Here is a 521409-nt window from a genome sequence, read left to right as displayed (position 1 = left end):
AATGGTCCTGTTGTTCCTTTATTTATTTCTGTAAAATACAATGTGAATAATGAAGAAATAATTTTGTATCTCTGCATTTTATATGTCTTTTTTAAACTGATAAATCTTGATCTGCAACAAAATGCAGCCTCTGATAACTTTAGGATATTAAATTGATTTGTACATGAGTAAGCAGCCTCTCAATTTGCTAAACCAATTGCTTAAAATTACTCAAGTGACTCAAAAATTGTAAACCATTTTATCACTGAGCAATTTCTTCTTTTTTAAAAAGATGACTTTTGACACAATGACATGTAACAAACTTTAATAAATTATTAGGCATTCTTGATATTTTGGGATATAAACTTCAGCCATTAGAATGAACCCAAAGCACCAACATTTGAAAAATAGGAGTAGGGAATTAGACATTACCAAACTTTAATTCATCCTCACAGGGGTTACACTTAAGAAAAGATGGGATACAAATGCAGTGATAAACAAACTTCCATTATTTTCAGACAATACAATAGAAGGATACTGGGAACTGTAGTCCAACAATACCAAGAAAGCTGCCATTTTGTCATTGATTAGAAAGAAGCTCCATTACATAATATTCCTTTGTACTGGGACTGAAATGAGTGGAAACTCTACTTTAAATCCAGTGGGGAAAACAAAGAAATTGTAGAAAAAGAAAAAAAGAAAAAAAAGAAAATGTAGATTGCAGAATATCACAGGATGATTTCACAAAATGAGGACAACATTTGTAAATGGCAGAAGATCTTGTACAATTTTCCATTATAAGGCAGTTTCTCTCTGAGAAAGTTACTTTATCTTGGTTCATAATACTATAGTTTCTAATTCCAGTATAAGGCAGTAAAACACCTTCTGACACTAACATTATGACACAGCAGCTCTAGTATCATAAAACTGATTTCTTTCCCAAAGTACATTTTTTATTTATAAATGATACATGTTGGTGTTTGTGACCAACGGCCATTTGGACAAGTCACTCTTACAGATCCTTCCATTATGTAGAGATTTTGGCACTGATAAGTTACATTTTCAGACTGCACATAGGTTGCCTTGGGGGTGTCCACAATTTCCCCATTGTCCACAGCAGGTGTGTTGCAGCTAACTTTCTTGCTGCAGGAGGTAGAGCAAACCCTTAGGGGTGACTCTAACACATAAGGGCGTGAAAATACCCTTTAGAGTAGTTATTGAGCCAGTGGAGTGAGGAAAACCTACTCCCTTGGATTAAAAGTTTAAGTAAGAACAGAATGATAAATTTGTGCATTGAAAAATGGCAAAATACATAATTGAGGAACCACAATACAGGTAGGATCATCTGGGGGAAACAAGCAAATGTAGGTTGGGTCCTGAGCCCCCAGCAGATAGTAAAATACTATGTGAAACTCCTTAAGGACTCAGAAATAGGTAAGGTTAGTGTTATATTTGGAAACAGGCATAGGAGTTTCTATCTGGAACTGGTAAGATCAGGGCCGTGTTCTCCATGGAGCCCATAGGGACATGTTAAACAGTAAAAGTTGCCTTTAAAAAGAAAAGTGGAGTTCAAACTTGCTCATGAGAGCCCTGGCCAGGTGCAAACGAGGTGTGAAAGGAGGTCTCTATAGATCTTGATCTTTAAAAATACGCCAGCGTCGTCTGGGAGATCCAAACTAGAAAGATAAGGGGCAGAACACCCAGGGCAGAGACAGGTAGTAAAAATCTAGTGCTTCACAATGAGTGTAACGTCAAGTAAAAGTGAGAAGTTCACTAAAACAATAAGAAAGAAAGCCCAATTAGTGAAACCTCAAGTTCAATACCTATGTAATTGGTTAGGGGTATTTGGTATACCCAGGGGTATTCGGAGGCCCCTCTGAAAATGCCCTCCTCTTCCACCTGGTCCCTTTTCCTTATTCCTTTCAGGACATTCACCCTTCCAATGTCCTTCCTTTTTATAAAGGGCGCACTGGTTGCGTCCTAACCCTGGTCTGCCGCCCCTCAGCAGACTAATTCCCCTACCCTTAGGGGTCCACATCATAGCTGCCGCCATTAGCTCAGCTTTTCGTTGCATTTTTTGATCCTTTTTTCTTTCCTCCTCATTTACCTAAGAGAGGATGATCAGTCCTCTCCTCCATCCCTGCTTACAGGGAGGGATTATTACCCAAGTCCAATACTTGCCTGCAGGCGTCTTCCTTCTCCACCGGCCGGCCCGAATATGTCCTGGTCTCCTCACCTTTCACCTGTGGTTCTTGGGGGTGTCAACTGCCGTCGCCAGAACAGGGTAGTCTCGGGAAGTCCCTCGGATTCAAAGGACCGATGGCGCCTGGGATGTTCCCTTCAATTCACCCAGTCGCTGGCACCCGGGGTGGACCCTCCAGCGGGCCTCAGGGCCCCTTGTGTCCCGGCGGAGTCGCCATAAATGTTGCAGCAGAACCTGTTTCCAAATCAGGACACAAGATCACGAAAGGTTGGAGAATACAGGTTTTTATTTGTGCACAAAGGTTCAGAGCATTAGCATTGCAAATTCTGAACCCCTGGCTCTTCCTGAGGCGTCACTTTTATACATTTCATAACCTCAGCCTAGCCCGGGGCGTTTCTTATGTTAAACTATACCAAAAAGGAGAAGTACATTTCTGTTATTTTCCAGACCCATCCTTATTCACTGAAACATGCTTACTTCCAGTTCCTTAGTTCAGCAATTTCGTGGTTTTGCACAATATTTCTATAAGAATATTTTGCACAATATTTCTATATGAAGCAAGGTAAGGGGTCAGAGGATTTCTGGTAAATGCATATTTTGTTTTTGACTTTCCAGGCTGCTTCAGGTGGACATCCACATCCTCCCTCAATATCAATATTAGATAAATAATCCATCAACAATTCTGATGATTGCAAACACACATTCACAAGTTTTAAGCATATTCATAAGGAACTACATTGCAAAATGCTAAAACTAATTATTTTTTAAAAGCAACAATGTCATACTTCTTGTTTAACTGATAGGCAGAGAATGATTACTACATTGCCTTGTTACTGTCTTTCAACTTTAGAAGGTACACCGTCTAGTAGCTTAGCCAGATCTATGATAAAATGGATAGCAATTCCTTGGGTTGTTAATTTTATTACCCACTATCTATTAATAATTGCTCTAATCTTGCACAAATAGAACGTGTAGTCACTTAGGATGCTGTATAGTGCTAATACCTGAACATGTTCTGATTTCTAAAAAAACTTTGTCCATTTTGACCCTGATGTCTAGAACTTTTAACTGTTCCTGTAATTAGACTATTTTTCATGAAGGCTTTGGGTGACTTCTGGGGGAGACATCTACAAGGAGGGAGGGGGCACATGAGAAAACCAGTATACTTTGAATATATTTTCATTTACAGTGAAAACAGATTGTTGATTGAGAATGTAAATGATTTGAATGAATCTTAAATACATGAATGATACAACGAGGAGTAATATAATGTGAAACAAATCTTATTTCATTCTTTGACAAAGTGACACAGTGAAATGCCATGGATGTAGTATCTGAGGATTTCAGTAAGGTATTTGACAAAGTAAATCACAATCTACTTCTTGGTAAACTAGAAAAATGTGAGATAGACAGCATCACCACTATTTGCAAATGGCTGATGTTAGGAATGTAAATCACCTAACAGTTGGGTTGGAAAATATATAAACCAGGATAGACATTTTAATTCTGTCTCTTTAAGGGAATGCTAAAATTGTAATTGGGTGTGGTTCCTCAAACGGCCATAAGATGGAGCTAGAAACCTGGGTTGTTCTGTTCTGTTGTTGCTGAGAGTGTTGCCATTCCTGCATTTCCCTATTGGCTGTTGCTGATCATAGTTTTTCTTGGATTTGATTTAAGCCTGTTATTGAACTGTTTTTGATACTGGACTTTGTTATTGGATTATCCCTGGACTGAAAACTGACTGCTTTAACCATGAATGACTTGGACTGTTTGTTGGACTTTGCTTAATTGTTTACTGGAAGTGTGTGCTGGTTGTGTGTTATTCTTCACCACTCTCACTATGACTCCCTGTGTGCGCTCATTCTCCTGACGGGGAATTACCTCAACATTGGTTATGGGCCAAGGCCATACCTGGGTCAGATAACTGAGAGTTGGTGTGAATACACAGTAACATATACAGACAGCTGTTTACTGTTTAATTGTGGTTTACTGTCCTGGTAAAGATGGCACAAGACCTGTCAACAAGTCTATCACTGATAACCCATTTGGATGGAACAAACTATGTTTCCTGGTCTATGAAGTGCAGTCTAGTTCTGCGTAGAAAAGGGTTATGGACTGTAGTTCAGGATCCACCGGATGTAAATGCTTGGGATCCAGATGATGAGGACGCTGCCAAGAAATTAGCTGACTTTAAAAAGAACAATGAACGAGCTCTTTGTATAATTGGACTAACACTGAGTGACCAGCAGCTAGTCCATATTTGTGGAGAAGAGTCTGCTGCTAGGTGTTGGGAGAATTTGAAGAGGATTTATGTTCATGACAGTTGGTCCATGTATGACAAACTGTTACTTATAGAAAGGATCTTATTCACATGCAAAAAGAGAGGCAAATTCAGCTTACATGAAGGAGATTCTTATAAGGTTTGCAAAAAATAAGAAAATGTGGGAATAAATTGTTGTATGAGAGAACAGAAATCACACAACTTGCAAAAATCTGTAAAAAATTATATTCAAGCATAATATTGTCAAAGAAGTCTTGAACATAAAGCGGAGACTTAAATTTAAAAAAATTACTGAACAAAATGGATCAATTTTAAGAAAATCCATAACAAATCAAGAGACCAAAACATCAATGAAAAAAAAAAACCCTAAAAACAGGAAGGCAGCAGTAATATTCCTAGATGCAGAATAACCTTTTGATAACTTTGGAATGTCCTTACAAATATTTTAAACAACAGGAGTTTGCCAGCATTTAAAATTTGGTTGGAAAATACATATTGATGACAAAGAGATTGTAGCAAATAGAACACTCTCCTTGAATTTTCCAACAAATAAAGCTATGAGATAAAAATGCCAACTTTCTCCATTATTATTTGTTTTAGAAGTTTGCTTTACAAGACAGGATTCGAAAAGACAAGCAAATATTCTGGGAGAAGAATATAAGTTGAAATGTTACACAGATAATGTAGTTGTCAACTCATAAAACATTTTGTATACACGTTTTATAGTTGTCAACAGAAAGAAGTGGGGGAGTTTCAAGGAGCAGGTGGCAGTGTGGAATCGAAAGTACATTCCATTCATATTTTCTTCAAACACTGATTAGATAACTGAAGCTTCTGCCACGCAAAAATCTAATTGGAGAGCATGATTGATGACTCTTGGCTATGGACGTTTTTTGTTGGATGATACACTCAGAGGGGTGGGGGGTGGGGGAAAGCAGGATCAAGGGTGACAGTGAATTACATATCTCAGAGTTGGCTATGCCCAGGTAAATGACAGACATAGAATGTTACCTTCAAATAAATCTTTTTGGAAGTGTGGCTGAGGCTCATGATTTAATAGGAGTTACTGCCGGAATCCTGACAAATAGCCAACTCTCATAATTAATCTCCGGGGTGCCTGCCTCTTCCATCGCTCCCGAACATCTGGGGTGCATGGGGAGAAACTCAGGTAACCGTGGCAGAGGCTATCAGAAGAAAGCTTGGCCTCCAGCCAGAAGCAAACAGAAACTGATAGCATAATTACAGAAGGAGAAACCTGCTCCTTTGGAAGGGATAAAACCAGATAAGTACCTGATGGAATCCCTGGGGAGATCCATAGAGCAGCTGAGGGAGGGATCTGAACAGGCCACCATTCGAGATGATAAACTGTCCTGCCACCCGAAACAGAGGGGAACTTTTACAGGGCCTTTGAAGTGGGGAGAAGCAGGCAAGACCCACAGCCCTCCCTCTCTACATACCAGAAGAAAAAAGAGCACCCAGTGGCAGCCAGTGCTTCCCCTCGGCAGCAGGCAGTCCCTCCCTCCTGTGCAAACTAGGGCTGGGGAGGAAGGTCAGCCACTTCAAGTGCAGGCTTACAGAGGTTGACAGGGAGAGGAAGGAGTAGAGCCCAATGAACTGCCCCGGTTCAAGGGGAAATTTGAGGGAGACCCAGACCAGCTGGCTTTATTCCTTGACTCAGCTGAGATCTACCTGGAACGCTAAGGACACCTCTACCCATCCCTTAGAGCCATGATGAATGCCATTTCTCAGGGGCTAGAAGGAGAAGCAAGAGGATGACTAGCAACCCTCTATAAGAGGAGAGGCTCCCAACTACATGACGTAGATGACTTCCTACAATTGCTAGAGGTCAGATTTGAAGAGGCAGAGGAGGACCCGTAAGCAAAAGATGAGCTCAGCAACTAACACAGGGAGAGTGGCCCATCAAGGAACACATCCGTGAATTCAGGAGAATCAGCGGGGTTCATTTTTTCAGTCTGGACAAGCAAATTAGCAAAGTAACTGCCTATCAGGACATCCCAAACCAACTCTCTGAGTGATTCCGATTGGCCATAAAAGTTGATGGGACATTATGTGCTAATGATATGAGAAAGCCATTAGGAGCCAAAGAGAGAGGGCAACCAGACCAGAGACCAGCCAGCCAGCGGGACATCACAGCACCATGTCCAGCCCCAAAACCAGCCCTCTCACGAAGTCCATTTAAATATTACCAATGTGGGGGAGTAGGGCATATGGCAAGGGCATGCACAACCCCAGACCTGAAACCAAGTCAGGAACCAACCCCCAGAGCACAACCAGAACAAGGCCCCAGACGTGCTCCAAGGCATCCCAGATGTCCCTTCAGGAAGCAGAGGTCCCTCCCCACCCAGCCGAAGGGGTTGCAACCCCAGGCAACAGTGATCAGTTGCCAGATTCTTTTTTTATATATATAAAATTTTTATTTGGGTTTTCACAAAACATAATACAAGTAAAATTTCTTTTCTTTTTTTTTTTAGAATAGCATGGTCCCGGGTTATCACTTCTCCATACAGACACAAATTCAATTTCATATTCATCTTTGTGTTCTATTCCATATCTTATTACTATTTTAACATTTTCTCAATAATTTTTCCCTTCCCTTAGTTTTCTCAATCTTACTTTTAATTATCTCATTCCTTTCTAAATTCAATTATTTATATCTTTTTCTAAGTTTCAACACCTTTCTAGTCATCATATTTATACTTTTGTCTGTCCTGTTTCAATTTCATATTTTCTTTTCTCATTAAACAAAATTTTCCCCTGTAGTTACTAATTGGAGTATGACACCTTTGTATCTTTTAATTTTTATCCATTCAACTCTTATTTAAACTTCAATTTATGCCTTTACAATTATAGCATTCGATATAACACATAACTTCCAGTAGAATTCTGCTTGGTACATTCTTAAAATACACATTAAGTTCTTAAAGAGAATATATATATGTAAAACAATAATAAATAAAATACTTATTCTATTCCAATTCAGCTCTATCATTAATGTTAGTTATAATCTTTGACATCTTTAACATTCCTTTTCAATAGGATATCATACTTCTAGGAACACTTATAATGTTTCCATAATTTTTTCATGTTTCTTTCATATTCCTCTTCACTTAAATTTTTATAACACATTTATAATAATTAAAATGTTCCCCTCCTTTCCTAATTTCATTCTCTCACTCTCTTTATTTCAGTTATTTATTAAACATTCCATTACATTGCAATGAGTATTTTATCTATCATTTTAATCACACTTGTTTCATATTTTCAAAGTTCATTTCTATTTCTAATATAACAATACTATCTTATGTACCCTTGCAGAATCCCCCTTTCAATTAAGTTTTCACCCATTATCTCTGTGTCTTGTATGTTTTCCCTGTTTCTCTATGTCCTGTTTCTGTCCTTTATAATTTCTTTTCCTTTCCCTCTTCTCCCTCTTCTTCTCCCTTACCTTTTTGACCCCTTCTCTCTCTAATTCTGATTCTCTCTTCTGTAAATCTCTCTTCTGTTTCTTCCTAAAGATATAATTATTTTCAAACTATTTTGGGGGGGGTTTGTTTTTTCGGATCTTAAATTTTTCACTCTCTTTCCTCCCTTTCCTTTCTTTACCCCACATAGAAATACTTGGTCACTGAAGATGGCTTTTTCTTTGTCCTGCCCTTCTTGTTCTACAGGCATTTCTTGTTGTTTCTCATAGTTCAGGATCTCCATTTCTAAAAATTTGAAATACGAAGCCAAAAGAACCTCTTCCTTCTTGTGCATCTTCTTTCTGTTTTTTAAGTTCCATTCTCAATTCCTCCAAGAGTGATACCATTTTAAAAACTTTTAAACAGCCACCCGATTAATTTTAGTCCTTTAGATCCAATAGCCAAAAATCCAAAAATCACTAAGTAATCCAAATAATCCAAAGCTGTTTCTTCTTGCTTCTTTTTTCCACTTTCTCTTCCTGGGTTTATCTTATCCTGTTACAAAGTTTCAGTTAAAATGTATCTTTTAGGAATCTTGTTAAAGTTTCACTGTTAATTCCTCTCACTTCCACGTGGTCTCCTCCCTATTTCCAGATCCCACCCTTTTGTTTTTTTCCTTCTTTTAAAAGTTTTTGAATATCCAGAAATCTTTATTATCCCTTTGACATTTTATTTTCAGCTTAAATACCTGTTAATGTCAAAGTGGATTTTTGCCGATTTCTTGCTTAAATCTCCTAGTTGTCAATATAGGAAAGAAAAGAAAAAAAATCAAATCCTTTCCCTTCCCTCCCTCATTCGCAGTTTCAAAGTCTTCTTTGGGAACAATGTTGTTCTTTATAATTCAAATTCCAGTTTACCTTGTATTGTTGTTTTTCCAGTTCAACCCGGTCAGCTGAAAACTTTTTCTTCTTATCTTTCTCCTGCACATTCTTTTCCAGTCAAATTCTTCTTTGAGGTGACCATTTCTGACCACCACTGCAACGCCTTCGGCAAAGGGAGTAATGGCCAGCTGGGGAGGCGAGATGTGGCTCTCCTCGACCCTGCTGGCAGTCTTCCCCCTCTTCACCACCTCTACAGGGTGGCTTAGCCCCAAAACCAGCTGGCTCGGGATTCTCCAGCAGCGAGCACAGATCAAAACTGCGCACAATCACTGATTTCGGTCTGTCACCGAAGAAGCTCAAACCGGATCTCCCAGTTGTCAGATTCTTATGACAGTGACAACGAGGGCAAAAACGACCTGATGGTGAGTGGACCGGTTCCCCCGTTCGTCTTCCCAATACGGCTCACAGCTCCAAAAACAGGAAGTCAGGGAACTTTCCAAGCCCTAATAGATTCAGGCTGCACTAGATGCCTGATCAACTTAACCACGTTCCTGAAACTGGGGATTAGAGCAGAAAAGCTGACCCACCCAATCCGGTTCGAACGAGTAGATGGCTCCCTGTTGGGAGGAGCCTATGCCACTCACTTAACCAAACCAGTGAGACTAGAGCTAGCAGATCACTAGGAAACCATTCAATTCGTAGTGGCTCCCAAAATGACAGATACAGTCATACTGGGGCTTTCCTGGCTAGACAAGTGGGGCCCAACCATCTGGTGGCAAGTGGGTAGCTGCAGACTGAGGCTAGCAATGGGACTCCAACCCCTTCCTCACCATCAAATAGAATCACCACTGTTGAGGTAATTCCCCATTAGGAGAATAAGCACACACAGGGAGACGTAGTGAGAGTAGTGAAGAATAACACACAACTAGCACACAGATACACTTTATAGTAAAATGTAGGTTTTTACTTCCAGTAAAACCATTAGGCAAAGTTCAACAAAACAGTCCAAGTCATTCACAGTTAAAACAGTCAGTTTTCCAGGGATAATCCAAATAACAAAGTCCAGTATCAAAAAACAGTTCAGTAACAGACTTACATCAAATCCAAGAACAACAGTCAATAGGGAAAAATGTAAAACCGGCAACTCCCTCCAGAAACAACAGAACAGGATGAAACAACCCAGGTTTCTGGCTCCATCTTATGGCCATTTGAGGAACCACACCCTATTACAGTTTTAGCATTCTCTTAAAGAGACAATATTAAAATGTCTATCCTGGTTTATATATATTCCAACTATTTATATATATACCCACACTATTAGGTGACTTAAATTCCTAACAACCACCCACACAGAGAACCCTTCCAGACAGTTCACCAAAACAACTGGCAGCCACCTCCGACAAAATCCCAGAGGTCAGACAGATTCTAAGAGATTCTGGCTGAAGTACTCACCAAGACTGAGTGTGACATCCTACCTCCCCACCATGAGACAGACTGTGCCATAGAAATCATTCCTGGGCAAAACTACCAAAACCCAAAATGTACACCATGATGTCCCGAGAAATGCAAGTCATGTGCAAATATATAGACAAAAACTTAGCAAAAGGGTTCATCGAGCCAGTCAAACCACAGGTTTCAGCTCCAGTCCTGTTCAAAGAAAAAAAAAAAGATAGAACTATGAGATTATGCATCAACTTTAGAACGATCAATGGACTGTGCGCACACAATCTATATCCCCTCCCGCTCATGAAGGACATGCTATCCCACCTGGCCAAAGAGAAGGTCTTTACCAAATTAGATCTCAGAGAAGCATACTATCCAGTTAGCAACAGAGAGGGAGATGAATGGAAAACAGCATTCAAGTGCCCCCTAGGGAGCTTCCAATTCAAGGTCAGGCCTTTCGGACTACAGGGCCCCCCGGCGGTGTTCATGCAGTTAATAAACGAGGTGCTACATGAACATCTTTATAAGGGAGTTCTTGTTTACTTAAACAATATTCTCATATACACTGAGACGATGGACAACCACATACCCCTAGTCCGCCAGGTAGTAGAAAAACTTCTAGCAACAACCCTGTATATCAAGCTGTCAAAATGCAAATTTCACTGTGCACAGTTGGACTACCTGGGCTATCGAGTCTCCAATGAGGGCATAGAGATGGACCCAGCCAAAGTATAAGCCATTCTGGGCTGGCAGCCCCCTCATACCCACAGACAGCTACAAAGCTTCTTGTGGTTCGCAAACTTTTACCAACAATTCATCCCCTCCTTCACAAGAATTGCCAAACCCATGATGGACCTCCTAAAGACAGGGAGTCCAGGAACAAATCCCACCCGGGACAACCCCTACAGTGGGACCTAACTTGCCCAAAAGCATTTGAAACACTGAAAGAACTGTTTGCAAAAGAACCAGTACTGAAGCATCCTGACCCCAAACAACCCTTCACCATTCAAGCAGATGCCAGTGACGTGGCAGTGGGAGCAGTGTTACTCCAAAGAAACAACCAAGGAAGCCTACAGCCTTTGCCTACACCTTCCGCAAGCTCATGGACAGAGAGAGACGATGGGCTGTATGGGAAAAAGAGGCTTTTGCAGTGAGATGGGCACTGCAAACCTGGTGCCACCTGCTGGAAGGGGAGCAGAGACCATTCAAAGTCTGGACCAACTATAAAAACTTGGAAGCCCTTAGGACCCCACAAAAACTTTCACCCAAACAAGTCCCATGGGCTCAATACTTCAACTGATTCGACTTCATGCTAAAACACATCTGGGGGAGGAACTTTCCAAAATTTTGCTTATACATGAGGTAGTTCTCCGTTGGTGGTTGGATTGAAATGTCACTAGATTATCTTCAAGTGAATTTTACTCCTGTGTGGTATCAAGGCTATAGTTCAGTGGTTGGAACAGTCTTTTGTATCATTTTTCTTTGGTATTGGGATAAATGTTGAACTTTTTCATTCTTTTAGCCACTGACCAGACATATACTTTGGCAAAGGGCTGTCATAGTTCAGAGCAATGGTAGGGAAATACTATACAGCTGGGTTGATGCTTAAAAACAAAGAATAATGGGGCAGGAAGGGGAAAAAATCTGTTAGCATTTCATCTCTACTGGTCTGTTGCTGAATCTTGACAGATTCCAAGATGAAGACCAGGAGATTTCTCTGTGCTGGGGCTGAAATGAGTGGAAACTCTACTTTAAACCCAGAGAGCTATTTTTACTGATTTCATTGGCCTCAGCCAACAAATTTAGTTGCCTCAAAATGAATGATTCCAACTAAACACACATACATTTTATTTTATTTATTTCATTTGCATTGATATTGAAATATTCTCCTGGACTTTGAACTTACATATTCTTACTCACTTACTCATATGTCTACATGCATATTTATATCGAGAGTCACAGGACCAGAACAAAAAATAAATTTAACTGAATTAGTAACCACTAATAATAGCAATAACACTTAGATTTATAGACCACTTCATAGTGTTTTACAGCCTTCTCTAAGTGGTCTATAGAATCAGGATATTGCCCCCAACAATCTTAGTCTTCATTTTATCATCCTTGGAAGGATGGAAAGCTAAGTCCACCTTGAGTCCGTCTGGATCAGACTCCTGGCAGTGGGAATACAGAGTTAGCCTGCAATACTGCATTCTAACCACTGTGCCGCCACAGCTATGTAATCATAAATTATACATTACATATAAAACAAGGTATCCATGAAATATTTCTAAGCTTAGAAAAAATGGAAAAATAGATTGAACAAGAAAAGGCTCTGAAATGAATTGGATAAGATTGATTGATGATACATCACTAAATGAAATTCTATTTACTTCAAGAGACTACTAGATCCAACCTAACAATTACTTGCTTAGGTTACACACTGATTGAATTTGTTGCACTGAGCACAATGAAATCAATGAAAATAGTTCATTGAAGTTAAACTAGACCTTCTACTTATTTTAGTCTCCTGGTCTTCAGTTTTGGAATCTGCCAGCATTGAGCATCAGATTAGAAGAGATGAAATGATGGGTGAAGTTTGTTTCTCCCTGTCCCATGCCTGATTGTTTCTAAGTATTACTATCATCCCCATAGAACTTCTTTTCCATTGCTCTGAATGGAAGGAATTCCATTTGGATCACAGAATTCTTATTATAAGATGATGTTTGCATTTCAAATTGCAATTAATACAAATGGTATTAGTGAAATACAAATTTGCATTGATATTTACATGTAAATATCAAATATTTCTACAGTGGATATTTTATTGGAACATCCTCTGTAGGGGCTTTCTTGGCATTGCTGTACTCCAGTTCCCAATATCTGTCTATTAGCTGTGTTGACTTAAGGATGTTATGAGCTTGTTTATTCACTGCATTTGTATTCTAACTTTCCCCAATAAAGATGAAAAGTTTGGTAACATCTAATACACCACTTCTATTTTTAATTTTTTTGTGCTTCTGATTCATTCTGACTACCAGAGTTTATATCCCAAAATATCAAGAATACCTTATAAATTATTAAAATTTATTATATGTCATTGTGTCAAAGGTCATCTTAAAAAAAGGAAACAAATTGCTCAGTAATAAATTGTTTACAGTCACTTTTTTGAGTCACTTGAGAAGTTTAGTGATTTTGCTTGAAAAATGGTGATATTGACATTTTAGAATCTTCTTGTCCATGTTGCTTGATATATTAAAAATTATTGCAGGCTGCATTCTGCTGCAGATCAGATGAATCAATTTAAAAAAGAATAACATAAAATATACAGATGCAAATTTATTTCTTTATTGTTCATATTTTATTTTACAGATCTAAGTAAATGAACAATAGAACATATACAGCACCCTTTAAACCAGAAGATGAATGTCTGCAACGATATATTAGTCTCTTTAATATGACCACATGAGGCTGGATTGTATACAGTTACAAACAGTGGATCCAAACCTAAAAGCCTACTCTGTAAAAGACAGATTTTACTAACTAAAATTACTGGGAAAATAATAACATTTAAAAACAAGTTTGTAGAACATCTTTAAGGCAGATTAAATATTATAATGTAACATTTGATTAATCTGAACCATCAATCATCAGTCCATCTTAAAGTAATGACAGTAGATAATTATAATTGATATTTTTTAGTATATAAATTCTTGAATTCTTCAAGAAATGAAAGAAATTCAAAAATGATTTTTATTAATAAACCATTTATAATATATTTTGTAAAGAAACAAAGGTATACAGTAAAGTTTCCAATTCACAATCCAATCAAAGATGCACAAACAGTTGCATCTGCTGTTGTTGCTCTGGAATTAGCATAATGGAACTTGATGTTCAGAATCAGAGGGAGGTTCAGTCAAATGGATTTCTGCCATTTCTATTAACTAACATGAGAAAATCACAAACAGATACAAGGTTTTTGTGTTTGTTTTTGTTTTTTTGTTTTTAACAGTAAGATATTGTATAAAATATATTTATTTATTAAATTTATATGCTGCCCATATAAGTGACTCCAGCAAGCCAGGCAGTTTAAAACAAGATGAAAATGACAATACAAAAGATGAATAAAATGATAAATGTTAACAAATTAGCAAAGATAGCCAAGGAACGGACTAACAGACAATGGGGTGAAGGTAGAGCCTTTTCTTAATCAACTAACCACCTCCAGTGTAAAACACCCCAATGCAATGCCCCTAGGCCAGGGGTGTGATTCTACAGGTTCTCACCTATTCGCTAAAACCGGTTGTTAACTTTCTAAGCAGTTTGGAGAACTGGCTGTTGGAAGAAATCTCCTTTTGTTTTTTTCCACCCTTCTTACATTCTTGGCAGTATGCCTAGACTATCTGTCTCCAAAGGAGGTTTTATTTTCCTTTGCCGGGACTTTCTTAAAGGGGAAGGGTTGTTTTAATCTTTTTACACTACTGTTGGGAGGAAATACTCCCATTGGAGTTAGCACTTTGAAGAAATTACTGAACAATGAAGCAGAGTTGCCAGAAAGAAGCTTTTAATGACAAGGAACCAAGATGAGTGACATTCAGCAAGGCTTCTTGGATAGCTAGAAAGATTGACATTCAAATGTGAGTTTACATACCCTTTTTGAGTTTTGGTCTAAAACTAGTGACCATTCAAAGTTACAATGGCACTGAAAAACGTGCCTTATGACCATTTTTCACACTTACGACTGCGGCAGCATCTCCACTGTCATGAGAGGCCAGGCGAGGAGAAGTGCACCTTGATGTGAGTGACGTCGAGTTGGCCACACCCATCCAGTCACATGACCAGCAAGCCATGCCCACCAACTAAGCCACGCCCACAGAACCGGTTGTTTAAAAAATTGAATCCTACCCCTGCCCTAGGACAATCAGCAGAGCCATGTTTTAATTATAATAAGTAAAACAAGATTAAGCTACATCTTAGAAGTTGCTGCAGGGTTTCCAACATTTTTCAGCAACTGATTTGTAAATAGCAAAATACTTTGTATCATTATAAATTCACTCCCATCTTGAGGAACTTTTTTTAATTAATAAAGAACTTGATACGATAATAAGCAAGTGATTATCATGTCTAAGATGAGGCTTTCTACATCAGAGTGATTGAAATTATAGAGATGCATTTCAGTTGGATTTACATCAGGATAAATACAAAGGAATTGGTGGATGTCTAAATTCATAGTGATTACATCTTTCACAAAAAGAAAAGGAGGATAATATTCACTTCATGAGACATTGAAGCCATGAGTATATTTGCAGATATTCATACTAATCAGACTTTTGAGTCAGTCATATATTTAACAATGCTTGCAAAAACCATTCATAAAGGAAAAGGAAGGAAACTGGCCACAATCAACACAGAGCATAGAAGGTATTCCTTTCCCAATAATTATAAAATTAACTGATAATTGGTACAATTAATTGATAATTGGTACAATTGGTACATTTCAGGCTCTTACTTTCAAATTTGATAGCTGAAGAGTTAGAGATAGCTATTTATTCTACAATTATTTTCTTCTCTAGTTTCTTCCCAGTATGGCTGATTTGAAATTTATATTTGGTTAATATATTTGTGGGTTTTTTGTGTGTATTATCCCACTATTGTATTCTCTTAGAACCCTACTAATATCTGTAAAAAAGAAAGAAAAGAAAGAAGAACAAGGAACTAATAAGATGAGAGATTTAAAAATGACAGAATAAATTCTCAGCTGGTAGCATTTAGACCTGATAAAAAGATCATATGTATTGAGAAATTAGTATCAAGGCCAATTCTAGTTAGCAATGATTTAATATCTCTGGGAAAAGAACTGTTGCCAGCATTGAAATTGTTTTTGTCAGATATTGCTGATGAAGTTTACAGGGAAAGAGAACAGGGTGATTAAAATTGAGAAAGGTAAAATCACATTTTCCCTATAAAGGGGAATTTTCCTGGTTAGTAAGAGGAGAACGGTAGGTCTTGTATCCTTCTGATAAGGAGGCAATGTCTTATTTTCTTGTTCTTCTGGTTTCCAAGGGTTCATACTAGTTCTGGAGTGCAACCCAATCCTAGCTCTGCAGTATCTGAGGAAAAAACAGGTACTAAAGAGTACAAGTCTCCCTGATATGATTGGCTAATATGTAACTGCATTTAGCTGAAGATTGTTAGTAATTAAAGGAAGGTATTGGATATCTGAAACTTGTGGTTTCTATAAATATTGACATAGTAAATGCAAAATAGATAAGTCAGATATCAAATGTAATTTATTTAGTTATCAAATTTCTACATTGTCCATTTCACCTGAGTAGGTGATTTACAATAAAAATACAGTATTAAGACCTGGAAGAATGAGAAAATGGTTTGTATTGAAAGTAATTTTTCATAAATCTCATGTATAATAATTTTGATATTAGCTGCTGCTGCTACTGAAGACCTTTAGAAGGATCAGACCAGAAAAGATGAAAACCTGGCAGATTCAGCATTCCAGGCTCCATTTCTCATTATTTTTAAGTATTACCTTCATCTCCATAGTGCTTCTCTCCCATTGCTCTAAAAGGAAGGAATTTTATTCATATCACAGAAATCTTAACAAAATAACAGTTATTTTGGACTTTGGAAGTCTTCTAGTTCAATCCCTTGTTCAGGCAGGAGACCTTATACCATTTCAGAAAAAAAAGCTTTTTTTGTTATTTTAACCGTAAACTTCGTCTCTACCTTTTGGGAGACAAAGTTATCTGCTCGATTTGTCAGGAATCTGTTTGATCTTCCACTAGGTTTGTCTCCCAGTTGATGTCAGAGTAGTTAAAGTCTCCATTAAGATTGTGGTCTGCTTCCTACATACCTTAGTTAACTGATCAGCAAAAAGCTCATCTATTTCTTCTGTTTGGTTGGGTGGCCTATAGTATACACCTATGTTAATGTCATTATTTTTTCCTTTTATATTGATCCAGATGCATTCAAGATGTTTTTAACCATTATTCTGTTGTATTTTTGTTGAGCTATAGTTGTTTCTTATATATAGCACAACTCCACCTCCTTTTATTAGGTCTGTTTCTTTTAAATAATTTAAATCCCTGTAGTTGTATATTCCATTCATGGGTTTCATTCCACCAAAATAGATATGTCAGATATCAAATGTAATTTATTTAGTTATCAAATTTCTACACTGTCCTTTTCACCTGAGTCATTCTGGGTGATTTACAATAAAAATACAATGTGAAGACATGGAAGAATGAGAAAATGTTTTCCATAGCCAATAATTTTTCATAAAAGTCATGTTTGATAATTTTACCATTAGCTGCTGCTACTGAAGACTCTGGGAAGATTCTCCAGATGGTCATGTATCAGGGGAGGGCCTGTGATGGCAAATCAGCCCTTAACAATCTTGTTTGCCTTGATTTCTTAATGAGGGGGAGGGACGGAAGGGGAAGAGCCCAAATGCAATTAAAAGTGTGCAATCCTTCCTAAAGGATTCACTTTTGGAGTTCCACTTGTGCTTGGAACCACTCCTCGATTTTCTTCTCGTTAGGTAAGAGTTTCATAATTTTAATGGGTGTGCATGTGTATGCGTGTCTGAATATAGCAAAATTAACCACTTCATAAATGCTTGTGGGCTTAACTGCACATTCATATAAAATCCATCTGTGCATGGTTTGAATATTTAGTTGCATGCAGTTCCTGTTTGGGGAAGAAAACTTGCGCAACTTTGCTTGGAATGACAATCCTTTTCAATCCTGATGTTGATGTTCAATCAGCAATCCCTCCAGCACACTTCCGAGCAAGTGCTGTTGAACAGAGTGAGATTTAATCTTCAGTAAACATACATAATCTTTGTGCTGCACAGGCATGATGCAGCTCAAACAAAGACGTTTTGAATTCCAATGTCAGGAACAGTTGGATAGCTGATGACTTTCTTTCAGGGGAGCCTTAAAGGCACAGAAACAAAACATGATTTCTAGAAGCGACCGTGTGAATGGGTTGCAAGTAAAACACATCAAGAACTTGCTACTCACAGAAATCTTAACAAAATAACAGTTATTTTGGACTTTGGAGGTCTTCTAGTTCAATCCCTCAGAATTTATCAACACTGGAATGTAAGTGGTGTTCTTTTTCTTTCTGAAGAATTGGAAGCACTGAAAAGCTGAACTGTTGTTTGATTTGTTTGTTATCACCATTGCAACACAAAGTTCACAAAGCTCTCATAAAGTTCTCAGGAAGTCCCCTTTTAGTTATCAAGGTCAAACTAATATTTGAGTAATATTTCCTCCTCACTAGTTCCCTAACAAAAAGCAAAGCAAAAGAGAAAGGGATAATAGTAGCTCAGAGGAATCAGGTGAAATAGCTAAACTGCTGAACTGAATTTTTGTGGTTGGGACATTGCCTGAAAAGCTATGAAAGGCTGGCTGCTTCTGGTTGTTGCTTTTCTTCTTTGGCCAGGCTGCTCTTCTCAAAATGGTAAGTTAAGAAAAGAAATTAAGGGGTTACTAAGAAAAACAGTTTCTGCTGCATTCATGAAAGGCCCAGTTACTTTTAGCAAAGAGTTCAATTTTTCATTTGTGGCTTTCTGGACATTTGTAATACCAGATTCTTTAAGAATATCATGGATTTATAATCCCAATCCCCTTTTCAAATGCAAGATTTTTCAGCAGTTGATTTGTGGATAGCAAAATACTTTGCATCAGGATTATAAATTCATGCACATTTTGAGGCTCTTTGTTTCAGTTAATAAAGAACTTGATATGATAATAACCAAGTGATTTCCATGTGTAAGATGAGGCTTCATAAGTCAGAGTGATTGAAAGTATAGAGATGTATTTCAGTTGGGTTTATATCAGGATAAATAGAAAGAAATTAGAGGATGTCTAAATTCACAATGATTATATCCTTCACGAGAAGACAAGGAGGATAATGTTGATTTCACAAGATACTGAAGCTAAGACTATATTTGCTGATATTCATATTAATAGCCATACTTTTGAGCCAATCATATATTTATCATTGTTTTTGATGGTTGCAAAAGTCATTCATGAAGGAAAAGAAAGAGGAAAACTGGCCTCAATCAACAGAGAGCATAGAAAGTATTCCTTTCCCAATAATTGTAAAATTAATTAGTAACTCATTGGCATAAGAAGTTGTGAATATTACCCAATTCCAGACTCTTGCAAAATCACTAGCTGAAGGGTTAGAGGCAATTATTCTACAATTATTATCTTCCCAATTCTGCCCAGCAAGGCTGATTTGAAATGTATATTTGCTTTCTTTATGCAGTATAATATTTGTGTGTCTATGTGTGTCTACTCTCCCACTATTGTATTCTCTTTGAGCCCTACTAAGTTCCACATCTCTAAAAAAGAAAAGAAAAAGAAAAAAAAACCAAGGGAAGAACAAGATGAGAGAGTTAAGAAATACAGAATAAATTCTCCGCTGACAGCATTTAGACCTGATAAAAACAAAAAAGCTACAGATAATGTGTACTGAGAAGCTACAGATAATGTGTACTGTAAGCAATGGTTTATTTTTTCTAGGAAAGGAACTGTTGGCAGCATTAAAAATTTTGTTCGGATATTGCTGATGAAAGAGGATAGGGTGATTACAATTGAGAAAGGTTTAATCATGGAAATCCAATACATAAAACTGTCAGAAAGATTTCTCCAGGACCACCCAGTGTAAGTCAAAGCACTGGCAAGGACGAAATTCCACAGAATTGCATTCAAAGTGATGCTTTTGGTGGGGCAATTTTAATAGCCTTTCAACCTCTCTACCTTCCTATCCCCAGATTTGTTTAGGTTAGGCAAGGGAAGTTTGCTTATTGTAGGTAGTCCTTGAGTTATGACCCATTTAGAGCCAACTCATCATGATCATAACTTGTTATGGTCTTAAAGTGACTTACCCAATTTTATGACCTTTTTGTACTGGCCATTAAGTAAATTACCATCGTTGTTAAGCAAATCCATAGTTGTTACGAGAAACAATGATTCGCTATGGGCAGGGGAATGATAAAACTTCAAGTAAATACTATTTTTTGGCAAAAGTGACATAAAACAGGGTAATGTGACTGCAGGACACTATACATGACTCTAAATGCAATAAAATTGCCCAATGTCCAAATTGTGATCGTGTCACCATTGGGGTGGGCAACTGTCAGAACTTCAAATCCAAGTTGTAAATATCCCCTTTGGAACTTTGAATGTCACTAAGCAATGAGTCATTAGTCAAGTACTACCTGTAGTTTGGATAAGTGTGCAGCAGGTATTGGTTTATTAGTTTAGACAAAAGTGGGAACTAATTATCTAGGAGGGAAATTTGTTATCTCACACCTCATAAGAGTAGATAGGAAGAGCAAGCTTGTTGAAGCAGGTGAGATAATTTAATGTAAATATAATTTCAGAATGTGAAGAACCAAATGAGATTGACTTTGGGGAAATTGTGAGCACTGAGAAAGCCAAGTACCTGGAAAATGACCGAGTACAATACAGGTGCAACCCTTCCTATGTCTTGGAAGGAACTGAATGGATTCAATGTAAGGGACAAGAATGGACACCTCATCCACCAAAATGCTTGGGTAAGCCATCATGCTTTCTTTGACTAGTGTAGACCTGGGAGAAAATGCAGAATTTGTTTGAATGTGCAAGCAAATAAGTTGATATAGTGAGTGGTTTGAACTTTAACTTTGCTGTTGCTTAACCTGTTAACAGTTCTTATTTTATTTATGTAATGCATGACAGATCAATTGGATTGCAAATAGATGTACAAGCTTATCAATTCTGGACCTGCTTTGTAAGGGTGGAATTATTATTGTTGCAATAGATTTGTCAGTGTTCAACTAGGGAGGGATAGAATATGTGCTTTTGACCTTTTTTAATTCACATTTTAAATGTTTTTATCTAGTTTAGTTTTGTCTCTGTTTATTTTTTTCTTTTGAATTTTATATTTTAACCTTTTGAATAAAATAAAATTGTAAAAAAAAAATGAAATCAGGGGAAGCAATCTTCATCATATTTCAATAGACTTTGGAATACTCCAGCTGTCTGAAATTCTGTTCCGTTACAACTCAGTCAACTCAAAATGTCTTCGCAAAAGATTCTGAGTTGGGCTGTTTGTTCTTAGCTTGAAATAACCAAGACCATCTGTTTGTACATGCTCCTACAAGCCAGTCTTCTGTGATACGTCTAAAGTCTATTGCTGAATCATAACTTGTTCATCAATAATACTGTGCTCTAACTTGGTTTATTTGATTTTAGCCTGGAACTGTCAGTTGTGATTTGCAAACCAGGACGATTTTCTTGGTAGTGAAACTGAGGGAAACCAATGGACAAATTATCTCCCTTGAGAAGATCTACCTTCTTTTCTCTTTTTCAGCACCCTGCAGTATCACAAGACAACAGTTAGCAGCAAAAAACTTGTTTGTGTTTGGGAATCAAAGAAAAGCTCGGCTTATTCAAAGTAACCAGAACCTACAATTTCAGTGTAATGAAGGATATGTGCTTGTGGTTCCATCAGTCAGAAAGTGTGTTGACGGTTACATGGATTTCCCATTATGTATCTCTGGTAAGCTTGCTGTCAATATGATGGATTCCTCTGGGATCATAACTAATTAAAACAATTATGATAACATAACAAATATGATCATTTGCTTCTAAACTCCCATTCTTTTAAAAATGATTTCATCTTCCCTGAAATAATTCACATCTTGTCTTGGAATTTTAATTGTTGTAATCTAAAACAAAACAACTGAAGCATATTTTTCCAAACATCTGAATTGTTTCTACAGTTTAGTCCAAAATCTTGAACTTTAGCTAAGAACTATGACTCCATAGTGGTTGAAAATATGCATAAAATTGGTAGGCACAAAATATGTTTCAAAAATTGCAAAGGTTGTATAAAGTATGTTGATGTCATATCATTAAAGGAGTCCCATATTGTCCCTGATGAAAAATCTCTTTTGTTTGAAATTGCTTGGATGAATTCATCATATGGTCAATGTTAATATTGAACTGATTATGATTTTATTTAATAATTCCATAGGTTCCAGAATATTTAGGTGATGAAGGATATTTTATTATTCTTTCTTTGCAGACATTTAATTTTCTGATCATTATGATCATTTTTATAGCTCTTCAAAAATTAGTTCAGAAGATATTTTTTAAAATTGTCCCTTCATCATTTATATGTAGGAGGAAGCCTAAATCTTGTGCATTTTCAACTTGATATAAATATTTCTCCTAAGAAAAATATTTATAAAATAATCAGAAACTATGTAAATTGAATATGCAGATAAATTGTTAGCATATTGTTTAAAACAAGTGAAACAACAAAATATAAAGTTTGAAATATCTATACAAGAGGGCCTGAGAATTACAGATCCTGAGTGTATTAATTTTCTTTTTTTCCAGTGGAATGAGCAAGCATATAATACTGATGTTACTATGCAGTTATTTTATCATCTCTATCTGTGTCTAATTATTATTTTAACTGAATATTATCCTTTTTGGTCTTTAATAGAGAATGATTATGTGTTGGTCTTGCGAGGTAGACCAGACAGGATGTGTGGTTAGAGTAGCTAATTCTAATTTTCTATAGAGTTAATTAATAGAATTCTGCAATCCTAAAGTAGATTCCTTCCCCCTGTGCCTTTGAATCTGGGAGGGTCTTTTCTGAACTGCTTTCCCTGTCTATTCCGAGAGTGGGTTACCTTTTATCTGATAGTTCCCTTGGCTGCATTTGTTTTTCTTTCTCCCAATGTCATTTCTACATACAATTACATCATATATTACTGTCAAGATCTGGGTCAACATAGAGCAAAAAGAATATGAATGAAGAGGGGGGAGGGGAGAGAGAGAAATAGAGAGAAATAGAGAAAAGTAGATTGTGAACAGTTGGGTACATTGTCCCAAAGGTGCTTTTTCAAAAGACTATTGGACTTTCTTTGTTTTTCCTTGAAGACGTTTCATATCCTATCCAAGAAGCTTCTTCAGTTCAGAAAGTGGGTACATTGTAGTTCTGTTGAGATGTAGCATGTGTTCTGATGCTGAAGTTTCATAAATACTTAACTTGCTTACGAAATAATTCCACTTGAATTATTACCTGATTTTATGAGGAAAAAATGAGCAGAATCTGTAATAATTTTAAGCCAATTTCTTTCTTTGTAATTATTATTTTAAGGAATGTCATCCACTTTAGTTAGCATTTCCTATTGGTTTTTTGTTCTCTGTTTAATAGAAAGAGGACAAAGCTGCGGGGATCCACCCAGGATTGAGAATGGAGACATTATTCCTTTATCTGAGCAGGGGAAGGACCCTCATGTTGAGAAAGATTGAAGGCAAAAGGACAAGGGGACAGCAGAGGATGATTTGGATAGATATTGTCATTGATGCAATAAACATGAATTTGGGCAAACTCCAGGAGACAATGGAGGATAAGGATCATAGCTTGCAATGGTCCATGGGATTGTGAAGAGTCAGACATGACTTAGCAACTGAACAACAACATCACAATTCAACAAGGGGCATTATAATATTTACTGGATAGCTAATAGAATGTTTTAAAAGTATTGTCTGTCAAACCTGTAATGCTGGAAGTAACCCTTGGGTGCAAGGACATTGACTGATAGGATACTGAATTGCCCCACTATTAATAACAATAAGCTCATTAATATGAGCAAAAAAAGCAGAACTAAAAAATCAAGAGAGCCAGGGGCCAATGTTCAATGGTTAGAAATGTTGCGTCATATTTTGACATAATATGGAACATTCAAACTGTCTTCAAATTTTGTTCCACTATAACTCAGTTCACTCAAAATATCTTTGCAGAAGATTTTGGGTTAAGCTGCTTATTCTTAACTTGAAACAAACAAAACAACATCTGCTTGTGCATGCTTCTACAAGCCAATTCTCTGTGCTAAGTCTGTAACAGAATCATAATTTTATTATCATTAATATTGTGCTTTAATTTGGCTTATTTCATTTTGACCTAGAACTATCCATTGTGATTTGCAGATAAGACTGATTTTCTTGAGGGTGGAATAGAGGGAAACTAATGGACAATTATCTCTATTGAGAAGATCTGAATTATTTTCTGTGTTTTTTAGCACCCTGCAGTATCACAAGACAAGATTTCTATCAAAATCTTGGTCAACATAGAGCACAATTGATGCTCTATGTATCAAAGTATAGCAAGAGAGAGAGAGAGAGAGAGAGGGAGGGAGGGAGAGATCATGAGCATTTGTGGTCTATTGAGTTGTAGATTCTGAGTTTCACAAATACTGAATAAGTAAGTAAATACTTATGAAAGAATTCTACTTTAAAAATAGTAATAATTTAAAACCATTTTTGTCATTGTTATTTTAAGGAATGTCAGCAACTCCAGCTAACATTTGCTGGCTTTTTGGTGTGTTTTTTTTCTATTTAATAGTAAGAGGAAAAAACTGCAGTGGTCCACCCAGGACTGAGAATGGAGACATCACTACTTTATCTGAGAAGCTGTACAGATCTGGCTCTTCAGTAGAATTCAGGTGCCAAACATATTATGCCATGGAAGGTCAGAACAGATCTTTTTGTGACAATGGGACCTGGACAAAAGTGCCCATTTGCCTGGGTAAGCAGAAAAGAAAGTCTTCATCCAACTTTCATGAGCATTTCTAATCATTAAGATTCACTGCTCTCTCTCTCTCCCCCCCTCTCTCTCATATAAAAAAGATTTAATTGATGTTGCCTGCAGCAGCTCTCCTTTATATACAATTTCAGTCCTATATCTGAGGTGAAGTAGCTACTAGATGAAAGCTAAATCTAGCTAAATCTTGCAATATGGTAATATAATGTATTTGGATCCCAACAGCCTTTTCTAATAGGATTTGCTTTCTTTTTCCACCTCAGATCCCTGTGTGATCCCCAGGACTGAATTGGAAAGCCAGAAAATAGAAGTTAAAGATGAAATAGATGTGCCTGAAAATATATTTATTCAGCGTGGTCATTCTATTGAGCTGACCTGTAAAACAGGATATGTCCTGGAAGCAAATTCTTCCCAATCAGCTTTTGTAATCCAGTGTGATGGGACACCATCCGTGATTCCTAAATGCAAAGGTGACTTGAAAAGTTTAATTTTATAATTCTGCTATCACCAATACAAAGCCAAAGCACTTCAGTTTGAGTCTATTAATGATTAGAGCTAAAATAAGCTGCAATTATTTATGTGCTTTACCGGTACTAATATTTTTATTCCTCTTGAAGCATTCCCAGCTGGGCTGCACTTTTCTATGCTGGGCGTGACTTGGTGGTCATGTGACTGGGTGGACATGGCTTGGTGGTTATGTTATTGGCTGGGTGTGGCCAACTCAATATCACTCACATCGAGGCATGCATCTCCTCGCCTGGCCCCTCACGACTGTGGGGATGTTGCAACAGTCGTAAGTGTGAAAAATGGTCATGTCACTTTTTTCAGTGCCATTGTAACTTTGAATGGTCACTCCACACAAGCAAAGTACTAGCAAAGGAGGGGAAAAAAACTCCAGGGACATTCCTGAGACAGGAAGTCCAGTCCTGCCAAGTGGCAGAGCGGCCAGCAGCCAATAGCAGGACTTGTGTGAGGACAACCAGTTCAGCGGCTTGTGCAGACCTGATACCAGGCAGGGGCCTGAGGTCAAAGGCTCAAAGGGGGAACAGACAGAAAAGCCACCCACTAGGACACCAGTAGGAGAGTGATAGTAAGAGCCATCAGTAAACAAAACAAAGTCACAATTAAGAATGGGAATGTCCAATAGATCCTGACAAGGTTTGGAAAGTATAAAGCACAGAAATTCACAATCATGGGGTTCTCCATCAAAAGTTATAGGCAAGAGGGAGGCAGGATTTAAAGGGGGACAACAATGGACAGAAATATTTGAAGAAGACGGGAGTGTGGCCTCATAGCGAGTCAAGCGAGAGGAAGACAGAAATTTAGTTTTAGTATGAGAAAGTAAGGCAGAGATGGGGTGAGGAACAGCTATTATCAAGGTGTGACCTAGAACTAGGTCAGCAGAGCGGTTGACCAATAAGGTGGCAGCAGCAATGGCTCGTAGGCATGGGGGCAAGCCTACCGCTACAGGCTCCAAAGCAGTAGAAAATTGTACAATAGGTCACTGGGCATTGCCAGAGGACTGAGTAAGAACCCCTAGAGCAAAGGCTTCTCACTCATAGCAATAGAGAGTAAAGGGTTTGGAATAGTTGGGAAGACCAAGCGCAGGGGCAGTAGAAAGGGCTTGCTTCAAGGCTTGGAATGAAGAATCAGCAGCAGAAGTCCATTGAAGAAGTTCTGGTGCATCATGCAAGGTAAGATCATACAAAGGGCAGGTCAAAGGGGCATAAGCAAGGATCCATTGTCTGCAGAAACTGGCCATCCCAAGAAAGGAATGCATGGCCTTTTAGGTAGTGGGCTTAGGGTGTTGTAAAATAGTTTGGACACAAGACGGGAGTACTGAGCAAGAGCCATGGGAAAGGCATACCCCTAGGTACACTACTTCAGGGAGGCAAAGCTGAAGCTCAGATTTAGATGCCTTATGCCCTTTGACGGCAAGACACTGTAGTAAAACAAGAGAGTCAGTAGAGCAAACCTCCAAAAAAGGAGAAGCTAGCAAAAGATCAACATACTGAACATAGGGAAGTGTATGTCAACCAAATCCTGGTATAGAATTTGGGAAAAAATAGAGGAGGATTTACAATAACCCTGTGGTAAACAATAGAGGAGGATTTACAATAACCCTGTGGTAAACAATACCAGGTGAGTTGCAAGCCATAATATTGGAAAGCAAACAGAAACTGGAAATCATGGTGTACAGGAATAGAAAAGAAGACAGAGGCCAGATCAACAACTGTGAAATAACAGGCAGAAACAGGGATAGAAGATAATTTGGTGGTGGGATTGGGAACAGTGGGATATGAGAGAATAACAATGGAATTCAACTTTCTCAGATCCTGTACAAACCTGTATTTACCTGTGGACTTCTTTTGAACAGGTAAATAGGTGTATTGCAAGAGCTGTGGGTGAGAACCAAAATGCCTTGTTCCAGAAGGGACTCTATCACTGGATGGATGCCCTCCTGGGCTTCTTTAGAAATGGGGTACTGGGAAATATGAGGAAGGGGTTTTGAAGGGTCCAGTTGGATTTGGGCAGGTTCTGCTAAGCGAATGCACCCCACATTATTAGGGTGTGCAGACCAGAGAGTTCCAGGCATTTTGGAAAGCAGAGTCTGTTGCATTTTGTTTAATGCATTAGCAGAGGGAGAGGAAAGGTGAAGTAAGAGGAGATCATCGGGGGAGTGGGGGGAAACACAGGCAAGGATAATGCACACCATAGTAGAGTGGAAATCTAGGTAGAGGCCATCAGGTTGGCAGTAAACAGTGCAGCCCAATTTGCAAAGGAGGTCACAAACTAAAAGGTTAATTGGGGAGCAAGGGCTGAGCTGAAAAGCATGATCTGTAGACAGAGGACCCAAAGAGACCACAGCAGGTTTGCTAACAGGATGAGGGACAGCAACATTAGTGACCTCAACAGCATTAATGACCTCCTGGGAGGTTGTATATGAGGGAAGTCCGTGGCTCGCAAAGTAGATTTTGCAACTCTGGTGTCAACAAGCAGTTTGGTTGGATGGCCGTCTATGGAAAGAAAAACTTTGGGGTTAGTAGGGCTGAGGGGAATCAAAGGGTAGGAGGGGGAGGGAGATAGTAATTGTGGAGGGCAGAAAGAAGGAGCAGGGAAGCAAGAAGGATAACGATGGGGTTGCAGAAGAGAAGAAGTCGGAAAAGGGCTGGGTGGGTAAGAAGCATTGGCAGGGGTCGGATGCAGAGGGAGCTGTTGGGCAGGCGGAGAAGATGTCAAGCAGACTTAAAATGGCCAGATTGGCTGCAATGAAAACAATGAAAAACTTTCTGGGGTGCAGCGGCAGTAGCAGCAAAGGTTGGGGGGATAGCGGCTTTAGATTTTGCAATTAGAGAGACTGGGTGCAGGTTCTCATAGGCATGCAGTTGCAAGGCCATTAATTCTTCTTTCTTTGCTTTCTCAGCCTTTTTTTGCTGGAAGGTTTTGCTATAGTGGTTACAATGTCTACAATTTCAAGGGAGGATTTCCCTTCCCAGCCAACAACATTATTGCTCATGGCTGTAGACAGTTTAGGGAGGAGGCCATCAATAAAGAAAGAGACCAACAATTCTGGGGCGTTTGTACGCGGCTCACGGATCCCTGAATGCTGCTTAAAAGCCCTTGTAAGGTGGTCCATGAAATCTGCAGGTCTTTCTTTATCCATTTGCTTTTAACTTTGCCCCAGTCTATTTTCAGAGGACAAACCTCAGTACTGTTTAATAACAGTCTTTGTTTCACAGATTATTTAATTCAGCTGTAGTGGGACCTTGCCCAGGCCATGTAGTCTTTGCTCTTAATATGTCCCAAACATCCTTTGGGAAGACAGCACGCATTAATTGGTTAACATCAGAACATGTAGGGTTGTAGGCATCAATAATTGTCTCTAGTTTCTCCCTAAACTTTAGAGGCTCTTCACGTGGTTTAGGGAAGGAAGCAGCCATAGATCTAATTTCTGATTGGGTCTAGGGAACATGGACCTGCACCACCTTAGGTACTGCAACACCATCAATAGTTTTGGTAGAGCCAGGCATAGTTCAAAGCAGAAATTGCCCAGATGCTGCCTCGGAAAGAGCCAGGTCTTAGCTCGGGAAGGAAAGGTAAACTGAGCGCTGTGATGGGTGAAGGAAAGAGGCACTACACTGCGTGTGCGACCTGCAATGCAGCCGCGAGAAGTGAGGTTGGAAAGTATAGAAGCCACATTGGAGGAAAGAGGAATAGTAGGGGTGCCTGGAGAGGAGGAGTCCTCACTAAAAATTTGGGATAGCAATTCAGTCCCTGATTCTAGTCCCATGATATTCTGGAGGTGAGTTACCTCAGCTTGCTGCAGACTGCAAAGGCTTACCAGGAGCCTATCTACCTGCAAAAATGACTTCTTTTTAATTTCAGACACCAGGGCCACCACATCAGAAGACATGGGAGGAGAAGACAAAGGGGGAGGACCCACATCTTCGGGGAGAAGAGGGTAAAGAAGAGGAACGAGGAGGCAGGGAAAGAGAAAGTGTAGGAGGAGCAAGGGGAGAAGGATTTTGTGAAGGGACGTGGGGGTGGGGGTGGGAAGAAGGAAGATTAGGGAAGTCAAGCAACAGATACGGTTTGGCTTCTGGAAAAAGTTCTGCGATGTTTCCCAAATTTGCCAAGGGGCAAAGTTTAACTGGAAGCTCTTGAGAATGTTTCACAGCGTCGGCCACCGTGTCTTTACGAATTACAGACATAGCTTGTTTAAGTTCAGTAACGGATTTTTTAAAATTCTTCTTGGTGTTTTTAAAAGAGCAGAGATGGTGATCATGGTGGGATTTTTCCATTTCAGCATATCATATAAAGAATGCCAACCAATTGCCGGGCTTAAGAGAATTGTTGGCGGCCTATCGCTGCAAATACAGATCGTGTAATTTGTCTCTATCAAAGGTCCCAGCCAATGGAAACTGTCTTTTTGGACCCTTTGCCATAAGGGCATGCCAGTCTGGGATGTATTGGCAGAATCTAGGTCCCTTGTGGGCATGGATGAACTAGGCCGGTGTGCCCTTATTAGGAGCTTCACTCCCCTTACACATGGAACAGACCATTGCACTGCAGATCTGTTCGTTTTTCTTTTAATTTTAAACTGTATCTTGTTTGTGCTGCAATTGTTAAGCAGCTGATAATGATGGTAGGTAGGGAATTGGTCTATGGAGTAAAATGAGCCATATGTATTGAGGAGTTTTTGTTGCACAAGCCATCTGCTGTTTATAGTCAGATTAGTGCAGACAAATGGGCATGGTTTTGCAATGCGGTGGAGAGACCAAACCTTGCTGTCTCTTTGCGGCAATATCAAGGGAACGTTCAATTATGTGGATGGCAGCCCTGATAGTTTGGTGGTTTGTGGGTGCCTCCCATTATAAAATACCAGCATCTATATGAAGCAATAAGTAATAGACAAGCGAAAAGGTTTAAAAAAGGGAAAGATTATCCTGCTTTATGATAATACCTGCTAAGGGCTGTAATAAATTAATTTTTGCAAGCGAAGTTTGGTGTAGCTATTATGTAGTCCTGTATCCAGTTCATACATTCGGCAAGTATGCAATGAGTCCCTACAGGTGCTTTGTTCATTTCTGGCCGCTCCCCTTGCGGGGAAGAATTGAAACGCAGTTGGCTATCTTTGTTTCAGACTGAAATCATCTTATGACTTCAGTATTGGTGGTTCTTAAATTTGGGCCCTAATTTCATTCTCTTTTCCCCTCGAGTATTGTAAAATCACATTAAGCTAAGCAGCAAAGTGAGAACAGAGCAGCAGTTTAGGTCAGGGTCCCCCAATGTGGTCAGTAATAATCCCCAAGATCAATGGTTGATAAATAGCTAGGTAAATAACTGGTTGATAAATGATAAAAACTCATTTTGCAATCAACTAATCTTTCTTTATCTATTAAGAACTTCCCAAGGATCCTATTAGGATGAAAAATGAAATTAAAATTACAAAAATATCTCTTTCTTCTTTAATCTTTATAGTAATACAGCATTTTTTTTTATTCAAGTGAATAAAGAGGATATTAATGGAAAAAAATTTGTTTGTATTTTATGGTAGAAATAATTTGTACGGTAGACTATATTGAAAATGGAAACGTATTATCTCAGAAGTTAATTTATAAGAAAGATCAGAGAGTACGATTCTCCTGTAATGAAGGATACACACATTTTGACAGACCAGATGCCTTATGTACTGAGAATGGATGGGATACAGTGCTTCAATGTAAAGGTTTGTATGTTTCTAATGATCATGGTTGTTTTGAAATCTTATACACATTTTATTCTTCTTGCTATGCATGCCTAGAATTGCAGCTCTAATCAATCTAATCTGGTTAAAAACCTTGTGGTAAAGTTGGGAAAGAAGTCTTTGTATGTTTTTGTTTGATTTTGTTTTTATGAGACATACAGAAAACTAGAATAGCAAGTATTGTCTTAGAAGACTCATCCTTCCTTTTCTTAACAAGTAAAAGAAAATATTGTCTCAATTTTCCTCTAAATGTATGGATTATTTACGCTGAATTGATTTCCTAAACTAGCTATAATTAGTTTTAAAGGGATAATTTAAATAGAGCCACTAAGTATATAATTTCAACATTTTAATAATCCCTGATTAATTAAAAACTCAGGGATCATGGTTTCCTGGAACTTGTGGAGCTAAATGGCATATTATACTTCCTTTAATTTCAATTGATAAGACTTAGAAATGTCTTTCTTCAAAGAAGGACCTTATTCTTCTGAAAATCATTTGAGGCAAACATTTACTTCTGTCTGCAATCTATCATAAATAATATGGCTTGGCAATAAATGTGGGGCCAAATAGGAATGAATGTTTCATGTAGGATTTCTTGGAGAGAGGAACATAATTCATCAAGACTGTTTGTGTTTAATGCACAAAATGTAGAAAAAGTAATTGTTTCTTTTAGGGAAAATTTGGGTGATAGTTTCACAAGGGGACAACTCAATCTATTTTGAAGATATGTGCAAAGGGCATATCCTTGATCCACAAATCAGTTGGCTATCTTTGTTTCAGATTGAAATCACCTTATGACTTTAGTATTGGTGGTTCTTACATTTGGGCACGAATTTCACTCTCTTTTTCCCCTGAGTATTGTAAAATCACATTAAGCTAAGCAGCAAAGTGAGAACAGAGCAGCAGTTTAGGGCAGGGTCCCCCAATGTGGTCAGTAATAATCCCAAGTTATTACTGTAATAATTACAGTAACAATCCCCAGTTATTTACCTAGCCATTTATCAATCATTGATAAATGGAGATCAATGGTTGATAAATGGCTAGGTAAATAACTGGTCGATAAATGATAAAAAGTCATTTGATGACTTTTGATGAAAAAGATGATGAAAATTAGTAGATAAAAAATCAACTAATCTTTCTTCATCTTTTAAGAACTTCCCGAGGATTTGGGATAGATAAATCTTCTTGTTCGATGATGTTAAAGATTGACCACCTATTTTTATTCATATTCCTCCATAGAAATTCAGTGTTCCCCTCCAGAAGTGAGGAATGGCCAGTTTCGACCTAGACGAGCTCAATATGCATACAATGATGTAATTGAGACAACATGTAATGAAGGCTTTGTCCTTGAAGGCCAAGGAAAGATTTCCAAATGCACTGCAAGTGATTGGAATCCTCCTCCAGTCTGTAAACGTAAGTAACTTTTTCTATAAAGTTTCTTTCTAGTGCAGAAATTGCTTCATTATTTATGAATAATATTATTATAATTATGCTAGAGGAGGTGAGATAATTATGATGGTAGGAGAATAGTTTATTATAGTTATCAGTTACAGTATGTTTCTGTAATTTTTTCATTAAAAACAATCCTAAAGTCTTTTCTAATAATCATAAAAATAAGGAAAAACAAGATACAGATAGAAAAACGCTACAGTATAGAAAACTTGCTCCATGCTATCACTAACCAGTAATTCATTAGCCATCTGAGACTGTAAGGATTGAACTGAATCTTCAGGGGTCTGATTAATTAATATCCATCCAAAAATAACCTATTTGACAAACTCTGGAAGGACGAAGGGTGATTGTTGAAGCTTCTGGCCATTTTCCTGCCTAGCAATCTACCAATGGTGCTACTTTGGAACAAAGATTTATCAGTCTTAGTTTAGAACAGGGGTGTCAAACTTGTGGCCCATGGACCAGATGCATCACATGCTAGCCCCATCCCTGCCCGGTTTAGCAAAGGGGGAAAAAGTCCCGATATGTCATGTGATGATGCTATTATGACACGTGTTTGAAAGTTTGAAAGCTTGCATTTTAAAGGAGCTGGCAGAGGTCATCTCAGAACCACTGCACCGTATCTTTCAAAAATTCTGGAGCACCGGGGAACTACCAGAGGACTGGAAAAGAGCTGATGTGGTTCCCATCTTCAAAAAAGGGGAAAAAAACAGACCCAGGAAACTACAGACTAATCAGCCTAACATCAATACCCGGGAAGATACTGGAAAAGATAATAAAAAAACAGATCTGCCAACCTCTAGAAACAAGTAAAGTAATAACTAGCAGTCAGCACAGATCTGTTAAAAACAGATCATGCCAACCAATCTTATTTCATTCTTCAACATAGTGACTAAATTAGTAGACCAGCAAAATACTGTGGACATGATATACTTAGATTTCAGCAAAACATTCGACAAAGTAGACCACAACCTACTTTTTGGTAAGCTAGAAAAAAGTGGGATAGATAGCACCACCATCAGATAGATTTGCAACTGGCTGACAAACCATACTCAACGAGTAGTCCTTAATGGGTCTAAGTCTACATGGAGGGAAGCAAGCAATGGGGTGCCACAAGGTTCCGTCTTAGGCCCAGTACTCTTCAATATCTTCATTAACAACATAGATGAGGGAATAGAAGGGAACCTACCAAATTTGCAGATGATACTAAGCTGGCAGGAATAGCTAACACCCAAGAAGATAGGCTCAAGATCCAGATGGATCTCGACACATTAGAATACTGGGCCATATTTAACAAAATGAGATTCAATGTAGAGAAAAGTGAAGTCCTACACTTGGGCAAGAAAAACCAAAATTACACATATAGACTGGGTGAAACCAGGCTCAATAGCAGTAACTGTGAGAGAGATCTTGGAGTCTTAGCGGACAACCAGCTAAATATGAGCCAGCAGTGTGAAGCAGCAGCCAAAAAAGCTAATGCAATCCTAAATTGCATTAACAGAGGGATACAATCGAGATCAAGTGAGGTACTAATACCACTCTATAAAGTCTTAGTAAGACCACACTTAGAGTACTACATTCAGTTTTGGTCACCACATTATAAAAAAGATGTTGATACTCTAGAAAAAGTGCAGAGAAGAGCAACCAGGATAATTAGGGGACTGGAGACAAAGGCATATGAAGAACAGTTACAGGAACTGGGCTTGGCTAGTCTAGTGAAGAGAAGGACCAGGGGAAACATGATGGAGGTCTTCCAATATTTGATGGGCTGCCACAGAGAGGAAGGGGTCAAGCTATTTTCTAAAGCACCTGTAGGCCAGACAAGGAATAATGGATGGGAACTGAACAAGGAGAGACTTAATCAGGAAATAAGGAGAAACTTTCTGACAGTGAGAACAATCAACCAATGGTACAGCTTGCCCTCAGAAATTGTTGGAGTGCCATCACTTGACACTTTCAAGAAGAGATTGGACTGCCATCTGTCAGAAATAGTGTAGTGTCTCCTGCTTGGGCACAGGGTTGGACTAGATGACCCCGTTCTTTCTGTGGCAGCCCCTCAAATATTCCAACTCTGATTATCTGTTATCTATTTATCTATTTATCTTCCCCTGGTCTAGAAGAAATGCTCAGGTCTCTTTCATTCCAGTTTGTAAGGGAATGCTATCACAAAGTGGCAAGTGTACTTTGAAGTATGCTGTGGAGTGTGCAAAACAACAATGCAGTAGAAAACTAGGGATATTCCTCTATAAGATGATAAGGAGGGCCAGAGAGGTAAAAGTAACTGCTACATTACCTGCTAACACACCGGTGAAATTCTTACACTTTTCAATGATAGGATGATCCTGGGAAATACAGAAGTCAATGGATCAGGTATTCATGAAACTGCCCTTTTCAGGTACATAAGCAGCCTGATGCCAGGTCTAAGCTTGACAAAACAAAGTGTAGCTTAGCTTTACAGAAAAAAAATTCTTCTAAAATTGGTTAGATGGCCCAAATTGAAATGGCTGAGGTCTGTAAGGGGCGTACATAAGTGCACCATCGTGCCTCCCGTCCCTGTCCTATTGTCCCCATTTATTTGTACCTATTTCCTGTATTCTTACTCATGTTTATACTTATACCTATTATCTTGTAAGCGATTGACAAACAAAATAAAATAAATAAAAATAAAAAGATAGCTAATAGTACCAAGGGAAAAGTGACGGTTCCTTATCTAGTGAAGCGTCACAGATAGACTGCATAGCACTTGGGGTACTAGAAGAAATTAGTAAATACCATTTTGATACAGAATGAGAAATGACAGGCAGAGCTGATTCTTGCAATGGGACAGAGGCAGATTGGGAACAATACTGTGTATTGATAGTCTCAATGAACTCTTAGGGGAGGCCTCTTTGCTCCAAGAGAAACAGAAAATGTAGATGAGCCTATAGGAACACATGCAGGGAAATTTGCTAGCACCTGAGCAGACCTACTTTTTTAAAAAAATAAATTTTATTACATGTTCACCTTTAAAAACAAATTCTAGATACATTTTTTTGCAGTTGTTTGTGCCATGTTATTCCATTCTCCTGTACATACATATATATACAATTACAATTACACTTTAACACTTCTACTTTTGCATTATATTTTCTTTCTGTTGTCTAACCAGATATACCATTTTTCCCAGGCCATATAGTATTCTTTTTCTTCCCTCTCCTGCAATTCCATTGTGAATTTATTCATTTCTGCGCAATCCATTACTTTTTTTTATAATCATGTCATCTGTGGGGGTACTATCTAATTTCCAATTTTGAGCATATAATATCCTAGCCGCTGTTAATGTATGCATCATTAAGCATTTGATATCTTTTGTATATTCACCTTTAGTTATCCCTAGTCGGAATGTTTCAGGTTTGGGTACTATCTTTAGGCATGTTATTTCCTGTAACCAGATCTTTATCTTATTCCAGAATTCCTTCACTTTTGGGCAGGTCCACCATGTGTGAAAGAATGTACCGCATTTCTTTTTACATTTCCAACATTCTGGATTTAAATTTGGATAAATTTTAGTCAATCTCGCCGGTGCCAGATGCCAACAATAAACATTTTGTACAAATTTTCTTTATATGAGGCTGCCAATGATAATTTATAATTTTTGATCCATAATCTTTCCCAATCTTCTAGTTGTATACTGTATCCAAATTTTTTCATCCAGGTAATCATTGTTGGTTTCACCGCCTCCTCTTCTCTGTCGAATTTTAAAAGATAATTATACATTTTAGTTATAAATGTTTCCTCTGGTCCTAATAATATTTTATCTAATTGTTGTGGCATTCTATCTATGAAAAAAATTTCTATATAATTTTTTGTATTTTGTTTGCAGCTGTAGATAATCTGTAGATAATCTATTGCTATCCCTTCTTCTTTTAATTTTTGGTTTGTCTTCAGGATCCCTTGATCATCTAATAATTGGTTATATCTAATCATTTTATTTATATCCAAAGTATTTGGGTAGATCATAGCTTCCATAGAATGTAATGTTTTTTCCTGATTCTATTCCAGATCTCTAATAGTGCCCTTCTTATTCAATGATTAAGGAAATGTGAACTTGTCTTATTTCTCTTCTGCCACATAACAGCATGCCAACCAATTTGTAGATCATGTCCTTCAAGAGTTAATAGCCTCTTATTTCTTAGATCCAAATTAATAGCCTCTTATTTCTTAGATCCAAATTAGTGCTGCTGCACCTCAATATCTATTCTCTTGCAATAATTTTAACCTTATGAGGGTTTTTTCCCTTCCCATATAAATGTAGTCACCACCCTATTTAATTCTGCCCCCCCCAAAATTATTTAATTTTATGGGAACCCTCTGAAATAGATGCAGCCACCTTGGTAATAGGTTCATTTTTATTGCTGCAATCTTTCCTACAAGGGATAGCTGTAATTTACCCCATATTTCTAAATCTTTTTTCATTTGACTAATTAATTTATCATAATTATCCTCTTTTAATGACAAGCATCTTGATATCAACCAAATACCTAAATATTTAATCTTATTCATAGTTTGTAGTTCTATTTCCTTTTCTAGTCCTCTCTTTTGATGGTCTGTCAAGTTTTTGACTAACATTTTAGTTATATTTTTGTTGCACTTGAGTCCTGCTACCATGCCAGATTCTTCTATTTCTTTTAATAGGATTTTCCCACTCTCATTTGGATTTTCTATGAAGAATACCATATTGTCCGCAAATGCTTGTATTTTGTATTCTTTCTTCTTTATTTTAGTTCCTATAATTTCCTCGTTCTTCCTAATTTGAGTTAACAAGATTTCTATTGCGAGTATAAAGATCAAGGGTGACATTGGACATCCATGTCTCATCCCTTTCACTATATTGAGTCTTTTGGTAAAATCACAATTAATCATTATGCTTGCTTTCTGACTAGAATAGATTTCTGCTACCATCTTTTTCAATTTTGGTCCAAATTTCATCTCTGTTATTTGCTCTGTTATCCATTACTGTCTTAATATTATTTCTAATTTGTCTTTTAGGGAGGAAGCCGTTTGATCTACATGTATTATTTTATTCAAAATTGTTTTCATTCTATCTGCCATTATTGTCATCAATATTTTATAATCAGCATCTAGCAGGGAGATTGGCCTGTAATTTTGAATTTGAGAATGGTACCTTCTTTCAGTATCAAAGTTATATACGATTCTGCCCACGATTTGGGTAATTTAGCTTCTAATAAAGCTTCGTTATATACCTCTAACATCAATGGTTCCATAGTTTCATACATGATCTTATCAAAATTCCCTGGGATCCCATCTGATCCTAGTATCTTGTTATTTTTTTGTTTATCAATGTCTCTTTTCATTTCTATCTGTGTTATTTCTTTATTTAATAATTTTCTATTCTCTTCTGACATTAATGGCAAGTTTTTCTCTTTTAGATACTCTTCCATCTTCCCCCCATCTATTTTATTCTTACTATATAATTTTTTGTACTAGTTTTGTATAATCCTTCTCCCCTCCCTCAGTTTGGCTTTGGGGATTCCCTTTATCATCTTGTAATATTTGTATTAATTTCTTTTCCCTTTCCTTCCTTAATTTGTAAACCAGCCATCTTCCTGGCTTGTTTGCTTGTTCAAAAAAATTCTGCCTAATTGATTTCATTTTTTTTGCATATTCTTCCTGATTTAGTTAATTTAGTTTGTGTTTAATCAAATCTCTTTCTTTTTTATTTTTATCATTTTGTGGTTTCTCCTGTAGGGCTTTTTCTATTCTTTTTAATTCTTCTTGTAATTCTTTTTTGTTTTTTCCTTTTTTCTTTATTTCTTTTGGCTATGTAAGCTATTTTTACTCCTCTTGTGTAGGCTTTAGCAGTGTCCCATAAATTTTGTAGGGTGGTTTCTTTGTTGTTATTTTCTCTTAAGAGGGGGTTCCATTTCTTTTTTAACAAGTTGTGTATATTGTTTTTCTTTTAAAATCTGTGTATCTAATCTCCATCTTCTGTTTTTTTTATTGTAACCTTTCCAAATTAGCTGGAGGGGATCATCCAAATCATACCTATTCTAGACAGCGATTGGTGTGGGTATGAATAAAATGTATATCTGATTTCTTCCCCATTTAATTCCCTCCAACTAACTCTTGAATTTAACTCATGGACCATATCAAAAAACGTTTTTGGTAATATTTTCCTCATATTTTTTTTTGCTACTTTTATAATCCCTATCAAGGTTCATCACTGCATTAAAATCCCCTACCAAACAAATATTTTCCTGTCCTGATTCTATTATTTTTTCATGAACTTTACCATAGAATTCTTTTTGATTTTCATTTGGGGCATAGATTGTTACTAGTAAAAATGTTTTTGTTGAATTTTAAATTCTATCATTAATAATCTTCCACTGTTGTCAGCATAAATTTGTGTTGCTTTTATTTTTTCTTTATTGTATACTGCGATCCCTTTTTTTTTCCTGGTCTGCCAATGAAACAAATAATTTCACCTATTTTTGTTTGTTCTAGATAGTTTTTGTTTTTTACTATGAGTTTCTTGGAGCTATATTATATCTGCCTTTTGTTTCTAAAGATTTGTGAAAGTTTGCCTCCTTTTTATTGGGGAATTTAGTCCATTGATGATTATGGATATTAATTTAATCTCATCTTCCATCCTATTGCCTGTAGGGTTGTTTTGGTCATCTGTTTGTTCTGTTTTCCCTCTGTATCCTTGTTCTGATTCTTTCTCCTTTGCCCTGATCTCTTCCTTCTTTATTTCTTTCTTCTTGTTCCAGTATTTTCCTCTGACTGTTGTTCCTTCTGGCTTCTGCTTTCTGACTCCTCCTTACTACCGATCTCTTCCTCTACTATCATCAATTCATCATAGAAGTCCTGTGTCTTCCCTAGACTATCTATTTTTATTTTCTTCTCTTGCCAGGTAATAAGCAAACCTTCCGGGATTAACCATCTAAATGGTATATTGTGTTTTATCAATCACGAGGTTAAGAATCGATAATCTTTCCTTTGTTCCCTTACACGCCTTAGAATTTGCTTCAACGTCTATATTTCTTTGCCATTATACACCATTGGTTCATCTCTCGTCGCGTTATAAACTTCATCCCTTATTGTCTTCTTGGTAAATCTAATATGTATTTCCCTCAGAACCTTATGTCTCCTGGCTTAGTTTGTGTGGACCTAATAAATTTCATTAATTTTCTTTTGGAGTTCTTGGGATTCCCTTTTCATAGTTACTGCTATCATTTCAGCCATAATCTTCCTCAGGTTCTCTTCTTTGTTTTCAGTGACGTTTTAGAAGTGCAGATAAAAGGCCACTCGCTCCATTTCTAAATTTATAATGGAGTCTTCCACATCTTTATTTATTGTTATTAATTTCCAATCTACCACTTCCAATTTCTTCTCTGTTTGTTCTGTTCTACTTTCTATCACCTTTATTTTTTGTTAATTTCTCTCAATTGTTTGTTGTATTTCACCTATTTTGCTGTCTAGTTTATGTATGTCACCTTTCATATCTACGTGATTTTGAGTTATAGATTCCTGCATTTTAGTCATTGTCTCCTGTATCTCCAGTGGAGTTGATTGTATCTTCTGCATATTGGATATATTTCCTGATTTTTCTGTGCTCAGCATAGACCTCTGTCCTGAAGGTGATGCTGTTGTCAAGATGGGATTCGATTGTGTCTTCTTTCCTGTCCTTAAAGTAGTTGCTGTTGTGGTAGTCATTCTTAATTTCTTATGTAAGTTTTCCTACTCTATCCTCCACTGTATATTTGGCTAATTTTTTTTACTCTCTAGCAATATTATAAACCACAAACTACTTAAACACTCTTGAAATCTGTGTTGTCCAAACACAGTCAATACTGACTTACCCAAAAGTGATAATTGGGAAATTAAACAGGGATCTGGATATTCTTTGCAATTCAGATGCCAATATAGATTTATATAAAATTGAACATTAAAAAAAAATCCTTAAAGAGGCAAGACAAAACAATCAAAGAAAAATAAATAAGCCAGAAGGTGGCCTAGTAATTAAGCTCCAGCAGAACCTTCCAAAAATGCTACACATTTCTTGCATAACTACCACTGAACACAAAATCTATAAATCAAAGGAATTTGCAAGTTTTCTCAAAACAAAGGATTCTAAATCACAATGTGATATGACCTCTCATATTATGGCAATATCATTCTCTGAATAGAATTTTCAGAGAAAGATACTCTGAAGTTTTTTGGGTGGGATATTTTTTGGTTCTGCTTAAATTTCTATCCTGCTTCAATATCTAGTTATTGAATCAAGCTTACCAAATTGTTTCGTGAAAAAAAGTAAATCTCTCTAGTACTAGCCTATAGTTATAGCCACTACGGTGTACTATGAGAGGTCCCTCAAATAACTTGAAAATTTTGGTAGGGGAAAAAAAACTCTAGAGGAAAGATCAATCTCTGGAGAAACCAGAAATTCTGCAATTCTCTCTGTTGAAAATCTCCTCAAAGATACTAGTGAGATTTTACATTCTCATCAGAGAACATAAAATACTTATTAAAATTGTATCTTGTGAAGCTGCCTGAAGTGTTCATAAAGATGGACTTAAACATTGTGTCCCCCAACTTCTACAGTGACTTTGAAACAATTCAGCATCATCCAGAAAATGGACCTCTAAATTCAAATACATTCCTGGCTAGACATTCTACCTCTTTCAGTATAAATCTGAATCAAATCATCTTCTGTTTCAAGGTTCCTGGAGGTTTTTTTTTTTGAGAGGCTACTGGGAAGTTGGAAGTTCTCCCAAACTGCACCCAAGTGCCACTTTTTGTCTTAAAACACCTAACTCTTTCCCCTGCCCAATAGGAAGTGAGTGGGCAGGGAAATGCAATATGCAACCAAAATCATATTTACTGGATTGTGAATTGTATTTCATAGGCTGCAATCTGCCATTCAATCTTTAGTAACAATGTGACATAGCACCACTTTACTTATCTAATGATATCCTTGTACCTGAAGGGAACATGTTTCAGGATCTTAAGCAGGGGTGGTATTCAAATTTCTTAACAACCGGTTCCGTGGGTGTGGCCTAATTTGTGGGTGTGGCTTGGTGGTCACATGGCTGACTGGGTGTGGCTTGCTGACTGGGCATGGCTTGATGGTCACATGACTGGCTGGGTGTGGCTTGTATGTAAATATTGTAAATATTTATATAAATATTGAATTTTTTTATTTTTTTAAAAAGAGCACCTTTTACCCAAAATCAGGCAAAGCAGGCAGGCAGATTGAATTGCTCGCAGAATCACAGATTCACTCAGAGATCTACCTTTTGGCAATCTTCTACCTGAGTCTGCACTGAAAAATAGAAGCTTCAATCCTAAGGAAGGTTCAGCTCTGCTTTTAAATTAGCTAGCTTTTAAATTAGCTAGAAAGCAAGAAATCCAACGATTTCCTGATTTCTACCTAATCTAAATCTCCCAGCACAGTTGATAGTCAGAACAGCTGATGGTCAGGAGGAAAAAAAGGAAAAATAGCAACTTACCAAAAATTAGGCAAAGGCACAACGCAGGCAAGTTGGATGGCACGCATGCCAGGTAAGGAGTGAGTGGGAGGGGAGGGGCCAGCCAGTAGCATGATTTGCCAGTTCTCCAAACTGTGCAGAATTGTAACAACTGGTTCTATAGAACCGGTCCAACCAAGTATAGTCCTACCCCTGATCTTAAGCTTAGAACTGGAAAGAGAAGAAAGGAGAAAAGGCTTAGAGAAAAAGCTCCACAAATTTTCTTGATGTCAAACTATTTTATTTTACTGGAAAGAGTCATTACTTAAAATATTATCTGAGGAAAGCATTTTCTTTTAGATCCAAAGCAATATAAGTTGTCCTCAGCTTGCTATTGATACAAACCTTGTTAAAAGTTCCTTGGTGATGAATATTATCAGAACTCTTGATCATTTAGTATTGTGGGATTCAGCAGACCAATCAAAAGGTTGCTGTATGAATGAAGTGTTTGAATATATCAAAAACCTAATCCCTCTGGAAGAGATGAAAACCACACTTGTACAAGTTTCATCAAAAGCAGTGCCTGTAGGCATCAACTGAATGTGTTCTTAGGAAGGGATTTGCTGCCTATATACCATTCTACTATAAATATTCACCACTACTAGTCACTAGTTAGCAGTGGCAAAACATTTCAAAAACAAAGAGGTACACGTTTAAACTAGAGTGCAGGAGAACATAAAACAGCTAATCACGAGAGACAGATTGGGTAGGGAGAAGCTTAGAGGTTTAATTTTAGAAATCTTAGTGATGCTAGGACCAAGATTACTGAGGAGAAGCCATTTATGCAGGAAAGCACATAAAATCCTGCACATTGGGATGAAGTATTGGAAGTATTGCAGCTCGCCTGCAAGGAAAGAATTGTTACTTTACCTGTGTCTCCAGGAAGGTTTTATTTTAGAAAAAGCTTTAAAAACTTACTTCTTTCTTATTTCTCACTTAATACTTTCATTAAATATATACTCTAGAGCCAGTTCTTTTATCATCGTGAAGGTGCCAATCTTGAAACCAGGTCACTTTGAGTTGTAGTAACATCTTAGATACAAAAGCCACCGGGCAATATGGAGCCAGTCACTCTCTCAACCCAATTCACCTCACAGGATGGTTGTGATAGAGAAAACAGAAGCTAGAAGTATAGCTATGTTTGCTGCCTTGACTCATTTATGAAAAGACAGGATGGAAATATAATAATAACAATAACAGTAAGAATCAAAATACTTGAATAAGTCACTGTGCAGTGATAAAAAGAGGATAGGAAGACGTTTAGTCTGATTTTACAGTATAAGATCGAAGATGTCAAATCAACATCTCTCCATTCTCTCACAGCTACCACAGATTGTAAGCAGAAGAAATAAAGGCCTTTTATTCCCCCTTCGCTCATTGTCACTCTCTGTTCTTTCTTTAGATCCAGGGCAGAAATCCCAACAACATTTAATAAGTTCATCTCTGATGCTAGCACAGACTAAAGCAAAGAAATTGAACTGAGAATATTCTGAATTTTGGGGGTGCCTTACTTTTTTTTATCCCTTTTTTCAGCAAAGGGCTGTGATTATGTCCGTATAGAAAATGGAAGAATGACTGACTATTTGGAATATTACAACCATTTCCAATACGGGAGGGACAAACAATTGACTTTCATTGTGATCATGGTTTTGTGCCTGCGAACCAGCAAACATGGCAAAGGGCTACATGCATCAATTCCCGCTATGTCCCAGAACCAAAGTGTTTCAGTAAGTAACTGTTTCCCTTTGCAGTAGATGTTGCCAAGTATAAACAGAACAGGCCAGGGAGATGCTATCCTGACCTTGCTTTAACCTTGAAGAAGTAGCATCCTATAGAGAGTTCAGCCTGTTCTCGGGTTGCTCTGCCTGCTAGGGTGATGCTTCCACTGATGTCTCTTCTCAAGGGACCCTAAAGGTTGTTTTGGAGCCCACAGTTTGCAAACCTTAAATGATAGAGGTAAAAGGTTAGTCTTTGATAAAATATAAACAGAAAAATAGGATTCTTCCTCATCAGCTTCTCTTCACACCTTGTCTTCTCTGTGAACTAGATATCATTTGTAGTATAAATTGCCTTCCAAGAACCATCAATGATGGAACTAAGTTGCTCTTTTTTGCTTTTAGAAATATGTGATCCATCTATACGTTTTGATCATGGTCGCATCAATTACCCTTACTACATATTAGAAGGTAACAACGTTACATTTGTTTGTGATAAGGGATATTCTCCTGCAAACCAACGATCAATAATTACTTGCACCAAAAAGGGGTGGTCACCTGCTCCAGAATGTATCCTGCCAGGTAAGCATTAGGAATGTCAGCTAAAATTGCCTGACCTGAAATTACTTATCATGCTTTGCTCTCTCTCTCTCTCTCTCTCTCTCTCTCTCTCTCTCTCTCTCTCTCTCTCTCTCTCGTGTTGAAAGTAGTATTTCACAATGGATTTATAATTGAGAGTTTGTGATAATTTAGCAGCAGAGATGATAAGAGATTCACATTTCCACAGGGAATTGTGCTGTGACTGGGGGTAAAGTTATGTATAGGTGTTTATTTATGTGCATATTGTTGTACCTATCATTTGCTTATTAAACTTAATGCCTTCTATTACTTAGGTGTATTGAATATTTGCAATACAAAGGTAACTTTTGATTTGAAGAAAAATATTGCAGATGAAGTTTGTTAACATTTAAAAATGGTTTTCATTATATTTATTATTTTTAAATTGAGAGTGATGTGTTTTGATGTGCAAAGGGGATTTAGGGTTTTCTCCAATGAAGATCTGAGGCCCAGCATCAATGGTATTGGGCAGTATACAAATATAAAAATAAATGAATAAATGGCAATTATTAAGGAACAGTAAAATAAAGAAAAGTAACATCAAAATTACATGATAATATCTTTTAATATATATTTTGCAACTAAAACAATTCACTGCATATGATCCATTTTTAAAATTTCAATAGGGTTCTGTATGATAGCATTTGCATAAAAATGATAGCATTTGCATAAAAAGAATTAGGTCTGTGCTCCAAATACTTTCACAATTGTATAATGCTTCAGAAGTTTTAAAATAGGACAATCCTCTAATTGTTGTCAGTGAAGTTGTATTGTGTCTAAAGATTGAATTGTGGCAACTGGACCAAACTTTGTTAATCTGAGACATTTAGTTGCTCATCCAAGCAACTTCATTAGTCAAAGCAAAATTAGTTAGGCAGAGAGAGGCATTGCAATGTAACAACTTCAGGGATTTCCCCCTAAAATGCATTGCAATATGTCAATGAAGACTCAATCATCCAGGCCAAAGGTGTCTAAAGGTTTGGCCTTCCTTTTCCATTAGTAGTTTAAACCTTTAGATACTTTTGGCTTGAATGACTGAGTCTTCATTGACAGTGAAGTTGTAACATAGCATTCTACTAACTTACATAACTTGTTCTGCTCTCACAAATATTGCAATGTATCATGTTATTTCTTTTATTGTACGTGTCGCTATGCATAGCTGAAATATATCCTTACAGATTTAGGGATTGAAAACCCCAATCCATATGTGATTTCCTTTGAGATGGGGCACTGTAACCCCATCTAGAATAGAATGTAGTGCTGGAGTTTTCCAAACTCTCCTTGACCATCCCCATCTTTCCAGGATTCAGCTATAATTTATTATTCTTCATTTATCCTTTCATGGCAATTTCAAGAGATCTTGCAAATTAATAAATTTGAGTGCCAACAGCACCTTAAAAGGATTAAACTGCAAATCTCTTGTTGTCGCCCATTAAACTCCAAAGGATTTGGACCAGGATAACAGGACGTTCAAAACACAAGTGAGAATCTTCAGCCCATGATCCACATGTAGCAATTCCAGTACAGACTCAGATCAGGCCACTAAAATATGGAATACATGTAGCTTATATAGCAGTATAATTCATTGTATATAATTAAAGGACAAATTAGATGCCTTTGGTTTCCATAAGAAAGACAGACATGAAACTGTCTAATCAGTTTCATTAATTTCCCCACTCAATCTGCCTATGAATTTTCCAACGTATTGTATGCAGCTTTTCTTAGCAGCCTCTTAGCCCATTTATTCATGATTTTGAAAGGAGCCAAGTTTCCTCTGGCTCCACTGGTTTCCCAGGTATTTTACAAAGAGTTCACATTTTATAAACGGAAGAAGCCACATTTTATACTTTCTTTTTCCATTAGCAGTTGAACGCACCTGTAAGACGATTTCTGTATCCCATGGATATTTTGAATCGCAGCAACAGAGTTTTCAGATCAATGCTAAAGCAAAATATAATTGTCATAATGGCTATTCAACATCAAAAGGAGAGACTCAGGCAGAGACACAGTGCCTTACAGAGGGCTGGAGCCCAGAGCCAGAATGTATCAGTAAGTAAATACAATTCCATTGGAAGATAGATTGAAACAAACTGGCATAGACAAAGTACATGGGATCTTATTCAGTGAAGAATAGCCTCATATCATAACCATTTGTAAATGTATCTCTTCAAGAAGTCTAACTATAGGCTTATAGTATAAATTATTATTTTTGTTCATTATTTGAAAAAAGTAACCTGCAACCTAAATATATATGTACACTTTTATTGTAAACATCAAATTTGCATTTTATTTCCTGTACTCCCAAGAGCTGATGCCATAAATATCTTATAGATGCAAACAGAAAACATATATTATGGAGTTTGCATTTACAGAGAGAGTCAAATGGCAAGAAAACTTGTTGAGCCATGTTCTCTACACAACATATAATAAGGACAAAATTCATTTCAGATTCAAAAGCAAAAACTGCTGAAAGACACAAAGTGATCACATAGCAACTGTTTGCAGTATAGGTAGCCACAATCTGAAAAACTATGTATATGTGTTCAGATGCTAGAATCATGAAAGGGTCAGTGAAACAGTCTGCAAGACCAAATGTGACCCAATGACCTGGTTAAAAACCAATTAACCATATTTGCCAAAATCACTAGCATGAACCAGTGAGAGCTTATTTATAGCAACTCATCATTTGCTTCATGCACATACCTATACCTAAGAGGTCATTCTTCAGTGAGAATTGTAGAGCTTACAACTTAGACTCATGAGAAAGGAACAGTGAGACACTAATAATATCCACTCTTTGATTCCACAGAGACATGCTTAAAACCACCTGGAGGTGAATTTATCTTCAACACAACTAAGTCTGTTTTCTTTCCTGGAGACAAACTTCACTATGAATGTAAAGAGGGGTTTCAAATCACAAACAATACCTTCGATGACACAGTAACGTGCACCGAGAAAGGATGGGAATTTACTCCTAGCTGTGTGTGTAAGTTAGTGAAACACCAGTATAATCATCCAATTGTCTAAATCAGTTCATCAAGAATATTTTCCTGATGATTTCTGTAATGTTGCATTTATACTTAGATATACTTAAAAGTATTGTAATCCTAAATTATTTTCCAGAAATTGGCTTTTCAAATAAAAACTAAAAAAAGTAGAATAATTAAATCATGTATTTAATTTTCTCCCATTTGTTCTTCCAGTAATTTCTAAATATTAGCTATAACTTTCTCAATAATCTATTTATCATATATTCACATAATATAAATATAAAGGATAAACATATCTCATTATAATCATCCATCCATAGTTTATGTCTGGGAGAGCTGGTTTAATGATATTGGACTAAATGCAGGGAAATCCAGTTTTAAGTCTTCCCCTCAATTCAGAAAGCAGCTGGGTGACCTTTGACAAATAAGCATCAAAAATAAAAAATAAAATTCCTTATCGCATTGTTCATTGACAGCTTTACTGTGTGACTAGGCAGGCACAGTGCAAAAACTGTGTTTTTAGTGTTGCAACAAGCAACACTAGGAAATATCCTAAGAAGGAAAACATCACCGATAATAACATGTCCTAATTTAATGATTTTAGGCATTGCCAAAACATGTCTGATTGAAACATAGTCTGATTTAATCTCTGATAATAGGTTAATTTACACATTTCTTTTCTATATAAATGCAATTGAATCCAATGTCCAAGATATCATTTTTATTGAATATTGCAAAGTTTAATATCTATTTAAATATTGTTAAAGTAGCTTTTTATTGTTTAGATAAAATGGGTATCTCAAATTCCTTATTTGACTGTATCTACTTGATGTTGATGTTTATTTTGATGGATATATATATGTACAAATCAAATTGACTTATTGAGAAATATTTTTTAAAGATTAATCACAAGATTGTTAGTTTCATAAGACTTGATAATCATAATAATTAGATGCTGTTAAAGCTGAAAATATTGAATTGTGGCAGTTTCAAAATGGTCCCACTTCTGGAATGGCAGCACACAGTCCCCCACTGTATAGGGAGGCCAAGGGGCAAAGCAGCTGGCTCTATTTCCCAAACACAAGGTTATCTGAAGCGGTGTGCAACAACTTTCACAACCATCTTTCCAAAGCAAAGTTAAATACTGGACTAAAATTGTCCAGGATTAAGCAGTGACTAAATACAACCTACTCCAAATGTAAGTCCTACCTTGATTTTTACACGTGTGCCCAATATAAGACCTACCCCAAAATAAGCCTTAAGGACTCCCCCACTCCACGGTACGCCGGTAAAAATTAAGCTAGGGTGGGGATGGTGGGGGGTGGAGCTGGCCTACTACTTAATTTTCAGACAGTTGCAGCCAGGCCTCACACACCCCAACACCTGCCTTGCCAGCCCATTTCTTCTGCAGTTGGCAAGGCCAGCGAGGTTTTCCAGAAGGCTTCTACAGCCAATAACAGAGCTCCCAATTGATCCAGAGCTCTTTTATCAACTGCAGAGGCCTTCAGGAAAGCCTTGTCAGCCACAGAAGAAGTTCCTGAAGGCTCCTGACAGCGAAAAGGAGGCTGAGGGTGACCCATGCAAGTGAGGATGACAACCCCTGAAAATAAAATCTGGTGACTTTTTTGGTGGAAAAAAATATATAAGACAGGGTCTTATTTTCAGGGAAACATGGAGTAGTAGAACTCATATTGCACTTAAGAAATATAAAATCATGTTTATTTTATATATAAACATAAGTGTCTCAAACTTTCTGGCAAGTAGTTTCATTCTGAAATAACCTTATTCTATTTTATTCAACATTTGTATAGCCGTAGTATGTAAGACTCCAGTTTTGGAAAATGGCACAATTAATCCAAGAGAGAACATATTTCAGCATAATATGGTGGTACGTTTTAACTGCAACGAAGGATTCACAAGAGTTGGCTCTGAATCTGCACAATGTTATCACTTTGGATGGTCTCCACAACCTCCAATATGTAAAGGTAAAAATAGGCAATTTAAGAATTCTTACTGTATTTGAGGCGGGAACAGGGAAATTAGGAGCAGATTTTTCTAAAAGTATGTTTTGTTTTCTAGAGGAAAGCTAATCAGTGGCCAGTAAACAGATTTCTCTTAGCAGGATGCATTGAATGGGACTCTCACATCTTCATTTATATATATGCAACATACAGCAGAACTGTATTCTTAAATTGTGAATAGAAAATGTTTATATGAATAGTAATATTGTTTTTCAGGTTTTTTATATATTTTTGAGGCAACAGGATTATTTCTTTTTGCTCTTTCCTTTCTAAATGGATTTCATCACTTGGAAACCTGACATTTATATTAATAGGACTTTTGAGTGTACTTTTAACATAACCAAGCACAAAAAGAAGTCAGATAGCAGAATTACAAATCTATTGTAATATTAAACCAACCACCTACTGTGTTTCCCCCAAAATAAGACAGGGTCTTATATTTTTTGGACTGGCAGAAAAGGCACCAGGTCTTAGTTTCTGAGAGGTCTTATATTTTTCCCTATTTTTCCCCAACTGGGAAAGTTGGGGGCAGAGAGCTTCCCCTCCTGCTTAGTGCCTCCATGGCTTCACTAAACAGCTGATCTGCACTGCTTTCAGTACCTGAACATCCTCCGCAAAACAGATGATCTGAACCTGCATGTCTTGTCTAAATAGCATTTTCCTGCCAAGCCTTCAGTGTTGCAATCCCTGGATATGCTGAAGGCTTGAGGGGGAGCCTTTTTAGTGATCGGCAGGAAAGTGGTCCTCCTTTTCTTAAGCTCAGCACAGACTGAGAAAAAGAGGCAATGGTGGGATGCTGCCAGTGTAACAACCAGTTCAGTGACCGTGCAATTCCCAGGACTGCAACGCTAAATGCTTGGCAGGAAAATGGGGAGGGAGGTTTTCCCACCTGTCCTCCTTTTCTCAGTCTGTGATGAGCTTAAGAAAAGGCTTTATGCATCTTTTTGAGAGTAAAGGAGGAAATGAGTAACAGATAACAACAGTAGACACAAAAATCTACTTATTTATGTTTTTAAAGTTATTTCTAATATATATTTTTGGACACCAGATCTATATTGACATTTTAAACAAACATTATCTACTACTGTTTCACTGCTTTGGTTCCTGAGGCTGTTGTAATAGTTGCAATAGATATAAAAATAATAATATTCAAGCATATCAGCCTGGGATTTGAGTAAACACTCAAAATAAAAGTGATATTCTCTTTTTTCTAGAAAATGTTAAACCTTGTCCGGCATTACCCATCATTTCACATGGCAGAGTTACTGGTGAATCTAAAGCAGTATTTCAGCATGGTGATCTATTGGAAGTTCATTGTGAGATCTCATTTGCACTATATGGATCAAAAATCATAGAGTGTGTGGATGGTGAATGGGCACCCTTACCCTCATGCGTAGGTAAGCAGCAGCTGCCTGAAAAATGTGTTCACAAAAAGAAATATGAGCAGACAGACTTGTAAATGTAACATGGTAGTTTCTTGCACTTATCTGGTGGAGGGGAGGGGGTTGTTGCATCGTGTGTAAACTGGAATCTTCCTTCATAACAGAGTCCAATACATTATTAGTAGAGAGTGGAAGGGGTGAGATTACTTTGCAGTGTTTAAGTAATAAAGTTATAGAGAAATCAATGTATTCTGATTTATCCTAATAATCTCATGAGTCATGAATATATTCCTGTGCTTAGTGCTAATACCTGAGTCTTTGTTGCTTGCAACAGGAAGTAAAAATTGAGAACTGTCCTTCTCTTTGTAGCATTTCCATGGCTCCATCAGAACAAATGGTAGAATAAGACATTGCTAGAGATAACATATTCGGAAAATTTGGAACAAAGTATTGGAAATAAAATTAATGTGAGCTTAACGTAGCTTCTGTAAATGGTTCACCAATTCATGTTAAAAATACCATTACAGGTTTTGAGACTTGCAAATTTTGCAATATTGCAAATTAAATAATAACTTGACAAAAAATTGCAGCAAGTAATTCAAATACTTAGCAATTAAAATATTTAAGTCATGGTAATCAAGTACAAATTGAGAGTTAGCTGGAATGTGGATGTTCCTAGGTATTTGCCTCCTTCGTTTGACCAGAACTTTCTGTCAGAGATATTAAAGGCCTTTAACAGAACTGAAAAAAAATGAAAACAGTCTCTATTTTATTTTTATTGATTGATTGATTGATAATGGAGTTACAATGGGTATAGGAAACAGAGGGGCAAATTGTTTGAAGAAGCTAAACTATTAATACCTTTATGTAATAATTCCTTTTTCGGTTGCTTTCAACAGAGGAAGTAAGAACTTGTGGATCACCTCCAACAATTAAAAATGGATTTTTTGTGAATGCTGAGTCATCCACATACAGGCATGGTGACACCATGGAATACAGATGCCAACAACAATCTATCATTATTGGGACCAACCCAGCCAAGTGCCTTCATGGGCAGTGGGAAATACCATCATGTGTTGGTAAGCTAGAGGCTGAACCTTCAGAAATGAATTTTAGGCCTGTCTTGGAATATATCAGTATTTATTATTGACATGATTGCTCCGAAATATGACTCAGTGGAATAACAATGGGAATTGCTGCTAGGAGGTATAGGTTAGATTGAATTGGTTTATGCCAGTATGGTTCATAGGCATCTTATTTTTCCTGTCTGATCCCGATTTAAAGGGGATTTTCACAGGGTCTATGAAAAAGAAAGATTTTAGTGTTTCCGAAAATGATTCAATGCCAAATATAATCCTGGTGGGATTATGTCTTTACCCTTAGACAAGAAAAATCAAATGAATAGATATAGAATAGGTGGCATGTAGCTCAACAGCAGTAACTTTAAGAGGGATCTAGGAGTCTCAGTGGACAACTACTTAAATATGAGCCAGAAGTGTGCTGCAGCTGCCAAAAAAGCCAATGAAGTTCTAGGCTATATCAACAGAGGAATATTATCAAGGTCACATGAAGTATTGCTACTGCTTTATACTGCTTTGGTAAGACCACATTTGGAATACTGCATCCAGTTTTGTTACCATGATAAAAAAAAGATGTTGAGACTCTAAAAATGATGTAGAAAAGAGTAGCAAAAATGATTAGGGGGCTGAAGGTTAAAACATATGATGAACGGATGCAGGAACTGGCCATGTCTAATCTAACAAAGAGAAGGACTAGGATTGACATGACAGGAGTGTCCCAATATTTGAGGTACTGTCATAGAAAAGAGGAGTCAACCTATATTTTTCATTTTTTTTAGTGAACAGTTTTCAAGACAGTCTACCATAGATTAAGATTCCTGTGTTCCTCACAACAGGGGAGATCTATAACTGGTAGCCTTGAAATTGAGAGTGGGAACAGAAAGGAAAGGGATACGATTATCCAGGTTTATTGATTTATTGGTTTGTTTGTTTATCAATCCAACCTGTATGCCACCCACCTCATTAAAGGCAACTCTCTGCCTTATCTATGTTTAATTTGAGGAGCACATCAAATCTAATGTCCTGTATAGCAGAGTAGAAAGAGATGTCTATCATCTGTCAATCAGAGTAGATAACAGGGTCTCCCCAAGCATGTGCATCCTCCTGGCCCCGCCACAGCTGGCCAGGAGGTTATGAGAGGAGAAGGAGGGGGAGGAGGAGGATGATTGCTCGAAGGGAAGCCTCTGCTGCAACTGGCGATCATTTCTCAGCCAGCCTGGATTTCCAAAATGAAGAAAGAAAAGGAATAGCCAACAGCCTGAAAGAGAGCTTGCTGGCTTGGCCCAGCCATGGCTTTCCCACACACACACACACACACACACACACAGAGCGGGACAGAGAGACATAGACACACACAGAGTGATACACAGAGAGAGGGGGGAGAGAGGGGAAGATAGGGATGGGAGAGAGAGAGACATACAGAGAGAAATATAGAGGGGGAGCAAGAGACACACAGAGAGATACAGAGAGGGCGGAGAGAGATAGAAAGGGGAAAATAGGGAGAGGGACAGAGAGAGAGAGAGACACAGAGATACAGTGAGGAGGGGAGAATGATACAGAGAGAGTGGGGAGAGAGAAAGGGGAAGAAAGGGAGAGAGAGGGAGAGATACAGAGAAGGAGTGGGAGAGAGACAGAGAAGGAGAGGGGCAGAGAGATACAGAGAGGGGGGAGAGATAGACATAGACAGAACTAGAGAGAATGGTTTTGTGATTGAGTAGGCTTGGCTAGGTGGTCATGTGACTGGGTGAGAATGAGTGACATCAAGTTGGTCATGCCCACCCAGATTTTGTGGCTCCCTGTGTTTTTTTTTCCCCCTGAGGGAAAGTGGTCCCAATAGCTCTTTGAGTGTTTAAGATTGCAGAGCCCTGATCTAGAAGAAGAAGAATGGAGTATATAAATAAAGAAAAGAATAATGGATGTATTATATAAATACTTACGTGACAATTTTTGAATTGTTAGTTAACCCACAAAGTTGTACACGTCCATGGTATGCAGACTTTCAACCAACTGTTCAGACTACAAAGCCGTTTAAGACCGACCAGTTTGCAAACTATCGCTGTGGTTCCAATCTGCATCAAACAAAATGTGTTAATGGATTATGGTTTCCTGTGCCACGGTGTAAAGGTATGGTTTGCATGCTATGTACAAGTTTATAGTTTCTTCAATAGGATGCCGTTAATCATCTCTAAAAAATAAAAGTGGGACACACCTGAGGACAGTCTTCCTACATAACATCTTTTGATGGCACACAGTTTCTTCTGAAAAGCTTCTTTATAATCCCATGAACTGTGCATGCTTTGTCTAATCTGATGCTGCAGTGAGACAGTGAATGTATCCATTTCAAAATAAAAGTTCATTTTGCAATGTAGAAAAAATCCTCAACAATCCAAGGATAAAAGGAAATACACATTAGTCTTAAAATCAGTTGGTTTCTTCCTTAGCAGCCATTTTGTTTCCTTTACAGCAGCCACTCCACCTCAGTTGTAGCACACAGATTCCTAGCCTGCATTGGACAGCATACTTTTGCCCATTTTTCCTCATTAGTCAAATTCAATGATAAAATTTCATTTCTCACATCACAAAAGTTCTTTGCTTTGAGTCTTTCATGTCTTAGGCAACCTAAGAGAATTTACACAGAACAAAAGCATGCAAATCTAGTACGGAATTCATCTTTGACTTTTGGTACTTGCATGGAGACATCCATACAGGTTTGTTGGCACAGTAAAAAAAAATTCACTGGAAGAAGTTTCAGAATTTCTGCTGCTTAAGAGGACCATCAGATCATTACATCGCTCCTAGTTAATTCCAACATATCTTCATTCAAGAAAAATTATTCACTTTTTTCTATTTATTTATACATATATTGTTGGAAAATAATACATACAGTATATTCTGTCCTTCCATAAATCTTTCCAAGTCAGTTAATTTACAATAAATGTAAAAAAAAACCCTATAAATTGATAAGAAATATATTGAAATAAAATGTAACTATTTTAATATTCAGGTTACAAGGCATGTTTTCATTCCTTTCCAAAATTGTGGGAATCTGGGAGGCATCCTAACTACATTTGCATTAATTAAATGTTATTTTTGTTCAGTTCGTAGATAAGCAAACATTGTGGTAAATGATAAACTTTGTCTGGATTAGATAAATGATTTCAACTGTTTACCTGTGTTTTTGCTAACTGGTGGCCTTTCCTCATACTCCAGTTCAATATCAGCTATCTAATTTATTATCAATCCTGCAACTACTTTTGCAAAGGGCAATACAGTTAAATTTTACTAGTGTATAAATGTCATTGCTGCAAAGCTTTGATGGCTCCTTCTTCTTCACCAATTGTGGCCTTAAAGTAAAACGATCTTGCAACAGTGACGTACATTGCTATTTTATATAATTACCAAGTTTCCCCAAAAATACGACCTACCCCAAAAATGAGCCCTAGCCTGATTTTCATGACTGTGCCTAATATAAGTCCTCCCCCCCCCCAAAAAAAAATAAGCCCTAGTTAAGCCCTGCCCACCAACTGGTTATACGAGGTGGGATGAGGTACATGCATAAAAATCAAGCTAGGGCAGGAATGGGGGTGGAGCTACCCCATGCACCCTGCACCCACTTACATTAGGACCGCTACAGCCAAGCCTCCCATGCCCTGACAAATGTGGCACCATTGCCCCACTTCTTCTGCACCTGCTTGTGGCTGCTCGTGTCTGGATTCCATGTGGTACATCATACTGGTGCTGCCAGTTACGGTAGAATGCCGCAAGGCTTGTCATAACAGTGTTGCTGCTCGCAGCAGGATGCCTCATGCCATGTTGCACTGGTGCTACCACTCGCAACTGCAATGGCATGATGTGCTTCGCAGCCTTCCACTGTGAGCAGTGGCACCAGCACAATGAGCCATGCAGCATCTTGCCGCAAGCAGCCAAAGAAGTCAGGCAGCAGTGCAACAGGTGTTAGGAATGGGAAGCCAAGCTGTGATGGTCCTAAGGTAAGCGAGTAAGGCATCCCTCAAAAATAAAATCTGATGTTTATTTTGGGGCCTGAAAGAAAATAAGACCGGGTCTTATTTTTGGAGAAACACAGTAGGTTGTTGTTCTAATTGTAACTGTTGGATTGGTTTTGATCTTATATGTCTTTTACTGTAATTGTTTTATGAGTACCATTGAGAGTTTCATGATTGCAGTAAAGTTCCAGTGTGATTAGCAGGGAACAAATGGCCCTTTTATGAGAGTTTTCTGGTAAAATGTTTAACAATGAATTATGAGTACTAGGTAACAGCAAAGGGTAAGAATTGGAAGAAACAGACATCTTGGTTTCAATTTGGGTCCTGAAATATTAGTTTGTGGAAAAACAGACTGGAGGACAGGAACACAAATGTGAGAGCAGATAGCAGAAAAGAATGATTGAGAGAAAGAACGATAAAAAGATTTGCTATAGTCTGGTAGGAAATTATATCTATAAGTGTTTTTGCTGTTGTTGTTTGTTCCCCAGTTGGTCAGGCCTGGCATTCTGTATCATTGTGGAAACAGAAATCTATGTAGCAACAACTGGAGACCTAATCTGAGCATACTGTTAGGTGCTAAATCTTGGAGAAGATTTTTGGAGGCTGAGGTGATTAGTCAAGGATTTGACATAAAAGCCTCCTAAGAAAATACTTAGGATTCATCTTCTTTGGATAAAGTAGAAATGAGATAATTTTCAGCTCTAATCCTAAACAAATTCTAATTATAAGCTGTTTTGTTAAAGGAACCTGCCCTCCACCACCTCAGCTTCCCAATGCCATAAATGTAGCTGAAATGAGAATCTACAAGACCGAAGAAGAAATTAGCTTCAAGTGTCAAGAAAATTTTCTTCTTCGTGGCCCACAAAAAATAAAGTGTGAAGCTGGAAAATGGCGAACACCTCCACGCTGTCTTGGTTTGTATGCTTGGTTTTGCCTTTGTTTTAAATAAACTGGATATTACAGATAAAGTGTAAGAAGCAAAAAGGTCAGGAGAACATTCAGAGCATGACTGATGGAATTCTTCACAGCCATTTGTCCACAGTGGCTTTTCTGTGTATGCATGTGCTCTATTCTAAGATACTAATCAGGTTCTTTGCACATTGTACATGTTGCCTCTGTCTTTCTCTGAAAGTCAGATCAGGGTTGGTACATGAATGCTAAAACTATTTCTCTCTGTTTCTGCTTCTCCCTGTGTCTGTATATGGTGGCAAGCCTAGGGGCTGTATATGCTGTATATCAGGGGTGTCAAACTCGTGGCCTGAGGGCTGGATGCATCATGCGCTGGCCACGCCCACCCCCATTTTAGCAAAGAGGGGGGAAAGTCACTATACGTCATGTGATGACAACATGATCACGTGAGTTTGACACCCCTGCTGTATATACTCCATTATGGATCACATGAACAAGAGAGAGAAGCTTAGGATGGATTGATTGGCAGTATCTTGAGTCTTTCACATCTACTTCTTCACTTGCGGCTTCTTTTTTTGCATAAAGATTTTTTTTCTTAACCATGTTTTATTAAAAGAGATTTGCTATACAGATGCAATAGAAATGTCTTTATGATGTTTTATTTCTTTCATTAACAAACCTTCCTGTGTTTTCTGTTTCTAGATTTACGATGTAAACCTCCTCCTGAAATTGACAATGGTATAATAGGAATTGAGAACCGCACAATGTTTCTTCCTGGTGAAATTGTGGAGTATCGTTGCTCTCCAGGTTTTGAACTTAGTCAGTTAAATCCTGTAAGATGTGAAAATTTGAAATGGTCTGAGCTACCTGTTTGCAAAGGTAAGAAATAGTACTTTTTTCTACTGAAATGCCAACACTGGGTTTGAATTCTAAAAAAGACTTATCCATGCATTTTTTTCATTCTTATGCTGATATTAGAAATGGGACAAGGAAGATGCATAAATGAGGAATTTGGGTTTTTTATATAAATATTGAGATTTCATAGGTCTTAAAATGTCACATGTATGGACTCAAGCATTAATCTCATGTATACTTTCAGAACTGTTCTTGTCAGAGCAGGGTTCTGACTTCAAAATCTCTCTTATTCACAATTTATAAAGGACTTAGAAAGTGTAATCTGGACATCATACAACTGCACCGTCCCTCTGTTGTTCAGGCTAAAAAAAAAACCTATTATTTTTCGAGGTGAACCTGCAAAATAAGTGTCACTACTTTAATAAATCAGCTCAAAAGATTACCTTTCCTAAAGGCCTCCACTCCAAAGAAGAGATGGTGAGTGTAGATAGTTTAGGCAAGTACTATGTGATAACAAAAAAGATGGAAAGCAAGTAAGCACAGCAGTGCACCCCCCCCCCTTTTTTTTTTTTTTTTGCCTGTCTGGGTCTAGTCTTCACTCTTCGAATCTACAGGAATCATTTCTCACTGGGTCTACCAGAAATACATACAATCTCTCAAAAGTTGCTCTTACAAGATAGGGTGGAGGGACAGTGGTGGGATTCAATTTTTTTTATTGCCGCTTCTGTGGGCATGGTTTGGTGGGCATGGCAGGGGAAGGATACTGTAAAATCTCCAGTCAGAGGTGGTATTTGCTGGTTCTCTGAACGACTCAAAATTTCCGCTACCAGTTCTACAGAACTGGTCAGAACCTGCTGAATACCACCTCTGGCTTGGGAGCTCTGAGGCATTCATTTTTGGTTGGCTTGAATGCAAAATTGGTAGTTAGAGAAGATTGCAGTTACGGAACTAAAGGTGACAAAGGCTGGAACATGTCATGCTAATGTGCGTGTTTATGTGCGTGTGTGCACACATACACGCTTGTATAAGATTTTACATAAAGGAAAAGACAAACCTAAAAGAAGGTAAGAATAATAGGTCCAAGAAAAGGAAGAAAACAACCCCTAAAGTTATAAAATATTATGACTTATTTTCAGGGGTGGGATTCAAATTTTTTAACAACCGGTTCTGTGGGCATGGCTTAGGTGGTGGGCGTGGCTTGGTGGTCATGTTATTGGCTGGGCATGGCCAACTCAATATCACTCACATTGAGGCACGCATCTCCTCACCTGGCCTCTCATGACTGTGGGGGTGCTGCAACAGTCGTAAGTGTGAAAAATGGTCATAAGTCACTTTTTTCAGTGCCATTGTAACTTTGAATGGTCACTCCACACAAGAAAAGTACCAGCAAAGGAAGGAAAAAAAAACTCAAGAGAAGTTCCTGAGACAGGAAGTCTAGTCCTGCCAAGAATGTAATAAGGGTTAACGGAGAGGCAGTTTCTGTAAGCAACACCAGAATGTTTCCTTCCTGCCTTCCTTACAGGATTAGGACAGTAATTTCTTCTAACAACCGGTTCTCCGAACTGCTTAGAATGTTAACAACTGGTTGTAGTGAATAGGTGTGAACTGGTAGAATCCCACCCATGCTTATTTTATTTTATAACAGCTTAGTTTTGTCATTTCTACTAGTTTTGTCTTCTAATGACCCATTCTTCCATGGTGGAAATTTCAGTGCTCTTCCAACTTTGTGCATATAATAATTATCATACACAAAAGTAATCTTTTTAAAGTCTTTTCTGATTCAGTATACATCATTCCTAATTTAAACGTATTATGGGGTTTTTCCAATATTAATCTTTAAAATTGTTTGTAATCACTGTATGTTTTTATATTCAAAATTTCTTAGCTTTTTCACAAGTCCACCACACATAATAAAATGTTTCCTCGTGTTTTTCACATTTCCAACATTGATTTGATATGTATATTTATTTATATTTTTATTATTGAATTTCTATGGTTGCCCATCTTAGTCAATGACTGGGAAATGTACCAGAGAAACTAGCAGACAGACTGATTGACTGAATTGAAAGTCTCTTTTGTCAGCCTCATGTCTGTTAAGAGTCTCTAACTGAGTTTTGGAACATGTTTTCTTCCAAAGCTCCTGGTGCTCTACTTTAGAGGTGCTGGCAACATCCCTTTCGGATTGTGCTGTTTGCATGAATGTAAACTCTGTACACTCTGCCAATTGTATCTTAAAGATGAGAGATTGTTGTGGTTAGCCAGCAGCAGGTGCGGACGGTTGAGGAAAGCGAGGACTCAGATGAGGGACCAGGACCATTAGGGAGTGGGCTGCTGCCTTCAGAGATTGTGGGGGCTGGCAGCAGCGATGAGGAGATTCCCGAGGAGCCTGTGCCAAGTGCACATGCGCTCAAGATTGCTTGGAGGAAAGAACAGTTACAACAGCATGGGCGACTCGGGAGTAAGGCTGCAAGGTAATGGCCCCTCCTTCAAGTAGATAAAAGGCAGCTGTGCAGCGAACATTCTTTGTATGAAGCAAAGACACTTTGAAACTCAGCCTTGGACATTACAGTTGGTATTTGAAAACTCTTGTGTTATAAACTATTTCTAATCTGTTGTTTTTTAGCAGATTGAAAAAGCTTGGCAAGGCTCTTTGTTGTCAGAGCTAATTAGTTGGAAGCAGCCTTCTATCTGTGAAGAAACAGAATTCATAGATGAAACATGAAAAGGTTGTGGTGCTGCTTTTGTCTTGTGTTTGCTCTCTTGGAAACAGGTTTTGGTCAGAACAGAGATATTGTCAAGAACATAGTATATTTTTAATATTAAAGCTATATTCTTTAAAAACGATAACATAATGAAATTAAAGGAACATTCCAGAAAGTTATCTCCATAGCAGCTTTTTTCTGATTTCAACTGCAAAGCTTATATCGAGTGACTGATAAGACTTTCAATTTTTTTTTTTTGTTAAAAAACTTATCCAGGTGCCTGTCCAGTTTTTCAGTTGTATAACAGGGCTTTAATAACCTTATATAGGGCCGTTCACCCTATATACTGTATTTATAGGATGAATGACCTTACGAAAAGTACAGTGCAGTGGACACCTCTTATTGTTTCTGTCTTATTAGCAACTCATGAGCAGAGATGATAATGGAATTTTAGCTACCTGCCTTGCAGTAATGCAGAGGGAAAGATATTATATCTAGATTTAAATAATGCCTTTCTCACCTTAGGGAAGTTCAGAGTGTGTAAATGTTATTTATAAATGCTTGATTTTAACCTGACAGGTATATTAGTAGTTAAGTCCATTCTTGACTGGATTAGAATTAGAATTAGAATTCTTTTATTGGCCAAGTGTGATTGGACACACAAGGAATTTGTCTTGGTGCAAATGCTCTGAGTATACATAAAAGAAAAGATACATTCATCAAGAATCATAAGGTACAACACTTAGTCATAGGGTACAATAAGCAATCAAATCATACTAGGAAACAATCAATATAAATCGGAAGGATACAATCGACCAAGTCACAAGTGGGAGGGGATGGGTGATAAGGAGTGATGAGAAGATTAATAGTAATAGTAGTGCAGACTTTGTAAATAGTTGGACAGTGTTGAGGAAATTATTTCTTTAGCAGAGTGATGGTGTTGGGAAAAAACTGTTCTTGTGTCTAGTTGTTCTGGTGTGCAGTGCTCTATAGCATCATTTTGAGGGAAGGAGTTGAAAGAGTTTATGTCCAGGATGTGAGGGGTCTGTAAATATTTTCACAGCCCTCTTTTTGACTTGTACAGTATACAGGTCCTCGTTTGAAGGCAGGTTGGTAGTAACTGATTAGTACATAAATAGAGAATAGATAAGGCTAACTTTGATGATCAAAGAATTGAGTATTTTCTAAGAGTATGATTATCACCCATGAGTATTCAGAAATATATGCATAATTATTTTGAGTTACGGCTGTAGTGACAGAGCTGAAAAGACAAAAGGCTGGAAATCTTAAACTCAAGACCTGATTCTTGTTATTGGGAAGTAAACAGAAAAATAGTAAAGGTTAAACAATGAAATAGATTCTAACACCTTCTCCTATCCCTGTCTACTGAGAATGTGACTATAGAATTCAACAGCCCATCCACCACCACCTTGGGAGATTAATCTTACAAGGCAGCAAAAACACAAATGTGCAAAAAAGTTATCTTCACCTTTAAATAATTCCAATGGCAACGTCCCCACTAAAAGAAATATAAAGTTGCTAAAATTTCAACAGTATTTGAAATGGCTCTCCTATAAACAGGGGTGGGATTCAAATTTTTTAACAACCGGTTCTGTGGGCGTGGCTAAGTTGGTGGGTGTGGCTTGGTGGTCACGTTATTGGCTGGGCTTGGCCAACTCAATATCACTCACATTGAGGCACGCATCTCCTCACCTGGCCTCTCATGACTGTGGGGATGCTGCAACAGTCGTAAGTGTGAAAAATGGTCATACGTCACTTTTTTCAGTGCCATTGGAACCTTGAATGGTCACTCCACACAAGCAAAGTACCAGCAAAGGAGGGGGAAAAAACTCCAGAGAAGTTCCTAAGACAGAAAGGCTAGTCCTGCCAAGAATGTAATAAGGGTTAATGGAGAGGCAGTTTCTGTAAGCAACACCAGAATGTTTCCTTTCTGCCTTCCTTACAGGATTAGGCCAGTTATTTCTTCTAACAACCGGTTCTCCGAACTGCTTAGAATGTTAACAACTGGTTGTAGCAAATAGGTGCAAACTGGTAGAATCCCACCCCTGCCTATAAAATGAATTAAATGAACGACAGAAAGCTCTAGATTGGATAATATCAGTCTGTCCTTAATTTAGGGGAACTAGCCTATAAAAAGGTTCCAGATTACATTGAAACATACAGTTTATTGAGCACACTTGTAGAACAGGAATAAGAGAGATAATAAATCCACAGAGTATCAATAATTAAATTTAATAGATAATTCCTAGCTGGACTTCTTAATTTTTTGTCAGTATGACCTGGTGCTTGCTGGCTTTCCTCGATTGTTTTTAAAAGCCTTTTGTACATTTGCTTCCATCAGGGCCTCAATGGGACATAACATCTATCTTCAGTTTAATGATCATTCAGAACCGGGCTCCTGGTTTCCTCTTTTGAAGATAATTAAAGAAAAACTTTTTAAAGTGATTTAATACTTATTTTAATAATTTATATAGTTGACTATCTCACAAAAGTGCCTCTAAGCAATGAACAGAGTTAAAACTAAAACACAAACACTATGAAAATCAAACATATGTGCACAGTCTAAAAAACACTCTACTTCTAATTCAAAGTATAGAACTAATTTGAAGTAAAGTATAAATCAATCAGCAGGTTTCTATTAATTTGCTTTTAGAATGTAGTTTTAATAAATCCTGAAATACTTCAAAACCCTTTGTGTGGTTTCTCTTTGAGAAAATCAGGGCAGAGAAGCAGTTATGCAAATCTAAAACCAAACTTTAATCAATTTCTTCAGCTTTTTTCCCTTGCTAAAGAAAATGCACAATAAATTATACTTAGATAATATTAATTTATGCTCTTCTGACTTAATCATATAGATTATCTCTCAAAATCTTCTGCGATATAGGTAGTCCTCAACTTACAACAGTTCATTTAGTGACTATTCAAAGTTACAACAGCACTGAAAAAAGTAACTTATGACCATTTTTCATACAACTGTTGCAGCATCCCCATGGTCCCATGATCAAAATTCAGATTCTTGGCAAATGGTTCAGATTTATGATGGTTGCAGTATCCTGGGCTCATGTGATCAGCTTTTGTGACCTCCTGACAAGCAAAGTCAATGGGGAAGCCAGATTCAATTATCAACTGTGTTACTTAGCTTACTTAGTTACTTAGCTTAACAGTAATTGTTTTCATAACAAATTCACTTAATAAGTGTGGCAAGAAAAATCGTAAAATGGGGCAAATTCACTTAACAAATGTTTCACTTAGCAACATCAATTTTCGGGTCAATTGTGATCATAACTCAAGGACTACCTATGTTTAGAATTTTATTTTTTTTAAATGCATTGGACTTCTGAAACAGACAGTCTCCTATGAATGAATTCTTTGCAAAGGTTAGGGTAAACTGAACAGGGCTCTTGCATCTTAGCTTTTTAAAACTGCTATTGATAATGATATGCTGATTTTTTACTATTTAAAGAAATAAATTGGCATAAATTGGCATAAATCGATTTGTACTGAAAGTTGTCTTTTCTTTTTCCAGAAAAGTCATGTGGTCCAGCCCCAGAAATTCCCAATGCTTCACTGGAGCAAGAAGATAGAGAACTGGAATATGATTCTGGAAAAATAATATATTATACATGCTATCATGGATTTGATACCAAAGAATCTACTAGAAAAACATGTACAAGAGGAAAATGGGTAGGATCTTTCACTTGTAAAGGTACAGTAATTTTATTTTTGATCTTCTCACAGTAATTGTTTTCAAAACAACGTTGTTGAAAAGTGATGCTTAAAGAAAGAGGCCCAACTTGCTGTCTTACTCTTTCAATCTATGCAGACTCAGACAAACAGGCATTTGTTGTTCCAGAGATTGAATGAAACTTTACATTATATGGGCAAAGAAGGCTAGATTAAATTAACCAATGGAAGCATTATTGGAACTGATCAACATCTGAACAATTTTGTAACTTTAGCTGGCCTAATGTTGATAATATATTTTGTCATAATTTATTTTTGGCCTATACTCTATCTCTCTTGAATCACTTCAGAAAATTGAAGTTTTGTATCCTCCATCTATTTAGATGCAACATGTCCCACACCCCATCCAGTTGAAAATGCTGAAATTGTTGAAAATACAATGAAGAAGTACCTGAATGGCGAGAAAATAAATTATCAGTGTAATGATGGTTTTGATATATCTGGATCAACTGCTGTAACATGTAGACAAAATAAGTGGTCACGCTTGCCAAGATGTGTAGGTAGGAATGTATGGTCTATATTTTTGCTGAGATTCGCAACATTCACATGGAAAGTACATTTTTTTAAAAATTCAAAAATGAAATATTATTAATCTGAACCATTCACTCCAACATGAGCTAATCCTGTATCATTGCTCTTAGTTTTTCTGATTGACAAATTGATACATCTATGGGCATTTTGATACACTCATTATTTTTCCACTCATCCCCAATTGCCCAACTTCCAACCCATAGGCCCCCATTCCCCCTCAGGTGGCCAGCAAAAAGGAGCAAAATATACCCTTTAACTAGTCAGGAAAAAAATTAAGTTACAACTTAATTGCAGGACTACTCTTCAGAATAATTATAAAGGATGGGGAGACTCTTGCCAATGGTAACTGGTATCTTGAGCTCTAGAGGGTGGAGACATTGAGGGTTGGGAGATAGAGTGATGCTGAACTTCTTCCAATGGGAAAGGTCTTCTTTTCTAGAAGAAAAGAAGAAATGTTTTGGTAGCATTTCCTCTGCTTCAGCATTTCCTAATCAGAGGGTGGAGGTGTCAGCCTAGATATCCAGTCTATGTGAGGTCATGAGGGATAGCTTTTAGATTAATGCAATTTTTATGTCTGAAAATAGTACTTATTGTTGCCCTGCCCACCTTGAATGATCAAGCTTGTTTGCTTATTTATTTTTCCTTCACTTCTACCCCATCACAATCTAGAGTCTGTTAGCTGATCATGTAGAATATAAAAACCAAATATCACATCCTCAGTATAATCAACTGTAAAAATAGTAAAGCAACAGAGCAGATTAAGTAACCTTTATATTAATCTGTTCTCTCACCCAAATCTGATGGTTTCTAAACATCAGCAAAGGTTATTGAGACCATCTCCCTCACAGCCTAGGGTAGAGGATTACAGTTGCATGCTCCATGATTGGATTGGATTGGAAGGGAAAAGTCCAGAATAGTTCATCATGCAGAGAGGTTTATTGGACAGCTTCTTTTCTGCATGTAGTTCATAGAAGGATTTAAATTTCTTCCAGTTTTCAATACAACATTTCAGAATTGCTCTAATACACAATTACCAACTATGTATCCACATTGTATTCTTCTTTAGCTTTTACAAACAAAATTAGAGGATACAGGTTCTTCCACCCTCCAAGTTAACAATCATCATATAAAAGAAGTTTCAGAGAAAATTATTTACACAAACACAACACTACCAATAATCTATGGCTGATGAAATATCATGACAGCATTGATTGAAAGCACATGGTTTCATTTCTTCAAGATGAGTAGAAACAAGTGCTGTAGGAGGAAGAGGAGCTTCCTCTGTCTGTAGCCTCACACTCTCCTCACCTCAAAGGGAAGCAGCCTCAAGCCTGCAGCATCACCCTTGTATTTTCTGTGTTATATGGTGTGTGTTGACAGGTTTGGTTTCAAAAGTGGGACTATGTTTTCAGACATTTGCTTTAGGAAAACCAAGTGCATTTTATTTGTATGGGACCATTTTTATTTCCATTTTAGATGTAAGATGTTCTTCTCCCCCTGAAATTCCAAATGGTCAGATTACTAGTGAAATAAAGGCAAAGTATTTGCCCCAGGAGAAGGTGTACTATCGATGCAACCCAGGTTATGCTCTTCTTGGAAGTCCTTTCATTACATGTTCGAAGAACCGTTGGACACAAACTCCACGTTGTGCAGGTATTATTACAGATCTTCACCATGTAGAACTGAAGTTAGAATTGGAAATGAATTTGCTTTTACTTCACTGGCTCTTTCGTGTTATTTTGAAAAAGTTCTGTCATATTGAAAAGGCTTTTTCAATATTTTATTGCTAGAATTGTAAAAATTAATGTCCCTGTTGAACTGTGAAAGTAGAATATATTTTCATTAACATTGCCACTCTTTTGCAAAATTTTGAATTTCTATTTATATAAATCTATTCAATTCATTTTATAACTAGAAATTTTTTCTCATTTGGAAGAGAATGTGTCTTTTGGAGCACAAACATGGATTTCTATTTCACAATTAGCCTCTCCTTCTCAATCCTATGATGCCATAGAACATAAAACTGGTTATCATTTTAAAAATCTCATATATATTACACATATTACTTATCTTAACTTCTCCATCTGTTTTCACTCTACCAAGATATGTAGATTGACCCATTTGCTTCATTTTTTCCATTTATTAATCATTTGTATTCTCTTTTCCCTTTCAGATTTAATTATTTGAGAGTTTCCTACATTGCTCCTCATTGCACCATTCACATATCTAACATTCATTCCAATCATTTACATTCTCAGCCAACATTGTGACTTCACCCATAAATGAAAGTATGTTCACATTCATGTCCCCAACCAATGCAGACCTCCCCATAAGTTTTATAAATATCATTATACTTTTATAAAGGAATATATAATTATGCAACACTGTGTGTGTATGTCACAAATCTATGTCTATCTTCCTGCTTAGTTAAGTGTTTCCTTGATTGTCATGGTTGCTTTCTCTCTAATACCTCTATTATCACATTCAGCAACCAACTTTCAACTCTACACAAAATATTCCATAGTTTTAAGCCTGTTCCTTTTATCATAAACTTTTCCTAAATCAAGAAACATATAATAGAATTTATATCTCACATCCAAACATTTCTTAATTTTAAGAAATTAAGAATGTCTTCATTGTTTTTCAGCTAAAGGACAATAATATTAATTGTATATCCCTTGCCCAACATAAAATCCTGCTGGCCTTCCCCAATTTTGCTCACTTTCACATTTTGTAAGTTTTTGGACTTCTCTCCCACGTACATTGACAGGAACAAATAATAAACTAACCTCCCTTTAGCTTTTCACTTACTCTTTTTTTAAAATAAAATTTTATTTGGGTTTTCACATATTCAAATACAAGTAAAACGTCTTTTTTGAAAATAGCATGGTCCCGGGTTGAACTTCTTTATACAGACACAAAACTCAATTTCATGATCCTTTTTGTGTTCTATTTCATATCTTATATTATTCTACATTTTCTATATAGTTTTTTCCCCTTTTAATTTTCTCAATTTTATTTTGATTATCTCATCTCAATTCAAATCATTATATTTATACTTTTGTCTGTTCTGTTTCAATTTCATATTATCTTTTCTCATTAAACAAATTTTCTCCTGTAGTTACTAATTGGAGTATGACACCTTTATATCTTTTAATTACATCCATTCAACTCTTATTTAAACTTCAATATATACCTTAAGGTTATGACCTTCAATGTAATACATAATACATAACTTCCAATCGAATTCTGCTTGGTACATTCTTATAACACACACTATATTCTTTAAAAAAAAGATTATAAATATATGTAATTATAAACCCTCATTCCATTCCAATTCAGTTCTATCATTAATAATCATTACAATCTTAACATCTTTAACACTTCTTTTCAATTAAATATCATACTTCCTTAAAGACACATATAATCTCCATAATTAATTTTGCCCTTGTTTCTCTTCACATATGTTTTGTAAATCATTAAATATTCATTTTGTTACATTTATTTATTAACAAGCATTCCACTGAATAGCTATTTTATCAAACATTTTAGTCATACGTTGTTTCATATTTTCTAAAATTATTTCTGTTTCTAATATAACAATACTATCTTATGTACCTTTGCAGAATCCCTTTTTCCATTAAATTTTCACCCATTATCTCTAAATAGGCCCTGTTTCTCTATATTTTGTTGCTGTCCTTTATATCTTCTTTTCCTTTCTTTCTTTCCTCTCATCTTCTCCCTCCCCTTTTTACCCCCTTGTCTTCCTACTTCTAATTCTCTCTTCTGCATTTCCCTCTTCTGTTGCTTTCTGATTTTATACTTATTTTTCACTCTATTTTATTTTTTTGGAGTTGTTTTTCCCAATCTTAAACTTTCCATTCTCTTTCCCCCCTTTCCTTCCCCGCCCCCACCTAAGATTACTTGTTCATTAAAGATGGCTTCTTCTTTGTCGCAATCTTCTTGTTCTGCAGGCATTTCTTGTTGTTTCTCATAATTCCAAATCTCCATTTCTAAAAACTGAAATACGAAGCCAAAAGAACCTCTCATTTCTTGTGCATCTTCTTTGTACTTTTTAAGTTCCATTTTCAGTTCTTTTAAAAGTGGAGCCATTTTAAACAGTTTTAAACAATCACCTGATTGATTTTAGTCGTTCAAATACGATAACCAAAAATCCAGAAATCATCAAGTAATTCAAATAGTCCCAAGTTATTTCTTCTTATTTCTTTTTCCACTTTCTCTTCCTGGGGTTTTTGTTGCGATATTTCAGTTAAAATGTATCTTTTGGAAGTCTTGTTATGATTTTGCTGTAACTTCTTTTTAATTCCAGGCAGTCTCCTCCCTTCCAGAACCTGCCCTTTTATTCTTTTTCTCTCCTTTCCTGTTTTCAAAAGCTTTTGATTATCCAGAAATCTTTATTATCTCTTTGACTTTTTATTTTCAGCATTAAATGCCTATTAATGTCAAAGTGGATTTTTTTCCAATTTCTTGCTTAAGTCTCTTAGCTGTCAGTATAGGAAAAGGAGAAAAAACCCCAAATCTTTTCCCTTTTCTCTCTCCTTCGCAGCTTAAAAATCTTCTTAGGGAACAATGTTATTGTTTTTTTAATAGTTTCAATTCCAGGGTAGCTTATTTGTTGCTTTTGCTGTTTGACCCGGTCAACCAAAACTTTCTCTTCTTATCTTCCTCCTGCACATTCTCTTCCGGTCAAGTTCTTCTTTGGGGTAGCCATTTCTGACCACCACTACAACCGCCTTCGGGAAAGGGAGTAATGGCAAGCTGAGGAGGAGAGATGCAGCTCTCCTCACCCCTGCAGGCAGTCTCCCCCCTCTTTACCACCTCTATGGGGTGGCTTAGCTCCGAAACCAGCTGGCACGGGGCGCTCCAGCGGCAAGCACGGATCGAAGCCTTGCAGAGCCAAGTCCCGCTTTTCACTTACTCTTACTATCTTTCCCTTTCCATGTGAGCAATAGCATCTTCTTCTAATTTAAGTTTAAAAATCCATGTGTAATAATTGCACAAATTTTCCACTCTTTCATAATTAACTTATTTTCCTCCAGGATACCAAGGTCTAGTCAAACACTGTAACCACTTATCACTGAAATTCTCCTGATGTAGCATCAAATTTGTCCACCCCTACCATTTTTCATCATTTACTGCCTTTTTATGACTTTTCCTTTGATGCTAATACCAGTAGCATTCAGTTCCATACCTTTCAATTCCATCCTTCAACCTATTATTTGCATTATAACTTAAATGATGGGAAGGAGGACATGGGTAATCATCTTCAGGGCCATGTGGGGGAATTTGTGAAACACCTGATGGGAAAAGTTGCTTGTATCTATTCTCAGTAGGAGACCAGACCAGTGGTGGTATTCAGCCAGTTCGCACATGTTCAAGTGAACTGGTAGGAAGGATTTGGCGTGGGTTGCCGAACCTGTAGTAACATATAGCTGGTCATGCCCCCGACCCGGTCATCCAGTCACTGCTCATTTGCTTGCCCCACCTTCCCGATGCTTGCTCGTCCGATGCTCGCCCCACTCGCCCCACCCAGTTACTCCTCTCCTCCTATGTGGCATGCTGGGTTCTCATGACTTGCCATTCTAGCCTTCCCATGTGATGCCTGTGACCCAACTGAGCAGCCTTGATCTGCCTATTGCTCACAGCCCCACCACCATTCCTGGATCTTGGTGGGTCCCCCACACCATTTCCAGGCTCAGCTGGTTGGCTTCCCCACCGGCATGGTCCCATCCTGGGCAGTGATGCTGGCTGGGGCCTAGTTAGCCGCCCCCGTATTGTCCCTGTCCGGCTTGCTTAGCCACCAGTGCCACGACTCCATCCCATGTGGCACTCGTGGCCTTGCAAGCTTCCCCCCACCACTGCCCCCAGCCTTCAGCTTGCCTGGCTTCCTGGTAGCAGAGCCAGGGTTGTTCCATTGTCACTCAGGTCCCCACCAGCCTGGATCTTGCCCCCTGCTTGGATTCTCCACAGCTGCTGGGCCTTGCCTGCTTGGTGCAGGTATGGAAGGGGCTGACCAGGGAGCACAACGCTATGCTGCCCACATCACCCTTTTGCCTGCTGCCCCTTCCCTCTCCTGCCCACTGACCTGTGCGCTTTGAGCGTTGGCTGCTGTGAGAATGCTGTGAGCGAGTCCTAATGCTGATGGCAGGGAAGGAAGATCCACACCAGGTTTGCTGCACTCAGCCAGAGGGCTGCTTGGGGGGGGGGGCATGGCAAGGCTTGGCTGCCTTTCGGGCCCAGCTTTGGCTTCCATGGGGCCTTCCATGTGGGAGGCCTGAGAGAGAAAATGCCTCCATCGAGGGTCGTCTGCTTGCCCATCCGCTGGCCAGGCTGGCCTAGAATTGGCATGTCTCCTTCTCGTGGGCTGATGCAGGACCCAAGGCACAGCAGAGGTAAAGCAGGTGGCAGCCAGAGCAGGCCCAAAAGGCAGTGAAGACTCTCCAGAGCAGATCTTTCTTCCCCGCCATCAGCCGTACCTTCCAGCCCATGGAGCTCTCACTGCTGTCACAGTAGTGGTCCGCACTCTGCCAAAATGCTCAGCCTGGCGAGGGAGGGGTGGCTGCCTTGGTGGATGCAGGCAGCATAGCCTCATGCTTCCTGGTTGTCCCCCCCACCCCATGCCTCCAGGCAGGCGAGCCCCAGCAACTGCTAAAGAATCCAGGCAGGGGATGAGATGTGGGTTGGCAGGGAGCTGAGTGCCAACGGCTCTGCCCTGGCTGGCTTGCCTTTTCCTCTTCCATCCTTTTAAAGGGGGAGGGGCATATTTCATGGAAGAGTAGGATTGCTCGGCTTGAAGAAGAATGGCAGGTTAAGAACGGCAGGGTGCTCGCCGGCGTAAGTGAGCACTAGGAGAAAGGGAGAGCGTGGCAACCTTTTCCCACCTTTCCGAGTATCCTCGATACTCTTCATTGCCCAAAGAGGCTGTAACTAAATACTCAAACAGATATAACACTAGAAATTGACAACTACTGCTGCTTGAGCAGTGGGCTAATAAGGGAGCTTGCTGGTGGGGTCATGTGCGGGAAGTTTGTGTGGAAAGACGATTGGGAAACCAAGGAAGCGATTAGCGGGAGTGAAGCGGTGGGATGGGGAGCGAGGCCGAGCATGCACAGCAGCTGGGGGGGTTTTGTGTAGGAGTGTGGACTTGGCTTCAGTTTCTGGCTTTGCTTCTTGCATCTTCCCTGCCACTCTTGTTTCTTGTCAGGCCGTATTAACCACCTCCTTTTTTTTGTGGTGCTTAATGGTGGGATAGGTAGAAGTTGAACAAATGAAGCTCCCCTGCCCCCCAACAACTGCCAAAACACTCGTTCGGCAAGGGAGGGGTGGCTGGCAGAGGGGCAATTCACGTGGAATAGCCTGGTGCTTCCTGTTCGCCCTTGCAGCATGCGAGCCCCAGCAGCTGCCAGAGAATCTGGGCAGGGGATGAGATGCGGGCTGGCAGGGAACCGAGTGCCGACAGCTCTGCCCTGGCTGGCTTGCCTTTCCTTCTGCCACCAGCTGCGGGAGGAAGGTAAGGTTTCAGGCAGTCGGTAACGCCAAACTGCTCCCTAGCTCAGAGCTGCCGGCGGCGGGGGGGCTGAGGCTGCAGCACATGCCTCACTTGAAATTCCCAACCCTTTCCTTTCCCCAAAAGCGGGAGGGGAGGAAGTCCCGCCCATGGCCCCTTTGTTGGACCCAGAAGCCTTGTCTGACGGCTTTTCCAGGCAACACAGGACTGGAGACTGACCAGGAAGAACCCTCGTAAGGAATGACACTGCCGGGCACTTGGAAAAGTGTGTGTGTCTGTGTGTTTGTTTCAGGTGGATCTCCTCTCCTAGCTTTAGAAGGAGAGGGAAGGAGAAAGGGAAGGGATAGAAAGAGAGAGGGAAAGAGAGAGAAAGAGAAAGAGACAGGGAAAGAGAGAGAAAGAGATGAAAGAAAAGAAAGAAAAGGGGGAAAAAAGGGAGAAAGAAAGATAAAGGAAAAAAAGGATAGACAAAGAAAGAAGGATGGAAGGAAGGGAGAGAAAGAAAGAGAAAGAGCAAGCTGGAGGGAGGGAGGGAGGGAGGAGAAAGTGAATGAGATATATGAATGAATGGATGGATAGATAGATAGATAAATGGAAGGTGAGAGGGAAGGAGAGAGAAAAAGAGAGGAAGGAAGGACACAAACCCTGGCGTCAGAAGACTCTTTGAAATAGCACAGCAATCTAGGGCTGGAAGGGATCTTGGAAGTTATCTTCTAGTCCAAGGTCTTCAAACTTTGCAAGTTTAAGACTTATGGACTTCAACTCCCAGACTTCCTGAGCTAACATGACTAGAGGAGGAATTCTGGGTGTTGAAGTCCACAAGTCTTAAAGCTGTCAACTTTGAATATCCCTGTTCTACTCCAACCCCCTGCTCCAGCAGGAGATCCTTACAGGATCATAGAATAGCAGAGTTAGAAGGGACCTTGGAGACCATCTAGTCCAACCCCCTGCTCCCACAGGAGACTTTATATTATCTGGAATCTGGATTATTTTGGTGCCTCTAACAGAGAGGAAAATTGGCAGAGGAGTTTACTAGGCAAGGCTTCCATGTAGAGGAAGGCAGATAGTCCTTCACTTATGACCACAATTGAGCCCACAGTTTGGTTGCTAAGCAAGAGCGTTGTTAAGTGAGTTTCACCACATTTTACTCAATCCATGACATCTCCTGGGTCTAACAGTCATGTGCAGGCTAGGGAAGTAAATCTGAAGGCATGTGCAATGTTCTAATGCACAGAAGTTATAGTTAAATATATGGCAGAAAGTGGACTATGGATGTATTTTTCCAAACGCAGTGAGCTTGAATATGTATAGTTTTAGAAGAGCTCTCTCTCTCTCTCTCTCTCTCTCTCTCTCTCTCTCTCTGTGTGTGTGTGTGTGTGCACATACAGTATATATAGTAGATAATGTATCTTTTTGTGTGCCTATACACACACTATACTATGTAATATGTATGTACACATATGGCATATATACATAGGTTTAAATAGTGTATTTTGGATGTTCAGTAAATAAATAGAGAGGGAAATTGTATCTCTTTGAGGCAAGGAGAAGCTAGGCAAGGCACCCCTTGACTTGAGTGATGTCAAGTTGACCACGGCCACCCAATCACATGACCAACTAGCATCCACACACAGTCACATGACCACCAAGCCATACCCACCAAATAAGCCAGTCCCACAGAATTGGTAGTAAAAAAATTTGAATCCCACCATTAAACCAGACATAGAGCAGGTCCATTAGGAAGTGTGCTTACCCAGATATCTGGGAACAGTTTGATTCTGTTAAATCCCAGGAAATGGACAGGGTTCTCAAGGCTGTCAGTGCAAGTAGCTGCATATTAAATTCTTCTTGACTGGTTGAAAACCTCATGATGTTAACCTCCAGGTGGTGATCAATGTATCACTGCAGAAGGGGGATCCCTGGGACCTTTTAAGGAGACATTAGTCTGTTTCTGTTGTGGTTAGCCGGCAGCAGGTGCAGAAGGCTGAGGAGAGTGAGGACTCAGATGAGGGGCCAGGACCATTAGGGAGTGGACAGCTGCCTTCAGAGATTGTGGGGGCTGGCAGCAGTGATGAGGAGGTTCCCGAGGAGCCTGTGCCAAGTGCACATGTGCTCAGGATTGCTTGGAGGAAAGAACAGTTACAACAGCATGGGCAACTTGGAAGTAAGGCTGCAAGGTAATGGCCCCTCCTTCAAGAAGATAAAAGCCAGCTGTTTGCCTTTGCCTTTGCAGAAGGCAAAGACGTTTTGAAACTACAGCTTTGTGGACATTCTAGTATCCTGAGTTTGTATTTGAAGATTCTTATTTTGCAAATTATTTCTTGTCTGTTACCTTTTGGCAAGTCTCGCTTAGTTTGGCAAGACTTGTGCTTATCACAGCTAATTATTTTGTAAAAGCATTACAAGGTTTCTGTTCTTTTTGAATTGTGTTTGATTTGTCGGAAAAGGGCGTGGGTGAGAACAGTTTCCTCCTTTAGATACTATGGGTGTCTGGATAGGGGACAACAGTAAGACTGTTGGTAAGACTACGTGAGACACTGGTAAGACTACGTAGCAATAGCTGCTTGGAACTTGGGATCTGGGAATTTAAAATCTTCAGTTCTGGATGAAGTTGCACTGCCCCAGACAGATCCTGTGTACAACTTTTGGGTTCTTATAGACTCATAACGCCTGCTCAATGGCACACAAAATTGTTACATGGGTTGCATTAGTTTCTGGTTTGCTTCCAGGTCCAATTTAATATGTTATTTACCATCTTTAAAGCCTTTCATGGCCCAGGGGACTGCTTCACCCCAATGGGATTGGCCCACCCTACTCCCTCTGGCAAAAGGAACATGCTGCAGATCTACTCAACTTTGCTAGTAGGAACTAGTAAATGGTCCTTCTCTGCAATGCCTTCACAATCTGGAAAATCTTGCTGCTGGAGGCCAGATATGCCCTCACCCACTAGGCCTTCTGGCTTTGCCTCAAAACCTGGCTTAGCCAATGGGCTTGGGGCCATGATGGAGCACTTTACACTGGGAGTGATCGGTGCACTAAGAAAGAAGATTCCACCACTGTACTGCTTATGTACTGGTTCCTAGTTTGAATCAATCTCTATTAATTTTAATGTTTATACTTTTAAAATGTTTTTCTATTCTTGCTTTTATTGTGTTGCAAGCCTCCCATCACTTCAATACTGACATGGATGACACAACATCCAATACAACTACACAATTTATTTGTGCTGAGTTTGAATAGTTATTAATGGAGAGTGGGAAATAAATTAAGAACGCCTTGTGGGGCGATGCTATTTATCCCAAAGCAATTGTTATTCATTTAAATACAGAACTGAGTTTAGGTATTAAGAAAGTAATAAGAACTATAAGTTCTAAAGTGGAAAGACAATACTAGGGACAACACTAGTAATCATTTTCTGCCTATCAATTAATCAAGCTGTAAGGTATTGTTGCTTTTTAAAAATAAGAATATCATTTTGAAATATAGTTTCTTATGAATATGCTTAAAATGTGTCTTTGTGTGTGAATAGACAATAATATTTGTAATCCTGAGTGGTGTTGCTCAATAGATTCTGTATTTGTTATAGATATTGGGGGGAAATGTGGAAACCCACCTCCCGTGGAGAATGGAGACATTGTGGAGATACCCAAGGCAACCTATTTCCCGTCTGAAACTGTAACTTATCAGTGCCAAAATTTCTATACAATGGAAGGTTCTCCAAGAGTGACTTGTCAAAATGGTCATTGGTCACAACCACCAACATGTAGAGGTATAAGTATTATCTATAATTCTTTATAGATTTATTATTTATAGAGAAATATTGTACTTTGGGAATGATATAAATTTCATGACACCAGAGCTGTTATGTCAGTGCCAGAAGATATTTTACTTCCTTGAAATAGAATTAGCAGTAGTATTGTGGTCCGCCGGCAGCCTGCAGAGATGGCAGCAGAGTCAGACAGTGAGGAGGAACATGGGCCAGTCCAGGAGTCTGGGGAGGACTCGGATGATGGTCCTGCATCCAATACAGAGATGGGGCCAAGGCCATCTGGGAATTATGTGCTGACTCTGAAGCCTCCAGAATCTGACAGCAGCCTGGCAGAGGAACAAGCAGAGCCTGTGCACGTGTGCGCAGAGCTTCCAGAAGGCAAGAACAGTTAAGACAAAAGGGGCGACTCGAGAGTAAGGCTTGGAGGTGATTGCCCCTCCCATAAGATATAAAGGAGGAGCAAAGGGACAGGAACCTTTGAAGGAAGCAACGTTGTTCACTCTGTTTGGATTAAACCTTGAAGTCCTTGTGGACTTTGTACTCCATTGTCTCCATTAACTGTCCTTTTACAGTTAATTTGGCACTTTAGTTGTTGGCAGCAAGAGATAAAGGTGGGTGCTTATCTCGAGAGACTGTTTGGGACTCATTACGGGCTGGGAATGAACATAATTACCAGTGTTGGAATAAAAAGAGAGTTGTTTGAACTAAGTGTGTGCTTAATTATGGTCTCAGGAAGCCTTGGTCAGAACAAGTGGTAGTATTATGAACCAAGATAAAATAACTCTCTCTGGGAGAAACTGCTTCATAATGGAGAATTGTACAAGATCTTTTACCATTTACAAATGTTGTCCTCAATTTTGTTAAACCTTCCTGGTGAAATTCTGCTTTCCCTAAACCAAAATTTGCCTTTTTTTTTGGAATGGTAGTATTAGTTGAATCTCTAGAGAACTAAAATTATTGTTTTTTTAAATAGGCAAAGTATGGAGGCAGACTCTGCTGACTTAATCACATTTAGTCCCGTTTAATCTACATTGAAAAAGAAGATATGAGATGACATTTTAAGAGAAGTTTCCTGAACTTGGTCTTCTCCTAATTCAGACATTCAGTATGAGGAAATTTGGAAGAAGGGGACTAAAATATTTTTCTTCTTCCTTTTATGCATGTAACATTGTCTTGCTTAAAACTAATTATCATGACTGACAATTAGTTCATGAAAGACAAAAAAGAGGGGGATCCATTTCCATAGATCCTTAATCATTTTAACCTATTGCAACATAGAATTTCTAACCTAAACTTTAATTACTTTATCAAATGTCAGTCTAAAACTTTCTATATGTCATCTGATCTGTGTCCTTTTGCAGTTGCTTGTACAGTAAATGACGAAGATATGAGAGAACACAATATAAGTCTGAAGTGGAGCTACAGGAATAAAATATATGTTCCAGATGGAGGAACAGTAGAATTTGTATGTTTAAGAGGCTATAAACAACATCCAAATACCAGATCATTAAGAGCTAATTGTGTGGATGGGAAATTTGATTATCCAGATTGCATTCCTGTATGTATATTTTCAGAAAATTACTTTAATTCACAAATATTAACATTTCTTTTCTTTGTCTATATCTATATACCTATACATCTATATCTATGCATTAAAAATCACTTGAAATCTTTAAAAGATCTAGGTCTGGCAGCTAAATTTGTGGATGTAATGGATTCTAAGGTAACTTGGTTTTCTGCATTTCTTCTAAATTAGAATACATCTTAACAGACTTGATTTAAACATTGAACATTAATAGAACAGACTTGAACATTGGGTGCTATCTAACAAAATGAAAATCAATGGTGAAAAAAGTAAGGTTCTACATTTTAGGCAAGAAAAACCAAATGCACCGTCATACTGTAGGTGGTATAAAGTTGATTCTAAGGCAACTCGGTCTTTGGCAATTCTTCTAAATCAGAACACTGCTTAAGATTCCTGTGACCTAAATAAAATTCTTTCTGTTCAGAGCAATGGGAGAGAAGCACTATGAGGGGAGATGTTGCTTAAAAACAATGAGGCATGGGACAGGGAGGCACAAACATCGCTCATCATTTCATCTCTTCTGGTCTGTTGCTGAATCCTGGCAGATTCCAAGATAAAGAACAGGAGATCCCTTTGTCCTAGACCTGAAATGAATGTAAACTCTAATTTAACCTCAGTGGGCTAGTTTGATTGATTTAATTCTCCTCAATGAAACAAATTCAATTTACATGCACTCTAAAATTTTCAGTAGAAAGCAAGTAATTCTTAGGTTGGATCTAGTAATCTCTTGAAGTCAGTAGAATTTCATTTAGTGATGGATAATCTATCTTGTCCAATTCATTTCAGAGGGTCTTCTTGTTCAATCTATTTTTACATTCATTCTAAGCTTGGAAATATTTTGTGGGATACCTTATTTTACATGTAATGAATGATTATCAGTGGTTACTAATTCAGTTAATTTTATTTTTTGTTCTGGTCCTGTAGCTTCTGACAGATATTTATAAATAGGTATGTAAACACACACAGGGACGCTATGGCTCAGTGGCTAAGACGCTGAGCTTGTCGATCAGAAAGGCCAGCAGTTTGGCAGTTTGAATCCCTAGCACCGCATAACAGAATGAGCTCCCGTTACTTGTCCCAGCTTCTGCCAACTAGCAGTTTGAAAGCATGTAAAAATACAAGTAGAAAAATAGGCACCACCTCAGTGGGAAGGTTAAAGGGAAAAAAAAATGCACAGGCAAAGTGTAGGTGGTACCTGGCTAAATAGTAGTAAATGTGAGAGGGATCTTGGAGTCCTAGTAGATAATTAGTTAATATGAGTGTGCTGCAGCTGTTAAAAAAGCCAATAGTCATTAGCTAGTTAGTAATGCAGTTTTAGGCTGCATTATCAGAGGGATAGATTCAAGATCATGTGAAGTGCTAATACCACTTTATAATGCTTTGGTAAGACCTGACTTGGAATACTGCATACAGTTTTGGTTGCTACATTTTAAAAAGATGATTTGGGGACTGGAGGCTAAAACATATAAAGAAGGAACACTGGAATTGGGTATGTCTAGTTTAATTAAAAGAAGGACTAGCGGTGACATGATAGCAGTGTTTCAATATCTCTGGGGTTGGCAGTTAGAAGAGGGAGTCAAGCTATTCTCCAAAGCACCTTAAGGCAGGACAAGAAGCAATGGATGGAAACTAATCAAAGAGAGAAGCAACTAAGGGGAAATTTTCTGACAGAACAATTAATAAGTGGAACAACTTGCCTCCAGAACTTGTGAATACTCCAATACTGGAAGGTTTTCTGCCTGAGCAAGGAGTGGGACTAGGAGACATTCAAGGTCCCTTCCAACTCTGTTATTTTGTTAAGATTCCTGTGATATAAATAAAATTCCTTCTGTTTAGAGCAACGAGAAAGAAGCACTAGGGGGATGGGGGTAATACTTTAAAATAATGAGGAATGGGGCCCGGAATGCTGAATCTGCCAGGATTTCATGTCTTCTGGTCTGTTGATGAAGCCTAACAGATTCCAAGATGAAGACCAGGAGATTTTCTCTGTGCTGGAGCTGAAATAAGTAGAAACTCTACTTTAAACCCAGTAAGCTTCACTGATTCCATTGGCCTCAGTCAATAAATTTAGTTGCCTCAAAATGAATGGTTCCAAATGAACACCCATGCCTTTTATTTTATTTATTTCATTTGCATTCAAACTGAAATATTCTCCTGTCATTTGTATTTCCATATGCAATTTATTCCCTTACTCATGTGTCTACATGTGTATTTATAAATACCTATCAGAAGCCACAGGGCCAGAACAAAAAATAAAATTAACTAAATTAGTAACTGTTGATAATAGCAATAGCAAAAGCACTTAGACTTATAGACCACTTTATAGTGTTTTACAGCCCTCTCTAAGCGGTTTACAGTCTCAGTATATTGCCCCAACAATCTAGGTCTTCATTTTACCAACCTTGGAAGGATGGAAGAATAAGTCAACCTTGAACTTCTCAGGATCAAACTCCTGGCAGAGGAAATGCAGAGTTAGCCTGCAATACTGCATTCTAACCACTATGCCACCATGGCTATATAATCATACATTATATGTTATATGTAAAATAAGATATCCCACGAATGAATTGGACAAGATTGATTGATTATCCATCACTAAATGAGATCCTATTGACTTCAGGAGACTACTAGATCCAACCTAAGAATTACTTGCTTTCTATTGAAAACTTTAGGGTACACACTGATTAAATTTGTTGCAGTGAGCACAATGAAATCAATGAAAATATCCCATTGAAGTTAAATTAGATTTTCAGTCATTTCATTCTCAGAACATAGGGATCTCCTGTTCTTTATTTTGAAATCTGACAGGATTCAGCATCATATTAAAACAGATGAAATGATGGGCGATCAGTGGTGGTATTCTACCAGTTCGGCCTGGTTCTGGCATACCTGTAGCGCCAAAGATCAGCTGGCAGAGAATCTCTCTGACGCTCTGCAGTTGGTCCCACCCAGCCAGCCCTGCTCCTAGGTCCTTTTTAACCTCTCAGCTGTTTGGCGTGGCAGAGCGGATTGCTTTGCTAAACAGCTGAGAGGTACAGTAGCTTAGTTTTTACTGCTTTAATGTGTGCACAAAGTGCATGTTGGATGCATGATCGAGTTGCGTGATCCCACCCCTGCAGCCATGCCCACCAAGCCACGCCCACAGAACTGGTGGTGGGAACTTTTGAATCCCACCATTGTGGGTGATGTTTGTGCCTCCTTGTCCCATATCTCACTGTTTTTCAGTATTAACCCCACTCCCCATAGAACTTCTTTTCCATTGCTCTGAATTTCATTTGGATCACAGGAATCTTATTATATGATGGGGTTTGCATTTGAAATTGCAATTAATACAAATTGTATTAGTGAAATACATTTTTTGCTGAAATGTATGTGTAAATATCAAATATATGTATAGTGGACATTTTATTGGAAATCTTAGTTAATAAACATGGGTTTTTTTCTTGGCATTGCTGTGCTACAGTTCCCAGTATTATTCTATTGGCTGTGTTGTGTGAGGATACTGTGAGTTTGTTTATTAATTGCATTTGTGTTCCATCTTCCCTCAAGTGTATCCCCTGTGATGATGAATGGTTACATGTAATTCCCCATTCCTATGTTTAAAATGTTGCTGCTTTGAGTTCATTCTGACTTCCAGAGTTTATATTACAAAATATCAAGAATGGCTATTAAATTATTATTATATATTATTGTGTCAAAAGTCATCTTAAAAAAAGATAGAAATTGCTCAGTGATAGAATGGTCTAGAGTTCTTGAGTCACTTGAGTAGTTTTAACCATTTGATTTAAAAATGTTGATACTTTCAGAATCGTCTTGCACATGTAGTTTGATATCTTAAAATTATTGCAGACTGTTTTCTGCTGTAGATCAGATGAACAAGTTTAAAAAATAATTACATAAAATGTACAGATACAAATTTGTTTCTTACTTATTGTTCACATTTTATTTTACAGATCTAACTTAATGAACAACAGGACATATACAGCACTCTTTAAACAGGAAGATGAATGTCTGAAATCATATACTATTCTCTTTAATATGACCACATTAAGCTGGATTGTATACAAGTATAAATGGTGGATCCAAACCTAAAAGCCTACTTTGACAGTTTTTACCAACTGAAATTACTGGAAAAATGATAACATTTAAAAACAAGTTTATAGAACATCTTTAAGGCAGATAACATAATGTAACATTATAAATATATTTTTAAAAATGTATCTTGAGTGAGGAACATAGAAATATATGTATATGTATATGTATGTATAGTAAAGATTAGATTAATCTGAATTATCAATCAACAGCTCATCTTAATGCAATAACAATAATTGAAATTGATGTTTTTACATATAGAAGTGTTCGTTTAAAAAAATAAAAAATCCATTAATCATTTTTACTGCCAAACAATTTGTAGTATATTTTGTAAAGATACATTTAATAGTTGAGTTCACAATCTAATCCAAGATCCAGAAAGAATCTGGTGCTCCTTATGTTGCTCTAGAAATAGCCAAATGTACTTGGATGTTCAGAATCTGATGGAGGTTCATCCAGATGGATTTCTATCCTTGCTTTTGTTTTATTTTGCTTTTGTATGTTTGTTTTTACACTTTGAAATTATATAATTATAAGTAATTAAAGATTAAGATAACTTTTAGGAATTGGCACAGGTCTTCCCAAGCTACATTCCTACTTTTAGGAATTGGCACAGGTCTTCCCAATCTACATTTCTGTTATTTAACACAGAATAGATTAGAAGTTGCCATGATATAAATTCAAACAGATTCATTGTTCTAGATAAAGTGAACCATTCAAAACAAACCTTGCAGCACCTTTTCGGATTACCAAATCCCTTCTTATTTTTGATTACCATAGATTAACAAGGCTATGCTTCCTTTAATGATCAAAGTCAAGGGAACTTCGTAAGGAATTTGATGTGTCCTTCTTGAATGTGATAGAGCTGTTTGGTGGAAACTTAAGTATAAGATATTATCTCACTGGCTTTTTCTAAACATGAATTGATTTGCTAGATTAGGTCAGCCACTGATGCAGCTAGCCAGTGGTGGGATTCGAATAATTCAACAACCTGTACTCTGCCCTAATGACCGGCTAGGTAGGCGTGGCTGGGTGGTCATGTGACTGTGTGTGTGTGTGTGGCCAACTCAATATCACTCACATCAAGGGGCACCTCATCTTGCCCGGCCTCTCCTTGCCATGCCTGGCCACACCTTGCCCCTCCCCTCCCAGCCACTCCTTGTCATGCCTGGCTGCTCACCACACTGGAATGAGCAGTTTTCAAATAAAAAGAATGCTCACCTTGTGCAAATAAATAACAAAAATCTTGACTTCAGGTTTGATGCATCTTGCAAAGTATTACTGTTCGTTCTAGTCTCCTTTCCTACCAATAGGTCCATCTCAGATTGTAATTTGCTACAACCTCTCTTGTCTTTTGCATCATTCTATGGGAAATTATTCTGAAATTTATCTGTGAGCTTTGCAAGTTTGTTTCCTGTCGCGTCGAGCGACCGGTCTGTTGTTTCGATCTTCCGGCTTGTCGCTGAATCCCTTTCAGAAAGCAATTTAATGAGACCCTCGCAAGGGTGAAGTTTAGCGGAGCCCTCGCAAGGGTGAGTGCGAAGCACAAAGAAAAAAGACACAAAACAAATGATTTCTTCAGGTGAGGCAGCACATTGCGCCTGGGGCAGATGGAATTGTCCCGGCGGCGCCTGAGACAGATGGGATTGTTCAGGCAGCCCTGATTGCTTTGCGCTGTCCCCTTTTATTGTACTGAATCAAAGAGGGGGGGTGATAGGGATTGCAGGAAGACAAAGAAGTTACAAAGTTAATTTTTGAGACCAGGCTACGTGATACAAGTAACGAACTTTGTGAATGATAAACATGTTTTTACTGAATACACATCTTTTATCTGACACAGACTTCTGTGAAGTTAATCTTATCAGCTCCTTTTTCCTGTCTTAGTGAACTTTGCTCTGAGAGGTATTCGTGTTAAGCAAGATTTGTTCTATGGAAAAATACCAAGACAGAATAGCTAAGGCAGAATAGCCACAATTCCTCCTTTTCTTTATTTTTGTGCTCAAGATTCTAGGTAGAGTCCTTTCTCCTCCCGAGTAGTCCCATAAGGTGGCAACAAACCCTTCGGTTTGTTGGTGCCTTGCAGAACCAACTCATACGAGGAAAAGTCCTCATCCCCCGAATCGTGACTTGGCAGAGTTAACAAAACTTCTTTGGGAGAAAAGGAGTTATTAGTGTCTATTTCTTCCTCTGACTCTTGGTCAGAGTACCATTCCAGCAAAGGTTTTTTGACAAGGTCTTTTGATTCAATGATAGATGTGAGAAAGCTAACTGATTTTTGAGTATTGTTAACTTCATTGTCAAGTGTATTCAAACGATCCCTCAAAAATGTAACTAAACGTCCTAATACACATGGACCAATAGTACATACAAGAAGCAATAACACAAGAGGACCTATTAGAGCAGACAATAGAGTGGTTAACCAGGGAGAAAAATTATTCCCTTCATCTCCTTGACCATCCCACTGACGTCCTCCCCAAGTAAACCCAACCATCCATTGTTTTCTTGCAAGTGTCTTTCCTTGTGCAGTAAAAGTGATTCTGAGTGGATTTATTCTCTGTCCACAACAAGGCCATGAAGAGCAGGAATGCTTTGCTTGGGCACGGGTAATATGAATATAGTCATTTTTGGTAGGTGCTTCCCACCAGATATGACCTGTGGATACACAACTCCATTTTTTACAATATCTGTCAACTACCCCACCGCAGGCAGAACGAGAAGTACCAGTACTGTGGGCAGGGCAAAAATATAATCTATAATTGTCAGCAGGTGCTGGAGAACAGGAGCCTTGCTTGTCCCATGTATCAGCTTGCAATTTTTTGTCTGCGAATTTTTCGACTCCTGTTCCCATTTCAGCAAAATCCATGAAAAGCTGAGGAAACCATGGCCATCGAGTATAGTTAGTGGTGGTATTTAAAATTTTTCCTTGAAAGTCAAGGATAGTCCAGGTATAATTTTGAGGTTGATGTTCATTTGTAGAAGATGATTGTATGCTTCGAGGAGTGCGATGATAGCCAAATCGTGGAATAGCATGAAACGCAGGCTGCTTAGAGATGGAGCTGTCACCGATGAAGGCAGGATACCGAAGATGGCGAGCTCGAATGAGAGCCGTAGTCTTGCGATGAGTGTCATCATGGATGAGGTGGCGTCTTCGCACAACAGGTGGTTTGTAGCGATCAGGAACCCAGGAAGATGAATGATGCCATATGCAGTTGGTGACATCACAAGGTGGAAAGCAGCAACGAAGATGCCATCGTAGTTTGTCTCCAGGAAAAGGTGACTCAGAATTAGCTTGAGATGGCAATGTAAGGAAAACAGAAGATAGTGGAGTAGATGCCACTGAAGGAGTGGAAAGCAATAGAACAGTGTGATTGAACTAGGTGTGATTGTGGAAAAATCCTAAGCAAGAATAGGAACCTATAGTAAGCTGAGTGACATGTATAGTTAAAAATATTAAACAAGGAGAATAGTAATAGTGAACAGTTATGTCAGAAGTAGGAGAAAGGAAACGACCGTTGTGTTGGAAAACATAATTACATGCAGGAAGAAGATTATCTTTAAAGATAAAGGTAACAGTGTCAGCAAGGAAAGCAAAAATAGCATCAGGAGATGCCCTAAATTGAGAAAAGACAGGAAGTATTGATATCAGAAGAAAGATTAGGGTTAGAGTCAGGTTTGCCATGGTAAGGTCTGACACAGCGAGCAGGAACCCAAAGCACTCGATCAGGAAGTTGAACAGCAGCATAACCTTTTCCCCAGGTGATGAGCTGTGCAGGACCTTTCCACGCAGGATCTGGAAGCTGTCTGAAATAAACAAGAGGACGGGAAGAGGGAACTACTGGCTTGGTGAAGTGGCGAGAAGCCGCCGTGGCAGGAGGAGAGCCAGTAAGATTGAGAAAGTTAAGAGTGTAAAGACAAACATTTAAAATATTTTGCAACGTTGGGAGGTTCGGGGGGCCTGAGCCTTTTTTCCCCAAGTGCCGATCAAGGGCTTGTTTCAAAGTTTGGTGCGATCTCTCCACAATCGCTTGACCTTGGCTGTTGAAGGGCAAGCCAAACTTATGGATGATGGCCCACTTATGACAAAACTCAGCAAAGGGAGAACTGACATAAGCAGGACCATTATCTGTTTTGAGAATTTTTGGACATCCCAACGTTACGAATGATCGAATACAGTGATTAATAACATTTTTGGTAGCCTCTCCTCTTTGCAATGTTGCTATAATAAACCCTGAATAAGTATCTACTGATACATGAATGTATTTCCAGGGAGCAAAGGGAGGATAATGAGTGATGTCCATTTGCCACATATCACAGGCTTGAGTACCCCTAGGATTAACGCCTTCAGGGATACCTTTGGCCTGCAAGCTACATGTTGGACATTGTTGAATTATTGCTGTGGCTTCTTGATATGTAATTCCAAATTGTCGCACTAGGCTTTCCTGTTTTGATGAAAATAATCATGACTCTCCCCAGGTGAAGGCTGTTGGAGAAGGGGAGAGGAGGCCATAATTTTACAAGCCTTGTCTGCCATATGATTGCCTTCTGCTAGGAATCCAGGCAATTGCTGATGACTTCTGATATGGGCTACAAATAAAGGTTTCCCTCGTTTTTTCAACAGTGTCTGAAGCTGTAAAAAAAGTGTCATGAGAGAGGGAGGGGTAACAGGAGAAATATATGCATCGAAAATATGAGCAACCATCTGAGTAACATACATGCTATCAGATATTACATTTAAAGGTTGTTGTGAAAAAAGAGACAATGCCAATAGGAAAGCAGCTAATTCAGCTTGTTGTGCTGATGTTTGTGAAGTAGTTAAATGTTTATGCCATTGAGCATTTTCGTACCATGTACATGCTCCAATATTTTTTGAACCATCAGTAAATACAGTTAAGCCTTCCTTCAATGGCTGTTGGACAAAAGGTGATTGTAAAACAAAAGGAACTGTCCTCAACACCTGCAGTCGTGAATCAGAGGGAAGGTGGCACGACACTTGGCCACACCAATCTTCCAACGCGTCCTGCAGTGTTGTGGAAGTCTGAAAAAGAGGTTCCCATTGAGTGATCTTAAAAGGAATATACAATGTAAAAATATCCATTCCCATCAGGGCTTTGGTTCTCTTACGCCCTTTTTCTATACGAGAAGCCATTTGCGCTGCTCTAGTAAAAATAGATGTTTTTGGAGTGTGTGGTAGGTGTAGCCATTCCAAGATATGAAGATTTTTTGCATTGGATATTTGGACAATTATTGCAGTCAGTAGTTGATGAGTAGAAAGGATAGCAAGAGAAGGTGGTGTGTCTGTGAGTGCACGGTTTACCCACCGGGTGGCTAGGGCTGTGTTTACTTGTTTTAAAGCTTCTAGATGCTGATCTGAAAGATAGACCTTATCTGCAGGATTTTTCAATCCTACTAGTGCTTGAAAGAGTGGTGATAGCATCTGTGTGGTTAGAGCAAGATATGGTCGAGCCCAGTTAATAACCCCCAAGCACTGCTGTAATTGAACCAGCGAGGTTGGCTGTGGAAGTGTGAGTGAAAGAATGTGTGGAGATGCTGTAGAAGCTAAAACCTTGTGGCCTAAATATTGCATTGGGTAGTGAGACTGGATTTTTTCAGGTGCTATATGTAACCCTGCTTTTGCTAATGTGGTCAAGAGGATCGGGAAAGTTTTTTTGAACCGTCCCCTTTGGCCCATCAGCAGCAATTAAGATATCATCCATGTAATGATATACAAGAAAACTTGGAAATTGAGATCTATAAGGCCGCAGAGCCTCATTGACAAAAAATTGACACATAGTTGGTGAATTTAGCATACCTTGTGGAAGAACTTTCCATTGGTACCTAGAGGTGGGTTTAGAGTTGTTAAGTTCTGGTACTGTAAATGCAAAGATGATCCTATCTTTTTGTGCTAGAGGTATGGAAAAGAAACAGTCCTTTAAATCTATTATTATGAGATCAAATCCAGCTGGGATCAAATTAGGATTAGGCAGGCCACACTGCAGTGGTCCCATGGGTTGAATAATTAAATTTATGGCTCTGAGATCATTAAGGAGGCGCCATTTGCCAGATTTCTTTTTAATTACAAAGACTGGGGTGTTATAAGGACTGGTGGATGGTTCAATATGTCCTTCTATTAACTGTTGATGGACAAGAAGATGTAAAGCCTCCAATTTTTCTTTGGTGAGAGGCCATTGATCCACCCAAACAGGAATAGAGGTTTTAAGAGTAAGAGATAAAGGAGAAATAGACATTTAGATAGAAAAACTATGGTAGCTGAATATAAGCCTGAAATTGAGAGAGTAAATCACGTCCTCAGAGATTGCAATGTAGAGGAAGAATATAGGGTTTAAGATAAGCAGTTAAGGTAGAATGCTCAGTAGAAGCAGAAAGCCAATGAGAGCTGACCTTAGCAGCTTGAGCCCCACCTACGCCCTGCACTGAAGAAGCTTCTGTGAGAGACCAAGAAGAGGGCCATTCAGAGGAACGAATAACAGAAACATCTGCACCGGTGTCAATCAGACCATCAAACATGCGACCATTGAGTGTAACAGAAAGAATTGGTTTTGAAGCTTGAACAGGCTGCTGTAATGCAAACAAGGAGAGAGGTTCAAAAAGAGGCAAAATTATAAGCGTAGCCACTACTGTCCCCTTTTTTAAAGAAAAGCAACGATCCCCTATTGCAGCCAAAGCAAGATTATTAAGAGCAGAAGAATCATATAAGTAAGGAGCTGCAACCACACCCTCTATTGTAAGAGAAGAATTGGGAATAAGCAAGACAGGTGTGGAAGGAGGTAGAGGTTTGAGAAGCGTTGTAGTTAAAGGAAGAGTAAAAACAGCACCAGGATCCTCATACACAAGATCCTCTAACAATACCACAGGAAATGTTGTGACAGGTAATTCAGCCTTTGTGGCGGGGCTAGCTGAAGACCCCTCAATTAGTTTCCCGAAGGCTGAGAGAGAGAAGGATTAGAACGACATTGTGAAGCCCAATGATAGCCTTTCCTGCAGCGAGGACAGATGGTTTTTGGCTTAGATGAGGAATGTGGACCTCTAGTTTGGCCACGAAGAGCAGCTCCACCCCCTGGCATACGACATTGATTTTTAAAATGTCCAGGCTTGCCACAGTTAAAACAATTGCCATTGCGTGTTACAGCAAAAGCATCAGGAGGAGAAGTAGAAGCAGAATTAGAATTTGGTAATGAAGCAGTGATTGCAGTAGCAAGCATATTCATTTTATGAGTGGTTGTTCCTACAATTCTACAGAGTTGTAAAAACTCAGCCAATGTCACTCCTGGCTTATTAGCGACTGGCTGTAGAATTTTTTGACAGTCCTGATTTGCATTAGAAAAAGCCAATTTTATAAGTAATTCTTGTTTAGCAACAGAATTATCTATCTGTCTATCTAGGGCTGTCTGAAGGCGACTGATGAATGAAGCATATGGCTCATCAGGACCTTGCATAATTTTTAAAAATGCTTGAGTGGACTGCGAATCTGAATCATCCACTCGCTTTAAAGCATTCATAGCACACATATGAATAATGGCAAAACTGCGGGGAGAATTTTGTTGTTGTGCTAGAGTGGAGGATTGACCTTTTCCCATTAAATGATCTACAGTTACTCCAGCAGGCAAACCCCTACGAATTTCAGCCTCAACACCTTTTTCATATTCAGATTGCCACACAACATATTGCGCTGGAGTCATAAGCATAGAAAAAAGCATTTTCCAATCATACAGTAACATAACTGTATTAGCTGTAACCAAAGAATCAAGTATTCCCCTAGTGAAAGGAGAATGTAATCCATAAGTTGTAACTGCATCTTTTATATTTTTCAAAACTTTAAACTCAATGTTACTATGAACATTGCCTCCTGCTGCTCCAGGGATGATAGTCATAGGATAAGCAGAAGGATCTTCTGTTTCTAAAGACAGAGGTGATGACAGAAGATTAGTTATAATTCCTCCCACAGGTTTCATAGGGGAAGAGTCAGGAAGAGAAGAAGGAGAGGAAGGAGGAGGGGAAGAAATGTCAGGATATGGAGGTGGTAAGGAAGAAATTGTATCAAGATGAGCCGCAAGAGGCTTAGAAGTTTTTGAATGAGAAGAGGGGGAATCAGAGGAAACAGGGGAAAAAGAATTTTCAGGAAGACTAGAAGAAGGATAAACAATTGTTATAGCAGCCATTATCGCTCTCCAAGAGATAAGTATATCCATGGGAGCTCTGGGAATTTCATGTAGATATTTCCCTAATTTTTTCCCATAGAGAATGGCTGAGAGTTCCAGCAGATGGATAGGCTGGACAATGTGCCTCAATGTAAATTATAAATTTATTTAAAGATTTCTTCGAAATAGGGTACACAGTGGTACCATTGATTTTCTGAAAGGAATTAGCCTTCTTCACTAAATTATAAAGTTCGTCCCTGTGCCCTGACGAAACTTTGGAAAGTGAGGAGCCCATTACTTACGTTCGTACGAAACCTATGCCAGGTGCATAGAAATGGGAGTGAAGGCGATGCACCCCTAGACAGAAGTCACACCGTGGAACCAGAAAATCGAAGAGATCCCGGACGAATCAAGGGATCCCGGACGAGCCCCCAGCTGTCGCGTCGAGCGACCGGTCTGTTGTTTCGATCTTCCGGCTTGTCGCTGAATCCCTTTCAGAAAGCAATTTAATGAGACCCTCGCAAGGGTGAAGTTTAGCGGAGCCCTCGCGAGGGTGAGTGCGAAGCACAAAGAAAAAAGACACAAAACAAATGATTTCTTCAGGTGAGGCAGCACATTGCGCCTGGGGCAGATGGAATTGTCCCTGAGACAGATGGGATTGTTCAGGCAGCCCTGATTGCTTTGCGCTGTCCCCTTTTATTGTACTGAATCAAAGAGGGGGGGTAAGAGGGATTGCAGGAAGAAGTTACAAAGTTAATCTTTGAGACCAGGCTACATGATACAAGTAACGAACTTTGTGACTGATAAACATGTTTTTACTGAATACACATCTTTTATCTGACACAGACTTCTGTGAAGTTAATCTTATCAGCTCCTTTTTCCTGTCTTCTTAGTGAACTTTGCTCTGAGAGGTATTCGTGTTAAGCAAGATTTGTTCTATGGAAAAATACCAAGACAGAATAGCTAAGGCAGAATAGCCACAGTTTCCTCCAACCCTTTTTTTGCATGCACTTCTTACAAGTTATTTTGACATTCTTTCTTCCTTTTTAAACATAGTAGTGGTTAAGGTGCTGGCCTAGAAACCAATAGACTCTGAGTTTTAGTCCCATTTTAGGCTTGAAAAAATGGCTGAGTGACCAGTCACTCTCTCCCAGCCCAAACCATTTCTTAGATTGTGGTTGTGGGGAAACTAAGAGGAGGAAGGAATATTAGATAAGTTCTCCACCTTGAGTTCCTTATAAAGTTATAAAGACAAGATAAACATCTAACAAAATAAATCATTTGTGAGAATGATGTTCTCCTAAAGGAGAAGGGGTCAGTGGTGGGCTACTGCCAGTTTGGACGGGTTCTAGTGAACCAGTAGTTCTGACCATCAACTGGCCCCGCCCACCCACCTCCGCTCTATCCTGCCCTATATTTTCTTCTTTCTGACTCAGCTGAGTCGTGAGGCACAGCTGATTTCCATGCCTCAGTTGTTCTACTTACCGGGGCTGCTCTAGAAGGTAAGCAGCTAAGCTTTAAATTGCTGTATTTTGAATGCTGCGTGAAGCTTGCGTTTACAGAATCAGTTGTTAAACTGGTTGCAACCCACCACTGGAAGGGGTGCTGACAGCCTTGTCACATGCCTTACACTACTGCATTTATATCATTTTTATCCACTTCATTTTTCTCTACTTTTGGGTTTATTCTTCAATAAAGGCATAGCCTGTGAAATTCTTACCTGTCTCACATGCCAGGTTTATGTGGGAAAATATTAGGTAAACACATCCATGTGACTGACAGGCAATGGCAGCAGAAACCACTAAGCAGCTACATTAAGACAGAAAGGTGGAGGCACCAGGATGCAAAAATCAGAGGATCTCAGGGAGAAAAGAGCTGAGACATCCATCTTTCATCAAACTGGCATAACCTAGTCAACTATAGAAAGACAGGGAAATCGTGCCTCTTTTTTGTGCTCTTTCTATTGGAAAGTTTCAAACTGACAGTGCAAAAATCGCTCCAGCTCTACAATACTGGTGATCTTTTTAATGATCTTTCACTTTTTATCTAGAGAAGTGCTTGCAAGATTTAAAAAGCAAATTCAACCATGCTCTTTTTTCCATTGAATCAATTTTGCCAAACATCTCCCCAACTCACAATAAAATAGCACTCACAAAATAACACTGTTCCAATATTTGAGGGGCTCCTACAAAAATGAGGGGGTTCCATCTATTTTCAAAAGCACTAAAATGCATGACAAGAAACAATGGATGGAAACTAACCAAAGAGAGAAGCAACCTAGGACTAAAGAGAAATTTCCTAAGGGTGAGACCAATCAACCAATGAAATAGCTTGCTTTCAGAAGTTATCAGTGCTCCATCACTAGAGAAGTTGTGGGTGCTCCATCACTAGAGGCTTTCAAAATTAGGGAAGTACACCCCAAAAGGACAGTGCCAGGAACCACTAAAACAATGCAGAAAACTTAAAACAGCCATTCCCCTTTTTTAAAAAAAGTCAAAACCCCAAAGCAAAAACACTAGCTGAGAGGCAAACTAAGAGCAGCTGCTCAAGCTAATTGAAAGCCTGGGCGTGCTGTCAAAAGCCATTAACCTTCCAACTCTGTTATTCTATGTTCTCTATGCTCTAAATTGGGTGCTTCACAGCAGAAGCAATACTGCTTGCTGGACCACACATGCATTAAATTCAGGGCCTGTATGATCAAGCTGCATCATTGTCCCCTCCTGTATCTTTTCCCCCCAGGAAGAAACAAGAAGTAGGCAACACTAGCAGCTATAAAAGGTCTTAGGGAACTCCAGGGAGTATCAACTGATCACAGAAATGTTACTTAATATCCTTTATAAATGAAAAAGTTTTGTAGCCTTTAATCCTGCTCCCCCACCCCTTTGAATGCTGGGATAATTCTCAAGAAGATAATGTTTATAGTTGCATTCATTTGAGTAGAAGGGATTACAAGAGAGTAAGCAGGCACACCAAGGGGAGCATACATTGAAAGGCATGCACTCTTTGCCTAGTTTAGTTTACTTTATTGTCATTGCATCTCGTACAATGAAATCAAACACCATCTTCAGTACACATCATGACCATGACCATGACCATGACAATAAACACAAACACACTTCCTTCACCCTTCACACATTGCACCGGAAACCCCCGACACCACACCAACACTGGACTGTACAGCAGAATTCAAAAGAGCTACTGCCCTGGGATAGAAGCTGTTTTTCAGCCTATTTGTCCTTATTTTTATTATTCTGTACCATCTGCCAGATGGTAATAGTTAAAAAAAAAGGCTTCCTAGGATGGGATGGATCTTTGAGAATGTTTTGAGCTTTCTTAAGGCAGCAGGAGGTATAAAGCTCTTCTAAAGAGGGGAGACAGCAACCAATGATCTTCTGGAGTATGACATTAACCCTCTGGAGTGCTTTCCTATCTACCACTGTGCAATTGGCAAACCATACAGAGGTGCAGTATGTTAAAATGCTCTCGATGGTGCAGCAGTAGAAGGTCACCAGCAGTTTCTCATTCATTTGTTGTTTTCTGAGAAGCCTCAGGTAGTATAATCTCTGCTGGGCCCTTTTGACCAGGACTGCAATGTGGGCACCCCAGGTCAGGTCCTCTTTTAGGGTAATACCCAGAAACTTAAACATCCTCATAGCCCCCCCCCTCCCCCCATTCTAGATGAGTCAGAGCAGTGTGAAGCGTGATGGCTATAGTGTCCTTTGTAGATCTATTTTTTCTGTATGCAACTCATGAATCACGTAAGAGGCGAAGAAAACCCTTTAGCTGAAACTTTATTATGGAATCAGTAACAGTGCCAGACAGGTTTCAACTAAGATGACAAAATTGAGCTAGTTAGCTTGCTTTTTAGGGAAGTGCTACACTGGGGAGAAAAGCAGCTCAGAAAGAACAACTTGTTAAGTCAATCTCTCTGCAAGAGGTGGAGAGGGGAAAAAATGGACCAGAGACAGAACATCTACTGACTAACAATATTGCCAAACAAATGACTGGCAGAGAGATGCTGCAAAGTTTGCAAGAGATTTCTATCCAATGAGACACACCAGATCAAGAAACCAGCTCCATGGGAAGAGTAGAATGAGACAGACCATAGTAGCAATGTCATGCAAGTCTGCTTATCTTTTATTTTCCCTCCTTAAAACCACTAAGTCAGGGGGAGTCAGTTTGATCCTTTTCCTAATAACAATCTCCTTTCCTGAGCTTTATAAAAAGTTTCCACCCTTGTAAATTTTTGTAATTGTTTCTGAATATTCTTCCTAAGGTCCTCTCCATGATTCCCTACAGCAAAGGTAAATCATTTACCTAGTTCAGGGATATCAAACTCACATTGTCAGGGTGGCGTCACGTGACATATTGTGACTTTCCCCTCCTTTGCATGATGCATCCGGCCCATGGGATGGGAGTTTGACAACCCTGACCTAGTTAGTCCAGCAATATTGTTTGGGCTCTATTGGTTCAAATATTGAACTGGAACTCTTTCACACACACACAAACAGATGAGTGTCGTAGGAGTCTATGATGGGTGAGTGAAGAAGCAGTGAAGAAAGTAGTATAGATCTTTATAACTGCAATCACTATAAACTGCTTAAAGGAAGATACAACAAAAGGAAGTGATATTTTTGCTTTTAAAGAATAGAAGGCTGAGTGAACTAGCCAAACACATGCACTGCTTTAGCTGCTCTGTTTGATAAAGCATCACAAGTATGCCAAATGCAGTCCTCAGCTTACACTGGCAGTTAGGACCAGAATTTCCAAAGGATAGGTAGTCCTCAATTTATGACGACAATTGAGCCCAAAATTTATGTTGCCAAGTGAGAAATTTCTCAAGTGAGTTTTCCCTCATTTTATGACTTTTCCTGCCACATTTGTTAAGTGAATCACTGCAGCTGTTAACTTAGTAACAGGCTTGATAAGTGAATCTGATTTCCTCATTGACTTTGCTTGTCAGAAGGTGACAAAAGGCAATCACATGACTCCAGCTGTCATAAATGTGTGTCAGTTCTCAAGCATCTGACTGTAAATCACATGACTATGGAAATGTTACAACGGTTGTAAGTGAACAAGGTCTTAAGTCACCTTTTTTAGTGATGTAACTTTCATTGATGGTCACTAAATGAACTGTTATAAGTCAAGGACTACCTGTACTTGTAAAGCACAACATGATGTAATTGTAACTTTAGTGACAGCAATTTTGGCGGTCCCGTTGCCATAGTGAAGCAGGGACTACATAGATTGTTAAGCAAAGACTTACTATAAATGTGTTTTCCAACTTCCTGCTAGCTTCCAATTGGTTTTACTTGTGGGAAGCAGGTGCAGGATATATAGGAAAACACAAACATGTGACCATTGAGATGCTGTAAAGCTGGAACTTCGTGGAGCCTTTGTTGAGTGCCATTTGAGTGATTGCTGAATGAATGGTCATAAGTCAAGGACTACCTGTAACTGCAGAAGCTTGGCTCCCATGATTGGAATCCAGAAATGTGGTATGGAAGTGTGTGGGTTCTAGCTGAGAAGAGAAATAAATAGAAGGGGAAGAAGGAAGGAAGAAGGAAGCTGCAAACAGGGATATATGTAAATATAAAACTGATGATCAAATATTGAATTCCTGCAGGAAGGCATTGGACAGTGATTCCTTCTGAGGACCTCTTTTAGCAAAGGGGGTGTGCTCAAGGTATAATGATGGCAAATGTCACCACCATGCAGATGGGTCCATGTAAGAAGACCAGGACAGCAAGAAAGACCAAAGCTTTTTGGAGCTCCTGAATGCAGGAATGTCTAGGTAGAAGAATAAATAGATTGCATTCCCACTTCAGAGATGTATAAACCACAGAAGAAGAAATGTGACAGGAAAACACTCAAAGCTATAGTTGTAAGAGGGAATATTCCCTGATATCACCTGAAGGGGCCTTACCATATTATCAGGAAGAAGCTGGATGGTAAATTCCCCTCCCTGTAAAATGGGGATAGTGGAGGCAAAGGTTAATAAAGGTAGCCATCTCAGGGAACCAATGCCCGTATATGAACTATTTAATAGGATTCACAAAATGCTCAGTTAGTAAGGTACTTGATTACAACACTAACACATCGCAACCCAAGTCAATGGAGGTGACCTATAGATCAATACATATGAAGGATGCATTATATAAACAGAACTGTATCTGTGTTCAGTCTGTATAAATGTAGTTAATCATCAACCAATCTTATCAGGAAGATTTTGTATATTTTATTTATTTTTTACAAATTCTACCAAGGTAGTATTTAGTGTTCTTCGAACAATATGAGCCATGGTGGCGCTGTGGTTAGAGTGCAGTACTGCAGGCTACTTCTGCTGCCTGCTGGCTGCCTGCAATATGGCAGTTCAAATCTCACCAGGCTCAAGGTTGACTCAGCCTTTTATCTGAGGTGGATAAAATGAGGACCCAGATTATTGGAGGCAATATACTGACTCTGTAAACTGCTTAGAGAGGGCTGTAAAGCATTATAAAGTACTATATAAGTCTAAGTGCTGTAGCTATTGCTATATTCAGAAGGTGAGTGTAGTGTCAAATCTTGCAAGGGGTGCAAGATTTCTAACATTCCATATCAGTATGATACAATTTTTTTCCACTGATTAACCAGCCGAGCAGTGTTACTAAAGAAGGCTCCTTCATTGTCAACAAGTAATTTTTTTGAGAAAAAGCATGTTACGTTTTGAATCACAAACATTCTGAACTGAGTCAGAAAGATCTCACTTTTTTTAGTGAAAGCAGTGTTTCTCTCACCAAGTTCTTCTACTATGGGCTTGTTTACATCCCTTTGTCATAGCTGGCCATTAGCTATTTGGTCAGAGTCTACTTCTGTGCCCCCCCTCGCCTCCATTTTTGGCCTTCCTGGGCCCCAGGGAAGCCTTCTGGCAGTATAAACACCCCCAGGAGGCTTCCCTGAGGCCCAGAAGGCAAAAAGTTTTTTTTTTTTTGCAAAAAAGCCACACCCACCCAGTCACATGGCCATGCCCACCTAGCCACACCCACAGCCACACCCAACTGGTTGTTAAAGAATTTGAATCCCATCCCTGAAGAGAACATTTTTCTAGAGACCCACATGAATGGAACTCAGTGTCAAGCCTCCAAGTAATGTGTCCCAAAACATAAAGTCCATGGCACCCATCTTCCTTTTCAAATTTATTTATTAGAAACACATTAAATTGGCAAGGACTTGGTCTAATTCCAACTCTGAACCAGATCAGAATTACACCCAATAAAAGCAAAAGTGTGAAACTTCCCCGCTGAGTCACAATCTCCCATTAATTCTCAGTCCAACAGTCCATCAACTCCATCTGAGTTGTTCCCACGGGAAGCAAATGCCACCTAGACATAACATTCCCCTTTTTTCTTTACAACCCTTCCTTTCAACAGTTGGAAAGTGGTGAACCTGAAATATTATTAAATTAAGTTACTACAAACCTAAAAGTTAATAGAAAAAAAATACAAGGCTAATATAAAATATGGCTACACATATGTCATCTTCAGGGTCGACATTCAGAGTCATTTGTTTATAAATAAAGATAGATGATATGCAAAATCTATCCAATTTAATTTAATTCATTAAATTTATGATACTAGTTACTCTTGAATAGTTACTCTTGAATATATTACATATATATTCAATTGGTCACTCTGGAATTGTTCCCCCGAATCCCTCCATCTAGCCTTTTCACTATGCTGAATTCAATATGATTTGATTACTTTAAATTTTGGTCCTCCGAAACTCTCTCCACCCATCCTCTTAATCCCCAATTTTTAAACCATTCCCTGCTTTGCTACTATTCAGGAAGTCACTCTGGCATTCAAAGGCCAAATGTGACTCTAAACAAAAGTTGTGCTCCTGTACTATCAAAATAAATGCAATGGAGAATAGAGGTTTTCACTACTGCATAGAGTGAGGCAATATTCTAATCTGACTCTGTTCTGTGAAAGCTTTAATTTTTATCAGAGATTTGTATCTCCAGATGAGTTGCTAACTCTAGTCCAAATGCAGTAACAATGGTGAATAATTGTTCAATAATCCTATCATTTCATCAAAGACTGGAGACTGACATTGAAACCACTTCTTAAAATCTTGCCAAAATCTGGAGGGATTAGTCTGGGCAATCCAAAAACTTCCCTAGGATCGCAATTGCTTTCATAGTCAAAAATATACTGACTTGTTTGCACAGAGTATAATACATTTAGAAAATTCATGGAATGCAGATGATAAATTCATCTATTCAAACTGGAAAGTCACTTTGGCTGTAGTAGAGAGAGCATTGTTCAGTTATCACTGTGATTGAATGGGGCTTGTTATACAGTTATATAGCAATGCACCCTTATTTTGTCTTCTTGAAAGCATCCAGAATTATTGTTTCAAATTCTGGTTCTACTTGGTATGAATATCATTGTTCAGGTAGACTCAGGGGTTGCTGCTACCATCATGTGTGTATTATAGTTGCTACAACAGCACTGAGTCTGCTTTAGACATTTTAGTAGCCATGACCATTTCTTCTAAATTTGATACTATCTTTAAAATTCTATTTGCTGCTTCTATGAATACAAGCTATCTGAAATAATTTCATGCGGTATGTATTTATATTTCTGTGTGTTGTATAGTGTATAGGGTTCTGAGTCCAAGGGCATTCCCTCTTCAATATTTCCAAGCCTATTGACCATAAAGAAGCATTGGGACTTTAGAATATTGTTTCATCAAAGGTTTGGTTCAAAAGAAAAACATGGTTGCAAAAGGAGGCATGGATGCCATGCAAATGATAAAGCCTAACATTCTACATAATACCACATCACTCTGACAGATTTTACTCTTTCTTTTCCTATCTGAGGGTTTGCCTATCTGCCTCCAATTGTTTCTGCCCACCTGATATGTTTCAATGGAGTGGGTGCCCTACATCTACCTTCATTAAATGCTGCCAACTTGCGATATTGAAAAAGTGTGCCATCTCTTTCATGGGCCCCACCTTTAAAAAAAACACCACCCATTCCTGTCTACTTCGTATATCCCTTCTCTTCCTTTGGCCTTCGGTTTGGGCTTAGGTCTATGTTTCTTGCAGTATTGGTCTTCCTACATTTGACACACTAGGGTGGTGCCATCTGCCACAATTCTGCCTTGAGCAGACATTATTAAATAAGGTTGTCACAAATAAAATGCAAATAAGGAACCTTGGAGGTCTTTTGATACAACACTTTTGCTCAAGCAGAAAACCCTATGCTATTCTGGACAAAAAAAACTGTCTCAACTCTTCTTTAAACTTCTAGCGATGGAGCACCCACAATTTTTAGGATCTCAGCATCTTTTTTTGTATTGTGGTAAACAGAAACAGATGCAGCATGGCCTCCCTAATTAGCAGTAAAATCACTTCTCATGACCTTGATGCTATCCTTCTGTTGATACATCCTCGGATTGCATTGGCAGCTGCAGACACTGTTAACTCATATTTAAGGGATAATCAACCAGGTAATCTAGGTCCCTCTCACAGTTACTACTACTACTAATATTACTACTACCATGTTTCTCACAAAATAAGGCCTGGTCTTTTTTTTTTCTGACCCCCCCAAAAATGGCTAGGCTGTTTTTTTGGGGGGTGACTTAATTTCCTCCCCCACCCAGAGTGGCCCATACGCATGTACCTCACCGCGAGGCCGCTTCTATTGGCCAACGAAAGCTGCCCGAAGGCAGATTCCGCAGCTGCTTCAGGGCATGGCGTGGCTGCCCATGTCCCCTTGCCATTAGGCAGTGTCTTTTGGGTGATGGAAGCTCCCCAAGTGCAGTCACCAGCCACTTCGATCGTCCGGTAGAAGCAACCTCAGGGAGCGCACACACATACTCCCCTCGCTGCGAGGAGCTTCTATCGGCTGACAAAAGCTCCTGAAGGCAGAGTCCCCAGCCGCTTCAGGGCATGGTGTGGCTGCCTGTGTCCCCTAGCCTTTAGGCAGTGTCTTTTGGGAGATGGAAGCTTCCCAAGTGCAGTCACCAGCCACTTCAATCGGCCGGTCGAAGCGGCCTCGCGACGAGGGGAGTGTGTGTGTGCGCTCGCCCCTTCGACTGGCTGATTGAAGTGGCTGCTTTAAAGATAGTCTATAGTCTTGTTTATAAATGTTATCATTTACCCAGTTGTTAAAATTTGGTTTTTACAAAGTAGACTTTTAGGTTCAGATCCATTGTTGACTGCAAATACAGTTTCATGTCATCAAATTGAGAAGAATGATAAATGATTTCTGATATTCATCTTCTGGTTCAAAGAATGGTCCTGTTGTTCCTTTATTTATTTCTGTAAAATACAATGTGAATAATGAAGAAATAATTTTGTATCTCTGCATTTTATATGTCTTTTTTAAACTGATAAATCTTGATCTGCAACAAATGCAGCCTCTGATAACTTTAGGATATTAAATTGATTTGTACATGAGTAAGCAGCCTCTCAATTTGCTAAACCACAATTGCTTAAAATTACTCAAGTGACTCAAAAATTGTAAACCATTTTATCACTGAGCAATTTCTTCTTTTTTAAAAAGATGACTTTTGACACAATGACATGTAACAAACTTTAATAAATTATTAGGCATTCTTGATATTTTGGGATATAAACTTCAGCAATCAGAATGAACCCAAAGCACCAAAATTTGAAAAATAGGAGTAGGGAATTAGACATTACCAAACTTTAATTCATCCTCACAGGGGGTACACTTAAGAAAAGATGGGATACAAATGCAGTGATAAACAAACTCCCATTATTCTCAGACAATAAAATAGAAGGATACTGGGAACTGTAGTCCAACAATACCAAGAAAGCTGCCATTTTGTCATTGATTAGAAAGAAGCTCCATTACATAATATTCCTTTGTACTGGGACTGAAATGAGTGGAAACTCTACTTTAAATCCAGTGGGGAAAACAAAGAAATTGTAGAAAAAGAAAAAAAGAAAAAAAAAGAAAATGTAGATTGCAGAATATCACAGGATGATTTCACAAAATGAGCACAACATTTGTAAATGGCAGAAGATCTTGTACAATTTTCCATTATAAGGCAGTTTCTCTCTGAGAAAGTTACTTTATCTTGGTTCATAATGCTATAGTTTCTAATTCCAGTATAAGGCAGTAAAACACCTTCTGACACTAACATTATGACACAGCAGCTCTAGTATCATAAAACTGATTTCTTTCCCAAAGTACATTTTTTGTTTATAAAGGATGAAATATATATATATATATATATGAATTATACCTCTACATGTTGGTGTTTGTGACCAACGGCCATTTGGACAAGTCACTCTTACAGATCCTTCCATTATGTAGAGATTTTGGCACTGATAAGTTACATTTTCAGACTGCACATAGGTTGCCTTGGGGGTGTCCACAATTTCCCCATTGTCCACAGCAGGTGTGTTGCAGCTAACTTTCTTGCTGCAGGAGGTAGAGCGAACCCTTAGGGGTGACTCTAACACGTAAGGGCGTGAAAATACCCTTTAGAGTAGTTATTGAGCCAGTGGGGTGAGGAAAACCTACTCCCTTGGATTAAAAGTTTAAGTAAGAACAGAATGATAAATTTGTGCATTGAAAAATGGCAAAATACATAATTGAGGAACCACAATACAGGTAGGATCATCTGGGGGAAACAAGCAAATGTAGGTTGGGTCCTGAGCCCCCAGCAGATAGTAAAATACTATGTGAAACTCCTTAAGGACTGAGAAATAGGTAAGGTTAGTGTTATATTTGGAAACAGGCATAGGAGTTTCTATCTGGAACTGGTAAGATTAGGGGCGTGTTCTCCATGGAGCCCATAGGGACACGTTAAACAGTAAAAGTTGTCTTTAAAAAGAAAAGTGGAGTTCAAACTTGCTCATGAGAGCCCTGGCCAGGTGCAAACGAGGTGTGAAAGGAGGTCTCTATAGATCTTGATCTTTAAAAATACACCAGAGTCGTCTGGGAGATCCAAACTAGAAAGATAAGGGGCAGAACACCCAGGGCAGAGACAGGTAGTAAAAATCTAGTGCTTCACAATGAGTGTAACGTCAAGTAAAAGTGAGAAGTTCACTAAAACAATAAGAAAGAAAGCCCAATTAGTGAAACCTCAAGTTCAATACCTATGTAACTGGTTAGGGGTATTTGGTATACCCAGGGGTATTCGGAGGCCCCTCTGAAAATGCCCTCCTCTTCCACCTGGTCCCTTTTCCTTATTCCTTTCAGGACATTCACCCTTCCAATGTCCTTCCTTTTTATAAAGGGTGCACTGGTTGCGTCCTAACCCTGGTCTGCCGCCCCTCGGCAGACTAATTCCCCTACCCTTAGGGGTCCACATCATAGCTGCCGCCATTAGCTCAGCTTTTCGTTGCATTTTTTGATCCTATTTTCTTTCCTCCTCCTTTACCTAAGAGAGGGTGATCAGTCCTCTCCTCCATCCCTGCTTACAGGGAGGGATTATTACCCTAGTCCAATACTTGCCTGCAGGCATCTTCCTTCTCCACCGGCCGGCCCGAAGATGTCCTGGTCTCCTCACCTTTCACCTGTGGTTCTTGGGGGTGTCAACCGCCGTCGCCAGAACAGGGTAGTCTCGGGAAGTCCCTCGGATTCAAAGGACCAATGGCGCCTGGGATGTTCCCTTCAACTCACCCAGTCGCTGGCACCTGGGGTGGACCCTCCAGCGGGCCTCAGGGCCCCTTGTGTCCTGGCGGAGTCGCCATAATTGTTGCAGCAGAACCTGTTTCCAAATCAGGACACAAGACCACGAAAGGTTGGAGAATAAAGGTTTTTATTTGTGCACAAAGGTTCAGAGCATTAGCATGGCAAATTCTGAACCCCTGGCTCTTCCTGAGGTGTCACTTTTATACATTTCATAACCTCAGCCTAGCCCGGGGCGTTTCTTATGTTAAACTATACCAAAAAGGAGAAGTACATTTCTGTTATTTTCCAGACCCATCCTTATTCACTGAAACATGCTTACTTCCAGTTCCTTAGTTCAGCAATTTCGTGGTTTTGCACAATATTTCTATAAGAATATTTTGCACAATATTTCTATAAGAAGCAAGGTAAGGGGTCAGAGGATTTCTGGTAAATGCATATTTTGTTTTTGACCTTCCAGGCTGCTTCAGGTGGACATCCACATCCTCCCTCAATATCAATATTAGATAAATAATCCATCAACAATTCTGATGATTGCAAACACACATTCACAAGTTTTAAGCATATTCATAAGGAACTACATTGCAAAATGCTAAAATTAATTATTTTTTAAAAGCAACAATGTCATACATCTTGTTTAACTGATAGGCAGAAAATGATTACTACATTGCCTTGTTACTGTCTTTCAACTTTAGAAGGTACACCGTCTAGTAGCTTAGCCAGATCTATGATAAAATGGATAGCAATTGCTTGGGATAAATGTGATCTCCCCACAAGGGGTTGTTAATTTTATTACCCACTATCTATTAATAATTGCTCTAATCTTGCACAAATAGAATGTGTAGTCACTTAGGATGCTGTATAGTGCTAATACCTGAACATGTTCTGATTTCTAAAAAACCTTTGTCCATTTTGACCCTGATGTCTAGAACTTTTAACTGTTCCTGTAATTAGACTATTTTTCATGAAGGCATTGGGTGACTTCTGGGGGAGACATCTACAAGGAGGGAGGGGGCACATGAGAAAACCAGTGTACCTTGAATATATTTTCATTTACAGTGAAAACAGATTGTTGATTGAGAATGTAAATGATTTGAATGAATCTTAAATACATGAATGATACAACGAGGAGTAATATAATGTGAAACAAATCTTATTTCATTCTTTGACAAAGTGACACAGTGAAATGCCATGGATGTAGTATCTGAGGATTTCAGTAAGGTATTTGACAAAGTAAATCACAATCTACTTCTTGGTAAACTAGAAAAATGTGAGATAGACAGCATCACCACTATTTGCAAATGTCTGATGTTAGGAATGTAAGTCACCTAACAGTTGGGTTGGAAAATATATAAACCAGGATAGACATTTTAATACTGTCTCTTTAAGGGAATGCTAAAATTGTAATTGGGTGTGGTTCCTCAAACGGCCATAAGATGGAGCCAGAAACCTGGGTTGTTCTGTTCTGTTGTTGCTGAGAGTGTTGCCATTCCTGCATTTCCCTATTGACTGTTGCTGATCATAGTTTTTCTTGGATTTGATTTAAGCCTGTTATTGAACTGTTTTTGATACTGGACTTTGTTATTGGATTGTCCCTGGACTGAAAACTGACTGCTTTAACCGTGAATGACTTGGACTGTTTGTTGGACTTTGCTTAATTGTTTACTGGAAGTGTGTGCTGGTTGTGTGTTATTCTTCACCACTCTCACTATGACTCCCTGTGTGTGCTCATTCTCCTGACGGGGAATTACCTCAACATTGGTTATGGGCCAAGGCCATACCTGGGTCAGATAACTGAGAGTTGGTGTGAATACACAGTAACATATACAGACAGCTGTTTACTGTTTAATTGTGGTTTACTGTCCTGGTAAAGATGGCACAAGACCTGTCAACAAGTCTATCACTGATAACCCATTTGGATGGAACAAACTATGTTTCCTGGTCTATGAAGTGCAGTCTAGTTCTGCGTAGAGAAGGGTTATGGACTGTAGTTCAGGATCCACCGGATGTAAATGCTTGGGATCCAGATGATGAGGATGCTGCCAAGAAATTAGCTGACTTTAAACAGAACAATGAACGAGCTCTTTGTATAATTGGACTAACACTGAGTGACCAGCAGCTAGTCCATATTTGTGGAGAAGAGTCTGCTGCTAGGTGTTGGGAGAATTTGAAGAGGATTTATGTTTGTGACAGTTGGTCCATGTATGACAAACTGTTACTTATAGAAAGCATCTTATTCACATGCAAAAAGAGAGGCAAATTCAGCTTACATGAAGGAGATTCTTATAAGGTTTGCAAAAAATAAGAAAATGTGGGAATAAATTGTTGTATGAGAGAACAGAAATCACACAACTTGCAAACATCTGTAAGAAATTATATTCCAAGCATAATATTGTCAAAGAAGTCTTGAACATAAAGCGGAGACTTAAATTTAAAAAAATTACTGAACAAAATGGATCAATTTTAAGAAAATCCATAACAAATCAAGAGACCAAAACATCAATGTAAAAAAAACCTAAAAACAGGAAGGCAGCAGTAATATTCCTAGATGCAGAATAACCTTTTGATAACTTTGGAATGTCCTTACAAATATTTTAAACAACAGGAGTTTGCCAGCATTTAAAATTTGGTTGGAAAATACATATTGATGACAAAGAGATTGTAGCAAATAGAACACTCTCCTTGAATTTTCCAGCAAATAAAGCTATGAGATAAAAATGCCAACTTTCTCCATTATTATTTGCTTTAGAAGTTTGCTTTAGAAGACAGGATTCGAAAAGACAAGCAAATATTCTGGGAGAAGAATATAAGTTGAAATGTTACACAGATAATGTAGTTGTCAACTCATAAAACATTTTGTATACACGTTATATAGTTGTCAACAGAAAGAAGTGGGGGAGTTTCAAGGAGCAGGTGGCAGTGTGGAATCGAAAGTACATTCCATTCATATTTTCTTCAAACACTGATTAGATAACTGAAGCTTCTGCCACGCAAAAATCTAATTGGAGAGCATGATTGATGACTCTTGGCTATGGACGTTTTTTGTTGGATGATACACTCAGAGGGGTGGGGGGTGGGGGAAAGCAGGATCAAGGGTGACAGTGAATTACATATCTCAGAGTTGGCTATGCCCAGGTAAATGACAGACATAGAATGTTACCTTCAAATAAATCTTTTTGGAAGTGTGGCTGAGGCTCATGATTTAATAGGAGTAACTGCCGGAATCCTGACAGATAGCCAACTCTCATAATTAATCACTGGGGTGCCTGCATCCCGGCCTCTTCCATTGCTCCCCAACATCTGGGGTGCATGGGGAGAAGCTCAGGTAACCATGGCAGAGACTATCAGAAGAAAGCTTGGCCTCCAGCCAGAAGCAAACAGAAACTGATAGCATAATTACAGAAGGAGAAACCTGCTCCTTTGGAAGGGATAAAACCAGATAAGTACCTGATGGAATCCCTGGGGAGATCCATAGAGCAGCTGAAGGAGGGATCTGAACAGGCCACCATTCGAGATGATAAACTGTCCTGCCACCCAAAACAGAGGGGAACTTTTACAGGGCCTTTGAAGTGGGGCGAAGCAGGCAAGACCCACAGCCCTCCCTCTCTACATACCAGAAGAAAAAAGAGCACCCAGTGGCAGCCAGTGCTTCCCCTCGGCAGCAGGCAGTCCCTTCCTCCTGTGCAAACTAGGGCTGGGGAGGAAGGTCAGCCACTTCAAGTGCAGGCTTACAGAGGTTGACAGGGAGAGGAAGGAGTAGAGCCCAATGAACTGCCCCGGTTCAGGGGGAAATTTGAGGGAGACCCAGACCAGCTAGCTTTATTCCTTGACTCAGCTGAGATCTACCTGGAATGCTATGGACACCTCTACCCATCCCTTAGAGCCATGATGAATGCCATTTCTCAGGGGCTAGAAGAAGAAGCAAGAGGATGACTAGCAACCCTCTATAAGAGGAGAGGCTCCCAACTACATGACGTAGATGACTTCCTACAATTGCTAGAGGTCAGATTTGAGGAGGCAGAGGAGGACCCGTAAGCAAAAGATGAGCTCAGCAACTAAAACTGGAAGAGTGGCCCATCAAGGAACACATCTGTGAATTCAGGAGAATCAGCGGGGTTCATTTTTTCAGAACCAGCCTGGACAAGCAAATTAGCAAAGTAATTGCCTATCAGAACATCCCAAACCGACTCTCTGAGTGATTCCAAGTGGCCATAAAAGTTGATGGGGCATTATGTGCTAATGATATGAGAAAGCCATTAGGAGCCAAAGAGAGAGGGCAACCAGACCAGAGACCACCCAGCCAGCGGGACATCGCAGCACCATGTCCAGCCCCAAAACCAGCCCTCTCACGAAGTCCATTTAAATATTACCAATGTGGGGAAGTAGGGCATATGGCAAGGGCATGCACAACCCCAGACCTGAAACCAAGTCTGGAACCAACCCCCAGAGCACAACCAGAACAAGGCCCCAGACGTGCTCCAAGGCATCCCAGATGTCCCTTCAGGAAGTAGAGGTCCCTCCCCACCCAGCCGAAGGGGTTGCAACCCCAGGCAACAGTGATCAGTTGCCAGATTCTTTTTTTATATATATATAAATTTTATTTGGGTTTTCACAAAACATAATACAAGTAAAATTTCTCTTTTTTGGAATAGCATGATCCTGGATTATCACTTCTCCATACAGACATAAATTCAATTTCATATTCATCTTTGTGTTCTATTCCATATCTTATTACTATTTTAACATTTTCTCAATAATTTTTCCCTTCCCTTAGTTTTCTCAACCTTACTTTTAATTATCTCATTCAATTCTAAATTCAATTATTTATATCTTTTTCTAAGTTTCAATACCTTTCTAGTCGTCATATTTATACTTTTGTCTGTCCTGTTTCAATTTCATATTTTCTTTTCTCATTAAACAAAATTTTCCCCTGTAGTTACTAATTGGAGTATGACACCTTTGCATCTTTTAATTGTTATCCAGTCAACTCTTATTTAAACTTCAGTTTATGCCTTTACAATTATAGCATTCAATATAACACATAACTTCCAGTAGAATTCTGCTTGGTACATTCTTAAAATACGCACTAAGTTCTTAAAGAGAAAAAATATATATAAAACAATAATAAATGAAATACTTATTCTATTCCAATTCAGCTCTATCATTAATGTTAGTTATAATCTTTGACATCTTTAACATTCCTTTGCAATAGGATATCATACTTCTAGGAACACTTATAATATTTCCATAATTTTTTCATGTTTCTTTCATATTCCTCTTCACTTAAATTTTTATAACACATTTATAATAATTAAAATGTTCCCCTCCTTTCCTAATTTCATTCTCTCATTCTCTTTATTTCATTTATTTATTAAACATTCCATGACATTGCAATGAGTATTTTATCTATCATTTTAATCACACTTGTTTCATATTTTCAAAGTTCATTTCTATTTCTAATATAACAATACTATCTTATGTACCCTTGCAGAATCCCCCTTTCAATAGGAAACCATTCAATTCGTAGTGGCTCCCAAAATGACAGATACAGTCATACTGGGGCTTTCCTGGCTAGACAAGTGGGGCCCGACCATCTGGTGGCAAAGGGGTAGCTGCAGACTGAGGCTAGCAATGGGACTCCAACCCCTTCCTCACCATCAAATAGAATCACCACTGTTCCTAACAACCACCCACAGAGAGAACCCTTCCAGACAGTTCACCAAAACAACTGGCAGCCCCTCTGACAAAATCCCAGAGGTCAGGCAGATTCTAAGAGAATATCAAGACCTGGCTGAAGTATTCACCAATACTGAGTGTGACATCCTACCTCCCCACCATGAGACAGACTGTGCCATAGAAATCATTCCTGGGCAAAACTACCAAAACCCAAAATGTACACCATGATGTCCCGAGAAATGCAAGTTATGTGCAAATATATAGACAAAAACTTAGCAAAAGGGTTCATTGGGTCAGTCAAACCACAGGTTTCAGTTCCAGTCCTGTTCAAAGAAAAAAAAAAGATAGAACTATGAGATTATGCATCAACTTTAGAGCAATCAATGGACTGTGCGCACACAATCTATATCCCCTCCTGCTCATGAAGGACATGCTATCCCAGCTGGCCAAAGAGAAGGTCTTACATATCACATACAGCTGGTCCGCCAAGTACTAGAAAAACTTCTAGCAACAAACCTGTATATCAAGCTGTCAAAATGCAAATTTCACTGTGCACAGTTGGACTACCTGGGCTATTGAGTCTCCAATGAGGGCATAGAGATGGACCCAGCCAAAGTACAAGCCATTCTGGGCTGGCAGCCCCCTCGTACCCACAGACAGCTACAAAGCTTCTTGTGGTTCGCAAACTTTTACCAACAATTCATCCACTCCTTCACAAGAATTGCCAAACCCATGATGGACCTCCTAAAGACAGGGAGTCCAGGAACAAAACCCCACCCGGGACAACCCCTACAGTGGGACCTAACTTGCCCAAAAGCATTTGAAACAACTGTTTGCAAATGAACCAGTACTGAAGCATTCTCACCCCGAACAACCCTTCACCATTCAAGCAGATGCCAGTGACGTGGCAGTGGGAGCAGTGTTACTCCAAAGAAACAACCAAGGAAGTCTACAGCCTTTGCCTACACCTCCCGCAAGCTCACGGACACAGAGAGACGGTGGGCTGTATGGGAAAAAGAGGCTTTTGCAGTGAGATGGGCACTGCAAACCTGGTGCCACCTGCTGGAAGGGGAGCAGAGACCATTCAAAGTCTGGACCAACCATAAAAACTTGGAAGCCCTTAGGACCCCACAAAAACTATCACCCAAACAAGTCCCATGGGCTCAATACTTCAACTGATTTGACTTCATGCTAAAACACATCCTGGGGGGGGGGGGAGGAACTTTCCAAAATTTTGCTTATACATGAGGTAGTTTGCCGTTGGTGGTTGGATTGAAATGTCACTAGATTATCTTTAAGATAATTTTACTCCTGTGTGGTATCAAGGCTATAGTTCAGTGGTTGGAACAGTCTTTTGTATCATTTTTCTTTGGTATTGGGATAAATGTTTAACTTTTTCATTCTTTTAACCACTGACCAGACATATACTTTGGCAAAGGGCTGTCATAGTTCAGAGCAATGGTAGGGAAATACTATACAGCTGGGTTGATGCTTAAAAACAAAGAAAAATGGGGCAGGAAGGGGAAAAAAACTGTTAGCATTTCATCTCTACTGGTCTGTTGCTGAATCTTGACAGATTCCAAGATGAAGACCAGGAGATTTCTCTGTGCTGGGGCTGAAATGAGTGGAAACTCTACTTTAAACCCAGAGAGCTATTTTTACTGATTTCATTGGCCTCAGCCAACAAATTTAGTTGCCCCAAAATGAATGATTCCAAATAAACACACATACATTCTACTTTATTTATTTCATTTGCATTGAGATTGAAATATTCTCCTGGACTTTGAACTTACATATTCTTACTCACTTACTCATATGTCTACATGCATATTTATGTTGAGAGTCACAGGACCAGAACAAAAAAATAAATTTAACTGAATTAGTAACCACTAATAATAGCAATAACACTTAGATTTATAGACCACTTCATAGTGTTTTACAGCCTTCTCTAAGTGGTCTATAGAATCAGGATATTGCCCCCAACAATCTTAGTCTTCATTTTATCAGCCTTGGAAGGATGGAAAGCTACGTTCACCTTGAGTCAGTCTGGATCAGACTCCTGGCAGTGGGAATACAGAGTTAGCCTGCAATACTGCATTTTAACCACTGTGCCGCCACAGCTATGTAATCATACATTATACATTACATATAAAACAAGGTATCCATGAAATATTTCTAAGCTTAGAATAAATGGGAAAATAGATTGAACAAGAAGAGGCTCTGAAATGAATTGGATAAGATTGATTTATGATACACCACTAAATGAAATTCTATTTACTTCAAGAGACTACTAGATCCAACCTAACAATTACTTACTTAGGTAACACACTGATTGAATTTGTTGCACTGAGCACAATGAAATCAATGAAAATAGCTCATTGAAGTTAAACTAGACCTTCTACTGGTCTTCAGTTTTGGAATCTGCCAGCATTGAGCATCAGATTAGAAGAGATGAAATGATGGGTGATGTTTGTTTCTCCCTGTCCCATGCCTGATTATTTTTAAGTATTACTATCATCCCCATAGAACTTCTTTTCCATTGCTCTGAATGGAAGGAATTCCATTTGGATCACAGAATTCTTATTATAAGATGATGTTTGCATTTGGAATTGCAATTAATACAAATGGTATTAGTGAAATACAAATTTATATTGATATTTACATGTAAATATCAAATATTTCTACAGTGGATATTTTATCGGAACATCCTCTGTAGGGGCTTTCTTGGCATTGCTGTACTCCAGTTCCCAATATCTGTCTATTAGATGTGTTGACCTAAGGATATTATGAGCTTGTTTATTCACTGCATTTGTATTCTAACTTTCCCCAATAAAGATGAAAAGTTTGGTAACATCTAACACACCACTTCTATTTTTAAATTTGTAGTGCTTCTGATTCATTCTGACTACTGGAGTTTATATCCCAAAATATCAAGAATACCTTATAAATTATTAAAATTTATTACATGTCATTGTGCCAAAAGTCATCTTAAAAAAAAGAAAAAAATTGCTCAATAATAAATTGTTTACAGTCACTTTTTTGAGTCACTTGAGAAGTTTAGTGATTTTGCTTGAAAAATGGTGATATTGACATTTTAGAATCTTCTTGTCCATGTCGCTTGATATATTAAAAATTATTGCAGGCTGCATTCTGCTGCAGATCAGATGAATCAATTTAAAATAGAATAACATAAAATATGCAAATTTATTTCTTTATTGTTCATATTTTATTTTACAGATCTAGGTAAATGAACAATAGAACATATACAGCACCCTTTAAACCAGAAGATGAATGTCTGGAATGATATATCAGTCTCTTTAATATGATCACATGAAGCTGGATTGTATGCAGTTACAAACAGTGGATCCAAACCTAAAAGCCTACTCTGTAAAAGACAGATTTTACTAACTGAAATTACTGGGAAAATAATAACATTTAAAAACAAGTTTGTAGAACATCTTTAAGGCAGATTAAATATTATAATGTAGCATTTGATTAATCTGAACGATCAATCACCAACCCATCTTAAAGTAATGACAATAGATAATTGTAATTGATATTTTTTAGTATATAGATTCTTGAATTCTTCAAGAAATAAAAGAAATTCAAAAATGATTTTTATGGATAAACCATTTATAATATAAATGGAGTAGTGGAGAAGGCGGAGTCACGTCGCCGCGTTACAGCTGTAATTTCGGGGCTCCGAAGTTACAGCTGATATCTTCGCCCCTGGTCGGTCCCAACGGACCTAAACCGTCCCGTAGAGACGGTGATAGTAAGGGGCGCGTTCTGTTGATCACAGGGACACCGCAAGTCCCTGGTGGATCCAGAAGAAGCCCCTTTACCATTGGCGGAGAGGCAGCCATTAAGCTGCTGAAGCAGGGACAGCTCCGAAAGGAAGAGAAGAAAGAAAGAGAAAGTGTATCGGCTGGTGAGATTTATTTTTTTATTTGGGATAAGGACACCCTAGAAGAAGAAGGAATCTGTAAGATTTTTGACAGAATTTGATAAGATGGACTTAGTGGCGATTTTTTAGGAGATGTCAAAATGAGGCTTGGCTTTTTACTTTTTTTTTCTAGAGAACTTCTATTGTGATTAGTAATTGTAACCAGACTGGTTTTTTTTTTTCCTATAATTACCTTCCCTTTTTGACTGTTTATATTTTTAATAGAGGCTTCCTTTAGTAATTTTTTCTTTTTTTAAATATACACATATATATATACATATTTTCTTTTTCTATTTTTTTGGGGGGAGGAAGAAGGGGGAGTGGAGTTTAGAAACTTTGTAACTCTGCAACACTGCCAACTAGAGGCTTGAAAATACTTTACTTGAAGTTGAGAGAACTGTGAGAAACTCTCTCCCAAGGACACTGAGTTGATAAGATAGAGAGAGGAACTCTGGAGAATGTTTTCACAGGTGTCTCTTTGGGATTTCTACAATCAACTGAATGTTTGAAGCTTGGCTTTGAAACTTGTGGAGAAGCCATAATAAGAGCCTTGGATGTTTAAATAAAATGCAGTGTGATTTTTGCTTTACTTGTTGTTAGCTTTTATCCCTCCTCCTTAACCCTATAGTATTTTGTAATATTTGTACACTTTTGCTTATTACTATTATTATTATTTTTCTTTTTTCTTTTCTCTAAAGGGAAAGCCTCAGAATATTGTTTCTTTTTTCCTTTTTCTTTTCTTTTTGGGGGGGACTTTTGCTTTTTTTTACCTTTGTATGTATATACTCTTTTTTTGTGGCCATGTTTTTTTTTTCTTGAGATTTCGCAATTGGATTAAGGTGTGAAGAACCTGAAGAATTTTTCTTTTCTTTTCTTTTATTATTATTGTTATTTTTTAATATTATTGGGTTTTACTCTCCTTTTGACTATTGCAACTGAGGATTAAGGTCTAGAAGAACCTGAAGAAAGAAATTTTTCTTTTTTCCTTGAAACTTTTTTCCTTTTTTAAATCTTGGGTTTTTTTTGTTTTTTTTTACTGATTTTTCTTTTTTACGTTTTTCCTTTCCCTAACTGGATTATAATTGTTACACTGCCAACTGGATTAAAAGAGTGGGAAGATTCTGAGTTATTCAAATGAGTAAGAAAGTTCTACCTTCTGGCGCATCAACTTCTGCTCCTGCCTCCCCATCAACTGGAGGACGACTTTCAACAATGGCGAAGCAAGATAAAGGACAAACGGATCTAACGACGGTTATGCAAGGAATTCAAGAACTTAAAATGAGTATTGAACAAAGGATGGGGGTATTGAACAAAAAATTGAAAACATCCAACAGATGATGGCGAAGTATGATGAGAGACTGCAAAAAATGGAAGAGAAAGACAATCAAAGAGATGAGAAATTGCAAAAACTGGAAGAGAAAGACAATCAAAAAGATGAGAAAATTGGAAATATTGATGACAGAGTGACAACGCTTGAACAAAACAAGAATGAGATGGTGAAGTGGGAGATGGATAGATCAGAATATTACCTCAGATTTCAAAATATAGAGGAAGAAAAGGACAAGATCTTGCTGCAGTAATGATAGAAATCTTGGCTGGAGCTTTGGAAATAACAGAGGAAAAAATGATGGATGGAATAGATGAGATATACCGAGTTTTTACAAGATATGCATCGAGGAATAAGTTACCAAGAGAAGTTCATGTTAGATTTACTAAAAAATCTATCAGAACACAGATATTACAAGCGGCAAGAGAGAAGACATTGAAATATGGAGATAAAGAGATTGGGGTTTTAAAACAAGTACCCAGAAAAATTAGAGAGATGAGGAGAGAATATCGTTTCCTGACTAAAGTATTATTGGAAAAGGAGGTGAATTACAGATGGTTGATTCCAGAAGGATTAATGGTTACATGGAAAGAACAGAGATACAGAATTGGCTCAATTGATGAAGCAGAATCGTTTTATAAGGAATTTTTTAAAAGAAGAGAAACAGAGATAGAAGAAGAGACTACCTTAACTGAATTTCAAGAGGACCAAATAGAGATGGGAAAAGAAGAAGGCGCAGTAGGTGGACAAGTGGAGACTAAAGAACAACGTGAAGTAAGATCAACGAGAGCCGTTAGACCTAAATATAAATCATAACTATGGAGGAAAAAAATTGATTTCTTTGAATATAAATGGACTGAATTCAGCTACTAAAAGAAGGAAAACTTTTCATAAAATAGAGAAATTAAAATTTGATATAATTTGCTTACAAGAAGTACACATTAAAAAACAACATCAACAATTATTGGTGCGACCAAAAATAGGGAAAATTTTTACTTCTTTGGCCCAGTGTAAGAAAAGAGGAGTGGTATTGTATATTAAAGAAACCATTTCAGCAAAATTGATTTATACTGATGAAGATTGAAGAGTACTAATGGTTGAAATAGTGGATAACAATAGAAAGATACTTTTGGTTGCAATCTATGCTCCGAATGATAAACAAAAAGATTCTATAAAAAATTACATATGAAAATAATTGAATTGGACTACGCTAATATATTTATAATGGGAGATTTTAATGGAATTGTAGACAATGAATTGGACTACACAGCAAAAATAACACGACAAAATAGGAAGATCCTCCCTAAATCCTTTTTTGAAATGATAGAGGAACTAAATCTAAAAGATATATGGAGAGAAAGAAATACTAAAACTCAACAATATACTTTCTACTCGAATAGACATTCATCATGGTCCAGAATAGATATGATGTGGACGTCAACAGAATTATTATCTAATATCCAAGAAATAAATATTGAAACAAGTACATGGGCAGATCATAACCCAATGACAATTAAATGGAAAGGACAAAAAGAAGATCTAGATGGACATTAAATAATACTATTTTAAAGGAAAAAGATTTTACACAGTGGATGGAAAAAGAACTGGCCTTCTTTTTTAATGAAAACAGAAAAGAAGATACTTCAATACAGAATGTTTGGGACACAATGAAGGCATATGCAAGAGGATTGATAATGGAATACACAAAGAAAAAAATATTAGAAAGAGGCAAATGATTAAAACTTTAGAAGATGATTATAAAAAATTGGAAAAAGAATTACAGAGAATGCCACAGAAAAAAGATATTAAATTTAAAATGGATATAATTAAACATAAAATGGATCAAACAGAGAAAGAAGAATTGGCAAAAAATTAGAAGTACTAAACAGAACTATTTTGAGGATGCAAACAGGCCAGGTAGATGGTTAGCATACAAACTGAGAAAAGAGAAAGAATCAAGGAGAATACTACGGTTAATGGATGAACAGGGTTTAGTCTGTCATGGTAATAAGGAGAAAAAGAGAATTATTCGAGATTTTTATGCGCAATTATATAAGCAGGAGGATTTTGATGAGAGGAAAATTAAACAGTATTTACAAAATGCCAACCTACCCAAGATATCTGATGAAACTGGGAAAATGTTGGAAAATCCTATAACAATGATGGAATTAACTGAAGCACTTAATAGACAGAATAACGGGAAAGCACCAGGACCAGATGGTTTCCGGCAGAATTTTATAAAACATTACAAGAATCATTGAGTATTTCATTGTTAGAAATTATGAATGAAGTTATGATAAATAAGAAAATACCTAAAACATGGTCAGAAGCTTATATTACGCTTATTCCAAAAGAAGGGACTGACCCATCACAAATTAAGAATTATAGACCTATTTCTTTATTGAATGCAGATTATAAAATATTTGCTTCAATTTTGGCAGAAAGGCTTAAAAAATACTTAAATAATTTTATTCATTCTGATCAGAATGGATTTCTACCAAAGAGACAAATTAAAGACAACATGAGAGTAATTTTGGACACTTTGGAATATTATGAGGCACACCCTGAAAAGCAAATGGCTTTGATATTTTTAGATGCTCAAAAGGCATTTGATAACGTGAATTGGAGATTTATGTTATTATTATTGGAACAGATGGGTTTTGCTAGAAAATTTATTCAAGCAATAGAAGCTATATATTATAAGCAAACAGCAAAAGTGATGATAGATGGAGAATTTACAGACTCTATCAATATTAAAAAGGCACAAGACAAGGATGTCCACTATCCCCTTTGTTATTTGTATTGACTTTGGAAGTATTAAATAGAAATATTAGAGAGGATACAAATATAAAAGGAATGAAAGTTAAAAAGGAGGAATTTAAATTGCAAGCCTTTGCGGACGATTTGGTCTTTATTCTGGAAGACCCTCTAGAGACAGCTTTAAAACTACTGGAAAAGATAGAGACGTATGGTGAGATGGCTGGCTTGAAAATAAATAAAGACAAAACAAAGATTCTGACAAAAATATGTTATTAAGGCAAAGAGAAGAGTTGGCAGACTTATTGAAAATTCAAGTTACGAATAAAGTTAAATACTTGGGGATAATTTTGACGTCAAGATGTACTACACTGAAAGAGAATAATTATATTAAACTTAAACAGCAGATAGCATCTGACTTGAAAAAAATGGGAAAATCTACAATTATCTTTGATAGGTAGAATCTCAACAATTAAAATGAATATTTTACCCAGAATTTTATATTTGTTTCAAACAATACCAATTAGGCCTGGTAAAGACTATTTTGATGAATTAAATAAAATGGTGTTGAAGTATATATGGCAAGGTAAGAAAGCGAGAATAAAACTAAAACTTTTACAGGATGCTAGAATTAGAGGAGGATTTGGCCTTCCTAATTGGGAGTTGTATTATCAAGCTGCAAATTTAATGTGGGTTAAAGAATGGATAACGTTAAGAAAGTCTAGATTACTGGCATTGGAAGGACATGATTTATTATTGGGTTTTATGGTATAAGGGAACTAAATCGCAGGGTTATTTCAGAAGGCACTATATACGGGAATCGTTATGGTTGAATTGGGAGAAAATTAAGAAACAATGTTATTTGAAAATTCCAGTTTGGTTATCAACTATTGAAGCTTTTTCCTATCCCATAATTTATAAGAAGGAACAAACAGTTAGATATGGGGAAATACTGGATGAAAAGGGTGAACTTAAAACGATGCAAAAGCTAGAAGAACAAGATATAAAGATGAATTGGTTTTCATATGCGCAAATACACTCAAGGTATCTTAAAGATTCTAAAACAGAAGGATTTTATGATAAATTGACTGATTTAGATGGGATTTTGACAGGTGCTGATGAAAAAGTGATTAAAAAACTATATAGTTATTTGTTGGAAATTAAATTAGAGGAAGAACAAGTCAAAGAAACAATGATTGTTTGGGGGAAGAACTTTGGATATGGGATTGATTTAGAAAAATGGCAAAAATTGTGGTCTCAAAATTATAAAATGACAATGTCAGTAGAATATAAAGAAAATTTGTAAAAGATGTTTTACAGGTGGCATTTCCCCCCGACAAGAATAGCAAGAATGTTCAAGAATAAATCCGAAAAGTGTTGGAAATGTCATCAGATCCCTGGCTCATATTACCATATGTGGTGGACTTGTGAGGAGGCCAGGAAATACTGGACTAGAATTCGCATATGGTTGGATGAAATGACAAAAAAACATATAGATTTGAAACCAGAGATTTTTCTATTGGGAATCTTACCTGATACATTTAATAAAAACTTAAAGTATTTGATTGTAAATGTGTTAACAGCGGCTAGGATTGTATTTGCTAGAAATTGGAAGAGTGAGAAAATACCATTAGAGGAAGAAATTATTAAGAAAATACTGGAATGTGCTGAAATGAGTAGATTGACATTTGAAATTAGAGAACAAGAAGATAAACAATTCTATGAAGTTTGGGATCTTTTTTATCAACGGTTAGATAAAACAATATAATAATAGAATATATATATATTTTGGTTTTGATAATATTTTTAGAATATTATATTAAGATAGATTTGGTATGATTTTACGATTTGTTATAAATTAACTAAATTATAGTTATCTCGCTTAAGCATGAATTAGTTAAATTATAGTCAAATGATTGTTTAATAAGGATATTAGGATATATAATTGTTGATTGATAATATGAGTTATTATGTAACATAATTATTATGATGACTATGAAATAGATGCACAAAAAGGAGTGATAAACCAACCGATACACTGTCTGTAAATTTATGAAGAATGATGATGTTCTTATGTTATGTTTTATGTTTTATGTGTTTTTATTTGTTGTTAAAATCAATAAAACTTTTACAAAAAAAAAAAAAAAGAAATTCAAAAATGATTTTTATGGGTAAACCATTTATAATATATTTTGTAAAGAAACAAAGATATACAGTAAACTTTCCAATTCACAATCCAATCAAAGATGCACAAACAGTTGCATCTGCTGTTGTTGCTCTGGAATTAGCATAATGGAACTTGATGTTCAGAATCAGAGGGAGGTTCAGTCAAATGGATTTTTCCCAGTTCTAATAACTAACATGAGAAAATCACAAACAGATACAAAGTTTTGGTTTTTGTTTGGCTTTTTCTTTCTTTTTAACAGTAAGATATTGTATAAAATATATTTATTTATTAAATTTATATGCTGCCCATATAAGTGACTCCAGCAAGCCAGGCAGTTTACAACAAGATGAAAATGACAATACAAAAGATGAATAAAATGATAAATGTTAACAAATTAGCAAAGATAGCCAAGGAATGGACTAATAGACAATGGGGTGAAGGTAGAGCCTTTTCTTAATCAACTAACCACCTCCAGTGTAAAACACCCCAATGCAATGCCCCTAGGCCAGGGGTGTGATTCTACAGGTTCTCACCTATTCGCTAAAAACGGTTCTTAACTTTCTAGCAGTTTGGAGAACTGGCTGTTGGAAGAAATCTCCTTTTGTTTTTTTCCACCCTTCTTACATTCTTGGCAGTATGCCTAGACTATCTGTCCCCAAAGGAGGTTTTATTTTCCTTTGCCGGGACTTTCTTAAAGGGGAAGGGTTGTTTTAAGCTTTTTACACTACTGTTGGGAGGAAATACTCCCATTGGAGTTAGCACTTTGAAGAAATTACTGAACAATGAAGCAGAGTTGCCAGAAAGAAGCTTTTAATGACAAGGAACCAAGATGAGTGACATTCAGCAAGGCTTCTTGGATAGCTAGAAAGATTGACATTCAAATGTGAGTTTACATACCCTTTTTGAGTTTTGGTCTAAAACTAGTGACCATTCAAAGTTACAATGGCACTGAAAAAAGTGCCTTATGACCATTTTTCACACTTACGACCGCTGCAGCATCTCCACTGTCATGAGAGGCCAGGCGAGGAGAAGTGCACCTTGATGTGAGTGACGTCGAGTTGGCCACACCATCCAGTCAAATGACCAGCAAGCCATGCCCACCAACTAAGCCACGCCCACAGAACCGGTTGTTAAAAAAAATGAATCCCACCCCTGCCCTAGGACAATCAGCAGAGCCATGTTTTAATTATAATAAGTAAAACAAGATTAAGCTAAGAAGATTAAGAAGTTGCTGCAGGGTTTCCAACATTTTTCAGCAAAATTTGTAAATAGCAAAATACTTTGTATCATTATAAATTCACTCCCATCTTGAGGAATTTTTTTCAATTAATAAAGAACTTGATATGATAATAAGCAAGTGATTATCATGTCTAAGATGAGGCTTTCTACGTCAGAGTGATTGAAATTATAGAGATGCATTGCAGTTGGATTTACATCTGGATAAATACAAAGAAATTGGTGGATGTCTAAATTCATAGTGATTACATCTTTCACAATAAGACAAGGAGGATAATATTCACTTCATGAGACATTGAAGCCATGAGTATATTTGCAGATATTCATACTAATCAAACTTTTGAGTCAATCATATATTTAACAATGCTTGCAAAAAACATTCATAAAGGAAAAGGAAGAAAACTGGCCACAATCAACACAGAGCATAGAAGGTATTCCTTTCCCAATAATTATAAAATTAACTGATAATTGGTACAATTAATTGATAATTGGTACATTTCAGGCTCTTACTTTCAAATTTGATAGCTGAAGAGTTAGAGATACCGTATTTGCCGGCGTATAAGACGACTGGGCGTATAAGACGACCCCCCAACATTTCCACTCAAAATATAGAGTTTGTTATATACTCGCCGTATAAGACTACCCCCTCTTCCGCACACCTTCCACACACCAAATAAAAGGTAAAAGAACCTCAGATTTGATTTCAACATGTTAATTTATATTCAAATGCTTATGACATGCAGGCTGTATGTTATCAAACATGTACAGTAAACATAAAACAGTGCAAGTTTATTAAACGTAATTCACTAAAGACAACACACTCCTCTCCTCCTCAGCGCAAGCAACACTCCAAGTGGACCCTATGGACGGGTAGATGCTTCTCAGGAACACAGGCAGGCAGCCCACAACCCAGAGGGACTCTGGCAACACACTGTAGAAGAAAAGAAGAAAAACAGCGGGCGCCACCTCCTCGTGTAAAACCTTTTTAATAGATCCATAAATCAGAGATAAAATGATACTCACAAACATAGGAGTATGACAGGCACATCAAGAGTATAAACACTGGATCAGCAAAACTACGGGATAGGTAACATGTTTCTGGGGACACGCCCCCTTCGTCAGACCTTGCTGAGCTCCCAAAGGAATGTTCATAAATAGTGTGAGGGTGGCTAAGACCCCTCCCCATCCTGTATTATACCAGCCAATAGTAAATGCCAGGGGCTAATTCACTAAAGCTGAATGGAACAATAAACCTATGGGAGCTGCCATGCTGTTTGTTTTCTAAGCTGTTAACCAAACTGGAACTGTCAATGATAGAAGGAAGATAACAAATAGAGGGAGAGAGCAAGTGCCGGGCAAGTCCCTAGCAAGTTTGCTGGCATGACAGTTTCCCTTTAAAAGCCTTCAAACTCCTGTTCGTCATCTGATATGAAAAGTTCATCAATGACATCTTGGGATACAGTTGCAAGGCAGTCATCGTATGGATCTACCGGTAATTCCGTGTCAGATGATGTGGCCTCAGCTTCAGCTTCCTCTTCATCTTGCCACAAGTAATCGTCCTCCATACCATCTAATGAATTTGATATGCCACACTTCTTGAAAGACTTGATTACTGTTTGTGCATCAATATCATTCCAGGCTTTTATGACAAATTGGCACAAAACATCCAACTGTGGAGCACGCATGTTTCCTCCTTTTGTGTATGACTTTTCGCCGCTAACCATCCATTCATTCCACTGTTCTCGAATGCGATCTTTAAACGGCTTGTTTAGGCACACATCCAGGGGCTGTACCAATGATGTCAATCCTGCAGGAATAACTGCTGCATCTGTTTTTATTCTCGCAAGCCTTTCCTTGGTGGTGGGAGTTAAATGAGCCCTGAACATATCCCACACAAGTAGACTACGTTTTTGAAGTAGACCACCTGGTCGCCTGCTCCATACATTATCCAGCCATAGTTTCACACCCTCCTCATCCATCCAGCCTTTTTCATGCACGTGCACAAAACAACCAGCAGGGAACTTGAGTTTTGGCATTGTTTTCCTTTTAAAAATAATCATAGGTTTCAGTTTGTTGCCATCAGCTGTACATGCTAGTACCACTGTAAAACTTGACTTCTCATGTCCTGTTGTTTTTATCAAAATAGTTTTTTCACCTTTTTGATGGACAGTTTTATTTCCAATCATATCAAAATTCATTGGAGTTTCATCCATATTTCCAATATTACTTAACGCATAGCCATGTTTAGTGCGCTGTTGTATTACGTATCGATGGAAACTATCCACTTTGTTATCCAGATCTGCAGGTAATTTATGGGCAATTTTTGTCTTTTGCCTTAGTACCAGATCATGCCTTGCCATGAATCTACTACACCAGGATATAGTGGCCTTAAAATTGTTGCTGTAATCTGGGTTAGATTTGGCCCACTGAAGTGCAAACAAGCGTATTGTATTTCGTGTCACCACATAACCATTTTGGCGATGCTGAGCCACCATGTCTGCTACATGTTTTTCGAGCTCTGGCCAGTGTGGGGTGCCTCTTCTTAATGCACACTTACCCCTTGGCATACTCTTTAATGCTTTTTCATTTGATTTCCAGTCCCGAACCATCTTTTCTGTTACCCCATATTGTCTTGCAGCAGCACAATTATTATGTTCCATGGCAAATTTTACAACTTTAAGTTTAAAACTTGCATCATATTTCTTTCTTTTTGCTGGTGCCATGATAGGGTTGATAGGGGTTTGACTGCTGGACATTTTCTATGCTGTACTTAAATGCTGTACAATGGTGCAGTACTGTGGTTTGCTATTGGCTGTATACAAAGCCTGATTGGATTGGTCCCTGCTCCCTGTCTGCCCTCCCTGTCTCCCTGTCTCCATGTCACTAGCAACAGTCTGGTCCGCCCTTGAATCCATATTATGGATAGTACTAGTATTATAGTACCATACCATATATTAATACCAAGTGACATACTGTATATTATGACCTGATAAGAGATTTGGATAGGGAGTATTTATCAAGGTATGCATAAAAAGGGGGGAGGGGGCGAGGAGAGAGTTGCAAAATGTATAAAAGTGTACCCCTGTGTGCTATTATTGTTACCGATATTACATGAGTGCCATTAGTATTAGTATTAGTGCCATTACAGTACCTGTCATTGACACCATTGTACGGCCGCAGCGCCTCTGGCCCGCCCCTGCATCTCCCTGTGACCGGCACTAGTGCGCAAGTGCGCATGTGCGAGCTCTGCGTAGACAAGGGGCGGGCTGGAGCGCCGCTGCTTCCCACCGAGCAAAACGGGCCAGTCACGCCGAAAAGGCTGGCACCCCTATCTCGCTGCTGATGCTCGCCGCAGCCACGCTGATGACCCGCCGCGTCCGCGCTGGATACCGCGCGATACTGGAAAAGGAGGCAGCCTTTATTTTGTACTTGCAGATCTATTCCCCCCCCCACCCCCCCAATAGACACCAAGTATCTTTCCTGGGCTCAGATGCTGAGCAGAGTCGGGCTGCTTATGACTTGGACAGGAGACCACCAAGAGCTCTAGGGGAAGTAAGCCACATCCCAGAAAGTGGCAAAGGCAAAACCATTTCCTCATTGCTCCCAAGACAACCCTATGGACGCTGAGACAATTAAAGGGGTGACTTTAGGTGGGCTCCCTTTATTGCACTTTATTTTTACCGTATACCTTCTCTTGCAATTATTTCCTGACAACACGGAGACGGGACCACGAGGTGATCCTTCCCTTCCACTCCTTATTTTTTATCATCACCATAATTTTCTGAAGTAGGCTGGGCTGGGCTGGGCTGAAAAAGCCCCGAAATAGCTACCGGATCAAGTGGGAACTCGATTCTGACCCTTCTTGGTCCTATCCCCTCGACTTCTCCGATAAAAGCCCTTGCGAGTGAGTTGGGGTTCCTTCTTGAACCGCAAAAAGAACCAGCTTTCCTTTGGAACGAGCCTTTTACAATTCAAGCAACGCCGATCTGAAGCGGATTCCCATCCCTCTTCGCGGGTAGATAAAGCAATTTAAATCAATTAAACGTCGGGGTTTCCGGGAGGGAGAACCGATCTGCTGAAAGTCGTGTCCGCCTGGCTTGGAAGCGCCGGTGAAAACGCCGCGGCGTCCAAGATGAAATGAAACCGCGCATTTCTCATTCACAGCAACCAGCGGTTCCTCGGTTGACGGGCGGAGAGATCCCGTTAGCCCTCGATCTGTCGGATCCTTGGGACTGGAGGCTGCAGCGCTTCCCAATTACTATTTGCCGGCGTATAAGACGACCCGGCGTATAAGACGACCCCCCCACTTGGAGGCATGTTTTTCCGGGCAAAAAAGTCGTCTTATACGCCGGCAAATACGGTATTTCTTCTGTTTGGTTGGGTGGCCTATAGTATACACCTATGTTAATGTCATTATTTTTTCCTTTTATATTGATCCAGATGCATTCAAGATGTTTTTAACCATTACTTTGTTGTATTTTTGTTGAGCTATAGTTGTTTCTTATATATAGCACAACTCCACCTCCTTTTATTAGTTCTGTTTCTTTTAAATAATTTAAATCCCTGTAGTTGTATATTCCATTCATGGGTTTCATTCCACCAAAATAGATATGTCAGATATCAAATGTAATTTATTTAGTTATCAAATTTCTACACTGTCCTTTTCACCTGAGTCATTCTGGGTGATTTACAATAAAAATACAATGTTAAGACATGGAAGGATGAGAAAATGTTTTCCATAGCCAATAATTTTTCATAAAAGTCATGTTTGATAATTTTACCATTAGCTGCTGCTACTGAAGACTCTGGGAAGATTCTCCAGATGGTTATGAATGGGGGAGGGCCTGTGATGGCAAATCAGCTCTTAACAATCTTGTTTGTCCTTGATTTCTTAATGAGGGGGAGGGATGGAAGGGGAAGAGCCCAAATGCAATTAAAAGTGTGCAATCCTTCCTAAAGGATTCACTTTTGGAGTTCCACTTGTGCTTGGAACCACTCCTCGATTTTCTTCTCGTTAGGTAAGAGTTTCATAATTTTAATGGGTGTGCATGTCTGAATATAGCAAAATTAACCACTTCATAAATGCTTGTGGGCTCAACTGCACATTCATATAAAATCCATCTGTGCATGGTTTGTGTTAAGTATGGAGAATAAGGGAGACCAGACATCTGACCAGTGACTTCAACTCTTTAATAAAGTGATAGACATAACAGAGCAATGCTATGGGCAGCAGTAACCCTTTTATAGGGTTAGCTGCTGCCTTATTAACCAATGAAAATGTGCAACAGGTTCCAACTACTGACCAATAAGGACAGTCCCAAAAGTGGCCAATCAGGGACTGGTTCTGGCCCAATCCCAAGTTGTTGTATAAGGACCAATCAAGTGTGCAAGTTTTCAACCCCTAATTTGCATTTAGGTTATTCACTTTTATTGATTCACAACACCCCTCCCCCTTGGGTTCCGTTTGAGGGGAGCTGTGATAAAATCCTCAAGATAGGCAGGCCGTTTGGTCTGCCTGGATGATTTCGAGGCTCCACCGGGTTTTGTCCAATGTCCGGTTCCAGTGGAGCGTTTGGATGACCATTGTTAAGTTCTATTTCGCTGCACGGCGATTCCGTGCTGCATTCACTGTGGTTGTCTCTGCTACTGCGTGTTTCTTCGGGTTTTGCAGTTCGTTTTCCCCGTATTAAAGTTCCCTGAAGACATCAACTCCCTCCCCGCTTCACGCCCGGTGCTTCGCTGGGCTGTAGGGTTCCCGTTGACCTGCTATTAGTTGTATCAAAGTCAATTCCCTCGATACTCCCTCCCCTTGAGTTGGTGAACCGGGAAGTCATGGCCGCTGGGTGGTAATCTCGATCGGAGTTGGTCTATGTGGCGTTTCCACACCCTCCCATCGTCTGTTAGCAGGCAGTAAGATCTAGGCCCGGTGAGGTGGGTAACGGTTGCAGGTATCCATAACGGGTCGCCGGAAAAGTTTTTGGCAAAGATTAAATCGCCTACCTTAAATTCCCGGCATTTGCTGCTGGAGCCGAAAGGTTTTTCTGGTGCGAAAGCGGGTGGAGCCGGTCAAGGTGCGATTTTCCGCCCATAAGAAGTTCAGCGGGTGTTTTGTTGGTCACGCCTGTGGGGCGTGATGTGCTGCAATAAGAGGATTCGATTGATTTTCTCGTCGATGTTGCCAAATTCCATTTTATGCAGGGTCTTTTTCACAAATTGTACCATGCGTTCTGCACGTCCATTCGCCGCAGGGTGCGCGGGCGAGGTCAGCGCATGGCGGATGCCCCGATCAGCAAGATATTGTTCAAAGGGCAATGCAGTGAACTGTGGGCCGTTGTCCGAGACCAACACGTCCGGAAACCCATGTGTGGCAAATAGTCTGTTTAATTTATTAATAACTGAGTCAGTTGTAGTTGTGTGCATTCGATGAATCTCGAGCCAGTTAGAATAGGCGTCGACAGTAATCAGGAAAGTGTGACCTTTGGTAGGCCCCGCAAAGTCAATATGAATATGGGACCACGGTCCCCTCGGCGTTTCCCATTCGGTTGGGCTTGCTTTCGGTGGGGCGTTGCTGACGTCCTGGCAACGTTGGCACGTAGCGACCCAGGCCTCTATTCTTTTGTCGATTCCCGGCCACCAAGCATAGCTACGTGCGAGTGATTTCATCCGCACAATGCCCGGATGTCCCTCATGCAATACCGCCAACACAGTCTGTTGCAATTTGCCAGGGATTACGACTCGATCGCCCCACAAGATACAGCCTTTTTGGGAAAACAGCTCGGTTTGGCGGGCTTTGAAGGGCGCCCATTCAGGTGCAATTTGGTCCGTCGGCCACCCCCGTTCAACCCAGCGTAGTATGTGTTGCAGAACTGGGTCACGTTTCGTTTCAAAAGCAATGTCTCTAGCCGTCAAGGGTGGTGCCTGTAGAGCTTCAATCTGTAGTGTTGAGAGGGTTGGGGCTGGATCCACAACAGCGTCTGGGAGCGGTGTTCTGTTCAATGCATCGGCGTGGAGAATCGATTTCCCCGGGCGGTGTTGCAAGGTGTAGTTGTAGGCCGCCAGGAATTCAGACCAACGGGTCATTCTGGGGGACAATATATACGGGGTTGGTTTATTACCCGCAATGATCCCCAGTAGCGGTTTATGATCAGCGATTATTGTAAACGCACGGCCATAAACATATTCGTGAAATCTTTTAACTGCAGCAACAATAGCTAAAGCTTCTTTGTCCAGCTGACTATAATTTCGTTCAGCTTTAGCTAAGGTTCGCGAAAAAAACGCGATGGGGGCCTCCGTTCTGTTTGGTAACACGTGGGCCAGAATTGCCCCAACCCCAAAAGGTGATGCATCACACGTGATAGTGAGTGGCAGAGTCTCGTTGTACTGCATAAGTACTGAATCAGAAGTTAGCAATTTCTTTACTTGTTGGAAAGCATGTTGTTCCCGTTGTCCCCAAACCCACGTTGCTTTTTTGTCTAATAGTCTATGCAATGGTTCAGCTACTGTTGCTTTGTGGGGTAAAAACACATTATAGAAATTGATAAGTCCAAGGAACGCCTGTAGGTCTACCTTGTTCCTTGGAATGGGTGCCTTTTAATTGCTCGTAATTTGTCTTCGTGGGATGAATTCCTTGGCTGTCCAGGAGATATCCCAAAAATTCCACTTTTTCGGTACATAACTGGCATTTATCTTTTTTTACTCTGAGGCCTGCATTTTGGAATCTTCGTAAAACCTCTCTGAGTCATTTTTCTAGGATGTCTTTGTTAGGTGCGGCGATGAGTACATCGTCGAAATATGGGACAATGCCTTTTATCCCTTGTAACAACCTTTCCATTAAACTCTGGAAGATTCCAGGGCGACGCTTACCCGAATTGGAGCCGGTTGCATTTAAATGCGCCCTATGTGTTACGATCATTTGCGCCTCAGCTGTGGTTGGGTCTACAGGCAATTGTTGATACGCCTGGGCTAAATCTAGTTTGGCGAAAACTTTCCCGCCGCCCAGAGAATGGAGTAAATGTTGCACTACCGGTACTGGATAAGCACTTTGCTGCAGTGCGTGGTTTAATGTGGCCCGGTAGTCTCTGCAAATTCTTAGGGACCCATCAGGCTTGATAGGCGTCACTATCGGGGTTTCCCAATGGGCGTGGTCGGTGGGTTCCAGTACGCCCTGCGCTATCAGCTTATCGAGTTGTTCGTCGATTTTAGGCTTTAAGGCGAACGGCACCCGACGCGGCTTAAGGCGGATGGGTGCTATTTCAGGGTTCAAGTTAAACGAGATTGGGGTCCCCTTATATTTGCCTAGTCCGTTGGCGAAAACGTCTTGGAATTCTTGCATGAGTGCTTCCTCCCAATCGACGCTTTCGGCCTTGTGGACTCCAGCTACAGTGATTCCGAGCGGCCTGAACCACTGCAGGCCTAGAAGACTAGGCTTGTCTCGATCCACGACAGTCAGTGGTAGTGCGACGGTGCGGTTCTTGAATGAGACCTGGAATCTGCGGGACCCGACGACGGGAATTTGGTTGCCCTGATAGTCTTTGAGTATAACCCTCTGAGGGTTAAGGTCTTGGCGGCGAATCGTTGGAAGGAGCTGTTGGAGCGTTTTCCACGATACCATCGAGAGGAAGATCCCGAGTCTACCTCCATCACGCAAGGTTTGTTTTCGATGGCGACCTTTACTCGGATTTTCCCAGCATCAAGGGATGTAGCGTGGCCTATGGTGATTGTTTGGTGGGTCTCTTCCCGCCTGGTTTCTTCACGCCTGGTGGAAGTGGTGGACGGCTTGTTTCTGTAGGAGTGGTTCAATTTTTCTCGGTGTGTGCCGAAGAATCCTGAAGACTGGAATTCGCCTGTCGGGGTTTGGAGTTCTGTTTGCTCCTGCAAACCTTTGCGATGTTACCGCGTCTCCCGCAATGGCGGCAAAGTGCGTCAAGGAATTTGCAGCCGGATCGTGGGTGATTTGCTCCACAGCTGGCACACGGTCGAAATGAGTGTTGTGAGGACTGGTCTCTCTCCGTTCGAAGTCGGTTGACCTCTTCCTCATCGCTGTCGGACGGGACTCTAGGTCTTCGTGGTGAGTTGATACCGGGTGTCTCTCTGAGCGAGGCGAGGTATCAGTGGCGAGTTTACGTAGCGGTGCGTTGGTGCGGCGCATTTGGGCTGCCGACTTCTTTGTCGCCTCTGCTGCCGAGGCTTCTTTAAGGGCATCGGTGAGGCTGATGTCCCCTTAGCCATAATTTTGCTCTGGATAGCGGCGTCTTCTAGGCCCAGAACCAGGCGGTCCCGGAGGGCTTCTTCTAAGTCGGCGAACCCGCAGAGGCCTCCTAGGTTCCGGAGGTCCGCGATGTAATTGGCAAGGCTTTCGCCCTTCCGTTGGTCCCTCTGGTAATATTCGTGTCTTCTTACTAGGGTTGGTACGGAGGGCGCGTAGTGAGCCCGTAGTAACGGCTCGAGGACGTCCCAGTCCATTTCTTTTACCTCTGCTGGCTTGGCAAGCGACTTTGCCATTTTAAACACGGTTGGTCCACAATGCGTTAGAAAGATAGCTCTTTTTTTGCCGGTTGTTGCATCTTTCAAATTGTTGGTTTCCAGAAACATCTGGAACCGATCCATGTAGGCCTCCCAGTCTTCGGTCTCTGGATTGAATGGAGCGGGTGGTACGGCACCGCTGGCCATGTTGCCGTTGATGGTGCGAGTTCGACCACGTGCTCTGTTAGTTGCTCTGTAGATTAGTCAGCTCTTCGGTCTCCGTATCCCATCCTCGTCGCCAGTGTTAAGTATGGAGAATAAGGGAGACCAGACATCTGACCAGTGACTTCAACTCTTTAATAAAGTGATAGACATAACAGAGCAATGCTATGGGCAGCAGTAACCCTTTTATAGGGTTAGCTGCTGCCTTATTAACCAATGAAAATGTGCAACAGGTTCCAACTACTGACCAATAAGGACAGTCCCAAAAGTGGCCAATCAGGGACTGGTTCTGGCCCAATCCCAAGTTGTTGTATAAGGACCAATCAAGTGTGCAAGTTTTCAACCCCTAATTTGCATTTAGGTTATTCACTTTTATTGATTCACAACAGTTTGAATATTTATTTGCATGCAGTTCCTGTTTGGGGAAGAAAACTTGCGCAACTTTGCTTGGAATGACAATCCTTTTCAATCCTGATGTTGATGTTCAATCAGCAATCCCTCCAGCACACTTCCGAGCAAGTGCTGTTGAACAGAGTGAGATTTAATCTTCAGTAAACATACATAATCTTTGTGCTGCACAGGCATGATGCAGCTCAAACAAAGACGTTTTGAATTCCAATGTCAGGAACAGTTGGATAGCTGATGACTTTCTTTCAGGGGAGCCTTAAAGGCACAGAAACAAAACATGATTTCTAGAAGCGACCGTGTGAATGGGTTGCAAGTAAAACACATCAAGAACTTGCTACTCACAGAAATCTTAACAAAATAACAGTTATTTTGGACTTTGGAGGTCTTCTAGTTTCAATCCCCTCAGAATTTATCAACACTGGAATGTAAGTGGTGTTCTTTTTCTTTCTGAAGAATTGGAAGCACTGAAAAGCTGAACTGTTGTTTGATTTGTTTGTTATCACCATTGCAACACAAAGTTCACAAAGCTCTCATAAAGTTCTCAGGAAGTCCCCTTTTAGTTATCAAGGTCAAAGTAATATAGTTGGAATTAGACCAAGTCCTTGCCAATTTAGTGTGTTTCTAATAAATAGATTTGAAAAGGAAGATGGGTGCCTTGGACTTTATGTTTTGGGACACATTACTTGGAGGCTTGACACTGAGTTCCATTCATGTGGGTCTCTAGAAAAATGTTCTCTTCAGGGATGGGATTCAAATTCTTTAACAACCAGTTGGGTGTGGCTGTGGGTATGGCTAGGTGGGCATGGCCATGTGACTGGGTGGGTGTGGCTTTTTGCAAAAAAAACTTTTTGCCTTCTGGGCCTCAGGGAAGCCTCCTGGGGTGTTTATACTGCCAGAAGGCTTCCCTTGGGCCCAGGAAGGCCAAAAATGGAGGCGAGGGGGGGCACAGAAGTAGACTCTGACCAAATAGCTAATGGCCAGCTATGACAAAGGGATGTAAACAAGCCCATAGTAGAAGAACTTGGTGAGAGAAACACTGCTTTCACTAAAAAATGAGATCTTTCTGACTCAGTTCAGAATGTTTGTGATTCAAAACGTAACATGCTTTTTCTCAAAAAAAAATTACTTGTTGACAATGAAGGAGCCTTCTTTAGTAACACTGCTCGGCTGGTTAATCAGTGGAAAAAAATTGTATCATACTGATATGGAATGTTAGAAATCTTGCACCCTTGCAAGATTTGACACTACACTCACCTTCTGAATATAGCAATAGCTACAGCACTTAGACTTATATAGTACTTTATAATGCTTTACAGCCCTCTCTAAGCAGTTTACAGAGTCAGTATATTGCCTCCAATAATCTGGGTCCTCATTTTATCCACCTCAGAAGTCTGGAAGGCTGAGTCAACCTTGAGCCTGGTGAGATTTGAACTGCCATATTGCAGGCAGCCAGCAGGCAGCAGAAGTAGCCTGCAGTACTGCACTCTAACCACAGCGCCACCATGGCTCATATTGTTCAAAGAACACTAAATGCTACCTTGGTAGAATTTGTAAAAATAAATAAAATATACAAAATCTTCCTGATAAGATTGGTTGATGATTAACTACATTTATACAGACTGAACACAGATACAGTTCTGTTTATATAATGCATCCTTCATATGTATTGATCTATAGGTCACCTCCATTGACTTGGGTTGCGATGTGTTAGTGTCGTAATCAAGTACCTTACTAACTGAGCATTTTGTGAATCCTATTAAATAGTTCATATACGGGCATTGGTTCCCTGAGATGGCTACCTTTATTAACCTTTGCCTCCACTATCCCCATTTTACAGGGAGGGGAATTTACCATCCAGCTTCTTCCTGATAATATGGTAAGGCCCCTTCAGGTGATATCAGGGAATATTCCCTCTTACAACTATAGCTTTGAGTGTTTTCCTGTCACATTTCTTCTTCTGTGGTTTATACATCTCTGAAGTGGGAATGCAATCTATTTATTCTTCTACCTAGACATTCCTGCATTCAGGAGCTCCAAAAAGCTTTGGTCTTTCTTGCTGTCCTGGTCTTCTTACATGGACCCATCTGCATGGTGGTGACATTTGCCATCATTATACCTTGAGCACACCCCCTTTGCTAAAAGAGGTCCTCAGAAGGAATCACTGTCCAATGCCTTCCTGCAGGAATTCAATATTTGATCATCGGTTTTATATTTACATATATCCCTGTTTGCACCTTCCTTCTTCCTTCCTTCTTCCCCTTCTATTTATTTCTCTTCTCAGCTAGAACCCACACACTTCCATACCACATTTCTGGATTCCAATCATGGGAGCCAAGCTTCTGCAGTTACAGGTAGTCCTTGACTTATGACCATTCATTCAGCAATCACTCAAATGGCACTCAACAAAGGCTCCACGAAGTTCCAGCTTTACAGCATCTCAATGGTCACATGTTTGTGTTTTCCTATATATCCTGCAAGCTTCTCACAAGTAAAACCAATTGGAAGCTAGCAGGAAGTTGGAAAACACATTTATAGTAAGTCTTTGCTTAACAATCCATGTAGTCCCTGCTTCACTATGGCAACAGGACCACCAAAATTGCTGTCACTAAAGTTACAATTACATCATGTCGTGCTTTACAAGTACAGGTAGTCCTTGACTTATAACAGTTCATTTACTGACCATCAATGAAAGTTACATCACTGAAAAAAGTGACTTAAGACCTTTTTCACTTACAACCGTTGTAACATTCCCATAGTCATGTGATTTATAGTCAGATGCTTGAGAACTGACACACATTTACAACGGCTGGAGTCATGTGATTGCCTTTTGTCACCTTCTGACAAGCAAAGTCAATGAGGAAATCAGATTCACTTATCAAGCTTGTTACTAAGTTAACAGCTGCAGTGATTCACTTAACAAATGTGGCAGGAAAAGTCATAAAATGAGCGAAAACTCACTTGAGAAATTTCTCACTTGGCAACATAAATTTTGGGCTCAATTGTCGTCATAAATTGAGGACTACCTATACTTTGCCATTCTGTGGTGGAAATTCTGGTCCTAATTGCCAGTGTAAGCTGAGGACTGCATTTGGCATACTTGTGATGCTTTATCAAATTTAGCAGCTAAAGCAGTGCACGTGTTTGGCTAGTTCACTCAGCCTTCTATTCTTTAAAAGCAAAAATATCACTTCCTTTTGTTGTATCTTCCTTTAAGCAGTTTATAGTGATTGCAGTTATAAAGATCTGTACTACTTTCTTCACTGCTTCTTCACTCACCCATCATAGACTCCTACGACACTCATCTGTTTGTGTGTGTGTGAAAGAGTTCCAGTTCAATATTTGAACCAATAGAGCCCAAAAAATATTGCTGGACTAACTAGGTCAGGGTTGTCAAACTCCCATCCCATGGGCCGGATGTATCATGCAAAGGAGGGGAAAGTCCCAATATGTCACGTGACGCCACTGTGAAAATGTGAGTTTGATACCCCTGAACTAGGTAAATGATTTACCTTTGCTGTAGGGAATCATGGAGAGAACCTTAGGAAGAATATTCAGAAACAATTACAAAAATTTACAAGGGTGGAAACTTTTTATAAAGCCCAGGAAAGGAGATTGTTATTAGGAAAAGGATCAAACTGACTCCCCCTGACTTAGTGGTTGTAAGGAGGGAAAATAAAAGATAAGCAGACTTGCAAGACATTGCTACTATGGTCTGTCTCATTCTACTCTTCCCATGGAGCTGGTTTCTTTATCTGGTATGTCTCATTGGGTAGAAATATCTTGCAACCGTTGCAGCATCTCTCTGCCAGTCATTTGTTTGGCAATATTGTCAGTCAGTAGATGTCCTGTCTCTGGTCCATTTTTTTTCCTCTCCACCTCTTGCAGAGAGATCGACTTAACAAGTTGTTCTTTCTGAGCTGCTTTTCTCCCCAGTGTAGCACTTCCCTAAAAAGCAAGCTAACTAGCTCAATTTTGTCATCTTAGTTGAAACCTGTCTGGCACTGTTACTGATGCCATAATCAGGTTTCAGCTAAAGGGTTTTCTTCGCCTCTTACGTGATTCATGAGTTGCATTCAGAAAAAATAGATCTACAAAGGGCACTATAGTCATCACTCTTCACACTGCTCTGACTCATCTAGAACGGGGGGGGGGGCTATGTGAGGATGTTTAAGTTTCTGGGTGTTATTCTAAAAGAGGACCTGACCTGGGGTGCCTGACATTGCAGTCCTGGTCAAAAGGGCCCAGCAGAGATTATACTACCTGAGGCTTCTCAGAAAACAACAACTGAATGAAAAACTGCTGGTGATCTTCTACTGCTGCACCATAGAGAGCATTTTAACATACTGCACCTCTGTATGGTTTGCCAATTGCACAGTGGTAGACAGGAAAGCGCTCCAGAGGGTTAATGTCATTGTCCAGAAGATCATTGGTTGCTGTCTCCCCTCTTTGGAAGAGCTTTATACCTCCTGCTGCCTTAAGAAAGCTCAAAACATTCTCAAAGATCCATCCCATCCTAGGAACCCTTTTTTTGAACTATTACCATCTGGCAGATGGTACCGAATAATAAAAACAAGGACAAATAGGCTGAAAAACAGCTTCTATCCCAGGGCAGTAGCTCTTTTGAATTCTGCTGTACAGTCCAGTGTTGGTGTGGTGTCGGGGGTTTCCGGTGCAATGTGTGAAGGGTGAAGGATGTGTGTTTGTGTTTATTGTCATGGTCATGTTCATGATGTGTACTGAATATGGTGTTTGATTTAATTGTACGAGGTGGAATGACAATAAAGTAAAATAAACTAGGCAAAGAGTGCATGCCTTTCAATGTATGCTCCCCTTGGTGTGCCTGCTTACTCTCTTGTAATCCCTTCCACTCAAATGAATGCAACTATAAACATTCTCTTCTTGAGAATTATCCCAGCATTCGAATGGGTGGGGGAACAGGATTAAAGGCTACAAAACTTTTTCATTATAAAGGATATTAAGTAACATTTCTGTGATCAGTTGATACTCCCTGGAGTTCCCTAAGACCTTTTATAGCTGCTAGTGTTGCCTACTTCTTGTTTCTTCCTGGGGGGAAAAAGATACAGGAGGGGACAATGATGCAGCTTGATCATACAGGCCCTGAATTTAATGCATGTGTGGTCCAGCAAGCGATATAGCTTCTGCTGTGAAGCACCCAATTTAGAACATAGAGAACATAGAATAATAAACTTGGAAGGTTAATGGCTTTTGACAGCATGTCCAGGCTTTCAATTAGCTTGAGCAGCTGCTCTTAGTTTGCCTCTCAGCTAGTGTTTTTGCTTTGGGGTTTTGACTTTTTAAAAAAAAGGGGAATGGCTGTTTTAAGTTTTCTGCATTGTTTTAGTGGTTCCTCGCACTGTCCTTTTGGGGTGTACTTCTCTCACTTAATTTTGAATGGTGCACCCACAACTTCTCTAGTGATGGAGCACCCATAACTTCTGAAAGCAAGCTATTTCATTGGTTGATTGGTCTCACCCTTAGGAAATTTCTCTTTAGTCCTAGGTTGCTGTTAGGGATATACACCCTAGCAGAATCTGCACGGCAGTCAGGCAGGCAGGCAAATATGTGAGACAAACGTTTTTGTAGCTTACACTCAGTAAAACAGATACACTGTGCTAGTTAAATAGTTTTATTCCAGTAATAGTTTTTAGCATAGTCAAAAACAGTCCATATATCATACACTAGTTCAGTCCGTCCGGGGATTATTCAGTTGCAAAGTCCAGTGTCGAAAAAGAGGTCAGTAAACTTACAAATATCAGTCCAGCAATATATCTCTTCGCAGTAGAGATATGAAGAAGTCAAACCTCTTTTCTTCCTTCAGCAACAGCAAAGAACACGCATTTAACAATCCATCATCGTCTGCAAGCAATCCAGTAAGCCAGCAATCAATCCAGTTCTCTTGCTCTCTCTTATGGCGCTTTACAGTCGCACCCAAAATTACATGCTTTGCAGTTAAAGTGACACACACTTAAATTCACTATCATAGTCTATATATATTATTTTACCCAAACTACGTTAGGTAACCTATGTTATTCCTAACATACTCCCCTTTTGGGTAATATTATATATATATATATATATATATATATATATATATATATATATATATATATATATATATATATATATATATATATATATATATAAAAACCTTAAATCATAGTTATCACAACTTTCTTTGTGGTTGACTGAACCTTGGGCTTTTGTAAATTGATCGGCAATATTTTCTTCAGTCATACAATATTCCAGTCTTATTAAACCATTTTTTACAGATTGTCTTACATTCAGATATCTAAGATCTGTATGCTTAGGTCTCGTTTTTACAGCAATATTAGTAGCCAACTGTATGGCTGCTTGATTTTCCTCATAAACTACAATGGAATCATTAACAGTTATTCCCATATCCAATAACAACTGTTTATACAGAATTAAATCAGTACATAATAAAGATAGACATGAAAATTCTGCTTCCATTGTGGACATACTTATGTGTTGCTGTCTAATTGACCTCCAACCAATCAGTGCTTTTCCTAATAGTATAGCTATACCTGAAGTTGATTTCCTAGTGTTTATGTCTGTTGCAAAACTTGCATCAGCATATGCACTTAAAATCAGATCATCTTTTGGCTCCAAATACAATGCATAGTGCATTGTCCTTTTAAGATACCTTAATATACGTTTTGCTGCTTGCCAGTGTTGTTCAGTGGGTTCAGCGTTGAATCTTGCCAATTGATTAACGCTATAGGCAATGTCTGGCCTTGACCAATTACTAATGTATGATAAACTACCAATTAGTGATTGATAAATAGTCTTATCGAATTTTGGACTTTGAGCATCAGTGTGGCCAAATTCCTGACTCATTGGAGTTTTAGCCGGTTTACAAAGTTCCATCTTGTATGTTTTTAGTAATTGATAAATCTTATCCTCTTGAGATATCTTATAGCCACTTTTGGTTTTATTTATTGTCAATCCTAGATACTGTTTTATCTCTCCTAATTGCTTTAATTTTATCCTCTTACCTAATAATGATATTATTTCAGTAGCTTCATTATTAGTTTTTGTAATTAAGGCAATATCATCTGTAAACAACAATAATAATGACACTGTTCCATTTTTCTCTCTCTTAAATACACATGGATCAGCTAAACCTGCTTTAAACCCTATATTGTTTAACTCCTTAACAATATATTGGTTCCATTCGTAACCAGATTGTTTTAATCCATAGAGACTCTTTTTAAGCTTCCAACAGTCATTATTATTTTTATCATCCTTAATTCCTATAGGTTTCTTTAAGTATATAGTGTGCTGCAATGGTGCATGCAGATAGGCAGTTTCTATATCTAAGTGATTTATAATATAATTCTTCTTAGCTGCCCACACTAAAGCTGCTCTCAAGGTTGTTGCTTTTAGACTCGGTGCAAATACTTCATCATAATCACATGCAGTTTGATTAAATCCTTGAGCTACCAACCTAGCCTTATGGGTAACAGTCCCATTTTTACCCGTTTTTAATTTAAATATCCATTTACAGCCAATGGACTTTTCACCTGGAGGTAATTTAACATTTTCATATACTTCCATTTGTTTCAATGAATTTAATTCTTTCTCCATTGCTTTATGCCAATTTTCTTGTTCCTTTGCTGGATACATTCTAAGTTCTTCAACATTAGTTGTAACTTTACTAATTTGGCAAACTACACTTGCTTGGTACCTGTCAGGTGGTCTGGTTTCACGTGTTGACCGTCTAGGTATTACAGGGCTTACAGGTGGACTTTCATGTACTACCTGTTCCTGGTTATCTATTTCTTCCTGTTCATTTATTTCTTCCTGTTCTGGTCCTATGTGCTCTTCCTGTACTTCCTCTTTAATTGTACTCTTCTTATTACTGATATGTGATTTTGGTCTTTTGTAGGTTTCTATGATTACATCCTTACTTGAATCTTGCTCCAGTTTTTCCCATCCTACATGTTCAAGGAATTTTGCACTAGCACTACAGTAAACTCTAGGTGTACCTTTTTCCCAGAATCTGTATGATTTGTGATTAGATTCATAACCTACAAAAAATAACTTTTTAGCCCTATGCTGCCCCTTATGCCTCAGTTGTGTAGGAATATGCACCCATGCTGGTGCTCCAAATGTGTGCATGTAGCTTAGGTCAGGTTTTCTACCATGCCACCGTGTGAATGGTAATTCACCTGTTGTTGAGTTAACAACATTATTCAATATATGATTACCACACATTATTGCTTCCCCCCACAAAGTTTCAGGTAATCCTGAATCCGACAACATAGTATGAGCCATTGCCTGTGTTGTTTGGCCTCGTCTTTCTATAAAGGAATTATGTTGTGGCCTATATGGTGCAGAATTTTTATGTTCAACACCTGCCATCTTCAGTCTATTTTGGAATTTATTATTTATAAATTCCGTACCATTATCAGTTACAAGAGTTACTAGTTTCCTTTTAGTTTTTCTTTCTGCAAACTTCAACCAATTAAAGAAATTCTGATATGTTTCCGTTTTACTCTTCATTAAATAACAGAAACCATATCTAGAATAACGATCCATTATGCTTAATATATAACGAGCACCTCCCACACTTGGTTGTTTAGGACCTATAATATCAGCAAATACGACCTCTAGAGGTTCCTTAGTTTTAAATCCATTAATTCTATTTGCTAGTATTACCTTGCTCTTTTCTTGACTGCAAGCATTGCAGTGCAAATACTTACTGCAAGGCTTCAGTTTTATACCTTCAGACAGTTCAACCGTTTGCTTGAGCATTTTAAAATTTATATGCCCTAAACGTCTGTGTAACAAATGTATGCATTCATCATGAGGTTTAACATTATTATAAACTGTGTTAGCTACCTCTAATGAATTATCATTTAACACATACAATTCACCTTTTAAAGTTGCAGTCACTTTTTTACCTTCCTTTTCTATTATGCAGTTTTCTCCTTTAAAGGTAACTACATAACCTATTTTAACCAAAACTCTAACCGAAAGCAAATTAAACTTAAGTTGTGGTACATATAACATTTTTACATTTTCTTTTATGTAAGAACAATATGCTATACCTTCACCTTTAGCTTTCAGTTTCCAGCCATTAGCTAACGATATCTGCTGTGAACTTGTGGACATCTTAACAAATCTTTTCTTATCTTTCGTTATGTAGTGTGATGCTCCACTATCTACAACCCATAAATTATTATTCACAGTTTCATTGCTATACGTGGCTAACTCAAAGCATTTTTTATCCTTTTGATGCCTTTTAGCATTCTGGCTGGCATTGTGGCGTTTTCCTTTTTTGCAGAATCTAGCCAAATGTCCTTTTCCTCCACAATTAAAACATTTTCTAATTGTATAGGCTGTCGTAGATTCTTTATCTTCTTGTGGTTCCCTTCTGAGTTGATCCCTTTCAAGCCTTCTCCTGGCTTCTTCAATTAATCTGCCAGTAACGTCAGTTAATGTGAGGTTATCTTTTGGCAGTACTTCCAGTGAAGTTACATAGTCGTCATAACTCTCATCTAACGAAGACAAAATTATATAAACCTGATGGAGTTCTGTGAAGATAAGTTCTTTTTCATGCAGTTCCTGAAAAATTCTCTTCATTGTGTTTATATGAGTCAACATGTCTCCATTCTTTTGAAGATGTGTTCTGAACAGTTTCCGTGTAAGATTTATATGTGCTCCTACACTGTCACTGTCGCGTCGAGCGACCGGTCTGTTGTTTCGATCTTCCGGCTTGTCGCTGAATCCCTTTCAGAAAGCAATTTAATGAGACCCTCGCAAGGGTGAAGTTTAGCGGAGCCCTCGCAAGGGTGAGTGCGAAGCACAAAGAAAAAAAGACACGAAACAAATGATTTTTTCAGGTGAGGCAGCACATCGCGCCTGGGGCAGATGGAATTGTCCCGGCGGCCCCGATTGCTTTGCGCTGTCCTCTTTTATTGTGCTGAATCAAAGAAGGGGGTGCAGGGGGATAGCAGGAAGACAAAGAAGTTACAAAGTTAATCATTGAAACCAGGCTACGTGATACAAGTAACAAACTTTGTGACTGATACTTTCAGGCAAACATGTCTTAATACTGAATACACATCTTTTAGCTGACACAGACTTCTGAAGTTAATCCTGTCAGCTTCTTTCCTGTCAGCTCAGTGGATTTTGACCTGAGAGGTATACGTGCTGGGCAGGATTTGTTTTATGGAAAAATACTAAGGCAGAACAGCCACAATTCCTCCTTTTCTTTATTTTTGTGCTCAAGATTCTAGGTAGAGTCCTTTCTCCTCCCGAGTAGTCCCATAAGGTGGCAACAAACCCTTCGGTTTGTTGATGCCTTGCAGAACCAACTCATACGAGGAAAAGTCCTCATCCCCCAAATCATGGCTTGGTAGAGTTAACAAAACTTCTTTGGGAGAAAAGGAGTTATTAGTGTCTATTTGCTCTTCTGACTCTAGGTCAGAGTACCATTCCAGCAAAGGTTTTTTGACAAGATCTTTTGTGAGAAAGCTAACTGATTTTTGAGTATTGTTAACTTCATTATCAAGTGTATTCAATCGATCAGTTTTAGATGAATCATTAAATGTAATTGCTAGCAATGTGTAAGAAGAATTGACCAACTGTACTAATGGATTCACCTGGATATTGTGTTTTTGTAGAAAGTTTGATTTCAAATTGAGATTGGGACCAACATCATAAGTAGACATGGATATCGAGAGACGAATTGTAAAAATATTCCCTTCATCTCCTTGACCATCCCACTGATGTCCTCCCCAAGTAAACCCAACCATCCATTGTTTTCTTGCAAGTGTCTTTCCCTGTGCAGTAAAAGTGATTCTGAGTGGATTTATTCTCTGTCCACAACAAGGCCATGAAGAGCAGGAATGCTTTGCTTGGGCACGGGTAATATGAATATAGTCATTTTTGGTAGGTGCTTCCCACCAGATATGACCTGTGGATACACAACTCCATTTTTACAATATCTGTCAACTACCCCACCGCAGGCAGAACGAGAAGTACCAGTATTGTGAGCATGGCAAAAATATAGTCTATAGTTGTCAGCAGGTGCTGGAGAACAGGAGCCTTGCTTGTCCCATGTATCAGCTTGCAATTTTTTGTCTGCAAATTTTTCTACTCCTGTTCCCATTTCAGCAAAATCCATGAAAAGCTGAGGAAACCATGGCCATCGAGTATAGTTAGTGGTGGTATTTAAAATTTTTCCTTGAAAGTCAAGGATAGTCCAGGTATAATTTTGAGGTTGATGTTCATTTGTAAAAGATGATTGTATGCTTCGAGGAGTGCGATGATAGCCAAATCGTGGAATAGCATGAGATGCAGACTGCTTAGAGATGGAGCTGTCATCAATGAAGGCAGGATACCGAAGATGGCGAGCTCGAATGAGAGCTGTAGTCTTGCGATGAGTGTCATCATGGATGAGGTGGCGTCTTCGCACGACAGGTGGTTTGTAGTGATCAGGAACCCAGGAAGATGGATGATGCCAAATGCAGTTGGTGACATCACAGGGTGGAAAGCAGCAACGAAGATGCCATCGTAGTTTGTCTCCAGGAAAGGTTGTCTCAGAATTAGCTTGAGATGGCAATGTAAGGAAAACAGAAGATAGAGGAGGAGATGCCACTGAAGGAGTGGAAAGCAATAGAACAGTGTGATTGAAATAGGTATGATTGTGGAAAAATCCTAAGCAAGAATAGGAACCTATAGTAAGCTGAGTGACATGTATAGTTAAAAATATTAAACAAGGAGAATAGTAATAGTGAACAGTTATGTCAGAAGTAGGAGAAAGGAAACGACCGTTGTGTTGGAAAACATAATTACATGCAGGAAGGAGATTATCTTTAAAAACAAAGGTAACAGTGTCAGCAAGGAAAGCAAAAATAGCATCAGGAGATGCCCTAAATTGAGAAAAGACAGGAAGTATTGATATCAGAAGAAAGATTAGAGTTAGAGTCAGGTTTGCCATGGTAAGGTCTGACACAGCGAGCAGGAACCCAAAGCACTCGATCAGGAAGTTGGACAGCAGCGTAACCCTTTCCCCAGGTAATGAGCTGTGCAGGACCTTTCCACGCAGGATCTGGAAGCTGTCTGAAATAAACAAGAGGACGGGAAGAGGGAACTACTGGCTTGGTGAAGTGGCGAGAAGCCGCCGTGGCAGGAGGAGAGCCAGTAATATTGAGAAAGTTAAGAGTGTACAGACAAACATTTAAGATATTTTGCAACGTTGGGAGGTTCGGGGGGCCTGAGCCTTTTTTCCCCAAATGCCGATCAAGGGCTTGTTTCAAAGTTTGGTGCGATCTCTCCACAATCGCTTGACCTTGGCTGTTAAAGGGCAAGCCAAACTTATGTGTGATGGCCCACTTATGACAAAACTCAGCAAAGGGAGAACTGACATAAGCAGGACCATTATCTGTTTTGAGAATTTTTGGACATCCCAACGTTACGAATGATCGAATACAGTGATTAATAACATTTTTGGTAGCCTCTCCTCTTTGCAATGTTGCTATAATAAACCCTGAATAAGTATCTACTGATACATGAATGTATTTCCAGGGAGCAAAGGGAGGATAATGAGTGACATCCATTTGCCACGTATCACAGGCTTGAGTACCCCTAGGATTAACGCCTTCAGGGATACCTTTGGCCTGCAAGCTACATGTTGGACATTGTTGAATTATTGCTGTGGCTTCTTGATATGTAATTCCAAATTGTCGCACTAGGGCTTTCCTGTTTTGATGAAAATAATCATGACTCTCCCCAGGTGAAGGCTGTTGGAGAAGGGGAGAGGAGGCCATAATTTTACAAGCCTCGTCTGCCATATGATTGCCTTCTGCTAGGAATCCAGGCAATTGCTGATGACTTCTGATATGGGCTACAAATAAAGGTTTCCCTCGTTTTTTCAACAGTGTCTGAAGCTGCAAAAAAAGTGTCATGAGAGAGGGAGGGGTAACAGGAGAAATATATGCATCGAAAATATGAGCAACCATCTGAGTAACATACATGCTATCAGATATTACATTTAAAGGTTGTTGTGAAAAAAGAGACAATGCCAATAGGAAAGCAGCTAATTCAGCTTGTTGTGCTGATGTTTGTGAAGTAGTTAAACGTTTATGCCATTGAGCATTTTCGTACCATGTACATGCTCCAATATTTTTTGAACCATCAGTAAATACAGTTAAGCCTTCCTTCAATGGCTGTTGGACAAAAGGTGATTGTAAAACAAAAGGAACTGTCCTCAACACTTGCAGTCGTGAATCAGAGGGAAGGTGGCACGACACTTGGCCACACCAATCTTCCAACGCGTCCTGCAGTGTTGTGGAAGTTTGAAAAAGAGGTTCCCATTGAGTGATCTTAAAAGGAATATACAATGTAAAAATATCCATTCCCATCAGGGCTTTGGTTCTCTTACGCCCTTTTTCTATAAGAGAAGGCATTTGCGCTGCTCTAGTAAAAATAGATGTTTTTGGAGTGTGTGGTAGGTGTAGCCATTCCAAGATATGAAGATTTTTTGCATTGGATATTTGAACAATTATTGCAGTCAGTAGTTGATGAGTAGAAAGGATAGCAAGAGAAGGTGGTGTGTCTGTGAGTGCACGGTTTACCCATCGGGTGGCTAGGGCTGTGTTTACTTGTTTTAAAGCTTCTAGATGCTGATCTGAAAGATAGACCTTATCTGCAGGATTTTTCAATCCTACTAGTGCTTGAAAGTGTGGTGATAGCATCTGTGTGGTTAGAGCAAGATATGGTCGAGCCCAGTTAATAACCCCCAAGCACTGCTGTAATTGAACCAGCGTGGTTGGCTGTGGAAGTGTGAGTGAAGGAATGTGTGGAGATGCTGTAGAAGCTAAAACCTTGTGGCCTAAATATTGCATTGGGTAGTGAGACTGGATTTTTTCAGGTGCTATATGTAACCCTGCTTTTGCTAATGTGGTCAAGAGGATCGGGAAAGTTTTTTGAACCGTCCCCTTTGGCCCATCAGCAGCAATTAAGATATCATCCATGTAATGATATACAAGAAAACTTGGAAATTGAGATCTATAAGGCCGCAGAGCCTCATTGACAAAAAATTGACACATAGTTGGTGAATTTAGCATACCTTGTGGAAGAACTTTCCATTGATACCTAGAGGTGGGTTTAGAGTTGTTAAGCTCTGGTACTGTAAATGCAAAAATGATCCTATCTTTTTGTGCTAGAGGTATGGAAAAGAAACAGTCCTTTAAATCTATTATTATGAGATCAAATCCAGCTGGGATCAAATTAGGATTAGGCAGGCCACACTGCAGTGGTCCCATGGGTTGAATAATTAAATTAATGGCTCGAAGATCATTAAGGAGGCGCCATTTGCCAGATTTCTTTTTAATTACAAAGACTGGGGTGTTATAAGGACTGGTGGATGGTTCAATATGTCCCTCTATTAACTGTTGATGGACAAGAAGATGTAAAGCCTCCAATTTTTCTTTGGTGAGAGGCCATTGATCCACCCAAACAGGAATAGAGGTTTTAAGAGTAAGAGATAAAGGAGAAATAGACATTTAGATAGAAAAACTATGGTAGCTGAATATAAGCCTGAAATTGAGAGAGTAAATCACGTCCCCAGAGGTTGCAATGTAGAGGAAGAATATAGGGTTTAAGATAAGCAGTTAAGGTAGAATGCTCAGTAGAAGCAGAAAGCCAATGAGAGCTGACCTTAGCAGCTTGTGCCCCACCTACGCCCTGCACTGAAGAAGCTTCTGTGAGAGACCAAGAAGAGGGCCATTCAGAGGAACGAATAACAGAAACATCTGCACCGGTGTCAATCAGACCATCAAAAATGCGACCATTGAGTGTAACAGAAAGAATTGGTTTTGAAGCTTGAACAGGCTGCTGTAATGCAAACAAAGAAAGAGGTTCAAAAAGAGGCAAAATTATAAGCGTAGCCACTACTGTCCCCCTTTTTAAAGAAAAGGAACGATCCCCTATTGCAGCCAAAGCAAGATTATTAAGAGCAGAAGAATCATATAAGTAAGGAGCAGCAACCACACCCTCTATGGTAAGGGAAGAATTGGGAATAAGCAAGACAGGTGTGGAAGGAGGTAGAGGTTTGAGAAGCGTTGTAGTTAAAGGAAGAGTAAAAACAGCACCAGGATCATCATACACAAGATCCTCTAACAGCACCACAGGAAATGTTGTGACAGGTAATTCAGCCTTTGTGGCGGGGCTAGCTGAAGACCCCTCAATTAGTTTCCCGAAGGCTGAGAGAGAGAAGGATTAGAACGACATTGTGAAGCCCAATGATAGCCTTTCCGGCAGCGAGGACAGATGGTTTGTGGCTTAGATGAGGAAGGGGGACCTCTGGTTTGGCCACAAAGAGCAGCTCCACCCCCTGGCATACGACATTGATTTTTAAAATGTCCAGGCTTGCCACAGTTAAAGCAATTGCCATTGCGTGTTACAGCAAAAGCATCAGGAGGAGAAGTGGAGGCAGAATTAGGATTAGGTAATGAAGCAGTGATAGCAGTGGCAAGCATATCCATTTTATGAGTGGTTGTTCCTACAATTCTACAGAGTTGTTAAAACTCAGCCAAAGTCACTCCTGGCTTATTAGCGACTGGCTGTAGAATTTTTTGACAATCCTGATTTGCATTAGAAAAAGCCAATTTTATAAGTAACTCTTGTTTAGCAACAGAATTATCTATCTGTCTATCTAGGGCTGTCTGAAGGCGACTGATGAATGAAGCATATGGCTCATCAGGACCTTGCATAATTTTTAAAAATGCTTGAGTGGACTGCGAATCTGAATCATCCACTCGCTTTAAAGCATTCATAGCACACATATGAATAATGGCAAAACTGTGACGGGGAGAATTTTATTGTTGTGCTAGAGTGGAGAATTGACCTTTGCCCATTAAATGATCTACAGTTACTCCAGCAGGCAAACCCCTACGAATTTCAGCCTCAATACCTTTTTCATATTCAGATTGCCACACAACATATTGCGCTGGAGTCATAAGCATAGAAAAAAGCATTTTCCAATCATACAGTAACATAACTGTATTAGCTGTAACCAAAGAATCAAGTATTCCCCTAGTAAAAGGAGAATGTAATCCATAAGTTGTAACTGCATCTTTTATATTTTTTAAAACTTTAAACTCAATGTTGCTATGAACATTGCCTCCTGCTGCTCCAGGGATGATAGTCATAGGATAAGCAGAAGGATCTTCTTTTTCTAAAGGCAGAGGTGATGACAGAAGATTAGTTATAATACCTCCCACAGGTTTCATCGTAGAAGGATCAGAAAGAGAAGAAGGAGCAGAAGGAGGAGGGGAAGAAATGTCAGGATATTGAGGTGGTAAGGAAGAAATTGTATCAAGATGAGCCGCAAGAGGCTTAGTAGTTTTTGAATGAGAAGAAGGGGAATCAGAGGAAACAGGGGAAAAAGATGTTTCAAGAAGACTAGAAGGAGGATAAACAATTGTTATAGCAGCCATTATCGCTCTCCAAGAAATGAGTATATCCATGGGAGCTCTAGGAATTTCATGTAAATATTTCCCTAATTTTTCCCAGAGAGAATGGCTAAGAGTTCCAGCAGATGGATAGGCTGGACAATGTGCCTCAATGTAAATTATAAATTTATTTAAAGATTTTTTCGAAATAGGGTACACAGTGGTACCATTGATTTTCTGAAAGGAATTAGCCTTCTTCACTAAATTATAAAAGATCGTCCGTTGCCCTGACGAAACTTTGGAAAGTGAGGAGCCCATTACTTACATCATACGAAACCTATGCCAGGTGCGTAGAAATGGGAGTGAAGGCGATGCACCCCTAGACAGAAGTCACACCGTGGAACCAAAAAATCGAAGAGATCCCGGACGAATCGAGGGATCCCGGACGAGCCCCCAGCTGTCGCGACCGGTCTGTTGTTTCGATCTTCCGGCTTGTCGCTGAATCCCTTTCAGAAAGCAATTTAATGAGACCCTCGCAAGGGTGAAGTTTAGCGGAGCCCTCGCAAGGGTGAGTGCGAAGCACAAAGAAAAAAAGACACGAAAGAAATGATTTTTTCAGGTGAGGCAGCACATCGCGCCTGGGGCAGATGGAATTGTCCCGGCGGCCCTGATTGCTTTGCGCTGTCCTCTTTTATTGTGCTGAATCAAAGAAGGGGGTGCAGGGGGATAGCAGGAAGACAAAGAAGTTACAAAGTTAATCATTGAAACCAGGCTACGTGATACAAGTAACGAACTTTGTGACTGATACTTTCAGGCAAACATGTCTTAATACTGAATACACATCTTTTAGCTGACACAGACTTCTGAAGTTAATCCTGTCAGCTTCTTTCCTGTCAGCTCAGTGGATTTTGACCTGAGAGGTATACGTGCTGGGCAGGATTTGTTTTATGGAAAAATACTAAGGCAGAACAGCCACATGTCTCGAACATAAATCTTCTTTAAATTCTCCCAACATTTCGCAGCTGTTTCTTCTCCACGAATATGGACAAGCTGCTGGTCACAGAGTGTCAGTCCTATTATACAGAGAGCTTGCTCATTCTTCAGTTTATATTCTTGTATTTTCTGGGCATCATCCTCATCTTCCGGATCCCATGCATCTACCTCTGGTGGGTTTTGATTATACTCCACAAACCTTCTCTGCATAGAAGTAGGCTACATTTCATAGACCATGAAACATAGTTTGTTCCATCCAGTTTGGATATTAGAGACAAACTTTGTAAATTGACTTGTGCAATCTTTTTCTGGATATTAAACTATAATTAATAAAACACCGCTGTCTGTTTACAGTATTGTGTAACTACACAAACTCTCACTTTATATAAGCCTGTTATATCCTGGTTAGTCTGACTGTGCAGCTGGGCCCATAACCAGTGTTAGGGATATACACCCTAGCAGAATCTGCACGGCAGGCAGGCAGGCAGGCAAATATGTGAGACAAACGTTTGTGTAGCTTACACTCAGTAAAACAGATACACTGTGCTAGTTAAATAGTTTTATTCCAGTAATAGTTTTTAGCATAGTCAAAAACAGTCCATATATCATACACTAGTTCAGTCCGTCCGGGGATTATTCAGTTGCAAAGTCCAGTGTCGAAAAAGAGGTCAGTAAACTTACAAATATCAGTCCAGCAATATATCTCTTCGCAGTAGAGATATGAAGAAGTCAAACCTCTTTTCCTCCTTCAACAACAGCAAAGAACACGCATTTAACAATCCATCATTGTCTGCAAGCAATCCAGTAAGCCAGCAATCAATCCAGTTCTCTTGCTCCCTCTTATGGCGCTTTACAGTCGCACCCAAAATTACATGCTTTGCAGTTAAAGTGACACACACTTAAATTCACTATCATAGTCTATATATATTATTTTACCCAAACTACGTTAGGTAACCTATGTTATTCCTAACAGTTGCTTCTCTCTTTGGTTAGTTTCCATCCATTGTTTCTTGTCATGCATTTTAGTGCTTTTGAAAATAGATGGACCCCCCTCATTTTTGTAGGAGCCCCTCAAATATTGGAACAGTGTTATTTTGTGAGTGCTATTTTATTGTGAGTTGGGGAGATGTTTGGCAAAATTGATTCAATGGAAAAAAGAGCATGGTTGAATTTGCTTTTTAAATCTTGCAAGCACTTCTCTAGATAAAAAGTGAAAGATCATTAAAAAGATCACCAGTATTGTAGAGCTGGAGCAATTTTTGCACTGTCAGTTTGAAACTTTACAATGGAAAGAGGACATAAAAGAGGCACGATTTCCCTGTCTTTCTATAGTTGACTAGGTTATGCCAGTTTGATGAAAGATGGATGTCTCAGCTCTTTTCTCCCTGAGATCCTCTGATTTTTGCACCCTGGTACCTCCACCTTTCTGTCTTAATGTAGCTGCTTAGTGGTTTCTGCAGCCATTGCCTGTCAGTCACATGGATGTGTTTACCTGATATTTTCCCACATAAACCTGGCATGTGAGACAGGTAAGAATTTCACAGGCTATGCCTTTATTGAAGAATAAACCAAAAAGTAGAGAAAAATGAAGTGGATCAAAATGAAATAAATGCAGTAGTGTAAGGCATGTGACAAGGCTGTCAGCACCCCTTCCAGTGGTGGGCTGCAACCAGTTTAACAACCGATTCTGTAAGCGCAAGCTTCACACAGCATTCAAAATACAGCAATTTAAAGCTCAGCTGCTTACCTTCTAGAGCAGCCCCGGTAAGTAGAACAACTGAGGCATGGAAATCAGCTGTGCCTCACGACTCAGCTGACCCAGAAAGAAGAAAATATAGGACAGGATAGAGCGGGGGTGAGTGGGCAGGGCCAGTTGATGGTCAGAACTACTGGTTCGCTAGAACCCATCCAAACTGGAAGTAGCCCACCACTGACCCCTTCTCCTTTAGGACAACATCATTCTCATAAATGATTTATTTTGTTAGATGTTTATCTTGTCTTTATTACTTTATAAGGAACTCAAGGTGGATAACTTATCTAATATTCCTTCCTCCTCTTAGTTTCCCCACAACCACAATCTAAGAAGTGGTTTGGGCTGGGAGAGAGTGACTGGTCACTCAGCCATTTTTTCAAGCCTAAAATGGGACTTGAACTGAGAGTCTATTGGTTTCTAGGCCAGCACCTTAACCACTACTATGTTTAAAAAGGAAGAAAGAATGTCAAAATAACTTGTAAGAATTGCATGCAAAAAAAGGGTTGGAGGAAACGAACTTGCAAAGCTCACAGATAAATTTCAGAATAATCTCCCATAGAATGATGCAAAAGACAAGAGAGGTTGTAGCAAATTACAATCTGAGATGGACCTTTGCAAGATGCATCAAACCTGAAGTCAAGATGTTTGTTATTTATTTGCACAAGGTGAGAATTCTTTTTATTTGAAAACTGCTCATTCCAGTGTGGTGAGCAGCCAGGCATGACAAGGAGTGGCTGGGAGGGGAGGGGCAAGGTGTGGCCAGGCATGGCAAGGAGAGGCCGGGCAAGATGAGGTGCCCCTTGATGTGAGTGATATTGAGTTGGCCACACACACAGTCACATGACCACCCAGCCACGCCTACCTAGCCGGTCATTAGGGCAGAGTACAGGTTGTTGAATTCTTCGAATCCCACCACTGGCTAGCTGCATCAGTGGCTGACCTAATCTAGCAAATCAATTCATGTTTAGAAAAAGCCAGTGAGATAATATCTTATACTTAAGTTTCCACCAAACAGCTCTATCACATTCAAGAAGGACACATCAAATTCCTTACGAAGTTCCCTTGACTTTGATCATTAAAGGAAGCATAGCCTTGTTAATCTATGGTAATCAAAAATAAGAAGGGATTTGGTAATCCGAAAAGGTGCTGCAAGGTTTCTTTTGAATGGATCACTTTATCTAGAACAATGAATCTGTTTGAATTTATATCATGGCAACTTCTAATCTATTCTGTGTTAAATAACAGCTTTTGTAGGAATGTAGCTTGGGAAGACCTGTGCCAATTTCTAAAAGTTATCTTAATCTTTAATTACTTATAATTATATAATTTCATAGTGTAAAAACAAACATACAAAAGCAAAATAAAACAAAAGCAAGGATAGAAATCCATCTGGATGAACCTCCATCAGATTCTGAACATCCAAGTACATTTGGCTATTTCTAGAGCAACATAAGGAGCACCAGATTCTTTCTGGATCTTGGATTAGATTGTGAACTCAAGTATTAAACGTATCTTTACAAAATATGCTACAAATTGTTTGGCGGTAAAAATGATTAATGGATTTTTTATTTTTTTAAACGAACGCTTCTATATGTAAAAACATCAATTTCAATTATCTATTGTTATTGCATTAAGATGAGCTGTTGATTGATAATTCAGATTAATCTAATCTTTACTATACATACATATACATATACATATACATATACATATACACATATTTCTACGTTCCTCACTCAAGATACATTTTAAAAAATATATTTATAATGTTACATTATAATGTGTTATCTGCCTTAAAGATGTTCTATAAACTTGTTTTTAAATGTTATCATTTTTCCAGTAATTTCAGTTGGTAAAAGCTGTCTTTTACAAAGTAGGCTTTTAGCTTTGGATCCACCATTTATACTTGTATACAATCCAGCTTAATGTGGTCATATTAAAGAGAATGGTATATGATTTCAGACATTCATCTTCTCGTTTAAAGAGTGCTGTATATGTCCTGTTGTTCATTAAGTTAGATCTGTAAAATAAAATGTGAGCAATAAGTAAGAAACAAATTTGTATCTGTACATTTTATGTAATTATTTTTTAAACTTGTTCATCTGATCTACACCAGAAAACAGTCTGCAATAATTTTAAGATATCAAACTACATGTGCAAGACGATTCTGAAAGTCAGTATCACCATTTTTAAATCAAATGGTTAAAACTACTCAAGTGACTCAAGAACTCTAGATCATTTTATCACTGAGCAATTTCTATCTTTTTTTAACATGACTTCTGACACAATGATATATAATAAACTTTAATAATTTAATAGCCATTCTTGATATTTTGTAATATAAACTCTGGAAGTCAGAATGAACTCAAAGCAGCAACATTTTAAACATAGGAATGGGGAATTACATGTAACCAAATTTAATTCATCCTCACAGGGGATACACTTGAGGGAAGATGGAACACAAATGCAGCTCGAGGGCGGAGCTGACATCGTGATGATACGGCTTGCAATCTCAGGGCTCTGAGACTGTAGCCAATATCTTTGTCCCTGGTCGGTCCAAACGGACCTAAACCATCGTATAGAGACAGTGATAGAGAAGGGCACATCCTGTGGATCCCAGGGACACCGAAAAGTCCCTGGTCGATTCAGGAGAAGCCCTTTTACCGGCGGCGGAGAGGCAGCCATTAAAGCTGCTGAAGTTGGGACAGCTCCGGAAGGAAGAGACTGAAAGAGAAAGTGTGTTGGCTCGGTGAGAACTTTTTTTTTATTAATATTTTGAGATTTGAAAGGACACTCTAAGAATAAGAAGAAATCTGTAAGAGTTTTGACAAAACTAAATAAGCGGCGGTTTTTAAAGGGAAATGTCAAAGTGAGGCTTGGCTTTTTATTTTTTTACTTTCTTTATTACTGGATTTCTATTGCGACTTAGCAATTGTTAACTGGACTGGTTTTCCTTTTATATATATTCATTTTTTTTCTCTTCTCCTTTTTGTTTTTTCAATTTTTTAGATTAGAGGCTCCCTTTAGTTATATTTCTTTACATATACATATACATATACATATACATATACATATACATATACATATACATACACATACACATATACATACACATACATATACATATACATATACATATACATATATATATATATACATATACATATACATATACATATACATATACATATACATATACATATACATATACATATATATATATATATATATATATATATATATATATATATATATATATATATATATATATTTGTTTTCTTAAGTTTTCGCGGGTACTTATATGTATGGCATTCAGCTTTGTTTGGGTATTTTCCCCCGTCACTGTAGTTGTGCTTTTAAAGTTGTAGCAACGTTTTGGCAGAATCTCATCTGCCATCATCAGGCTTCTGTATAGTGTTCATCTGTGAGTCAGACTTTTACAGTGGTTTCAGATTTAAATTTGGGGCAGCCTATTGCTGTGCCAGAATGGTTTTTTCTTTATCCTGATTGGTTGGGAGTCTTGGTCTGTGTTTATTGGTCTTGGAGTTTGCTGTGTTCTGCTTGATTGGTGTTTCTAATATCTTCTGTCTGTTTTTTGGATCTTTTTGTATCTTGATTGGCTGGCAACATTGTGTTACTTTATTGGAGGCCTTTAGTGCAGCTTGGCTCCGGGTAAATGGACGGCTATCATTAGTTAGGAAGCTAGGTTTCATCTAGGTGCCTGGTTGGGGTGTGTTTGAGCTGGAGGTATCAGGGGGGATCTGTTTGTGCCCAGGTGCTTGTCTGGCTAGTGGTGTGGAGCTTTTTTGTTTGTGAGTGCAGGCTTCCAAATGATTGACAGTCTGGTGGAATCATCTCTTCTATTCATGCTTTCTGGTCTTTTTTCAATCTCTATGGCTTCTCTGATGATTCTGTGGCTGGGGTTTTCTATAGTGGCTAGGGTTTTGGTGCCATTGAAGTTGATGCTATGACCTGTGGCTTCTATGTGTTGGACTAGTGAGGAAGTGTGTTCCAGCTTTTTGACTGCATTTTTGTGTTCATCCAGGCGGGTAGTTATTCTTCTATTGGTCTGTCCAATGTATGTGGCCAGGCATGATGCACAGGGGACTTCGTATATGCCTTGGTTTTCCAGGTCAATTTTATCTTTGGGGTTTCTAAGGATGGCTGCTATTTTTCTGTCTGTTACAGCTACAGCCCCATGCTGAAACAGCAGCTTCACATGTACAAAACTCTTACCACTTCTTGGAAATGATCAAAGATCTACATGTGGAGCAAGAAGATCTGCTTGTAAGTTTTGACGTGGTTTCACTATTCACTCAATCCCGATAAAAGAGACCCTTGAAATCATCAAAAATAAATACCAACCAGCTAAACACCTCATGGAACTAACAGAACACTGCTTAACCAACACATATTTCATATACAAAGGACAAAGATACAAACAAATTGAAGGAGCCCCTATGGGATCACCACTGTCACCCGTCATTGCAAACCTGTTCATGGAAGAATTCGAATCCAGAGGCCTGGCCAATGCCATCCACAAACCCAAACTATGGTTAAGATACATCGATGACACATTTGTGAGTTGGCCCCATGGAAAAGAAAACCTAAACAATTTCCTAACACACCTAAACAGCACACACCCCAAAATCAAGTTCACCATGGAAACGGAAACAAACAAACAACTACCATTCCTAGATGTACTAATCTACAAAAAAACAGATGGCACACTAGGACACACCATATACCAGAAGAAAACACACTCTAACCGCTACCTCAACACCCAATCCTACCACCACTCAGCACAGATAAACTCCGTGGCTAAAACACTAATTACTAGAACCAAACGCCTGGCAGAGAAGACACACATTAAGACTGAACTATGCACCCTGGCTAAAGTACTGACAGCCAACGGCTTCCACAAAAGCAAAATAACTGGCTTGATCCACAAAAACACACTGAGACATAATAGAGACCCAGAAGATGAACAGACCTATGGAACAGCTGTCCTGCCCTACATAAGAGGTACCACAGACAAAATTAGTAAGATACTACACAGACATCACATCAAGACTGCCTTCAAAACAGACAGAAAAATAGCAGCCATCCTTAGAAACCCCAAAGATAAAATTGACCTGGAAAACCAAGGCATATACAAAGTCCCCTGTGCATCATGCCCGGCCACATACATTGGACAGACCAATAGAAGAATAAGTACCCGCCTGGATGAACACAAAAATGCAGTCAAAAAGCTGGAACACACTTCCTCACTAGTCCAACACATAGAAGCCACAGGTCATAGCATCAACTTCAATGGCACCAAAACCCTAGCCACTATAGAAAACCCCAGCCACAGAATCATCAGAGAAGCCATAGAGATTGAAAAAAGACCAGAAAGCATGAATAGAAGAGATGATTCCACCAGACTGTCAATCATTTGGAAGCCTGCACTCACAAACAAAAAAAATCTCCACACCACTAGCCAGACAAGCACCTGGGCACAAACAGATCCCCCCTGATACCTCCAGCTCAAACACACCCCAACCAGGCACCCAGATGAAACCTAGCTTCCTAACTAAGGATAGCCATCCATTTACTCGGAGCCAAGCTGCACTAAAGGCCTCCAATAAAGTAACACAATGCTGCCAGCCAATCAAGATACAAAAAGAGCCAAAAAACAGACAGAAGATATTAGAAACACCAATCAAGCAGAACACAGCAAAGCCTGATGATGGCAGATGAGATTCTGCCGAAACGTTGCTACAACTTTAAAAGCACAACTACAATGACGTGGGAAAATACCCGAACAAAGCTGAATGCCATACATGTAAGTACCCGCGAAAACTTAAGAAAACAAATATATATATACACCCCCTTTTTTAAAACTTCTATTACGTTTTCCCTGGGAAAGGAGGGGGAAAGTGAGAACAAGAAACTTTGTAACACTGCCAACTAGAGGCTTGAAAATATTTTAGTTGAATTTGAGAGAATTGTGAAAGACTCCCTTTCAGGGACATTGCAACTTGATAAGATAGAGGGAAGAGCATGGGAGAGTGTTATTACAGGTATTCTTCTGGACTTCTATCAACAAATGAACATTTGAAGCTTGGCTTTGAAGCTTGTGGAGAAGAGAGTCATAATAAGAGCCTTGGATAATTAAAGTGCAGTGTGTTCTTTTTATTTTCTTTTGGTTGTGTTACCCCTCCTTACCAGCTCTACTGTAAACCTTTACTTTTGTAATATTTTTACGTTCACTTTTTATTTTAAAGGGAAAGCCTCAGAATTTTTCCTTTTTCTTTTTTTTTTATTGGGACTTTTGCTTCCTCCATCCATATTTTTGGTTTATTTTTATGGGTTTTTTTCCATTTTTATTTTTGAGATCTTTCAATTGGATTAAGGTGTGAAGAACCTGAAGAAACTTTTTTTTATTCTTTTCTTATTATTGGGCTTTTTTCTTCTTCCTATTTTTATTTTTTATTTTGGATTACAATTGACTATTTCATGATTGGATTAAGGTTCAGAAGAACCTGAAGAATTTTTCTTTTCTTTTTTCTTTACTACTATTGGGCTTTTTACTCTCGACTATTTTTATTTCCCACCTTGGATTATAATTGGCTACTTTACTAATCGGATTAAGGTCTAAAAGAATTTGAAGATTTCGAATCATTCAAAATGAGTAGGAAACTCATACCTTCTTGTGCCTCAACTTCTACTTCTGCCTCCCCACCATCTGGAGGAAATTGAATTGCTGCCAAAGAGACAAATCAAAGACAATATGAGAGTAATAAGATTTGAAACACATAGATTTGAAACCAGAGATCTTTTTATTGGGAATCTTACCTGATACATATAGTAAAGATTTGAAATATTTGATTGTAAATGTATTAACAGCGGCTAGGATTGTATTTGCTAAAAACTGGAAAAATGAGAAAATACCATTGCAGGAAGAAATCATTAAGAAAATATTGGAATGTGCTGAAATGAGTAGATTGACATTTGAAATTAGAGAACAAGAGGATAAACAATTTTATAAAATTTGGGACCTTTTCTATCAATGGTTAGATGATAAAACACAATAATAGAATATTTAGAATTTTAGAAAATAATGAATATATAAAGATATATTTCTTTTTTTCTGATATCATATCTATAAAATGTTTTTAGGATAGATTTGGTATGATTATATGATTTGTTATAAAATAAACTAAGTAAATTATAGTTATCTCGCAAAATATGAATGAATAAAATCATAGTCAAATGATTGTTAAATAGTGATAATAGGGTATATAATCTCTGATTGATAATATGAGTTATTATGTAATGTAACTGTAACTGAGACTACGAAATGGATGCACAAAAAATTGGTAAACCAACCGACACACTGCTTGTATATTTATGAAAGAAAGCTGGATGCTTTTATGTTTTGTTTGTCTTGTTTGTCTTTAAAAACCAATAAAATTGTTTTTTTAAAAAAACAAAAAACAAATGCAATTAATAAACAAACTCACAGTATCCTCACAAAACACAGCCAATAGAATTATACTGGGAACTGTAGCACAGCAATGCCAAGAAAAAAACCCATGTTTATTAACTAAGAAGATTTCTAATAAAATGTCCACTATACATATATTTGATATTTACATATACATTTCAGCAAAAAACGTATTTCACTAATCCAACGTATTTCACTAATACAATTTGTATTAATTGCAATTTCAAATGCAAACCCCATCATATACGAGGGCTATCCACAAAATAGATTACGTTTTCATCTGTAGCAAGAACGGGCGGAGCTAGTGTGGCCATCTTTGGTCTGTGCGTCCGCCGCTAAGAAAAGCAATTCAGAGCAAGCGTAGAGGAAAGTTAAGCTCAAAAATTTTGTTTTTGCATGACAATGCCCGACCACACACAGCAAATCGCACTTGAGAAGTTCTGAATGCTTTCAAGTGGGAGATTTTTCCTCATCCGCCCTACAGCCCCGATCTTGCACCAAGCGACTACCACTTGTTTCCGAGGGTGAAGACCTGGCTTGGAACAAAATTTTTGAGCTTAACTTTCCTCTACGCTTGTTCTGAATTGCTTTTCTTAGTTTTTCAATTTTTCAATTAAAATTTCAATCGGTTTATGGTTTTTTGCCAACAAAAACCTTATCACTGATCGCACCTCACAACTCACGGGATTTTCAATTGCAGCACACATTTCAAACGTTTGCTGTGAAATAACAGGCAATGATATGAACCTCCCACTAGCATGACTAGATGCAGACTGAGCGGCGGACGCACAGACCAAAGATGGCCATGCTAGCTCCGCCCCTTCTTGCTACAGATGAAAACGTAATCTATTTTGTGGATAGCCCTCGTAATAAGATTCCTGTGATCCAAATGAAATTCAGAGCAATGGGAAAGAAGTTCTATGGGGAGTGGGGTTAATTCTGAAAAACAGTGAGACATGGGACAAGGAGGCACAAACATCACCCACAATGATGGGATTCAAAAGTTCCCACCACCAGTTCTGTGGGCGTGGCTTGGTGGGCATGGCTGCAGGGGTGGGATCGCACAACTCGATCGTGCATCAAACATGCACTTTGTGCACACGTTAAAGCAGTAAAAACTAAGCTACTGTACCTCTCAGCTGTTTAGCAAAGCAATCCGCTCTGCCACGCCAAACAGCTGAGAGGTTAAAAAGGACCTAGGAGCAGGGCTGGCTGGGTGGGCCCAACTGCAGAGCGTCAGAGAGATTCTCTGCCAGCTGATCTTTGGCGCTACAGGTATGCCAGAACCAGGCCGAACTGGTAGAATACCACCACTGATCGCCCATCATTTCATCTCTTTTAATCTGATGCTGAATCCTGTCAGATTCCAAAATAAAGAACAGGAGATCCCTATGTCCTGAGAATGAAATGACTGAAAATCTAATTTAACTTCAATGGGCTATTTTCATTGATTTCATTGTGCTCAGTGCAACAAATTTAATTAGTGTGTACCCTAAAGTTTTCAATAGAAAGCAAGTAATTCTTAGGTTGGATCTAGTAGTCTCCTGAAATCAATAGAATCTCATTTAGTGATGGATAATCAATCAATCTTGTCCAATTCATTCGTGGGATATTTTATTTTACATATAATATATAATGTATGGTGGCACAGTGGTTAGAATGCAGTATTGCAGGCTAACTCTGCATTTCCTCTGCCAGGAGTTTGATCCTGAGAAGTTCAAGGTTGACTTACCCTTTCATCCTTCCAAGGTTGGTAAAATGAAGACCTAGATTGTTGGGGCAATATGCTGAGACTATAAACCGCTTAGAGAGGGCTGTAAAACACTATAAAGTGGTCTATAAGTCTAAGTGCATTTGCTACTGCTATTATCAACAGTTACTAATTTAGTTATTTTTATTTTTTGTTCTGGCCCTGTGGCTTCTGATAGGTATTTATAAATACACATGTAGACACATGAGTAAGGGAATAAATTGCATATGGAAATACAAAGGACAGGAGAATATTTCAGTTTGAATGCAAATGAAATAAATAAAATAAAAGGCATGGGTGTTCATTTGGAACCATTCATTTTGAGGCAACTAAATTTATTGACTGAGGCCAATGGAATCAGTGAAGCTTACTGGGTTTAAAGTAGAGTTTATAATTATTTCAACTCCAGTGCAGAGAAAGCTCCTGGTCTTCATCTTGGAATCTGTTAGGCTTCATCAACAGACCAGAAGACATGAAATCCTGGCAGATTCAGCATTCTGGGCCCCGTTCCTCATTATTTTAAAGTATTACCCCCATCCCCCTAGTGCTTCTTTCTCATTGCTCTAAACAGAAGGAATTTTATTTATATCACAGGAATCTTAACAAAATAACGGAGTTGGAAGGGACCTTGAACGTCTCCTAGTCCCACTCCTTGCTCAGGCAGAAAACCTTCCAGTATTGGAGTATTCACAAGTTCTGGAGGCAAGTTGTTCCACTTATTAATTGTTCTGTCAGAAAATTTCCCCTTAGTTCTAGTCGCTTCTCTCTTTGATTAGTTTCCATCCATTGCTTCTTGTCCTGCCTTAAGGTGCTTTGGAGAATAGCTTGACTCCCTCTTCTAACTGCCAACCCCAGAGATATTGAAACACTGCTATCATGTCACCGCTAGTCCTTCTTTTAATTAAACTAGACATACCCAATTCCAGCGTTCCTTCTTTATATGTTTTAGCCTCCAGTCCCCAGATCATCTTTTTAAAATGTGGCAACCAATACTGTATGCAGTATTCCTAGTCAGGTCTTACCAAAGCATTATAAAGTGGTATTAGCACTTCACATGATCTTGAATCTATCCCTCTGATAATGCAGCCTAAAACTGCATTACTAACTAGCTAATAACTATTGGCTTTTTTAACAGCTGCAGCACACTCATATTTAACTAATTATCCACTAGGACTCCAAGATCCCTCTCACATTTACTACTATTTAGCCAGGTACCACCTACACCAGTGATCCCCAACCTTTTTTACGCCGCAGCCCGGTATCCCCAACCTTTTTTATGGCGCGGCCCGGTACTGACATCAGCTGGGCGCCGCCATCTTGTTTTGATGAAAAAGTGCTTCCGGTGAGCTCACCGGAAGCACTTTTTCATCAAAACAAGATGGCGGCGTTAGCGTTCGTGACCTTTTCCGGGTAAAAATGGCTTTCTACCCGGAAAAGCTCACCGGAGCGCTGGCACGCCATCTTGTTTTGATGAAAAGTGCTTCTGGTGAGCTTTCTACCCGGAAAAGCTCACCGGAAGCACTTTTCATCAAAACAAGATGGCGGCGCCAGCAAGCCAGCGGCCCGGTAGGACTTGTTCCACGGACCGGTACCGGTCCGCAGACCGGTGGTTGGGGACCCCTGACCTACACTATGCCTGTGCATTTTGTTTTCCTTTAACCTTCCTACTGAGTTGGTGCCTATTTTTCTACTTGTATTTTTACATGCTTTCAAACTGCTAGTTGGCAGAAGCTGGAACAAGTAACGGGAGCTCATTCTCTTATGAGGTGCTAGGGATTCAAACCGCCAAACTGCTAGTCTTTCTGATGGACAAGTTCAGCGTCTTAACCACTGAGCCATAGCGTCCCTGTGTGTATTTACATACCTATTTATAAATATCTGTCAGAAGCTACAGGACCAGAACAAAAAATAAAACTAACTGAATTAGTAACCACTGATAATCATTCATTACATGTAAAATAAGGTATCCCACAAAATATTTCCAAGCTTAGAATGAATGTAAAAATAGATTGAACAAGAAGACCCTCTGAAATGAATTGGACAAGATAGATTATCCATCACTAAATGAAATTCTACTGACTTCAAGAGATTACTAGATCCAACCTAAGAATTACTTGCTTTCTACTGAAAATTTTAGAGTACACATTAATTGAATTTGTTTCATTGAGGACAATGAAATCAATCAAACTAGCCCACTGAGGTTAAATTACAGTTTACATTCATTTCAGATCTAGGACACAGGGATCTCCTGTTCTTTATCTTGGAATCTGCCAGGATTCAGCAACAGACCAGAAGAGATGAAATGATGAGCGATGTTTGTGCCTCCCTGTCCCATGCCTCATTGTTTTTAAGTAACATCTCCCCTCATAGTGCTTCTCTCCCATTGCTCTGAACAGAAAGAATTTTATTTAGGTCACAGGAATCTTAAGCAGTGTTCTGATTTAGAAGAATTGCCAAAGACCGAGTTGCCTTAGAATCAACTTTATACCACCTACAGTATGACGGTGCATTTGGTTTTTCTTGCCTAAATGTAGAACCTTACCTTTTTCACCATTGTTTTTCATTTTGTTAGATAGCACCCAATGTTTAAGTCTGTTCTATTAATGTTCAATGTTTAAATAAAGTCTATTAAGATGTATTTTAATTTAGAAGAAATGCAGAAAACCAAGTTACCTTAGAATCCATTACATCCACAAATTTAGCTGCCAGACCTAGATCTTTTAAAGATTTCAAGTGATTTTTAATGCATAGATATAGATGTATAGGTATATAGATATAGACAAAGAAAAGAAATATTTGTGAATTAAAGTAATTTTCTAAAAATATACATACAGGAATGCAATCTGGATAATCAAATTTCCCATCCACACAATTAGCTCTTAATGATCTGGTATTTGGATGTGGTTTATAGCCTCTTAAACATATAAATTCTACTGTATTTCCATCTGCAACATATATTTTGTTCCTGTAGCTCCACCTCAGCCTTATATTGTGTTCTCTCATATCTTCGTCATTTACTGTACAAGCAACTGCAAAAGGACACAGATCAGATAACATATAGAAAGTTTTAGACTGAGGAATTCATTTGATAAAGTAATTAAAGTTTAGGTTAGAAATTCTATGTTGCAATAGGTTAAAATGATTAAGGATCTATGTAAATGGATCCCCCCCTTTTTTTGTCTATCATGAACTAATTATCAGTCATGATAATTAGTTTTAAGCAAGACAATGTTACATGTATAAAAGGAAGAAGAAAAATATTTTAGTCACCTTCTTCCAAATTTCCTCATACTGAATGTCTGAATTAGGAGAAGACCAAGTTCAGGCAACTTTTCTTAAAATGTCATCTCATATCTTCTTTTTCAATGCAGATTAAATGGGACTAAATGTGATTAAGTTAGCAGAATCTGCCTCCATACTTAGCCTATTTAAAAAACAATAATTTTAGTTCTCTAGAGATTCAACTAATATTACCATTCCAAAAAAAAAAAAAAAAAAAAAGGCAAATTTTGGTTTAGGAAAAGCAGAATTTCACCAGGAAGATTTAACAAAATTGAGGACAACATTTGTAAATGGTAAAAGATCTTGTACAATTCTCCATTATGAAGCAGTTTCTCCTAGAGAGAGTTATTTTATCTTGGTTCATAATACTACCACTTGTTCTGACCAAGGCTTCCTGAGACCATAATTAAGCACACACTTAGTTCAAACAACTCTCTTTTTATTCCAACATTGGTAATTATGTTCATTCCCAGCCCATAATGAGTCCCAAACAGTCTCTCGAGATAAGCACCCACTTTATCTCTTGCTGCCAACAACTAAAGTGCCAAAGTAACTGTAAAAGGCCAAATGGAGTACAAAGTCCACACAGAGCTTCAAGGTTTAATCCAAACAGAGCGAACAACGTTGCTTCCTTCAAAGGTTCCTGTCCCTTTGCTCCTCCTTTATATCTTATGGGAGGGGCAATCACCTCCAAGCCTTACTCTCGAGTCGTCCCTTTTGTCTTAACTGTTCTTGCCTTCTGAAAGCTCTGCGCACATGTGCACTGGGAACAGGCTCCGCTTGTTCCTCTGCCAGGCTGCTGTCAGATTCTGGAGGCTTCAGAGTCAGCACATAATTCCCAGATGGCCTTGGCCCCATCTCTGTATTGGATGCAAGACCATCATCCGAGTCCTCCCCAGGGACTGGCCCATGTTCCTCCTCGCTGTCTGACTCTGCTGCCATCTCTGCAGGCTGCCGGCTGACCACAATACTACTGCTAATTCTATTTCAAGGAAGTAAAATATCTTCTGGCACTGACATAACAGCTCTGGTGTCATGAAATTTATATCATTCCCAAAGTACAATATTTCTCTATAAATAATAAATCTATAAAGAATTATAGATAATACTTATACCTCTACATGTTGGTGGTTGTGACCAATGACCATTTTGACAAGTCACTCTTGGAGAACCTTCCATTGTATAGAAATTTTGGCACTGATAAGTTACAGTTTCAGACGGGAAATAGGTTGCCTTGGGTATCTCCACAATGTCTCCATTCTCCACGGGAGGTGGGTGTCCACATTTCCCCCCAGTATCTATAACAAATACAGAATCTATTGAGCAACACCACTCAGTATTACAAATATTATTGTCTATTCACACACAAAGACATATTTTAAGCATATTCATAAGAAACTATATTTCAGAATGATATTAATTCTTATTTTTAAAAAGCTACAATACCTTACAGCTTGATTAATTGATTGGCAGAAAATGATTACTAGTGTTGTCCCTAGTAATCTTTCCACTTTAGAACTTATAGTTCTTATTACTATCTTAATACCTAAACTCAGTTCTGTATTTAAATGAATAACAATTGCTTTGGGAAAAATAGCATCTCCCCACAAGGCGTTCTTAATTTATTTCCCGCTCTCCATTAATAACTATTTAAACTCAGCACAAATAAATTGTGTAGTTGTATTGGATGTTGTGTCATCCATGTGAGTATTGAAGTGATGGGAGGCTTGCAACACAATAAAAGCAAGAATAGAAAAACATTTTAAAAGTATAAACATTAAAATTAATAGAGATTGATTCAAACTAGGAACCAGTACATAAGCAGTACATTGGTGGAATCTTCTTTCTTAGTGCACCGATCACTCCCAGTGTAAAGTGCTCCATCATGGCCCCAAGCCCATTGGCTAAGCCAGGTTTTGAGGCAAAGCCAGAAGGCCTAGTGGGTGAGGGCATATCTGGCCTCCAGCAGCAAGATTTTCCAGATTGTGAAGGCATGGCAGAGAAGGACCATTTACTAGTTCCTACTAGCAAAGTTCCTTGACTGAGTAGATCTGCAGCATGTTCCTTTTGCCAGAAGGAGTAGGGTGGGCCAATCCCATTGGGGTGAAGCAGTCCCCTGGGCCATGAAAGGCTTTAAAGATGGTAAATAACATATTAAATTGGACCTGGAAGCAAACCAGAAACTAATGCAACCCATGTAACAATTTTGTGTGCCATTGAGCAGGCGTTATGAGTCTATAAGAACCCAAAAGTTGTACACAGGATCTGTCTGGGGCAGTGCAACCCCATCCAGAACTGAAGATTTTAAATTCCCAGATCCCAAGTTCCAAGCAGCTATTGCTACGTAGTCTTACCAGTGTCTGCTACGTAGTCTTACCAACAGTTTTACTGTTGTCCCCTATCCAGACACCCATAGTATCTAAAGGAGGAAACTGTTCTCACCCACGCTCTTTTCCGACAAATCAAACACAATTCAAAAAGAACAGAAACCTTGTAATGCTTTTACAAAATAATTAGCTGTGATAAGCACAAGTCTTGCCAAACTAAGCGAGACTTGCCAAAAGGTAACAGACAAGAAATAATTTGCAAAATAAGAATCTTCAAATACAAACTCAGGATACTAGAATGTCCACAAAGCTGTAGTTTCAAAACGTCTTTGCCTTCTGCAAAGAAGGTTAGTTTCACAGCTGGCTTTTATCTTCTTGAAGGAGGGGCCATTACCTTGCAGCCTTACTCCCAAGTCGCCCATGCTGTTGTAACTGTTCTTTCCTCCAAGCAATCCTGAGCACATGTGCACTTGGCACAGGCTCCTCGGGAACCTCCTCATCACTGCTGCCAGCCCCCACAATCTCTGAAGGCAGCAGTCCACTCCCTAATGGTCCTGGCCCCTCATCTGAGTCCTCGCTCTCCTCAGCCTTCTGCACCTGCTGCCGGCTAACCACAACAGAAACAGACTAATGTCTCCTTGAAAGGTCCCAGGGATCCCCCTTCTGCAGTGATACATTGATCACCACCTGGAGGTCAACATCATGAGGTTTTCAACCAGTCAAGAAGGATTTAATATGCAGGCACTTGCACTGACAGCCTTGAGAACCCTGTCCGTTTCCTGGGATTTAACAGAATCAAACTGTTCCCAGATACCTAGGTAAGCACACTTCCTAATGGACCTGCTCTATGTCTGGTTCAATGGTGGGATTCAAAAATTTTTCCTACCAATTCTGTGGGCGTGGCTTATTTGGTGGGTATGGCTTGGTGGTCATGTGACTGGGTGGGCATGCTGGATGGTCATGTGACTGTGTGTGGATGCTAGTTGGTCATGTGATTGGGTGGGCGTGGTCAACTTGACATCACTCAAGTCAAGGGGTGCCTTGCCTAGCTTCTCCTTGCCTCAAAGAGATACAATTTCCCTCTCTATTTATTTACTACTACTGAACATCCAAAATACACTATTTAAACCTATGTATATATGCCATATTTGTACATACATATTACATAGTATAGTGTGTGTATAGGCACACAAAAAGATACATTATCTACTATATATACTGTATGTACAGAGAGAGAGAGAGAGAGAGAGAGAGAGAGAGAGAGCTCTTCTAAAACTATACATATTCAAGCTCACTGCGTTTGGAAAAATACATCCATAGTCCACTTTCTGCCATATATTTAACTATAACTTCTGTGCATTAGAACATTGCACATGCCTTCAGATTTACTTCCCTAGCCTGCACATGACTGTTAGACCCAGGAGATGTCATGGATTGAGTAAAATGTGGTGAAACTCACTTAACAACGCTCTTGCTTAGCAACCAAACTGTGGGCTCAATTGTGGTCATAAGTGAAGGACTATCTGCCTTCCTCTACATGGCAGCCTCTGCCAATTTTCCTCTCTGTTAGAGACACCAAAATAATCCAGATTCCAGATAATATAAGGTCTCCTGTGGGAGCAGGGGGTTGGACTAGATGGCCTCCAAGGTCCCTTCTAACTCTGCTATTCTATGATTCTGTAAGGAGCAGGGGGTTGGACTAGAACAGGGGCATTCAAACTTGACAGCTTTAAGACTTGTGGACTTCAACACCCAGAATTCCTCCTCTAGTCATGTAAGCTCAGGAAGTCTGGGAGTTGAAGTCCACAAGTCTTAAACTTGTAAAGTTTGAAGACCTTGGACTAGAAGATAACTTCCAAGATCCCTTCCATCCCTAGATTGCTGTGCTATTTCAAAGAGTCTTCTGACGCCAGGGTTTGTGTCCTTCCTTCCTCTCTTTTTCTCTCTCCTCCCTCTCACCTTCCATTTATCTATCTATCCATCCATTCATTCATATATCTCATTCACTTTCTCCTCCCTCCCTCCCTCCAGCTTGCTCTTTCTCTTTCTTTCTTTCTCTCCTTCCTTCCATCCTTCTTTCTTTGTCTATCCTTTTTCTTCCTTTATCTTTCTTTCTCCCTTTATCTTTCTTTCCCTTTTCTTTCTTTTCTTTCATCTCTTTCTCTCTCTTTCCCTCCCTCCCTCTCTCTCTCTCTCTCTCTTTTCCCTCTCTCTTTCTATCCCTTCCTTTTCTCCTTCCCTCTCCTTCTAAAGGTAGGAGAGGACATCCACCTGAAACAAACACACAGACACACACACAGACACACACTTTTCCAAGTACCCGGCAGTGTCATTCCTTACGAGGGTTCTTCCTGGCCAGTCTCCAGTCCTGCGTTGCCTGGAAAAGCCGTCAGACAAGGCTTCTGGGTCCAACAAAGGGGCCATGGGCGGGACTTCCTCCCCTCCCGCTTTTGGGGAAAGGAAAGGGTTGGGAACTTCAAGCGAGGCATGTGCTGCAGCCTCAGCCCCCCCCCCCCCCCGCCGCCGCCGGCAGCTCTGAGCTAGGGAGCAGTTTGGCTTTACCGACTGCCGGAAACCTTACCTTCCTCCCGCAGCTGGTGGCAGAAGGAAAGGCAAGCCAGCCAGGGCAGAGCTGTCGGCACTCGGTTCCCTGCCAGCCTGCATCTCATCCCCTGCCCAGATTCTCCAGCAACTGCTGGGGCTCGCATGCTGCAAGGGCGACCAGGAAGCACCAGGCTATTCCACGTGAATTGCCCCTCTGCCTGCCGTCCCTCCTTTGCCGAACGAGTGTTTTGGCAGTTGTTGGGGGGCAGGGGAGCTTCATTTGTTCAACTTCTACCTATCCCACCATTAAGCACCACAAAAAAAAAGGAGGTGGTTAATACGGCCTGACAAGAAACAAGAGTGGCCGGGAAGATGCAAGAAGCAAAGCCAGAAACTGAAGCCACGTCCACACTCCTACACAAAGCCCCCCAGCTGCTGTGCATGCTCGGCCCTGCTCCCCATCCCACCGCTTCACTCCCGCTAATCGTTTCCTTGGTTTCCCAATCGTCTTTCCACACAAACTTCCCGCACATGACCCCACCAGCGAGCTCCCTTATTAGCCCACTGCTCAAGCAGCAGTAGTTGTCAATTTCTAGTGTTATCTCTGTTTGAGTGTTTAGTTACAGCCTCTTTGGGCAATGAAGAGTATAGAGGATACTCGGAAAGGTGGAAAAAGGTTGCCACGCTCTCCCTTTCTCCTAGTGCTTACCTACACCGGGGAGCACCCTGCCGTTCTTAACCTGCCATTCTTCTTCAAGCCGAGCAATCCTACTCTTCCATGAAATATGCCCCTCCCCCTTTAAAAGGGTGGAAGAGGGAAAGGCAAGCCAGCCAGGGCAGAGCCGTTGGCACTCAGCTCCCTGCCAACCCACATCTCATCCCCTGCCTGGATTCTTTAGCAGTTGCTGGGGCTCGCCTGCCTGGAGGCATGGGGGGGGGGCCGCAGGAATCATGAGGCTATGCTACTTGCATCCCCCAGGGCAGCCGCCCCTCCCTCGCTGGGCTGAGCATTTTGGCAGAGTGCGGACCACTGCTGTGTGACAGCAGTGAGAGCTCCATGGGCTGGAAGGTACGGCTGATGGCGGGGAAGAAATATCTGCTCTGGAGAGGCTTCACTGCCTTTTGGGCCTGCTCTGGCTGCCACCTGCTTTACCTCTGCTGTGCCTTGGGTCCTGCATCAGCCCACGAGAAGGAGACTTGCCATTTCCAGGCCAGCCTGGCCAGCGGATGGGCAAGCAGACGACCCTCGATGGAGGCATTTTCTCTCTCAGGCCTCCCACATGGAAGGCCCCATGGAAGCCAAAGCTGGGCCCGAAAGGCAGCCAAGCCTTGCCATGCCCCCCCAAGCAGCCCTATGGCTGAGTGCAGCAAACCTGGTGTGGATCTTCCTTCCCCGCCATCAACTTTAGGGCTCGCTCACAGCATTCTCACAGCAGCCAACGCTCAAAGAGCACAGGTCAGTGGGAAGGAGAGGGAAGGGGCAGCAGGCAAAAGGGTGATGTGGGCAGCATAGCGTCGTGCTCCCTGGTCAGCCCCTTCCATACCTGCACCAAGCAGGCAAGGCCCAGCAGCTGTGGAGAATCCAAGCAGGGGGCAAGATCCAGGCTGGTGGGGACCCGAGTGGCAATGAGTCAACCCTGGCTCTGCTACCAGGCAAGTTGGAGGCTGGGGGCAGTGGGGGGGAAGCTTGCAAGGCCACGAGTGCTGCATGGGATGGAGTCGTGGCACTGGTGGCTAAGCAAGCCAGACAGCGACAATACGGTGGGGAGGCAGCTAGCTAGGCCCCAGCCAGCATCATTGCCCGGGATGGGACCGTGCCAGTGGGGAAGCCAGCCAGCTGAGCCCGGGAATGGTGTGAGAGACCTGCCAAGATCCAGGAATGGTGGGGGGGGCTGTGAGCAGCAGGCAGATCAGGGCTGCTCAATTGGGTCGCAGGCATCATGTGGGAAGGCTAGAATGGCAAGCCACGAGAACCCAGCATGCCACATAGGAGGGAAGGAGTAACTAGGTGGGGCGAGTGGGGCGAGCATTGGGCAAGCAAGCATTGGGCAGCTGGGGCAAGCAAATGAGCAGCGACCGGACGAGTGGGTTGGGGGCGTGTCCAGCCATAAGTTACTACAGGTTTGGTGACCCATGCCAAATCCTTCCTACCAGTTCACGTGAATCGGTGCAAACTGGCTGAATACCACTACTGGTCTGGTCTCCTACTGAGAATAGATACAAGCAACTTTTCCCATCAGGTGTTTCACAAATTCCCCCACATGGCCCTGAAGATGATTACCCATGTCCTCCTTCCCATCATATAAGTTATAATGCAAATAATAGGTTGAAGGATGAAGTTGAAAGGTATGGAACTGAATGCTACTGGTATTAGCATCAAAGGAAAAGTCATAAAAAGGCAGTAAATGATGAAAATGGTAGGGGTGGGCAAGTTTGATGCTACATCAGAAGAATTTCAGTGATAAGTGGTTACAGTGTTTTGACTAGACCTTGGTATCCTGGAGGAAAATACGTGAATTATGAAATAGTGGAAAATTTGTGCAATTATTACACATGGATTTTAAAACTTAAATTAGAAGAAGATGCTATTGCTCCCATGGAAAGGGAAAGATAGTAAGAGTAAGTGAAAAGCTAAAGGGAGGTTATTTTATTATTTGTTCCTGTGAATGTACCTAGGAAAGAAGTCCAAAAACAAAATGTGACAGTGAGCAAAATTGGGGAAGAGCAGCAGGATTTTATGCTGGGCAAGGGATATACAATTAATATTATTGTCCTTTAGCTGGAAAACAATGAAGACATTCTTAATTTCTTAAAATTAAGAAATGTTTGGATGTGAGATATAAATTCTATTATATGTTTCTTGATTTAGGAAAAGTTTATGATAAAACGAACAGGCTTAAAACTATGGAATATTTTGTGTAGAGTTGAAAGTTGGTTGCTGAATGTGATAATAGAGAGGTATTAGTGAGAAAGCAACCATGACAATCAAGGGAACACTCAACGAAGCAGGAAGTTAGACATGGATATGTGACACACACACCCAGTATTGCATAATTATATATTCCTTTATAAAAGTATAATGATATTTATAAAACTTATGAGGAGGTCTGCATTGGTTGGGGACATGAATGTGAACATACTTTCATTTATGGGTGAAGTCACAATGTTGGCTGAAAATGTAAATGATTGGAATGAATGTTAGATATGTGAATGGTGCAATGAGGAGCAATGTAGGAAACTCTCAAATAATTAAATCTGAAAGGGAAAAGAGAATACAAATGATTAATAAATGGAAAAAATGAAGCAAATGGGTCAATCTACATATCTTGGTAGAGTGAAAACAGATGGAGAAGTTAACATAAGTAATATGTGTAATATATATGAGATTTTTAAAATGATAACCAGTTTTATGTTCTATGGCAGGGGTGGGCAAACTACGGCCCGCGGGCCACATCCGGCCCGTTGGTCTGTCCAATGCGGCCCGCCCCTGAAAAAAAATCGCTGCCATTGTTCTGTCCAATCCGCCCGCCCCTGAAAAAAAATCGTTGGGCGTGGCGTATTGCCCTGTGCCGCATGGCCCCCAAAGCTGCAAAACAGTGCGGAACGATCTAGGGGTAGGAAAGAAAAGAAATTTGCAAAGGCCTTGGCTGGGAGTTCAAATCACCTTCGAGTGCGACCTCTCCGAAGGTGAGTCCCCGCCGATCCCCCTTTTTTTCCGGGCTTCAGGCTTAAACTTTGCAAAGGCAAAGCTTGCAAGCTGGAGCGTCTTCCTGCCGAGGAGCGGGAAGGGTTCCACCCGGCGGGCGGGGCGGGCTGCTTGGAGCCACCTAAAGCTAGGCCGCTGCTGGTGGAGCCTTGCCCTGCCTTGGTGCCCCGTTCCGGCTCGGCGGTCCTGCTTGGGCGGCACTTTAAAAGCCTGCTCCCAGCACTGAGCAACTTCCCAGCAACTTTGGCTTGCTTTAACTCTGCGGGCGCCGTGCCTGGTCCGTGAGCCGCAGCGGCAGAGGGGAAGCCCGGCAGGCAGGCGGGCAGGCGGGCTGCTTGAGGAGGCGACCGGCGGTGCTCGGGCTTCCCTCCGCCGTGCGGCTCGGGCGAGGCGCGAGCACCCGCGAGTTAAAACGAAGCCGAAAGTTGCTGGGAAGTTGCTCTGTTCCCGGGCTTCCAGGGCTTTGCAAAGGCAAAGTTTGCAGGCTGGAGCGTCTTCCCACCGAGGAGCGGGAAGGGTTCGCCCGGCGGGTGGGGCGGGCTGCTTGGAGCGGGCTGCCGTGCGGCTCGGGCGAGTCGCGAGCGCCCGTGAGTTAAAAGGAAGCCGAAAGTTGCTGGGAAGTTGCTCGGATTTCCGGGGCTTCCAGGCTTAAACTTTGCTCGGGCGGCACTTTAAAAGCCTGCTCCCAGCACCCGAGCAACTTCCCAGCAACTTTCGGCTTCCTTTAACTCGTGGCGCCGCGCCTGGCCCCGAGCCGCGCGGGCGGAAGGGAAGCCCGGCGGGTGGGCAGGCTGCTTGAGGAGGCTCCGGGCTTCCTCCACCAGGCGAGCAGCCCGCGAGTTAAAAGGAAGCCGAAAGTTGCTGGGAAGTTGCTCGGTTTCCGGGTTTCCAGGGCTTTTCAAAGGCAAAGTTTGCAGGCTGGAGCGCCTTCCCACCGAGGAGCGGGAAGGGTTCCACCCGCGGACGGGCGGGCTGCTTAAAGTTTGCTCGGCGGCACTTTAAAAGCCTGCTCCCAGCACCCGAGCAACTTCCCAGCAACTTTCGGCTTCCTTTAACTCGCGGGTGCTCGTGCCTGGCCCCGAGCCGTGTGGCAGAGGGGAAGCTCGGCGGGCGGGCGGGCTGCTTGGAGGAGGCGACCTGGCGGTGCTCCAGCAGCAGCAACAGGCAGTTTCGCCCGGCTCCGCTCAGGTGTCTGGCTGGGGCTGTCAGGAGTTGCTATCGCTGGCGCAGCTCCGCGCGGTTCCAGTCCCGCGTTGCCTTGGGAAGGAAAAGGCAAAACCAGGAGCCGCTGAGCCTGAGCCTCCGGTGCTGCTGCTCCTGCAAAGCACCGCCACGGCTCTTCCTTTTTGCCTTTCCCTTCCCAAGGCAACGCGGGACTGGAGCCGCGCGGAGCCGCGCCGCGGTAGCAACTCCTCACTCAGGGGCCTCCGAGGGGAGGGGAAGGAGGAGAAGAGGGGGGAGGGGGGCGATTCCCAAAAAATCTTGTGCTGACCCGGCCCGTCTGTCAAATTTTAAAAGTCAATGCGGCCCCCGAGCCAAAAAGTTTGCCCACCCCTGTTCTATGGCATCATAGGATTGAGAAGGAGAGGCTAATTGTGAAATAGAAATCCATGTTTGTTCTCCAAAAGACACATACTCTTCCAAATGAGAAAAAAATTCTAGCTATAAAATAAATTGAATAGATTTATATAAGTAGAAATTCAAAATTTTGCAAAAGAGTAGCAATGTTAATGAAAATATATTCTACTTTCACAGTTCAACAGGGACATTAAATTTTACAATTCTAGCAATAAAATATTGAAAAAGCAGAACTTTTGACAGAACTTTTTCAAAATAACACGAAAGAGCCAGTGAAGTAAAAGCAAATTCATTTCCAATTCTAACTTCAGTTCTACATGGTGAAGATCTGTAATAATACCTGCACAACGTGGAGTTTGTGTCCAATGGTTCTTCGAACATGTAATGGAAGGACTTCCAAGAAGAGCATAACCTGGGTTGCATCGATAGTACACCTTCTCTCGGGGCAAATACTTTGCCTTTATTTCACTAGTAATCTGACCATTTGGAATTTCAGAGGGAGAAGAACATCTTACATCTAAAATGGAAATAAAAATGGTCCCATGCAAATAAAATGCACTAAATGCAATAAAATACATATATATATGTAGACAAAATATATTGGAAATGTATTTGAGAGTACCTGTATTAAGAGAAAGTTAAAGAAAATGATGTATCAGTTTAAAGAAAAACTCTCTGTGTTGAAAAGGATATTTTTTCAGTAAGGTCAAAATATTTGAAATAATACAATGAATTTTGTAAATAAAAATGGTGACAGTTCACAAAGATTTCTAGGTGTAAACAGAAATACACATTATTTACAATGCAAGGAAGATAAAGCAGGAAAGGATTTTATTCAAAGAGGATATTACTTTTGGAATTTGTAGTTTATATTTCACACCCACTTTTCCCCGCTCCCTTCCCTTAATTTCCTTTTCTTTCTTCTGTTGTTTGTATTTTATATAATAAAATAAAACCTTAGTATGATATAAATTATGAGTCAGTTGCCAAGCATCTGAATTTTGATCAAGTGACCAGAGGTTGCTGCCATGGTTGTAAGTGTGAAACATGATCACAAGTAACTTTTTTCAGTGTTGTTGTAACTTCGAATGGTCATTAAATGATCTGAACTGTAAGTCATGGACTACCTGTATAAACAGTTAAGATTCTATAGATTGTGGTGCAGTAAAAGTATGGAAATAAATAAACAAATAAACTTGATCATTCAAGCAGGCAAGGCACTACTTCCAGACACAAAAAATGCATCGTAAAAAATCGTAAAAAGTAGCCCTCAAGCTGGATCTCCATGACCTCACATAGATTGGATATCTGGGCTGACCCAATTAGGAAATGCTGAAGCAGAAAAAACATGACCAAGAGTGTTGAGCTTCATTTCCACTTGACCAGAAAAGCAGACATTTCCCACTGTGACTGGAGGAACTTTGGCTTCACCTCACCACACAACTCAAGGCACCAATTGCCGTTGGTGGCAGTCTCCCCACACCATCTAATCAATCTGAATAATAATCTTGCAAATCCTTTGCAAAGTGGCAACTTAATTTTTTTTCTCCCCGGAGTAGCTAAAGACTATACTTTGCTCCTTCTTACTGGCCACCTGCCGGAATGCTGGCCTACTTAGGGAGTAGAGAAGGAAATCTGTGAGAGGCAATTTGGGAAACTGGGAGGGTGGGTAGAAAAATGGTGAGTTTAGTTTAGTTTAGTTTAGTTTATTGTCATTGCATTGTTTATCAATGTCCCCACAGGCTTATCTATTTACCCCACAGGAAAACTAAGAGCAATAACATAGGATCATCTCTTCATAGTTTACATGATTCAGGGTAATAATAGCTTTAATTTCATTTCTCAAAACATCTGGAGCACATCCCAGAGATCATACATTCCTACCTTTACAACTTGGAAAACGTGAGCAGTTATTTTCTGTACATATTATAGTACTTGATCCAGATATTTCAAAACCATCTTTACACTGATAATTTATTTTCTCACCATTCATGTACTTCTCCATTGTATCGTCAACAATTTCAGCATTTTCAACTGTAGTGGGTTCTGTAAAGTTTGTATCTAAATGGAGAGATGATGCAAAGGCGTGGTGATTGTTATTTACTTTGCTTAATTTGTTATTAGGAATAAAGATAACAGTGCTGGGATTTTTCAGACATGCAAAAAGATCAAAGCAAAAATGTTCAATATTTACTTAATTCAGGTTTTAAGAATATTTTACCATATCAGATTAAGAAGGTTTTTTTAGAATGGTCCTCTATGTTCAATTTATCCATAAGGTCTATTCTCATATTTAATAGAAGAGGAAAAATGAGTGAAGAAATAATCTGCTTTATGGATGTTGAAGAACTGTCTGAAACAACCGTGGCTGTTATATTTGTTGGTGGGAACAAATTGTTTCCTAGGCCATATCAATGAGAATAGATTTTAAAACATAGATTTATGTCAGGTGAGTATTCCAATGATCAGGCATGGAAGTTTTAGAAATGACTGACATTTTCTCAAATGATGACAACTGAAGCATAAAGGATAGGTTGTGTCAGGTCCCTAAAGTGATACTGCCATTCAATTAGGAGAAGGGGGAAGCCTTGTGATTTATTCTTATTGCCTCTGACAACTGCTATTTTATAACTTGCACCAGAGCACCCTGAGATTTTCTCACCTTTTGGGGAATGTATTGGGGTGGGTGGGCCATGTGGGTTGTTTCACTCTGAAAGTCAGCGGAAGATCAGTCAGCCGGGCGCGGTGGCGCGAGCCTGTAATCCAGCTACTCCGGAGGCTGTGGCTGGCGGATCGCTTGAGCTCAGGAGTTCTGGGCTGCAGTGGGCTATGCCGATCGGGTGTCCACGCTAAGTTTGGCATCAATATGGTGATCCCTGGGGAGCCGAGGGCCACCAGGTTGCCTAAGGAGGGGTGAACCGGCCCAGGTCGGAGACGGAGCAGGTCAAGATGGCTATGAGAATGCCTGCTTATCTCCTTCTCAGGATGGCTGTTACAATAACACCTTCACACCTATGGATTGGCTGAATACATATCTGACTGGAGGGAGGGAATTCTGCTGCCTTAAGTCTCACTGCATTGCCTAAGGGAATTCAGACTCTGCTTTGATTGTCCTGCTTTCACTTCTGCTCAATAAAAGGTTCCTTTTGAAATACTCAGTTTCAAGAGTCTTCACTTTCTTGAGTTAGAGGGAGAGGCAGATCCTTACAGAGAGCAGAGTCTGCAAAATGGTCGACCCAGAGAAGCAAACTTTTGCTCTACTGAGGGGAACATACAAACCATGTCCAAGCAAAGCAGCAAGCTTGAAGAAGCCAAATGCTGGGGAGAAACCTCCACCACTACCCAGCCAGATGCATGCTCACTGTACCCCATCGGAGAGGCTGAGGTGACCCTGGAAGATCCCCAAAAGCCCCGCTGGTCAATCAGCATCAGGAAGAAGGACAACTGGCACCCGTCACAATCTTTTTAAGGTGAATGGGTGGAAATGCTATTGTACCGTCTTGTCTACAGTATTCTATTGTGGTAGCACATCCTCTTATCATGTATCCTGTTGCAACTAAATAAGTATTTTAGATATGTGTAAAATCTACCAAAATGTTCTGGGTGATATAAATTCCTTAGGCAAAAATAATTGGAAAATTATATGAAATAATGTTAAAAAGTATACTTCTGCAGAGTTAAATGTCTTAGCCCTTCTATAATCATAGCAATACATGGAAGTTCTACTTACTGACACATTTTGGTGAAGGTGACCATCCATTTCTCGTGCACTCAACTACCTTTTCTCCATTATCAGGTTCAAAAGTAAATCCACTGTCACACAGAATTCGAATTAGATCTCCATCATGGTATAAAGTTCTTTGAGGTCGGAAAGAACCATTTGATATTCTTGGAGAATTGCATGTAATTTCTAAAGAAAATAAATCATATCTTATATTGAAAAAAAAAAAGCTTACATTCATATCAGATTATGGGCCTTGTTTTCTATTAGCATAGAAAACAATACCCTTATTTTTTAAACATCCATAGGACCATGAGACCATTTTCATTAGCAGTCATGCATACTGATGGGCATTAACTAATTTAAAACTGCCAATTAGTATCTAAAATATACTGTGAAATCAACCAATTTGATTTAAAATACTTTTAGTAGCGCTTGGCTACTATTTATTTGGAAGATTGCAAACAAACTTAGCAAGTTGCTATAATTATTCTTCCCTTTCAATCTAAAGCTACAATTTGATATCTCTATTCTTGCTGTTCCATCCCACGCTCAATCCCAGCAGTGTTTTCAGCCACCTGCAAAAGGATTGCAAATTAGAGGCTCCACATTGCAGTGGTTCAGCTCCTGCCTGAAGTTACAGTTTTGATTAACAATAACAGGGGAAAGAAGTCAGGCCTTCAAATGCTTTGTGATGGAGCTTGCCAGACTTGTTTCTTTTCCCATTCTGTTCAAATTCTGCTCAGAATTAGGAGCGGTCATCTATCTATGATGATAGCTCTCAGGTAGTGGATCACCAACAACAATATAGATGGACCATTGGGGTGATGATGGATGCATTGCTGGAAGTCCTGAAGGATAGATTGGGACAAATTTCCTGGAGATTATCAATGAATGAGATTTCTGAGAGTGGAGATCACCTTCTTGGCATGTACTTAAACAATTAATTAGCTCCTCCTGGGATTGCCCTGGGGGTACCGTCAAAACATCAACTGGTCTAGAATTCAATAGCCTGTATGCTCAGTATATACTCTTAGATCTGCTATGTTACATCACTGCTGCAAAAATTGCACTGGCTACCAATGTGCCTCTGAGTACAATCCATGAAGCTGGACATGACTAGTTCTTTATAGCTCAAGTACGAGGCATCTATGACATTGAGTTTTCCAACTAACAACAGTTTGTCTAACCTGGATGGCAAGAGTCCTCGGCTTTCAAATTAGTCAGGGAGTGATATTTCCTTGCAGCTCCCCTCCTTAGGAACAGCTGCCCTAAGTAGAGAATGGCAACCATTCTCCTGGTTTTCTTGAAGCCAATAGTGAGTGTAGGACCACACAGATTTATGTCTATATGTGTGCATTTTTCTTTTCTTTTTTTCTTTTTCTTGAAAATTTTCTTGATTTTAAAAAACAAACATAAACAAACAAAACATAGAACATAAAAACATAAAACATCTTTTTTGAAAGCAGCCTGATCCCGGGTTACATCTCTTCGTGCAGACACAAATTCAAGTTCATGCTCATTTTTATATTCCATTCCATATCTTATTATCATTCTACATTTTCTATATAACTTCTCCCCTCTTTCAACTTTCTTAATTTTATTTTATTTATTTCATCTCAATTCAAATCATCATACTTATATTCTTTGTCTGTCCTATTTCAGCTGTCTATTATCTTTTCTCATTAAGCAAAATTTCTCCTGTGATCACTAATTGGAGTATGACGCCTTTATATCTTTCCCCTAAAATTATAACACTTAATATAATACATAACTTCCATTCGGATTCTGCTTGGTACATTCTAAAACTACACAATGTATTTTTAGAAAGAAAAAATTATAAATATATAACATAATTAAAACAACAATCCATACCAATTCAATTCTATCATTAATATTAATATTCATTTAAATCTTGAACATTTTACACATTACTTTTCAAATAAGTATCATACTTCTATGGGAACACTTATAAACTTTCCATAATTACTTCCCTCCCACTTCACTTATATTTTATAAAACATTGAGTAGTTAAAATGTTCCCATTCCTTCCTAATTCAATTCTCTCATTTATTTCATTTCATTTATTTTGTTCACAAAAGTTTCACTAAATTTCAAAGACTATTTTATTCCACTTTTTAATCATGTTTCCAATTTTCTAACATTATTTCTATTACAAATATAACAATACAATCTTATGTACCTTTACAGAATCCCTTCTTCAGTTAAATTTTCACCCATTTTCTCTGAATAAATCCTGTTTCTTTACATCTTGCTCGAGACCTTTGTAACTTCTCTTCCCTTTCTTCTTCTTCTCTCTCCCCTTTTTACCCCCCTGTCTCTCCACCTCCATTTCCCTTTTCTGTATTCCCCTTTTCTGTTGCTTTCCAACCTTATATCCCCTTTTCACATTATTTTTCCCTTTTTTGGCTGTTTTTTAGATCTTAGATTGTCCATTCTCTTTTCCCCCTTTCCCCTTTCTTCCCCAGATAGAATTACTTGTTCATTAAAGATGGCTTCTTCTTTATCCCAATCTTCTTGTTGCGCAGTCTTTTCTTGTTGTTTTTTGTAGACACCAATCACCATTTCTAAGAATTGAAAAGTGGAGCCAAAGGAGCCCTTCCCTTCTTGTTCCTCTTCTTTATATTTTTTAAATTCGATTTTCAGTTCATCCAGTTCATTCAGTTCATCCTGAAGTGATGCCATTGTAGAGTGTGTGTTTTTAAACAACCAGCCAATTGTTTTTAGTCATTCAAATATGATTTCCAAAAATCCCAAAGTCACCAAACAATCCAAATACACACAAGCTGTTTCTTTTAACACTTTCTTCTTTTTTCACTTTCTCTTCTTGGGGTTACTATTTAGTTGCAAAGTTCCAGTTAAAATGTATCCTTTAGAAGTCTTGTTAAGATTTAACTTTAAATTCTTTTGAATTCCAAGCAGTCTCCTCCTTCCAAGTCCTGCCCTTATTCTTTTCCTCTCCCTTCCCACTTATAGCAAAAAAGGGGATTTTTTAGTGTTCAGAAATGTTTATTGTCCCTTTGGCATTTAATTATATTTCCAGTTTAATTACCTGTTAGTGCCAAAGCGGATTTCTTGGATTTCTTTATTCAGATCTTCTTGTTATCAGCGTGAGGAAGGAGAGTGAAGAAAAAAAACCCTTTCCCTTTTCACTTTGTTTCACTGTTTCCGACTCTTCTTTGGGAGCGATGTATCTTTTGTAAGATTTAAATTCCACGGTACCTTAGTTGTTGCTTTTTGTCCCGGTCAGCCAAAAACTTTCACTTCTTAACTTCCTCCTGCACTTTCTTTTCCGGCTGAGTGCTTCTTTGAGGCGGCCATTTCTGACCGCCGCTCTTACCGCCTTCGGGAAAGGGAGTTTAGCCAGCTGAGGAGGAGAGGTGCGTCTCCCCTCGACCCTGCTGGGTCTCCCCCGTCTTCACCACCTCTACGGGGTGGCTTAGCCCCGAAGCCAGCTGGCTCGGGCCGCTCCAGCGGCGAGCCCAGGCAGAAACCGCACACGATCGTGGATTCCTGCCTGCCGCCGAAGCCCTGCAAACCGGAAGTCATGTGTGCATTTTTCTTATGATTTATTCTTAGTCATGATTTTACAGAATTTTAATTTTTGATTATTTTATTGCTATTTTAATATCTGTAAACTGCCTAGAATCCATAAGGATCAACAGGGTACAGAAATAGCATGAATGCATAAACAAAGAAACATCTCCATGATGTTGCCTGTGGTGGAACAGCTGGTTCTGGGAGATGTTGAACTGCTAAAATTGTGAGATGTCCTTCACTAGACATCCCCTAATCTGTTAGTGCTAAAATTAGAAGCACAGCAATATTCTTCACCAGTAACTAAAGAATTTCCTATAGTCTTGTTAGAAACGGAGTTGGAATTTCTATTGGTATTGATATTTAGATTTTTGTATGGCAATAGTTTATAAATTCTTTAAAAATGGAAACAATAGTAGCTCAGCTATGGAGTTTATTGTCAGCAAAAGCAATTACTGTATTTTTAAAGATATAAAAATATTGCCATGCAGATATATTACCCTATGTTGATGAAACAGCAGACTATTTTTTGGTGGCGGGGCTGTAAATCTGAAGAGTGCAAAGTGCGGTTTTTGCATTAACTTGGCCATTAAACAATGGAAGGATCTTTCATTGCACCACTCCTCTCCAGCAATCTGAAGCCTTTCACGTTGCCCTATTTCAACTATATCCCAAGAATTCTATTGGGCCTTTTCAGCATAGAAAAGTGCAGCCCAGCTGGGAATGCTTCAAGAGGAATAAAAATATCAGTACCAGTAAAGCACATAAATAATTGCAGCTTATTTTAGCTCTAATCATTAATAGACTCAAACTGAAGTGCTTTGGCTTTGTATTGGTGATAGCAGAATTATAAAATTAAACTTTTCAAGTCACCTTTGCATTTAGGAATCACGGATGGTGTCCCATCACACTGGATTACAAAAGCTGATTGGGAAGAATTTGCTTCCAGGACATATCCTGTTTTACAGGTCAGCTCAATAGAATGACCACGCTGAATAAATATATTTTCAGGCACATCTATTTCATCTTTAACATCTATTTTCTGGCTTTCCAATTCAGTCCTGGGGATCACACAGGGATCTGAGGTGGAAAAAGAAAGCAAATCCTATTAGAAAAGGCTGTTGGGATCCAAATACATCATATTACCATATTGCAAGGTTTAGCTAGATTTAGCTTTCATCTAGTAGCTACTTCACCTCAGATATAGGACTGAAATTGTATATAAAGGAGAGCTGCTGCAGGCAACATCAATTAAATCTTTTTATATGAGAGGGGGGGGAGAGAGAGAGCAGTGAATCTTAATGATTAGAAATGCTCATGAAAGTTGGATGAAGACTTTCTTTTCTGCTTACCCAGGCAAATGGGCACTTTTGTCCAGGTCCCATTGTCACAAAAAGATCTGTTCTGGCCTTCCATGGCATAATATGTTTGGCATCTGAATTCTACTGAAGAGCCAGATCTGTACAGTTTCTCAGATAAACTAATAATGTCTCCGTTCTCAATTCTTGGTGGACCACTGCAATTTTGCCCTCCTAACAAATATGAAAGCATGGATGAAAAAGTAAATAAACTAAGAATTTCTTCTCTAAGAATTAACAGGTTAAATTGATCTAAATCATCTAAATGTATTATATATTATAAATGTATACACACATACACCTATCTCTCTGTGTTTGTGTGTGTGTGCGTGTGTGTGTGTGAATAAGTTCAAATTACACATAAACATATTCTGTCATTATTATGGAATCTATGACAAAAATTTTACAGTATCATTTTTTCTTTGCAGAAAAGAATAATCTTTTCAAAAATTGACGTTATACATTTTTGAATCCACTTCTTGATATTTAAAGTAATAGCAGTTTTCCAAACTTTTTTGGCTATGCATGATATAACCCAAAGTTCCTAAGAAAGTGTTAAATGCCTTCATTTTAGAATGTAATTCAAAATATCAAAAGCTTTCACATCTTTAACATAAAAACATTTGCATATATTTCTATTTATTACAAGATTCTTCCAAAAGAAAACTAAAATTGGCCATGATCAAATTAAATTAGTTGATGTGCCCTTACATTCCTTACACCAACAACAAAGAAAATCTATTTCAGCCACAGTCAGAAATCCTTCTGAAATAGTATTTCAAGAGTACTATTAAACTCAGAAGAAAATTGTTTCATAAATTCATTTCAAATTCAAGTTACGCTTAACACAAATGCTTAACATGTTTTAAAGTCTTACATAAATTGATACTCCATTATCAAATATTCCACGTCTTCACCCCATAAGTCAGAAATATCAGCATTTTCAACTTTAAAGATATTTTAAAATTTCCGATATAGTTTCAAATTCAATTTGATTAAATTGATTATATTGACACTCTTAAATTTTGGGGCAGGAAATTCTAGCTGAAGCTTTTGACATTCCTTAAAATAATAATTATAAAGAAATTGGTTTAACATTATTACAGATTCTGTTCATTTTTTCCAATAAATCAGGTACAACCTATTAGAACAATCTCCCTCTCTCTCTCTCTCTCTCTCTCTCTCTCTCTCTCTCTCTCTCTCTCCCTCTCCCTCTCTCTCTGTGTTGCTCTATGTTGACGCAGATAATTGCCAAGATCGCTACAGAAATATATGAAAAAATGGTATGTGAGAATGACCTTGGGAGAAAGGGAGAAGATATGCAGCCAAGGGAACTGTCAGATAAAAAGGTAACTCAGTCCATGCCAGGAATAGACAGGGCAAGTGGTTCAGAAGAGACCCTCCCAGTTTCATGGGCTATAAAGGGCACAGGGAGAAGGAATGTACTTTTGGATTGCAAGGTTCTGTTAAAGTAATCCTACCTTAACAGTGGAATTAGCTCATCTGATCGTACATCCTCTACAATTTACTTTGCAAGGCTGACACATAATCACTTTCTAATACAGACCATAAAGCAGGGGTGGGATTCTACCGGTTCTATCCAGTTCTATAGAATCCCTTGTTAACTTTCTAAGCAGTTTGGAGGTAGTTAGAAGCAATCTCCGATTGTTTTTTTCCACCCTGATTACATTCTTGGCAGACAGCCTAGACTTACTGTCTCCAGAGCTTTTGGGGCTTGGCTTTCTTAAAGGGGAAGGGTTGTTTTAAGATTTTTACACTGCTGTTGGGAGGAAATACTTCCCTGGACAATCAGCACTTTGAAGAAATAATTAAATAATGAAGCAAAGCTTTTAGTGACAGGGAGCTAAGATGAGTGACATTCAGCAAGGCTTCTTGGCTAGTTAGAAAGATTAACATTCAAACGTGAATTTACATATCCTTTCTGAGTTTTGGTCTAAAACTGGTTTTCGGTAAAAGTTAATTCTGTGCTTGGGGATGTTTAAACCTGTGTTTATTGATGGGATAATTTTCCCTATTTAGCTTCAACAAGCAACAGCTACTGTTATGATTTAATTATTTGTATTGTGTTTGAATTTTTTCTTGCCTCATGGTTTCTTTTTCTATCTGGGGAGGGGGTCTTCCTCACTGCTTTAGTACTATCTGGTACTGTCCTTTTGGGGTATACTTCCAAGAGGCAGGATGCAAGCTTGGCACTGATTTTTTTTATTACCTTTCTGGGGGGCATGTGACATTTCCTTAAATCTGGATGATTTCCTTAGGATATCTTGTGAGGTGAGTGAGACCAGCTAGTATTTTTAAGTGGTGCAAATGGATCTAAGGATTGCTTTTCTTGGGTGTACTTTTTCTGGAGAGCTTAAATGACCTCTCTGCTAAAGGTTTCACTTTATGAGCAAAAGTTGGTTGCTTGATAGTTATCACTGAATTTTAACTATTTTCATTCCTCAAGGTGCTCTGGCACCCTGCCTGATTTGCAACTCTGGCTTGGAGGTATTTTTAATCTAATGATTGGTATTTAGGGAAGCTTTTTGCAAGTAAAGAAGCTTTTTGTATTTTTGTACAGGTAATCCTTGACTTACAACAGTTAATTTAGTGACCATTCAAAGTTATAATGGCACTGAAAAAAGTGACTTATGACCATTTTTCACACTTATGACTGTTGCAGCATCCCCACTGTCATGAGAGGCCAGGTGAGGAGAAGTGCCCTGGACACGAGTGATGTCAAGTTGATCACGCCCATCCAGTCACATGATCACCAAGCCACACCCACCAACTAAGCCATGCCCACAGAACCAGTTGTTTAAAAAACTGAATCTCACCCCTGCCCTAAAGGTCTTTCAGTTAAATTATTACACATAGATAGATATGATTAAATAACTGAATAGTAATATCAGTGTTATATTATTGCTCTTTCTACTGAATCTGTAACTGTATCTGTTCTATTGTATATTCTATTGTATCTGTAATTCTCAGACCATTGTATGTAGATATTTTGAACTTTATATGTTACTGTCTCACTTATATTAAACAACATGCAAAGAATTTACCTGTTAATTTACCAAGCATCCAATATTTTAATTTTAAACTCTTCAATTTGATCAGCATAAAAATCATCCATCAGCTCTGTGAGAGTAGCAAAGTATACTTTCTATTTATACATTGATTTAATCATCAAATACCTTCCAAGTTAAATTCTCTTTTAATAATATGAGATTAACATATTTTTATGAAACCTTTGCAATTTGTGATACAAATTCCTATTAAGCATATTACCAATATTATTCATATTTTCAACTACAAGGAAACAGAATCCTTAACTGAAGTTCAAGATTTGGGATTGAACTTAGAGACAATTTGTACGTTTGGGGAAATGCCAGGACATCCTTCTCCAATCTGACGTGCTTCAGATTTTTTTTGTTTTGTTTTAGATTACACTAATAAAATTCTAAGCCAAGAGGTGAGAGAGTCCAGTGAATATTAAACCACTTTTAAAAGATTGAGATTTTAGAAGCAAATGTTAATATTCATTATGCTATATTACTTATTTTAATTAATTCTAATCTTGGAAGGAATCCATGATACTGACAGCATGCTTACCAGAGATACATAATGGGAAATCCATGTAACCATCAAAACACTTTCTGACAGATGGAGCCACAAGGACGTATCCTTCATTACACTGAAATTGCACATTATGATTACTCTGAATAAGCCGAGCTTTTCTTTGACTCCCAAACACAAACAATTTTTTTGTTGCTAGCTGTTGTCTTGTGATACTGCAGGGTGCTAAAAAACACAGAAAATAATTCAGATCTTCTCAATAGAGATAATTGTCCATTAGTTTCCCTCTATTCCACCCTCAAAAAAATCAGTCTTATCTGCAAATCACAATGGATAGTTCTAGGTCAAAATGAAATAAGCCAAATTAAAGCACAATATTAATGATAATAAAATTATGATTCTGTTACAGACTTAGCACAGAGAATTGGCTTGTAGAAGCATGCACAAGCAGATGTTGTTTTGTTTGTTTCAAGTTAAGAATAAACAGCTTAACCCCAAAATCTTCTGCAAAGATATTTTGAGTGAACTGAGTTATAGTGGAACAAAATTTGAAGACAGTTTGAATGTTCCATATTATGTCAAAATATGACGCAACATTTCTAAGCATTGAACATTGGCCCCTGGCTTTCTTGATTTTTTAGTTCTGCTTTTTTGCTCATATTAATGAGCTTATTGTTATTAATAGTGGGGCAATTCAGTATCCTATCAGTCAATGTCCTTCCACCCAAGGGTTACTTCCAGCATTACAGGTTTGACAGACAATACTTTTAAAGCATTCTTTTAGCTATCCAGTAAATATTATAATGCCCCTTGTTGAATTGTGATGTAAATCATGTCTGACTCTTCACAATCCCATGGACCATTGCAAGCTATGATCCCTATCCTCCATTGTCTCCTGGAGTTTGCCAAAATTCATGTTTATTGCATCAATGACAATATCTATCCATATCATCCTCTGCTGTCCCCTTGTCCTTTTGCCTTCAATCTTTCTCAACATGAGGGTCTTTCCCCTGCTTCATTTTCTACTCCACAGCCAAATTTGTTATTGCTGTTATTTTGGTTACCTCAATTTCATATTTCTTGCATTCCAATCCCCTATGATCAGGGGTGGGATTCGACCAGTGTAACAACTGATTCAGTGAGCACGCGCTTCACTGATTCCCAAAATGTTGTTGTCGATCTTCCCATTTCATCTTCAATGAGATCCAGGTTACTTTGATTCATAGATTTCACATTCCAGATTCCTATGGAATATTGTTCTTATAGCACTGGACTTTCCTTTCATCACCAGACACATCCACAGCTGAGTGTCATTTCAGCTTTGGCCCAGTTGCTCCATTCTTTCTTGTGCTACTTGTAATTGCCCTCCTCTCTTCCCCAGGCACATACTGAACACATTCCAACCTAAAGAGCTCATCTTCCAGCATCATATTGTTTAGCTTTTTGGTACTATTTGTGTGGTTTTATTGGGAAGGATTCTGGAGTGGGTTGCAATTTCCATTTCAAGTGGACCACATTTTGTCAGAACTGTCCACTATGACCTGTCCATCTTGGGTGGCCCTGGATGGCTTAGCTCATGGCTTTTGAGCTGCACAAGCCCCTTTGTCATGACATGGCAGTGATTCATGAAGGGGTTTGTTGAATTAATTACATCCTAATATCTATAACAAGCATAAGGAATAACCTTGGGGAACTGGAGGAAAAGTCACTACCAAGGCACGAGTCAGATAAAGAAATCTGAATCCTGGTCAGAAATGTTTCAGTGAAGCATTTTGTCCTCTGAATAACAATGCTGAATTGTCTGAGCTTTTGTTAACTCCTAGACCAGGGGTGTCAAACTCGTTTTTCATTTGAGGAGTCGCATCAGGGTTGTGTTTGACCATGGTGGGCAGGGCCAGAAGGTGGGAATGGCCAGCTTGATGTCACTCATGTTGGGGTACCTGTTGAGGTCCGAGCACTCCACCAGCAAAAAATTGGCTCCCTGAGCTCTGTTTTTGGTTGTGACAGCTCCCTGGAACTCTTTGCCCTTGAAGTTGGACCAGCAACAAGAGAGCTGCAGGTAGCTCTCCCAAGCTCTATTTTTGCTGGCAGAGGCAGTGCAGGCCAGTCCTTTGCTGTTTTCAGGGCAGCCCTGTGGGCCAGATCTAAGCACCCCATGGGCTGGATCCAGCCCCGGGCCTTGAGTTTGAGTGACAGTCCTACACAGTTTTTGCATAATGGATGTAGGAATGTGATGGATTACCCAACTGTACTAGCTATAAGGATGATGGGATCTAATTTTTGTATTATTAATAGAGAAGGAAAGATCATGGAGAAATCTGAGTAACTGTGCTGAATAAATTGTAATTACTAGACTCAGAAGTTTTCCTTCTACAGCTTTCTAGCTGGCTGAATTCCATAGCAAAAAAATGCAGTTTCCTACTTTATTAACCGCCGAGTCTGTAACCAAAGGTAACTAAGTTACTCAGCATTCTTGAGAAGTGAGAATAAGCTTCCAATTGAATATCATTTAAATATATCCACTGTACATCCAACAATTTGGATCCATTTAATTTTGGGGGAAGAAGATAACACCAGCACAGTTTGTGGCTTCAGAGGGAAAACCTGAATGCAAATTCAAACCAACCCCAAAAAAACATCCCCCCCCTTCCCCTGGATATAAGAACCACTTTTCTCCCAGCTCTAACACCAAATTAAAAAAAGATTATGGCTTACCCAAGCATTTTGGTGGATGAGGTGTCCATTTTTGTCCCTTACACTGAATCCATTCAGATCCTTCCAAGACATAACCTGGGTTGCAACTGTATTGCACTTGGTCATTTTCCAGATATTTGGCTTTCTCAATGCTTACAATTTCCCCAAAGTCAATGGCCTCTGGTTCTTCACATGCTGGAATTATTGTTTACATTAAATTATCTTATTTGCTTAGACAGGCTAACTTTTTCTATTTACTCTCATGAACTTCTCATGAACTGGATATAACAAACTTTCTGCTCTAACCCAAATTAGATAATTATTTCCCACTTTTGTCTTAACTAGGAAACCAATGCTCAACCCCCTGCCTCAGTCATGAGTGCACTTTGGTGCTGGGCAACTGGGTTGCATTTACAGCCAATTGCAGCATCCTATGTACACATGACCCTGTTTTATGACAGTTTTGCTGAAAACCTAAGTAAGTAAAAAGCATTTACTTCTGGTTTACTGCAAAACCACACTGGTACGCTTAATAAATACATATTCACTTAATGACTGTGATAATTCATTTAATGGCCACCACAAAAATGTTTATAAAATCTAGTCACTCTCATGACTGATTCACTTTATGATCATAACATGTTGCAACTGTGATGGAAATTCTCCATTAAGTTATAACTCAAAGACTTCCTGTAACATGCAACCTTCCCTTGCTGATGCCTAACCTAAGTATTTCTGTGGATGGTAGGTAGAGAGAGGTTGGAGGGCTATTAAACTTGCCCCTCCCAAAGCAACTTCTTTGTAAGTGATTCTGTAGAATTTCCTCCTTGCTGGTACTTATCATGGCTTACCATGGGTGGTAACAATAAATCACCCTGTGATTTTTGTAATAACCCTGTCATCTTTCCTTGTATAATTCCTCGGCAATATATGACTCAAAAATGTTAAAGTTGGCAACAGTTCTTTTCCAAGAGAAATAAATCCATTTCTGACTAGTACTGCCTTCCTATTAATTTCTCAATATCTATTATCTATTATCTATAGTTTCTTTCTTTTTATCAGGTTTAAATGGTGCCAGTTGAGAATTTATTATGTAGGCTATAATTCTCTCACCTTGTTATTCCCTTTTCTTTTCTTTTTTTAGAGATAGAGCATGATAGAAAGAATTGTGAGATATTCATACATACACACACTACACACACACACACACACACACAGAGAGAGAGAGAGAGAGAGAGAGAGAGAGATTATGCAGTGTAGAGAGCACAAATATTCATTCTAAACAGCAATGGTGGGCAGAAGCAGGGAAGAAAATAATTGTAGAATATCTCTAAATCTTCAGCTATCAAATTTGAAAGTAAGAGCTTGATATGGGGTGGCAATCATTACTTATTGTACCAATGGTTTATCAGTTAATTTTACAATTATTGGGAAAGGAACACCTTCTGTGGTCTCTGTTGACAGGGCCAATGCTTTTCTTACTTTCCCCCCCATGAATGACTTTTGAAAACTAGTTTATTTAACATAAATCAATTGATTGAAAAAGGGAAATAAGAAAGACCCGGCAACTGTCAGGCAACCATCAAAAACAGTGATAAATAAATTATTGGCTCAAAGGTTCAATCAGTGTGAATATAAGCAAGTGTAATCTTAGCTTCAGTGTCTTGAGATGTGAATATTTCCCTCTTTTTCTTCTCCTAAAGGATATTATCACTGTGAATTAAGTTATACACTAATTGCTTTTGTATTTATCCTGATATAAACATAACTGAAATACATCTCTAAAATTTCAAACTTCTGACTTATGAAGACTCAGCCCCTTGGAACAGGTTTCAGAAAACATAGATACGATTCCTAGATGATCAATGTTCTTATCTAGGTATTATGTGCTTTAGTGACAGCCCAAAGCATAATAGAGGCTCTCATAAAATCACCTCATCTAGAAGGAAAAAGAGAGAAAAATTTGGGGAAAGAATAGATTCTACAGTACTGATAGCATGCACTTGGTTAAATTATGATAGAAATATATTCAATAAATATATTCCATTTTTATATCTCTTCATTTCAACTTTTGAGGATCTTTTTTGTTTATAAGCAAAATAAACCATTAAACATAAATGCTTCAATGAAATTAAAGCTTTTGCTTCAGTTTTAAAGTATCATTATTAGACATGGTAATCATTTGGTTATCATCATATCCAATTCTTTATTAACTGAAGCAAACTTCCTTCCCAAACGGGTGTAAATTTACAATAATGATGCAAAGAATTTTGCTATATACAAATCAGTTGATCAAAAATCTTGCATTTGAGAAGGCAATTGGAATGATACTGTAAGTCTATGATATTTTTAAAGAATCTGCCATTACAAATTTCCAGAAGGCCACATATGGAAAATGGAACTCTTTGCTTTTGCTAAAAGAAATTGTTCCTTTAATGAACACAGCAGAAGCTGTTTTCCTTAGTAACCCTTTGATTTCTTTTCTTCTTAACTTACCATTTTGAGAAGAGCTGCCTGGCCAGAGAAGAACAGCAGCAACCAGGGGTAGCCAGCTCTTCATAGCTCTTCAGGCAATGTCTGAACCACTAAACCTCAGTTCAGCAGTTGGGCAATCTCAGTGGATTTCTCCCAGCTACTACCATCCCTTCCTCATTACGGGAATAAGAATATGATCTTGCCAGCTAAGAGAGGATTATAAATAAACTTTGTGTTGCAATGATGACAATAAGCAAATAAAGCAATACTTCAGCTTTTCAGGCAGTGTTTCCAATTCTTACAAACAAACAAAAAAACACCACCACTTGCATTCAAGAATCTTCCCAATGTCTTCAGCAGCAGCAGCTAACAGCAAAATTATTATACATGACATTTATGAATCTGACATATCTATTTTGCATTTATGATGTATAGGAACCACACATTGCAGATATCCAATATCTTCCTTAAAAAACTCTGTAGTTTTATTATCTTCAGTCAAAAACAGTTAATCATTAGCAATCACATGGGAGACAGTACACTTTGATACCTGTTTGCTCTCCCCACCCCAGATTCTGGAGAACTAGGGTTGGATTTAACTTTTACAAATATCTAGGAGGTCAAAATAATATCAACTCCCAGGGGATATAAGAACAGAGGGGAAAAAAGGATATTGCCTCCTTATCCAAAGGATACAAGAACTACCTTTCTCTTCTTACCTCATTTTTATAGCTGTGTATAAGAAATATTCTTCACTGTTATCTACTCTTTCTGAAGATAGCAATGTGTATATTATCTATTAAATACAGTTTGAATTGAGTCAAAATTGAGCTGAGTCATCTTGTCTTTAGTGAAAACAGTGTTTCTCCCTCCCAGCAGTTGGAGAGACAGAGAAACTGGCCTTGGAGGACAAGAAGAGCCATTACCAAGGCAGCAGTCAGATAAGAGGAGCCTGAGATCAGGCCCAGAAAATAACTTGAGAAAAGTGTCTATGGAGATTCTCAATCATCCAGGTTGTCCTGTAGATGCTTTCCCAAAGGGCAATTGGACTTTCTTGGGTTTTTTTCCCCTTGAAAATATTTTGCTTCTCAGCCAAGAAACATTTTCAGTTCTAACTGAATAGTGGGGAATGGAAAGATTTATATTTTTTGCAGTCACCTATTCCCTAGATTCTCTCCCTAGCACCTTGTAGTGCGCATCTCTACTTTCTACAGCTTTTATATCTATAGTATGTTGAATCTGCATGTTCATGGCTCAGTATGGGGAAGACGTTATTAGCTGTAGATCAGCTTGTAGACTGTTGATTGAAGAGATTCTGTGATAAGTCTGGTAGTTGTTTGTGAGGAGGACTAAGCCATAGCTTTGGTAAACATTGCAAAATTTACCAGGAACTGGTAAAAAGGGCTGTTTAAATGATATTTAAGTATGTATATGTACATACATATATTTGCCTACATATGTACATACATATATGTGCTTATTTTTATGTGTGTGTGTGTGTGTGTGTGTGTATGCATGTATATGTATATATGCATACCCATACACACACATACACATACACACTTATGACCACAATTGAGTCCAAAATTTCTATTGGTAAGTGAAACATTAAGTGAGTTTTGCCCATTTTACAACCTTCCTTGGTACTGCTATTAAGTGAATCACTGCAGTTACATAAGTAGCATGGTTGTTAAATGAATCTGGCTTCCCCATTGACTTTGCTCTGAGTCAGTTTCCAAGCATCTTAATTTTAATCACATTACCAAGGGGCTACTGCAATGGTCATAAATGTCCATTCTTCTTTCAGTGACATTGTAATTTTGAACGACCACTAAATAAACCTTTGTAAATTGAGGACTGTGTGTGTGTGTGTGTGTGTGTGTGTGTGTGTGTGTGTGTGTGTCTATATTGAGGACTATGTGTGTGTGTGTCTACGTGTGTGTTTGGTCTGTAGATAGATAGATAGATAGATAGATAGATAGATAGATAGATAGATAGATAGATAGATAGACAGACAGACAGACAGCCCAGATTCAAGACACGAGCTTTGTACAATGGGGTGAGCTGTCAGTACTTGCTCCTGCCCACGTAGCAGTTCAAAAGTCTGCAAATGTAAGTAGATTAATAGGTACCACTTCGGTGGGAAAGTAATAGTATTCCATGTATTCCTTTTGGCCTATACCCATGCTGACCATGAAAATTATCTTCAGACAGTGCTGCCTCCCTCAGCCAAGAAACGGAGATGAGCATGGTGCCTGTGAGTCAGACACGATTGACAGGAAAACCTTTATCTTTATTTAAATTTAAATCAACACACATGACAATGAATGCTCCCTGTGAATAAAAGTGCTGTGAAAGAGCTTTGTAGGCATAAGCCTTAGAATAACAGAGTTGGAAGGGACCTTGGAGGTCTTCAAGTCCAACCCTCTTGATGAACCCATTGAGCTCAATCAGCATCAGGACATCTATTCATCTGAGTTGACATCTGTGAAAATTTACATTTTTTAGAAAATAAAAAATGAAAATCATTTTTACAGATGAATTTTATTCATTTAATAAACTCAACACTTCATGCTAAAATATCATTTTCAATATTCTATTGTCACTGCTTTAAGAAGAGATTATTGGCGATTTTCATTAATCAAATGTTTTGGCTAAAATGTGTACATTATTGACTTCTGGTACGTTTTGAAAAATGTGTATCACATCTTATAATACTTAAAGACGGCCTATATATTTGTTGAAAACTGCATTATCGTTTTATCAAAATTATCAATAATACCAAGTACTAAAATGTAGCTTTTAGAAAATAGGCTTTTATCTTCAAGATCCATTATGATAGTTGGCAGACAATCCAGAGTTCGTATATTTTCCAGAAGAAACACAGTGAAGTTTTATGCAGGGTTATTAAAGAAAATTATTCGTGATTACTGACATCCGCACACTGGTAAAAAAGGGCTGCCATCATTCATTATTTGCAACCTACAAAATAAAATGTGAGTTTAAAAGTTATGTTTTAAGGAACTATTTCTTACATCTCTTCCTCTGTGGCAGAATACACCCTAGATAATTTTACAATATTAAACTGATTTCACACATAGGCAATATGGATGAAATATCAGACATTATTAGTGTATCTCTGTACATTAAATCAAATGGCCAAAATGGAGGCTCATTCTAGAGTAGATTGTAGAGCATCCTGACATTAAGCAATTCTTCTTTTCTTCCTCTATAAAATCACTGTTGATAACAATAAAAGTTTAAGCATTTTAGAAATATTGAGACTAATCATGATTTTTTTAAAAAAAAAATTAGATCTAAATTCTGGCAGGTAGAGTAGACCAGAATCATAACATTTAAGATGAGTAGGAGAACTTCGCTGAATCCAAATGTACTTTTCCACAGAGTAGATCCTATCAGAAATCTATTGGATAAGTTGGACGATTCATTACTAAATGAAATGTCTTTGCTTGCAATGGACTATTGGATTCAACCCAGAAATTTTATGTTGACAAATTCAGACTGATTCAGAACAAACTTGCTGCACTGGGGTAATTGAAATCAGTGAGAATATCCCCCTGACAATAAATTACGGTTCCTACTTACTTCATCCCCAGAAGAGAGGAATCTGCCAGGATTCAAGAAGAGATGAAATTAGGGCAGCTGTTTGAATCTGACCCAATCTTCATTGTTTTTAAGTACACCACTTACCACAATCATAGATCCTTTCCCTCTGTTGTTCTGAATGAAAGGAAAGTGATTTAAATCATGGGATCCCTAAGGATTTCCCTGGTGTAGAACAATTGCAGAAAGTAAGGTTGGTTTAGGATTTCATTTTATTCAGCGAAATCTCTGGGTTTGTTAAATATTTATAACCCATGTATACCCTTAAAATATATATAAATTGTGTGAGTTCATCTAGTCTTTCTCCCTCTCCATTATCTGAATGAGACCTTTTGGCTTAAGATGATTGAGAAGAACTCACCTTCCTTTCCTTTATGAGCCGTATTGGTGAAATAATCTTATATCAAATTTATTTTTAAAAGACTGAGTTAATTTGGGCATAACAATCCAGCTTTCTAAAAAAGTGATTCTATCCAAAATGGGATAAAGAAAGGCAACTGTGGCAGTGATGAAACTATAAGATGACTGAAAATCAGAATATTTCATCTGCATGCTGGTAATAAAAGGTGAGAAGAAAACAAGGAGAGAAGGGAAATGTATACATATATTAATGACATACAGATAGTTCATTTTTCCATTTATGCAAGTAAGTTTAAATGGTCTGGAATATGGGTGTGGCTGATAGCTTCTTTTACACAGAAATTCAACTGTATTTCCATTTTCCCAATGTATTTTATCCCATTCCTTCCACCTCAGCTATTAATAATGTTGTGCCTCAAATCTTCTTCCCTTGTTATTCAAGAAACTGCAAAAATTGCATAAGCTGAGGAATAACTTATATTGCTTTGGCCATAAAAGAAAATGCTTTCATCCACTAATATTTTAAGAAATGTATCTTTCTACTAAAAAAAATTTTGATTGTCTCATCAGCAACATTTGTGCATCCTTTGCCCTATATCTTTTTTCTTTCCATCTTTATTTCTCTTTCTAATTCTCAGCTTAAGATCTGGAAACATATGCTGTTTCAGATACAAGGCTATCATTACATAGGTAAAGAAATGCTATTTAACACCATTACTATAGATTGGATAGAAGTTTGCAACCCTGAAATATAATTCACAATCCAGTAGATATGACTTTGGTCTCATACTGAATTTCTCTTCATTTCTAGCTAGACAGGGAAAAGAAGTGTTTTAAGACAAAAAGTGGCACTTGGCTGCAGATTGGAAGAAGGGCTCCCATCTTCCCAGTAACCTCTCAAGAAAACTCCAGGAACCTTGAAAGAGAAGATGATTTGATTCAGATTTTGATTGTAAGTGGTAGAATATCTAGCCAGGAATGTATTAGGATTTATATGTCCATTTTCTGGATGCTGCTGAGTTGCTTCAAAGTCATTGTAAAAGTTAGGGAGATCCAATGAATAAATTCAGCTTTATACAGTAGATACCTCAGGCAGCTTCATAAGATATCATTTTTAAAAGTATCTCATGATGTCTAATGAGATTGTAAAACCTCACTAGTATCTTTGAGGAGATTTTCAACTTTTCAATTTCATAATTTCTAGTTTATACAGAAGTTGACCTTTCTCTAGAGTTTTGTTTATTTTTTCCTGTCAAAATTTTTCCTCTAGCCCCAACCAGACATCATCAAGCCACAAAATTGATTAATGCAATACCAAAACATAACTGACATAAACCACAACTTATGTCACATATGTCAGGAGGATATTGTACAGATGAAATAAATTGTTTGCATAAAAGTTTGCATAATGACATGCACATGATAGCACAGATTCTTTCCCTTTCTGCAGAAACCCTTCTAAAATTGCCAGCCATTTGGAGGACATCTATGGACTAGGATTAAAAAGGTTTACATTCCCCTTTTTTCTATGAAACATGTTAGGTAACCTTGATTCAATAGCTGGATATTGAAGCAGGATACAAATCTAAGCAGAACACACAAAAAATACCCTCCAACAAAATTCCAAAATATCTTTTTCTAAATGATTCTTATTCAGATAATGATATTGCCATAGTATCAGATGTCATATCTAATTGTGGTTTAGTATGACAAGGTAGCTCCTGACTTCAGAATTCTTTGTTTTTGAGAAGACCTGTGAACTCCTCATGAGTTACAGAGTTTGTGCTCAGTGATGGTTAAGCAGGAAACATGAAGCATTTTAGGAAAGTATTGCCAAAGCTCAACTACTGGGCCACCTTTTGGCTAATTTATTTGTTATTCGGTTGTTTCTCCTTGTTTCTTTAAGATTTTTTTTTCAATGCTCAATTTTTATACAAAATTATTTTGGCATCAGAATTGCTAACATACCCACACCTCCGTTTAATTTCTCAACTATCAAATCACCACTGACAGTTTCTGAGGGAAAAAAAGATTTCAATAGTATTTCAATAATAATTAAATAAAACAATTCATTTCATTCCTGAAGCCATTTGCCTTCAACCTTTTTTGGTGTTCAGGCTTATGCCCTGTATTACAATTAAATTCCTTTCATTCCTCACCTAATCAAAGTTCCTCAAGTTATGTTTCTGCTCTTATTGTTGCAATCGTTTTAAAAAGTAGATCTGATCAGGTGTTAGCAAATAACACTGCACATGTTCCTATAGGCTCATCAACATTTTCTGTTTCTCTTGAAGCAAAGAAAATAGTTCATTTAGAACATGGGTATCAAACTTGATTGCATCATGTGACATATTGTGACGTATCACAATGTTTTTGCCTTTGCAGAGCTGAGATGGGTGAGACCTATCTTCCACAGCCTTTTCACTTTGGGCTGCCCAACCAACTTTAGAAGGAAAAGTTCCCTGTAAAGCCAAACTATAGCTTGCTTTATCAAGCACATATCAGAGTTGGCATAGGGATGCTTACGTACCTGAAAAGGGCAATTTTTGGAATACCTGAGCCACCAAACTCTGCATTGCCAAGGATCAACATACCACTGAAAAGTGCAACAATTTCACCTGGTGTGAGCAGGTAATGTGTGGCAGTTACTTTTACCTCCCTGTCCCTCCTCATCATTTTTGATTTGTAGCTAAGGAAGGCACAGAAGGATCAATCACTAGATACTAAACAACAGGGTGGGTTTTGGGCAAATCCATGCAGCCTGTGTACATGGTGCAAGGACAGTTCACTGCTTCCCTAGCACATCTGTATGCTTCTGCCTGTATGTCAGGTTCAGATCCTGAGTTGGGCAAGTACGTGTCCCTGTGTGAATGTGTTATGTGTTAAGCTTTTAGTTCAGAAAACAAAACAATAAAAGTTGTAAAGTTGCTTTTGTAGCACTGGATTGCCTTCTCTGACTATGACAGGATGTGGCTTCTTTACTACTGCTAGTTATAAAAAAAAAACTAGTCTCCTGCCACCATTATTATTTCATAAATAATCATTCTTTGTCAATAAAGTGATTTATCATTCATTAACAATAAAGCAATTTCTGCTCTAGAAAGAAACAAGGAAACTTAAAAAAAAACCTCACTGCTTACCTTAACAGGAAGGAGTGGGATCCCAACCATTAGCAGTACATTTAGAAACCATTTTTTTGGTGTCTTATAAAGAAAGGCACTCTATAACAGGTTATCTCAATTTCATCGCTGTACCTGTATAGAGATTGGCTAGGTTGAATGCAGCCATTCCTCACTTCTGGAGGGAAACACTGAATTTCTACAGAGGAATATGAATAGGAATTCGTGGTCAATAAGTCACTGCCTATGAAACTAATGAATTGCAAAATGAGAAGAGATCCTCATGCTATAAACCTGGAAGTGGATAGATGAATTTATTTTGTTTTATGATTTTTTTTCAATTTCCAAGTAACACAACTTGTGGGACCTTTCTCTGTCTATTGTGTTTCACTTCTGTCAGCTTCACAAGATAGCAATAGCAAGAGCACTTCTATTTACATAACACTTCACAGTGCTTTACAGAGATCTCTAAGTAGTTTATAGAATCAGAATATTGTTCCCAACAATAGTCAATTTACTGACCTTGGAAGGATGGAAGGCTGAGTCAACCTTAAACTGGTGAAATTCAAAGAGCCGAACTGCTGGCAATCCGCAATCAGCAGAATTAGCCTGCAATACTTCATTCTTACAACCACCTCACCATGGCTCTTAAGATGGGTGGGCTAAGGAAGCTTAAGACTACCTTCACTGAAATTTGTTATAATAACAATATTTCACACATCTGATTGTCCTATATTCATCCTCCTTCATTCAGTAAATAGGAAAAAGTCCTGAGAGCCTTCAAAGTGTTATCTTGATTTTCTGAACTTAAAAATGCTTCAGACTCCACCTCTTCTGGGAACTAAAGACCTGGGGAGAGATCTCTGAAGGATTTTTCCCTGGATTGTAGGCTTAACTGAAGGGACTGGCTTTCCTTCAGGTTTTATGACCAACCCGGTCATGGTTTGTTGAAGAACTTCCCCTTGGAACCCCCCAAATACTTATTAGAAGCAGAATATAAACAGATTTGATGTCCCTGTAGAATTTACAATTTAAGAATACATGTGACTTTCAAGTATGAACAATGGTAGACTACAATGTCTCTGAAGATATATTGTGGAGATGATATTGTGGTGATTGAAGGACATGCCTTAGCCAGCAGAGCCTTCTTGGATAAAGAAAGGCCAAGAAATCTCCCACTATGCTCTGGAAGATGTTTCCTTGTGAGTAGACTGCAGGACTTTAAGATCCTTGCAGTTGACTTGTAAGTCTGAGTGGCCAGAAGATGCAAAGAAAGTCAATGAACTCTCCTGTGCTCTGGCTTATGGATTACAGTTAGTGATAGCATGGAGCAAATCTTCTATAATATAACCTCATACTATGGAATGAGTTCATTATTATTTAATCTGCTTTAGCTATGTTTTTTTCCTTTTTGTGCAACAATTTTGTAACTATTATAAAAGACCTTGGGACTATTTCTAAGAAGAAAAATTATGGAAATGTTATCATTACTACAGCTAGTTATAACAAACTAGTATCCTGCCACCATTATCTCATCTCATCCACCATAACATAGGTATATCATTCAGAAACAATAAAGGAATTTCTGCTTTAGAAAGAAACTAAAACCGAAGAAACTGCTTACCATGACAGTCAGGGGAGGGATCCCAGCCATTAGCAGTACATTTCAAAATGTACTTTCTTTGGATCACTAGAAATATAACCTGTTTACAACAGGTTATCTCAATTTCATTGTTGTACACGTATTGAGATTGCCTAGGTTCAATGTGGCCATTCCTCACTTCTGGAGTGGGACACTGAATTTCTACAGAGGAATACAAATAGAGATACACAGTCAATAAGTTACTGCCTATGAAACTAGTGTACCACAAAATGAGGCGAGATCCCCATGCTATAGATCTTAAAGTGTATCTAGAGAATTTATTTTGCTTAAAGATTTTTTTTTCCAATTTGCCTTCTAAATCAAAATTTAGCAAATATTTGTATATTTTAGATATTATTTTTTTCTTCTGGTCCTAACAATATTTTATCTAGTTGGGTTGTTTTTGTTTCAAATCTGAATTCTTCTAAATCTTTTTTATATCTCATCTGCACTTGAAGGTATGGCCACCTATCTATAAATATTCCTTGTGTTTCTAATTCTTGAGTTGTTTTGAGTCTTCCTTGATTATCCAAAAGTTGATAATATTTAAGTTTTTTACTGATATCCAAAATAGTTGGGTGGATCATTGCCTACAGCCAGCCTGGAATTTTGGTGTAGTGTTTCTTCCTGATTTCCTCCCAAGTATTTATCAGTGAATCTCGCAAGACATGTCTATAAAAGTAGGAGTGATTCTTATTCCTGGGGTCCCATAGGAAGGCATGCCACCCTATTTGCATATCATGTCCTTCTAATATTAAGCTTCTCTTGTTTTCTAATTTAATCCAATCTTTAATCCATACTAAAGATGCTGCTTTGTAGTAGGTTTCCCATGTTGGGAGTCCAAAGCCACCTCTGCTTTTACTATCTAATCTCATTTTTGATCAAAATAGAATTCATATAGGATCACACTGAATAAATGGCTTTTATCATACTCACTGGGAATGGACAATAATCAGTCTTAATGCCATCGGCAATTGTTGTAATGATGAGGCAGTCGAGGTGTTTGATCATGATCAAATGAATCATGATGAACTTTATTGGAGTCTAGTCTTGCATTTATACACATTTTTAGTAATCCTCTAACATTGGTTAACTTTGGTTATTACTTAACTTTCATTACTGTTTAGCATAGTAATTAACACAATTAATTATCTCTAGTTAAAGTCTAACATATGTTTACTTCCTCTCTCTAATCCTCCTTTACATTAATGACTTTGCCTGAGTTGTATTTGCTTTGGAACCTTCATTACCTGAGGTTTGCCATCAAGATATTAACATTCCTGCAATTACAACTCTACAGGTAATGCAGTTATTTTCATAATCAAATGAAATTCTTTCAACCATACCCAGTGTCTTCGTGTTAATATTAAACAGAAGTGGGAAAGGTATGGAGCACTGAAGCAACCTGCAATCAGGAGCTGGAGGTGGGTAGATCTCTCCTCCCATCAACACTGATTAGAACCACCCCAGAGGAACTCAAAAAACCAAAGTAATACAATGAAACCTCTAAGAACATTGGGCTCACATAAAATCTTATTTTCTTAAGCACATTTGGATCAAAATTATTTTAAAGATAAAAGGGATTTCCAAAAGAGCAAAACAGTTGATGTGTGAGCCTTCATCCTGGATTAAAGAAAACAAATAACAATTTTAAGAATTTAAAGTCACCTGCAAAAAGCTTGACAGGAATGTGATATAAGTTTTAAATGAATTAAAAGTACAGTCACATCTGAAATACTATTTTTACAAATCGTTTCTTTAAAAAGCCTAAACCAGTGCTTCTCAAACTTTAGAGCTTGAAGATGTGCAGACTTCAACTCTCAGTATTCCACTCACCTTCAAGTTGCCAAGGTTGAGAAACACTGAACTAAATAAACCATAAGTATCTTTAAAGAGATGCTTAGATTGCGTAGTGAAGACAGAATTGGTGGACTTTGCTAAATAACGACAAGGAAAATGCAGTAATGCAAAAGAGAGAAAACTTGAGAGAGAACATATGATTATAAAATTACAGAGTGTCAGAAAGTACCAAAGTGTTAAGGACCTAGAAAAATAGCCAAAGCGGGGCAGGAGGGGGAGAGACCTGAGAAAAGCCTCCCTTTACTTGAATCATTTTCCTTCTGGATAACAAATGAATGAAATAGCTATTGCTAGAAAATAAAATAAAAATGTAGAAAGAAGGAGAGGGCAGTTAAAGAAAAGAATATAAATTCATTTCATATTCAAATATGATTGCTGTAGCGATACTATTTAGCAAATTTATTTCAAGCTTGAAGTGATACACAGTGAAAAAAGATTATTAATGAACTAGAAGCTTGCCTGAAGTGTTCATATTTTAATATGAGCATGCAGAAGAATAGTCCAAATCCAATCCAGGGTTCCAAGTATCAGATTAAAGTTGTCAGCCAGTCCAATTGTCAGAGGTTCAAGATTTCTTACATGAACGAAATTCACAAGAACATCACAATAGAACCAAGGCTTAGGCATTGTTTCCAGCAAAGGGAACATGATCTCAGCTGCTCCTTAAATCAGGATGTAGCCAGTTGCCACAGATTTACTCCTTGGCTGGAGAAGAAATTCCATGGAATGATATTTGCTTGGCATAGGAATTTGGAGGCCTTACATCAATATCTGACTTCTTCAGCTGCCCAAGAAATCCCTGTTTGTTCAGCCTTATCTGAATCTTGTCTTGGTGTCTCCTGAGATCAATATTTCAAAGGGTCAGCTGAAGCAACTTCTTCAGATTTGAATCTGAAATCAGGGTCATGACATTACTAGTTATTAAGTTTAAATCTTCCTTTAAATATTGCCATCTTAGGAGACCTAGAAACCTTGCCTTTTCCATGGTAGCCCTTACCCAATGGAACACCCTTTAACTTTCCAGAAAGCATCCAGAAAGCATCTAGAAAGAGGGGAATCTTTCCAGAAGACTCACTGTTGCTATATTGTCACCAATTTCTATTTCAAGAATACTAAATACTAAATTATTTGTGAAATATTTGAATAAATAGTAAATATCTTAGTGAGAATGCAGATAGTTTAGAGTTTTAGCAAAGAGAGAGTTAGTGGAATTTGCAAAATAATGACAAGGAAAATGCAATAATGCAAAACAAAGGAAAATTGAGAAAAAGAGAGGGACGGAGGGAGGGAGGGAGGGAGGGAGGGAGAGAGAAAGTGACCATATGACTATAAAACTACAGAAAACACCAAAGACTTAAGGACATAGAGAAATAGCCAAAAAGATGGAAAACACCAGAGAAAAGCTGCTCTTTTTCTTTTGTACTTGGCTCATTTTCTGTTTCTGGATTTTTTTAAAAAAATGAATTAAATGGCTTCTACTAGAAAATCAATAAAATCAGTAAAAAGTTAGAACAAGCAGAAATCAGTAAAATCAGTAAAATTTGTAGTATGAAGGAGAGGATAGTTAGAACAAGCAGAAGAAAAGAGGATCACTCCAGAAATATTACCAAAAATGTTTGAAGAATTAGGGAAGAATGGGTTTGGATGTATTAAAAGATTTGACTGTGTTTGAAGGGAGAATAGAAGGTTCATGGAAAAGAAGAGATGAAAGATGTTATGAACTAACATAAACATATTTTAATAAAGCTTAACAACCTTGATAGAAAAGCAGGCTCGTAATCCTGCACTTTTGATTGGTCCGTAGATAGCGAGCTGGGATTGGTCCTTACGGAGCAACCTGATTGGCTATTAGCGGAACGTCTCTCATTGGGTACAATTTAAATGTTTTAACATAAGGCATTGGTTAATGGGACAGCAGCCAGCCCTATAAAAGAGCTGCTGCTGCCCAGAGTTTTGCTCTGTTCCTGATCGATAATAAAGAGTTGAAGTTCACTGTTCATAGCCTCGTCTCCGTTCCTTGCGCCCATGCCCAGAACTTAACACTGGCGACGAGGATGGGATGCGGAGACATCAGAGCTGACTGAACACTACAGAGCAACGAACAGAGCAGATGGCTGAAGAAGCACCTATAACGGCAAGATGTCCAGCGGTGCCATACCACCCGCTCCATTTGACCCGGCTAACGAAGACTAGGACTCGTATATGGATCGGTTCCAGATGTTTCTGGAGATCAACAACTTAAAGGACGCTACGACTGGCAAGAAGCGAGCAGTATTTCTAACCCATTGTGGGCCTGCCGTGTTTAAGATGGCGAAAGCACTTGCCAAACCGGCTGAGGTGAAGTAAATGGATTGGGACACCCTCGCACCCATCCTACGAGCCCACTATGCACCCGCCGTGCCAACACTGGTTCAAAGACACGAGTTTTACCAGAGGGACCAACGGAAAGGCGAGAGCATTGCAGATTTCATCGCTGACCTCCGGAACCTGGGTGGCCTCTGTGGGTTTTCAAACCTCGAGGAAGCCTTGCGAGACCGCATAGTTCTGGGATTAGATGACGACACGGTGCAGAGCAAGATCATGGAAAAAGGGGACATCGATCTTGCCAATGCCATCACAGACGCTACTGCAGCAGAAGCAACCAGGAAGTCGGCCGCTTGAATGCGCCGCACCAATGCACCGCTCCGTAAACTCGCGAATGATACCTCGCATCGTCCAGAGAGGCACTCAATGACGGCACACCATGAGGACCTCGAATCCCCATTAGATAGTGACGAGGAAGAGGTCAACCGGCTCCGGGCCGAACGCGACCAACAAGAACAACGAAACCAAAGAGTCCCACGCCAATGCGCTGGTTGCGGGGCAAACCACCCGCGATCAGATTGCAAATTCCTCGACGCGCTCTGCCGTTCCTGTGGAAAAAGAGGCCACATCGCAAAGGTCTGTAGAAGCAAGCAAGGACCCAGTCCAATCCAGAGGGAGAATAACTACCGCCAGACCACAGGAAATCTTCCTGTGAGTCGGGATCGCCTGAACCACCAATGGAACAACCACTCCTACAGAAATAAAGCACCTGCCACTTCAACGAGACGAGAAGAGGCACACCAAACCATTACCATCGGCCACGCTTCATCCTTAGATGCAAGAAAGATCCGAGTAAGGGTCACCATCGACAACCAACCTTGCGTGATGGAAGTCGACTCAGGGTCATCTCTCTCGATGGTTTCCTGGAAGACCCTCAAACAGCTAATCCCTTCCATCCACCGTCAGGATCTCAACCCCCAAAGAATCATACTCAAAGATTACCAGGGCAATAGAATTCCAGTCGTCGGCTCCAGCCAAGTCCAAGTCTCCTTCAAAAATCGTACCGCATCACTACCGCTGACCGTCGTCGATCGCGACCGGCCTAGTTTGTTAGGCCTACAATGGTTCACCCCGCTCGGGATCGAGGTAACCGGCGTTCACCGAGCCGAGAGCGACAACTGGGAGGAGTCTCTCGTCCAAGAATTCCAGGACGTTTTTTCAGAAGAGCTAGGCAAGTACAAGGGGACCCCAATATCGTTTAGCCTTAATCCCGAAATAGCTCCCATCCGCCTTAAGCCTCGTCGGGTGCCGTTTGCACTCAAACCAAAGATCGACAAGCAGCTCGATAAATTAATAGCCCAGGGTGTTTTAGACCACGCCCATTGGGAAACCCCAATAGTAACACCCATCAAACCGGATGGGTCATTGAGAATTTGTGGGGATTATCGGGCCACCCTGAACCACGCACTTCAACAGAGTGCTTACCCGGTGCCGGTGGTTCAACATCTTCTCCACTCCCTGGGTGGCGGGAAAATATTCGCAAAATTGGATTTAGCGCAGGCATACCAACAGTTACCCGTAGATGCGGAAACTGCGGAAGCACAAACTATCGTTACGCACAGAGGCGCCTTTAAGTGCAATAGACTCCAATTCAGAGTGAGTGTAGCCCCGGGAATTTTTCAAAGCCTGATGGAGAGACTTTTACAAGGCATAAAAGGAGTCGTGCCATATTTTGATGATGTGTTAATTGCCGCCCCGAATAGAGAAGTTTTAGAAAGGCGTCTCAGAATGGTTCTCCAAAAATTCAAAGATGCCGGCCTCAAGGTTAAAAAAAATAAATGTCAACTGTGTACTGAAAGGGTGGAGTTCCTTGGATACCTTCTCGATAGTCAAGGAATCCTTCCCTCTGATAACAAGCTAAAAGCAATAAAAAACGCCCCGACACCTAAGAATAGAACAGACCTCCAAGCCTTTCTGGGGCTCATTAACTTTTACAACATCTTTTTGCCCCAGAAGGCAACCGTAGCTGAGCCCCTACACAGACTTCTCGACAAAGGAGCAACCTGGGTCTGGGGACATCGAGAGGAACGCGCTTTCCGACAAGTGAAAGACTTACTAACTTCCGACGCTGTATTAATGCAGTATAACGAGACTTTACCTTTGACTATTACATGCGACGCTTCACCGTTTGGAGTAGGAGCAGTTTTAAGTCATGTGTTAACAAACAGAAATGAAGCACCTATTGCGTTTTTCTCACGTACATTATCAAGGGCCGAAAGGAACTATAGCCAACTTGATAAAGAGGCTCTCGCTGTTGTATCATCTGTAAAGCGCTTTCATGAATACGTGTATGGACGACCATTTACTATAATTACGGATCACAAGCCATTGCTTGGTATTATAGCGGGAGACAAACCAACCCCCTATATATTATCGCCAAGAATGACTCGCTGGTCAGAGTTCCTAGCTGCCTACAATTATCTACTGCAACATCGCCCGGGGAAAACCATTCCCCACACTGACACTTTAAGCCGTTCCCCACTTCCGGAAGCCGTCAACGACCCAGCTCCAACCCTCACGACACTCCAAATTGAAACGCTACACTCGCCGCCGCTAACAGCAAGAGACATCACCATCGAGACTAAACGGGATCCTGTCTTAGCATGAGTTCTCAGCTGAGTCGAACGAGGATGGCCACTCGACCAACTCCACGACAACTTCGCGCCGTTCAAAAACCGGCAGACAGAACTTTTCTCCCAGAAGGGCTGCATTCTCTGGGGAGATAGAGTCGTCGTCCCAGAGAGGCTGCAACAGGCAGTTTTAGAAGTACTGCACGATGGACATCCGGGCATTGTGCGCATGAAGGCGCTCGCACGGAGCTATGCATGGTGGCCGGGCATCGACAAACAAATCACAGCCTGGGTAACCACATGTCGGAAGTGCCAAGACGTCAGCAACGCCCCACCTAAAGTGACGCCAACCGAGTGGGAAACCCCTCGGGGTCCGTGGTCCCGCATCCACATTGATTTTGCAGGACCCACCAAAGGACACACTTTTCTACTAACAGTAGATGCCTATTCCAACTGGCTAGAAATACATAAAATGAAGACAACCACAACTGGTCGGTCATTAACAAACTGAACAAATTGTTCACAACGCATGGGTTACCAGACGTTTTAGTTTCTGATAACGGGCCCCAGTTCACTGCCCTGGTATTTGAGCAGTACCTAGCAGACCGGGGCATACGCCATGCGCTAACCTCACCGGCACACCCTGCGGCCAATGGAAGGGCAGAGCAAATGGTACAATTCGTCAAAAAAACACTACAAAAAATGGATTCTGGAGACATCGACGACAAGCTGAACCGAATCCTTCTTCTTCAACACATCACCCCACACAGTGTCACAAATAAAACGCCTGCCGAACTGTTAATGGGACGAAAACTTCGCTCCCACCTCGACCGTCTACATCCGTCTTATTCACCAGAAAAACCCTTCGGGTCTAGCGGGAAGTGCCACAAATTCAAGGTAGGCGACTTGGTGTTTGCTAAGAACTTCTCCGGCGACCCATTGTGGGTCCCTGCAACCATTACCCAACTACTGAAGAGGCTGATCTATACCATTTCTCAGATAAACTAATAATGTCTCCATTTTCAATCCTGGGTGGAGCATTGCAGTTTTTCCCTCGTTTTATTAAATATGAAAGCATGAAGTGTAAATCATTACTCCAAACTAAAGCTTTGAGATTACCCATCAATATTTCCGGATGGATTACAAAATACACCAATAAAGCTGTTTTAATGAGCATCCATTCATGTTGTATGTGTTTATAGTATTTTTAATATATACACAGAAAAAAGAAGCAATGTACATGTATTGAACCATTGATGCAAATGGTTAAGGGTAATACACAAGCAGCTGAATAAGTAAACAAATTAACAATTTAAGAATTAAGAATTAACACAATAAACTGATATAAATCAGCTAAATATATTGCAAATTATATATGTGTGCAGATTACACATTAACATAATCTGTTCTTTTTATGAATCTATGACAAAACTTATACAGCATCATTTATTTTCTTAGCAAATAAAATAGCCTTTTCTATTTTGATAATTATATGTTTCTTTAATTCAGTCCTTGATATTTAAATAGTAGTGGTTTTATAAAATCTCTTGGATATTCCACATGTATGATATAACCTTGCAGTTCCCCAAAAGTGGTTAGTAGGATTTTATAGTCCAATCTAAAGCACATTCTCAGCATAGTAAAATATATTATCTATTTGTAGGTTGATATAAACATCAAATGCCCTCCATGTTAAATTACTGTGTATAAGTTTACATCATTCTTCCCTTTTATAATTTTAATTTAAAATTTTAAAAAACACATGGAAGGAAGGAAGGAAGGAAGGAAGGAAGGAAGGAAGGAAGGAAGGAAGGAAAAAGTGCAGAAAGAAACAAAAGAAAAAATATATAATCCGTTGCAGTAAGTACATTTACAAAATTTACAAAATTCACTCTTAACCTATGATTAAAAAAGACTGCTTCATTTCATAATTTTGATTATTAAAATGTGATGTTGTTTTGAAATATTTCTATCGGAACAGAATAGAACTGAAATAGAACTGATATTGTAATTGAAAATCTGAAAAAGATTTAGGGTTCCACCAACAAATAAATGATCAAGAGACAATGACAGTTCTGAAAAATATGATTACATTCTTATGGACTATTTTTTTTTTGTTGGTTACAAAGTATTATAACAACCAGAAAATTAAACATCTTCAAGCAAAGACTAATAAAGTGTCTTTCATGACCCAAATAGGCTGGAACCAATACTTGCAGAATTATTAAATACAGTCATATTCCCAGCCACCTTAATATTACAATGGCTGTCAGGATTTCAGCAATTGCCCTAATTAAATCATGATTCCTGAGCCAAACTTCAAAAAGTTGGAATGTACTTTCACTTTCAAACTGCTGCACTGCTTTTCCAGATTTCCCTCCCCCCCCACCCTTTTTATAGCAACTACTAAAACAGGCATAGGGATGTTTTATGAGTTGACAATGGCTATATGATATTGTCCAATTTCAAACAAAAGACATTTTGCATCATGCAAAATATGGTTCTCTAATCCTAATGATGTGATATCGACAATGTTTTAAACACTCTTTATACTTTTTGAAACAAATTTCTATGCTACCAATCTTTATTTTAAAAAGCCTCCCATTTTATAGCCCACCAATCCCTTAATTTTGGGTAGATTCAGGATGACTGGATATAGCTGAGCATTTACTGGCCAGTTGCCCTTCCTGATGCCACATGGGTTTGCAGCAGATATTTTTACTTTGCAACCTAGGAGAGAAACATATGCTGCAACCTAGGATTGAACTTTCAACCATTGAGCACCTTCACCACTAGGATACCATATTGCTCATGCTATCAATATTTATTTGTATCTTTAATGACATATTAAGAAAAGTTCTTATCTAGATCCTTAGATTTTAGATTGAGTTTAAGGTCAACATAAATCTTTGGAGAAATGCCAGAATATCCTTCTCCAAGCTGCTTTAGATGGGTTTTTTTATGTATAAGTTACTGCTGCTAAAACTCTGAGCCAACTATAGCAATAGCACTTAGACTTACCTGCTACTTTACAATGCTTTACAGTCCTCTCTAAGTGGTTTACAGAGCCAGTATATTGCCCCCCGACAATCTGCATCCTCATTTTATTGACCTCAGAAGGTTGGAAGGCTGAGTCAACCTTGAGCCTGGTGAAATTTGAACTGCCAAATTGCTCGCAGCCGGTACTCAGCAGAAGTAGCCTGCAGTACTGCATTCTAACCAACTGAGCCACTACGGCTCATCAAATATGAGTGATTTCAGTGACTAGTAAATCACTCTTTTTAAAAAGGAAGTTTAGAAGCAAATGTTCATATTCATTATGATATATTAATTATTTTAATTAGTTACGATCCCAGAGGAATCCATCATATTGACAGCATGCTTACCAGAGATACATAATGGCAACGCCATGTAACCGTTAGCACAACCAACTTCAAACAAAAGATTTTTTTAATCATGCAAAATATGGGTCTCCCCTAATGATATGATAATAATATATTTTTACACAAACTTTGCCAAATTTGAAACAAATTCCTATGCCAACCAATATTATGCATATCTTCAACCACATGAAATTATAATTCTTAGGTGAACTCAAGATTTTGAATCGAACCTTAGAGACAATTAATATCTTTGGGAAAATGCCAGAGCATTCTTCTCCAAGCAGATGTGCTTAAGATTTTTTGTTTTAGATTACAGCCACTAAACTTCTAAGTCAAGATGTGATTTCAGTGAAGATTAAATCATTTTTGAAAAAATGTGATTTAGAAGCAAACGTTCATATTTACTGTTACATTGATTTCTTTAATTAGTTCTAATCTCAAAGGAATCCATCATATTTGCCACATGCTTACCAGAGATACATAAAGGCAACTCTATGTAACCGTCAACACACTTTCTGACTGATGGAGGCACAAGCACATGTCCTTCAGGACATTGAAATTGAAGGTTATGATTACTTTGAATAATCTTTGTTTTTCTTTGGCCTCCAAACACAAACAAGTTTTTTGTTGCTAGTTGTTGTCTTGTGATATGGCATGGGGCTAAAAAAGAAAATAAGTTAGATATTATCTTTTTTTTTTTTTTTATTCAAAAGATTAAAATATAAAATACAAAGGGAAAAAATTAACAAAAACAAAACAAAATTAGACAAGAATATTAAAAAGAAAAGCATATTATCCTCCCCTCCCCCGATCAATATTGTCAAATATATTGCAGCAATAATAACTCCCCCTGGTTGCAAAACAAATCCAAAATGTATAAACTTCTACATCTATTTGCAATCTAATTTGACCTGTCATACATTGTATCTTTGAAGAAAAAATAGTTCACAGGTTAAACAACTGCAAAGTTAAAGTTCAAGGACCCTTGTTAATGATTTGTTATTGTATTTTACTCATAGAAAGTCTATAACAGCGCTTCCAGTTTGAGCTTCTTCGGCGACAGACTGAAACCTCGTCTCTGCGAGGCTTCGATCCATGCTCACCTCTGGAGCACCCCAAGCTGGCTGGTTTTGGGGCTAAGCCACCCCGTAGAGGTGGTGAAGAAGGGGAGACTGCCTGCAGGGTTGAGGAGAGCCGCATCTCTCCTCCCCAGTTGGCCATTACTCCCTTTCCAAGGCGGTTGTAGCAGTGGTCAGAAATGGCCACCACAAAGAAGAACTCGACCGGAAAAGAATGTGCAGGAGGAAGATAAGAAGAGAAAATTTTGGTTGACTGGGTCAAACAGCAAAAGCAACAAATAAGGTGCCCTGGAATTTAAACTTAACAACATTGTTCCCAAAGAAGATTTTGAAGCTGCGAAGGAGAGAGAGAAGAGAAAGGATTAGGTTTTTTTTCTTCCCTTCCTTATACTGATTGCTAAGAGACTTAAGCAAGAAATTGAAAAAAATCCACTTTGACATTTATAGGTATCTAAGCTGAAAATAAAAGTCAAAGGGATAATAAAGATTTCTGGACGTTTAAATTTTTTTAAAAACAGGAAAGGAGAAAAAAAAGAATAAAAGGGCAGGATCTGGAAAAATGGAGGAGACTGCCTGGAATTAAGGAATGGAACTGTAATTAAAAGAAACTTACAGTGAAATTTTAACAAGATTCCTCAAAGATACATTTTAATTGAAACTTGGTAACAAAATAATAGAACCCCAGGAAGAGAAAGTGGAAAAAAGAAGCAAGTAGAAACAGCCTTGGATTATTTGGATTACTTGGTGATTTTTGGTTTTTGCATCTGGATGACTAAAATTAACCGGTAGTTGTTTAAAAGTCTTTAAAATGGTATCACTCTTGGAAGAACTGAAAATGGAACTTAAAAAATGGAAAGAAGGTGCACAAGAAGGGAGAGGTTCTTTTGGCTTCGTATTTTAATTCTTAGAAGTAGAGATCTGGAACTATGAGAAACAACAAGAAACGCTTGCAGAACAAGAAGATTGGGACAAAGAAGAAGCCATCTTTAATGATCAAATAATTTTAAGTGGGGGAAAAAAAGAAAAGGGGGAAAGAGAGTGAAAGGTTTAAGACTAGAAAAAACAACCAAAAAGAAGAAGAATAATTTGAAAGATAAGTATAATATTAGAAAGCAACAGAAGAGAGAGTTAGAAGTAGAGAGACGAGGGGGTAAAAGGGGAGGGAGAAGAAGAGGGGAAGAAGGCAAGGAAAGAAGTTGTAAAAGACAGAAACAGGAAATGGAGAAACAGGGAAAAGATATAAGGATTGTAACCATAAGCTTGTTTAGAGATAATGGGTGAAAATTTAATTGCAAAAGGGATTCTGCAAAGATACATAAGATAGCATTGTTATATTATAAACATAAATAATTTTAGAAAATATGATTAAAATGATGGATAAAATATTTACTGTAGTGTAGTTGAATGTTTGAAATAAATAAATGAATTAAAATGATTGAAAGAATTAAATGGGAACATTTTTAATTATTAGTAATGATTTATAAAAATATAAGTGAGAAATATGGGGAAAAAAGAATTAACTATGGAAAGTTTATAAGTGTTCCCAAGGAAGTATGATATTTAATTGAAAAGAAATGTTAAAGATGTTAAGATTTTAATGAATATTAATGATAGAATTGAATTGGAATGGAATGTGTGCTTTATTTACATATATATATATATATATATATATATATATATATATATATATATATATATATATATATATATATATATATATATATATATATATATATATATGTTTTCTTAAGTTTCGCTGGTACTTACATGTATGGTGTTGGCTTGGTTGGGTATTTTCCCGTCATTGTAGTTCTTTTAAAGTTGTAGCACGTTTCAGCAGAATCTCATCTGCCATCATCAGGCTTCTGTATAGTGTCCGTCTGTGGGTCAGACTTTTACAGTGGTTTCAGATTTAAATTTGGGGCAGCCTATTGCTGTGCCAGAATGGTTTTTCTTCATCCTGATTGGTTGGGAGTCTTGGTCTGTGTTTATTGGTAATAATAAACACAGACCAAGACTCCAACCAATCAGGATGAAGAAAAACCATTCTGGCACAGCAATAGGCTGCCCCAAATTTAAATCTGAAACCACTGTAAAAGTCTGACCACAGACGGACACTATACAGAAGCCTGATGATGGCAGATGAGATTCTGCTGAAACGCTATACAACTTAAAAGAACTACAATGACGTGGAAAACCCGAACTAAGCGAACACATACATATATATATATATATATATATATATATATATATATATATATATATATATATATATATATATATATATATATATATATATCCCAACCAGGCACCCAGATGAAACCCAGCTTCCTAACTAATGATAGCCCTCCATTTACCCGAAGCCAAGCTGCACTAAAGGCCTCCATTAAAGTAACACAATGCTGCCAGCCAATCAAGATACAAAAAGAGCCAAAAACAGACAGAAGATATCAGAGACACCCATCAAGCAGAACACAGCAAACTCCGAGACCAATAAACACAGACCAAGACTCCCAACCAATCAGGATGAAGAAAAACCATTCTGGCACAGCAATAGGCTGCCCCAAATTTAAATCTGAAACCACTGTAAAAGTCTGACCCACAGACGGACACAATACAGAAGCCTGATGATGGCAGATGAGATTCTGCTGAAACGTTGCTACAACTTTAAAAGAACTACAATGACGTGGGAAAATACCCGAACCAAAGCCGAACACCATATATATATATATATATATATATATATATATATATATATATATATATATATATATATATATATGTTTTCTGAGGTTCTCATGGGTATTTGTATGTGGATCTTTGGTTATTCGGGTTTTCTCCGCGTAAGATTCAAAGTATCTAGGCAACGTTTGGCGAGGTCCCACTCGCCATCTTCAGGCTGGTGCTTTCGGCTTAGTGCCAGTGCAAGCAGTGTGTGACCGGAGCTGCCATCTCTCTATATACAAGTGGTGGGGATGGTGTGCTGGGCTGGTTGGCTGTGCTGCAGCCTCTTGATTGGTTGATGGAGTTGATGTTGGTATAATGGGCTGTGTGATGACATCCTGGATCTTGTGCTGTCATCTCCTGGGTCGTTAGCCTCTTGTGTTTTAACGGCTTGGGTAATGGGTTGTGTGATGGGCTTGTGAGTTCTTTTGTTGTGGTATCCTGGGTCTTGCATTGTAATCTCCTGGGTCGTTTGTGTTTTGATCTCTTTTCGATTAGCCTCCTGTGTAGTAACAGCTTGGGTAATGGGTTGTGTGATGACCTTGTGAGATTTATTGCTGTGGTATCCTTGGTCTTGTGCTGTTATATCCTGGGTCATTTGCTGTGTTGTGACTTCTTGAGTTCTTGAGGTGTAATTTCTTGAGTTTTCTGATGTGATGTCCTGAGCGGTGGCTGTGATGTAGCATTTTGGGTTTTTAATATGGCTTTGAGTTTGGGGTCTGGGTCTGTGTTCGTTTGGCTTGAGTTCGTGGTCGTGCCACATCTTCATGGTGGGGGTCAGTTCGCTTCATGTATGGTTCAGAGGAGTTTGAAGTGGGTAGTGATGCAGCTGCAGTGCGGCTTCTGGTCTGTGGTCGTGTCTCATCTTCTGTGTGGGTGTGAGTCTGATTTTTACGTGGAAGTGTGGTGGTGGCATCTTGTGTGGCCCTCATGGGTGTGGGTCTGGTGTCATTTATCATGTTGGGTACTGTCTGTTCATGAGGGCGGGTTTCCAAATGGCTGGTAAGCGGGAGGTGTCATCTCTTTTATTCATGCTGTGTGGCGTTTTTCTATCTCTATGGCTTCTCTGATTATTCTGCTGCTGTGGTGTTCAGTTTTGGCGATAGTTCTGGTATTTTTAAGGTCAATCTCATGTCCTGTGGCTTTGAGGTGTTGGACCAGGAAGAGGTTGGTTCTTCTTTTTGATTGAGTTCTTATGTTCTTCAACGCGTGCACTTATTCTTCTGTTAGTTTGTCCAATGTATGTGGTGAGGCAGGCAGTGCAGGGGATTTCATATACTCCTTGGTTTTCTAACTCGATTTTGTCTTTAGGGTTTCTTAGGATGGTGGATATTTTCTGTTTGTGCAGAATGCTGTTTTAATGTTGTGTTTTTGGAGGATCTTGCTGATTTTGTCTGTAGTGCCTTTTATATATGGGAGGAGGGCTTTGCCGTTCTCTTGTTCTCTGTCTTGGATTTTGGTTGGGGTTTCTTTTTGGATTAGGTGGGTGATCTTCTTTCTTTGAAATCCATTGGCTGTTAGTACGTTGGTGAGAGTGTTTAGTTCGGTTTTAGGTGTTGTTCATCAGCTAAGCATTTTGTTCTGGAGATGAGTGTCTCAGCTACGGAATTGATCTGTGCTGGGTGGTGGTGTGAGAGTGCGTGTAGATAGCGGTTTGTATGTGTTTTCTTTTGGTAGATGGTGTGTCCTAGGGAGCCATTGGGTTTTTGTATACCAAGACATCTAGGAAGGAAGTTGATTGTTAGCTTCTGTTTCCATGGTGAATTGTATTTTGGGGTGTAGGCTGTTGAGGTGTGTGAGGAAGTTGTTCAGTTTTTCTTTCCCGTGTGGCCAGATTATGAAGGTGTCATCTACGTATCTGAGCCAGAGTTTGGGTTTGTGATCATATTTTTCTAGAGCTTGTGTTTCAAAGTGTTCCATGTAGAGGTTTGCGATGACAGGTGAGAGGGGTGATCCCATGGGTGCTCCTTCTATTTGTTTGTATTTTTGTCCATTGTAGGTGAAGTATGTATTGGATAGACAGTGGTTGGTCAGATCTAGGATGTGCTTGGGGGTTGTATAATATTGCACCTCTACGGGAGGAAACCCACCATCTGACCAGGACTTATGAAAAACTTGAAGTCCAAAGAGCTTCCATTTTATGTGACCTCGCATTCCTATGCAACTGCCGAGATCAAAATTTAATTCCCACAAGCTTCCAATTGAAATTCCACACCAACACAGCAGCCACAAACGCATCCTAAAAAGAACAGAATTGGCCCTAATTAGAAATGAACTTCACACAAAAAGATTTCTCCTAGACCAAATCAACAAAGATCTTCTTACACTTCACCTCAGACTCAGCAACAAGATTCACCCTTACTTTGGGACAAATCCAAACAACTCGCTGTCTGGAGAGCCGAAACACAGACCACCCTCAAGACAGACACACACACCAACAAACTCAGAAAACTACAACAATGCCAGAAACCAACTCCCCCTCACAGCCACACATGAAACAAACAGTGCACAACATCTCAGACAAGATCCTCACGAAGCCGAAACCAAGGTCCTTTCAAAAGGATTCAACTTTGCTGTTGCTCCCAAACACATCCCCACAGAAACCATCATATGCGGAGTTGAAACCAGCCTGACCAAAACCAACCCTGATGAGGCTAATAGAATCAGACTGAAATCACCAACATCCTCTGCACTAGCAAACCACCCAAAAGCAACTTATCCAAAGAAGAACAAACTGCACTCACGTAACCTGAAAGAAGACAGCAGCATAATAATCCTACCAGCAGACAAGGGCAACGCAACAGTGGTTATGAACACATCTGACTACCAAACCAAGTTAACCAACCTACTCCTAGACCCCACATACAAACCCCTAAAGACAGACCCCACCACCTACCTAGAAAAAAACCACCAGATCCAAAATAAAAGCCTCCCCATCAGTGAAGAAATCCAGCAAAGAATCATACCCAGAGAGAAATCATCCAGATGCCCTAAGCTTTATGGTCTCCCCAAGATACACAAAGAAGGAACTCCACTTAGACCAATAGTCAGCTCCATAGGCTCACCTCTACAAAACCTAGCCAAATTTCTCGCCAAACAACTACAGCCCTATGCAGAATCCATCAACTCACATGTAAGAAACTCATTCCAGTTCATCGAGATCATAAAGAAACAAAACTTACAACCCAGCGACCTACTAGTTAGCTTCGATGTCATATCCCTCTTCACCCAAGTGCCAATAAAAGAAGCCTTGACAGCCATCCAAAACAAATACAACCCCCAAGCACATCCTAGATCTGACCAACCACTGTCTATCCAATACATACTTCACCTACAATGGACAAAAATACAAACAAATAGAAGGAGCACCCATGGGATCACCCTCTCACCTGAAACACAAGCTCTAGAAAATATGATCACAAACCCAAACTCTGGCTCAGATACGTGATGACACCTTCATAATCTGGCCACACGGGAAAGAAAAACTGAACAACTTCCTCACACACCTCAACAGCCTACACCCCAAAATACAATTCACCATGGAAACAGAAGCTAACAATCAACTTCCCTTCCTAGATGTCTTGGTATACAAAAACCCAATGGCTCCCTAGGACACACCATCTACCAAAAGAAAACACATACAAACCGCTATCTACACGCACTCTCACCACCACCCAGCACAGATCAATTCCGTAGCTGAGACACTCATCTCCAGAACAAAATGCTTAGCTGATGAACAACACCTAAAAACCGAACTAAACACTCTCACCAACGTACTAACAGCCAATGGATTTCAAAGAAAGAAGATCACCCACCTAATCCAAAAAGAAACCCCAACCAAAATCCAAGACAGAGAACAAGAGAACGGCAAAGCCCTCCTCCCATATATAAAAGGCACTACAGACAAAATCAGCAAGATCCTCCAAAAACACAACATTAAAACAGCATTCTGCACAAACAGAAAAATATCCACCATCCTAAGAAACCCTAAAGACAAAATCGAGTTAGAAAACCAAGGAGTATATGAAACCCCTGCACTGCCTGCCTCACCACATACATTGGACAAACTAACAGAAGAATAAGTGCACGCGTTGAAGAACATAAGAACTCAATCAAAAAGAAGAACCAACCTCTTCCCTGGTCCAACACCTCAAAGCCACAGGACATGAGATTGACCTTAAAAATACCAGAACTATCGCCAAAACTGAACACCACAGCAGCAGAATAATCAGAGAAGCCATAGAGATAGAAAAACGCCCACACAGCATGAATAAAAGAGATGACACCTCCCGCTTACCAGCCATTTGGAAACCCGCCTCATGAACAGACGAGTACCCAACATGATAAATGACACCAGACCCACACCCATGAGGGCCACACAAGATGCCACCACCACACTTCCACGTAAAAATCAGACTCACACCCACACAGAAGATGAGACACGACCACAGACCAGAAGCCGCACTGCAGCTGCATCACTACCCACTTCAAACTCCTCTGAACCATACATGAAGCGAACTGACCCCACCATGAAGATGTGGCACCACCACGAACTCGAAGCCAAACGAACACAGACCCAGACCCCAAACTCAAAGCCATATTAAAAACCCAAAATGCTACATCACAGCCACCCGCTCAGGACATCACATCAGAAAACTCAAGAAATTACACCTCAAGAACTCAAGAAGTCACAACACAGCAAATGACCCAGGATATCACAGCACAAGACCAAGGATACCACAGCAATAAATCTCACAAGGTCATCACACAACCCATTACCCAAGCTGTTACTACACAGGAGGCTAATCAAAAAGAGATCAAAACACAAACAACCCAGGAGATTACAACGCAAGACCCAGGATACCACAACAAAAGAACTCACAAGCCCATCACACAACCCATTACCCAAGCCGTTAAAACACAAGAGGCTAACGACCCAGGAGATGACAGCACAAGATCCAGGATATCTCTACAACAAAAGGCCATTACACAGCCCATTATACCAACATCAACTCCATCAACCAATCAAGAGGCTGCAGCACAGCCAACCAGCCCAGCACACCATCCCCCACCACTTGTATATATAGAGATGGCAGCTCCGGTCACACACTGCTTGCACTGGCACTAAGCCGAAAGCACCAGCCTGAAGATGGCGAGTGGGACCTCGCCAAACGTTGCCTAGATACTTTGAATCTTACGCGGAGAAAACCCGAATAACCAAAGATCCATATATATATATATATATATATATATATATATATATATATATATATATATATATATATATATATATATATATATATATATATTCTTTTAAGAATATAGTGTGTATTTTAAGAATGAACCAAGCAGAATTTGATTGGAAGTTATGTATTATATTGAATGCTATAATCTTAAAGGTATACATTGAAGCTTAAATAAGAGTTTGAATGGATAAAATTAAAAGATATAAAGGTGTCATACTCCAATTGGTAACTACAGGGAAAAATTTGTTTAATAAGAAAAGATAATATGAAATTGAAACAGGACAGACGAAAGTATAAATATAATGATTTGATTGAGATGAGTTAATTAAAATAAAGTTGAGAAAATTAAAAGAGCGGAAAAACTATGTAGAAAATATAAAATGGTAATAAGATATGGAATAGAATATAAAAATGAGCATGAAATTCAGTTTTGTGTCTGTATGAAGAAGTGATAACCTGGGACCATGCTATTTTCAAAAAAGATGTTTTATTTGTATTTTGTTTTTGTGAAAACCCAAATAAAACTTAAAAAAAAGAAAGAAAGTCTATAACAGTTTTTATACACCACAAATCACCGGAATAATTATCTCTGGATCAAATACCTTTGTTTGATATTTAATAATAAAACCATTGGTGGACTTCTCCCGAGATGGCCTGCTATGTGGCTGGTGACTCTTTTTTCCCCTCCAATGAACAGCTGGTTTTACCTCCAAAGCCAGTTATTTTGTGGCTTTGCTCCCTATTTTTTTAAGAGTAAAGTAGGAGACTAGGAAGGACCCAACATTACTTCTGATGATTGTATATCTACAGAGAAGAGAGCTTGTTGAAGATTTCAATTCTCAGTAAGGAGAGTTCAGAAGGTCGGGTCTCTTACCATATTTTCCTTTCAGTTGTTTGTTTTTCCTAAGCAGGTCTGGGTTTTCATTGCACTTCTTAAGCTTTACCAACTTTTGATTTATGACTAGTTGATTGCTGACCACTTTAATAATCTTACATTAAAAATTTTACAACTTTTTTTTCCTGTTCTTTCACTGTTTACTATCAAACTCCAAACCACTTTCATTTTTAGTGTAAGGAGAAAATACATTGTCTGGCAGTGAAAGTCATCTGATTGGATTTATTGGATATAGAATTATGAATTTTGTTCTTTCTAGCTTTTTAAACAATATAAAGAGCTCTGATCTTTATTTTTTAATTATTGATAGAAAAATTCCCCCTTTTTTCAACACTTTTGATTTTGGGAACAAAACTTTATCTCATTCTTTCTCTGTGGAGGCTGGGTTATGATTTATCTGCTTCTCTTGTCCTTGGAAAGAACAGTGGGGTGTTTTTTTTTTTCAAAATATGCCCAAAAAGGAAATCAAATTTTCTGGGAAGCACTTGAAAAAAAGAATGCTGTCCAACTTATAGGTTTTACTTGAAAATATAAATTTAAAAATTGATAGGTCAATAATTGCTTTGAATCAAACCCAGGATGATATCCAAAAGCAAGAAATAACAAGTGTATTTGATTTGCAGTTTGATGAAATGGAATATAATCTGTTGCTGCCAGATCATATTCCAAAAAAGTACTTGGTCTGAAAAATATGGATCTGCCAGAATAGATTGAAAGGGAATATGAATACAAGAAATTTTGAGATAATGGAATTAATGAAGGATAAACTGGACTTTAATGGCAAGATGAATGTTGTATTTTTAAGTAGAATTTTTAAACTATGAATGCTGCAGAGGTATTTACAACAGACTTATGAACTTTGGAAATGAGATGCAATTGTTGGGAAACTTCCCTATAAAAATTCTAAGGATAAATAAGGTAGATCTTCTCAAAGGAGGTAATTTATCCATTGGTTTATTCCACCCCCAAGAAAATCAGCCTGATTTACAAAATGCAATGGATAGTTCTAGGCCAAAATCAAATAAGCCAAGTTACACCACAATATTAATGATATCCAATTTATGATTCTGCTATAGAGAGGATTGGTTTGTAGGAGCATGAACAAACAGATGGTCTTGTTTATTTCAATCTAAGAACAAACACCTCAACTCAGAATCTTCTGCAAAGACATTTTGAGTTGACTGAGTTGTAATGGAATAAAATTTGAAACAGTAGGAGTGTTCCATTTTCTGTTGAAGTATGATGAAAAACTTCTCAGCATTTTTAAGTATGGAAGATCAGCCCCTGGGTCCTTTGATATTTGTTGTTGTTGTTCTTATTGCTCATTTTAATGAGCTTTTTGTTAATTGTGAGGCAATCCTGTAACACCTATTTAACTCTTCTATCATTATAGGTTTGATCAGTAAAACCTTTGAAACATTTTCTGAGCTATCCAAAAATATTATAAAATCCTTTGTAGAATTAATTCTATCCTAATATTTGTAATGAGCAGAAAAAATAAACTTGGGGAACTAGAGGAACAGCTATTACCAAGAAAACAGTCAGATAAATGAAATCTGATTCTTGACCAGAAATCTTGATCTCAAAGCGACAGAATTCACCTTTCTACTTTACTAATCACTAAATTTCTATCCAGATGTAACCTTACCTTATCCCCAGGTACTCAGCATTCCACATAAGTGAACATAAGCTTCCGATTGAATATCATGTAATTATATTCACTGATTTGCTTGCTTATTCAACAATTTGAATTAGTTTATTTTTTTTCCAGCTTTCAAATAAAAAAATCTGACACCAGGAAAATGTGTGGCTTCAGTGTAGAGGGAAAATTTGGATCCAAATCCAAGCTAATTCTCAAAGAATTTGGTAGCTGCAATTTTTCTCCTATTGGAGGATTTTTACATTTTCTCCCAGGCCTACACTAGTTAAAGAAAACATGATGGCTTACCCAAACATTTTGGTAGATGAGGTGTCCATTCTTGTCCCTCACACTGAATCCATTCAGGTCCCCCCAAGACATAGCCAAGGTAGCACCCGTATTGTACTCGCTCATTTTCCAGATACTTGGCTTTCTCAGTGGTTACAATTTCCCCAAAATCAATGTCATCTGGTTCTTTGCATACTGAAATTTATATATATGTGTGTTTTCTTAAGTTTTCGCGGGTACTTAGCTGAATGCCATATATATAAGACCTCCAATAAAGTAACACAATGCTGCCAGCCAATCAAGATACAAAAGAGCCAAAAACAGACAGAAGATATTAGAGACACCAATCAAGCAGAACACAGCAAACTCCGAGACCAATAAACACAGACCAAGACTCCCAACCAATCAGGATGAAGAAAAAACCATTCTGGCACAGCAATAGGCTGCCCCAAATTTAAATCTGAAACCACTGTAAAAGTCTGACTCACAGACGGACACAATACAGAAGCCTGATGATGGCAGATGAGATTCTGCTGAAACGTTGCTACAACTTTAAAAGCACAACTATAATGACGTGGGAAAATACCCGAACAAAGCTGAAGGCCATACATACATACATACATACATACATACATACATACATACATACATACATATATATATATATATATATATATATATATATATATATATATATATATATATATATATGTTTTCTGAGGTTCTCATGGTATTTGTATGTGGATCTTTGGTTATTCGGGTTTTCTCCGCGTAAGATTCAAAGTATCTAGGCAAGTATCTAGGTATCTGCTTGAATTGCCTTAGATACTTTGATTTGCTGGAGAAAACTCGAACCAAAGATCCATATATATATATATATATATATATATATGGATCTTTGGTTATTCGGGTTTTCTCCCGCGTAAGATTCAAAGTATCTAGGCAACGTTTGGCGAGGTCCCACTCGCCATCTTCAGGCTGGTGCTTTCGGCTTAGTGCCAGTGCAAGCAGTGTGTGACCGGAGCTGCCATCTCTATATATACAAGTGGTGGGGATGGTGTGCTGGGCTGGTTGGCTGTGCTGCAGCCTCTTGATTGGTTGATGGAGTTGATGTTGGTATAATGGGCTGTGTAATGGCCTTTTTGTTGTAGAGATATCCTGGATCTTGTGCTGTCATCTCCTGGGTCGTTAGCCTCTTGTGTTTTAACGGCTTGGGTAATGGGTTGTGTGATGGGCTTGTGAGTTCTTTTGTTGTGGTATCCTGGGTCTTGCGTTGTAATCTCCTGGGTCGTTTGTGTTTTGATCTCTTTTCCATTAGCCTCCTGTGTAGTAACAGCTTGGGTAATGGGTTGTGTGATGACCTTGTGAGATTTATTGCTGTGGTATCCTTGGTCTTGTGCTGTGATATCCTGGGTCATTTGCTGTGTTGTGACTTCTTGAGTTCTTGAGGTGTAATTTCTTGAGTTTTCTGATGTGATGTCCTGAGCGGGTGGCTGTGATGTAGCATTTTGGGTTTTTAATATGGCTTTGAGTTTGGGGTCTGGGTCTGTGTTCGCTTGGCTTCGAGTTCGTGGTCGTGCCACATCTTCATGGTGGGGGTCAGTTCGCTTCATGTATGGTTCAGAGGAGTTTGAAGTGAAACCAGCCTGACCAAAACCAACCCTGATGAGGCTAATAGAATCAGACTCGAAATCACCAACATCCTCTGCACTAGCAAACCACCCAAAAGCAACTTATCCAAAGAAGAACAAACTGCACTCACGAACCTGAAAGAAGACACCAGCATAATAATCCTACCAGCAGACAAGGGCAACGCGACAGTGGTTATGAACACATCTGACTACCAAACCAAGTTAACCAACCTACTCCTAGACCCCACATACAAACCCCTAAAGACAGACCCCACCACCTACCTAGAAAAAACCACCAGATCCAAAATAAAAGCCTCCCCATCAGTGAAGAAATCCAGCAAAGAATCATACCCAGAGAGAAATCATCCAGATGCCCTAAGCTTTATGGTCTCCCCAAGATACACAAAGAAGGAACTCCACTTAGACCAATAGTCAGCTCCATAGGCTCACCTCTACAAAACCTAGCCAAATTTCTCGCCAAACAACTACAGCCCTATGCAGAATCCATCAACTCACATGTAAGAAACTCATTCCAGTTCATCGAGATCATAAAGAAACAAAACTTACAACCCAGCGACCTACTAGTTAGCTTCGATGTCATATCCCTCTTCACCCAAGTGCTAATAAAAGAAGCCTTGACAGCCATCCAAAACAAATACAACCCCCCAAGCACATCCTAGATCTGACCAACCACTGTCTATCCAATACATACTTCACCTACAATGGACAAAAATACAAACAAATAGAAGGAGCACCCATGGGATCACCCTCTCACCTGTCATCGCAAACCTCTACATGGAACACTTTGAAACACAAGCTCTAGAAAATATGATCACAAACCCAAACTCTGGCTCAGATACGATGACACCTTCATAATCTGGCCACACGGGAAAGAAAAAACTGAACAACTTCCTCACACACCTCAACAGCCTACACCCCAAAATACAATTCACCATGGAAACAGAAGCTAACAATCAACTTCCCTTCCTAGATGTCTTGGTATACAAAAACCCAATGGCTCCCTAGGACACACCACCTACCAAAAGAAACACATACAAACCGCTATCTACACGCACTCTCACACCACCACCCAGCACAGATCAATTCCGTAGCTGAGACACTCATCTCCAGAACAAAATGCTTAGCTGATGAACAACACCTAAAAACCGAACTAAACACTCTCACCAACGTACTAACAGCCAATGGATTTCAAAGAAAGAAGATCACCCACCTAATCCAAAAAGAAACCCCAACCAAAATCCAAGACAGAGAACAAAGAGAACGGCAAAGCCCTCCTCCCATATATAAAAGGCACTACAGACAAAATCAGCAAGATCCTCCAAAAACACAACATTAAAACAGCATTCTGCACAAACAGAAAATATCCACCATCCTAAGAAACCCTAAAGACAAAATCGAGTTAGAAAACCAAGGAGTATATGAAATCCCTGCACTGCTTGCCTCACCACATACATTGGACAAACTAACAGAAGAATAAGTGCACGCGTTGAAGAACATAAGAACTCAATCAAAAAAGAAGAACCAACCTCTTCCCTGGTCCAACACCTCAAAGCCACAGGACATGAGATTGACTTTAAAAATACCAGAACTATCGCCAAAACTGAACACCACAGCAGCAGAATAATCAGAGAAGCCATAGAGATAGAAAACGCCCACACAGCATGAATAAAAGAGATGACACCTCCCGCTTACCAGCCATTTGGAAACCCGCCTCATGAACAGACGCAGTACCCAACATGATAAATGACACCAGACCCACACCCATGAGGGCCACACAAGATGCCACCACCACACTTCCATGTAAAAATCAGACTCACACCCACACAGAAGATGAGACACGACCACAGACCAGAAGCCGCACTGCAGCTGCATCACTACCCACTTCAAACTCCTCTGAACCATACATGAAGCGAACTGACCCCACCATGAAGATGTGGCACGACCACGAACTCAAGCCAAACGAACACAGACCCAGACCCCAAACTCAAAGCCATATTAAAAACCCAAAATGCTACATCACAGCCACCCGCTCAGGACATCACATCAGAAAACTCAAGAAATTACACCTCAAGAACTCAAGAAGTCACAACACAGCAAATGACCCAGGATATCACAGCACAAGACCAAGGATACCACAGCAATAAATCTCACAAGGTCATCACACAACCCATTACCCAAGCTGTTACTACACAGGAGGCTAATGGAAAGAGATCAAAACACAAACGACCCAGGAGATTACAACGCAAGACCCAGGATACCACAACAAAAGAACTCACAATCCCATCACACAACCCATTACCCAAGCCGTTAAAACACAAGAGGCTAACGACCCAGGAGATGACAGCACAAGATCCAGGATATCTCTACAACAAAAGGCCATTACACAGCCCATTATACCAACATCAACTCCATCAACCAATCAAGAGGCTGCAGCACAGCCAACCAGCCCAGCACACCATCCCCCACCACTTGTATATATAGAGAGATGGCAGCTCGGTCACACACTGCTTGCACTGGCACTAAGCCGAAAGCACCAGCCTGAAGATGGCGAGTGGGACCGCCGCGAAACGTTGCCTAGATACTTTGAATCTTACGCGGGAGAAAACCCGAATAACCAAAGATCCACATATAAATACCGCTGAGAACCTCAGAAAACACACATATATATATATATATATATATATATATATATATATATATATATATATATATATATATATATATATATATATATATATATGCTTAAGTTTTCATGGTACTTCATGTATGGTGTTCGGCTTGGTTCGGGTATTTTCCCACGTCATTGTAGTTCTTTTAAAGTTGTAGCAACGTTTCAGCAGAATCTCATCTGCCATCATCAGGCTTCTGTATTGTGTCCGTCTGTGGGTCAGACTTTTACAGTGGTTTCAGATTTAAATTTGGGGCAGCCTATTGCTGTGCCAGAATGGTTTTTTCTTCATCCTGATTGGTTGGGAGTCTTGGTCTGTGTTTATTGGTCTCGGAGTTTGCTGTGTTCTGCTTTGATGGGTGTCTCTGATATCTTCTGTCTGTTTTTTTGGCTCTTTTTGTATCTTGATTGGCTGGCAGCATTGTGTTACTTTAATGGAGGCCTTTAGTGCAGCTTGGCTTCGGGTAAATGGATGGCTATCATTAGTTAGGAAGCTGGGTTTCATCTGGGTGCCTGGTTGGGGTGTGTTTGAGCTGGAGGTATCAGGGGGATCTGTTTGTGCCCAGGTGTTTGCCTGGCTTGTGGTGTGGGAGATTTTTTGTTTGTGAGTGCAGGCTTCCAAATGATTGACAGCCTGGTGGAATCATCTCTTCTGTTCATGCTTTCTGGTCTTTTTCAATCTCTATGGCTTCTCTGATGACTCTGTGGCTAGGGTTTTCCATAGTGGCCAGGGTTTTGGTGCCATTGAAGTTGATGCTATGACCTGTAGCTTCCATGTGTTGGACTAGTGAGGAAGTGTGTTCCAGCTTTTTGACTGCATTTTTGTGTTCATCCAGGCGGGTACTTATTCTTCTATTGGTCTGTCCAATGTATGTGGCCGGGCATGATGCACAGGGGACTTCGTATATGCCTTGGTTTTCCAGGTCAATTTTATCTTTGGGGTTGGTAAGATGGCTGCTATTTTTCTGTCTGTTTTGAAGGCAGTCCTGATGTGATGTCTGTGTAGTACCTTACTAATTTTGTCTGTAGTACCTCTTATGTAGGGCAGGACAGCTGTTCCATAGGTCTGTTCATCTTCTGGGTCTCTATTATGTTTCAGTGTGTTTTTGTGGATCAAGCTGGTGATTTTGCTTTTGTGGAAGCCGTTGGCTGTCAGTACTTTAGTCAGGGTGCATAGTTCAGCCTTAATGTGTGTCTTGTCTGCCAGGCGTTTGGTTCTGGTAATTAGTGTTTTAGCCACGGAGTTTATCTGTGCTGGGTGGTGGTGGGATTGGGCGTTGAGGTAGCGGTTGGTATGTGTTTTCTTCTGGTATATGGTGTGTCCTAGTGTGCCATCTGTTTTTTTGTAGATTACAACTACCATTCCTAGATGTCCTTAGCAACCCCAAAGATAAAATTGACCTGGAAAACCAAGGCATATACGAAGTCCCCTGTGCATCATGCCCGGCCACATACATTGGACAGACCAATAGAAGAATAAGTACCCGCCTGGATGAACACAAAAATGCAGTCAAAAAGCTGGAACACACTTCCTCACTAGTCCAACACATGGAAGCTACAGGTCATAGCATCAACTTCAATGGCACCAAAACCCTGGCCACTATGGAAAACCCTAGCCACAGAGTCATCAGAGAAGCCATAGACATTGAAAAAAGGCCAGAAAGCATGAACAGAAAAGATGATTCCACCAGGCTGTCAATCATTTGGAAGCCTGCACTCACAAACAAAAAATCTCCACACCACAAGCCAGGCAAACACCTGGGCACAAACAGATCCCCCTGATACCTCCAGCTCAAACACACCCCAACCAGGCACCCAGATGAAACCCAGCTTCCTAACTAATGATAGCCATCCATTTACCCGAAGCCAAGCTGCACTAAAGGCCTCCATTAAAGTAACACAATGCTGCCAGCCAATCAAGATACAAAAGAGCCAAAAAACAGACAGAAGATATCAGAGACACCCATCAAGCAGAACACAGCAAACTCCGAGACCAATAAACACAGACCAAGACTCCCAACCAATCAGGATGAAGAAAAAACCATTCTGGCACAGCAATAGGCTGCCCCAAATTTAAATCTGAAACCACTGTAAAGTCTGACCCACAGACGGACACAATACAGAAGCCTGATGATGGCAGATGAGATTCTGCTGAACGTTGCTACAACTTTAAAAGAACTACAATGACGTGGGAAAATACCCGAACCAAGCCGAACACCATATATATATATATATATATATATATATATATATATATATATATATATATATATATATATATATATATTCTTAAGTTTTCTCAGGTATTTATATGTATGGTATTCAGCTTTGCTCGGGTATTTTCCCACGTCATTATAGTTGTGCTTTTAAAGTTGTAGCAATGTTTCAGCAGAATCTCATCTGCCATCATCAGGCTTCTGTATAGTGTTTGTCTGTGAGTCAGACTTTCACAGCCGTTTCTGTTTTAAATTTGGTGCTAGCCTACACTGTGCCAGAATGGTTTTTTTCTTCATCCTGATTGGTTGGGAGTCTTGGTCTGTGTTTATTGGTCTTGGAGTTTGCTGTGTTCTGATTGGTGTTTCTAATATCTTCTGTCTGTTTTGTAGCTTTTTCTTTTTGTCTTGATTGGCTGGCAACAAGGTGTTTCCTGTATTGGAGGCTTTTAGTGTAGCTTAGCTCCAAGTAAACGGATGGCTATCATTTATTAGGAAGCTAGGTTTCATCTGGGTGCCTGGTTGAAGTGTGTTTGAGCTGGAGGTATCAGGGGGAGTCTGTTTGTGCCCAGGTGTTTGCCTGGCTTGTGGTGTGGAGATTTTTTGTTTGAGAGTGCAGGCTTCCAGATAATTGACAGTCTGGTGGAGTCATCTCTTCTATTCATGCTTTCAGGTCTTTTTTGCAATCTCTATGGCTTCTCTTATCAGAGAACAGACTTATCAGAGAAGCCATAGAGATTGAAAAAAGACGTGAAAGCATGAATAGAAGAGATTACTCCACCAGACTGTCAATTATCTGGAAGCCTGCACTCTCAAACAAAAAAATACACATACATATACACATACTCTTTGTGAATAAAAGTGTTATATTTCTGAAGGGGCTTTGTATGCATAAGCCATGGTGAAACCATTAACTCAACCAGCACCAGGACATCTATTCAGCTTGGCTAATGTCTTTGAGAATTTACAGTATGTATCTTTTAAAAATAAAAAATGAAAATTATTTTTGCACATTAGTTTTATTCATTTAATGTGCTTATTTGAATAGAATTAAATCCATGTCAGTGTTCTATTGCCATTGAATTAAGAAGGGCTGATGGCTCAAAATTCTCATTAATCAAATATCTTATCTAAAAATTTATATATAAAAGGTATACATTATTTATTTCTGGTACATTTTTAAAAAATTACATCACTTTACATTATAATACTTAAAGAGGGGAAAATGAAAACTACATTATTTTACAAATAATAATAATTGCTCAAATGTAGCTTTTATAAAGTAGGTTATCTTCAAGATTCATTGTGAACAGCTGCAGACAATGCAGATAAAATATGTTTTCGAGAATTCAATCAAGTTTCATGTAGCATTATTAAAGAGAATGATCCATGAATATTAATATCGATATGCTGGTTAAAATGGGCTGCCATCATTCTTTTCTTTGGAAAAGTGGTATTTAATCATTTGTGCACTAAATAGGTTCTTTAATTCATGGCAAGAAAGATGCAATCTAATATACTGCATTTAGCGGGACTTGCTTTTGAGTTGGAGTAAAGAGGAGCAAGCCTTTTCAAAAGGTCTTTATTCTGAGTAAACATGAGGAAATGGTATATGCAACTGATACCTTTTCAGGAAAGCTATTTATATTATAGTGATTAAAATAAACTAAATATAACAGAATAAGCAAACAATAGTAAAAATGGTAGCTTCACATGCAGAAGGTTTTTTCAAAGTTTTGTACTGGAAACTTTTCCAAAGGAAATGCTTTACATAGCCCTAACAGTAATGAACTAGCTATCTTAGGGCAGACCTGGACATTTTACACACACACACCCCGTTACATCTGGCCCTTTTGGCTATCCCTGTCCAGCTCACATGAGGTCAATTGGAAATTAGAAATCAAATATAAATAAGGGGGGGTGGATCCTTGGTACTCTCTGAGATGGTTTCCTGCAGACGTTTCATTACCCACACTGATGATGTTACCTAGTTTGGACAATGAACTGTCTGCAAGAAAATCACCAAGCTCAGAGAATATCAAGGACCCCTCACTTCAATCCTGAGCTACAAATATTCTTCTTTATTGGTACAAATGTAAATAAGTGTGTGTGGTTGGGAAAAGCTGGATTAGGTTTGGCTCTGTGCAGTTGCCGTGCATTGCTTCAACTGGCCTGACAGCCATGGAAAGGAAGGAGAAAAAGCACTTTTCTGAACCTGCACAGTGCTTGCCCTTCACCTAGAGCAGCCTGAAGAGGTGGCAGTGGTGGTCATCATGTGAAGGGACCCAGGCTTGGTTACCAACCACTGCCACTGGTACAAAACATGGACTTGCAGTTGAGTTGTTGGAGTGCAGCCAGTGCTATCAGCCCTCCACAAGACTCCCAGTTCGTCAAGTTCTCCAGTTCTTCTCAGGGAGTCAAAATTGTCATTTTTTAAAAAGATGATCAAGGACCATTTCTAAGCATGATATTCCCAGCATCCATATTTGATTTCAAAATGAAATTTTAGTTCATTCTCTGTTACACGTGCTTTCACTGGCATCAGGAATTTTCTTCCTGGGGACCCAAAACTGTCCATTTCCAAAAAGAGGACCCAGGATCATTTCTGTTTGTGAAATTCCACCTCAAATCTCATCCCAGTGTCTATTTTTTGCACTTGGGTCCATGTTATATGTGCTTACCACAGACAAAGGCAACTTTCTTCCCAAAGCAGAATGGTGATGAAATCCCAGGCAATTATGTATGCAAGTTGTGCCAAAATGGTGTAACAAGATCATTACATGCTGGACACCCACTAAACTCAAATGTTAGTCACTTAACCAGTTCATTGACTGGAAAGTAAGAATAATCATGCATAAGCACAGGGAAAATCTAAACCCCAAGGGAAAATATATAGAAATAAATCCTAATTTTCAAGTATAAAAAGGAAAACCAAAAGCCTTCTCTGAAGTGATTGTACTCTAGGAGACAAAATGTGATGCGGAACTCAAATTCTGTGTTCATGATCAGAAACTGGATAGTCTCCGTGTTTAACAGAATATGCCCAGAAGCAAAATTGTTGTAATACACTGAAGTTGTCAACCATTTAGCATCTATTCCTGTATTACCTACAAAGAAGCTAGAAAAAATTGCCCATGAGTAAGTATATCATCAACAAATTTCAGAAAAACCAGCTTTTCCCATAATGTTATCTGGCTAATATATGTTGTGTTTATTACTGAAGCATTTCTGTTTTCAATATTGGTTGAATGTAGCCTAAAAACAAACCTAATAATGCCCATTTTCTCCTCTTAAGATCTAAATATACTAAAACAGAGGTCCCTAACTCTTGTCCATGGGCTGGCACCAAGCTGTGGCATGCCAGAAATTGGGCCACATGAACAAGCAAAGCCCCATCCGTGGATGCAGGGAGCATGCAATACCACTCCCCCTCTGGTCTACAGAAAAACCTCTCACAGAACTGGTCCCTGGTGCCTAAAAGTTTGGGGGTTGCTACTAATATTCTGAGACCTCTGGAAACAATTCTGTCAGTTAGAAAGTTATAGGATGGAATATCTAATAAAAAGATTCAATTGACTGAAGGTGGAAAGATACTGACTTTGAACCAAATGATAGAGGGTGACTTTGAACCAAATGATAGTACTTTGTACTAAAAAATATTTTTTTAAAAAATATGTATTTACTTATTAAATTTATATCTTGCTGCCATCTCACTGTCAAGCAACTCAAGGTGGCTTTATCATCATAAAAACAGTAATATCACTGTTAAAATGTTAAAATATTGAAAACAACAGCATTAATAGTTAACAAAAACTGGGTAAAATAGGAAGCTATTCACAAATTAGATGGAAGTGAGATCTTCTCAGTCTATTAACTTAATTTTACATCTACTAGATATAACCAATGGGAAGGTTTAGTTATAACATTTATTAATAACGTTGGTTGGACCAGCAGCATTTTCAGCTTCGGAGACACCTGAGATACTAGAATAACAACAACAATAAAAGTACTATTAGTTAAGCACATTATACACTGGCAAGACAACATGTCTGCAGGCAGAGGAAGATTTCCACCATAAAACAATCAATTAGCTGGATTTTCTGCTATAAGTAGATTTCGTTATACAAAGCTTTAATTCATAAGATGTTTGAGATCCTCAAAATGGTAAATAAAGCTTGCTGTTGCTTTTAACATATTTATTTCAGAAAATATATCTGTTTCTCACAAGACAAATTAACAGTGTGTATCTGTATATACAAATACATACAATATAAAAACAGATGTGAATATGTATACCAGTATTATTTAAATGCTGGTAAAATTCACCTACTAAAAACTTCTTCATCTATATGAATCTGTAGAGTTGGAGATGGGGAAAATGACATAGGTTATACTGTTCTGTAATTCAGCTTTTGTAAAGTCATCTTTCAGATGAGAATGGAATAAAAACATTCACTACAGAGTCCTGGTTTTATTTTACAAAAAAAAATGTGCTTGGAGTTCACCATTATTTCAAATGACATATGCTTGAATAACTGGCAGAGTGTTCACACATGCTTAATAGGAAAAACAGCAAGTACCTTATATCTAGACTATGTTATCTATAATTACGGAAGAGAAATATATATATTGATATAAGACATTTAATAAAAGTTCCAGGGGATTCATTAACTAGTAAAAGGCATTATAGCGATGTGAGTCTATTGATAAACATCTAAAATCCAAAGCTGGTTATTTCTTTATGCAACCAAAATGGCACAAAATAAAGATAATTAAATGCATTTGAAAACAGGTCCACTTAATTCAGTTATTATTAAAACAAATAGAAAGCAGTAAATAAAGATACAAAGCGATGATACAAAGGATCAATGAATCTTGGACCTATTTGTTGTAAGTTGTGTCTTCTGTGCTGTACATCTCAGATTTATAAACCATGGATTGCCTTGAGTTTATTATACAGGTGTGACTAAGTTTTTAAAGTTAAATCTTTCTCCAGTAGGATTCTGCCTATGGCCTCTATATAATAAGCTATCAAAATAGATTTAGAAAGCGGAGGCTGCTACCTCTCATTCTTCTAGAGTGTTTGGAGAAGAAAGAGGAGACTGGGTGAACTGTCTTTCACCCTGTTGATGGATCAATATCTGTAAAATAAACAATGCATACACAATTATTTAGCAACAGACACTTTGGAACTTAGATTAAGTAAGAATGGTTCTAGCTACTGTTATTGCCCTTCATGTGAACTGGGAGAGAAAGAAATAACACCATGGTAAAACTTCTTTCTCTTTTGAAAACAGACATAGCAAACTAATGAACAAGCATGCTGAAAAAGCAGATGTTGCTGAATTGTAAAGTCTGGCTATAACTTAAGATCACAGTGTGCTAAAAATGAACTTAAGCAGAGGCTTTGAAGAACAAAATCAAACTTTAAGTGATCAAGCAAAGTTAGGGTAAAACCAATCTATGCATATACACAAGATAGATATGAGAGGAAGGCTACAAGCCATATGGAGAAATTAAAGTCTTCTTATACCTTTAGGATTCTTAGATGTCAAGTCATATATTTTAATTGCATTGTAAAACTCTCTAAACTTAGATTTACATCTTCCTGCAAAAGACAGATCTTTTTCTGGCAATGTTTACCTTTTGTTATCTCTTCTCCCATTTTCTTCCTAATTGATCACAATTGACCACTGGAGGAGGCTATTAACAGCACACTTCAAAGGTGGATTACTCTGAGAGGCTTGGGATATGTTACATTCCCAGAGGATGCCAGAGTGACATCTGTCAATCCAGGAAAACAGATGGATTCAGATTGATTTAGATGGAAGAATCATGTGTCTTAATAGGAGAAAGATGTAACTGATTGCAGGCATGTGTTTATAATTGTTTTACAACAAGTGAATGGTTAAGAAAATTTTTTTACAACAGCAAGATAACAAATGCGTATAGAGTGCTAAATGCTTAACATATACATATACAAAAAAACAAATGCCTATAGAGTAACTTTCTACTTAATGCTATAATATATTCTACTACATTTATTTATTATTACTATACAATGCATACACAATTATTTAGGAACAGACACTTTGGAACTTAGATTCAGTAAGAGTAGTTCAAGCTACTGTTATTGCCCTTTATGTGAACTGGGAGAGAAAGAAATAACACCACGGTAAAACTTCCTTCTCTTTTGAAAACAGAGATAGCAAAATAAGGAACAAGCTTGCTGAAAAAGCAGATATTGCTGAATGAAAATGAAACAAAAATGAAAACAATTAACATTTTTGGAATCATTTCTATATCCTACTATTATCCTATTATACTTCTATATTATTCTATACTGAGGGGCACATGATATGGACTTTGTAATTTGTTAGCAATATAGTTACTTTTACCTGTATTTTATTCAGTGTTTTAAACATGTTATAAAAAATATTCCAATAAAAGAGAAACACCCTTCTTCTGAACTCCACCAAGTAGTATGTAATCTTATTGAATGTACTTCCTTGTCCCCTCATACTGACTGTCAATTAACACCCACTTGTAGGTATATGCCAATCAGTGATGGGATTCAAAAATTTTTACCACCTGTACAGTGGGCGTGGCTTGGTGGCGTGCTTTGTGAGCATGCACACACTTTTGCATGCACGTGTGCACCAAACACGCACTTTAAGCAGACGCAGAGGCGTTTGCACAGGCGCAGAGGCATTCCAACTCACCACCTGCAAGCCTGCACTCTCCCGGCCGCTTCAGCAGCTGCCGCGCTACACTCTTCTGTGCCGCACAAAGCAGCTGTGCTTCAAAAGCAGAGGATAAAGGTGAGTATGGGAGCCCGGGCAGGCGGGTGGGCCCAACAGCAGAGCGGCAGAGAGAACCAGTTCGGTCTCCGCTGCTCATCATCGCTACTGGCTCAGCAGAACCGGGCCAAACCAGTAGCATACCACCACTGATGCCAATTCTCTTACCATCTGCTACTTTCAGTTCCTTTTTTTCTCAGTGTCCCAGACATTCTTGAAAACCCTAAAATTGATCATGAGCAATTATGTGTTTTTGCAGAAGCTACAGATAGCAAATATATTGCTGTGCTGGCAAATTTAATTCAGTAGATTGCAAATATTTTGCTATGCTTGTAAAATCAGCTCAGCCGGTGCTATGATATATTGTTAATTTGAGGCCTTTAATTAGGCAGAGGCCTACACCAGCTTTAAAGCCTAGTTGTCATTTTCTCACAATAGTTACTTTGTATTTTTATTTGACTTACTTTTGTGTCTTTTAAAATGGCATGATAAGGTGATAAAATTTATAAAACCATTAGACTGGAATGTAGGAAAATTTATTATCCTATGGCTGTATGGATTGATTGGATAGCTTCTAACATTCCTAATCTGAAAAGATAAGCTACAGAAGGATGGCTGGAGACTATCTCCTGATAAGAAAAAAATTCTTAGTGTCAACTGGCAACTGGTTGTCTAACTTCAAACAACCTTTGTAGCTGATTTACTGTGCAAAGAAGGATTACTTTTATGCTGTTCAACCAACTTTCCTCTTGCATTTTCTTTGTTGTGTTAACTATACAAAGGAATGTAAGATAGGGTTTTCCCTTTTCATAGGGAAATCTCACTTTATCAGGATTCCCTAATAAACTGCTTTTAAATGATCTTCTGACTCAGTTACTTATTGAGAAGACAAATCGAGGCAGAATTTAGGGCCAAATTTGGCTATCAATATTGTATCTCTTTTCTTTTCTAGTAACCTTTTCAGTCTCCAGAAGATACTTTTTCCCCATCTTGCTTTCCTATCAACTGTCAGGATCTTTCTTTTCCCCACCATGATTATTTTCAACTAAATAATTTTTTTATCAGAACATTGAATAAGCCCTACATTAATCCAGACCTCTATACACAGATAACCACTTTTTCATTCTGTAAATTCTATTAAAACTACAATAAATCCTTTCTCAGATTATAGTGGAAGAAGAAAAAGAAATTTTGCTTGCAAAATGGAAGGATTTCCGAATTGTTAAGACACAATGGACAAAAATCTTCCAAAGCAAAATTATTTCCTCAATTTAACTGCTGAATCATCATAAATAAAGCTTCAATGAGTAAAAGCTAAATGATTATGCAGTTAGTTTTGTTTCCATTTTTAAAAGAACTCTCTCTGGTCAGTTAAAATATTACTGCTTGGAAAAAGGATGTATTTTTTCAGGAAAGCAAAGAAAACCAAAGTTGAATTTTAGTTGTGCAACTGGAGGGGAGTAGGCCAGGTTAGGGAATGGAAGATGAATTGGATAGAACATGTACTGCTCTTCAATAGTCAGAAATACATAGAAGGGATCTACATTAGAAATGCTCTGTTCTCAATATGGGCAAAAATCAAGGAAAAACACTATTTAAAAATATCAGTCTGGCTCTCCATGATAGAGGTACCAACATACCCAAATGTGATAGATATGGGAAAAATTGTAAGATACCAAGGTATTTTAAATGAGAAGGGGAAATTGAAAAACAACAGGAATTGAATAGCCAAGGGATAAATTTAGCATGGTGGCCTCATGTACAGATACAATCTAGATATTATAAAGAAGTTAAAACATTATTTTTATAAAGAACCAACAAAATTGGATCAAATTTTAATAGGACCGGAGGAGAAACTGATTTAAAAATTCTATAATTATTTATTGACTATTAGAATGGAAGAGGAGCAAGTAAAGGAAGTAAATGGGCTAAAAAGTTTGGGTATTCAATAGAATTGGACAAATGGCAAACGTTGTGGGACAGAAACTATAAACTGACAACGTCCACTGCATATAAAGAAAACTTATACAAAATGTTTTATAGATGGCACTTTCTCCCAGCAAGATTAGCTAGAATGTTTAAGAATATATTGGCCAAGTGTTGGAAGTGCAACCAAACCCCGGGCTCATATTATCACATGTGGTGGACATGTCTGAAAGCAAAAAAATGTTGGACTAAAATACACACCTGGCTAGAAAAAATGATAAAGGAACATATAGATTTAAAACCAGAATTTTTTCTGTTGGGCATCATACCAAACTAATACAGTAAAAAGAATGGATATTTAATAATACATGTATTCATAGCGGCCAGAATAGTGTTCACCCAACGTTAGAAGAGTGAGGAGATCTCCACAGAAGAAATGATAATAACAAAAATTTTAGAATGTGCAGAAATGAACAAACTAACATTTGAAATTAAAGAAAAGGAAGACACTAGGGATCTGTTTTATCGATGGTTAAATGAGAGAAACAAGAGTTAGAACTTCAAAAACTACAAGAGAAAGATTAGGGTTGACCACTGTAACTTATTAATTTTAATTAATTTTGATTAGTACTAACAATTTATATGTATCAACATTATGAAGGAAAAGCACTGTTATTATAAGATTACTATTAGAGAATACTATTATTATTACCATGATGAATATTATTCAAAATAATTGTAACCAGACAACACACTGTCTATATGGATTTTGAATATGCTGCTCTTTCAATTTATATTAATTTTTAAAAAAGAAAGAAATACATAGAAAGGATCTAAGTGATGTTTACCTGTAGAGACACAGTTCAGAGTGGGGAACCAGTCATTATTTCTGCATGTGGCTATTGGTAAATGGTGTTCAGGATAATATCCCATATCGCAATTAAATGAAATCTCATCACCGTCTATGAAAGTATTCCCATAGTTATAAGTCACACGACCATGTGGCAAGTGTTTAGGAGGAATGCACTGTTCTAAAAAGAAAATAAATGCATATATTTTTACTAAAAAATTTAAACACAAATCAAAAACTAACAAACTAATATAAAGTAAGAAAGAAAAAAATAAAAGGAAAAGGAAAAATTGCAAACAAGGGAAAAAAACAAGAAAAATAGAAAAGAAAGAAAATACAATAAAAATAATTTGAAATTTTTGTGGAAATTGAAAAAATTCTCAGGGTTTTGGGATTTTCTGGTAATTATTCAAGTGTAGCTTCTTTGACTACTCCCAATTTCTAAAAATATATGAAATAAATGCAATATATAACACATTCTTTTTTCTTTTTCTTGTTAGATGTCAGATAATAGAAAATATATAAGAAAACTAAAATATGTAACTCTTTGCAAAATTGTATTTAAAAGTGTCCAAAACTGGTTGATAAATTAACAAAGCAAAGATGTTTGAAGAATCCCTCAATTTGTTTTAAGAAGTTGCAGAACTGTTTTGCCTTTGAATTCTCTTCAGCCCTACAAATGTGTTATGGAATGCTAGTAGTTTTTTTAATAGATTTATGCTAATTATGGCTTTAAAATAAAGCTAATATTATTGGGGCTTTCCAAACTCATAAAAGTGAAACTTAAAAATGATGCACTTACTATAACATTGTGGTTCTGGATCCCAGCCAAAATTAGTGCATTTGATTCTATCCCAATGCTTTTTATTTCTTGGCAGAAAACCATGATTACATTTGAAACCAATTGTTTGCCCCACTTTTTTGGGAAAAGAGACATCACTATAATATATGTTGGACCAGGATAGTGCTCCATTCTCTATATGAGGAAAGTCACACTGTTTTCCTTTGAAGAAAGTAAAGACAAACAATTAATCAATTCCAAAACATCAACATATTCCACCAATTTTCATCATTGTTAGAAAGCTCTCTTGTGTGTCATTTCAAAATATTAGCTTAATATACTCATCATCAAAATGGATTACCCAACTTTATACTCCATAATGAAAACTTATTCTACTGATTTCAGGTGAACTTCTAAATACATTTAGGATTTCTGTCTTAAAGCTGAAACCATTATAGGTTTGAAACAGTCTTTGTTTTCACAAATGGAAGCATTCTGCAAGGAACAATTCTACTCAGGGAATATTAATGGTATTTATCTGTTTCGCTTACTTTCACATGGAAGTCCTTTCTTGAAAATCAAAATCAAAAATCCTCCATGAATGGAAAGAGCACTTAGGACCTGAATCCTCCACTCACCAATCTACCCATATTAAGGCTTCCAAAATTGATTAATGGCAGTCTATGGTAGCCATCGTATTTAAAAATATGTTTACTAGTTCAACATATTTTTTATTTAAACAGTTGGAACCTAGGATATTTTATAAAATTCAATAACATGCAAATTAATTTCCAAACTTCAGGAAATTTCTCACAAAACTAAAAAGCTGATTTGAATAACTGCAATACAAAAGATATATATATATATATATATATATATATATATATATATATATATATATATATATATATATATATATATATATATATATATATATATATATATATATATATATGTTTTCTGAGGTTCTTGCGGGTATTTGTATGTGGATCTTTGGTTATTCGGTTTTCTCCCGCGTAAGATTGGAAGTATCTAGGCAACGTTTCGATGAAGTCTCATTCATCATCTTCAGGCTTCTGTCTTCAGCTCTGTGCTTCTCAGAGTGATGTGAGCTTGCAGCTGCTTCTTCCTTTTAACTGCTAGTGAGGGTGTGACTTGATTGGGTGGGGGCTTGGCTGTGTTCTGATTGGGTGGGGGTGTGTTCTCATTGGTAGGGGTTTGGCTGTGTTCTGATTGGTTGGGGGTTGGCCATGTTCTGATTGGCTGGAGGTGTGTTCTGTTCAGGTGGGGGCTTGGTTGTGCTCAGGTTGGTCTTAGTTACTGGGGAATTTGAGCTGGTGAGCTGTGATCTTGCTGTTTGGCTTCGAGTTCGTGGTCATGCTGCATCTTCATGGTGGGGGTCAGTTCGCTTCATGTATGGCTCAGAAGGGTTTGAAGTGGGTAGTGATGCAACTGCAGTGCGGCTTCTGGTCTGTGGTCGTGTCTCATCTTCTGTGTGGGTGTGAGTCTGCTTTTTACGTGGAAGTGTGGTGGTGGCATCTTGTGTGGCCCTCGTGGGTGTGGGTCTGGTGTCATTCATCATGTTAGGTACTCGTCTGTTCATGAGGCGGGTTTCCAAATGGCTGGTAGCGGGAGGTGTCATCTCTTTTATTCATGCTGTGTGGGCGTTTTTCTATCTCTATGGCTTCTCTGATTATTCTGTTGTTGAAGTGTTCGGTTTTGGCGATATAGAATCAGACTCGAAATCACCAACATCCTCTGCACTAGCAAACCACCCAAAAGCAACTTATCCAAAGAAGAACAAACTGCACTACGTAACCTGAAAAAGACACCAGCATAATAATCCTACCAGCAGACAAGGGCAACGCGACAGTGGTTATGAACACATCTGACTACCAAACCAAGTTAACCAACCTACTCCTAGACCTCACATACAAACCCCTAAAGACAGACCCCACCACCTACCTAGAAAAAACCACCAGATCCAAAATAAAAGCCTCCCCATCAGTGAAGAAATCCAGCAAAGAATCATACCCAGAGAGAAATCATCCAGATGCCCTAAGCTTTATGGTCTCCCCAAGATACACAAAGAAGGAACTCCACTTAGACCAATAGTCAGCTCCATAGGCTCACCTCTACAAAACCTAGCCAAATTCCTCGTCAAACAACTACAGCCCTATGCAGAATCCATCAACTCACATGTAAGAAACTCATTCCAGTTCATCCAGATCATAAAGAAACAAAACTTACAACCCAGCGACCTACTAGTGAGCTTCGATGTCATATCCCTCTTCACCCAAGTGCCAATAAAAGAAGCCTTGACAGCCATCCAAAACAAATACAACCCCCCCAGCACATCTTAGATCTGACCAACCACTGTCTATCCAATACATACTTCACCTACAATGGACAAAAATACAAACAAATAGAAGGAGTACCCATGGGATCACCCCTCTCACCTGTCATCGCAAACCTCTACATGGAACACTTTGAAACACAAGCTCTAGAAAAATATGATCACAAACCCAAACTCTGGCTCGATATTTCGCAGGAACATTGGAAATTGTGATCATGGCTCATTGCAACATCATACTTGAGAGCCAAGCACCAAACACTCTAATTGTGATCATGTGACCACAGGGATACCATAATAGTTGCAACTTCACGAATCATAAATCCCTCTTGTTCAGTGCCGTTGTAATATTGAACAGTCACTGATTGAGTGGTTGTTACTCAATAACTATCTAAATTTATAAAGAAATCTAGTCACAAATATTTTAAAATGCCAGAAAATGCCCAATGTCTTCATTCTGATGAAAACTGAACTTGAATAAGTGTTTTATTTCTGGAACTTTTCAACACTTAGGAAAGGGGAATGATGTTACAGTTATTTTACCTCTTTATATTCCTCTTTTTAATCCTGTAGTTATAATGTCTTTACCTTACTACACAGCATCATGCATTAAGCACTTTTTGATAGTTTTTTCAGCACTGCCTTTTTATTATTATTATTTTTGAAGCCTACATGATTCCTCTATGATAAAGGGTCAACTTTTAAACCAACTCAACCTTGTTCAAATTGAGCACTTTTCAAGTTAGCTAGAGAGCATGTGAGAGAAAATATGGATCTGAAAAGCAGGAAGAAATATGAAGTCAGACTAGAATCTTCACTGGTTACCATATGGCAGTGTTTCTCAACCATGGCAACTTTAAAGCATGTGGACCTTGACTCCTAGAACACGGGTGTCAAACTCACCATGTCACATTGCTGTCATGTGACATTTGTGACTTTTCCCCATTTGTGAAGCTGGGGGTGTGTGTAGCCTGTGCATGACACATCTGGCCCATGGACTGCCAGTTTGACGCCCCTGTCCTAGTATTTCCTAGCCAGCTATGAATTTCCTAGCTGGCTGATGAATTCTGGGAGTTGAAGTTCACATGCCTTAAAGATGCCATGGTTGAGAAACACTGCCATATGGAATAGCATCTCATTTCTATTTTATCCATGATTAAATGAAAACAGCAATAAAAGACCAACTTTGAGTATTGCAGAGATATAGATGTGTACAACTGAATACATTACTAGCCCTTAAGATTTGGCATTGAATTAAAAAAAATATGCAGTTTCATGAAAACTACTTACTGACACATTTTGGATTTGGCAACCAGCCACCTTTGGTGCATTTAGAGGAATTTTTATGACTTTCAAGCATATATCCTGGTTTACATGTTGTGTAGATTATGTCTTCAATGTTGTAACTCATCCACAGAGGGAAAAAGCTACCATTTTCTATTCGAGGAGCAGGGCAAATGACTTGTATGGAAAAATAGAAATATTGTTATGAAGTTATTATGTTTCTCTATTTTCTATCAACATTCTGTAGTTTTTGGTGTCCTATATAATACCTATGCTCTGACAAAATAATGAGGGCAATCTGTGGTTCCAATGCAAATACATGTAATTGGAAAACAACATCTAGAAAGGTGATTAAATTTTTGCCCTTCTACTTTCTTGGGCTCCTTCCCTGGTTTATTTTTGAACCAAGATCATAAAAGATATGGAGTTTTTTTTCCTCTCAGAGGATATGAAACAAACTGAACAACTGATTTTTCTCACAAAAACATTGTTGAAAGATAATAATGCAGTTCCTCATCTTTCCGCATAATGCAGTTCCTCATTTGCTACCCTGAATTGTTATTACAGTTATGTTGCTTAAATTGGCATATGCAAAATGGTAAAAGTCTCCTAACAATTAGTTAAAAGCAAGGAATTCAGCAAATTTAGTCAGTTAACCTGAATAAGATTTTGGTTATTCTTTTCAAATAACCACAGATATGTTCAAATATCTGTGTATGATATTTGTTTGATTAGAATTGATGCAAGGAAACCATATCTTTACTGAATACCCCTTGTATTTCTCCTTAAAAATACTCTCAAAATGTTTTATTGGCATCATACTATTTTAATACCTGGTGAAGAGGAATTCAATACTAGTGGTAGCAGTCTCCTAGAAGTGAAAGCAGCCGCAATAGAAGTCTCTGCACCATTAGAAGAACACAATACATAACACATAAATTATTATGCAGATTCTTTCCATTGATTTTTAATGAATGTTGGTATAATATGCCACCTTTCTTTCTCATACACCAAGTTCTAGTTTGGAATTGTATGGTAGTCACAGTTTAAAATTTATAATTCCCCTGATTATAATCAAGAATAATTGTGTGGAAAAATAATCTCATTTTCTCCAGTTGGTTTAAACTAAGTTTAGAAATCACAATTGCCCTTCTATGCAATAGAAAGTTAACCCTGTCATGACAGATTTTTGGAAACTGCAGATCCTAATTTTATAGAGAGTTCTTTAGGACATTCAGATATTGTGTTCTTCCATTGTGTTTCTAAAAGGTAAATGACCGAAAATTCTCCTGCTTAAAAGCAGTTATTGTGTGAACTCAGGAAAATCTAAACAACAAATCATTTTCATTATACTATTCCTTATCTATGTGGAAAATATATTATCCTTCTACTTCTGAAAATCTGGGTAACTTGGATAAGTTTTTATACCACTCTGCTCCTTTTAGAAGCAAAACATTACAGGTAGTCCTCGACTTACAACAGTTTATTTAGTAACTGAAGTTACAGCGGCATTGAAAAAGATGACGTATGACCATTTTTCACACAACCATTGCAACATCTGCATGGTCATGTAATCAAAATTCAGATGCTTGGTAACTGGTTCATATTTATAATGGTTGTGATCCCCTTTTGTGACCTTCTGACAAAGTCAGTGGGGAAGCCAGATTCACTTGACAACTGGGTTAATAACTTAACCGCAATAATTCACTTAACTGTGGCAAGAAAAATCATAAAATGGGGCAAAACTCACTTAACAAATTTCTTACTTAGCAACATTAATTTTGGGCTCAATTATGGACCTAAGTTGAGGACTACCTATATAACTCTCAAAGTAGTAAAGTCTCTGTGGCTGCTGTGAAAACACACCAAATTATTCTTGAATGCCATGCACATCTGTTAGAGCTTTGATGTGTTTGATAAATCTGGGTTTAGGTTTGGTCCTTTGATTGTAAAAAAAGAATATGTAGATCAGACCCAGTAATATAAAGTGAAATGGGGGAAGTATATAAAAAACAGGATTGGGTTTGATAACAGTGAAGAATCTGAGAAACAAATAGGCATGGCAAACGGGAAACATTTTTAAATAGGATATGAGTAAACCTAGGTCATATGTAGGTTTATGGTGGTCCAAATATATAATCTAAATGGAAAGAAAGCAGCAGGTAAATCAAAGACAGGAAAAAGAAAAATATAACAATTAATTTGTTAAGGTTAAAATAAAGCCTGTTGAAATTGATTCACAATAACAGTACATTTACCAGAAGAATTACAGGAAGGTAAAGTTAAATTCCCATCAACACACTTTCTGACAGAAGGAGATACAATGGAATATCCTTTCCTGCATGTAAATTCTATTGTATGCCCATTTCTTATCCATTCTGAATGCCGTTGTCCATCATTCAAAAGAAGATTTCTATCATCAAGCTGCTGTTTTGTGAGAATACAGGGTGCTAAAGAAAATTGAGAAAAAATATAGATTGCCTTTGTGCTGGAAGCTGATATTCCTTTATTTTAATTATATTTCTTTACCTATATATGTATGCATTTAAAATAGTTATTTAATTAAAATACTAAAATACTAAAACTAGTATTTTCAGTAAAATACTAAAATACTGTCTACTGAAAATGATAGACAGCTGTCTCCTTCCTCAAGCAAATAAACTGTTGAAGCCACACAATGTTTTCAGGAACCACTGAAGCTGTATATCAGGGATGTCAAAATCACGTCATCACAGTGGTGTCACGTGACATATTGGAACTTTTCCCCCCTTCACTAAACCAGGCAGGGGCGTGGCCAGCATCCAGCCTGTGGGCCTGGAATTTGACAGTCCTGCTATATTATACTGCTTGTTTTCAACCATTTTCAGTGGTTCTTGAAAACATTGTATAGCTTCAGCTTTTCATCAGCTCAAGGAAGGATAATGCCATCCACCATTTTTAGTAATATGAACTCTATTTGTAAGTATGACTTTTGGCTAACATACCAAAACAAATTAAAAACAGAGTTAGGAACTGAAATAATTCTTAACCCAGGACTGCCTGTACTCCTGTGCTGAGACCTATAATCATCATCAAATACAACAGAACTTTCTTCTGAATCAACCTCTATAGGATTGTTCTGGCTTCACCAAAGGATGAGGAAGACATTTCTTTTTAAAAAAGAAAAGATTCTGTCGGCTCAATAAATGCTCATGGCTCACCAGGATCTGAATCCAAAGCCAAACCAAACATCTTAAAAATTATCTTTGGACATGAGGATAACACCTTTTTAGGCAGATTTCAATCTACACAGAAAATTGCAGTTCTCTAATTTCAGTCTACATTCAAGAAGTATCTCTGTATCTACCTTATTTTTTAAGTAGACGACAAAACTGGTTTCATTTGATCAGAAATGAAACAATTTCTTCTAAAGTAATTTAAAAATAAATAAATAGAATTGTGTATACTTTAAAAGTTTTGGGGGTTTTTTTTCAGAATTTATCCAAGTCTGCAAGAACAACACCTCTCCTTCATTCACTAAAGCAAATTTATATCTGTCAGGTTTCATGTGAGCCAAAACAAAGTGAGGGTGTGTCTTTATGTCTGCTGACATAAGAATTCAATCCTCAAAGTTAATACTTCTTTTAAAGCACTTACAGTTGTCATTTCGTGCTTATGGAATAAAGAGTTGAAAGGTCCAGAGCACTTCTTTGAGATAATTTTCAAAGAATGCACAACCTTATAAATAAGTATATTTTGTATTCTTATACTGCTGTTATCTTCAATCACGTTTTTGGGAATAGTTTTTTAATGCATAGTTGTTATTACATTCTGTCTGTAATTTATTCTGTCTCATTTATTCAGAAGACCAGTTGCTATAAACCGTCAAAATTTATTTAACAACATTATATGAAAATTCAGTACCTAGGTTGTATGTTCATTCATTCATTTGTATAAGCAGCAATAAAATTATTTTTATTTGTATCTAAAAGTATCATATACTGCCCCATTCTAGAGATTCTGGGCAGATTACAGTTATAATACAACCAAAAAATAAGCATTCAAAACCAACAAAAGTAATTCAACAAAAAACATTAAATCATAACCAGAAATAGTAATATTTGGAGATATAGAACTTTGTGCTTATTTAGAAGACAATAATTTACTATGCAGGAATAGCCAGCAGTGCCTCTGTTTTCATTCATTCATTATTTATTTATGCTAATTATCTGCTTTTCTTTATGACAGGTAGTTTTCAATTCGCATGGAAAATGATTCCTACAAAGTGGTCACATTATAAAAATTTGCACCTGCACAGTGATGTTTCTATGGAGAATAAGATTCCAGCTCAATGGAAATAGGCAATTAAAATTTTTAAGCATAAATGTTACAAAGTTAGTTAGTTTACTTTATTAATTAGCCCATGGGCCATATCAAAGAGCAGGGTACCAAACAAAAATTACCAAAATCCAATAAAAACAATTTAAAATGGAATTGGAATAAATACAAAGTTATGAAATATTGTATAACCATAAAAAAAATAAACCTATTTCCAAAGTGCACCTGCAGTCTCCAGTATTTCTGCTGTAATTCTTCAAATGAACCTCTTTCCTTGAACTGTCTTTCTTTCCTTTGTTTTGTATACATGTATATACAATGGTTAGCATCTTCAGCAGCTCTCCATATGTAGCCTCAACTGCCAATGTGCTAGCCTCAACTGTATGCATGCTAGTCTTACATTAATTGAATTTTGACTTGAATTTGACTATGCAATCTAGTATCAATTTATAATTTGTATTATTTGAACACCCACCGATTGTGATCTACCTATATGTCCAGCTGGTTGTTTATTCCATCTTCTTTTTAAGGAACTGCTCAATTACACTGAACTGAAGTAATCATTTCATCACATAGCCCACTTACCGAAACACTTTGGTGGTGGTATCCATCCTTCTTTTTTACATGTTATCCAGTCAGACCCTTCCAAATCATACCCAGGATGACAGTTATATTGTATTCTGTCATTTTCCAGATATTCCTTTTGTTTATTCATTTCAATTCTTCCAAAGTCAATTTCAGGTGGGCTGCAGACTGAAGTTACAATTAGCAGCATGCAGACAATTGTTTTTATTGTCTTTGTTTTCTTGGCAGCACAACAAATGCAGCATGATTTTCTTAAGTTAGATTCCAATTATTATTCCTTCTCCTAAAATTCATTCATATTCCTGTCCTATTTTTCCTAAAAATTGCCACGTTTTTTAAATAGCATCTAAATCTTCAATTGGTCTTTATCTCAGTCCACTATTCCATCTTGTTTGAAGGCTTCCACCATTGTTCCTCTGCCAAAGAAGTACCCTATCAATAACCTCAACAATTACAGACCAGTGGCACTCACTCCTATTATCATGAAGTGCTTTGAGAAATTGGTCTGCTGGCACATCATTTCTGGTCTTCCGCAAACATTTGATAAACACCAGTTTGCATACAGAAAAAATAGATCTACACAGAACACTATATCCATCACTCTTCACACTGCTCTGACTCATCTAGAATTGTGGGAGGGCTATGTGAGGATGCTTTTTGTGGATTTTAGTTCTGCATTTAACACAATTCTTCCACATAGACTAGTGTCTAAACTTCTGGACCTTGGGCTTTCTAATTCAATCTGCCTTTGGATTATGGATTTCCTGTCTGGCCACTCACAGAGGGTCAGATTAAGTAATCATACCTCTTCAGCCCTTATTCTTAACACTGGTACGCCACAGGGTTGTGTGTTGAGTCCCTTACTCTATACTCTTTATGTGCATGACTGCATTCCCACTCACGTTAGTAATACTATTGCCTAATTTGCAGATGATACAACAGTGGTGGGACTTATCTCCGGGGGGGATGAGTCTGCCTTCTGAGATGAGGTGGACCGATTGTTTTCATGGTGTGGAGACAACAACTTAGTCCTCAACACCAATAAGACCAAGGAGCTTATAGTGGATTAAAGAAGGAACAGATCAGACATCCAGCCCTTGCTTATCAATGGAGACCGAGTGGAGCAAGTGGCCAGTTTTAAGTTTCTGGGTGTTACCCTAAAAGAGGATCTGACCTGGGGTGCCCACATTGCAGTCCTGGTCAAAAGGACCCAGCAGAGATTATCCTACCTGAGGCTTCTCAGAAAACAACAACTGAATGAGAAACTGCTGGTGACCTTCTACTGTTGCACCAAAGAGAGCATTTTAACATACTGCACCTCTGTATGGTTTGCCAATTGCACAGTGGCAGATAGAAAAGCACTCATTAATGTCATTGCCCAGATCATTGGTTGCCCTCTCCCCTCTTTGGAAGAGCTTTATAGCTCCCGCTGCCATAAGAAAGTTCAAAACATTCTCAAAGATCCCTCTCATCCTGGGCACCCTTTTTTCGAACTATTACCATCTGGCAGATGGTACAGAATAATAAAAACAAGGACAAATAGGCTGAAAAACAGCTTCTATCCCAGGGCAGTAGCTCTTTTGAATTCTGCTGTAGAGTGCAGTGTTGGTGTGGTGTCGGGGGTTTCCAGTTCAATGTGTGAAGGGTGAAGGATGTGAGTTCGTGTTTATTTCCATGGTCATGGTCATGATGTGCACTGAAGATGGTGTTTGATTTCATTGTACGAGGTGCAATGTCAATAAAGTAAAACTAAACTAAACTAAATAATGACCCTCTTAGCTCACTGCATTCCAATGTTTTTAATATTGACCACTCTGCTTTTAGTACTGATTGAACTAACGAAGGTAGGATATAAATAAACAGATAAATAAGGTTTTTTTTGTTAAAGAATACAATTGTTATTGTCGCTATTAGCATGGGATTGCCAATATGCTATATGCTTATGAAGAATACATTTCTATGTATAGTAACACCAAATGAAAATGGCATGTCACAGCATTCTAAGAAGTATAACATTTTGCTGAACAACCTCATAAACATCTGTGTATTAAACCACTGTTCTATAGTCACTGGAAAATTAATAATGTAGCTGTCAGAATTTTACCATTTTAAATTTTAAAAATGCAAAACTGATTTTTTTTTCTACCATTTTAATTCTTATAGCAATTTGTTGTACAATTGTGAAATAATTTATAGAATACTTCTTGCCACGTGTGTGTGTATGTGTGTGTGTGTGTGTGTGTGTATTCTCATATAGCTATGTCCATATTAAAATATTGAGAACTTACCATGGTCAGAAGTACATATTCCTAGAAGAAATGATACAACGCACAGCAGCCAATCCATCATTAAGCTCATAGTGGTTTAGTAATTATTTTCAGAATGTGGTCTTCTAACTTTTCCAACAAATAATATCTTAAAGATTCTTCTTCTTCTTTTACTTCACCAATTGTTTCCCTGTGTGTATGTTTTACTGTTTAGTACATAAAGTCCCTTTATTTTATATACTATAACTTACCTAGAATTTATTTCAGATGTAAAATCCACTTAGAATTATCTGCTGAATTGATTAGTTCTGATTAGTTCTGAACAACAAATGGCAGACTGCAAAATTCAACAAAGAACCTCTATCCAAATCTCAATTCTGAAATGTGCATGGGGAAAGGGATAGGGGCTACTGAAATGTTTAGGAAATATCAATGCCCTTCTCTGAAAAGCATCCTGCTAAAACTTTCACTGTAGTTACAAGTTTGAATCTTCTCAAATCCTCATTCTTTCTCAGAGTTTTTACCACCTAGGATATGTATCTATTTTTATTTTAAATAAAACAATCTATGGAAGAATTCTGATATTATTTGTCCTGCTTCAGTAGTATTTCTTGAATATTTCTAAATTAGCCTAATTCTATACTTTCAATCAACTGAACCTGAAGTCTGTACAAAGATGATAAAATGTAACTAGACTGCAATTTTCTGAAAGAAGACAAAACATTTTTGGTCATATCATTGTGATGGCACCATCCCAGAATGTTCAGAAGACTGATGGGTTCTTATATTTAACCTTACAGATACTCTATTTCTTCCAAGAGAAATATTTCTTTTGCTTTGCTAATTTGAAAATTACTGATACTTTTTCTCAACTGAGCTAGAAAAGTTTAAGCTTTCAGCACTAGGCTAATTTTAAAAATTAAATGTAAATTAGTTAAAGATAAATTTAATATATTTTTGTGTCTGCTTTGTTTGTGCATGTTTTTGGAGGAACTCATTTTCTTTTTGCTTTCTTGATTCTTCTTCCAATAAACTTTAGGAAAACCTTTGCAACCTAGAGTTAAGACTGCAAAACTAAAAGTTCCAGGTCAACACACAATATAATCTGGTACAAACATAACTCATAATTACTTTAACACTGTTTTTTCCTTCTTCCCACAGGTATTGCCAATGAATTATGAATTTGGGGCAGTGGTGTGCTAGAGTTGGATTGCCTCGGCTGGCAAGAGATAATTGTTTGGTTTTGTAACTTTGTGAGGGTTAAAAGCAGAACTGAGCCACAATGCTTAGTGCACCGATCAATTGTTAGTCATCTAGTAGTTCAGCACAGCACAGCAATAGAGCTGGTATTTATCTTTACCAGTTTGGTGTTTGTTGCTTTATTTCTGATAGTATAGCAGATTTTGTTTTCCTGGCTGTTTCATAATCAGAAAATTGCTTAGGACATGATTATCTTGTTTACTAATTAAATGATTTTTTTTTTCTTTTTGTACATATTTTACAAATCATCCACTCATGGGGAACTACCAAATGTTGGATGCTTCCACACAGAGACCTTCCAATACAATTAATCAGAAGACACTCAACATTTACTCTTTCCTTCCTGTCTAACAGATTTTCTGTGGGATTGGAAAAGAAAACTGGTGTGAAAAACAACGAAAAACCACTAAAGGAAACAGTTCCATGAATGAGACCAAGTGATTGCATAATAAAGCACCCTTCTTCAATCCACTTTTTTGCTGGTCCACTTTGTGATGTCATATAAAAGCTTTTTGCCTTTTCCCACTTCTGGTATCCTTAAAAAGTGATTCATACTGTTGGAGTCTTTTCTGGAGCTTGAAGATGAAGAGAAGATAATTCACTTTGCTTCTATCCTGGCTGTCAGAAACAGTTCCTTTTTATCCCCTCAGTGGTTTTACCTTTTACTTTATTACTGCAAGGGAATAAATGACCGGTATTCTATTCTGAATAATTCTCCCCCCACCCCCATGTTTCCATCAGGTTGCTAAGCAATTACTTGAGTAAATAACTGACAAGCTTCTCAGAAGTTGCTCATTGGCTACCACCACATGTGCAAAGTGCAACTGGTGAAAACTAGGTGAGGTATTTCCAAATTTCATAATGTGTTATGGTGACAGATTCTGGTTGCAGATATGAGTTGTAGCATTTTGTTTTAGATTAATTTTATTTAACTGTTTCCTCAATATTTAGGCACCCTGAGTTTGGCATGGAATTGTTAAGAGCTGGATCTCTGAATATGAAAGAGAGACTTTTACCTTTGCAATGTGTCTTCTTTGCCCTCCCGAAAATATGAATCACCAATTAATTCAGGCAAAGTAAACAGCCTTATTCAAGGGGAGTCTCTTTGTATAATACAGAAACAAATGATACATACATTTGGTGTATGTGATACATCAGGAAGCAAGTGATCAAAGAATAAAAGACATTGATAATATGTGTAATTTTTAACAATAACAAACATTGATTCTACCTAACTTCCTGCAAGTGGTAAATTTATGGCTTACATTATTTCATCCCAGCAGGTTTGTTTCTTCCTTATACCTTCTTTAACATTAACATATTAGAACAACTTAAGCAGTATGTAATTAGAATAACAATATGCAGGATGCTTTTAAACATATCTCCCTTTATACAAATCCCAGGCTTTCTTTGTTTAAAAAATGCAACCCAGCCCATTTCCTTGATGAATTGTAGCCTTTAATACCACCAGGCCTTAGTATATTTTCCGCCTCTGTCAGTTGCACTAAACCCTAAAAGTTTTAAAGTAGGGGTCCCCAACACGGGCCGGGACCCGTCCGGGACACTTGCCCGGGGCAAAAAAATAGCGGCCTTAAATCTCGCCTGCGGAGCTGCTGGATCAGGCAGCACAGGAGGGAGGCGCCCCCCGTCCTCTCTCAGTCGCCTCGCCCTCCACCAGCCCAGGAAGAAACCTCAAGCCGAGGGGCTTCCGTCGGCGCACCACCCACCAACACGATAAAACCAGTCATCCTTCTGCCGCCGCCCCCTGCGATATTCTATGTATTGTATATAACATGAATTAAACAGATTATGGCAAACACAGTAATCCTCACATTTCCTTGATGAATTGTAGCTTCTTTAATTACTACCAGGTAGCCTTAGAATTATTTTCAGTACAATATGACCTGCTCTGTCAGTTGCTATCCTAGTAAACTCCTAAAAGTTTTAAAGCAATTAATTTAACATTGTTTGTTTTACAAGTAAAGGGCTTATTTTTAATTAATGACTGAAAAAATAATTACACAAGTTATCTGTCACATGCACATTTTTAAAATAGAAACCACAGGCCAGAATGCTACTTTATATAGGGATCCCCCCCCCCCCCCCCCCCCCCGCCCCCCCCCCCCCCCCCCCCCCCCCCCCCCCCCCCCCCCAAACCCCCCGGGCCCCCCCCCCCCCCCCCCCCCCCCCCCCCCCCCCCCCCCGCGGCCCATTTATATACCAGTGTTAGAACACATAGCCTCATTAAACTAATCAGAGGCCACTACAGATGAAATTGATGAGCTGGCAAGACTAAACCAATCTTGGGGACAGTGTGTAGGCCCCAAACATTCTTGGTTCATGGTGCTCATAGTGTCTCAGTAGTTTTCACAGTGCCCTTCAATTCATGAACTGGCTTTGATACCTTGGAGCATCATGGCACAGTTTGGGAACGAACTGTGGGACCTCACCCCCTTCCTAAGAGGCCTCTAGGGGGCGTGCATAAGCGCACCAATTGTGCCTACCATCCCTGTCCTATTGTTTTTTATTTTTCTTATAAGTATCTATCTCATGTATTCAAAACTATATTTATTCTTATACCTGTATCTTGTAAGTGATTGACAAATCAAATAAATACTAAATACTAAAACTATGAGCTTAACAGAAACAATGAATTCACAAAGGAGTGCTGTGGGATATTTTAAATTTTCAAGGAAAAATGGTGATTCTCGATTAACAGTTTGTGCACTACAGAAGTTGAATATCACTGTGTTTCCCTTTAAAACATCCTGCAGTTTTCTATGGGAACCTGAAATGCCACAGCATATGTTCTGAGAACAGCAGTTTCTATGTACTAGGATTTTTACAATGGTCTACAGTTGAAAGATGGATTGGCAGAGTAATATACTGTAATTCCTCCCTTAGATGAGATTTCCAGATGGTACACAACATAATAAATCATTAGTTATTAAGAAGGGATGGGGAATTATGATAAAATGGGAAACCTGAATAGTACTTGTACTTATGAGCAGATAATAACACATCACTTAAGTTTCACTTCTGAGCATTCTAAAGACCAAAGAGGTCACAAATAATCACCAATAGCAAGAAATGTCAGCAAGCAGTATAAGAATCAACACAATTTGCCCCTGTATTATTTATTTCTGATTTTTAAAAGTACCTTAAACTCAGGCAATTACATGCCACCATACAAGGAGAAAGTTATGAGAATATGTGTGAATTTTGTATAGATGAATTAGGAAATATTTAACTCTATTATACACATCTGGGATACACCCATGGTCCCTTTACACATCGTTTCATAAATGGTGATGATAATGGATGCTTACGAAATCCTGGTTTACACTCAAACTCCATCCAATAATCAGATGCTCTCATAGAAGTTGACTTAGTAAGCCCCCTCAGTTGAATATTGTTACGGTCCATGCCAACTTGATTAGCTCTGCAGGTTTCTGAAGAATAAATAAATGTACTTGTATATTAGATTCATATAGCATGCTAAAAATAGTGTTGAATAATTTTTGGTTTTTTTATGTCTTATGTTAAATTATGGATGGTAGTGAACTTTTAGGTATAACACAGATAAATTGAAGGGGCTAATAATCATATCAAACATGTTGATTTCATCAGACTAATAGAATTGCTGTTCCTAACAATTAGATACTTGTGGTAGTCTTAGATTTTGGATACTGATTATAATGGTCTTAGACTCTGATCTTCTGAAGAAACTTATCCATTGAGTAAAAATTACTATATAACCTGCTGCAAATAAATATATCCATTTACACTATAGAATGGTGATTATTGTAACTATGCCCCAATTTTGAACTTTTATTTATTTGCACATTTGTATGTGTGTACATATAATGCATGCACCCAATAAGCAATCCTGCAGTTATTGCCAAATAGAACAAAAGAAATAAACAATAGATCCAGAAAATTAAAAACAAATAATAAAATATATCCCAAATTTATCTTAAAGCATTACAAGCATCAAAAGCACTCTATTCTATTATATATATAAAAGCATCTCTTGCCAGTGACATCTACCCGACCCATTAGAGGGAGGAGGCAGGGAATGCTGCGGGTCCCACCCATGAGGGAAATACACCTGGTGGGACCAAGAAGAAGGGCCTTCTCTGTGGTGGCTCCATATGTCTGGAACATCATTCCCCCAGAAATTAGAATGGCCCCCTCATTAATACTATTCCAAAAGGCACTGAAGACCTGGTTTTGCCAACAGGCCTGGGGAACCCAGAGAGGGATGGAACCCATCAAATGGCTAGTGTGACCCGCTGTTGTCGGGGTGGAGGGGTGGGAGTTGATTTTTGTTTTGTTTTGTTTTTCGTTTTCCCAAATTTTGTTCTATTGTACTTTACTAATTTATTTGATTCTTTTTGTTAGCTCTTATTGTTTTTATTTTTATTTTTTGTTTTAAATATGATTTTACATTGTGTAAGCCGTCTTGAGTTGCCATGGGTGAATAGGTGGCAATATAAATCAAATAAATAAATAAAATCTACTACTCGTAATATTATTTTAAAAAATAGAAAATGCATTAAGAATATATGGCATATTAAGGTGTGGTAGCAAAATGGGCATGACAACTATGGGAGAAATATAAAAATATGTTTTAAAACATAAAGTACACTAAGGTATAAAAAAGTGTCTTAAGGATAATAAAAATGAGGCTGGCTATATTGACTGGGGAAGAGAATTCTAAGGTATTGGTGTTGCCATAGAAAAAACCCTATCTAAAGCATGCTTCTTTGCAGGGCAGAAAGAATATAAGAGAAAATGGCAATTTTTATGCTTTTGAGTTATGTTTAGGGTTATCCTTTTTCTTCGAAGGATATTTTGTCATCACAACAGGATTTATCAGTTAACTGTATACTTACGAACACATCTTGGAACACCTCTCCAATGACCATTCTCACACATCGCAATTGGAGTGCCCTCCATTTCGTACAGCCTGTAGCACTGATATATCACAGATTCACCTGATAAAAATTCCTGTCTACCATTGCTTAGAAGCATTGCGTTACCAATAGCAGGTGGAGGACCACAAGTTGTTGGAATCTCTACAAGTAAAATATTTAATAAAAGGATATATTAGACTGACTAACAAGTCAGTCCTGGGTATAATTGTACTATACAAAAGTATGAACAGAATGATTTTTTTTTTACTCTGAAGGCCAATTTCAAAAGACTTTCTCCTATTTATCATTGGATTCTATATTATATTCTGTGACTGTTACTGCTCCTATAGTAGTATAGAGTATAGCCAAATAATATCTTAATTATCATTATTAGACAAAGATATATTTTATTTCATTATAAACAGTAATAAATACTAACAACCGTAAGAAAATTCCCGCAAAGTTATGAAACCGTACTAAAAACAATATTAAAAATATCTTGTTATTAAAAATCATCTTAATAAATTAATTCCAATCCAGCCTGATCATGAAGTAGAGTGATTTCCTCTTTCTATTGCAAGCAACATATATATCTTCTGTGCCATTATGTCTCTAAATTTTTGGTTTTAAAATACTCCAAACTTATGATACAATAATCTATCATATCTCAAAAAGTGGATTTTTCCAGAAACTCTCCATTTCTAATACTTCTGATCTCCCACTTTATCCAGCATTTATTAAGTAATAAATTATAATTTCTATTTACCACTCCCCATTTTTTGTCCATTTCTGTTATGAATTCTGTCTGGTATTAGGACATATTTTTTTGAAGAGAAACCATAGTTCAGTTACAGAATTAGTTTCTATTCCAGGAATCTCGGGTTAACAAAGTCACAGATTATAGTTATTCTTCATGAGTGTGTGTGTGTGTGTAAATATACTTCTTTCTGAATTAATATTGCCAGGTATAATATATGTTTGGCTCTGCACATTTTTCTAAAATCAAGGTTTATTTTATTGTTTTAAAGTATTTTAAAAAAATAAATTCTTAACTAATTAATAACATTGAATTAATATAATTAATCACATTTGTGAAAATTGAAACATTGAAGAGTTAGGACATTTTCATAAGATATAACAAGACTATTTTTCTTAACTGACAATATACAAAGTTGATGTCATCAAGAGTTCCTAGATAAAGAAAAAATATTGCACTTTCTAAGAAATCTACAATACTCATATAGCCCATTGCCATTTTATTAGCATGAAACAATAATATCGTAACTTATACTGTAAAGATATGCTCTTCACATACTGAAAATATATAACATATTGGACTGGATTTAAATTTAGTGGAATTCTGTCAATAATTGGGATTCCAATTGTAAAGTCCTCCAGTGAATGGAAATCCAGTTTGATATAGTAGTTACAATGATAACCTAGAAAACAGAAAACTGTGAGTTCTAGACCTGCCTTTGGCATGAATGACAGTTGGATGACTTTGTGCCAGTTATTCTTTCTTAGGCCAACACATCTGATAGGAGGCAGGAGTATCAGATATGTTTGCCACCTTGAGTTTGTATGTATACGTATATGTGTATGTGTATGTGTATGTGTATGTATATGTATATGTATATGTGTGTGTGTGTGTGTGTGTGTGTGTGTATATATATATATATATATATATATATATATATATATATATATATATATATATATATATATATTCTTAAGTTTTCGTGGGTACTTACATGTATGGTATTCAGCTTTGTTCGGGTATTTTCCCACATCATTGTAGTTGTGCTTTTAAAGTTGTAGCAACGTTTCGGCAGAATCTCATCTGCCATCATCAGGCTTCTGTATTGGGTTCATCTGTGAGTCAGACTTTCACAGTCGTTTGAGTTTTAAATTTGGGGCTAGCCTACTGCTGTGCCAGAATGGTTTTTTCTTCATCCTGATTGGTTGGGAGTCTTGGTCTGTGTTTATTGGTCTTGGAGTTTGCTGTGTTCTGCTTGATTGGTGTTTCTAATATCTTCTGTCTGTTTTGTGGTACCCAACATGATGAATGACACCAGACCCACACCCACGAGGGCCACACAAGATACCACCACCACACTTCCACGTAAAAATCAGACTCACACCCACACAGAAGATGAGACACGACCACAGACCAGAAGCCGCACTGCAGCTGCATCACTACCCACTTCAAACCCCCCCCCCGAGCCATACATGAAGCGAACTGACACCCACCATGAAGATGTGGCACGACCACGAACTCAAAGCCAAACAGCAAGATCCCAGCTCACCAGCTCAAATCCCCCAGCAGCTGGGACTAGCCTGAGCACGGCCAAGCCCCCACCTGAACAAAGCACGCCTCCAGCCAATCAGAACACGGCCAGCCCCCCAACCAATCAGAACACAGCCAAGCCTCCAACCAATGAGAACACACCCCCACCCAATCGGAATGCAGCCAAGCCCCCACCCAGTCAAGTCACACCCCCACTGGCAGTTAGAAGGAAGAAGCAGCTGAAAGCTCACATCACTCTGAGAAGCACAGAGCCGAAGAAGCAAGCCTGAAGATGATGAATGAGACTTCATCGAAACGTTGCCTAGATACTTTGAATCTTACGCGGGAGAAAATCCGAATAGCCAAAGATCCATATTATATATATATATATATATATATATATATATATATATATATATATATATATATATATATATATATATATATATATATATATATATATATATATCCATGATATACACTATGTGTATGTATATATGATAATCTAAGTTTCAGATTGCTGAGTTTGAGATATTTTATTGTTTACTTGCTCAATTTTTTTAAAAAAGCATACACAGATGATCTCTTATAAGGTTTAGTGCCCTTCTTAAAATTCATTTTTTAATATATTACAGGGTAATTGAGTTTGTATCTTACCTGGCTCAGTAAGTAGATTGACCAAGTCATCATATGCAACTTGCATCTGCTGGGATACTGAAAGAGCAATGCAGATTGCAAAAAGGAGGTTGTAAATTTCAATTATATAAAGTTTTGCAGAGAGAAGAACTTAATTTCTATTAATGGAATAAGTTAAGGATCTTTTCTGCACTGATAAGCTCTGCCATTTCAGTGGGAGTAAAAATTCTTGCCTGTCAGTAATTCATTTTCTGCAAAATGTAGATCCAATGGCCACTTTCCATTCTCATTTATAGAACTGTTTGTAAGTCCTTCTATGTATCAGAAAGAAACATCGTTTCATAGTAACGGATTCCCTCCTTTCCCCAAAAAATTTTTTTTCAGTTAGACTATTTGGCACCCACATTGAAATCAATGAATGTAATTATTATGTAAAACTTAATTTTCATTAATTTCAAGGTCTGGAACCATTTCAATATTGGTTATGCATTCTTTCTGTGAAACCACTTTCCTTTTTCCTTTATAGTGCAGATTTTCTTCCCCAATTGTTTTGGAAAGGAGAAGATTGCAAGTCAGGAATAGTAATGGAGCTTTCTCCTTTAGCATGACTCAGAGCTAATTGAATCAACAGCTGTGTTGGTGTGTGGGAAAGGCCTTGGAGGTTGGGCAAAGAGACACAGCCAAGGGAATGGTCAGATAGAAGAGAATGGAATGGAATGGAATGGAATGGAATGGAATGGAATGGAATGGAATGGAATAGAATAGAATAGAATAGAATTCTTTATTGGCCAAGTGTGATTGAACACACAAGGAATTTGTCTTGGTGCAAATGCTCTCAGTGTACATAAAAGAAAAGATACATTCATCAAGAGTCAAGAATCATAAGGTACAACACTTAATAATGGCCATAGGGTACAATAAGCAATCAAATCATACTAGGAAACAGTCAATATAGTTTGTAAGGATACAAGCAACAAAGTTACAGTCATACAATCATAAGTGGGAGGGGATGGGTGATAAGGAGTGATGAGAAAGTTAATAGTAATAGTACTGCAGACTTTGTAAATAGTTGGACAGTGTTGAGGGAGTTATTTGTTTAGAAGAGTGATGGCGTTTGGGGAAAAACTGTTCTTGCGTCTAGTTGTAGATGAGAGAAAGGGAGATTGCACGATTGATGTTGGCACTACAGGATAAATCAGTTAGAAAAAACAACCAGATCAACTGAATCTACTTTATTATAATTGGCTATATTGGCAGAAACTTGTAAGTACAGGGAATCCTCAACTTATGACCACAATTGGGACCAGAATTTCCATTGCTGAGCAAAGTCATTATTGTGAGATGCATCCAATTTTATGATCTTTTTTCCATGGTTGCTAGGTGAATCCCTGCAGGTATTAAATAGTCATGTGGTTGTTAAGTGAACCAGCCTTCCCCCACTGAGTTTGTTTATCATAACAGGGCTGCTGGGAAGGTCACAAAAGACAATCAGATGATCCTGGGATGCTACAGCCATTATAAATACATACTAGTTGCCAAGTGCCTGAATTTTGATGATGTGGCTATAGGGATGCTGCAATAGTCCTAAGTGCAAGGACCAGAAGTATGTCACTTTTTCAGTGTTGTGGTAACTTAGAACAGTCATTAAACAAATGGTTGTAAGTCAAGGACTACCTGTAGGAAAATATAATCCTTCCTGTCTCTTTTCAGCAAGAGAAACTAGGAAGGATCTTTTCTGAGCCGCTTGCCTTTTGTATTATCTAGCTATGGGCTAATCTGTCTCTTACCTGACTATTCCCTTTGCATGATCTTTTGTCTAGCCTCCCAAGGCCTTTCTCACATACCATTATAATTATACATTTGCCTGCCTACTGTTCTTAAGATATAAAGTATATTTGACCATGACCATGAAAGCTGTCTTATTACTCAGACTTTTCCCCAGCACTTTTACAATGACTTCATACTTGCACACAACAAGTGCTGTGGTAGGGATCAAACAAGGAACCCCATGAGAAATGTCAATCTGTTAGATAGCTCCAAGCTGCACACCACAGCCCAACATTATTGTTTAAAAGCAATATCTGGTTTCCTATATATTCCAAAACAATTATTCAAAAATTGAATAGGAAAAGAAAAAAACAAACCACTCTACACACACACACAAAGAAATCCTGGCCCTTGACCACGTGTGACATACCACTTCACACTGTGTATTATTGTCCCACCAACTGTGGCACTTGTCCTCAGATAAAATATTAAGTGCTGCCCTCAATCATGGATTCTAGTAATATCCTTCAGTGGATAGCTGTTATAAAAATAACAATTCCATTGTAATGTGTTCAACTGGGAAACAAAACAAAAATATTGGTGACTACTTGAAGCTTTTTAACGCTTAGCAAAAGTTATTTTGCAATAAATTTTTACAAACTTTACTGACTGCTTCAAATGTACAGGTTTGTAACTGGAGATTAGAATATAATGTGTATGCTTGCCTGGTCAAAGTACAAAATTGGTTCCAAAACCCAGCCAAATAATTTTGGCATGTGAAAAATTTTGCAACCAGTTTTCCCTGTCAGCAACTAGATGTAAGTGCAACAAATTACATACTACCTTGGTTTTCTAACTCGATTTTTTCTTTAGGGTTTCTTAGGATGGTGGATATTTTTCTGTTTGTGCAGAATGCCAAACAGCAAGATCACAGCTCACCAGCTCAAATCCCCCAGTAACTAAGACCAACCTGAGCACAACCAAGCCCCCACCTAAACAGAACACACCTCCAGCCAATCAGAACATGGCCAACCCCCAACCAATCAGAACACAGCCAAACCCCCAACCAATGAGAACACACCCCACCCAATCAGAACACAGCCAAGCCCCCAACCAATCAAGTCACACCCCCACTAGCAGTTAAAAGGAAGAAGCAGCTGCAAGCTCACATCACTCTGAGAAGCACAGAGCTGAAGACAGAAGCCTGAAGATGATGAATGAGACTTCATCGAAACGTTGCCTTAGAAACTTCCAATCTTACGTGGGAGAAAACCCGAATAACCAAAGATCCACATACAAATACCTGAGAACCTCAGAAAACAAATTATTTATATATATATATATATATATATATATATATATATATATATATATATATATATATATATATATATATATATATATATATATATATGTTTTCTGAGGTTCTTATGGGTATTTGTATGTGGATCTTTGGTTATTCGGTTTTCCCGCTAAGATTCAAGTATCTAGGCATTCGGGCGAGGTCCCACTCGCCATCTTCAGGCTGGTGCTTTCGGCTTAGTATATATACAAGTGGTGGGGATGGTGTGCTGGGCTGGTTGGCTGTGCTGCAGCCTCTTGATATATATGTTGGTATAATGGGCTGTGTAATGGCCTTTTGTTGTATATCCTGGATCTTGTGCTGTCATCTCCTGGGTCGTTAGCCTCTTGTGTTTTTTTTTTTTACTCCACTTGTATATAGAGAGAGATGGCAGCTCGGTCACACACTGCTTGCACTGGCACTAAGCCGAAGCACCAGCCTGAAGATGGCGAGTGGGACCTCGCCATTGCCTAGATACTTTGAATCTTACGCGGGAGAAAACCCGAATAACCAAAGATCCATATATATATATATATATATATATATATATATATATATATATATATATATCCATGATATACACTATGTGTATGTATATATGATAATCTAAGTTTGAGATTGCTGAGTTTGAGATATTTTATTGTTTACTTGCTCAATTTTTTTAAAAAAGCATACACAGATGATCTCTTATAAGGTTTAGTGCCCTTCTTAAAATTCATTTTTTAATATATTACAGGGTAATTGAGTTTGTATCTTACCTGGCTCAGTAAGTAGATTGACCAAGTCATCATATGCAACTTGCATCTGCTGGGATACTGAAAGAGCAATGCAGATTGCAAAAAGGAGGTTGTAAATTTCAATTATATAAAGTTTTGCAGAGAGAAGAACTTAATTTCTATTAATGGAATAAGTTAAGGATCTTTTTCTGCACTGATAAGCTCTGCCATTTCAGTGGGAGTAAAAATTCTTGCCTGTCAGTAATTCATTTTCTGCAAAATGTAGATCCAATGGCCACTTTCCATTCTCATTTATAGAACTGTTTGTAAGTCCTTCTATGTATCAGAAAGAAACATCGTTTCATAGTAACGGATTCCCTCCTTTCCCAAAAAAAAATTTTTTTCAGTTAGACTATTTGGCACCCACATTGAAATCAATGAATGTAATTATTATGTAAAACTTAATTTTCATTAATTTCAAGGTCTGGAACCATTTCAATATTGGTTATGCATTCTTTCTGTGAAACCACTTTCCTTTTTCCTTTATAGTGCAGATTTTCTTCCCCAATTGTTTTGGAAAGGAGAAGATTGCAAGTCAGGAATAGTAATGGAGCTTTCTCCTTTAGCATGACTCAGAGCTAATTGAATCAACAGCTGTGTTGGTGTGTGGGAAAGGCCTTGGAGGTTGGGCAAAGAGACACAGCCAAGGGAATGGTCAGATAGAAGAGAATGGAATGGAATGGAATGGAATGGAATAGAATAGAATAGAATAGAATAGAATAGAATAGAATAGAATAGAATAGAATAGAATAGAATTCTTTATTGGCCAAGTGTGATTGAACACACAAGGAATTTGTCTTGGTGCAAATGCTCTCAGTGTACATAAAAGAAAAGATACATTCATCAAGAGTCAAGAATCATAAGGTACAACACTTAATAATGGCCATAGGGTACAATAAGCAATCAAATCATACTAGGAAACAGTCAATATAGTTTGTAAGGATACAAGCAACAAAGTTACAGTCATACAATCATAAGTGGGAGGGGATGGGTGATAAGGAGTGATGAGAAAGTTAATAGTAATAGTACTGCAGACTTTGTAAATAGTTGGACAGTGTTGAGGGAGTTATTTGTTTAGAAGAGTGATGGCGTTTGGGGAAAAACTGTTCTTGCGTCTAGTTGTAGATGAGAGAAAGGGAGATTGCACGATTGATGTTGGCACTACAGGATAAATCAGTTAGAAAAAACAACCAGATCAACTGAATCTACTTTATTATAATTGGCTATATTGGCAGAAACTTGTAAGTACAGGGAATCCTCAACTTATGACCACAATTGGGACCAGAATTTCCATTGCTGAGCAAAGTCATTATTGTGAGATGCATCCAATTTTATGATCTTTTTTCCATGGTTGCTAGGTGAATCCCTGCAGGTATTAAATAGTCATGTGGTTGTTAAGTGAACCAGCCTTCCCCCACTGAGTTTGTTTATCATAACAGGGCTGCTGGGAAGGTCACAAAAGACAATCAGATGATCCTGGGATGCTACAGCCATTATAAATACATACTAGTTGCCAAGTGCCTGAATTTTGATGATGTGGCTATAGGGATGCTGCAATAGTCCTAAGTGCAAGGACCAGAAGTATGTCACTTTTTCAGTGTTGTGGTAACTTAGAACAGTCATTAAACAAATGGTTGTAAGTCAAGGACTACCTGTAGGAAAATATAATCCTTCCTGTCTCTTTTTCAGCAAGAGAAACTAGGAAGGATCTTTTCTGAGCCGCTTGCCTTTTGTATTATCTAGCTATGGGCTAATCTGTCTCTTACCTGACTATTCCCTTTGCATGATCTTTTTGTCTAGCCTCCCAAGGCCTTTCTCACATACCATTATAATTATACATTTGCCTGCCTACTGTTCTTAAGATATAAAGTATATTTGACCATGACCATGAAAGCTGTCTTATTACTCAGACTTTTCCCCAGCACTTTTACAATGACTTCATACTTGCACACAACAAGTGCTGTGGTAGGGATCAAACAAGGAACCCCATGAGAAATGTCAATCTGTTAGATAGCTCCAAGCTGCACACCACAGCCCAACATTATTGTTTAAAAGCAGTATCTGGTTTTCCTATATATTCCAAAACAATTATTCAAAAATTGAATAGGAAAAGAAAAAACAAACCACTCTACACACACACACACAAAGAAATCCTGGCCCTTGACCACGTGTGACATACCACTTCACACTGTGTATTATTGTCCCACCAACTGTGGCACTTGTCCTCAGATAAAATATTAAGTGCTGCCCTCAATCATGGATTCTAGTAATATCCTTCAGTGGATAGCTGTTATAAAAATAACAATTCCATTGTAATGTGTTCAACTGGGAAACAAAACAAAAATATTGGTGACTACTTGAAGCTTTTTAACGCTTAGCAAAAGTTATTTTGCAATAAATTTTTGCAAACTTTACTGACTTCTTCAAATGTACAGGTTTGTAACTGGAGATTAGAATATAATGTGTATGCTTGCCTGGTCAAAGTACAAAATTGGTTCCAAAACCCAGCCAAATAATTTTGGCATGTGAAAAATTTTGCAACCAGTTTTCCCTGTCAGCAACTAGATGTAAGTGCAACAAATTACATAATAATTTGTTGGTCTTTCAAAACCTTCTAACTAAAATAGCTTTCTCAATTTCAGCCAATAACTGAATTATTAATAATTAATAAAAATCAGTTGATGATTGTTGATGAGAACTGATGAGAATCTTCAACAAAGTCTTTCTGTTACTTACAACATAATATACCGTCTGTATTTCATTTTCATCTAACCCGATTGTTTACCAATAATTTAATGATAAACCTACACATACTTGCCATAAGCAATTATTGCATCTGTTAAAGTGGAATATAGAACTCAAAATTTTAAAATAAGATAAAGGTTATTTTAGAGGCCACAACAAATGTACACATCCATCCTTAATGGTGAGGTTCCTGTGAGTTCTGTAACTATTGCAAAATTCAGAAAGGGCTATCAAGTACCATAATGTATTGCATTTCAGCACATAAACTGAATAGACATAATTGAGCATCTAACCACAATTATTTAGCCAATGGATATGAGCTGCAATATAAAGAACTATTCTATTATCTGATTTAGATACAAATATGGTCAATCACAATTTTCTCATGACATATTCTTGTTTTACAAGACTTAATTTAAAATGATTGATATTTTTCTCTACTTTTCCTAAAAAGTACTAACAAAACCATTTGCCCTGCAAAAAATTTACAACCTTTACTTCTCCTTGAATAACTTACCTTTCTGGAGAACACAATTTGTCCATAACAGGACAAAAATTGTATAGCTAAAACAGCGCATATCAGTATTTCAGAATGTCAAGATCCACACTGTATAGTTGGGGCTCTTAATCACTGACACCAATTACTGTCCTTGGGAAGGTTTTTCAACTCTGGATCAACAAAACAGATTATTTACTTATTCATACTCCAAAGTCCACAAGACTTCTGTGTTTATTAGAAACCTGCATTATAAAGTATTAAGCAATATGCTTACCCAAGACAAATGTTCTTCAGAATTTGTCAAAGGAAAGAACTATGGGGAACAGACTTTAAATTCCTAAACTAATTCATTATACAAGAAAACCCACATGGGATTTTCTGAGACCCACACATTAATATACAAACATGTGAAATGATCTCTGCCAAGCAAGCATGAGGGGACAGGGCGGGGGTCATTTGAGCAAAAGAATATTGGGAAAGACTGATTATTCTATATTTTGGAGAACTAATTTTTCCAGTTATATTTGTGTATGTGTGTTTACTGCTGCTTACTAGATACAGTACACATACACATTCTAAATAGGAATCATCTTCTGTTTTAAAAGGGGATCTGTTTTGCCTTTAAAGCTTCTCCTCATCCTTAGTTTAGGGCTTTCCTTAGGTAAAAAAATAAAACAGTGGAACAAGCCGTAGCTGAGAGAGTAAGGCCAATTAGAGAATTAGAAATTACTCTGCACAAAGAGCAGAGTAATAAAATCATGTTGTAAGAAATAGTTTTAATACTATTTAGTACTATTCCTCCTCTTCCTGAGGAATAAGTGATAGGTCATCTAGAATTTTAGGCTTCATTTTTAGCATTTTAAAGGTGATATTTGGCATTTTTAGCATGACAGTCTAGGCCTTTTTTTTTAAAAAAAAAAAATCCAACGATTTTTTTTCTTAGTCCAGGCCATTTCTTTTGGTATGGGAGAACTTGTTTTTTCATCACTATACAATAGAGGGTGTATTCTGAAAGTCCATGAATACAATTTTAAGTTTTAAGAAAAATAACAATCCCAGCTGAGAAGCAGAAATGTAACCCATAAATATGCCACTTGTGGAATGTTATGTGGAATAATGTTTTCTATTTTTCTGACATGTAATCAATGTCTTGTGTTCTTTGATCACTTGCCTTTTGACCTATTACATAGAAAAATGTATGTATCATTTGTTTCAATAATCATAATAATCAATACAGCTGGAGGGGACCTTAGAGGTCTTCCAGCCCAATCCCCTCCTCAAGCAGAAGACCCTATATTATTTCAAACAAGTGGCTTCCCAGTCTCTTCTTAAAAACCTCCAGTGATGGAGGCACCCACAACTTCTAAGGCAAGCCATTTATCTGGTTAATTGAATCAAAGGGAGAATCCAGGCTGGGTAGTCTCTAGCCTTGTTTCTCTACAGACCGAGTTGAATTCTGAGGACATCCCCCCTCCCCTGGCAATGGTCCCCAGTTCTTCACTCGGTCTCAGCTCATTCAGACCAGCCTAAAAGAGCTCTTAATTGTTGGAATTTGTTGAAGAATTATTCTACTCCCTGGATTCTCTTCATCCTTTAGATTTGCGGGAAGGTTTGACAGCTGTCCGGCTTTTCTGGTTCAGCTGCTTTTTGTTTTTCTCTTTTTCGCACCTTTTAATTTTTCTCTTTTAAAATTTGGCTTGTTTTTGCTGAACGACTGGTTTTTTGGTGGTGTTGGTTAGATTCAGGGGTGGGATGCTACCGGTTCTGCCTGGCTCTATAGAACCGGTAGCTCTGAAGAGCAGCAGACACCGAAACGGTTCTGTGTTTGCTATGCAGCACAGCTGAGGTTGAAAAAGCAGGAAAAAAGTGGCTTTTCAAATGCTGTGCACCTGCATGCAGCACTTTTCAGCTGTCTGGGGGGGCACAGCTTAAGGTTTTTTACATGCGTGTGCAGTGCACGTCAGGCAAAACACAGTCACCGAACCGGTAGTAACACCGGTTGAATCCCATCCCTGGTTGGATTGTGGACTGAGAGTGCCCCAGAGAGGCCGTGTGGCCCGGGCTGGGGTTGAAGTAGGGGTGGGATTCCACTGGGATAACAACCAGTTCGGTGATCGCTCACTTTGCGTGCACATATGTGCTTTGTGCACTCTCTATCTGCGTTTAAAAAAGCTCTAATACTCACCTTCTACTGCAGTCCCTGTGAATAAAACACTTGAGGCACGGCAAACCTCTCTGCCGCGCGAATCAGCTGTGCTCTAAAAAAAAAAAGGAAATAAAGCACAGGAAAGAGCAGGAGTAGGTGTGCGGGCCCACATGCTTGTCGCAGTGAACTAGTTGGCTGCCAGCTGATCTTTGGAGCAAGGGGTTTGCCCGAACCAGTCCGAACCAGTAGAATCCCACCTCTGGTTCTCATTGTTAGAAAGTTTCTCCTTAATTCCAGGTTGCCTTTCTCCTTGATTAGTTTCCATCCAATGTTTCTTGCCTTGCCTTTTGGTGCTTTGGAAAATAGGTTAACCCCCTCTTCTTTATGGTAGCCCCTCAAAAGCTGCTATCATGTCACCCTAGTCCTTTTTTTCTTAATACTAGCCATACCTAATTTCTGCAAAGAATTTATCATCCTTAATAAATCCTTTTGCTTTGCATTAATTAATTGGTGATTTGCATTTTGGGTATTTCCAGTCATGTATAAAAAGGAGACAGATACCCGTTGTCATTCATCTTGATATCTGATCTTCAAATATCCCCATCCAAGATCAAGTAGTTGCTGAGGATGAAATAGCAAAGCATTCAGATCTAGTCGTCTCCTTTATTCCTGGAAGTGGAGACTCAGTGTCAAGACAATCTCTCTACCTGAACTGTTGTTCCTGCAATGAACCTCTCAAATCCAATAGCCAAAGTTCTGCTCTTGACTTTTTTCATAATAGATTTCCTAAGTTTTTCTATGCACAATCATAGCAATTTGGGTTCCCACTGGAATTGTACAGTGGATGAAGTTAGTTCATGGAAGGCCATTAAGATTTCTGTATTAGAAAAAGTGCATCCTGAAAGCCTAATATACACTTTTATTTTGTTAAGCAAATGTTTTAACAGGCTTTAGCCCAGAGAACGAACCTTCACCCTCAAAAGGCTTAATAAATAAAATGATTATGATTAATAAACCTCATATTACTGTGTCACATATGATTAATAAACCTCATATTACTGTGTCACATACCCGGAGTGTGCTGATTAATCTCAGATATGAAAAAAGTCTTTTTAGGTATATTTTAAAAAATGAAGTCAGTAAATGCAAAGCTTTTGTTGTAATAAATATGAATATTTATTTATCCGAATCCAAATCAGAATTATCCTGTTTGTAAGCATCTTCAAATGATGTTCCATGCTGAAGACAACAGCTATTCCAATAAACCTGAGTAACTAGTCTTCCAGCAGTTAAAAAAAAAAAAAAGGTACTATGATGAATGTTAATTTGCATGTTTCTTGCAAGATGAAACGAGGAAGAGAAGTCACTCAAGGATTTTTTTTTCAAATTTTCTTATCTAAAGAAAAACAAAATATGTTACTTACAAAGAGAGACAAAATATATAATTATATCCAGTACTTCTAAAGCTTGGTTTAGAATAAGGGTGTCACACAGGATTTCTTCAAGGGCGGGTCAGCATTGTAGTTCTCCTCCATGGGCCAATATGGGAGGTGACAGGGAATGAGGAGAAGATGGGACTGACGCCTCCTGCAGCACTTTACTGGGCAAAATGGGCCATGGGGGCCGCACCTCATTTTTGCCCTCCATGTCCTCCTGCAGCACTCTGCCAAGCAAAAACAGGCCTCCCAAGGCCCCTGTGTGGCCTATTTTGGGGCAGCAAAGTGCTGCTGGAGGCCATTGAGGCTGAAAACGGGCAATACAGCCCAGAGGTGGTATTCAGCAGGTTCTGACCAGTTCTGGAGAAACGGTAGTGGAAATTTTGAGTAGTTCAGAAAACCAGCAAAAACCACCTCTGACAGGAGATTTTACAGTATCCTTCCCCACGCCCACCAAGCTATGCCCACAGAACTGGTAGTAAAAAAATTTGAATCCCACCACTGGTATAGCCCATTTTTGGTTCATTTTTTGGCCCTTTTTTGATCTGTTTTTGGCCCATTTTCTGGCCTGTTTTGGCCCATTTTCAGCCCTGTCTTCAGCCCATTTTTCGGCCTATTTTTGCTAGCAGAGGCACCGCGGGCTGGTCCTTTGATATTCCCAGCTAGATTTAAGCACCCAATGGGCCAGATGCGGCCTCTGGGCCTTGAGTTGGAGACTCCTAGTTTAGAATATCAGATTAATTATTCATAAGTGAGAAAACAGGAGTACTGCTCAGCTCAAAATAGAGCTTATATAAACCAATGTAACTTCCAAGTAACCTATTCTGTATTTTCTGTCAACTGATCTCTCATCTAAAAAAAAAAGAGGACTAATTTTATAGCATGTTTTTTTGCATATTCTTGAACAGAATATCTGTTCTGTCTAATGCTTTAATCTCATTTTATGTACCCATACTAAAATACTTTCCATTTCTCTATTTTACAAGGTGCTTTATATAATTACAAGATACATTGTATAAATATCTATCAAGTCTTCTACATCAATCTAAGTCCTGTAAGAGATATTTAATTTAATAGAGTAGAACATATTTCTTTTTAATATTGCCAATAATTCAGGTTCAATGGAGCTTTGATAAATTAAAAAATAAAAATCTTCTATTCTTTTAATTATGGCAGAATGAAAGAAACCAAACAGGAAGTCCTTGGAAATTGATATTTTTGAGGTAGCAATAAATAAGTGTTTGAACATTTTGGATAAATATATTTAATATACATTGTCCCAATACCATTTTGTTAGTCAATATAACCAAATCCTTAAAATACATTTGAATAAGGAAATAATAAGGGCTACATAAGTATGAAAATATGGTGCAGATAATGTTTTCCTTACCCTTTATTCTTAACGCATTGTGGATACAATAGTTGTCCATTCTGACACTGTGCTCTAAAATCAGAGGGTGAATTTGATAGAAGTCCAGTGTGATAAGCTTTGCATACAAATTCAACAAATTCTCCATGAAGAAAATAAGGTCGATTGTCAAAACTCCATCTCAAAAGTAAATTATTTTTTGCCATCTCTTTCTGTGACAAGGTGCATGGCTCTTTAGAATATAAACACAATATTATTATTTTTACCATACCATGAAATGTAATATAACATTTCCCTTAGATATTAGGATTCTTTTTATAGTGCATCTGATAAAATATAAATATTAGTGAACTAAACTTCATAAATTAGAATTATCAAGAATTTATTTTTACTCCATTAGATTGCTAATTAGAAGATAAAGCTAGTATTCATTGTTGTGTTTCTTGTCTAGACTACTTCAAAGGACTAATACCACTGCTGTGAGCCAGGGCTTAAAATAATCTGAGTGAGATCAGATCTGTTTTGCATGGTGTCCATGAACTTCTGAGCTGCTTCCTGTTCCATATCTAGGGAAAGCAAGTTGAAGTCCCCCAATATTGTAAGTCTGGGGAACTCTAACACCAACATGCCTATTACAAGCAGCTCAAGCAGGGAATCTCAAGAAGACAATACAAAAGCAACAATTAAAGTCCATCTTTAGAAACCAATCTTATCCATGGGGCCTCACAGCTGATTAGCTGTGGGGCAGTGCCTCTGAAAGTCAACAGCATCTCTCAGATGACAATAATCATTCCATCACCAAGAGTGGCAACTGGAGCCATGCTTGAAACCCAGATAGTCTCATTTCTGAAATGGGAATATACTCCTCCATGCCCAAGCACATTTCATTAATAGATCAACCCTCTCATCCATTATCAAATCATGAATCGGGGAAACATTATTACATGTCAGCCTTTAATTCAAAACACAGGTTGCTTGAAGTTCCAATGATTTAACATTCAAGCTGCGTGCAGAATGAGAATCACATTCCTCAAGAGCAGTCTATTCTCATTGTTGATATATACAAAATCTGAGCTTTCATTCCAGTGCTACAATGCATAACTGCAACATCTAATTCATTGCCATGTAATATAATTGAGCAATTGGAAAACTTTACATTAAGGACCCTCAATTTAGGCAAGAATACACCAATAATTTTCTAAAATATATTGAAATGAATTGAAGCTGAATGTTTATTTGGTATCTATTTGCATTGTTATAATGATAACACTACTATACAATACCTATACAAACAGGTGGAGTAGTCCATTGGTTCCTTGAACAAAAGACTGTTATGGATCCTTGCAAAACATGATATTCATTGCAACTGTACTGTACTGTTGAACCATCTTCATAGTTTTCTGTTAATGAGCTCATAACAACCCCATTTTCTATGGAAGGTGGAGGACCACAGTTAGTATTTAAGCCTGCAAAACACAGTGGGGGGGGAAATAAAGGCAGCATAAGACAGTTATGTTGATGGCTAAAATCAGTTTTAAAAAAGAAAGGTGCTTTTGTACAAATTTTCTCATGCAGTTCCTATTTTATAGAAAGTAGTAAACTATAGGCAGACTTCTGGTTTGACCTTCTTCAGTGACAGACCGAAACTGCGACTCTGCGCGGTTTCGATCCGTGCTCGCCACTGGAGCGCCCCGAGCCGGCTGGTTTCGGGGCTAAGCCACCCCATAGAGGTGATGAAGAGGGGGAGACTGCCTGCAGGGTTGAGGAGAGCTGCATCTCTCCTCCTCAGCTGGCCATTACTCCCTTTCCTGAAGGCAGTTGCAGCGGTGGTCAGAAATGGCCACCCCAAAGAAGAACTCGACTGGAAAAGAATGTGCAGGAGGAAGATAAGAAGAGAAAATTTTGGTTGACCAGGTCAAACAGCAAAAGCAACAAATAAGGTACCCTGGAATTTAAACTGTAAAAAAAATAACACTGTTCCCAAAGAAGATTTTCAAGCAGCGAAGGAGAGAGAAAAGGGAAAGGATTTGGTTTTTTTCCCCTCTCCTCTTCCTTTCCCTATACTGACAGCTAAGAGACTTAAGCAAGAAATTGAAAAAAAAAAATCCACTTTGACATCAAAAGGCATTTAAGCTGAAAATAAAATGTCAAAGGGATAATAAAGATTTCTGGATAATCAAAAGCTTTTGAAAGCAGGAAAGGAGAAAAAAAAAGAATAAAAGGGCAGGATCTGGAAGGGAGGAGACTGCCTGGAATTAAAAAGAACTTACAGTAAAATCTCAACAAGACTTCTAAAAGATACATTTTAACTGAAACATGGCAACAAAATAGTAAAACCCCAGGAAGAGAAAGTGAAAAAAGAAGTAAGAAGAAACAGCTCGGGAGTATTTGGATTACTTGGTGACTTCTGGATTTTTGGTTACTGAATTTGAATGATTAAAATCAATTGGGTGGTTGTTTAAAAGTGTTTAAAATGGCACCACTTTTAGAAGAACTGAACATGGAACTTAAAAAGTACAAAGAAGATGCACAAGAAGGGAGAGGTTCTTTTGGCTTCGTATTTCAATTCTTAGAAATGGAGATTTGGAACTATGAGAAACAACAAGAAACGCCTGCAGAACAAGAAGATTGGGACAAAGAAGAAGCCATCTTTAAAGAACAAGTAATTTTATGTGGGGAGGGGGGAAAGGAAAGGGGGGAAAGAGAATGAAAAGTTTAAGATTTGGAAAAACAACCCCAAAAAAGAATAGTTTGAAAAATAAGTATAAAATTAGAAAGCAACAGAAGAGGGAAATGCAGAAGAGAGAATTAGAAGTAGAGAGACAAGGGGGTAAAAAGGGGAGGGAGAAGATGAGAGGGAAGAAAGAAAGGAAAAGAAGATATAAAGGACAGAAACAAGATATAGAGAAACAGGGTCTATTTAGAGATAATGGGTGAAAATTTAATGGAAAAAGGGATTCTGTGATTAATACATTTTAGGGACCTATTGCATTGAGAGAAAAGCAGCACAGGAAAAGGTAACTTATTTAAGCAAAATCTCTTTGCTCTGTAAAGGGGCAGGGGAATGGTTAGGCACAGGACAATGCACAGTAACTTATTGTAATGGTGAACACACGAAAGAGGGGATAGGGCTGCAAGTCATAAATATGGGCATTGCTTGCATAATTAGAATAGAATAACAGAGTTGGAAGGGACCTTAGAGGTCTTCTAGTCCAACCCTCTGCTTAGGAAGGAAACCTGAGAAAGAAAACTTCCAGTATTGAAGTATTCACAACTTCTGGAGGCTGTTCCACTGATTAATTGTTCTAACTGTCAGGAAATTTCTCTTTTGTTCTAAGTGGCTTCTCTCCTTGATTAGTTTCCACCCATTGCTTCTTGTCTGCCCTCAGGTGCTTCTTGTCCTGACCTCAGATGCTTGACTCCCTCTTCTTTGTGGCAAGACCTGTGATATACGAACATTGCAATCATGTCACCCCTAGTCCTTCTTTTCATTAAACTAGACATACCCAATTCCAGCAACCATTCTTTATATGTTTTAGCCTCCAGTCCCATATTTGTTGCTCTTCTCTGCATTCTTTCTAGAGCAGGGGTGTCAAACTCAGTTTCATTGAGGGCCACATCAGGATTGAGTTTGACCTTGGAGGGCTGGAGGGGGGGTTGGCATGGCCATTGTAGGTGTGGCCATGGTGGGCGTGACACAGGACTGCACCTCCGCAGACATGGTTTATAAACTTATAAAAATAGGAAAGCGTACATTTCTGTGACTTTGTTTTTTTAATACTTGCTTGATCTTCTTGATCACCTTATGAGAGAGAGAACAGATCAAGAAACTGACTCCATAGGAAGACTAGAACTATAAATTGTTGACATAGGCTATAGTAACGGAATCCTGCAAGCTTGAAAGGTAAAATATTTTACTTTTTTCTCCCTTTTATAACCTTCTGAGTCAAGGACAGCCTCCTGGAGCACTGCAGAGCCTGGAAGGCCTCCTGGACCATTCCGGAGGCTTCATTTTTGGCCTGGAAGGCCTCCTGGACCACTGTGGAGACCAAAAGCGGTTGCAGAGGGGGAACGGGTGCCCCACCCGCATCCCCTTTTTGCTAGCAGAGGCACCACTGGCTGGTCCTTTGATATTTCCAAATCGGCCCCATGGGCCAGATCTAGCCTTGAGTTTGACATTCCTGTTCTAGAGTCTCAACATCTTTTTTACATTGTGGCGACCAAAACTGGATGCAGTTTTCCATGTGTGGCCTTACCAAAGCATTATAAAGTGGTATTAATACTTCATGTGATCTTGATTCTATCCCTCTGTTTATGCAGGCTAGAACTGTGTTGGCTTTTTTTGGCAGCTGCATCACACTGCAGACTTGTATTGAAATGGTTGTCCACTAGGACTCCAAGATCCCTTTCAGTTACTACTATTTGTGCGAGGTATTAATATACTGAATCTGTGCATTTTGTTTTTCTTGCCTAAGTGTAGAACCTTACTTTTTTTCACCATTGAATTTCATTTTGTTAGATAGCGCCCAATGTTCAAGTCTGTCAAGATCCTTCTGTATCTTAAGCCTATCTTCTGGAGTATTGGCTATTCCTGCCAGTTTGGTGTTGTCTGCAAATTTGATGAGTTCCTCATCTATCCCCTTGTCCAAATAATTGATGAAGATGTTGAAGAGTACTGGGCCTAAAACAGCTTTTTTTTATCATACTTTTTCATCAGTGATGACTGTAAATGGTTGCTATCTGAGGATGTTGGAATTTGCCAAACCCAGATAAAACTTTTGTTAAGATCAGCATCCTTTTACCTTTGGAAATACACTGAGGGTATCTCAATTGTCCATCATTACATTGCACCAGCAATTTGGATTCTGAAACTAAGGGTGGCAAAACGTATCCTGGTTTACATACAAATTCAATAAAATCACCATGCATGAAATACCATTCTTCTTCCAACTTCCATTTCATTTCTAGGTTGTAATTGTCAGGAATTTCTTCCCTAGCTAAACATGGCTCTGTAAGACAAGAGTCAACAATAATATATTAAGTTCTGTGATTAAAAAATTATCGGTATTTAGTAAATTACCAAGGCACAAACCTAATTGATTGTTGACATTGGGAGATGGACAAGGAAAACATTCTTCATTTATCATTAACAATGATTTGCTGCCTTTTATGGTCTCCTGCCTTAGAGAGTAAAGCTTTGTGATGGTCAACAACAATATGACTATCAGAACCATGGTCCCCAGTATATATAAAAACAACAACTGATCAATCCTTTAATGTATTATTCACATTGCAGCAACTCAATCAAAAACACAAAATGTATCATGGGCAGAGCTTATCTGTTGTTAACTATTTCTTATAAAATAAAGATATATCAATTGTGATAACCAAACAATATGTTCAAACACATGTTGAATATTAACTATGCTGGTCAAATGTTGTGTTTTAACCATACTTAAAGCAATCAGTTTTCAAATTGTTTTGGAGAAGACATTTTTGGAGAGAAACAATTATTATACTTTTAAAGAATAATTATGTGGGGTGGAGCTTGCGTCACAGCAGTACAGCATGCGATATTTAAGCTCTAAGATCGCTGCTGATATCTCCATTGCAAGACGGTCCCAACGGACCTAAACGGTCCCGTAGAGATGGTGACAGAGGAGGGCACATCCTGTCGATCCCAGGGACATTGCAAAGTCCCTGGTAGATCCAGGAGAAGCCCCTTTTTCCCGCGGTGGAGAGGCAGCCATTAAAGCTGCTGAAGCTGGGACAGCTCCAGAACGGAAGAAAGCTGGAAAGAAAGTGTGTGAGATAATTTCCTATTTATTTTTTTCTGGAGAGAACACCCTAAAAGACTAAAATTAAATTTAAAAGTGAAGATAAAAGTGCTCAAGCAGCTAGATTAAGCACAAATTAAACCTGAAGGTTTTTTTTTCTATTTTTATTGGAACTTTGGATTTTGTTAAAAAATTTTAACTTTTAAACTGGATTGGTCTTTCCTTTTTAATTTTTATTTTTTCCCTTTAAAATAACTCTTTGGAAACGTTTTTTATTCTCTTGCTTTTTCTTTTTAATAATTTTAGATTCTTTATATTTTTTATTATTCCTGATTTTAATATTAGAGGGGAAGGGAAAGGAAAGGGAAATGAGTAGCGCTGCCACCTGGAGGCTCGGATACATTGTTTTCCTATCTTTCTTTCTTGTTGATACATTTGCTGTTACATTCAAGGTTTCTGTGCTTTTCATTGAAAAGATAGTGGGAAGAGGATGTAGATTGTTTGCAGGTGCTCTTCTGTGGAACTACTGATAACTGGAGTCTGGATTTGAAATTGAAGAAAGAAGATTGAAGTGACCTTGAAAAGAGAATTGGAAATTATGTTTTTTGATTTAGTAAAGAGTCTCAAACATATAGTGGCAGTGCTTTGCTTGTTGACAGAATTGCATTTTCTCTTTCCTTTTTTTTCTATCCCCCCCAGTTGGATTTTTATATTTGGACTTATGCAAGAATAAGACTACTCCCCCCCCTTGTTTTACCTCTTAGGCAAGGGGAATATACAGATTTAGGTCTTTTTAAATCTTTTCTTAATTTTTTTATTTTTTCACCCTTTTTCCATTTTATATTTTTTTTCTTTTTTTCCCTTTTTTCCTACATAATTGGAACCAATTGGATTAAGGTATTCAAGTGCCTGAAGATTTTTCCCTTCCCTCTTTTATTTTTAATTATTTTTTCTTTTCTTTTTTTTTACTGGAGTGGCAATTGGCTGCTCTGGCTTTTTTTATTCAATTTTTCTATTGTACTTCAAGATGAGCAGAAAAATGCCATCCTCAGCTTCCTCAATCCTGACTTCTTCTTCCTCACCATCTGGAGGACAACAATCAATACAGGTGATGTTACAACAAGAGAAGGAGAAAGAAGTGACACTGCAGATGATTATGCAAGGAATTCAAAAGATACAAGTAAAAACAGATAATATTGAAAAGAGAACGGAGAATATCAAGCAAAGAACAGAAAAGACAGATGAAAAAATAGAAAATATTCAACAGATGATGATACAATACGAGGACAGAATTAAGAAAATTGAAGAACAAGATGTACAAAGAGATAAGAAGATTGGAGATATGGATACCCGATTGAGTGAAGTGGAAGGAGATAAGGGCAGATCTCTGCAATCATTGGGATGGGAAATTGATAGATCAGAATTCTATCTTAGATTTCAAAATATAGAAGAATAAAAGGGTGAAAACCTTGCTGAAATGATAATAGAAATCCTGGCAGAAGCATTAGAGGTAACTAAAGAGAAGGTGATGGATGGAATGGATGAGGTTTTTCGTGTTTATACAAGATATGCGATAAGAAATAAACTCCCAAGAGAAGTTCATGTAAGATTTACTAAGAAAATAATAAAATCACAAATACTGCAGGCGGCAAGAGAAAAAACACTAAAGTACAAAGATAAAGAAATAGTGGTACTGAAACAGGTACCAAGAAGAGTGAGAGAGATAAGAAGAGAATATTTATTTTTGACCAAAGAGTTACTTAAAAGTATAAATTACAGATGGCTGATACCCGAAGGTCTCATGTTTACCTGGCAGGAACAAAGACACAGAATTGATACAGTTGAAAAAGCAGAGTTATTCTATCTGGAATGTTTTAGAGGAAGGAAGGAAGATACAAGAAAAGAAGAGTCGTTAATTGAATTTCAAGAGGAATATACAGCAGTAATTGAAAAAGTGGAAGGAGCCGTAGGTGGTGTACCCAGAGAACAATGAGAACCAAGATCTACTAGAGCAACAAATCCTTCTTACAAAGTCTAAAATGGATGAGAAAAAATTGATTACAATTAATATAAACGGGCTTAATTCAGCTATTAAAAGAAGAAAAGTATTTCATAAATTAGAGAAATTAAAAGTTGATATAATCTGCCTCCAAGAAGTACATATTAAAAAACATGATTATATATTGAAACAACAAAAATTAGGGAAATTATTTACAGTGGTAACACATTGTAAAAAGAGAGGAGTGGTGTTATACTTAGAGATACAACCCCTGCGGAACAAATATATACAGATGATGATGGAAGGATTTTGATGGTGGAGATAACGGACAATAATCTAAAGACACTTTAAATAGCAATTTATGCTCCAAATGATAATCAAGAAGATTTTTATAGGAAATTACATAAGAAAATAATTGAACTGAATTGAACAGATGCTAATATCTGTCTGATGGGAGATCTTAATGGAATAATAAATAACAAATTGGATTATAAAACACAAAAAACAGCAAAGAAAACTAGAAGGACATTGCCAAAATCCTTCTTTCGAATGGTAGATGAGATAAACTTAAAAGATGCATGGAGAGAGAGAAATGCGGAAAATAAACAATATACCTTTTATTCAAATAGACATGCATCATGGTCTAGAATAGATATGATATGGATGCAACAGAATTGCTTTCTAACATACAAGATATTGAAATAGAAGCAACTACTTGGGCAGATCACAATCCAATAACACTTGTATGGAAAGGACAAAAAAGGAGATCTAGATGGACTTTAAATAATACAATATTAAAAGAAAAAGACTTTAAACAGAAAATTGAGAAAGAATTGACTTTTTTCTTTAAAGAAAATACAAAAGAGGATACATCATTACAGAACCTCTGGGACACGATGAAGAGGTTTGATAATGGACTATACAAGGAAAAGAAATATAAAACAGAATTTTTTTAAAAAAATATTGGAAGATGACTACAAGAAGTTGGAGAAAGAACTACAGAAATTTCCACAAAAAAGGACATTAAAATTAAAATGGACATAACTAAGCATAAAATGGGGCTAATGGAAAAAGAAGAAATAGCACAAAAAATTAGAAATGCTAAGCAGAACTATTTTGAAGATGCAAATAAACCAGGCAGATGGCTAGCATATAAATTGAGAAAGGAAAGAGACTCGAGAAGAATAAATCAATTGATAAATGAACAAGGACATGTATGCTATGGAAATGCGGAGAAGAAAAAATTATTCAAGATTACTATGGAAAACTGTACGATCAAGAGAATGTTCAGGAAGAAAGAATTCAACAATACTTACAGGAAGCAAATTTGCCCCAGATACCCAAAGATATTGAAACAATGTTAGAAAGTAATACAACAATGATGGAATTAACAGAAGCTTTAAAAAAGCAAAACATTGGGAAAGCACCAGGTCCGAACGGTTTGCCAGTGGAATTTTATAAGACAGTCCAGGAAACACTGAATCTTCACTGATTAGAAATTATGAATGAAGTTATGACAAAGAAGAGAATACCCGAAACATGGTCAGAAGCATATATAACACTTGTACCAAAGAAGGACACAGACCCATAGCAAGTTAAAAATTACAGACCTATATCACTATTAAATTCAGATTATAAAATGTTTGCTTCAATTCTGGCAGAAAGACTGAAAAGATATTTAAACAATTTTATTCATCCTGATCAAAATGGATTTCTGCCGAAGAGACAGATTAAAGATAATATGAGAATAATTTTAGATACACTGGAATACTATGAGGCACATCCTGAAAAACAAATGGCTCTAATATTTATAGATGCACAAAAAGCCTTTGATAATGTGAATTGGCATTTTATGCTGTTACAATTGGACCAAATGGGCTTTGGTAAAAAATTTACTCAAGCCATTGAAATGATATATCATAAACAAACTGCAAAGGTTATGATAAATGGAGAGTTAACAGACTTTATAGATATAAGAAAAGGGACCAGACAAGGCTGTCCACTGTTGCCTCTGTTGTTTGTGTTAACACTGGAAGTGCTGAACAGGAACATCAGAGAAGAAAAAGAAATAAAAGGAATGAAAATTAAAAAAGAAGAGTATAAATTACAAGCTTTTGCAGATGACCTGGTATTTATATTAGAGGATCCATTGGAGTCTGCACCTAAACTGATAGAAAAGATAGAAGAGTATGGGAAAGTAGCAGGTTTGAAAATAAATAAAGATAAAACAAAGATTTTAGCAAAGAACATGTTAGTAAGACGAAAGAAAGAATTGGAGGAAGTTTTGGGGATCCAGGTCAAAAATAAGGTTAAATATTTAGGGATACACATAAAACCAAGATGTAGCACACTTAAGGAGGACAATTATGTCAAACTTAAACAACAGATTGCGACAGATTTGATAAAATGGGAAAATTTACAATTATCACTGATTGGGAGAATATCTACAATTAAGATGAATGTATTGCCCAGAATCTTATACTTATTTCAGACAATTCCAATCAGATTAGGGAAAGAATTTTTTGAAGATTTAAACAAAATAGTGCTAAAATACATTTGGCAGGGGAAGAAAGTGAGAATAAAACTTAAATTGTTACAAGATGCAAGAATAAGAGGAGGATTTGCTTTGCCCAATTGGGAATTATACTACCAAGCGACAAGTCTGATGTGGGTAAAGGAGTGGATAGCATTAAGGAATACTAGACTCTTGAATTTAGAAGGACATGACTTGCTGTTAGGGTGGCATGCCTTCCTCTGGTATAAGGGAACTAAAACGCAGGGGTATTTTAGAAGACATTATATTCGAGAAGCATTGTTTCTAAACTGGAAGAAGATAAAAAAGCAATATTATTTAAAAATTCCACTATGGTTATCTACTATTGAAGCTTTTTCCTATCCAATAATATATACAAAGGAACACACAGTTAGATATGGTGAGATATTGAATGAAAAGGGTGAACTTAAATCTATGCAAGCGTTGGAAGAACAAGGTGTAAAAATGAATTGGTTTTCATATTTGCAAATACAATCTAGATTTGAGAAAGATGTTAAAACAGAAGGTATCTATGATAAGTTGACTGATTTAGATAAAATTTTGACAGGTACTGATGAAAAAGTAATAAAAAAACTTTATGGACATTTGCTAGAGTTTAAACTAGAGGAAGAACAAGTAAAAGAAACAATGATTGTGTGGGGGAAAATTTTGGATAAGGGATTGACTTAGATAAATGGCAAAAATTGTGGTCTCAAAATTATAAAATGACAATGTCAACTGCATATAAAGAAAGTTTGTATAAGATGTTTTACAGGTAGCACTTACCCTACCTGTAGGATGCCAGGATGTTCAAGGATAAATCAGATAAATGTTGGAAATGTCATCAGATACCTGGTTCATATTACCACATGTGGTGGACATGCTCAGATGCAAAAAGATATTGGACTATAATCCACACATGGTTGGAAAAAATGACAAAACAACACATAAGACTTTAAACCTGAGATATTTTTATTGTGAATTATACCGGAAATATATTGTAAAGAATTGAAATATTTGATTGTAAATGTTTTAACAGCAGCTAGAATTGTATTTGCTAAGAACTGGAAAAATGAAAAAATACCTATGCAGGAGGAAATTATTAAGAAAATCATGGACTGTGCCGAAATGGGTAAATTGACATTTGAAATTAGAGAACATGAGGATAAACAATTTTATATGATATGGGATTTATTTTATCAATGGTTAGATAAAAAGATGGTAAAGAAATAGACTACTAAGCCTTACAATAAAAGTTAATAGACTGATATAGAATACAATATAAAATATATAACTATTGGATGAATGTATAAGATTAAATCATAATGAAAATTAGAATATCTCGTATAAAATGATGGAAAAATAGTCAAATGAATGTTTAATAATTGATATATAAGCACAAGCTAGATCGATAAGGTGAGAATTTATATAACTTGTGAGTAATGGTAAAAAAAGGATAGCACAAAAGATTGTAACCAACTGACCCACTGTATGTATATAATTGAAAGATGGTTTTATGTTTTTATGTTTTGTTTGTATGTTTGTTGTAAAAAATAAAAACTTTTTTTTAAAAAAAAAAAAGATTATCAGGTAGATAGAAATACAATGCTGCATGTTTCTTTCACCTACTTTGTAAATAATAATAATAAAGTAATTCCATCTGCAATATATAAATAGGATTAGGCATCCAGAGATTCACTGTGGATGCAGAATAATATAACACATCATTTTATATAAAATAAAAAGATGATATATGTAGCCATATGGGGGATGGGAACGAACTTAAAACACAAAGTTCTGAGCACATTCATCATTCTTGAAGAAAATGTCCATGATAACTGGTTCTCAATATTCCTGCTGTCTAGAAATATTTCAGAAGGTCTTTAATGAAAGCTGGCAAATATGTTAAATTTAAAAATATTAAGATCTGGCATTACATCATTTCTTTATTCAGGATTTCATAGTATTCTTCAATTTAATCATCTATATAATGTGCAGTATTTATTCTTCAAGGCTTACCTAAACAAATTGGTGGCTCAGTCCAAGATCCATGGATACAATGAACTGTACTGGATCCTTTCATTATATGTAAAGGACGACATGCATATTCCACTAAAGATCCAGGATTGTAACTTGCCAACTGAACAACATCAGTAACAATAATACTATTCTTAACTACAGGGGGGGGATTGCAGTTCCCACCAGTTTTTACAGTCCGATAATCTTCTGTGGTTAATGTCCTGCTCATATCTGAGAAATAAAAATGATGGAAACAGAAGTACAACAACAACAATCTAATGATGCTCAATTATATTTTACCAAAATTATTATCTATATACAGTAAATGACATTTCAACCCTCTTGCACTTTTAAGTAACTAATTTCCCTTTTTTCTTTCTCAGCATGTTAACTTTAAGACAGCCAAAGTCATAGCTAGGAAAATTCAAAACTCAGCAAAAGGATGTGCTTGGTACTAATCAATTTTCTACTGCTTCTCTGACTTATAAAAGGGAGACTTTTAGTTCCGGGAATAAAGATATGCTTACGTAAATAATATCATCTGAATCTCTTGGATAGAACTAGCTATCCAGAATGCCTGATATCTAAAATACTCTATTTTGGATGACTAAATATCCCTGAATGCATATCACATTTATATTTGAAGAGAAAATACACAACACAGGCATTACATTATATAGTAAAATTCCATCTTCCATTATATAATTATCTAATACTAATATTTAGAGTCAGACCTATGCATTTGGGAGGCGAAGTCCATTTCCCATTCTCACATCGGATTTCTCCAGTTCCATTAAGCTGGAATGAATGCTCACACTGATAATGTATCATGTCACCCTGACGGTACATTCTTAAATTGGTTAACAATCTGGTATTTGGGGGCTGAGGTGGGGGAGGGCATTTGTTTCTTCTTTCTGTAATCAGAATAATAAATAATAAACAATAGCAACATACCATTTTGTTTTAGTAAAAGCTTTATGGAATATTCTTTCAGAAAAGCTATGTCCAAAGAAATCTTGGACTAAAACAGATACAAAACATAATTTTTTTCTAGAAAAAAAAAATCAAGCACATCGCATTTACTACACTTTTCAAAGATAACAAGTGAAGTGAAATCAAAGGTAACCAAAATGTAAAATACACTTACTTGGAAAAAATAATTGTAAAGATAAACATACTATATATAGAAAAGGAACATTTGGTTTCTGGTCTTCAGTTAATGATTCAGTATAATTTTTCCCTCCTAACTATTTCTGCAACATATTTAAAGCAAATTACATAATCAGTTATTTTGATGAACCCTAGGAAAAGGAATATATTGTATAATGAGAATATTAATGGAGATTGTTCTACCAAAATGGAGGCTCATGTATGGCTGGTAGTCTTAATTCTATGGTAAAAGCTTAACTCTTGTCCAATGAACCAGGTTGCTCTAACAACTCTGTCTCCAGAGTTTTAGTTGTTTGTGGGCTATGCCTCTTGAGCAACAAGCCCTGATTGATAATTGCAAAATGACCTATTCTTTAAATCCTGGAGTCTGAATCCAATACTGAAGCCAAACAAGTATCTTACTGCCTGATTTGTCTCAAACTTGATTTAACATCTGCTCTGTTGGAAGGCAAATTTAATAGGACATCCTAGGAGGAGTGCGCTTGCCTATTTGAACTTTATATATGGCACAAGACTGGATTATTTGAGGTACTGCCTCTCCACAATCACATCTATCCATCCCATCAGCTCTGGCAAGAAAGACATGTTGGAGGTCCTATCCACAAAGGAAGTTAATCTGATGGGACCCAGTAGGAGAGCTTTTTCTGCTGTGGCACCCACCCCTAAGACAGGCCCTGATCTTGCTGACTTTACTGAAGGGCCTGAAAACATGGCTTTACCATCTGGCTGTGGGGATCCAGTAATGTACAGTAGGCATGGAGCCTGCCTAGTGGTTCTGTTGCTAGGGAAATTGAGTGAACTGTCTTTCAGATGGATTTCTAAATGATTTTCAGGTTGTTTTTTTTAAATAAAAGAAGTACCTTCACATATTGGAAAGTTTGGATACCAGCCAAAGTAATAACACTGAATTAACTCAGATCCTTTTAAAGTATAACCTTCCAAACAGATAATCTGAAGTACATCTCCTTCTTCATAACTGCTTTTCTTGGGATAGACTTTTCCATGTTCAACAGGATTTGGAGATGAACACTCTAATTCTTAAAAGCAAGACAAAATAAGAATGAACACGAATGATCTATTTTTTTAGTGTTGACAGATACCTACCTTGTTAGGAATGTTGGTTTTGCCTAAAGCAAAGTCCTGTAAATTTACTTACTACTACATTTGGGAACAAGAGGCCACCCTCGAATCTGACATAGCACTTCTTCTGTTGTGTTTCCTCCGGCTGTAACATATCCATCCAAGCATTCGTATTTGAGCTTGTCATTCACACTGAACACTCTCTGAACTGTATGATAGTGACCATACAACAGATCTGGAGCCAAGCAAGTCCCTGAAAACAAATGGCAGCAAAACCAAAAAGGCATTGAAAAAAGGGAAAAGGGAAAATAGATTGTGCAGAAAATAATACAACATATAGATATCATTATATTTGTTGTTGTTGATATTTTTAATTCACTGACACTTTAAGTTATCTCGAGAGAAGCCTAAATATGGAAGCAATGAGTCATAAATTAAGACAGGCATAGCATAGTCAAAATAACTCAAAATACTTTTTTTTCAGATTGACTTCAGCTGATCAATTAAAGGTCCACTTTAATTCTACTGGTCTCTTGGGTTATTTGTCAGGTTCTGTGCAAGTAGCTCCAAGCTTGGCCAGAATGCCATTCTCAATATTTGCAAGATTTTTTTTTTATCTTGGGGAAGATGGGTGTTAAAGGATGAAAAGTTCTGCAACTTTCAGAAGGTGATAAAAGTGGGAAGATAGGAAGGAAGGAAGGAAGGAAGGAAGGAAGGAAGGAAGGAAGGAAGGAAGGAAGGAAGGAAGGAAGGAAGGAAGGAAGGAAGGAAGGTTTTCCAGTGCTTACTGCCAGCTTCCCATAAGGAAACTCAATGGGGAAGACAACAGGAAGTCTCACTGATTTTTTTACCCACCTGTGGTCATTCAGATTTTTTTAAAGGACATATATTTGAAACAATGACCCAATGGGTCATGGGTTGTTTAGTATTACCTAAAGGTTCTTTAGTGGCTTCCATACACTGTGGCTGAACTGACCATCCATCTTGAAGACACTGTATACTTGCATTCTTCTTGCCTTCTGGAGTTTGGTAGCCTGAATGGCAACTATATTTTAAGCTTTCCCAGATGTCATAAGACAATTTTGTATCAGAAAAAACACCATTATCCAAAGTAGGTTGGACACATTTCTCTTTAGCGTGTTAAAGAAAAAGATGAGAAAAACGTTATATTTTTTTCTTTGTTCATAAAAGTTAAACTCTTACATGGCAAGAATATTATAGAAAGGACCCATAGTCACTTAACCAAATCCTATACATCAGGAAGCCATGTTAATAGATTGATAAATCTACAGATAATCCTTGCTTAATTACTGGATATTTAACTATTCAAAGTTACAACAAACTCTCACAAAAGGTACTTTATGACCCATCCTGCCATATCCACTCATACTGTCATTTGATTACATTTCAGGTCCTTGGCAACTAGCTCACATTTGCAATCAGTTGCAGTATCCCATGGTCACAGGACAGCAATCTGGGATTTTTTTGTCAGTTACTTAACTATCAAATTGTATATACAGATTGCTCATCCTATACTATATATAACATTCAATTTTTCTTACAATATGAAGAATACTACATTTCTTTTCTAACCAGACTAGATAGAAAAGGGTGTGGACTTACTATAACATTTGGGGACTGGTGTCCAGCCTTCATTGGTGCAGTTTACCCTTCCATTTTGACTTCCAGTTTCAGCTGAATACCCAGCCAAGCAGGTATATGAGAGCTTTTCACCTTTCTTCATTGGAAAATAATAATTTTTAAAACTATAATAATATATGGCAATTCTTCCATTTTCAATATTGGGGAAGTCACAAGCTTTGTCTAGAAGAAATGTATTAATAGTCAAGCAGGAAGAAATGGAAAATATACCCTCTTCAACCCATTTCATTTCAACCAAGGGCAGTAGGCAAATGTAAAAAAAGACTGGAACTCATGTCTTTAAAATATGTAATCAGTGACTGCTCAGAAGAATCCAGTTAAATACATCATTGTTTCTACTTCATGACTCAAATTTTGACAAAAATCTCCTATATATGTAGGTTTGCTCACTTTATAAGAACTAGACATTCTGGAAAGTGTTGTAGAACCTATTGATTAAACACCAGTTCTTTAAAAAATCTTATAAAACAATGCAATTAAAATGCATGTTTGTAATATGAGGCTTATTATGTAATGATCTGTTACATCCCGATAAACGTGATCTTCTATTTACCATGTTTCCCTCACACACATAAAATTTGGTTAAGATTAAATTGTTATCCAAAATCCTTTGAGTGCTAGCACAACTTTCAGCCTTTTGGGATGCATGCAATCATACATCTTTACATATATTCTTAAAAATAAAGACGTAATCAGAAGGGGATGATACACATGCCACTTTTGAACCTAGGATATCAGTTTCTATTTCCTTACAATTGTTGAAAGTGTGTGACATCTTAACCACAACATTTTAACATTTTAACCACAACATATTTAACGTATTTAACATAACCACATTTTAACCACAACATATTTGATTTTTACCTTCAGCAAGAAGTTTCTTTATTGCAGCAAATATTAATAGAACTGAAAACATCCACTTTTTATACCCCATGCCGAGTGCTTTCCTTCCCTGGCAAGTTTGTATTATCCCACTTTTGCTAGTTTACTCCATTTCTGAAGGCAGTTCGGTTAATAATTTATAGGAGAGCATGACAGGATGGAAGGTTTCAGAAGATAAGTTGAAAGATTTCTTAAACAGCTACTCAGTCTAGGTAGTGGCTATTTGAGGCTTCAGATTCAATCAAAAATGCCTCAGATTCAATCTTAATTAACTCACTTTAATCAATCTGGGAAATTCCTATTATACTTTCTTCTGTATTTACTCCTAGACTGGCATAAAATATTTTATTGAAATCCGTATCATTTTTAGTTCTTTGGCCTTGCCAGCTGTATGAAGTCTGACAGATAAACTGTTCTTTTCACTATGAAACTTTATTCCCCAAATAAAATTTTGTATATCTACATCTAAATTGTAGGAAGGCAGTATCTCCTTTAGGATATTTCACAATATACTATTCCAAGTTCTACAAATGTAACATTAAAAGTGTGGGAAAATATTTAATTACTAATTCATAATAATTAATTTAACATTAATTCATCAGATTGAGTCAAATGTGGAAAAAAATCTGTAATGCTTATGTGATCTGTTAAAAGGTCTTTCATGTGATTGGATAGCTCTAGGCCAGGGGTGGGCAAACTACGGCCTGCGGGCCACATCTGGCCCATTGGTCTTTTTAATCCGGCCCGCCGAAGATTGGTACAGAATTAAGGTTTGATGTGAATGATTGAATTCATTTGATTTTGACTTGTAATGACAGGCATTTTGACACCAGGTGGCGCATTAGGCGCAGTGACTTGATTTTGTGGAAATTTTGCAGTTTTTTATATGTATCGTATCTTGTGCTGACCCGGCCCGTCTGTCAAATTTTAAAAGTCAGAGGCCCCCGAGTCAAAAAGTTTGCCCACCCCTGCTCTAGGCTAATTTTTAAATAACTATACATAATAATCTGCATTTTGTTAAACAGTATTTCCCCAACACGGAAGTGATTCATACTTTAATAATCTCATACTTGGGATTATTGTAGTCCACTATATACAGGCTATCATTCAAGGTGGCATACTTTAACCAGTGAAGGATGGGGTTGCTAGACTGTTAAACTGAAAGCTAAACAGGACTAGACAGCACTATTCCTAAAAATACTATGGTACAAGTTCATTGTTAAACATTGATATTCAATTGCCCCATAAACAATTTATGAATGTAAAGTACAATAAACTGGGCTGGACCTGTTCATAATCTCAGATGGTTCAACTGTTACTGCAGTTGCAAGTAGAACATTTTCCAATTATAGAACATTTCTGAAGGCTGCCTCCTCCCCATTCACATATTTTTAAAAAAATTAAGTAAAATCATGTTTACCAAGATAATTACAAATAAACATAACTTTTGTTACCTATTACTGTTTCTGATAAAATGAAATTTGCATTATTTTTGTATCTATTATTGAGTGTTGGTTTTATTACAATAGCCTTAATATGTTTTATTTTTCTGTTGTAAACTATTCTAGGCTCCTCCAGGATGAAGAAAATAAATAATAGGTCGAATCCTTAGGCTGATGCATTTTATCGAAAGGAAGCTTTGCGATCAACTATTTTTAAAATAATAGTTTTTACTAACAGCCTTGCTAGCCATACACATTGACAGACAATAACACTACCTCCAAACAGGCCAAGGCATTTAAACATGTAGGGATTACTTTTAAATCTTTTGTGGTTTGAAGGAAAATCAAAAGCTTATTCTATATCAAATTATTTAGGATTCTACCAACTTCTATGTATCAAGCCTTACAATGAAATCTGCAAAATCCTTGTGCCTTTTTTCTCTCATCTGAGTGAAGCAATAGCCACTTCCTGTTTGGGCAATAGAACAAATTTTCATCTTCTCCCATGTTAATAATGAATACATCATGTATCAGGCTATGATCACATATATCTCACATTATATAAACAGCCTATGTGGATAGATAGATAGATAGATAGATAGATAGATAGATAGATAGATAGATAGATAGATAGATAGATAGATAGATAGATAGATAAATGTTTGTGTTAAAAACAGTAAAAATCAGAGCAACTGATACAATTAAAAAGCCTTAATAAACCAATCTTTTGAGTCCGTTACTAAATTATGGGGAATGAGGTTTCTTAAACTCCAGAGACAGTTTGTTTTACAATATGGGTCCAGCCACAGAAAAAGGAATATGTAGGCACCAAATATATCAGTGGAAGAAGATACAAAAGATGACAATAAAAGTGGCAATTGAAGAGTGTGGGATGAACTGAATATAAATTGCAACTACTGATAGTTTTTTTTTCATAATTTTGATGTTTCCATTTAGTAATCATATTTTGTGAAATCATGAAGTAACAATAGGAAACTTAGGGTTCATAGTGGTAAAGCAAAACTGTGAGAATTCTATGGATGAGAAAAGCTACTTTCCATTTGTAAACCAGAACATAATTTTATTAAGTAAAAACGAAATATAAAAAAAAATTTTTTTAATGTGTTGCAAGGGGAAACAATTCAATATTTTGGGGGGAAGTAATCATATCAAAGGTTTAATTATCTTTTTCTGGTGTTATCTTTCAATAATCCTGTTCAGTTCTTTAGAATACAATTTCCCACAATTTCCGCTTAGCCTTAAACAAATTTTACATGCTCATTTTATGTTATTAAGCTGTTAATATGTTTCAAATTTCTCTCTAAAGCAAAAGAAATACACTTTACATTAACCTCAGTTTTTCCGTTTTATTGTATAAAATAACAAATTTAGTATATATTTTTCTTATAAAAGTAATGCTTGAGATTTTATTAATTCAATAGGTAAATATCAATAAGTTTAGTTTGATTGACAGATGTGTTCAAACACAGGTAAACAACCTTTATAAAACAAATGCACAATATGTACATCGATACACAAGTCCAGTCCATTTCTTTTTGAAACTGTCAAAATTATAAACTCTTTCATGTTTTAATTGCAGGAAATTCCAAGTGTGTTCACTACCATCTCAATGGCTTGCAATGGATCAACAATCTCTCTTATATTATCTTTCCTTAAATCCCAATCTGGCCTCTGCCTATAGGATGAAAAAAAATATCCATAAAAATAAAAGTATGATTTCAAATAGAAAATTTCAAATAGAAAATTTACAATAATTTAGACTTACCTTGAAACTATTTTTGTTTTTACAGGAATGGAACTATGTCCATTTATGTATGCAACTTTTTTTTGTTTGGCAAGCATTCTTTGGACATCCATTTGATGTTTACGGGCTGTAAGTCTAAACAATCTCCGAAGGCTAGCAACTGTTTTATGATTGTTTCGAATCTCCTAAAAAATAAGCCACTGTTGTTAAAATATAGTATTTTGTTCAATGAAATCTCACAGCTGTATATCTTTGAAAATCCTTTCAAATTTTCAATTGGACCAATGTTCTTTCTATAATCTTGGTATGCCTCATTTACACCAAGTACTTCATTTTAAAGCTAGTCTCAGGCTATATTTTACAAAATTCAGGATTCACTCTACAGAAAAGGACAAATTCAAACACTTAAAATAAGACATATTTTGTTAAAACATACAGTAGAATTGTATAGAACAGGGAGAGCTAGTAGTTTCTCAAAAAAAAATATATCCCATAAAGTAGTATGGTCTACCATTTATGAATAGTTTGAACTAAGTTCTACTTTTAAAGGCTGTTAAATGTTGTGGGATCCAATCAACCTGATTTATAATCTATGTACTAAAAACGGCAAAGAACTATATTCCCCAAGGAGAGAATAGGACAACTTGCCACAGCCAACTTGCTGCAGCCAATTTACCACAGCCAACTTGCCATGGGCCAACTTGCTGCAGGACAATTTAACAATTCTATTTAATTAGTTAAAATAAATAAAAATATTTTAATTTTTGTCATTCAACATTTCACTCTGTCCCTCCTTTTGCATCATTTCTTTAATGATTTTATGCCACCATTTCTTTGATATTAGTGTAACTCTTGTCCCAGAGTTGTTCAGTGGCGAGATGGCCGTGGTGAGTTGTCTTGTAGCAAGTTGGCCATGGTGAGTTGGCTATGGCTAATTATCATAGACCCCTCCACAAAGAAATAACTTCCTGTCTCCCTTAGTACATTTAAAATGTCAGCATAGCTAAGAGAAGCAAATCCCATTGTTAGAATCTAATATTCAAGATTTGCTTTTAACTATATGATAGTCCTAATTTAGTGACTGCCTCATTTAGTGCTTGAAGACTTACAGTCAATGAAATGATAGCCCTCACATTTACAACCTTACAACCAATTCACATTACCCGCCCTCACCTTTACAAACTTCACAGGTCTGAAAGCTGAAGTAAGACCATAAGCACAGTCATGTTTTCACTTAGCAACTGCTTTGGTTAACAACCAAGTTGTCAGTCCCAATTGTGGTTGCTAAATGAAGATTAGCTGTACTTAAGATGAATCAGCTGTATCCTATATGAAACCATTATATATAAGCAAGTATTAGTTGGCCAGATATATGTGAAATAATCATAGCAGTGAACTTATGTTATTTTGCCCACTCAGAAAATACATTTTAGTTTAAAACAACCAATTTCACTGTGGGAGAGAGCAAGTAGGAATATTTGCTCACTATTCAGTTCTAAAATATCTGTTTTTAAAAAAACCTCCAGCAACTACACTGCTACCTCTTAAGTACTAGTTTCTGTATCTGAATCTGAAGGCTAGTTCTAGCTATTTTTTGGCATGTAGGCCCAAACAAAGAAAAACAACTTGCATTCCAATTTTTTAATATATTTATATTTGAATATATACTTTGGCAACTCCTACAGAATGAAGACACAAAAAGTTAAGAAAGAAAACTTACAGAAGCTCTTCTTGAGTCCTTTGAGACATGAGCAAATAAGCAGCATGTCTTGGTAAAAATGCTACCACTTTTTTCTGAAGTTTTGTCCCCAGCTCTTTCCCTGTACATCTGAAGTAAATCCAACAGTGTTTCTACTGAATTTTCCACTGAATAAACAGCATCAGTAGTCCTTTCATACTAAACAGATGAGAAAAGTTGTAAGTTAATTCTCAAAAAAATCCTAGGATTATCGTTTGTGAAATCATTATCGAAACTGTCGAATGACAAATGTCAATGATTTATAGCATCAATACATAGGCACAAATAAATTCATTCTTGTCTATTTGTTCGTAAGTGTGAACAATATAAGCAGAATCAACTAACTTTATTCTAGCAAATATCTTAATTTCAGATTAAAATATTGTACTTATTATGAATTGACTGTAACTGAACTGAGGGGGCAGATGTCTTCTTTTACTAGCAAAAATAAGACCTTGCATTCCCTCACCTCTAGAACATATAAATGTCTTACTACTGTAATGTATTGAAAATTGACCTGAAGATTTTTTTATTGCCTAATGAAATTCAATTTCTTTTCTAATGCTTAAACAGAGCTTTCTTTTCTTAACTTTCTCTCAAAATAGTTTTTCCAAACCATATTTTTACTGTATTGGGAACTGCAACAGTGCTTCTCGATAGTACTTTTTCATCAACTGCAAATATATTTTTCCAAATACAATACTGAATTCAACTAAAACTCACTAAAGGTACATTATCATAAATTATTTGATAAGCAGTTCCAGTAACTAAGCATGTTACTTAGTCCTACTTTACTAATTTTTTGTAATGAAATGTTTTGTTCAAGTACTTTTTGACTATTTGGCAGACTGACACAAGCTACAAGAACAATGAGTAATTTTTTTGCAATTGGAATCATAGCACATTACGTGAAATGCTAATCAATTTTAGACTGAAATATTTTTTTGAAAACCAGTATCACAGCATGAATTATTTGGCCCTGCAGTTTTGAGTTGTGTTAAATTAAACTTGAAATAAGCTTCAATGGTGTGAATAAGTTTAGCTCTCATTTGCAATATAACCTGAAATTTAAATTCTGGCACTTATTATAAATGAGAAAATAATACCAGTTTTAAACTTTATAATACAAACTTACAAAAAATAAAAAAAAACTTAATTTCAACAATTATGAAAATAAATTAATACCTTTGATAAATTAAGCAAGACTTGGACAGAATATTTAATAACTTCCATACTAGGGACACTTCTATTGCAGCTCCGTATCAAAGTAAAAATAGTGCAGACTGCTTTACTTTGGGCCATATTTTCACAGCAAACAGGAGACAATCTTGTAACAACCTCTGACAAGAGAAAAACAGGAAAAATATTAACATCTTTTAATATATTAACATCTTTTAATATCAAATACCGAAATATATTGTAGAAAGAAATATAAATTCGGTGAACAATCTATTCCTCATACAACTGAAACCCCAGAACTGATTGCACGTATCAACTCTTAGTCTAGTGTTATATTTATTTATTTATTGCAGCTTAGGCTCTGAACTCACAAAATTCAAATGCAACATTATTTAGAATTTAGAGTTCCTACATTCTACATTGCTAGTCATACCATTACTTAAACGTGATTTCTATGGCCTGTGAGGACTTCTCAATTGCACAGATTTCAGCCTTACATGTGGAGGATAATCAGAAAACTATCAATAAGGCAAGATAGGTTATAAAGACATCATATTCCCTCTCTCCCATACACATGAATCAAACTGCACATGTATAGCAATTGATTATGGTAGCAATCCAGTAGTAAAATATTTGTTTCAGACACATATTAATTTTGGCCTGTCTCTCTTTCTGATTTTCTTTCATTTTAGACACCAATGCTTTTAAGTCTAATGACAATAAAAACAACTAGTTTTTAGTTACTTTTGCCTGTTTTTCACTTTGTACATAGAAGAATGTTTGTATGCTGATATTTAAAAATAAAGACTGCTCTTGAATCAAATTACTAACCCAGATCCTTCAGAGCTGCCAGAATATAAGAAAAATGTTTATATTTAAGAAGATAATCAATGGCAACTGCAGTTCTATTATATAGCTTCTTCTCTTCTTTGCTTTCTTTATTGGCAATGATCAAACTGTCTCGTAGAGATCTGGTTTCTGGAGTATCAGTCTTCTTCCTCCAAGAATATCCTCTCCACAGTGCCTTATAAGGAGAGAAGCGAAAGTTACATGTTTAAGGACTAAGAGGCAGAAACTTCCTAGAATATAGCTTTTATTATTTAAAAATAAATTCCACTATTTTTTTCAGGCAATTCTCTCTCTCTCTCTCACTTGACTATTTTTTATTCTTCTAAAATATTCATATAGCTGCTCATCTTAAAACTGTATAGCTTACAAACAATAAAGCAATGTAAACAATTATAAAAACCAACAATAACAATATAAGCAAAAAAAACAAAACCTATGCCTCAGCCCCCTTTCTTTTATGCAGATATTCTCATCCCAAACTGGGCTTGTTCTATTCTATTGCCTGTGGGAAGAACTGGGTTACTTTCTGGGAGAATAGAAGGGTAGGGGTCTATTAGACCTCAGAAGGGAGGAGCTGTTATAGAAATGGTATACTTCTGAAGTCCAACAAGATGGCGACATTTAAGTTTCAGGTACCACCTGAAACTTGGGGAATTAACACTTCAGAGGGGAACTTCCTTCCAAATACCTAGCTGGGTTTGATCAAATAAAGATCACATCAGCCCTCTTATTCATTGTTAAGTTATGAACAACATAAATTTCATTACAAGCTGCTTCAATTTCTTTTATCTGGATCATTGCATGCCCAAGGAAAAAAAAATCACATAGAAAATATTTGGGTTTGAAACCAAATTTGCTTTTCTCTTATGTACATTCCTAAACAGTATCATTTTTCTGAAAATTTACTTACCTGAAATTTAGTTACTCCAGTGTTAACATTTTTGGGGTTTATATCTTTTGGAATTCCACCTGTATTTATATTTCTGTGGTTAATCCATCTTCTCACCATTCTTTGTATTATAATAATTTTCTTACGATATTGCAGGTATTTCCTCCTCTGCCAGTTTCCTCGATACCATCTCTGTTTTAAAGGGATATAAATGAAAATTGAGCTCATGGCCTTCTAATATTAAATTATGAAAGCAGCAGCCTAACAGAGGTGAGGGACAGCTATAAAATGATATTCCATATCTTAAAGGTAGTGGGCTTACATAATTTTGCTTCTAATTTGTAGTTAAATTGTATCAAAGGATATTTATAAGAGCTGCGATGGTGCAGTGGTCAGAATGCAGTACTGCAGGCTACTTCTGCTGATCATCAGCTGCCAGCAGTTTGGCAGTTTGAATCTCACCAGGCTCAAGGTTGACTTAGCCTTCCATCTTCCGAGGTCGGTAAAATGAGGACCCGGATTGTTGGGGGCAATAGGCTGACTCTGTAAACTGCTTAGAGGGCTGTAAAGCACTGTGAAGCGGTATGTAAGTGCTATTGCTATTTATTCAAGCTTATTCTACTGTCATTGGAAACAATTAATGCTGGAGAAAACTGGATTATTTAAATACCTGTATTTTTATCGTACTTCTTTTCATTCTGGAAAATCTCTGTCGTTCAATGAAACCTCTCACTGTAGCTTGCAAAAGAATTATTCTCTTACGTGTTTGCAAATAAACCGTTGAATGATGTTTCGTAGTGAGGTAAGATCGGTAATGTTCTTGTATTAAAACTGCAGCTTTCCAATATTTCTGGTATTGTTCTCTGGCTTTATTTGTATGGCAGTCACTCTTTGATTCAATAGCTTCAGTTCTATCATTCACAGCTATATGACACAACTGTCTGTTTCTTGCTGCACGCATTTTCTTTGTTTTTTTGCGTGCTACCATTCCACGAAAGGCAGACTGAATAGTTATCACAGCCCACCATATCAATTTGTAATGCTTTTGCTGTACATACATCCAATAAAGAGATTGGGTGATAGTTGCTGAAATATGCATGATGTCCAATTCTGGCTGTATTTTTGTTTCTCTGCAAGTAACCTGACTTCTTATAGATTTCTGAATAGCCTGATGCGTATTTTGATGTTTTTCCTGTAGATGTGATCGATAGTACTTCTGCATGGTAATAGTAGCATATCTCAGTTTCTGGTAAGCTAGTTTAACTTTATACATTCTAAATGTTGCCTGAATCACTGTTGCTGCTAAATGCTGGCGTTTGACTTCCTTCCGTATTTTAAAGCCTCTATAGAAAGACTGCACGCAAATAATTTTTTTACGAACAGAAGCATATTCTTTAGTTTGTCTTCTCATCACAACCAATGCTCTGTACTTTCTTTGAAAAGATATAGCAGCCGCCTTTAAGGCAAGGTAATTTGTACGTGCTCTTTGCATTTTAAAATTCCTCTGAAGCAAGACAGCAGCTTCCTGTCTTCTTTGGTTTCTTGCCTTCATCCTGCGAAAAGCTTTCTGAATGCAGATGGTAGCTTTCTTAATGGAGCAATACTGCTGGACTGCCGCTTTGCTCTCTTGGTTGGCTCTGACTCTTGCCTGTACGAGTCTGACTGCCCACTGAATATTTTTGTAGGATTTCCATTGCCTGTGTTTTCTATAGTTACTTTGTAGGACTACTGCAGCTTCATGTTTTTTCTTTAACATATGCCTAACTTTCATTCCTCTGTAAGCCGCCTGAAGAATTAAAGCAGAGTGACGCTGTTTTAAATACAAATCTCTGATTTGCTTAGCTGTTTGGTATGCTCTATAATGATGTTGTATTACAACACAAGCAGACTTCATTGTTCTGTATCGAGTATAGGTTATGTGCATTCGAAAGGTTGCCTGGATAGCTGCAGCAGCTAGATGCATTTGCTTTACATATCTCCTAACAAACAGGCCTCTGATGGTAGACTGTATTACAATCACTGCTCTATGTAAATTAAGGAACTTCTCACGTTGCCGTTTTGAGAGTACTGTTGCTCGATACCTTCTCTGAAGAGATATAGCAGCCGCCTTTAAGGCAAGGTAATTTTTACGTGCTCTTTGCATTTTAAAATTCCTCTGAAGCAAGGCAGCAGCTTCCTGTCTTCTTTGGTTTCTTGCCTTCATCCTGCGAAAAGCTTTCTGAATGCAGATGGTAGCTTTCTTAATGGAGCAATACTGCTGGACTGCCGCTTTGCTCTCTTGGTTGGCTCTGACTCTTGCCTGTACGAGTCTGACTGCCCACTGAATATTTTTGTAGGACTTCCATTGCCTGTGTTTTCTATAGTTACTTTGTAGGACTACTGCAGCTTCATGTTTTTTCTTTAACATATGCCTAACTTTCATTCCTCTGTAAGCCGCCTGAAGAATTAAAGCAGAGTGACGCTGTTTTAAATACAAATCTCTGATTTGCTTAGCTGTTTGGTATGCTCTATAATGATGTTGTATTACAACACAAGCAGATTTCATTGTTCTGTATCGAGTATAGGTTATGTGCATTCGAAAGGTTGCCTGGATAGCTGCAGCAGCTAGATGCATTTGCTTTACATATCTCCTAACAAACAGGCCTCTGATGGTAGACTGTATTACAATCACTGCTCTATGTAAATTAAGGAACTTCTCACGTTGCCGTTTTGAGAGTACTGTTGCTCGATACCTTCTCTGAAGAGATATAGCAGCCGCCTTTAAGGCAAGGTAATTTTTACGTGCTCTTTGCATTTTAAAATTCCTCTGAAGCAAGGCAGCAGCTTCCTGTCTTCTTTGGTTTCTTGCCTTCATCCTGCGAAAAGCTTTCTGAATGCAGATGGTAGCTTTCTTAATGGAGCAATACTGCTGGACTGCCGCTTTGCTCTCTTGGTTGGCTCTGACTCTTGCCTGTACGAGTCTGACTGCCCACTGAATATTTTTGTAGGACTTCCATTGCCTGTGTTTTCTATAGTTACTTTGTAGGACTACTGCAGCTTCATGTTTTTTCTTTAACATATGCCTAACTTTCATTCCTCTGTAAGCCGCCTGAAGAATTAAAGCAGACTGATGCTGTTTTAAATACAAATCTCTGATTTGCTTAGTTCTTTGGTATCTTCTATAATGTTGCTGTATTACAATCATTGCTCTACGTAAATTAAGGAATTTCTCACGTTGCTGTTTTGAAAGTACAGTTGCTCGATACCTTCTCTGAATTGTCACAGCAGCCGATTTAAGAAAAATAAATTTACGCCTCTGAACAAAAGCTTTAAAATTTCTCTGAATGATGATGGCAGCCATGTGCATCTTTTTCAACAGGACTCTAGTTTTCATACCTCGGAAAGCAGCCTGGATTTGGAGAGCAGAAATCTTCATCATTTTGTATTTATATATCTGAGCATTTGTATCTCTGGAAGCACGATACCATTGCTGAATCACTTTTGTTGCTACAACTAGCTTTAAATAAGCTTTCCGTTCTCTGTACATTCGATAATATGACTGAATAACTAGTATGCACTGGTGCCTACTTCTCAATTCCTGTCTAATTTTCATGCCTCTGTAGGCTGCTTGAAGAATGAGAGATGACTTTCTAAGTGCCAGATATTTTTTCCGATCTTTCTGTCCTCTGCAGAAAGCTCTGTATCGTGCTTGAATTATAGTAGCTGACCTTTTCAGGGCCCTATATTGAAAATTACATTGATGCTTTTTAAACATGGATTGGATACAAATAGCTGCTTGGTTCAAGCGCTGGATTTTCCGCCTTTCTCTCAAACCTCGGTAAATTGACTGCATTTTAACAGTTGCTTCCTTTAAAGCAAGGTATTTTTGTCGTGTATTACGGGCTTGAATAACAGCACGATACCATTTCTGAATTGTAACTGCAGCATCTATGAAATGTTTAAACTTAGCTTGAATCACATGCATCCTATAATAGGACTGAATAGTCACTGCAGCCTGATTCTGTCTTTCTATTTGCCTCCTCACAATAATTCCTCTCCAAGTTGCCTGGAATAATACAATGCTATTGTAAAGAATAATATATTCCTGTTGTTTTTTATTTGAGATGTGAGCCCGATAATGCTGCTGTATAGTAAGAGCAGCATGTCTCACCATCCTGAATTTTTTCATAGCTTTATGCTTTCTGTAAGCAGATTGAATAGTAATTGCAGCAGCATGCTGCCTCTGAAGCCATTTTCTCACTTGCCAACCACGCAAAACTGCCTGTAAGGAAATCACAGCTGCTTTTGTCTTCTGATATCTTTTTCTTATTTTGGATCTACTTTTAGAAGTCCTGTACCATTTCTGGATCACAATGGAAGCTTGAATCAAACTTTGATATTTCATTCTGGCAGCATAAGCCCTGTACGTAGCCTGGATTTTAGTAGCAGCCATGTGTTGGTGTCTTAGCATTCGCCGTACTTTAAAGCCCCTGTAGCTTGCTTGCAAACGCAAAGTTGCCTTTTTGATTTGCAAAAACTTCTGTCTCTGAAAGGTTTGTTCTCTATGTGCACGATAGTATGTTTGAATGACAGATGCAGCTCCGGACATTTTTAAAAACCGCTTTCTCTCTCTCTTCATTCTGTACCAAGCTTGAAGGACAATTACAGCCTCTTGCCATCTCTAAATAATAATAAGAAAACACAAGTTATACATTTCATTTGTTTGTGTGTTTTTTAAATAAAATATAAAGGCCAACAAATATTCTATTAGTGAAACTTTTATTTATTTGAAATTTAATTGCTTCAGGAACGAAAACTACATATCTTAACTATTGTAAGTAAAAAAATGGATTTTTTTGGATCAAAATGGATATTTTGCTCAAATGGTTTTATACCAAGTCAATTATACCTGGATTGCAATTCTTCCAGTTTCTTCTTGCTTTGCCTTTTTTAATTTCTGAAGTTCCAGTATAGCCAAATATCTTCTCCAGTGCTTTTGAAGTACAACTACAGCATTAAATTTTTGCTTCTTGGTCTGGAAAAAAATAATAATATAAACAATCCTCTTTCCTTCCAATAGCAGTAGTCTGAGTTGACTATAATAAAGAGCAAAATAGAAAGCAACTGAATACCTCAGTAAGTATTTTCAATCTGTATTTTCTCCAAGCAGATTGAATCAACTGAGCTGCTCGAATCTCTTTAGAAAGACTTATAAGTCTTGAACATAGAAATGACACATAAATAATGACTACCTAAAAAGAAAGAACATACAAACAGAAACTTACTTTATGTTGTGAGGAAGTAAAACAATTTTGAATTTTTATGACCTGGCTGATTACCTTCTCATCAGGTATTGTATTTGACATGTCTGAATGCTGAATCATAGCTGGAACACCTCCCAGATCAGAAACTGCAGCATTGATCAGTTGAAAATTTCTCTTTTCATTATCAAGGAGTTCTTTATAAAGCACAGAAGTACTTATAGCTTTGTAAACAGAAACATGAAAAATGAATATATGAAAGCAGAAATAGTAACTCAAAATTTCAACCTGCTTTGAAGCCAGCTCTATTTTTAATGAACTTACTTTGATCAAAAGTTCCATTTATGAGATTTAGAGAAGCATCAGACTCAGAAGAGGAATTCATCCCAAGAGTGCCACTTCTGGTACATTCTATTGTTTGAGTAGTGAGTTTACATACAGCCTCCAAAGGCACATAACATGGGTGATAATGATGAATCAGATAACATAATACTCTTCCATCTGAAAAGGACACTGTGAAATTTTCCACCTAGAATAAAGGAATATAAAAAGTCCCAATGGTGCTCTGTGATGGTTGTAAAAATCTAATTCTATAAATAAATAAATCATAATGTTAAAACAGTTCTGAAGTATTCATTATGAGTTAAATAACTTCCTTGGGACATATTCCTCTGGATATATTTTTTTACAAAGATCTTTTATTTTTTAAAAATAAGTTATAGAAAGCTACGTTTTCTTACGTACTAGCCTAAATTGGGTCTTTTTCAGGCAGTTTAGGATTGGAGACAAGCAGGCTGATAGGAAAGAAAAAAACAAGGTCTATGAATAGTAAATTGTGGCAGAAAAGTGGGGGCTAGGTCAGCTGATGGGAAGGGCAAATTCATTTTATTTCTACAAATATTGTCTGTTCAATTTTAACTATGAAAGAAAATTTGTTGTAAGTGTGTAGTCTTAAATGATGGCTAGGAAGATTTGTGCATTTTCTAAAACTAAAAAAAAAGTAATGCTAAATGGTTTGGAAATCCTTGCTTTAGATAATGCTAAACTAAACTGAAGCATCAAGTTTGTATTTAAGCTATTCTTATTTAAAGATTTCAGCACATAATTTTTCTTTAGTGTCTTTTAAACAACTTGTTGCAACTAAAACAGAAGAATATATGACCATATTAGAAGGCTATTTTAAAAATGAGATCAAGTTAAATAATTAACTTACCTTAAGAACATGCACATTAATTAGAATAAAATTTAGTGTTTAAAAAGAATCAGTGTCACACAATATCTTAACCGAAGTAATGTACAAATTTAATCTAACAATATGGAATATATTTTTGAATAACATATAGTATTATTTTATACTTTAAGCCCAATTGTACTGCCAGGCCATTATATTTATACCTTTTTTTGTGCCATAGGTTTGCACCATTATCTTCCATCCACTAGCAAGCAACTATTTACATGATGCCATTTAGCATCAACGAAGTGTACCAAGAAGAGACAAGACATTAGCAAATGCTATACAGTTACAATTAATTTATTATCATAATCAACTCTTACTTTACTATTTTAGTTTTTACAGCAGTAATAATCCATATAACAAATATATAATCAAAACATAAATACACTTCTCTCAACATTTCAATTCACTTTTATTACTTTGATTAAGTTTAATACTTATCATACTCAGAACAGTGTGCTTTGTGAAATTGTTTAAGGAAATATTTACCTTAATATTGTAAAATCCACAGACAACATTCACCCAGTCCATCAGCAGTTTTACATTTTCACCATAGCTTTCATATGAATAAGACCTACTGGTGTCATTTCCCATGCGGTTAACACATTCCACATCATGTCTTTTTAATTTTGTAACTTGCATGTTTTTTAAGAAAGCAATTTCTGCTTTTAACTGATCCATGTCAAGAGAAATGTTCACCTAAATAAGATCCAAACATGATTTTATTCATCATTCTGAGATTTAGGATCTTAAAACACACCAACTCTTAACAAGTTGCTAAGACAAATTATCAAAATTAAAATAGCAACAAGTAAAGGGTTTTGGATAGTACACATTTTCAAAAATGTTTATTTTGTTCAGGTTAAAAGAGCTTACAGAAAGTTCTAATAATTCAGAGACTGTGAAAAATAATGTATTAATCTAGGAAACCAGTATTATATGTGTAAGCCTACATTATTTGAAATAAACCAATTAGGATTCTGCAGTGCTTTGCTCTCAATTCTAAAAAGATGCTCCAAAATATGCAAAAGCACTACTGTAAACTCTACTTGTAATGCTTTAAAGCAACTGTTTTTTTTTCTTGGAATTATGCAGCTACTTTTCACAATTGCCGTATGGTCAGACATGGCTGCTGTAAAAAGTTACACAGTGCTGAAAAATCATGTTGAAACTTAATGTCTAAATAATGATAGCACTCAATTTCTTGATAATTTCTCTGTGTATTTTAAAGGTTTCAAATCTTAATATCTATAGCTGCTACTTTGTATGAAAGCTTTTCATGAAAGCCCTCCAAATGTAAATAAATGTACCCTCATCGGTGCTGCCAACTATTTTGAATTTTATGCATGAACCTGAAGTATACCATACTAAGTTTCATGCACAGACCATTGTTTGCTGAAATTCTGAAGACAGAGAATACACTTTTTTATTTTATGCTCTAAAGATCAATTAAACCAATGTTTATTCAGTACCTGAAAAGCAAACACTATTTTCCATAACAAAGCAAATGTTTTCTCTCTATGTCGATCTACAATATCCTTTGTGTCAATGGTTGAACCTATAAACAAATTAAACAGATTAATGAAAAGCAAAGTCAACAGACTTGTAGGGTACCACCTCCACATTACTTTCTAGTACTTACCATGTTCATCTTTCAACTGAATTCCATGATTGTTCAATATCTCAAAAGCAAGCTTAACATTATACATCTTCTGAAGTCTGCTGATTGCGGGCACTCTTAACTTTTTGGAAAGAGTCCAATCTGATGACAGCAATTCTAAAGTTCTCCTTAAATACATTAATATTTCATATTATAAAGTAATTAATTTCTTCATGCAACATATTTTTGTAACTTTAATGACAACATTCAGCAAAAACTTACACAAGACGAATGCCACATTGTAAGTCTGTAGCTAAATTTGTAACAGCAAAATCAAATTCATCCAATGGAGTCTGTATGTGATTAACAGGGAAACCCAAGAAGCCAAGATGACGTGAAAGATCACCTTCTCCACTTAAAAAGTCCCGGGAAAATGCTAGTAATATTTCTTTACTAGACTAGGGGAAAAAAAGGGAGGGGGGAATCAGTACACATATACAATAGAGATATTATCCGATGTAATTAATGAGTTTTTAGTAACTGAACTATAATATTACAGCTAGCTGTATACTTTGTTTTTAATATTATGGATATTAATTACAATCATTAATGAAACTGCCAGTTACATATTATGCAGATCAAAAACTTGTAATAAACTAATTGCTGATTAAATTCTGATCAGCTCTGAAAAAAATATTGAACCTGATATCTATTATTTTAAAATATATATTCTAAATAAATAAATATGACTTGTGTCTTTGAAACACACAAATACATACAGATTATAGGCAAACATGATTCAAGATAAGTTCAAGTGAGAATACCTTAAATTCTGCATTTTTGAAGAATAAGCAAGGGTCATGTTCAATAATTCGAGACACTTTGGCACGATCAAGGAAGCAAACCAGTAGTAGTAGTTTTTTCAGTGTAAATTTGGACAATGCTTCTTCATGACCTATAAATGCAATATTTTACACAGAGATGCTTCTTGTAACTATTTTTTTAACCTTTGTTCTTTTTAGTCAATCTGAATTCCTACATGGATTTTTTAAAAAACATTTTTTGGAAATGTTTGCCATTTCCTCCTTCTTAGGATAGAGAGGATGCTCAAGGACACCTGGCTCATGACTAAGGCAGCACTTAAAACTCATAATCTTCCAGTTTCTAGCCTGGTGCTATTAACCATTATACCAGGGGTCAGCAACCTTAAACACTCAAAGAGCCATTGGAACAAGTTTCCCACAGAAAAGAAAACACTGGGAGCCACAAAACCCTCCCCATGCCTGACTATCTCCTGAGCGGCCACAAAACTAGCATATGTAGTTGAATTAAACATTATGTTTTCTTCTGAAACTCTTCTTGGATTTACCCATGGTTGGCCTTCTGGGAGTCAAAAAGCCCAATAAATTGTGTGCCAATGGGTGTCACACACATTGGTGGTTGTGACACGTATTTTGAGCGGCAGGGAGCCGCAACATAGGGATGAAAGAGCCACATGTGGCTCCAGAGCCACGGGTTGCTGACCTCTGCACTATACCAAGCTTGCTCTCAATTTTGAAATACTATTACGTAATAGCAAAGAAAAACTTTACCATCTCGATAAAAGTGAGGCACAGTTGGGTGTCGATATTCAGCTGCTATATCTGGGTTCCACAACAAGCGATTTAGTATAAACACTGCCAAACCCATCACATCACTGTTACTTTCCAAAGCAATCAGTTCGCCAAAGATTGTCTGACAAAAAGAAAAGGGTGAAAATAATTCAAACTTATAAATAAAACTATTGTAGTAATAGGATGACATTCAAAACTTGGTACATGAACATATCATTAATTTCACTGAGTCTGCATTGCTATAAGATTATCCTCACAGAGTATTTTAGCAAGCAATAGAACAATGTATGGGAAAGGAAAAAAACAATATTAAATTATGTTAATGCAGCTGTTCTCATCACTGAAAATCAGCTTAATGAGCCACAAAATACTGCACTTGTTTTGGCCACTGATACCTATTCATATTAAGCATTATGTTCTCAAGCAGAAGAATTTTGTATTAAAGAATATTTTATCCTGATCTTCAACATTTCCTTGTAACACAACAATTATTAGACTTTACAAAATAGCATATTGCTTACAGAATAGTCATTAAAAAGTACAAACTCACTTCCAGACCTATGCGCAACCACAGTGGATTGTAACATAAAAGCCAGTTGAGGATTTTCTGTCGTTCTCCTGAAAGACAGGCACAAAAGTGTTATGTAGTAAAAGAATTTCTGAATAATATTACAGAAAGATATTGATCACATTAGTAGTAGAGACATGATCAATTTATTCATCAATTTTCTTAAGTTGTCAAAAAAAAAACAAAAAAACCTCTAAAACAGAAGTCCCCAACCTTTGGGACACTAGGGATCAGTTCCATGAAGATTTTTCTGTGGACCAGAGGGAGTATGGTTTTGCATGCTGCCTGTATCCCATGGATGGAGCTTCACTTGTTTAAGCAGCCTGGTTGCTGGCATGCTGCAGACAAGTGCCAGTCCATGGACCAGGGATTGGGGACCCCTGCTCTAAAACACAACCATATTCTTACCAATATCCTTCCACAGATGTCTGTCTTTTCGAACTAGCAAACGGTTTGCTTCAATTTCAATCTCCAGCCTTTTTATTGCTTTCACCATTTCATCACAGGTAAACAAGCGGCAAGCTGACCTACGAAGTCTGTTTAATTTGCATCGAGTTGTATATGCTCTTAATGATGCTTCTTCTTTTGTTGGTGCTTTAGGAACACTGGTTTTATAAGTCTCTGTTCCCAGGATGAGACATGCTGCATTAACTAATAAAGAGAAAATGGTTGTATGCGTTTAAAACTTAGACTATCTCAACTTAAAAATCATAGAATTGTCATTAAAAGGAGCCAGATGGCTGAAACTTGCTGAGCACACTGACACCAAATCCTAAGCAAGTCCAACAACCAAGAGAAAAGATCTTGTAATCCGATTGCTAGGTTGACTTCAGATAATAGTAGCAGGTCCAACACAACCATATTTCTAGCTGTTTGTAATAAATGTGATGATGCATGAAAGAATTGTAATGAAATTTTTTAATGCATATACACACAGCTAATTTCTGGAACTCGGAACAATTCTTATATTTTGCAACTACTCTTACTTAACCCTTGAAATATTACGGTGCCATTGATCAACTTTACCTTGTGAAATGTCTGTTTTCAGAGTAAAATCATCAGGAGTAAGTACAAAATTCAACCACCATGTAAAACCTCGTTGTTGTTTTTCTTTCCATTGCTCATCGTAAAACATATTCTTTGCTGCAAAAGGCATTGGATGTCTAGGAATATCTTTTAAAATAATTAAAAGTTATATTATTGTTTTTGCTGAAACACTGAAATCCTTATCAATATATCAAAGCTCCATTTCTAACTGCAAATGGAGACTAGGAAGTGATGGACAATGGATATTTCTTAAAGTGCATAACCTTTACATTGTAACTGGCTCTTCTATTTAGCGTGACTATTTTGAAGGTTGTTCCAGTTATTTGAATATGAATGTACATTCACAAAAAAAAACAGTTATAACCGCCAATAAGATGAGGCAGGTCTGCATGCAGATTGCTTCTTGGCCTTTTGGCTACAATCAAATGTAATGCACCAAAAGTTGTGGAGACAACCTTTCAAAAGAGCAGTACAAGCCTTTCAAATCACATGGCTGTTTTAACATCGATAACATATGCGTGGTATGAAAATGAAAAGAATGCAAACCATATAATTCTACTAACTTTTGCTGTTTTTACTATTTCACCCAATGTATTTTAAATACTTTGCCAAAATTATTTCAAATGGTATTTTTTAAAAAATCTCTTTCTTTCAAAGTGTAAAATGCCAGCTTATATTTACCTGTTTTTAAAGGCTTCACAAAAGTCAGTTGAGACTGTGCAACAGGAACAATATTTTTTGTCCTTTTAAAATTCTTTGATTTTTGAGATGAAGAACCTGGAAAAAAATAAAAATAAATTTCTAACATCCTAAATGTAAAATTGAAACTGTAGAAAGAAATATCCCTCTGGATTCAGTTCCAAGTGGGGAAGAAAGAGACTGGAAACACGGCGACTGTTTGGAAATATAGTTTAATGGTAGACAGGATCATATGTCTGGGAGCTCCTGGGTGAAAAGGGAAGAAATGCCGAGTCCCTTGGTTTTATGCCCTCTGTTGCAGAGGTGGTATTCAGCAGGTTCTGACCAGTTCTGGTAGCGGAAATTTTGAGTAAAGAACCAGCAAATACCACCTCTGACTGGAGATTTTATAGTATCCTTCCCCTGCTACGACCAAGCCACGCCCACAAAACTGGTAGTTAAAAAGTTTGAATCCCACCAGTACTGTTGGGATTTTAATTTGAGCTTGTATTCTGACTGGTTGTCAGACTCCCATGGGGCCATACGGGGCAACTCTGTAGGCTGTCCTGAGTCCCAGGCTTGGTTGAGCCTTGCTGGATGATGTAATGAAAGGGCTTTGGGAAATTCTTATTATGGATCTACTTGAAGGAGATAAGATCTTCGTTATGTAGACTACTCTAGCCCAGGCCTTAATGGCTCATTAACAAAGGCGAGAATGCGGTGGCCCAATGGCTAAGACTCTGAGCTTGTCGATCAGAAAGATTGGCAGTTCGAACCCCGAATACTGCGTAACGGAGTGAGCTCCCGTTACCTGCCCTAGCTTCTGCCAACCTAGCAGTTAAAAAGCATGCAAAAATGCAAGTAGAAAAATAGGGACCGCTTTGGTGGGAAGGTAACAGCATTCCGTGCGCCTTTGGCGCCAGCCACAACCACAGAAACATTTTCAGACAGCGCTGGCTCTTCGGCTTTGTAATGGAGATGAGCAGCACCCCCTAGAGCCAGAAATGACCAGCACATATGTCCTAGGGGAATCTTTACGTAACAAAGGTGTGTGGGGAGGTGAGTTTCTGCCTGAATTTCTACTTCTCTTTTAGGGGAAATATTTTGCCTTTTTAATATATCCTAAAATATTTCATTTCTTTAGGAGGGGGTGGGTTTTAACTTCCAACAAAGCAAAAGATCAAGAATGTATATAACAAACTATTCTATTATTTTGTAATCACAAGAGAATGAGAACAAAATATTGGATCATTCTGAGCTTCATAAAATATCATTTTTTCTAACAGAATACCAATTCAAAATTAAATGCTTTTTTACATTACCATATCTCTTCTTTTGCTTATCTCCATTCTGAGATTTGGAAACTGATAATTTCAAATCACTCTTGCTTCCATTTCCATTACAGGACTTCAGAGTTCTTTTTCTTCCTAAATTTTCTGCATATTCTCTTCCATTCTTAACATCTTCTAAATATTCTCCGCTTTTTCTTTTACGGTTATGAGATGATTCCAAATAAATGAACCCGGCTTTATCTTTGATACATTTAGTTTCATTTGAAACACTTTCTATAACTGGAAGTCTTGATAATGTGTCCAGGTTTGCTTTTTTAGGGATAACGTCCATACAATGCTCTATTGCAGTAGAAAGACATTTTTTAGATTTTAGTTTTAATGTCTTTGTTTCTTTTCCCTCAGGATGGGGCTTAGTTTTGGTAACAGTGCTAGAAAGCAAAGGCCTTTTTTTGTTCTGAAGGCAGCAAGCTTGATCACTTGCCTTTGATTTGACATTTTGTTCAAACTTATCATAGGAACATGTTACAGGATTTCTTTCACTTATATTGTTGGGAGGTTTGGTGGAAATCTGAGGTTCCATAAAAAAAGAAACTTGTACCTTTTCTTTCTGTTTTGAAAATTTGGCTGTTGACATACATGATTTTACATCTGAAGAATAGGATACTGTTTTACGTTCTGAGATTGGCTGTATAACTACTCGATTTTCTCTTAAAAACTGATCAGGTGAAATAGGTAGTGCTGTAGCTGCATCAAGTTCTGCCACTTCATAACTGTTATTTATAAAAGAATCAGGACTTAAAATCTTCCTATGATTCAAAGATATATTCAATTGTTGTGGTGTATTGACTGAATTTGCATTTATTTCTGCTGAGTTAATATTATGTTGGCATACTTTCTTTTTCTCCAAAACATTATCATATAGAGTTGTAACAATAGGGGTTTTTGTTACATTTAATAACTTATGACATACTGGTGTTTCTGGAACAGAATATGTAGCTGTTAGGGGAGTATAAATGACATGTTGGTTTTTCGGACTGATGGGACTAATAGAGGAAAGGGAAATGTTATGTTCTGAAATGATTAAGGAATTTCCATTAGGTGAAATTCTGTTTGAATTAACTTCCAGATTCTCACAGGACTGAAGAGGGCTTCTATTTTTCTCTGTTTTTTCAGACACCTGAAATGTTTTATTTATACTTTTAATGACTGGTACTCTTTTTCGTGATTGCTGGGCAGGAGTTCTTCTTTTAATAGTATTCCAAAGATTTTTCTGAAATGACATGAAATACACATAGACAATTTTCCTTATTTCCCTATAAAATTAAAAGCTCATACTGCCTGACATATTTATAAGTAAATAAATATAAAGGAACAGTGATTCTCATTTTTAAAATTGGCATCAGTATTGCAGCATTTTAATGCTATCATTTACATATCTCTACTGCATATTTACAATAGCTATTTTTTCATTTTGTTGAATCCAATGTTGGGGGAAATTCAAGATGCTAAAAACCAAGGGAGTTATATTAAAATTTCAGAGAAGGTACAAGAATATATAGCAGATATAAGTGTTGTGGAGATTTGAAATATTATAAAGCTCATAGACCTATGACATTTCTGCCTTTAAGATGTTTGTCCTCCTTTAGGGAAAATATTCTATTCTGTCTCTTTTTAATATTAAGAATAAAGAATATTTTATTTGGTGGAGGGGTTGTTTCCTACAGAACTTCCTACCTTTTTCTTTATAGGCTGCTCAGCATTCCCCAGCAAAACTGCTTGATGTTTTACAGCATCATTTACAATAAAAGTTATGAGCTCTCGAACTTTGCCGCCTTCTAGTGGTGTCCATGTTATTAATATATAGATCCTCTCTCCAGGCTGCAAAAGAAAAACATAAAACAAGCAGATCGCATAGTGTCTGTGACAAATACATGAAGAATATATTCAGTTTCAAGTGCAATCTTGTATAAACCTAGTTTCTTTGAATGTTAAAAGTTATATTCCAGGAGTATATTTAATTGTATCATTCTCCAGAAAAGTAAGGATCACTAGTAGGTCAAATTTTGCTTTGTGTGCAATCTCCAAATATGCTTGGAAACTTAAGAGCTTTAAATAGCAGAAATGTGGTTTCCATAGTGTAGTCCTAAATATAAAGTCAAATTATGTTTAAAATAATGTATGAGAATAAAATTATGCTTATATATTTTGCGAGTATGGCACAATGTTTCTCAATACAAAATGTCAACATCAATTGGAATAGAGCTGGAAGGGACCTTGGCCTTCTAGCCCAACCCCCTGCTCAAGCAGGAGACCCTAGAAATACCCTATGTATAGTAGTTTTCCTGGCAATATTACATGCAGAAATGATATGACATTGCCTTCTTCACATTTTTTTCCAACTTCCCAACTTTTCTCTCTTTGTAGTGAGATTTTCTGGCAAGTTTTCTATCCATGCAAAAACTGCTTAGTTTTTGAAGATTCATCATTGTAAACTATGTACTGCAACCTAGCTAGAAAAGTAGGTAGACCTACTTTTGACTCTTACTCCCAATATCTGATATTACAAGTTAAGTTGTATAATAAAAGCCAGTTTGGGTGTTCAAGCCATTTGGCTAGAGACTGGGAAACCATGAATTCTAGGCACTATGCACAAAGATAGCTCGGATCAGTCACTTTGTTCAGCCTAGGAAAAGGCAATGGTAAACTTCTGAAATCTTGCCAAGAAAATTGCACGCACTATATCAATCCAAGTAATGGGCACACCAAATTGCATAGCCATACTGAATATACACTACATAAACAGAGACAATACTTTTTATATATTATCATGTTCATGTTAAACATTAGTCTGTGGAAAGTATTTTATTTTAATAATCTCTACGGACTCAAAAGAATCTATTAAGTCACACTTCCCCATACCCACAAATAGGCTGTCCAGACACAGCAAAAGGCAAGACAACAGACACCAGGGAGGACAATTAAGACTGACATTTTGATACAGTCAAGCACCAGAATCAGCACCTATATACACGCCCCCCCCGCCAGCCCACACCAAGGACCAGTTTCCCATTTTCTCTGCAGCCTACCAAGAACAAGCTCTTTGCTTTGGGGAATAAATCTTTCCACTTGCAGCGTACCTTACATCTTATTTTTACCCTGGCTTGGAAAAGGGATCTGGAAAATTCTTTTAACAAGTCCTAATATAAGTACAGATAATTGTCGACCACAATTGAGCCAAAAATTTCTATTGTTTAAGTGAGACATTTGCTAAATGAATTTTGCCCCATTTTACGATCTTTCTTGCCACAGTTGTTCAGTGAATCATTGCAGTTGATAACTTAGTAATCCAGTTGTTAAGTCAATCTGGCTTCCCAGTTGACTTTGCTTGTCAGAAGGTCACAAAAGGTGATCACATGAGCTTGGGACACAGCAATGGTCATAAATATGAATCAGCCAAGTATCTGAATTTTGAACACATGATCACAGGGATGCTGTAATGTTTGCATATTCACCAGATGCTGCTCAATGGATTCTCCGGGTTGCGAACTGGCTCTGTATAATTGCTTTATCTATAATTATCTTTCTTGATCATTGCACAGTATTGCATGCTGACACACTCACATGCATAGTCCTTAATTTCTGCCAGAGTTCCTGTGCAGTCTTTAAATCAGCTACATTGATAAACTGTTCATCTTGTAAACTTAAGATGATATAAGTCATTGCTTTATCATGCTGTCTCTGATCTGCAGCAGGTAAGGGGGTGGGTTTTCCACAATATCCCACAGTTCCTTAGCTTTCAGGAAACATTCCATCTTTGCAGCTCAAATAATATAATTTTTCTGACCCAAATGAGGCAGAGAGGTCTCCTTAATTTTCTCAGCCATCCTGAAAAGATTTTCTCTCTGTCTTATTTCTCCTTTTAAACACACACAGTCTCTCTCAGTTTATTTACAATTTAGTCTTTAGGTGTATTCTGGTTCTGGCTGGGCCTATAACCTGTTAAGAGTTTGCAGCATAAATTCACGTCCAGAAAATACCCAGACTGATTAGTCCCCGTCCGCCTCCGGCTTCGACCCCAGCACTAGCATTTGAGCCGCCCCCTTCTAGACCACATCGCCTCCTCGCCTTCCCCTGCTTAAAAAAAAAAAAAACCGCACCTGAAGGAGGAAAGAGTCCTGCTCCACCGTGAAGCCTTTGGAGGCGGGCGGCGGGCGGTAGACCGCCCCATGGACAGGCTCCCCGTTGGGGTTCTCCACGGCCAGGCGGCGAACGCACGAAGTACCGACACGGACGGAGCCGAAACTGAGGAAAGGAGGCCGGGTGAAGTGGCCGAGTGACAGCACGGCGTCGCTTCCATCCCCGCAGCCTGGGGAAGCAACCCTGCGCTTGCTCCGCTCCGGAGGACAAGGCTCCTGAGGCCCGGCTGGTCCCACACCTTGCCTTCTTTCTTCCATACGGGGGAGGAAACGATCCTCACCAACCTCTCCCGTTGACAACCAGAAGCGCCTTCGCCCATCCGAAATTCCCTCCCCCCAAAAAGAAAAAAAAAATCGAACGCGCAACTGCCGCTTAGAGAATTTAAACTCGCAGCCTCCGCCAATCAGGGGGCTTGACAAAAAAAAAAAAAAACGCAAGCCAGTTCGCACGTAAGATTTTCCTCCAATCGCCAAGCGGCTCTGAACAAAGATACGTCCAATCGCTTGAGCCGTTTGGTTTTGATTTGTTTTGTTTTTTTCCTCCTCATTTCAAACCTTTTCCCCCAGACCAATGCTGGGGATGTCTTCACGTGACGCGCTAATTACGCACCAAGCGAGCGCTCAATTTAAAAGCGACTCTTGAGAAAATGAATTGTCTTCTTTCGGTTGTCCCAATGGAGCTTTTTTTTTTTTTCCCCCAAGAGGCAACTGGACTTTCTGGTGTTTCTTTGAAGACGTTTCGCTTCTCATCCAAGAAGCCTCTTCACCTCTCGTTCTTCAGCAACTTCTTGGATGACATCAGAAAGTCCAGTTGCCTCTTGAAAAAGCACCTTTGGGACAACCACGACCTGAATGACTGAGACTCTCCACAGACATAATTTTTTTCTGCTGTTTATTCCGCTCAAGTCCGCCTTCTGCTCCAGAGGCGAGGTTCGACGTTACGCTGCAGTAGCAGCCCGAACTAAGTTCAGAAAGGTTTTTTTCCTAGCCATTGCCAGTGAAGAGCCACCAACGCCGTCTAGAAAAAGATCCTTTTTCTTGAAAGCCTCCCGAAATTTTATTTACGTTAGTAAATAAACAAACCTTGGAAATGTTCGTGGTGATTTGGAATCAGTGCTCAGATCTGTTTGGCCCCTCACTTAAAAAAAAAAAAACTGGGTTCTCTTTGAATCAGAGAAATTTATGAGAGTAGAGAATAGAAGCCATTACTTATCTTGTCAAAAGGCCAATTTAACTGTGACTTAACACAAAAATACCATTTATTGTGAGCATAAATCAGGGGTCGCGGGGACCGCGGTCCTTTCGGAACAGGGCCGCGAAAGGTCGAGCCAGCGCGTTTGCAGCTCCATTTGCGCAAACTGAGCTGCGGGCGCCCTCGCCCGCTGTCTGCGCAGAACCCTCTCCCATCTACCCGTATCCCACCCCACCCCGCCACTGCTGGCCGTCGCCGGTCCGCAAAGTCGGAAAGGTTGGGCACCGTTGTATTTACACGTCTCTGGAGTGGCTCGCAGTTTTGCAATGAACAGCCCGCAAACGCCCATTGGGAGCCGCAAAGTGAAGAGAAACCTCTCCCCGCGTAGTCACCACCCCTCGCTTTTCCTCTTGTTCCGCCTCGTTTTTCCACCCACGTGCCATAGAGCCGGAACGACAAACCTGCCCAGCTTCCTGTCAAAAACTCGGCCTGAGTGACGTCACCTTTACACACACCCTCTCTTCCCCCTCCCCGCCCGCATGGAACCCGGAAGTGAGGGCGAAACCTGAGGGGGGATAACGGGGCGCGACGGGGGGGGGTTTCTTTTCTTTTTTCTTTTTTGTTTTTGAGGGGGAAGTGTAAATTTTATTTCTTTTGGGGGCACAACTGCCTTTCGGAACTGGGAGGCCGGCTTGGCGACGGCAAATGGGGAAGAAGCGTGTTTCCCGAGAGCGCGTGCCTGGGACCGTTATTTGCCCCTTTCCTCGGCGAGGGGAGGAAGGTAAGTAAGAGGCTCCTCCCCTCGTTGGGTGGGTTCAGGGGGTTTCCGAGGGGCGCACTTTTAGTCTCGCCATCCCGGTGGAAGGGGGTTCGGCGTGCCTGGGGCTCGCCTTTAGTTTGCTTGCCGCTTCTGAGCGAGCCTGGCCTGTTAAGATCTCAATTTAAACCTAGTTTGATCAGCCTGATCATTGTTAAAGGCTGTTGGAGGAGAGGGGTTGAAAAGAGGCACTGTCACTACCTCGTTGAGAAAGGGAAAGCAACTGGCCGCAAAGAACAATTTCTTCCGCCGCCCACCCTGCCACAGAGGCCGGGAAGCAGCGATGAAGAGGGTTGGGAGAGGGTTCCTTCCTTGTGGAAGTCCCCTGAAACTCGTTCCCCTCGCTTCCTTCCCTCTCCGTTGTGTTGCATTGGTATGCAGGCTAAACAAAATGTTTTTACGCTCCTGCCGCCTTTCTCCTTGCTCAATCTCTTACTAGCACAATAGAAGGAAGGGTTAGGCCTAGGAGGGATAAAAACTTAAAAACAGTCCCGCTTGCCTATTTTTTTTGGTGTTTCCTAGACTAGAGGACTGTGATGGAAGTGGCTTCCTCTCTGATCTGCTCCTTGCTCTAATAATGTGACAATTGGCCGGGTTGTTATGTTCATCACCCACTGAAAGAAAGCTATTTGCAGATAAGGCTGGTTCAAGGCAGGAGTCCCCAAACTTGGCAACAGTTAAGATTTGTGGACTTCAACTAGTCATGCTGGCTGGGCAATTCTGGGAGTTGAAGTTTGGAGACTCCTGGTTTAAGGCCACTTATCACATCTCTCTTGCTCATCTAAGCATAGCAGGAAGGATAGGACCAATAATATTTTGGGTGAGGATGCTGGTGAACATGTTCCAATTCCTTTTATGTGGCTCCAGAATCATGCAAACAGACAAAAGGCATTAGCAGATAAAAAACTGAAGAGGCAAAAAAGAGCAGTTCTGTGAGGGGCAGATAATAATAACAGTTGAGCAGTCATGGTGACATGTTGTCTGGGTAGTACTCACCTAGAGCAGGGGTCTTCAAAACTGACAGCTTTAAGACTTGTGGACTTCAACTCCCAGAATTCCTCCTCCAGTCATGTTAGCTCAGGAATTCTGGGAGTTGAAGTCCACAAGTCTTAAAGCTGTCAACTTCAAAGACCCTTGACCTAGACCAATAACATTTAAGCAAAAGAGGGAGGTGGCTAATATTACCTCCTGTCTCTGTGAGTGGATAGATCAAGTCACAGAAGCAGCCACATTCCCCCAACTAGTTACCTGTTTTCACCAGCTATACAACATCTAGACTGGGTTGTGAAAAGAGCAAACTTTATCATTTCACTTGCTATCTTGAGTTTTCCCTGGACAGCATCCAGTGAACCAGATCTTTCCTGCAGAGAAAGAACCTGAATGGAGAAAATAACAATTGCAGCTTAGGGAGTGGGGGAAGACAACTGTTTTTATACAGAGCCTTCCTTATAAGGAAGGACTAAGTTGGTTCACATGACACACTAAATTATAAGGTAGTTTCTTTGGTCCTGGCTTCTGGGTTGTGTGAACCCAGCGCTTGTTTGTAAATCTTAGTTATTACTTTGATATTATTTTTATGGGCCATCAAATCATTGCAACTCTTAGCAAACACACAGATTTTATCCATGATCTGTTCTTAACTAGGTATTTCAGGTTTTCCAAAGATAAACTCATTGTCACTTCAGTTGAGTTCATCCATGTTGTTGCTAGTCATCTTTTTGTCTTTTCTTCCATCTTTCCCAGCATTAGAGTCTTCTCCAGAGAGTTAGATCTTCATGTAATGTGTACAAAGTAAAATAATTTAACCCTGGTAATTTGTGTCTCAAGGGAGAAATCTGGATTGATTTGTTTGATGAGACGTAAACCCGCTAACGGGTGAATTAATAATTTAATATGTATTAAATCATAGTTTAGCAAGATATGTGATGCCGTACTATTCATAGTTATTGCTTATTAGCTCTCTTACAACTTTCTATCGGTGGAAAATCCATGCACTCTATTTCAATATGCTTGCATATTTTAATTTTTAAGTACAAGAAAAAGGATTAGAATTAAGTCATATACTCATTTGTATCTGTCTTGAGCAATTATAACTATTTAAACGGATCAGTGAGTGACTACATTAGAGATGACTGCTTTTTAAGTGATCAACTGTTTAATCTACAGTGAATAAATATAAATATCTTTGTGCATTCAAGCCCTGGTCATATCATGTCTAGACTATTTCAATGCATTCTACATGGGGCTTCCCTTGAAGAGTATTTAGAACAGGGGTGGGCAAACTTTTTGGCTCAGGGGCCTCATTGACTTTTAAAATTTGACAGACGGGCCGGGTCAGCACAAGATACGATACATATAAAAAAACTGCAAAATCTCCGCAAAATCAAGTCACTGCGCCTAATGCGTCACCTGGTGTCGAAATGCCTGTCATTACAAGTCAAAATCAAATGAATGCAATCATTCAATCATTCACATCAAACCTTAATTCTGTACCAATCTTCGGCGGGCCGGATTAAAAAGACCAACGGGCCGGATGTGGCCCGCGGGCCGTAGTTTGCCCACCCCTGATTTAGAAGGTACAATTAGTGCAGGATGAGGCATGACAGAAAGTTCTTGGGGCCCCTAAGGTGGCCCATGTTACACTGCTGTTCCAGTGACATTGGCTGCCGGCTTGCTTCCAGATGCAATTCAGCAGGTTGGTTATCACCTTTAAAGCCCTTCATGATTCGGCCCAAGTTTTCTGAAGAGCCATCCTACCCCAATTGGCTTGCCCTACCAGTACCAGTAGAGCAGACAGGCTGCGGACCCCACTAGTCAAGGATTTTTGACTGATGAGGTCTAGGAGAAGAGCCTTTTCTCCTATGACTCCTGCCTTTGGAACATCATACACTCCAAGGTTAGATCTGCATCCACTCTTTTGATCTTCCACAAGAGCCTGAAGACCTGGTTCTGCCAGTTGACCTGGGTCCCCAGCAGGGTATCCCATTTTGGAGAAAAACCCCACCTCTCCCCATGTGCTTCATGTTCCCCTCCTCCCTACCTTTTCATAGTATCTATTGTTTTTATTTATTGTCCTACTGTTTTAATATTTTTAAGCAGCCCAGAATCATCTCTGATGACATGAATGGCGCACAAATATTAAAATTTAAATATTAAATAAATAAAAATAAATATGCAGAGGTATCTGTGTTGTTTTCCCTGTACATAGTAGTAGTATGGCTGCATTATCCCCTGCTTTGCTTAAAGATGAGCAAGAGCAATTCGGTAAGAATAATTACAACTTTTTTTAATCTATGTCTCTTTGGGTAACATTACTAGTGGTAACATTCTAAAGAGATAATGCAGCTGGGGACAGATCTAAATGCTTCCTGGTACAATAGCTTTTCCTGGCTATTTTCCCGATTATTTCTGTTAATAAGTAAAGGAATAAGTACTATTTACAATTCAATAACATGCATGTGACTTGAATGTTTTGGTTCAATTCAAAATGAATTTTTGCTTTCTACAAAGAGGATGGGTGCCAATTCTTAGGACCTCACCAAATGTGGAAGTAAATTAACTGGTGTTAAAAAAAGGAATGAATCTAGTATTTTTTCATTGGTTTCAAAGAAAATTATTTGATCCATTTGCAGGTCATAACTTCAAGTATCACTGAAGCAACTATTTGTTTGGAAAAGTTTGGCTTATTTATAACAGTTCTGATTTTAACGTGGCACAATTGCAATGAAGAAGAAAAGAAGGCTTAATGTAAATGTAGATGACAAAATACATCTTGGTCACCGAAGGGAGCAAACTGATAAGATTCCTGTAACAGATTCTGAACAGGAAGCTCATGTTGATTCTGCAGAAGTAGCTACTGCAGACCAGCTCATACATTCCAAAGAACTTTCTCTGCTGCCTGATCAAAGAAAGCTTTTAACTTCTTTGCAATACAATAAAAATCTACTTAAATATTTAAATGATGATCGACGGAAGCAGCCTTCTTTTTGTGATCTTCTTATAATTGTTGATGGAAAAGAATTTAGCTCCCATAAAGTAGTAGTTGCTGTTGGGAGCAGTTACTTTCATGCTTATTTGAGCAAAAATCCAAATACAAATGTTATTACCTTGGATCATGTAACACATTCAGTTTTCCATCATCTGCTTGAGTTTCTTTACACATCACAGTTTTTCTTAAATAAAAATGAAATACCTTTAATTTTAGAAGCAGCAAAATTTTTAGATATTATTGATGCAGTTAAATTGTTAAATAGTGAAAATGTTTCCATTTCACAATCTGAAGAGAAAACAAAAAACCCATCTCAGGTCGAACAGACAACTGAACAAACATCTAAAATAGCCACCAATCATCAATGCACTTTATGCAATCGTAATTTTTGTTACAAGAAATCATTAGAAAATCATTTGTCCAAAGCACACAAATCTTCTGCACGAGAAAAAGAACATGGGCGAAAAATGGTTGAGAAGTCAGTAATTTCTACTAGACGATCAATGCGAAATCGTAAATGCCTAGCCAAGTTTGATCAGAGTGACAATGAAAGTGGTAATGCATCAGAAACCAATTTAGATACAATTGTTCCTAGTCAGGAGAGCAATGAATCTGAAGACAGTGGAAGTGAATACAACACTGATGGGCAGGAAGAGGACACTTTGGGAGATGATACAGAGTCTGAACAACATAGTGAAAAAGAATGTGGAGAGGTTCATGAGCCAGATGGTGCAGCAGGAAATATTTCTGAAGATAATCTTTCCACATGTATTCCACATATTCTTCAGAACAGCAGCAAAAAATGTTTGCAGTGTCCTAAGTGTGATAAAACATTTGATCGACCAGGTAAATCAGAATATGGTTTGTCTTTTAGCTTTGCAGGGTGGCTGTGATAGGTTTAAAAGCAATCAAAAAGTCATTTTCAATCTTGGGTTAACATCCGGGGTCAGATTCAATGTATAGAATTGTGATTGTTGTTTAGATCTTAATTATATCCATAGTGTACTTAACAATACATGCAAAACTTTAGGCATCCCTTGTAAAAAATAAATGCTTCATTATATCCTTAAATCAACAGAATGAAACACAGAAATTGGGTTATTTAATGACCACATCTGTATAGTTGTCCTGACCTAAATGAATCACTTCATTGGGCATTATTAACAAGTTTATTGTAAAATAAAAATGAACTGCAAGGTATCTACACTGCTGTACTTCTGCCTACAACTGGATTTCAAGAACACTGTGCATGCGCTCATGCATACACCCAAGTTGCAGGCAAACAGTATTCAGATTAATAAGTAATGTTAAATTAGACCTCAGAAATATAGACAAAAAGTCCCCCCCCCCCTTTAAATGTTTCATCTCTACTCAAATTCTACCTGTGTTGTTTTGGGCCTTCAACCAATGTAGGAGTGTGTCCCTATGGTTGTGAAAATATATTATTGTGATATACACTATAAGCAATACTAAATTCTACATATTGTGAAACCTAATGTTCATTCAATAAACAGCAAATTGGCTTCGCTGTTATATAAATTCCAGGCAATGAAAAATGCATATAGTTCATTTCAAACACTGCAGCAAACTTGCATATATTTGGTAGCATTTAGTTGTAGAAATTTTTGGCTGTTGTACTACTGAATTGTAGTACACCATCAGTTGTACTAACGGATTGTTGGGATCTACAATTCAACAGCATCTGGAAAGCCAACAGATTATCGGCCTGCCTGCCCTTTAAATTATTGCTCCTTGACTGGCGTGTGGTAACTTGGATAATTGGTTTAAATTGGTTTACAGTAATTTATTACTTTATCAACAGCATCATAGCCATCTCTTAGAGAAGAAAAATCAAGTCCTGATTCTAGATACCCTTTTGCCCAATATGCAATTTTAGGCTTGCAGTTCAATAGAAGGATATATCTTTAATTTAATTTTTATAACTGCCTATCTCAATAACTCTGGGCAGCTTAACAATCCAAAAATATGTTACAATTAAAAACATTTTTGAACAATAAAAAACATGAAATAATTTGAAGATGCCTTTTATGGCTGCCAAAGTTCATGTATCTGGAATATGAAGTGTAAAGACACACATGAAGACTAACCAACCTGCATTCTATGGATGATCAAACATCTGAACAATTCAAGATAAAAATAAAGTTACATTAGCTTATCATTTTGTAGTATGGGCTTAGAATCTTAGTTTATTTAAAGTTAAGTTAAATCTTAGTATAGTTCTCGACATGTTTATAGAATCATATTCAGAACTTTTTTAATCCTTAGTTGCTTTGTGTTCCAGGACTATAGGAATAGGAATTGAAAATAATGTGTAAAATTAGTGAGAAAAAGAATCCCAACCCTTTAGCAACTTGTTGTAAGACAAGGACAGTTCCGTTGCTAAAGATGAAAATAATGTGCTTTTACACAATTTACACCCTTTATATAAATTTCATTTGTATAGATTGAGAGCTAGTGTTAAATGATGCAGTAGGATGGCAGTTATATACCATCATTCCTATCACTTGTAAGTTCTGCTACATGAAAAAACATGATGTTCCACCAGTAATTAGAAAGGCTTATTTAAAAAATAACACATTACAAAATAATCTGTGTTAAAACTTTCTTACAGACTTCATACAGCACATACTATTATTGTGATAATATTAGAGGTTAATATTTATCAGCTGTTTTTCATTTTAAAATATATTTTATTTTGTAGGAAAATTTGAAAGCCATGCTCGAGTACATACGGGTGAAAAGCCTTTTGAGTGTGATATTTGCCAGCAGCGTTATTCAACCAAATCTAACTTAACAGTACACAGAAAAAAACACAGCAGTGAAATGGAATTTCATAAAAAGGAGCACAAATGTTCATATTGTAACAAACTACATGCCACCAAAAAGACCCTGATAAAGCATAAAAAAAGGCAAGTGTCATTGAGTCATACTGCATTTTGGATAATATAGCATGATCTTTTGATTTCCTTTTATTATAAAATTATAAAACTGTATGCTGCAGAAAATTAAATATAGTCCAATTAAATACATGGCGACTTATTTTAAATATGTCTTCTTTCTTATGTCATATCCATCATTGGACGTTGGCGATCATGTTGGCGATTTAAATGTGTAGGATGTTAAAAGCATGCATAACATACATGAGCCCTTCCCAATCATATCCTGCTTAGAGATGATGAAAATCTGGAGGACCTCAGGCTGGATAAAATTTTATAAAGTAGCATATCTGTAGTATAGTCATCTTGAATCAAATCTGGATATATGCTGTTCACCAAACATACACATGTGAAGTGAGATATCAGTATGTTCAGTAGCATTAAATATTCTCTTTAATGCAGGAGTCTCCAACCTCAGCAACTTTAAGACTTGTGGACTTTAGCTCCCAAAATTCCTCAGCCAGTAAAGTTGAAGAATTCTGGGAGTTGAAGTCCACAAGTCTTAAAGTTGCCGAGGTTGGAGACCTCTGCTTTAATATATGCCCTGCTATTCTGTTTGGTGAATATTGAAAGGTGGTTTAAGTAAATTGGGGCAAAAAGTGCTTAAAGAGAATGACTTAATTAATTAAAAAACAGTTAATATTTGTGCTGACCCATATAACTTTTCAAACAGTAATATAGAATAAACTTCAAATATCTTGCTTTTTTATATGCAGTACAGAATAATATTTCTTTATGTTATTAATACAACCAGGCCAGCAAGCAGTAACAAAATGCAAACTAGTGATTTGCTTGTTGTGTTATATTTATTAAATAAATAATGTCTTAGTAGATTTCCTCCTCAGATTTCATCCTGAAAATGTACAAGAGTTTCTGCCTACCAGGAAGAAAAAAAGCGAAGGATGGAAATGTGAAGTAAGTATGATTTTGGTTTAATTGAAATTATTTGATACCCCTGACTTATTTTTTAAAAATCTGTGACTTGAATCCAGATCAGAGGCTGTGCATTTATTTACTGAAGTTTTTGAATTTGCTATTTTAACTGCTACCTAGAATTATTGTAAATTGTTTTAGAATGTTTGTCAAGGAGCTGCAGTAGGAAAGGAATTTCTGAAATTCCAGAGCATGGACAAAAGCTTTTCTCCATGCTCTTGGTTATGTTGCTGTTTTTATGCTGTGAAAGTAATATGCAGATGTTGTTTGAGTACATTGACCTGATAAGTGATAAGTGCCTAAAACAATTTATGCTAAAGTTACTAAATTATAATATTAGGGATAAATGGGAAATCCTATATTTCATTGTGTGCTTTGGTGTGTAAATAGTGCATGATGCAGTTGGTTCAGGATATTAAAAATTAAAAGTACCGTAATATGGTTTTATGGCTTATTGATGCATGATCTTTTTTGGTCAATGGTTTAATAAGGTAACTTTGGTGGAGAAAATAGTATGTAGCAATGCATGCTGAGTAAATCACCATATATGCTAGTTACGATAAAACTTGAAATTACAAGATTAACAGAGAAGCAAATAGTCATAACTATGCAATTGCACAGTACAGTAATTTCCAGAAAGCTACCATATGTATTCACATATACACTTATCAGTAGATAAGCCAACACTCAATTTTTTAACCAAACTATTATGAAAAATACACTATCTATGGATAAGCCAATCCACACTTTTCATTATATTGTGGTTAAAATATTTGAGAATCAACTTATTAAAGATAGATTCATGTGAGAATGTAGAAGAATTATAAGTACTATTAAAAATATACCTGTGGATAAGCCTATCCTTGGATAAGCCAAACCCATTTTTGAGTATATTCTGATACCTAAAATTCTCAGCTCATTTGCAAATGCAAATGCTTATTTATAATTCATTCCTTTGAGCAATAAGATTCGGTTTGTGTATATATTTTCACAGATAAATTGACTTTCTTCAGGGAGCTCAAAGTTGTGTATTTTACTTAATCATTGCATATTGTTGCTATAGATTTGCAATAAGTCTTTCACACGAAGACCTCACTTAGAAGAACACAGAATTCTTCACACACAGAATAAACCTTTCAAATGTACATATTGTGAAGAGCATTTTAAATCCCGCTTTACAAGATTGAAGCATCAAGAAAAGTTCCATTTAGGTAAGAAAATATTCAGTGCACATATGTTTTTAATTCATTAGCTGAATTGAATTCTGTATACCAATTTTCCAAATCTCTATTCACAGTGTTTGAACAATTCCTTAAACTGTTTGAAGATGAGGTTCACATTTTGGACAAATTAATTAAATGAATCCTTATTTAGAGGCTGTTTGGAAAAAAAAACAACCAAGAAATTTCAGTTAATCTAGTTACAATTAGGGATTTACAGGATGGGTGTCTTCAACCTATCTATTTGATTTGATTTGATTTCACCACTTCATTCTGAAGTTAGTGGAAGGCCAATTTTCCATTGAGTTGACCAATTACTTGTTTCTAACACTAGCTTAAAATTATAAAAACTATTTTTCAGTGAATTCTGAAAAATGCAAAAAAAAAAAAAAAAGCCCACCTGTCAGCCTTGTCTCAGAGTTTATTGGTTTGGAGTTTGTTAGTTAGAACGCTGACACCAACAACAGAAGAGAGGTAGGGAAAGTTATCAGGGTCACTCCCTGTTTATTTTTTTAAAAAATGTAGCTTTGTGAGCTACTAAATCTTTGGACATATTATTTTCCCAAGTTTTCTTGGAAACAGTAAACTTTTAGACATTGTACAAAAATGATTAAAAATGTTCTCTTAAACCATTTTCTTTGTTGCTGAGAACTAAAGTAACATATGAAACATTTACCAGTTTACATTTTATTATTTGTTTAGTTGCAGGTAACAAATTTGTGCATTTACTGAATAATCAGACAGATAAAATAACATTGACAATTTTTTTGTTAATTTTGTCACTAAAATCTGTTAGGAAAAAAAATTGCTGCAGTTCTATTTATTGTATCAGCACAACTGTATTACCCTTGAAATAGAAAGATTAGATGACATTTATTTTTTGAAGTACCTCTCTAACAACAGCAAAGGACTTCGAGTTATTGGGCTTCTACAATACATGTAACATGGAAGTTATAACTACACTTCCTAACATTTTTCCCTCTCCTTGCTTTTTGAGCTGTAAAAGCTGTGGTTGTGATGTTGACATGGAAACAGCAGATTTGATTGGATTCAACAGGCTACGGAAGAGGAGATATCTATTTCCAATTTTTTCTTTATTGTAATCCATTCATAATGGTACTAGAATACCTGTTTCAAGAATGGTAATGTTCGAAAAGCAAAATATAAACCAGAGATGGGAAACTGGATTTCTTCAAGGGTCGGATCAATATTGTAGTTCCCTATGGGCTGACGGAAGGGGTGGGATGGATGCCTCATGAAGCACCCTGCCGGCCATTTTCAGGCCCATTTTTCAGGCCACTTTTGGGCTGTTTTTGGCTGGCAGAGTGCCGCAGGAGGCCATGGAAGGTGAAAACGAAGTACGGGGGCGCACAAAGCCCGTTTTAGCCCCCAGAGGCACCACCTTTGATATTTCCAGGCTGGCCCCATGGGCCGGATTTAAGCACCACGCGGGTCAGATCCAGCCTCTGATATAATCTCTGCATTCCAACAGGATTTTGATATTTTTGAGGCAAAAGGTATTGGAAAGTACCATCATGCATTCTGCAGTTTGGTAAATCTACTGGGCCTTTGAATTGAAGAATTGCAGAATTGAATAAAAGAATATGGGATTTGCATTGTGAAGCTTAAGGGCTGTTTTCCTTTTTCAGATATAGTTAAGAAAATGGCCATTTACCCAGTGCATGAATAGCTACTGTGTTTCTAATTTTGTTTAAGGGTAAATGGATTTTATAAAGATAAATCATGGCTCTGCTTTTCAAGAGCTATTTTCAATCTGACACTTCTTTTCTGCAAGTCACTATTGGTAATTTGGTACATTTTGAGGGAAATTGTTCATTTAATAAACATCTGTTAAAACAGTTGCTTTCTTCTGTCCAAGAATACTTCAAGAGGCAGCGTGGCTGTTTTTACTAATACAATGCTAAACAATTATTTGAGTCAAACAATCAAATTTTAAAACCTTATGGACAGATCACCCCACTTTAGCTATGTTAGACCTAGAGTTTTAGATATTGGCAAAAATACAGAAAACAATTACATGGCAGACAATTCATAGATAAACTGGTCCAGGGAGTCACTATTGGTAGTTATGACACCATAATTTAATGGCTTACCAACTTGTCCATAAAAATGTAATATCAATGCATTTGTGTTTAAGTTTTACAAAAAAAAGAGAATGCAAAAAATGCTGTACAAGATATCTTCCTTTTTGGTAGTTAAGTTTTGGTAAACTAATTTATTGTGACAGAATTACCATTAGCACCTTCTGGGGAAGAAATGATGGACTGCTTAAAAATGGAAGATTAATATGCTTGTAGCTAGGTTTTTCAAAATGAAGAAAGTATTTTGTTCAGTTTTGTATTTTTGTGTTCCAAAATATGTATTTATTAATTATTCAAATCACTTGCTAGTTGCTTAACTGTAAAATTGAATCTCTGTGTCTTTTTAGGACCTTTTCCATGTGATATTTGTGGTCGTCAGTTTAATGACACTGGAAATCTGAAGCGCCATATCGAATGCACTCATGGAGGAAAGAGAAAATGGACTTGCTTTATTTGTGGAAAATCAGTTAGAGAAAGGTATGCTTAGTACATGCTATGTTTTATATAAATTAAACAGAAAGCAGATCCATGAATTCACCAATATTATAAAAAAACATTGTAAAGGCAATTGAACAATGTAATTGTATAATAGAGAACTGTTGATGCTAATTAGCACCTATATGTTTCTCAGAATATTCCATTCCATTTACTTCCCAAGTCTTTACTCATCAATCAGCATTTGTATCTACTGAGCTGAGGGAAACTCCATTGAATTTTAGTGTTTCAGATGTATGTGGTTTTTTTTTTTAAGCAAGTTTTATTAATTTCAAAAAACAAACAAATCATCATCAACCATTACATATTTGAACCTTTTTCCATTATAGATTTAACAAGTCAGATAAAACCTTATCTTATACAATACATTTCTATATTATTTCATCTATTTCTTTCTGACTTGATTATCGTCACTCTCTTTCTATGTTTCTACAAGGTTTCACCAATACTCTCAAAGACATAAACAAACACAAACATACATATAAAAATATTTTAGTAAAGTAACTTGGCCCCAGGTACCTCTCTTTATATGGGCTTTAATTATATTCATGCTCATCTTACAGATCATTACTTATTTTATTTACCATTCTGTATCTTCTATATAAACTTCTCCACACATTTCACTCTTCATAATTCTATCTTATTCAATCCATCTTAGTTTAAATCATTATATTTGTATCTTTTGCCCATCCTTTATTATCCCTCTATCTCATTCCTTATAATGAGAAGAAAAAAAAAGAATTTCTCCTGAAATCACTAATCAGAGTATGATGCCTTTCTATCCTCTCCCTAAATTGATTAGACTAACATTTAAAATAACACCTAATACCCAATTTGATTCTGCTTGGTACATTCTATCTACTAATTTTTACTTTTAGTAACAATAAAAACAGAGTAAAAATCAAAAATGTTTAAATACATAATATCCTCCTAAATACGTAGTTAAATAATAAATCTAAATAATAAATCTTATAGCATTCTCATTGCCTTTCCTTCAATATTTTATTACATTTTAAAAATCAATCATTATTAAACATTTCAACATTTTAATTTCTTATTAACTCTTAAGTCATTCTAATTTTCTATTTCTAATACAAATGTTACAATACCATCTTGTGTACCTTGCAGAATCTTTTTTTAAAAAAATTTATGCTTTACCCATTATCCCTAAAAAGGATTCCTCTTTTCCCATCTAATTTTAAAACTTTGTGGCTTTTCTCCACCTTTCCCTTTCTTTCTTCCCCCACCAAATCTTCCTACCCCCTTCTTCTAACCTCTATCTTGCCGGCATCCCTTCTCTGTTGTATTCCCTTTTCTCTTGTTTGCTATCATTGTATTTATTTTGCATCATATTTTTCTCTTTCTTAAATGTTTTTTAGATCTTAAATCCTTCATTTTCCTCGCTTTCTTCCTTCCTTCTTTCTTAGATGAATTTTGGGATTCATTGAAGATGGCGTCTTCATCTTCTTCTTGTTGTTCTTCAGCTTCCATCTGTATTGTCTGTTCGTAGTTAACCAACGCCATTTCTAAAAAAAGAAAAGCTTTTTCCATACCATCTTTACAGGCTGCTTTTGTTTGCTCATATTCATCCCTCAGTTCCTCAAAAGAAAAGCCATTATAGATCTTTTCTTTTCTTTTTCCCTCTTTCTTCTCACACCAACCAAAATATTCCAAAAGAAAAATAAGACAATCCCAAAGTCCACAATCCTCAATCAGTCCAAGCCAAGCCAAAATTCCCCTTTCTCTTCCAGGGGTAGTATCAGACAAAGGAAAAAGAAAATTCAAATCTGTGTTTTGAAGCCTTATTAAGATTTTATTTCTATTTTCAAATCCTTAAGGCATCTCCTCCAACAAAATCCAACCAGATAAATATATTTTTGTCCTCTCCCTTCCGACTTATCCCAAAAGCTAGATTTACCTGAAAAAAAAAAAAACAGGTTTCTCAATATCCATTTATTAATTCCGTCGGGGAGAGTAAACTTTCCTTTCAGCACCTCAGAATTGCCGCTTATTTTCTCTTGTGGAAAGAATCCTCCAAAAAGCCATCATTTTCAGGAATTAAATTAAATATATCTTAGAGTCCTGGGTCGACCAAGAAGACTTTCACTTTTAAAAACTTTCTCCTCTTCCTCCAGCGCATACTTGCCCAGCTGCCGGCTTCTTTGTGGCGGCCATTACGGACCGCCGCTGCACGTCTTGGTAAAAGGAGGTTCTGCCGGCTAGGGAGGGGTCTGCAGCACCCCAAACCCTTTCCCGGATCCCCTACCTTCAGCTGCCCCTGCAGGGCAGCCTTGCTCCGCACCCTTTCGGATCGGAGCCCCAAAACGGCTAGCGCGGCAGGGATCGCGCAGCTTTGCGAATCCCTACACCGCAAAGCCGACAAACCGGAAACTCCTCAGGTGTATGTTTTTATTCAATGTACAAACCTCATTTATTTTGTATAACTGAAGGCAGAATTCATAATGCTCCTTTCTCCTGTGATCTTCACAACGACCTTTGAGATAGGTTGGGCTAAAAAAGAGACTGCTTGAAATCACCCAGCCAGTTTCTATGCCGAAGGGAAGACCAGAGTTATAGTCCAGCACTTACTACACCAAACTGGCTCTCCATATTTGTAACAGTGATTTTTTTTGTTTTTTTTTTTTCCTGCTGTTTAGGTTAGATAAAATGAGTATTGTACAGCACTTTGAATTAAAAAAGAAAAACTGCTTTGCAGTTCAGAAACTCATTAATAATATGTCAGCAACATCTTCTGGGATTATACAACTGCAGAATGATCCTGAAGAAAGATGCATTTTATTTTGGGAAGTGCTATCTAAATAATCATTTTCTTCTTTGTAATGAAAGTTTAACCCACTTAATAAAGATAGGCATTTGAGACTTGACTATTAGTACATACTAAGAAAGGCTAAGAAACAGAACCCAAATAAAGACTGTGCAGATCAGCAAAGGCTTGATTCTCAGTAGCTGTAGACAAGAATATGGGCAGGCATAGGCATTCTTTCTCTTGTCAGACATTTTATGTGCTATTGGCACACTTACTTAGTTTATTTTATATGCTGTGTATTTACATATTTAACTATATAGCATAGCAGAATTCTCAACTTTGTAACTCCATATGACTTAAACTGATAACTGACTTCCCCTGTACTATCAATATGAACAGTGATTTTATTAGGAATGGAATTGAACAACAGATTGATTTTTAAAATTAAAATGTAATCTATACACCAAATAAAATGACAAAATCTTATAACTTTTAAAAAAATTATAAAAATACTTATCTTCACTAAGGCATATACTTCTACAGAGATTGGATATACAGTACATGGTATCCCAAAGTATTGCACTAAAACTTTTAGAATGTCCTGGGTGCTACATGCTATGCTGGCAGAAATGCCAGAACCATACATGTATTTCCGAAAAAAGCCAAACCCAGCTGTCAGTTATCATTGGCAATGGATTAACAGCATCTGGTAACAGTTTGTCCATTATTAATAGATGTCAGTTGCACTTTGCAGAAAATTGGACTGTGGCCATTTTAAATGCATTACATTGAAATGTATAATTATATTATTGTAAAAGGATTAGGAAATAATTTTCTCATATCTGAATTTTTTCCTTACAGAACAACTTTAAAAGAGCATTTGAGAATTCACAGTGGAGAAAAACCACATCTATGTAGCATTTGTGGGCAGAGTTTTCGTCATGGAAGCTCCTATAGGTAATACATTCTATATTGTTATGCCACAATCAGTTATGCTCTGAAATGACTTTGTTATAGTATTTATAGGTAGTTTGTCATTAAAGAGTAGAATTAAAATTCAGTGTGGATTACTACAATAAGAGAAATCCCTACAGAAGTTATTTTTAGATTTTAGCAAAAAATGGACTATTCATAAGCAATCCTTACCAAAGTTTGCTCATCTGAATTGTCATATTTCCAAGTAGATTGGTACAAAATTTAAATATAATTTTTACCCATCTATTTGCAAATAAGACAACTAGACTCCAGGAGCCATTTTTTCCAAAATTCAAAACTATTTAGATCAGTGGTTCCCAAAGTGGGCAGTACCACCCCCTGGGGGGCGGTGGGATGCCTTGGGGGGGCGCTGAGAGGCAAGGGGGCCAGCAGGGGGGGTGCTGGAGGTGAGCGGCAGGGCACAATTCAGGGGTGAGAAAAAATACTGCCGCCGCCGCCGCGTTCGAGGCAAGGCCCCGCAGGATCATCCCATTGACTTGCACGCTCTGGTGCAAGGAGCTCCGCCCACGAACTCAGCGTTGGGAAAGGAGAGCAAAGCCACTCTGGCTTTGATCTCCTTTTCAAACATCCTCCCGCCGCCGTGTTCCACCCCATTGAGCCCCTTGCACCGGAGGAACCTGCCCAAGCAAGTCCGAACGGAGCTGTGCATGAAGTCAATGGGGTGAGCCTGAGAGAGGGAAAGAGAGAGGAAAGAGAGAAGGAAGAAGAGAAAGGGAAAAGGGAAAGAAAGAAAAAGGGACAAAGAAAGAGGGGGGAATGGAAGGAATGGACAGAAAGAAAAAGAAATAAAGAAGGAGGGAGGGAGGAGAAAGATAATGAGATATCTATTCTAGTCCAATCACCTGCTCCATCAAGGTTAGAAGGGAGTGTGTGCATGTGTGTTCTTGTAATTTACCAGTTCATTTTGATTTTGCCTTCTTCAGAATTGGCACTGTAATACATTGGGGAAAAGTTTTTTTTTAGGGTGGAGATCTGGTCCAATTGATCCTGTTTAAAGCCTCAACAAAATATGAGAGCTTCCTGATAGTTTTAGCCGTGTTTCATCCACAAAACCTTTAATTAATAGAAGCCAAAGATGTTTCAATGTGCTGGCAAAGATGCTGGCAAAGATGTTTCAATGTGGAAAAGGGCCTCTAAAGTAGGCCTCATTTCAATCTGATGCATCAGCGCTCTCTCTCTCTCTCTCTCTCTCTCTCTCTCCCTCCCTCCCTCCCTCTCTCCCTCCCTCCCTCCCTCCCTCTCCCTCTCTCCCTCTCCCCCCTCTCTCCCTCCATGCCCCCCCTTCTTTGTCCCTTTTTCTTTGTTTCCCTTTTCTCTTTCTTTTCTTCCTTCTCTCTTTTCTCTCTCTCTCTCTTTCCCTCTCCTGATTTGGTGCACTTCTCCGCTCGGACTTGCTTGGACAGGTCCCTCCAGTGCAGCGGGCTCAATGGGGTGGACCTGCAGGGCCGGCATCTAGAACGCAGCAGTGCTGGCATGTTTGAAAAGTAGAGCAAAGCCAGAGGTCGGTAATTTTTGCTGCAAAGAATCACAAAAGCTTCTGGGTTGTGCACAAGGAGGAACACACATGTCAATGCAATTCAGCAACATAAAATAAAGAAATACAAATAAAACAAATCAACAAGAATCGGCAAAGCATCTCCGATTAGATTTTATTCACTACTAGAATCTAATCAGAGATGCTTTGCTGATTCTAGTCCAATGACCAGCTCCAGCAGGGTTGGAAGGGAGTATGTGTACATGTGTGTGCATGGCTGTCAAAACTCCAAAAACAGGTCAAATAGTTCTGGGGAGGCCAGTCATAAATTAGAACACTTGCTAAGCAACTGGCCATTAAGTGAGGACCACTTGTATTTGGTTTGCCAGTCACCAAACCACACTCACCCAGTCACATGACCAGCAAGCCACACCACCCGTCACGTGACCAGCAAACCATGCCCACCCAGTCATGTGACCAGCAAGCCACACCCACCCAATCACGTGACCAGCAAACCACACCCTCAAATTAGGCCATGTCCACAGAAATTTGAATCCTGCCCCTGGGCGGGGGGCATTGAGGATGAGTTTGTAGCAACAAGGGGGCAGTGGACTGAAAAAGTTTGGGAACCACTGATTTAGACTTAATAAAATCAGTAGGAGCATACAGTACCTACCCAGAAATAGTATAGAAAACCTCTCAGAGTAGCTGGTGTTATCGCTGAGTTATACTAATTTAGATATTCACATTTAAGTTATAATTAATATAAGTTATGTAAACTTTAGTGTAAGTTATACTAATTTAGATTTCAAATTTGAATATCATGGCACATTAAGCATGCAGATGCTAATCTTGTATTCCTGTTAATACTGGCTTCATCTGCGAGTCCACCATGATGATAAGAGATATGAATGTGAAGAATGTGGAAAAACATTTATTCGCCATGATCACCTTACAAAGCACAAAAAGATACATTCAGGTAAGGAGTGGCATTGACATTACCTTTCTCAATCAAAGAATCCAGGAACATAGCATTCATTTATATTTCACAAAATAATGGACTGCTGAAAGAAAGGATATCTGTTTTCACCATGACTGGTTAGAGATGAAGATGTATGCCAACATATGTGGCCAGACTGTTATTTGCAGAACAGATATTCCATGAATGGAAAGGCACTGGGGTATACCAAAATGCAACAGTTTTCTCATGGAGGAACTGCACATTTTAAAGTTATTTTTTCAGGTCACAAAAGGTAGATCAGTGGTGGAACCAAGACACAGTAATCTCAATTCCATCCCTCCCCTCCCAGACCTTCAGAATAATAAATTTAATTTTAAAAGACATGTTAAGCCCATCATCAGTTTATTTATTAATATATTATTTGACAAATCCTATTTTTTGTCCCTACTCCCAGTCTTGGTGACACATATATTATAACATACTGATGAGCCATGGATATTGATCCCTAATTTATTTATTTTAATTATATCCTGCCTTTATTTTATATGCTCAAAGTGACCTATATAATATTCCCTCCTCTTGCTTTTTCCACAATAACCCTGTAGGTGGGTTAGACAGAGAGAGAGTGACTGGCCCAAAATCAGAAATAGTTAGATGCCTCTGGCATTATTTTTAATGCTTCCTGGAAATTTTATTAAATTAACTCGGAATATATTATTGCTTCATCTTAGGAGAGAAAGCCCATCAGTGTGAGGAATGTGGAAAATGCTTTGGCCGAAGAGATCACCTCACTGTTCATTATAAAAGTGTTCATCTAGGAGAAAAAGTGTGGCAAAAGTAAGTCTAATTTAATATTGAAATATATTCAATATTGATATAATGTTGAAACATATTCAACATTTGAGGATATGTTAGATTGATTTGTATACACCAAATAAAACCATGGTCAGGTTCTGGTTAAATCAGAGTTTAATTGAACTAAAAATAGTCTTATATGAACACATTCTTTTTACCCCTTGAGTACTAATGCCAGAATATAGTGTATTAAGGTATGATAAGATACAATGTTCAATTATTATAAAAAGTATGAAAATATAGTTTAGATATCACATATAAAGCAAAATATACCTACAGGTGGGGCATTTCAAGTCAGGGAAAACATCATTGGAGAAAAGGTTTCAATAATACATGACATCTGTTTCTTGATATCCAAAACAGTGAGAAGCAAACATAGAAGATACTAATTATGGATCTAAATGCCTTATCTAATTTGATATTCTATGTGGTGGGGGGGCGTTATCCTAAATAGGTGTGTATCAGACAATTGAAAGGGGACATGAACTTAAAAACAACAAGGCCAAGGAAAATAAGATATAGAAAATATGGTTCAATATTTAATTAATAATAACACATTCTTCTCCAACTGTTCTGATATGTAGCCTTCGAGTCATGAAGTCCCCAAAAGAGCATAGAATAGCTGGATTTTGCAATAATCCTTTACACTTGCACTGGAGAATATGAATGTTGACATTACAACCCTATATATGACTAACAGAATAGCAGAATTGGAAGTGACCTTGGAGGTCTTCTAGCCCACCCCCTGCTCAAGCAGGAAACCCTATATCATTTCAGAAAAATGCAAAATGCAACACATAACAAAGTGGTGTACTCCTAGCCAGTTTTATATACAGTACATAGAATCACAGCATCATTAAGGGTCTTTTTCTTTAAAATGTCCCATTTACAAGAGATAGAACCAGTGAAAGCTAGTAAATGTTTTAAGGACCAGCTTTGCCAACTCCATTGCTGCCACCATGCTGCTAGCCATTGAAATCTGGTACATGTGGCTCAGCTCTGCCTTCAAATTGACTCACAAATTTGCCCCAAAATTTAACAATTGGCTATTGTGATTCCAGCCTCATCACTGGATAGAACTGTGTTTCTTGATGGATTACACATTTGTTTGCATTAACATTTCTTGTGAAGGTATTGGAATTGTCCACCAGCAAACAATTAAATGCACATATATTCTACAGAAACAATTTAAAAACAGGGAAAAAATTAGAATAAGCCTGTAATAGTAATTTAGTTTATGTAAGCCTGAACACATTCTTTGGTAAACAGTTTATTTTCTAATATATTCTACTTACTTGCTTTTCTTTCAAGGTACAAAGCAACATTTCATCCATGTGAAGTCTGCAAGAAAGTTTTTAAGGGGAAATCAAGTTTAGAAATGCATTTTAGGACACATTCAGGTAAACAATCAGAGTAGCCTAAAAACTCAGTTGGGATCTCTTCCATTTTTAAAACTTGCTTGCAGCAGAAGATAATGCTTGCATTTCTTTGTTTTTCAGTTTCCTCTATTTTGGGTAGTAAAAATAATTAACCCAGTACATTTTGAGCATTGTTCTTAATTCTCACAGTTTAGTGATTTGCTAAAGAATCTATTGGATTTTTAATCTATCCCAATTCCCTTCCATGCTTTATGCTATATTCCATGTTGTTGGACTCTCCAAGGTCCCCCAGTTAACTAAATATTTGCCCAATCCAATACTTTCTTTAATAATGTTATCAAAATGTTTTAAAATAGTTCTTTTAGCCAACCTTTCTGCAACCTTTCTGAGTGCCTGATACTATTCAGCATGGATTTCTACCCCTTCTGTCATCATTAAAACAAAAAGCAATTTTGACTTCCCATTCTTAACCCTAATGCAAGACACAAAACAGTCAAACAGTTTCCAAAACACTAACAAAACTAATGAACTGTGATTATTGATGTGTGAATTTTAAAGAATTATTTTTGATTTGATGAACTTTTGAGGGAAAAAAATCCTCTTGAAGCAAAACTACAAAATTAAGACTTCACTTACCACCCATCCTCGCCTCCTCATGCCCTACAGTGTTTTCTGTTAATCTAAGTTACTCAGCACATTTTTGATCCAAGGCTGGCAATCCACGTGAATCAGCTCTTCTGAATGTATTGCAAAGTATCAATTAATGGTGTTGCATATCAGCTTTGCATATCCTTATGCTTTGTTCTAACCTGAAACAAAGTTTGGTGTAAATGGAAGGTTTTCTGTATTCTTAAAGTTAATTATGTATTTTTTTAATGAATGATAGTAAACATTAACATGACTTTTGTGGGGTTTTTCCTCAGGTGTGTGTCAAATGTTCTGTATTCTATAGAAATTACTTAAAAACAATGTTTTGTTATATAACAAAGATTAAACAGATAGGATACGAAAGATAGCATATTTATTTTATTAATATTGGCTTTTTAATGCAGGTGAAAAACCGTACAAATGCCAAATTTGTAACCAGTCCTTCAGGATTAAGAAGACATTAACTAAACACATGGTTATTCATTCAGATGCTCGCCCTTTCAACTGTAAATACTGCAATTCAACATTTAAACGAAAGGATAAATTAAAATACCATACTGATCACGTACATGGAGGGAAGTCTACAGAAGAACTGCAAAACTCATTGTCAGAGGAAAAAATTGTGACATTACCAGCTCAGTACCCATCAGATGACAAGGCTTTTCAAGGTGATTCTAAACCATTTGTGAATCAGAACACAACTTACCAAGTGGATACCAAGGCAATGCTACAGAATGTACCATCAGACACACGTGTGCCAGTGACACTGATATCTGTTCGAATGCGTGAAACTCAGTCTGATCTTGTACAACAACAGCCTCCTGTTATATCTTCATCTCACTCAATTCTTCCTCCACAACCTCCTCCAACGGATTATCAGCAAACAACAGAGCTTGAATTTCTTGAAAAATATACTCTTACTCCACAACCAGCAAATATAGTTCATCCAGTTAAACCTGAACAAATATTGGATTCTAGAGAACAAACTTCTCTTGGAATGTTACTTGGTATTGATTCAGCTCATTCTGTACAGAACATTTCAAATAATGAACATTAATGATCATGTCTATGAAATGTGATATTTCATTAGTCTTGAGCTGTTAGCCATTTTGAAGTCTAACAGTATTATATAAGCTGTTGTCTGCTTCATTAAATGAATGGGGTATTATGTTGAAATAGGTGTGTGTATATGTGGAGAGAGAGAGGAAGGGAGGTGAAATGAAATGTAGAGAAATAGAGATTGTGACAAGTGTCTTGTCAAGGATCCAGCATTCTTCTGTATGATAGAAGACAAAAAATTCTAGATACATGAAAGTAATTATACAAACTGTATTTAGTTAACCAATTTAGTTTTCAAAATCATTTAAATGAATTAAGTTCATTTATTGTTTAATCACTAAATGGAGACCCAAGTTCCATTATTATACACTTAAGAGAGCCACCTTTTTATTTAGATTTGGTCAAAAATGTGAGAGGGGGGAGAAGTTGCTTTTAATGAACAGTAGAAAAGTGCTGTGGTTACCTGAGATCAAAAACACTTATTCTAAATTATTTTAAAGACATGCACAGTTGTTGTAAAGAAAACTATAATTTCTTTAATGACTTTCTGACTGCAGTATTTGTTATTCTGCATATGTGTAATGTACAGAAAGTCCAAGAGAGAGTGTTAATATTCCATTCATTGCATGAAGAATGCTACAGTGCAAAAATTTATAACATAGTTGGCCTTTATGGTGTCTGTTTGTTTCAACAAACTAAAACAAGTGTTCTACTGAAAAAAACTTTTAACAATTGTAAAGTTAATGTATCTATATTTTCTTTTACTTCAGTTATTTTAAAGCTGTTGAGCATGAAAAATTATTGTTGCCATTTTAATGCAGTGGTTTAGCTTTCAAAATCATGTATTTTTCTTTTAAAATGTAATTTTTTAAAAAACAGATTCTCGAAGAGTAAAAAATATTGATTTAATCAATTATGGATTTGAAGTCCCCTTCCTATGTTTTCACGGTGCACATATCTCATTTTGTATGTTATAAAAAGCTTTACAGTTAAAACAAAATATGTCTTTCTTTTTATTGTCTCACTTTTAAAACCATTTCTATTTCAATATCGGGTAAAATAAATCAAGGTAGCAATACTGCTTCATAGACAATGTCTTTAGTATCAGAAGGAGTCATTACTATTAGAAATCTAAAATACATCCAGGAATCAACCATGTAAACCTAGCTTTTGTTTGTGGCTTCCTTAATCTTGCTTTTTTATGGAGAGGTTTTGGGGAAAATAATAATTTAAATATAATTTGTTGTAAATAAAAACCTGCACAAATGAAGTCTTGTGGAACTGAACTACTAATTTGCTTTTATTATAAAAAGGGAAAGGAACTTTGTTGAGCATGAGGAAAAAAATCCATGTAATTAAAAACTAAACAAAATAATACTGGTTAGTGCTTAAATCAGCTCTACACAGATTAAGAGTCTTTTACTTATTGCAACCTAATACTATCTGCATACAAGGATTTAATTTGAAGATTATTTCCAAACTCTTAAAATTATAATATGCAAGACATACTTTAAATATAATAAACATTCTAACTTTGGTAATAGTTCTTAGAAACTTAATAACATGCACTGCATATGTTTTTATTATATCACTAATTTAAGAATCTAAATGTAGATATATTTTTTTACACAGATTAAATAGCTAATCATGAAAGTTTACCTTTTAAACTATAGTAGCAAGGTCTATTGCATTAAGTAATGACCAGAGCCATACAGGCAAAGATCTTTCTTTTCACCTAAAGTCAAAACTCATACTTTTACTGCTACCAAGAACACCCAAAGGCAGGATAGAATTTTATTCCAGTAGAATTTTGGTTGTTGTCCCAAAGCAAATCACACAATTTTCAGTGTTGCAATATATTTTATGATATCAATTTTTTTCACCATAGGGAATGTTGATTTTTAATGTTTTACGTAGGCAGGACTTCAGAGGTGGTATTCAGCAGGTTCTGACCAGTTCTAGAGAACTGGTAACAGAAATTGTGAGTAGTTTGGAAAACCGACAAATACCACCTCTGACTGGCCCTGCCCCCATTTATTTTCTGCCTCCTGAGTCCCAGTTGATTGGCTGGGCCTTTTGTTTCCTTGCACAAGAGAACGGAGCTGGAAAGCAGGTTAGTGGAGTGGGGAGGGAATAGGGATTATGCAGTAACCTTCCCCCAGGAGTGGGGAGGGAGTAGAGATTTTATTTTATTTATTTATTTATTTATTTGATTTGCCAATTGTTACAAGATAATAAGTATAAGCGTATACATAGTTGTGAATACATGAAATGGGTACATATAAGAAAAATAAAAGAATAAGAGAAACAATAGGACAGGGACGGTAGGCACGTTGGTGCGCTTTATGCACGCCCCTACAGACCTCTTAGGAAGGGGTGAGGTCAGTAGTAGACAGTCTAAGGTTAAAGTTTTTGGGGTTTGGGGAAGAGACTACAGAGTCGGGTAGAGTATTCCAGACGTTGACCACTCTGTTGCTGAAGTCGTATTTCCTGCAATCAAGTTTGGTGCGGTTTACTTTGAGTTTGTATCTATTGTGTGCTCTTGTGTTGTTATGGTTGAAGCTGAAGTATTCATTAACAGGTAGGACATTGCAATGTATGATTTTATATACCATGCTTAAGTCAGACCGAAGACGGCGTAATTCAAGGTTTTCTAGTTCTAGAAAGGATACTTTTACAGTATCCTTCCCCCTGGAGTGGGGTGGGAATGGAGATTTTACAGTATCCTTCCCCTGCCACGCTCACCAAGCCATGCCCACAGAACCGGTGGTAAAAAAAAATGAATCTCACCACTGCAGGACTTCCTCTTAGAGGCTAAAAAATAAGAGTGAAAGAAGTTTCATGTCATCTGGGTGTGATGTAGTTCTTTTGGAGTTTTGGAAGAACCGTAGATGAAGGCCAAGTGGTTTTAGGAGAGGTTCAGTTTGTGACAATAATAGCAATACTACTTAGACTTATATACCGCTTCACAGTGCTTCACAGCTCTCTCTAAGCAGTTTACAGAGTCAACATATTGCCCCCAACAATCTAGGTCCTCATTTCACCAACCTCAACAAAGTCAAGAGGGAAGCCAGGGTCAAGAGGGACAAAATTCATTTAACAAATGTCTCAATAGAAATTTTGGACTCAATTCTGGTCATAAATCGAAGATTACCTGTTGCAAGTCACGGGTACCGAGGAGTTAACTGAAGTTTTCCTCCCCCTCCTGCCAGCTCTGAAGTAGGCAAGGTCAAGAAACAGGCATGATATGGATTCCAGAACTGTTGTAGTAGAGTGCAATAATAGAATTTTGAAAGCCTGTCCAACTTTCTGCATGCTCCATTTTATAATAAATCAACTTGGAATTATTCTGAACGTGTGTGCTTCTTGATTGTGACAAGAAAAAGTCTTGATCTGACCGTTTATTTTCTTTTCATTCAATTATTTGAGTAAATAGGTCAAGATATGATGACTTATGGCCATGGCATTCTTTCAGGACATCAGAATATCCTGTTTGCATTCAGCCTCAGCTATTCCACAGCCAACAGCAATGTAACCAGCCAGCTGTTAGTTAACTTCCAAACATAACTTGAACCTGCAAAAGAAGTTAATGTATTTTGTAGGTGTGTTTCTGATATTAATACAAATATCAGAGCATCCTTTGCAAGCCATACTATTACTGCAAACTCTGCTGTATGTTCCTACAATCCCATTGAAAATGCAAATTTTAAGATACTTGGAACTTTAGAAGCCATCATTATGAGGTGCATTATGTTATCATTAAGGTGGTTTTTAAAATGTTAACAATTCTGCCAACTAATTGCTAATATATACTGTAAACAGAACTGTATGAAATAGATTATGCGCCCACTAGGAGGTGCAATTTATCAGTTTATTGCAATATGCTCCACTATTGCTATATTCCTAAATCACAGAAAACTAAAATCAGTAGTCATGATGGAAACAACCACAATGGGGAGTTATTGTCTTATTTTTGGTTCAGTTGTGATGGGTAATTTGTTAATATTGTACACATTTTAAGATGTACTTTAAACTATCCTGAATTTTGGAGGCAACATACAAATATATGTACAAATATATAAACAAATATGACAAGTTTACAGAAAGAAAGTAAGTAAGAATTGAAACTTTTTGTACAGCTCCAGTTTAACTCACTCATCACAATAATGAGAAATTATGTATCTGCAAGTGTGTTTAAATACATATCCACATAGATTATATATATAACAGAAATCTGGAGTCTTAATTCCATCACCAGAATGAATTTTTCTGGGTAACCTCAAGTAACATACTTGGGCAGGGCTCATTCTTTCTTAAAAAATATGATTATCATAATACAAAATGAAAATGAAAATAAAGATAGTAGAGAAATAGGAAAAGAAAAAAGAGCAAGGAGAAGTGAAGGGTAAGATAGGAAAGGGGGAAAAGTATTGACTTCCAGGTTTTGTTAGTGTAGCAAAATACAAAATAGAATTGCAGACTTTTTTAAATTTACCAATTTAGCAAGCACTAGCCATTTCTATAACAGCAAACTAATCAGCAAAACCCAAAGTCAAGATTTCATTTTTTTTCTTTCTCAAGCACAAAGTTCAAAAGCAGTTTCCAGGTATAAAAAACCTGGATGTATATTTTTCTAATTAAAAATATCAGTTTTGCCATTTCTGCTAGCCCCATCACTTCTTCCATTCTATTATTTTATTGTGGGAACTGACATAGGGTGACATTCACTCTTAACATAGGTTATGGTTATACAATGCACAGAACTGGCCAGGTTTCTACAATATATGAAACCATAAGCCATGATTTATAGTGCCCAATGGCTGGTCTACACAACAGTAAGTGAAAATCACGGATACTATGCTATGACTTAGCCCCATGTGTCAGGTCTATGCTTTAGTCTCACTTGAATGATTGAAAAATAGGAACATCAATTTAATTACAAATACTTCTATACCAATGACAAAAAGCTCTCACACAAAATTTATAATCTTACAGCCCAGTCTAGAAAAGTTTCAATAATTTGTTATGTTTGACCCTATTTTTAAATGTATTTTCCCTCTAAGAACATGGCCTGCTAAAAGGGCAAAAATACTATGAAATTGTTCAGTTTTTCCCAGAAACATCTATATCCTCCCACTTATTATGAACTGTTTGGCATTTACTGAGCCACTGTATTATAGTAATTAAATATTAGATTTCTTTAACAACCAACCAATTGTAAAACCAATTTATACAGCTAAAATAAATCAAATGTAAAACCATGCATATTTAAAGGGATGTCCTATGATACTATGTAATATGCATCCATCCTTAAAAGGTTCAGACATTGAGCAGATGTCAGGCACAAGCAACTAGAAACACTTGTGGATAGACCCAAGTAGATATTTTATTGTGCATCACCTATATTACAAGAATCTCACCAGACTGTCTTGCCTCCTCTTCCTCTTTAGCCAGTGGTTCCACCGTATCAAAAGACCGCTGTCCTCATTCTAAACACAGAAGGACTTTCCATATCTCAAAAGGAACTATCTCTCTGTATGATCCAGAAGAGTTGGGAAGAGATCTATCTCTATCTTGGAAAAAGATAAGAGATTTCATTGGGTGGGTGGGTGGGGCTTTAGGTAGTATAAGAGGTCTCTGGGGACTAGAAGGAAAAACTTGGATGTCTTCATGCAGTACAATAATTTGGGTTTCCACCTCTTTGTCTTAAAATTGGGTTAGGATATTTATTTCACTTTATATTCAGTTAATTCAAATGTATGCCAGGCTAAGTAAATGTGCTTTATAAAGTACCAATTAAGCATTAAAATAATGTATATTGGAACAAATTTTAAAAATTGCACCACTGGCTTTCCCAGAGCTATTTTTTAAATTGAACCAAGATGAGCTAGGCATCTTGAGAACCAGATAAAGAGAAGAAGGTGGTGGACCTCTGCTCCCCACTTCTATCTGTGTGTGTTGTAAATATGAAACAAAACTACTGAGAGGTATATACCATTTCAAGTTAGCGAAATGTGAGTCTGGCAATGAACTGTAATCTCCTCCATTGCTCCTTTTAGGGTAAATCCAAAGTTATGGTGCTTGGCTTTGACATTTAAAAATATATATTTTTTAATTTATGATGTTTCATAAATTAAAAATAAACTTTTACAAATAATGTTCAATGCTTATTACATGGATTTATGTGAAAGCACAATGTCACTTAGCAAATTTGTTTACTGCAAAAAAAAATCTGCAGGCATTCTGGTTTGAAAGTCAGACTGATTAACAGTGTGACTCTAATTTACATTCTTCAAAACAGTATTTATTTGCAGTTTGAGCACCCCTCAAGGTTTGAGTACAAATAACGAATGTTAGAATGCTAAATGATCCATTACCATGACAGGAATTTCTATGATAATTCACCTTTGGAAACCTGATATTCTTGAACTCTTAGAATTACCTGATTTAATCAAAATATTTTTTTCATCATAGCATGTGTGCATAAATGGTGGCTGATTTCCATAAAATTGCTTCTAATCATTTTATGGCCAGATGTTGTAGGTAAACATCTCCACTCTACATCAAATTAATATGTCAGCCTGAACGTTAATAGAAATCAACTTTTTTAACATTATGCACAGCATTGATTCCCACCCCCAAGATGTAGTCCTAAACATGCTCAGTAGTGAATATATCTCCTAGAACTTGATGGAACTTATGTACATTCCACAAAGTGAAACTGTACATCTTTTTCTGAACCATCCCATTTCAAGCTGTTTGATGATCACGCTGAGATAAACCATTGCAGAATAGAAAGTTAAAATAACCAACCATGCCTGGTGGATCTCTTGGTTTAATGTATTTCAAAGGATTCTTGTGAAGATTTTAAAAAATGGGAGGGGACTTATATATGCATTTTTAAAAAAAGTCTGCAAAGGTAGGATTCTTTGTTTTTTGTCTTCATGAAAAAATATATGGGAAATCTGTATGTATGTATGTATGTATGTATGTATGTATGTATGTATGTATTTATGTATTTATGTATTTATGTATGTATGCATGCAGATAGGAAACAGGTGGATAACAGAAAATATCAGTATGGTATCTAAGGAAATTATTAACCAAATGTAAATGTGAAAAAGACTAGAGATAGGAAATACAAATTGTAAAGCATGAGAGAAAAATTAATGCAGTTACTTATAACCTGAGACTGAAACAGACATTGATGGAAGGAGTCTCAGTTCCTTTTCAGCATAGCTCTGAAAGAAATAAGAGTAATATGATCCATTACCTGTTCAGAGAAGAATCAAAATAGAAAACAAGAAACAACATATGGCTTTTATTTAGTGACCATTCAAAGTTACAACGGCACTGAAAAAAGTGACTTATGACCATTTTTCACACTTATGAACTTTGTAGCATCCCTATGATCACATGATCAAAATTCAGATGCTTGGCAACTGACTTATACTTATGATCATTGCTGGGTCCCAAGGTCATGTTCACCTTTAGATCAGTAAAGTCAACAGAGAAGCCCGATTCATTTAACAACTGTGTTACTATCTTATCAACTGCAGTGATTCACTTAACAACTGTGGCAAGAAAGGCTATAACATTTTTTTTTTTTTTTTAAAAAAAGAAAGGTCATAACATGGAGCAAAACTTAGTTAAAAACTGTCTCACTTAACAATAGAAAGTTTGGGCTCAATTGTAGTAACACACAAAAAATAATAATTTGGATTAAATAATCAGAATTCAGCCTGATTGGCTGCAACAGCTGAAGCAAATTAGGCAGAAAACGAAACCTATATATTTGCTACTCTGAAGTGTAGAGCAATGTTCTAAAACACTATAATTGCATCAGTAAGATGTCACTTACAATACTACTTACTGTAGCAGATGAAAAATCTGTGACCCTTTAAAAGTTGCTGAAGTAAAACTTGCAGTATCCTTCACCATTGGCGCTTCTGGCCTCCTGCAGTTAGAAATTAAGCAATTTATAGAGAACCGTGCATTCTCTATCTTTGTTCTGGGTACATCTAGACATCCTTATAGGCAGTGGGCCTGTGTTCCTTTTTCTTTTCTTTATACTTTTAAAAAGGTAAGTCTCAGACCTTCTGAACCCAGCACTGATTTCTATAAAAGGCTTGCATTAAAATCCAATTTGATTACCATAATATCAGTATTTGGAGCATTCAGCGGAGCTAATAGAAATGAGCTCTTAAGTAGCTGAAAATATATTCCAGAATCAGATTGCAATTTGACAAAATAGAAGAAAATAAATACCTTCTTGTTTCCATAGTTACCTGGATATGAAGCCTGTACTATGGATTTCCTCAGTGGTCAGAGGGCATTTTCAGAAAACCACATTTTTTTAACCAATTAGCTGATTATCAGAGTTACATTATTCATGAAACAGTGCAAAAATTTAGTCTGAACTGTTAATTTCTAGACATCCTGAAAGTCAATCCAGTGGGAGAATCTGCTATAGTCTAGTTTGTTGTTTTAACAACCAATTTTCCTGTGCAAAAGAGCAGATTTATTGTCTATCATCCAGTCTTTAGCATGTGGCTTTTCCAAACTTTATTCCTGTCTAGCTATACCCGGTCTGCAAAAAATCTGGATAACTATTAGTGCTGGTAGTTAAAAGTTAGCTTTTTGGTAATCATCTCAATTTTTGTAACTCCAAATTTGCTGGCATAATCTTGGCAGCTGGCAGTCCCCTCCTCAAAATAGGGACTGAATCCCATTCACTGATTAGCTTGGTAGAAGCCTGGATGCTTCATCTATCCATCACCAGAAAAAAAAAAAAAATACCATATACTACTTTTTTTTTTTTTACAAAATCGGTTAACAAAGCAGCTATGAAATATTCACTGAACCCTGCCTTCTACAACAGTGCAAGGGCAAGAGAAAACAAATAGTAGAAACAAAACAAAAATTTTTTCCATTCTTCCATTCCCAAATAGAAAGGAGTTATAAGATATTTTTTGCCTCTTAGGATACATTGTGGCTCTTCCTGGCCCCTTAAAACAGGTCAGTTTTTCTGCTTGCACTGAAATCTCTCATAATAGATATTGAAAATTACAGATTTTTTAAAAATGCCTCTTCTGAGTACTGTTGAGTACTGTTGAGTACTACTGTTGAGTACTACTGAGTACTGTTATAACTTTTCACTTTTTCACTCTTGAATTACCTTCTGTGTGTTTGTGATTCAATTCCCTCTGGAGGCAGACCTCAAGGGCTTACCTGGATATTTGGGGGCATGAACTAACTGAGGTCTTCCAGTTCAGTAATTCTAAAGCCTATTTTACATAAAAGTTCATCAGGTGAGAATTGTTCCTAAGTATATTATTTTGACTGCATTTGAATTCTTTGCATTAAAAAAGGCAGAATAACATCTTTAAAACCAGAATGCATCATCCATCTTCCTATCGTGCTTTATAACAGGAAAGGCAGGAGAGAGAAATAATGAGTAGCTACATTGCATCGCATTGGATGTTTTTGCAAAAATGTGCTGTTTACTGTTGTAACAAAGTTGTACAGGAAACAAAAGAATATCTTTTATTTAGAACATTTTCAAACCTTACTCTGTCCATTTCCTAAGTCTGGACATTTAAATTAATTTGAGAGGTTTCCTAGTTATCTTTACTCCCCCTTCCCCCATCTATGCCTATATTTGTACTGTACAATCACTGACATATTTATGGGAAATTCCAGATGGGGATACAGATTATATAAGACTATACTTTCAGGGATCATTTCTATAGTATCCAACTAGAGAAATGCACTCGAAAGTGATCGGCTGAGATCGTATCAGATATCAACTCTGCCTCTCACCCCTAGGCTATCAAATCATGACAGTGTAACGTTGTTCTATTGCACTGCATTCTAGCTGGTCCTGTTGTTGCAATCAAACATTTTGCGAGTGTGGAACTGTGATTGGCAGATAATAAATAACAGCATTTCAGCATTTTTTAAAAAAATTATTTTGCATTGGATGGATTTAGAATTTATTGGAAAGAATGCCTGATTTGTCAGGTCTCCCAGATACTGATATTCTAGCATAACATATGAATATCAATGTCAGGTTAAAAACCCTAATACCTTATCAGATTGCCACCAGAAGAGCACTCTTTAAAATTTACGTTCACAGAGGGAAAAGCTAAGGGCAGGACAGAAAGCATCAATTGACTAGACCACTTCTTGATCATTTGGTCAGGAAAGGGAAGCTATAATTAGACGTTGATTTTTTGCAAGTATTGCAGACGCACATAAACTTGAGAATATGCATACTGGAAACTACAAATGATTATTATGAAAGGTGATCATAAACTGCCTGAACAACACCCTCAAGCCCCAATTGATTGATTTCTATTATATCCTGCCATAATCAAAAGTGATTTTTTGCTTTCATTGTCATTTTCATTGCCAGATTCAAAAGCTTGATCAATAGGAAGGTGTATTATGAAAACTACCTTATATTTATAATCTAGAACTTGCAGAGAATATCAGCCATATACTGCTCACCTTTGCTGTTCTCCAAACTTGCCAACAGTACATACCGCAGCCACAGAGTTTTCACAGATTATGAATGAGCAAAAAAAGAAATCCTTTCACACACCACTTCCCAAAAGGAAAATGTTGCTCTTTTCCATGCGATTAGCAAAATTTCTCTTTGAGAGAGACTTTATAGTAGGGAGGGATTAATGCTCAGAAATGCCAGCCAATCTTCTTGTGTGCAGTCCACAATAGCAGTAGCAAAATGTGAATAGAAATGCCCTGGAATGTCTATTATAATAGTGAAGAGTAACATGTCTGCATTATAATACCTTCCTAAATGGTTGTAGTCATGGCAGACATGTTGCAAATTTAGAGTAGAGGGCAGGAGTGAAGAAAGATTGGTTCCAAAGAATGCATATGCCAGCCCGAACCACTAAAACATTAGAAGCAGATCTGCTGATATATGTCCTGCTTTTGCACAGAGATGAAATGATCAAGTTGAATGCAGGAACTTGGGTGCATGTTGTTCTGATCCAAGTCATGCTGGCAAGGCAGAAGTCAAGTAGGGTCTGTTTATTGCTCACTTACCACAAAATCAAATGATCCACCAATGGTCATTTGGTGAACCAGCCCTCAGGTTTCCCTCAGTCCAGATTCCCCGGCTCTACAAACTAGGCCCTAGCCAACCCATGAGCCAAAGAGGGAAGTAACAATACTCACAAGACCAAAGTTCCAACAACCAAAAACAGCTTGAGAGCCAAAAATCCACACGCAAAATCCAAGGTTCAGATTAAAAAAAAACAGTCCAAAGTTCAAGGAACAAGATCCAGGAAAGCCAGGAAGGTGCACCAAAAAACCAAGTAAGTGCTTTTGACAAACACACCTTCCCCCAGCATCTGGTTAGATCACCCTTCCCCAGTTGTTCCTTGTGAGAAGTGGGCGGGGCTGCTTCCTCACAAGCAGCCTTGCTGACCTCCTCTGTGCTTCCCTCCACTCTGCTCTCCTCACCTGCAGATTGAGCGGGAGGCAGCTGTTCCTCATTAGAGATGGTATAGAGCCTGTCATCTCTTCTGCAGCTGCTCCACTTCTGCAGCAGTTCTCTGTCCAGTCAGCCATCTCCCCCACCACCCCTGCTGCCAGACCACCCTGGGACTTTCTCATCCTTGGCCCCTGAACTTTCATCTCATTCAGAAGGGGCCGTGTCCTCCTCATCTGATAGTCCCAATTCCAATTCCTCCTTCTCCTCTGAACCAGGATCTGACAAAGCCATGACACATGTCCATAATCCTTCTAATAGCAAACATATATGTACACACGCTTGGGTTGCCAAAATTTTAACTGCTCAAACTAATAGGATCAGAGCTAGGGTTACCTGATGAGGAAAGAGATTTTGGAATTATGGTAAAAGGTTCAATGAAGGTGTCCACACAATGTGCATCTGCTTAAAATAAAAGGCCAACAGCATGTTAGGGAGTAAAGAAACAGTACTGGAACTAGAACCAAAAACTCTAGAACAAGAAGTCATCCAATGAAATTGTATCCTAGAAAAATCAGGATAGGCAATATTTTTGTTGTTTTGTTTTGTTTTACCCAATGTACAATTCAGCTTTGGAATTTACTATCATAAGATGTGATGCTGGTTTGGCTGCTTTCAAAAAAGGGTTGGGCCAGGTTATGAAATCTTGGAGATCAATAGCCATTAGCTTTCACGACACTGTGACTGTCTCTAAAGGCCTTCTTCTGGGAGGCTAGTGGACTTCCTTGTGCAGTTGGTCAGACTAGATGGGCCGAGCATCTGATCCAGTGGTTCAGTGCTTATGTTTTTATGTGTATGCACACAAGCATATATATGTATGTATACCAATCGGCTGAGTGTCTTATGAAAGCGCACCAACGTGCCTACCGTCCCTGTCCTATTGTTTCTCTTATTCTTCTTTTATTTTTCTTATATGTACCCATTTCATGTATTCACAACTATGTATACACTTATACTTATTATCTTGTAAACAATTGGCAAATCAAATAAATAAATAAAAATAAAAATAAATTTTTCCATCAAGTAACAATAGTGGTTTACTGCAGAGTTTTAAAGATAAGAGAGCTTCTCCTCATTAGAGAAAATAAAGTGGAAGAAGAGTTAGTCAGTCTTCCAAATCTCTCTCTCTGTCTTTGTCTCTCTCTCTCTCTTTCACCATATGAGAAATAGGACAGCTCCTGTCCTATAAACTGCCAGCATATTAAACAATAATTATAAATCATTCCTCTCTAGGACTAAGCATTGAGAGGAATGGGAGATCTGGTTCCAAATATTTTTGGCAGTAACTGGTTGAGGGCAACACTGGTTAGCATCTCTGATGACAAGAAGGAAGATTCCTTTTCCCCAAGCAGAAAAGAATGAAAGCAGATATTAGAAACATGGAAAGACAAGACAGATGACCAAGCTGAAATTTATTTTATTTTATTTTATTTTTTCTGATGGGTAATTTTGTAATTCAGACTGCAAAGCCAGAAAGAAGCTGAATTTCCATCTGAGTGAGAGGCACACAATGAACTCAATTTATTTTAAGTTTATATTGAGTATATGTCAGAGAACCATTTCTTTATGTAGAGTGTCTGTCCTGGGGTCATGCTTTAGGATGTGGAATGGCCATTGGATAGAATGGATATGAAGTTTGTCAAATAAACAGCTATATATGGTAATAGTAAGATCTAGCCACAGATATATGGGAAATACTACTCCTTGCAAAAATAGTAGTTATTTTCAAAGACAATTTTGGGATTTGGTAAATAATGCTTCCAGTAACTAAGGTTTCCTCTACCTATTTGGGGTACTGTGCTATCAGTAGCAACTACAAATGGAACTGAATAAAACTGTTGTACTGGCATATACAGTGGCAGGGATTACATATATCCATCTGGCAGTGCAATAGTGATGCAGAAGGGAATGGAACTGCCACACTACATTTTTCCAAGCAAATCATCAGTGGATTAAAAAAAATAACATTGATAGTTGCCAATCTCCAATAATAGATGACACAAAAAGAGAAGTCTCTAGTGTTTGCTTGCTAATCTGTTTGAAATGAACTAGTCTTCCAAATTTAACTCATATTTTCTCTCTCTCTCTCTCTCTCTCTCTCTCTCCCTCTCCCTCTCCCTCTCCCTCTCCCTCTCCCTCTCTCTCTCAAATTTATTTATTGTTTGTTTGTTTAACTTGTTAGCTGCTGTCCCTCTTGCTTAAATTAAGTAAAAAATGGGCTTTTTTTCCAAATAAAGTTGCTAGCCAGATACATAGAATCTATTTGAATGCAGCTCTTCATACATAGAGATAGCCACAGTGATTTCTGTGACAGTGGTGCATAGAGAATTATTTTACGTATTTTTGAACTTGCTAATAACTTATTTCATACTAATATTTCTGTTGCTTTGTCCAAGTATTGGCTATAGGTGCTTGCATTTAAGGTAAACCTCCTGATCTGGTCATGCACAATGACATGTAAGTAAATATAAATGAAAATGAGAGCTACAAAAATGCATAACATATGTATTAGGTCTGTGCACAAAATGCTCTTTAGTGATATCTTATTTGTACAAGTGTGACAAGGAAATGCAAGTATAGATACTGCTCTCAGATGTATGCTAATGAGTATGATTAATGAACACCTATGAAAACATTTGGAGGTGCCACGTTTGCAAAATATGAACAAAATAATGAAAGTCACTTTTCCTTGACTCTTCCTCTTCCTCTGTGATTTATATTGAGATAAAATCTGTGGTTTCTGCACATATGTAGTAACTCAGTCAAGATGTTCCAGGACATAAGGTTTTGTCCATTCAGTAATATGCTGCATACTCTTATGAGTTCTCTTCCAAACATAGTAGTTAATAGCAAAAGCAATAGCAACAGTACTTAGACTTATTCCCACCCTTAGTGCTTTACAGTAGGGGCCGCCAAACTTTTGGACCTCAGGGACAACCAAACTCATAATTTTAGATCCCAGGGACCACAAACTGGTTCTGTGGGCATGGCCTAATTTGATAAGATAAGATAAGATAAGATAAATTTATTGTCATTGTACTCAGAACCTGAGAACAACGAAATAAGGTGCTCTTTCACAACATACAACTAAACAACACCAAAAGACATATACAAATAACAATGTAAAACAAATTAAAACAATTAACAGTTAAAAACTATACAACCAAGATATATATATGTTAAGACCACCAGATTCATAACTCCGCATTTAACCTGATCACAGCACTTGGGTAAAAACTATGTTTAAATCTACTTGTCCTAGCTTTCAGCACTCTATATTTGTGGGTGTGGCTTGGTGGTCATGTGACTGGCTGGGCATGGCTTGTATGTAAATATTATAAATATTTATATAAATACTGAATTTTTTATAAAAAAGAGCAACTTTTACCCAAAATCAGGCAAAGCAGGCAGATTGAGTTGCTCAGAGAATCATTCAATGATCTCTCTATCTGCCATCGGCTAGCTCAGTGTCTCAAATTTGCTTGCCCTGAGTCTGCACTGAATTTGCTTGCAAGCAAACCTTCAGTCCTAAGAGAGGTTCGGCTGTGCTGAGCCAAAGATCTAAAGACTAGCTAGAAAGCAAGAAATCCAACCATTTCCTGCTTCCTAGCTAACTGTTTTGTGTATAATAATAATAACAACAACAACTATATTTACTGTATATATTTGCTTTGAGAACATCAAGCAGAATTAGTGGGAGCCTGCCTTTGTTGTATTCACATAATGAAGTGGTGAATTAATTTGCTCTGTGTTCATCTGAAGTCCCAAAGTGATCTCATTGGTCAAGTGGGGATTTGAAGTAGAATTTCTCTGATCCCAGTCTAACTTAAAGATTATGCTACTCTGACTTTCACATTTAATGATTAGTGCTTGTCTAATTCTAATATTTGATAGTATAAAGGCTAAAATATTCATATAGCAATATTGTTTATTTGCCATTCAACTTAAATTAAACCTGACTCAAGCCAAATAAAATTAATACATGACAAGGAATAATTTCATCAGTGATCAATTTTGGAATAACTCAGTGAGAAATCACATAAGTCCATGAAGAGGATTTCAAGATCAGTCCCTGTATAAAAGGATCAAGAATGAAAGACAGTTCTGTGAGAAATACTACAGAGTAAGCACAAGCCAAAAACTGAAAAAGGAGATTCCTATATAAAAATAACAGTTTAAATGACAATGGCTTACTGAGCTGAATCCATCTTGAGAGCAGCTTGGTTTCCAGGCTTTTAAGTCATTTATCTTGAATGTCATTTCAACCTAAACTGAACAACATATGTGTTCATACCAGGAGGGAATGCAGCGCAGTGATGGAGCAGACTCTTTCCATGCAGAAGGATCCAGTTATTTCAATAGAATTGAAAGACCATGGAGAGTTTCAGCCAATGAGGATAATTAATGGATTGATGATGAAAAATAATTTAAAGCAGTTTCTTCTGTGACCAAGTCCCATGTTATCTCAGGTCTAGAGATTTAAAAAAAATACATCCCTGGCCAATGGCAAGTATTGCTAATGTTTATTTCTCAGAAAAGAAAGATGCATTCCAGTATTTTTCCCTGAACTGTCAGGTGTAGAACCAGGGTTGTATAATGTTTAGGTTTAAATTGGCATCAGGGAGACCCAGGTTCATCCTCAGCCATAGAAGCTCACTCAATCATTCTCTTTCTGCCCAATTTATCTCACAGGTGGGTTGTTGTGGGGGAAAACTATAGATTGTCACAGGAGAGAAGATTATCAATACAGATTGCAATTGTGGCTAAGTAATTCATTGAAGAATATTAACTAAACCATCTAAAACAAGAGCCAACAGAATTCTCTTTTATGGCTAATGGTATTAACCCTACATTCTGAAGTTATATATCTAGATAGACTTCAGATTTGTCCCCACACATATGCTGATGCTTATGCTTCCCTTGATAATATATGATGTATTTTGTATAATTCTCTGTACATTTGTATTTATATTCAATGTGTCCATAAACATTTTGTACAGTTGTATATGTTCATATATGTGCAGTCACACTTATCTTTGTGTGCTCGTGTACATACATTTTGTTGTGTTTTCCATTGACATATTCATAGATGCCTTGCATATTTATATTTTACTGTTGTTTTGCATTTCTGGTTGGATGCTACCTGCATTTTGTTGCCTGTATCCATGGCAATGACAATAAAGTTGAATGTAATTTAATCTAATCTAAAAAATTTATGACCCCAATTGAACCCAACATTTCTGCTGCTAAGCGAGACAATTGTTAAGTGAATTTGGTCCCATTTTACATCTTTCTTGCCATAGTTGTTAAGTGAATCATTGCAATTGTTAAATTAGCAGCCTGGCTGTTAAGTGAATCTGGCTTCTTGGATTAACAGATTAACAGAGTTAGAAAGGACCTTGTAAATCATCTAGTCCAATCCCCCCCCCCCCGCCTAAGCAGGAGACCCTACACCATTTCTGACAAATGGCAGTCCAATCTCTTCTTGAAAATCTCAAGTGATGAAGTTCCCATAACTTCTGAATGCAAGCTGTTCCATTGGTTGATTGTTCTCACTGTCAGAAAGTTCCCAATTAAATCTCTTCTTGTTCAGTTTCCATTCATTATTCCTTGTCTGGCCTACAGGTGCTTTAGAACAGTGGTCCCCAACCTTTTTGTGCCAGGGACCAGTTTCATGCAGAAACACTTTTTCAAGGACCGGGAGTCGAGTTTGGTGGTTTGCTTGCAGACGTTTCATTATCTGACTAGGTAACATCTGATGTTGTTACCTAGTCGGGTAATAAAACATCTGCCAGCAAACCACCAAGTTCAGGGAGCGCCAATGCCTCCTCATTGCAACCCTGAGCGACAGATAGTCCCTGCAGGACAGCTGAGAAGGCCCGCCTCTCGGCCCTGCCTTTCTCAGCCCCATCCCTCAGGTGTCTCCCTCCCTCCCTCAGCCTCATCCCTCAGGTGTCTGCCTCGTTCCTCTCTCAGTCGCTCTCTCACTCCTCCACCAGCCCAGGAAGAAACTGCTTCAAAGAACCCTGCAGGGTGGCTTTTCCTGTCGGCGCAGCTCTTCCGAAGCGCCCGTTCACCCCCACCCCGCTGCCCACGGTTCAATCCAGTGCTCCGTTCTGCCTGCCTTCGTTTCTGGTGGTTTCAGAGCGCAGCTCCTCCGAAGCGCCCGTTCACTCTCACCCGCTGCCAGCAGTTCAATCCAGTGCTCCATTCTGCTGCCTGCCTGCCTTCGTTTGTTTCGGGAGCAGCTTCGCTGAGTAAAAGAGGCGAATAGTATTATTCTCAGCCGAAGCTGCTCCGAAACAAACGAAGGCAGGCAGGCAGGCAGGCAGAACGGAGCACTGGATTGAACCTGGATTGATTGGCGGCGGGGTGGGGGTGAACGGGCGCTTCGGGGGAGCTGCGCCGACAGGAAAAGCCACCCTGCGGGGTTCTTTGAAGCAGTTTCTTCCTGGGATGGTGGAGGAGCGAGAGAGCGACTGAGAGAGGAACGAGGCAGGAGGAAACCGAAGCCACTGAGCCAGAGAGCAGGATAGGCTTTGGTTGCTTCCTCCCTCCCCTTCTTTCATTTGTGTCCTTGATCCCTGATCCCAGCAGCATTCACCGAAGGCGAAGAAAGCCGCCATTTTTTTTTTTTTTAATTTTCTTTGCAGCCCGGTGCAAAGTGATCCACGGACCGGTACCGGTCCGCAGCCCGGTGGTTGGGGACCCCTGCTTTAGAAAATAGCTTGACCCCTTCCTCTCTGTGGCAGCCCATCAAATATTGGAAGACTGCTATCTCATGTCTCCCCTGGTCCTTCTCTTCACTAGTCATGCCCAGTTCCTGTAATGTTCTTTATATGTTTTAGTCTCCAGTCCCCTAATCATCCTGGTTGCTCTTCTCTGCACATTTTCTCGAGTCTCAACATCTTTTTTATAGTGTGGTGACCAAAACTGGATACAGTACTCTAGGTGTGGTCTTACTAAGGCTTTATATAGTGGTATTAGTACCTCACTTGATCTTGATTGTATCCCTCTGTTAATGCAATTCAGGATTGCATTAGCTTTTTTGGCTGCTGCTGAATGCTGCTAGCTCATATTTAGCTGGTTATCCACTAAGACTCCAAGATCCCTCTCACAGTTGCTGCTATTAAGCCTGGTTTCACCCAGTTTATGTGTGTACTTTTGATTTTTCTTGCCTAAGTGTAGGACTTTACTTTTTTCTATATTGAATTTCATTTTGTTAGATAGGGCTCAGTGTTCAAGTCTATCAAGATCCATCTGGATCTTGAGCATATCTCCTTGGGTGTTAGCTATTCCTGCCAGCTTAGTATCATCTGCAAATTTGGTAAGTTCCCTTTCTATTCCATCATCTCAGTCATTTATGAAGATATTGAAGAGTACTGGGTCTAAGACGGAACCTTGTGGCACTCCACTTCTTACTTCCCTCCATGTAGACTTAGATACATTAAGGACTACTCGTTGAGTACAGTTTGTCTCCATTGATTTTGCTTGTCAAAGATCACAAAAGGTGATCACATGACTGCAACCATCATAAATATGAGTCAATTGCCAAGCGTCTGAATTTTGATCATGTAACCATGGGGATGCTGCAATAGTCGTAAGTGTGAAAAACGGTCATTACTCACTTTTTTCAGTGCCATTGTGACTTTGAAGAGTCACTAAATGAATTTTTGTAAGTCAAGGACTACCTTTATGTGCAGGAACGCAACAAAGAAAAGGGTACCCAAATTGTACACTCAATTGAATTAGGGTGCTTCCCGTATATTCCTGCAGTTGGAAATTGGTTGGTTTCTTCCTGCAGTGCAAGAAACTGATCAATTGGGCTGCTGGGAGTTTGCAGGGGTTCGGGAGAGCCCCTAGCTAAGATTCTGTGCAGTTTGGAGAACCCCCAAATCCCACTCCTGGCTGGCCCCACCCACCCACCCCACCCCTCCCAGGAGTCTCCACGTGGCCCATTTTGGATGCAGGCAAGTGCAGGGCATACATGGAGCTCGGAGAGGGTGAAAAACAGGTGTCCCAGAAGTTCGGGAAGGCTGGAAATGGGCCCATTTCTGGCTTCCAGAGAGCCTCCAGAGCCTGGGGAGGCCATTTTTGCTCTCCCAAATGCTTGAGGAAAGCCTCCAAAGCCAAGGGAGGGCAAAAACACCCCCCATGCCATGGTGTAGGAAGCCAACTAGGCCATGCCTACCACAGCCACGCCCACCCAGCAACCGGGCAGAGAACCCATTGGTAAAATTTTTGAAGCCCACCTCTGATAGTATGTGGTGCATAGATTAAAATACAGGTGACTATAGGACTGTAGCCTGTCATATTTTAGACCATAAAGTTCTCCATTGTAGGGTATGTGTTCGGAGAGTAAGGAGAAGGTGACTGAGAAACAATCCAATTGCCAATAGTTAGGTAAATGTGATAAACTGAATGGCAGTGGAAGCAGCTTTATTTTCATTCAGGACATTGTATTTAATAAAAATAATTTAATGAGCCCATTTTGAAGAAAGTTCTGCCTTTGGCGTATTTCCTCTGTTGCAAGAAACAGAGTTGTGATTTAAGAGCAACCTTCCTCCAGTCAATTCTCTCTACAGTAGATGATTCTCATGCTGTGTGGATGCTCTTTATCTGCACTGAAGTTGAACCTAGAGAAATACCCACAAGGATGCTATAAATTGTTTTGTTTGTTAAACATTTGACTTGCCCATCACTCTGAAAATCTTGGCACTTCCTATTCCATTTACAGTCAGAAAAAAGGATAACAAATCTGATATTTTATTGCAATCGACATAAAGAAAAATGAATATTAGTATACAATAAGTATACAACTCAGTATGATTGTTAGAATTCTCAAAACTCAAGATCCGATAAAAATGAGATTACAGGTTCCATAATTCTGAATGAAATCTGAGCAGACACAAGGATAGAGAAAATAGGAGCAGATTGCCAGATTTTATTTGTGTATATGCTTTCAAAACTCAACTCAATTTTGACATTCAGAAGTCAGTATTATCTTTTAGCCTAACCTATTCAAAGAACTGATATGAAGTTAATACAAGAAGAGGATTATGTACCTGAAATACAATCCTTCGGCAAAGGTGTTCTTGTCATTTTTTATAACTGAATGAATATGTATAATCTGAATTATTTTGACATGCTTCCCATAATTTAGAAGCACTCCACATATGCAATGAAAATTTTAATAGTTATATCAAGAAATCAGCAGTGGAATAAAATTCACTTCTTCCTCAAGTAGTTGAGATAATCAGGCATTTTGAAGTCCAGGAATTAAATCTGGGGAGGGGGGAGGGAGAAATATATTGGATGTCTGATATTTTGGCAGCCTGATGAAAATTAAGCATAATTAGATGGATTATCAAAGCAAGAAATAGATAGGAAATTGCAATCATCATGAGAGGTGCAATCAGAGTTATAAGAGACCAGAGGACAGTAAAAAGGTCCATCTTGCTACGTGAAGACATTGAACCAAGTAAGCTGAAGTGGAACCTCCAACATGATTATTGATTCCAAAATCTATCAAGGTCAAATAGCACTGCAATTCTATATTGTCTTCATGCAAATATCATTACCAAAATATTGCCTTTTCTCCATATAGGATTTGCAAGTGGATTACTGATGAAAAATAATAAAATAGACAGAAGGATTTATACATTTTTCTAGTATAACCCCATTATAAAAATACTGTACTCAAACTTTTAAATTTTTAAGAATGCTTTTCATAAAAAAGAAAGTAAAGACAAAGATAGGCTTGCTTTGTTCTGTTTCCTTTTGGTTAGTTACTTTGAGGATAAGAGCAATGTATCTCCTTCCTGCTTTCATGCCTCTGTAGCTGATATTCAGAAGCAACATACAAAGGTCACAACTCAGTAAATTATTGATAGAACACTTCACAAATAAATTGCACTTGAAGCAGTTGATAGACTAGATCAATAATCATATTGTGACATACTGAGGTTTTAACTATAAAAACTCATCCAAAACATGAGTATATGTAGATAAGCATGAAACCAATCAATAAAATATATCCAACAATATCAACAATGTAATTTTTTTAAGCAATACATTCAGCAGCCCACATTAAAATATGAACCAGTCCACAGCTTCCAGGTCAATTCAAGATGCTGGTCATCACTTATAAGCTCTTTGTAGTATAGGGCCTGATTATCTGCGGGACAGCCTATCTCCAGTTATTTTTGTCCTCCTGGTATATAGCAGCAGTGATACAAGGTCATATGGGAGCCATATGTTGTATTTTGAACCTTCCAAGTGGCAGCTTCCAGATGGTCTTTAATGGCAGACCCATGACAATTGCGCATTGCAATTGTCCAGTTGTGATTTGACCGGGATGTGAATAACAAAATGAAGTAACCATCATCGTAAAACCAACATGTTAATGTCTATACTGAGGCCGTCCTTTTATAATTCTTCAGAAATCCCCCCCCCCCTTTTAACTATTGTGAATAATTTGATGTAGGCCACAACTTGATCATTTTGATGACATCATGACGGTAACAAAAGCAAAAACAAAAGCATTTTTTATATTCCTTCATTGTGAGAGTGATTGATCAATTATTTGTTATCAAGTCAGTGTCAACACTTAATGACCATGTAGATTTCCTTCATGATGATCTAACCTGGTTTTTCCCATGTCCCTAACCTAGTTTTTCAAGATTGGTAGACCTATAATTCTTTCTCTCTGCTTCCTGTTTGTTGAAAACTATTTGATCCCCTGACTTCTAAATTTGCTTAGATGCGTTGGATGAGAAATTTGGTTTGGAAATCTTAAACTATAAACTCTAAAGAATCATCTTTACTGATATACAGTTGTGGATGCACAATAAACGGGTGTCTAGCTCTAAGTGAGAATGATTGTTTGAATCTTTTTCACTTTGTTCAATGCCACTTAGTTAATTTCCAAAGACTTGTGGCAGAGGCTTAAAATCTGAATCTCAAACCTAATGTTATTCTGGACTAAAAGTAATATTAACAAAAACATACAGTATTTTTCTCATAAAGCTTTAGTCTTTTTTTCAGCTGAAAGAATGATCCACAATATTAGTGAAGTTGGCATGTTCATTAAAAGGTTTTTCTCTATTTTATGAGATCTAAAATAACATCAGGTAATAATTGCTAAGATTTACAAAGAAATGATAAAGCTTGTTTTGCCCTTTAATTTATAAAGGGCTAATACTCCTACAATGTGATATTGCTATATAATTTGGGAGAAAAAATGGAACTAATATATGTAAGAGCCTTTTATTATGAGAAAAAGAGAACTTGTGGATATGGTTTGAGGGCCTTTTATCTGTCCAGGAGCACAATTGTCCTTAAATCCACAGGGGACATGAGAGACTCCAGTCCACTAAGCTGAAAAATCTGCACCAGGTTTGAGTCACCACCCAGTGCTGCAAGAATAAAATGTTAGCAAGCACAAATGCTTTTTAAATGGAACTCTGCAGGTTTGCTGTTCATGCTGCAAGGGACAGAAGCAGAGATGGGATACAGTAGACCCTATCCCTTGACTGTCTTTCTGGACTCCGGGCAGGAGTAGAAAGCAATAACCATCCATCCGCTGTGTAACTGGAAACTTTGAAAGAAGATGTTCTATTGGAACGAATAATATGGCTCAGTCAAGAACTAATTTTCTTCTCTTCTACCTCAATTTCTTGCTGCTCTTCAGTTTAAAAAGTAAGCATTAACTCTCTTTCTCCTGTCATTATTTAAGGCCTGTGTATAAGACAAGAGCTAAACTATTCCAGCAAAGATATTTGAAGGCAATTTACATATTTTAAAGGAAACTCTGGGTTATATGAATCCATAGAATGGTGGCTTGGAAGCTATTAAAGTTCAAAATTTTTGATTAGACAGGACAAAGTTTTGAACAAATGGTTGTTCTGGAATACTCATGCAAACAAGTGTTTTTAGATGTACGCAACATTATAAAAACTCATTTTCAAAAATAATATTTTAAAAGGCACCTATGTTTCTGTGTTTCTGTGTGTACCTCTATTTATATCCTTCTTTTCCAATTTACTAACATCTATTTTCGATGGGTTTCATTCTTAGATTTGTCATAAATAAAGTAATAAAACATTGTAAAAAACTCTCCCTCAAAAATGACTTCTTTAAAAAAAAGTTTCAAATATCATAGGATTACTTTCAGCTTTGTAAACATAATGTCCCATTAGAAGGACAAAATGAGCATATGCACTTGATTCTTCTTTTTATTTTTGTCTTTTTAGAGAAGCCATTTGAATAAACTCCTGCTGTACAGAAGAATATCTTTTATAAAGCTTTTAAAATGGTCTTCTTTCATCATTTTGTCAGAAGGATGACAGCTATGTACAAGTTGTAAAAAATAAAAAGAGGTTAAACTGGCAAGATTGATGTGTGTTTATGAAAGAAAAGATCTGCTGAACAGGTTTGAAAACTGTGTGTGTTTGAAGAGGCTGTTGTGATTTGTGCTTGTCAAATGTGAATCTTAATCAGAGAAGCTTACAACAGCTGCTGTTAAACAAGATTTGGCATTAATGTTCAATGCCCTGTAATCTGGGTCACCTTCTGTTGCTGAAGCCATCAGATTGTTGGGCTAACATAGTTTTATAAGTTGGGTACAAAGCTCTTGGCTAAGACCAGTTCGTCATGGATAAAAAAATAAGCTAATAGAAGAAAAACTTTAAACAAAGAATATGATTCTGAATAACTTTTTGAACAACTTTCTCATATAAATGACATTGTGTGATGATAGCTAAAATAGCAAAGAGTTCTGTATTACCAAAATGTTTAACATTTTTTTTTATTTCTACCAGCAGTGATTTTCCAAACATAGTAAGGGTTGAACTAAGAAGAAGATAAGAAAAAAAGATAATAATGGTGAACTTTTTCCATTTATGTCTCTTTCATAACTTTCTGTATTCTTAATTCTCAGCTTTTAAAAGAGAGATTTTAAAAACAGTTAAAATGCTTAATTCTGATTCACACTTCTCTTATCCAAATCTCTAATTCTGTAATTTGCCATGTTTAAGTGTTTAAAAACTACAGGGAAGGGAATGTTTATTGTTTTTAGATTTAACCAGACACCTCTCAGGTTATTACTAACAAGAATAAACATTGCTGTCCCTATAATTTTTTAAACACTTAATTCAGTAACAACATCCAGAGCATTTAATTTCTGTTTCTTTCTTTTACTTTATGTTATGTTATATTCTCCAGAACTAAAGCACAGCATTTTATATATAATCAATACAACAAGACAGTCCTTGACCTTGGAATTGCAGTCAAAGAAACATGAGACTGAATGAAAAAAATATAGGAAAGGAAAAAAGCAAGTTCAAGCATGATTTCACAAAAGAAATTAATAGTTCTTATTGTTAAGTTTGAGGCATGGGTTAATGAACGGAGACCAGACTGTAAACCTTGAACTTCAGCTCTTTATTCTCAAGCATAACAGAGACAAAAAACCCCCGGCTAGCAGTCACTCTTTTATAGAGTAAGCTGCTATCCGGATAACCAATGGATAGTGTTGTAGCGTTTGAATCTTGGCGCGGCCCGCCAACAGCCAGTCAGATTGCTCGGAATGAACCAATCATAACTTGCCATTATATGGGCCAATAGGAAGTGCAGGATTACGATCCTGCTAGGCAAATGAATCTTTATTAATTACATTTCTTTCGTTCACAACACCCCTCCCCCCTGGGTTCCGTTTGACGGCCGTGGTGACGTAATCACGCAGGTATGCAGGTCGTTTTACCTGCCTATTTGATTTTCGCTGTTCCACCGGCTTTTGTTTAAAGTTCGGTTCCGGTGGAACGCAAGGCTCGTCTTCGCACGAGGTTGATTCCGCGGTGCTGTTTTCGGCACTATCAGGGTCCCTTAAGTCCATTCCTGGATCAGGCGGGCATGTTTCCACTACAGTGTTCCTCTGCGGGGAGGATGCCCCCGATCCCGGACCTTCTTCAGGTGGCGCGAGTACTCGGTTTAGCGGCCGTCTGTCCTCGATTACATCATCATCTATACGGCCTTCGTCCCCCTCGGTATTCCCTCCCCCTTGAGTTTGGAAGTTCGGGGGGTCGCGGATATTGGGTTGTAAATGAGAGCGAAGTTGATCTATGTGGCGTTTCCAGATCTTGCCGTCTGTCGTCTTAAGGCGGTAAGATCTAGGGCCAGTGAGGTAGACTACGGTGGCTGGGACCCACAGCGGTTCGCCGGAAAGGTTTTTGGCATAGACCAAGTCGCCTGCCTTGAATTGGCGATACGTTCCGCTGGATCCACAAGGTTTCTCTGGCGAATAAGACGGGTGTAATTGGTCGAGGTGGGAGCGAAGCTTCCGCCCCATTAAAAGTTCGGCTGGGGTCTTGTTGGTGACACTGTGGGGGGTAATGTGTTGTAGTAAGAGTATTTTGTTCAATCTAGCGTCGATGTCCCCCGGATCCATTTTTTGTAGTGTCTTTTTAACAAATTGGACCATCCGTTCTGCTCTACCGTTTGCCGCAGGGTGAGCCGGCGAAGTCAAGGCATGGCGGATACCCCGGTCCACCAAGTATTGTTCAAAGGTGAGAGCAGTAAACTGGGGTCCGTTGTCGGAAACTAGAACGTCCGGGAAACCGTGTGTTGCAAATAATGTATCTAGTTTTTTAATAACGGAGTCAGTAGTCGTGCTTTTCATCTTGTGGATTTCGAGCCAGTTGGAGTAAGCATCCACGGTTAGGAGAAAAGTGGGTCCTTTAGTGGGTCCCGCGAAATCAATGTGGATGCGGGACCACGGGCCTCGAGGAGTTTCCCATTCGGTGGGAATTGCTCTCGGTGGGGCATTGCTGACTTCTTGGCAGTTTCTACACGTGGTTACCCAGGCTTCAATTTGTTTATCGATGCCTGGCCACCACGCGTAGCTTCGAGCGAGAGCCTTCATGCGGACGATGCCCGGATGTCCTTCGTGCAGGGTTTGCAACACGAGTCGCTGTAGTCTCTCTGGTACGACGACTCTGTCTCCCCATAGGATGCAGCCCTTCTGGGAATATAGTTCCGTTTGCCAGTGTTTGAATGGTGCAAAAATGGCGGGGGTTTCTTCGACTGGCCACCCGCGTTCGACCCAACTGAGAACTCTTGCGAGGATAGCGTCCCGTTTTGTGTCGGCGGTGATATCCCTTGCCGTTAGTGGCGGCGAGTTGAGGGTTTCAATTTGCAGCGTAGTGAGGGTCGGAGCTGGGTCGCTGACGGTTTCCGGAAGTGGGGAATGGCTCAAAGCGTCAGCGTGGGGAATGGCTTTCCCCGGGCGATGCTGCAGTACGTAGTTGTAGGCTGCTAGGAATTCTGACCAGCGAGTCATTCTAGGCGACAATATATGCGGCGTTGGTTTATCACCTGCTAAAATGCCAAGTAAAGGCTTGTGGTCTGAAACTAGAGTAAAGGGCCACCCGTAAACATATTCGTGGAACCGCTTTACGGCCGATACAATAGCAAGAGCCTCTTTGTCAAGTTGGCTATAGTTTCGTTCAGCCTTTGATAATGTGCGGGAAAAGTACGCAATAGGAGCCTCATTCCCGTTTGGTAACACATGGCTCAAAATGGCTCCAACCCCAAACGGTGACGCGTCGGACGTAATATTTATTGGCAAAGTCTCGTTGTACTGCATTAGAACAGCATCGGATGTTAATAAGTCTTTCACTTTTTGAAAAGAGCGTTCTTCTCAATGTCCCCAGACCCAGGTGGCTTTCTTGTCGAGAAGTCTATGTAGGGGCTCAGCTACGGTCGCCTTCTGGGACAAGAATATGTTGTAAAAGTTAATAAGTCCCAGGAAAGCCTGGAGATCAGTCTTATTTTTAGGTCTTGGGGCGTTCTTGATTGCCCTGAGTTTGTTTTCAGTAGGGTGAATACCGTGTTTATCGAGGAGGTATCCGAGAAACTCTACCCTTTCAGTGCATAGTTGACATTTATTTCTTTTAATCTTGAGACCGGCGTCCATAAATCTATGTAAAACCAATCTGAGATGCCTTTCAAGCTCTTCTCTATTTGGGGCAGCAATTAATACGTCATCGAAGTACGGTACAACCCCTTTTATTCCCTGTAAAAGTCTCTCCATTAGACTCTGAAATATACCGGGGGCTACACTCACTCCGAACTGGAGTCTGTTGCATTTAAAGGCACCTCGGTGTGTAACGATAGTCTGTGCCTTTGCGGTTTCCGCATCAACGGGTAGTTGTTGATACGCTTGCGCTAAGTCTAACTTTGCGAAGATCTTCCCGCCGCCCAGGGAATGGAGGAGATGTTGAACCACCGGCACCGGATAAGCGCTCTGTTGGAGTGCGTGGTTCAGAGTGGCGCGGTAGTCTCCACAAATTCTGATTGACCCATCCGGTTTGATGGGGGTTACGATTGGGGTTTCCCAACGGGCATGGTCAATAGGCTCCAACACCCCTTGGGCTATTAACTTATCAAGTTGCTCGTCAATCTTGGGTTTAAGGGTGAACGGCACCCGACGAGGCTTAAGGCGGATAGGGGCTACTTCTGGATTGAGGCTAAATGATATAGGGGTCCCCTTGTACTTGCCTAATTTGTCCGAAAACACATCGTGGAATTCCTGGACAATGCTCTCTTCCCAATTGTCGCTTCCGGCCTGGTGAATGCCAGCCACCTCGATCCCGAGTGGGGCAAACCATTGTAGGCCTAGTAAACTGGGCCGATCACCATCGACGACAGTTAATGGGAGTGACACGGCACGATTTTTAAAAGATACTTGGACTTGACTCACTCCGACGACTGGGATCGAGTTCCCCTGATAATCTCTGAGGATGATTTTCTGTGTTTTGAGGTCTTGCCGACGGATGGTAGGGATCAGCTGTTTAAGGGTCTTCCAGGAAACCATTGAGAGGGACGATCCGGAGTCAACTTCCATCTGGCAAGGTTTGTTCTCGATGGCCACTTCCACTCGGATCTTTTATTTGTCTAATGACGAAGCGTGGCCGATAATAATAGTCTGGTGTGTCTCTTCTCGTCTTGCTGGAAGAGCAGATGTTTTGCTGCTGTAGGCATGGTTGTTCCATTGGTTATTCAAACGATCCCGATTTGCAGGGAGGTTCCCTGTGGTTTGGTGGAGGTTGTTCTCCTTTCTCTTTGTGTTGGATTCCCTCTTACTCCTGCAGACCCGTGCGATGTGGCCTCTTTTCCCACAGGAACGGCAGATTGCGTCGAGGAATTTGCAACCGGATCGCGGGTGGTTTCCCCCAAAGCCCGCACATGGGCGCTGAAATTTTAGAGTTTGTTGATCTCGTTCGGCCCAAAGTCTGTTAACCTCTTCTTCATCACTCTCGGACTGGGACTCGAGGTCCTCATGGTGCACTGTTGCTGAGTGTCTTTCTAGTTGAGGCGAGGCTTCACGGGCGAATTGACGGAGCGGTGCGTTGGTGCGGCGCATTCGAGCGGCCGACTTCTTGGTTGCCTCTGCTGCAGTAGCGTCTGCAATGGCATCTGCAAGATCTGTTAGGGATAACATTGTTTTACCCTAACTGTTTTGGGTAAAGATAATAAAATGATGAATCATGGTTTGTCAGATAAAGTGTATGTGACTTTAAGCTAAAGGAATGTCATTAAGGGTGCAGCTGTAAAAGTACTATATAAGCAGCAAGGCACTCTCTGGCTCTTACTGGCTGGCTTATTGAAGACTGCGTTCTTGCTGAAACGGGGAGTGAAGAAGTGTGTTGATATTTCTCAACGGAGAGAAGATTGGACTGATTTATTGTAAGTGTACTGACATTGGCTATTCAACACGGACTTTGCAAATAGAGTATCCCTGACAAGACTTGACTGAAATTGATATATGACTACTGGACTGTTTACATGACTATGCTATAATTCTTAAATGGAATAAATTATAATTTTGATAGCACAAGCGTATCTGTATTTTTACTGCGTGTTATCTCACACATTTACCTGTCTTCCTATCTGACTTCGCTGCACGTTCTGTTTAGTTTGTTTTCCTTAACACCTGTTGGGGAATCCAGGCTTAACAAGATCGATGTCCCCTTTTGCCATGATCTTGCTCTGTACTGTGTGGTCATCTAATCCCAGAACTATGCGGTCTCGCATAGCTTCTTCTAGGTCTGAAAAACCACAGAGGCCTCCCAGGTTTCTAAGGTCAGCGATGAAGTCTGCAATACTTTCACCCTTCCACTGATCCCGTTGATAAAATTCGTGTCTCCGGACCAACGTTGGTATGGCAGGGACATAGTGAGCCCGTAGAATAGGTTCGAGGTTGTCCCAATCCATTGATTCCACCTCAGCCGGTTTCGCGAGCGCTTTCGCCATCCTAAACACGGCTGGTCCACAATGGGTCAAGAACACCGCCCGCTTCTTTCCGGGTGTGGCGTCTTTCAAATTGTTGGTTTCTAGAAACATTTGAAACCGATCCATATACGACTCCCAGTCTTCTTTTTCCGGGTCAAAAGGAGCGGGTGGTATAGCGCCACCTGACATCCTGTCGATGTAGATGCGCTCTTAGCCACGTGCTTCGGTTGGTGCTCTGTAGGATTTAGTCAGCTCTTTTGTCTCCGCATCCCATCCTCGTCGCCAGTGTTAAGTTTGAGGCATGGGTTAATGAACGGAGACCAGACTGTAAACCTTGAACTTCAGCTCTTTATTCTCAAGCATAACAGAGACAAAAAAAAACCCGGCTAGCAGTCACTCTTTTATAGAGTAAGCTGCTATCCGGATAACCAATGGATAGTGTTGTAGCGTTTGAATCTTGGCGCGGCCCGCCAACAGCCAGTCAGATTGCTCGGAATGAACCAATCATAACTTGCCATTATATGGGCCAATAGGAAGTGCAGGATTACGATCCTGCTAGGCAAATGAATCTTTATTAATTACATTTCTTTAGTTCACAACACTTATATTTCATGCATAATAAGGAAATGGAATAGAAACTGTTCGGGAAGAAAAAGAACCCAGAGCTTCTCATGTGTCAAAGGATTTGAAAGATAGATGGAAAAGCAATGCTTTCAATCTGGATTTCTTTCTTTCTTTCTTTCTTTCTTTCTTTCTTTCTTTCTTTCTTTCTTTCTTTCTTTCTTTCTTTCTTTCTTTCTTTCTTTCTTTCTTTCTTTCTTTCTTTCTTTCTCTTTCTTTCTTTCTTTCTTTCTTTCTTTCTTTCTTTTTTCTTTCGGCAGTCTGCTGGGGTTGCTGTGGCCTAATGATAGTTCAGAGAGGAGCTCAAGTTTGTATTAGTGAAGTCTCAGCAATACAATGACACATCTTGTAGTGAAGCACTTTGATTTGTTCATGTAACACCGCTACACTGAAAAGCTAGACTAGGTGCTGGCAATTCAAAGTGTGAATTCTTACCTTTAAAGCCTTTCGGGTTTCAAGACTTGGGTATCTGAAGGACATCCAACTCTATCTGTTTCCCAATAAGACCTGAGTGAAAAGTGCAGAACTAGCACCAGGACAAGACTTTGGGATGAAAGTCAAGGACCCTGTTGGAAGAATGAGCATATAATGAAATTTTAGACATAGTTCTTTTTTGTGTTTTTAGATTACAAGGAGTCCTCAACTTATAACAGTTCATTTAATGACCATTCAAACTTACAACAACACTGAAAAAGGTGCCTTCTGACCATTTTTCACACTTACGACTTTTGCATCAGTCATCATGATCAGGTGATCTAATTCAGATGCTTGGCAACAGGTTCATATTTATGACCGTTGCTGTGTCCCAAGGTCATGTGATTACTTTTTGCAACCTTCGGACAAGCAACGTCAATGGGGAAGCCAGATTCATTTAACAACCAGGTTACTAACTTATCAATTGCAGTGATTCACTTAACAATTGAGCCAAGAAAAATCATAAAACGGGGCAAAACTCACTTAACAAATGCCTTACTTAACAATATAAATTTTGGGCTCAACTGTGGTTGTAAGTCAAGGACTACCTGTATTATCCTGCCTTTTATACAACTCAAGGTATAAAAGTATATACATTTTCATCCTCCTATGTTCCCCACAACAAGCACCCTGAGAAGTGAGTTGGGCTGAGAGGGAATGATTGGCGTAAAGTCACCCAGCTGACTTTCATGCCTAAAACAGGATTAGAATTCACAGTTTCCTGGTTTCTTGGCCAGCACCTTCACCACTACACCAAACTGGCTCTTATCTTTAGATGCAGATTCTTTTTTAAAATAATTAGTCAGCCTATAAAATTACATAAGCCCATCACTAGGAAAGAGGAAGTTCTCATGGTGGGATGAGATGTTGAACCCTAAGCCTCTGTTTTCCTTCCATTTGGACAGATATGAAAATTGTTTCTGTGGCATGGTATGTTTATATAAATCAATTTATTTCACAATATGTATGTGACATTTGTTATTTTTTTCAGGCATAGAAATAAGTTATCTATAAATATATTGTACAATATATAAATATATTACAAGCTTCAGACTGTAGGCACCTACTTTCAGTATTTAAACTCAAAACCTGAGGGCTTCCAAGTTCCCTTAGCTTTTGTCAGGGTTCAAAGGGGACGAATATGAAGTGAAAAAGTTGTTTTAGCAATCATGCCTTCAGTTGAGCTATCATTAAATTAGCCCATCTTTCTTCCAAAGATTTGAGACATTTTATGGGACAATTTGGCCTGAGGGAAACGTTTAAACTTCTTTCGACCATGTGTAGCAGACTTGGTCCCAATTGGGCTACCAGGCTATTACTCATAGAGAAAAATCATAAGGGCAACTGCAACTGCATTATTTCTTTGATTGGTTGGCTGATTCATTGGATTGATTGATTTAATTGTATATTACAATTAAAATCTTAAAACCATTTTAAAACACTAAAAACATCAAAATACTAAAAACATTAAATGTCTAATTTGAGTACATACAAAGTACATATTTGATAATTTAATCCATTAAAACAGTGGTTTCTGTATCCTTGTGGTTGAGTAAAGATTTTGACACAGCTGTTCCCAATCCAAGTCCTACCGATTTGCTGCACATTTCTTTTTTCCATCAGGGCAAAGGAAGCAGGTAAGTAATATGACAGCATCTTCAGAGAGCGTGGGCTGAAATTATTATTCTTTCAGTATTGATGAAAGTATTAAACCATAAATCTATCAGGAATTGAACCCACATCTTTATTTTTAAAATATCCCATCAAAATGAGAGGCTGGATATAGTATGACTGCTACTTGGCAGTAAGGCTTTAGATTCTGAAAAGTATTTCATATCCTATAGGGCCTGAATATGCCAACTGATTGCAATTCTTTAAAGTATACGCATCTCAGTGTCACCTAGGAAGTGTAGCCACATAATGTTTTTTTGGGGGGGAAATCAGTTGTTTTAAAGAACTGTTGACATGTTTTATAGGTTGCCATGAAAGAATGGCGTACTAATAAAAATAGAAAAAGGAGTTATACAGGGCTGCCCACTCTCACCCCTGCTCTTCATATTATCATTAGAAACATTATTAATGCGAATTAGATGGAACCCAGATATAAAAGGACTAAAGGTTAAGAAAGAAGAATATAAATTGCAAGCATTTGCAGACGATATAGTCTTCTTTATTGAGGAACCAATAGATAGAGGACAAAAATGGATGAATGAATTAGAACAATTCGGAGCAGTAGCAGGACTTAAAATTAATAGGAAGAAAACTAAATTAATGACTAAAAATTTAACAGAAAAACAGAAAATACAGTTAGAAGAAGTTATGGAAATACAAGTGACAAAGAAAGTTAAATACTTAGGAATATGGCTGACAGCACATTGCAAGACACTCAAAGAAAATAACTATGACAAATTGATGCACCAGGTAAAGAAGGACTTAGAATCATGGGGTAAGCTCCAACTTTCATTACTAGGTAGGATTGCTACCATTAAAATGAACATTCTTCCTAAATTTCTATACCTGTTTCAGACGATCCCAATTAAACTACATAAATTTTTTTTTGAAGAACTCAACAAAATAACTCTTAAATTCATTTGGCAAGGGAAAAAACCTAGAATAAATGTTAAAGCAATGCAGGATATGAAGAGCAGGGGAGGATTGGCACTTCCAAATTGGGAGTTGTATTATATTGCTGCCTCTTTAGTTTGGTTGAAGGAATGGGTGAATTTAACCAACAAGAGAATATTATTTTTAGAAGGCCATGATTTGCAAAGGGGGTGGCACACTTTCCTATGGGATGTAGGGAAAACTAGTCAAAAATATTTCCATAGACATCTAATCAGAGACTCTCTATTAACTAATTGGAAGAAAATACGGAAAAAACACTATATAAAAGTACCAATCTGGATTTCAACAATGGAGGCAATGATTCACCCAAACAATTTGGATATCTCCAAAATGATTAAATATAAGGACCTATTGGACACATAAGGAAATTTGAAATCGAGACAAGAACTTCAGGAGCAAGGACAAAAAATTGATCAGTGGGCATACCTTCAAATTCAAAGTAGATAGAAACAAGATAAGAAAGAATTTGGAATCAACAACAATCTCCAGCAATTAGATAAAATTTTATTAGAATCAGGCAAAAAAAATATAACAAAATTTTATTATTTATTAGAAGTTGAATTAGAAGAAGAAATTGTAAAAGGGAACATGATTGCCTGGAGTAGGAATGTAGGACGCAGCATCACCTTAACAGAATGGGAAAAGGTCTGGGGTAGAAACAACAAGATCACAAAATCGGTAGCATATAAGGAACATGCCTATAAAATGTTTTATAGATGGCACCTCCCTCCTTCGAGGTTAGCGAAGATGCACCCCAATATGAGTCCGAATTGCTGGAAATGCAAAAAAAAAAGAAGGAACCTTTTTCCATATGTGGTGGTCATGTACAGAAGCCCAAAGTTACTGGAAGAAAATCAAAATTTGGTTGGAAGAAATCACAAAAGAGCAGATCGGATACAAATCAGAGTCCTTCTTGTTAGGGATTTTTGACAAACAAATTTCCAAAAAAGCGAAATACATAACAATACACATCTTAACAGCGGCCAGATTAGCCTTCGCCCAACCTTGGAAACAGCCTCAGGCGCCATCAGATGAAACAATCATCAAAAAAATCTCAAAGTGTGCAGAAATGGACAAACTAACTTTGGCACTAAAAAACAAAGATACCTCAATATATTACGATAGCTGGAACTGTTGGTATAACTGGATTGGCCGAAGATAGATTTTATACTATAAGGCAAAAGAGGACAGAATAAACCTATAGCAGTGATATATAGATATATGTAAAGAATAGGTGTGTGTATATGGCATAAATTAAGGGTTATGAAAAGAAAAAAAGAGATCTTAAAACTGTGGAAAATGAGAATGTTTTTAATTGCTTTCTATTCTGTCTATCTTTTCGTTCTTTTTGCTTTTTTTTTCTTTTCTTTTTCTTTCTCCTTCTTTACTTTCATTTGTGTATGTGTTGTTGGTTTGTTTTAATTTTAAAATTAATAAAATTTATTTATTAAAGAAAAAAAAGAATGGCCTACTATCCAAAAATTTGATGACCAATATATATATTGGTCGAGAAATTATTGTTGGAGATTAGGGACTGTAGGATAAAAAGATACAGGCCTGAAGCAACAGGACAGTACCAGTTTGATTATTTCATTGTATGGCTTTTTCTACAAAAACACAATGAGAAATGTATCCAGAAAAGAATTCACTACAAGCATATAGATGTGAATCAGTATATAGGGATTCACAAGGATGGGCCCCTTTTTCATCTCCTTTGAAGGACTACTAAATTTCAGCAGGCAAATCTTGAGAAACCTCAGGACCATTCAGCTTGGCCAGTATTTATGTATTAGCAATCCTTTCACACATTTGTGTAAATACAAACTTCATTGTGAGAATAATTTGACTAATTTGAATAAGTCTATTCTTTAGAGCATAAGAAAGCCACCAGGGGTTTTTGTTTTGTTTTGTTCTTTGGACAGTAGATCAGTCTCTATATCAGCATGTACTATGAGATCCATTTTTAATATGCCTTTTCTTCTCTTACAAATTTATATGCTTTTCTTTGTTTCATTGTTTTATCTTTCTCTGAGTTAATACAGGCAACCAGTCAAATAATTCGGTGAAACTTCGTACGAATGTGTCACTTTATGGTGTTGAATGGAAGAAATGTCTTCATTAAATTTTTGATATGCAGTATTAATAGCACAGACAAAATTGGTGATGATTTTTAAGTTTGTATGCTCAGAAATATATATAAAAGTATTCCACAATGATAACTCAACCTACAATCTAAATCAATATGGCCCCAAGATCTCATGTTTTACAATATATTTGAAAACTATTCTCTTTTTCTTTCCATGACATATAAAACTTAAAAGAAAACCATCCTGGTTGTGGTGCTTTTAAATATGGCTCACTTTGGATCAGAGCAAAAGAGAAAACCATCAGTTTAAGTCTATGCATACAATTGACATCCTTTGAACTGGCCATTGTAGTGATGACTTCAATGTAACCTTGATGTACCTCCATTAGCAGATAAGACTAGCAATTTCCATGCTGTGAAAACTCTCACCAATTAAGGTTAATAGAAAAAAAAATCTGCTAAGGACACATGGGCATGTTCAATTTTTAGGGTTAGTTGGCACCCCTACCAGATTACTTACCTGGCATCTCTTTGGGCATATGTGGAAATGCTTTTGTGTTCTAGCAAATGTGAAATACAGCCAAACATTACATCTGGGGACATCTGTGTACATTTCAAAGCATGTTCTAAGTGGTTCTATTTCCTGTGAAAGGGAGCTCAGTATATAACACAGGGGTATTTTATTAGTTGTGATAGCTGACAATCCCTTAAAGCCGCAGCAGCAGAGTTTTCTTTTTTGAACAAAAGGTGTGATATGATTTCCTAACACCATATTTTCTCTAGAGGAAAATTTCTGATATTGTGCAAAACATCTAATTAATGTTTAATTATTGGGGGAAGATAAAAGATCAATTGAGAAAGGGAGACAAAGTTGTTTCTCTGGCTGGTGAACATCCTTTACTTGTGAAGAAGACAGGAAGAACCAACTGCTTTCCATCAGAGACAGAGAGGCACCATTGTTGGCTGATGCGCCCCTTGAAGTGCTGGTGCTTCATTCAACTCTCATTAGCTGAAGGAGAAAGAAGTGCCAGCAAGGCTGATGTTCTCAGGACCAGGGCTTTTCCTGTAGGGAAACTTGGCTGGCTGTCAGAAAACGATTACAAGCAATCCAAACAAATATAGCCTGAGTCCCCGGGTAGCTTCTCAGAAAAGGGAGAGAAAAAGCAATTTCTGGGATATCAAACAAATGTGCCTGGATAATACGCTAAGGTGCATTTTCCCTTCTTTGCTCTCACTTTCATTAATACATTCATCAGTACATTCAGGCTTTTCACACTGGTCCTTTTGTTTGAACCCAGCTGGGGACAGCGTTTTAGCATCCTACTAAAGTAAAAATTGATTCCTGCAAAATGGAGTCTGTTCAAACAAACGGAGCTTTTGAGCAATTACCTCAGCAGGTGGTAACACCTGGCTAATTTTGTCATGCTCAGGCCTAGTTAGTGCTTGGATGAAGATCTCCAAGGAATTGGAGGGTTGTAAACTGTCATAGAAGTCATAGAAACATCCGCAAAAGGCAGCAACAAACCAGTGCTATGTTCTTCTCAAGAAGCTATATACTGTAGCTGAGATGGGCAGCTATATAAATTGAATAAATAAATACATTGAAGAGTCTATGACATCCATGAGCTCACCAGAAATTGTGCTTGGCTGAAAGACTTTATTCATGTCACTTTTCTTTTTTATTGTTATTTTTATTTCTTCTTTTATTAATACACACAGTCCTTGACCCAGGGCCACAATTGAGCCCAAAATTTCTGTTACTAAGTGAGACATTTGTTGAGTTTTGCTCCATTTTATGACCTTTCTTGCCACAGGTGTTAAGTGAATTACTATGGTTGTTAAGTTAGTAACACGGTTGCTAAGTGAATCTGGCCTCCCCCTTGATTTTGCTTGTCAGAATGTCACAAAAGGTGATCATATGACCCCAGAACACTGCAACCGTCATAGATATGAACCAGTTGCCAAGCACCTGAATTTTGATCACATGGCCAAAATGATCGTGTGCAGTGGTGGGATTCAAAAATTTTTACTACCGGTTCTGTGGGCATGGCATGGTTTGGTGGGCGTGGCTTGGTGGGCGTGGCAGGGAAAGGATACTGAAAAATTCCCATTGCCTCCTCATCCCACTAACCTGCTTTCCAGCTCCATTCGCCTGTGCAGGCCAACAAAAGAAGACCCAGCCAATCAGCTGGGGCTCAGGAGGCAGAGAATAGATGGGGGCGGGGACAGTCAGAGGTGATATTTGCTGGTTTTCCGAATTACTCAAAATTTCTGCTACCGGTTCTCCAGAACTGGTCAGAACCTGCTGAATACCATTTCTGATCGTGTGTGAAAAACGGTCATAACAGGGTTGGGATTCTAGAGGTTTGCACCTATTCGCTAGAACCAGTTGTTAACATTCTAAGCAGTTCGGAGAATCAATTGTTAGAAGAAATTACTGGCCTAATCCTGTAAGAAAGGCAGGAAGGAAACATTCTGCTGTTGCTTACAGAAACTGCCTCTCTGTTAACCCTTATTACATTCTTGGCAGACTAGACTTCCTGTCTCTGGAATTTTTTTCCCCTTCCTTTGCTGGTAATTTGCTTGTGTGGAGTGACCATTCAAAGTTACAATGGCACTGAAAAAAGTGACTTATGACTATTTTTCACACTTACAACTGTTGCAGCATCCCCACAGTCATGAGAGGCCAGGCAAGGAGATGCGTGCCTCGATGTGAGTATTGTTGAGTTAGCCACACCCAGCCAGTCACATTACCACCAAGCCATGCTCACCAACTAAGCCACACCCACAGAACCGGTTGTTAAAAATTTGAATCCCACTCCTGGATCATAAGTCACTTTTTAATGCTGTTGTAACTTTGAATGGTCACTAAATGAATGGTTGCAAGTCAATGGTTATCTGTAACAAAAAGAAAAAGAAAAAAACAAAGCACAAAGATGATATTGAAGGCAATACATACACTGTCAAACAAGGAAAATAGAACACAATGCTATAATGACATAACATACTATATTTTTCTTTGTTGAATTTTTTTCACTTTTTTCTTAAAGGACTTTTATGTGTTCTTTTTTTCCTTCTATTCATCTCATGTATTTGAGCAACTGACTTAAAAAGGTTTGTTCCTGGAATTACAATAAGAATTTATAGAAAGAGTCACAATCACCATCTCTTCTTATCTCTAAAACAGAATTGATATTTTTGATATCCTGAGACTACAAGGCCCAACAATCCCAACCAGCATGAATAATAGTAACTTGTAGCCCAACAATAACTGCTGGTTCATACATTTTCAGCCCGTTTGAAAGAATATTGATGTCACATTGCACAGAAAAGTGTCGGAAGCAACTTTAGGAAGCATGGACTTCAATTGACTTCAATATTTTCAAACTCATTCAGACCCATGGAAGACCTCTACCCTCGTGGAGCAGTTGTCCAGAGCACAAGTGGGGGATCTCCTGTCCTCTCCTCACCCTGTTCCTTTGTCTTTGTTGCATTCCTTGGCCCCATATTTGCAGATCCATCTTTAGTTTGCCATACCTCCACCAGAAGACCCTGCATCTGTTCATCACTTTTAACTAATTGTGATTAGACTCATTGAATTTGCTAAGCTTGTAAATCACAGTAACTGCACTTTTTATTCTTTCAAACCTAACTGGTTGTTAGAAAGATATTACGTAAAGGGACTTCCATTACAGGATAAATTTCTGAGATCAGAACCAAATTTGGTACATAGGAAAGAGAGTGAGTAACAGAAAAAAAGAAAAGAAAATGGTCTGAAGCAAACCAGAGCCTATGGAGAGAGCCCTGGTGGTGCAGCAATTATAATGTAGTATTACAGACAAACTCTGCTCACAGTCTGGAGTTCGATCTCGATAGGAACAACAAATGTTTGAGTTGGGCATACCGCCTAAAATACTCAATGAAACATTAACCCATTACCTGTTTAAATCCCATCCAGGTAAAAAACAAAAAAGCAAAGAGAGCCCTGGTGGCAAAGTAGTTAGAATGCAGGCAAACTCTATCCACAGTAAAGAGTTCAATTCTGACCAGGCTCAAGGTTGACTCAGCTTTCCATCCTTCTGAGGTTGGTCAAATGAGGACCCAGATTGTTGGGGACAATATGCTGATTCTGTAAACCACTTAGAGAGGACTCTAAAGCACAATGGAGCATTATATAAATCTAAGTCCTATTGCTATGGAGAACAGATTTTTTTAAAAAAAAAATCATACATTTATAGACACTTGCTGATGCTACATGATGGGAGAACAGAAACATACATGGAGATATGAGATATTATTAAATCATTACATAGAAGAAAATATAGACACTTAAGCCACTGCTAGTACTTTGGCTGGGGGGAAAAAACATCAGAAGCCACGTGTGCTAACACAGATGTTAAATGAATCACTGATTGTTAAGTTCGTAACAGGGTTCTTCAATGAATCTGGCTTCCCCATTGACTTTGCTTGGTTGCAAAAGATGATCACATGACCCTGGGACACCGCAACCGTTATAAATATGAGTCAGTTGTATAAAAAGGATTTCCAAGCAACGAGATGAATGGTGGGAAAAGTATACCTGTAACTCAGGGGTGGGCAAACTTTTTGGCTCGGGGGCCGCATTGACTTTTAAAATTTGATGGACGGGCCGGGTCAGCACAAGATACGATACATATAAAAAACTGCATTTGTTAACAGTTCCCCTTTTCAAAGCGAGGGAGGAAAGAGTTTTGTTTTTAAGCGGGAGAGACGCCTGCCGTACTCGGGTAGGAAAAATAACTATTTTTTCTCCGAGACATCCTCCAAAACTCAAGTTTGGCGTCATAGTTAAATTTGCACAACATAGATAGATAGATAGATAGATAGATAGATAGATAGATAGACAGATTCTTCCCCTACGAATAAACGCACTGTGTGTGTGTATGTGTGTATGTGTGTATGAATGTACCCCTCAGCTTACAAAAGTTGGCCACTTATAAGATAAAAATAAATAAATGCCCACCCCCAAAACATAACTCCTCCGGTGCCCACGGATAAACTGTGAACCACCAATTAGTAGCAGGGCTGACCCTTCCTCTTGAACCAATGTCTAATTGGGGGAGCAGACCGGCCTTCAGTCTCTTGCGAGAAACTGCTGGCTAACCCTGCAAACCGCTTGCCGAGGTGTGTGTGTGGGAGGCTTTAGCTTGCCTTTCCCCCCACCCACCCAGCGCCCATTCCGCCGCTGCTTTTGCCATTAAACCACGAGTCCTCCCGGGCGCTTGGGAAGCCCGCTGGCAGGAAACATCTGCGCGCCTCTCCCAGGACCTGCCCGCTCCGCCCAGCCTCCCTCCCGGCTTACCTTGAAGGCCACGGGAGGGTCTTGTTGCATCTCCAGTGGGAAAGCAGCACCAAGCACAAGAAGTTGGAGCTGTCGGGCCTCACCAATTCCCGGATGATCGGCCAGGACGTCCACCACCGAACACACCTCGGTCTGGCTGCGAGGTCCCGGGACTGGCGCGCTGAGGGCGCCGCTGTTCTCTCCCATCTTACCGCAGGGGAAGGCCATGGAGGGAGGTGTGAGCGCCTGCTGGTGCTCGGGTCTATGGGAATACGCATCACAACAGCGGGCATTAGGGGAGGAAGGAGGCGGCGGCAGAGCTGCTGCTGCTGGCCGAGAGGCGAGGAAAGGCGCGCCTAGGGCGCAGCGAGCCAGATACCCAAGATCACACGGTGGGCCGCTCCGGCCGGGCGCAGGAGAAAACCCCCAGCCCCCTGTGCAGGTCGGGTCCTCGCCGCCACTGCCAGTCCCGGCCGCTCCGGCCACCAGTTGCTCCTTGGGCGCAGCTCTTCCCGTGGCCCCGTTGTGCTTCTCGTGCTCCTCGATGCCGGCGGTGCTCGGGGCTCAGGCGCCTCGGCGGAGGGGATTCCTGGGACCGAGAGATCTGAACCGGCTGCTGCAGCTCCAACGCGCCTCCTCCTGCCTCTCGGCTTCGCCGTCCCGTGGCTCTGGGTTCCAGAGTGCAGCCCCAAAGTCTGCCCGCCACGGTGGGAGCCCGGAGGCGCTCAGCGGTGGTTGGCCGAACCCCAGAGTGCTCCTTTGGTGCTGCCTCCCACGCCCCCTTCCAAATCAAACGCGGCTCAGGCGAAATGAAGCTGGGCTCTGTCGGTGGTGGCCGTGAGAGCAGCGCTCAGGGCTCCTTCTCCCGCAGTCACGACGGAGGGGCAGGGAGGCGAGCCGGCAGCATCCCGCGCTCCTCTCGGCTCGGCAGCTTCTCTCCCGCGAAGGGACTGCGGCGAGACCTCAACAGGTTTCAGCTCTCTTCGCTCCGCCGGGCTCCTGCCCCGTTTCCTGCTCTGCCTGAAAAGCCCGCCAGGCGCCCTACTTGCTCTCCACCACCCGCCCTCCGCCTCAACCACCTCCTCTCAACGCGTCTGAAAGCAGCCAAAAAGTGGCCGCGGTTACATACGGACCAATCTTCGGCGGGCCACATAAAAAGACCAACGGGCCGGATGTGGCCCGCGGGCCGTAGTTTGCCCACCCCTGCTGTAACTTCTTTATACTTACAGTTGTGTTGGTTTTATTGTTACAAGTAAAATGCAGTTTTGCAGCTTCGTTGAAATATTTGAAGAACGTTGGTTAAATGAAAAAAGAAAATGGTCAGATTCATCTTCTCCAGAAGTGCTGAGAACAGTAATGATCCTTCTCATTTTCTACCTTGTTATATATCCATATTATTTATCATTTCCAAGAGACAAGCAAAAGGAGAGAAATAAGGAAGCACCACTCAGCAGCCTCTGCTATAATGAAGAAGCCAGGCCTGGGTTCAAGAGTTCTCCTTGAAATTTGTCGTGCAAAATTTCTTATAGGATTTATCCTCATCAAGCCTGCCATTAAACCTTTCAACCAGCAAGGGGCTCTAAGGAACAACCCCCTTTCCCCCTATTGACCCAAGATACACTTTGAGTTATGAACAAACCACTGTTCTTTACTAGCATTCAGAACCACTGTTCTTTATTGGCATTCAGTACCATAGCAGAGGTCCCTTTTACTCCTGCATTAAAACAATAACCTTAGAAATTTCCAACCAGACTCATACAGATTCAAGACTAACTTTATACAATAATAGCCAAGGAACTCTGTGGCAATCTGTCTCTCATTCCAGTCCAGAGAGGCACACTTGGTGAATTCAGTTCCTCTCTGTCACCCTACAGCCGGACAGGATCTTTTTAAAACCCACTTTTGTATACAACTCCCTTTTCACAACCTTGCAATCCTTTAATTCGGAGTAGTAGTGTCAGGGCAACTGGATGGAGCTGAGTGTTTACTGAACGGATGCCTTTCCTGACTCCATGTGATGTTTTCAGCAGAAATGTTCTCTTTGCCCACTAAGAAATAAATATCTGCCGCTACCTAGGATTGAGCTCTCAATCTTCCAAGTGGAAGGCGAGCATCTTCACCACAAGGCTCCCACACCACTCAATTTAAACCTCACTATAACTTCACACAATTCAACCTTTGTTGTCTTGCAAAAGTCACATGGAACACTTTCTCTTTTCTTCATTATGGTTCTGCTGCACCTCCTTCTGTCTGGCCCTGATTCAAATCTAAAGGTTTTGGAGCCATATTCTTCTTCCTCAGCCTGCACACACTAAGTGCACCTCACCTCTTCACCCAAATCCTCTCCCCAGCTGACATATTGGATTGGTCTCCTTTGCAGGAGGAACTTGCCAATCCACTTCCCTTGAACCCAAACTGCAGGCAGGCTTACCAGCAGGGTACACAGCAGGAGTTCAAACTTGTGCATTCTCCCTTCATCTCTGGGTCATAAGTAATCTTTCTGTCTCTCCCAACTGTGAGGCTTTGTCTATTATCTCCCTTTTGTCTTTGTAAGCTGCCTGACTCACCAGTATTTTTTATTACACTTTAAAGCTTTGTTCTTATCTCCTTTACTGTCATGTGTGCTTCTTGTCTCATTTTAAATCTCCTACTCCTACTTATTTCCTCAGCAAACTAATCTCTTCTTTTTGCTAGCCTTTTCTTCCAAACATAAAAATTAGAGTTCCTGTATCTGTAGGATTTTATACTCCCAGCTCCACAATTTTATAATTTCCCAAACTCTGAGGCTTTACTTTGTGCACAAAGATGTCCCTTGTCTCATTTTATTTCTTAACCTCCTTATTTCTCCTCTTAACTTCCTCTTTCCAACATCCTGCTAGTTAAAAGGCCTCAGATTTGTAGCACCCAAGGAATTTTCTTGCTTCTTATATATAAGAATGCTAAATCCTGTGCTCCACCTTCAATCATTTCTCCCATTTTATTGCAACTCTCCAGTTACAAAAAGGCAGCGGGAAACTTGAGATAAAGAACTGAAGACAGGAAAGGATATTACATGATTGAGCAAAAAATCTAAACACCAAAATCAACAGATATTAAAGATATAAATGGATATTATTCATCACTGCAGAATATCCATCTACGAAGTCTAACATTTTGGAGCCAAAATTGTAGTGGAAGTTTATTGCTGTCAAACTTTTCAAGTAGTCCTTGATTTAGTCCTACAGTTGAAACCAGAATTTTGATCACTAAGCAATGACGTCATTAAGTGAATCATGGCATGACTAAACCTGATTTTACTATCATTTTACTATGATTATTAAGTGGTTTTTTTTTATATGACTCAGTATAGTCTTTGTTGAGGTAATTCCCCGTTAGGAGAATGAGCGCATACAGGGAGACGTATTGAGAGTAGCGTTTGAATAAGACACACACAGCACACAGATACACTGTACATTAAATGTAGGTTTTTACTTCCAGAAAGGTTTAAGCAAAGTTCAAAACAAGAAGTCCAAAGTCATTCATGGTTAAATCAGTCAGTTTTCAGTCCAGGGATAATCCAATAACACAGTCCAGTATCATAAACAGTTCAGTATCAGACTTACATCAAATCCAGGAATAACAGTCAATTAGGAGGAACGGCAATACTCTCCAACAGAAGGAAAACAGAGACTCACTGAGATACACTCTCTTCTGATACTAAGACTAAACAACCCAGGTTTCTGGCTCCATCTTATGGCCATTTTAGAAACCACACCCAATTACAGCTCTGCATTTTCTTAAAGAGACAGTATTAAAATGTTTATCCTGGTTTATATATTGTCCAACCCAAATAGCTGTTAGGTGACTTATATTCCTAACATTCTCCCCTTTTGGGTAGGACAATATATACACCTTACATTCTAAGTCCATAATCTTCACAGCTCGCCTTATGCTTTATAGAGCCTTGTGCCTTGTAAAATGATCTGCTATGTTGTTTTCTGACATACAGTATTCCAGCTTAATTATTTTACTTTGCACACATTGTCTCACATTTAAATATCTTAAATCTGTGTGTTTCGTTCTTGTTTTAACAGCAATATTTGAGGCCATCTGTATTGCTGATTGGTTATCTTCATAAACAACAATAGAATCTGTTACATCAATTCCCGTATCAATTAATAATTGCTTATACAAAACTAAATCTGTACATAATAAAGACAAGCATGAGAATTCAGCCTCCATTGTTGGCAAACTTAGATGTTTCTGTCTAATAGATCTCCATCCAATTAATGCTTTTCCCAATAATACTACAGTATCTGGTGTAGATTTTCGTGTATTTATGTCTATAGCAAAACTTGCATCAGCATATGCAGTTAAATTCAGTTCATCTTTTGGCTCCAAATACAATGCATAATTCATTGTTTGTTTCAGATATCTTAACACACGTTTAACAGCATGCCACTGCCTTTCAGTCAGCTCAGCGTTAAATCTCGCTAACTGATTAACACTGTATGAAATATCTGGCCTTGACCAATTACTGAGATAAGATAAACTACCAATCAAGGATTGATAAATGTTCTTTTCAAAAATAGGATTTTGAACATCACTATGGCTAAACTCCTGGCTCATTGGTGTTTTAGCCGGCTTACAAAATTCCATTTGAAAACTTTTTAGTAATTGGTTAATTTTATCTGCCTGTGAGATCTTGTATCTTCCCCTAGTTCTGTCTATCTTTAAACCAAGATATTGTTTGATTTCTCCTAATTGTTTTATTTTAAATTTCTTCTCTAACAGTGAGATTATTTTAGTAGCTTCTTGTTCAGTTTGGTGATTAATGCTATGTCATCAGTAAACAATAGCAACAATGACACTATACCATCACTTTCCTTTTTAAACAAACATGGATCAGCCATGCCAGCTACAAAACCTATCTTAGTTAATTCTTTAACTATACATTGGTTCCACTCATATCCTGATTGCTTCAAACCATAAAGACTCTTTTTCAATCTCCAGCAATCAGTTGTATTATCATTTTTAATACCTAAAGGTTTCTTTAAATATATAGTGTGTTGCAATGGTGCATGCAGACATGCCGTCTCTACATACAAATGATTTATAATGTATTTCTCCTTAGCTGCCCACACTAATGTTGCCCTTAATGTAGTAGCCTTCAGACTAGGTGCAAACACCTCATCATAGTCATTTGCTGTCTGATTGAACCCTTGTGCTACTAACCTGGCTTTATGGGTAACAGTCCCATCTACACCTGTCTTCAGTTTATATATCCATTTACATCCTATGGCATGTTTATCAGATGGTAACTTAACATTTTCATACACCTCCAGTCTTTTTAATTATTCCAGTTCCTTATCCATTGCTTTCTGCCATGCAGTCTGATCCTTAGCAGGATACAGTTTTAGTTCACTATAATTACTTGGAACTGTATTCACTTGGCATACAACACTAGCCTGATATCTATCAGGTGGTCGTGTTACTTGGGTTGAACATCTTGGTAATACAGGGCTTACTGGTGGACTTTCCTGTGCTACCTGCTCCTGTTTTTCTACCTCCTCCTGTGCCTGGTCTCCTACTTCCTCCTGTGCCCGTTCTTCCTCTTTAATGGCTATTCGTGGTTTACTGATTTTATCTTTAGGGACTATTTGGGTGTCAATAATAATATCATTTATGGATTCCTGTTCCAGTTTATCCCACCCAACATGCTCAAGAAATTTTGCATTAGCACTACAATAAATATGAGCTGTGCCTTGATCCCAGAATCTAAACAATCTATGGTTGGCCTCATAACCCACAAAAAATAACTTCTTAGCTCTATGTTGCCCTTTCAGTCTTACTTGTGAGGGAATATGCACCCATGCTGGAGCTCCAAATGTGTGTAGGCAACTTAAATTTGGCTTTCTGCCAAGCCAATGAGTGAATGGCAATTCTCCAGTTGTTGTATTAAAACATGGTTACTACACATTATGGCCTCACCCCACAGTGTTTCAGGTAAACCTGAATCAGATAACATAGTGCGAGCCATGGCTTGTAATGTTTGCCCTCTTCGTTCTACAAACGAGTTATGTTGTGGTCTGTAAGGTGCAAAACGTTTATGCTCAACACCAGCCAATTTCAACATAGTTTGGAATCTTTTGTTAACAAACTCATTATCAGTAACTAAAGTAATTACTTTACTCCTCATTTTTCTCTCAGCAAACCTTAGCCAGTTAAAGAAATGTTGGAATGTTTCTGTTTTGTTTTTCATGAGATAGCAGAAACCATACAGTGAGTCCATTATACTCAAAATATAGCAGGCACCTCCTAAATTAGGTTTCTTTGGATCAATTATGTCAGCAAACACAACCTCTAAAGGTTCTTTGGTCTTAAACCCATTAAGTCTGTTTGCTGGAATAACCTTGCTCTTCTCTTGGCTACAAGCATTACAGTTTAAATACTTGCTACAGGGTTTCACTCTTACTCCATCTGACCTTACTGATAACAAATTAAATTTCAGTTTAGGTACATATAACATAGTTAAAAGCTCATTTACACAAGAACAATAGGCAGTACCTTCACCAGATGCTTTCATCTTCCATCCATTTGCCAATGATACATGTTGTTTACTCATAGACATCTTTACAAACCTCTCTCTATCTTTAGTAATGCACTGCGATGCTCCACTATCAACAACCCACAAATCATGATTTACAGTTGAATTGCTAGACATAGCTAAACTAACATTCTTCTTGGCCTTCTGGTGATTACCAGTATTCTGTCATTTTCCCTTCTTACAGAATCTAGTTATATGTCCCCTAGCCCCACAAGAAAAAACATTTCCTAACAGTATAGGCAGTTGAACACAAATCCTCTTCTTGTGGTTGTTCCTTTCTCAGTTGGTCCCTATCTAGTCGTCTTCTTGCTTCTTCTAACAACCTTCCGGTTATGTCAGTCAATGTCAGTTTATCTCTGGGCAGGACTTCCAGTGAAGATACGTAATCATCATAACTTTCATCCAATGAGGAAAGAATGATGTAAACTTGATGCAGCTCTGAAAATATCAGTTCTTTTTCATGTAGCTCCTGAAAAGTTCTTTTCATAAAGTTTAAATGAGCTAACATATCTCCACCTTTCAGAAGATGTGCTCTAAACAGTTTACGTATAAGATGTATGCGTGCACCTACACTGTCACGAACATAAATCCTCTTCAAATTCTCCCAACACCTAGCAGCAGACTCTTCTCCACGAATATGGACTAGCTGCTGGTCACTCGGTGTTAGTCCAATTATACAAAGATCTTGTTCGTTGTTTCGTTTAAAGTCAGCTAACTTCTTGGCATCGTCTTCATTTTCTGGATCCCAAGCATTTACATCTGGTGGGTCTTGAACTACATTCCATAACCCTTCTCTACACAGAAGTAGGCTGCACTTCATAGACCAGGAAACATAGTTTGTTCCATCCAACCGGGTTATCAGTGATAGACTTGTTGAAGTGTCTTGTGCCATCTTTACCAGGATGGTAACCCACAATTAAACAGTAAACAGCTGTCTGTATATGTTACTGTGCATTCACACCAACTCTCAGTTATCTGAGCCAGGTATGGCCTGGGCCCATAACCAGTGTTGAGGTAATTCCCCGTTAGGAGAATGAGCGCACACAGGGAGACGTAGTGAGAGTAGTGAAGAATAACACACAGCACAGCACACAGCTACACTGTATAGTAAAATGTAGCTTTTTACTTCCAATAAAACAGTTAAGCAAAGTTCAACAAAACAGTCCAAGTCATTCACAGTTAAAGCAGTCAGTTTTCAGTCCAGGGATAATCCAATAACAAAGTTCAGTATCAAAAACAGTTCAGAAACAATTCAACTCCAAGACGAACTATGATCAATAACACTCAATAGGAACAGCAACACTCTCTAGAACAACAGAACAGAACAGACCAGGTTTCTAGCTCCATGTTATGGCCGTTTGAGGAACCACACCCAATTACAATTTTAGCATTTCCTTAAAGAGACAGTATTAAAATGTCTATCCTGGTTTATATATTTTCCAACCCAACTATTAGGTGACTTACATTCCTAACAGTCTTTAAGTGAATCTGACTTCCCCAATTGATTTTACTTGTTGGAAGACAGGGAAGATTGCAAATCACAAGATTGTAATTGCAAGATCTTGTTAACTTCATAAATGTGAACCAGTGGTCAAACACTCCAATTGCAATAATGTGACCCTGGGGGTGTTGCAATGATTGTAACTTTGAGGATAGATCATATGATAGCCTTTTTCTGAGGCTGTCATAATTTTGAATCATTGTTGAATGAACTGTTGTAAATCAAGGACTACCTGTACTTGAAAACCAGTTAGAGACATTTGGTTGCTCACTATTGAGTATCTAGGCTCTTTTGCCTATTTTCCTAGGGTAAAACTCCACTATGTACTAAAGAATGTGCATAGGTCAGAACTGATAAAGAACTTTGTGATAAAGAAAAAGGGGTTGTCCTTTGATATGAGCAATCTTAAGTCGGAAACCTATATTTAATTTACCCATCCTTGCACTGTATTCTTAATATGAATATTATTTATGGATTCAGAGGTAGATCTGACCAGGACTATCATGTTTTATATTTTGAGTTCCTCCTTCAGTCTCCTTTGTGATTTTATATCAGGTTCTATATCACAAGTGAAAACTATAATCCAATACATGCTCAGCATATATAGGATCTGAGGAACAGGGATAATATGTGTCTCTTTCCAAGTCCATGCTATTATTTCATGTGTGATTTACATATACAAATGCCATATCGAACCTGCAAAACTCCAGATAATTGATAGATGGCAGCAAAGAACTAGCATATTCTGAGTGCTCTTCTGGATTTTTGCAGCCCAGATGGTATGCCTATGGAATGCACTAAACCGTATGGTTTATGGTTTTTCTTAATCTCCAGTGTAGCCATTCAAACCTGAGGGTGTTGTAAGTGTGTTCATGTATTTTGCTAACAATCCAAAGATAAATCTGAATTCTCAACTCTTTATCAAAAATCAAGTAGTCTTAACAATTTCAGGGATAATACATAATCCTGTTCTCTGTTACAAAGTAGCATGGAAATGATAAAAAGCATTAGAAAAGTATTTGTCATTGTGTAATGAAACCAAATGCATTTGGAAAAGTTCCATTTAAATTTTAAAGTCACCCTACAGTTCTCCCACTCTGAAAAATTCTTGGCAGCCTGAATAAAATAGAAAGAGATAATGAAATATTAACGAGCATATAATCTTTTTTTTTTCTGCCAGAGAGTTTTAAACACATGGTTGAAAAATGATCAAGACCATTAGTAATAACAACTGCAAGAAAGGGCAAAATAAGCTCTAATTCTTTAATTAGAGAAGAAGTACAAACCAAACCCCACACTTAAAATACAGTGTGGTACTGTTACCTTTCTGTAAAGAACATTTGTCTTGGGGATTGCCCTTGAAACAACTGAATCCATTGTAGCCTCTCACTGGTGACACATTCAGGAGATAAATCAAGACTGAAGATGTGCTGAAGAAATATTATTCATTTATTCTAATTTATACACCACCTATCCATTTGAATAAGTATTCAAGGAAGCTAACAGAATTTTAAGAAACAATAAGAATGTAAAAAACATAAAGCTAACATTAAAATCAATTAACAATTTAAAACAGCTGGGCATTTACAGATTTTTCTAGATGCAAAAAATGTGGACATCCAGAACATTCTCAAAAGAGTACTTTCCATAGTTTGGGAAGGTCAAGTCTTGTAGGTAGATCAGCTCAGATTATGGGGACATAAGTGGAAGAATGTCTCCAGAAGATTTCTACTTGAGAATCCAAGGAACTTGCACTTTGCAGAAGAGATTTACTTTTTCAAAGAAGTGCAACTTCATTCTAGACAGGCTGAATCCCCATCTCATAAACCAGTTTCCCCTTCACCAACAGCATTGCTGATTTATATAGTTTAATCTCATCTTGTCAGGCCTCTTCCAGCCTACTTTTTGAGATTATTCAACATTCAAGAGTACCAGCTGACAAGGGGAATGTGCGTAGGCTCTCCTGTCAAGAGTGCCCCGCGGGCAGCCATGCCTCACCCCAAAGCGGCTGGTGACTCTGCCTTTGGGGAGCTTCTATTGGCCAATTTTCTATCGGTAGTAGATTGGGGTATTCTACCCTAGGCTACCTGCAGGGCACTCCTAAAGGCAAGTTTTCTCCTTCCCCCCCATTTCTCATCACCTTGTGCAGTTCTAATGAACGATGTGAGAAATGGCAGGGAAACACATGGTTTAAATAGGCCTAAATTTTGGAGGTGGGGCTTAATTTCACCTCATGCCTAGAAATCATGCTGGGCCTTCCTATTGGTGGAGGCCGTATTGGAGAAACATGGCAGCTCCTTGTGTGACATCATTGATCTAGGGTCATTGATCTAGGTATCAAACAATGATTCCTTAGCGGGACTTTCTGGCATGGCTTGAGATAAAGGACCAAATTTTCTTCAGAATAGATCACCAAAAAGGAAATCATAGTTTTTGACATAAATAATCCTAGCAAAGGAAAAAGAAGTTTGTGTATTGTAAGATCTCAAATTGATCCAGAAAATCAATGCCACTCAATTGCATCTGGAATTGCAGTAACACCACCTTCTCAAATAGTCTTCCCAGAAATGAAATGTAAGTATCTGAGAATATATAAAAGAATGGAGATTATAAGAATGATACACACACACACACACACACACACTCCACAAACACATGTGTTCATCCATGTAGGATTGCTATCATCCATAAAGATGAACTCACAGATGCATATCTGCAGGACTGTGACCCCATTTAAATTAATTTATGGAAAAATCATTAGATATAGGTGACCCTAAAGCTCGGTCACTCTGTCTTGTCAAGGTTGAGCCAAAGCTAATTGTTCACCATTCAGATCTGCACAATCTCCAGATACCAAGAAAACATCTCAATATCCCTTGAATAGCCCAGATGAAAGATGTACACGGATGATTGTTATGTGTGGCAGATATTAGATAGGGAAGTTGAGTTATGTGGCATACTCATAAGCAAAGGCTTAGGATTGGACCTCTCCCCACAAACTCCAACATCAACTAGAAATGACCTTGCAGAAAGAAGGACAAACAGCAAAGAAACTCACTTCCAACTTCTCAGCTGATCCAGAAAGATACAATAATGGATTGTTTTGAAAACTGCTGAGAGATCAAGGAGAGCCAGGACATTGGCTGACATTACCTCCATGCCATGTCCATCAGAGGTTTTCCACAAGTAAAATCAATGCCACATCTGCACTATACTATATGGCTTCTTGAAACCCAGCTGCAACAGCTCCAGAAAATCTACTTCTTCCAGACCTTTGTAACTGCAGCCCAATCACCCTTTCAATAACCTTCCCCCATGAAGAAATGTTGGAGATTGGATGAAAATTCTTTGGTGCTGCCAGGTCCAGGGATGACCTCTTGTGGATGGAAAATGCTGAAGGCAGATGGTCACTTACGTGACAATGGCAAAGTTGTCATCATTTCCTATTGTGCAGGAGAAAGCAATGGCAAACCACTCCTGAATTTTACTAAGAAATTATCTACAGTATGTAAACTGACTGATGATAGTCTTCATGTGAGGTAGCACTCAAAATGTTACTGAGAAAGAAATGAGTATGAATGATTTTTGTGATATGGCTAGAATAAATCCTTGAAGTTAGCTAATTCTGATGTTGCTACACAGAAAAAGAAAACCAAAAGCTCCAATCTTGTGGGATAATTTGCATCAGTGCTTATTAGTGTTAGCCCCTTCTATTGTCTGGGATCACTTATTGTGTTAAAATCAGATCTGTAATGAAAATCCAAGCATTTACCCAAGGAATGATATCCCTTTGTTACCAAAAAAAAACCCTGCTCCAATGGTGGGATTCAAAAAATTTTTAATACTGGTTCTGTGGGCGTGGCTTGGTGGGCATGGCAGAGGAAGGATACTGTAAAATCTCCAGTCAGAGGTGGTATTTGCCAGTTCTCTGAACTATTCAAAATGTCCAGTACCGGTTCTCCAGAACTGGTCAGAACCTGCTGAATACCACCTCTGCCCTGCTCTACCCTTCTCAGCCTAGGTTCTAGGCTAGTATGTTGCTGAATACAATCTTGTTCAGAAATTTGATTTAATTTCTACTCAGAAATAATCCCTGCTGAATTCAAAATAACTTGGAACCAAGAGTGTATTTAGGACTTTATATTTCATAGAAAGAAGACATGAATGTTTGGTATTTCTAAGACATTCCCCCAAAGTTAAATGATCAACATTCAGCCTGCCATTCCTCCCTTCCATTCCTCCAGCTATTGCATGCTTCATTTCTTAATCTTGTTTTAATTAGTTCTGTTTCTCAGCTAACTTCCTTTAAAAAAAAATTATCCATGATGGTTTAGAGTTCATAAACTTTGATTGATATTTTGTTTGCAACTTCCTTTTTTCACAGAGTGCTCCTGATAATAAATCTTATTTCCAATTGCCTGGTAAAATTTTCAAATGACATTTTACTAATCGCACTTAATTAAAACAGGGATCAGGGATTTTATCTTACCTTTGTTATTTTTATAAATAAGTCATTCCTTCTCCTATTCCCCACCCCCCAAAAAAACCCTCAACCCTTTGAGGTAAGTTGGGCTAATAGAGATCAGCTAGCCCCAAACTGGATTTCATGGCTAAGGCAGGACTTGAATTCATGGTCTCCTGCTTTCTATCATGGTGCCTTAATCATTAGATCAAACTTGCTCTCATATTAATATCTCTTAATATTATGAAACAACATTTGCCTATCCCAGGTCCTTGGGGAGGCACAATAAGTGGACAAAAACACCAAATCCAGTCTAAACATCTGGCGGACCATGGGACCAATCTGAACAATAGTAGTATAGAGTGATAAAATTCTTATTTTACTGATATCTAGTGAAATTTAAAGCTGCTAACAGGGTCTGTTTCAGATATATGTTCTTCCTTCATATATTAGATAATAAAATAATAAATATTTTTTATGGCAAATGCTATCTGAAAGGCTTTTGGGAGCATAGATAACAAAAAATTCTTTTCTAAAATATGCCAGCTAGAATGCATAATCTAAGTTTACCTAATATTAAGTGAAATACTAAATGAATAATGAATTTCCTTACATGGATTAAGAGATTAGAATAGTTCTTTGACTACATGATACCAGTATCAACTTCGTTCACTAACCTGTTTCACCTTTGATAGGCAAAGAAAAACCTAGGATGCCGTTTTAAAAAACATGTTTAAGTAAACTTTCTTATCTTTAAGAATCTATAAATGGTAGCCCTGGAGAGTTAATGTTCTATGAAAAATAAATAGTATTTTTAATGTCCTATGAGAAAGGAAGAATACATTACATTTGAAAGCTCCTGTGCTGAACTCATAGACTACTGTACTCTCTGCTATAAATCTGTTTAATTCAGCATTTCCTGATCAGGAGGCATACCAAGCACAGAGATTCCTGCAGCTACATTAAGGCAGAGCTTCGCTGGACAAAAATTAATTCTTGTTTTTTTAAATTCCAAAGAGAATCCCCTCTTTGAGGCATGCCATGTAATCACACCAGCATAGACTCAAAAACTGGTTAAATATCCTTATATCTGAAGATTTTTTTAAAAGGTCAGAAAGGCTTTGGCTGCTGTCCTGTTTCAGGGTAAAGTAGAATGGGAAATGAAATTATCTACTGTACTTCCTACTTTAAACCATTTTGCAATTCCTAATTACAGTATCTTCATAGTACAGGCAGCCTTTAACTTACAACAGTTGATTTAGTGATCACTTGAAGTTACAACAGCATTGAACAAAGTGACTTATGAGAATTTTTCATACTTACGACCTTTGTAACATCTCCATGATCATGTGATCAAAATTCAGATGCTTGGCAACTGTTTCATATTTATTGCTCTGTCATATGATATGATCACCTTTTGCAACTTTTTTGCCGCCAGATTCACTTACAGTAACAATCATATTACTAACCTATCAACTCTAGTGATTCACTTAACAACGGTGGCAAGAAAGGTTGTAAAATGGGGCAAAACTCACTTAACAAATGCCTCACAACAACAAAATTTTGAGCTCAATTTTAGTCAGTAAGTTAAGGACTACCTGTATCACCCAAAGGTCAGTGAATCAATATAAAATCCTTCATCATTGTTATTTTGGCACAATAATGATTGCCTGAATGGAGAAAGTTAAAACACTGCCTCTCCCTAAAGTCCTGTCCAACCAGTCAGATAGCTGGATACATTCCAAGTCCCAACACTTAAATGTTGTCTTCTAGTGGGACCTAGGAGGCATGACTTCTTCACCCTCTGTCCTCTTGAAATCCAGAGTACCGCTCTCCAGAAGGCTATGAAGTCCTGACTTTTTCTCCTAGAATTGAGCTAGGATGGGAGTTGAAACCAGAAAACATGGAACTATGTGATAAGTGCCATAATAGGAAGGTTGATGAAATATGAGATTATTGTTTAATTTGTTTATGTTGACAATGAGCTGCCCGATAGGTAGAAATATAATTATGTATTATGTTATACAAATTATGTATTATAAAGAGTTTCAGAGTAACTCTGTCTTAATGAGGCAATCTAACAAATTGATCTGAAGAATTGCTTTGGCAGTTTTTCAAGATTCTGTTGCATTACCCTACTAGCTAGAAAGATCTTCCATCCAAATGGTTAACATTTCCCGAGTTTGCCAGGTTCAAAAAGCTTGAATGTTAGATTGCAGAAGACACTTGTGTTTGTGAGGAATCCTGCTTGAACCCTTTGTATGATCTATCTGTCTGTTTGGATATCCATCCATCCATCCATCCATCCATCCATCCATCCATCCATCCATCCATCTATCCATCCTGTTAGGCTATTGATGAAGCTGCAGGTAAAGAATCTCAGATAAATGAGAGTGATGCTGAAGTCAGATCCCCATTGCCACTCTTGAAATGGTGAGTTTGTTTGTTTGTTTGTTTTGGCTCTAAGGAAACACTGACCTGCTTGGACCACACAGGCCCTTTCTTCACTTCTCTTAATGGTCCAGTATCATTAGAAGCTGCACTTTTTCCTCTTTTATGCTTCCATTGTTGTCTGCCCCTAGAATTTTTAATTCATCGTTTTTGCTTTTCTTACAGCTGACTAATCTCATGGCTTCTCACTTGCTACAGATACAGTGAAGTAAATTTAGAGGACAGGGAGGATAGTAGAATTCTCCTCTTATTAGTTGATGGGACTTTGGGAGGAGCCATAGCTGTAGGTGCTTAAGCCATCAGAACTATGGAGCTGAAATGATGTGAATCTAGTAGAGTTTAAGAGATTCCCTTAGGACCTTGATATGATCAGAATAGTAACAGGGCTGTTGCTTTTACTATGACAGGGTTATCAACCTCTTTTGTGAAAGAGAAGATAAACTTTTTGCTATGGGAAAGGAGTATCAATCGTTTGAAAATATCACAAACCCTTCCCTTTGGATGTATTTGATGTACAGAACCCAATGTAACATAGCCAAAGTGGTAGGGGAAGGTGAGTGAAAATTAGTGATGTTGGCTCTCTTAATCAGCAGTTACATCATTAGTTTATTTACTTTTGAGAACATTTATATATCCACCCAGCTTATAACCACTCTAGGGCAGTTCCTAATCAAAAGGAAAACAACATAAACACTATAATAAAATGTAATACTAAATACATTAAAAAGATTTAAAACAACAAAAACCTGATACCAAGTCATACAATCCCTTATCCCAGTTCTTGAGGGGGAAAATAGGTCTTCAGAGCTTTACAGAAAGATAGGAGAATAGAGGCCTGCCTCTAAGTTTTGGGGAGTAGAGTGTTTGATAGAGGAAGGGGTGGCCATGGAAGAAGCACACTGTTTGGTTCCCATTAAATGACAGTATTTCAGGGAAGGGACTAGGAGCATGCCTATCCTATCTTATCTGGGAGGACAGTAGATGTGATTAGGAAATGTGATCCTGCAAATAACTGACCCCATGCCCTATGCACCCAGAAAGAAGCCAGTGCCACCTGGACAACAAAGCTATTTCATGGGCAAACATGAGGCCTCCATTATTGTGTGCACTGTTGCATTCTGAATCAGTTGAAGTTTCCAGATGGTCTTCAAGGGCAACCCCATGTAGAGTACATTATGGTAATCCAAATCGTCATCAATTCCCATTGTTATCATATGAAACAATGATGATGATGACCTTATAATGATAGCTCCCAGAGAGTGTTTCAACAGTGCCAGTAATCATCATTACTAGTGGTAAACTCTTGTCTCCAGTCCCTGCTTGTTTCTTGCTTTCCAAACTGATCATTTCATTTGGAAAGATCCAAACAATAAGCCAGAAATTGACTGGTGCAACACCATGGGTCCTTGGTGTTCTCTTGGTTGTTTCACTATTATTCTACTATTATTACCATTCATTTCATTACCATTAATGACAATGAAATGTTTGCAAGAAAACAACCAAGCTCAGAGAGCACCAAGGAGCTCACAGTTCAACCCTGAATTACAAATATTCTTTTCTATTGATGCAAAATCTGCAAGCCTCTGATCCATTCAACCTTGTGTCACTCACCTACAATTCCTTGGCATGCACGCTCACCCACGTACACATTAAATTGGGCTTACTTTCTGAATAGAAGGCATATTAGAACAGATTTTTGCAGATGCATTTGGAAGAGAGCTACACAAAGCTAGGAATAATTCTTATTTGTATATATTCAACATGCCTTTGAATTTTTATTTAAAAACTTACAGCCTTGGTCTCAGTAGGATGGTTGGATTAGACTTTTGGATGGACTGCCATCTAAAAGTCCTAAAAGATCACACCAAGAGCAATGAACAGCAGTAAATAGCAATAGCACATAGTGCTTTACAGCCCTTTCTAAGCGGTTTACAGAGTCAGCATATTGCCCCCAACAATCTGAGTCCTCATTTTACCAGAAGGATGGAAGGTTGTGTCAACCTTGAGCTGGTGAAGATCGAACTGCCAAACTGCTAGTAGTCAGAAGTCAGCAGAAGTAGCTTGCAGTACTACATTCTAACTACTGCGCCACCATGGCTCTTACATTTATAAAGTACATTTATCTTTTAAACTAAGGCCCCATTCTTGATTCCTGGCTGACTGACAAAGGGGGAAAAAAAGCTTGTGATGTAATGTTGACTTAGCTGCATACAGCACTGACAAGGATGAGTGTCTCCAAGTTTCAACCATGGTTAGAGTACAGTACTGCAGGCTACTTCTGCTGACTGCTGGCTGACTGCAATTTGGCAGTTCAAATCTCACCAGGTTCAAAGTTGATTCAGCCTTCCATCCTTCCAAGGTGGGTAAAATGATGACCCAAATTGTTGGAGGCAATATGCTGACTCTGTAAACCACTTAGAGAGGGCTTAAAGCACTGTAAAACAGTATACAAGTCTAAGTGCTGTTGCTATTGCTATTGCTGTAAGAGAAAACATATTCTCTATGCATTAAAAGTTGGGGAACAGAACTTCTGGAGCTGAGCAAGAAGGCCAAACTAAAAAAAAAAAAAAAAAAAGCTTACAGCAGACCAAATTATTTTGCTACGGAACTGAAATTGACCTTTGGGATATTTTGCTGCTACTGTTACTTGCTTTTTATATCATTTCCATGCCATGAGACAAGGAAAAACTTTTCCAACTCCTTTCTATATCTTTCCATTGCATCACTGTAAGCAAAATGGAACACAGATGTGACTGTTTTGCAGAGAAAACTGTAATTTTACATATCCTGTCTCTTGCTGGTACCAATTTTACTATATTTATAAGACAGACTCAGACTAATATATAGTACTTGTTAGATAGGAACAGCAAAGACAGTACACAGATAAAATAGTAGTGTAAGAAAAGAAGCTCTACAGTTTCCACTGTCATGTCCATCTCCTCTTCTTCCTTCTCCTCCTCCTCCTCTGGTTGGTTCTTAATGATGGTGTTTTGGAGTTGTTGTTTGTTGTTCAGAATTTGGGTGGTTTGGGACAACCTATGAATAATGTTAATAAGCAAACCAACAAAACAGGCTTCAGGAGGCCATACGTGGAATGAAGCCAAATGCAGTCCATCTCAACCTTGAATCATTCTTGGATAATTCCTGGACCAGCTAAGCTTATTTTGGCTTTTTATTTTATTGCATGAGTAGACAGCCTGCAATTGGATTATATGTAGCTTCTTTCTGTAGTAAATAAGTTACAATTAAGCTAATCTAATCCTGTGTGTGTGTGTGTGTGTGTGTGTGTGTGTGTGTGTGTGTAAACCCTTTACTTAGGTTAATTTCATTGCCCCAGCTTTTAGTATTTTCAATGAATCCCTATTTTCACAAGGGTAAAAAAATAACATCAGGTTTGCAAATTAACTAAAACATAATCAAAATTCATGAATAAATAGCTTGGTCCAAACTGGAACCGTACCAATTTGAATGCCAAACATCATTTTAAAATTCGCTGCTTCTTCTTTTTCTTTATTTGTTTCTATATATAATACCACTTTCTCCTTGCTAGAGAAGGTTGATGGTACTTTGCTTTTTCACTCATACAACTATGGAGTTTCTTTTGTCTTTTCTGATTTAAATGTTTTTTTTGGGGGGGGGGTTAACGAAATAATTGGCTCTTTCTTACGGAAACAGAACCACCGCTTCTTCCTTTTGTTGCCATTGCAGTTGTTTTTATTGATTTCCATGGCAACGTTCTCCATTCAAGGCAATAAGCCATGCATAAGGTTGCCATGGCAATTTAGGAGGATGCTTCAAAAAACAGGCCTGGAGTAAATAAATTCTATATTTAGTGCCTTGGCGTTTTTACGACCATAATGTTTCTGCTTCTGCACAAGGTATGACCTAAAGGCTTGTTCATTTTTCTTCTGCGATCCAATTTGTCATTAGCTTTCTGGAAAATATAAGGAATGCCTTCCAAATTATTTATTTATTTACTGTCCTGCTGCTGCCGCTGCCATTGCTGCTCTTCATCTTTTTTTCTATCCCTCTTATAGTGCAGTCCATCCTTTTGCCCTAGCCTCACTTTCTTCACCTTTATTTGGGACAAAGAATGGAGATATTACCTCCATTAGCAGCGAGAGCAATATTTCATTCCTGAAGAACACAGAGTTCCCTCTGTTCGACTGGAATTTGATACAAAGTATTTTTTTGTTTTATTTCATTTATAATTATTTCATTATTAAATTTGTTTGCAGCCCATCTCGCTGAAAGATAATGCTGCTTTGATAGGGATGTAGGGTGCTATGAGCCTTATATGTAATGCATTTGGACAAGCCTTGCCTGGGGAAGCAGGAAATTATGAGGTCATTAGAAAAAAATATAAACATAGAGCAGGGCTGTCAAACTCCTGGCCCGTGGGCCAGATGTGTCACATGCTGGCCACGGCCACACCCAGTTTGGAGAACGGAAAAAAAAGTCCTGATACATCATGTGACACCGCTATAACGATGTGAGTTTGACACCCCTGACATACAGCAATAAGGAAATAGAGTGCTTTGCAGGATGAGTGGAGAAGTTTAGGGGGGGGAAAAGCTTGACAATGCTGCGGCTATACACTTAAATCACATGAGTGTAAGTTGTGGACTTTCTCATTCATCTATTGCAGTTGAGAAGATTATTTTGCTCGTACGCTATTGGAACAGATAGTGCATTTATATTTTGTCCACGAATGAACAGCAAGGGGCTTAAGTGAGCCTTACTCCTGGGAAAAGAAAATGATAATGGACTGATGAAATCTAGTAGTGTAAATCTTGAAGACTGGCAATGAATATGAAGGATATAGAATGCCACAATCAACAGCACCACCATTTGCTTATCAACAGTATTGCCTGTGATACACAGCAGAACAGATCAGCAGCTTTGTGGTCTAGACTCTACAGAGATCCTTGACTGGGTGAAAATGCCAAAAATAAAACTTAGTGCTTTTCTGTAGCCTCTCTGCCCGGCTTATTTTAATTCATTGCCTACTGTTCTGTATGATTCAAGTATCCCATTTCTCTTTCTTTTCATATTGTATATGACTGAGAAAAAGCATTCCATGTCTTGGGCTCTTCATAAATTATATGCTTATGTTCTTATTCTTTTTGGCATCCCCTTAAGAGTCATTATGTAGCACTAGAAAACTCAAGATAGCATACATGGTCTTCTGGGTTTGATTTGCTAGGGAGTTCTTAGTAGGTTTACAGGATGCCTCCTTCACTATCTGTCACAACCCATTGCAAATAAATTGAGACATACCTAGGTATACCAAAGCAATAAATTCCTTAAAGCCATGCTTAATACCTTAGGCAACAAATATATGTCCAACAAAATATGTTATTTCAATTCCTATTTAGGATTTGAAGATATTTTATTGGTACCATGAATTGAACATGGTTGGGTATAATCTCATTGGCAGGTTGGCCTGCTTGAAATAACCACTTGACTACTAAAAATATTTGTACAATTCTAAGATACGGAAGAAGAAGAAAACCTTTGCTGATGCATAGAAATCAGCTCTAATTGTGGCTGTTTAATTTTAGGGAATATTGCAAAAGAATTTTTTATTATTTACTGAATATGTGTCTTGTTAAACAGTTATTAAGTCCCCAAATAATGGAGGTGATAAAAAGAGGTCAGCTAATAGGCCAAGTTTAAAGAGACTGGAACTGAGAGAAAGGAAGAAGGGAGAGTTTCAAGAGTCAAAAATGGCATTTATATCAAAGTGGGGCATCAGATCTTCTCAATGCTTCTCTTTCTTGGATAATTATCAACAGGTTTTGCTCTTCTCAGGCAAAAATCAGTAAATGAGAGTCCCATGTTCTGTCCTCACAACACATTGCTCTGTGTGCAGCTTGACATGCAGCTAAACCTACCTATCCTCCAATAAAACAGACTGTGTGCATGGATCTGGATGCTTTATTGAAAGAACAGGATACAGTGAAACAGCAATGCTCTTTGTGTGGGATGTGGGTTTGTCATTGAATGAACATGTACCACAGATTTAAGATGGATTCTTCTTTGTGCTTCTGTCTCCAAATGCTAAAGGAAAATGGAGTTTGGCTTCCCAGTGGGCGCTTGTTTTGAGAGTGTGGGCTGATGGGTAAAGGGGTTGGGTCAGCTTCAAAACAATATAATTGGTATTTGTCCCTCTGACCATTAGATGGTGCTAGAGAGCAACAGTAGAGATAAAAGTTATGTGCTGGGGCATGACATCCCATCTGCCAGGAAGGAACAAAGTAAGTTTGCTGCAACTACTAACTTTGCCTTTAATAAGGGACACATTCATGGCTGTGATATTTTTAGCCAGTTACAAAGCATGGACTTATGTGAATACTACTTGCTACGCAAACCACTCTAGCCTACCATCATGCAGGTCATTTCTTATTATTCTCAATTCCTTTTTTTTTTCTCCTGCAAAGTAGATCCATATCCAAATAGAGACTAAGTAGTAGCCACCCATCATTTTTATTTTCTAAAAGAGGGTATGGATTATGGAAGCCATTTGAGGCTCAGGGCCAATCTTGAACAGAAACATTGTACTGGAAGCTGAAAATCCTTGTTTTGCAGCATTGCAGCTTAACAGTTCTTAAATTAAATTAGTTTTTAATGTAGAAAAATCACACATATCTGAAATGCAAGAGGTGACAAATGAGGTGTCCATGACTACATTGGCACTCTCAGGTGCCACATTTAGAATTCTTGCACTATTGCAGGCTGACATGCAGTGCGGGTCATTGACAGTCCAGAAGGCTATTGTGTTGTTCCGTGTTGTACTTTACTGTACTGTGGTCACTGTAATGATCTTTGTGGAAATACAATTTGCATGAAGGAAATAGCAACTATTATTGTATTCTGCTACTCTTAAGATATGTGGGTCTAGAAGCTAAAGCAAAAATGGAAGGATTGCATACAATCCTAAATTCAGCAATAAATTTAAATACTAATATAACTTGTGAATTGAGGGAGGGGGAGCAGGAACATTGGAATTTCATTTCATTTGTAAAAACCCTTAACATTTTATGTGTGTCTTTCCCTAATATCTAAACTATGATATTCTTGTCCCAACAATACACGTTTTTTTAGGCATAACATGATGGATTCTTTTTGGTTTATCACACCATTTCCCTTGAAAAGAATCCATTACAGATTATTCTGATATCCCTGCTCTGTTATTAAAAAAAATATCCCATATTGCTATGGTTTCAGTTCTCTGTAGGCCTAAATTCTCCAATAGCTAGAAAGAGTCACAGGCTGGTGTATTCTGCCAAAGGGACAGGCTATTCAATGAACTAGGAAAGAGGTGTGTATAAAACACATCCCACAGACTGTATTAGAATTCCTTCTATTGCTCCTTGAGTCCATAGAGTGAGATTTCAGAGACTCAGAATGCAAGAAGAACATTAAGACTTACAGAGATTTAAAGCATTCATTTCATGTTTAAAAGAGAAAAAAAAAACCACTAACTACCACACATCCTTTTCTGAATACCCTGAATTTACCTTAAGGATGCAGACCTCAATATAATACACATGTCTAATGCAGCCTTGAACCAACAAAGCACATTCTTGCTCTAGAAAAAAAAAATTACCAAAAACTTTAAAGTGAACCCAGTTCCTGGAGAAAAATAGATCTTATTCATTTATTTATTCAATTTTTATAACCACCCATCTCACATCTCTTACTGTAGGTGACTCGCATTATTAAGATAAGCAAATAATATAACCAGTAAAAAAAAAAAGAAACCCCAAATCAATAAGTAATGTAGTTAGTCCTCTTTAAAACCCAAAATTAAAACCAAAAAATATAAAAGATAGGCAAATGAAAGTCATCAATCAATCAATATAGCCACCGGGCAGGTCCTAAATTGTCACTTGATACCAAGGCACATTGACACAACTATTGATAGATCCTTTCAAAAGACAAGTAGGATTGGGGCCAATCTAACCTCTAGGGGAATGATATTCCAAGAGGCAGGTGCTATGCAGTGGTGAGATTCAAATATTTTTACTACGTTTCTGTGGCGTAGCTAGGTGGATGTGTCCAGGTGGTCATATGATAGGTGGGCGTGGCTAGGTGGTGTTTTTTTCCCCTTTCGCAGCACCTCCGCCCCCATTTTTTGCATACTGGGCCTCTGAAGCTTGGGAGCAAAAATGGGGCACGGGGGGGCCACACAGCATCCACCCTTGCACCCCGTTTTTTGCCTACTGGGCCTTAGAGAAGCCTCCTGGTGAGGTAAGTACAACAGTGAGGAGGGGATCATCTGTGCCGGGTGATTTAGATTAGCTGGAAAACAAAAAAATTCAATGCTTTCCTGCTTTCTAGCTAATCTAAATCACACGGCACAGCTGATTGTCGGAAACACCAGTTTGGCCAAACGGGTAGCAGGGTTTTTTTACTATCTGTTTGACCAAACCGGTAGCATGTTTTACTATCGGTTCGCTTGAACCGGGCCGAACCAGTAGAATACCACCACTGGTGCTATGGCAGAAAAAGCTCTCCTCTGGGGTCCCATCAGATGACATTCCTTAATAGATAGAGCCTGTAACTTTTCTGCTAGACCTGATAGGACATGTACATGTAACTAGGAAGAGACGGTTTCATGGAAATAACTATGCAGTCCTTCCTTCCTTCCTTCTTTCCTTCCTTCCTTCCTTCCTTCCTTTCCTTCCTTCCTTCCTTCCTTCTTTCCTTCCTTCTTTCCTTCCTTCCTTCCTTCCTTCCTTCCTTCCTTCCTTCCTTCCTTCCTTCCTTCCTTCCTTCCTTCCTTCCTTCCTTCCTTCCTTCTTTCCTTCCTTCCTTCCTTCCTCCCAGTGGGACACTCATTACCACAGTGAGTCCACTCACTTTTCTGCTAGTTGACCACTTCTGTTTCCATCCATCTTTTGCCAGTAATGTAGACTTCTCAAGGGATGTTTTTTAGGCCATGTACTATCTTTTGTGTTAGAATGGTGTGCATTGATCACATTCCCTAAAAAACATAGACAGGAGAAACATGGGATTTCATTTAATTAAAAATATGATCTTGATTCATTTCAGTTTATGTATCCCATGTATTTAATAATTTCCTCCGTTCAATCATATTAACAATTACAATTGAGCAGCAACTGTACAGACTTTTCAAAGACTCTGAAGGACAGTCACTTTTCCATAGTATCTGGCTTCCTGATTTATACTACAATTGTGTTATAATATCAGATGTCAATCCTTCTGTGGGATTATTTTTAGAAAAAGAATTTCTGCTATATCTTGATTAATACTAATACTAGCCAGTAGATGGCAATCTTTAATGTGAACAAAATCTTCCTGGGAAAACTCGTTACTTCAAATGTAATATATTCCATTTTCTAAGCGGGAAAATCCTCTTGCCAAGCTTCTCAGTTACATCAAAAGGCTTTAACAATGGGGTAAAATGTTTGGCACTAATTATTTGAATAATTAGGTTAGTGCCATAATGTCTTTTAAATAGACTCTGAGCATTACTTCATGTATCAGTCAGTCTAAATTTAGAATGATCAGCAGTTTATTTTAATATTTTTAGATCTTAAATTTTTCTAAAAATTTTTTGTCAGAGCAGGTCACTGCTAAGTGATCTTAACTGGTGGAAAACAGAAGAGAATTTGTGTGGTTCTAATTCTATATACAAAGCTACTAAGACTCAGCTCCCGTCATCACTGCGGGCTTTAACCTACACCCCATCCTTTCTCTCACACTCTTTACTCCCCCCTGAAAGTGTTAATTGGGACAATATTCTTATTTCAAGAACAGATGTTTGTAGCTCAAGCATGAGGAAGCACTTGTGCCTGTACACAGCATGATTTTACCCCCTAGCAAGGGTTACTCACAAAATAGGTCAGTATATACAGGAAAGGTAGTTCCCATGGAATCAGATACTCACTTTCCTGTGCGAAAAGGCCAAACTCCGGGAAGTTATCTATGTTCCCTTTTCAGGGAGATACGTATGCCAAGTAAGCCCTGTGAAGAAGGAAATTATGTCTACTTACAAAAGAATTTCCTACATCTTCTAAATATCCAGACGTTTAATGAACGCTCATATATTTTGGACCAGGTCACATGTGACTTTTCAGTACATTTTTAAAGACAAGAGAGCTGAGATGTAAACGTGAGCACACTTTATATTCTAAGGCAGAGGAGATTCAATACCGTCCTTCAATACCGCCAAATCTTGTTCTCAAAAATTTTAAGTATGGGAAAGTCTAAAAACAACCTAGGGAGAGATATTCACTTTTATAAGTTTATGCTGTCACCAGCATCTCCCCTTATATTTTTTTAATCTCATAATTTACTATATAATTATACTATATAATTACTATATAATTCGCCATATAAGAACTACTGCAGGGAAGATATAATCTCCTTTTTAGGCTTTATTCTTCTTTGAGATGTAACATTTGCAGCTTTCCAGCTAATCATTTGGATAGCTGATAATAAAATATTTTTCTAAGTAAAAATTGGGGGGAAAATGTGGCACAGAGAGAGGAAGAGGGAGAGGAAGGGGGAAGAGGAAGAGGAGGAGGAGGAGGGGGGAGGAGGAGGAATAGAGACTCAATTTTGCAGCTGTATAAAATACAGCATCTTTAGAAACTAGAAAAATCTACTTCTTGCTTTGTGGTAGTTGATGATTCTTCAAGCTATGATCTATCTAGATCCCTCCATAACACTCTATATTTACATTTTAAATGATTGATACAGTAGGGTTTTTTTTAAAATACACACACACATTCTCATATATTACATGTTATTTTATTTACGTTTTAAGTCACCTGAAAGAAAGTTTGTCTGATACTTCCTACCATTCAACAAATTACAATAGGTCAGGGGTGTCCAACCTTGGCAACTTTAAGACTTGTGGACTTCAACTCCCAGAATTCCTGGCTGAGGAATTCTGGGAGTTGAAGTCCACAAGTCTTAAAGTTGCCAAGGTTGGACACCCTGCAATAGGTGCATGAAATATTATTTTCATGTTTAAATAGATCAAGCATTATGCTTACTGTTCTGCAGAACAGATCCACGATCTTCGTCTACTGTCTTGAAATCCAGACTGAATACAGACAGAATATTTTACTAAGGAAAGGGAATTGGGGAGGGGGGAAGGATGGGGGAGGAAAATGGGCCTGTGTGAATCAAAATGAACCTTGTGCCAAGTATAAAAGTTCAGCTCCTTTTTTTTTGTAGTGCCTTTGAAGGTTTGTGAATTATCCATATAACAGTAGAAGTAGAAATGAGAGTTCCTACTCATTTGGAAGAAAAAACAGCTTACCCCAGAATAACTATGGCAAAATAAGTAATTGTAAAATAATTATGTATATAGAACAGTAAGATACGTTTGTCCCAATATTGATTTGTAAATACTTTGAGGACTTCCTGATTATGAGATACAGTATATAAATGCACTTTTAAGCCCTGAACAAGAGAGCTTTTTCTATTAAACTAGAAAAGGGGAGTGCAAGTTTTTCTTGCATAGCTCATTTGCTGATTTGCTAAAAGCTGTCTATTAATTTTTCTTTTGTGTTTCTGTTATTTTTAGAATCACTTTGCATGAATGATGGCCCCAAGTGCCTGTCCGGTTCTTGCCAAAAGGACTCTGAGTGCCATGCGGCTGCCACGGCCGCTAGTTGCCACTGTCTGGAGTCATCAGAGGATATTTCGGCAGAAGATTGTATTAAAGAAGCGCATGATCCTTGCTCTTCTGTCCCTTGCCTTCACAACGCTACTTGTGCAAGTGTTCCTGGAAACCTTGACTTTACTTGTGATTGTCCCATGGGGTACACTGGCACTGTTTGTGAAACTACCACTAGTTTGTGTGACTCATATTTCTGTAGGCATGGAGGCACCTGCCAGGATGAACCTGGTGGTTTCACTTGCCTCTGTGCCAAAGGATTCACAGGTACACACTGTGAAATTAACATTGATGAATGCCTTTCCAATCCTTGCCTCAATGGAGCTTTGTGCAGAGACAAGATCCAGGGATACTCCTGCTACTGTGTCCCAGGTTACCAAGGGAAATATTGTGAACGGGACGTGAATGAGTGTGCTTCTGAACCTTGCCTAAATGGTGCCACTTGTTTGGACCTCATAGGGAAGTATGAGTGCATTTGTCTTCTTGAATACACAGGTAAGAACTGACAAAATTAGTATACACAAAACCTATATTTTGCAAGGGGGGGGCAAGACACATTCCAGACAGCTGCTCAAGTCCCCTTGTTTTGGCAAACCTATGAAAATTCTATGAACAGGCAGTGGAATCCTTGCATTTGTAATTTGGAAGTGGGTATGTCAGCATGCTATAGGGGACATGGTGGCTAAGACGCTGAGCTTGTCGATCAGAAAGGTCGGCAGTTCAGCGGTTCTAATCCCTAGCACCATGTAACAGAGTGAGCTCCTGTTACTTGTCCCAGGTTCTGCCAACCTAGCAGTTTGAAAGCATGTAAAAAATGCAAGTAGAAAAATAGGGACCGCTTTGGTGGGAAGGTGTTCCATGCGTCTTCAGCATTTAGTCATGCTGGCCACATGACCACATGTCTTCGGACAGTGCTGGCTCTTCAGCTTTGTGACAGAGATGAGCCAGAAAGGACTAGCGTGTAGGAGGGGGACCTTTACCTTTATGTCAGCATGCTATGCTCTATCTATGGAATACACGGAGAAAAGATTCTCCTGTTTGATGTTAAATTGCATTAGTGATGGTGTCACCTAGGTGGGTAATGAAATGTTTGCAAGCAAACAATAAAAGAACATCAAAGTTCCCACAAAAGCATGTTTTACTTTGTGTTTGCTGTATGTGTCTGATCAACTGAGTGTACCTCATTGTCCAGGGCAAGTATTAGGATATAATGTGGGAAATAACATTCTCAGGTTTCTGTGTCCTCCTTGAGTTCCTTTTCCTTTCCACTTCCCTTTTGAGAAACTTTGTTGAACAAGATATAACTATCTAGAACTCTGTTGTCTTCTCTTTTGAAGCTGAACTTCCATAATTTCCACTTCTATCAGTCTTTACCTTCTTGGACCTCCATGCCTGCTTAGTTTCCCTATCGATCTGCTTGACCTACCGTACTTACCGTACTGTATACAGCTTTCTCTCGCATGCTAGGAACTGTCAAGTTTCATGCTGCTTTTCCACTCAGCAGTGCTACACACTGTTTCACATAACATATGCTGTGGTTTCACTTTCCCTTCATTTCACTTTACCAGCTGTGGACTGCAATCTCGTTATGGACCTAATATTCCCTTACCATTTCACCCTGGGATTGCAGCTACAGGGATTCTATAAGAACCACTCTAAATTATGCATCAGATTTTCAGATCACCTTCATCAAAGGCCACCTTGTTCTCCACCTCTTAGAAAGAGACATTTTCATATGTCCTGACAAGGTGGTTATGCATTCCTGAAGCTTTGCCTTATCTCTCATAATGCTGCATATTTTTCAGCACATAAGAATATTTCTGTGAATCTTAAATTCACTTTTGATTTTTATCTATCTATTAGATTATTGTCTTGCCTGTCAAAGAAACCATAGGGTTATCTAACCACTGTTCGGTATGAATCATTTATAGGGTAAATTCACAAATCCCAAGAAAAAAAGCACAGTTGGAGATCAATGCAATATGTTCTTGTTTAACCTCACTTCACACAATATCATGTGAAATCTCACCATGAAATTTCCAATAATATTTCTTAATATTACACATTGTTTCAATAGCCCATTGCTGTATTGCAGCAACTGCACATGAAAAGGCAGAAGATATTTACTTGCAATTCAAATTTCTTATCAAGTGTATTCCATTAAAATCGTTGGAACTGATGTATATAAGGGGCACTATCCACCATTACTGAAATCAATAGAATTAACAAATGGTGTTTTGATGGTAGGCCTGTTTTCAACAAAAACATCAGCTTTTTTTTTCTTAAATACTCTAGTAGGCTATATTTTACAGTCTGATACATTTAAAATAGTATTATAAGGGTTTAAAAAAACAGTTAAATTGAAATTGCTCGGTGTTTTCTATGAATCTGGTTCAATTTCATTTCTTGTGCTTATTTGAATAAATTTGTCCTCCAGAACCTCACTGGCACCATCTAATTGATCTAATTGGCCCTTTGTATTTATTATATTATCTCATTCACTCTGTCTGAAGGGTAGAACATCTATTTACTTTGAAAAAGAATCAGTATTGAAAGAAAGGGATGAAAGCTAAACAGGAGGTGTGCTAACTAGGCTTTGAGAGTAGGGCCTTCCACATTATTACTGTTTTCATTCCCCAAATTATGAGAATCAGTTCACTTCTGCTGACTTGGGGGCAAATCCAAATTGCTGTAGCAACAAAAATACCCTCCCTCATTTCACTCAAATGGGGATGGAATGGAGGAACCCTTGAAGTCCAGTTGACCCAATGCTTTAGGATCTCTCTAATCTCTTAAAGAGGAACCGTGAGACCTCTCAGGACCTGAATGTTGGAGTCAAGAAGAGCAGAAAAGCAAATATTCTTATCGGTGGGAAAAAGAGTTTGCAGCCATTTTAGCTGCAAGGCAGCTGAGCTGGAAATAAATCAGCTCAGCTCTCCAGCACCACTCAAGTCCTGGGGACATCACAATCTGGATCTGCTTTCATACTGGCACAAATCCTCATGCTGAAGTGCCCTGAGTGCATTCCTGGATGTATGTTGTTATTCCGGAGAATTGTGTGGTTTCATCCTGAAAATTTTAATCAGGAGCATAGCTGACATGTAAAACAAATCGGAACAAATAACCCTCCAATAAATTAAGTTTAGCAAACAATTTCTAAAAAGATAAGGAGCTTTGGTAGCCAATAACATATAGTGTACAAAAATCTCTTCTCCACCCCTGGGTAATAAATTGTCAAGGAGTATGGGGATTATGTCAAAAAGTAAAAGTAAATCTTTTCTGTTGAGTGGCAGAGACTTTATTTTGATGTCTGTCTTCAGTTAAGATCCATCACATGGACACCAAATAATATTTCAAATAAAAAAAATGTGTTGCTTTCCTGCCACCCTGCTGCTACCAGTATGTGTCTCGGTCCAGGGCAAGTGATGAGAAGAACTACAGAGCCACAGGAAAGACAGAAAGGAGAGAGATGGAAAAGCCCATTAACTGCCAGTACGGCTGCTCAGAAATGATCACATTCAACCTGGACCTCCTGTTGTATGTAGGAAGCTGCATGACATGACTCTGTTAGCTAAACCAAAGGCAATAGCTGCAACCCAGGAATAAACTCCTTGATGAAGCGGAAGACAGGCTCACCATTCAACAACAAGAAAAAAAACTAGTATTAAAAAGGGGGAAAGAGAAAATTAAATCATCCAGACAGGATTTGGGATTGCTCAGCAGGGTTGGTGGCCTATATCGGGAAGAGAAACCTGAATATCAAATGGAAGAAAGAGTAGTATTGTCCTATTTCAAAACTTTCCCCCTCTCCCCATTTTCTTTTTAACATTTGACCAATCATTTGGCTGATCATTTACTGTACCATGAAACATGCCACAGATGGAAACAGGGTTTTCTTGTGCATTTGTTGCTTCAGTCACCTTACCTAGAAAAACGTCTTCCTCCAATTGCCAAAAGCAGAAAGTTTTCTACAGTAGCATTCATACTTTTCTACTTCTCCCATGCTTTGCAGTTTTCCATCCAGTTGAAAACTGAGCCAATCCTGGATTGTTATGAAAATCCCTTTCTGGCAATTCTGCCTTTGATTCTTTCCCATTTAAGCATAATTTCAAGTTGAGATACCTGCAGGAAAAACAAGAAAAACAAGAGCATTCTCCCCAGTCACTAGTCCTATTGCATATTCTAGGAATGCTGTCTGTTTTTAAGTTTATTTTGTTTGGCTCCTTCAATTCAGTAGCTTTGTTTAGGGAAGTATAGCACAAGAATCCAAACACAGAATTGTCATAAGGGTTAAAAACAGCAAAGAAAGTGTGCCATAAAATATAAATCCAAAGAGATGTGCTGAGATACCCTCTGGAGAATAGTTTTCTAGCATCCATGCCTAAAATAATAAGAGTAATAATTCCATAAAGGGCAGTTTTGTGTTTCTGCAATAGTAAAAGAGTGGGGTTTTAAAGCCCACTTAACAGAATGATTTATCAGCAGCTCCTGCTGTTGTTCGGGTGGTTGTTTAGTTTTCTGCAGCTCACTGTGAGTGAGATGTGTTAAATGCACAAGCCAGAGGGAATCTTGCATGAAACTCCCAAGGTGTCTCTGCTGGTAATAAAAATCCTCATTTACTCAGTCAGAGGTAGCTTGCCTCTTGCTATTAGCCCAGCCTGACACCATGAATCACAGTGGGAAATCATCCACCCTCATCTCATTTCCCTGGGATGTTAAAAAAGCTTATAACTTTTGATATGTATGCTGAGAGCTCGCAATAAATCAGCCACAGTAATGCTAACCAAATGCTCTCGTTACCGGCTCAGGGTTGCAAGTTGCTCTGTGAGCTCTCCAGACAGTTTTCTGCAATTGATCTGCTGGATGATTTTTTTTTTTTGTCCCCTCCATCAAAGAGCTAAGAAATGTCTCATATAATTTTCACTAAAAGAAAGGGGCTTAGTATGCCTGAATCACAGGGAAGACTGAACATTTAGGCAGCCAGGAGAGCAGTGGGAGGAGAATCTGCATTTTTATAGTGCTCATTATATATCTCTATATATACATATACCTTGTATATAGTGCTTGTGTTGGACAGCTATGGAGCTCTGGACATATAGGAAATAAAAAACAGTTGTGTTTCATTATGTAACCATTCGTTAATATGAAGAAAATATAGAATTCCCCAGAGAGACTAGGTTCCTGTGTTCCTGATGTGGCACTATAAAGCGTAGTTAAGATCTACCTTGAAGAAAAGTATTGACCTTCAAAGTGAGCATTATACAGAAGGATACTGTGGATTTTCTTAGATAACGTGTCAGCTAAGAGATTAAACGTGGCTTGTTAAAAGATTGAAAACTGGAGTCTATTATTTTTTAAATGGCTAATAATGTTTCTTTGCTGGGTGTCATAGCAACTTTGTTGGATTACACTTAGTACTTTTGTTTGAATAACAAAGGCTATTTTATCTGCAGTAGGTCGTTAGGTGACAATTTTCTTCATCATATTCTTTTCTTATGGACAAGGTCAGGGATGTCAAACTTGCGGTGGTGTGGTGGCGTCACGTGATGTATCGTGACTTTTTCCCTCCTTCACTAAACTGGGCATGGGTGTGGCCAGCATGTGACACATCCGGCCCGTGGGCCACAATTTTGACAGTCCTGAAGTAGGTGATAGACTATTGTTCAGCTTATAGATGGAACTTGAGGCCACCACATAATTATTTGCCCAAGTTCCCATGCTGCCACTTCATTTATTATCAAAATGCAATTTCTGACTTAAAATAATCCAAGCCATATACATATACACATACACATAATTTTGTGTGTATTTTATAGGTATCTGTCTGTATCTGTTTGTATTTTCCATGGCAGTATATATAATATCATTGCAGTGGCTACATTTTTGCAGTGGAAAGAGCCTTTTTGCGCAGTAGCCTAAGGCAAGTTATTGGTTTGACACACCAATGGCCTGATCCAGCACAGTAAAATCAAGCCGTAGTTTCATGTTAATGATAATGTGGGAGATAGGGAGCGAGGAGTGTATATTTGTTTTAATATGACTGTTCTGAGATTTATATACACAGTTCGTTTATTATTGTCACTGTGTTATCAAATGTTCACAGGGAACTTCTGCTAACAAGTCCTGACAGATTTACGATCACTAGATAGTGTTTGGTGTGCGTGGGTGTATTTGTGTGTGTATAAAAACCTGTTACTTATGACAATTCTATTGAGAAACAGACCCCTCCCATCCTCGAGACGTGCCTATTGTTCCTTGGTATAATCTTTTTATTATTCTTTTCTTAAACTTCAAATTGTTTCAACAATTGCAAAACATGGGGATTCTGTACACTTTGTGACATGACAACAATTCTCAGGGTTAAATATATTGCCCATTGTCTCAGGGTAAAGAATATGATGTGTGGGTCTAGAGATCTTTTTCATTAACAACACGGTGGTCTGATTATATAGTTGCTTGCACACGTGTTTTGAGAATAAAGCATCTTCTTTGGGAGGAACAAGAGAACATGCATTGCACAAAATATTCATGCAAAACCTGTGTGAAGCAGTTTTTATGGTATTTCATGTACACCATTCATGTTTCACAATATTACGGGCAAACATCACACTCTTCAGTGCACAACCTCCATTCAAATGAAATGAATTCCATCTTCAACCTGAATCTTTGAACTGAATTCGTTGGAATCCTTTGAATTACTCTGGAGAGTTAAAAGTGATTTGGAATTTCATAGAATCATGAAGTTGGAGAGGCCATTTTAGGAAACTGAATTCATCCTGAATGCTAAGAATAAATTTTAATTAATGTTTCCATGACATTTGAGTGTCCAGGTCGTCTTGAATTTTTCAATGGAATAGAAACTCACCCCTTCCCTTGGTAATTAGTTCTACTGTCAAACTGCTCAGGGGTCTTCAAACTTGACAGCTTTAAGACTTGTGGACTTCAACTCCCAGAATTCCTGAGCTAACATGACTGGAGGAAGAATTCTGGGAGTTGAAGTCCACAAGTCTTAAAGCTGTCAAGTTTGAAAACCCCTTTCTTAGATAATAATTTAATACTCTTTCTTGGTTTTCATCAATTCAAAGATTATAATATTTTTCTATCCATAGATTGGATAGGGTATTGCGCAATATAATGTGTTGCTGATACTGACATGTGTGGCTGCCAATTAATTTCATTATCTCTGCAAACTCTCCTTGTCCAGGTGCTTGGAGAAATTCTGCTCTTCTATTTATTTCTCAGTCTTCTGTTAGAATTGTTTAGGCAGGTTCACCTGCCGAGATAGCAAGAGGTTTAAAGGAATTCTGCTACTCTTTTTAGAAATTTGGTTTCCTCTTCCTTGTATAATCCTCAGAATTTCCACAAATCTGTGTATTTCATTATTGTTCCTTAACTCAGTCTGCCAAATGATCTGCAGTATAATTCATGGTAATCTCTGTGTAAATTAATCATGTCTATAAACTCAGAAAAGCTAGTGGTGGTGAACTCTTTTGTAAGAGTTACTTCAACTTTAAACAGTTGTTAAACATTTTTATTTAAAAGTTGGACTAGGACATTTTCTGCATTTTTATAAGCTCTTTGTTGGACACTTTGGAGTTAGCAGTACTGTCCTTTCATTATTTTTATTTTATCTTCCCCAGAAGACATAATTGAAGTGGTGGTGGGACATATTTCAGAAGCTTTTTGTTAGAGAACTGTTTCATCTATCCAGATGACACTTTGTTCAGTTAAGGATCCGCCTGCTATTTTCATCCCATTCTGTTCAAAGTTGAAATAGTTGCAGTTATTTTGACATTTTATAGGCTATGGTTGAATATTTTGTTGAATCAAATCTTCATTTGGATTACATCAAATCTTTATGCCTTCAAATCTCATTTATGAATCAAATTTCAGTCGATTCGCACACCTCTGATGTTCATGCCATTATCCAACTACCCTTTGCCCAATGCTTTGATCCAAATCATTTACCAGTATGCTATATTGTGCTCATGGTATCGAAATATCTAAAGCCAGCTTATCTCAGGAAAGTAGGTGATATGTTATCAAATAAGATCTAGTTCACCTTTACAGAATTATCTTCTGGACTGGACTAGCAACTGAGCTGTATTTCATTGGCAATAGTGTCCTCCATTGCATCTGAGATACTAAGATAAATGTAGAGTCTAGAAGACAAGCCATGTAGTACATGTAGCTCAGTGGTGGTATTCAACAGATTCGGTCTGGTTCTGATGAGCTGGTAGGAGCGATGAGCAGCGGAGACCGAACCAGTTATCTCCACTGCTCTGCTGTTGGGCCCACCTACCCACCCAGCCTCCCATACTCACTTTTATCTGCTGAATTTGAAGCGCAGCTGCTTCACGCGGCACAAAATAGTGCTGTGCATGGCAGCTGCTGAAGCGACTGGAATCGCGCAGGCTTGCAGGAGGTGAGTAAGAATGCCTCTGCGCCTGCACAAACACCTCTGCGCCTGTGCAAAGTGTGCATTTGGTGCACACATGTACGCCAAGTGTGTGCATGCGTGCAAAGCGAGCCCACTGAACCGGTGGCAACAGTATTTGAATCCCATCACTGATGTAGCTGTACTCTACAGGCGGGAACTCAGAAGGATTGTCCAGAAACTACCAGGGATGTCACTTGAGACAGATGCTTCACTCTGCCTTATGGTATGGTTGGAATAGCTGACTTAATGGAATTCATTAGCTACCGTATTTGCCGGCGTATAAGACGACTGGGCGTATAAGACGACCCCCCAACATTTCCACTCAAAATATAGAGTTTGTTATATACTACCGTATAAGACTACCCCTCTTCCACACACCTTCCACTTTTGCACTTTTTTTTTTGACGCACTTTTCTGCTTTGGACAATTTTGAAATGAGCTAATCCAATTTTGAACCAAGAATATGCAAATAGCTATGGAGTTTAGAAATGAGTTTTAAAAATATTTTTCATTGCTTACCATTAAGCGTAAATATGTTGTAAATAAAATGAGAATACAGGAAACGTTCTCTTCTCAATACAGCTGATCTCTCTCTCTCTCTCTCTCTCTCTCTCTCTCTCTCTCTCACACACACACACACAAAAACCCGGACACTGAAAAGGCTGCCAAGGAACAGTATATTCAATGCCTTCTCTTTAATCAAGAAACAAGGAATTCCTTAGAATCTTTTTTTTTTCCCCAAGTGGCCCTCTTTAAAAAAAAAAATGGAGGTAACACTTTCATTCAAAAGTCTTCCAGTATCTGGAGTCGCTCAGACATATTGAAGTGAGGCAGGAGAGTAAGTGAAATTTGAAATGATCCAGCTACCGTTTTCTTCCCCTCCCGCCCGAAGGCCATTATCTCCACGTCAAAACGAACGAGGGAGGCAAAGAAGCCAAACACGCTAAAAGGATCTCTTTATTTTCCTACACAAGGTCACACCTACTTTTCCGCATTCAAAGGACAACCTCTCCTCACCACCACCACACACACACACACACCCCAATACCCAAACAATGTTCTGGGCATTAATCACCATTGCTACATTAACCTGGTAAATTTATACCCTGCCTCCCCAGTGTTGCTTTGACGGCAGGATTTCACACAGCGGGGCGCTCGCCGCTCTCTTCTCCGCTCTCCCACCGTTCGCACATGTTGGAAGCACCGTAAAACCTGATAACCCACCCGGGCTCCCCATCCTTAACCTACAGCCGCCCGCATGCAAAACCTGCGTGCAAAAAGAAAAAAAAAAAAGAAAAGTACGCCGCACGTGAGGATCTTCGAATCCTCTCCTCCCCACACCGCTAAGGAAGGAAGAGGGGGAAAGGTTGCGCAGCGCGTGGCGAGTGACACACACACACACACACACACACACACCGCCCCCCAGCCTCCTCCCGGCTGCAACTCAAGCTCAAGTGGAGTCGGAGTCCTCCCGGCGTATAAGACGACCCCCCACTTGGAGGCATGTTTTTCAGGGCAAAAAAGTCGTCTTATACGCCGGCAAATACGGTAGTTATACCAAGGAAACAGCCATGATGAAACCAGGACTGATGCAACTTTTAAAAATCATATTTGTTGAAAAATGCCAAATATTTACAAACCAGGCCTGATGCAACTTTTTGGTACAACCAGACAAATATATCCTATTAAGTATCCAAAGTTTACTATATTCAGTGATACATGTTGATAAAAGTTTACTATATTTAGTGATAAATGTTGATATTTGTAGCAAATCTAAATGTGATAGCTTGATACCAAAAGCTGGTGTCCTGTTTCTTGTTGTTTGCATTACTAGAAAAACAAACAGCACAACCAAATGCCTGAAAAAGAGCACAGCTCTTCACGAAAATAGACATAAGAAGGATTAACCCATTAGCATCTTAAATTACATGTCAAGCAATTTATATAAAGAATAATGGTCAAATCCAAGTGGCCTCTTGGGTTATTTCAGCAGTTTGAATTTAAAGATCTGGATTGTTGTTTGTTTGAAAAAAATATTCAATTGTGAGTAGATAAAACAACTTGTTATTCAAGGAGGGAAATGAAAATGCATAACACACACACACACACTACTCCCTTTTAGGTTAAGCAGCAGTGGTGGGATTCAATTTTTTTTACTACCGGTTCTGTGGGCATGGCTTGGTGGGCATGGCAGGGGAAGGATACTGTAAAATCTCCAGTCAGAGGTGGTATTGGCCGATTCTCTGAATTACTCAAAATTTCCGCTACTGGTTCTCTAGAACTGGTCAGAACCTGCTGAATATCACCTCTGGTAAGCAATATTATGCAGAATCAGAAAAGAAGTAAGAAATAGCAGAATAAATTAAGACATTAGATAAGGAAAGAAACATTGTTAAAAGTAGTTTACATCAAGTCTTTTCACAATGCTTCCTCATTATTTTTTTTCACAACAAAAATCATTGCTTCCATTTCATTCATACCACACCATGCATTGCCTGCTATTTTTTTAAACTTCTAACCTCTTTTTTTCAGGATTTCACTAACTTTGCTTTTCCTTCTCAATAAGTTCACTCTTCCTCCATGTGTTTATTTTGCAAGTCAATATTCTCTCGCTTACCAAACCATCTTAATGCATTTCTTTCACCACCACTTCTGTTCTGAGTCCACATTAATTCAGCATTGACTCAGTCCTAACCTTATCACATCTAGTTTTATCACATACACTTGTTAAGCATCCCACTCCCACCTTACTCAATTTTTCCTGGCATACTCAATTCTCATTTGCATATAACAAAGTGAGCTGAAGAACATTATTATACATAGCAATTGTTGCTTCATTTGATAAATATTCATTTCTTGCAAGAAATCACATAATACTGCTTTTCTATTAGTGTTTGCATATCTTAAAATTTCTTCCTATCTTTCATCTTAAGTAAGCATTTTACCAAGGTACAAAATTCATCTACTTGCTCTAGTTTTTCACAATGTGTGTGTAACTTGTAATTATTCACTCTATTTCTCTTGTCAAATACAACTACTTTGGTCTTTAATAAATTTTTTTAGATTCACACAGCTTATTGCATCATATAAACAATCTGACATCTGCAGCAAAATCATTGGGGATTTGTGGCTTAGACATATATCCACATCACCAACCCACACACTAATAATATTGGCACAAATATTCTTATCCATGTTCATTAAAAAAATCAATGAGACATCACCCATCTTTATCTTATCCCAGTTCAATGCTGAACCAAGCATTCAGCTTATTCTCACATGTCCTTTGCTTCTCTAATATTCCTTGCATTGCAGTCATAAAATACTGTAACTCAATATCATGTAAAATATTCCATACCTTGAGTCAATTAACTTTATCATACACTTTCTCTAAATTAATCAGCATATTTACAGCTCTCTCTAAGCAGTTTACAGTGTCAGCATACTGTATTGCCCCCAACAAACTGGGTCTTCATTTTACTGACCTGAAAAAGAAGGAAGGCAGAGTCAACCTTGAGCTGGTCAGGATTTGCCCTGGGCATGGGCAAAATTAGCCTGCAATTCTGCATTTTAACCATTGCACCACCACAGCCATTAATGTGTGTTTCAGTTGACTTACTAAAGAGCAAAAATTTTGATCTGCCTGACAGATCCATGCAGGTCTTTTTGCAACATTTCAGAAGTTGTTTGCCAGTACCTTCTTCTGGGATGTTTTTATATCTCCCATTCAATTGATTCATCCTTAAGGGAAGACTAGAACATGGGTCTAGTAGTCCTTGTCTAGCACCTTTAACTATTATACAATAGCAAGTTGTCTTTTAGTAAACTTATACATAGTGGTGACACACAGTAATACATTTAAATATTGTCTATTAAAAAACCTCCACAAAGAATTCTAAATATTAAATCTTATAATCTTATAGTCAGTAACATTTTTTGTTTGATAAAGTCAAATGAATCAACACATTGGTTAAACATGGATTGTAGAAATATGCCTTTAGTAAAAAAAAAATTAGGGTACTTCCCTAATTTTTCTCATATTTTTTGACATGCATTTTAGATCATCATTCAGAATTAAATCTAAATCCTTTACTTCGCTGTAGGCGCTCATCAGCTTTACTATATAAGATCAGACTACCTAAATTCAGATCTATTACATCCTTCTCCTTTTTTTTACAGTTTTATACATACACAATGTATAATTTCCATCATTCATTTCAAGGATACATTAAAGCTCTTTACAATATAATCCTGTTATCTTCCAAGTCACAATCCAATAAGCCATTATTATCATGAGAAGGGCTTTGCTGTTTTTGGTCAGCTGAAGCTTTCACATAATATGTAGAAAACTAGGTTACTACCCTTGTTTATATCTGTGCCACAATGAATGTTTTCTGCTAAAAATCTAAGATACATGCTAAGGATCTAATACATGCCAAGAATCAAACACATTTGATACATTTTGACCTGCATACAGGGATTTCTTTGGAGCAGATAAACGATGTGGAAAACTTGGACATAACTAACCAACCAAAGCCCACCCCTTTATACATGCATGCAACATGCATGAAAAAGTGGAGGAACTTAATTTTGTGATCAGACCCAGCATTTTGCTGTTGTTGGTCCTCCTTGTGGATCTCCCTTAAAATATTGCGTGAACCTGGTCAGTTCACAGAACTTTCAGAACCTTAGCGGAGAACGTTCTTTGGATAGAATATTGTTATATTTTAAAGCTGTCTCTGAGGAAGTAAGTTCAGTGTCTGGACTCTACAGACAACAGTGTTAGAAAATGAGAGCTCTGTTTTTTGTCCTCATTAAAATCTAGATTTCTGCTTCTTCCCTCAGATAGGAAACAAAAAATAATCATTGTAAAATTTGGGAACCAAAAGAGTTTCAAATCATTATATAAGGCTATAAATTGTCATCTATTTTCAGACCAGGCACTTTTGACATGTCTTCAAATTCAACTTTCACTGCAGGTATCAACTGTGAACTAGAAATCAATGAATGTTTGTCAGAACTTTGTCTGAATGATCGTGCCTGTCATGATATTCTAGGTGGCTATTACCGTTCCTGCCCCCTTGGCTTCCTTGGTGATCACTGTGCCATCAACAATGATGAATGTGTAAGTCAACCATGCCTCAATGGGGGGGCAGTGCGTAGATTCTATCAATGGGTATGTCTTCTTACATATTGGATGACTTGTTTACAGTAGATGACAAGTACTTTTTTTTTTTGTTCCACTCAACTTTCTGAAAACACCTGTCAGTTATGTAGATAAACATGTGGATTTTGTGACTGGAGTTTGATTGACTAATTGCAACTGGAATTTGGATGAATTAGAAAATACAGGTAGTCCTCAACTTACAACAGTTCAAAATTAAAACAGTATTGGAAAAAAGTGACATGACCAATTTTCATACTTACAACTGTTGCATCCCCATGGCTTTGTGATCAAAACTCAGACGCTTGACAACTGACTCATATTTATGATGGTTGCAGTGTCCTGTGGTCATGTGATCACCTTTTGCAATCTTCTGACCAGCAAAATCAAGGGGGAGGCCAGATTCACTTAACAACTATGTTATTAACTTAACAACCGTAGTGATTCACTTAACTATTGTCACAAGAAAGGTGGGGCAAAACTCACTTAACAAATGTCTCAGCAACAGAAACTTTGGACTCAATTCTGGACTACCTGTAAAGCCAGAAATAAAAATCTAAAATGGTATAAAATGGTATTGAGAAGGAGGCAGGACTGGAAGACTTCCAAGATCCCTTCCAGCTCATTCATTCTATTCTATTCTAAAACAAAACAAAACCCCAAACTAACCTTATTCTTATTTCAACAGTTTTAGTATTTAAGATCCATTTTATCTATTTAAGATCTACTGTATAATTTAGACCCAACAGTTTAATTCATTAGGTCTCTTTCAGTTTGAATAGGGATTATTTCATCGTATTTGCAATGTTATCAATGTTACAATGAATATTGGCTTAATATGCAATATGTATCACAGGAAACATTCTCATGAATTACTTAATAAATAAAACTCTAAAACTCTGACAAGAAGCAGTTGGGTCTAACAACAGGGGGAGGGAGATTGAGTTTAGGCTACAATCATGAAATTGGAATAATTAATAGAGGAAGGCGTAAACTGGCTTGAATTAAGCCAGCTGCAGATGGTGTAAATGCAACAGCTGGCTCAACTTCACTGAACTTGAAAACCATTGGGGACTTGACTAAGAAATGCCAGGACTGTAGTTTTAGACTTGATAGCCAACAACTGTTCTGAAAGGAGATAACAGAGAACCATTTCCATAGAGCCATCAGGAAGACAATATGGATGCGTCCATGAAATCAACAGGACTTGAGTTCAACTCAAAAGAAACTTTAGAAAGGGCACTGATCCTTACTGTGAATGGATCCAGTTTCAAAGGAGAAAAGGTGATTCTGAGCATGAGGGTACTTACCTAAATACTTCTTTTCCTGGTATTGCTTAGCAGAAGCTGCATCACTCCAGGAATAGGTACAGCTTATCCAAGGATTTGTAAGCTGCCTTGAGTTGCCATGTGAGAATAGGTGGCAATATAAATTTCTTAAATAAACAAATAAATTTGCTGAAAGGTGTGACACAACGGAACCCTCATGCTTGGAAAAAAATTCCTCCTTTTGAATTTGGAACATGGTGCTACTCTCAATTTCATCTTTGTCAACATACAGATTCCAGGTTAAAAGAACTCCAATTATACAATAATGTAATGCTGAACTGTGGAAAAATGAATTCTAGTACAGAACTTGCAGCTGGTTGTTTATAGCGGCATAAAATCTTAGGATACTCTACCTGATTTTTTTTGTTAATATGGAGAAATAATTAAATCTGTAACATGCCACCTGTAGGCAGTATTAATATAGCCCAAATTCTCAAATCCATGTTTACCCCATCTATCAATGAATATGGAGCTGCATTTTTTAAAAAGCAAATATTGCTGCTTTATAATCAAGAACACATTTTAAATTGAAATAATCAAGGCACTTTTCAAAACCTGAACCCATTGTTTACCTCCCTTCTTGCCACGTTTCCCTCGAAAATAGCATTGCACAAAGCTGAAATTTATCCTAATGATTCCTTTCCTTCTCTTCCTCTTGTGTGTGGGAGGGTGTTTGTGTGAGTGCCAATGTAATTACATAAATAAGGAGAACCTCAATGCCCAAAATAGAAATGATGGTTTTAATAAAGGTAGGGTCCCATTGGGAATTCAAGCTTCAAACTGTAAATCAGTACATTGTCCTATCAGAAGAGACCAGACATCACATTGAGATAAGGTTCCCTTTTCTGGTTATATTAAACAATAGCTTTTATTTATGCTGCTGTATGAGGGAGATAATCAAGCTGTCTACTGAAGTAATGGTTCTGGTGACAAAGTCAGGGTTTTCTGCTCTTAGCAGATAAAAAACATGCAGCTTTATCCATGGCCATATTTTGGGGGGTCTTTTAATGACCCCATGATCCCCTGCATCGGGATGGAGTCAGGGCAACTGAATGGAGCAGAGTGCTTACTGGCCGGATGCCCTTCCTGTTACCAATGCAGAGTTCGCACTTGATATTTACTCATTGTGTCCAAAGAGAGAAATATCTGCCGTTACCTAAGATCGAATTCACAGATTCCTGATTGTGAGGTGAGAGTTCCACCTCTAGACCACTACACCACTCAGATTCCATGGCCAATTCAGTATTTTGACTCTTGTGAATATTCTCCTTTATTGGTTTTGACTCATTAAACTAGTCCCAAAATCCCCTGGTGAACTCATGCAGAAAATATCAAGCATTAATTGCCAAAAAAGTTTCATGTAGGCACTACGCAAAATGCAGCAAAGCGTTCTTGAATATTTTATGGTGCTCTTTATTTGCAGGTGTTCTATATATATAACAGGGTTATATACATAGAACATATAACCGAGAACATATAATATATAACCGAGAACATATAATAGTAATATATAGTAATATATAACTATTATATTATATATAACAGACAACATATAATATACAGGATGTCTTTTACCACTGTTCCAGAGAGTAATTTCTTCAGTATAACTTTATCTATCTTTAATAGTATTGCACAAAGTACATTATATTACATATTTCAGTTCTGCTACTAGTAAGGGTGAATGTATTTTCCTCTGCAACAATTAAAAACTGCATCACAGTTTTTAATTACAACTGTGCAAATGCTTATGCATATAAAACCACAGATGCAGCAGACAGACCATAATACCACATAAATTCAATGGAATTACACACACACACACACACACACACACACACACACACACAAGACAAGACAAAACATAGCTATTCCAAGAAAGCCAAGTTAATATGATATAAATAATCATAGCATGACTTTCACTGTTGCAGAAAACTAAACAATTTTAGTTTAAATATATTTGCATAAGATATACTGTATGTATGTGTATATACACACACACACACACACACACACACACACACACACATACACATATATGTTTTCTTAAGTTTTCGCGGGTACTTACATGTATGGTATTCAGCTTTGTTCGGGTATTTTCCCACGTCATTGTAGTTGTGCTTTTAAAGTTGTAGCAATGTTTCGGCAGAATCTCATCTGCCATCATCAGGCTTCTGTATTGTGTTCGTCTTTATATACACATATATATACACACACATACACACACACACACACACACACACACACACATACATACATACATACATACATACACACATATATATAATATAACTATTTCTTAAATCCTAAAAGGCTTTGTTTAGAAAAACAGGATTGTCTGATCTGGTCCTCCATGTTTTTCAAATTTTTCAGTCCCAAAGCATTCAAATGTACAACCCTTGTATTCAAAAGGATCCATTGAATGAGCATTTTCAGTTAAATGAAGAAGTTTTCTTTCCTGTCAATCTTTTCCTGAAGTCTGACCTACATATATAATCTCCCACTCTGTCACAGAAGAATATATATCCTACCTTAATTTTACGTACTGCAGTGTATTGTTTTAATGAACATTTTTATGGAAATTGGAATAGATGAAAGCCCCAAATTGTCTCAGGAGAATTCTGCTAGTCTCAGCAGTAGCTTTGCTTTCAGCCTAGTCTTGAAGTTGGATCAATGAGGAAGGATTATGTTTGTAGATAATGAGATGCAAATTCAGGAATATGCCTAGAAATACAAATATGAAAAAAATAAAATAAATAAAACTAGAGTTCTCAGTTTCATTTCAGCTTTGAATGACTGGTAAAACAAGGAAAAAGTTTCACTTAAGCATTAAAGATGATTACAAAGAATCTACCTTCGAAGCGACCCATCACAGTTGAATGTAAAAATGAGGTAAAATGAAAAAAAGAAGAAGAAAAATGCAGGTTTCTCAGTGGTGCTGGAAAAGATTAGCTAAAGAAAACAGGATTTTAAAAAAGAGAATATCTTAGCTGGGAAATCTTCAGGGAAACGAGACTCTTGCTTTACCAATAAACAGCCATTAAAACAAAGGTCAGTAACTTGTAGCCCCAAAATTCCTTCCTAATTTTGAAATCATTTTGGCAAGACTAATCTGCCCCTCTCCTGACAACTGAGAGATGGTGGGAACAGAATGAAACAATGGGAAAAGCTATTACAGTACTTACATTCAAATAAAAATCGTATATAACAAGAAAAGCATGCCAGTGGTTCATTCCCTAACAATGTTCACTGCATTTATAATAATCACACTGTTTGTTTAGTCTTTTTTTACTGAAATCATTTGAGGAATGCTATATATTTCATCAGGATTCTTATGGGCTTGAATAATGTGCACACACACACACACAATCATCTATACAATGGAACAATGGACAATAGAGCATGCTTTACATCAACCCTATAAAGAAAGTGCTGTACTCATAATTCCTCCTTTTTCTAAACACTTCCTTATCTTCAGGCATGTCCTGCTTTCCTTCATTTTGAATGTAGGAAAAGGCTTAGGCATCTTGAACAGAATAAAACAGTGGGAAAAGACTGCCTATCTTTTAATTTTATTACTGTTTATTTGTATTGTTTTAAAGTGATGCTTCAGAACAGTGAATAAGGGTGGCTTGTAACACCTTAAATATAAACACATTGCAACGCCCCAAACCAGCCATCTAAGCAGTGTAACATAGACCTACGGAGCAAAATATGTTCCCTGCTCCTGCATTAGATCATTTCTAGAGACCCATTGCTAAGCCATGCAGGGTTTCTTCCCTCAGGATAGAGAAGACTGCACAATTGTTCAGATCCAGAAGTATGGACCGAAAAAATATGTCTGTGTTTCTTTTATTGCAATGCAGATATAGCTGCAATTGCACAGGCAATGGATACATGGGTCTACACTGTGAAATACGTGTTCCCTTCTGCTGGTCACATCCGTGTCATAATAATGGTACCTGTGAAGATACCACAGAGAGTTACATGTGTCACTGCTGGCCAGGTAAGCTCTGCATTATTTTACAATGATGCATCTCTGCTGGTTATCTTTTGCTGAATTGAGTGTTTTGTTTTGTTTTGTTTTAAAAACATCATACACACACACAGGGACACATCTATGATCAGCTCTTATATACATGAGGGGGGTGGAATTCTTCTCTTTTTCTCATTTTTATTATTTTTACAATTTTGTCTTATTTTTTTTCTGTTTTATTAAAGTGAAAAAAAAACATGCATTTCTGTAACAGTGGTATATACCTTGTGTAAAGCAAGCAGACACAATTAAACAATTCCTCAACTTAAGCAATATAGAAGCCTGAACTAGATTCCAAAAAATATTTAGAATACATGTTCCATATCCTGATTTAGCATACAGCATTCATTTTACTGCTGCTTGCAACAAATAAGGATAAAGTAGACCCTGAACTTGGATCCATCTTAGCCCATTCTGATGATTCTGCAAAATGTTGGCAATAGTATCAAGCTTAAAGCTTAGCCCTTTAGTATTAAGGGTGTTAAAGTCGCCTTTAAAAATCAAAACACACAAAAATAAAAACTTGATTTTAAACACCTTCTTCCCTTCCTTCTTTCTGGCACCTTCATAGAATTCCTGTGATTATCTCACTAATTTTAGAACTGTGGCCTCAATTGTCTTTCTGGTAAGCTCTTTGTGGATTATTAATTACTTGGATTTATTGAAAAAAGGACACTATATTGGGTTAAAAAGAGCAATGTGTTTCTTAACTAAATATAAAGGAGCGTCTGAAATTGTAAGATGATTCTAAATGTAGTAAGAAGAAAAGGTTGCCACAATAAGTAGCACCAGTCTCACTGGATCTCAGCATACCATTCCTTTGGAAGACATTTGGGGAAGTTATAAAACAAACAAGGGAGGCTGCCATGTGAGGTGTTAAGATAGGGTTGGGTCCTAACTGCACTGCATTTCTGCCTTTCATTCCTGTAATCAAAAATAGTGCACATTAAGGAAAAGAGAACAGAAATATGTGTATGGAATACTAATAGGTTTGAATATTCTGTAATCAGGCTTTTTCCCAGTGGTGAGATTCAAAATTTTTACTACCGGTTCTGTGGGCATGGCTTGGTGGGCATGGCAAGGCTTGGTGGTTGTGGCTTGGTGGACGTGACAGGGGAAGGATACTGTAAAATCTCCATTCCCTCTCCACTCCTGGGGGAAGGTTACTGCAAAATCCCACCCAATAACCTGTTTTCCAGCTACGTTCTCTTGTGCAGGACAACAAAAGAAGACCCAGCCGATCAGCTGGGACTCGGGAGGCAGAGAATAGATGAGGACGGCGGCAGTCAGAGGTGGTATTTGCTGGTTCTCTGAACTACTCAAAATTTCCGCTACTGGTTCTCCAGAACTGGGTCAAGAACCTGCTGAATACCACCTCTGGTTCTGACTATATTCAGGCCACATGCAGATATTGTCAGGCAGGAAAGACCAGGTCCACATATAAAGATTGAATAGATTTCTTGCTGAAAGCTTATGGGCAGGAATCTTCTCAACTAACTGTCCGCACCTGTTTAGTTTGTTGTGGCTACCTAGGGATTCTAGGCTGATTCCTCTTTTAACTCTACCCTTATGTTCTGCTATTGCTTCTCCTACAGATATCACTCTAACTTGTAATATGCTTGAGATTTTGTCTTGTAGTAGTGGATTAATACAATAGCACTGCAAATTGTAATTTGTAAAACATGGTGTTTAGTTTAGGGGCCGTCCAAGTACACCCCTGTTTCAATTTTGGCTCCAGACTTACCATCCACATGATATTGGCTTGTTTCAATTGCTGAATCAGTATTTTTCTGGCTCTTAAGGGACTTTTTTTTGGGGGGGGAGAATGCTTGTTCTCAATAAGGAAAGAACCCAAATTTGAGAATATAACAGTAACTTTCATCAATGTGCTGTGATAAAGGACTGTGCACCTGATTTGACTTTAGACAGCCTTGCCTCCCTCATTATTAACATTATTTTAAAAAAAGAAGCAGACCAGGCTTATAAGTATGCTGTGTAGGATGACCAAGGAACAATAAATAGGTTGGCTCTCTCCTGGATTAATTTCCATTCATTGTTCTGCCTTCTGGTGCCTTGGAGAAGAGATTGAACCCTCTTCTTGTGACAGACCCTTAGATATTAGAACACCACTTCAATAGCATCCTCATGGAGCTACTAGGAGTGGTCATCCATTAGTTGGGAAGCAATATTGACTCCCCAATAGAGGAACAATAGAGAACATCATGTTATGCATTGCTAACCCAGGCTGAGTAGGTGATGCTACTGAAGTTGTGGAACCTAAGCAAGATAGAATAGTGGTACTACTTCCTAAAGGACAAACATCCTTGAGGAGCAATTGCATGATCGGGGTGTGTGGGTCAGGGGTGGGATTCAAATTTCTTAACAACCAGTTCTGTGGGCGTGGCCTAATTTATGGGTGTGGCTTGGTGGTCATGTGACTGGGGTGGGAGTGGCTTGCTGGCTGGGCATGGCTAGGTGGTCATGTGACTGGGGTGGGTGTGGCCAGGTGGCCATGTAACTGGCAAACCAAATGTTAATGACCAGGTCCTTGCTTAATGGCCAGTTTCCTAGCAAGTGTTTTTTGCCAGTTTCCAAGGCCTGGGGAGCCCTGGAGAGGGCAGGGTGAGGCCTGGGCAGCTACAAGGAGCTACAGGGAGGGCTGCAGAGGGCTGGGCATGGCCAACTCGACATCATTCATGTCAAGGGCCGCTTCTCCTCGCCTGACCTCTCATGACAGTGGGGATACTGCAATGGTCATAAGTGTGAAAAATGGTTATAAGTCACTTTTTTCCAGTGCTATTGTAACTTTGAATGGTTACTAAATGAACTATTGTAAGTCAAGGATTACCTGTACAAAAATACAAAAAGCTTCTTTGCTTGCAAAAAGCTGCTCTAAATACCAATCATTAGATTAAAAAGACCTGCAAGCCGGAGTTACAAATCAGGCAGGGTGCCAGAGCACCTTGAGGAATGAAAATATTTAAAATGCAGTGATAACTATCAGCAGCCAACTCTTGCTCATAAAGTGAAACCCTTTAGTAGAGAGGTCATTTAAGCTCTCCAGATAAAGCAGACCCAGGAAAAGCAATCCTTAGATCCATTTGCACCACTTAAAAATACCAGCTGGTCTCACTCACCTCACAAGATATCCTTAGGAAATCATCCAGATTTAAGGAAAGGTCACATGCCCCCCAGAAAGGCAGTAAAAAAAAACAGTGTCAACCTTGCATCCTGCCTCTTAAAAGTATATCCCAAAAGGACAGTGCCAGATAGTACTAAAGCAGTGAAGGAAGACCCCCTCCCCAAATAGAAAAAGAAACCATGAGGCAAGGAAAAATTGAAACACAATACAAATAATTAAATCACAACAGTAACTGTTGCTTGTTGAAGCTGAATAGGGAAAATTATCCCCATCAATAAACACAGGATTAACCTTCACCAAAAACCAGTTTTAGACCAAAACTCAGAAAGGGTATGTAAACTCACGTTTGAATGTTAATCTTTCTAGCTAGCCAAGAAGCCTTGTTGAATGTCACTCATCTTGGTTCCCTGTCACTAAAAGCTTTGCTTCATTATTCAATTATTTCTTCCAAGTGCTGATTGTCCAGGGAAGTATTTCCTCCCAACAGCATGTAAAAATCTTAAAACAACCCTTCCCCTTTAAGAAAGCCTCAGAAGCTCTGGAGACAGCAAGTCTAGGCTGTCTGCCAAGAATATAATAAGGGTGGAAAAAAACAAACGGAGATTGCTTCCAACTACCTCTTCTCCGAACTTCTTAGAAAGTTAACAAGGGGTTCTATAGAACCGGATAGAACTGGTAGAATCCCACCCCTGGTGTGGGTGCTCTTTCTGGACTCCTGCTGAATGGGCAGGGGGAACCCAACTGGTATGCCAGTTGCAGTCTTGCCTGGAGTTGGAGGATCTTGAATGCAGTTGTTATTGTGCCCTCATGACTACCCATTTGAGCTACCGCAACACTCTCCACGTGGGACTATCTTTGAGAATCACTTGGAGATTATACTGTTGGTACAAAATTCAGCAACCTGCCTATTAGCTAATACTGGGTGCTGTAAAGATGTTATATTGTATCTTTGCTGTTAGTGCTGCATTGTATACTAGTAGGTTTTTGGGTGCAATTCAAAGTTCTGGTGCCATAAGGAAATGTCCTTTGTATGTGACATATTCCCATCCAATTATGACATACATTGTATCACAAACAAATGCATATACAACTAATTTCTTTTCTTCTTTTCTTAACTCTTCCTTGACCATCCTTTAAAGCCCTTCACATCTGCTCTAATACTTTCACATTGTTGCTTCCAAAGTTACCACTAGAACCCCCAATCAGAAATAAGGGCAATCATTTATAATTCTTTCCGTTGTTTTCAATACCACAGGGTATATAGGTTCTCACTGTGAAATAGACATCAATGAATGTAGCAGTAATCCATGTCTCTGTGGGAGTGTCTGTCATGATCAAATTGGTATGGAAAAATTCCAGAACTACCCTCAGTGTTCAGCTACCATAAAGCATCAGGTTATGTGTGCAACTGTCCTTCTGGATTCACAGGTGAGCCTCCAGCTCTTCAATTTGGTACACTACACTTGTGTTGTAATCAAAAGGTTCCCCCTGGTGGACAACTACTCTAATGACTGAGAGTTGTTTCATTACTTCAAATGATAGTCCATAGAGAAGACTGTAATACAAAGTGGTGAGCAAGAAACAAATATTTCTAAATATTTCTATGCATATGATTGATAAGAAAACAGAAATTTCCCTTATGAGTGGCTATCATGCATAGTGATGTATACTCAATTCTCTGAGAATACGATATTGGTAAAGGGTATTACCTGTATGTAGCAATGGCATATTAACTACTTCCTACAGTGGAATATTTTCCAAACTCTTGGAATTAGAAAAAAATCCCCCAAACATTTTCTGTTGTCTTAAATATGTAATTTATTAAATATATTAAATATATTTATTTATTTGACACGTGGTTCATTTGATTAGTATTAGAGATTGAACTAATTAACTGATAGGTTTCCTTGCACTCAAAACTTCAAACTAAAGGTTTTTAAAAGGATGTAAACTGAACTAAATCTGTATGTCATATAAATAACTCAAGAGTTCTTTCTACAAAAAGTATTTTGGAATTGAAATGAAAATGCAGTTAGGAAAAATATCCAATTCTAGCTTATATATCACACTGAAATACACTCAAAATTTCATCTTAGAGAATAACTCAATCTTTCAACAAAGATCAACCAAGGAAAGGGCTGTTAAATGGGGCAACAGAGGATTTTGTTGGGTAACACCCATTGCTAGGGAACAGCACCTCTCTTTCCAAAATCTTCTGTAGGCCCACAAATATTTCAGTTGAAAGTTGCTTTTATCATAATATTTGTAAAATTTTAAGACAAGTATTTTCAAGAATATGCCATTCTATTACATTGCTTACATTCAAATAAAAATCGTATATAACAAGAGAAGCATGCCAATGGTTCATTCCCTAACAATATTCACTGCATTTATAATAATGATGTTGTTTGTTTAGTCTTTTTTTATTGAAATCATTTGAGGATTGCTATATACAGTATTTCTTCAAGATTCTTATGGGCTTGAATAATATGCACACACACACACAATCATCTATACAATGGAACAATGGACAATAGAGCATGCTTTACATCAACCCTATAAAGAAAGTGCTGTACTCATAATTCCTCCTTTTACTAAACACTTTCTTATCTTCAGGAATATCCTGCTTTCCTTCATTTTGAATGTAAGAAAAGGCTTAGACATCTTGGGCAAAGCATATGCTTTGAAAGTGCGAAATTATGTTTTGATTTCCAAGTTGTGAAGGTTCCTCTGACAAACATGGAGAAATTCTGTTTGGTTACTGCTGGTATAGATGTTACTAAATTACTTCAAGCCATAGGATGTTTGAGCTAAGTCCGCTTCCTATTTTTTGCTGTGAATTATCCATAGAAAGGCATAGCATATTACTACTATTAGTATTCCTCCTTACATAAGGATTTATATTGATATTTCAACTTTCATGGAAATCTTTCCATATTAGTGAAGGAGAACTACTTACAGTATCAGCAGGAAATCTCAGGAATTTAAAATCAATTAGTGCAGGAAGTTTGCCAGGTCTGATGACTTGCTTTGTTGACTTCAGGAACCAAAGCATTCTGTGTAGCAGCCCAGGTGCTCCTGTGAATTAATGCTTCTGAAATGTATTAACACTAGCGGACAAATGTCTTTACAGCTTATCTGCTTTTACCAGTCTTTTGAATGAGAAGCTCCTGATAAATTTTCGGGCACTCTATCCTCCCAGGGAGGATTGGTTCTTGAGAAATCCCTTGGCAATGTTCTCTCTGGCAAGAAGACTTATTTTCTCTCTTAGCAAGCAGACTCAAGAGGTCTCTTGGAAATGTTTCTTTTTTTCTGATATCAATGGATCTCCAACATGCTATATTTTAAAGCTTTTCTTTCAATCTACCCAAATGGAATCTCCAATACATTGCACAAAAGTAAACTAGTGGCCCGGTCAAACCTCTCAGTCTAGAAGTCAAGAGATAGATGTCAACACCAGACATCCATAGACAAATGGGCTCTGATAATTGGCTGAAGATGTTGACACTAACACCAGACCTATTGCCCAAACAGAGTTTGAAAGCTTCTGCCTGAGAACTTCTAAGGGACGCTAGTGATGGACAAACCAAACACTATAGTGATAATAGTAGTAATTCTTTCTAATTCACAGAGCGGCAGCCTTCATACCAGAATGATCCGAAGACTAAGTGAATGCATCTATCAATAACCAGCATTTTTCTTCTCGCAATGATCACACACTAATAAGCCTTTTTTTCCTAATGATTCTTGCAGGATCGGTGATGCGTGTTGTATTTTTTGGGGGGGTGGGGGGGTTACTTTGATAATTTTTCAACAGTTTGGCACGATAATTTTGAAATCAGTTGCCTTCTTTGACAGATGAATTTTAGGATTTATTTAGAATGAATGTACCAATAGTTATGACTAGTGAGCAGATTCACGGATCAAAGCAATGATTTGCTTTGAAGCAGTGAATTGAATCAGGCACTTTTGAAATGCTTTGTAGCTTTTCAAAGAGCTTTGCAGATTTAGTGGCTTTTCTACTGCTTGTAGCCAGCCTTTAACTCTTTACTTGTGTTAATGGAATGTTTCACTGTAAACTTAAGACCACAGTGTGGTCACCACTCCTTACCCCACCAAGAAAACTAAGACCACAATTTGACTCTCAAGCATTTTAAAGCATAGCTGCCCTTACTTTGCAATTTTGTACAATCAGGACAGGTTTAAAACTTTTGACAGTGAATGAATTGGTGCCAGGTGAATACTTACATGCAGTTCCTGAACCTTTCCTGCTCTAAATATAGGAGTGAAGTATTAAGTTTAAAAATAAATTTTCTCAGCGCTGGCACTTTCTTTGTACTGATTCTTGTCAGTTTCTGTGGCATTATATTTCACTGTGCCAACTACTTTCAGTGTCTTTGCCAATTAACCTAGAATATTGCCACCAATCCACAACTCTGACACTACCAAGTCTTGCCCCTTTCTAAGAGACTCTAATTTATCAACCAACTGTGCCAGTTCTTTGGGCATCCCAGAAATCCAAACAATCAAAAACCACAAAGTTGTAACTCTCATAAGGGAAAGCCATTTGTCATTTTCCAAAGGCCTGCCCTGAAACTATCTACTTTCGCTAATTTGCCCTGCACCATTGTTGAAGCCAGTGAATAATCATAATGGACCATATTTGCCAACCATGATAAACTTTATTATCCTCCCAGAAAAAAAAATGACATGGAACAATAAGTTACAGAAGAAGTTGTTGGTCATCCTTTAGGGACATGCTTAACCTGGCCTCCAGAAAAGCAAATGGAAAAGTTTTTTTAAATAAATTCTGACAACATATTCAGAAAAACTTTCTTTCTAGGAATTTTGCTGGAGAATCTGACTGATGTGATGTAGAGTAGAATACATTCCTAATACTCTAAAATTGATCTAGAATATTATTTCAAAACTTATTCCAATAAGTCTTTGGATCAGAGGTGGTATTCAGCAGGTTCTGACCAGTTCTGGAGAACCGGTAGTAGAAATTTTGAGTAGTTCAGAGAACCAGCAAATACCACCTCTGACTGGAGATTTTACAGTATCCTTCCCCTGCCACACCCACCAAGCCACACGCACAGAACCTGTAGTAAAAATAATTGAATCCCACCACTACTTTGGATGTATCTATCTGAAATGTGGCAGGCCTAATTTCTTTAGAGAGTACAATATTTTCATCTGATTTTGTCAAAAATATAAAGCAATTAAAGGTGGTCTCAGGTCTCTAAGCCCATTAGAGTCAGCAGGAATCAAGTAGCATATAAAATCACTTGCTTGAGATGGGCGGCAACAGAAATTGAATAAATTAGAATGCAAACAAACAAGCACCTGCCACAAAACATCCCAGATTTAATGCATAAGAAAGACAGAAAAATCTGCACAGTGGAGGTGGCAGTACCTGGAGAGAGCACAATAAACAAGAAATAACTGAAGAAATTCACAAAATAGAAGGATATGTTTATTCTACTGCAAATAGAAGTAGAATGGCTGTGGCAAAAGAAAGCAAAAATAATAGATACCTTGGGTGCAATCCCAAAACATCTGAAGCACTACTTGAACAAAACCACCTTTAGTAAATTGCATTGACAAAATCATCATTAGTTAGTCCAATCTCTACGCTTGCTTTTTATTTTAAAGGGAAAGCTTTAGTATTAATGTTTCCTTTTTTTAAAGGGAATAGCCTTTTTTTCTCTTTTCCTGGTATTTTTGTTTTTTCATCTACCTTTCTGGTTTATTTTTATGCACTCTTTTCTATTTGAGACCTCTCAATTGGATTAAGGTGTTGAAGAACCTGAAGAATTTTTCCTTTTTTTAAAAAGCCTTTTTCTTCATCTAACTTCTGATTGGATTAAGGTATACAAGAACCTGAAGAAATTTTGTCCTCCCTTTTTTTTTTTATCATTACTATTTGGCTTCTTTTTTCTACTATTTTTATTTCGAACTACAATTAGTTATTTCACAATTGGATTAAGGTTTAGAAGAACCTGAAGATTTTGAATTGCTTAAAATGAGTAGGAAATTTACAGCTCCTGGTTCTTCAACTTCTACTTCTTCCTCTCCACCATCTGGAGCAGTGGCCCCCAACCTTTTTTGTGCTGCGGCCCGGTACCGGCATCACAAAATCATCTGCGGCCTGGTACCGGCATCAGCACGCATGGCAAGGCGAGCCGAGCGACCGGCCGGCCAGCCGTCCCCTGCTTGTCCCCGCCACCTTCAACTCCTCCTTTGTACCTGTGTCGATGGGCTTCGGGATGGTCGCTCGGCTCGCCTTGCCATGCATGCTGAAAGAATCCTCGCACCTTAGTTTTGTTTGAAGCCGCCCCCCCCCTCGATGAAACTAAGGCGCGAGGATTCTTTCAGCACCCAAACGCCGCTTTCTACCCGGAAAAGCTCACCAGAAGCACTTTTTCATCAAAACAAGATGGCGGCGCCCACCAAACCGGCGGCCCAGTAGAAATTGTTCCACGGACCGGTACCAGTCCGGGGACCGGTGGTTGGGGACCCCTGATCTGGAGGACATCGTTCAATACAGACAATGTTAAAGCAAGAAAAAAAACAAGAAAAAGTGACTCTGCAGATGATTATGCAAGGAATTCAAAATATTCAAGCAAGATCAGAGAATATTGAAAAGAGAATAGAGAACATTGAACAAAGAACAGAGAACATTGAACAAAGAACAGGGAAAACCGATGAAAAAGTGGAGAACATCCAACAAATGATGTTGAAGTATGATGAGAGATTCCAAAAAATTGAAGAAGATAAACAAAGAGACAAGAAGATTGGAGATACTGATAATAGATTAATGGTGGTTGAACAAGATAAAAGTGGTATGTTGAGATGGGAGATGGATAGATCAGAATTCTATCTTAGATTCCAAAATGTAGAGGAAGAAAAAGGACAAAACTTAGCTGAGATAATGATAGAAATACTGACTGAAGCTTTGGAAATAACTCAAGAGAAGATGATGGATGGAATAGATGAGGTTTATCGAGTTTTCACAAGATATGCGATGAGAAATAGCTTACCAAGAGAAGTTCACATTAGATTTACAAAGAAAGCCATTAAAACGCAAATATTGCAAGTGGCAAAAGAGAAAACATTGAAATATAAAGACAAGGAGATTGTGGTCTTGAAACAAATACCCAGTAGAATGAGAGAGATGTGAAGAGAATACCGATTCCTGACTAAAATGCTACTTAAAAAAGAGGTGAATTATAGATGGCTGCTTCCAGAAGGTTTAATATTCACATGGCAAGAACAGAGACATAGAATTGACTTAATTGAGAAAGCGGAATTATTTTATACAGAATTTTTTGGAGGGAAAGAGGAAGAGGCAGAAAAAGAAATCTCACTAATTGAATTCCAAGAGGACTGCCAAATGGCAATTGAAAAAGAAGAAGGTGCAGTAGGTGGAAAGGTGGAAGCCAAAGAACAACGTGAAGTAAGATCTACGAGAGCTGCCAAACCTAACTACAAAATATAATCATGGAAGAGAAAAAACTGATTACAATTAATATAAATGGACTTAACTCAGCCGTTAAAAGAAGGAAAACCTTTCATAAATTAGAGAAATTAAAATTTGATATAATTTGTCTACAAGAAGTACATATTAAAAAACAATATGAACAATTGTTGATACAGCCAAAACTAGGGAAAATATTTACTTCCTTGACACAATGTAAGAAAAGAGGAGTGGTTTTATATATTAAAGAGACCATCCCAGCAAAATTGATTTATACCAATGATGACGGAAGAATACTAATGGTGGAAATAATGGACAATAATACGAAAACACTCCTGATTGCAATCTATGCTCCAAATGACAAACAAGAAGAATTCTACAAAAAATTACATATGAAAATAATTGAACTGGACTATGTTAATATAGTTATGATGGGAGATTTTAATAGAATTGTAGACAATAAATTGGACTATACAGCACAGAAAACAATAAAGCAAAACAGAAAGACGCTCCCTAAATCTTTTTTTTAAATGGTAGATGAAATAAACTTAAAAGATACATGGAGAGAAAGAAATACTAAAACTAAACAATACACCTTCTATTCAAATAGACACTTATCATGGTCCAGAAAAGATATAATATGGATGTCAACAGAATTAATAACTAATATTCAAGAAATAAATATTGAAACAAGTACTTGGGCAGAGATCACAATCCAATGACAATTAAATGGAAAGGACAAAAAAGAAGATCTAGATGGACGTTAAATAATACTATTTTAAAGGAAAAAGACTTCACACAGTGGATGGAGAAAGAATTGGCTTTTTTCTTTAGAGAAAACAAAAAAGAAGATACATCAATTCAGAATGTATGGGATACAATGAAGGCATATGTTAGAGGCTGGATAATAGACTATACAAGGAAAAGAAATACTATGAAAAGATTAGCCTCTAAGGCAGGGGTGGGCAAACTACGGCCCGCGGGACACATCCGGCCCGTTGGTCATTTTAATACGGCCCGCCTCTGAAAAAAAAAATATTCCCCTCTGAAAAAAAAATTGGGGCCGGCCAAAAGAGACCCGCGCCGCGCCAAAAATTGCACACACAACACGGAGCTGGGCAGCCGCTTCCTGCTAGCGGGGCCAAGGCCACCACCCGGGAACGCCCACTGCTTTCCCTCGCCAGGGCTGGGCGGTGGCATGTTGCCCTGCGCCGCGTGGCCCCGCCTGGCAGCGTGCTTCTCAGCTGGTCTCCTCCTCCTCGGCCATACAGAACAAACAGGCAGAGAAGGAGGAGACCAGCCGGCTGGTTGGGGGAAGCTTTCTGCGCCGAAAGAGGCAGCTACTAATCTCCAGCTTTGCTCCGCTTCTCCAATGGTCCGGCACCACCCTGTTCTTCTTGTGCTGCGAAAGAGGCGGCTAATGATCTCCAGCTCCTCTCTGCTTCTCCAACATCCGGCGCCGCCCTGTTCTGTGTCAGGCCCAGCAAGTCCGAGCAGCCGGCGCACAGAACAGGGCGGCGCCGGATGTTGGAGAAGCAGAGTGGAGCCGGATATCATTAGCCGCCTCTTCGCAGCACAAGAAGCCTCCCCAACTGGCCAGGTGCTCTCCTCCTTCTCTGCCTCCTTCTCTGCCTCTCCCCTCTTGCTCCTCACAGTTGCCCTGAGCTGGTGCGGTTCTTTACTTGGGCAGCCAGACGCCCGCAGCAGCGCCCGCAGCAGCAACAGGCAGTTCTGCCCGGCTCTGCTCAGGTGTCCAGCTGGGGCTGTCAGGAGTTGCTACGCCGGCGCAGCTAGTCCCGCGTTGCCTTGGGAAGGAAAGGCAAAACCAGGAGCCGCTGAGCCTGAACCTCCGGTGCCGCTGCTGCCGTTGCAAAGCACCGCCGCGGCTCTTCCTTTTGCCTTTCCTTCCCGAGGCAATGTGGGACTGGAGCCGCGTGGAGCCGTGCCGGCAGTAGCAACTCCTGACTCAGGGGCCTCCGAGGGGAGGGAAGGAGGAGAAGAAGGGGGAAGGGGCGATTCCCAAAAATCTTGTGCTGACCCGGCCCGTCTGTCAAATTTTAAAAGTGAATGCGGCCCCCGAGCCAAAAAGTTTGCCCCCCTGCTCTAAGGCCTTAGAGGATGAGTATAAAAGACTTGAAAAAGAGCTACAGAAAATGCCACAGAAAAAGGACATCAAGCTAAAAATGGATATAGTTAAACATAAAATGGGTCAAATAGAAAAAGAAGAATTAGCACAGAAAATTAGAGGTGCTAAACAATACTATTTTGAAGACGCAAATAAACCAGGTAGATGGTTAGCATATAAATTGAGAAAGGAGAAAGAATCAAAGAAAATACTGCAATTAACAGATGACCAAGGCCAAGTTTGCTATGGTAGTAAAGAGAAGAAGGAAATCATTCGAGACTTCTATGGGAAACTATATATGCAAGAGAATATTGATGAGGAAAGAGTTAAACAGTACTTACAGAATGCTAATTTACCTCAGATACCTAAAGAGATTGAAACAATGTTAGAAAGCAATATAACGATGATGGAATTAACTGAAGCTCTCAAGAAGCAAAATAATGGAAAGGCACCAGGCCCAGATGGACTTCCGGCAGAATTTTACAAAACATTACAAGAATCATTGAATCTTCCATTGCTAGAAATTATGAATGAAGTTATGTGAAAGAGGAAGATACCTAAATCATGGCCAGAAGCCTATATTACACTTATTCCAAAAGAGGAGGCCGATCTATTACAAATTAAGAACTATAGACCTATTTCTCTACTAAATGCAGATTATAAAATCTTTGCTTCAATATTGGCAGAAAGACTTAAAAAATATCTAAATAATTTTATTCATCCTGATCAAAATGGATTTCTGCCAAAGAGACAAATTAAAGATAATATGAGACTAATCTTGGACACCTTGGAATACTACGAGGCACATCCTGAAAAACAAATGGCTCTGATATTTCTAGATGCACAGAAGGCATTTGATAATGTGAATTGGCGATTCATGTTATTACTGTTGGAACAGTTGGGTTTTGCTAGAAAATTTATTCAAGCAATAGAAGCTATATACTATAAGCAAACGGCAAAGGTAATGATAGAGAGAGAACTGACAGACTATCAATATAAGAAAAGGAACAAGACAAGGGTGCCCACTATCACCTTTGTTGTTTGTGTTAACTTTGGAAGTGCTAAACAGAAATATTAGAAATGAAAATAATATAAAAGGAATGAAAATCAAAAAGGAAGAATTTAAGCTGCAAGCATTTGCAGATGATCTGGTTTTCATCTTAGAAGACCCTCTAGAAACAGCACCAAAATTGATAGAAAAAATAGAGACATATGGAAAGGTGGCTGGTTTGAAAATAAATAAAGATAAGACAAAGATCTTGACAAAGAATATGCTATTAAGACAAAAGGAAGAACTGGCAGACCTATTGAAAATTCAGGTCATGAATAAGATCAAGTACTTGGGGATATATTTGACAGCAAGATATAGTACACTAAAAGAGAATAATTATATCAAACTTAAACAGCAGATAGCTCTAGATCTGGCAAAATGGGAAAATTTACAAATGTCACTAATAGGGAGAATTTCAACAATCAAGATGAATATATTACCCAGAATTTTATATTTGTTTCAAACAATTCCAATTAGGCTTGGAAAAGATTACTTTGAAGATTTAAATAAAATTGTGTTGAAATATGTATGGCAAGGTAAGAAAGTGAGAATAAAGTTAAAACTTTTGCAAGATACTAGAATTAGAGGAGGATTTGGTTTGCCTAATTGGGAGTTGTATTATCAAGCAACAAATCTGATGTGGGTTAAGGAATGGATAACACTAAGAAATACGAGATTGTTGACATTAGAAGGACATGATTTGTTGTTGGGGTGGCATGCTTTTTTATGGTATAAAGGAACTAAAACACAGGGGTATTTTAGAAGACATTATATATCTCTGTGGTTAAACTGGGAGAAGATTAAAAGACAATGTTATTTGAAAATTCCAGTCTGGCTATCGACTATTGAAGCATTTTCTTATCCTATAATATACAAAAAGGAACAAACAGATATGGTGAAATATTGAATGAAAAGGGTGAACTCAAATCTATACAAAAACTAGAGGAACAAGGTATAAAGATGAATTGGTTTTCATATGTGCAAATACATTCAAGGTATGATAAAGATTCTAAATTGGAAGGTTTCTATGATAAATTGACTGATTTAGATAAGATTTTGACAGGTACTGATGAAAAGGTGATTAAAAAATTGTACGGATATTTATTAGAAATTAAATTAGAAGAAGAACAAATTAAAGAAACTATGATTGCTTGGGGGAAGAATTTTGGATATGGGATTGATCTAGAGAAATGGCAAAAATTGTGGTCTCAGAATTATAAAATGACAATGTCAACAGCATATAAAGAAAATTTGTATAAGATGTTTTACAGGTGGCATTTCCCCCCGACAAGAATAGCAAGAATGTTCAAGAATAAATCGGAAAAATGTTGGAAATGTCATCAGACACCTGGCTCATATTACCATATGTGGTGGACTTGTGCGGATGCTAAAAAATACTGGACTAAAATCCACATGTGGTTGGAAAAAATGACAAAAAAACATATAGACTTGAAACCAGAGATATTTTTATTGGGAATTTTACCTGAAATATATAGTAAAGACTTGAAATATCTGATTGTAAATGTATTAACAGCGGCTAGGATTGTATTTGCCAAAAACTGGAAAAATGAGAAAACACCACCACAGGAGGAAATTATTAAGAAAATATTGGAATGTGCTGAAATGAGTAGATTGACATTTGAAATTAGAGAACAAGAGGATAAACAATTTTATAAAATTTGGGATCTATTCTATCAATGCTTAGACAATAAAATACAGTAATGAAATATGTAGACCTTTAGAAAATAATAAATATATAAAGATGTACTTCTTTCTTATTATATCTAAAAAATGATTTTAGGATAGATTTGGGATGATAATATGAACTGTTATAAAACAAACTAAATAAATTATGATTATCTTGTAAAACATGAATGAATAAAAGTATAGTCAATGATTGATTAATAATGATACTAAGGTATTTAATTTTTGATTGAAAATACGAGATTATATGCAATGTAATTGTAATTGAAGACTACGAAATGGAAGCAGAAAACAATTTGTAAACCAACCGGCACACTGTATGTATACATATGGAAGATGGCTTGATGTTTTTATGTTTTGTTTGTTTATGTTTGTTTTTAAAAACCAATAAAAACTTTTTAAAAAATCATCATTAGTTAATTGCAAAAAACAGCTTTACTTTGAATAGCTTACATCCTGCGACTGTACCTTTAACAGTGTCAAACAAGAATATCCCAAGTCCTCAGGTGGGCTCAGATGGATGGATAAAAATGGCAAATTCATTCTGAACATCTGACTGACTATGCAACCAACAATAACAATATCATCAAATCAGATTCCCCTTAAATCTCAGATTGCAGTCTTGCATTGAATCATTACCTCTTTGAGTCTCAGATTTCCAGTTTATGTTGAATTGGCACAAGTCAAATGGTCAAGAAGTTGTCATGGAGTTGTTACCTGACCCTAAACATCAGGCTTAAACTTTGATTTTCCCAGATTTTGTATACTTCAGTTGTAGATTTTTATTCAATGTGTAATTTGAATAACTGATAGCATATTTTATACTATTGTCTATTGTGGATCTCTTCAATTTTGAAGTATGCTCATTTTAATTTTTTTCAACTTTTGTTATCTTCTAATGATTAGGGAGACATCACATATGAAGGGTCTTTTGTAGCAAGTTCTATGCACTTATTAAAATTAGTAATTTTATGCCATTTTGTGAGTGTTAGCTACAAAAATATCATCAATTGTTGCTAGGTTGTTTTGTAATGCAGCCTCAAAATATGGTGTAAGACAAAGGCTTTGGACAGAGACTTCTCACAGAAAAATACTATTATGGTTACATTTAGGGGGAGGGGGTAGGGAAATCTCCTAACTATAATAAATAGATGTTTCAGAATTTGTATATTATTCCCAATCCAAAATAGCGCTTGAGGTGTATCTTCCATAAGGAAGGCTCTGCCTGCACTGTGTCTTCCCCCACCATTATTAGTCTTGGCATTTTCAGTCCCCGGAGGGGATCCTCAGAGTCTTTTGTCCTTTCCAACCATGTGGAACCAACATGAACAAATGTAACGTAATGGCACTTGAACCATATGTGCTATAATTTCTTGGCTAGAGAATGTAGTGATATTTCCTAGGGGTGACAAAGTCACCAGCAGACAAGCTTCAAGGAGAGAAGATACAGAATTACAGTTGCCCATCCAAACACTGATAAGAATTTCTTACTAGACTTCTTCACCCTGCCACTTGCAGTTGTGTTGGGATTGATATCCAGAATCTGGAAATTTTGTAGCTTGTCATCCCAGCACATCTGGGGAGTGATATAAGCAGCCTCCTTCCAGGAGAACAGATTTAACATTTAGATCCTTGTCTAATCAAATATTCCTGCAAGGTGAAATACCACGGAGGCTCCATGTTGTCATTCTTGTCTAGCTCAATGGATAGGAAGCTGGCCAAACCTAGGACTGTTATAATACTAACTGAAGAACTGGACTTGTATTCTTTATAATGAGCCCAAGACTAGTGGTCAGGATGCTCACAAATATGTTCATCTAAGACAAATCTGCTCTTGCTTCAACATACATAAGAAGCATATATCAAGAAAAATCACACATAGCAAAAAGATTTCCTTTAAATCTGGAAATGTGATGATAGTTAGTTAGCTTTTTAAGGTTTATATTTCTGAAACAAAAAAAATGCTGTAATTAAGAAAAGGTTGGCTAGAGCAGGGACTAAAAGCTCTGATTACACAGAGCTCTCCATGGTGCTGCAATTTCAGTTTGTCCTGGGTTGTCACTATTACTGCCTGTGATTCAATAGAATGATTGTATGTATGCATGACGCACTGATCAAGCACTAACCACATCTATTCAGCTTGCATTAGCATTCATTCACCACTTATGCACAAAAGTAGTAAAATAGTTAAACCAAAGGAAAGCCTGCCAGCTATGTCTTTATATAGACAACTGTTGTGTAGACAATTATTTCTTCTTGACTTTTTCTGACAAGCAAATAAATTGTGAGTATGTGAGTATGTTGGACTAAGATGAGAAGATCTAAGTTCAAGTTTACCCTCAGACAAATAAACTCACTGGGTGGCTTTGGACCAATCACTTCCTCTGTCCAACCTACTTAACCACATTTTAGTTGCAGGGGAATGGTTTGGGAGGAGAATTCATTGCTCACTCCCTTGAGCTCCTGGGTATAAATATAGCAAGCAAATAAGCAACTCATATGTATAATTGTTGGACTGTTCTGAGGACACCTCATCCTTATTTTGCATATCCTATTTGCAAAATGTGTTAGGTTTCAGTGCCTTTGTGCAATGAATGTCCATTTTCACTTTCAGCCATTGATTAAAACAAATCAAGAGGCATGATATAATTATTATTTTTGCTGAATAAGATGACTGAATATATAATGGCAAATCTTCCTTAAAAGAGGAATCAAACAGTTGATTCCATTTTAGCTATTATTTCATTATTGGGCTTTAATAGAGACAAGGCAGATAGGGAATCACTGAGGAGTATTCATTACCAGATTTTGCATAATAAAAGGAAGCAAACTCTCAAAGCTTCTTTGTATTTTTCTTTGAATTTATTGTCCTTAGTGGATGTACAGTTCTGGCTATTTTCTTTGATCTCCCCCTCCTCACAAAGTATTAATTCAGGTCATTGACATGGAACTGATGGCAATGGTATCTATGAACATTCTACTATAGGAATTACCATTCATTTCCAGTCATGAATACTGCACCAGTATTGGTTTTTTGGGTTTTCCACTAGCAGGAACTTCTACAATTATTTATTTTTGATTCTGAGAGAGATTAAATGAGATATAACAAAACCCATCCATTGATCGTGATGTCTGATTGGAAGTTGAGGGTTTGGTGAAATTTGATAGAATTCACTGGATAAATTTTGAGCAAATCATGATTTAACCTGAAAAGTTATTTTGGGAAGAAATAAGATAATCTGTAAAGTAATCTGTAAAATTAAATAATCTGTAAAATGTACTATGAATTCCAGGCAGCAGGGTGGGATAAATGAATATAACATCAAAGTGAGAACAGCTATGCTAACAGGTAGAGGGAATTATATTTATTTTTCTTTTTAAAAAGGCACAAACTAAGTCTTGTGCACAGCTCAGAAATGCAATCCATACCAGATGTTGTCCAGTTTTATTGCATTTATTGCATTATTATATTTTATGCAGAACAAGCTTTTGAGAGCTTCATATAGAATTGATGATCTACCTAGTTCAAGAATTCCCAAGCTTCTAACAAGTGAAATTTCTTTATGCTTACCCATCTCTACCAGAGAGTTCCAAAAGATTAATGAATCCTAATGATTTGAGCAACTACTTGAAAGGCAGTGGCCAATTAGTTAAAAAGCTTCATTATTTTTCATTAAGTAATGGTAGACAAATGAATGGCAGGCATGTTCCTGATAGGCTTCTCTGAGGAAAAACTCAGCAGATTATTCCATAAAATGAAAAGGCACTGTTCCATGCTTTAGCAGATCTTATTTCACACATAGCTGAAACTACAGAACTTTATTGCTTAAACAGAGAGATCAATATATATTTTATTTGGGAGAAATTGTTCTCTAAATTGTATATAAGCCCATATTATGGACACAGTGATCAGAAATATAGGATTAAGACTGTACCCCTATATACGTTTACCTATCAATAACATTAATTGAACTAAGTGAATCTTACTTTTGATTGCATTATAATATATTAGCCTCTAAAGAACATAATGGAAATTCTTGGCACTTCCCATGTATTTAAAAGAAAGAAAGAAAGAAAGAAACAATTAGCATTTTAAAGCACTTTTCCCTCTTTCCAAAACTCTTTGATCTTGAAAGAACATTTGGAGAAGTTCAAAATAGATCTTAAGATTTGTCTTTCTGCCATCGTGTTAAAGCCTTTGTTTAATCCATCACATCTTTATAACAAAAAACTGTTAACTTTGACTTAAGCTGTATATACAAGAGCCTGATTATTTTGTAATCTTTTTTTTTCTTTTTGCTGTTGATTTTCATGGGATCGTTTTTGATTTTGAATAAATTCTGACAAAGTGTGCTCTCTGAATCACTTAAACCTAATTCAAAAAATGGGAAATATTGAGAAACTTGCATGTATTTATACCAATAATTCATTTTGCTAAATCCTAGTTTTCATTCCTTAGCTCTTGTGTATTGGAGATAGTATTATACATTTACATAATTCCACAAAAACACAAAAGTAATCTTTTTCTAGCTATAGGATACAAATTTCTGAAAAATGTGAAGTGTTTGTTCCTTTTTTTAAAGAATATGTTTCTAGTAATTATCAATCTAAAAAAGTGTTTCAAAATTTGATTGATGTGTGTTAAAATCTCAAAAGCTCTATGTTCCCATTGTTGAGTGAAATTTCTAAGGGCTGGGCTGAAGCTGCAGAACCCTTTGACCATTCTCATTGCTAAGATAGAGTCTACAAATAAAACCCTTTTTTATAAGAAAGAAAAGGAGAAGGGACAGACATGGTAGTATTTATATATTAATCACTACATAAATGGGATTGAATTAAATTGATTGAATTGAATACTTTGGCTAAGTGTGATAGGACATAGAAGGAAATTTCTCTGGTACAGAAGCTCTGAGTGTACATACAAAGCAACAGAAAAATAATCATAACAATACTAGCAATTAAAAGGAGGTAGTAAAGAAAATAATGTCAAATAATACTATAGCAATCCTATAGAGATAAATACACATAGACATTATATGATAGAATTTGTTCAAGACCATTGCTTCCTAATAAACATGAACAGGGAGACATAGGTTGGTAGTCTCTAAGTTCACAAAGAAAGCAAAAATCAAATAATAATTTTGTGTGCACCTGTCTGTGTGGAAATAGCGGATGTTTGAACAATTGTGCGATTGAGGTGAGAATAAAATAACTTTGAAAGCCTGTCAAATTCTTTATGGCCATCTTATAACACAGAAAAGCTAGGCGGTGTTACTTAGAGTTTATTTCTCACAATTTCCTCCTCCTCAGGACCAAGAACAGTGGTGGGATTCAATTTTTTTTACTACCAGTTCTGTGGGCATGGCTTGGTGGGCATGGCAGGGGAAGGATACCGTAAAATCTCCAGTCAGAGGTGGTATTGGCCGATTCTCTGAACTACTCAAAATTTCCACTACTGGTTCTCCAGAACTGGTCAGAACCTGCTGAATACCACCTCTGACCAAGAAATCTTTTTCTGAACACACACACACACACACACACGCCTTAACAATTTACTTTTTTCTTTCTCATTCCTAAAGCCTGGACTAGATGTTCCCACACAGTGGCATAATAAGTCTGCATAATATTGAGCTTGACTAAGCAGGCCTGACCTGCTTAGCTTCTGAGGTTGGATAAAATGAACCACTTACTCATGTTGATTACAAGATAACAGCCAAAAGTTAGTTTTCTGCACCTCTTAGTTGCCATCTAGTGATAATTTAGCCCAGGTATTTTAAGCCTAAATTCTTAGGGCCCAACACATCATCGATTGTTGCCCATGATTGCATTATTCTCTCCAAGATATACATCATGTAATACCTACCTTTATTACACTTCTATGCAATCAGAAAAAGGAGATTTATATATTACAGCCAACCAAATTAACACAAACAGATGTGCAAGTGTTCAGGTTTGCATGAATTTTTCTTCAGACACAGTGTCATATAAAACAATAACAAAAAGGAAATAAAGCAGGAGAAATTCTAAAACTTGAGCTAGTTATTGAAAATTGTGAAGTTTGACATTCATAACTGTTATGGAACAAAGAAAATAGTGGTTCCTTTGACCCGGAAATACAAAGGCATTTATACTGAGGCATTTATACTGAGTTGATAGAGTTAAGTTTACAATCTGCAAAGTGTTCAATTTCATCATGCTGCAGTAATGTGAAGAGAACATATCTGGCAAACCATTTAATTACAATATATTGGAGATGCATATGTCAGAGGAATGTGAAAACCTAATTAACAGAAAGATCCATATATGATAGGTATAAATACATATACGGAATCAATTTAAGCTTATCAGTAAATCTAGACCATATGTACTGTCTTCTCACTTTTACAACACAAATACTTTTTCAAAAACAGACAATAAACTTGGATCTATTCCTTAAAACCGGAAAGTGTAAAACTATCCTTTCTACTGTATCTCAAGCCTAAACTATGATAACAAATTCCATGTTTTAAAAATAGAGCTATGTTTCACACTGAGATCATCACATTTAATAGTTCTTCCTAAAATTCTATTACCATGTATCTGAAAACAAAAGAAATATTACAGTACAATAGGGCAAGTCTATCTTATGAGGTTTTTTTTAAAAATCTTCAAATTTCTTACATTACCACCATAAAAAAAATGAATGACCCTCCTTTTTAAATATACTTTGAGGGACCCAGTATATCTGAAATAATATTTTCTGATGAATGGCTTTCATTTTTAGTCTTTGGAAGAATGTTTCATGTTTTTTTAAGAAAAATCTGGAGGGCACTCCAATTCTTCCTTCCACTGGTGAAATATAAAACTGATGTTTGCATTTCACCTTTTAATATCTTATAAAAGTGAGTTGTTCATTTCTATTCAAGCACAGCATTTCTTAAAGATGCCAGAATTATAGGTAACTCAGAAATTGCTGAACCATCAGCTATACTGTTGGTACATATTTTGATCGTATTAAATTGCCAAGCATATATTTGGGATAAACTGCACGCACTCAAAGTCTTTAAAGGAGCCATTAAATCAATTGACTTCAAGTATGATATTAATTCTTTGTTTAGCCAAAGCATTCCAACAGAACATCTTCCTCACTATTTTTAAATCTGGCTTATATTTGTCAGCTTCTTGTGTGATTTGGGTTCAACATATAATCATTTATTACCAAATATACCTATTCGCTCTCAAAACAGGTCTAGTATATCTAGATTAAAACTTCAGAACTTAAAACACATTTACTCTTCAACTGGGCCCAAAGTAATAATAAGTGCCATTCCCCATCCCTCTGAAAGATGATATAGTAAAAGCCCAAATGCTTCAAGTGAACACCAGATAGTTTAAAACTTCCTATCCTCATAAGAGATATTCTAGGAGCACAAGAAATGGATTATCTGAAAGTTCTTCAAGTCTGGGCATTAAACGAAGATGGTACTGATTGCACTAATAAATTATTTCTGTCATACTTTGGATGGAGGAAGGTCTACCCATTCTGATTCTTTTAGACTTCAGCACCTTTTGGTACAATTGGGTTGGATTGCCTTCTGGGGTTAAGAATTGGAATCACTGTGTTTCATTTCAGTCCTTCAGTAAGCAGCTCCAGTGGGTGGTAGACGAAAGAAAGATTAGCCTGGTAGCTACTCTTTCCTGTTTAACATCAATATGAAGGCTCCAGATTTGAGGTTCAGTATCATCAATATGCTGAGGATACATTGCTGCCCTAGGCCAAACGGTGATGCCATTAAATGCCTCAATGCTTGGGAGATGTGAAGGTATGGAAGGAAGAGAACCCATTTAATCTAAATCCTAGAAAGATGGACTTATTCTTTATCCAATGGGATTTTCTGTCTGGCCAGTGGTATCTCTCGACTACTTCTAAAGGAGCAAGTCCATAACTTGGATTCTCAACTCCTGCTACAGCAGCAGGTACAGGCAATGGACTAGGAGTTATTTCCCAGCTTTGGCTGAGGGACCAGAAGAGACTCGTGCCTTCATTACTACCTACTTAACTCAAAATAATTTGGACGCTGTAGCTCACCGGTGTCAAACTCACCATGTCACATTGCTGTCATGTGACATATCATGACTTTTTTCCTTCACAGAGCTGGGGTGGGCGTGGCCTGCATGTGATGCATCCAGCCTGCAGGCCACCAGTTTGGCACCCCTGTTGTAACTCATACAGAGTGCCATGGTCTGTCTGCTGAGTGGCATTTTCAAACCCTACCCTAGTTACCACTAGACTCTAATTTAAGCTGCTGTTATTAACCTATAAAATCCTATATACCTTATGCTTAGTTATCTGCAGAATTGCATTCTCATAATGGGATTGACCCAATCACTTCTATCTACTCGGGAGAAATTGCTAGTGTCTCATTATAGAATGCAGGTTTCTTGTTCCATCTACCATTTAAAGTAGCATTATGGAATTTTATCTCTAAATATAACTGGCCCTATGTGTTAAAAGTCCCACTAGTTCATCATTTTTCTCCTTCCTTTTCTGTCTCCTCTTTGACCACTTTGAATTCAAATTCAAATATAGCAGGAGAATGGATGATAACAGAGTTCAGAAGAGGTGAGGGCGTAACAGTGAAGGTGAGAGGTGTTAAGAAAAGCAAGGAAGCTGGTCATTATGTCTAGTTTTGTTCATGCACAGGTTCTCAATTAGCAATACATAAACCTGTCCTGATACAAGTACAGTCACTAAGATTAAGGTATGTTAAGATGTATGAAAAAATATGTGCATTTTTTCACTCATGCTATCTTTTCACTCAACCGATTGTCTGCACCAAATCTCTGGATACTAATGAGTACCAGCTGATAGTATAAATTGTTCCCATTGGAAATATCTGAGCTTCCATTTCAGCTGCTTCAACATACTACTTTTCTGGGCATGTTTTTTGGAGAGAATATCTAAATGAAAAAAAAATACCATTAATAGGGACGGAAATGGAAATTTCAGCAAGTATCAAGAAAAATAGGAAATGGCTCTAAGAAGGTTTAAGATGAAATATGAAATGCTTCTCGTTTCTATTGGGCAGAATTTGCAGAAGCCCTAGTATATATTAATCATAATATTTAATAACAATGAGAAATTACCCTTTTTCTGTTCCTGAAAGCAACCAGAAAGTTATCTATAAATTAAAAACAGATTAAATATCCTGATAGTTAGATGCATATTTGCATCAGGGTTAGAGTTGATGAGTCAAGTATAAATATGCATTACCATTCACATTTTTATTTATCTTTGAATACTCTGCAATTAGGAGCAGACATGTCAAAGGAGATCGCCTAGGTAAAAAGATAATTGAGATGACATTGCCAGTTCAAATATACATTCTCCAGTATCTGTTTACACACCTCAATCTGGATGTCTTAAAAGACTCTTGTATTGCTGTTGTGAGCTTATTCATGAAGCTCAATTATAGCAATTAGACACAAATTCCAAGAGCTCCCACAGTGTATGGAAAAACCCTAATTCTTTTTTCTTGACTTTGTTGAAGGAAAGATTCCACCTGGTTCATCATCCGATAACTGCAATAATTGATCCATTCCATATCATTCAATAGGGAAAAAAAATCCACAATACCCAATAATGCAGTTGGTTCCAACCCAATGATGCAGTTCAATTAAAGATTTCTGAATAATAAAATATTAGTTTTAAAATGACTATATTTTCAGAAAAGCTACAATTGGTTTGACATCACCAACTATTATGTGAATAACATTTGTCCCAAATTTGAGACATCCTAAATTTGAGATACAGCAAATTTAGATTGCAAAGTTTTGCAGATGAAGTGTCTAAGGCAGGGTTCACATAATTTAGTTAAAACGTATCTATTGCATCTCTAATCATATTGAGGTTTACATTTCATGGAGTTGTTTAGATAGGGCACAATCCTTCAGACCTTCTTACCTCATTCCAAAATATATTATATACACATATCTGAACTAAAATAGTGGTTCATTCCAGATGAATGACATTCAGACCATCTTCTTCAATGCTACTCCAAATGCTGTTCTCTTTTTTCAACTAGTCCGTCCCTATTAAAACTATCATTTTCTACCTTGCTAGCTCTTAGACTTTATTATAACATGATTTGACAATGAAATTATGTAAACCTAGCCAGTTTTACATATTATATATAGGCATTGCACTTCTGCAATACACAATTCTCACAAACCACTGAACTGTTTTCTCCAGCTGCTGTATCCCTGGGCAAGATTTAAAGGTAGGAGCAGTTTCACACTAGACAGCACAATGGATGTACATGCCTATCTCAATTAGACTGAACAAGAAACAGCCAACAAGCGACAAGATACACAGACCTTTTCACAGCAGATTGGATGTTGTCCAAGCCCTCTGTGTAATTGTATTCAATTGCATGCAAGTGAGCATGCTTTAAAACCTTAAGTGTTTTCAGGAGTGAAAATGAATTTTCTTACCAATCTTGGTACAAGATCTTCATTCCAATGAATTTTGAGCTTACACATTTGCGCAACCTCATGAAAGCAAACAAAAGGCACTGGAGGCTATGTATCAAACAAAGCAGGGTTATTTTGAATTTCTTTGCCATGTCATGAATCCCTTTCCCAGGACTAAGTTATATATTTTTTATTTTATTTTCTCTTAACTGTTCCTGTATATTTTCACCAACCATTATCTTTACATCCCTCTATACAAACATTTTGGAGAGCTCAAATTGCTTCATCTTTTCTGCATCCCAACCCATTCTCCTAATATACTCTGAAATGTTGGGGAGTCCTTTGGACAGATGTGGGTAACAGCAGGAAGTGACACCAGGAAGGAAGAAAAGGGAGGATTCCACCATGTAAGCAATTTATTCTAATGGTAGCCATGACTGCAATTCAATTCCAAAATAACTTCATGCCATCACACAGTCAGAAACACATTAAGAACTCAGAGTAAAACAATGTCAAGTTTATCATGACTGAGAACAAAATAGATGAAAGGCCAGTAGTGACTGCTTTAACATTAACATATATTTTTTATTTTGCATTGTCATTAATTGTAAACTTTTCTGAGATATATGAGAAGTAATAAAGACAAACTAAATAAATGAGTACACTCATCTAAGAAAACCAAATTAAAGCAGCCCATTTGTCCTATTTTTTTCCAAGTTAAAAGAACTAGATTCTGAACTGAATTGACTTCAAATTCACATTTTGCTTCCCCCCTCCCACATTTCTTAATAATTCTGGCCTTTTTCTGTTGTATTGTGTTGTATCCATTCTTTAAAATGTACATGTCATTTTAATTGCTGTTATATCATAAATTTGTAGGGGTGGTGCAGATGACTTGACTTCCACTTACTTTTGGTTCTTCCTGTTCTGTTTAACAGTACAGGAGTCTTCCATGAAGAAGAAGCAACCCAAATTCTGTATATGTAATGTTTACACTAATCAGTAGTCTTCTCATAAACATATCTTGCACTAGGAATATGGTCTCCTTCAACACCAGTTATATTTAAAGATGCCTGTTGATTAGTACAATTTAGTGTAATTTGAAAAGAAATGGAAAGATGGCATGCTGCCCCAAAGGAAAGACTTCAATATCTTGTTTCTAGTCCATGTGTAAACTGCAGAGGCCTGTTAAAGTGAAAGAGAGAGAGAGAGAGAGACAGACAGACAGACAGATAGACAGATGATAGTTATAGATAATTTGTGTCTTCAAATCTGTGTCTAATTCTTGCAACCATCTGGATGAATTCCTACAATTTGCTTGGCAAGATTTTTGTAAATAATTTACCATTACCTGTTTCTTGGGGTTGAGAGAGAATTACTGGCCCAATGTTACCCAGCTGGCACGGTGCCTAAGTCAGGACTAGAACTCAGAAAGCTGGTTTCTAACCTGGTGCCTTGACCACAACACTGAATTGATTCTCACATAGATATAGCTTGATGCAAAAATGTAAGCTGAGGTGATCATGGAAAGCTGCAGAAGATGGTAAAAAGCTACCTCTCCAATTTGCCATCTGGTCAATAAGTCTTTCATTACAGGCCATATATTTACTTATTTCTAATTATTTATGTCCCACCTTTATTATTTTTAAAAATAACTCAAGGCGATGAACATATTCAATATAACCTTCCCCCTCCTACTTTCCCCACAACAACCCTGTGTGGTAGGTTGGGCTCACATTCTCCTGCTTTCTAACCTGGTGCCTTAACCACTAGACCAAACTGGCTTTTATGTCATCACAAACTTCTGGGAGCCATTCCATGAAAAGGCAACTCTCTCCCCACAACACAACCATTGTGAGAAAACCCACAGCTTAGTCTCCTCATTCCTGATGTGTCCCTAGCATTTAAACTTGTAAAGCTATAAACATGTACTGATGATCAGTGACAAGAGTATTAGTCAAACTGTAACAGAGTTGGAAGGGACCTTGTAGGTCATCTAGTTCAACACACACCCCACCCAAGCAGGGGACCCTACACCATTTCTGACAGGTGGCAATCCAGTCTCTTCTTGAAAGCTTCCAGTGATGAAGCTCCCACAACTTCTGAAGGCAAACTGTTCCATTGGTTGATAGTTCTCACTGTCTGAACATTTCTCCTTATTTCTAAGTTGAATCTCTCTTTGATCAGCTTCCATCCATTATTCCTTGTCCGCGTGAAACAGCTATTGACTATCACTGAAATTGAGTAAGATACTATTATCTCAAGCTTCTGCATCATCACTCGGAATGAAATCTCGCTAAATTTAATGGGGCTTAATCATAGGTAAAAAAAAAAAAATCTATGGACTAAGGAGTAGATTCCCAATGAATTTAGCAGCATTCCACAGAACCAGAATCTATTCTACAGAAAAAAAAATGCCCTCTTATATTATGCTAGGCACAACAACAAGCACAATGTAATGAGCAATACTATTCTAAATGGATTGCTTATGGTCAAGTGCAAGACAGTGAAAACAGGATATCTAGCCTAAAGTATAATAAAAGAAACATATAGCTTCTGAAGTGTAGGCAGGGGTGGGTTTCTACCAGTTCTGTCCACCTCTGTCGAACTGGTAGCTCTGAAGAGCAGCAGACATAGAACCAGTTCTATGTCTGCTGATGTTTTTGCCCACCCTTCCACCTGGGCTCTTACCTGACTTATTTCCTGATTTTTTTTTCAACTTCAGCTGCCATGCGAGGCACAGCTGCAGTTAAAAAAGCAGGAAAAAGGGGCTTTTTGAAAGGCTGCTTCTCTGCACACAGCATGCTGATGACGATTTACAGTGCACGTGCAGGGAAGCACATTGTAAATCACCAAACCTCATAAATGACCGAACTGGTAGTTAACCCTGTCGGATCCACCCCTGAGTGTAGACATGACTTTAGATATGTATGTTTCCCCTGATTATTTTCCCAGCTCTATTTCCAACAGTTCCTCCATGCATTAAAAAAAAAATGTTTCTGTGGAAATCCACATGTACTTTTTTCCACAAGTACATGTGGATTTCCACAGGCACATTTCCTAATCTCTCTCAAAATATATACACAAATACAAATACGACTTCAGCAACAGAGTAGTCAATGTCTGGAATACTCCACCTGACTCTGTAGTTTCTTCCCCAAACCCCAAAAACTTTAACCTTAGACTGTCTTCTATTGACCTCACCCCTTTCCTAAGAGGTCTGTAGGGGGTGTGCATAAGCCGTCCCCTGTCCTATAGTTTCTTTTATTTTTCTTATATGTACCCATTTCATGTATTCATAACTATGTATATACTTATACCTATTATCTTGTAAGCAATTGACAAATCAAATAAATAAATAAAATAAAATAAATATATGCTCACATGCTTATTCATAAAAGGTCTGCTTTGTTATTTCTAAATTTGTTATCAGTTTATCAGAATATAAAATGCAAAAAAAATGAAAATAATGGGAAACTAGGGGAGGAAAAGAGGGCAAGGAGAAAGTGGTGTCAGCGGGGAAGAAAAGGCATTGACTTCTGACATTTTTAGCACAGTAGAAGCTAATAACATCACAGCCTCCATTTTTACTTTTAGACAATAATATATACTAGCCATTTCTATAACAACAAACCTATCTAAATCAGCAAAACACCACCAACCACCCCCCCCAACAACACACCCCCCCCCCCCCCCCCCCCCCCCCCCCCCCCCCCCCCCCCCCCCCCCCCCCCCCCCCCCCCCCCCCCCCCCCCCCCCCCCCCCCCCCCCCCCCTCCCCCCCCCCCCCCCCCCCCCCCCCCCCCCCCCCCCCCCCCCCCCCCCCCCCCCCCCCCCCCCCCCCCCCCCCCCCCCCCCCCCCCCCCCCCCCCCCTTGTAACCAATTACCAAACAAATAAAAAAAAAAAAAAAAAAAATAATATTATAAAAAAAAAAAAAAAAATAACACCCCCCCCCCCTACTCTTTTAATAAAAAAAAAAAAAAAAAAAAACAACAAAAACACACACCCAAAACCACCAAAACCAAAATCAAATTTTTATTTTTCCCATCAGAAGCACCAAATCCAGAAGCAGTTTCCAATGGAAACAAAATCAGATACTGTACTTTCTTTTCTTTGAATAAAGCAATCCATTTAACCATCATAATGGGTCTGCTTTTGACAGTATACTAGATGTAAGCTTAACCTTCCATCCAGCAGTTGAGGTGAACAGTTGGCAAATGATTGCTGATTCTTATAGAAAATTGTATGCTTATGCCCTGAAACATAAGGGTTAATTATCATTATTTTAGCCTGACTGCTTTATTTCCTTGCTCACTCGACTTTTCTCCAGCCCCAAGAAAGTTCATTTCCTTTTTTTCAGCAAAGAGCAATTATCACTTGACAATTAGTGACATAGATGTGGTAACATCTGAATTTCCATGATTATTCAATAAAATTTGATGTAGCACTTCAGAATGAACAAGCCTTTGAAAATACTGAACCTTAAAGTATGCTGCTCTTATTCATTATATTTTCAAAAAGGATCATATAAGGTATAAGGTGCTAAAATTGGGTAAGAAATTACAGTGAAATACTCTCTGTGTGTGTAGGTAGGCGGAGGAGTGGTTGTAAAGTCATTCCTATTGGGTTCAATAGAATCTACTTTCATGCGATTAATTTATCAGAAGGCACCTTTGCTTATTTTTCCTCTCCAAACTATAATTTTTAAACAAACAATTTACACACATAAATGTTTTCAGGGATTTCTAGAAGCTACAACAACAAAAATACAAAGTATCTTAGCTCATTACAAAGCAGTAGCTTTGCATGGATTTTGGACCTTCAAGCAGAGCAAGAAAAATTTCTGGAGTTGCCAGTCAGTGTTGATTATACTAAACTAGACAGATTCTATAAAAGGCAAATTCCTATAATCCTAATTGGATTATAATATTAAAAACCTGTGCTCACTTTCTTAGCAATAAGCCTCCGTAAAACTGTACCACTTATTTAGAAGCATGCAAATACTCTAAGTCTAGGCCACTCTAGAAGCAAGAACTGGCAATGTCTAAATATCATATATTTCATAAGGCAATGCAGATCTTTGGATCCAGTTTCAAAAGATGCTTCATAGCAGCTGTGTCTGTTCCAACGATATGTTTTTAATAAGACAAAATTTTAAGAGCAACACTGCTCTAAACTTAGGATCCAAAAAGTCTAGAAAACCATTACAGAGTATACAGTTGAAATCTTAAGTTTCCAGATTTCCAGGGGGTTGGCAAATTTTTTGCAATGGATACAGGTCTGCTGGCTGAGGAACATAGCAACTGTTGGATCATGTTGGCCACCAGCAAGGTTGCTGCTAATAGGCCATCCCACCAGTTCAATATATTCCCAGTGGTTTGCCATACCTCTTAGCCTGAGAGCTCAGCTGCCTATCTGCTACCTGCCCTCCCAGCCTTGACTTTTGTGCTATATAAAAATTGGTGGTAGACCTCATCTGGCCTGCTGCAGGCTGTAGTTTGCCAATCCTTGCCTTAATATACCAGACTCCATAAGCAGTGGGCTATATTTTCACAGCATTGCATCATTGCTGTAATATAGCATCATGCAAATGATGCATTGTTTATAGAAAAGTACCATGACACATATTATATCAAATAATACAAATGGCATCAGTACGGAAATGACTTATATTACCATGATTATCTTACTTTGCAATTCCAACAGAATTCTGTGCATAATCCTCCTCCGCTAATGAATCTGTTACATTAGAGCTTCTCAACCTATGGTCCACAGACCCCTGGTGGGGATGCAAAGTTTTCACAGGGGCTCCATGAAGGCTTGAAGAAAATGTTATGATTTAAATCTTCAGCTAAGTCTTGGGAGTCCATGGCCACAAAATATATAAATGTATTTAAATGTGATGAAGAACAGGTTGAGAACCACTGTATCACATCATCATTTTGCAATCTAATTTCTTTGACATCAGATCCACTGCAGTCACTCAGCTTGAAAAACTACTCAGAAAAGATCTCTCTTATTAACTCCTAAACAAATTTCTATGTAGTATCTGTCCTATACAACAAGTCAGTCTTTTCCAGGCCAGATGTGTTCTATCACTTTCTCTTTGTATGTTCAGGTAGCTTCAGCAGGTAGCGGCACTATATTTGACTAGTGATAGAATGCATTGACAATGCATTGGAAAAACATTATATGTCTTAGCTATTGACAAACCTGCCAGAAAAGTACATCAAATTATGTCCAAAATTAACATCCAGGCATGCTTGGAATCGCACCCAAACATATAACACACAACCATTGCATAAGCACCATAATAAGATTTATGTTAAGCTTACTTATCTGGCTGAATTGTCAGTTTGCACCGGCACAACAAGCATATTTACAGACCCTCCGAGTCCTCATTTTGAAATGGATTAATGCATGTCCCATGGAAATTGCTGATAGAGGAATCACATCTACTTTGGGGGGAAATGATTGGAGTTAGGATACAGATTTGGGGTCTTTTCATGGCAATGATCACAGGTATTTTTTTTTCCTTTTCATTCTAACTCAGTGTAATTTGAAATTTACAATTTGATTTTCAGTTTGCTTCTAATGCAACAGAATATATTTTGAAAAACTATGGAGAAATAATGCTAATATTTATTTTTCTGAAACTTAACAATTGGTATGCAAGTGAACTTGAAGGAACCGGTTATGTGGAATGTACTTGGCTTAGCTAAGATATCATGAAATTAAACATCTAAATAAATTATCAAAAGAAAATTTTATTTGTAAATAGAATAAAAATAGGATATGAGTCAAATCATTTGAAAAAAATCATTAGTGTAGAATATGAGAACTACAGAATGCTACAGAAAGAATGAAATACCTAAACTACATTAAATCAGAAATTTAATATATAGGTAGATTTGGTTTTTTTTTCTTTGGTTGTTTTTTTTATGTAAGAACATGCAGGACTTTGGGATTATGGCTGAAAACAATGAATGTCTTGAAAATGTAATTTTTAATAACATTCCATTGAAGTCTTTCTATGGAACTAATTTATGAGTCTCACAATTTGATTGTATTACGTTCAGTGGTTCCATAAATGTTTCTTAATCCTTTTAACATAATGACAGTGGCCTTTTCTTCCAGTAAAACAATAAGAATTATTATCCACATATACAAGAAGAGTTTGCAGAAGTATTCATGAAAAGTAGACGTATACATTTGTTTTTCAAGTTAAACATTAGTTTGCAGACTTAAAATGAAACCCACGAACCAAAAATGTAATACATGCTTTCTATTAATTAGTAATATATTTTCTATGTCCCTTCCTAGTAAATCATTGCCACTATCTTCCTTAATTTTATGTAGAAACATATTATTTAATAAATTAATAAAATACAGACAATTAAAAAGAAGTAAAAAATAACTTGTCATGTATTCTTCAGGTTTTTAGACCAACTAGGTGTTTCAGTAGTAAATATTCAAATGAGCAGCAGACGTTCTTATTAGCATACAAACATATAAAATATATCAGTTTGACTATTGTGGGGTTGTGTAATATTCAGATTCCCATTTCACAAACTATGGAGAGTGATATCCAATGGTCCATTTATTATTTCTCTGTTATACCTTAAAGAGTCAGACGAAGGAAGAACTTGAATCAGAAGGTTATATTTGCCATTGGTTTACCTATCAACAACTGAAAAAAAAGGTTTAAATTGGATAAAAAAATGTTATGGATTTGACTTTGGAAATTTGGAAATTCATCTAGAGTTGGTTTAATGTCAGGGTTCCAAGTAATAGATCCATTGCAAGCAAAAACTCCAAGGCAGTGAATTCCTCAAAGAATAGCTTTATTGGAAATATCACATTGGCGCATATCTGGTGAAAACCAACTCTGAGAGGCCCCTTGGTTTTCACCTAATTAAAAGCAAAAGTTTTTCCCTCAACCCCAAACAATCAGTCACATGGCCCAATCAGGTAGCCTCCACAGGTCTGATGACATCATTCCTCCTTACTCCGGCCAGGTGTGAGAACGTCCATGGTTCCCAGGGGAAAGTATTTTATTTTGACTACACAGCCCCAGCTATCTCTAATCCCCCTCTCCCTCTCCCTCAACTCCATTGTGGTAGCACTGAGGCTCCAAGATGGCTTAGACCAGATCAGTTTCAGGGTTGACAATGTGGCAATGATGAACGTATTATTGCTAAGATCTATAAAATATTATTGAAATTGAACTTGGAAAGTGAACATGTAAAACATTGTATGATTCAATAGGCAAGGAATTTTGGCTATAATGTGATACTTGAACAAAATATGTGGACAAAGGGTTTAAATTTTACATTAAATTATAATCTAAAAGAAAATTTCTATAAGATGATATATTGTTGGTATTTAACACCAGGTAAGTTATCTAAGATGTATAAAGGTATGTCAAATGAATGTTGGGAGTGTTTATCATCCATGGTGGACATGTGATAAAGCAAAAAAAAAAAACTGGAGTATGATTCATATTTTAATACAGAACATTTTGAAAATGGAGATAAAAATAAAACCAGAACTTTTCCTTTTGGGCTTAATGGAAAAAGAACTGGAGAAAAAATTTGGAACTTTGTTACTATATATGTTGACAGCTGCAAGACTATTGTATGCAATACAAGATGGAAGAACACTTCGATACCTACTATGGACGAATGGTTGCAGAAGTTGATGGAGTTGGCTGAAATGGCAAATTTGATCACTTTGATTAAAGAAAAGAACAAAAGTACTTTTGTTTCCACATGAAGACTGCTTCTGAACTTCATGCTTGATGTGGAAAAGAATGAAACTCTGACTTTGGGTTTTGCTGATAGATCTTTATAGAAATGACTTGTTCATACTATTATGGAAAAGCAAAAAGCTGTGATTTGATGTTAATGCCTTATTTTACTGTAACAGAGAGAGTCGAAAGTCAATGCTTCTTACCTTTCTTCACTTCTCTTTCCCCTTCCCCCTGCACTGCTTTTCTATTTATTTTGTATTTCATAATACTTTATAACTCAATAAAAAAATTAAAACACAAAAAGAGTCTTAGTCCTACAAAGTAAACCAAGCTAAGACATTGATGTCAATAGGTCAAGGCTACTTTTATTATATCAGCCATAGCAGCAGAATTTTGCAAATCTGAATGTGGTTCCCCCACTGCTTCCTTCATTTATCTTCATGGGAACTATGGAAGAGCTTGCCTGAGAAGGTTTCTCAAGTTGTTTTCTTGGCCCAGGCTTAAGCTCCTCTTACCTGACCATTGCCTTGGTAACAGTTCTACTTCCTATCCTTCAAGGCTGTTCTCTTCAAAAAGAAAGCAAAAAAGGAAGAATTTCAAATAATGTTAGGATTGCGAATTGCAGAACTAATGCACGAACAGGCAGGGAACTGTCTAAAGCTAGAGTTGCCACCATTTTCTTCAATTACAAAACTTTAAATTCAACATGGAAGAGGAAGGCAACCTCAGTAAATCTTCTTTCCCTGCCTCCCTTTTTCTCTACCTTCCTTTCTTCTCTTTGTACACAACTCGGGGCATCTACATACAAAAAGTGGGAGATACTATCTGGAGAACTATGGGGAAAAGACCAGTAATGCCTATTGTGGTTTGTTCTGATGATTAGACAAGATAGATAGTAGAAAGAAGAGAGTTATGTTGTAATGATAAGAGTCCCATTTTATGTCCTGCCCTCTCTTGGTGTTTTTCCTTACCTCACCTGTATCCTGCTGCTTTATTTCTAAGTTGCTCTAGACTATAGATTAAATTGCCAAATGTCTGGTTCTATTTTCAACAGCAGAATGTAAACCAGAGTTATATATAAAACAGACTGGAAAAAATCTAGGCTTTTAATATAACTGTTCAATTGCATCTCTCCCCTGCAAATTAAAAAAAAAAAAGAACAGCAGAGACCATTTTGGCATTCAATATGAAAAAACATAGATGTTTTTGTAACTATTAACAATTTTCTTATCACAGTGCCTCAAAATTCTGTAAATTTGGGATATTCATGGCCATTGTGAGCCCCGTTGAGTTTCAAGTGTTTGTTCATTTAATTTGCAAATACTCATACATCCGTCCTCATCATGTCTGTATATGTATGTATGCATGCATATAATACTGTAAAAATATTCTCCTGGTGACTACATAGTCATATCTATGTCATTTCCTAAGAAACAATACGTACCCTCATCACCACTGTCTTCTTTTCAGATGCTTTCTGGGTGTCTGGTGTTTCTCCATTCAAGTTCAAACCCTGTCTAATTTTGCTTAGCTTCTAATCCCTGGTCAGGTATATCATAAACATGCTTATGAGCTGGAATCTGAGTTCTGGAATCTCACAGCAAATCAGACCATCTGAGTTCATTATTTCTATAGTGACTTCAAGTGGCTCCCCAGGTTTCAGACAGATGTTTGATGCTTGAAAATGCTTGAGCTGGAACTTGGGAACATCTGTATATTAATTATGCAGTCTGCCACTGAACTGCAACAGTGGTGGGGTTCAATTTTTTTTACTACCAGTTCTGTGGGTGTGACTTGGTAGGCGTGGCTTGATGGGCGCGGCAGGGGAAGGATACTGCAAAATCCCCATTCCCTCCCCACCCCACTAACTTGATTTCCAGTTCTGTTCTCCTGTGCAGGGAAACAAAAGAAGACCCAGCTGATCAGCTGGGACTCGGGAGGTAGAGAATAGATGGAGGCGGGGCCAGTCAGAGGTGGTATTCTGAACAACTCAAAATTTATGCTTCTCCAGAACTGATTAAAACCTGCTGAATACTACCTCTGAACTGCAACCTTTCCTTACATTCAAAAGCAAAGGCATTCAGGTAGTCCTCAGTTTACAACCATTCATTTAGTGACCTTCTGAAGTTACAACAGTACTGAAAAAAGTGACTTACAACCATTGCACATCCCCAACTTTGATTTTGGGTTTTACTGATTAGATAGGTTTGTTGTTATAGGAATGGCGGGTTTATACTATTATGGAAAAGTAAAAAGTTGAGGTTTGATGCTATTGTCTTATTCTACTGAACCAAAGGGAATCAGAAATCTATGCCTTTTCTTTCTTTTTTCCCCTTTCCCTACACATTTCCCTTTCCTTCTCTTTCCCTTGTTTTCCTATTATTTTCTTTTGTATTTCATATTATAAATTAATTTTTTTAAAAAAAGCTTTGCACATCCCCAGAGTCATGTAATCAAAATTCAGATGCTTGGCAGCCAGTTCACATTTACAATGGTTGCAGCAGCATGCCAGGGTCACGTGATCACTATTTGCAATCTTTCTAGCAGGCTTCCAGCAACGTCAATAAGGGAAAGCTGGATTCACTTAATGGCTGTATGATTTACCTAACAACTGCAGTATTTTCCTTAATAATAACCATGACTCTAACCATCTTGCTGAGCAATGAAAATTCTGGTTTCATTTGTGGTCATAAATTAAGGACTGCCTATAAAGCATTATTCTATAGAGGGACTATACTGGGGTGTATCAAACGGTATTAAGCGGGATTGGTTCCTATAAGCTTTCCTTCATTGTATGCCAGAATACGAATGTTGAAGATCCAAGTGAGACTCATTCAGAGCCAATACATATATTCTTACATTTTCTTCATTTGTCTCAGAGGCAATAAAGTGCTTATTGTGTTCCGGGATAGTAGAAGGTTTTTTTTTAAACGTTTTCTTATGTGCAGGCTGTTTAAAAGAAACAAACAAACCTTACTGATACTTCATATATTAACTCTGTCTTAGCAAATATATTTTACTGCATTAGCATGTTTGATTACTTCTCATAATTGAGAAGCGTGTCACTTAATTTAAAAGGTGGAAAGGAAATGTACTGACTCTACAAATAAGTTCCTGGAACTGTTTTCTATCAGACATATTTTCAAACACACCAAATAATATGCAGCTTCCTTCATTGCTGTCTTGCGAGGAAGTCATTTGCACCCAGAAAAATGAATATAAAATGGATAAATAATATTTCCTTCCTAACACAGAGATACTTCTTGGCTCTTTCGTGCAGCTTCTTATAGGCCAGATGTAAGAAAATTGATAAAACAGTCCCTGAATGAGTTTACTTTACTAGAGGCAGAGATCCCCACTAACTTATATGAATCTTAAGATAATTTTATAGAATGTGAGCAGGTGGGGAGCATTAAACCGCCAATATAGACATGACCAGGTGAACTGAAACTATTTATTTGTAAGTCACTTTGTATGGCTGGTTTTGCATTGACATCAAGTCCCTGACTGTAGCATATGACTGTCAACTTGCTTATAGGTTGTCCTTTAAGCAGATGGCTGGATGGTGAAGTATTTGTTTAGCACAGGGGTGTCAAGCTGGTGGCCCATGGGCCAGATGCGTCACGCACAGGGCATGCCCACCCCAGCTCCACAAAGGAAAAAAATATAACGTGATGCCCAAATTTGTCACCCATGGTTTAGCACATCCATGGCTAACTACAGGTGGAGAGAGAGTCATTTGAGAGTCATGAATTTAGTTTATCCTGCAAGAAAAGATACAGCACTAATCTCAGCATCTGCAGTTAAAAAAGATACCAGAAAACAAGAGCGATCTTAATGTAAACCTCTGTTATATTGAAAGGAAAGAAAGCAAGAGTCAGCATACAAGACAGAAATTCTGGTAGCTGTGTTAAACTCATGAACTCTAGGATGGAATTTAGTACAGATTAAGAAGAATAGATTTAGTGCTGGCTAAAGAGCAGTTAATTACACAGAGGGGCAAAGGTCTTTGAAAACAGCAGCTGGCTGTCATGGAGAGCATTCCTAGAATGGAAAAGTGAGGGACGCCTTTCTTTTATTCTCATTGCATCTTAAAACTCCCAAGATGTCTCCATGCCTTTAAGAAGTCATAACTGTTGGATGGGAGATTCAGCCCCTCTATTGTTTCCTGTATTGGTGCTAAACAAAACCATGGCATCTCTTTTTCATCCATCTGAGCCACTAACTACAGATTCTGACTCTTCCCTTAAAGTTGGATCCCCCCTGTGCAAGATTACTAAATAATTCCTGATTCTTTCTAGGATGATCTATCTGAATCCTCCCCGTCAATGTGAAATAGCACATTTAATGTAATCTGAACTGGACAGCAATGCTTTTTGTTTCCATTTAAATAGACTGGATGTCTCCACAATGGCCTCCACCTTTTCCCCTCCAATGTCTTTAGTCCCTTCTATCCTTTTGTATATATTGCAGTTGGGCCTGAAGTCATAGAGAGCTGGATTATGACTAAGTGTTATATGCAAAAGATCAAAAGCTGAACAAGACTGGAGGAGTATGGGAACCAATAATTACACTAGTTGAGATAAAGCCTCCATTACTCCTTTTCTGCCTTCCTAAGTTTGAGGATGTAGCTATTCCATTATCAAAGAAGAGCTCAAAATCAAAAGGCAATTATTCTATATTGCTGCAGTTTCTTAGACACTGGTATTAATGACTTCAGACAAAGCCAAGGGTTAGCAGCAAGCAGCAAGCAGAAGCAAAGCTAAGGGATCCCTTTTCTTCTTAAAGCTCCAGCTGAGGATAAAGCACTAGGTTTCTTTTCTTTTAACATTTTGCCCTCAAGTATCATTTTCATCATACACAGAATAATGAAATTATTGATATATATTATATTGCTTTGTAATTTGAAGATATTTATACCAAGAAACTGAACATGTCAAATAAACAAACCAATTCCTTTTTGTTCTTTTTGCAGGCATTCACTGTGAAGATGACATCAATGAATGTCACATGAGCCCTTGTCAGAATGGAGGGACCTGTGAAAATTCTTTTGGGGGTTATACCTGCCATTGTCTCACTGGAGAGAAAGATGGGATATTTTATGGTGGTCAGAACTGTACAGAAATCCTCTTCGGCTGTGTTCAACATATATGTCAGAATGGGGGATTATGCATTCCTCATTTAAGAAATGGACAACATAGATTTAATTGCATATGTTCAGCTGGCTACACAGGAGTACACTGTGAAACCACAACAACATTGTCTTTTCGGGGAAATGGGTATCTTCAGGTAAACAGTGTTGCAGCCTCCTCCAAGGACTATTTTTATAACATAAACCTTAGTTTTTTGACTGTTCAGCCAACAACTTTGATATTTTACCGAGGGGACAAAGACACATTCGTGAAGCTGGAGCTACAGAGTGGCTGTTTATACTTATCCATGCAAGTCAACAATCAACTGAAGGCCTTTTTACATATAGCCTATAATGTCAATGATGGTGAATGGCATTCAGTGGAAGTCATCATAGCCAGAGCAGTAACACTGAAGTTACACAAGAGCTCTTGCACAGAATCATGTCTTAGTCAGACTGCTGCCATAGTAGATAGCAGGGAGGCAGTGATTGCTTTTCAAACCGTATTTTTGGGTGGCTTGCCGGTAGGGAACAATGGCTCTCTACTAAATATCAACAATACGCATTCTGCACCTTCATTTGTAGGCTGCCTTCAGGATGTAGAAGTGGATTTCAGCATTATTATCCCAGAGAACTTATCATCGGACACATTTTTAAACATCAAATCAGGCTGTGTTAAAAAAGATTGGTGTGAGTACCAACCTTGTCAAAATAAGGGCCGTTGCAACAACTTATGGCTGAACTATCAATGTGATTGCTACCGGCCTTATGCTGGACCAAACTGTACTACAGGTAAGTACATTATCTCAAAACTATGATTTTTCATTATAATTGAAATTGTATTATCAGCCAGGATTTTTCTGTATGTTCTGTAGAAGTCTAGGTTCAACTAAGGGATCTCCTGGACCCAATTTGAACAGTCAACATTTCTACCAGAAAAGATCAGGGGTTCTGGGAATTGTGTTTTAAACTAATAATTTCCATAGCCTGAGAAAGTTTGCCAACCTATGTTGTAAGCCTGCTATAGAGAGAGACTTGCAGAGTAACATGATAATTGAAAATGCCTTAGCTAAAGGGATGGTAGCATGGAATTTCCACTATATTTGTATTAATATAACCCACAGAGTAATGCAGGCATGGGTTATATTAATACAAATTAATATACTGCCTCTCTTTTACATCTATCTTGGCCATATGAATACATCTACCTTGAATTCACCAGCAATTAGCCACAATCAATTCAGGATATTTGTCTATGATATGTACATTAATGAATAGAAATGAAATGCTACTGTTTTACTACTTTGTGGATTTTTTTTACATCTGTAACCTAATATACTGAGTCAAATTCGTTGTGTAACTGAGGAAAGGCTACCAAAAATCCACATGAGACCCATATACCTCAGATTTTCTCAAAGACATGAAATCTGCTGTCTCAGATGTACATGCATACTTGGTTCAAATATGTTCTCACTGAAGAAGCTTTCCTAAGAAGTCATCGTCACTTATTATTCTGTGGAATACCTTTAACTTTATGTATTAATTTTTATTAATTTTTTTATTGTGCCCATTTCATTGATTACAATGTCTCTGGGCAGCCTACAATATAATAGAAAGTAAAAATAATAATAATCATAATAATAATAATAATAATAATAATAATAATAATAATAATAATAATCATAATACAAGGCAATTAAAATTAGGAGAGTTAAATAGAAAAACCTAAAAACCAAGATGATGGGCAGCCTGAGGGTGTAGATCAGGGGTGGGAGTTGAAGTCCACAAGTCTTAAAATTGCCAAGGTTGGACACCCCTAGTGTAGATCTTCCCTGTCAGCCACCCCCAACATAGTATACCCCTATTGGCTTCAGGCCAAGTAGCAGAGACAAATTTTCAGGCTCTTCTAGAAGGCCATAAGTGTGGGGATGGGCCTCACCTCTAGGGGAAAATAGTCCAGAAGGAGAGGCCCAGGGCAGAAAAATTTATTCTCTTGGACCACACCAGCCAAAATTATTTGGCAGATGGGATCTGAAATAAGCCTTTTCTGCTGGAACAAATGGGGCAGATTAGTCCCATGAAAGGGACACTGCAGAATCACATTTTTAAAAAATTCTGGAGGAATCAGAAGCTGTCTGCAACTCAATAAAGCAACTATGCCAATCTTGAAGAAAGATGCCGTTGGTTAAATTACTTTATTTATTTGTTCTGCAGGCCTTCTCAATCACCAGTTGCAACCCTAGACAGCAATTAATTTACTTTAATTAACAACTAAAGTAAAGCAAGAAGTCAAAAGAAAAACCAACATTAGCCAAAATCGTATAATTTATTAAAGCTCATATCTGAAAACTGCATGACAAAATTATACAGACATCCTTCAAAAGCACTCCCCAAAAAATTCCTTACCTATTTGGAAAAGTCAGTTTTTCAACAGTCTACAAAAACACAGTTGAGTTAGAACTATGTAGATTTCAGGGAGAATAATGTTACTGTGAGCATGTGTTGCCACAAAAAAGGCCTATTTATGTAGCTTTGCCAGATGAAACTGACATACCAAGAGGCCTAGGATGCAGCCAATCTTGACAGATTTTACCAGAGAAGAAGAAATAATCAAAGAAGCATAATCTTATAAGCATCTAGATCAGTGGTGGGATTCAATTTTTTTTATTACTGGTTCTGTGGGCGTGGCTTGGTGGGCATGGCAGGGGAAGGTTACTGTAAAATCTCCCGTCAGAAGTGGTATTTGCCGGTTCTCCAAACTACTCAAAATTTCGGCTACTGGTTCTCCAGAACTGGTCAGAACTTGCTGAATACCCACCTCTGATCCAGATCCTAAAGTGACAATCAACATCTTGAAGTGCACCTAGAAGCAAACCACCAACCAGTGTAAATTGCAGTAATAATAGTGTTACATGAATGACCTAAGAAAAATCCATAAATGATTCTCACTTGACTGCATTTTGGATCAGCTTTAGCTTCTGAGTGGTCTTCAAGAATAGTTTTCTATCGAGTTGTCTGATGCATGAATGACCATTGGCACACAAGATGACCAGACATCACCCACAAGTGTAATCAGTGTCATGATGATAGTTTACCCAAATCTAAAGATGAACTGGAAAGGATCCAGATAACCTTCCAGAACCATACAGAGTTGTAATTTATCTCCAAAAAGACAAGGTTGGATACAGGTCAAACATTATCCAATGCTGCTGGATCCAGAGATGGTTTCTAGAGTAGGGAATGTACCAAAGCAGGCAGGACCATCTCTGGTTGCAGATAAGTGCCATATGTCCAAAGTACTTTTTTGCTTTTAACTCCAAACTGCTGTATATTCCTGTTAAATGAAATGCCTCTGCTAGAGTACCCTAATCTTAACTTCTCATAGACACATATATTGGTACTCCGAATGATAGCCAAAGTAACTGATAACAAGCTAATTCCCAACCAAATTTCTGTAGTTCTCAGATTCAAAGGCAAGGATACAAAATTAAATAAAAGCAGCTACTCAGACAAGAAAATTATAACATACACATGATGTATGCCTCTTTACCTGAGAGTAAATCCTAATAAAGTGTATAGCAATCCATATTTAGCAGACATATGTCCAATTTGTGCATTCTTCTCAAATATGTATCTGCCTTGGTTTGAGCTGCCTCCAGAATTTGCTTTCAAATGTATTCAATGCCAAAAAGTGGAGCTAAAATATTCTTACAAAAAAGGCTGATGTCCCATCCACCGCTGGCAGGAAAAGTAGGAAGCTAGAATATCCACAACAAATATCATTATAGAGCTTTGTTTCAATTCCCCACTTCTTGTAGATATGGCACAATTGTGCTGAATTTAGCATTTTATAGAATTAGAGGGATTCATGTGAGCTTTTGTCCTGTAAAACTGTTTGCTAGGTACTTTTATTTGGAAAACGTACTCCTCAAAATGCATTCCTATATTTTAAAAATACTATATTTTCTGTGCTGTTCTTCATGGTCCACACCTACATTTCCCATCCACCCCCAGTTGTTCCTATTGGAAAATGACATTGCAGGAGCCATAATTATAGTTGACAGGTTTGAAGTTTGGCAGCAATTTATCCAAAGGTTTGAAAAGCAACTTTGGAAAAGAGAACTACATCTGGTAAATATGTTTGCTTCTTTATGAAGCAAAATTAAAACCATCCGTCTTCCAAGAGGAGTTTTTGCTTCCAGTAGAGCTGTTGTGAATGATTAGAACCTATTTGAGATGTCTTTTCTTTCTGGGCACAATATTCTTCTCAATTTGCAGCATCCAACATTTTCACAATGCACATATACGCTCACAGAAGGAAAGGAGATTAGGAAACTCATTAGGAATGAGATTCATTCTTTTATTCACTCAAATCAATATTAATGGGATACTTTCCTAATCATCTTGAAATCTGGTTCAAAAAGAATCCTGATTTCTAGAAAAATAAGAAAAAATATAGAAAGCTTTTTTCTTGAAAGTATGTTTAAAATCCCCAGGTAACTCAAATCTTATTTCACAATTTTACCTCATATTTTATTATTTCACAACAGAGGCCAGATGACAATGATAAAATAGGACAAAATGAAGAATAAAAGATTATAATTAATGATTTTTTTATTTTAAAATTTAAATTTAAAAATTTTAGACTAATGATTGTGAAAAATATGTGAGATATAGCTACTGATGGAAAGAGATAAGTCAAAATTTGTTTACAATACTTTGGTTTTGACTTTCTTTAAGGATCAAACTGCATGGGACACTAAAACTCCATAATCATAATATTGCATTTCTTGATTTAGTTTTTCCTTGGATAGAGTGAAAATACTGGATATCAGTATGGGAAGACCTCGCTTAAACTGCAATTTTTGATAGGGAGCTGCCCAGAATTGGCTGGAAGACGGGTAGCTATATAAATGTTTTAAGCAAATAAAATAAATACAACTTTCAATAGTAATTAACGCACTGCAGTTGGAGCTGCCAGTTCACTTTTCATAAATAGGACAAAATACTTGAAAGGGAGATTTGGTCACAGATTTCCATCTTTGCTAAACTACTGGATTTCAAACATTTATATTAGGAGCCAAGGGCTAATCCTAAGCAGACAGACAGAATCCCTGGGGTGGAAAAACATGTATTCCATTACTGTGATTATTTTTCTGTTGGAAGGCCAGTTTTAAGTGGCACTAAGACAGGGAGATAATTGAAGTTAGGGTGATTCTGGTGCAACCCAGTCTATTAACCTGGTGGGAGAGTATATTATTTGGACTCAAATTTAATCAAGAAAAGTTGGCAAGCAGTTAACAAGTGCTGAGCAGCCTTTTCACTGCACCCCGAACAAGCAAGACCCAACCACTTATTTATTTGGATCAGCCTCCAGACACGATGGCTCAAGAGGCTAATTTTGACCAAGATTTATGCTAAATTACAGATCATATTCAACATTTCTCTTGAAGCAGAGTAATTGAAAACTGCATGTGTGTCTGGCTACCTTTTTGAAGATTCTCCTTGCTTCCTCTCTTTGTAAAGTGGTGGCTCTTCCTGTCGCTTGCTGGCTTTGCTGCATTGTAAGCTTTCACCCTTCAGCAAGAAAAATGACTTTTCCCGTAACAGAGGAAGAAAGAGATTGACTGGGGGGGTGGGGGAGGACACGGACTTTTATAGTTAAAAACACCCATTTCAATCTGGGGGAAAATTTATGCATGTGAGTTTAACAAACACATAGAGAAAGAAATGGAAGGTACTTTCATTACCAAATTTAAAATATGTTTACATTTGGTTTTTAAATGAACTTTTTTCTCCAGGCTCTAGGATTTACTTGCTCCTCTGAAATAAACTGAAATAGCTAGGTAGCCTTTGAGAGTTGCAAAAAGGACTTTCACAGTGACTACTCTCCTGTTTTCATGGGTCTTAGGCGCTTTCATTAGCTTTCATTAGACTAAACGCTGCAGGCAAACATAAATAAATAAAAAATGGCCTGCAGATATCTCAGCCCCACTGTTTTTGGTGCCATGCATATGAAAGAAGAGTCTGGGAATGGTGTTTGTGAGGCATTCCTTTTATGGATTGATTTTGATTTTAAATAGCTTAATGCTGTTAATGCTCCTTGATCTATGAAAGATGTGTGTGTTGCAGAACTTAGTTCTAATTAGCCTTCAATATTTTGTAGCTGTGAGCAATGATACCCATGAGAATATAGTGAATGTGTGTTTCTTGCAGTTGGGAAACAAAATTGGGTAACACTTTAACAATTCTCACTCTCATTCAGGTATTAGTTTCTTCTTTTTGTAGAACCCAATTCTCACTACACTTCAACCTTCTCTAAACCACATGTTTTTTAAAAAAAAATTGGATAATTTGCTCTGAATGATACATTACTGGGATGGGACAAGTGTCCCTAATGTCCAGGCCTATGTCATATCAAATTGTATATGAATTATGGCAACTCTAAGTTATAGGGCAGGAAAAAAAGTAAGAAAAGAAGGAAGTAGACTAGCCTCAATTGTTGCTCCAACTAAACATTTGTGGGTCTTTCAAAGTGATCCATTTCTAGTTGTGTTGTTAAAATAGAAGAAGTGTACCTATGGGACCACATGCTCATTCTGGCCCAACAACAGAAGGACAAAACCTATGATTCAGCCATGAGTGACATTAAGAGACTTTGGCATTCCTCCATAATATCTATTTCTGTCACAAAATCATAGATATAAATAAAAAGTCCTTCTGGGCCAAGACTGTCCTGCATTGTGAAACTGTCAACCTACTTTTCCTTAGCAAATCAGTTCTAATGGGATTCAAGGTACCTGGTTGGAAAATAGTTGCATTTCCCTCAGGACTTTGTGGCTTGAACCAAATTCCCATTATTCTGAGGTTGATCATCAAAGCTTTCTTCAAACATATGTGGCTATAGGGAAGTACAGTACTAACTCCTGTAATTGATAAATGGTATGAACCCATTACACTGGTGAACAGAGTGGAATTGTCTGTTTATTTTATTTCAAGTTTCAGCTTTTCATCTTAGAGACTGATTTTGGGGACACTCAGCTGGAGAACATCCACTTGGGTCATTCCTCATTTTCCCTTTTTCCTCTTTGGGTTTCAAAGAAAGATCATTGAGAAAGTCAAAGGAGAATGCTGGCTCTGAGATATCTAACTGAAAATGAGGTGGTTGAACTGTAATGAAATGAGTTACTACATTCATTGGTGATCAAAAACTATTTTAACTGAAGACCAAAGCTGTTTTTTCTGCTATGAACTGTGCCAAACTGATTGATATTTAGTTGGGCCAACAATTGAGGGTAGTCCATTTCCTTTTCTCCAACCTGATTGAGTAATTTCAGCTCTTGGTCAGGACTATAAAAACATAAGCATGCACATAAACACTCCATTTTTTTCAATTTTAAATAATTTGTTAACCTGTTCTTATGTTTATCTATTTCTTATCTATTCAACTGATAAAAAAAATATCTTGTTGGACCTTACTTGCTATAGTATTTGATGAAACTTCACAATCACTGTCATTCACACTTGATAAAAGATAGTTTACACAAAATTCATCCAGCCTTCTTGTATATTTCATTAGGAAGTCCAGCAAATAACATGGCTATCTTTCTAGAAAACACAGAAATAATACTTGTTTCACCATTCTTTGGGTTGCACAGGCATTAAAGCTTATTATATGATATCTTGCAAAAAAAATTCTTTAAATACCACTATATACAATGCATCAAATGCTCTACAATATATTGGTACTGTATTTGTTCCAAAGTATCTTGATGATTTAAAAATAAGGATGTGATTTCCCAAGTAAAATTGGTTTTGAAGTAATTTGATGTACTTGCCAGTCCATATCACTGACATATTTTTTTCTTAGTCATTGACCAGATTTTACCTATCACATTAAAACAAGGAAATCTGACAAGAGCCAATAGCAATAAAGTTGCCTTTCTAATGAACATTTTAAGCTGGATTGAAATATATCTGATAAGTACCAGGAGTGCTAAATCAGGGGGGAAAATTAGCATCACTTATCAGTGAAAACTACTCAGTGACTGTTCAGTATTCCAACTGCCACTCAGCCATTTCATGTAATCCATTTTGTCTCTATCAACCCCAATCTGATTTTCCATCCCTCTACTTCCATGCATACATACCTGGTATATCATATTAGTAGAACAGTTCTTGTTGTTATGATGTTCAGGGGAACTTGTTAACTAATCAGACTGATTTTATCAATAAATTATTAGAAACATGTATTTAATAGAAACATAGGTTTAGAGTATTAAAAAAAAGAGTATGCCCCAGACTCCACTCATTCCATCCTGATTGTCTTCTTCTCCTCCTAAGTCCATCCTTGTTTCGAAAAGTTGGCTCCACGTGGCCAGATTTATGTTGAATCAAGAGACATTGTATTTTAAATCAAATTTAGCAAGGCTACACACCAACCAATTCAACAGGTCATTACTCTAAAATCAGGTACAGAAGCTCATTTTTATTTTACCACTAAAAGTATAATTAGTGTCAAATATTAAGTTTAAATTCAGGGCTGGGTATTGCTGATCTATGATATGTTAATACTCAAATAGCGTTTTTTATATTCAAAGAGGTTATTACTTTCTCTCTTTTTCTCATGTGAAAGAAAGAATACATTCCAGGAAGATTTGGTCATGAGGAAACCACTGGGTATGCTGCTTTTTCCATAGAAGAAAGTCATGAAAATGTCACAATATCAATGTTTGTGCGAACACGCAAGCTTTTTGGCTTCTTATTGGGTCTAGAAAGAAACACATCCCTATTTCTCAAGGTCTGGCTAGAAGATGGGAAACTTGCAATGTCAGGTCCACACTCCAACAAATTCTTAAGTATGCAGATTATGAACGATGGAAATTTCTATTTCATTTCTTTAAAAATGGGGCCAAATACGATGGACTTGTTCCAATCATCAAAAAGGTTGGGCTCTGTTTCTACATCCTTAAGAAAAATACACAGAAGGGATGTTCTCTACATTGGTGGATTACCAGACAAGCAAGAAACCATTTTAAATGGTGGCTTTTTCAAAGGCTGCATTCAAGATTTAAGACTTGGCAACCACCCACTTGAATTTTACCCACTCACTGCTTCGCTGAATTCTGTCAGCAGCAAAAGCACCCTGATCAATGTAGTTGCAGGATGCATTGGAGAGGACCTCTGCAAGGTAAGGAACCGTTTTTTAAACATTCTATTCCCATGATTAAAAAGAATTTCCCTTTGACCTGGTAGGGTTCCTAAGCAACGTGTGACAGTAGGTGTCATGCCCTTGTTGGAGTCTGATTCTGAGGGTGAGATTGAGCAGCTGACAGGGAGTGGGAGTGTGGATCCGGTGGCTGTGGAAGAAATGGGGGAAGGGCACAGTCTGGCTGGGCATTCAGAGGAAGACCCAGGGCCATCCCTTCTTCATCCTAGGGCATGCAGGGAGGAACGGAGAAAGGAGCAATGTGGCTTATGGGAGAGGAAAGGGCCCTGATCCCCTTCATGGGCTGCAGCTGGGAAGACTGTTTAAAAGGGCAAATTGCACATGGCAAAGTTGCTGGAAGCAAAGCGTGCATTATCTTTGTCGAGGCTTATCTGGGTTTTGGCGTCCTCCCAACTGTGGGTGCTGCGTTATCTTCAGCGTGGTTTGTGTTGGGTTTTTTTTTAATTTCTAATTATCTTTACTTTGGATTCGGACTGCATTTCTTCACTTCATAGACTGTTTTTGAAAGAGTTTGATCTCCAGCCGAGGATAACTGGACATTGGGGGCCAAGTTGGAGGCATTAAAGGGAATTTATCTACTTTGGTGACTTTGTTATTTTTGTGCCACACCTCGGGTCATTACAGTAGGAATATCTCAAGGCTGTCTGTGAAAGAGGTGGGTAAGATCAGATTTTGCCAAACTTTTTTTCAGTTTGTGGGCCATGATACCACAAAGTGTCTAGTAGACTGGAAGGGCAGCTCTTAAATCTCTCAGTAATGACAACCAGTAGGCAAAGCTGCTGTTCATTAAGAGCAACTTGAACTCACTGTAGTTCCCAAACCAAAATATTCTCATAATTACTTTAAAACCACCCTTTACAGAACAAGCTAATCATGGGGCATGTTACAGGCATTTAGACCTGGCATCAAGATTCATAAAATGTTAAACAAGAAGTGAATGTTGTATTGCTGAAGAAATATAAAAGTAGCCAAAAATGGATTAGACGTATCAAAAAACCTCACAACTTTTAACACTTTATAAAACACGGCATCCTAAAAAAAAACTATTATCCATGAATTATATGCAAGGGAATGTACAGGCTTATGGAATATATTATGTTGTGGATTCTGTGTTTATACGATGTATGTTTCACATTAAGCAGCTATTCATTTAAATCTCAAACATTTAGGGATATTTTGATGATTTCCTTATAAGCTTGCCTGATTTTCTCCTCAAGAGTTTGCCCTGTTTTCAACTTTTAAATTATACCACTATTTTTTTTTTCAGGAAAAGATGACATTCCTTCTTCATTTTCACTTCTCCTTGCCATTTGAAGCCTTCCAGAGGAATAACAACTGAACTCACAGCATGCCTAACCCTTGTCTAAGCCACTATCTTTCTGTGCTTCTCTATTACATGGTTTCTGCTGCTTTCAAATGCTATGACTAGTGCTCACCAATACTTTGTGCTTTCTCATTATTATTTTCTTCCCCTCACAAGTGCCAGCTGAGGAGACTTCAATCTAAGGGTTTTACAGTAATTCAGAAGCAGATCTGGTCCCTATTTATAGACATTTTTGCTTCTCCTACCATTCCAGGCTCAAGCAAGATGCAGCCATAGTTTATACTATGGGGGAAAACATGTGGTTACAAAAAAAATGCTGACAAGCTATTATTTCTCTTCACAACTTAAAAGAAGCATTTTAACGCAATAGGAATGGCATTCGGGTCCCTTAACAGTAACTATTAAGAATTTGTTTCTTTTTCTTTTTTACGGAAATCAGACAAATGGAGCTGAATACATGGTGTAAAAAAAGAAAGGCAATTTATTTTATTTTTATATGCAATGGTGGAAAGGATTTTTGTTGCTCCAGGACCTGCAAGAGTTCAGGGAATTGGGAGACTGATTAAATTTTACTTTTCCAGTATTCGGCTAGAAGATGAGCACAGATTGCTTCCTAGTGTTCCTAGTGGGTTCTTAGTATTTCTAGGCCTGCAGAAGTAGCTACAATTCTCAATTTCTTCAAATTATGAGAGAAATAGTAGGTCTGGGAATACTCTGAATGTGTTAATGGAGTCCTTTGACAAGCATACCATTTGTAATTTTGGTTCTATGAGGGCTTACATACATGTGCTACTTCATGTGAGAACCATTAAGTGGTGAACAGAAGCCAGCTCAAGGCAAAAGTAATAAAACATATATTTTTAAAAAAAGTAGACAGGATCTACTTTTCATTCATACTTCACAACTTTATAGCCTGACAGTTCCTCTGACTTGAGAAGTCCTAAGTTATTTTCCCCTTCAACCTGGTCTCTTTGCTTTCCTCCATCCTTTACATCAGTGGTCCCCAACCTTTTTTGTACCAGGGACCGGTTTCAAGCAGAAAATTTTTGCAAGGACGGGGGGAGAGAAGAGAAGGAGGCTTCGCTCTCTCGCTGCTCCACCATCCAAGGAAGAAACTGCTTCAAAGAAGCGGGGGCTTTTCCTGTCGCCACAGCTATTCCGAAGCGCCCGTTTCACCCCCACCCCCACCCCACCCCACCCCAGCAGCCTGCGCGCTTCAATCCACAGTGTCCCGTTGCCTGCCTGCCTGCCTGCCTTAGTTTCTGGTTGTTTGGGAGCAGCTTCGGCTGAGAATAATAACTATTCGCCTCTTTTACTCAGCCGAAGCTGTTCCGATTCAACCATTAACGAAGGCAGGCAGGCAGGCAGAGCGGGCGGGCGGGCGGACGGGGGGGGTGGGGAGAAACGGGCGCTTCGGAGGCGCTGCGGCGACAGGAAAAGCCCCCGCTTCTTTGAAGCAGTTTCTTCCTGTGCTGGTGGAGGAGCGAGAGAGCGACTGAGAGAGCTGACCCAGAGAGAAGGACAGGCTTCGGTTGCTTCCTCCCTCCCCTTCTTTCATTTGTGTCCTTGATCCCGATCCCAGCAGCATTCACCGAAGGTGAAGAAAGCCGCCATTTTTAAAAAAAAATTCTTTGCGGCCCGGTAGAGAGTGCTCCACGGCCCGGCACGTCCGCGGCCCGGTGGTTGAGGACCCTGCTTTACATCCATTTAATTATGCATCCGCGCAGGCAAGCCTATTCAGTTGAATGCCTATTCAGTTGAAACTTGTTTTTTTTGTACAGCTGAATGAACAAGGAAGTTAATAAAATTGTATAAAAATACAAAAAATCAAATAAAAGCAAGACTTTAAAATTACACATATTCAAACATCTTGCTCTTGTTTACTAGTTTTCTGTTTGCCTTCTCTTCAATTTGTCGGCAGTTCAAAGACAAAACAAAATCCCCCAAAGAAGAAGCATTTCTACAATTAGGTTAAAAAAATAATAATAGCTGGTTAGAGCTGTTTTCTATACAATAGAGTGCCTTTATAATAGGCAAAACTGTTATTACCAGTCTTGTCTGTGTTGACATGGGACACTATTTTTTTTTTTCCATTTGAAAACAGTAATAATAAAACCATCCACGGGGGTGGAGACCTATGTGTTGTGGGAAGTAGCAAGAGAAAGGTTAATATCTATTTTCCTCCCTCCATTCTCTTTGCTTTTTGGTCTAATCACTTCTCCCTCCCCTGAATTATTAGCTCAGAGCAGGAAAAGAAATGCAGGCCCAAAAATGTTACTTATGCTCCCCACACAACAACTCCCAAATGGGTCTCCTAGCAGCCTTAGGATCAAATTTAGATCTAGAGAAAGTAGTACAGAAGATTGAACTTCCTCTCTCTCACAGTACCACTATTCTCATAAAAACTGGAGCATCCCCTCCCCCCTCGTGGTTGTTTGAAAGGCAGAGAAGTTGAAAGCCTTGATCTCAGATTTCTTGCTTCCTGTCTATTTCCCAGTTGAGGGTGAAATCAGAGGTCTTCACTAACTCTGCTACCTAAGATACTTTAGCTGGTCAGGTCAGGAAATTAACTGAGAATTTTTTGACATTCGAAGCAAGTATTTTGCCAATGGATTAAAGCCACCACTTTTTTATTGGGTTTGCTTGCTTTGCAAAACAGATAAATAGGCCAGGGTGGCTGCCGGCTCCACTCTAATCGTTGTGTAAAAGAAATGGATAACATATGGCCTGCAAAATGTGGGATGGAAAATTTTCTTCAGTCCATCGGCCATCCTGATGATAAAGTTACTCAACATCTGGAAGGCCAGACCTGATGCATCCCTGATTAAATATATATATGAAAAATAAAACAAGACTAACTGCCACTAGTGGCATTGAGTGGAAGCCAGGAGAAAGGCAGATTCTTTCTTCCCCAGGGCTCTTTTCAATTGATTGGGAAAACAGAAAACTTTGCTCACTTTTCATTCCCATTTTTTTTTTCCTTTTTAGTCCGCTCCATGCCAGAACGGCGGTGTTTGCTATTCAATCTGGGATGACTTCACTTGTACTTGTCCACCAAATATGGCTGGGAAAGCTTGTGAAGAAGTGAAATGGTGTGACTTCAGTCCTTGCCCTCCTGAAGCCCAATGTCTGCCGGTGTATCAAGGATTTGAATGCAAGTATTTCAGCTTCCTCCATTATTTGTATTCCCTTTTGCAAATTAAGGTAACAGAGCAACAGCTTTTTTTTTTTTTCTGCCATCCTTTCACAGTAAAATGGGTGATCTCCTTTTTTTGCTATGTTTGGTTTACCATATGTCTGAAATGTTATTGGGTTTCCTGCTATAGCAGGGGATTGGACTAGAAAATCCCCAAGGCCTCTCACAACTATGTTATTCTCTTATTTTGGTTGCCTAATTATTGGCAACCAATGATTCCAACTGTCATGACAAATGTTCTGTCCTAAACATTGGTTAAAAAAAAAAATCAATACACCAAATACAAGCTAGGCGGATATGACCTTGTTGATGAGCCTCACTCTGTCAAGGGCCTTGGAGTTCTCATATCGAATGATCTTAAGCGCCAAAGATCACTGCAACAGCATTGCCAAAAAGGCACTAAGAGTTGTAAATTTAATTTTACGAAGCTTCTCCTCTGGTAATACTGATTTGCAAACTAGGGCATTCAAAACCTTTGCTAGACCAATATTTGAATTCAGCTCTGCTGTCTGGAATCCGCACTGTATATCAGATATAAATACAATTGAGCGAGTCCAGAAGCATTTTACCATTCCTCTGTTCGCAACAGAATACCCTACAGCAGTGATCCCCAACCTTTTTTATGCCGCGGCCCGGTACCGGCATCAGCTGGGCGCCGCGGCCCGGTACCAGCACCAGGTGGGCGCCGCCATCTTTTTGATGAAAAAGTGCTTCCGGTGACCTCACCGGAAGCACTTTTCATCAAAAAGATGGCGGCGCCAGCGCTTGGTGAGCTTTTCCGGTAGAAATGGCCTTCTACCCGGAAAAGCTCACGAAGCGCGCCGCCATCTTTTTCATGAAAAAGTGCTTCCAGTGAGCTTTCTACCCGAAAAGCTCACCGAAGCACTTTTTCGCCAAAAAGATGGCGGCGCCCAGCAACCAGCGGCCCGGTAGGAGTTGTTCCGCGACGACGTCCCCGGACCGGTGGTTGGGGACCCCTGCCCTACAGCACTAGACTTGAGATTCTAGGCTTAGATAACCTTGAACTACGCCGACTGATTGGACTTAAGCCTAGCACATAAAATCATATGTTACAACATCTTACCAGTTAATGAATATTTCAGCTTTAACCACAACAACACAAGAGCACACAACAGATATAAACTAAATGTAAACCATTCCAAACTCAATTGCAGGAAGTACAATTTCAGCAACAGAGTGGTCAATGTCTGGAACTCACTACCTGATTCTGTCATCACCTGCTCAAAGCCCCACTCCTTTACCCTCAAACTATTCTCTATTGACTTCACCCCATTCCAAAGAGGTCTGTAGGGGAGGGTGCATAAGCACACAATCGTGCCTACCGTGCCTGTCCTATTGTCTCCAATTATTAGTTCCTGTTTCTTGTATTTAAACTTATGTTTATTCTTGTTTCTGTTATATCGTAAGCTTTTGACAAATAAATAAATAAGTAAATAACCAGTAATTTAAAAAACAGAAGACCTCAAATAGGCAATTTTGATCAGCTGAGGCTGATCACACAAGGCCTTGAATGAGATGCTAAGGATCGTACGCTCCAAAAGTGAGCACAGTAGAGTGCAGTTTGAGAGGCAGATACTGTTCTGACCAAGGCTCCCTAGACCATAACTATGCACACGCTTACTTTAAAAACAAGACTTATTTTATTGCAATGCTGGGAATTGTTTTCATTCCCAGCCAGAATTAATCTCAAACAGTCCCTCAAGATAAGCACCCACCTTTCTTTTCTGTGAAGTGCTGCCAATAATGGAAGTATAAAATGAACTAGAAAAAAAAAACCCAATCGAAGAACAAAGAGCTTCAAGAATGAATCTGAACTGAACAAACTACTTTGCTTCCTGCAAAGGTTTCGTCATCTTTGCCGGTCCTTTATACCTGATGGGAGGGGCAATCACCTCCCAGCCTTACTCCTGAGTCGCCCCTTTTGTTTCAGTTGCTCTCACCTTCTAGCAGCTCTACGCATACGCATACTGGGAACAGCCTCCCGTGGGTCCTCTGCCTTGCTGTTGCCAGACTTCTCTTGCTTTTAACACACAGAGGAATTTACCTGAGTGTCTCTAATGGAAATTTCAGTGTCAAATGTTGCCACTTAATTGTATATAGATCCATTATTCTGAAAGTCATAGTAAATCCTTAAAAAGAATAGGAGCTCCAATATGCATATAAGACAATGGTGGCTTGCATTCTGCAGTAATAACACATTAAGAAGAAAATTGCAGGGAGTCAATAGCTTTGCATAGTGTATAGAAATGCACATTTGCATGGTTAGATAGGAGGCAGGAGAAGGTGGCATGAATAAATTCCAATCCTTCTCTCCAAGGCAAGATTGTGGTTTCAGAGATGTGCTATTTTTTTAGACCCCAAGATTCATCAAAATAGACAATACACAAACATAACAATAGAGAATCAATTTCGGGTTGCCCAAATTCTCCTTGTTTTAGCAGTATAATTTAGGACACACTGTTATTGTGTTAAATGATCAGGAATCAGACATCCCTGCTGCTACAAATCTGAAATGATCTAGAGGCATGTCTATCTACTTTATGTGTGTTCTGTATTTTGAAGAAGGAGTAAAGATGGGGAGAGAATGGAATGATTAATTTTGCAGAGGTTTTTTTCTCCTCGTAAATTGCCAAATATCCTTAATGCCACTAAGATTTGAAGCCCATAAAATCATGTACCATCAGGACAGAATAAGAATACATGAGACTGCTAAGCAGAACGACCAAGGCCAACTCTCCTTTCTCAGAAAGCCACAAATTTTCAGCTATCTAATTATATCACTCTACTTGCATCATTAAGAGGGGGGAAAGTGGAAGGGAAATGCTTAGCTAACAGAATGTTGCCTTTTGACTGTTCAGAATCTATTCAAGGTAGTACTAATATATGTGGGCAGATAAAACTAGTTGAATATTTATGGGGTAGCAAAGGGATCCAGAAAAATCCAATTCTTTGTTGTGATGTTGTGATTTATCTACAGTTTTGCAACCCAGATCATTTAGCTGGCGCTAAGATAGTTCTAAAAACAGCACAGTGCTAATTCAGTACCACTGTCCTTTGAGGATACAGTGAGATCAGATTAAACCTTTATACTGACCTCAAATGTCCTCTTCTCTTCTGGAAAATTATTTCAGATGTGCATTTTCATGTTAATTAATTGCAGATTTCTTAAAGTTTTAACAAATTTTTCAGCGCTATGGTCACACCAATCATTACAAAGTCACCAATCACTACAAATTAAGGGACTAATAATTATCGGCTATCAATATTTTAGACAATAGGGAGCAAATAATCAATTCTCTAATTCTTAAGATTCACATAAGTGTGCTTTTTTTTTTATTTATCGCTAAGCACTTTTGGTTTTATGCAACGTGGATTCTCCCACAAATATATAGAGATGATAGCACTAGCCTTATGCCATCTTTTATAGAACTTGATTTCTCCCATCTCTGCTCAGGTATCTCCAATGCCATTTTTAATGGCAGAAGCAGTGCCATCTTTTATAGAAGCAATGGGAAGATCAGGAGAGACCTCACTAATATAACCTTTGGTTTTCGGACTCAAGACTCAGATGTCATACTACTTTATGCCGAGAAGGAGCCAGAATTCTTCTCTATCAGTATTCAGGATACCAAATTGTTGTTTCAGCTGCAGAGTGGTAATACTTTTTTTACATTGAGCCTGGCTAGTTTCCTATCTGTGAATGATGGGAAGTGGCACAAGGTCACCTACTCTATGACAGAGCCACTCTCTCACTCATCAAGATGGCGTATTGATATAAATGATGAGAGAGACCATGCAATGAGTACTGTTGCCACTGGAAACCTTAACTTCCTAAGAGAAGGCACAGATATCTATCTGGCTGACAAAGCTTTTGATAAAAAAGATGGACTGAGAGGGTGCATGAGCACTGTGGAGATTGGTGGAATTCATCTCTCTTACTTTGACAATACTAAAAAGCCGCAAGAAGAGCAATTTCTCAAGATCTCTGCCAATTCTGTTGTCACTGGATGCCTTAAGCTGGATGCCTGCCACTCAAATCCTTGCTTGAATGGCGGGCTTTGTGAAGATTTTTACAGCTATTTTCACTGCACATGTGCCAAAGGATGGACTGGATCTCGGTGTGAATTCAGTGTTGATGAATGCTCCTCAAACCCTTGTCTCCATGGAAATTGCAGTGATGGGATATCAGCTTACAAGTGTGTATGCGATCCTGGATACAGAGGAACTAGGTGTGAAGAAGACATAGACGACTGTTTTGGACATCTCTGTGGAAATGGTGCCACGTGTGTAGATGGCATTAATGGCTATTCATGCCTCTGCACTGGGAATTTCACTGGAAGATTTTGCAGGTACGGTAACAAAGCGATGATAAAGATAGTAATCCACTAGGAGTAGTTAGAGATCCAGTTTGATGTAGCGGTTAAGGCATGAGATCAGGAACTGTGAAATTGCTCTAGTCTTGTTCTTAAGACACAAAGCCAGCTTGGTAATTTTGGGCCAGTTACTCTCTCTCAGCCCTAGGAAGGAGGCAAGTGCAGAGACCTGTCCAGGCAGTATCTAAGAGTCAGTACTTACTCAAAGAAAGGAAGGTGTGGCAAAGAAGGTTTTTAACATACAAAGTGGAGTGGCTTGTAACTTTTCCCCTCTTTCTACATTTCACATGCCCTTAATAACTGCAGTTCATTTGCCATGGGGAAGTAGCCAAAAATGGGGAGAGGAGGAAAGAAATAAGTATCCACATTGAGACTCCAGAACTCAAAATAGCCCCCGCCCTCAAAAGGCTCTTCATTGACAAACAAATAACTATTGAGACTTAATGTTACATTTAATGCGTTATCTAAAATGCAAACAGCTATTTAAAACTTTTCCAAAAATATATTTCTGACCTGTTTAGTTTCCTTTTCTTTGTTTAGTGATTTAGACTTGTTTGTGCTATTAGGGTTTTGTGTAAATTATACAAATTATTTTGTGTCCCCCGCCCCCATTTTTTACCAATATCTTCATTTGGGGAGGATATCCTTGTCCCCAAGAGTGAGTTGGGTAGCCAAATAAATTTTCTTAAATAAAATAAATAAATAATCGGTCTTGGCAGATAACAATTAAATACACTATCAAAAGAATAATCTTAAACAAATATATCACAAAAAATGGGTGATGGGGGTTGTGTGGAAATTTTTCCTGGCAGAATTTTTCCTCCTCTTATGAGAATACATATGCAAGCGGCTCATAACCCAACATTTGGGAAGTGTGGGAATTTGGAAGTACAGTCTTTGGATTATGTAGCAGAAACAATAGGGAAAATTAGTATTTTGGAATTCAGGGAAGGTTGAAAGAAATTTTAAAACACGCTCTTCACAGACCTGGTTAGTTGTTAGATGAGAGACCATTAAAGAATTCCAGAGCTTTAGATTAGGCTGAGAAATTGGACTAGGAAGAATGTAGTGGGACACCATTTTACACCAACCTTCCCCGCCCAAAAAAGCACTATACCTCTCTGCTCTTCATTTTAAGCAACCCATTATTTTCAGTCTTCCATGAAAACCTAAAAAGAAGATACATTAATTTCAGTGAGACACTTCCTAAAAATAGCCACTCACTTTATTTGGGTTAGTCCTTCTTCCAACTCACCTTTCCCACTGGTCTATGACAATTCGCCACAGCCAACTTGCCATGGCCAACTTGCCATGGCCAACTCACTGCAGGACAACTAGCCACAGCCAATTCACCGCAGGACAAGAGTTACACTAATATCAAAGAAATAGTGGAATAGAATCTTTGAGAAAGGATGTAAAAGAAGAGACAGAATGAAATGTGAATGGCCAAAATTAAAATATTTGTATTTACTTTAATTAATTAAATAAAATTGTTAAATTGTCCCACAGTGTGTTGTATCACAGCAAGTTGATCATGATGAGTTGGCTGTGGTGAGTTGTCCCATTCCATCTCCCACTCTAGAAAAGGAGTGCCCAAGACCCCAAGAGGTCTCCTATTTATATATTTGGTATCTGATTACTTGGAAGTAATCACCTCTATTTAGTTTTATATAAATCCAAGAGAAGACTCGGTAGATTTCATATCAGGGTTTTAATATATTAAAAATAGATTTGGTATCTGATTACTTGGAAGTAATCACCTCTATTTAGTTTTATATAAATCCAAGAGAAGACTCGGTAGATTTCATATCAGGGTTTTAATATATTAAAAATAGATATACTTTGAAAGAATATTGGAATATTATTACAGACTTGTTTTTCCCCCCACTATAGACACATACGAATGCCTTCAACACTGTGTGGGAATGAGAACAGAAATATCACCTGTTACAATTATGGCAACTGTACTGAGTTTGAAGGACGCTTAGAGTGCATGTGCCTCGCAGGCTTTGCAGGGTTACAGTAAGACCTTTTGATGTGTCATAACTGATTTGAGAATGAATGTATAATTTTTTCATGCAACTGCATAATGCCATGTATTAGCTGTTATTATAACAATATAATTCAACAAACACTGGGCAGAAATATTAGGTTGGTTTACTACAGTAATATAACATCAATTGCAGAAGCAGTGAAAAAAACAAAATAGAATCCACGTAAATGTGTTGTGAAGGACTCACTCCAACATGAAAGTTTCACATTAAAAAGCTATTTTGTATAAGGTGGGATCATTTAAAAAAATAAAAGTGCTGGCACGAAGAAACTTAGTTCATGATTGAACTAAGATTGTGTCAGTTACAAAATGCTATAACTTCAAAAAGGTTGGAAGATATTGTGATCAAGCCCATCTCCAGGAAGCATTAGTCTCATTTAAGGAAACTATTAATCTTGAACTCCAAAGAAGATCAATGTTAACCCACTTTCTGCCTTGAGATGTTTTATACTTTGATACTCATAATACCCAGCATGGACCTTGATGACTTGAGATAACAGGAGGTGAAGTCCTTTAAATCTGGAAGAAATCAGGTTGAGGAAACATGGCTTAAGCCATTTCAGAGCCCTTGAAAACAGAAAGCCAAATTTCTTTCCCTTTGTTTTCTCTTAGAACAGTTGGCCTAAATACTAATCTAATGTTTGCTTTGCAGATGTGAAGTGGACATCAATGAATGCAACTCTAATCCATGCCTCAATGGGGGCCTTTGCCAGAACCAGTTCAACAAATTTTACTGTATCTGTGATGTGAATTATGCTGGTGATCGCTGTGAGATAGATGTAAGCGACATCTCCTTTTTTGTCTCTCTCTTGTTGTGGCAGAATCTTTTTCAACTACTTTCTTACCTCATTCTGCGCATGGATGATGACCCAGCTGTGGAATGGGGTGAACCAGATGATTAGCAGCGAAATTCCTCCCGTGTTATTTTAAAGCCATCAAAACACAGCAGAAGATATCTTGCCCAAAGTGAAAGTAAAAATAACAACAAATCCAAAACTTCTAACCATGTTTTGCAATATTTCAGATAGATGTAAAGTCTGTCATTGCAATGATTTGGAGTTGTTATTGCAATGGTAAACACAGAGACTGTGAGACAGATTTGTGATTCTTGATACTTTTAAAGTGATAGAGAAGGAAGGAAAAGGTTCCAAAAACAGATCTCCATTTTCACTTGCTGATAATGTCTTCTAGTTCGGATTTGTTCAGTAGTCTGGTTTTTATCCTGTCTCCTCCCTTAGTGTTGTAAGATGCAAAAACAAACATCTTTGACTTTAAAACAGGGATTGCAGCCTACAGCTTCAGAGTTATATAGAGTGCCCCCAATGCATTGAGGATTGTATCTGGAGCCCTTCCAAATGTTGCTGCCAAACTGTAATTTTAATGATAGAAAGGGAAAATTGTGTCAGAATAGGGAAATTAATTTTGATTTCTGTTTACTGCATTAAATCCAATTTAAGTTAGCTTTGTTTTCTTTTACATTTTGCAGTTTGAGCATCAAGAGGCTATTTATTCCCTTCCCTTTTTTTTAATGTGGTCATTTTCTTCCAATACTTGGAAATCACCAACTTGTATTTCTGACTTTTAAAATGTTATCACTGATCTTAAATGTCTTAATTTGTGCACATGTGTGTGCATGCATATAATGTCTGATTGGATGGAAGCACGCCTCTATATGACTTCAGATATATTGTACACATGCATTCTTTAATTAGAATCCCTTTGTTTCAGTATTCTTAAAACCACTTTATCTCTCTGCAATCCAGACATTTGTTAGAGTGATGTCATTGAGAGCAGATAGTTTTGTTTTGTTTTTTCCATTTTTCTTTATTTCTTTGGGCTGTATACGCTACTGTTATTCTGCGTAGGTATGCTTTAGTGGTATCCCATAAATTCTGTAATGTTGTGTATTGATTCTTATTCTCTTTGATGAATAGTTCCATTTCTTTTTTAATCAGTTGGATATACTGTTTTTCTTTCAAAATCTGTGTGTTTAATGTCTATCTTCTATTTTTTTTTCTTTTGGCCTTTCCAAATTATTTTCAAAGGATTGTGATCTGCCCATGTATTAGACATAATCTCTATTGGATTTATATGATTTCCTATTTTCCGGTTCATCCACACCAATTACATTTTAAATTACACACTGAACTCAGACCATAATGAAATCAATTATGGATGCTCCTGTGAAGTTAAAGCACTCACTTCAGAAAATTGCTGTTCCAGATTGACCTAGTAATGGCGTCACTTTAGGTTCAGATGATTTATGAATAAACAGTTACTTTGTCTTTCTAAGATTTAATATGAGCCTGGCCCACCCACTTCCTGTATTGCTGCTTCAAAGTTGGGCTTGTAGCAATAGCATTTAGACTTACATAGCTTCATCGTGTTTTACAGCCCTCTCTACTCAGTTTACAGAATCAGTATATTGCCCCTAACAATCTGGGTCCTCATTTTACTGACGTCAGAAGGATGGAAGACTGAGTCAATCTTGAGCTATTCAGATCCAACTCCTGGAGTGAGCTGTGATTTGCCCGCAGTACTGCATTCTAAACACTGCACCAGTGTTTGTACTTGTACTGAGGTACAGCCCTTATTTATCACTGTAGGTGTCCTTTTATCTCCATGGATAGATGGATGGATGGATGGATGGATGGAGAAATGGATGGATGGTATCTAGCATTACCATCTTAATTGGAAAGTGAATTGAAAGTGAATTGATAATGACAGAATGAATACAGAATGAATGAACTTAATATTCATGTGCTATAAAGGAAAAAAATAATGTATGGCTACCTGTATTTTAAAAGGGGCTTTTATTCTGACACAGAATAGTCTGAATAAATATGTTTTATTTGTTTCATACTGAAAATAGCTGTTGAGTGACATAAAAGAAAAATATTTTACTAATATTATATTATGGTGGACAGTTCTGATTGCTGTACATAATCTTTTTGTGTATTTTGTCAAAACAGAAAAAAAAGAAAATATCTAAGCAACACTAATGATGTTCCAATAATAAATTATTTCATAGGTTTGGAATATGGGAAAACTATAGAATTTGTAAGAATGATTGCTCTCAAAGATATCTTCTACAATATAAAAACGAAAATGAAAAATTCTGCAGAATAAACAAGACATCATGTATATATTCCCCTCCTCAAAATGTATTTTGAGACTGTGGGATCAGATACTAGGGTGCAAATATATATTTAGAATGTATCATTAAAATCACTAACAGCAAAAATCACTTCATATTTGTTTATTTGATCTTAAAATTTAGATATCACCTCATTCTCAGAGTGACTCTGAGGGGTTTTCAGCTAAATGCAAAAAAAAAACCCCATATAATTTTTTTAAAAAAATCTTATTCCCTATATACATGCCGCTAAACCCATTAATTCCTGCAGTCATGGAAATGACTCCTCCTAACACCTTGATTATCAAGTCCATCCTCCAAATTCATAAATTTGTACATCTGTGTCCTTTTACCACATTCTGTCTGTATTAGCATCTCTGTCTTTGTGCAAATAATAAACCTTCTGCTTTTGTCATGCTGCCTCGATCTTTCTCATTTGTGTCTCTCTCTCTGTGCTATTTTCATTGTCTTTGAGTATGTCATGATTTATAAAGGTTTATGCACACTTCAGATCCATGCTACTTCGAAAGCTGAAGCAAGGCTGTTTCCAAACTGCATTACACCTGAACCCTGAGGTGTGTGATTACTTAAACATCTCTGGAGACAAGTGTCTTTCACTAAAGACTACAGCTGGGAGGATCAACCCTCCCTCAGGACAGAAAGCCTTCTTTTCCAATTTCAGAATACATTTGGTGCCTGCTATTTTGATTTCACCAAATGTCAACTGAAATATTTACGCACATACACATATTATTTCTCTCTCTCTCCCTCTCCCTCTCCCTCCCTCCCTCCTTCTCTCCCTCCCTCTTTCTCTCCTTCTCCCTTCCCCCCTCTCTCTCCTGCATGGAATTTGTTTGTTTGCATTTAAAATTCTCTCTCTGGTGCCCACACACTTCTTTTCTGAATCAGCAACTTTCTTACAACTCTCAGTCATTAGAGTAGAATAAACAGCAGAATATAATAGTCCTTAACTAGAGGCATATAAATCATCAAGGCATGAAGCCCGCATGCTGTTTCTTTGGTCTGAAAATGGAGCACCTAAGGCCCAGATGAAAAGCCTATAGGGTCTCCTTCAGACTTACCTTTTTCTAGTATGCCATAACCAAATCCAGATCTGGGTAGTATCTCCAGGGTTAGTATTGGTGCATTATTTAAAAAAAAATTGACAGCCTTATATTACAGAATTACACTTTTCCCAATAATGTTGAAACCATGAATAAGCATGGCAACTTTTAGTAACGATGAATTCAAAACTGAAAAATACCCCTTTGCAGAATATGACACTGGGATTTGCCTATTGGAGGGGCCTTAATGTATTCATTAATTGCAATTGGTAGTTAGACGTATACATCCTAATGGCACTGAAATTACAATAATAAATGCCTACCACTTCATAAATAATTTATTCTATATTTGCACAGTTGTTTCTATGCAGTTATTCTTGACTAATTATCGTACTGATGAAAAAGGTGTCAAACCCTGAATAACAACCTTTCCTTCCATTGGCATATCTTTTTCCTTCATCTTGCATGTTCATTTTTGATCTTACTGCCATTCTTATATGTGCTCATTTTGTGAAGGCAAAACAAATTAATAATAATCCTATTAAAATAAGAAAGAACTAGCAAATGTGCTTTGGCCTTAGCTCAGCAATATAATGTTAACTTGAGGGATTTTAAATCAGCTCCAAAGTGAGTAATATACTCACCAATACAAATTATGACCTTTGTATAAATATATTTCTTATTTGTTCATTGTACTCCTGGACCGCACTTCAGATTTTACTAGTGAAAGGTAATATAAAGGCTACATTGAATGAAGTTTGCCCCCAGATGACTTCACAGGCATATTCATGCAATACAGAAATATATTCTTTCAGAATCTTTTTTCTACTTCTCGGATTAACCAACAACCCTGTACTTTCCCCCTCCAAATACTAACCAGGACTGATTCTGCTTAGCTTCTGCTTAGCGTTTGAGCCTAATAAGATCACACAGGTACTTCCACTTGGTGGGACAACAGCTGTTAGATTTAGTGGATTGCTGTGGCAAAGAACTAATGTTGTGAGAAGGATTAAACTGTAATTATAAATACTGGTGGTTGCTTTATATTAGAGTATATTCATATGGTGTCCAAATTATAATGAAGACCTAGTTCTTATCCTTCATTATTCATATCACAATGATTCAAAAGAATCTCTTTTATGGAAGTATTCAGTTAGTTACAAATACTGAAATGGTGTTTATTTTTCTTCATTGTAAAAAAAAAAAAAGTCCATTTCAAACTTACTTCATACTGTACTAATCTATTTTTCACTTATATACTCTTTGAAAACAGAGGTACTTCTCAAAAGGAGTTTAATGGTAATCTAATACTACGGCTTTGCAAGTTGTCTTAGAGCCAGTTTGGTCTAATGGTACCAGGCTAGAAAGCAAGAGACCATGAGTTCAAGTCCGTGAGTTCAAGCCCTGATGACAATGGGCCAGTTCTCTCTCATCCCAACTCACCTCACAGGGTTGTAAGAGGAAGTGTGTTGGATATATTCACCCCATTGAGTTGTTTTGTATAAGCAGTAAAGACAGGATATAAATAAACAACTCCATAAATAAAAATGGCTTCCAGTAGAGTTCTGGGTACAATTGAAGGTGCTAATTATTACCTATATAATCCTGTAAGGGACAGGGAAAAGTTACTTGTGGGATCACCTGTTGATAATTATTTTCACCCATCCCATCAGTTTCTTCAGAGTACACATGTTCTGGGTCACTTCCATTAAACAATACTACCTTCTGGACCCCTTTATCCCTTCTCTGTGGCAGATTCCATAGGGATGGAACAGCATCTCCTTGAAAATACACATGGCCCTCACCCTGTTAACCTTTCATCAGAGGCTGAAGACCTGGCTATTTCCCCAGGCATTTAAGTCAGAAGGCTACGTGAGCTCTCTACTATTGATGTGGTTTTTAAGATTGTTTTATCTTTGGCTTGCATGCTGTGGATCATGTTTTTATCCTTGCATGCTAGAATACAGTCAGTATTATGAGATGGATGGCCATACATCATTTAAATCCATCAATCAATAATTCAACTTCTGGAGATCTACCTACATATGAGGGAGGAGCTATAGTTCAACAGAAGTGTAGCTCCTTGGTTCACATCTTTAATATATTCTGCCTTAGATGGCAGTTGAGACTTCTTCCTAAGATAGGCAGTTTTTCAGGAAATACAGTATTTTTAGAAAACAAGGCAATTAAAGCCTGCCAGAATCTGAGTCCTGGCTCAGAATGAAAATTGTAGGTAACAAATTAATCCCTTAAAATAGAACATGGTTCTGTTCATTAGCATATTTGATATTAATGTATGCTGAAATCTAATTTATATACACCAGTCATGTTTTCATTTAGTGACCACTTTGCTTAATGACCAAATTGCCAGTCCCAATTGTGGTCAGTGAATGAGAACTACTTCTAATGTGATCCACTTCTAATTGTCAGAAGTTATTGTTTCTTCTTTTTTTATCGTTGCTCTCTGTCCACCAGCACTGTTTGGTTTCTAAGTACTGCACATCTATACATATATCAGTATATAGCACATGAAAAGAAGCATATACTCCCTCCCAAAATTTACCAAACTCTTCCATCGATACTATTTTTTTTCACTCAGTAAAAGCTTCTATTTTAAAAATTGGGTGTACTTCAGATTTTCAATCACTACACAATTGCATAGGTATAAATAACCAAACAATTTTTATATTTTAAAATATTCACAGCTGTTGAGGTGTTATACAATACTAGTTCCCCTCCTTTTAGAAGAAGAAGAAAGAAAGAAAGAAACCTGAAATGGCTTTTTGTATTTTCATGCAAATGCAGCACTATATTTCTATTTTTGTGGCATATCCTCCTGCTATAAATACAGATGATAAAGCTAAAACATTCCTCCATAGCTATAACAGATGCATCGGTGGTGCACTTGATGGTGTTAAAAGCATAACAGATGTTGTGGTTATATTCATTAACTATACATCCATGTCTATCTATCTGTCTGTTTTTCTAAATGCTGGGTGCTCACCTTGTTTGCTTCTTCTGGGTAGTGGTGCAGAGTTGCCCTGAAAGAGAAGTCAAAGAGATGAATAATGGCCCTGATCTGTAGTGATAGTATGCTAAATATAACCTGGAGACAACACTAAGTAAAAAATGAAATGAAATGTTCTAAGAAGGAATTCTGGGAATTAGTGACTCCCTAATGAGGTTTAATAAAATTTTATAAACTCACTAATGCTAAGAAAGCATGCTTTCAGATTGTTAGGTCCTCCTGGCAGAACCATTCAACTTGGTTCATCTTGTTTCCCTTTTTAAAAATAATAATAATAATAAAGTTTCCTCAAAACTGCCTCTTCTTTTTTTTCTACCAGCTTAGTTCAAAACACTTTCTGTTTGCAATAGATTCACAAGTACTAAGAACAAGTGCTATGTTAAATATTACAAAAAGCACAAATCTGTGGGAGGATATCAGTGTAGTAAATGATGTTTTGTTTTATTATTTTGTTAACCATCATATTTAATTTGGATGGCTAGTGTCTCCGAGGTGTCTCGTTTGTACTTCTGTCAAACCGGTTGTTTACTTTCTTTGAAAAGCAAAACAAACACAAAATAAAAAAGCAGAGATTAAAAGGAAGCACAAAGTGCCTGTGACACCCCTCCCCTTTGCTTCTGTTGAGAAGTAGAAAAATGAAAACACACCACTAGTTAAAAAGAAGCACAGTTCTATTGGTTAGGGGGCAATTACAGATAATGAGATGGATGGATGGGAATAGATCATTTCAACTTTCTCAGCATATTTTAGGTGAAATCTTCTCCCTTGGGTTTCATCTTGTTCTTCTCCCCATTGCATCCCACCACATCACACAACATTCCCAGTGGAATAAGAACTTCAGGCACCAGGAGAATTCATGGGGATCTTCTGAGCTTTATTTACATTATAAACAATATTCAAATAGGAGCAAAGGAGGTTGGGGCTACAGTATATGTGTTTCTTTAAAATCTATAATAAAATCTATGTAGTATTGCTATATTACTTTTATCCTTCGCATCTGTTTCACTGCCTTCTCTATTAGTATAATTATTATGATTATTATCATTTGTTATTATGATTATTATTACTTCGTTGTTTTGCATGTACACTGAGAGCTTATGCACTGGAGACAAATCCCTTGTGTGTCTAGTCACATTTGGCCAATAAAGCTATTCTATGCTATGCAATGCTATACCATGCCATGCCGTGAACTTCATCTCAGATTGGAACTAAAAATGGGAATTCTAGCAATTTTTCATATACAGTGTCTGATATTTTATTTATTTACTTATTTTCACTTTTTTTTTGCCTATCTCCCTTAGATATATCAGCAGCATGCAAAGGAATTAATATATATGCTTTCCTTATGTTTGAAAATAGTTAATTGTGCTTTAAATTCTCTCCTAGAGAGGAAGAACAGATTTGGGATGTATCATGGATATGAGCTAATCAAAGTTTTGATGTGAACCAAACTGACCTTGACTGTATTTTAAATTGGTCTGATTTATGGACAGGTTAAGGTAGAGATCTAGATACTCTAAATTAAATATTATGGCAAACTTGCCATTTTATTTTATTTAGTATGGCTACAAAGTTTCTCTTATAAATTGGTCTTTATTTCTACCTCTACTAAAGTCATTTTAGCTGCTAGAACTAGCTGAAATTTAGAAGCATTCCTGCCAACTCTGATGAAGTAAGCTGCAGGTCATGCAAACTTATGCCTTTTAATAAAATGTATTGTTAGAAAAAAATGCTACTAGATTCCTGATTTTTTAACTTAATAATTGGTGCTTTAAGAAAGTTTTAAGAATTTGTTACTTTTTAAATATAGAAATAAATTATACGTTAAGACATATTCCTATGTGATGAAAGCTATTAAATTTCAGACAACTACAAAAGTAGTAATTTTTTTAAAGATCCAGAAGTCCCCTATTGTCTGTAAAGAATGAATATTTTAGTGCCACCTTCATTACAGTTGTAAATTGCAGCATATTAAATTTAGGTGCTTTTGTTCTGCATTTAAAATACTATTATGTGACTTCCGGTGATGAAGTGAAGGTGAACAGAGGTGTAGAAGCCCGTCTCCTGTCCTAAATCGTTTTTGCTCTTTGGCGTGACCCCTCGGGGTGCACGGTTCCCGTAGAGAACCGTGCTGGTGTCGGGAGACTCAGGCTGCAGTGAGAGGGGAGGGCAACCTCTCATCGCAACGAAGAGAAACCCTGCAGAGGCTATCCAGCAAGAGATTGCTGGCTTGTAATGGTGATCCCATAGTCCAAACTGTCACCCACAAAAGGAAGAGAGTGAGTGACAGCTTGTGACAGCTAAAGAAGAGGTTTGTGCGGAGATCCTGTGACAGTGTTCAATTATTGATTAGTGAAGAGATTTGTTGAGAAGCAACAAGCTGATCGGAGCCTGGAAAGAAGCAGCAAAGAAGAGAGGACACGAAAGTGTCTGAAAGTGAAAGGGCTCGAGAGGAGGAAGTGAAGATTAACAGTAGTGACCTAGAGGAGAAGGAGGCTCGGATCGGAGAGGTTTGCTATATTGTTGCCAGTTGGAGAAAAAAGTTTGACTCATGGAGGTTTGGGGTGCTTTTGGATTATTTTTTGCTTGGAAGGATTGGGCTGGCTACTTTTCAGACCGGGAGAAGACTTGAACCTTTGAACTAGATTAAAGACTTGTGGTTATAGACAATATCAATAACTGATTTAAGTCTCTCTGGACGTGGAATGGGGATTGCTGGCTGGGGGAGTACTTTAGTGGAGAATTTTGGAAAAATTATTTGCTTGAAACCCAAGACAGAAGGAGGAGTGTGTACTGCTGAGTGTGTTGAGATATTAGGAAGCTATAAACGTTACTCAGCAATTCTTTTTTTTTCTTTCTTTTTTTTTGCCTGAATGTGAGGAAGTGAAATCATCTAGCTTCAGAGACAGAGAGCTGGACAATTAATTTAAGACTCTCCCCTTTCTTTAATTTTGGATATATGGATCAACTATTCTATATTTTATTATCCTCTACCTATGTATTGACTGAAGAAGGAGAGACATTTGATGAGTGTAATTGTGAGGTATTCTGTCGGACCTAGCTGATTTATCAGCATCTTGTTAAGTAACATTGATATTGATAACAATAATCATTTAATATTTATATTTACTACATTTATAGTTATAACTGAATAACTACATATTAATATTTGAATATATCTTGCTTATTACTTTAAATAATCAATTGACTTTTTGAGGTTAATCAATTTCTAAAATTTTCTATGTGCATTGATGAAGTCTTTATAACACTATAATATAATATTGTCTCATAATATATATAGATATATATCTTTATACACATGTGGAATGGTATAGAATATACAATAGACAAGATTTGTATATAATTAGAGAGATAGGAGAAGGTATCTATCATTACTATTACTTAGATTTCATAATATTGAGAAATAAGCGTAGATTTTACATATGCATATATCTAATTTAGAACTTTAATTTGAGATTATATTGGATAGTATTTGCATTTACAAGTTTGTTGGATATATTAAAGAATTTAGGAAATTAAGAGATAGATAGACAAATTAGTTAATTAGTTTATCAGTCAATTTAGTATATTGGTTAATTTTACGATATATTATTTAACAGTAAATGCTAATCTGGGACAATGTAATCAATATACCACAAAAACAGAAACAAATTTTAGGAGAAATGACTTCCATAACTACTACAACACTCAAAGCTGGAAAGAAGACGACATTAACAACTCCAACAGCAATACCCTCACCAACATCACAGAAGACAATTGAGGAATCATTAACATTGGAAAAACAGCCTTCTATTACAAATACCAATATCCATTTGACACTGCTTACTCTACAAGATTCTATGTCAAAGCTACAAGAAATAATGCTCAAAAATCATACAGAGACAAGAGCAGATATAAATGAACTAAAAGAAGAGATGGGGAAATTAAAAGCAGAAATGAAAGTAGATATTTCTAAAGTAGATGAAAAAATTGGAACATTACAGCAAGCATTGGAGAAAAACGAATTGATAATAAAAGAAGTAGAGAAAAGGACAGAACAAACTGAAAAAAATGGAAAGAGTGGATGAATACTTAAAGACTGTGAGTAAGGAAATGGAAGATTCCCTGGTGTATTTAGAAATGGACAAGGCTGCAACATATCTAAGATTCCAAAATATAGTGGAATCAAAAGAAGAAGACTTAGATCAGGTGATGGCGGAAATCTTGGCGGAGGTACTGGAAAGAGACAAAGATGAGATTCTGAAAGAGTTGGATGAAGTCTATAGAGTAAGTACCAATTATGCAAGATGACACAAATGCCCAAGAGAAGTGCATGTACGTTTTGCAATAAGAAAGGTCCGGGACATTATATATATAATATCGAGAGACGAAACAATCAAGTATAAGGACAAAGAAATCTCAGTTCTTAAATAAATCCCAAGAAGGGTTAGACAAGCAAGACGAGATTACAAATCCCTGGTGGCCCAATTAAATCGAAAAGGTATTTTGTTTAAATGGCTTGTCCCAGAAGGGATGTTAATTACTTGGGGGGAAAGAAAAATTAAAGTAGACTCTTTCAAAAAAGCCCAAGATTTCTATGAAAGACTGGTAGGCTCTGAAGAGCAGACAGCAAAGACAAATTAGAACCAGAATCCCAAGAAGACCAAGAGCATCAAAAAAAAGGGACAGAAGACCCCAGAAAACTTGAAAAACAACCAGCAACAACAAGAAGAAAAAGAAGAAAGCAAGACACAGTATCAAACACAAGTAGAACTTGGAGTAACTACAAAGCAAAGAGCAAGAAATAATGAGACTTAAACTTCAAGAAGAATAAGACCAATCAAAAATAAAGAAGAAAAAAATAAGAAGTAAGAAAAATGATCCAGTAGCAACAAGAGAAGATTTTAGATTAACAAACATAACATAAAGAGAAAAAAGTCCGATTAGGAGATAAAGAAATAGATACAACTAGAACTATGGAAAAAGAGGTGAAACTCTTATCCATTAATATAAATGGCTTAAACTCAAAAATAAAAAGACAAAGTTGATAAAACAAAATGCAGATATTGTTTTTTTACAGGAAACACACATTTTAAAAATACAGGAAAAATATTTAGTCTGCTCCAAATTAGGGACAGTGTTTATGGCTTCTGCAGATAACGAAAAAAATAATGGAATAGCAGTTTACATTAAAGAAGAGATAAAAGCAACATTAATATTTGCAGACCCCAAAGGAAGAGTTGTGGCAATAGAAATACAGATAAATTAAAAAAAAATCCTATTGGTGGTAATTTATGCCCCTAATGCCAATCAAAAAGAATTCTATAAGGCTTTATATGCCAAAATCATTGAACTGGAAAGGAAAAATATTTGTATTATAGGGGATTTTAATGTTGTAGCAGATCATCAAAAAGATTATAATGGGGGGGGTGAATAAGAAGGGAAGGGAAAAAATGAAGAGAGAATTACCTAAAATTTGTGAAGAAGATTAAAGAATTAAATTTAATAGATGTATGGAGAAAATTAAATCCAGATAAGAGACAATTCACTTTCTACTCAAATCCCCACCACTCATGGTCACGCATTGATATGGCATGGATAAGTGGAGATTGAGTAGAAGATGTGACAGAAGCAGAAATTATACCGAACTCTTGGGCAGATCACAACCCTCTTAGAATCAATTGGAAAGGTAAGAAAAAATCAAGGAGAAGGTGGACTTTAGATTCTCAACTATTAAAGGATGAGGAATTTATAAAGAAACTTAAGGAAGAATTAACTTTCTATTTTAAAGAAAACAATAACCTAGACACAACTATCCAAAATTTATGGGATGCTATGAAAGCCGTTATACGGGGAATTATAATATCTTACACTGCACAAAAAAATAAAGAAAAACATGCTCAACATAACAATTTATACCAAACAATTAAGAAACTAGAATCCGAATTACAGGATGCCCCACAAAACATTAAAATACAAGAACAATTGATTCTCTATAAACATAAACTCAATTTAATGTAACAGGAAGAATTTATTAGAAACTTGAAAGCAACCAAACAAATATATTTTGAACAAGCAAATAAGCCTGGCAGATGGCTCTTTTATAAGCTTAAAAAAGAGAAAGAGAAAGAACCATCTACCAACTACAAGATGAAAGTGGAAATTATCAACATACAATAGAGAAGAAAAAAGAGATTGCATATAAATATTTTGAGAATCTGTATAAGAAAGAGAGAGTAGATGAAGATCAGATAAGGGAATATCTAAGAGAAAAAAGAATTCAAGAAATTAACGATGAGATGAAAGAATTTTTGACAAAGGACATATCTATGACAGAATTAAAACAAGCAATTAGAACCCAGAAAAGTAATAAAACCCCAGGCCCTGACGGCTTCCCAGCAGAATTTTATAGAGCAATAGAAGATCAAGTGGGACCAATAATGGTGGATTTATATAATGAGATATTATTATCTGCTAAAATGCCAGGCACGTGGAGAGAATCATTAATTTTGCTAATCCTGAAGGGGGATTCAGATGCCAGAACGATACAAGACTATAAACCAATTTCTTTGTTGAATGTAGATTATAAAATATTTACTACTATTATTGCTACTAGATTAAAGAAAATTCTGAACAATTACATACATCCAGACCAAAACGGATTTCTTCCAAATAGACAAATTAGGAACAATTTCAGAATAATAATGGATAGTTTGGAATATTATGAAGCCCATCCAGGGAAACAGGTAGCTCTTGTTTTTTTGGATGCTCAAAAGGCTTTCGACAATCTTAATTGGCAATTTATGATTCAGCAAATTTATGATATGAATTTCGGCACAAAATTTGAGAATATTATAACAGCAATTTATTCAGTACAAAAAGCAAATATCATAATAAATGGAGAGAATACCCAAACTATAAATATAGAAAAAGGAGTCCAACAAGGCTGTCCGTTGTCCCCTCTGCTCTTCATATTATCATTAGAAATACTATTAGAAAGAGTGAGACAAAATCCTGAAATAAAAGGATTGAAAATTAAAAATGAAGAATATAAACTGCAAGCTTTTGCAGAAGATATGGCCTTTATTATGGAAGATCCAATAGAAACAGGACAAATATTAATTAAGGAACGAGAAAGATATGGAGCGGTGCCAGGATTGAAAATTAATAGACAGAAAACAAAACTTCTAGTAAAAAACTTAACAGATCTACAAATAACAAAATTAGAAAGGGTCCTCGGACTCCAAACAACAAGAAAAAATAAATATTTGGGAATATGGCTGACAGCACACTGTAAGGCGATAAAGGGGAATAATTATAATAAGCTATTACAACAAACAAAAAAAGATTTGGAATTATGGACGAAAATGCAACTGTCATTATTAGGAAGAATAGCACCATAAAAATGTCTATATTACCAAAATGTCTTTATTTCAAACTATTCCAGTTAAATTAGAAAAGACCTTTTTCAATAATCTTAATAGAATGACAGCAAAATTTATCTGGCAGGGTAAAAAATGCAGAATAAAAATGAAATTACTACAAGATATGAAGAGCAGAGGAGGCTTTGGATTGCCAAATTGGGAATTATATTATAGTGCAGCAACATTAGTTTGGCTAAAAGATTGGATTAATTTAAAGAATAAAAGAATATTAGCTATAGAAGATCATGATCTTCAGAGAGGATGGCATGCCTTTCTTTGGGACACAGGACTCATCAAACAAAATTATTTCCACAGACATCTGATTAGAGATTCATTGATGTACATTGGATCAAGGTTAAAAAGAAACAGTACATAAAAATCCCAATTTGGCTATCTACAATGGAAGCAACGATCCACCCAAATAATTTAGACCTGAACAAAATGTTAAAATATAAAGACTTATTGGATACAAATGGAAATTTAAAAACAATACAGGAACTCCAAGAACAAGAGCTACGAGTAGACTGGTGGGCTTATCTTCAAATACAAAGTCGATATAAAAAGGATGCAAAGGAGTATGGAATATATTTGAAATCTCAACAATTAGACAAAAATTTATTAGACCTAGATAAAAAAAATCTTACCAAAATTTATAAGTATCTCCTAGAAGTATAATTAGAAGAAGTAGTGAAAGGATGCATGATCGCATGGGGTCAAAATATTGGTCATAACATAAAGTTATCAGAGTGGGAGACTGTATGGAATAGAAACCACAAATTAACAAAATCAGTAACATACAAAGAAAATGCATATAAAATGTTCTATAGGTGGCACTTACCCCCTTCGAGATTAGTGAAAATGTACCCTAAAATGAGTTCCATATGTTGGAAATGTAAAAAAAAAGAGGGAACATATTATCATATGTGGTGGTCTTGCCCAGAGGCTCAAAAATACTGGCTCAAAATTCAGTTGGCTACAGGAAATCACCAATGAACAACTAGACCTAGAACCAGACCTCTTCCTATTGGGGATCTTCAAAGAAAATACGTAAAGAGTACAAAATACTTATTATTACACATATTGACTGCTGCCAGGATCGCCTTTGCCCAATGTTGGAAACAGCCATATACACCTGTAGAGGAACTGGTTATACAAAAAGTTATGAATTGTGCTGAAATGGATAAATTAACGCTGAGTTTAAAAGATAAGGAATCTTCAATATTTTATAAGGTATGGGAACAATGGTATAACTGGATAGATCGGAGACAGACTAAGGATAAGTAATTATTAAATATAGAATATAGATGAAATAAGAATATAATTATGCACAAAATAATATTTGTAAATATCGCACAAATGAGTGTTACACGATAAGCACCACAAACAGCTGTTATTATATATTTTTTATGTTTTTAATGTAATAAAATTCAATAAAGTTTATTTAAAAAAATAAAATAAAATACTATTGTGCGGAAGTTTGAACATTTAAATTTAAAAATAAAAAATAAAATTCCAAAGCAACATTAAGTTATGGATTACAATATTAGGCAAAAGATTACTGGAGCAAGAGAAATTTTAATGTTTTTTTAATTTAAAATAATAAAAAAATTACATCCATTTCTGTTTATCATTTTTGTCACTGAGTAGCATATATATATTTGGAGTGGGGAGCTGCCTTTTGTTAAATACTTTTTCCTAATGCAACTATTTTTAAGTAAAAATTTTAAGTAAATATTCCCTTGCAGATACTTCTTGGAAGCAAGTTTTCTTGACATTGTGATTTTGGACAAGAAAGAGCTACATACTAGTAGACTTTTCAGTGTTGTTCTCTATGTCACTCACTGAATCCATTCTGAGGGCTCTTACAAATCTACTGTCAAGTTTCCAAATGATGAAATCCATTTAAAAAGAAAAGAGCAAAGTCCATCTTCCAAAACAATTTCTTTTATTTAGGAAAGCATCAAATTGGCAAAGTCCATGGTAATTCCGGATCTGACACAACCCGGAATTACCTCACAATATAAGAAGTAGAAACAACACCCAAAAGTCACATTCTCCAATAGAAGTAATTCAACATTGCTTGATGTCATAAATCTCCACTTCAAGGGGCCTGAGCACGATCAGCTCATTTTCCCACAGGAAGAAGAATCACCTAGCCTAAAGAACTCTCCCTATCTCCACTCCTCCCCCCTTAGGAATGTGGCAAGCCCGAAACCCTTCCCCCATAACTGCCAAAGAGAAAATAAGAAAAAGAATATATACTAAGTCTAACTAAAATGGCTACACATATGTCAATTTCAGGCTTGACATCTACTTTCAGATACATTTGTAAAAGTTTAATTTACATCCCTAGTCACAGCTCTTTTTCCTTTCCTTTCCCTCCCCTCCCCTCTTCTCCTTTCCTCTCCTTCTTTGTTTTGACTCCTAGTGACTGCCTGAACTGCAGTTTTTTCAGTAAGTTTTTTTCAGAAATGGTTTGTCATTGCCTCCTTCCTAGGCTGAGATAGACTGCCTGCCTCAAGGTCACCCAGCTGGCTTTGTGCCTAAGTTAGGATTAAAACTCACAGTGTCTCAGGTTCTAGCCTGATGCCTTAATTACGATACCATACTAAAACAGCAGAGTCACAATTCCATTTCATAAACATCCCCAAAACTGTTCATTTCGTGTTCATGTGAGAAAGACCTACCAAGAAATAAGGAATAGGAAAACATGCAACATTTGACATTGTTTCTCCAAAGAACTGTGAATAGTACAACAGTAATGCAACAGTACATGCAAGAACCTCATATTTCGAAAGAGGTGAGCAATCCCACTTCAGATAGATACCACATGTCTCTTCCTTTTTTTCTGCAGCCTTCGCAAGAATGCCCCCATGGTCAATATTTGGTTCTAGTATAGGCTATTGTATATTGGCGTGAAATCATGTAGAATAAGTGAATTAAGCCTCTATTAATTTTAATTAACCTATGACACATTTAATAACATCACTGCCCTCCCACATTATGAAATAATTGGAATTAAAATAAGCACAGTTCCCAACATCTCAAAGGATTTGTTACTTGACCATTCTTTCCCCCTTCAATAATTATTTGCATATGGAAGATACAGGGTGTTCAGACCAGCATGCCGGATAATTAGTGGAGAAGCTCAGATGTGTCTGTTGCCCCGTCTTTCAGATCCTATCAGCTTTTTAAAAAGAAAATATTCACAGCAATAATGTTCACAGAAGCTTGCTAAACAAGCTACAGTTATTTATATGACAATAAACAATGAGATAGCAGGGAGTCACATGCTGGACACAAGACCAATAGCACACTACCTTCTGCTATATTTACTTAGAAGCAGAAAATAGTTGCACTATAAGTGTTGCAGCTACGTACAGTAGATGAGTGATTGACTTGATATCCAGCTGTGACAGCATGAAACCTTTTAAGTATTTTGCTAATCACAGATTCATGATAGCAGTAGAGGCGGGTTCAATGTTATTTGCTAATTCCTGGCACCAACTGGTTAGGACAGTTTTCTCTGAAATCTGTTCAACAAATCTGTGCCACAGACATGATTATTGAGGGAATATCTTGAAACTGAAGGTATTTGCACACACATTGATTGTTCAACAAGAGAGGCAGATGCTGATGAAGTTTGCAATATTATGTGCTGATTAAATGGCATTGAGAGAAAAAAGCTTAAAGTGCATGCTCAAAAAAATGTGAATGCTGATGTCATTAATTTTGTAAATTTCTATATGATTTTTTTAGTGCTATATGAAAGAAAATAATCTTAATCTTGGACATTCCTTGTCCAGCCTTGTACCTTCATACTTTACTTCCTCAGATGCAATGGTTGAAATATAGTTTTCCAATCCAGGAATTACAGAGTGGAGATTTTCACAGTTGCTATTTATTGATGGAATGACTTTCAGGTACTACTCTATGAGACAAGGAATTTATTGTTTCATCTGGTATTATACAGAAGTAATTTCCCCAATTCACTAATTGTTGAATTGAGATATAGTACTGGTAGGAAAAAAGAGAAAGAGGATAATACAACAGTATAGAATCTGGGCACCGGGTTTAGATATATGTTGGTTTAATTAATTAAATATCTGTTTAATATCATCATAAAGAAAGGCATACCGATTTTTACAATTATACAAAGCATGAATGTGAAAGAAAAAAATGGTCCCAAACATTCCATTATCCACCCCATTGATTTAAATTTGACAATTTTGCTAACTTAACATAAATGATATTCTCAGTAGCTAAAAGAAAGACTATAATACACCAAATTACCACCATTAAACACTTTTCATAGGTCATTTCCCATTCATCACTAAATCAATCTAAAAACTGTCCTCATTACTGCTATGGCAGCACAATGGTTACATGATTTTAGAAGATGTTGTAAAATGCTAGAGGGAAATTTTCACAGTACTTTAGCAACTTTTATGAAATGAAAACCAGAAAATGCCACTGCAAGTTTATGTAGGACATTCATTCATTTAAATTAACAACCAAAAGCCACCTTTTCATTACTGAGAAGGTGCAAATCACTATATTTCTGAACTTCAAGAAAGCTCCACTGCTGAAAAGGATTTCATGTTAACAACATGGCCCTGTTCCCTTTTAAATTGTGTATTAAATGTCAAACTAAGAGTGAGACACACATAGATGCACATATCCAAACATTTAAAACTACTATCAGTGAAAAAAAAACAGATTTATTCCAGCACAGCAATCAAAGTGATCTTTAAAAATGCCTTTACCTAGAAGTCAATCTCCAAACGGCTTTCAATTCTTTTGGAAAGCAGGTAGTAGACTAAGACAATAAAGCATTATCAGTGTCTCTTCCAGTGTTTTTGCCCCATTGGTACTTCCAGTAGTAACTGCTAAGCAGCTACCATTCACACAAACATACGTAACAAGTTTTGACTTGCTATTAAGATTAACATGATCTAGCGACAGAGAACACAATTTCAAAATATTTATTGTAGTTTGAAAAATGAGTAATACTTTGCAATGGTGCTTTCAAAGAGCACTTATTTTTTTTAATTAGACCTATAAAATAAATCAGTACTATTAATTTTCTTCCCCTGATTTCCCTTGATAGGGGTGTACAGGAGTTAAAGAAGAGGGAAAAATGACTTCACAACCTTCCTATAATGTAAAATCAAAACCAAAAAAATCAATAAGGAACCCATAATCCTTTGTTATAATGGCGTTTGAACTTGCTACCTCCTAGTTCTTAGTGCTAACTGCAATTGTGCTCCATCTACAACTCTCTGTTGGCATATTCTAAAGTTCAGTTTAAGTTGTGACATTCATACCGTGAATGGCTATTCTAGTTTGTATACAGAATAATTTATGTACTATTACATTTATATTCCTTTAAGGATGAGGAGGGGGGAATCATGAAATATTAATAAATATCAACAAAGCTGTGAAAGTTTTAGAAAAATATTCTGCATTAAAACATACAGTAATTTGCAAATGAAAATCTAACATACAGGGAAGATAGGTGACGGTGGCCAGATTAACAGAAAATGGGAAGGCACTGTGAAGATTAGCAGATGTGAGGTGGGGAAACTGTTGGGCATGGGGGTTAAGAAGACTGTGACTAGGTGAGCTGATGGAAGGGAGGTGCATCTGGACAATATGTTTACTTTTATCCATTATGCAAGTGGATGGACAGATTGAAAGGACATCCGGGTGGGGAGGAAGGGATATCTTCTTTTAAAAAATCAAAAGGGAGGCATCAGTTTGAAAAGTTTAGGAAGCCTTATTGCAAAGCAAGGGTCGTGCCACTTTTTGAACTAAGTCAAAAGATGGTGTGGCCAGAAGTTTGTGGGGAGATTAAAATTACATTAAATTGTAATAATTAAGTAAAGTCTTAACAGACAGTACACTTACAGCAATTCACATCTCTCATCTCCAACAATTGCCAGGTTTAATTTAAAGATTATGAGAAGGAGAGGCATTTGCTGCATTTGGCCAATGAACACCTCCCGCATGAAGAGGCCCTTTCTGATTCCCTAGGGCAATGATCCCCAACCTTTTTTACGCCGCGGCCCGGTATCCCCAACCTTTTTCGCCGCGGCCGGTGCCGGCATTAGCTGGGCGCCGCCATCTTTTTGATGAAAAAGTGCTTCGGTGAGCTTTTTACCGGAAAAGCTCACCGGAGCTACTTATTCATCAAAAAGATGGCGGCGCCAGCAAGCTCAGCGCCCGGTAGGACTTGTTCCACGGACCGGGACCGGTCCGCGGACCGTGGTTGGGGACCCCTCCCTAGGGGACTCAGTCCGTGTACCCTGAGCCGAAAGTTATTTTATTTTTCTTTCAGTGTCAGCATCAGGACAAGACAATATAATAGGATAGACAGCTCTTAAGGAAAGCATTGGTTATTCAGTGGCTTAGAATATTTTGAATATTTCACAATATCCATTAGAAATCCACCTGAGTCCACAGTCCTAAAATTGCTCTATTGCAGCACTGGCAAAGTAATATAATTTTCTCCCCACCCTTTCCCTATCACCACAACACCCCCCCCCCCCATTTCATTCTCACAACAAACCTGTGAGGTTGACTAGGCAGAGAACTAATGTCTAGATTCAAATTTGGTGATTTTAAGACTTGTGGACTTCAGCTCCCAGAATTACCCAGCCAGCTGAGGGGGTGTGCATAAGCAGACAATCGTGCCTATCGTCCTTGTCCTATTGTCCCCTATTATTAGTTCCTATTTCTTATACAATATTTAAACTTATGTTTATTCTTATTTCTATTGTATTGTAAGCTTTTGACAAAATAAATAAATAAATAAATTCTGGGAGTTGGACATCCACAAGTTGTCAAGTGGTCAAGTTTAGAGATCCTTGGTCTAGATTCAGATCACCTTCTGAACTTCCCATTTAGTGGACTATAGTTAATTTTATCAGTTTTTAAATTCAAAGTTGTATCAGTGGGGGCAGGGGAACCACTTCTTACATACGGGGCTGGGAAATGATGGCAAAATGATATGTAATATTGTATCAATTGTTATTTATTTATATTGCATTTATTCTCCAAAGAACCAGATTACTACAACCTTCAACTAAGAAAGAGTAAATTATCAAAATGCTGAATGAGTTTTGGTTCTAAGTATGAATAGGCACATGCTATTGAAGGAGTTTTATATGAGCAAACCTTCTTTAGTTTCTTTTGAAAAAAAATTCACAAGCCTTATCTGAGCAGGAATCTACAAGTTTGCTTCAGATTTCTCCAGTCATTCTTTGTAAAAAAAAAAAAGGGGGGGGTGTCCCTAAATCCCTATAGCTTTTATTCAAGATTGCAGAGCTCTTTTGGCTTCCCTCCAAATTCCTCTGATGTTTTGCCTGAGGCAGAGCCCTTAAATTCATTTCTCATTTTGTCTGAGGTGAAAATGTGGGGGTCCTTGCTTAACATTCAATCCACATATTCCCAGTTAATCAAATGAGGGACAAAGGTTGCTCAAGAAATGCGAAAAACAGGCACTGCCTTGTTGATAAAGGCAGGAAAGAGTTCTCAATTTCCAAATACAAATGAATCCAGGCCTGATCCCAAAAGGCCTAACAGACTCCTTGAATATGAATAGGATAGGATAGGATTAGGATAGGATAGGATTAGGATAGAATAGGATAGCCAGAAGAAATATTTTGCTCTTGTGCCTAACATTCCAGAGAGTTCCTCTGATAATCATTTTATTTTGTTCCTAAATGTAATGGTATGAGGAAAGAGACTGCAAAAGTGACAGCAAGAGAATTTCAGACTTGCAAGATTCATAGCTTTACAATAAAAGGTCATGTTTCCCATCTGGTGTACACTATCTGGTGTACCTTGTAAGGCTATCAGTCCTACAACTCTGAAAGTACAATTGTCCCATTATTGACTTTACAGCCCAAGAACTTAGAGAAAGTTCCTTCTGAGCTTCTTGCTCTGCCCAGTATACAGGTGCAGGCTATGCCGTCTCTTATGTGACAATTTCTTAGACAACATTTCTTCACTCCATCTCCCAAGGTCTTTCCCATATATACCATTATACTAAAAGATATGTTTGAATAATTATATTTGTGTACAGCCTACGGTCATCCACTAAATGTTTAAACCCTGCTGCTTGTGCCATATTCTAATCATTTGTTCCTGACATCTACAGTAATGTCAGAAGGCTCCTATACCACATCATCATAAACAAAGAGGGAGATAGATGAAGTGCTTGCTGTAGAAACAAATTTGATCTAGAGCTAATATTGTTTTCTAAACAGCTGCCTCAAAGAAACTGCTAAAAGTTTCCATATACTTAAAAGGCAGATTAAATCCTGTAATGAAGAAGAAAGTGAATTTAAATTTTACTTTAAAACAAAGCAAACCCTGCAATTAAGAATCCAAGCTAAAATAAGTTGAAATTTAAAGCAGTGAGGAAATTAACATAAATAATAAATGGCTCATCCTAGAAAAGAATTATAAATATACAGGCAATTTACATATACCACCAACGTGTACCCCAATATCCTCTTTTGCTACCTTTCAAGTCCCATAATATATTTCTTTCTTTATAAAGATTGTTTAGATAAATGCACAAATAAATGGGAAGTGGCCATCTTATAAGGTAGACCAGACTAAGAAACCAATGTCACACGGGTCATGCAGGACTGGTATTATTGTAACAGCCATAGCAACAGAATCTTGCAAGTGAAAATTTGAGTTATCTTTCTCTCACTTTAAGTGTCAACTAGGGGAGGGTCTAAGATGTTTACTCAAAACTAGCTTAATTGGAATGAGTTCAAGCCTTGGTTATCTTTCCATTACCTCAGTAGCAACTCTTCATCCGGTCCTCCAAGGCCATTCCTTGGGCTGGGATGGCAGGGGAATTTCCATGCTAAGACACACACACAAACCCATTTCACTCAGTCATGTAAAAATAGTGAAGAGTATAGGGACCGCCATGCATTTCCCCACACAAACATCTACACAAATCCATGGCCACTTCTGGTAAAAGTATAAGAAAGTATCCTATAAGCCTTGGTTTATTTGGCTTTCGTATCTTGTATTTTAGTATTTATTTAGTATTTATTTGATTTGTCAATCGCTTACAAGATACAGGTATAAGAATAAATATAGTTTTGAATACATGAGAGAGATACTTAAGAAAACCGCATACATTTTTCTGAAACATTCATAATAATGTGGGGTGGAAGTTTGAAACTCATCCCTTTTAGAAACCAAGAAATGATTTTTTTTTCAGATATATGAAAAAGAGTTTAGGATTCCACAACGCTGGGTACAGAATCTCACAGCTTCAACACTCCACCATTTTTCATATAATATTGTGTAACAGATGATGGGGAAAGCTTTTCCCAGGGACCCAAGAGATCTGCTATCAATCAGAGTAGAAAATACAGAATTAGAAGGAATGTCGGGTGGGATTAAAGTAGTTTGGTATGTTTCCATCACGTTAGAATTCTTTACTTCTTTAAAAACAATTCCCATTTATGCGCTAGAGGTTCAAAACGTGGTCTCCAACTCACTTGTAGGGTGAACCTCAACACGCTGGCTGAATTATCCTTTTGAGTAACTCTCAACGCTTGTTTATTTAGTTATTTATTTATGGTATGATATGGTATGGTATGGTATGGCATGGTATATCATTCATGGACCAGCATATTTACATTTCATTTAGATTAATAAAACACGATAAAGTATAAATGTCAAAAAGATCTATGTTCAAATATCAATGTCTAGGGCTAGGCCATCCAATCATTGAAGCATTGTTTATATTAAACAAATCAGATACTAGACCTCAGCTGGTCACAGTGCAAGCCCTTCCTGGACATAGTTGTTGTTTTTTTACCTTGAAGGCCTAGTGGGGGTTTGAGTTCAAGTTATCATGGGGGGGAGTTGTTTGCAGGGGCCATATCACAACATTTCCATACAGAATGGTGAAGGTTAAAATGGTATAGGTTCTCCTGCTGGACTAGAAGACCTGCAAGGTCCCTTCCAGCTCACTCTATTCTAACAAAATTTCTAATCTACTGTTTGATGTGAGACCCTGCAATCACACTCAGCAGAGAATACTATGGCCAGTATTATACAGGGAGATGTCACGTGAGATGCAAAACCTATATAGGATTGTCCATTGCTGATGTGGTAGTTCAAAGCCTGGCACTTTTTTTGTGTGGGGTCATTTATATGTATTCCTATGTTTGGATGTTCAGCGACCCATTTGACTTTCCAATGGGAACTGATGTTAAAGTTGTTGGCAAATTTACATCCCTAATATCTAAGAATGGAGGACTTCAGACTGGGGAAGACTCCCATAAATGAATTTAGAAAGTTGCTCAGCTAAGATCATATAGCCAGGGATTCAGTAACTTACAGTCCTAAAGTGTCTGATGGACAAAAAAAATGGGGGAAAAAACTGCTATACACCATTGCCCAGCTACATGTAGAAGGAAAAGAAGGAAGGAAGGAATGAAGGAAGGAAAGAGAAGGAAGGAAAGAGAAGGAAGGAAGAAAATAAATTCCAGAAATAGAGTGAAATTAAACACTTTTCCCAAAACATTTAAGGAATTACGGTGGAAGAATACCCTATTATTTCTCATCTGTGATGAGAACGTTATCTAATAAAAGTGAGATTGTGTGGAAAATGCAATTTTTCCATACAATACAATATATTCCATTATTCAGACAAAAGAGAATTAAGATCATTAGATTACTAGATCCTTAAAGAGATTCATGGAGCCGATTTTATACGGATTCACTATTAATGATTTATTTGGTATTTGTCTTGTGACACTGTGATTCTGAGGAAATGGACACTAGATTACTGTCTTTCCTACAGATGCTGAGCCCAAACATTTTTGCTCAAAACAAACTCTAAGAATCAATGTCAGAGATACAAGATTTCTTAATCTTCAGGAAGTGGCTTTTGAAAGCTTTCGTCTGGTTTACTTTTTTTTTTTTTAAACCCTCCTGGGTTCTTTTGTTTTTAAATATTTTTGGAGTTATGCCCCAAGCATATAATCTGTTTTTGACAATTCAATTGTCACTAGTATTCCAAATCAAAAGCACCAAAACAAAATCGGAATTGACAATCAAAATTCTCCCAGGGTGATGCTGTCCAGCATGTCAGTTTTCCCATGGTACTTCTAGTTACATTTGTGCTTCTTGATATAGATAGGGAAAATATCTTAATAACTTTCATAGCTCTTCAAATTCAAGTGTCCCTTAACAACTAATTAATGTCACCTGGAAAATATTTGATGCTAGTGGTTCTACTATACTGATGCCATGAAGATTTCCTGACACTGTATAAAATATTGTATTGTTGAATATAATACAACTTTCTCCATTCTAATATTTAGTATTGTTTATATTTTATTTATTTTTATTATAAAAGTTTCTAGGCTGCTTGAATCGTGCTGTTCTAAGAAGCTTACAAAAATATGTAAAATATACATTGCGATAATTTAAAAATTATCAGCATTATTTAATAACTACAATAATAACTTGAACATAAATACAATATCTAACATAATCACAATATCATTATGGAAACTTTAATTGTTTACCATATTTGACATTATAAAGGCTGAAGCTCATAACCAATGGCGGATGTCTTTGCAGAGGTTTAATTTTAACACCTCAGGACAGTGTTAAGTTTAAAAAAAGATTCATATAATAAATTAATTATTCTTGCATGCTGTTGCCTTTATGAAGAAAGAAAAATAAAACTAAGAAACAACAGGGTGTCATTTATTATTAATAGAACTGTATGTGGGCTTAGCTGTACTAATAAAATGAACTAGAGAAACTCCTGCATTTATAAAGTTCTGTTTGGCATAACCTTTGAATTTTAGTTGACTGATTGATTGACTGCTTGATTGAGGACCATAAAGTTGATGTTGATTTTTTTTAAAAAAAACTTTTATTAAGCCTTTTTATTTTTAAATAGAGAGAAAAGAAATAGACAATGAGAGGAAAGAAGAAAAAAGTAATGCAAGTGAAATGATTAAGCAGGAAATTTACAAGGATCACAATTTCAATAGTTCATTAATCGAATTAAGTATTGTTTTTGAAGATTTCAGGTTGTTCTTAAAATGTACAAACTATAGAATAGCACAGTCAGCACAGTACAATTCATAAAGTAAAATTAAATACTGTCACTGGGGCGCTCACATTGCAGCATTGGTCAAAAGGGCCCAGCAGAAATTATACTACCTGAGATTTCTCAGGAAACAAACAACTGAATGAAAAACTGCTGGTGATCTTCTACCACTGCACCATAGAGAATATTTTAACTTACTGCACCTGTGTATGTTTTGCCAGTTACACAGTGACAGATAAGATAGCGCTCCAGAGAGTTAACATCATAGATCAGAGGATGGTTGGTTGCCTTCTCCCCTCTTTGGAAGAGCTTTATAGCTCCTGCTACCTTAAAAAAGTTCAAAACATTCTTAAAGATCCATCTCATCCTGGGCACTCCTTTTTTTTAACTATTACCATCTGGCAGACAGTACAGAAAAATAAAAACAAGGACAAATAGGCTGAAAAAACAGCTTCTATCTAGGATAGTGCAATATTAATGCAATATCAAGGGTTTTCAATTCAATTGTATAGAATGCGAAGGATGTGTGTTTGTGTTTTATTTTTATAGTTATAATGTACACTGAAGATGGCATTTAATTTCATTGTACGAGGTGCAATGACAATAAACTAAACTAACTAACAAAGGTGTTGAAGAGCTATTCTGACTTAATTGAACTTATAGTCCTAGAATTTAATGAAATTAATATGTAGAACCAGCAGTTTGGCAGTTCGAATCTCACCAGGCTCAAGGTTGACTCAGTCTTTCATCCTTCTGACATGGGTAAAATGAGGACCCAAATTGTTGAGGGCAGTATACTGACTCTGTAAACCACTTAGAAAGGGCTATACAGCATTGTAAAGTGGTCTAAGCGCTATTGCTATATCATATATTTTAATTTGTATATTATCTGTGCTTTTCCTCCAGTTTTGGTATCATGATCATGCTCTTCCAATACAGTCCCCATCCCCAAATGTAAGTGCAGAATTTAGATTGAATCAAATAAAGAGTATACAGACTGGTCTTGCTCATTCGTCAATCTAGGCCAGTCGGTTTCAACAAATTTTACCTGATCTTTGTCCTGTGCAAAGGTTTCCCATTCAAACAACTGAATGCTCTGGGATTCTCATTTTCCTCTCATTCTCATTCCATGACTTGAAATGGTTAATATAATCAACACCTTTCTATAATCAATGAAGCACATACTGACTTCTTTTCGGTGTTCTTTGGCTTTCTCAATTACCCAGTGTGCATCAACAATAATTCATGTTGTTGCTCTGTTATTCTGGACATCTCTTGTTGTTTTTTTAAGTGCTGTTTTAACTTTGAATGGTCACTAAATGAACTATTGTAAATTGAGGAATACCTGTAGTTTACTATTTTTACAATACAGTAAATTGTCATTAAAGTGACTGTTTGTCTCCAGCATCTTCCAATATAGCCGCTGTTAAATATAAGTGCTTATTTTCTTTAGCAGGGCAGCTGGAATTAATCTTCAGACCTTGGGAACTCTGCTGGGCCTATATACTCTTATCCTTATATCCCAGCATTCCCCACTCATTCCTTCCAGGAACTCTTCTCCTCCCCATTCATCCCCCTCAATAATGAAATAGCATAGCAAGATTTGAAACCACTTTCGAGATTCAAAGCTCAAAAATATTTTCTGATGAATGAGCAGTTTCACCTTAATAAAATTAATAATACAAACAGTCTGTAGTTTTAGATTATCACAAGAATGTTTTTCTTTTTTATGTGCAGTCTTGCAATATACCTTCTCCCAAAGATTTTAATTCGTATTGAGCAAAATGTATTTCTTTTTCTGTAGTTTTAAATCAGCTTTCAGTTTGATGGGAGGAATTTTATCCCCGCCACCAGAATAAGCAAATTTCACTGACTTAGTTGTGATGGCTAATTCTTGCACCTTTGATACAAGATCATTGAAGAATGAATGTGAATGCCCTGTATCTCTGTAGTGATTTGCAAGCAACTTGGCGCTCTGAACTCCCATTCATCCTGCAGTGAAGATACAATTGATATGAGTTGTTGTTGTTTTTCTTTTTTACCATGGTAGCTCTGAAGTATAAGAAGATGGGGAGTCAACCCTATGGCTGCAACATGATAAAAAATTAGATAACATGAGAAAAAACAAGCAACAGCTATAATTGTCAGGAAATTAGACAAATTTTAATCTGGATCTTCTATATTGTTGTTGTTATTCTTAAATTAATTCCTCAGCAAATATATTGAGAGTTTGCTGTATATACAAAGATAACCAGCTAGATTTTCTTCCTATGGGGAGAAGAATCCTGAAATGTACTCATGTGTGTAAGCCAGTTATTTCTGTGATCAAATTGTATTTATTGTTTTTCTGCTTCAATGGCATCATATTGTTCCTTCTTTCCATTCTTCCAGCTGACAGATGACCTATCCTTCAATATATTCACCTCCATTGGCACAGTGACCTTGGCCTTGTTACTGATCTTTCTTCTGGTAGTCATAATTTCCATCATAACTGCCAATAAACGTGCCACCCAAGGGACTTACAGCCCCAGTCGCCAAGAGAAGGAGGGATCCCGAGTTGAAATGTGGAACATGGTGCAACCTCCGCCCTTGGAAAGGCTAATTTAACTGAAATTAATAATGATTTTCTCAATCGATAACATAAAACAAAAAGATGATTTTGGATACCACAGTAGAAGCCTTTAAGACTACACGGATTTCTGCCATTAAACTCAGAAACCTTGTTTATTAATCAAAGGAGGATTCAAGATTGCCTGAGACTTTTCAGCTTTGCCTTTCTGGTGGTAGCCTTTTGCAAATTCAATGCCTGTGGAAGGAGGAGAATTTTTTAAAAAGCCAAATTATCCCTCTGTCCTTGCATGGACAAGAAGGTACTTTGACATGCAAGATTTCATTCTAGAAAGCATTCATGATAAAAGTGGCTGGATGCCATATCTCATTTTATGGAAATTGTTATTCATTGCATTGAACATTATACTTACACTACAATCAACTTTCAACTGGAATGGTTCCTGGGATCTGTGTTAAGTGCCTGCATTTCAGATGTGACTGAAAGCCACTTGTTTGGGTCTCTTTCTCTTCTGGCCATCATTGCAGAAGAATGTTGTCACATAATGTTCCATGTATACTCCTTGTCCTTCACATACTTCTATACAGTCTTTAGAAGTAGAGGTGTTTATCTGCAGTACATCAACTTAAATTCTTTAAGTAGGAATTAAGTCAACATTACGGGGAAAAGCTCTTCTTGCAGCAAAATAAAACTTTAAAACCATTCTTCTCTTTGATGTGTTTTTGTCATCTTAAAGACTTGTAGATGCATAGAGGCATAACCATATGCAACTACCAGCATTTTCAAACTGAACAGAGATAAATTTAATTGGCTATCATAAGAACTAAGAGTACAAGGCAGTGTGCAGATCTATGTATGTGTGGTGCATGGCTGTGCATATGCATGTAAATCACAGAGCTCTTCAAGCTATTTATTTTTAGTGTACAAAATTAAGCAAGTTTTTATTCTCCCAAAACATACTCTTGCCTTTTTTTAAAAAAATAAAAAAAATTACAATGGGATTATTATTTTTTTTGCCTTTTAGGATTAGTCCAAAATTTTGTTAATTTATTACATCATTTAAATTCGGGGGAAACAGTAGGACTTTGCTTCATTGTAGTTATTTTCATTCAGATTTTATTAGGAAATAATTTGGGCTCTTGCAAATTCAGCAGTGTTTCAGCAATTCATCTGATGTTATCAAATAGCAACAAGATTGACAGGTCCTAAATCTCAAATTGTCTTTTAAACTACAATACATTTACCTGAAACTCCATTTAGTTCTCATGCTCTTGGGAGTTGGTATTTAGAGCCCCACATTTTCTCTTCCTCAGTATATAACTGGTCTTTCAATTGTTGCCTGTAATTTCCTATAACTTTAATATCCATTGGCATGTTTTACTATGAAATGCAGACTAGTTGGGTCCCATTAAAATCCCATTTTTGTCTATTTTTTTTACAGGGCCAATTGCTTTTATTTTTATTTATTCTTTTTTATTGTTATTCTTTATTCTTTTTTATTGTTAAAAGTCAAGGTAACTAGTTGAACAAAATACACTTCTAGGTCTAAGGTTTATGCATAAAATAAATGGACCTGTTGACTCCTACATGTAGCTAAAACTGCCACACATCCAATAGAATTGGGGAAAAAACATGCTTGTTTTGCTACAGCCCACTTCAGAAACCTTTCCTGTATGCCTATGAGTCACTGAATGTTAAGAAACTACCATGCATTCATGTGAGAATTAGTCCTGAATTCATTGACTGTCTCAGGAGGACATGGATAATTTACAGACTAAAGAAACACCAGCCCTTTTAGGTAGACCAGACCATGAAATCAACTCCACAAGTATCTAAAACTACTTTTATTAAGATTGGTTGTAATAACAGAATGCTGAACGTTTGATTCAACTGTATCTTCTCCCCTTTCTTATAGTTTAGTGAATTAGGGAGTATCTGGTTGAGCCACTTCCAAACAATATATTGTTATGGATATAAAAATTTGTCTATCCCTTTGGCCTAAGCAACAGCTCCTTCATATCTCCATCAAAGGCATTTTCCTTACTCCCTGCAAGAAAACCTTGTGCCTGTACATGCCAGTGCCTGTATTTTTAAAGGCACAGAATCTATGCTCATTGGTGGATTTCATGCAAAATTTGTAAGAAAACCAACAGCCCCTGGGGATTTAAAGCTTTAAAAACTCTGCTTCTGGCAATTTCTCTCTCCACCCCACCCCACTCCATCCAGTCCAACTTCCCATGCTCAGATGATGAAAAACCACAGTCTCTCCTTAGCTTTCCTTGCATACCAGGAAATCCACATCATAACTGGAAGCACTACTATGGTTTTTATGTATGTGAGAAGATTTGGGGGTGGGGGTATTCTTACTTGTCACATACAATCCAAATTCAAATCCAGATTCCAGGGTTTGATAGTATTATTTTTCCTGTTATGATCATCATGATGATAAAAACACAGGGAATCCAAAGTGGAAAATTCTTCTGTCAGGTCTTTAGAAGTTGTGCTTGAAACCCTGGCAACAGCAGAATGTGTATTGGGTTAGGATTACATACAAGGTTGAGGAACAGCCTCAAAATCATAATATTTAGTTATGCATCCATACTTTTAGAAATATTCTAAAAGTATGGATGCATAAATCTATCGGTTTATTACTGTTACATTATTGTTGTTGCTGCTATTATTTGTGCTACTGTTTGAATGCTGTAAATTACTGTGGGTATATTTCACCAAAGAATTTAAATTGGGAGGGTTGAATGTGAAATTCACCCAAACTGAAAGTGTTTAAATTCTTTGGTTGTATTGTCCTGGGTTTTAGATGTTTTATAGCCATTTTACAAATGTAGTTAATTCTCATTAACACAGAAGCAATGAATTAGAGAAGGGTTTTGTCTGAAAGTTACAATTTTTTAGATGCAGCTCCGAAAAGTTTGCTTCTGACTAATGAAAGATTCTGGTATTTGACAGACTCTAATAAGCCTGTTATTATATATTTGACATCTTGATTCCTTTGTGAATATTTCTATTGAGAATCACAATAGATTATTTTAAAAAATAAGACATGTTTTAGCAGTATACTTCAATAAAAAAATAGATAGTGCATCTAGTGGAGGAAAGGACTGCACAAGGTTGACAACACCTCTGATCTTGGCAAGAGGAACTTGAAAGGCATTTCTATCTTTATAGTATTTACACATTTCCATCTTTTTTATCTGCACGCATGCATACACAGTATAAAAGCTGGAGATGAGGATGCTTCCCATTGTAACTGTCAGACTAGAACTATGATTAAATGGAGGTGATTTATCTTTCTTTCAGAAGACTGCTCAATGATCAGAACTGCTAACCTGGATTTGGCAGCTTGGATGGGGCTTCTTAAGGTTGGCAGCTAGCTACTCCTGTCATTTGTTTCCAGTGAGTAGCTATTGTTTGAATTCTATGCCAGCCAGATTGTATGCCATGCCCACTTCATGTCAAATTCCATTTGTATGCGTTACATCTTCTGGATCTTGCTTAAACTAGGCTACATCCACAGACATACCATTCTCCCATTGACAAGACCGAAAGTGATGGAGTTAACTTTCAACATTTCATAATCTCATGTTCTTTAACACACATCACAGATATCTTTAAAGGTTCAGGAACACACAGGAGTTGGCTATTCAGTGAGAGCACTGAAAGGTTTTCATTGTAGAGAAGTGATTTGCTAGAAACCTTTTTTCTTATTCCTCAACTGTAAATAAGCAACCGTGTATTTAGAAACCATATTTCTATTCTGAGCGGAAGTTCCAGAGTCAAGGCATCCTTAATATATATTCTATTCTTCCGCTTGACATGATTAGTAAAATGTGCACAACTGCAAGCTCATTTTGATTTCTATATATTGAGAAATACGTTAAATATCACAGAACAATGTTCCTGGTTTCAAGCCTGTTGACTTTGTGTCTAGAGTTCCAAGCAATATGAAAGTAAACAACTGTATCTCACCATTGTTGAAATTTGCTATTTTTTTATTTGTTTTGTATTACACAAGTGGGGCACTTTGTGGCAGTGTGAAGTCCATCAAAATTTTTGTATTAACATTAGCCCAAAGGGTCAACTTAAAGTGCATACAGAGGTGCTACGAATAAAAAAAAAAAATCAAGTTCCAGTTTTTATTTTCCAAGAGCAGCATTTTATATTTTTTCAGAGCCAGGATCCATTCCCAATACCAATTTATATCATGGCTGATTGTTATCTAGTAATTTTACTTTCACATGTCCATTTGAAAGCTGCTTTATAACTGATCAAATCATTGTTCTAATTTCAGTTTTGTTTACACTGATGGGAAATAGCTCTCCTGGATTTGAGGGAGGAATCTTTTTCAATCTTTCTTGGATTGAGATTTAACTTCTTGCATGCACAACCTGTCTGCTAAGTTCAAAAGATGTGTCTTTCTTCATCTTTTTTTTTTTTTAAGAGTCAGGAAGCCTGGTTCCTATCCATCCTGCAGAGACAGTATCATTGGCAAGAGACATTTTTGAAGAGCAAGTAAAGAATATAAAAAAAGGTTCCTATTCATAAAGTAGTGGGCATAGCACATGACAAAACACTAATTTACAAGAATGTCATCGGCCTCCCAGAATCCTCCCTGCAATTGCTCTAGGAACTTTGTGGACTCAAAGGCATTGATGAAATTCATTGCTAGAGGCTGATGCTTTGCTTTATAAAAGGTGACTTTTTGGAAGATATTGGACATGTTGAATTTCTCCTTTTTTTCAAAACTTGTTTAGCTGTAAAAAAAAAAAATCTGTCCCTTTTTGTGATTGGCTACACTATACTTCATTTTCTTTTTGCAACATTTTTATTTCTCGATATATAACTGCTGCAACTTGGCTTAACCATACTGGTTTCATGAATAATACAATTCTAGTCCCTTTTCAAATAGTTTTATATTGGTAGAAGAGAAGTAGAAACACATTCTGGGGCAAATCATCCTGGATTTTGTGGCTTAGTTTGTAACATTCATAACATAACTTTAAAAAGGATTTCTGCAATTCTGAGAAATTTCTTAATAATAACCAGGCACTGAACGATTTGCTCTGTTCAGATATATTTTTTCTGCATTCTCTTCTTGAAGACAAATGGTCATAAATATATAATTGTGTTGCATTAATGAAATTATGTACACAGTGTAACGTAAATAAAGTACACTCTTGAACCACAACGATTGCAATACAGGGAATGTGGTATGTAACACTAAATTCATCACAGTGCTTATCTGCTACTTGCAATCAGGACTAGATTACACAGTGCTTCAATTAACTCAAGTAAGTCAATTCAAAGTAGTTCTTGATCAATGTTTAGCCATGGAAAGAAAATATACAAGAAATATACAAAAGTTTACCAAATAAACAATCCAAATGTAAGGGTAACATGTACTGAAACAAGCAATCATTTATCACAACCAGAGATGTCATACCTTGGATCATAAATAATATACATATTGATCATTCATTGCCATCTGGTATCAATTGTAAAAAGCAGCTATTTATTTGCATGGTGAACTAACAATGGGACAGAAAGGATCAGCAATTACAAGTAAATTAACAGAAATCTCATTTTGTTGTGTATTTATAATGTAATGTGGGCAATACAGGTATTACTAGCTATAAGTGTCTGAAGTCTACTAGATAACTGGCAATATTTTAGATTTGTATTATAACACAATAATAGGATGTCTCTATTCAACTTCAATTGACTAAAAACTATTTGCCCACTAACAATGTACTGTACATCTTTTTACTATACAACTGTTATGAGATGCTACACACAATTTAACACAATTTTGGAAAAAAAACTAGAAATATACTAGAGTGAAAAGCAATCTCAAAGACCTACTGAGAAAGCAACAGGTGCTTCTAATTGTCAAAACACATACATGCACATACATAAAGATAAGGAAAAATATTGCACAAAATTCAACACTTTTCTTTAATCCAGCACTTTCCCACATCCTAGTTGATGCTTTAGACGAAGGCAGAGCCAAGAGAAGCCATTTAAAAAGGATCAGTGTTTCAGTCTGAAAGTTTATATTAACTTCTCTCTCTTCTCCCCTCCCATTAATACTGATTCTATATTCATGCCTTGCTACATATGGCGCAGTAAATAGAACGACCCATATTCTACTAAGCCTGCCCCAATGTCAGTAACAAATACTTAAGGGCTTTTTTCCTGAAACATTATTTCAGATCTTTGAGAAAAACAAACTATTATTTTGAATTCTTATTGCTCAATATTTATGGAGATTCTCAGCCATCCAAGTCATGGTTGTCCCAAAAGTGCCTTTTCAAAAGGCAACTGTACTTTGTTTTTCCCAAAACAAAGTCCAGTTACCTTTTGAAAAAGGACTTTTGGGTTTATTGCTCAGAATTTTTGTGATACTGGAGATAAAAGAGGCCCTTAGGACATTTACTTAGTTGGATCCCTTAAACAGAAGCAACACCACTATAAGATAAAAGGAGAGAATTATCAGCAGCAGACACAGAGTGTGGTTAAGAATGGTTGGATGGCACCAAACACATTCAACTCTTGGGAACACAATCCAGCAAGATTATGTCTTGCATGAAGCTACTTGAAATAAGTGGGGAGGAGAGAATAACTACACAACTTGACTCTTATTCCCAGATTGAAAGAGTTAGGAGATCTTGGGCAGAAGGAAGCACCAATGGAATTTTCTTTCACAGCCAGCCATCTTTTTAAATTCGTGTAAGGCATGAAAATGTCAGCCTTTGTTTGCTTGAAGAGGAAAAGAAATGGCTCCAGATAACACCAAATTATATTAAAATGAAGAGGAAAAAGTGCTAAAACAAGAAGTCTAAGATTCCTTCAGGTGTGAGTTTAAGGAGCTTGGCAGTGACATGTTCCTTTGAATTCAGCATATTGTCTATGAAGTGAGAGCTTTAAAATTGTTATTTTTTTTTCTACACCTATCAAAGCCAACCAATGTCTTGTTTGTGAATTAAAGTCTGATCTAGCCCTCCTCAAGTCTGTGTCCTCCAGATATAAGGGAATAAAACTTTTGACTATCCCCAGACATCATGGGGCAGTTGTCTAGATGCATGCTGTAAACCTTACATTTCCTATAGTAACAAATTAGGACAGTCACACATCTTATTCCTTTTCTCCTTGAATTATACCAAGGATTGGCAGAAAGGCACTCTGAAATGGTGCCCGCAAAACCCCAATATGAAAAAAATGGTAATGTCTTCAGAAGAATGTATAGGGGCAAGAATGCTGCACTCATGTGAGGTTTGGTAATTTTGTTAAGTTTGACTTAAAAAAGAAGTTTTTAAGGTTTGTATGCCTCTTGTTGAAAAGGCTGACTTCAAATTACATTCTATCAGAGCAAACGAGTTTCACATTAACAGTGGCATCTATAGTGTTGCTATATTGAAGCAAAGATGCATAGAAAAAAGTTCCCAATGACATACTTCTCTAATTTTTTAGCTAAGTAGGAGCCTGTACTCACTTATGAAATGAGTACTAATATTAGGGAGCAATTATAGGAATGGACATACACTTCTCGCCCAACTGGCAACTAGCATTACTATTTTTCATTCCCTGCTCAATACAGTCTACAATATATACTAGTAAACTATGGGCACAATGAATAAAAGGGGATACTTGTTTTGTTTTATGTAATTTATCTAATGCAACTTAAGTATAATAATTTAAGCACTGATAAAACAATGTTAACAGATATTTTGATAGATTTACCTAGTCTAGCTATGAAAATTAACATTTTCAAAGGTGCTCATCAGTGCAAGCCATCTATTCAATCAATTGGAAAATCACTGTTGACATCTTTGAGAGCAAAGTTAGCTAGTACTGACAGCTTTTGATAATCTAACTCGCAACAATCAAAAAGTAGTAATATCACTTTTTGAAATGCTAGGGAAATATTTAAAAAGTCAGTTAAAAAAAATCTACAGCCTTTTTCACTATTCTACTATTCATCAAAGTGGGTCTCATTGCAACACATTACTCCATGTAATTCTCTGTTCATAGAAGTACCTGAACAAATATCGTTCTAGTTTAAGTAATTTTAATTTCTGCAATGTAGCAAAAGCCAATCAGGGCACAGGATATGTATCTGAGGGTTTGGAAGGTGATTTTAAAAAAAGCAATCTCTCATCCATTAGATGCATAAGCAACTCTGAACTAAATTAGATGATTTTTTTCAAAATATTTTTTCCATTCTTGGAAAAAGACCTTGGTTAAAGAAAGCTATTGGTGCACTTATTCTATATGCTGTCTGGACCTTTTGATTTGGGGATAGGATAAATAGATTTCCCTTTTGCATATCTGATAAAATCCATGGTGGGCATAAATAAACTAACAGTGATTTTATGTCATCTACTAAAAGTAAATTTGAATAGCTAACTAATCACCTGTGTGACTAAACAATACATTATTTGTTCTAAATACGAATAAGCCATCAATTGCCCTCCAGATGTTTTGAACTAAAACCTCCTTTGTCTTTCCCACTAGCCATGCCGGTTGGTCTGATGGGAGTGAAGTCCTAGACATCTTGAGAACACTAGGCTGTCCATTTGCATTCTAGACAGTAACGGTATTGAATAAATAAGCTAAATTTCAGTAAAATAATCCAATATTTTATAGAAAGAATTATGTGATCAATAGAAATAATTGCTGGGATTCCTGAGAAATATTTTTAAAAATGTTTTTTTTTAAAAAAACTCACCATATTAAAAACAGTAATTTAAATTTCCCCAAAACAGCAAATATAAAATAGGTAAAATATATGGGAACTGTAATATTTCTGTCACTATAGAAATATTACTTATCCGGCCTATACAGAGAATTTTTTCGACAATAACTGATGGAAAACAGAGTAGTTGCTAGCTGAAAGTTTTAGAAACTCTGATCCTTTGGACATACTTTGTCCTTTTGTTAATAATAAAAAGAGTTGGCAAGTGTCGCAGCACACATTTTTAAGGCACAATTGTTACCCTTGAAAAAAATTACAACAATAATAAAATCTGGCATAGGTGTAAGTTCAAGGACCAAAGTTACATTTCAAAAAGTTCATCAAGAAGACTCATCAATACATACTTTACCATGAGAGAATTCCATATAGATGGAATCCCAAATCACATTCGCTAACCTTGAAAGTCACTGAAAACTGGTGAACTTTACTAGATAAAGCTTTTTCACTCTCCCCCCACCTCAACATAATCTTGTTGCGTAAGAGTCACAGAGATATTCATGCAGGATTTAACCTTTTTTTTTAAAAAAAAAAAAGGAGAAAAAGCACTTTATAATTGCTGTGGAAAGTTTGCATATGCATAGTTTTCCTTCTTTTTGAAAATGAAACTTGTGTAATGGACAGTGAAACATGTTTTGGATAAACCTTAGACTTGAAGAACGAACGAATGGTACAGTACAATAGAGAAAGAACCTTGCATTGTAGAAAATAGGTGCTGGAGGAAAAAAAAGAACTGTTTCTACATTCAATTGATCTTTCTATAGCAGGAGCCTTCACTACCGGCCCACGGCCCACACACAGCTCCACTTGTGCGAGTGGTGGGCACATGTGCAGGCATGAAGTTCCGTTTGCATGTGTGGTTTGTGCACAAAGCTCCATTTGGATGAGTGACAGGTGCTCACACGCACCCACCACTTGCATAAATGGAACTGTGGGCACTTGCATGCACACCTGCCCCTCACACAGAACCATTTTCTCTCTCCCACCGCTGGACCACCAAGCTGCAAAGGTTGGGGACCGCTATTCTATAGGGCTTAAAAGTCTGTCAGCTGTTTTATACATATATCTAGACACCAAGTCTGACAATTTCCAAAATATTTGATCTAGTGACAAATTTGAAGGAGCTTTTAAACATTGATATATGCATAGTAGATGATTGATTTTTGAACAAAGTCTTTAGAAGGCTATTTTAAAAAGCTGTCAGTGATTGGTAGGGAGATTGTAATAGATGCAGCTCATCCTCTTCACAAATTGAACCTAAATGCTAGAAGTTTTGGTGGCTCTTTGACTCATTTGCCTACAACCAAAAAGGAGTTGTACCATGAGTCCAATATAGTTCTCTTTTTACTGCAACTGTTCCTTTGTTGTTTAAAAAAGTATAGAATTTAGTTAAGCAGCACACTTAACAACAACCCAATGACTTTAAAAAAAATTCAAAGTTATCTGTGCATGATTTTAAAGAGGCATGATCTCCAGAAGAACAGATTATTTTCAATTAAAAATATTACATCTTTCAAAGGTTCATACCATTAAAATTCCAACTGTGGTCAAAATATGTATTTCAAGAAAACCAAAATGTAAAACATATTCAGTGAATAAGTTCTGAAAGCAGTTGTAAACTTTTCACTGCATTTCATATTTCAATATATATATTTATATATATATATATATACAGTACCATTTTTCAGAGTCTGGAAGACAGGGGCATTGTCTGCTAAAAATTAAAAACAAAACATTTTATAATAAATCCCAAGCAATCATTATCAACTGGTGTTACTTTAAGTGGCACAAACACATATTAGAATCCTCATCTTACTGATAGGTAGTTCTTGGCAATGTCAGCACATTTTAAA

General features: G+C 37.9%; 8 protein-coding genes, 1 long non-coding RNA gene, 1 other non-coding gene and 1 pseudogene across 19 annotated transcripts in view; 6 read left to right on the top strand and 5 right to left on the bottom strand.

Annotated features, from left to right (window-relative positions):
• The window catches only part of CFH (complement factor H), a 170342-nt gene extending 156522 nt beyond the window's left edge, over window positions 1-13820 (top strand). For 2 of the 3 annotated variants that reach the window (XM_087960797.1, XM_087960794.1), the window contains one exon: window positions 13579-13820. In XM_087960797.1, the coding sequence (XP_087816923.1) occupies window positions 13579-13584 (6 nt within the window). In that variant the 3' untranslated portion in view covers window positions 13585-13820. The remainder of the gene's footprint in view (window positions 1-13578) is intronic. The other variant, XM_087960801.1, reaches the window with a different exon arrangement.
• A 4321-nt stretch (window positions 13821-18141) lies between these two features.
• On the top strand, window positions 18142-81929 carry LOC113431980 (complement factor H-like). The gene is given in 25 exon segments (XM_087960815.1): window positions 18142-18687; window positions 20621-20794; window positions 21592-21780; window positions 24643-24825; window positions 25104-25310; window positions 30899-31069; window positions 32330-32503; window positions 43606-43668; window positions 43671-43799; window positions 44193-44369; window positions 46272-46454; window positions 47215-47391; window positions 49207-49380; window positions 50631-50813; window positions 51698-51877; window positions 53837-54001; window positions 56625-56795; window positions 57493-57669; window positions 63895-64074; window positions 64436-64612; window positions 66120-66296; window positions 75758-75940; window positions 77302-77498; window positions 81479-81516; window positions 81518-81929. Coding segments are annotated over 25 exon segments (3993 nt in total). The 5' UTR covers window positions 18142-18623; the 3' UTR covers window positions 81618-81929.
• A 68173-nt stretch (window positions 81930-150102) lies between these two features.
• On the bottom strand, window positions 150103-247562 carry LOC113414725 (complement factor H-like). The gene is made up of 20 exons (XM_087959998.1): window positions 247399-247562; window positions 245111-245278; window positions 242467-242658; window positions 241042-241110; window positions 240215-240385; window positions 236593-236793; window positions 235789-235971; window positions 219703-219876; window positions 208282-208470; window positions 186435-186608; window positions 183756-183944; window positions 180135-180314; window positions 179656-179862; window positions 175234-175413; window positions 173388-173564; window positions 171844-172020; window positions 162464-162646; window positions 160899-161095; window positions 155516-155572; window positions 150103-150844 (listed from the first exon to the last, which is right to left on the bottom strand). The coding sequence occupies exons 1-19, from the start codon at window positions 247466-247468 to the stop codon at window positions 155534-155536; spliced, it is 3120 nt and encodes a 1039-aa protein (XP_087816124.1). The 5' UTR covers window positions 247469-247562; the 3' UTR covers window positions 150103-150844; window positions 155516-155533.
• On the top strand, window positions 174239-174517 carry LOC148131289 (signal recognition particle RNA). Its single transcript, XR_015749109.1, has one exon.
• A 4196-nt stretch (window positions 247563-251758) lies between the features above and the next one.
• On the bottom strand, window positions 251759-263718 carry CFHR2 (complement factor H related 2). 2 transcript variants are annotated; one of them, XM_087960827.1, is made up of 4 exons: window positions 263627-263718; window positions 260347-260403; window positions 253536-253718; window positions 251759-252089 (listed from the first exon to the last, which is right to left on the bottom strand). In XM_087960827.1, the coding sequence occupies exons 1-4, from the start codon at window positions 263685-263687 to the stop codon at window positions 251893-251895; spliced, it is 498 nt and encodes a 165-aa protein (XP_087816953.1). In that variant the 5' UTR covers window positions 263688-263718; the 3' UTR covers window positions 251759-251892. The 2 variants fall into 2 exon arrangements, with proteins under 2 accessions (XP_087816953.1, XP_087816952.1); XM_087960826.1 differs by lacking the exon at window positions 260347-260403 and adding an exon at window positions 256501-256557.
• Window positions 263719-266906: 3188 nt separating this feature from the next.
• Window positions 266907-285815, bottom strand: F13B (coagulation factor XIII B chain). 3 transcript variants are annotated; one of them, XM_087960821.1, is made up of 11 exons: window positions 285664-285815; window positions 284761-284961; window positions 284070-284267; window positions 283214-283390; window positions 282918-283094; window positions 281622-281801; window positions 280888-281118; window positions 273362-273568; window positions 269843-270025; window positions 268581-268791; window positions 266907-267150 (listed from the first exon to the last, which is right to left on the bottom strand). In XM_087960821.1, exons 1-11 carry the CDS (start codon window positions 285731-285733, stop codon window positions 267147-267149), a joined length of 1839 nt encoding a protein of 612 aa, XP_087816947.1. In that variant the 5' UTR covers window positions 285734-285815; the 3' UTR covers window positions 266907-267146. The 3 variants fall into 3 exon arrangements, with proteins under 3 accessions (XP_087816947.1, XP_087816949.1, XP_026527492.1); XM_087960823.1 differs by lacking the exon at window positions 282918-283094 and having other exon boundaries at window positions 285664-285799; XM_026671707.2 differs by lacking the exon at window positions 266907-267150 and having other exon boundaries at window positions 268577-268791; window positions 285664-285812.
• A 2661-nt stretch (window positions 285816-288476) lies between these two features.
• ASPM (assembly factor for spindle microtubules) lies at window positions 288477-311336 on the bottom strand. The gene is made up of 24 exons (XM_087960792.1): window positions 310973-311336; window positions 308550-308693; window positions 306846-308085; window positions 305527-305622; window positions 304825-304971; window positions 304207-304449; window positions 303781-303848; window positions 303210-303351; window positions 302442-302572; window positions 301900-302075; window positions 301660-301805; window positions 301490-301575; window positions 300507-300716; window positions 299108-299312; window positions 298862-299007; window positions 298655-298774; window positions 298432-298557; window positions 294214-298203; window positions 293565-293735; window positions 292637-292829; window positions 291812-291966; window positions 290609-290785; window positions 288910-289073; window positions 288477-288819 (listed from the first exon to the last, which is right to left on the bottom strand). The coding sequence occupies exons 1-24, from the start codon at window positions 311267-311269 to the stop codon at window positions 288714-288716; spliced, it is 8679 nt and encodes a 2892-aa protein (XP_087816918.1). The 5' UTR covers window positions 311270-311336; the 3' UTR covers window positions 288477-288713.
• Window positions 311337-312710: 1374 nt separating this feature from the next.
• Window positions 312711-336124, top strand: ZBTB41 (zinc finger and BTB domain containing 41). 2 transcript variants are annotated; one of them, XM_087960790.1, is made up of 11 exons: window positions 312711-312984; window positions 316653-317854; window positions 319731-319938; window positions 320811-320880; window positions 321962-322109; window positions 324568-324697; window positions 328344-328440; window positions 330826-330931; window positions 331645-331750; window positions 333080-333168; window positions 334200-336124. In XM_087960790.1, the coding sequence occupies exons 2-11, from the start codon at window positions 316744-316746 to the stop codon at window positions 334850-334852; spliced, it is 2718 nt and encodes a 905-aa protein (XP_087816916.1). In that variant the 5' UTR covers window positions 312711-312984; window positions 316653-316743; the 3' UTR covers window positions 334853-336124. The 2 variants fall into 2 exon arrangements, with proteins under 2 accessions (XP_087816916.1, XP_087816917.1); XM_087960791.1 differs by lacking the exon at window positions 312711-312984 and adding an exon at window positions 315599-315715.
• Window positions 336125-341955: 5831 nt separating this feature from the next.
• On the bottom strand, window positions 341956-406595 carry LOC148131287 (uncharacterized). The gene is made up of 4 exons (XR_015748682.1): window positions 406380-406595; window positions 365723-365853; window positions 342728-342811; window positions 341956-342095 (listed from the first exon to the last, which is right to left on the bottom strand). It is a non-coding gene; the product is annotated as an uncharacterized LOC148131287 (long non-coding RNA).
• On the top strand, window positions 344576-344657 carry LOC113414797 (small nucleolar RNA U3; annotated as a pseudogene).
• On the top strand, window positions 357847-511507 carry CRB1 (crumbs cell polarity complex component 1). 4 transcript variants are annotated; one of them, XM_087960816.1, is made up of 9 exons: window positions 357847-358075; window positions 402362-402949; window positions 461102-462049; window positions 469897-470447; window positions 474799-474964; window positions 478482-479376; window positions 481294-481422; window positions 482106-482232; window positions 510612-511506. In XM_087960816.1, the coding sequence occupies exons 1-9, from the start codon at window positions 358009-358011 to the stop codon at window positions 510825-510827; spliced, it is 3687 nt and encodes a 1228-aa protein (XP_087816942.1). In that variant the 5' UTR covers window positions 357847-358008; the 3' UTR covers window positions 510828-511506. The 4 variants fall into 4 exon arrangements, with proteins under 4 accessions (XP_087816942.1, XP_087816944.1, XP_087816943.1 ...); XM_087960818.1 differs by lacking the exon at window positions 510612-511506 and adding an exon at window positions 483499-485004; XM_087960817.1 differs by lacking the exon at window positions 481294-481422 and having other exon boundaries at window positions 510612-511507.
• The last annotated feature ends 9902 nt before the right edge of the window (window positions 511508-521409 follow it).

The sequence above is a fragment of the Notechis scutatus genome, chromosome 3 (genome assembly GCF_049901735.1).
Source record: "Notechis scutatus isolate UNSWTSFEM ecotype Mainland chromosome 3, rNotScu1.2, whole genome shotgun sequence".
Classification (NCBI taxonomy): domain Eukaryota; kingdom Metazoa; phylum Chordata; class Lepidosauria; order Squamata; family Elapidae; genus Notechis; species Notechis scutatus.
This window is presented reverse-complemented; position numbering and strand designations above follow the sequence as displayed.

Bases quoted from the DNA above. Each gene is read 5' to 3' on its own strand.
- LOC113414725 (XM_087959998.1), bottom strand. From the start codon at position 247,468: ATGAGCTTAATGATGGATTGGCTGCTGTGCGTTGTATCATTTCTTCTA. The intron at 219,877-235,788 runs GTAAACATCACT...TATAAATTTCAG, and splicing joins TCTGAACTGTGTCTCTACAG to TATGCAAAGAACCAGATGAC. The intron at 173,565-175,233 runs GTAAGTAGAACT...CTCTCCATTTAG, and splicing joins ACCTTCACCAAAATGTGTCA to ATACAAACTTTACAGAACCC.
- ZBTB41 (XM_087960790.1), top strand. From the start codon at position 316,744: ATGAAGAAGAAAAGAAGGCTTAATGTAAATGTAGATGACAAAATACAT. The intron at 317,855-319,730 runs GTAAATCAGAAT...TTTATTTTGTAG, and splicing joins TAAAACATTTGATCGACCAG to GAAAATTTGAAAGCCATGCT. The intron at 333,169-334,199 runs GTAAACAATCAG...TTTTTAATGCAG, and splicing joins GCATTTTAGGACACATTCAG to GTGAAAAACCGTACAAATGC.
- F13B (XM_087960821.1), bottom strand. From the start codon at position 285,733: ATGGGGTATAAAAAGTGGATGTTTTCAGTTCTATTAATATTTGCTGCA. The intron at 283,095-283,213 runs GTAAGTAAATTT...CTTGCTTTTAAG, and splicing joins TCTTGTTCCCAAATGTAGTA to AATTAGAGTGTTCATCTCCA. The intron at 281,802-282,917 runs GTACTTCTTTTA...TTCTGATTACAG, and splicing joins AAACTTTCCAATATGTGAAG to AAAGAAGAAACAAATGCCCT.
- ASPM (XM_087960792.1), bottom strand. From the start codon at position 311,269: ATGGAAGAAAGAAGGCAAGGTGTGGGACCAGCCGGGCCTCAGGAGCCT. The intron at 302,076-302,441 runs GTATTCTCACTT...TTTTTCCCCTAG, and splicing joins TCAAAAATGCAGAATTTAAG to TCTAGTAAAGAAATATTACT. The intron at 290,786-291,811 runs GTATTAATTTAT...TCATCTGTTTAG, and splicing joins TCTTGCTTAATTTATCAAAG to TATGAAAGGACTACTGATGC.
- CRB1 (XM_087960816.1), top strand. From the start codon at position 358,009: ATGGCTCAGTCAAGAACTAATTTTCTTCTCTTCTACCTCAATTTCTTG. The intron at 462,050-469,896 runs GTAAGTACATTA...TGTGAAAGAAAG, and splicing joins TGGACCAAACTGTACTACAG to AATACATTCCAGGAAGATTT. The intron at 479,377-481,293 runs GTACGGTAACAA...CCCCCACTATAG, and splicing joins TTCACTGGAAGATTTTGCAG to ACACATACGAATGCCTTCAA.
- CFHR2 (XM_087960827.1), bottom strand. From the start codon at position 263,687: ATGCGCTGTTTTAGCTATACAATTTTTGTCCTGTTATGGACAAATTGT. The intron at 260,404-263,626 runs GTAAGTTATTCA...TTGCTCTTTCAG, and splicing joins AAATTGTGTTCTCCAGAAAG to TATCCCAGCAGATGCAAGTT. The intron at 253,719-260,346 runs GTAAGATACAAA...TTTTACTTGTAG, and splicing joins CAATCTACTTACTGAGCCAG to AGATTCCAACAACTTGTGGT.